The sequence below is a fragment of the Somniosus microcephalus genome, unplaced genomic scaffold (assembly GCF_052327205.1).
Source record: "Somniosus microcephalus isolate GS21.2 unplaced genomic scaffold, FLI_Smic_1.0 unresolved_chr2, whole genome shotgun sequence".
Classification (NCBI taxonomy): domain Eukaryota; kingdom Metazoa; phylum Chordata; class Chondrichthyes; order Squaliformes; family Somniosidae; genus Somniosus; species Somniosus microcephalus.
Genome location: NW_028225180.1, coordinates 5,179,651 through 5,756,366, shown reverse-complemented (window position 1 = coordinate 5,756,366; position 576,716 = coordinate 5,179,651). Strand labels below are relative to the sequence as shown.

Genomic DNA, 576,716 nt, shown 5'->3' with positions numbered 1-576,716 from the left:
CTTCCCTCAATCATCCCCATGGCCTCCAGAACTTCATCCCTGAGTTCCTCATACCCGCTCTGCCCCCTCTTAAACTCGTCAGAGAGGGACTGGAGGAGTCTACTCTCCAAAGAGAACAGCAGCATTTTGGCCTGCTCAGCGTCATCGCACTCGTTGATGCTGGCTGCCTGTTCCACTTCCCTGAAGTGGACCGAGGTGTCCCCTTTTGCAGTGAGCTTTGGGATATGGCTCACCATATCCCTAAGCTGTTGGGTGCCATAGGGTAATACGAACTGGTTTTGGAGTGGTCCCTCATCATCGCCATTAATGGGTGGGCCGAACCTTCGATGGCGGGCTGGGCACATCGGCCCCGGTTCCAGACTCTCTCTTGCCGGGGTTGTCCCACCTTCGCTTCTCCCCCTAAGTCCAGCCCCCACTAGCTGCCAGACCTCGCTAAAACCTGGCGCTGCAGGTGGTGGCCGTGGGACCTCCTGTTCCTCAACTGGGTCGTCCCTTGGCACTACCTGTGGTGTCTGAAACTTTCTCCCCAGGTACCCTGTAAAGTCGACCTGGGTTGCCTTCAGGCTTATGAGGGACACCATGCCCTTTGCCCTCCTTAGGGCAAGGCTCATATTCTCTATCTGTTCCTGGCAGGGGCCATGATCTGCATCTTCAAACCCCTGCTCGCTCGTTAACTTCTAAGCTGCCTTTATATCCTTCACTGTCTCCTCCTGCTCTCTTACTTGTTTCGCTAGGCGGGCATTCTTTTCCCGCAACCTCAACTCATTACCCTTGGCTTCGGTGACCTGGCACTGTAGTTATTCCAACCTGGCCTTATGTTCTCCCATTAACTGTACACTTTCCTGATTCAGGGCCTGCAATGCTACCAGTAACTTCTCCCCTGCGAGAGCCATGTCCTGCATCTCCAGGGTTGACTCCTTTATCTCGGCTGACTGTGCTGCAATGAGCCTGTCGAAAAGCTGGACCTGCTTCTTGAAGCACATCAGCCAGACTGCTTTCTCTAGGGATTTCTTGTGATCCTTCCCTTCGGTTCACTTGCCTATGGCATCTACCGGACGCCCAGCCTTTAACAGGTTGGTGATGCACTTCTTTGTGATAATCACCTTACTGAACGCATAATCAGAAATCCTCTCTTCCATTATGGTTTGCTCTTCTGAACCATTGGCTACTGTATCGCACCCCTGTTGCCGGTGCCCTGCCGCAGTCGCCATTTCTGTAGGTGGTGGCGTGTGCCCAGTCAGCTCTGCCTCTGACTGTCTCTGAGCGGTTCGCATCGCTCCCACAGCCCTGGGTTCTAGACACCAAACTTAGGTACAGGCAGTGATACAGAATTAGAATAGACAACTGGTTTGGTGCAAGAAAACTGTAATTATATTTAAGGCACAACAATATAATCACAACACTGAAGATTACTAGAATAACTACAGGCATATAAAAGAACACTTATTTGTGAATGAGGAACACACGGCACATCGAGGGAAAAAATCACATTAATAATCCAACTACCCTTGTCCCACCCCCAACACCTAACTAGATTGAGTTACGAGGGGCCAGGGATTTATGCTCACCAATGGGGTTCCTTTTTGATGGTTCAAAACCTGTCGATTAAGCCAATTGTGGTTTTGGGGTTTGCTCTTGTTGTCCTTTGGGGCCTGCCGTCGTCACGTGGTCCCAGCCTTGGGAACTGAGAAGGTCCCTCAGTTGGGTTGAGTCCGCTGATGCGGTAAGAGCGTGGTCATGGATTTGTCCGGTAAGTCACCTTTTCTTTTGCTAGAAATAGGGATAATAAAGTCTTTTGTTGGATACCTTAGTTGGTAGAGTGGCAACTTCGGGTTTTGTTCTTCTTGTGGTGGTTTGGTCGTCGAGTTTCATTGCAACTGGGGCTCGGTTGGTGGCCTTCGGTGTCGGTTTGGTCCTGTAAGACTGCGGTTGCGGCCTAGTTGTCCTCAGTTGAGTCTGCCCCGCCATGCTGTTACGTCAGTCTTGTTGTTTGGCTCCGTTCTTTATCGTGCCCCAATGGCTAGCCCTCTTCTGCCGTGCTGAGCATACTGATCGACCGGTGGGCCTACAATTATACAGGTTTTGTGTCCATTATCTGCGAGCCAAATCAGGTCCAGTTCTTTGTTTGATTTTCGGCGGGGTCGTCTAAAGTGATTACAGTCATCCACTTTAACTGTTTTCGGGGCGGTTGTTTCCTTGTTTAATGGCTTCAATATCTTGGCTGTTTTGTTATTTATGATATTTAATCGTCATTTCCGGGCTTGGTAGCTTCCTGAGTTGATCTGTTTCCAAGATGAAGAATGCATATTCTGTGTTTCCCGAGCTGTCTGGCTTTAGAAAATGGCAATGTCTTTCACAGATCCATGCATGTTAGATTTCGTTTCAGGATTTGAATGGGCCAGCCTTTTGAAGGGCCTTGTCTTTTAAAAATCCTGCAGGTTCCAGTCACGAGGTTTCAGAAGCCAGTTTCTTTTGGGTACCCTTTTTTCATAACTTGTCCATGCAGGGTCCCTTTATCCATAACTTTTGGGGAATGTGGGAATTTTGAGAACCCTACATCATCCTCCCTGCATCTACCCTGTCAAACCCTGTACGAATGCTGTATGATTCAACGTGATCATCTCTCATTCTTCTAAACTCCAGAGAATAAAGGCCTAGTGTGATCAATCTGTCCTCATAGGACAATCCCTGCATCCCAGGAACGAGCCTTGTAAACCTACGTTGCACTCCCTCTATAGGAAGTATATCCTTCCTTAGGTAAGGTGATCAAAACTGTACATAATACTCCAGGTGTGGGCTCACCAGGGCCCTATATAATTGCCATAAGACGCCTTTGCTATTATACACAAATCCTTTTGTAATCAATGCCAACATACCATTTGCTATCCTAATTGCTTGCTGTACCTGCATGTCAACTTTCACTGATTCGGATACAAAGACAAATACATCTATGTTATTTGCCTCAACCACTCCCTGTGGTAGCGAGTTCAACATTCACAGCACTTTCCGGGTAAAGATGTTTCTCCTGAATTCTCTGTTGGATTTATGAATGACTATCTTCTTTTGGTGACCTTTAGTTTTCGTCTACCACAAGTGGAAACATTTTCTCCAGGAGCACCCTTTATAACATTTTCATAATCTTAAAGACTTCTATCAGGACATCCATCAGCCTTCTGTTTTAATCAAAGGGAAAAGAGCCCCAGACTGTTCAGCTCTTCCTGATAAGTATTTCCTCTCAGTTTATTTTAAGGATCATCCTTGCAAATCTTTCTACCACCTTCTCCTGTGCCTCTGTATTAGAGGGAAAAGAGGAGGCTGAGGTGAGGCCTAAACTAGGTGTATAAAATTATGAGTGTCCAAGAAAAAATGTATATGAAGGAATTACATTCATTAATAGAAGGCTCAACAACCAGCGGACATATATTTGAAGTAAATGGTAGGATGTTTAGAGTGCATTTGAGGAGAATTGTTTTCACCCAGAGGGTGGTGGTGGTCTGGAACTCACTGCCTGAAAGGACGGAAGATGCAGAGACCCTCGTCGCATTAAGAACTTTCTTGGATATTCACTTGAAGGGCCATAACCTACAAGGCTACGGTCCAAGTGCTGAACATTGGGATGAGGTGGCTAATTTTTTCTCGGCCAGCACGGACAAGATGGACTGAATGGCCTCCTTCTGTGCTGTAAATGTCCATGATTCTTTTAATAATATTGAGAGCAGAACTGTACACAATCCTGCAAGTGTGGTGCAACCAGGGGTTTACACAAATTGAACATAACCTCTCTGCTTTTCAAATCTATCCCTGTAGAAATTAATCCCAGAACATTGTTTGTTTTTTATGACCTGATTAAACTGCGTTGCTACGTTTAGTGATTTGTGTATCCGTACCCCTAGATCGCTTTGCTTCTCCACCCCATTTAGTCTCTTATTATCCAATCAGTGTGTGGTCTCCTTATTCTTCCGACCAAAATGAATCTACTCACACTTATCGATGTTGAAATTCATTTGTCAATTACACTCCTACTCTGCCAGTTTATTAATGTCTCCTTGTATTTTGTCATGGTCTTCCACAGTATTAACTATACCTCCCAACTTGGTTTCATCCACAAATCTTGAAATTGTATTTACGATTCCCGAGTCCAAATCCTTTATGTAAATTGTGAACAGCAGTGGTCCCAGCATCAGCCCTTGTGGAACAGCACTTCCCACATTTTGTCAGGCCTGAGAACCTACTCTCTGTTTTATGATTTCTAACCAACTTGCTATCGATAACATTATGCCCAATCTAAAAGATGACCAAGTTCAGGCTGTGAGGAGTGAAGGGCAAGGCAGCAGAATGGATGGAAATATGGCTGAAAACCCGAAATCAGCTGGTTTGGAGTTAAGGAAAATTTGTTGCCATCACCCATCTAATCAGCGACCTGGCCTTTGACTCCTCATGGCCTGACTTTGTCATCTTGCAAGAAGTTACATACTGCAGACACTGTGCACCAGTGGTGATGGGGAGGATATTGAGACCTGTAGTGGGCCTGGGACTGTTGATGAGACAGTGTAGAGGGAGCCTTACTCTGTATCTAACCCGTGCTACACCTGTCCGGGGCGTGTTTGGTGGGACAGTGTAGTCGCAGCAGTGATATATAGAGACACCAGCAGAGGGAGGAAGGGAGAAGTGTGCAACTGTTTGTGGCGACAGAGATGCACTTCCTCACAGCCTGTGGAAAATATCAGGGCATCAGGGAGAATTTCTACCAAAAATTCTCACAAATATGCCCTGAATTCAGAAATCTGAATGACAACCAAAAACTCCCATTCCTACTGGGGGAGGAGAGAAGCTGTGTAACACTGGCGGCGCACTATGTTACAGCTTGCCATGAACAGAGGGACAACCAGTAAACTAAGAAAAGAGTATATATAAACAAGGCGAATGTATATTTATACACTCAGGGATATACCTGTTTATACACTGTATGAATAGAACTGCGTTTATGTGTTCAACCATAAATGTATTTTGATGCTTTGGCAACATAAGATGTACCTTATCATGCCAATAAAGCGATTTGAATTTGAATTTGAATTTGATATCGAGAGAGACCAGCAGAGGGAGGCAGGGAGCGGTGTGTAACTGAATGAGCAGTGATACAGAGAGAGCACAGCAGAGGGAGAGAGAGATAAAGGTGAGACTGACAAACCTGATACAGAGAGAGACCTAGCAGAGGGAGATAGATAAAAGTGAGACTGAGCACTGTGATACAGAGAGAGACCAGCAAAGGAAGATAGATAAAGGTGAGACTGAACACTGTGATACAGAGAGACCCCAGCAGAGGGAGTTTGATAAAGGTGAGACTGAGCACTGTAATACAGAGAGGCACCAGCAGAGGGAGCTTGATAAAGGTGAGACTGAGTTCTGTAATACAGAGAGGCAACAGCAGAGGGAGATAGATAAAAGAGAGACTGTGCAGAGTGAAGCAGAAAGATACATGCAGAGCTATAAAAGACATTGATATAATTGTGTTAACAGAAACATGGTGCCAAAAGGACGTGCCCACCCACTGTCCTCCAATGTACCATGAAATCATTGTGCCCTCAGTAAAGAACACTAAGACACGCAAGGGCAGAACCTCCGGGGGAATCTTGGTGTGGTATAAAGGAGTACTGGACAAACACATCTCACCGATAAAACAGGGAAAATCACATGTATGGCTAAAATTAGATAAAAATATAGGAATAGCAAAAAAAGATGTTTACTTATGTGCGATCTCCATACCTCCAATAGAATCGCCATATTTTGAAGAGGAGTTATTTGATACTCTCCACATGGAAATCAGCCATTTCCAGGCCCAAGGAGAAGTGCTACTATGTGGGGACCTAAATGCAAGGACCGGATGTGAACCTGACTTCATAGACCCACAGGGCAACAACCATGTGTCTGGCCAGACCCCTTTATATGTCACACCAGCCATCGCAAATCGGAACAACCTTGATTGTGAAATAAATAAAAGCGGTAGGGAGGTAGTGCAACTCTGCCGAGCCTTAGGCCTGTACATAGTTAACGGTAGGTTCAGAGGGGACTCCTTAGGGAGACTCACATATTCCTCAACTCTTGGGTCTAGTGTGGTGGATTATACAATCACTGACCTGGACCCCTGCGATATCAACGTATTCACTGTCAGGCAGCAATCACCCCTCTCAGACCATAACCAAGTAAATGTGTACCTTCAACTTTCTGCCCAAACTACAGACACAAAAAAGGAACCCAGTAAGCTCCATAAAATAAACCAGACATACAGATGGGCCCCAGACAGTGGAGATAAATTCATCACAGCACTAAATTCACCTGATCTCTCAAGTAAAATATCAGAATTTAAAGAAAATCTATATGAGATCACCAGAGATGGTGTAAACATGGCCATAGATGATATAAATATGATCTTCCATGAGGCAGCTGTAAAAGCCGACCTTGTGAAACAGAAGAGGAAACGTTACAAAAGACAAAATAAAAATGAGAAATGGTTTGACCACGAATGCAAAAATGCCAGAAAAGACCTGAGAAAAATATCAAACCAAAAGCATCGCCAAACAAACAATCCAGACCTACGTATTAGATACAATGAGACCCTCAAAAGATATAAACACACCATTAGGAACAAAACACAAAATTATACCCACAAAATACTCGAAGAAATTGAAAACTCCATTAATCCAAATCAATTCTGGGATATGTGGAATAACCTGAGTACAACACAATTGCAAGCATTACCAATCCAAGATGGCGACATCTGGAGAACACATTTTGAAAACCTCTACAAAGACATCCCAATAAACGAAACAAACCCAAGTCAACATCATGTCACAGAAAAACTCCACACACTAGAAGCAACAATTAAAGACAACCAAAACCCTCTAGACTCCCCAATCACATGGAATGAACTGGCAACAAAAACAAAATCCCTCCACCTAAAGAAAGCCTGTGGTCCAGACAACATCAAAAATGAAATGCTCAAGTTCAGCAATATGGAGATGCAGGGTGCGGTACTCAAGTTATTCAACATCATATTACGTTCAGGCTGTTTTCCCGATATCTGGTGCCAAGGAGTCATCTCTCCCATATATAAAAGTGGAAACAAATCAGACCCAAATAACTACCGTGGCATCTGTGTCAACAGTTGTCTAGGGAAGTTATTCTGCAGTGTTCTAAATAGTAGATTACTGGATTTCTTAACAAACATAATATCCTTAGAAAAAATCAAATAGGCTTTCTTCCAAAACACCGCACCACCGACAATATCTATACCCTTCACACTCTCATTGAAAAACATATACACCAAACAAAAAATGGGAAAATATTAGCTTGTTTCATTGACTTCAAGAAAGCCTTTGACTCTATCTGGCACGAAGGGCTCTATTATAAACTTCTTCAGTGTGGAATAGGGGGCAAAGTCTATGACCTTATTAAATCGATGTATCTGAAAAATAAATGCGGTGTCAAAATTGAAGACAAACGCACCGGTTTCTTCACCCAGAGAAGAGGCGTCCGGCAGGGCTGCAATTTGAGCCCGACCCTGTTCAACATATACATAAATGAATTTGCATACATGCTGGAGCAAAGTGAGTCACCGGGTCTCTGTCTCCTGGATGGAGAAGTGAAATCCCTGTTCTATGCGGATGACCTGGTTCTGCTGTCTCCCACAGAACAGGGATTACAGCAACAACTAGACCTACTCGACAAATACTGCCAAAATTGGGCCCTAACAGTAAATCTAAAGAAAACCAACACCATGATTTTTCAAAAAAGGCCCAGGTGTCAGGAAAACAAATACCAGTTTACTCTCAGCGATACCACCATAGGACACACTATGAGCTACACTTACCTTGGTCTAATCATTACAGCATCAGGGAGCTTCAGCATAGCAGTGAATGCACTAAAAGAAAAAACCCGAAGAGCCCTACATGCAATAAAAAGAAAATTCTACAACATCCAAATCCCAATCAAAATCTGGCTCAAAATATTTGACAGCATAATCCTGCCGATTGCGCTGTACGGTAGTGAAGTATGGGGCCCGCTCAATCACCATAGCTACACTAAATGGGAAAAACACACAATAGAAGCCCTACATGCAGAATTTTGCCGAAGCATCCTTCGCACCCAAAGGAAAACACCAACAAATGCATGCAGAGCAGAACTAGGCAGATACCCACTGATAATAAACATCCAAAAACGAGCACTAAACTTCCTAAATCACCTCAAATCTAGCTCCCCAGACACCCTTCATTTTAAAGCCTTCCAGACCCAAGAGCTAAACCCAGAAAAGAGTCCCCTGAGTCAGCTGCTACAGAAACTAAGTACTCCTACTCAGCCGGACCCTGACCAGCCCCAGACCAACACTGCCGTCCAAACACCAATCCGAGTGAACCAAATCATTAAACAATGCAAAGAAACCTACCTGGATCATTGGAACAAAATAACCAAAAGCCAAAGCAGATTAGAATGTTACTGGGCCCTAAAAAGAGAATATAAACTGGCAGACTATCTCTCGACCATCAGAGACACAAAACAGAGACAGACCCTCACCAGGTACAGACTAAGCGACCACCAACTGGCAATTGAAAAAGGAAGATACAAGAAATCCTGGCAGCCTAGAGAGAATAGAATATGTGATCAACGTCTGGCCGGTGAGGTTGAGACAGAGATGCATTTCCTCCTAAAATGCGAAAAATTCAACACATCAAGAAACATATTATTTGACAAGCTCAGCCAAACAACTCCAGATTTCAATGAATTGGATGACCTGTCAAAATTAAGATTAGTCCTGGGAGAAGGAGACAGACTATACCTTGGTGCCAAATATGTAACAACATGTCACAACCTGAGGACTGTTTAAAATTAATACTGAATGTACCCAATGATGTACAAAGACTGTTTAAATTAATATTGTTTAAAGTAATATTGTATGTACCCAACGAACGTCAAAATTGTTTGACACCTACAGAATGTTGGAAAACTGTACTTTATGTTATGTAAGCTTTGGCAATATGGTTCCCTGTAAACTTTCATGCCAATAAAGCATTTGAATTGAATTGAATTAAAGGCGAGACTGACTAGAGTGATACAGAGAGACCCCAGCAGAGGGAGCTTGATAAAGGTGAGACTGAGCACTGTAATACAGAGAGGCAACAGCAGAGGGAGATAGATAAAAGAGAGACTGAGTAGAGTGAAGCAGAAATATACATGCAGAGGGAGATAGATAAAGGCGAGACTGACTACAGTGATACAGAGAGACCCCAGCAGAGGGAGATAGATAAATGTGAGACTGAGTACTGTAATACAGAGTAACACCAGCAGATGGAGATTGATAAAGGTGAGACAGAGTACTGTAATACAGAGAAATACCAGCAGATGGAGATAGATAAAGTGACAGTGTGTACTTTGATACAGAGACACCGGCAGAGGGAGATTGATGCAGGCATGTATTTATTAAGACACAGATTGGCAACAGTATAATAAGGGTTGTGCTGACAATTCTCCATTAGCTTCACCCCTGAAGCTGTGCTGTGGGGCAAAGGGATTGGAACCGTTTTTGTGTATCAGAAATTGATAATGAGAGGGATGATTAGGTACAGCCTGACAGAGCATTATGGGGCAGGCGGGGCTTGTCATTGGTACCTGTTCCACTGTAATTGGAAAATTTAATGGCTAACAAACGATTGACGTGAGTTATCCACCGGACCACCGAAATAAACTATATAAACGGGTAGCCAAAAGGGAAAAACAGGCAGAGAGGGGAGAGCTTCCCCGGGGAGAAAGAGAGGGGAGAGCTTCCCAGTGGAGACAGAGAGGGGAGAGCATCCCCGGGGAGAAAGAGAGGGGAGAGCTTCCCAGTGGAGACAGAGAGGGGAGAGCATCCCCGGGGAGAAAGAGAGGGGAGAGCTTCTACGGGGAGAAAGAGAGGGGAGAGTTTCCCCGGGGAGATAGAGAGGGGAGAGCTTCCCTGGGGAGACAGAGAGGGGAGAGCTTCCCCGGGGAGACAGGGAGGGGAGAGCTTCCCCGGGGAGACAGAGAGGGGAGCGCATCCCCAGGGAGACAGAGAGGGGAGAGCTTCCCCGTGGAGACAGAGATGGGAGAGCTTCCCCGTGGAGACAGAGAGGGGAGAGCATCCCCGGGGAGACAGAGATGGGAGAGCTTCCCCGGGGAGACAGAGAGGGGAGAGCTTCCCTGGGGAGACAGAGAGGGGAGAGCTTCCCCGGGGAGACAGAGAGGGGAGAGCTTCCCCGGGGAGATAGAGAGGGGAGAGCTTCCCCGGGGCGAAAGAGAGGGGAGAGCTTCCCCGGGGAGACAGAGAGGGGAGAGCTTCCCCGGGGAGACAGAGAGGGGAGAGCTTCCCCGGGGAGACAGAGAGGGGAGAGCTTCCCCGGGGAGACAGAGAGGGGAGAGCTTCCCCAGGGAGATAGAGAGGGGAGAGCTTCCCCGGGGAGACAGAGAGCAGAGAGCTTCCCCGGGGAGACAGAGAGGGGAGAGCTTCCCCGGGGAGACAGAGAGGGCAGAGCTTCCCCGGGGAGACAGAGAGGGGAGAGGTTCCCCGGGGAGACAGAGAGGGGAGAGGTTCCCCGGGGAGACAGAGAGGGGAGAGCTTCCCCGGGGAGACAGAGAGGGGAGAGCTTCCCCGGGGAGACAGAAAGGGGAGAGCTTCCCCGGGGAGACAGAGAGGGAAGAGCTTCCCCGGGGATACAGAGAGGGGAGAGCTTCCCCGGGGAGACAGAGAGGGTAGAGCTTCACCGGGGAGACAGAGAGGGGAGAGCTTGCCGGGGAGACAGAGAGGGGAGAGCTACCCCGGGGAGACAGAGAGGGGAGAGCTTCCCCGGGGAGACAGAGAGGGGAGAGCTTCCCCGGGGAGACAGAGAGGGGAGAGCTTCCCGGGGAGACAGAGTGGGGAGAGCTTCCCCGGGGAGACAGAGAGGGGAGAGCTTCCCCGGGGAGACAGAGAGGGGAGATCTTCCCCGGGGAGACAGAGAGGGGAGAGCTTCCCCGGGGAGACAGAAAGGGGAGAGCTTCCCCGGGGAGACAGAGAGGGGAGAGCTTCCCCAGCGAGACAGAGAGGGGAGAGCTTCCCCGGGGAGAGAGAGAGGGGAGAGCTTCCCCGGGGAGACAGAGAGGGGAGAGCTTCCCCGGGGCGACAGAGAGGGGAGAGCTTCCCCGGGGAGACAGAGAGGGGAGAGCTTCCCCGGGGAGACAGAGAGGGGAGAGCTTCCCCGGGGAGACAGAGAGGGGAGAGCTTCCCCGGGGAGACAGAGAGGGGAGAGCTTCCCCGGGGAGACAGAGAGGGGAGTGCTTCCCCGGGGAGACAGAGAGGGGAGAGCTTCCCCGGGGAGACAGAGAGGGGAGAGCTTCCCCGGGGAGACAGAGAGCGGAGAGCTTCCCCGGGGAGACAGAGAGCGGAGAGCTTCCCCGGGGAGAAAGAGATGGGAGAGCTTCCCCGGGGAGACAGAGAGGGGAGAGCTTCCCCAGGGAGACAGAGAGGGGAGAGCTTCCCCGGGGAGACAGAGAGGGGAGAGCTTCCCCGGGGAGATAGAGAGGGGAGAGCTTCCCCGGGGAGACAGAGAGGGGAGAGCTTCCCCGGGGCGACAGAGAGGGGAGAGCTTCCCCGGGGAGACAGAGAGGGGAGAGCTTCCCCGGGGAGACAGAGAGGGGAGAGCTTCCCCGGGGAGACAGAGAGGGGAGAGCTTCCCGGGGAAACAGAGAGGGGAGAGCTTCACCGGGGAAACAGAGAGGGGAGAGCAACCCCGGGGAGACAGAGAGTGGAGAGCTTCCCCGGGGAGACAGAGAGGGGAGAGCTTCCCCGGGGAGACAGAGAGGGGAGAGCTTCCCCGGGGAGACAGAGAGGGGAGAGCTTCCCCGGGGAGACAGAGATGGGACAGCTTCCCCGGGGAGACAGAGAGGGGAGAGCTTCCCCGGGGAGACAGAGAGGGGAGAGCTTCCCCGGGGAGACAGAGAGGGGAGAGCTTCCCCGGGGAGACAGAGAGGGGAGATCTTCCCCGGGGAGACAGAGAGGGGAGAGCTTCCCCGGGGAGACAGAGAGGGGAGAGCTTCCCCGGGGAGACAGAGAGGGGAGAGCTGCCCCGGGGAGACAGAGATGGGACAGCTTTCCCGGGGAGACAGAGAGGTGAGAGCTTGCCGGGGGAGACAGAGAGGGGAGAGCTTCCCCGGGGAGACAGAGAGGGGAGAGCTTCCCCGGGGAGACAGAGAGGGGAGAGCTTCCCCGGGGAGACAGAGATGGGACAGCTTTCCCGGGGAGACAGAGAGGGGAGAGCTTCCCTAGGGAGACAGAGAAGGGAGAGCTTCCCCGGGGAGACAGAGAGGAGAGAGCTTCCCCAGGGAGATAGAAAGGGGAGGCCTTCATCTGAAGGGCATCTCATGCTAGACATGGTCTAACCCCACCGCAAGAATCGAGCGTCGTCTAAAGAGGAAGCGAGCGCTGCCACAGGCTGCAGGGATCCGAGACCGCTGTCCTGCCTCAATCCCCGTCCGTCCGCCCATCCTTCCGTTCCGGAGCCAGAAAAGCATTCTCTCCTGTGACGGGATGTATGCCAACTATATCTATTCTGATTTAACTAGATTTGGACTGCCGCTCCTTAATAAAACGATATTTGACCTCGATGACCCTTTGGGTATTCTGTGTGAGACCTGTGATCCTCATCTTAAAGTGACGAGCATGGAGCGGTGTATTCCGAGAGACACGGTTGGCGACCCAGACGTGATGACATAAGAACATAAGAAGTAGGAGCAGGAGTAGCCCATACGGCCCCTTGGGCCTGCTCCGCCATTCAATCGGATCATGTCTGATCCGAATCTAGACTCACGTCCACTTCACTGCCCTCTCCCCGTAACCCCTAATTCCCTTATCTGCTAGGAAACTGTCTCCCTCCGATTTAAATGTATTTAATGTTGCAGCTTCCACAGCTCTCTGGGGTAGCAAATTCCATTGGTTTACTACCCTCTCAGTGAAGAAGTGTCTCCTCATCTCAGTTTTGAAAGATGTGCCCCTTATTCTAAGATTATGCCCCCTAGTTCCAGGCTCACCCATCAGTGGAAACATCCTGACCGCATCCACCCGATCAAGCCCCCTCACAATCTTATATGTTTCGATAAATCACCTCTCATTCTTCTGAACTCCAATGAGTAAAGGCCCAACCTACTCAACTTTTCCTCATACGTAAATGCCCTCAATTCCGGAATCAACCGAGTGAACCTTTAGTGAACCACCTCGAGAGCAAGTATATCTTTACTTAAATATGGAAACCAAAACTGCACGGAGTATTCCAGGTGTGGCCTCACCAATACCTTGTAGAACTGCAGCAAGACTTCCCTGTTTTTATACTCCAACCCCCTTGCAATAAAAGCCAAGATTCCATTGGCCTTCCTGATCACCTGCTGCACCTGCATACTAATGTTTTGCGTTTCATGCACCAGGACCCCCAGATGACTTTGTACTGTAGCACTTTGCAGTTTCTCTCCATTTAGATAAAACTTACTCTTTGATTTTTTCTGCCAAAATGCTTAACCTCACACTTTCCAAAAATATATTTCATCTGCCAAATCTTTGCCCACTCACTTAGCCTGTCTATGTCCTTTTGCAGGTTTTTTATGTCCTCCTCACTCACTGCTTTCCCTCCCATCTTTGTATCGTCGGCAAACTTGAATATGTTGCACTCTGTCCCTTCCTCCAAATCGTTAATATAGATTGTAAAGAGTTGGGGTCCCAGCACTGACCCCTGTGGAACACCACTGTTTACTGATTGCCAGCCCGAGAATGAACCATTTATCCCAACTCTTTGTTTTCTGTTGGATAGCCAATCTTCCACCCATGCCAGTATATTAACCCAATCCCGTGATTTTTCATGTTGATCAGTAATCTTTGTGTGGAACCTTGTCAAATGCCTTTTGGATGTCCAAATAAACTACATCCACTGGTTCCTCTTTATCCACACTGTATGTTACGTCCTCAAAGATTTCGATCAAATTTGTCAAACATGACTTCCCCTTCATAAAACCATGCTGACTCTGCCCTATTAAATTATGTTTATCCAAATGCTCTGTTATTGTTTCCTTAATAATGGAATCCAACATTTTGCCAACCACAGATGTGAGGCTAACTGGTCTATAGTTTCCAGCTTTTCGCCTACTTCCCCTCTTAAATAAGGGTGTTACATTAGCAGTTTTCCAATCTGCCGGGACCTTTCCTGAGTCCAGGGAATTTTGGAAAATTATCACCAATGCATCCACAATCCCTACCGCCACTTCTCTCAAGACTCTAGGATGTAGGCCATCAGGTCTGTGGGATTTATTCGCCTTGAGTCCCATTATTTTACCGAGAACCATCTCCTTAATGATTTTAATCTTGTTTAGCTCCTCCCCCCTGTTGCTCCCTGTTTGTCCAGTGTTGGGATCTTTTTAGTGTCCTCTACTGTAAAGACTGATACAAAATATTTGTTCAGCGTCTTTGCCATCTCCATGTTCCCCACCACCAGTTTCCCGGTCTCATCCTCTAAGGGACCAACGTTCACTTTAGCCACCCTTTTACTTTTTATATAGTTTTAGAAACTCTTTCTATCTGTTTTTATACTTTTTGCTAGTTTACTTTCATAATCTATCTTCCCTTTCTTAATTAATCGTTTAGTTATTGTTTGCTGGCTTTTAAATGCTTCCCAAACTTCTATCCTCCCACTAGAATTGGCTACTTTATATGCCCTTGTTTTCAGTCGTATACTATCCTTTATTACTTTACTAAGCCATGGATGGCTGTCTTTTCTTTTACTCCCCTTTTTCCTCAGTGGAATATATTTATCTTGAAAGATGTGAAATATCTCCTTGAATGTAGACCACTGCTCTTGTACCATCTTACACTTTAATCTTTTTCCCAGTCCACTTCAGTCAATTCTACTCTCATACCTTCATAGTCTCCTTTATTTACGCTCAGTACGCTGGTTTGAGATGCAACTCTCTCACCCTCAAACTGAATTTGGAATTCAACCATATTATGGTCACTCATTCCAAGGGGATCCTTTACTAGGACATTTTTTATTAATCCTGTCTCATTGCACAGGACCAGATCTAAGATTGCCTGCCCACTGGTTGGTGCAGTTACATACTGCTCAAGGAACGCGTCTCTAATACACGCTATGAACTCTTCCTCAAGGCTGCCATGCCCAATTTGATTAGTCCAGTCAATATGAAAGTTACAATCCCCCATGATTATAGCTGTACCGTTATTACAAGCCCCAACTATTTCCTGATTTATACTCCGACCAACAGATTTGCAACTGTTAGGAGGCCTATAGGCTATGCCCGCCAGTGACTTTTTCCCCTTATTATTCCTTATCTCCACCCAAACTGTTTCACTATCCTGATCCTTTGACCCAATATCATTTCTGACTATTGCAGTGATTCCATCCTTGATTAACATAGCAACCCCACCTCCCTTTCCTTCCTGACTGTCCTTCCTAATTGTGAAATACCCATGTATGTTTAGTTCCCAGTCATGATCATCTTGCAGCCATGTTTCCTTAATGGCCAACAGATCATACCCATGTGTAGTTATTTGTACCGTCAACTCATTTATTTTGTTGCGAATGCTGTGTGCATTCATATAAAGAACTTTAAAATATGTTTTTTGACAATATATTCCTGCTTTTACCCCTTTTACTACTTTACCTTTATCATGATACATTCTGTCCCTTCCTGACACGCTCTGGCTTTTAATTTCCCCACTGCTACCTTGCTCTATTGCCCTCTCCGCTGTCATTTTTAATTTTCGCTCTGTTAAAACCTCCCCACAACTAATTAGTTAAAGCCCTCTCTACAGCCCAATTATTCGATTCGCAAGGATTCAAGTCCCAGCACTGGCCAAGTGAAGTCCGTCCCAATGGAACAGCTCTCTCCTGTCCCAGTACTGGTGCCAGTGTCCCAAGAAGCAACACCCATTTCTCCCACACCAGTCTTTGAGCCACGCATTTAACTCTCTAATTTTATTAACCCTAGACAAATTTGCACGTATCTCAGGAAGTAATCCAGAGATTATTACCCTTGTGGTTCTGCTTATTAATTTGGTCCCTAGCTGCTCCAGCTCCCGCAGCAGAACCTCTTTTCTTGTCTTGTCCAATCGTTGGTACCAACATGGACCATGACAACTGGATCCTTCCCCTCCCACTCCAAGTTTCTCTCCAGCCCAGAGGAGTTGTCCTTAACCCTGGCACCGGGCAGGCAACACAGCCTTCGGGATTCTCGCTCTCGGCTGCAGAGAACCCTATCTATCCCCCTAACGATACTGTCCCCTACCACTACAACATTTCTTTTAACTCCCCCCACTTGAATGGCCCCCCGCTCCCGCAGTTCCCGCTCCCATCCTCACAGGGAGTAAGAGCCTCAAACCTGTTGAACAAGAGCAAGAGCTGCGGCTCCTCCAACACTACCTCCTGGATCCCCGTACCTGCCCCACTTCTAGTCACACCATTTTGTCCGTGGCCACAGACTACATCTGAATTAATTAATCTAATTGGTGTGACTACCTCCTGAAACAGGGAGTCCAGGTAACTCTCCCCCTCCCTGAAGTGTCACAGTGTTTGAAGCTCAGACTCCAGTTCATCAACATGGAGCCGGAGTTCCTCGAGCAACCAACACTTACTGCAAATAAAATCACCGTTTACATCAATTGTGTCCACCAGCTCCCAAATATTGCAGCAGTAACACATCACCTGCTCTCCCATTCTATGTAATTAATTAAATTTATTATTATTATTTTTAAATGATATATTTAAGGTCACTGGTTTACAAACTGTCCCGCTACACCACAGAGACCTTAAAAACTATAAACCACACAGTTAAACATTTTAAAAAGAGAGAAATACTCCCAGCCAATCACTTACCTGCTTTGTGGTGACGTCACAACTCAATTACTTTTTACTTCTCTCCCGCTGAGATTGGAGATTGGTGAGGCCTACCTGCGACTCAGGCTTACCTTTTGTAGATCGCTGCCGCTCAGACTGCTCACGCCACCGCTCTGAGGTCTACCTGCACCTCGGGCTTACCTTTTTGTAGATCGCTGCCGCTCAGACTGCTCACGCCATCGCTCTGAGGCCTCCCCGCGACTCGCGCTTACCTTTTGTAGATCGCTGCCGCTCCGACTGCTCACGCCATCGCTCTGAGGCCTCCCCGCGCCTCGGGCTTACCTTTTGTAGATCGCTGCCGCTCAGACTGCTCACGCCATTGCTCTGAGGCCTCCCCGCGCCTCGGGCTTACCTTTTGTAGATCGCTGCAGCTCAGATTGCTCACGCCATCGCTCTGAGGCCTCCCCGCGCCTCGGGCTTACCTTTTGTAGATCGCTGCAGCTCAGATTGCTCACGCCATTGCTCTGAGGCCTACCCGCGCCTTGGGCTTACCTTTTGTATGTCGCTGCAGCTCGGACTGCTCCAGCCGCTGCTCTGAGGCCTACCCGCACCTCGGGCTTACCTTTTGTAGGTCGCTGCCGCTCGGAATGCTCCCACCGCCGCTCTGAGGCCTACCCGCACCTCGGGCTTACCTTTTGTAGGTCGCTGCCGCTCGGAATGCTCCCGCCGCCGCTCTGAGGCCTACCCGCACCTCGGGCTTACCTTTTGTAGGTCGCTGCCGTTTGGACTGCTCCTGCCACCGCTCTGAGGCCTACCCGTTCCAACAGATTTCTAGGGATGCTGAGGTGCTGCCACTGGTGGTGTGGCAGTGGGTCAGTGGAGCAGGAACCTGCTGTCCTCTCTCAGGTCGCCACTGCCCATCAGCCAACCAGCCCAGTCAGCCGCAGGCCATGCTGAGGTGCTGCAGTCTACAGCCGGGCTTTATATGTGCACAGCTGGTGCGGGTCATCCTGCAATACTATCTGAAGTCTCCCGCATGAAACGGACCAGCCTTCCACCAGCCATGCAGCAGCCACTGGGGAAGCACTGCGTAGGAGCACCAGGATAGGAAAAGGCACACGAACGCCAGGCATTAAGAGATTATGCAAGCATGATTAGTTAATAGTATTTATGTAAATATGTGTGATAAACTTATAGATACATTTATTAATTGTGTTTGAAATCTTTCCTGGTTTCTCTCATTTCACCCTTGCGCCCAGAAGGATGCTGTGATCCGCTATGAGAATGGGATTGTATGATGGGGATGTGGTGAACTACGAGGATCCCTGGTTTCCTTCATGCGACTCGGACTCTGATGAGCTGGTCACGGACAGCGCATCCACAAGGCCGATTGTCTCACTGCCTCCACCGTCACTCCTGTTCCTGTTACTTCTCCTCCGCCGCCTCCACCTCCTCACCCTTGTCCTCATGCTGAGGTGGTCCCGCAAGCCCTTCTGGCAAGGGCTGCGCTCTCATGAATACCAAATTGTGGAGCATGCAGCAGACCACCTCATAATGGGACCCCCACTCTGCGTAGTAAACAAGGGCCACTCCCGAGCGGCCAAGGCAGCAGAACCGTTGCTTCAATAAGCCGATGGTCTGCTCGATGATGTTACTGGTGGCAGCATGGCTCCCATTATATGAGTGCTGAGCATGAATGTTGTGGTTGTGGAGGGGAGTCATAAGCAATGTGGAGAGCGGCTAGCCCTTGTCTCCGAGCAGCCACCCTCGAGCTTGACATGGTGGCTGAAAGAATGCTGGAACACCGGTCTGCCATTGGATGAAGGCAAAATGGCTGCTGCCAGGATAGCGGCCATTGACCAACTGCACATTAAGTAATTGCTAGCCTTTGATGTTACGGAAGCTCTCAGGATTGTTATGCAGTACATGCAAAGCCTCGTGGGTTCAGTAGATGATGCCCTACTCCATGGGGAAGCCCGCTATCCGGGCAAAGCCACAGGCAAGCTGGTCCAGCCTCTCTCTTTTGATCAGGAAGCCAAATAAACCATTCTCCTGGTGTAGAGAGCCTCAGTGACCTCCCGGATGCAGCGATGGATGGCGATCTCTGCGATGTTAGCTACGTCTCCAGCTGCCGACTGGAAGGATCCTCTGGTGAAAACATTGAGTGCCACGGTGAACTTGACTGACATTGGGAGAGCCGCAATTACCCTAGTCTGAGGCTGGAGGTCTGGTTGCAGGAGTTGGGCAGAGTTCTGTGACCACCTCCTTGGTGAAGCGAAGCCTCCGAATACACTGCTCCTCGCCTAATTGAAGGAAGGAGCACTGATGTCGGAAGACCCTGGGGGAGTAAGGCCTCCTGTTGAGATCCATGATGGCCCCTCCTCCTCCTCCCTTTGTGCACATGTTCCCGTCTTTCTCGCTGCCTCCGCTCCCTTCGCCCTAGATGTTGGAGGGCGGGGTCGACTGCCAGTACTGTCCCCATGACTTATAGCAAGTGCTGTAGTTTCAAGCACCTCAAAAATGATGAGGAAGATTTTACCTGCCAGAATACTCCCTGATCCTGAATAAACTTGACATAACAAAACAAAACTCTTGCAGTTGCAGGAAGCAGCACAAAGCCACTCAAATTGCAAAACAGGTCAGGGGCGAGTTAAAGGTGAGGATGCATTTAAATAGAGTCGTTCGAGCCGGAATCCTGGACTATGGGGAGGAGCCCAACTCGTTGGGCATCCTGGGTGATGGAGCTCCTTTCTCGTCACAACAACACCTGGAGATGCGCATTTAATTAAATAAATATGGAATAAAAAACTTGTATCAGTTACGGTGATCATGAAACTACCGGATTGTTATAAAATCCCATCTGATCACTGTCCAGTGATTCATGCTTTAGACACAGATGCAACAAGGCATGTTTCCTGCTGCTGAGCACTGCCCAGTGACACCTGGTTAATAGAGAGGGGAAATCAGCCAGGTTTCCTGAAACTGATCACTGTCCAGTGAGACTTTGTTTATAGTGCGTGGAAATCAGCCAGGGTTCCTGCTCCTGTTTACTGTCCAGTGACAGCTGATTCATAGGGCGTGGAAATCAGCCAGGGTTCCTGCTCCTGAGCACTGTCCATTGACACCTGGTTTATCATGCGTGGAAATGAGACAGGGTTCCTGCTCCTGATCACTGTCCAGTGACACCTGGTTAATAGAGAGGGGAAATCAGCCAGGTTTCCTGAAACTGATCACTGTCCAGTGAGACTTTGTTTATAGTGCGTGGAAATCAGCCAGGGTTCCTGCTCCTGTTTACTGTCCAGTGACAGCTGATTTATAGGGCGTGGAAATCAGCCAGGGTTCCTGCTCCTGCGCACTGTCCATTGACACCTGGTTTATAGTGCGTGGAAATGAGACAGGGTTCCTGCTCCTTTTCACTGTCCAGTGACACGTTGTTAATAGAGAGGGGAAATCAGCCAGGTTTCCTGAAACTGATCACTGTCCAGTGGGCCCTGGTTTATAGAGAGTGGAATCAGCTAGGGCTCTTGCTCCTGATGACTTTCCAGTGACGCCTGGTTTTGGGAGGGAGGGATTGAGCCAGGGTTCCTGCTCCTGAGCACTGTCCATTCGTCTGTTGGTTAGAGAGATGGGGAATTCAGCCAGTGTTCCTGCTCCTGAGCATTGTCAATTGACCCCTGGTTTAGAGATTGGGGAAATCAGCCAGGGTACCTGCTCCTGGTAACTTTCCAGTAACCCCTGTTTTAGAGAGTGGGGAACTCACCAGGGTTCCTGCTCCTGATCACGGTCCTTTGACCCCTGGGTACGAAAGAGAGAGGACATTGTAACCCCACTGTTTAAGAAAGGATGGAGAGCGAAAACAGGGAACTGCAGATCAGTTAGCCTGACATCAGTAGTAGGGGGAATGCTGGAATCTATTATTAAGATGTGGTAACAGGGCATTAAAAATAATAATACAGTTGAGCAGAATCAATACGGATTTATGAAATGGAAATCGTGGTAGAAAAACCGGTTAGAATTTTTGGAGGTTGTAACTAACATAATAGATAAGGGGGAATCAGCGGTTGTGGTGTATTTGGATTTACAGAAGGCATTCGATTAGTTGCCAAAAAATAATTTATTAAACAAAATTAGGGTTCATGGGATTGGGGGTAATATATTAGCATGGATTGAGGATCATTTAACGGACAGAAAACAGAGAGTGAGAATATACGGGTAATTTTAGGGTGGGCAGCTGTAACTAGTGGGGTACCACAAGAATCAGTCCTTGGTCCCCAGCTATCCCCAATCTACATCAATGATTTGGATGAGGGGACCAAATGTAATATATCCAAGTTTACTGATGACACAAAGCTGTGTGGTAATTTAAGTTGTGAGGATGATGCAAGGAGGATTCAAAGGGATTTAGACAAAAAATGAGTGGGGAAATACATCGCAAATGGAAAATAATATGGAGCAATGTGACGTTATCCATTTTGGTTGGAAAAACAGTAAAGTAGAATACTTTTTCAATGCTGAGAGATTGGGAAATGTTTGTGTACAGAGGGACCTGAGTGTTCTCCTACATGAATCACTGAAAGATAACATGCAGGTGCTTCAAGTAATTAGGAAAGCAAATGCTATATCGGCCTTTATTAAAAGATTTGAGTATAGGAGTGAAGACGTCTTAGCAATAATATAGGGTCCTGGTGCAAAAACCTGGAGAAGTGTGTACATTCTTTCTCCTTACATAAGGAAAGATATACTTGCCTTAGAGGGAGTCCAATGAAGGTTCAGCAGGCAGGTTCCTGGGATGGTGGGATTGTTCTATGAGGAGAGATTGAGCAGACTATGCCTATATTCTCTATTAAGAAGTCACACAACACCAGGTTATAGTCCAACAGCTTTATTTGAAATCACAAGCTTTCGGAGCGCTGCTCCTTCTTCAGGTGAAGTGGAGAAATGCATAAAGACACAGCTTATATAGTCAGAGAATCATGTCAGATGTTTACAGGTAACCTTTCCAACTGCCATTTATCGCACCTCGGCAGAGAGATAATCACAGCAGTCAAAGGTGTGAATGGTGTCCAAACGGGTCAGTCAGGGAAACATTACATCAAAGAACAATGAGGTGGGGTCACAAGGGGTCAAATATTGCAGATGCTGGTGTCTGTATGAAAAACAAAAAAACAGACAAAAAACATTTTTTTTGGCTGGAAATCACAGCAGGTCCGGCAGCATCTGTATAGAGAGAACAAGCCAATGTCGACTCGAGTCTGAATGACCCTGCATCAGGTGGGGTTACATGTAGCGTGACATGAACCCAAGATCTCGGTTGAGGCCGTCCTCATGAGTGCGGAACTTGGCTATCAGTTTCTGCTCGACGATTTTGCGTTGTCGTGTGTCTCGAAGGCCACCTTGGAGAATGCTTACCCGAAGATCGGAGGCTGAATGTCCTTGACTGCTGAAGTGTTCCCCGACTGGGAGGGAACACTCCTGCCTGGTGATTGTTGCATGGTGTCCGTTCATCCGTTGTCGCAGTGTCTGCATGGTCTCGCCGATGTACCATGCGCCGGGGCATCCTTTCCTGCAACGTATGAGGTAGACAACTTTGGCCGAGTCACATGAGTATGTACCATCTACCTGGTGGGTGGTGTCCTCACGTGTGATGATGGTATCTGTGTTGATGATCTGACATGTCTTGCAGAGGTTGCTGTGGCAGGGTTGTGTGGTGTCGTGGTCGCTGTTCTCCTTAAAGCTGGGTAATTTGCTGCGAACGATGGTCTGTTTGAGGTTAGGCGGCTGTTTGAAAGCGAGTAGTGGAGGCGTGGGGATGGTCTTAGCGAGGTGTTCGTCGTCATCGCTGCGACAGACTCAGTACTCAACACCAACAACAGCCAATCTCCAGACGCCATCCTACAACTCATCCGCTTCATCCTTGACCACAATGTCTTCACCTTCGACAACCAGTTCTTTACCCAAACACACGGAACAGCCATCGGGACCAAATTCTCACCCCAATACGCAAACATCTTCATGCACAAGTTCGAGCAAGACTTCTTCGCTGCACAGGATCTCCAACCAACGCTATACACCAGATACATCGACGACATTTTCTTCCTATGGACCCACGGCGAAGAATCACTGAAAAGACTACACGATAACATCAACAAGTTCCATCCCACCATCAAACTCACCATGGACTACTCCTCAGAATCAGTCTCATTCCTGGACACACGAATCTCCATCAAAGACGGACACCTCAGCACTTCACTCTACCACAAGCCCACGGACAACCTCACGATGCTTCACTTCTCCAGCTTCCACCCTAACCACCTTAAAGAAGCGATCCCCTATGGACAAGCCCTGCGAATACACAGGAGCTGCTCAGGCGAGGAGGAACGCGATGGACACCTACAGACACTGAAAGACGCCCTTGTAAGAACGGGATATGACGCTCGACTCATCGATCGACAGTTCCGACGGGCCACAGCGAAAAATCACATAGACCTCCTCAGAAGACAAACACGGGACACAACCAACAGAGTACCCTTCGTCGTCCAGTACTTCCCCGGAGCGGAGAAACTACGCCATGTTCTTCGCAGCCTTCAACATGTCATCGATGACGACGAACACCTCGCTAAGGCCATCCCCACGCCTCCACTACTCGCTTTCAAACAGCCACCTAACCTCAAACAGACCATCATTCGCAGCAAATTACCCAGCTTTCAGGAGAACAGCGACCACGACACCACACAACCATGCCACAGCAACCTCTGCAAGACATGCCAGATCATAAACACAGATACCATCATCACACGTGAGGACACCACCCACCAGGTACATGGTACATACTCATGTGACTCGGCCAATGTTGTCTACCTCATACATTGCAGGAAAGGATGCCCCGGAGCATGGTACATCGGCGAGACCATGCAGACACTGCGACAACGGATGAACGGACACCGTGCAACAATCACCAGGCAGGAGTGTTCCCTCGCAGTCGGGGAACACTTCAGCAGTCAAGGACATTCAGCCTCCGATCTTCGGGTAAGCATTCTCCAAGGTGGCCTTCGAGACACACGACAACGCAAAATCGTCGAGCAGAAACTGATAGCCAAGTTCCGCACTCATGAGGACGGCCTCAACCGAGATCTTGGGTTCATGTCACGCTACATGTAACCCCACCTGATGCAGGGTCATCCAGACTCGAGTCGACATTGGCTTGTTCTCTCTACACAGATGCGGCCGGACCTGCTGTGATTTCCAGCCAAAAAAAATGTTTTTTGTCTGTTTTTTTGTTTTTCATACAGACCCCAGCATCTGCAATATTTGACCCCTTGTGACCCCACGTCATTGTTCTTTGATGTAATGTTTCCCTGACTGACCCGTTTGGACACCATTCACACCTTTGACTGCTGTGATTATCTCTCTGCCGAGGTGCGATAAATGGCAGTTGGAAAGGTTACCTGTAAACATCTGACATGATTCTCTGACTATATAAGCTGTGTCTTTATGCATTTCTCCACTTCACCTGAAGAAGGAGCAGCACTCCGAAAGCTTGTGATTTCAAATAAAGCTGTTGGACTATAACCTGGTGTTGTGTGACTTCTTACATTTGTCCACCCCAGTCCAACTCCGGCATCTCCACACCACATATATTCTCTAGAGTTTAGAAGAATGAGAGGTGATCTAAATATTCAAAACATTTACAGAGCTTGACAACGTTGATGCAGGGAGGTTGTTTCCCGGCTGGGGAGTCTAGAACAAGGGGTCACGGTCTTGGAATAAGGGGTCGGCCATTTTGGGCTGAGATGAGGTGTAATTTCTTCGCTCAGAGGGTGGTGAATCTTTGGAATTCTCCAGAGGGCTGTGGAGGCTCAGTCGTTGAGTATATTCAAGACAGAGATCGATAGATTTTTCAAAATTAAGGGGATCAATGTATATGGGGCTAGTGCAGAAAAGTGCAGATGAGGTAGTAGACTATCCATGATCTTATTTAGAACATCACATGATCAGAAACAAGAGCAGGAGCAGTCCAAAGGGGCCCTCGAGCCTGCTCCGCCATTCAATAAGATCATGGCTGATCATTGACCTCAACTCCACTTCGCCGCCCGATCTCCATATACCTAGGTTCCCCTAGATTCCAAAAAATCTACCTATCTCAGCCTTTGATATACTCAAAACATAGAAACTAGGAGCAGGTCTAGGCCATTCGGCCCCTCGAGACTGCTCCGCCATTCAATGCGACCATGGCTAATCATCCAAATTCAGTACCCTGTCCCTGCTTTCTCCCCATATCCCTTGCTCCCTTTAGCCTTAAGAAATATATCCAACTCCTTCTTGAATATATTTAATGAATTGGCCTCTACTTCCTTCTGTGGTAGAGAATTCCAAAGGTTCCGACTCTCTGGGCGAAGAAATTCCTCCTAATTTCTGTCCTAAATGGCTTAACCCCTATACCTTAGACTGTGACCCCTGTTTCTGGAGTACCCCGCCATCGTGAACATCCTTCCTGCATCTAGTCTCTCCAGTCGTGTCAGAATTTTATACATTTCAACGTGATCCCCTCGCACTCTTCTAAACTCCAGTGAGTATAAGCCCAATTCACCCAATCTCTCCTCATATGTCATTCCTGCCATCCCAGATAACAGCCTGGTGAATTTTTGCTGAACTCCTTCCATGGCAAGAACATCCTTCTTCAGATAAGGTGACGAAAATTGCACACAATACTCAAGATGTGGTCTCACCAAGGCCCTGTACAACTGCAGCAAGACATCTTTGTTCTTGTTCTCAAACCCTCTCGCTACGAAGGCCAACATACCATTTGCCTGCTTAACCGGCTGCTGCACCTGCATGCTTACCTTCAGCGACTGGTGCACAAGGACAGCCAGGTCTCGTTGCACTTCCCCTTCTCCTAATCTATTGCCATTCAGATAATAATCTGCTTCCCTGTTTTTGCCACCTAAGTAGATAACCTCACATTTATCCACGTAATATTGCATCTGCCATGCTTCTGCCCAATCATGCAACCTGTCCAAACATCCTGGAATTTCTCGGCATCCTCCTCACAGTACACACGCCCACCCAGCTTTGTGTCGTCTGCAAACTTGGAGATGTTACATCTAGTTCCCTTGTCTAGATCATTAACATATATTGTGAATAGCTGGGGTCAAGGACCGATCCTTGCGGTACCCCACTAGTCACTGCCTGCCACTCGGAAAAAGACCCGTTTATTCCAGTTCTTTGCTAACTATCTGCCAACCAGTTCTCTATCCAATCAATAACTTGCCCCCAATATCATGTGCCTTAACTTTACACGCCAATCTCTTATGTAGGACCTTATAGAAAGCCTTCAGAAAATCCAAATACACCACATCCACTGGTTCTCCCTTATCTATTTTACCAGTTACATCCTCAAAAAATTCCAGCAGATTAGTCAAGCACGATTTACCTTTTGTAAATGCATGTTGACTTTGTCCGATCCTGTCATGTTTTCCAATTGCTCTACTATTACAATGCATCAGCAGTCACAGCCCTCTGGTGCGGAGAATTCCCATGATTCATGGCCCTCTGAGTGAAGGAATTCCTTCTCATCTCATTCTTAAATGGCCGACCCCTTACCCTGAGAATATGCCCCCTAGTTCTGGACACTCCAGCCAGGGGAAACAACCTCTCAGCATTTACCCTGTCGTTCCCTTCTGAATCGTGTGTTTCAACGAGATCACCTATCATTCTTCTAAACTCCAGAGAGAATAGGCTCATTCTGCACAATCTCTCATCATAGGACAGCCCTCTCATCCCAGGAATCAATCTGATGAACCTAACTTGCAGTGCCTCCAAGGCAAGTATATCCTTCCATTAGATAAGGAGACCAAAACTGTGCACAGTACTCCAGGTGTGGTCTCCCCAAGGCCCTGTACAATTGTAACAAGACTTCCTTAATCTTATACTCCAACCCCCTTGCAATAAAGGCAACCATGCGATTTGCCTTCCTTAGTGCTTACTGTACCTGGATGCTAGCTTTCAGTGTTTCTTGCACGAGGGCACACAAATCCCTCTGAGCACCAACATTTGAAAGTTTCTAACCATTTAAAAAATGTTCTGTTTTCCTATTCTTCCTACGAAAGTGAATAACTTCACATATCCCTACATTATACTCCATCTGCCGCCTTACTGCCCACTCACTTTTTCTATCTATATCCCTTTGCAAACTCTTTGTGTTATCCTTACAGTTACTGTCCCACCTAGATTTTATCATCAGCAAACTTTGAATGCATTAAACTCGGTCGATTTATCTAGGTCATTAATATAGATCGTAATTAGCTGAGACCCCAAAACCGATCCTTGTGGCAACCCACTAGTTACAGCCTGCCAATATGAAAAAATCCGTTTATCCCTGCTCTCTGTTTTCTGTCCGTTAACCAATCCTCTATCCATGCTACTATATTACCCCCAACCCCATGAGCCCTAATCTTGTGTAGTAATATTTTATGTGGCACTTTATCTAATGCCATTTGGAAATCGAGATGTAATACATCCACTGGTTCCCCTTTATTTGCCCTGCTAGTCAAATCCTCTAAAAACTCTAGTAAATTTGTCAAACACGATTTCCCTTTCATAAAACCATGTTGACGCTGCATAAACATGTTATGGTTGTCTAAGTGCCCTGATACCACTTCCCTAACAATAGATTCCAACATTTTCCCGATGACTGATGTCAGTCTAACTGGTCTGTCGTTCCCTGCTTTTTCTCCACCTCCTTTCTTGAATAGCGGTGTTATATTTGCCACCCTCCTATCCGCTGGGATCATTCCAGAATCTAGTGAATTTAGCAATATCAAAACCAATGTGTCCACTATCTCTTCAGGCCCCTATTTTAAATCCCTAGGATGTCGGCCGTCAGGTCCAGGGGATTTGTTGGCTTTTAGTCCCATTAGTTACTCTAGTACTTTTTCTCAAATTTATTAATTATGTTAAGTTCCTCACTGTAGGGGGTGGCATGTGGTGTTGAATGGCGCGTACATTCACCCAGTCGGTTATGCCTCTGACTGTTTTGTGACTGGTTCGAATCACTCCCATGCCCCTGGGTTCGAGAAGACTTGAGTAGACAGGTGGTTGGATGTAAAGCAAAACCAAGATTTTATTGAAGAGGAAAACATGATACAATCTTATGGAAAGAATTACAAGTGTACACTTCTAGATGCAAAAATACAACAGAAGAATAATCAACTATATTATACAGGGAATGGGGAACACATGGCACATCAAGGGAAAACAACTATCTTAACAATCCCCTTATCCTTATCCCACCCCCTACACCAGCCTAGATTAAGCTATGAGGTTTCAGAACGTCACGCTCTCCAATCAAAAGGGGTTTGTTAGAAACAAAACAGCGGTTGGGTTCGGGGATCGCTCTTGGTGCTCTCTGGTGCCTGCCGTCATCACGCGGTTTCTGGGCCCTGTAAGGGCGTTGTCCTGCTTCGAGTACCCCAAAGTTAAAGTCTCTTTACCATGCAGGGATGATCCTTCGTCGACAGCTGCCAGTTTGAGTTAGTTTGCAGATATTCGAAGGTCGGACGAGGCTGTAGGCCCGATGATTCGAAGCCTCCCCTCAGTTCGTCTCCTCAGTTGGTCTTCTTCAGCCGGCAGTGTTCCCTCCGGTGGTCTTCCCTCCTCCCCTCATTGTGTCCTGCCTCACCTGGGCTGAATTGTCCGTGTCCACCCGACGCAGTGCCGTGGCGATTCCAGATGTAGTGGGAAAAGGGGCACGGGCAAAGGCCAGGGCGTGAGCGCGGGACGTGGAAAGAGCAGCAGCCACGAGGACGATGGGCCAAAGAGCAGCACAAGCACACCAACCAACGAACACACCTGACGATCTAACTCGACTTTGACTGCTACTTGGGGCATTCAATTGGACCGTCATCGAAAACCCTTACATGCACGCCAAATCAGGTTAGTTCTTTGTATTAATTTTGGCAGGCTAGATTAAATAATGGCAGCAATCCATACTAACTGGTTTTAGATGGCTGGTAATCACATCTACCAGCCCGATAATTGACTTGCATTGTCATGAAAGTTCCTTGATGTGCCTGTCCAGCTTCGATGGCTCTGTTAATCTGTTTCTGATAATATATGTAGACAGTTTGATGGCCTTAACTATAGGCCTAAATGAATTTAGATCTTGACTCCAATTCGGTCTAATGCATAATTCAGAGTCCTCTCTGGTTTCAAAATACAACGTTTCTCTTCACAGACACTGCAGCTTTGGTTTCAATTTCTCCAAGCAGTATGCTTGCAGAATCCATTTAAAAATCCCACAGGATTTCTGCCACGAGGCACGGACGCCATCTTGGGTACCTTTTTTGAGTTAAAATGTCCACACAGGGTCCCGTATATTAATAACAGCCTTCGGGGAGATGTAGAAATTTTGCGAATCTTACTGTCCCCCCTGAGATACTAAAACTTGCTTGAAGTATCATACATTTAAAATGAGCCAAATTTACTGAGCCTGCATAGTCAAACTTCCCCTGTAATTATCTATCTAATATAGCCACGACACATGCACTTCCCATTCCGCGAAAATGTAGTGTACATCAGCATACATAGTGTAAAATTACAGACTCTGCACACACATCCAAGCATGGAGGGTGTCCAAAACCCCTGCAAAACTTGGTACATGTATCTTTATTAAACCGTGTCGCAAAAAACAACAAAAGAAAAACCTTTAATTAAAAATAACAAACACAAATACACAAGAATCCTTCAATAAAAATACAGGGAACAAGACTTAAACTGGCGTATCGCCCTCCACCTTTGCATAATGTTCCTTCCAAATCCTCTGGTTTCGGAATTCTGACCACTGACATTTTCCCTTACACTGGATACAAACTAAATACAACACTATGCCTAACTGGCAAACCACGAGAATGTGGGAAGCCAGTCTGATGCACGAAGAGACCTCTATATTACTGAAAATGTTCCACCAGGGTGGAGTCACAATACACAATATCTTAGTCCCTATCTCTACAGTTTGCTGTTCAAGTGTATAAAAATGCTTCTGCGAAACTATAACGGCTTTGAGAATTTTGGTCAGATGTTCAGGAAGAGGGGGAATTTCGTAGCCAAAGTGCGCTACGTACTTATGGAAGTTCGTAAAATTCTCCTTCACAGTGAGGTGAACAGTGGAGGGTTCAGGAATGGGGACAATTTGCTCCTGGACCACTTGAAATTCTGCCTTGGGTTTGAAACAGAAACAGCTGTCACTAATCGAACACCAGCTATGCTGTCCGTGCTAGTAGTGGGAGGTGCCAGTGACAATATGTCCCACCTCGCATATATGCTACCTGCGGGGGAACATGGCCTTCTGCCATTGGCTCCAGGGTACAATTTATAGGCGTCGCGTCAACAGCACTGAACCCACACTGCGGTTTTGAAAAGGCATTCAAGTGCTGGGAACACAGGATTATGTGTGCTCCCCGGCTCCGGCACCCTGAGAGGTCAATACCTGTCATAGCGTGCTCCCACTTAATGACGTGAGGCGGGACCACTGTGAAACGAATATCTGCACCCCCTTGAATGACTCCAATGTTCTCAACCCTGTATACTGCTGCGGGTCGGGTTGTCCTACCCATGACTGCCATTCTAACTACTACTCCAATGATTGTGTGGTTGGACCACCCACAATCCATAGGGACTGGATAGGTTTCGGAGGCTAGCCGGATTCGGCACAGGCTCAATGCATTCTCAAAAGGATGGAGGGCTGCGAGGTGCTAGTTGCTAATCCAGGAGGGGACCAATCTCTGTTTTGAATCCTCCAGATTATTGTGACCCTCGCCCAGTAACCACGCCCAGTATAAAACGCACACTTTATTCTGCGCAGCCTGGTCAGAAGCATTTCTGTCCTCCCTTATGAGAGCATTTACGGTCTTTGTGTGCATTACCAACTCGGCTATGATCTCCTTTAAATGGACCGTCATGGCCTGGTCCTAATGCAACTCCGAGCCCACTACCTTGTTCCCATCCAGCAATATCCTCTTCAACTGTGTTTTTAAACCGTTTATCTGGGGCTGCAGCTCTATGTCATCCCAGCTGTTGAAGACAGAGGACCCAGTATTAAAGGCAGTAAAAACATCATTCCAAACACCCCTTCTTTGTCTCCCTGAATTACTCTAAACTCTCGGTGTGTGGTGTAGCGTTCGGTCTTGTCCACGTGGGCAATATCGAACTCGTAAATCTTCTTGAACATATCCGTTAACAGGGCCTGTTATAACTACTCTGTTTCTTTGGGTTACCACTCCGGTATATGTATCTCCATGAGATTTAAAATCACGGAGGCTACCGCCCCTGGTACAGCATCTGATTGGTGTGGACTATTACCAACCCATTCCCTGTTCCCTTGGTGGCAGTGGGGCAAATATCCTGGATAACCACGCCGCCTGGGCCATGGGCGGGGCACAAGCTCAGTGGCATTGACTGGGATCTGGGTGTATGGGACCGCACACACCTTCAGGCTGCTATCCCACCTTATCCCATCTCTGGCGTCTTGCCACTGTCATTTGAAAACAATGGACATGCCTGCGCGGCAGACCGTCTCTGACCCCCACATACAGATGTAAATCCCTTGATCCAGTTCCCACCATTTGTCCCAACACAGACATAGTCCTCCATGAATCCCAGTAATCGTCCGATGGGTGTAGCTTCCCAACCGTTCCCATTCCACTTCAGGGTTCCTCATGTCCTTGCTCAACTTCCTGAGCCACCACCACCAATCCAGTGGAAATTTTCCTTTACATGTCAAACATATTAGCTTTCCAATGAGGATGCTGACCCTCGTGATAATGACTCGCACCCTGGCACACAGGAGGGAGGCTTCCCCTTACGTGAATCCGGATTGGCTGGAGTACTGGGATGAATTGGGCTCCAACCATCCTGACCAACTTTCCTCATGGAAGTAGATGGCGTGCTCCTCCGCATCCCTTTGACTGTTCCCATCGATCACCAAGGGTGCCTTGTCTCCCGAACACCCATAGATGTGGGAGTCTTGGAAGTCGCCCCTCCTCTCCTCACTCATCCCGATTAGGGCGAATAGGATCATGATCCATTCCATCTCGAAAATCTTTCAGCAAAAAGATGTAAAATAGCATGCAGCCAGGTCCCCAAGAGATTCTCTGGCTTGGTGAAGCATGGTCGGGTCCCGTGACCTCGACCCAAAGGCACACACTTAACAGACCTTTCTACACCTGGATTAGGGGCGGGGTTTTCACCGTCAGGTCACTCCCCCTCTGGATCCCAGAAGAGTGGGGGACTGTCCCAATCGATGGGCTATGGCCCCTCCCTTCAAGCAAGCCACAGCGTCTGTACAGTCTGTGAACTCGCTCCTGCTGCACGCTGAGGATCTTTATCCTCAGACCTTTCCCTAACTGGCTGCTTTCCCTCGTGGTTGTTGCTCTTTCAACGTCCCGCGCTTACCCCCTGACCTTTGCCCGTGCACCTTTTCCCACTCCATCAGGAATGAACCTGCACCGGGTCGGGTGGACACGGACAATTCAAGCCAGGCGAGGCAGGACGTGCTGAGTGGAGGAGGGAAGACCACCGGAGGGATGACTGCCAGCTGAAGAAGACCAACTGAGGAGACAAACTGAGGGGAGGCTTCGAATCATCGGGCCGTCAGCCTCGGCCGACCTTCGAATATCTGCACACGAACTCAAACTGGCGGCTGTCAATGAATTATCATCCCTGCAAGGTAAAGTACCCAAACAGAGACTTTAACTTTGGGGTACTTGAAGCTGGATAACACCCTTGCAGCGCCCAGAAACCACTTGACGATGGCAGGCTCCAGAGAGCAGCAAGAGCGAACCCCAAACCCAACCGCTGTTTTGAGTCTACCAAACGCCTTTTGATTGGTAAGCATGAAGTTCTGACCCCTCATAGCTTAATCTAGTCAGGAAAAGGGGCTGGGATAAACATAAGGGGATTGTTAAGATAGTTTTTTTCCCTCGATGTGCCATGTGATCCCCATTCACTGTATAAGTATAGTTAATTATTCTTCTGTTGTATTTTTGCCTGTAGAAGTGTACACTGGTAACTTTTTCCATAAGATTGTATCAATTTTCCTCCTCAATAAAATCTTGGTTTTGCTTTACATCCAACCACCTGTCTACTCGAGTCTTCCCTGGACCGCCGCCTTGTACCTAAGTGCGGTGCCTAGAACCCAGGGGCGTGGGAGTGATTCGAACCGCTCAGAAAACAGTCAGAGGCATAACTGACTGGGCGTACGTACTCGCCAAACACCACCACATGCCACCCCCTACAGAAATGGCGATCACGGCAGGACACCGGCAACAAGGTTGTGATGCAGTGGACAGTGGTTCGGATGAGCGAACCATGATGCAGGAATCAATTTCTGATTATGTGTTTAGCAAGTTGAATATCACTAAGAAGTGGATCACCATTCTGTTAAGGGCTGGGCGTTCGATAGATGCAGCAGCTAAGTGGACAGCGGGAAAGGAGCACAAGAAATCGTTAGAAAAGGCAGTTTGGCTGATGTACTTTAAAAAGAAGGTCCAGCTCTTGGACGGGCTCGTTGCAGCACAGGCAGTCGAGATAAGGGAGTCAGCCCTGGAAATCCGGGATAAGGCTCTCGCAGGGGAGATGTTATTAGTAGCTTTGCAGGCTTTTAACCAAGAGAGAGTACATATAGTAGGCGAACACAAGGCGCAGTTGGAATGCCTACGGTGCCAAGTCACCGAGGCCAAAGAAATTAGTTAAGGTTGCGAGAGAAGAACGCCCGCTAGGCAACGCAGGCCATGGGGTCCACCGCATGCACGCCGCTTCTCCGGAAACCATCAAACTAGGCCTTAGATCGGCTCAGATCACAGCGACTGCTGATCAGCAGCCATCACAGTCAGCACCATTCGAGCCCTGTAATCCGGCTGAACTCTTTCTCATGAGCCAGAACTTAATTTACAAGGTTCAGCATTAAAACCAAACTGCTGACAATAATTTTATACATTTCTCACTGTTTAGATCCAATAATAAAATGTTATTATATGACTGCGTGATATATGATTTATTACCATTCACTCCCAACGCTCATTCCCCACCACCCCCCCCCCCGACCCCAGTGCTTCTGGAGAGTGCGAGCTGGCCGTTTTGTTCGAACTATTGGGAGTTTGTTTCGATACAGAAAGTTGCAGAGAGTCCCCCGGGCATCAGAGGAGGGGGAAACACCCGGGCATTCCGCGGGGGTGGCGGTGTTCCACGTATTGCAGGCAGGGGGTGGCTCCGGGTACTGCAGGCAATGCAAGGGTGTTCTGGGCCTTGCAGGAAGTTCGGGGGGGGCCGGGCCCCGCAGGAAGTGGGGGGCTGTGTCCGGGCCCCGCAGGCAGTGCGTGGGGGTTGGGGGTCCGGGCACTCCAGGCAGAGTGGGGGGGGGTCCGGGCACTCCAGGCAGAGCGGAGGGGCCCTGGGCACCGCAGGCAGGGCCGGGGTGGCCCTGGGCACTGCAGGCAGGTTGGGGGGGGGCCCGGGCACCGCAGGCAGTGTGCGGTGGGCGGCTCCGGGCCCCTCAGGCAGGGCGGGGGGGCCTCCGGGCCCCGCAGGCAGGCGGGGGGGGGGGGGCGGTGGTAATCCAGGCCCTGCATAAAGCACTAATAAATTACTGAAACAGGATGAACATTAACTATGACGTGTTTGTGCTTGTCGAAGATAGCTCCATTATTGACAGGTTTCACGTTAAGTAACTAAAACAAAAATAATAATAAATATATATGTTTAATTGTAATAACTAATTTTGATATGGAATCAATACATGTGTTGTGTTATAGGGGGCCTGTGGAATTTGTATAACACAGGAGGGAGCCTCAGGAGTAAAATGTTTGAGAAGCCCTGCTCTAAGCCACATCCCTCCATTCTCCCGGTTTAATGTGCTACTCGTACCATGACCTGTCGCACGTGTGACTGGTTCTTCACTGTATCGAGCCCGAGCTTTAGACTGCATGCAAGCTGGGTCTCGGATTGGAATGGGACAATCTGGATTTGCCTTGTTCAGCGCGACCTAATACTGGCCGATGAAATCCCTGTTTGAGGCTAAACACCGGCAATAACTCCACAGTTTCATACAATCATAGAATGATGGAGCTCAGGAGGCCATTCGGCCCATCGCGCCTGTGCTGGCTCTTTGAATGAGCTGTCCAATCTGCCCACTCCCCCCTGCTCTTTCCCAATAAACCTGCACATTTCCCCCTTCAATTATTTATCCAATTCCCTTTTGAAAGTTTTTACTGAATCTGCTTCCACTATCCATTAAGGTAATGCATTCCAACAACAACTTGTATTGTAAAAGAGCCTTCAACCTAGTAAAAAGTCCCAAGGCGCTTCACAGGAGTATTAGTAGACAATAAAAAATTCCAGATCATAAAACCTCGCCGCATAATGTTTATTCCCTCCTGTCGCCCCTGGTTCATTTGTCAATAATGTTAAATCTGTTTCCTCTGGTTACCAACATTCTGCCACAGGAACCAGTTTTTGCTTATTTTCTCTGTCAGAATCCTTATGTTGCAAATTCAGTCACTGTTCATGGATGGACAGAACTGCAGGGTAACATCAGCACTAACAGTTTCGTTCAGAATTGCACCTCCGAATGTCTGCAATTTACCTCACATATTTTATATTAATTCTCAGGGTGTGGGCCTCACAGGCAAGGCTGGGATTGACTGCACATTCCTAGTTGCCTCGAGATGGTATTGGTGGGCTTTCTTATTGAAAGCTTTCTAGGCCACTTCAGAGAACAGTGAAGAATCAAACATGGTGGTGGGGGACTGGAGTCACATATACGTCGAGACCAGGTCAGGTTTCCTGTCCTGGCCCCCTTCTTTATTAAATATTCTGTCCACCGGTATAGCTAATGTTAGGGGGCCGAGGCAGAGGGTGATAGTCGAAGGTTGTTTTTGTGACTGGAAGTCTGTGTCCAGTGGGGTACCACAGGGATCGGTGCTGGGACCATTGCTGTTTGTGGTCTACATTAATGATTTGGATGTGAATGTAAAAGGTATGATCAGTAAGTTCGCAGATGATACAAAAATTGGTGGGGTTTTAATAATGAGGTGGGAAGCCTCAGGCTACAGGACGATATAGATGGGTTGGTCAAATGGGCGGTACAGTGGCAAATGGATTTAACCCTGAAAAGTGTGAGTTGATGCATTTCGGAAGGACTAACAAGGCAAGGGAATACACAATGAATGGTAAGACCCTAGGAAAGACAGAGGATCAGAGGGACCTTGGTGTGCATGTACATAGATCCCTGAAGGCAGCAGAACAGGTGGATAATGTGGTTGAAAAGGCATATGGGATACTTGCCTTCATTAGCCGAGGCATAGAATATAAGAGCAGGGAGGTTATGATGGAGCTGTACAAAAAGCTGGTAAGGCCACAGCTGGAGTACTGTGTGCAATTCTGGTCGCCACACTATAGGAATGATGTGATTGTTTTGGAGAGGGTGCAGAGGAGATTTACCAGTATGTTACCTGGTCTGGAGCGCTTCAGCTATGTAGAATGACTGGACAGGCTGGGGTTGTTTTCCATTGAGCAGAGAAGGCTGAGGGGGGACCTGTTTGCGGTAAACAAAATTATGAGGGGCATAGATAGGGCAGATAGAAAGGAACTTTTCCCCTTAGTAGAGGGGTCAATAACAAGGGGACATAGATTCAAGGTAAGGGGCAGGAGGTTTAGAGGGGATTTGAGGAAAAACTTTTTCACCCAGAGGGTGGTTGGAATCTGGAACTCACTGCCTGAATGGATGGTCGAGGCAGGAACCCTCACAACATTCAAGAAGCATTTGGATGGGCACCTGAAATGCCATAGCGTACAAGGCTACGGACCAAATGCTGGAAAATGGGATTAGATTAGACAGGGCTTAATGGCCGGCGCGAACGCAATGGGCCGAAGGGCATCTTTCTGTGCTGAATAACTCTATGACTATGACTCTATCTATATATTACTCCTACCAGTGCTTTCTGCCCCTTGTTATTCCTTATCTCCACCCATACCGATTCTACTTCCTGATCCTCCGAGCCATGATCTTTTCTCGCTACTGTCCTCATGTTATCTTTTATTATCAGGGCTACTCCCCCTTCTTTTCCATTCTGCCTGTATTTTTGAAACGACAAGCACCCTGGAACATTTATTTCCCAACCTTGGCCACCTTTGAATCATGTCTCTGTAATGGCTATTTATCAAAACCATTTATCTCACTTTGTGCCATTAGTCCGTCTATCTTTTTACGAATTCACAATATATATATAAATGATCTAGACGAGGGAACTAGATGTAATATCTCCCAGTTTGCAGACGACAAAAACTGGGTGGGAGTGTGAGCTGTGAGGAGAATGCAGAGAAAATCCAGTATGATTTGGACAGGTTGGGTGATTGGGCAGATGCATGGCAAATGCATTTTAACGTGGATAAATGCGAGGTTATCCACTTCGGTGGCAGAAACAGGAAGACAGATTATTATCTGAACGGCAACAGATTGGGAAAAGGGGAAGTGCGACAATAGCTGGGTGTCCTTGTGCACCAGCCACTGAAGGTAAGCATGCAGGTGCAGCAGGCGTTTAAGAAGGCAAATGGTATGCTGGCCTTCATAGCGAGAGGATTCGAGTACCGGAGCAAGGATGTCTTGCTGCAGTTGTACATGGCCTTGGTGAGACCACACCTGGAGCATTGTGTGCAGTTTTGTTCGCCTTATCTGAGGAAGGATGTTCTTGCCATGGAGAGAGTGCAGCGAAGATCACCAGACTGATACCTGGGATGGCAGGAATGACGTATGAGGAGAGATTGGGTCGATTAGGCTTATATTCACAAGAGTTAAGATGAATGAGAGGGGGTCTCATTAAAACTTATAAAATCTAACAGAACTAGACAGACTAGACGCAGGAAGGATGTTCCCGATGGCGGGGGAGTGCAGATCCAGGGGTCATAGTCTATGGATTAGGGGTAAGACATTTAGAACTGAATTGAGGAGGAATTTCTTTACCCAGAGAGTGGTGAACCTGTGGAATTCTCTGCCACACAGCGCAGTTGAGGCCAATTCATTAAATATATTCAAGAAGGAGTTGGATATATTTCTTAAGGCTAAAGGGATCAAGGGATATGGGGAGAAAGCAGGGACAGGGTTCTGAATTTGGATGATCAGCCATGATCTCATTAACTGGTGGAGCGGGATCGAGGGGCCGAATGTTTCTATGTATGTATCATGTATTCAGATAAAGAGCCTTTAATTTAATGTGTTTACCATTATTCCCTGCTTTGACATTATTCTTTGCTCCACTGCTACCATTAAACTCTCTGCCCCTTCCTGTAACACTCTGCTTATTTTTACCCAAATTGCTCCTCTGCTCTATTGCTTTGACCTTTAGATTTCTAAATTTTCCCTCACATAACCACTCCCCGCTTTTTTAGGTTAAAGCCCTATTTACCTCCCTAGTTATTTGATTCGCCAGGGTGATTGTCCCAGCCTGGTTTATGCGGAGTCCGTCCCGACGGAACAGCTCCCTCTTTCCCCAGTACTGGTGCCAGTGCCCCATGAATTGAAACCCCTTCGACCAACACCACTCTTTGAGCCACGCATTTAACACTCTGATCTGCTTGACCCTATGCGCTTGGGCGCGTGGCTCATATAGTAATCCAGAAATTATTACACTTGTGGTTCTGCTTCTTAAGTTAGACCCTTACAGATGGGCAATAAATGCTGCCGTTGGCAGCGATGCCCACATCCCATAAACGAATAAAATGAAACAAAAAACACCCCTAGCTCCTCAAACTCCCTCAGCAGAACCTCATTCTCAGTTCTACCTATATCGGTGGTACATGGCGGAGCGGGCTCGAAGGGCCAAATAGCCTGGTTTTGCTCCTATTGCTTATGCTCTTAATTTCTTAATGCGGGTTCAGTTCAAATGGCTCTGTGTGCTAATGTAAGAAATGCAGAGTGACGGAAGCGAGGGAAAAGCCAGCGGTTTCTACTGAGAGCTGCCAGTAAGAACACTGCTGCCCAGGGAGGAGCCAATCGGGCAAACCATGCTGGCAGTGAGTCTCAGGCTGTTCCTCCACCGCAAACCCAGCTCCCAATAGCCGATTTTAAAACTCCAACAAATGTCGCCTGATTGAAACGTTGCAGGGTTTCAAGCGAATACTGAGTTTTGCAGTGAGGAGAAAGGATTGTTTATAAAATGCCACATTCCCAAACAAAGTTTAATGAAATAAACACATGATATTTTTAACCAGTCCGGCAGGGGGTGGTGAGAAACTCCATTGAAATGCAGCAGCGGTGGTGATTACTGGTCAATATCACAATCTGGCTCCCTTCAGGCAGATTCCAAATGCCAAGTGCTGCTCTGGGAAAAGTTTCGAGCGGATTTCAAAGGAGAACTTGATGCCGCAGGTGATTGACAGCCGACCCAGCCAATCGGTGCTGACCGGTCTTGCAGGATAGCCAATAGGATTTGCGATGGGTGGCGCACAATCCGGTGATTGACAAGCCGGATCGGGAACGAGTGTTTGGGAAGATTCTGGTTCAGGAAAAAAACCGCAAAGGGAAATGTTGCTGATATTGTGGCGATATTTCGTTAAAGCGTGTTGTGCATATTTAATAAAATATATTTTTGCAGAGATGTCTTGATCGATTCGTCCTTAGCGTGTCAATTTAGAAATAGAAAGTGGTGAGACTGGGGAGAGAGAGACTGGGGACAGAGAGAGACTGGAGGAGAGAGAGAGAGAGTGGGGAGGGAGAGACGGGGGAGAGAGAGAGACTGGGGAGAGAGAGAGACTGGGGAGAGAGTGAGCGAGGGGGGACGTTTTGTTTTACTTTCATAGAAACATAGAAGATAGGAGCAGGAGCAGGTAATTCGGCCCATCGAGCCTGCTCCGCCATTCAACGATATCCTGACTGATCATCCAAAGACAGGGTACTGATATTGGATGATCAGCCATGATCTCATTGAAAGGTGGAGCAGGCTCAAAGGGCGGAATGGCCTACTCTTGCTCCTATCTTCTATGTTTCTATCTTTCTATGAATGTGAAACGAAACGTCCCCCCTTGCTCACTCTATCCCCAGTCTCCCTCACTCCCCAGACTCTCTCTCCCCATCTCTCTCTCTCTCCCCCAGTCTCTCTCTCTGTCCCCAGTCCCTGCCTCCCTAGTCTCTCTGTCTCCCCCAGTCTCTCTCTCTCCCCAGTCTCTCTCTCCCCAGTCTCTCTCTCTCTCGCTCCCCAATCTCTCTCTCTCACCCCCAGTCTCATTCGCTCTCCCCAGTCTCTCTCTCCCCCAGTCTCTCACTCTCTCCAGTCTCTCTCCCGAGTCTCTCTATCCCCCAGTCTGGCTCTGTCTCTCCAGTCTCTATCTTCACCCAGTCTCTCTCTCTCCCAGTCTCTCTCTCCCCAATCTCTCTCTCTCTCCCCCAGTCCCTCTCTCTCTCTCCCCAGTCTCTATCATCCCCCAAACTCTCTCTCCCCCAGACTCTCGCTCTCCCCCGTCTCTCTCTTCACCCAGTCTCTCTCTCTCTCCCAGTCTCTCTCTCCCCGTCTCTCTCACCCCAGTCATGCTCTCTCCCCTGTCTCTCTCTCCCCAGACTCTCTCTCCCCAGTCTCACTCTCTGTCCCCAGTCTCTCTCTTCACCCAGTCTCTCTCTCTCCCAGTCTCTCTCTCCCTCCCCAGTCTCCCTCTTCACCCAGTCTCTCTCTCTCCCAATCTCTCTCTCCCCGTCTCTCTCTCTCCCCGTCTCTCTCACCCCAGTCATGCTCTCTCCCCAGTCACTCTCTCCCCAGACTCTCTCTCCCCAGTCTCACTCTCTGTCCCCAGTCTCTCTCTCCCCCAGTCTCTCTCTCTCCCCCCAGTCTATCAGTCTGTCCAAAGTCTCGCTCACCATCAGTCTCTCTCTCCCCCAGTCTCTCTCTCTCACCCAGTCTCTCTCTCCCCAGTCTCTGTCTCTGTGTCCAAATCTCTCTCTCTCCCCAGTCTCTCTCTCTCCCCTTGTCTCTCTATCACGGAATCTCTCTCTCACTCCCCAGTCCCTCTCTCCCAGCCTCTCTATCTCTCCCCCAGTCTCTTTCTCTCCCCAGACTCTCTCTCCCCAGTCTCTCTCTCACCCAGTCTGTCTCTCTCTCTCCCCAATGTCTCTCTCTCTCTCCCCGTCACTCTCTCACCCCAGTCTCTCTCTCTCCCCAGTCACGCTCTCTTCCCAGTCTCTCTAACCGCATTCTCTCTCTCCCGAATCTCTCTCTCCCCCAGTCTCTCTCTCTCTGCCCATTCTCTCTCTCCCCAGTCACTTTCTCTCCGCAGTCTCTCTCCCCAGTCTCTCTCTCCCCAGTCTCTATCTCTCTCCCCAGTGTCTCTCTTCACCCAGTCTTTCTCTCTCCCAGTCTCGCTCTCTCTCCCCAATCTCACTCTCTCCCCAGTCTCTCTATCCCCACTCTCTCTCTCCCCCGTCTCTCTCTCTCCCAGTCTCGCTCTCTCTCCCCAGTCTCTCTCTCTCCCGAGGCTCTCTCTCCCCAGTCTCTCTCTCTCCCCTGTCTCTCTCTCTCCCCAGGCTCTCTCTCTGTCCCCAGTCTCTCTCAATTCAATTCAATTCAATTCGCTTTATTGGCATGATAAGGTACATCTTATGTTGCCAAAGCATCAAAATACATTTATGGTTGAACACATACACGCAGTTCTATACATACAATGTATAAACAGGTATATCCCTGAGTGTATAAATCTACATTCGCATTATTTATATATACTCTTTTCTTAGTTTACTGGTTGTCCCTCGGTTCATGGCAAGCTGTAACATAGTGTGCCGCCAGTGCTACACAGCTTCTCTCCTCCCCCAGTAGGTATGGGAGTTTTTGGTTGTCATTCAGATTTCTGAATTCAGGGCATATTTGTGAGAATTTTTGGTAGAAATTCTCCCTGATGCCCTGATATTTTCCACAGGCTGTGAGGAAGTGCATATCTGTCTCCACTACTCCCTGACCGCAGTTAGAGCATATCCTGCCCTCTCTTGGCAGCCTGGACTGCTTGTGTCTGCCTTTTTCGATCGCCAGGTTATGTTCGCTAAGTCTGTACCTTGTCAAGGTTTTTCTCAGTTTGTTATCCTTTACCATGGTCAGGTAATCAACTATGTTTATCTCCCCCCCCAGTCTCTTTCTCTCTCCCCCAGTCACTCTCTCTACCCCCAGAAACTCTTTCTCCCCCATTCTTTCTATCTCTCCCCAGTCTCCCTCTCTCTCTCTCCCCAGTCTCTCTCTTCCCAGTCTCCCTCTCTGTCCCCAGTCTCTCTCTCTCCCCCAGTCTCTCTCGCCGCGTCTCTCTCTCCCCCAGTCTCTCTCTCTCCCACAGTCTCTCTCTCTCTCTCTCTATCCCCAGTCTCTCTCTCTCCACTGGTCTCCTTCTCCCCAAATCTCTCTCTCACCCAGTATCTCTCTGTCTCTCTCTCTCCAGTCTCTCTCCCTCTCCCAGTCTCTTTCTCTCCCCAGTTTCCCTCTCTCTCCCCATTCTCCCTCTTCCCAGCCTGTCTCTCTGTCCCCAGCCTCACTTCCCAGTCACTCCCTCTCCCCCAGTCTCTCTCTCCCACAGAATTTCTCTCGCCCCAGTCTCTCTCACCCAGTCTCTATCCTCCAGTCTCTCTCCCCCAGTCTCTCTCTCTCCCCATCTCTCTCTCGCCCCAGTCTCATTCCATCCCTCAGTCTCTCTCTGTCACTCCCCCATCTCTCACTGTCTCTCTCTCCCAGATTCTCTCACCCCAGTCTCTCTCTCTCTCGCTCCCCAATCTCTCTCTCTCACCCCCAGTCTCATTCTCTCTCCATAGTCTCTCTTTCCCCCTGTCTCACTCTCTCTCTCCAGTCTCTCTCCCGAGTCTCTCTATCCCCCAGTCTCGCTCTGTCTCTCCAGTCTTTATCTTCACCCAGTCTCTCTCTCTCTCCCAGTCTCTCTCTCCCCAATCTCTCTCTCTCTCCCCAGTCTCTCTCTCTCTCCCCAGTCTCTATCACCCCCCAATCTCTCTCTCCCCAGTCTCTCTCTCTCCCCCAGACTCTCGCTCTCCCCCATCTCTCTCTTCACCCAGTCTCTCTCTCTCTCCCAGTCTCTCTCTCCCTCCCCATTCTCCCTCTTCGCCCAGTCTCTCTCTCTCCCAATCTCTCTCTCCACGTCTCTCTCTCGCTCTCCCCAGTCTCTCTCACCCCAGTCACGCTCTCTCCCCAGTCTCTCTCTCCCCAGACTCTCTCTTCCCAGTCTCTCTCTCACTCCCCAGTCTCTCTCTCATGCCCCAGTCGCTCTCTCACTCCCCCCAGTCTCTCTCTCCCCAGTCTCACTCTCTGTCCCCAGTGTCTCACTTCACCCAGTCTCTCTCTCTCCCAGTCTCGCTCTCTCTCCCCAAACTCACTCTCTTCCCAGTCTCTCTCTCCCCACACTCTCTCTCCCCGTCTCTCTCTCTTCCAGTCTCGCTCTCTCTCCCCAGTCTCTCTCTCTCTCCCCAGTCTCTCTCTCCACACTCTCTCTCTGTCCCCAATCTCTCTCTCTCACCCGTCTCTCTCTCACTCCACAGCCTCTCTCTTCCCAGTCACTCCTTCTCTCCCCAGGCTCTCTCTCTGTCCCCATTCTCTCTCTCTAACCTCAGAATCTCTCTCTCCCCCATTCTTTCTCTCTCTCCCCAGTCTGACTCTCTCTTTTTCCCCAGTCTCTCTCTTCCCAGTCTCCCTCTCTGTCCCCAGTCTCTCTCTCTCCCCCAGTCTCTCTCTCTGTCCCCAGTCTCTCTCTCCCCGTCTCTCTCTCCCACAGTCTCTCTCTCTCCCACAGTCTCTCTCTCTCTCTCTCCCCAGTCTCTCTCTCTCCCCTGGTCTCCTTCTCCCACAATCTATCTCTCACTAGTCTCTCTCTCTTTCTCTCTCCAGTCTCTCTCTCTCCCCCATTCTCTCTCTCTCCCCCTGTCTCTCCCTTTAACCTAGTCTCTCTCTCTCTCTCCCCAGTCTCTCACTCACTCCCCAGTCTCTTTCTCTCCCCAGTTTCCCTCTCTCTCTCCCCAGTCTCTCTCTCCCCAGTCTCTCTCTCCCCCAGGCTCTCTCACTCTCCCCAGCTTCCCTCTCTCTCCCCAGTCTCCCTCTTCCCAGTTTCTCTCTCTGTCCCCAGACTCTCTCTCCCCACTCTCTCTCACCCAGTCTCTATCCCCCAGTCTCTCTCCCCCAATCTCTCTCTCTCCCCGTATCTCTCTCGCCCCAGTCTCATTCCATCCCTCAGTCTCTCTCTGTCACTCCCCCGTCTCTCACTGTCTCTCTCTCCCAGAGTCTCACTCTCCCCCAAAATCACACTCGAATCAGTCTCTCTTTCTCCCCGTCTCCTCTTTCCCCCAGAATCTCTCTCCCCCACTCTCTCTCCCCCAGTCTCTCTCTCTCCCCCAGTCTCTCTCTCCACCAGTCTCTCGCACTCCCAGTCTCTCTCTCTCCTCTAGTCTCTCTCTCCCCCAGTCTCACTCCATTCCCCGATCACTCTCTCTCATTCCCCAGTCTCTCACTCTCTGTCCCATGTTCTCACTCTCCCCCAGTCGTTCTCTCTCTCTCCCCCAATCTCTCACACTCCACCCAGTCGTTCTCTTTCCCCCAGTCTCTCCCTCTCCCCCAGTCTCGCTCACTCCCCAGTTTTTTCTCTCTCCCTGACACTCTGTCTCACTCGCCCCCACTCTCCCACTTTCTCTCTCCAGTGTCTCTCTCCCCAGTTTCACTCTCGCCCCGTCTCTCTCTCTGAAAATGTCTCTCGCTCTCTCTCCCCAGTCTTTCTCTCTCCCCTGTCGCTTTCTCTCTCCCCCAGTCTCTCTCCCCCAATCTCTACCTTTCTCTCTACCCGTCTCTCTCTCCCCAGTCTCTTTGCCTCTCTGCTAGTCTCTCTCTCTCCCCAGTCTATCTCTCTTTCACACGAGTCTCTCTCTCTATCCCCCAGAATCTCTCTCCCATTTCTCTCTCACCCCAATCTCTCTCTTCCCAGTTTCTCTCTCTCTCCCCCTGTTTCTCTCTCTCACTCCCCAGTCTCTCTCTTCCCAGATTCTCTCGCTCCTCCAGTCTCTTTCCGTTTCTCCTAGACTCTCTCTCTCCAGTCTCTCTCTCATTCACACGAGTCACTCTCTCTCCCCAGTATCTCTCTCTCAATTCTCTCCCCCAAGACTCTCTTTCTCTCGCTCCCCAGTCTCTCTCCCTCTCCCCAGCCTTTCCCCCAGACTCTCTCTCCCCCAGTATTTATCTCTCGCCCAGCCTCACTCTCTCTCTCCCCAGTCTCTCTCTCCCTCCCCCCAGTCAATCTCTCCCCAGTCTCACTATCTGCCCCCAGTCTCACACTCTCCCCTGTCTATCCCTCTGTCCCCAGTCTCTCTCTCCCCAGTCTCTCTCCCCCCAGTCTCTCTCTCTCCCCAGTTTCCCTCTCTCTCCCCAGTCTCCCTCTTCCCAGCCTTTCTCTCTCTCCCCAGTCTCTCTCTCCCCAGTCACTCCATCTCCCCCAGTCTCTTTCTCCCACAGAATTCCTCTCTCCCCAGTCTCTCTCACCCAGTCTCTATCCCCCAGTCTCTCTCCCCCAGTCTCTCTCTCTCCCCATCTCTCTCTTACCCCAGTCTCATTCCCTCCCTCAGTCTCTCTCTGTCATTCCCCCGTCTCTCGCTGTCTCTCCCTCCCAGATTCTCTCACCCCAGTCTCTCTCTCTCTCGCTCCCCAATCTCACTCTCTCTCCCCCAGTCTCTCTCTCTAACCTCAGAATCTCTCTCTCCCCCATTCTTTCTCTCTCTCCCGAGTCTCACTCTCTCTCTCTCCCCAGTCTCTCTCTTCCCAGTCTCCCTCTCTGTCCCCAGTCTCTCTCTCCCCATCTCTCTCTCCCACAGTCTCTCTCATTCCCACAGTCTCTCTCTCTCTCTCTCCCCAGTCTCTCTCTCTCCCCTGGTCTCCTTCTCCCACAATCTGTCTCTCACTCGTCTCTCTCTCTCTCTCTCCAGTCTCTCTCTCTCCTCCATTCTCTCTCTCTCCCCCTGTCTCTCCCTTTAACCTAGTCTCTCTCTCTCTCCCCAGTCTCTCACTCACTCCCCAGTCTCATTCTCTCCCCAGTTTCCCTCTCTCTCTCCCCAGTCTCTCTCTCCCCCAGTCTCTCTCCCCAAGCTCTCTCTCTCCCCGTATCTCTCTCGGCCCAGTCTCATTCCATCCCTCAGTCTCTCTCTGTCACTCCCCCGTCTCTCGCTGTCTCTCTCTCCCAGAGTCGCTCTCTCCCCCAAAATCACACTCGAACCAGTCTCTCTTTCTCCCCGACTCTCTCTTTCCCCCAGACTCTCTCTCCCCCACTCTCTCTCCCCCAGTCTCTCTCTCTCCCCCAGTCTCTCTCTCCACCAGTCTCTCGCACTCCCAGTCTCTCTCTCTCCTCTAGTCTCTCTCTCCCCCAGTCTCACTCCATTCACCGATCACTCTCTCTCATTCCCCAGTCTCTCACTCTCTGTCCCATGTTCTCACTCTCCCCCAGTCATTCTCTCTCTCTCCCCCAATCTCTCACACTCCACCCAGTCATTCTCTTTCCCCCAGTCTCTCCCTCTCCCCCAGTCTCGCTCACTCCCCAGTTTTTTCTCTCTCCCTGACACTCTGTCTCACTCGCCCCCACTCTCCCACATTGTCTCTCCAGTGTCTCTCTCCCCAGTTTCACTCTCACCCCGTCTCTCTCTCTGAAAATGTCTCTCGCTCTCTCTCCCCAGTCTTTCTCTCTCCCCTGTCGCTTTCTCTCTCCCCCAGTCTCTCTCCCCCAATCTCTACCTTTCTCTCTACCCGTCTCTCTCTCCCCAGTCTCTTTGCCTCTCTGCTAGTCTCTCTCTCTCCCCAGTCTATCTCTCTTTCACACGAGTCTCTCTCTCTATCCCCCAGAATCTCTCTCCCATTTCTATCTCACCCCAATCTCTCTCTTCCCAGTTTCTCTCTCTCTCCCCCAATTTCTCTCTCTCACTCCCCAGTCTCTCTCTTCCCAGATTCTCTCGCTCCTCCAGTCTCTTTCCGTTTCTCCTAGACTCTCTCTCTCCAGTCTCTCTCTCATTCACACGAGTCACTCTCTCTCCCCAGTATCTCTCTCTCAATTCTCTCCCCCAAGACTCTCTTTCTCTCGCTCCCCAGTCTCTCTCCCTCTCCCCAGCCTCTCCCCCAGACTCTCTCTCCCCCAGTATTTATCTCTCGCCCAGCCTCACTCTCTCTCTCCCCAGTCTCTCTCTCCCTCACCCCAGTCAATCTCTCCCCAGTCTCACTATCTGCCCCCAGTCTCACACTCTCCCCTGTCTATCCCTCTGTCCCCAGTCTCTCTCTCCCCAGTCTCTCTCCCCCCAGTCTCTCTCTCTCACCAGTTTCCCTCTCTCTCCCCAGTCTCCCTCTTCCCAGCCTTTCTCTCTCTCCCCAGTCTCTCTCTCCCCAGTCACTCCATCTCCCCCAGTCTCTCTCTCCCACAGAATTCCTCTCTCCCCAGTCTCTCTCACCCAGTCTCTATCCCCCAGTCTCTCTCCCCCAGTCTCTCTCTCTCCCCATCTCTCTCTCGCCCCAGTCTCATTCCCTCCCTCAGTCTCTCTCCGTCACTCCCCCGTCTCTCGCTGTCTCTCCCTCCCAGATTCTCTCACCCCAGTCTCTCTCTCTCTCGCTCCCCAATCTCACTCTCTCTCCCCCAGTCTCTCTCTCTAACCTCAGAATCTCTCTCTCCCCCATTCTTTCTCTCTCTCCCGAGTCTCACTCTCTCTCTCTCCCCAGTCTCTCTCTTCCCAGTCTCCCTCTCTGTCCCCAGTCTCTCTCTCCCCATCTCTCTCTCCCACAGTCTCTCTCATTCCCACAGTCTCTCTCTCTCTCTCTCCCCAGTCTCTCTCTCTCCCCTGGTCTCCTTCTCCCACAATCTGTCTCTCACTCGTCTCTCTCTCTCTCTCTCCAGTCTCTCTCTCTCCTCCATTCTCTCTCTCTCCCCCTGTCTCTCCCTTTAACCTAGTCTCTCTCTCTCTCTCTCAGTCTCTCACTCACTCCCCAGTCTCATTCTCTCCCCAGTTTCCCTCTCTCTCTCCCCAGTCTCTCTCTCCCCCAGTCTCTCTCTCTCTCCAGCTTCCCTCTCTCTCCCCAGTCTCCCTCTTCCCAGTCTCTCTCTCTGTCCCCAGACTCTCTCTCCCCAGTCTCTCTCACCCAGTCTCTATCCCCCAGTCTCTCTCCCCAATCTCTCTCTCTCCCCGTATCTCTCTCGGCCCAGTCTCATTCCATCCCTCAGTCTCTCTCTGTCACTCCCCCGTCTCTCGCTGTCTCTCTCTCCCAGAGTCGCTCTCTCCCCCAAAATCACACTCGAACCAGTCTCTCTTTCTCCCCGACTCTCTCTTTCCCCCAGACTCTCTCTCCCCCACTCTCTCTCCCCCAGTCTCTCTCTCTCCCCCAGTATCTCTCTCCACCAGTCTCTCGCACTCCCAGTCTCTCTCTCTCCTCTAGTCTCTCTCTCCCCCAGTCTCACTCCATTCCCCGATCAATCTCTCTCATTCCCCAGTCTCTCACTCTCTGTCCCATGTTCTCACTCTCCCCCAGTCATTCTCTCTCTCTCCCCCAATCTCTCACACTCCACCCAGTCTTTCTCTTTCCCCCAGTCTCTCCCTCTCCCCCAGTCTCGCTCACTCCGCAGTTTTTTCTTTCTCCCTGACACTCTGTCTCACTCGCCCCCACTCTCCCACATTGTCTCTCCAGTGTCTCTCTCCCCAGTTTCACTCTCACCCCGTCTCTCTCTCTGAAAATATCTCTCGCTCTCTCTCCCCAGTCTTTCTCTCTCCCATGTCGCTTTCTCTCTCCCCCAGTCTCTCTCCCCCAATCTCTCTCTCTCTCTCTCCCCGTCTCTCTCTCCCCAGTCTCTTTGCCTCTCTGCTAGTCTCTCTCTCTCCCCAGTCTATCTCTCTTTCACACGAGTCTCTCTCTCTATCCCCCAGAACCTCTCTCCCATTTCTCTCTCCCCCCAGTCTCTCTCTTCCCAGTTTCTCTCTCTCTCCCCCTGTTTCTCTCTCTCACTCCCCAGTCTCTCTCTTCCCAGATTCTCTCGCTCCTCCAGTCTCTTTCCGTTTCTCCTAGTCTCTCTCTCTCCAGCCTCTCTTACATTCACACGAGTCACTTTCTCTCCCCAGTATCTCTCTCTCAATTCTCTCCCCCAAGACTCTCTTTCTCTCGCGCCCCAGTCTCTCTCCCTCTCCCCAGTCTCTCCCCCAGCCTCTCTCTCCCCCAGTATTTATCTCTCGCCCAGCCTCACTCTCTCTCTCCGCAGTCTCTCTCTCTCTCCACAGTCTCTCTCTCTCTCCCCAGTCTCTCTCTCCCTCCCCCCAGTCAATCTCTCCCCAGTCTCACTCTCTGTCCCCAGTCTCACACTCTCCCCTGTCTATCCCTCTGTCCCCAGTCTCTCTCTCCCCAGTCTCTCTCCCCCCAGTCACTCTCTGTCCCCAGTTTCCCCCTCTCTCCCCAGTCTCCCTCTTCCCAGCCTCTCTCTCTGTCCCCAGTCTCTCTCTCCCCAGTCACTCCCTCTCCCCCAGTCTCTCTCTCCCACAGAATTCCTCTCTGCCCAGTCTCTCTCACCCAGTCTCTATCCCCCAGTCTCTCTCCCCCAGTCTCTCTCTCTCCCCATCACTCTCTCGCCCCAGTCTCATTCCCTCCCTCAGTCTCTCTCTGTCACTCCCCCGTCTCTCGCTGTCTCTCTCTCCCAGATTCTCTCACCCCAGTCTCTCTCTCTCTCGCTCCCCAATCTCACTCTCTCACCCCCAGCCTCATTCTCTCTCCCCAGTCTCTCTCTCCCCCAGTCTCACTCTCTCTCTCTAGTCTCTCTCCCGAGTCTCTCTATCCCCCAGTCTCGCTCTGTCTCTCCAGTCTCTATCTTCACCCAGTCTCTCTCTCTCCCAGTCTCTCTCACCCAAATCTCTCTCTCTCTCCCCAGTCTCTCTCTCTCTCCCCAATCTCTATCACCCCCCAAACTATCTCTCCCCAGTCTCTCTCTCTCCCTCAGACTCTCGCTCTTCCCCATCTCTCTCTTCACCCAGTCTCTCTCTCTGTCCCCAGTCTCTCTCTCCCCCCCAGTCTCTCTCTCTCTCCCCCAGTCTCTCTCTCTCCCCTCAGAATCTCTCTCTCCCCCATTCTTTCTCTCTCTCCCCAGTCTCCCTCTCTGTCCCCAGTCTCTCTCTCTCCCCCAGTCTCTCTCTCTGTCCCCAGTCCCTCTCTCCCCATCTCTGTCTCCCACAGTCTCTCACTCTCCCACAGTCTCTCTCTCTCTCTCCCCAGTCTCTCCCTCTCCCCTGGTCTCCTTCTCCCCCAATCTCTCTCTCACTAGTCTCTTTCACTCTCTCTCTCCAGCCTCTCTCTCTCCCCCAGTCTCTCTCTCCCCCCTGTCTCTCCCTTTAACCAAGTCTCTCTCTCTCTCTCCCCAGTCTCTCTCTCTCTCTCCCCAGTCTCTTTCTCTCCCCAGTTTCTCTCTCTCTCTCCCCACTCTCTGTCTCCCCAGTCTCTCTCTCCCCTAGTCCAATTCCAATTCCAATTCCAATTAAAATGCTTTATTGGCATGAAAGTTTACAGAGAACCATATTGCCAAAGCTTACATAGCAAAAAGATAGAGTTTTCCAACATTCTGTAGGTGTCAATCGATTTGACATTTGTTGGGTACATACAATATTACTTTTAAACAATATTAATTTTAAACAGTCTTTGTACTTCATTTGGTACGTTCAATATTAATTTTAAACAGTCTTAATTTTAAACAGTCCTCAGGTTGTGACATGTTGTTACATATTTGGCCCCAAGGTATGGTCTGTCTCCTTCTCCTAGGACTAATCTCAATTTTGACAGATCATCCAATTCCTTGAAATCTGGGGTTGTTTGGCTTAGCTTGTTGAATAATATGTTTCTTGATGTGTTGAATTTTTCGCATTTTAGGAGGAAATGCATTTCTGTTTCAACCTCGCCAGCCAGACATTGATCGCATATTCTATTCTCTCTAGGCTGCCAGGATTTCTTGTATCTGCCTTTTTCAATTTCCAGTTGGTGGTCGCTTAGTCTGTACCTGGTGAGGGTCTGTCTCTGTTTTGTGTCTCTGATGGTCGTGAGGTAGTCTGCCAGTTTATATTCTCTTTTTAGGGCCCGGTAACATTCTAATCTGCTTTGGCTTTCGGTTATTTTGTTCCAATGTTCCAGGTAGGTTTCTTTGCATTTTTTAATGATTTGGTTCACTCGGATTGGTGTTTGGACGGCTGTGTTGGTCTGGGGCTGGTCAGGGTCCGGCTGAGTACTTAGTTTCCGTAGCAGCTGACTCTCTCTCTCCCTCTCCCTCTCTCTCTCCCCAGCTTCCCTCTCTCTCCCAGTCTCCCTCTTCCCAGTCTCTCTCTCTGTCCCCAGTCTCTCTCTCCCCAGTCACTCCCTCTCCCCCAGTCTCTCTCTCCCACAGAATCTCTCTCTCCCCAGTCTCTCTTACCCAGTCTCTATCCCCCAGTCTCTCTCTCCCAGTCTCTCTCTCTCCTCGTATCTCTCTCGCCCCAGTCTCATTCCATCCCTCAGTCTCTCTCTGTCACTCCCCCGTCTCTCGCTGTCTCTCTCTCCCAGATTCTCTCTCTCCCCCAATCTCACACTCGACCCAGTCTCTCTTTCTTCCCATCTCTCTCTTTCCCCCAGACCCTCTCTCCCCCAGTCTCTCTCCCCCAGTCTCTGTCTCTCCCCCAGTCTCTCTCTCCACCAGTCTCTCGCACTCCCAGTGTCTCTCTCTCCTCTAGTCTCTCTCTCCCCCAGTCTCAATTCAATTCAATACAATTCAATTCAAATCGCTTTATTGCATGACAAGTTACATCTTATGTTGCCAAAGCATCGAAAAACATTCAGGTTTGTACACAAAAATACAGTTCTATCCATACAGTGTACAAAAAGATATATCCCTGAGTGTATAAATATACTTTCATATAATTTATATATACTCTTTTCTTATATTTAGTGGTTGTCCCTCTGTTTATGGCAAGCTGTAACATAGTGTGCCGCTAGTGTTACACAATTTCTCTCTTCCCCTAGTAGGTATGGGAGTTTTTGGTCTTCATTCAAATTTCTGAATTCCGGTCATATTTTTGTGAATTTTGGGTAGAAATTCTACCTTATGTCCTGATATTTTCTACAAGCTGTGAGGAAGTGCATCTCTGTCTCCACCACTCCCTGACTGCAGTGAGAGCATATCCTGTCCTCTCTTGGTAGCCGGGTCTGCCTGTGTCTACCTTTTTCGATCGCCAGGCTATGTTCACTAAGTCTGTACATTGTCAAGGTTTTTCTCAGTTTGCTATCCTTTACCATGGTCAGGCAATCAGCCATGTTGTATTGTCTGTTTAGGGCCAAGTAGCAATTGAGTTTGCTTTGGGTTTTTGTTGTTTCTGCCCAATATGACAGATATTTTCCCTTTTGCTTAGCGACGATTGTGTTGGGTCGAATTCTTTGTGTTACGCTGTCACTGTCCTGGGGCTGGTTATTGTTAGTAGTGTTAGTAATTACTTCACTGAGTCCCAGGACTAGTTGACTGAGGGTATTCTTCTTTATGGTCCTCTCTTGGCATTTCAGGGCTTCGTAATGATAGCATTGGGGGTTGCTCATTTCTTGGTGTTCCCAAAATTTGGTGGCTCTTTTTTGGATAGTGAATATTAATGGATATTGGCCTAGTTCTGCCCTGCATGCATTGTTTATGGTTTTCCTTTGCGTCCGGAGGATACTTTTACAGAATTCTGCATGCAGGATCTCAATTGGGTGTTTTTCCCATTTTGCAAATTCTTGTTGTGTTAGCGGTCCCCACACCTCACTGCCATAGAGTGCAATTGGTTCAATTACTGATATTGAAAATTTTAAGCCAAATGCTAATTGGGATTTCTATTTGGATTGATTTATTAATGGCATTGAAAGCCCTTCTTGCTTTCTCTTTCAGTTCATTCACAGCCAGTTTGAAATTTCCCGTAGAACTGATTTTTAAGTCCAAGTATGTGTAGTTAGTGGTTTGTTCAATTTTGGTTGTTCCTAGGTTGAAATTTATTTTGGGTCCCTGGTGTCTGGATCTTTACTGGAACACAAGGACTTTGGTTTTTTCGGGATTTATTGTCAGGGCCCAAGCCTGGCAGTACGACTCCAGCAGGTCCAGGTTCTGCTGTAGACCCTCCTTAGTTGGTGACAGCAGAAGCAGGTCGTCTGCATAGAGGAGGAATTTAACCTTGGATTCATATAGGGTGAGGCCGGGTGCTGGAGATTGTTCAAGTAGATTTGCCACTTCATTTATGTAAATATTAAAGAGTGTCAGTGAGATTGGCGAGCCATGCGTCACCCTCCGCCCCTGTGGGAAGTATTTTGTTTGTTTGTCTCCAATTTTAACTGCACATTTGTTGTTTGTATACATTGATTAAATTACATCATATGTTTTTCCCCCTACCCCGCTTTCGATAAGTTTCAGGAATAAACCGTCGTGCCAGATGGAGTCGAAAGCCTTCTGGAAATCTATAAAGCATGCGTAGATTTTGCTTTTGTTTTGATGAATGTGTTTGTCAATTAGGGTCTGTAGGGTGAAGATATGATCTGATGTTCTATAGTTTGGCAGGAATCCAATTTGGCTTTTACTCAAAACATTGTGGTCCTCAAGGAAGTTTATAAGTCTTTTGCTTATGATACTACAGAATACCTTCCCCAGGTTACTGTTTACACAGATGCCTCGAGAGTTATTTGGGTCGACTTTGTCCCCACTTTTGTATATGGGCGTTATGAGTCCTTTGTTCCAGATATCAGGGAAGTAACCGACATTCAGATCCAAGTTGAAGAGTTTTAGGATAGCCAGTTTCATTTTATCGTCTGTGTGTTTAATCATCATGCTTAGCATGCCGTCTGCCCGCAAGCTTTTCCTGGTCGCAGGTCCTTGAGTTTTTCAAAAAGTTCTTTTTCTGTTATTATGGAGTCTAGCGGGTTTTGGTTATCTTTTATGGCCATTTCGAGCTTTTCCAGTTTTTTGCATATTTGGTGTTGCTCTGGCCTTAGTGTGTTTTTCTGGTATAATTTTTCAAAGTGGTTTTCCCATGTGTCTCCATTTTGAATGGCCAATTCGTCGTGTTCTTTTTTGTGTAATGTATTCCAGTTGTCCCAGAAACAGTTGGAATCAATGGATTCCTCAATGGAGCTGAGTGTATTCTTAATATATTGCTCTTTTTTGGTTCTGATTGTGTTTCTGTATTTTGTTAGTGTCTGACAATAAGTAAGGCGTAATTCCTCATTTTCTGGATGTCTGTGTTTTTGGTTTGATATTTTTCTAAGTTTTTACCTCATGTTATGGCAATCTGGGTCAAACCATTTTTCATAGTTTTTTGTTTTGTGTTTGTTCTTTCGAGCTTTCAAGTTTGACCTTGTTGCCAAATTATCAAAAATATTGTTTAGGTTATTCACTGCCCGGTTTCCTTCTTCTTTATTGTGAGTGTATATGTTATCCAGAATGGTGTCCAAGAGAGCTTGAGTTGATTCATTGCTAATTGCTTTCTGGTATTTTTCCGTGTCGTTTTTGGCCCATCTGTACGATTTTTTGGTGTTGTACAGTTTACTGGGTTGTGTTTCTGTGTTGTTTGTTTCTCCATTCCATTCCATTCCCTGGTCACTCTCTCTCACTCCCCAGCCTCTCACTCTCTCTCCCATATTCTCACTCTCCCCCAGTCGTTCTCTCTCTCTCTCCCCCATCTCTCACACTCCACCCAGTCTTTCTCTTTCCCACAGTCTCTCCCTCTCCCCCAGTCTCGCTCACTCCCCAGTTTTATCTCTCTCCCTGACTCTCTGTCTCACTCGCCCCCACTCTCCCACTTTCTCTCTCCAGTGTCTCTCTCCCCAGTTTCACTGTCGCCCCGTCTCTCTCTCCGAAAGTGTCTCTCGCTCTCTCTCCCCAGTATTTCTCTCTCCCCTGTCGCTTTCTCTCACCCCCAGTCTCTCTCCCCCAACCTCTCTCTCACTCTCTCCCCTTCTCTCTCTCCCCAGTCTCTTTGCCTCTCTGCTAGTCTCTCTATCTCCCCAGTCTATCTCTCTTTCACACGAGTCTCTCTCTGTATCCCGCAGAATCTCTCTCCCATTTCTCTCTCACACCAGTCTCTCTCTTCCCAGTTTCTCTCTCTCTCCCCCTGTTTCTCTCTCTCACTCCCCAGTCTCTCGCTTCCCAGATTCTCTCGCTCCTCCAGTCCCTTTCCGTTTCTCCTAGTCTCTCTCTCTCCAGTCTCTCTCTCACTCACACGAGTCACTCTCTCTCCCCAATATCTCTCTCTCAATTCTCTCCCCAAGACTCTCTTTCTCTCGCTCCCCAGCATCTCTCCCTCTCCCCAGTCTCTCTCCCTCTCCTCCGTCCCCCCAGTCTCTCTCTCCCCAGTCTCACTCTCTGACCCCAGTCTCACACTCTCCCCTTTCTAACCCTCTGTCCCCAGTCTCTCTCTCCCCAGTCTCTCTCTCTCTCCCCGTCTCTCTCTCTCCCCCAGAATCTCTCTCTCCCCAGTCACTCTCACTCCCCAGTCTCCCTCTCTCTCCCTCCAGTCTCTCTCTCTCCCCCCAGTCTCTCAATCTGTCAAATGTCTCTCTCTCCCCCGTCTCTCTCTGCCCCAGTCTCTCTCTCTCCCCAGTCTCTCTCTCTCTCTCCCCAGTCTCTCAATCTCTCCCCAGTCTCTCCCTCTCTCTCCGCACTCTCTCTCTCCATAGTCTCTCTCTCTGTCCCCAGTCTCTCCCTCTCCCCCGTCTCTCTCTCTCTCTCCAGTCTCCCTCTCCCCAGTCTCACTCTCTCTCCGCAGGCTCTCTCTCTGTCCCCAATCTCCCTCTCCCAGTCTCTCTCTCTCTCCCCCAGTCTCTTTCTCTCCCCAGTCCCCCTCTCCCCAGTCTCTCTCTCTCTCTCCCAGTCTCTCTCTCATTCTCCCCAGTCTCTCTCTCCCAGAATCACGCTCTCTCTCCCAGTCTCTCTCTCTCTCCCAGTCACTCTCTCTCTCCCCAGTCTCTCACCCTCCCCAGTCTCCCTCTCTCCCAGTCTCTCTCTCTCTGCCCAGTTTCTCTCTCCCTAGTCACTCTCACTCCGCAGTCTCTCTCCCCAGTCTATCTCTCCCCAGTCTCTCTCTCTCTCCCCAGTCTCTCTCTTCACCCAGTCTCTCTCTCTCCCAGTCTCTCTCTCTCTCCCCAGTTTCTCACTCTCCCCAGACTCTCTCTGCCCAGTCTCTCTCTCCCCCAGTCTCTCTCTCTCTCTCCCCAGTCTCTCACTCCCTAGTCTCTCTCTGTCCCCAGTCTCTCTCTCTCCCCTCTCTCTCTCCCCAGTCTCTCTATCTCTCCCCAGGCTCTCTCTCTGTCCCCAGTCTCTCTCTCCCCCCAGTCTCTCTCTCTCTCCACCAGTCTCTCTCTCTCCCCCAGAATCTCTCTCACCCCAGTCTCTCTCTCACTCCCTAGTCTCCATCTCTCTCTCCCTAGTCTCTCTCTGCCCAGTCTCTCTCTCTGCCCCAGCCTCTCTCTCTCTCCCCAGTCTCTCTCTTCACCCAGTCTCTCTCTCCCCCAGTCTCTCTCTCTAAGCCAGTCTCACTCCATCCCAAGTCTCTCTCTCTCACTCCCCAGTCTCTCGCTGTCTCTCTCTCCCAGATTCTCTCTCTCCCCCAATCTCACACTCGACCCAGTCTCTCTCCCTGTCTCTCTCATTCCCCCACACTCTCTGCCCGACGCTCTCTCTCCCCCAGTCCCTCTCTCTCCCTCAGTCATTCTCCACCAGTCTCTCTCTCTCCCATTCTCTCCCTCTCCTCTACTCTACTCTCTCTCCCCCAGTCTCAATCCATTCCCCAGTCACTGTCTCTCAATGCCCAGTCTCTCACTCTCTCTCCCAGATTCTCCCTCTCCCCCAGTCGCTCTCTCTCTCTCCCCCAGTCTCTCACACTCCACCCAGCCTCTCTCTCACCCCCAGTCTCTCCCTCTCCCCTAGTCTCTCTCACTCCCCAGTATTTTCTCTCTCCCCGAATCTCTCTCTCACTCGCCCCCACTCTCCCACTTTCTCTCTCCAGTGTCTCTCTCCCCAGTCTCACTCTCACCCCGTCTCTCTGAAAGTATCTCTCGCTCTCTCTCTCCCCATTCTTTCTCTCTCTCCTGTCGATTTCTCTGCCCCAAGTCTCTCTCCCCCAATCTCACTCTCTCTCCCCTTCTCTCTCTCCCCAATCTCTTTCCCTCTCTCCTAGTCTCTCTCTCTCCCCAGTCTCTCTCTCTCTCCTCCAGACTCTCTCTCCCATTTCGCTTCTTCCCCAGTCTCTCTCTTCCCAGTTTCTCTCTCTCCCCCTGTTTCTCTCTCTCACTGCCAGTCTCTCACTGTCTTTCTCTCTCCCTGAGTCTCTCTGGCGCTCTCCCCAAGTGTCTGACTTTCACTCCCCAGTCACTCTCTCCCCAGTCTCTCTCGCCCCATTCTCTCTCCCTCTATCTCCCCTCTCTCCTTCTCTATCCCCAGTCTCTCTCTTTCCCAGTCTCTCTTTCCCCTGTCTCTTTCCATTTCTCCTAGTCTCTCTCTCCCCAGTCTCTGTCTCTCCCAGATTCTCACCCTCCTCCAGTCGCTCTCTCTCTCCCCAGTCTCCCTCCCCCAGTCTCTCTCATACCAAATCTTTCTCCCTCCCCGAATATCAGTTCAGTTCAAATGCTTTATTGGCATGAAAGTTTACAGAGAACCATATTGCCAAAGCTTACATAGCAAAAAGGTACAGTTTTCCAACATTCTGTAGGTGTCAATCGATTTGACATTTGTTGGGTATATACAATATTACTTTTAAACAATATTAATTTTAAACAGTCTTTCTACTTCATTTGGTACGTTCAATATTAATTTTAAACAGTCTTACTTTTAAACAGTCCTCAGGTTGTGACATGTTGTTACATATTTAGCCCCAAGGTATGGTCTGTCTCCTTCTCCTAGGACTAATCTCAATTTTGACAGATCATCCAATTCCTTGAAATCTCTCTCTCTACCCTGTCACGCTCTTACCCTCCCCATTCTCTCTCTCCCCATTCTCTCCCTCGCATGTCTCTCTCTCTCCCAGTCTCTCTCTCTCTCCCCCAGTCTCACTCCATCCCCCAGTCTCTCTCTCTCACTCCCCAGTCTCTCGCTGTCTTTCTCTCCCCGATTCTCTCTCTCCCCCAATCTCACACTCGACCCAGTCTCTCTCTCCCCCCGTCTCCCTCTTTCCCCCAGACTCCCTCTGCCCCACAATATCTCTCCCCCAGTCTCTCTCTCTCTCCCCCAGTCACTCTCTCCACCAGTCTCTCGCTCTCCCAGTCTCTCTCTCTCCTCTACTCTCTCTCTCCCCCAGTCTCACTCCATTCCCCGGTCACTCTCTCTCACCCCCCAGTTTCTCACTCACTCTCCCAGATTCTCACTCTCCCCCAGTCGCTGTCTCTCTCTCCCCCATTATTTCACACTCCACCCAGTCTCCCTCTCTCCCCCAGTCTCTCCCTCTCCCCTAGTCTCTCTCACTCCCCAGTTTTTTCTCTTTCCCCGACGCTCTCTCTCTCTCGCCCCCACTCTCCCACTTTCTCTCTCCAGTGTCTCTCTCCCCAGTCTCACTCTCGCCCCGTCTTTCTCTCTGAAAGTGTTTCTCGCTCTCTCTCTCCCCAGTCTTTCTCACTCCTCTGTCGCTTTCTCTGTCCCCCAGTCTCTCTCCCCAAATCTCTCTCTCTCTCTCCCCTTCTCTCTCTCCCCAGTCTCTTTGCCTCTCTCCTAGTCTCTCTCTTTCCCCGTCTCTCTCTCTCTCACCCGAGTCTCTCTCTCCCATGGGGTCAAATTAAAAAACAGAACCTCAAGGGTAATAATCTCTGGGTTATTACATTAGCCACGAGCGAATTTGGCTAGGATAAATAAAATTAAAGAGTTAAATGCGTGGCTCAAAGACTGGTGTGGGAGAAATGGGTTTTGCTTCTTGGGACACTGGCACCAGTACTGGGACAGGAGGGAGCTGTTCTGTTGGGACGGACTCCACTTGGCCAGTGCTGGGACTAGTGTCCTGGCGAATCATATAACTAGGGCTGTAGAGAGGGCTTTAAACTAATTAGTGGGGGGGAGGTTTCTCGAGAGCAAATAATAGAAATGACAACAGAGAAGGTCATAGACTTAGGTAGCAGTGGGGGAATTAAAAAACAGAATGTGTCAGGAAGGGACAGAAGGTATGGAGTAAAAAGTAAAGTACTAAAAAGGGAAAAAACAGGAACTAAGTGTTACAAAACATATTTGCGAGTTCTTTATCTGAATGCACGTAGCATTCGTTCCAAAATGAATGAGTTAACGGCACAAATAATGACATATGGGTATGATCTTGTGGCCATTACAGAAACATGGCTGCAGGGTGACCATGACTGGGAATTAAACATACCAGGTTATTTAACAATCAGGAAGGACAGGCAGGAAGGGAGAGGAGGCGGGGTGGCTATGTTAATAAAGGAAGGAATCACTATAATACAGAGAAATGATATTGGGTCAAAGGAGCAGGATAGTGAAACAGTTTGGGTGGAGGTAAGGAATAATAAGGGGAAAAAAACACTAGTGGGTGTAGTCTATAGGCCTCCGAACAGTTGCAACTCTGTTGGACGGAGTATTAATCAGGAAGTAGTTGAGGCTTGTAATAAGGGAACAGCTATAATTATGGGGGATTTTAATTATCATATTAACTGGACAAATCAAATTGGGCAGAGCAGCCTTGAGGAAGAGTTCATTGAGTGTATTAGGGGTGGGTTTCTTGAGCAGTATGTAACTGAACCGACCAGGGGGCAAGCAACCTTAGATTTGGTCCTGTGTAATGAGACAGGATTAATTAAAAATGTCCTAGTAAAGGATCCCCTTGGAATGAGTGACCATAACATGGTTGAGTTCCATATTCAATTAGAGGGTGAGAAGGTTGGATCTCAAACAAGTGTGCTGAGCTTGAATAAAGGAGACTATGAAGGTATGAGAGCGGAATTAATTAGAGTGGACTGGGAAAATAGATTAAAGGGTACGACGGTACATGACCAGTGGTGTACATTTAAGGAGTTATTTTACAACTTCCAAAAAAAATATATTCCACTGAGGAAAAAAGGGTGTAAAAGAAAAGATAGCCATCCGTGGCTAAGTAAAGTAATTAAGGATAGTATCCGACTAAAAACAAGGGCATATAAGGTAGCCAAATCTAGTGGGAGGATGGAAGATTGGGAAGTCTTTAAAAGACAGCAAAAAATAACAAAAAGATTGATTAAGAAAGGGAAGATAGATTATGAAAGTAAATTAGCAAAAAATATAAAAACAGACAGTAAAAGTTACTACAGTTATATAAAAAGAAAAAGGGTGGCTAAAGCAAATGTTGGTCCCTTAGAGGATGAGACTGGGAAATTAATGGTGGGAAACATGGAGATGGCAAAAACACTGAACAATTATTTTGTATCAGTCTTTAGAGTAGAGGACACTAAGAATATCCCAACACTGGACAAACAGGGGGCTCTAGGGGGGGAGGAACTAAATACAATTAAAATCACTAAGGAAGTGGTACTTGGTAAAATAATGGGACTCAAGGCGGATAAATCCCCTGGACCTGATGGCTTGCATCCCAGGGTCTTGAGGGAAGTAGCGGTAGGGATTGTGGATGCATTGGTAATAATTTTCCAAAACTCACTGGACTCAGCAAAGGTCCCGGCAGATTGGAAAACTGCTAATGTAACACCCTTATTTAAAAAGGGTAGTAGGCAGAAGGCTGGAAACTATAGACCTGTTAGCCTAACATCTGTGGTTGGTAAAATGTTAGAGTCCATTATTAAGGAGACAGTAACGGGACATTTGGATAAACATAATTTAATAGGGCAAACTCAGCATGGTTTCATGAAGGGGAAGTCATGTTTAACAAGTTTGCTTGAGTTTTTTGAGGAAGTAACATACAGGGTGGATAAAGGGGAACCAGTGGACGTAGTGTATTTAGACTTCCAAAAGGCATTTGACAAGGTGCCACACAAAAGATTATTGCTCAAGATAAAAATCACGGGATTGGGGGTAATATTCTGGCGTGGGTGGAGGATTGGCTCTCTAACAGAAAGCAGAGAGTTGGGATAAATGGTTCGTTCTCAGATTGGCAACCAGTAACTAGTGGTGTTCCGCAGGGGTCAGTGCTGGGTCCCCAACTCTTTACAATCTATATTAACGATTTGGAGGAGGGGACCGAGTGTAACATATCAAAGTTTGCAGATGATACAAAGATGGGACGGAAAGTAGTGAGTGAGGAGGACATAAAAAACCTGCAAAGGGACATAGACAGGCTAAGTAAGTGGGCAGAGATTTGGCAGATGGAATACAATACTGGAAAGTGTGAGGTTATGCACTTTGGCAGGAAAAATCATAGAGCAAGTTATTATCTTAATGGCAAGAAACTGGAAAGTACTGTAGTACAAAGGGATCTGGGGGTCCTGGTGCACGAAACTCAAAAAGTTAGTATGCAGGTGCAGCAAGTGATTAAGAAGGCCAATGGCATGTTGGCTTTTATTGCTAGGGGGTTGGAATATAAAAACAGGGAGGTATTGCTGCAGTTGTACAAGGTATTGGTGAGGCCGCACCTGGAATACTGCATACAGTTTTGGTGTCCATACTTAAGAAAAGACATACTTGCTCTCGAGTCAGTACAAAGAAGGCTCACTCGGTTAATCCCGGGGATGAGGGGGTGGTCATATGAGGAGAGGTTGAGTAGATTGGGTCTCTACTCATTGGAGTTCAGAAGAATGAGAGGCGAACTTATTGAAACATATAAGATTGTGAAGGGGCTTGATCGGGTGGATGCGGTGAGGATGTTCCCAATGATGGGTGAAACTAGAACTAGGGGGCATAATCGTAAAATAAGGGGCTGCTCATTCAAAACTGAGATGAGGAGAAACTTCTTCACTCAGAGGGTGGTAGGTTTGTGGAATTTGCTGCCCCAGAAAGCTGTGGAATCTACATCATTAAATAAATTTAAAACAGAAATAGATAGTTTCCTAGAAGTAAAGGGAATTAAGGGTTACGGGGAGCGGGCAGGAAATTGGACATGAGTCTGGGTTCGGAATGGTCATGGCCCTGTGGGTAGTGGAGTGGGCCCAGGGGCCGTGTAGCCTTGTTCTGCTCCTACTGTGTTCTAATTCTGTTAGATTTCAGGAGATGGTTTTATTCCTGTTCCCGGCTGGGGTGGAGATCGCCTTTACAGAAGGTAAGTACTGTAGAAAATATAGGGACAGAGTGATCTCCTGGAAGAATTTCGATCGCCTAGATGGGTCGGAGAGGAATTTCCCAGATTTTTTTCTCCCAAATTGGCCATTGGGTCTTTATCTGGTTTTTCGCCTCTCCCAGGAGATCACATGGGTTCGGGTGGATGCAGAGTGATAGAAGATTTGATGTTAGGATCAGATCAGCCATGATCTTATTGAATGGTGGAGCAGGCTCGAGGGGCCGATTGGCCTACTCCTGCTCCTATTTCTTATGTTCTTATATTCTTATGTTCTCTATCCCCCAGACTCTCTCTCCCATTTCTCTCTCTCCCCAATCTCTCTATTCCCAGTATCTCTCTCTCTCCCCCTGTTACTCTCTCTCACTCCCCAGTCTCTCACTGTCATCTCTCTCTCAGATTCTCTCTCTCCCCCAGTTTCTGTCATTGCCCCGTCTATCTCTCTCCCTGACTCTCTCTCGTGCTCTCCGCCAGTCTCCCACTTTCACTCCCCAGTCACTCTCTCCCCAGTCTCTCTCTCTCCCAGATTCTCTCTCTCCCCCAGTCGCTCTCTATCTCCCCCAGTCTCTCTCTCTCTCCCCAGTCTCTCTCACACCAAATCTTTAGTTTAATCTAATTTCCCCAATTAACTGCCTTCAGCTGCTGTGAATTGTGCTGATTGTATATCCTTTCATAACCCTGCTTATGCTGGGAAATTTAGATTTTAAACAGTAAATAGTAACAGTAAATGTGAAACAAACAAATGTTTGACTTGAGCAAACAGTTAAGACTCCCTGTCTCACCCAAATCGCAGCACTCTGTTCAAACCACACTTAGAATATACTTTAAAAGGAGAAATTTTCAGGACTATGGGGAAATGGCTTAATTATTCTCTACCATTCATGAAAGTATATGACAACTTTCAAATAATCTGATATGTTGGTTGTGGCATCGCTTAAATCTGTTTAAATTCATCCCACTGAGCACGATGGTAGTGGCACATGATACGATGGATGGTGTCCTCAGTGTGAAGGCGAGACGTATTTTCCACAAATATTGTGTAGTGGTCAGTCCTACCTATAGTGTCATGGACACATGCATATGCGATAGGTGGATTGGTGAGGACGAGGTCACACAGGATATTTTCCCGTGTCGATTCTCTCACCTCCTGCCGCATTCCCAGTCTGGTAGTCCTGTTTTTCAGGGCTCAGTTAATAATGGTGCTTCCGAGCCACTCTTGGTGATGGACATTGAAGTCTCCCTCTCCCCACCCAGAGAGAACGTTTTGTGCCCTTTCTGCTCTAGTTGCTCCCATCAACTGGCGTCCAACATGTAGATGTGCTGATTCATCAGCTGACTGAGTGCGGTAGGTGGTGATCAGCAGGAAGTTACCTTGCCCATATCTGACAGGAAGCCATGAGACTTCATTATGTCCTTAGGCAATGTGGAGGTCTTGCAGGATCTCTCCCATCCGACTGCATAACCCGTGCCCCCGCCTCTGGTGAGTCTGTCCTGCTGCTGGAACAGGACATACAATGGGATGGTGATGGAGGAGCCGGAAAATTAGGCTGAGAGTATTGGTTCTGTGACTATGATTGTGCGAGATTTCAATGTTTCCAGAGCGTTTCTAGGAGTATTGAGACGGTTACAGGTTATTTATCCCAATGGTTGTAGGGTTTTCCTTTGATTACATGGTGTCAAACCTTTGCTCGTTTTATTATTTGCTCCCCATCTGTAAATCACCATTTGAAGTTGGACTGATTGAGGTCAATCATTAGAAACACCTTGTTGTTCTTGTTATAGATTCAGTCAAACAGAATGCCCTGGGAATTAAATTCCTGGACTGATGCAGGAGCAGTGTAATGTCTGCGGCCCTGGGAATGAAATTCCTTGACTGAGGCGGGTGCTTTGTAATCTAGGCATCCCTGGGATTAAAAATTTCTGGACTGAGGCGGGAGCATTTTAATCTCGCTGGCCCAGGTAATGAAATTCCTGGAATGAGGCGGGAGTGGGGTAATTCAACCCGCCCGTGAATATATAATTTCCCAGGTTATTTCCCCTCCCAGCCTGATGTATAATTTCCCTGTTTAATTTCCCCTCCCAGCCTGATGTATAATGTTCTTGTTTATTGCCCTTGCTCACAGTGAAATTTGTGACGATTGTGATCCTGCTCCGGGGAAATTGCAGTCTCTCCAAATGTGTCACTCGCTAGCTGGTGGCCATGGCAGCGGCGGATCTTCAGGTCGTTATCCTCGACCTGATACTGAGGAACATTCCGATTGGTTATTTGGAATATTTTCAATTGTGCGATCTATACCCGTGTGTAATATCCAAGCAGTCCTGGTTTATGCAGCCAAAGACTGTTTTGGCTTTTTCACCGTCACTTTCACCTTTGATCGATTTGTGGCCATTTGTCACCAGAAGCTGAAAACTAAATATTGCACTGAGAAATCGGCAGCTGTGTTTCCGGGAACAGTGACTGTGTTGAGCTGTTTAAAGAACATTTTATGGTATTTTAAGTTGACAGCTTGGTATGGGCTTTCGAACAGGCCGTGGTTAGTGTTGTAACAAAGGATGTTTATAATTCTCGTTTCTGGGCAGCAATCGAGCTCCTTCATTACAGTCTCACCCCGGAGGTCCCATTTGTTGTGATTCTGCTGCTCAATCCTGTCACCGTCAGACACATTTTGGTGTCCAGCAAAGCCCGCAGGAGACTCCGGGGTCCCAGCAGTGGGGAGAGTCGTGTTGATCTGGCCTTTGTCTTTAAATCCTACTTTTAATTTAAAGGAATTGGGTTTCATGCTGCAGATGCTGAGTTGCTGCACAAACACAGGGATTTATGCCGTGACCCAGACTAAGTTCAGAGAGCAGTTGAAGAATGTGGGGAAGTATCCCTTTACCCCGATTGTAAAATTCATTATAGGATGATGTGAAGCGGAGAATTGCAGCCTGACAGCTCCCTTGGTGTGATTTTAAGAACAATATTCGTGTATGTTATCTGGGCATCGCTGGCAATGCCAGAATTTATTGCCCATCCCTAGTTGCCCTTGAGAATGTGGTGGTGAGCCATCTTCTTGAGCTGCTGCAGTCCGTGTGGTGAAGTTGCTCCCACAGTGCTGTTAGAAAGGGAGTTCCAGGATTTTGATCCAGCGATGAAGAAGGATCGACGCTATACATCTAAGTCAGAATGGTGTGTGACTTGGAGGGGAACTTGGAGGTGGCGGTATACCCTTACACCTGCTGCCCTTGTCTTTCTAGGTGGAAGAGGTCGCGGGTTTGGGAGGTGCTGCTGAAGAAGCCTTGGCGAGTTGCTGCAGTGCATTCTGTAGATGGAACACACTGCAGCCACGGTACGCTGGTAGTGGAGGGAGTGAATGTTTAAGGTGATGGATGGGGTGCCAATCAAGCGGGCTGCTTATTCCTGCATGGTGTCGGCTTCTTGAATGTTCTTGGAGCTGCACTCATCCAGGCAAGTGGAGAATATTCCAGAACACTCCTTACTTGCGAGTTGTAGATGGTGGACAGGCTTTGGGAAGTCAGGAGGAGGGACACTCGCCGTAGAATACCCAGCCTCTGTCCGGCTCTTGCTCCACGGTATCTATGTGGCTGGTCCAGTTAAGTTGCTGATTAATGGTGACGCCCAGGATTTTGATAGTGGGGGATTCGGCGATGGTAATGTCATTAAATGTCAAGTGGAAGTGGTTAGATTCTGGCATGTTGGACGTAGACATTGACTGGCAATTCTGTGACGAGAATATTACCTGCCACTTATCAGCCCAAGCCTGAACGTCGTCCAGGTCTTGTTGCATGCGGGCATGGATTGCTTCCTTATCTGTGAAGTTGCGATTGGTGCTGAACACTGTGCAGTCGCCAGTGGACTTCACCATTTCAGACCTTATGTTGGAGGAAAGGACATTGATGGAGTAGCTGAAGATGGTTGGGCCTAGGACACTGTCCTGATGAACTCCTGCAGTAATGTAGTGGGGCTGTGATGATTGACCTTCAACCACCACAACATTTACCTGTGTGCAGGATATGACTCCAGCCAGTGCAGACTTTTCCCCCGATTCCCATTGACTTCAGTTTTACTAGGGCTCCTTGATGTCAGACTCAGTGAAATGCTGCTTTGATTTCAAGTGCAGTCACTCTCCCCTCACCTCTGGAATTCAGGTCCTTTGTCCATGTTTGGTCCAAGTCTGTAATGAGCTCGGGAGCTGAGTGGTCTTGGCGGAACCCAAACTGGGCATCATTGAGCAGGTTATTGGTGAGTAAGTGCCGCTTTATAGCACTGTCGATGACACCTGTAAAGTCTGTGTGTTATATGGTGAATTAATACACAGACTACAAGAATAACTTTAACAGGACTTTACTATTCGAAGGTCAGGGCGAACCTGCCCAATAAATCCTTACACAGCACTTATATACCAGTGTGGTCACCACCGATATTACAGTATACAGTAGCCAAGATAAAGTAGTGCAACCCTTAAAATAGTTCTCTTAAAGGTGGAACGTTACATACACTACAATCCTCCCTTTTTAGGTTAACAGTATATATATATTCCCATTAATATAACATCATAACATATATACAACTTTATGTAAAACAGTTCACAGATTCAGTCTCTCTGGAGGCTTCCTGACTCTGTCCGGATAGCGCCTTGGTGGTGTAGTAGTATTCGGTGGTGTAGTAGGTTCTTCTGGCAAGGTCGATTCTGCTTGAAGGACAGTGTCAGGTTCATCTGATTCCAGTATTACGGGATCGGAGGTAGATGCTCTGGGTATCTCTGCTTCAACATTAGGCGTATAGAGTTGTGGAGTAGGTTGGCCCTTTGTGGATGACTCTATGATCTGGTCAACATGGCGCCTTATTATGCTTTCGCCAATGTCCACGGTATACATCAGTGGTCCTAGCCTTTTTCCAATAGTTCTAGGCTACCATTTCTCGGTACGGTAGTCTCTGGCCAAAACTTGTTGACCTATCTGGAAGGTTCTAGTTGGCCTTTCATTCATGCCTTGAAATTGCCGGTTCTCTACGTCCCTTCTGACGTTTGGCTTAATCAAATCCAGCCGGCATCTTAGTCTTCTATTGGAAAACATCATGGCGGGAGTTTGGTTTGTGACCGCAAGTGTTGCATTCCTGTACGCCAACAAGAAGTTATCTACCTTATGTTGTAGATTTATGTCTTCATTACCCATGGCCTTTACGGCCTTCTTGAAGGTCTGGACAAACCTTTCAGCTAATCCATTGGTGGCAGGATGGTATGGGGCGGACGTGTAGTGCTTAACCCCATTGCTTTTTAAGAACTTTCTGAATTCTTCGGACACATATTGCGGTCCATTATCAGAACAGATCTGTTCCGGCAGCCCATTCCTGGCAAATATGGTCCTTAATACTGTGATTGTTTTTTTCCGTGGTGGTGGAGGACATCTTTATTACCTCTGGCCACTTGGAGTGTGCATCCACCGCGATTAAAAACATTGAGACCATAAATGGACCAGCAAAGTCGATATGTACACTTTGCCATGGAGATGAGGGCCACTCCCATGGATGCAGAGGAGCTTGTGGTGGGGCGTTTTGGACCTTCTGGCATCCTAGACAGCTCTTGGTTATTTCTTAGATGTCTACATCAATACCTGGCCACCACACAAACGCTCTGGCTAGGTTCTTCATTTTCACTCCACCCAGATGCCCCTCATGAAGCTCCTTTAGCACTTTATGCCGGAGTTTGGGTGGAATCACCACTCTAGATCCACACATCAAGGTTCCTCGGCACACTGACAGCTGTTCTCTTCTTTGCGAAAATGCTGGCAACATTGGTTCGCCATGTGCTGGCCATCCCTCCACCGTTAAATCGTAGACTCGTGAGAGAGTCGGGTCATTTCTTGTTTCCTTTTCGATCATAGAATTTGTTACTGGTAGACATTCCACTATGGTTGAGTGGAACATCTCCACTGGGTCCACTGTAGTCGCCTCTTCTACCACTGGCAACGGTAGGCGCGATAACCCATCAGCATTTCCATGCTGGACCTTTTGTATTCGATGTCATATTGGTGTGCCCCTAGTAAAACGGACCACCTCTGTAGCCTTTGCGCTGTCATAGTGGAAACGGCCTTGTTAGGGTTGAATATGGATACCAACGGCTGGTGGTCTGTCAGCAATGTAAACTTCTTGCCCTGCAGGTAATGATTGAATTTCTTTACTCCCCACACAAGGCTGAGAGCCTCCCTATCTATCTGAGCATAATTGCGCTCAGCGGAGGTCAATGATCGGGATGCAAATGCGACTGGCCTTTCCGAGCCATTTGGCAACTTGTGTGAGAGTACTGCTCCAATACCATAAGGGGAAGCATCACAAGCTAGACGAAGAGGTAGTGTTGGATTGAAGTGAGCCAACACCACCTCAGAGGTGATCAATGCCTTGCTTTTGCGAAAGGCCTTCTTACAGTCCTCGCTCCACTTCCATGGTACTTCTTTCCGCAACAGAGAATTCAGCGGGTGCAACACCGTGGATAGATTTGGCAGAAACTTATGGTAATAGTTAATCAACCCCAGAAACGACCTCAACTGTGATACATTTTCCGGAGCGGGGGCCTTCACGACAGCTTCGATCTTTTCAGGTGACTTGTGCAGGCCCTCTAGGTCAATGACATGACCACAGTACGAGATCCGTTTCTGGAAGAACTCACATTTCTGGTGGTTAGCTCGAAGGCCATATTCCTTCAACCTGGTGAGCACCAGTTTCAAATTTGTGAGGTGTTCCTCCTCGTCCTCTCCCGTAATCAGGATATCGTCCAAGTAACACTGAGTGCTTGGAATACCCTGTAAGACCTGCTCCATGGCTCTCTGCCAAATTGCTGGAGCCGAAGCCACTCCAAAAACCAGTCTATTATATCGATACAAGCCTCTGTGCGTGTTGATTGTGAGATACTGGCGCGACTCTTCCTCGACTTCCATCTGTAAGTATGCTTGCGCCAGGTCAATCTTGGTGAAGTGTTTCCCGCCAGACAATGAAGCAAAGATATCCTCAATCCGCGGAAGCGGGTATTGTACCGTGTGAAGCATCGGATTAACTGTGATCTTGAAGTCTCCGCAGATGCGGACCTTTCACAGTCCCCCTGGCTTGTTACTCGACGAAGGCTTCATGACGGGAACAATGGGCGTGGCCCACTCACTCCAGTCCACCTTAGACAGTACCCCTGAACGTTCAAGCTCTTCCAGTTCGGCCTCCACAGCAGGTCGTATTGCGTAAGGTACCGATCTGGCTTTGAAAAATTTTGGGCTTGCATGTTCTGCAATCTTGATTTTTGCCTTAATTCCTCTCAGTATTCCCAGTCCCTGCTGGAATACCTCTTTAGCCTCGTCCAATATTCTGGACAATCGTTCAGGTTTGACATCTTTCTTTCCGGAATCTACCGTCATTGTGTTTAGGGAGTGCCAGTCTATCTTTATTTTCCTGATCCACTCCCGCCCCAGAAGTGGTGGACCTCCCTCGGGTAGTACATATATTTCCATTCCTTGGTGTTCTTTGCCCTTGTGTCTCACCTTGACTTTTATCTTTCCGATGGGGTATACTTTATGCCCCGTGTATGCCTGCAATACTATCTCCGTATCCCGTAGGGGAATATGTTTGAATAACTTTTTGTAATCTTGCTTATTCATGACTGTCAACACCAATCCGGTCCACTTCCATCTTCATTTGGACTTTTGCAATCTGTAGTGTGACCCAGATAGTTTGTCGGTCAGTTTCCTTACTCACATTGTGAATCCTCAGACTACCCAGTTCCTTGCTGTTGGAGTCTGAATCCGAATTCTGTTCATCTGAACTCTTCACAGTCACCTTATGTACATTTCTGTACTTCTTCTGCGGTGACTTATTGTTGCTGGTCTTCTTTACTGACCGGCATACTTTAGCTATGTGACCAAGCTTGCCACATTTTCTATATTCCTGGTTTTTAAACCAGCATTGGTTCTGGTCATGTGTTGTCTTCCCACAACGATAACATTTCGTTGTACCCGAAGTCATTTGATCCACGCTGAGTACCGCTGTCTTCAGCTGCATTTCCGCCGTGCCTCTTGCTGCGGCTTCGTGCGATGCTGCAATAAGGACAGCCTTATCAAGTGTAAGATCGTTCTCTTCGAGCAGTCGCTTTTGTGTTTCTTCCTTCGACATCCCACACACGAACTTGTCTCTCAGTGCCTCTGTCAGATTTTCCCCAAACTGACAGTATTTTGCTAGCCTACGCAGTTCAACCAAGTACTCCGCATTGCTTTCCTCTTTTAGTTGCGTTCTCACGTAAAATTTAGATCGTTCCGCTAACATCAGCGGTGTGGGGTTCAAATGATCCTTCAGGACAGCAACAATATTAGCGAAAGACTGATCCGCCGGTTTAGCTGGTGATAGAAGATGCTTCAATAGCCCGTATGTCTTCGCACCCATTGAGTTTAGTAAGGTTAGAGCTTTATCATAATTTGCTATCTAATTGACCTTACAATATATCTCGATGCGTTCTACATACGTGGTCCAATCTTCAACATCGGAATCGAAATCATTGATGTTACCACGCTTAGGCATCTTCACAATCTTTCTGAGAACAACAACGAAATTTTTCTTTACTTTTTAACTTTTATTTTCAAAAATGGCGGTTTCCCGCGCTTATCTTCTTCCCCGCCTCCGAGGATGGCGGTTTCCCGCGCTTGTCTTCCTCTGGCGGGGGGTAAGCTTTGCCCACGGGCGACGACCGCTGGCTTTCGGGTTTTGCAGCCTGCGCGCCGGCTTCAGTTTATTCTGAAGCTCTCCCGCTCGCTCGGGCTCTGTCCCTCCCTCAGCGGCTTTCAATCGCACCTCCCCAGCCCTCTCGCAGTCCGGTCCTTTCCTCCCCCGGCTGCGGCTGAGTTCTCCGTGGTTTTATTTATTTATTTCTTCTCGCGCCTTACGATCCCGGTCGCAGTGCCTCGCGGCCTCGGTAGCTGCCCGGCCTTTTTCGCCGGTCGCGGTCGAGCTGTCTCCCGATGCTGTTGCGTCTCCCAGCCCGCTTGTAGCCCGATCTCTCACACCGGCTGCATTCCTGCTTGTAGCCCGGTCTCTCACACCGGCTGCGTTCCCGCTTGTACCGCGGCTTCCGTGCCCTACGCTGCCCCAGTCTCAGCGTCTCTGGCACCGACTTCTGTCCGGCTCCTTTCCCCCGACCGTGGTCGAGTTCACCGCCCTTATCCTCCGTTTCTTTTTATTTCCCCCCTACTCACAGTCAACGTGGCCGACTTGCTTCTCGTGGCTGATCGGCTCACTCACCACCGTGACAGAAGGGACGATCACTGCCTGTTGCTGATGGAAGGCTTCGTGTCTGAATTCTTCCTTCTTCCTTGCTCTGCAGACTCGAGTCTTCTCTCAGCAGAACGACGAGGGCGGATGCCTCCTCTCAACGCTCGTTAACTGCTTCGGATGTATCGCTGCCACAGGGTAAGATCGAACTCGTCGCCACTGTAAAGTCTGTGTGCTTTATGGCGAATTAATACACAGACTACAAGAGTAACTTTAACAGGACTTTACTATTCGAAGGTCAGGGCGAATCTGCCCAATAAATCCTTACACAGCACTTATATACCGGTGTGGTCACCACCGGTATTACAGTATACAGTAGCCAAGATAAAGTAGTGCAACCCTTAAAATAGTTCTCTTAAAGGTGGAACGTTACATACACTACAACACCTTCCATCACTTTGCTGAGGATTGAGTGTAGACTGATGAGGCTTTAATTGGTCAGATTGGATTTGTCCTGCTTTTTGTGGACAGGACATACCTGTGCAGTTTTCCACATTGTTGGACAGATGACAGTGTTGTAGCTGTACTAGAACAGCTTGGCTAGAGGCGCAGCTAGTTCTGGAGCGCAAGACTTCAGCGCGATAGCTTCTTGATATCACGTGGAGAAAATCGAATTGGCTGAAGACTGGCTTCAATGATGGTGTGGACCTCGTGAGTAGGACGATATGGTCCATCCACTTGGCAGTTATGGCTGAAGTTGATTGCAAACGCTTCAGCCTTGTCCTTTGCACTCCTGTGCTGGTCTCCACCATCATTGAGGATGGGGATATTCTTGGAGCCTCCTTCTCCCCTTATTTGTTTAAGTGACCACCAGCATTCACGACTGGATGTGGCAGGACTGCTGAATTTTGATCAGATCTGTTGATTGTGGGATCACCCAGCCCTGTCTATAGAATGCTGCTTCCACTTTTTAGCATGCATATAGTCCTCTGTTGCAGCTTCCCCAGGTTGTCAACTCATTTTTAGGTACGCCTGGTGCTACTCCTGGCATGCTCTTCTACACTTGTTGTTGAAGCAGGGCTGGTCCCCTGGCTTGGTGGTAATCGCAGAGTGAAGGATATGCCGGGCCATTAGGAATATTGTGATGAGCCGCACTCCCCCGGGCTGCACGAACTCCTGCCAGAGTGGAAATTCACATCATAAAGATGGCGGCCCCGACTCCCCTCAAAAAGATGCTGCACCTGCCGCATGGCTCAAAGATGGCGGAAACGGCACCCATCACAATATGGCGATGCCGTTGCCTCACAAAAATTTAATGGCACCAATGCACTGCACAAATATGGTGGTTCCATTGCCCCACACCAAATGGTGGAACTCACATTCCGATAAAGTTGGCGGCTCCGGTGCCCGGTACAAATATGGCAACTCTGGTACGCCTAACAAAGATGGCGGCAATGGCGCTACGCACATAGATGGTGGCTCTGGTGCCTCACAAAATAATGGTGGCTCCCGCACCCGTAACAAAGATGGCGGCACTTTTTTCAGCATTATAGCCCTTTATAAAACATTGTGATAATTAATAATCTTCTTTATTAATTCCTGTAATGTGGGCATCGCTGGCAACACCAGCTTTCATTGCCCATCCATAATTGCCCGGCAGAAGTTAGTGGTGTGAAGCCTTATACAACTGAGTGGCTTGCTGGGACATGTCAGAGGAGCAGTCAACAGTCACCCACATTACTGTGGATTTAGAGTCACATTGCGTCCAGGATGGGTAACGATGACAGATTTCCTTCCCTGAAGATATCAGTGAAGCAGCTGAGTTTTTATGGCAATCCGGTAATTTGAAGTTCATCGTTACTGACACTAACCCTTGTTCCAGATTTGTTTAATTAAACGAATTTAAATTCCCCAGCTGTTGGGAGTTGAACTCAGGATCATTCATCCACACATCTTGGCTACATAACCACTATCCCTTCAAATATATCGCCATTCATTCATCGGCACTGTGTCAAAAGCAAAAATTCCTTCCATAATATAAATAATAAAGTGGGAGTAAATCACTGCTTATGAAATTCACTGATCAAAACCAGGCGAAGCCTGTGATAAGAGCGGGTTGCCATGTTCCGCCAAACAAATTGTCAACACAACAGAAAATGCTGGAAAACTCAGCAGGCCAGGCAACATCCGTGGAGAGAAATTAGAGTCGACGTTTCGGGACTAACCCTTTTTCAAAACTGGAAAAGAAATGAAATAGATCAAAAGGCAGGGCTGCGAGAGAACAAAATAAGTGAAGAGACATTAAGAGGTATTCAAAACGAGACAAGATGGTGATAGGACTAGTGGAGACAAAAGACGGCTCAGATTAGCTGTGAAATGTCCTGGAAGAATGAGAGAGAGCTGCCATGTGGGAGAGAGAAAAAAAAGGAAAGGGGGGGAGGGAAAAACCAAAACAAAGGGGTGGATAAAAAGTATAAGTAAAAATGTAATAGCGGCCGAGGTTATGATCTGAAATTGTTGAACTCGATATTGCGTCCGGAAGGCTGTAAACTGCCTAATCGGAAGATGAGGTGCTTTTCCTTGAGTTTACGTTGAGCTTCTGTGGAACAGTGGAAGAGGTCAAGGACGGTGAGGTCCGAGTGGGAAGTATTTTGCTTTCGTAAATTGTCAGCACAACCTGGCTCACCAATTCTATGGTTTTATGATTGATACAAATCACACTTTCCCAATTCCCCATATATTTTCAAAAGGTGCTTGATAAAGTACCACATAGTACCAAAACTGAAGCCGATGTGACTAAAGTGGCAGTGGCAACAGTGAGTGGTTCGAGGTCTATCAGTATTACAGTGACTGGTGTGGGGTGTAACAGTGCAGAGTGTGGCATTTTTCAGAGTGTAACAGTGAGTGGTGTCGGGTACATCAGAGTGTTACAGTGAGTGGTGTGGGGTATATCAGATAGTTACAGTGAGGAGTGTGAGGTATATTAGAGTGTTACAGTGTGGGGTGTGAGTTACATCAGAGTGTGTTACATGAGGGGTGTGGCGTATATAAGATTATTACAGTGAGGGGTGTGTGGTATATAAGAGAGATAGAGAGGTGTGGGGTATATCAGATGTTTAAAGTGAGGGGTGTGGGGTTTATCAGTGTTAGACTAATGGGTGTGGCGTATATAAGTGGGTTATAGCGAAGTTAACGCAGAGTATTACAGTGAGGGGTGTGGGCTATATCACAATGATATAGTGAAGGTGTGGGTTATATCAGAGTATAACATTGCGGGGTGTGAAGTATATCATAGTATGTTCCATTTAGTAGTATTGGGTGTTATAGACTGATCCAGTGAAGGGCGCGGGCTATATCAGATTGTTACAGTGTTTGGTGTGGAGCATAGCAGAGTGTGTTACAATGATGGAGGTTGAGTATATCAGAATGTTACATGAGGAGACCGCAGTATATCGGATGGTGCGAGGTATATCAGTATTACAGTGAGGTGCGTGTGGTATATGAAAGGGTTACAGTGAGGGGTGTGTGGTATATCAGAGTGTTACAGTGAGGGGTGCGTGGTATATCAGAGTGTTACAGTGAGCGGTGTGGGGTAAAGCAGAGTTACAGTGAGGGGTTTGGTCTATATCTGTGTGATACAGTGAGGGGTGTGGGTATATCAGAGTGTTACAGTGAGAGGTGTGGTCTACATCAAAGTGTTACAGTGAGGGTGTGGGGTATAACATAGTGTTACAGTGCGTGGTGTGGGTTATATCAAAGTTTCACAGTGAGCTGTGCGGGCTATATCATAGTGTTGCAGTGAGTGGTGTGGGGTTTATCAGAGTGTTACAGTGAGCGATGTGGGTATATCAGTGTGTTTCAGTGAGGATTGTGGTGTATATCATTATGTTACATTGAATGGTGTATGGTAAAGCAAAGTGTTACAGTGAGGGGTGTTGTGTATTTTTGAATGTTACAGCGAGGTGTGTGGTGTACATCAGAGTTTTACAGTGAGGGGTGTGGGGTATATCAGAGTGTTACAGTGAGGATTGTGGTGAATATCAGAATGTTACAGTGAGGTCTGTGGTGTACATCTGAATGTTACAGTAAGGTGTGTGATCTATATCAGAGAGTTACAGGGATGTGTGTGGTCTATATCACAGTATTACATTGAGGTGCCTGGTGTATATCAGATAGTTACAGTGAGGGGTGTTATGTATATCAGAGAGTTACAGTGAGAAAAGTGGTGTATATCAGAGTGTTACAGCGAGGGGTGTGGTGCATATCAGACCGTTACAGTGTGGGGTGTTGTATATCAGAGTGTTACAGTGAGGGTTGTGGTGTAGATCAGAGTGATACAGTGAGGAGTGTGGTGTATACCAGACTGTTACAATAAGGGGTGTCGTGTATATCAGAGTGTTACAGTGAGGAATGTGGTGTATATCGGAGTGTTACAGTGAGGGGTGTGGGGAATATCAGACTGATACAGTGAGGGGTGTGGAGTATATCAGAGTATTTCAATGAGTGATGTGGGGTAAATCAGAGTGTTACAGTGAGGGGCGTATTGTATATCAGCGTGGCCTCCATGGTGACCTCCATGAGGAAGCAGACGACCTCAAAACTGTTAGTTTTGTAATCAGTGATAAACCGATGTATGGCCTCTCAAAAGCCTGATTTCGGTGGTAATAGAGAAAGATCCCTAACGCGGGCTCCTTGGGAAGATTGGGAGTCCCGTATGCTGGACACCAGTACAATGCTGAAACTGGTGGAATGAGAGACACCCATGGCCCTCTATAATTGCAGTAAGACCCTTTTCTACCACATTCATCACTAATGTCACATAAGGGCTGCACACGATCCCTCCAGTAAGCTCCTGATTCTGGTTAACCTCATCGTTTGCAAGTTATCTTTCTAATTGCCTCTTCATTATCTCATCGTGCCCCTCCATACTTTCTATTTCTATTCTGTTTACTCCTGCTAACCTTGCCATGCCTCTATTCATCGCCATTTTGCCAGCCCTGGCTTCCTTCACGATTTAAACGGATTCACCTAATGCTCCCCATCTTCCTCAGCCCTTGGTTCCTGTTTTCTGTTCTTTATTAGCACATTCATTAATAATTCTCCTTCCGTTTTGCCTATTCATTGTGAATAACTCCTTTCACATAATCAGGTTGACGGATTCAAGTTCATGTGTAACACAAGCAATACATTTTCAACACACATCATTATATAATACATTTCCTGATTCAATTATTTCCAATCTATCAAATTTTGGGTTATTTTGCTGGATCGGACAGGTAGAGATCTGTTTGTGAGCTGGGTTTTCTCTTTTGGGCTCACAAAGGTTTTAGTGTTACATTGATCACCTTCAGTGTTTGTATTTGGCAAAGCAATAATTCATATTACTTATCAACATAAGACATTTGTTACGTTAAAATAACCTGCTGAAGTTATCTTCTAAGTTTGTATTGAAGTATTTTACAATGTTCTCGAATTACTTTTTGTCCTATTGTGATATTAACTCTTTAATTTTACCCTATGAGTTCAGTGACCAAAATACTATTTGGGGTCAGGGTGTGTCCCATCTCACCTGGTTCAGCGGAGTCCTCCTGGTCTCTCACATACAGGACTTTTAATCTTCCCAAGGAGCCTGCTTTAGGGATCTTTCTCTGTTACCACCGAAATCATGCTTTTGAGATGCTCTACATCGGTTTCTCAATGAGACGCGGGGTGGGCGAGAGATTCATCTGATTGGCTGTCAGTTTTATCATAAGCGTGTCCGGATTGGAGGTTAAGGACACACTCTGGGCCAAAGGTCAGGTAGGAGAACTGTGTGCTCTAAATGGTAAAATAGTGAAGACGTCTTACGGCAGTTATATAGGGCCCTGGTGAGACAACACCTGGAGTATTGTGGACAGTGTTGGTCTCCTTACCTAAGGAAGGATATACTTGTCATAGAGGACGTGCAACAAACGTTCACCAGACTTGTTCCTGGGATGGGGCAATTGTCCTATGAGGAGAGATTGAGTAGACAGGCCTTTATTTGCATGGGTTCAGAAGAATGAGAGGTGATCGCATTGAAACATACAACACTAGTACAGGGCTTGATGCCGCGAGTGATTGTCAGCTGCATCAGCCAATGGAGTGCAGATCTGAACGCCACTCTCCATACCCTTGATTCCCCTAGAGTCCAAAAATCTATCTATCTCAGTCTGAAATACACTCAAAGACTAAGCATCCAAAATCCTCTGGGGCTGAGAATTGAAAAGATTCACAACCCTCTGAGTGAAGAAATTCCTCCTCATCTCAGTCTTAAATGGCCTACACCTTATCCTGAGACTATGCCCCCTAGTTCTAGGCGCAGCAGCCAGGGGAAACAATCTTTCAGCACATATCCTGTCAGTCCCCTTCGGAGAGAGGAAGATGGACAAAGTTACAAAAATAGAGAGGAGTGGTTGATGGACATAGAGAGAGGAGAGATTAATAGATATAGACAGGGAGAGAGAGGGTGACAGAGATAATGGAGAGATAGATGGAGATAGAGAGAGGTGAGATTATTATGTATAGTTAGAGAGAGAGGGTGACAGAGATAGAGGCGAGATAGATGGAACTAGAGAGAGAGAGGAGAGATTATTAGTTATAGTTAGACATAGGGAAAGTGTGACAGAGATAAAGGATAGATCGCTGACAGCAGACAAACGCGGACTGAGAAGCAGATTATAGACAGAGCGAGATTTTTTTCCCTCTTGTTTCTGTAAAATTCTGTGTGCTGTGGGCCTTTTGAGCTGTTCATGGTCCTTTAACAGAATGTGCTTTATTATTGGGTATAATCTCAGATACGTTATCTCCAATAATGTTCCAGAGCTGAGCTGTTGCCAACAAACCAGAAGTCACTTTTTGGAAGGACAGTAGAGAGGTTCCGGGAAGAAAGTGGATTAATTTAAATTCACTGGGATGACAGAAGCAGGAATTGATATCTCGACACTGATCCGACAGAAAGACTGGAGCAGAGCATCCCAGGGAAGGGCATCACTGAGATTGTGGGGAGGCAGTTATCGTTGAGAGAAGCACAGGGTCCATCGCCGGCCTTTGCTGGGTTAGCCTGATCTCTCACCCGGTGTGATACTGAGCCCCACATACACACAGGGCAGGAAAGGCCCAGGCTCTATTCACGGCTGGTGCTGAGTTAGCCATATCTCTCCTGGTGTGGCACTGAGCCCCACACACGCAAATCAGGAAAGGCCCAGGCCCCATCCCCGGCCTGCGCTGAGTTAAACTGAACTCACACCCGATGTGGCACTGAGCACTTCATATACAGTGAATGGTACAGTGTAGAGGGAGATTTACTCTATATCTAACCCAAGTTGTACATGCACAGGGAGTGTTGGATGGGACAGTGTAGATGAAGCTTTACTCTGTATCTAACCCATGCAGTACCTGCACTGGGAGTGTTTGATGGGACAATGTAGATGGAGCTTTACTCTGTATCTAACGCCGTGCTGTACCTGCCGGGGGACAGTTTAAATTATGATGTCTGTCATTCCTAACGTAAAAAACAACACTCAAGAAGCACGACACCATTCACGATAAAGCAGCCCGCTTGATTGGCACTCCATCCACCCCCTTCAACATTTACTTCCTCCACCACCGGCGCAGTGTGGCTGCAGTGTGTACCATCAACAAGATGCACTGCAGCAACTCGCTAAAGCTCCTTCAACAGCACCTTCCAAACCCGCAACCTCTACCACTTAGAAGGACAAGGGCAGCAGATGCATGGGAGCATCACCACCTACAAGTTCCCCTCCATGCCACACACCATCCTGACTTGGACCTGTATCGCCGTTCCTTCACTGTCGCTGGGCCAAAACCCTGGAACACCCTTCCTAACAGCATTGTGGGTGTACCTACACCATATGGACTGCAGCAGTTCAAAAATGCGGCTCACCACCTTCTTCTCAATGGCAATTAGGGATGGGCACTAAATGCAGGCCTAGCCAGCGACGCCCACATCCCATCAATGAATAAAAATTAAAAAAAATACCTGACCATTAATCTGAGACAGTGCTTGTGTTGGTCAGTCCTGTTATTTCAAAACTCCTTCTGTTCAACCTGTAACATTTTGTCTCTCACTGGGTCCGGAATCCTCCGGCAGTTCCTTAGGGGTCAGTGCTGAGTGTTGCTATTGAACCGTGTGAGGCGTCACGGACAGTCTCCATCCTGTTTTCCGCTTCCATAACAACGGTCATCTCCGCCCCTGCCTGAGCTGATCTTCTGCTGAAAACCGCATCCATGTCTTGGCTACCTCAAGAAACGATATCCTGAGAACAACAGATATAAATAATGTAATAGGAATATAATGAATGGTTTTTACTTCACTGATTGAAACCAGGCAAGACCTGTGATCAGAGTGGGGCGTCATGCTCCGCTGAACAAATTACATAAAATGTACAGCTCAGAAACAGGCCAATCAGAACAACTGCTCCATGCCGGTGTTTATGCTCCACACGAACCTCCTCCCACCCCTCTTCATCTTACACTATCAGCATAACCTTCTATTCCTTCTCCTTCATGTGTTTATCACGCTTCCCATTAAATGAATCAATGCCATTCACCTCAACCACTCTCTGTGGGAGCAAGTTTCACATTCTCACCTCTCTCTGGGTAAATAAGTTGCCCCTGAATGCCTGATGGCATTTATTAGTGACTATCTTATATAAATGGCCGCTAATTTAGCCTCAGACTTATTTCATGATTTCAGTTTTTATGAACTCTGTTAAAAAATTTGTCAACACACCTTGTCTCACCAGCATATTGTTTACTTTTCCACTGTCGCCTTCATCAGATTACAAGTAAAGATTAGAATCCGCCTCAAAAACTGCAGAAGGACGAATCTACCCATGAGACCGGGACGCCGTGGCTTCTGTTATTACAGAATCACAGAATTATGCAACACTGAAGGAGGCCATTCAGTTCATTGAGCCTGTGCTGGCTCTTTGAAATCGCGGTTCAGTTAATGCCACTCACCTGTTACTTCCCCACAGTCCTGCAAATCCCTCACTTCTAGTATTGATCCCGTTCCCTTTCGAAAGTTATTATTGAATGTCCTTCTAATACCATTTCAAGCAGTGCATTCCAGTTCCTAACAATTCGCAGCATAGAACAAATTATCCTCATCATCCCTTTGGTTCTTTTCCCAATTATTTTAAATCTTTGGCCTAGAAATTCAGTATAGCCACGTTTGAGGCGCTACAGCCGGGTGTTCACTAAATTTACCACCTGGCGCAACTTAGCACTACTTTCGCCGATATTCAGTTGCATCACCGCCAAAGGTTTCTGCTGCACTAAAGCAGGTGGACCACGACTATCATAAGGTGCTAAGCTGGCGTGCCGAGGCGCTAACACCGAGGGCGGGCGCAGCGCAGGTGCGGCGTGTTTCTGAATGAACACAGACACGCTGGCGCCGGTCAGCTCTTAAAGGGGGAGGGTCGACTTGTTTGGCTGCCATGCCCTGCACACTGCAGCCCTGATGCAAGGCCTGACCATTGCTGGTTCATCAGTTCTATGCCCTGGACCATGGGGAAACCCGCTATTCTTCGAAATCCCATTGCATACACTTGCTGCGTGTCCAGGGTCATGGGGAAGGAGATGTACTGACGTCTCCTTCTGAAAAGGGCATTGTTCACCTGGCGGATGCAGCATTGTACCGCAAACTGGGAGATGTTGGCAATGTCCCCAGTAGCGGATTGGAAGAAGCCATTGGCATAGGATATGAGAGCCACCATCACCTTCACTGCCACTGACAGGAACGTCCTGCTCCTCAGCTGTGGCTGCAGATTTGTGTGAAGCAGGTGGCGGATCTCAGTGACCACCTCCCTTCTGAATCGCAGCCTCCGAACACACTGCTCCTCAGACATGTTCAGATATGTGAACTGCTGGCTGTATACTCTGGGTGGATAATGCCTCCTGTGCCAACACCTGTTGGCCCTTCTCCATCTGGCCATGACTGGCACTCTCTCACGCTGTCTCTGATCCCTTTGAATGCAATGCAGAAAACCAAAGTTTCCACCCATTGCAGCCTCCATTATATGTGGCTACTCAAGCCTATGGCACTGAACGTGAAATCCAAGTGCAAAGCTCTGGCCTGAAGCCAGAACTACCTGTGCAAGCGCTGAGTCAAAGCTGAAAGCTCTCTGCCTTTGTCTCTCTCAAAATATCCGTCTCACACACAGAAGGATTGGCACAAAATGGGTGCCACTTATAATGCAGAAGGAGTCCCCTTTAAATAGTGCCCCCCGCGCCCCGCAGCGATTGGGAACCATTCCCCTCTACGAATCACGGGGGGCGCCAGGCGCAAAGAAGGGTGGCGCCACTGTGTTCCAGTTCGCGGCACAGCAAGGGCATTGCACCATGAAATGATGTCACGATCTGCGCGCGCAGCTGAGCGGGCACTGTGGTTTAGCACCGCCGCTAAATCTTGAGTGAAGTTCGCGAGATTTGCAGGTCGTGCCACGCCCGGTCGCTAGCCGCTTAGCGCCCCACTTCTGCTCCTCCAAAGGCGCTAGCGGCTGGCGCTAACATACTGAATTTCTAGGTGTCTTCTGATTACTGACACTTCTGCCAGTAGAAATATTTTCTCCTTATTTACTCGGCAAACCCGTGATCAATTTGAACATCTCCACTATATCTCCCGTTTATATTGCATGCTCTCTGGAGAACAATTCCAGCTTCTCTTGTCTCTCCACAGAAATTAACTCCCTCATCCTTTGTACTATTCTAGCAAATCTCCTCTGTGTCCACTCCAAGACCTTAACATCCTTCATGAATGTGCTGCCAAAAATGGGACACAATACTCCAGCCGGGACCCTAACCAGTGATTTAAAAAGTTTCAGCATAACTTCCTGCTTTAGTTCTCTGCATTAATCTATAAAGCTAAGGATCCCATGCGTTTTTTTTAACAATATTTACAACTTGTCCAGCCATCTTCAAAGAGTTGTGCAAGTAAACTCCCTGGTGTCTCTTTTCCTGCACTCCCTTTAATATTGTACAGTTTAGTTTATATTGCCTCAACTCATTTTCCTCCCAGATTTGTCATGTAAACCTCTCTGCATTACATTTCTGCTTTCTTTTTTACATTTTTATTAATTCATGGGATGTGGTCATGGCTGGCCTGGACAGCAATTATTGCCCATCCCTAATTGACCTTAAGAAGGTGGCGTTGAGCGGCCTTCTTGAACAGCTGCAGCCCGTGAGGCGACATTTCTCCCACAGAGCTGTTGCCGTGGGAGTTGTAGGATTTTGACCCAGCGATGATGAAGGAACTGCGATATACTTCCAAACCAGGAAGGTATATGTGTGGAAGGGAACTTGGAGGTGGTGAAGTTTCCATGCACCTGCTGCCATTGTCCTTCTTTGTGGTAGAGGTCGCGGGTTTGGGAGCTGCTGTTGAAGAAGCCCTGGCGAGTTGCTGCAGTGCAGCTTGTAGATGGTACACACTGCAGCCACGGTGCATAGGCGTTGGAGGGAGTGAACATTTAAGGTGGTGGATGTTGGTGCCAATCAAGCGGGCTGCTTTGTACTGGATGATGTCGAATATCTTTGGTGTTGTTGGAGCTATACTTATCCAGACAAGTGAAGAATATTCCATCACACTCCTGACTTATACCTTGTAGGTGGTGGCAAGGCATTGGAGTGTCAGGAGTTGAGACAATCGCCGCAGAATAACCAGGCTCTGACCTGCTCTTGTAGCCACAGTTTTATGTGGCTGGCCCCGGCCCAATTACGTTTCTGTTAAATGCTGGATGCAGAAGGAATGTTTCCCTTGGCGGGTGAGAACAGAACTAGAGGACATAATTTAAGGATAAGGGCTAAACCATTTAGGACAGAGATGAGGGGGAATTTCTTCACTCAGAGAGTGGTGAACCTGTGGAACTCATTGCCACAGAGGGCAGTGTACGCCAGCTCATTAAATATATTTAAGAGGGAATTAGATATATTTCTACGGGCAAAAGGGGTTAAGGGTTACGGAGAGAAGGCGGGGACGGGATACTGAATTAAAGGATCAGCCATGATCTCATTAAATGGCGGAGCAGGCACGAAGGGCCGAATGGCCTACTCCTGCTCCTATCTCCTATCTTCTAGGATATTGATGGTGGGGGATTTGGTGATGATAATGCCATTGGGTATCATAGAGATGTGGCTCTTGTTGGAGTTCCTCATTGCCTGGCACTTGTGTGGTGCGACTGTTACTTGCCACTTAGTAGCCCAAGCCTGAAAGTCGTCCAGGTCTTGTTGCATGCGGGCATGGACTGCTTCATAATCTGAGGAGTTGGTAGTGGAAGTGAACTCTGCAATCGTAAGTGGACATCCCCAGTTCTGACCTTATGATGAAGGGCAGGTCATTGATGAAACAACAGGAGATGGTTGAGATTGGACACATGCGCTGAGCAACTCCTTCAGCGATGTCCTGGGGCTGAGATTATTGACTTCCAACAACCACAGCCATCTTCCTTTGTGCAAGGTATCACTCCAGACAATGGAGAGTTTTCCACCTCTTTCCCAAATACTTCAATTTTTCTTCTGCTCCTTGATGCCGCACTTGGTCAAATGTTGCCTTGATATCGAAGGCAGTCACTCTCATCTCAGCTCTGGAATTCAGCTCTTTCTCCATGTTTCGACCATGGCTGTATTGAAGTCTGGAGCCAAGTGGTCCTGGCTGAACCCAAAGTGAGCGTCAGTGAGTAGGTTATTGGCGAGTAAGTACCACTTAATAGCACTGTCAAAGAGCTCTTTCATCACTTTGGTCATTTCACCAGTCTGTCAATGTCCTCCTGACCCCACTGCTATGCAAATTAGTGTTTACTACATTTCTGAATTTCCTTTCATCTGCAAACGTTCAAATTATGCCCTTTATATATAAGTCTGTCTCATTAATATTCATCTAAATGACCAGTGGTCCGAAAAGCGATCCATGGGGGACACAGCTGCATACTTCCCTCCACTCTGAACAACAACCATGCACCACTACTCTCTGTTTTCTGTCCCTTAGTCAATGTCAGATCCCCACTGCCACTGTCCCTTTGGTCCTAACAAGTTTATTCAATGACACTTTATCAAATGCATTTTTAAAGTCCATATAAACAACGTCAACCACATTACGCACATCATGTCTCTCCGTTACTTCATCAGTGAACTCAATCAAGATTGTCAGACGCACTTTGCCATTAACATATCTGTGCTAGTTGTCATTTATTAACCAATGTTTCTTTCCAAGTGACAGATAATTTTCTCTGGGAATATGGCCTCCAGAAGTTTTCCCATCTCATACTTTAGCCTAATTGGCCTGTAGTTACAAGGGTTATCCCTCTCTTCTTTTTTAAACAGTTTGTTACAATTGCAACACAACAATCCTCTGCCCCCACTCTCATATCCAAGGAAAATTGAAAGATTCTGGGCAGATTCACATCCACCATTACTTCCCTCAGCAAACCTCATACATCACAATCGGACTGCAGAAATGTTCTACTTTACTGTGGTACAAAACATGCTAGAGTGAAAAGGGTTAAGTGAAGCTGTTTGTTCAGTGACTGTAATTAATGTCTGTCTCCCCGGGTTAACTGAAGCTGTTTGTTCAGTGCCTGTAATTAATGTCAGTCTCCATGGACCCTAATTGCATCAGTGCAGGGTTTCCCGATTTTATTAATAAGGGACTCCTTTCAATGTGTTATCCCATAGTGTCAGTGAGAGCATCACCTCTGGCACTAAAAGGGATCAGCACGCAGCTCAACAGGGAGGGAGTCGGAATCTGAGAACAGTAGATTGGAATGTTATAACAATGGGTCAGAATATGAGAACAATAGATTGGAATGTTACAACAATGGACAAGAGTTTCTCCTGGGCGTTAGACATTCTTTCTGTCTATTATGATTATCTAACATTATCAAATAAGATCTATTACGCACTTATAACTATTGAATGCATTTACTATCCCCTCCTAGCTGCTTTTGGTGTGCCTGGTAAGTCTCTCTGTCCAGCTATTAATTGTATAAACTGTGATTAACTGCATTATTGTTCTTCCCTTTTACTTTCCCCTCTTTGCTGCGAATGTTGTTCCTGGCATATCTCTGTAACCAGCTATTAACTCTGCAACCCTTTGCATACTGTTTTAATATTCTCTTAAGTTACTCTATCATCTTTCCTGCTGTTGGTGTTCCTGTTAAGTCTTTACATCCAGCAATTAGATATGTACACCACATCTCTCTGTATTGCTGTTTGTCATTTGAATCTTGGGAATACCAAAGTCATTGTCTTCAGTCCTCGTCACAAACTCCATTTTTTATCTACCAATTCAATCCCCCTCTCAGACAAATGTCTGAGGCTGAACCAGATTGTTCGCATCTCCGGCATTCTCTTTGAAGCTGAGCTGAGTTCTGACCTCATATCCTCTGAATCATCAGTCCTGCCTACTACCACCTCCATAATATCTAACATCTCCGCCCCTCCTTAGCCCATCCGCTGCATAAACCCTCACCCGTGCCTGTGTTAAATCCTGACTCGGCTATTCCAATACTCTCCTTGCTGGCCTCCCAGTTACAAGCTTCCATAAACTAAAGCTCGTCCATAACTCTGCTGCCCATATCCTAACATGCATCATGTCCCGTTCACATATCAACATTTTGCTCGCTGAGCAGGATTTGCTCCAGATCGGGAAATGCCTCGATCTGAATATTCTCATCCTTAAGATCAAATCCCACCATGGCCTCACCTCTGCAAATAGTCCCATCTCCCAGTTCTTTTTCCATAGTCCTACAAATTGTTCCCCCTCAAGTATTTATACAATTCCACTTTCAAATTAATTTCTTCCCTGCTGTACCTCTCCCAATCTTTCAGTCTCTATTTTTCTTGCTCTCTGTCACACAATATCCTTCTTCTCTCTCTTTGTCTCCTGCTCTTAAAATCGTAGAATTCTACAGCACAGAAGGAGGTCATTCGGCCCACCTTTTCGGTGCCATCTCTTTGAAAGATCTGTCTCATTATTCCTACTCTTTGCCAGAGCCCAGTAAAGAAATTCCCCTTTAACTAATTATCCAATTCGCTTTTGAAAGTTATTATTGAATCTAATTCAACCACTTTTTCAGACAGTGCATTTCAGATCACAACAATTCACCGTGTAAAGTAAATTCTCCTCATCTCTCCTCTAGTTCTTTTGCCTATTACATTAAATCTGTGCCCTCTTCTTACCCTCCAATCTACCACTGGAAAAAATTGACTTATGTATTTTATCAAATCCAATCAGAATTTTGATTATCTGTATTATATTTCCCCTTATGAAAAAGGATATAGATAGATAAGATGTAAATGTTTTCAATTGAGGAAAGGCCAATTTTACTGAGCTGAGAAGTGATTTAGCAAAAGTGAACTGGAAACAGATACTTGATGTTAAATCAGTGTCAGTGCAATGGGAGGCATTTTAAAGGAGATAGTGAGGGTTCAAAGTAAATATGTTACCACAAAGAAAAAACGAAAGGAAAGACTTGTATTTATATAGCGCCTTTCACGACCACTGGACGTCTCAAAATGCTTTACAGCCAATGAATACTTTTGAAGTGGAGTCCCTGTTGTAAAGTGGGAAACGAGGAAGCCAATTTGTGCACAGAAAGGACTCACAAACAGCAATGTGATAATGAACAGATAATTTGTTTTGTTATGTTGATTGAGGATAAATATTGTCCAAGACAGCGGGGATAACTCCACTGCTCTTGTTGGAAATATTGCCATGGGGTCTTTTACGCCGAACTGAGAAAGCTGACGGGGCCTCGATTTACCGTCTGATCCAAAAAAACGGCAGCTCTGATAGTGCAGCACTCCCTCAGCACTGCACTGGATTCTCAGCCTAGCTTTATGTGCTCAGGTCCCTTGAGTGGGATTTGAACCCACAACCTTCTGACTCAGTGGTGAGTGTTTTCAGGATTAAGTTTCCCAGACTATTCCCAGACTATTCATACTTCCATGTTAGGTGTAACTTCGCATTTCTGGTATCATCTTTGTAAATAGTCTCTGCACCCTCTCCAGTCCCTCTATATCCTTTTTTGTATTATATCGACCACAATTGCTCAAAGTGCTCCAAGTTTGGTCAGCCAAGTGCTTACCAAGTTTCGATAAGTTTAGCATAACTTAAGTATTTTTCAAATCTAACCCTCTTGTATGGCCTTGTTAACCGGTTTTGATACTTTTCAGTGACGAGTGTATTTGTACTGCTAGATTCATTTGCTCCTCCACCCCATTTTCGATTCTTGTTTTACAAGTAATATGTGACCTCCCTATTTGTCTTACCAAAATGTAATACTACACATTTATCTGTGTTGAATTTTAATTGCTAATTAGATGCCTATTCTGCAAGTTTTTTAATGCCTTCTTTTAATTTGTTGCAGTCCTCCTCAGTAGTGGCCAATACCTCCAATTTGGTATCGTGCACACATTTAGTAATTGTGTTTTTGATTCAAAAGTCTAAATCGTTCATTCAAATTGTGAACAACAGTGATCCCAGCACTGATCATTGTAGAATAACACTACCCACCTTCTGCCACTCTGAATATCTACCCTTTACCCCTACTCTCTGCTTTCTGTCTTGAAGCCAGCTAGTTATCCATTCTGCTACTTGTCCCCTGACTCTGCGTTCCCTGACCATATCAAAGTCATTTGAAAATCTAGATAGGTTATATCTGCTGCATTAGCATTGTCTACTCTCTCTGTTACCTCTTCAAAACATTAAATTAAATTAAAGCGAGATTTTTCCTTTTGAAATCCATGCTGAGTATTCTCTATTCTATTTGTCATTTCTAGATGTTTTTCTATTTTCTCCTTTAGTAGGGATTACATTATTGTTCCTACGACCGATGTTAATCTGACTTTCCTATCGTTCTCTGGACATGATTTATCTACCTTCTTAGATATAATTATTACGTTAGCTATCCGCCTGTCCTCTGGCACTACACCTTTTTCTAATGAATTGTTGAGTTTGATTGTTTTGTTTTGCATATCTCTTCATTTTACATTAAATTCAGTTAACTTATTACTAACTTCATCATCCGATGTCATCGCTACCTGTTCTATCACCCTGGTAAATAATAAAGCAAAGGAATTATTTAATATCTCTGCCAACTCTCTATTGCTGCATGTGGTATTATCCTCTCCATTGCTTAGTAGCCCTGTTCCCATCCTGACCTTCCTTTTTTATTGATATGCCTGTAAAATATGTAAATATATTGTTATACGTTCCTTGATAATTTAATACCATAGTTCCTGTTTGCCTTCGTAATTGTCTTTGGCTTCTCTTCTATCCTTTCATATTATACCTTGTCATACTCTCCCCTGCTGTCCATTTATTTAATGTATGCCACTTTCTTTATGCTCAATTCTTCCTTATGGTTTTATTCATTCATGGTGTCTCATTAGTTTTGAGCTTGTTCTTGTTTAGAGCGGAATATATTTTTCCTAGCTTCTGTTGGACAATCTTTTTAACGTTTCCCATTGCTGTTCTACGTCATTGTTTGCCAATGTTGTTCGTTTTATTTCCCAAGTGCTGTTTTCAGCCCCTCAAATTCAGCTGTTCTCCTGTTTTTTACCCTGGTCTTTGTCATTCATATGTCTTTCTCAATTATTATCTAAAAGCGTGTTATATTATGGTCAGTATTGCCCAGATGGACCCCAAAATTGACTTCCTTTATCTGCTCTGGCTCATTCCCCATTACTAGATCCAATAGTGAATCCTCCCTTGTTGGGCTTTTTACATATTGGATTAGAAAGGAATCATATACACTTTGTGGGAAATCCATTCACTTATCCACTTTACCTGCTGCATTAGTCCGATTAATTTCTGGTATTTGAAATCGCCCATGATTATTATTCTATGTTTTTTAATAGTTTCCCTAATTTGTCTGCATATCTTTTCCTCCACCTCTCTTCCACTCTTAGGTGGTCTGTTTACTACCACTTTTAGTGTGATTGATCCTTTATAATGGGGAACAAAGAAATGGCACACCAATTAAATACATACTTTGGTTCTGTCTTCACAAAGGAGGACACAAATAACCTCCCAAAGATGTCGGGGAACATAGGGTCTAATGAAAGGGAGGAACTGATAGAAGTCGTTATTTGTAGGGAAATGGTGTTAGGGAATTTGATGGGATTGAGGGCAGATAAATCTCCACGGCCTGATAATATACATCCTAGGGTAGTTAAGGAAGTGGCCCTAGAATTGGTACATGCTTTGCTGGTTATCTTCCAAAATTCTACAGACTCTGGAACCCATGGATTGGCGGGTAGCTAATCTTAACCCACTGTTCAAAAAGTGTGGTAGAGAGAAAACGGGGAATTACAGACCAGTAAGCCTGACATCGGTAGTGGGGAAAATGCTAGAGTCCATTACAAAGGATGTAATAGCAGAGCACTTGGAAAAAAGTGATCGGATCGGACAAAGGCAGCATGGCTTTACAAAAGGTGAATCGTGCTTGACTAATCTACTGGAATTTTTTGAAGATGTAAGTCGTGAAATAGATAATGGAGAAACAGTGGATGTGGTGTATTTGGATTATCAAAAGGCTTTCGATAAGTTTCCGCAAAAGAGATTAGCGTGTAAAATTAAGGCACATGGGATTGGGGACAAGGTATTGACTTGGATAGAGAACTGGTTGGCAGACAGACAGAAAAGAGTTGGAATAAAAGGCTCTTTTTCCGAGTGGCATGCAGTAACTAGTGGGGTATCAGAAGGATCGGTCCTTGGACCCCAGCTATTCACAATATATATCAATGATCTGGACGAGGGAACTAGATGTAATATCTACATGTTTGCAGACAACACAAAGCTGGGTGGGCGTGTGTGCTGTGAGGAGGATGCCGAGAAACTCCAGTATGATTTAGACAGGTTGGGTGATTGGGCAGAAGCATGGCAGATGCAATATAACGTGGATAAATGCGAGGTTATCCAGTTTGGTGTCAAAAACAGGAAGGCAGATTATTATCTAAATGGCAATAGATTTGGAGAAGGGGAAGTGCAACGAGACCTGGGTATCCTTGTGCACCAGTCGCTGAAAGTAAGCATGCAGGTGCAGCAGGCGGTTAAGAAGGCAGATGGTATTTTGGCCTTCATAGAGAGAGGATTTGAATATAGGAACAAGAATGTCTTGCTGCAATTGTATAGGGCCTTGGTGAGGCCACATCTTGAGTATTGTGTACAGTTTTGGTCGCCTTATCTGAGGAAGGATTTTATTGCCATGGAAGGAGTGCAGCGAAGATTCACCAGGCTGATACCTGGGACGGCAGGAATGACGTGTGAGGAGAGATTGCGTCGATTGGGCTTGTACTCGTTGGAGTTTAGAAGAATGAGAGGGTGTCTCATGGAAACTTATAAAATTCTAACCGGACTAGATAGACTAGATGCTGGAAGGATGTTCCTGGTGGTCGGGGAGTCCAGAACCAGGGGTCAGATTCTAAGGATAAGGGGTAAGCCATTTAAGACAGAGATGAGGAGGAATTTCTTCACCCAGAGAGTGGTGAACCTGTGGAATTCTCTGCTAAAGAAGGCAGTAGAGGCCAATTCATTAATATATTCAAGAAGTAGTTGGATATATTTCTTAAAGCTAAAGGGCTCAAGGGATATGAAGAGATGGCAGGAACAGGGTACTGACTTTGGATGATCTGCCATGATCTCTTTGAATGGCGGAGCAGGCTCGAGGGCCCAATGGCCTGCTCCTGCACCTATCTTCTATAATTCTATGTTTCTATTATCTTTCATCTCTATTCACATGAATTCTATTTCTGTCTTGCTGATAGCTGCGTCACTTTTCTCTACTACCATTATAAATCCCTATTAATTACAGCTACGCCAACTGCCCATTTTCCCTCTCTCTACCATTTCTGAATATGTTTTACACTGCATTGTTTAATTACCCGTCCTGATTTTTCGGTAGTCATGTCTCAGTGAAAGCAAAGAGAGGGAAAGAAAAAATATTTACAAGTTAAAACAAAGGAAACCAAAAGCTGTTTTCTTATTTCATAAAGAGCAAGAGGATATCAAACGAAAGAGTAGGGCATTTTAGAGACAAAAATGTGTCCTGTTTGTGGGTATTGTTCTTAAGGAATACTTTGCGTCTGTCTTCACAGAAATGAGGGACATTGTAGTTAAAGAGGAAGAGTGTGAAATATTTGATGCGATTAGCATAGAGAGAGAGGAAGTATTATGATGTTTTGAATCTTTGAAAGTAGGTAAATCGCCAGGCCCAGAAGAAATGTGTGCCAGGCTGTTAATAGAGACAAGAGAAAGTTGTTTCTGAGTAACTTGATTTCATTTTATGTGGAGGTAATGAGGAGGGTCGATGCGGGTGGTGCATTTGATGTTGTCCACGTAGGTATCAGCAAATCTTTGACAAGGTGCCAAATGACAGATTGGTCCGAAAAGTAAATGCGCATGGGATCCAAGGGAAGTGGTAATTTGGATCCAAAATTGGCTCAGTTGCATGATGCAAAGGGAAATGTTCGACAGTTTTTTGTGTGACAGGAAGGCTGTTTCCAGTGGGGTTAAACAGGGCTCACTGACAAGTGCCTTGATTTTTGTGGTAAGCATAAATGATATAGACCTCAATATAGGTGGCATAATTAAAAATGTTGCTGATGATCCAAAAATTGGCCATGTGGTTGATAGTGAGGGAGAAAGCTGAAAACTGCAGGAAGATATCAATGGACCGGCCAGGTGGGCAGGAACGAGTTAGATGTAATTCAATCCGGAGAAGTAGTGAGGGCTAACAAGGCAAGGCAATAAGCAATACATTGCAGGATACTGAGAAATGTAGAGGAACGGAGGGACCTTGAAGTGCATATCCGCAGATCCCTGAAGGTAGCAGGACAGGTAACTAAGGTGTGTTCTGCTCTTGCAGCGCGTTCCTATGCAGAGCTAGACAGGTAGCTAACAACTTGATATCTTCCCATCAAAATCACAAGGCTTGACATTTCTTGTAAACTTTATTGAAAGATTCTTATTGTGAAACTGAAATACAATACAGAAATGGAAGCACACATTAGTACACAAGCACATAACTGATATGCATACACAAATTTAGGTAAGCCTGAGCAACACAGTACATTTGGCATGTAACTTACCAAAACACGTGGAAACATAGCTTACTGTGAATATACATTTAGCAAACTGAAAGGCATTCTCTTACATTCACTTTAAATTAGCCCTGTACATAGTGCATCAAAATACAGCTACAATTAACCAGCTACCCACAGAGAGCGAGCACTTAATGGCTAGCTGTGCAGGTTTGCTTACAGAGAAAGGTTAGAAACTAAACATGTTCTGCAAAATATAGTGCACACTAATCATCTATAACACTCTCACGTACTTACAGACAAATAGTGTCCAAGGCTGGAGTGTAGCAAGAAAATAACTGCAAGATCATGTGTCGAGCTGCAGGTCTTGTGCTATACAGTAGTTTACTTTACTGCACTTTACTGCGCTTTACTGCACTTTACTGTGCTTTACTGCACTTGCTATGTACCAAATATCCACTAGGTGGCGGCACACAATGGAAATCGACCCAAATTACTCAAACCCATGAATTAACTTGAAAACTAACATAAATTCCTAAAGGAAGGCAGCAGACTCCCCGCTTGGTACAATTCCATTGTACCTCTACAGATACAAAAGAAAACCTAAAGGAAACGTCCTTTTGCTCCAAACATACTCAGAATCCTTTCTCTAGGTTTCTTCAGAAAGGAGGACTATGATCTCTGAGACTGGCCTCAGAAACACTTTGACAGTCCCCTCCTTGACAATCTTCACCTCTGCCTTGCGGACCCTCTTGTCCCTGCGCAGCAGAGTTTTGACAACCAGTCCCATTGGCCATTCATTTCTGTGTGCTTGGCCTTCTTTCAGCAAGACAACATCTCCCACTTTGAAATTTTGGCTTGACTTCTGTCCATTTCCTACGGCTCTGTAGGGTGGACAAATACTCTCCTCTCCATCTCTTCCAAAAAGTGTCTGCAAGACACTGGACTTGCTTCCACTGCTTCCCGTGCAGCTCAGCCATGAGGGGGCTGAAATGGCACTCATCTTTTGAGACATGAGTATCGCTGGGGTGAGGACTGCAGGCATGTCTGGGTCGGTGGAAACTGGCACCAGGGGACTTGCATTCATGATCGGCATGACTTCAGTCATGAGAGTGCTCAAGACGTCGTGTGTGAGACGAATGGGTCCCGTCCGAAGCAGCATAGCATCCAGAATACGCCTGGCAACACCGATGAGCCTCTCCCATGAACCACCCATGTGGGATGAATGTGGCGGGTTAAACACCCACGTGCATCCTTTCTTTTGGAGGTAGCTTCTTACTGCTGCATCATCCATGTGAATGTCCAACTCCTTACAGACACCCACGAAGTTAGTCCGTCTGTCGGAGCGGAGAAGTTTGGCTGGACCACGGATTGAGAAAAACCTCCTCAGGGCATTGATGGTTAGGAAAGCTTTGTCTTCCATGGATAGTGCTGGCTTGTCATCATCCTTGGGCCTTTCAAACACTGTGCATCCTAGGTTGTCTCTGCTCACAGTGAGGCCTGCCTCTTCCTCACAGGCAAAGGAGGTTGACATATGATGCTGCGTCATGCCACCGTAGTCTTCCTTTACCTGAATCCTGTTTGGGCATGGGCTGAGACAGGATGTGCGAACGTTGTGCAACACGTTTGCTTTATAGACATTGACATCTGCTGGTTTGTGGACTGTTCCCAGTCAAACTCCACCCATGAGGACCCATCTCAGGTCAAGCCGCTGCGCATAAGGAGCATTGTGGGGCCCGTTGATTTGCTCACGCAGCTTGTGCCCCCTTAAGATGTCTCTTCCCAAGAGCAGGAGGATTGGAGCGTCCGGGTCCAGAGCTGGAATCTTGTTGGCAACTGGCTTTAGGTGGGGCTGATAGCGTGCGACCTCTGGGGAGGGAATTTCTGTCCTATCATCTGGCATCATGTCACACTCAATTAAGGTGGGGAGGGGAAGCTATAGTTTCCCATCCATGGATTCGATCATGAAGTAGCCAACTCTCCTACCCGTAGTCTCTGTTGTACCTGAACAGGTTTTTAGCGTGTACGGAGCTGCACTGGCCTTGACTTCAAAGAGATTGAAGAATTCTGTCTTCGCTAGAGACTTGTTACTTTGCTCATCAAGCACTGCATACATCTTGATTGCCTTCTCCTTTCCCCCTGCTGGATATTCTTTAACCAAGCAGATTTTGGTGCATGAGCGTGGGCTGCTTGCGTTTCCACAAACCTCTGTACACTTGGAGGTGACTGATGAAGATACGCTTTCGCTTTGCTCCCCGCTATCCTCTTTGTCAACCGTAGCACTCTCTGTGGTCGTAGCAGGAGGACCTGGATGCAGGGCTGCGCTGTGTTTTCACTGTTGCACTCGAAGCACTTGATTGTCGCTTGCAGTCTTTTGCCATATGCATAGTCGACCCACAACACCTGAAGCAGATGCGATTCTCTTTCAGGTATGATTTGCGCTCATCAATAGGCTTGCCTCCAAAACTTCGACACTTTTTGAGTGGGTGGGGCTTCTTGTGTATTGGACAATGACGGTCTGGGACGTCCACTTTATTCCCAGCAGAACTGGATTGGTTGACTGAGGGTTCGGATGGAACATCTGTTTTCTGCACGCTCACAGAGGCTTTGTTGCTGTACTTTGTGGGTTTCTCTGTTCTCGAAGGAGCGTAACTGCTGGAGGTGGAGGAAGTGAAACTTGGATCATTCCTCACCTTTGCCTGTTGTTGGACGAACTTGGACAAGAGAGAGAAGGGGGGAAATGCCACTCCGTAGTCCTCCTTGTACTTGGATCCCTTAGCTATCCATTTCTCTTGAAGGTTGTATGGGAGCTTTTCCACTATTGGGTTTACCCCACGACCTGTATCCAAATACGAGAGGCCTGTCAGGTAACCTCCTCCCTTTGCACACTCCAGTTCGAGGAGAATGTCACCCAGTTCTCGAAGCTAGACGTTAACTTTGTTGGTTAGCTTCGGAAAGTCCTCAATCTTCTTAAGCAGTGCGTGTTCAATGACTTCTGGTGTCCCATAACAGTCTTCGAGACGTTGCCAACCCAGGTTGAGGCCTGCTGTGGGATTGCGGACGTGCACTGAGCGAATTCTCCTCCCCTGTTCTGACGACTCAGCTCCGAGCCACTTTGTCATCAAATCTAGTTCTTCTCTGACTGACAGATTCAAGTCCTTGGTGGTACTCAGGAAGGATGCTTTCCATGACCAATAATTTTCAGGACGGTCATCAAATTCTAGAAGACCTGCACTTAACAATTCACGGCAGATGAGGTACCTAGCGAGGCCTTGTGCACCTTGTGGCTTGGGTGAGGACTGCTTGGCTGGATTGACCGAGTGCTGTGGAGGTCTCTGCAGGTAAGTCTTACTTGTTTCTTCTCTTTTAAGCTCAGTGTCTCCGAAAACCGGCTGTTTGTTACTGTAGTGAGTAGCTGGTTGTGCATCGAGATACCTGGATGTTTCCTTGAAGAACAATTTGGAGTGTTGTTGGACATACTCACTTGTATGTTGCACTGGACTGAGGGGCTGTTCTGGAACATATGGTTCATGGCGGTGCTCCCCGCCTTTGTTCTCCTCACCTTCTTCATAAGCTGCAGCTTCAGCTTCAGTGGCAGCGGCTTTGGAGAATGTGGTGACTGGTGTCGAGGTCGGCTCTCTGCTTCATCACACTAGCTTCGTTTTCAGCGAAGGACAATTGAGCCTGGGCAGTTTTTGCCTTGACATGTGCTTTGCCGGCTGCAGAAGCTGTCGATGACGATGGTCTGCTGGACCGCAGAGATGATCTAGAGGATGCTTTAGCGGACAGTGACTAGGCATCATTTGCTCGAAGAGGCTCATGCTTCTCGGTTGTCTGGTCGACGTCCTCTATGGTATATTGTCTTCCTGAGCATAGACTCATGGTAGCTGAGTGGTATCTTCTTGTGCTTGAGCCCGCTGTGCTTTTGTCTTTTCACTGTTCTGCCCTTGCAGCGCGTTGCTATGCAAAGCTGGACAGGTAGCTAACAACTTGATATCGTCCCATAAAAACCACAAGACTTGACGTTTCTTGTAAACTTTACGGAAAGATTCTTATTGTGAAACTGAAATACAATACAGAAATGGAAGCACACATTAGTATACAAGCACATAACTGATATGCATACACAAATTTAGGTAAGCCTGAGCAACACAGTACATTTGGCATGTAACTTACCAAAACACGTGGAAAAACAGCTTACTGTGAATATACATTGAGCAAACTGAAAGGCATTCTCTTACATTCAATTTAAATTAGCCCTGTACATAGTGCATCAAAATACAGCTACAGGTTAACCAGCTAGCCACAGAGAGCGAGCACTTCACGGCTAGCTGTGCAGGTTTGCTTACAGAGAAAGGTTAGTAACTAAACATGTTCTGCAAAATATAGTGTACATTAATCATCTATAACACTCTCACGTACTTACAGACAAATCGTGTCCAAGGCCAGAGCGTAACAAGAAAATAACTGCAAGACCATGTGTCGAGCTGCAGGTCTTGTGCTATACAGTAGTTTACTTTACTGCACTTTACTGCGCTTTACTGCACTTTACTGCGCTTTACTGCACTTTCTAGGTACCAAATATCCACTAGGTGGTGGCACACAATGGAAATCGACCCAAATTACTCAAAACCCTGAATTAACTTGAAAAGTAACATAAGTTCCTAAAGGAAGGCTGCACAAGCTGGTTAAGAACGTATACAGGATACACTCCGTTAATAGACAAGGCATAGAATATAACAGCAGAGAGGTTATGGTCGAACAGTATAAAACACTAGTTAGGCCACAGCTAGAATACTACGTACAGTTCTGATTACATTACAGGAAGATGCGATTGCACTAGAGAAGGCGAAGAGGAGACTTACGATGATTTTGCCAGGACTGGAGATCTTTAGCTATGAGGAGATATTGGACAGGGTGGGTTTGTTTTCTTTGGAACAGAGGATGCTGAGGGAAGAGTTAATTAAGCTGCGTAAAATTATGAGCGGCCTAGATAGATAGAGAGGAAGCAACAATTTCTCTTAGCAGAGTGGTCAATAACAAGGGGCATAGATTTAACGTAATTGGTAGAATAATTCGAGGGGAGCTGTGAATTTCTTTTAACCATTGGCTGATGGGAGTCTCAAAATCACGGCCTGAAAGGGTGGTAGAGGCAGAGACCCTCACCACATTAAAAAGTACTTGGATGTGCACTTGAAGTGCCACAACTTGCAAGGCTATGGACCAAGACCTGGAATGTGGATTTAGGCTGGATAGCTCTTTTGCCACCAGGACAAACACGGTGGGCCAAATGGCCTCCTTCTGTGCCATGTCTTTCTATGATTGTACAATTCTATATTTCTTTACATTCGCTGCTCTAAAAAGAACAATCCCAGCTTCTCCAATCTCTCCATGTAACTGAAGCCCCAGATATCTGGTATCATTCGGGTAAATCCCTACACCACTAATCCTTGACATGCTTGCCAAACTGTGGTGCCCAGAATTGGACATAATGCTCCAGCTGGGGACTAACCAGTGATTTAGAAGAGGTTTGCATTTCTTCCTGGATTTTGTTACTCTGTGTCTCTGTTTATGAAGCCCAGGGCTATTTATGCTTTATTAGCTGCTGTCGTAACTGGTCCTGCCACCTTCACAGATTCGGGTAGTAAACCCAACGTCTGTCTGATCCTGCACACATTTTAAAATTATACCGTTTAGTTTACATTGCCTCTGTTCATACTCCTTACAAAATGTATCATTTCACACTTCTCTGTGTTAAATTGTTTCTGCCTTGTAACTGGCCATTTCACCAGTCTGTCTATGTGCTCCTGAAGTCTGTTACTTGCCTTCTCACTGTTCATTAACATTTGCGAGTTTCCTGTCATCTGCAATCTTTGAAATTATGTACTCTATACTCAAGTCCATGGCATTGATATACATGAAAACAGCAATGGTCCCAATAATGACCCCTGGGGAGGACCACTGTATACTTCCCTCCAGTTTGAAAAACAGCCGTTTACCACTTATCTGTCTCTTCATCAATTTCCAAGTCATGTTGCCAATGCTCCTTTAATCCCATGGGCTTCAATTTTGGTATTATCTGGTACTTTACAAATGCCTTTTGAAAGGATAGGGAAATTGGGAAAGTGTGAGTAGTATCTATCATAAAACCACAGAATTGGTCAGCCAAGTTGCTTTGACAATTTGTTTAGCGGTGCATGACGCCGCATGGATCATACGTCTCGCCTGGTTTCAATCAATGAATTATAAATAATTGAGCTTATTCCCATTTATAATTTATATTTATTTGTTCTCAGTATATGGGTGGCGCTGTCACGGGTGGTATTATTTGCCCATCCCTAGATACCCTAGAATGGTGGGCATTCAGCTGGAGCCGCTGCAGTCCGTGTGATGAAGGTGCTCCCACAATACACTTATGGAAGAAACTTCAAGCTTTTGACCCAGTGACGATGAAGGAACGGCGATATGTTTGAAGGGTACGGCAGCCTATTGGTGATATGGCTGGATTAGTAAACCAGATGCCTGGATGAATGATCCTGAGTTCCAATCCCAACAGCTGGGGAAATTAAACTTAATTAATTAAACAAAGCAGGAGCCAATGTAGTTCAACGAGAACAGGTGTGATGGGGAAGGGGACTTGGTGCGATTTAAGATATAGGCAGCCTAATTTTGGATGATCTCGAAGTTCCCGTATTTTAGAATATGGGAGGCCAGCCAGGAGTGCGCTGTAGTAGTGAAGTCCAGAGGTTTCAAAGGCATGGATGAGGGTTTCAGCAGCGGATGTGCTCAGGCAGGTGTGGAGATGGATGAAGTTATGGAGGTGGAAATAGGCCGTTTTAGTTACGCTGCTGATATGTGTTCGGAAGCTCATTTCAGGGTCAAATATGGCAATAAGGTTGCGAACAATGTGGTTCAGCCTCAGACAGGTGTTAGGGAGAGGGATGGAGTCAGTGGCTTTGAAACGGAGTTTGTGTCAGGGACCAAAAAAATGGCATCGGTCCAACCAATATTTTTAATTCGAGAAAATTTCTGCTCATCCAGAATTGTATGTGTGACAAGCAATCTGACAAATTAGAGACCTTGCAGGGGTCGAGAGAAGAGTTCGTGGAGTAGAGCTGGGTGTCGTCAGCCTACTTGTGGAAATTAACGCTTTTTTCGGAAGATGTTACCATGGGGTAAAATGTATTAGAAATAGGAGGGGTTAACGGATATATCCTTGGGGGACACCAGAGGTAACGAAGATGGAGTGGGAAGAGACAACTGTTGCATGTAATTCTCTGGCTAGGATTAGATTTATACGAATGAAACCAGGCGAGTGTAATCCCACGTAGCTGGACGATGGTGCAGAGCCGTTGGAGAAGGATGAACTGGTCAACCTTGTCAAAAACTGCAGAGATGTCAAGAAGGACGAGGAGATATAGATTACTATTGTCACAGTCACAAAGGGTGTCACTTGTGATTTGATGAGAGCAGTTTCGGCACTGAGGCAAGGGCAGAAGCCTGATTGCAGGGATTCAAACAAGGAATTGTGGGAAAGATGGGCACTGATATGGGAGGCGACAACAAATTCAGTGACATTGGAGATGAAGGGTGTTGGAGATGGGGCGGTAGTTTGCAAGGTCGGAGGTGTCACGAGTTGTTTCTTTGAGGAAAGGGGTGATGATGGCATTTTTAAGGGAGACGGGGACAGTACCTGAGGAGAGAGAACCGTTAACAATGTCAGCTGACGTGGGAGACAGACAAGGAAGTTGGATGGTCAACAGTTTGGTGGGCATAAGAGAGTGGGAGGAGGAAGTGGGTCTCATGGACAAGATGAGCACGGAGAGGTCATGAGTGGAGATTGGAGAGAAACTGAAGAAAGACGTGAGTTGCAATTGTGGGTAATATAATAGCATGGATTCAGAATTGGTTAACAGACAGAAAACAAAGAGTAGGGATAACGGGTCTTTGTCAGGATGCCAGGCTGTGACTAGGGGTACCGCAAGGATTGGTGCTTGGGCCCTAGCTATTCACAATCTACATCAATGATTTGAATGAGGGGACTGAATGTAACATTTCCAAATTTGCTGATGATACAAAGCTTGGTGGCAGTGTGAGTTGTGAAGAGGATGTGAAGAGGCTTCTAGGGGATCTCGACGGGCTCAGTGAGTGGGCGAGGACATGGCAGATGGAATATAATGTGGATAAGTGAAAAGTTATCCACATTGGTAGAAAAAACAGAAAGGCAGAGTATTTCCTAAATGGTGAAAGTTTGGGGAATGAAGGTGCACTGAAATTGAATGTGCAGCGAATGTTCACGAGATTAATTCCATAGATGGCCGGACTGTCGTATGAGAAGTGATTGAGTAAACTATGTCTGCATTCACTTGAATTCAGAAGAATGAGAGGGGATCACATTGAAGCATGCAACATTATTACAAGGTTTGATTGAGTGGATGCTGGGAGATTGTTTCTCATGGATCGGGAGTCTAGAAGCAGGAGCCACAGTCTCAGTATAAAGGTTCGTTCATTCAGGACTGAGATGAGAAGTAATATCGTCACACAGAGGGTGGTGAATCTTTGGAATTGTCTACCCCAGGGGGCTGTGGAGGCTCAGTCATTGGGTATATTCAAAGCAGAAGTCGATAGCTTTGTGACTAGTAGGGGCATCAAGGTATATGGCGTTAGGGCTGGTGAATGGAGTTGAGGCAGAAGATCAGCCATGATCTCATTGAATGGCTGAGCAGGCTCGAGGGGACAAATGGCCGACTGCTGATCCTATTGCTTATGTTCTTATGTTCTTATTTCAGGGCTAGGGCAGGGGGTAACCTTAGAGTAAGTTTGGCCCGGTGGTGGAAAGGAAGGAAGGGAAGTGGCAGAGGCAGCTGAAAGGATGGTCTCAATCTTAGAGACAAAGAATTACATGAGCTCCTTACACTTGTTATCGGAGGTGAGGGTGGAGGAGACAGGGGAGAGGGGTTTAAGAAGGGGGTTAGCAGCAGAGAAGAGGAGCCGGTGTTTAGCTTTGCATAACAGAATCATTCTGGAATACTGAACAATTTTTGCAGATGAGAGCAGGACCTGATAATGCTTTATGAGGTCTAGCCTGATCTGTCACACCAGGAAGAGGCACACCAGTCAGATATTTTTTTAAAGAGACAGAACCAGCCACACCGTCTTTTTAAAGAGAATGAACAAGTCATAATGTTTATTAAAGAGACAGGACCAGTTAAACAGGCTTATGTAAGAGACAGGACAATTCACAGCCATTTTAACGAGTTAGGACCAGACACACAGGTGTTTTAAAGATACAGGACCAGTCACACAGGCCTTTTTCAAGAGACAGTACCTGTCACACGTACTTTTTAAAGAGTCTGAACCAGTCACACAAGCTTTTTAAGGAGACAGGACCATACTCGAAGGATTTTTAAAGAGACAGGGCTAGTCCCACAGGCATTTCAGTTTTACAGTAACGGTCACAAAGCCTTTACAAAGGGACAAGTCCAGTCAGACAGATTTTGCAAAGAGACAGCACCAATCACACAGGATTTTTAAAGAGCCAGCATCAGAGAAGAAGTCATGCTTAAAGAGAGAGGTGCAGTCCCACAGGCTTTGTAAAGACACGGGACCAGTCACAATAGCGTTTTAATGAGTCAAAAAAACACAGAAATGAGTTTTCAAGAAACAGGACCAGTCACATAGATTTCGTAAGAGACAGAACCAGTTACACAGGCGCATTGAAGAAAAACAACTGTGAAAGCTCAAGGGCCTAGACATTCCTCTCGAGCGAAGACACTAAACAGATGGGTTCGGATCGGAAATTCTAGGCCCTCATATCTGTCCTTACAGATTATTATACATTTATTGTTCGTTCACAGATTGTAAAGTTGCCATGAATATGACCCCTTAGAACCTTTTTATTTTGCAGACTCTATGTTAAATTGTCCGTAATGTTGAGAAAGTTTCAGTCTTTTTTATTTATTGATTCATTCACGGAATGTGGGTGTCACTGGCAAGGTAACCCCATCTCTAATTGTTGTTGAGAAGGTTGTGGTGAGCCACCTTCATGAACCGCCGCAGTCCTTGAGTTTAAGATACTCCCACAGTGCTGATTTTGGTGCAACTGTGTGGCTTGCTGGGCCATTTCGGTGGGCAGTTAAGTATCAACCACATATGGGCAGCCCAGATAATTATGGCAGGTTTCCAGACTTAAAGGGCATTACTGAACCAGTTGGTATTTCCAACAATCTGGTAGTTTCATGGTCTCCATTACTGATACTAGCTTTTTAATTCCAAATTTATTTTATTAACTGATTTTAACTTCCCCACCTGCCGTGGTGGGATTTGAACTCGCGTGTCACGGATTATTAGCACAGGCCTCTTAAATACTAGTCCAGTAAAATAACCACTATGCTAATGTACTCGGCTTCTACAGATAGTAATCGATAACACTCTTGACTTGTGCCTTGTAGGTTTTGGAAATGCTTTTAGGAGTCAGGAGGTGAGTTACACACCACAGAATACCCAGCCTCTGACCTGCTGTTATAGCCATATATGTGACTAGTCCAGTTGATTTTTCTGATCAATGGCGGCCCCTAGGATTTTTATGCTGGAGGATTCGGTGATGCAAATGCAATTGATTGTCAAATGGAGGAAGTTAGACTATCTCTTGTTGGAGGTGTTCATCGTCTGTTGCTTGTGTGGAGATAAATAATCATAATGACAAAAGGGGTTGGGGATTACAATTATGTTTGGAGACTGGAGAGGCAGGCATTCTTCGACTTAGAGCAGAGAATGTTAGGGGGATGTTGAATAGAAGTATTTAAAATGTTGAGGGTTTTGATACAGTAAGTAAGGAGAAACTTTTTCAACTGGATGACTTGCCATTACCAAGTGGCCAAACTTTGATCATGCAGTGAGATATTATGGAATTAACTCTCTGAAAGGCTGGTGGAAGCAGAGTCAATAGGATCAGCTGGTAGCACACTTGTCTCTGAGTCAGAGGGTTGTGAGTTCAACTCCTACTCCAGCGACGTGAGTACAAAAGACTAGGCTGACTCTCCAGTGCAATATGTAGGGAGCGCTGCACTATTGGAGTGGCAGTACTGAGGGAGCGATGCACTGTCGAAGGGGCAGTGCCTTAGGAGCGTCGCACTGTCGGATGGCCACACTGCTGGGTCTCTGTATTCACGAATGGGCAATACTGAGGGAGCGCTGCACTGTTGCAGGTGCTTTACTGAGAGAATACTCTCTTGTCGGAGGGGCTGTCTTTCGCATGCCACGTTTAACCGAGGCCCTGTCTGCTCTCTCTCAGGTTGATGTATAACGTCCCATGGCTATATTAGAAGAAGAGCAGCAGATTTATCCCCAGTGTTCTGGCCAATATTTATCTCAATCAACATCACTAAAACAGATGACATTGCCGTAATTGCGATGCTGTTTGTGGGAACTTACGGTGCACACACTGGATGCCCTGTTTCCTACAGTACAACACTGACTTCACTTCAAAAGTACTTCTTTCACGTTAAAGTGTGTTTGGGTCATCCCAAGGTCGTTAATAGCGCTCTATAAATGCAAATCTTTCTTTCATAATAGAAAGTTTCAAAAGGTAATTCGATATATACTTAAAAAAGTGACATTTTCTGGACTATGGGGAAACGGCTTAATTGTACACTACCATTCAAGGAATGATGTGACAGCTTTGAAAAAATCTCATCTGTTGGTTGTGGGTTCGCTTGATTCTGTCTAATGTCATCCCACTGTGCACGATGGTAATGGCACATGATACGATGGATGGTTTACTCAGTGTGCTGGCAAAAATTATTCTCCAAAATGTTGTGCAGCTGTCAGTCCGACGAATAGAGTCATGGACAGATGCATATGCGATAGCTAGATTGGTGAGGTCGAGGTTGACATGAATCTTGTCATTCATGTGGAAATGTCTTATGAAATAATATGGGCAGCCTGCTGGTGGCGCTGTGCAGGGAGGGTATAAATACTCCGGTATGGCCCCAGCTTGCTCAGGACATTCCTTAATAGGAATTAGTGAAGGACACAACTAATCTCCATGTTGAGAAAGAGTTGATTAAAGCCTTGTTTAATACTCAGACCAAGTGCCTAGTAGTTTTCTTACGTCAATTTAATCAACTGCAACCTGCTCCACGCTCTGGGTGATTTGGGAGCAGACAGCTAAGATTCAAACTGTAGATGAGAACTCGGATGAAGTAATGAATCCATCATGGAGATATTACGCAGACCCGCCCGTCTCGACCTGGACCCGAATTCACATAGGCTGCTAAGGTATGGAAACACTGGTATCCTACCTGCAGCAACTTCCTCGAGGACTGTGCTAAGAATGTTCCCAATAAGTTAAGAATGTTTGCCAATTATGTATCCCCTCATGTGTTTGAATATATCGACGACTGTGTAGACTATGTCTCTGTAATCCAAACATTACAGCACATATATGTTAAAGCCCGAACCGAAATTTTTGCTCGGCACCTACGGGCCACAACTCGACAACAACCCGTTGTATCACTTGACAAATTCTTCAAGAGCTTCGCAGGATCAGTAAAGTTTGTAACATTAAAGCTATCTCAGTTGAGCAGTACTGGGAGGAATTAATTCGTGACTCTTTTATAACGGAATTGCTTCTCCCCTCATACGCCAGCATCTATTGGAGAATTAAATCATTGGGTTACAAGCTGCCTATAACTAGGCATATTCTATGGACTTAGCTCAAAAAAATTCAGATGCCTACTTTTTACCATATGCACGGACTGCTGCTATCACGCTTAGTGACTCCCCCGGTAAGCTTCTGGTGGAAGCACTCACCGATGACGACTCTACCTCAGAAACACCTTGGCAATTTAAAAAGACGTGTTTCTTCTGTGGAGGTGCATTCCGTTATCGGAAACTTTGTCCTTCTCATAATGCAACCTGCAATCATTGCAATAAGAAAGGTCACTTTTCTAAAGTATGCCAGTCGAGATCCACTACTAGTGTTACAGCTGCTATCTATAAAACTGCTCCTCCCTCAAGAGCCACTACTGATGTTACAGCTGCTTTTCCCCAAAGCCTGTCCCATGCAGCCACGAGGGTTTCGCTAAATGGACACATTTTGAGTGCATTCATCGTCTCACGTAGCTCTGACAGCTTCATCAGTGAGTGGGCTGTCAGTCGGCTTTTGTCTTGTCGACCTTATTCTCAATGGCCGAACTTACTTTTCCAATCGGCACGGGGTGCTCAAAAACGTATGCAGTGATGTGCTCCTGGGACAGGATTTCCAGAAACAACACAAAAGAGTCACTTTCGAGTTTGGAGGGTCAAAGGCGGAGCTAACTATTTCCAAATTACTGTTTTGTGCGCTTTTGGTGTCATCGCTCAACGAGCTCTCCTTGTTTGGCAATTTTTCTCCCCAATGTAAGCCCATAGTCATTAAATCAAGACATTTCAGCCAAGATCATCTATCCTTTATCGAGGCAGAAATCTCTCGCCTTCTAGCTGAAAGTATCGCTGAGCCATGTTCATCTTCCTGGTGGGCTCAAGTCGTCGTTGTTAAAAATCCTCTGAAGCAACTCAAGAAATGTCTTTGCATTGATTACTCGGAAACTATTAACCAGTATACTGACCTGGATGCTTACCCACTACCACACATCGATGACATGGCCAATAACCTACCAATTACAGGGTATTTTCAAATTTTGACTTGAAGAGCACTCTGACAAAAAGATATACGTTCTTGTGGTCAATGGTCAGCTTTACAAGTTCTGTCGCCTTATATTTGGGGTCACCAATGTGGTGGCCGTCTTTCAACAGGTATTGGACAGCCTAGCGAAGCCTAGAGATGCAGGAAAAATAACAGATACTTTTCCATGTCTGAATAATATCACTATTGCTGGTCATGAAAAGAAGGAGCATGATGCCAACCTGCAGAAATATCTTGACGTTCTCCGTAGTCGCAACTTAACCTTAAATGAGTCCAAATCTGTGAAATGAGTCCAAATCTGTGAAATGTGCACTATCAGGCAACATCCTTGGTTACTGGGTGTGAAATGGTATCAACAAATTGGATCTGGAGTGACTCCATCTGCTTCAGGAACTCCCTTCTCCTACGAATCTCGGCTCTCTTCATCGGGCCCTCGGCCTGTTTGCATATTATGTGAAGTGGATACCCCACTTTTCCAACAAGATCCAGCCACTGCTTCACGTGAAGTCATTTCCGTTGGAGGCGATGGCTATTGCAGCTTCCGACCTCCTCAAGCAACAACGCTTCATACCATCAATGAAAATCTCCCTTTAGTGGTTGAGTGCGATACATCGGTGGTGGCGATCTCGGCTACCTTGAATCAAGGTGGTCGACCCGTTGCATTTCTGTCCAGAACATTGCAGGGTAGCAAGCTCCATTATATTCCTGTCGAGAAGAAGGCGATGGCTATCATCGAAGTTGTACGTAAATGGAGTCATTTTCTCGCACGTCACCATTTCACACTTATAACCGACCAGCACTCCATGGCCTTTATGCTGGATAACTGGAAACGCACTAACATCAAGAATAACAAAATAAAGCTCTGGAGGATGGAATTGGCCACCTTTGGCAACACCACACATTATCGACCCGGCAAAGATAATGTGGCCCCAGATACACTCACGCATGCATTCTGCTCTTCCATGTCAACCTCGACTCGTACATATCTTCAGACTTACTTGTGCCATTCTGGCGATACCCATATGTTGCACATTGTGTGATCGAAAAACATCCCATTCTTTATGGAAGACGTGAAAAGTACATGCTCCACTTGTTCATTTTGCACAGAATTAAAACTGCAATTCTTCCATCCGTCGGATGGCTCATTCATACACGCTATGCAGCCTATTCAGCGAATCAGCATTGACTTTAAAGGGCCATTGCCTTCCTCAACGGCGAAACACCTACTTGCTTACTATGGGGAACGAATATTCACGCTTTCCCTTTGCTTTCCCGTCCCAATATGCTTACTTCCACAGTGATCAAATGCCTCGACCAGGTTTTTTCCCTTTGCGGTATGAGCAATTTCATCCACTCTGATCGGGGTACCTCCTTCATGGCAAGTGAACTCAAAAGTTATCTTTCCCAACGGCGAATCAGCACAAGTAATCCGACACCGTTACTTCCCATCGGTAATGGACAGGTTGAGAGATAAAACACTATCATTTGGAAGGTTGTTCGTCTTGCGCTGAGGTCACACAACCTATCAGGCCAGCAGTGGGAAACTGTGCCACATGACACGTTGCATTCCCTGAGGTCTCTTCTTTCTAAGTACAACAATGTCACTCATCACGAACGATTCTTCGGGTTCCAGCATCGTCCCACTCATGGGATGTCCCTACCACCATGGTTGTTGCACCTGGCCCCGTGCTGCTCTGAAGATTGGTCTGCTACTCTAAGAGTGATCCCCTCATGATGAAGTGGAACTGACGGATGTCAATCCCACGTACGCGTACGTACAGTTCCCTGATGGTCGGGAATCCACAGTGTCACTTTGGGATCTGGCTCCCTGCCCAACCTGTCCCAAAGACCCAATCGATAGTGGGATGTGTATTAATGACGCCGATACCCTGTGCTCCTCTGAGGTTCACATCCTACCCGGGACATTAAGGGATCTGCCAGCTATTCCGCCGGATCAACATGGGGAACAGAGTACTCCCTGCGGGATGGCCACCCGAAGCCAGGACGCTGGGCAGTCACTGACTACTGAGCACGGTGAAGCCAGCTCTGCGCCACCAGCAACACGATCTCCCCAGTCTCCCTCAGGTCGATCAAGGCGGCATGGACTCTGCCAGCCTGACGGTATGAATCAAGCGACCCAGGGGCCAAAACACGGTGTGAGGAGACATGCCTTCCGGCCGACAATGGAGATCCAAATGACTGCATCTATTCCCTGTCCGATTAATTCGATAGAAGGAAAACGCCAGACTTCCAACTTTTCAGGCGGAAGAATGACATGACTCCTTTAAATTCATGTGGATATAATTAAGAAATAATACTGCACCGCCTACTGGTGGCGCTGTCCACGGAGAATATATATACTCGGGCTTGGGCCCAGCTTGATCAGGACATTCTTTAACAGGAACTAGTGAAGGACAAAACTAGATCTCCATGTTGAAAAACAGTTGATTAAAGCTTTGTTAATACTCAGACCAAGTGTCTAGTAGTTTTCTTATGTCAGAGGTCATGCAGTATATTTTCCCGGGTTGGTTTGATCACCTGCTGCAATCCCATTCTGGCAGCTCTGTTATTCAGGGCTCCGTTAATGATGATGCATTCGAGTCACTCTTGATGATGGAAATTTAATTTACCCCTCCCCACCCAGAGAATATACGTTGTGCCCTTCTCCTCTCGGTGCTCCCATCAACTGGTGCTCGGCATGAAGATGTGCTGATTCATCAGCAGAATGAGGGTGGTAGGTGGTGATCAGTAGGAAGTTACCTTGCTCATGACAGACTGGAAGCCATGAAAATTCATTATGTCCTTAGGTAATGTTGAGAAATCGCAGGATCTCTCCCAGCCGACTGCATGCACCTGAGCCCCCACATCTGCTGAACTTGGCCTGCTGGTGGAATAGGGTATACACTGGAAAGGTGATGGAGGTGCTGGGAATGTAGACTGATAGCTATTTTTCTGTGACTATGATTGGGCAAGAATTCAATGATTCCAGATAGTTTCATGGAGTAATGAGGTTATTGAGGGCAGCTCTGCAGCATGCAGTGCTCCTCCAGTGCTATGTGGGAAGTCAGGGGCACTTTAGGTATCCAGGCTAAACACATGTGCAGGCAGTGTGTACAGCTGCAGCTACTCGAAATCCGCGTTTTGGAGTTGGAGCTCTGGCTGGAGTCACTATGGAGCATCCACGAAGCTGAGATCTAAGTGGATAGCTCGTTTAACGAGGTGGTCACACCACAGTTAAAGAGTGCACCGGCAGACAGGCATTGGGTGATCGCCAGACAGAGTAAAAGAACTAGGAAGGTATTGCAGGAGTCCCCTGGGTACATCTCCCTCTCCCACAGATTTAACATTTTGGATACTGTTGGGGAGATGGTTTCTCAGGAGAATGCAGCAAGAGCCATGGCCGTGGAACTACGAGTTGCTCAGCTGCACAGGACGGGAGGGGAAAGCGTGGGAGAGCAATAGTGATAGGGGATTCTATCGTAAGGGGAACTGATAGACATTTCTGTGGCCGCAGACATGACTCCAGGTTCTTATGATGCCTCCCTGGTGCCAGGGTCAAGGATGTCACTGAACGGCTGCAGGGCATTCTGAAGGGGGGGCAAACAGTCAGTTCCTGTGGTTCACATTTAGCAACGACTTAGGTAGAAAGAGGGATGAGGTCCTGCAACAAGAATTTAGGGAGTGTGGTGTATGTGCCTTTAAGAGCTGGAGCTCCAGCGGCGGGCTCTACAGCTGAGACAGGCAGCGAAATCGGAGGCAAGCAATAACGGACTGGGAGGGTGCACTCGAGAGACGGCCGACGCGGCAAGCAGGTCAGCATTTAGATCTCCGTCGGGAACGAGTCTCCAACAGTGAATAAACGGAAACCACAGTAAAACAGCGTTGTTATCGGTAGCAGTGGCGGGAAAGCGCGGGAAGCGCCATATCGTTGCTACAGAGAGAAAAAAAAAGCGCGGGAAGCGCCATATCTTTTCTGAAATGCCTAAATCTGGTAATATTGAGGCTTTTGATGGCGAAATAGAAGATTGGACCACATACGTGGAAAGAGTAGAGGTTTATTGCACTGCAAATTGAATAACAGATGAAAAAAAAGCTTCAGTACTTCTGAACTTAATGGGCGCGAAGACATATGGGCTGTTACGAAATTTAATCACTCCAGCCAAACCAAATGACAAGACTTTTAAAGAAATTGTTGATACCCTGCAGGAGCATTTAAACCCAACACCGCTGCTGATAGCGGAACGAATCAAGTTCCTCAAGAGAAATCAACACAAGAATGAAAGTAACGCTGATTACCTAACCGAATTAAGAAAGCGATCAAAGTACTGCCAATTCGGAGCAGGACTATCGGATTATCTTCGAGACAAATTTGTTTGCGGTCTCTTAAGTGAAGGAACACAAAAAAGACTGCTTTCTGAAAAAGATTTAACATTGGACAAAGCTTTCAGTATGGCTGTATCATACAAAGCAGCAGCAAAAGGAGCTGCAGAGATACAACAAGAGACACAGGACTTCGGCACCCATAAAATGACACAAGAGTTCAGAAGATGTTATCGCTGCGGCAGATCCACCCATAACCAGAGGGACTGCTGGCTCAAGGGCAAAGCATGCAGGCAATGTGGTAAGATTGGACACATTGCACGCGTATGCCAATCTGGACAAAATAAATCCACTGACAGAAAACAAAAAATCAATAAAGAAAAGTACAGGAAGGTACAAATGATGATGGACAATATCTCCGAAGACCAGAATAGTGTTAGCGACTCCGGAAACAAGAGACTAAGCTGTCTCAAATTAGATAATGTACTTGCCAAAGAGGATTACCAAACCATTTGGGTTACCCTCACAATAGCAGGGTCCCCAGTTAAAATGGAGCTAGATACAGGATCAGCTCTAACCGTAATAAATCGACGAGATTACGAGAGGCTATTTTCGCATATACCTCTAAAAGACACATCCATTATCTTAAAAACATATACGGGGCAGAAAGTCTACCCCAAAGGAAAAATAAGGGTGCCTGTGGTATACAACGGCAAAGAAATACAAAAGTTGTATTTATACATTCTACAAGATGGTGGTCCACTGTTTTTGGGACGTGAATGGATAAGGAAGATACGTTTCGACTGGCACTACATTCAGGCACTGACGGTGACCAGTAAGGAAAAAAACAATGATGACATCATACCTGAACGATTAAAAGACATCTTGGCCAACGCCAAAGAAGTGTTTCAAGAGAAACTAGGAACCTTGAAAGGCATCACCACCTCAATAAAAGTAGAAGATACAGCAATTCCAAAAAATTTTAAGGCAAGACCGGTGCCATACGCAATACATCCGGCAGTCGAGGCAGAGCTGAAGAATTTGGAAAAGGCAGGCGTATTATCCAAAATAGATTGGAGCGAATGGGCAACGCCCATCGTTCCAGTCATGAAAAAAACATTGAAAAATAACTCTGAGGAACAGAAAAAAATTTGCATCTGTGGGGACTTTAAGGTGACTGTAAACCCGGTCCTTCACACGGTACAGTATCCTCTTCCGAGGATAGAAGATATTTTCGCCTCACTATCCGGAGGGAAGCGTTTCACAAAAATTGACTTGGCACAGGCATATCTACAGATGGAGGTTGAGGAGACCTCTAAAAAGTATCTCACAATAAACACACACAAAGGCCTGTACCAGTACAATCGACTGGCTTTTGGAATAGCATCAGCTCCAGCTATCTGGCAAAGAGCTATGGACCAAGTCCTGCAAGGGATTCCGGGGACTCAATGCTACCTAGACGACATCCTTATAACAGGAGAAAACGACAACGAGCACCTTGCCAAAAAGGAGCAGGTGCTCACTAGGCTGAAAGAACGGTGCCTACGAGCATATCGCCCCAAGTGCGAATTTTTCCAAAATCAGATATCATATTGTGGCCACATAATTAATAAGGAAGGGTTGCATAAGTCACCTGAAAAAAGTGAAGCAGTTATAAAAGCCGCAGCACCTGAAAATGTTTCACAATTAAAGTCATTCCTGGGATTAATAAATTACTATCATAAATTTTTACCGAACTTATCAACTATTCTACACCCTCTTAATGATCTTCTACAGACAGGAGTGATTTGGAAATGGAACGAGGACTGTAAACGTGCCTTCCATAAATGTAAAGACTTAATCACATCCGAGAAAATTTTGGCTCATTACAACCCATCACTACCAATCAGACTGGCGTGCGATGCATCCCCTTATGGCATAGGGGCGGTATTGTCCCATAGATTCCCTGATGGCTCGGAACGGCCGATAGCTTTTGCGTCACGCTCATTGAACTCAGCTGAGCATAACTATGCCCAGATAGACAGGGAAGCACTCAGCCTGGTATGGGGAGTGAAGAAATTCAAACTTACCTACACGGACAAAAATTTACCTTGTTGACTGATCATCAACCCTCATCTCCATATTCAACCCTAAAAAAGGTGTCCCCATTATGACGGCACAAAGACTACAGAGGTGGTCCCTTTTCCTAGGGGCACACCAATACAACATTGAATACAAAGGGTCAAAACAGCATGGGAATGCTGACGGTTTATCACGCCTACCGTTGCCAACGATAGAAGAGGCACCGACAGTAGACCCAGTAGAGATATTCCACTCTACCATAGTGGAATGTCTACCGGTGACAAATTCTGCCATTGAAAGGGAGACAAGAAATGACCCTACTCTCTCACGGGTCTACGATTTAACAGTGAAGGGATGGCCAGCACATGGCGAACCACTGTTGCCAGCATTCTCGCAAAGAAGAGAACAGCTGTCAGTGTGCCGAGGAACCTTGATGTGTGGATCCAGAGTGGTGATTCCACCCAAACTCCAGGATAAAGCGCTAAAGGAGCTTCACGAGGGGCATCTGGGAGGAGTGAAAATGAAGAACCTAGCTAGGGCGTTTGTATGGTGGCCAGGTATCGATGGAGACATCGAAGAAATGACCAAGAGCTGGCTAAGGTGCCAGAAGGTCCAAAATGCTCCGCCACAGGCCCCTCTACATCCATGGGAGTGGCCCTCACTTGGGCTATATAAGCCTGTATATTGTGTATATCCTTTAGAAACCCCCCCGCAGACTTGCTTAGTAAATACCTATGAACCAACTCCTGTCTTCAGTGTCTTTATCTACACACTGACACTACAGGGAGCTAGGCAGCAGATTAAAAAGCAGGACTTCAAAGATTGTATTCACTGGATTACTCCCGGTGCCACGTGCTAGTGAGTATAGGAATAGGAGGATAAAGCAGATGAATGCAAAGTGAAAGATTTGGTGAAGGAGGGAGTGCTTTAGTTTCCTGGATCATTGGGTCTGCTTTTGGGGAAGATGGGACCTGTACAAGTCGGACGGGTTGCACCTGAACGGGAACGGGACCAGCATCCTTGCGGGGAGGTTTGCCAGCAGTTTTGGGGTGGAGGGTTTTAAACTAACTTGGCAGGGGGATGGGATACGGAGTGGAGCTATTGTAGGTGGTTATGCACTGCCCAATATAGAGGAAAAAACAAGTTAGCCTAGAAGGCAGTGCAAATATGTAACGGCACAAGGGAGTATGGCTCGACTGGATTGCATTTATTTTAAAACAAGTAGTCTTGCGAGTAAAGCAGATGAATTGAAGGTGTTGAGGAACACATGGGAGTATGATATTGTTGCTATCACAGAGACATGTTTGAGGGAGGGGCAGGACTGACAGCTCAATATTCCAGCGTAAAGAATGTTCAGGTGAGACAGAGGGGGGTGTCAATGAGAGGGGTGTCGCAATATTAATCACGGAGTCAATTACAGTTGGAAGGAGGGATGATATCTTAGCAGGTTCCTCTAATGAGGCCATATTGGTAGAACTTAAAAACAGAAAGGTGGCAAGCATTTTGCTGGGAGTGTACTATAGGCCCCGAAAGAGTCAGGGGGAGTTCGAGGAAGAGAGATGTAGGCAGATCACAGAGAAGTGTAGAAATCATAGGGTAATAATAGTAGGGGTTTTCAACTTCCCCAATATTGGCCCAGAAATTCGAGTCGGGGGCTTGCCGCGCGTGTAAGCCCCCGATCTGCACTTACCCGATGCGCCGGCCATTGAGCTTCAGGGACACCTGGAATTGCTGTTTTAAAATGTTGACTCCCGGGCAGCGTCTGACGTCACGCCGCCCAGGAGTGCAGCCAGCACGAAGCCTGTAGCGTGCTGTGCAACTGAGACACGCCCCTTGAGGTCTCAGTTTAACAGGACACGCCCCCAATGTTTCTGCCAAGCTGCGAAGCATTTTTACATGCAAAGCAGCAGTTTAAATAGGTTTTTGGAAGTTTTTTGAAGCTTTTGGTAACTTTTAAAAACGTTTACATTATTTTGAAGAATCTGAAGTAGTTTTAAACAGAATTAAAGCAATTTAAAGACTTTTAAAAGCCCTAAAAGAATTTTTTTAATTCCATTTATTTATTTAGCAATGTCGTCATCATACGTGTCTTCACACTTTTCCCTTTGGGGAACTGTATGAAGTGGTGGAAGGATTTATGGCCATGATTAACGCTCATTCCTTGACCGTAACCATCTTTGAACCAGCCATTAGGGCGGTTAGTCCTATGGCGGGAGGGTTTTACGGGCTCCCACAAGCTATACAAGGAGGGGGGGCCACCCACACCCACGGACGCAAATATCCCACTGGATGCCAACCCAGAATTTAGAGCCGGAGCTCCGACTCCACTTACCGGGACTATCTGGAGCGGGGTTTGAAACCCTACCCTGATCTAGGCCCAGCGGCGGGGATCCTACCGCTATGCCAAAGGCCCAATCCGATTAACAACGTGAAATGGCTGGAATGAGCACAATTCACGGCATTAAAAGAACTCACAATTGAACTGATGATGACCTCAGCAATCTCCTCAAGGAGGTGGAGGCGCAGCGCCTGCTCATCATTGGTAATGAGAAGTCAAAGGCGCCGCAAAAAGGGCAGATGATAGCTTGGTCTTTCAAGTGGCAGCATCAGGCTCCAGTCACGGGGAGGGAAAAGGCGCAGGAAACGTATGGGTGTCACCTTTTGTGCGGAGTGGGCCTTTTGCATAGCAGTAAGCATCCCCGCCACTGGGCCAGAAGGAGTAGGGTTTCGAACCCCACTCCAGACAGTCCCGGCAAGTGGAGTCGGAGCTCCAACTATAAATTCTGCATGGACATCCAGCGGGATACTTGCGTCCGTGGGTGTGGGTGCCTCCCCCCTCAGATGGGTTGTGGGAGCCCGTAAAACCCTCACGCCATAGGGCTAACCACCCTAATGGCTGGTTCAAAGATGGTTACGGTCACAGAATGAGCGTTAATCATGGCCATAAATCCTTCCACCACTTCAAACAGTTCCCGAAAGGGAACAGTGTGAGGATATGTACACCGATGACCTCTTGCACAATGCAGCTCCTTGGACCCTCAGTCGCAGATGCGAGGGGGCAAATCGTGCAATTGTTAAATTTTTCATTTTATTGACATGTAAAATGTTGGCCCAGTAATTCCCTTCCAAATGCGCGAGTACGGTCGGGGTACTTACGTGTCTGGCCGGAGGAAATGTCGGTTTTCAGCATGCACAGCGCATGCGGGGAAAACCGGCATTTCCTGTCCTCTGAACGAAGGGGTTCAGAGGCAGAACGCATGCGCAGTAAAATTCGCCGCTTTCATTCATGCTTTCAGTGAGGTCAAGTCCTTACAACTTACACATGAAAAAAGCATGGGTACAGTTGCTCCAGAGGCTGCGGAGGAAGATATTTCTTATCGTGGAGCTTCTGAAAGTATGTATGTCTGTATATATTCCTTTGCGTGTTATGTATATATTCCTTTACTTATGTGTATGAATGTATTATTTAATTATGACTTTCAGAGAAAGTAACTTATTGGAAAATCATAATTAAAAACATACATTCATACACATAAGTAAAGGAATATAAAACATACATACATATACGTAAAGGAATATATGCAGACATACATACATAATTAGTTATTACTGATGAAAAGTTTCTTTCTTAAAAGTGCTGGAAATGTTACATTACTCATTTTAGAACACTCATTTTCACATTCAATTCACACAGCCACAATTGCTCCTTTTACCTACCGTTCTGAAAACCCGTTTAAAAAAAAAAATTTAAACTTTAAAACTTACTTACAATTTCTTAAAATTACTTCCCTCCCTTTCCCAAACAAAAATATTGCCTTTCAGGAGCTCCACGATAAAATATATCTTCCTCCGCAGCCTTGGACAACTTTACACATGCTTTTTTCAAGTGTAACTTGTAAGGACTTGCCCTCACTGAATCCATGAATGAAATCGACGAAGTTCACTGCGCAAGCGCTGCGTGTGCAGTCGCACGTGCTGTGCCTATGAACCCCTTCGTTCCGAGGACTGGAAATGCCGGCGTTCCCCGCATGCGCTGTGCATGCTGAGTGCCGGCATTTCCAACGGCCAGATGCGTGAGTACCCAGACCGTACTCACGCATTTGGTCACGAATTTCTGGCCCATTAGCTGGGATAGTCAGAGTGTGAAAGGCTAAGAGGGTGTGGAATTCTTTAAACACATCCAGGAGAGATTTTTGAGCCAGTATGTAGAAAGTTCTGCAAGAGAGGGGGCGGTACTGGACCTAATTGTTGGGAATGTAGCCGGGCAAGTGGTAGATGTGTCAATAGGAGAGCAATGTGGTGAGAGTGACCATAATTCGGTGAGATTTAAGGTAGTCATGGAGAAGGACAATGATGGACCTGAAATATAGGTATTAAATTGGGGGAAGACCGATTTTAAAATGACAAGGCAGGATCTGGCCAAAGTGGACTGGGATCAGCTACTTGTAGGAAAATCCACATCAGAGCAGTGGGAGTCTTTCAGCTAGGAAATAGAGAGAGTAGAACGAAAACATGTGCCGTTAAGGTCAAGGGTTCGACCAACAAACCCAGGGAACCCTGGATGTCAAGGGATATACAAGAATGGAAAAGGAATATCGGCAGGCTTTTGGCAGATACAAAGGCCTAAAAACAGTGGAAGCCCGAGAGAAATTACACGGGGGTACCTAAAATAGAAATTAGCAGAGCGAAGAGGGGGCATGAAAAAACACTGGCGGGCAAAAAAAGGAAAATTCCAGGGAGTTTTATAAATATATTAAGGTCAAGAGGATAAGCATTGAAAGAGTAGGGCCTATTAAGGACCAAAGTGGCAATCTGTGTGTAGAGCCGGTAGATGTAGGTGATGTCTTAAATGAATAATTTCCAACTCTGTTCACGATGGAGAAGGAGGATTTAGGCATAGAAATCAGGCAGGGGGATTGTAATGTACTTGAACAAATTAACATTGAGAGGGAGGAGGTACTAACAGTTTTAACGGGCTTAAAAGTGGATAAATCCTCAGGCACTGACGGGATGTATCTCAGGCTGCAGTATGAGGCAAGGGATGAGATTGCAGGGTCTCTGACACAAATTTCCAGAATCTGTCTAGCCACAGGGGAGGTGTGAGAAGACTGGAGAACAGCTAATGTAGTACCATTGCTCAAGAAGGGTAATAGGGATAAACCAGCAAACGACACGCCAGTGAGCCTAACATCAGTGGTAGGGAAATTATTGGAAAAAAAATCTGAGGGACAGAAACAGTCACAACTTGTAGAGGCAGGGATTAGTCAGGGATAGTCAGCATGGCTCTGTTAGTGGGAGATCATGTCTGACCAATTTGATGGAATTTTTCGAGGGGGTGACTAGGTGTATAGATGCGGGTAGTGCATTTGATGTAGTCTACATGAACTTCAGTAAGGCTTTTGACAAAGTCCCACATGGGAGAATGGTCAAGAAAGTAAGAGCTCATGGGATCCAGGTCAATTTTGCACATTGGACCCAAAATGGGCTTAGTGGCAGGTGGCAGAGGGTGATGGTGGAAGGCTGTTTTTGTTACTGGAAGACTGTGTGCAGTGGTGTACCGCAGGGATCGGTGCTGGGCACTTTGCTGTTTGTAGTGTACATTAATGATTTAGATATTAATGTAGGAGGTATGATCAGTAAGTTCGCAGATGACTGAAAATTGGTGGAGTGGTAAATAGCGAGGAGGGAAGCCTGAGGCTACAGGTCGATGTAGACGGGATGGCAAGATGGGCAGAACAGTGGCAAATGGAATTTAACCCCGAAAAGTTTGAGATCATGCATTTTGGGAGGACTAACAAGGCAAGGGAATACACAATGAATGGTAGGACACTAGGAAGGACAGAGAATCAGAGGGACCTTGGTATTCATGTACATCGATCCCTGAAGGCAGCAGGACAGGTAGATAAGGTGGTTAAAAAGTCATATGGGATACTTGCCTTCATTCGCCGAGGCATAGAATATAAGAACAGGGAGTTTATGATGTAGCTGTACAAAACGCTAGTTAGGCCACAGCTGGAATACTGCGTGAAGTTTTGGTCGCCACACTGTAGGAGGGATGTGATTGCATTGGAGAGGATGCAGAGTAGATTCACCAGGATGTTACCTGGGCTGGAGCATGTCAGCTATGAAGAAATATTGGACAGGCTGGGGCTTATTTCCTTAAAGCAGAGAAGGCTGAGGGGGGACCTGTTTGCGGTTTACAAAATTTTGAGGGCATAATTAGTGTAGATAGAAAGGAACGTTTCCCCTTAGTAGAAGTCTTAATAATCAGGGGGCACAGATTGTTGGGAAGGGGCAGGAGGTTTAGAAGGGATTTCAGGAAAAACGTTTTCACCCAGAGGGAGGTTGGAATCTGGAAATTACTGCCTGAAACGGTGGTAGAGGTAGGAACCCTCACAACATTCAAGAAGCATTTAGATGAGCAGTTGCAATGCCATAGCATACAAGGCTACGGACCAAGTGCTGGAAAATGGGATTAGAATAGACAGGGCTTGATGGCCTGCGCGGACATGATGGGCCGAGGGGCCTCTTTCTGTACTGTATAACTCTATGAATCTATGACAGGAAACTTATTTTAAATATTTTACTTTGTTCCTGGGTGTTAAACCTTTGCAAGTTTAATTATTTTCTCCCCCTCTGTAAGGCACCAGTACAAGTTGGGCTCGTTGAGGTAAATCATTAGAAACACCCTGTTTCTCTTGTGCAAGATTCAGGCAAACATATTGCCCTGGGAATCAACCTGCTGGACTGAGGTGGGAGCAATGTAATCTTGGCGGCCCAGGGAATTAAATTGCTGGACTGAGGCGGGAGAACTGCTATCAAGAGGGACCTGGCAATCAACTTTCTGGACTGAGACGGGATCATTCTAAAGTGGACGGGTGTGGGAATTAAATTCCTGGACTGTGGCATAGACAGTGTAATGTAGGCGACGCTGGGAATTAATGTTCTGACTGAAGTGGGAGTAGTTTTATCTTGGCGTCCAAGGGAATGAGATTTCTGGAGTGAGGTGGGAGCAGTGTAATCTAAGCGGAGAAGGAATTAAATTATTGGAATGAGACTGAAGCATTATATTCTAGGCAGCCCTCTGAATTAAATTCCTGGACTGAGGCAGGAGCAGCCTAATCCAGGCGACCCTGGGAATGACATTCCTGAACTGAAGTGGGAGCATTCTCATTTGGATTTTATCTTATGAAGAATGATTGAGCAGGTTGACCTATATTCACTGCAGTTTACAAGATTGAGAGGGGATCTTATTGAACCATATAAGATTCTGAAGGAGCTTGAAGGTGAAAAGCAGAGAGGATGTTTCCCTTCGTGGGGCAATCTAAAATTAGGGGGCATAATTGCAGAATAAGAGAGTACCCATTTAATTCGGAAATGTGGAGAAATTTCTTCTCTCAGAGGGTCGGAATCTTTGGAATTCTCTTCCCCCGAGAACTGTAGCGACTGGGTCACTCAACATATTTAAGCTGGAGATAGACAGATTTTTGAACGGTAAGGGAGTCAATGGTTATGCGGAGCGGGCAGGTAAGTGGAGTTGAGGCCAAGATCAGATCAGCCATGATCTTATTGAATGGCGGAGCAGGCTCGAGGGGTCAAATGATCTACTCCTGCTCTTCCGTCTTATGTTATAATGTTATAAATAGTGTAATGTAGGCGCTCTGGGAATAAAATTCCTGGAATGAGGTGGGAGAATTCTCATCCAGTCGGCCCTGGTATTGAAATTCCTGGACTGAAGTAGGAACAGGTTAATCTAGGCTGTCCTGGGAATAACATTCTTTGACTGAGGCAGGAACATTGTAATCTTGGCTGCCATGGGAATTGCATTGCTGGACTGACTCGGCAGTAGTGAAATATAGGCGTCCCTCGGAATGCATTTGAGGCTGAAACAGTGATATCTAAGAATCCCTGGGAATGCAATTCCTGGATTGGGGCAGCAATAGGGTAATCTAGGCGCCCTGGGAATGACATTTCTGGATGGAGGGGGACGCAGGGTAAGCTAGGCGCCCTGGAAATGAAATTTCTGGACTAAGGGGTAAGCAGGGTAATCTAGGCGTCCCTGGGAATGCAATTCCTGGACTGAGGCACAGCAGTGTAATATATGCAGCCCTGGGAATAAAATTCCTGGTATGATGGGGGAGCAGTGTCATCTCGCTGGCCCTGGAAATGAAATTCATGGACTGAGCCAAGAGCAGTGTAATCTAGGCAGTCCTGGGAATGAATTTTCTGGACTGAGGCAGGTGCAGTGTAATCTAAGCGCCCCTGGGAATGACATTCCTGGACTGAAGTAAGAACAGTGTAAACTAGGCGATGCTGGGAATTAAATTTCTGGACTGAGGGAAGGTAAAATATGCATATGCTAATTTTTAATTTCAAGCTGTGTAATATAATGTGAGCTAGAGTGTGTTGCAATGAAGTGTTAGGTGACAATGGATCAATGAATCTGTTTGTTCAATGAATGTAATTAATGCCAGTTACAGTGATGACTAATGATATCACTCGGGGATTTCCATCTGCTATAAATAAGGAGATCCCTTCGCTGTTTACAAATGTAAGAAGTCACACAACACCAGGTTATAGTTCAACAGCTTTATTTGAAATCACAAGCTTTCGGAGCGCTGCTCCTTCGTCAGGTGAAGTGGAGAAATGCATAAAGACACGGCTTATATAGTCAGAGAATAATGTCAGACGTTTACAGGTAATCTTTCCAACTGCCATTTATCACACCTTGGCAGAGAGATAATCACAGCAATCAAAGGTGTGAATGGTGTCCAAACAGGTCAGTCAGGAAAACATTACATCAAAGAACAATGAGGTGGGGTCACAAGGGGTCAAATGTTGCAAAAACAGACAGAAAACATTTTTTGTTGTTGCTGGAAATCACAGCAGGTCCGGCCGCAAGTGTGTCGAGAGACCAAGCCAATGACGACTCGAGTCTGGATGACCCTATGTCAGGTGGGATTACATGTAGCATGACATGAACCCGACATCCCGGTTGAGGCCATCCTCATGGGTGCGGAACTTGGCTATTAGTTTCTGCTCGATGATTTTGCGTTGTCGTGTGTCTCGAAGGCCGCCTTGGAGAATGCTTACCTGAAGATTGGAGGCTGAATGTCCTCGACTGCTGAAATGTTCCCCGACTGGGAGGGAACACTCCTGCCTGGCAATTGTTGCGAGGTGTCCGTTCATCTGTTGTAGCAGTGTATGTATGGTCTCGCCGATGTACCATGCTCCGGGGCATCCTTTCCCGCAACGTATGAGGTACACAACTTTGGCCGAGTCACATGAGTATTTACCATGTACCTGGTGGGTGGTGTCCTCACTTGTGATGATCGTATCTGTGTTGATGATCTGGCATGTCTTGCAGAGGTTGCTGTGGCAGGGTTGTGTGGTGTTGTGGTCGCTGTTCTCCTGAAAGCTGGGTAATTTGTTGCGAACGATGGCCTGTTTGAGGTTAGGCGGCTGTTTGAAGGCAAGTAGTGGATGCGTGGGGATGGCCTTAGTGAGGTGTTCGTCGTCATCGATGACATGTTGAAGGCTGCGAAGGACATGGGGTAGTTCCTCCGCTCTGGGGAAGTACTGGCGACGAAGGGCACTCTGTTGGTTGTGTCCCGTGTTTGTCTTCTGAGGAGGTCTATGCGATTTTTCACTGTGGCCCGTCGGAACTGTCGATCGACGAGTCGAGCATCATATCAAGTTCTTATGGGGGCGTCTTTCAGCATCTGTAGGTGTCCATCACGTTCCTCCTCGTCTGAGCAGATCCTGTGTATTCGCAGGGCTTGTCCATAGGGGATGACTTCTTACATTTTTCCACCCCTGTCCAACACCGGCATCTCCACAACTTCGCTGTGTGACCTCACACAATCAGCGCGTTGCCTCCAGCACAAAGACCACCAGCCTCTCACAGAATGGATGTCGTGGATTAGAGGATTTCTATGGAAGCTATTCTTGAACAGTGGCAGTTAACAAGAATATTTCGGAATAACGACAGAAAATGTTGAAAACACTTAGCAGGTCTGGCAGCATCCAGGGAGAGAGAAACAGTGTAATAGTTACAGGTCTGTGAACTTCGTCAGCAGTGAAAAGGTTTAGAGCTGCAACAGATTTTAAACAGCTGCAGGGGGATGGAAAGGGAGTAGAGGTGGTAAGAACAAAACGGTCGGTCTGTGATAGGGTGGAAGGCAGGAGTGCTTAAATGTTGCAAAAGTAGATGGCAGAAACATCAACAGCTGCTGCCTGAATAAAATAGGGGCTGAGGTTATGGTCTGTAATTGCAGGACTCAATGTTGAGTCCAGAAGGCTCTACAGTGACTAATAGAAAGGTGAAGTGCTCTCCCTCGAGCTTAGTTTGAGCTTCATTGAAGCACCTTAAGAAGCCGAGGACATAGATTTCAGAGTGAGTGGGGAGCAGAGAATTAACGTGACAGGCGACTGGAAGCTCGGGAGCACGCTTACGGACTGAAAAGAAGTAATCCACAAACCGATGATGCAATCGGCATTTGGTTTCCCCAGTGTAGCGGAGACCGCATCTTGAGTAGCGAATACAGTATACTAAATTGCAATAATTAAAAGTAAATCGCTGTCTCACCTGGGAGGAGTGTTTGGGGCCCTGGACAGTGGGAAAGGGGGAGGTGAAATGGCAGGTGTTGTATCTCATGCGTTTGCACGGGAAGTTGCCATGGGGAGGGGAGTGGCTGTTGTGGGCGATTGAGGAGTGGACCAGGGTGTTGTGGAGGGAGCGTTTCCTTCGGAATGCTGAAAGGGGAAGGGGGGGATATACATAATATTTACTATTCGCTTCTCGCTGCTTTTAGTGTTTGTTGGAAGGAACTTTGTTCAGTTACTAATTCTACAAACCATGTTACACTGTAATATTATTCTTGCTATTTACCGTGGCAAACTCAATTATTAATGCTATACTCTGTTTCAAGTTGTTGCATCTTTGTTAATGCAAGAATTGTTATTTAGAAAGACTGGCACAGCCTCGCTGCTGTTGGTGTTCCTGGTAAGTCTCTGTGTTCAGCTATTAATTCTATCAATCATGATTAATTGTATTTCTCTCCTTGTCATTCACCATCCCATCCGCACTGCTGTCGACTATTGATTCTGAAGGTGATACAGTGTTACCAAGGCTCAATTGTTCTATTATCAACTGAAGAAAAGATATTTGACGAGACTATTTGCTTAACGAATTTCATTCTGCTATCTAAATTGAACATCAGACGAATGTTGTCTTGGTTGAGGAGACTATTCACCTGATGGCGAAAGATCGTCGATCAGAAACGTTCACTCTCGTTCTCTCCCTCTTCACAGACGCTGTCTGACCTGCTGAGTATTTTTTAGATCTTCTGTTCGTAATTCAGATTTCCAGCATCTGCAGTAATTTGCTTTTAATTTCACCGATTGCTCGATATGGTTATGGCACAGAGTCACAAGAAGAAATCCTGGAAGATCACAAGCACATCTTTAAATGTCTGAAATATCCGCGAATAATTCAGTTGCAGTAAGTGTCTCATTTCCCACCATCTCCAGTGCTTCATTAGTGGCACTGCTTCTGATGGTTAGAAAAGGATTTCAAGGATAATTTACATTTTCAAAAAACTTTCTGTCATACATATTTCAATGCGTTCATTTCCAATCTTTGTTTTGAATTTACAATTGGAGCCCATGCCCACCTGTGACAGTTCAGTGGATCTCTCAGTGAGACCCAAAGGGATTCCCTATTGCCTCCTGCTGTACTGCAGGATTAACAATCCCAGCTGATTGTAACTGAAGTACTGAGGATAAGAAAATCCTTTCATATTTTTTCGACTAATATTCTCTGCACGAGTTGGGAACCAACAGGTGAAAAAGTAAAATGATAAATCGCTTCCATTTGTGTTCAGATATTTCAGAAAAATACTCTGCAGCACTTTGCCTGTTGGATAGGTCGCATGATTATGATGCAAATAAATGCATTTAATGGTATATTACCTGATCAAATATAACTATTTATTTTAACTTGGAGTCCATTCTTTCCAATGTTATTTGGAAAACCTTCTTTTCACTGAGCTACAATTTGGGTATCACAACAAAACTGCAGAAAGCTCAATCTTCAAAACACTCCTTACAGCCCAGTTATCTTTGTAACTGCAGTGCACTTGTATTAATTATCTTAGCATTTGCATTTTACAGCCGTACATTTTATATACAATTGCCTGTTATTATTGGACACCAAGATTGCAGATTCTGTATTTTGCCGTTGCATTCATTTTCAGTTCTAACTAAAAATGGATAATCTAAACAGGACTAAGAATCCAAGCAGAATTTCCCCCTCCCTAACACAGGGGCACAGAAGCTAATAGCACCGCTCCAATGCTGAATGATCCCAGGACATGAAGGCTTCCAGAGAGGTTCTGGTCCTTTGTGTCCCTGGTACCTCGGGCAGCGCATCTGTCTGCTGGGCTAAAGGTAGATTTGTCATTTAATCTCTCATTGATCAAATATCTGTTACTTTCCTGTTGTATGTATCCTCGTTTTGCTTCTTAATTCCTAATGTGTTCACGATTATTTTTACAATACACCCTGTTTACAGTTCCACAGGTAATAAGATTAGATTGTATCATGAATGTCGCTATTGAGTTGCAGATTTCTCACCGAATTCCCTCAAACTGCTGTTCTTGCTCTCAGCATGTTATATAATGTCCCTCTTTATTTCCCTTCCTCACAGTGAACTTAGTGACGATTGTGATCCTGTCCCGGGGAAAGTGCGGTCTCTCCAAATGTGTCACTCGCTACCTGGTGGCCATGGCAGCGGCAGATCTACTGGTCATTATCTTCGACCTGATACTGAGGCAGATTCCGATTGTTTATAGGGAACAGTTTGATTTCGTGTGGTCAATCCGCGTGTGTAATATCCACGCCATCCTGCTTTATGCAGCCACAGACTGTTCTGTCTGGTTCACCCTCACTTTCACCTTTGATCGATTTGTGGCGATTTGTCGCCAGAAGCTGAAAACGAAATATTGCACTGAGAAAACGGCGGCTGTGGTTCTGGGAACAGTGACTGTGCTGAGCGGTTCAAAGAACATTTTCTGGTATTTTATGTTCACAGGTCAATATTCGCTTCAGAACAGCCCCTGGTTTTGTGAAGTGACAATGGATGTTGAGAATTCACGAGTCTGGGGAGCAATCGAGCTCCTTCATTATGTTCTCAACCCGGGGATCCCATTTGTAGTGATTCTGCTGCTCAATGCTGCCACTGTCAGACACATTTTAGTGTCCAGCAGAGCCCGCAGGAGACTCCGGGGTCCCAGCAGTGGGGAGAATCCCAGAGACCCAGAGATGGAGAGCCGCAGGAAATCCATCATGTTACTGCTTGTTATCTCCGGCAATTTCATCCTGTTATGGGCAACGTTTATGGTGTATTATATATGGTTCCGGATGCTGGTTTTGAATGCTGTGTCTTTATATTCACCTGAATATTTACTAGAACTGGGATTGATGCTGCAGTTGCTGAGTTGCTGCACAAACACTGGGATTTATGCTGTCACCCAGACTAAGTTCAGAGAGCAGTTGAAGAATGTGGGAAAGTATTCCTTTAGTATGATTTTGACATTCATTAAAGGATGATCTGAAGAGGGGAATTTGTAGCCTGAGAGCTCCCTGGGCCTGATATTGTGGCGAGCCGCTCCACCCGCGGTGGGGAAATTTAAATAACAAAGATGGCATACACGGCACACTGCACAAACATGGCGGCCCCGATGCCCTGAACAAAGTTGGACGCTCCATTGCCCCGCACCGAGATAGCGAAACCTATGACCCTCAGATATATGGGGCTCCCGCCGCCCCAGAGAAAGAAAGCAACCCTGGTGCACCGCACAAAGATTGCGGCTCTGGCATCCCTAACCAAGATGGCGGCGCTGGAGTCCAGCACAATGATGGTGGCTCTAGCACCCCAACACAAATGGCAGCGCTGGAATCCAGCAAAATAATGGCGGCTCCGGTGCCACTAAAAAAAATGCCGGCTCTCGTGCACCGGTTAAAGATGGCGGCTCTGGTGGCACTTACAAAGATGGCGGCTCTAGCGGGACCCACAAATGTGGTGTCGCTGGAGCCCCAAACAAAGCTGGCGGTTCAGGTGCCCTGCACGAAGATTGCATCCACTGCACCCCACACATGGATGGCGGCTCTCTCTCTTGGTCGGGGACTTACCCCGCGGACCGCTTGCCACCACTGAGCTTGCCCCTTTCCCAGAAGCGAGGCCGGTGACTGGCGGCGGTAGGCGTGTGTCCGGACGCCAGCAAAAGCGTGAGGCCTGGTTATACTGGGAGAAGGCGTGCGGGAGGTGAGGGGGAGCAGCCAGGCCCGGGGAGGAGGAGGCATGGCACCAGGAGAGTATATAACAGTATAAAATTTTACAAATGTTTATAACCCTTTATAAATCACTAGCTGGGGAGCCCCGCGTTGGGAGGGCAATTTTGGGGCGCTTGGTCTCGCTGCCCCTGTGTGTCCCCCCTCTCCCTGTCTTGTCCTCTCCCTCTCCCTGTCATATCCTCTCCCTGTCCTATCCCTCCCTCCCCTCCCCTCCTCTCCCTCCCTCCCCTCCCCTCCTCTCCCTCCCTCCCCTCCCCCCCTCTCCCTCCCTCCCCTCCACCTCTCCCCTCCCCTGTCTCCCTCCCTCCCCCACCCCCACACCTACCATCCCCCACCACCTCCCCTCCCCCACCTCCCCCACCCCTCCCCCACCTCCCCCCACTCCCTCCCCTCCCCCACTCCCCTCTGGCCCTCTCTCCGGCCCCTCCCCCTGCCTAGCGCCTGAGGTCCGGAGCTGAGGTCCCCCGCGTATCGCGCGGCTGATGGACGGCAGCTGTGGGCGGGCGGGCATGCGGCGCATGCGCGGTCAGTGGGGGCGGCCCATGCGCGGTCAGTGCGGGTGGCGCATGCGCGGTCAGTGCGGGCGGCGCATGCGCGGTCAGTGTGGGCGGCGCGAGCGCCCCGCGATTTCCCGAGGCTCGCCCCCCCCCGCGATTGCGCGAGGCTCTTCCCCGCCCGCGATTTCCCGAGGCTCTCCCCCCCCTGCGATTTCCCGAGGCTCTCCCCCCCCGCGATTTCCCGAGGCTCTCCCCCCCCCGCGATTTCCCGAGGCTCTCCCCCCCCCGCGATTTCCCGAGGCTCTCCCCCCCCCGCGATTTCCCGAGGCCCTCCCCCCACTATTAAATTGTTATTTAATTCCCTGACACATCATTAAAATACTTACCTTAGTTCCCGAACACACAGAAAGTGTGGGGGAAACAATTGTGAAAAATCAAGATGGCGGCCACTCACCTCGGTTCAGAAGGATAAGGCCCGCCCACACACGCACCGATTGGTCGACCGGTCAGGTCACCGAAGCGTAGGATTGGTCAATCGTCGAGTCACTCGACACTCAACTGTAGGAAGGAACCCGACGTCACACAGTCGCTAATGAGATGCTAATGAGCGGAACGCTGAACGTTTTTGGGATACCGCGGGCGGGATTTTTGGCCAGCCAAAACGTAAATACGCCTATGACCGGCCCGGAATCGCAAGCTTTCTTTTGAGGCGACGCGCGCGTCGGTACGCTCTGTTACTTCCAAACGTATAGAGACCGGACAGATATCGGGGCAGACAGAAGAGCCGCTTTATATATATAGATTATGACAATTATTTAAACATTATAAGCCTTTGCAAATCATTATCAACCTTAATATAACATTATAATCCTTTATAAATCATTATGAACATTAATATAACATTGTAACCCATTATACATCATTATGACATTTGCTAAAACATTGTAACCCTTTATAAATCAAGATGAACATTAATAAATTATAACCCTTTATATATCATTGTGAACATTAATAAAACATTATGATACTTTTTAAATAAATATGATCATTAATAAAACATTATAACCCTTTATAAATTATTGTGACCATTAATAAAACATTATAACTCTTGTGGAGGAGCCACAAGAGACTCAGTGTATCTTAGTATAATCCCCTTAATTGTATTGTCGTGCAGCCGGGGACTGCACCTTTAAACTCATTGTTCCCTTTACAGTGTGTGTTTGCCTTTATCCTGCGTGGTGACGTCATGGCGCCGATCACGTGACCGCCAGTGGCTCGAAGAACGTGGGGACGTCATGACGTCACCTTACAGAGCTTTCCAGCAGTCTTCGACTATCTGGCAACTTGAACGAACGTGTTTTGATTTCTTCCATGTAACATCCAGCAAACTTCGTTGTTAAATTCCACTTTTTTAATCCATCTAGTTGAGCTGAATTATTTAGTTATGAACCTCCGTTCCTACATTGGTTACCCCGATCTCGTCGAACAAACTTCAAAGAGAATTCAACATGAGCACAAATGCCTTCGCCCTCAAATTGCCTCAGTTCTGGGAGCAGCAACCAGAAGCTTGGTTCCTACAGCTGGAAGCACAGTTTCACCTGCGGGAAATCGTAGCAGATTCGACCCGTTATTTTTACATGGTCTCCACTCTCGATAGCACCAAGGCCCCGAGGGTCGTCAGCCTACTGACCAGTTCACCAGACGAGGGCGAGTATGAAGCCAGCAAAGCTCTTTTACTGCAAATATTTGGCCTTAACAAATCAGAGCGCGCACGCAGGCTCATTGCCATTCCAGGCATCGGGGACTCAAAGCCTTAGGAATTAATTAGCCAAATGCTCACCCTACTTGGTTCGGAAGACCGATGTTTTTTATTCCGAGAACTTTTCCTCTGCCAGCTACCTGACGCAGTGCAGACAGTCTTGGCCAGCTCTGAGATCATCGACTGTGTTAAGCTCGTGGCAGAGGCAGCCACATTTTTACAGACTCACAGCAGTGCTGTGCAGCCATGAGGCGACCTGCTCCTGCGCGTGCGAAGCCCAGCCCTCCTCCAGCAGGCTGGTGCACGTACCACGCCCGTTTTGGCGCCAAAGCTCGATGCTGCAAGCCTCCCTGCAGTTTCTCCCCCCCAAAAAATCCTTTAGCAAGCCATCGCCCTTCAAAAAGGACGACAAGCCCTCAAAAGCGCGTTCGATTTACCATGCGGTCGTTTCAACGGGCAAATTACTTTATGTTACGGATTCCACAATGGGGAGGCGATTCCTCTGCGACACTGGGTCCCGGTGCAGCATTTTGCCAGCTTCCAGGCTGGAACTACAATCCGGCGGCCGCAGCCCTGCATTCGAGGCAGCCAATGGTGCAGCGATTCACACTTCTGGGAAACGGATGTTTAACGTTACTTTCGGTGGTCAGCAGTTCCTCTGGCAATTTATCACTGCCAAAGTGTCACAGGCCATAATAGGAGCCGACGTCTTTTGTGCAAATGGTTTTCTATTCGAAGTCAAAAACTGCCGACTTATTCACATGTCCACTTACCATGTGGTGCCCTGCCACCGCAGCACCGCCGTGTCCTGGTCGGTCGCCTGTGCAGTTCCAGTTCAAGACGGGTTTACACGCCTACTCAGCGAGTTTCCAGAGCAGAGCTCACCCGACCTACCTTCTCGGCAGCAGTCACGAAACATGGTGTGGCACACCATATCACCATGAATGGATCACCGGTTTACGCCCGGGCGCGCAGGTTAGAACCCAGTAAACTCGCGGCGGCTAAAACTGAATTACAAACAATGGAGCGCCTCGGGATCGGCCGATGCTCCGACAGTCCTTGGTCCTCTCCACTGCATATCGTCCCCAAACCAGGTGGAGGGTGGTGGCCTTGCCGTGATTACAGACGACTAAACGATGCCACGACTCCTGACAGGTATCCCATACCTCATATCCAGGATTTCTCAGCGCATCTCGCTGGAAACTCAATATTTTCAAAGGTGGATCTCGTCCGCGGGTATCACCAGGTCACGGTGCACCCCCAAGATGTTCCCCAGATGGTGGTCACCACACCTTTTGGGCTTTTCGAATTTCTCTGAATGCCTTTCGGGTTAAAAATGCAGCGCAGGCTTTCCAGCGGCTCATGGACTCTGTTTTACGGGATTTGCCTTTCCTTTTCGTATATCTGAACGATATAATTTTCGCTAGCAAGAACCCCAAGGAACACTTGTTACATCTACGCCAGCTCTTCACTCGGTTAAGCCAGCATGGCCTCATTGTAAACCCGGCCAAATGCCAATTCAGTCTCAACAGCATCAATTTCCTGGGGCACAGGATAACATCGGACGGCGCCTTTCCACAAGCCACCAAGGTCGAGGTTGTTACAGCTTTTCCATGTCCCCGCGCAGTTAAGACCATGCAGGAATTTCTGGGGATGGTTAATTTTTACCATCATTTTGTCTCCAAGGCATCGCAATTGATCCAACCGCTGCACGAAGCACTGAAAGGGAAATCTGGCAAAGAACTCATCAACTGGACTCCCCAGATGGACCAGGCCTTCCTGGATACCAAAGCAGCAGTGGCAGATTCAACCATGCTGGCACAGCTGATGCCAGGTGCAACCATCGCTCTCACAACAGATGCTTCGGACTATGCCATTGGAGTGGTGCAGGAGCAGTGGGTAGACAGGACTTGGCAGCCGCTGGCCTTTTTCAGCCGCTGGCCTTTTTCAGCCGCCAACTAGGCAAGAACGAACGCACGTACGTTCGATAGGGAGTTGCTCACACTGTTTTTGGCTATTCAGCATTTTCGCTTTCTGCTAGAAGGACGCCCATTCACCGCGTTTGTGGACCACAAACCACTCACGTTTGCCATGGCCAAAACGTCTGAACCTTGGGCAGCACAGCAACAGCGCCACCTCACCTTCATTTCGGAATTCATCACCGATCTACGACAAGTCTCGGGCAAGTACAATCTCGTGGCCGATTGCCTCTCCCGCAGTCCTGTCCTGGCAGTTAACCTGGGCATCGATTTCGCTGGCTTAGCGGAAGAGCAGTTGGCTGACCCCAAAGTTCAAATGTACCGGACCATGCATTCAAGTTGGCAAGTCGCTGATGCTCAGTTCCACTCAGCATGAACCAACCTTTTGTGCGACAGGTCCATGCGAGTGCCTCGTCCCATAGTGCCGGTCGAGTGGTGCAAGAAAGTATTTTGGGCGATACACGGGTTGTTGCACCCAGGGATGTGAGCTTCGCAACGTCTCATGTCCCGCAAGTTCATGTGGAAGGGCATACACTTAGATGTCCGAGATTGGACAAACAATTTTATTGATTGTCAAAAAGCGAAAGTCAACCAGCATGTTAGAGCCCCTTTGGCTGAGTTTCCTTTACCAGAGCGACGATTTGTCCCCGTGCATGTGGATCCAGTGGGTCCTCTCCTCGGTTCACGGGGTTTCATGTATAGCCTCACAATAGTGGACCGCACCACCAGGTGGCCAGAGGCGATTCCGTTGGTTGCTATCACTACAGCTGCTATTGCCAGGGCATTCCTGTCGTCGTGGGTCGCTCGCTTCGGCGTCCCATTCGACATAACATCGGACTGAGGTCCACAATTCACTTCCGAATTATGGAACGCCGTTGCACGCGGCTTAGGTACCAAGCTACACCATAGCACCTCCTACCATCCGCAGGCAAATGGCCTGTGCGAAATGTTCCATCGGTCGCTTAAGGCATCCCTTCATGCCAGCCTGCGTGGATCCAACTGGGTAGACAGATTGCCTTGGGTGATGCTAGAGCTAAGGACGGCTCCCAAGGCAGACCTTCAGTCTTCATCAGCTGAGTTAGTTTATGGGCAAACCTTGATTGTCCCTGGTGACTTCCTGCCTCCGCACAGAACCGTGGTCTGCAACTCAGCAGCTTATCCAGCATCGTGAGGTGGCCAAGAACTTCCTGCCCATTCTGACCTCGCATCATGGCTTACAGAGGCCTCGCGTTCCTGCGGAACTCATGTCCGATGATTATGTCTTCATCAGGCACGACGCACACAAGACCCAATTAAACCACCATACGCCGGCTCATTTCGTGTCATTTCTGCCGGTGAGAAATATTTCACCGTCGACGAAGGAGGCAGACCAGACACCATCTCCATCGACCGTCTGAAAGCCGCTCACCTCGATCGCACTGACACAATAGTGCCTGCCCAGCCACCTCGCTGAGGACGACCGCCGTTGCACGCCGATTGATCATTACAACAGCCAGCCGTTGAACCGCCTACAGATGCCTCATCATCGTTTTCGCAGTCAGACATTGTGTTCGCCGCACCTGACATGCCGCAGCAACCACAGCCAGGCTCCATGCTGTCTCCCGACGTTCCAATTCCACTGCCCGAGGGTCGTCGACGTTAGGTGAGAACCATCAAGCCCCCTGTTCGTTTGACACTGGCCATTAACGGGGATTCTGGGGGGGGCGCCTGTGGAGGAACCACAAGAGACTCAGTGTACTTTAGTTTTATCCCCTTAATTGTATTATAGTGCTGCCAGGGACTGCACCTTTAAACTGATTGTTACCTTTACAGTGTGTGTTTGCCTTTATCCTGCGTGGTGATGTCATGACGCCGATCACATGACCGCCAGTGGAGCGAAGAACGTGGGGACGTCATGACGTCAGCTTAGAGAACTTTCCAGCAGTCTTCGACTACCTGGCATCTTGAACGAACGTGTTGTGATTTCCTCCTTGTAACATCCAGCAAACTTCGCTGTTATTTAATTCCAGTCTGTTAAAACATCGAGTTGAGCTGAATTATTTGGTTAGGATTATAACACTTTATAAGGCATTATGGCCATTACTAAAACATTATAACGCTCAATACAACATTATAAACCTTTATACTTCGTTATGACCATTAATAAAACATTTTTTTGAAGGCGAGCATCATTGGCGAGGCCAGCATTTATTGTCCTTTTAGAGTTAATAGGCAACTACATTGCTGTGCAACAGGAATGGGGAAGGATGGCATATTTAGTTCCCTGAAGTACATTTGTGAACCAGATGTGGTTTTTTGAAAATCCGGTAGTTTCATGGTCAACATTACTGACACTAACTTTTAATTCAACATTTGTTTAAATAAATGAATATAAATTCCCATGCTGGTGGGATCAAAACTGCAGGCATCTGCTTTACAATCTAGCAAAATAACCATTATCCTACCGTACACTTCAAATATATTGCTATACCTTCATCGTCACTGTGTCAAAAGCATGAAATTCCTTCTGTAACGGTATTGAGGGAGCATCTTCATCACACGGACTGCAGTGGCTCAAGATGAAGGCCCACCATTTTCTCACGGATAACTAGGGATGGACTAGTAATACCGGCCTTGAGAGTGACCCGCATATACAGAGAACAAATAAATATAAATAATGAAGTGGGAACAAAATCACTGATTTGGAAATTCACTGATTGACCCAGGTGAGACCTGTGATCAGAGCGGGGCATCATATTCCGCCAAACAGATTGTCAACACAATTCTCTGGTTTTATTATTGATACTACTCACACCTTCCCAAATTCCCTATAGCACAGTGTTACCATGAGGAGTATGGGGAATATCAGACTGCCACAGTGAGGGACATGGGGTATATAAGATTGCTACTTTGAGGGGTGTGGGGTGTAACAGAATTACAGTGATTGGTGTGGGGTGTAAAAGTCCAGAATGTGGCATCGATCAGAGTGTTACAGTGAGGAGTGTGAGGTATATCAAACTTACAGTGAGGGATATGTGGTATATCAGTTGTTACCGTGAGGGTTATGGACATATCAGAGTGTTACATAGAAACATACAAAAATAGAAGATAGGAACAGGAGAAGGCCATTTGGCCCCGCGAGCCTGACCCCCCATTCAATGCGATCATGTCTGATCATCCAAATTCAGTCCCCGGCCCCTGCATTCTCCCCATACCCTTTGATCCCTTTAGCCTTGAGAAATATATCCAACTCATTCATGAATATATTTAATTAAATGGCCTCTACTGCCTTCTGTGGTAGAGAATTCCATAGGTTCACCACTCTCTGGGTGAAGAAATTCCTCCTCATTACTGTCCTAAACGGACTACCTCTTATCTTTGTACTGTGACCCCTGGTTCTGGACTCGCCGACAATCGGGAACATTCTTCCTGCATCTAGTCCGTCCAGTCCTGGCAGAATTTTACAAGTTTCAATAAGATCCCCTCTCATTCTTCTAAACTCCAGCGAGTACAAGCCCAATCGACCCAATCTCTCCTCATACGTCATTCCTGCCAGCCCAGGTATCAACCTGGTGAATCTTCGCTGAACTCCTTCCATGGCAAGAACATCCTTCCTCGATAAGGCGACCAAAACTGCACACAATATTCAAGATATGGTCTCACCAAGGCCCTGTACAACTGCAGCAAGACATCCTTATTCCTGTACTCAAACCCTCTCGCTGTGAAGGCCAACATACCATTTGCCTTCTTAACCGCCTGCTGCACCTGCATGCCCACCTTCAGCGACTGGTTCACAAGGACACCCAGGTCTCGTTGTACTTCCCCTTCTCCCAAACTATCGCCATACAGATAATAATCTGCCTTCATGTTTTTGCTACCAAAGTGGATAACCTCACATTTATCCACGTTATATTGCATCTGCATTGTTTCTGCCCAATCACCCAAACTGTCCAAATCATCCTGGAGTTTCTCGCCATCCTCCTCACAGCACACACGCCCACCCAGCTTTGTGTCATCTGCAAATCTGGAGATATTACATCTAGTTCCCTTGTCTAGATTATTAATATATATTGTGAATATATGGGGTGCAAGGACCGATCCCTGCGGTAGCCGACTAGTCACTGCCTGCCAGTTGGAAAAAGACCCGTTTATTCCAACACTTTGCTTTCTGTCTGCCAACCAGTTCTCTATCCAAGTCAGTACCTTGCCCACAATCCCATGTGGGTTAAATTTACACGCTAATCTCTTATGCGGGATCTAATCAAAAGCCTTCTGAAAGTCCAAATACAGCACATCCACTGGTTCTCCCTCATCTATAATACCAGTAACATCCTCAAAAAATTCCAGTAGGTTATTCAAACACGATTTACCCTTTGTAAATTCATGTTGACTTTGTCCGATCCTGTCACTGTTTTCCAAGTGCTCTGCTATTACATCTTTTAGGATGGGCTCTGGCATTTTCCCCACTAGCGATGTCAGGCTTACCAGTCTGTAATTCCCCGTTTTCTCTCTACCACCTTTTTTGAATCGTGGGGTAACATTAGCTGCCCTCCAATCCATGGGTACTGTTCCAGATTCCATCGAACGTTGGAAGATGATCTGCAATGCATCTACTATTTTTAGGGCCACTTCCTTAAGTACACTAGGATGTAGATTATCAGGCACTGGGGATTTATCGGCCGTCAATCCCATCAATTTCCTTAACACCATTTCCCTACAAATAGTGATATCTTTCAGTTCCTCCCTTTCATCAGACCCTATGTTCCCCGACATTTCGGGGTGGTTATTTGTGTCCTCCTTTGTGAAGACAGAAGCAAAATATGTATTTAATTGTTATAACATTTCTTTGTTCCCCATTATAAATTCCCCTGATTTTGACTGCAAGGGACCTACGCTTGACTTTCCAATCTTTTTCTCTTCACATATTTATAAAAGCTTTTACAGCCAGTTTTTATGTTCCCAGCTAGCTTACTCTTGTTGCGGCTGCCGCGGAACATGAATGGAGGCCGAACCGATCTGAGGAACACATGGCTTTTATTACATTCTCTTGAGAGATGGCTGCCCCAGCTCCTCTCTCTGCTAAACCCAAAAAACGACTGAGGGCGACACCCACGCTTTTGAGTACACACTGAGGGCGATGCCCGCTCCTTTGTCATGCTTTAAAGGCAGCATGCTTCTTAAAGGCAAGGTGCCCGATTTATTGTCCATGGACAGAAAAGTGGAATTCGCCCATTTAGGTGGCGATCCGCCACACAGCTCCCCCCAGAATCCGCTTAGGAATTGTTGACGAGATGGTGCGGTGGTCTGATGGGCCGGCCGGAGCGGCTCTTGTAGGAGGCCGGTGGATGTGGAACGGCCGGGCGTGCAGCAGCCAGGTGTACTGGCTTGAGGGCAGGTCGGCCATGTGGCGGTGGACGAGCTACTGGGACCTGCTCACCGGGCTCCGAGTGTGCTGGCTTGAGTCGGTCAACCGACACTTTTTCAGTCCTGTCGCCCACTTGTAGGTCGAAAGATTTGTCCCCAGCCTGTAGCACTTTGTAGGGCCTGTCGTACGGGGGTTGAAGGGGTCCGCGGTGGGCATCGTGCCGGATGAAAACGAACCGTGCCTGGTGCAGGCTTAGCGGGACGTGTGAGGTGGATTCGCCATGCCGGGCAATGGGCACCGGGGCGAACTGTAGCGCCGGTGAGGCGAAGTCTTGGCATTGCTGTTCAGCTGACCAGGGTGTCGTGGCGGTGGGCAGGAACTCACCGGGTACGCGCAGCGGCTGGCCGTACACGAGCTCTGCTGCCGATGCATGGAGGTCTTCTTTAACCGCGGAGCACAGGCCGAGGAGGACCCACGGGAGTCGGTCGGTCCAGGCACCGTCCTGGAGGCTGGCTCGAAGAGATGCCTTCAAGGATCTGTGGAACCGCTCACACAGTCCGTTGGCTTGGGTTGGTACGCTGTGGTGAGGTGAATGGTCACCCCGAGATTGCGTGTGATGGCGGTCCAGAGTTCAGAGGTAAATTGCGGACCTCTATCCGACGTCATGTCGGAGGGGACGCCGAACCGTGCAACCCAGGTGCTGACGAAGGCTCTGGCGATGTCGGCGGTGGTGGTAGAGGTCAGTGGAATTGCATCGGGCCAGCACGTGGTGCGGTCGACGATCATCAGCAAGTGCATGTGGCCTTGCGACGGCGGCAGGGGCCCGATGATGTCCACGTGGATGTGGTCGAATCTACGTGAAGGGACGGTGAACTCCTCGAGGGGTGCTTTCGTGTGTTGCTGCACCTTAGCCTGTTGGCAGGCTAGGCAGGAGTTGGCCCAAGTACGCACATCCTTGCGAAGGCCACGCCAGACAAAGCGGTTGGCTACCAATTTGATGGATGCGCGGGCGCCGTGGTGGGAGAGCTTGTGGAGAATCTCGAATACCCGGCGGCGCCAGGACGCTGGGACGATGGGCCGAGGTTGAGATAGGGATATGTCGCACTTGACCGTGACTGCGGTTGGGCCGCAGGTGACGTCGGCCAGGCGTAGCCCTGGTAGATTGGTAGGTGCGGAGAGCAGTTCAGGGTCCGTGAGCTGGTCTGCTGCGAGCTGAGCATAGTCGACTGCCAGGTGTGTGGCGTGGATGGCGGGGCGGGAGAGGCAGTCGGCTACCACGTTGCCTCGGCTGGAGACGTGTTGGATGTCCGTGGTGAGCTCAGACACTGCCGCGAGCTGGCGCTGCTGCCTGGTGGACCAGGGGTCGGTTGTCTTTGCCATTGCGAATGTCAGGGGTTTGTGGTCGACAAACGCAGTGAAGGAGTGGCCCTCCAGCAAAAACCGAAAATGGCGGACCGCCAGGCACAGCGCGAGGAGCTCGCAGTCGAAGGTGCTGTACTTGACCTCCGGGGGGCGTAGTTGGTGGCTGAAGAAGGCAAGTGGTTGCCAGGCGCCATCGACCCACTGCTCGTACACTGCGCCGACCGCATGGTCGGAGGCGTCCGTGGTGAGTGCTACTCTGGCATTGGGTAGTGGGTGCGCGAGCAGGGTGGCGTCAGCGAGCGCGGTCTTGGTGGAGTTGAAGGCGGCTGATACGTCTGCCGTCCATTCAACCGCCATCTTGCCGCTCCTGCCCCGGAGGGCTTCATACAGAGTCCTCATGAGGGATGCCGCTTTGGGGATGAAGCGGTTGTAGAAATTCACCATCCCGAGGAACTCCTGCAGTCCTTTGATGGTGGTGGGGTGGGGAAATTGCTGGACGGCCTGCACCTTGGTGGGCAGGGGAATGGCCCCAGCATGGGTGATGTGGTGGCCGAGGAAGTCGATCTTGTCCAGGCCGAACTGGCACTTGGCTGGGCTGAGGATGAGCCCGTGGTCGCTGAGGCACGCGAACAGGATGCGAAGGTATTCGAGGTGTTGCTGCTTGGAGGAACTGGCTACCAGGATGTCGTCCAGGTAGACGAACAGGAACTTCAGGTCCCGAAGGACCAAGTCCATGAGCCGTTGGAATGCCTGGGCCGCATTTTTGAGGCAGAAGGGCATCCGCAGGAACTCGAAAAGCCCGAAGGGGATGATTACGGCCGTCTTGGGGACGTCCGCGGGGTGGACGGGGACTTGGTGGTAGCCGCGCACCAGGTCGACTTTGGAAAAGACTGAGCGGCCGGCCAGTCTAGCCGAGAAGTCCTGAATGTGCGGCACGGGGTACCGATCAAGGGTGGTGGCATCATTGAGGCGGCGGTAATCCCCACAGGGGCGCCAACCCCCACCTGGTTTGGGGGCGATGTGGAGTGGGGAGGCCCAGGGAATGTTGGAGCGGCGGATGATGCCGAGCTGTTCCATAGTGGCAAACCCGGTCCGCGCGATCTCCAGTTTGGCCGGGTCCAACCTGCGGGCGTGGGCGTACACTGGGGGGCCTGTGGTGGGGATGAAGTGTTCCACCCCGTGTTTGGCGACCTCCACGGAGAAGGTCGGGTTGGTGAGGGCCGGGAATTCGGCCAGGAGTGCCGAGTAGTCAACTGTGGCCCGGGCGTGGCACTGTGATGCCATGTCGGTGGGTTGACGGGGGGCCATGGCAACCAGGATCACACACAGAATCACAGAATCCACAGTGCAGATGGAGGCCATTTCGGCCCATCGAGCCTGCACCGACACATATCCCACCCGATCCCTGGAACCCCACGTATTTTAATCCCCTAACACTAAGGGTCAATTTATCATAGCCAAATCAAACTAACCTGCACATCTTCGGACTGTGGGAGGAAACCGGAGCACCCGGAGGAAACCCACGCAGACACAGGGAGAATGTGCAAACTCCACACAGACAGTCGCCCGAGGCCAGATTTGAACCCGGGTCCCTGGCGCTGTGAGGCAACAGTGCTAACCACTATGCCACTGTGCCCCCCTTGGGGGACATGGTGTTCATGTCCACGAGGCGGTGTCGAGGGATGTCTACCAGTAGGCCGTGGGCGCACAGGAAGTCTGCGCCGATGAGAGGGGAGAGTACCTTGGCAGTGATGAACTCCCATCGGTAGCGGCGACCAGCGAGGTCGAGGGTGACTTTGCGGGTGCTGTACGTCCGGATGTCCGAACCGTTAATGGCAGCCAGCACCTGTCCTCGTTCGCCCTTTTGGATGTCGAGGGCGGAGGCTGGGATGATGCTGTGCTGATCTCCAGTGTCGCACAGGAACCGGCGGCCGGTTTTGTCATCCGTGATGTACAGCAGGGAGCCCACGTGGCCCGCGGCCATTGCGGGGGCTGGTACAGGGGCGGACTTGAAGGAGCAGGGAGGTGTGTGGTATATCACAGAGTTACAGCGAGGGATGTGGGGTAAGGCGGAGAAATAGATTGCGTGGTTTGGGGTATATCGGTATGATTCTCAAAATTCCCACATCTCCCAAGTTATTATTAAGGGACCCTGAAGGACACGTTATTAAAAGGGGTACCCTAAAGGGAATGGCTTTTGGACCTCATGGGTAAACCTGCAAGGTTAAAGCAGGACCCTGCAAACAGCATGTCAAATTGAAAACTCAAAATTGACATGCCCGGGCCTGTGGGAGACAGCTTGATTTGTAATTTCATACCAGACAGCTAAAGGAGACAGAACACGCATTCTTCCCTTTAGAACAAATCAACCCCGGGAAACGACTTCATCTTGCACAAACTTAAAGCCATCAAGACTATACATATATAATCGCTTACAATTAGAACTAGCAACCAAGCCAGGAAGATACCGATTTACATTATGCATAACAAACACCAAGACATTAAAAACCATTCAGCAACGGGACAACCGCCCAAAAACCAGTTAAGGTGAACGAATATAATCACCTTAACGAGCCCGCCAAAAATCAGTCAAAGAACTAACCCTGATTTGGCGTGCAGATAACAAATTCAGAAAGAGTATAATTGTAGGCCCACTGGTAACCAAAGTGTGTGCGGCATTCGGGATCGAAACGACACCAGATGGGGCCAAGTGAAGCCAACAGGAAGGCTCACCCAACATCACGGTGAGAGGGCATGGTGGAGCAGGCTCGAGCAAATAAAACTAGGCCGCAACTGCAGCCTTACCGACCACGAGGACTGCGGTAACAATAGGCCGGGTAAACCATAGCTTCAGCTCATTACCACTCCACAGGTAATGATCTAGGCCACCGCGACCGAGTTGACACCGAAGACCGCCAACTGAACCCCAGCTGCAAAAAAAACTCGACGATCAGACCACCACCGGAATAACATACCCGGAAGTTTTCCACTCTACAAGCTAAAGTACCCAACAAAGACTTACTTCCCTATTGCCAACGAAGGAAAAAAGCTACTTACCCAGACAAATCCACAACCGCGCCATTACGCATCTGCGGACTGGACCCAACTGAAGTATCTTCGCAGATTCTAAGACTGGGACCACGTGGCAATGGCAAGCATCAAAGGACGCAAAGATTGAACCCCAAAACCGCAACCGCTTAACTGACAGGATTCGAACTGTCAAGAAACCCCTAATGGTTAGCATAATCCTTGACCCCTTTTAGCACAGTTTAGTTAGTGGGACAAGGGTAGGGGAATTATTAATTAGATTTTCCCTCATTGTGCCGTGTGTTCCCCATTCTTAAATAAGTGTACTCTTGAATGTCTGTAACCATTCCAGTTTCTAAGTGTATAATTTTATTGTGACTCTAATAAAATACAGTTCTCCTTTACCAAACCAGTTGTCTACACAAATTTGGTATCGCAATCTTTACCTCAGTCCAGAGTCTAGAGCCACAGAGTCGAACCTCTCAAAAATGGACAGGGTCAAAGCTGACGAAACACACACCACCCCCTACAGAAATGGCGACCGCGGCAGGACTCCAGCAACACTGGTGCGATACAGTAGACACTGATTCAGATGAACAAACTGTAATGGAAGAGAGGATATCAAATTATGTCTTCGGTAAGGTGAATATAGCTCAGAAGTGGATCACTAATCTGTTAAAGGCTGGGCATCTGGTAGATGTTGCAGCTAAATGGATAGAAGGGAAGGATCAGAAGAAATTCATAGAAAAGGCAGTCTGGATGCTGTGCTTCAAGAAGCAGATCCAGCTTTTGTACAGGCTCGTTGAAGTACAGGCAGCCGAGATATGGGAGTCAGCGCTGGAAGTCCAAACAAGGACTTCAGCAGGGGAGAAGTTACTGGTAGCATTGCAGGCCCTGAGCCAGGAAAGGGTGCAGTTATTGGGGGAGCATAAGGCCAGGCAGGAGTATTTAGAGTGTCAGGTCACTGAGGCCAAGAACAATGAGCTGAAGTTGCAGGAAAAGAATGCCTGCCTATCAGGACAAGTAAGAGAGCAGGAGGAGAAAGTAAAAGACATATAGGCAGCCTATAAGTTAACGAGCGCACAGGGGTTTGAAGATGCAGATCATGGCCCCTGCAAGGAACAGATTGAGAATATGAGCCTTGCCCTAAGGAAGGCAAAGGGCATGGTGTGCCTCATAAGCCAGAAGGCAGCCCGTCCGATTTTACAGGGAACGAGGGAAGAGCGGTTCACACACCACGAATAGTGCCCAGGGACGATTCGGTTGAGGAGCAGGAGGACCCATGACCACCACCCGTAGCGCCAGGTATTAGCGAGAACTGGCAACAAGTGGGGATGGAGTTAGGGTAGAAGCAGCGGTGGAAAAACCCTTGCAAGAGAGGCAGGAACTGGGGCCGAGTTGCCCGGCCCGGTAGTAAGTGTTTGGCCCACCCGCTAATGGCTGGGAAGAGGGACCCCTCCAAAACCAGTTCGTAGTTCCCTACGGCACCCAAAACCTTAGGGCTATGGTAAGCCACATACCAAAGATCACAGAAAAAGTTGACCCCTCGGTATAGTTCAGGGAAGTGGAGCAGGCAGCCAGCATCACTGAGTGCGATGATGCTGAGCAGAGCATAATGCTGCTGTTCTCCCTGGAGGATAAGCTCCTCCAGTCCATCTCCGACCAGTGTAAGAGTATGGGGAACTCATGAGGAAGTTCTTGAGGCCATGCGAATGAATGAGGGAAGTCCTGTCTCCCGAGTGGAGAAGACAGTGCAGATCGCAGGGGAAACACCGCAGGCTTTCGCAGGCAGGTTGTGGCCGGTGTATAGGATTCCCTGTACTGGTGCACCTAACCGGGCATTCCTGGACCGGGATCAACTGGCCCACTGCCTCCGTTGCCTGGTGGCAAACAGCTTGCCACAGATCAGGGCCAAGGTGGAAGTTTGGCTTGACCCTAAGAATCCTCTGACTGCCGAACTGATGGTGATCAGACAATTGACCCTAGCTTACAGGAATGGTAGGGGAACGATGCACAGCCACCTCAGGAGAACGTGCATGAAGCAAAACTGAACAGGGTATGAAGCAATGGCATTAGGAAGGGAATAACCCCTCCAACACAAAACTTAAATATTACGGGTGTGGGAAGAATGGACACTGGAGGAAGGAGTGCAAAAACACTTGGAAGGATAACAAGGGAAATAATTCCCCAGCCCCAGCCCAAAAGACGGAGTTAGGAATCCCTCCCGCCATTGTTGAGACATTTTTGGACGTGATGAGGACCATATTGATTGGCCCAGGGAGGGTAGCAGCCACTACTGGTGCTCTGACCCCATCAGCCCCATCCAACCCACAGCCCTGACTAGAACCAGCGCAACCTGTCGACCTGTGTCCCCTTGAAAACGACTGCGAATGACCGAAATTACAGGACAGGGCAGCCACAGCGAATGGAGTGTGTGCTGCAGCCCGAACAGGGATTAGCCTGGCCGTCCAGAGAGAGGCGGCGGTTGTACATAGTTTCTGTAAGAGAATTTGGTTATTGTTAAATTTGGGTGTTTAGTTTAATTTAAATAAGATAATTGGTAGTTTCATTTTGTACTCCTGAATAAAGGTTTTTTTTCGTGTGTTTGTCATTTTTAATAAAGACTTTGACGTGTTATTTTTTATAAAGATAAGTGTACCAAGTGGTGCAGGTGTGTAGGACCCATCCATGCTTGGAAGTATGTAAATAATTATATTTTTGCCTAGGTATGCTTATGTACACTACATTCTTAAAGAATGGGGAATGTATGTGTCATGGGATTTTCGATACGTAATTGCAGGGAAGGTTGGCTATGGAGGGTGGGGAATTTTGCTCACCTTCGTAAGTTTTATATTTGAAGTGAGTTGAAGTATTACAGGGGGGTGGGTAGGATTCACAAAATTCCCACATCTCCCATGTTATTAACAAGGGAAACTGAAGGACAAGTTATTAAAAAGGTACCCTAGAGGGAAATGACTTTTGGACTTCATGACAAAACATGCAAAGTTAAAGGCAGGACCCTGCAAAAAGCGCAAAGCTCCAAACTTCACATGCCCGGGCCTGTAGGAGACAGCTTGAATTTGTGATTTCAAACCAGACAGCTAAAGGAGACAGGACACGCCTTCTTCCCTTTAAAACTTAATCTTGCGCAAACTTAAAGCCATCAAGTCTATGCATATATATAATCGCTTACAGTTTAAACTGGCTACCAATCCAGGACGATACCGATTTATATTATGCATAACATCACCGAGACACTAAAGATCATTTAGCAACGGGGCAACCACCCAAAAAGCAGTTAAGGTGAACGACTATAATCACCTTAGACGAGCCCGCCAAAATTAGACAAAGAACTAGCCCTGATTTGGCGCACAGATAACGAACTCCCAAGCAGTATAATTGTAGGCCCATCGGTAACCAAGGAGCGGTGTGGTGAAGCATTGGAGACAAGCAGGCACACGCTCAGGTCCAGGGTCGCTCGAAACTCAAAGGAGCAGATGGAACATAGAAACAAAGAAACATAGAAGATCGGTGCAGGAGTAGGACATTTGGCCCCTCGAGCCTGCTCCGCCATTCAATGAGATCATGGCTGATCGAGCAAATTCAGTACACTGTTCCTGCCTTCTCTCCATATTCCTTGATCCCTTTAGCATAAAGAAATATATCGAAAACCTTTTTGAATATATTTAATGAATTGGCCTCCACTGCCTCCTGTGGTAGAATATGCCACAGGTTCAACACTCGCTGGGTGAAGAAATTCCTCCTCATCTCTGTCCTAAATGGCTTACCCTTTATCCTTAAACTGTGACCCCTGCTTCTGGACTGCCCGACCATTGGGAACATCCTACCAGCATCTAGCTGTCTAGTCCTGTTAGAATTTTATAAGTTTCGATGAGATCCCCTCTCATTCTTCTAAACTCCAGCAAGTACAAGCCCAATCGACCCAATCTCTCCTCATACGTCAGTCCTGCCATCCCAGGGATCAGCCTGCTGAATCTTCACTGCAGTCCTTCCATGGCAAGGACATCCTTCCTCAGATAATGCGAACAAAACTGCACACAAAACTCCAGATGTGGTCGTTCCAAGGCCCTGTACAACTGCAGCAAGACATCCTTGTTCCTGTGCTCAAACCCTCTCGCTACGAAGGCCAACATACCATTTGCCTTCTTAACCGCCTGTCGCACCTGCATGCTTACTTTCAGCGACTGGTGCACAAGGACACCCAGGTCTCGTTGCACTTCCCCTTCTCCCAATTTATTGATAATAAACAGCCTTCTTGTTTTTGACACCAAAGTTGATAACCTCGCATTTATCCACGTTATATTGCATCTGCCATGCATCTGCCCAATCACCCAACCTGTCCAGATCATATTGGAGTTTATCGGTATCCTCCTCACAACACACACACACACCCAGCTTTGTGTCATCTGCAAACTTGGAAATATTACATATTGTTACCTCATCCAGATCATTAATATAGATTGTGAATAGCTGGGGTACAAGGTCCAATCCCTGCGGTACCAACTAGTCACTGCCTGCCACTCGGAAAAATAGCCGTTTATTCCAAATCTTTGCTTTCTCTCTGCCAACCATTTCTCTATCCAAGTCAATACCTTGCCCCCAATCCCATGTGCCACGATAATCTCTTATGCGGAACCTTATCGAAAGCCTTTTGAAAATCGAAATACACCACATCCACTGGTTCTCCCTTATCTATTTTACCACTTCCATCCTCAAAAAACTCCTGTAGATTATTGAAGCACGATTTACCTTTTGTAAATCCATGTTGACTTTGTCCGATCCGGTCACTTTTTTCCAAGTGCTTTGCTATTACATCCTCTGTACTTCCCCGTTTTCTCTCTACCACCCTTTTTGAACAGTGGGGTAACATTAGCTACCCGCCAATCCATGGGTTCTGTTCCAGAGTCTATCGAATTTTGGAAGATGACCCGCAATGCATCTACTATTTCTAGGGCCACTTCCTTATGTACCCGAGGATGTAGATTATCAGGCCCTGGGGATTTGTTGGCCCTCAATCCCATCAATTTCCATAACACCAGTTCCCTACAAATACTGATTTCCATCAGTCCCTCCCTGTCATTAGACCCTATGTTCCCCGAGATCTTTGGGAGTTTATTTGTGTCCTCCTTTTTGAAGACAGAACCAAAGTGTGTATTTAATTGGTTTGCCATTTCTTTGTTCCCCATTATAAATTCCCCTGATTCTGACTGCAAGGGACCTATGTTAGACTTCACCAATCTTTTTCTCTTCACATATCTATAAAAGTTTTTACAGTAAGTTTTTGTTTTCGCTGAAAGCTTACTCTCATATTCTATTTCCCCCCTCTTAATTAATCCCTTTGTCCTCCTTTGTTGAATCCAAAACAGCTCCCAATATTTAGGTGTACTGCTTGTTCTGGCCAATTTATATGTCCTCTCCTTTGATCTAATTTCCCTTGTTAGCCACGGTTGACACACATTTATTGTTTTACTTTTTGCCAATTCTTATGGAACGTCACAGCAAGGAGGCACGGTGGAGCAGGCTCGACCAAAGATGACTAGGCTGCAAACGCAGTATTACGTGAAGCCAGACCACGTGCAGCACGGTAACAAAAGAGCCAGGTAAACAATACCTTCAGATCATTACCACTACACAGGTAATGATCTAAGCCACCACGACCGAGCTAACACCGAAGACAGCCAACCGAACAGCAACCGCAACAAAACATGATGACCAGACCACCACCAGAGGAGCATACCCCGAAGTTTTCCACTCTACAAGCTAAATTACCAACAGAGACTTTACTCCCTATCGATAATGGAGAAAAGAAGGTACTTACTCAGACAAATCCATAACCGCGCCCTTACCGCATCTGCGGAATCCACCCAACTGAAGAATCTTCGCAGATTCTAAAACTGGGACCATGTGGTGACGGCAGGCCTCAAAGGACACAAACAGCAAACCCCAAAACCGCAACTAGCTTAACTGATAGGATTCGAACTGTCAAGAAACCCCTATTGCTGAGCATAATCCGTGGCTCTTGTAGTGCAATTTAGTTAGGTATTGCGGTGGGACAAGGGTAGGGGGATTATTAATGAGATTTTCCCTCGTTGTGACGTGTGTTCCCCATTCTTAATTAAGTGTACACTTGTATGCTAGTAATCACTCCAGTAATTTAAGTGTGTAATTTTTAAGTGTGACTCTAAATAAAATACAGTTTTCTTGCACCAAACCAGTTGTCCACACCAATTCTGTATCGCCGCCTTTACCTAAGTCCGGTGTCTCGAACCCAGGGGTGTGGGAGCGATTCAAATCGCTCGAAAACAGTCAGAGGCAAAGCTGACAGCACACACACCACCCCCTACATCTCTCTCTCTGCCCAGTCTCTCTCTCTATCAAGAGTTTCTCTCTCTCCCAGCCTCACTCTCTCAACTAACCTCTCTCTCTCTGACAGACAATCTCTCTCCGCCAGTCTCTCTCTCGACCAGTTGTTCCCCTGGAGTTTGTTGAACTAGGTGGCCTTGTCTCAGGATTAGGGGTAGGAAATTGAAGATTGAGATGAGGAGGAATTTCTTCACTCAGAGTGTGTTGAATCTTTGGAATTCTCTGCCCCAGAGGGCTGGGATTGCTGAGTCTTTGAGTAGATTCATGGCTGAGATAGATAGATTTTTGGACTCCAGAGGAAGCAATGGATCTGTAGATGGGGTGGGAAAGTGGAATTGAGGTCGATGACCAGCCATGAACTTTTTGAATGGTGGAGCAGCCTCGGGGCCATATGGCCTAATCCTGCTCTTATTTCTTATTTACTTATATTCATATGTTCTTATGCTCTCTCTCACTCTCTCTCCAGTCTCTCTCTCTCTCTCTCCCCAGTCTCTCTCTCTCTACCAGTCTCTCTCTCTCTCCCCTGCCTCTCTCTCTCTCTCTCCCCAGTCTCTCTCTTTCTCCCCCAATCTCTCTCTCTCCCCCGGTCTTTCTCTCTCTGCCAGTCTCTCTCTCTCTCCCCGTCTCTCTATTTCTTCCACAATCTCTCTCTCTCCTCCAGTCTTTCGCTCTCCCAGTCTCTCTCTCTCCCCACTGAGGTAAAGTGAGAAAGAAACTGAGAGAAAGTGAGACAGAGAATGAGAGAGAGAGTGAGACAGAGAATGAGAGAGTGAGACAGAGAGAGTGAGACAGATACTGAGAGAGAATGAGACAAGAGTGAGTGAGTGAGACTGAGACTGAGAGTGAGACCGATAATCAGAGAGAGAGTGAAACCGAGACTGAGAGAGAGTGAGACCGAGACTGAGAGAGAGGAAGATGGACAGAGTGACAGAAATAGAGAGGAGAGATAGTTGGAGGTAGGGAGAGGAGAGATTATTAGATATAGATATCGAGAGAGAGTGGATGAAAGATATGGTAGCGATAGATGGAGCTATAGATAGGTGAGATTATATTAGATATAGAGTGGGAGTGTAACGGAAATAGAGGTGAGAAAGATAGACATAGAGCGATGTGACATTATTAGATATAGACAGGGAGAGAGAGGGAGGCTAACAGAGATGGAGGTGAGCGTGCTGGCAGACAAACCTGGAGTGGGAAGCAGATTACAGACAGAGGGAGATGTATTTCCCTCTTGGTGCTGTGTAATTCTGTGTGTTGTGGGCCCTTTGAGCTGCTAATGATCCTTTGACAAATGTGCTGCATTACTGGGTGTGATGCCAGACTTTTTATCACCAATAATGGCACAGAGTTTCACACTGTATCTAATACGTGCTGTGCATGCCATGGGAGTTTTTGATGGGAAAATGTAAATTGAGCTTTATTCTGTATCTAACCTGCCTGAGACAGTCTGATGCAATAGTTTAGAGAGAGTTTTACACAGTATCTAATCCGTGCTTTACTTGCCCTGGGAGTGTTTGATGGGACAGTGTAGCGGGAGCTCTACTCTCTATCTAATAAGTGCTGTACCTGCCCTGGGAGTGTTTGATGGGCGTGTAGAGGAACATTTACTCTGTATCTAACCAGTTCTTTATCAGCCCTTGGAGAGTTTCATGGGACAGTGTAGAGAGTGCTTTACTCTTTTTCGAACCCTTGCTATACCTGCCCTGGGAGTGTTTGATGCGAAAGTGTAGATGGAGTTTTACTTTGGATCTCCCCATGCTGTTCATGCCCTGGGAGTGTTTGAAGCGACAGTGTAGCGAGAGATCTACTTTGTAACTAACCCCGTGCTGTACCTGCCCTGGAGGTGCCTGATTTTACAATGTACAAGGAGCTTTACTCTGTATCTAACCCGTGCTGTACCTGCCCTGGGAGTGTTTGATTGGACAGTGTAGAGGGTGCTTTACGCTATATCTAACACTTATTATAGCTACCCTGGGAGTTTTAGATGGGACAGTGTAGAGGGAGTTTTACTCTATCTCCAACCCCTTGCAGTACCTGACAGGGTAGCAGTTCAAACTATGATGGTTGTCATTACCACGCCTTACACTCCGGAGCATTTATCTGTGTTTGTGTTGGTCAGTTCTGTTATTAAAAAACTCCTTCTATAAGGTTTTGTCTATCGCTGGGATCCGGGATATTCATGCAGTTCCTTCAAGGGTCAGTGCTGAGTGTTGCTATTGAACGATGGGAGGTCTCACAGCCACGGGCAATCTCCAGTGCGATTTCGGCTTCCATAACATCGGCTGTCTCCGCCCCTGCTTGAGCTAATCTTCAGCACAGCCCTCATCCATATGTTGGTTAACTCTAGTTTTGATATCCTGAGAACAAATGGATAAAAATAACGTAATAAGAATATAATCAATTATTTTTAATTCACTGATTCAAACCAGACAAGGCCTGCGATCAGAGCGGGGCGGCATGCTACGCAAATCAAACTGCATAGAATGTACAGCGAAGTAACAGGCCAATCAGCCGCAAAGCTCCATGCCAGTGCTTATGCTCCGCACGAACCTCCTCCCACCCCTCTTCATCTTACACTATCAGCATAACCTTCTATTCATATGATCGAATTCTTCATTAAGATGGAGAATGAAGTAGTTGCCTCAGAGACAAGGGTCCTCAATTTAAATAAAGGAAGCTACGACTGTCTGAGGAGCGATTTGGGTAGGATTGATTGGGGAATGGCACTGAAAGGGTTGACGGTGGATAGGCAATGGCAAACATTCAAAGACCGAATGGATGAGCTACAGAATTTGTTCATCCCAGTTTGGCATAAAAATAAACCAAAAAAGTGACTCAACCGTGGCTAACAAGGGAAATTAGTAACAGCATAAGATCCAAGGAGAGGACATACAAATTGGCTAGAAAAAGCAATAATCCTGAGGATTGGGAGTAGTTTAGGAGTCAACAAAGGAGGACAAAGGGATTAATTAAGAAAGGGAAAAGAGAATATTAGAGTAAGCTAGCAGGGAACATAAAAACTGATTGTAAAAGCTTTTATAGATTTGTGAAGAGAAAAAGATTGGTGAAATCAAGCGTAGGTCCCTTACAGTCAGAATCAGAGGAATTTATAATAGGAAACAAGGAAATGGCAGGCCAACTAAATACATACTTTGGTTCTGTCTTCAAAAAGGAGGACACAAATAACCTCCCAGGGATGCCGGGAAACATAGGGTCTGATGAAAGGGATGAACTGAAAGAAATCAGTATTTGTGTGGAAATGCTGTTAGGAAGTTGATGCGACTGAAGGCAGTTAAATCCCCAGGGCCTGATGGTCTACATCCCAGGGTACTTAAGGAAGTGGCCCTAGAGATAGTAGATGCATTGCTGGTCATCTTCCAGAACTCGATAGACTCTGGAACGGTACCCATGGATTGGAGGGTAGCTAATGTTACCCCACTATTCAAAAAAGGTGGTAGAGAAAGAGCGGGGAATTATAGACCGGTTAGCCTGACATCGGTAGTGGGGAAAATGCTAGAGTCTATTATAAAAGATGTAATAGCAGAGCACTTGGAAAGCAGTGACAGGATCTGACAAAGTCAACATGGATTTACAAAAGATAAACCATGCTTGACTAATATACTGGAATTTTTTGAGGATGTAACTGGTAAAATAGATACGGGAGAACCAGTGGATGTGGTGCATTTGGACTTTCAGAAGGCTTTCGATAAGGTCCCACATAAGAGATTAGCGTGCAAAATTAAGGCACATGGGATTGGGGGCAAGGTATTGACTTGGATAGGGAACTGGTTGGCGGACAGAAAGCAAAGAGTTGGAATAAACGGGTCATTTTCCGAGTGGCAGGCAGTGATTAGTGGGTACCGCAAGGATCGGTCCTAGGTCCCCAGCTGTTCACAATATATATTAATGATCTGGATGAGGGAATTGGATGCAACATGTCCCAATTTGCAGATGACGCAAAGCTGGGTGGGAGGGTAAGCTGTCAGGAGGATGTCGTGAAACTCCAGTACGATTTGGACAGGTTGGGTGATTGGCAGAAACATGGCAAATGCACTATAATGTGGATAAATGTGAGGTTATCCACTTTGGTGGCAAAAACAGGAAGGCAGATTATTATTTGAATGGCAATAGATTGGGAGAAGGGGAAGTGCAAAGAGACCTGGGTGTCCTTGTGCACCAGTCGCTGAAGGTAAGCATGCAAGTGCAGCAGGCGGTTAAAAAGACAAATGGTATGTTGGCCTTCGTTGCAATAGGGTTTGAGAACAGGAACAAGGATGTCTTGCTACAGTTGTATAGGGCCTTGGTGAGACCACACCTTGAGTACTGTGTGCAGTTTTTGTCACCTTACCTGAGGAAGGACTTTATTGCCATGGAGGGAGTGCAGCGAAGATTCACCAGGCTGATACCTGGGATGGCAGGAATGACGTATGAGGAGAGGTTGAGTTGATTGGGCTTATACTCACTGAAGTTTAGAAGATTGAGAGATGATCTAATCGAAACCTATAAAATTCTGTGAGTTCTGGACAAACTAGATGCATGAAGGATGATTCTGATGACTGGGGAGTCCAGAACCATGGATCATAATCTAAGGAAAAGGGGTAAGCCATTTAGGACTGAAAAGAGGAGGAATTTCTTCACCCAGAGAGTGGTGAACCTGTGGAATTATCTGCCACAGAGGGTGGTGGAGGCCAGTTCATTAAATATATTCAAGAAAGTGTTGGATATATTTCTTGAGGCTAAAGGGATCAAGGGATATGGGGAGAAGGCAGGTACAGCGACTGCTTTTGGATGATCAGCCATGATCTCATTGAATGGCGGAGCAGTTTCGAAGGGCCGAATGGCCTACTCATGCTCCTATCTTCTATGTTTCTATGTTTCCTTTCTCTTCCATGCATTTATCACGCTTCCCCTTAAAAGGATGAATTTCATTCACCTCAACCACTCTCTGTGGTATCGAGTTCCACATATACACCTCTCTCTGGGTAAAGAGATTTCTCCTGAATTCCTTATTGGATTTATTGGTGACTATCTTATATTCATGGCACCTAATTTTGGTGTCACAATTACTTCATGATATCAATTTCTTTCAACTCCATAATAAATTTGTCAACACACCTTGTCTCACCAGCACATTGTTTTTTGTCTTTCTGCTGTCGACTTTATCAGAGTACAAGTAACGATTAGAATCCGGCTCCAAAACTGCAGGACTCCGATTCTACACATGTGACAAGGACTCAATGCTTTCTGTTATCACAGAATCACATAGATAGATACATAGAAGATAGGAGCAGGAGTAGGCCATTCGGCCCTTCGTGCCTGCTCCGCCATTTAATGAGATCATGGCTGATCCTTTAATTCAGTATCCCGTCCCCGCCTTCTCTCCGTAACCCTTAACCCCTTTTGCCCGTAGAAATATATCTAATTCCCTCTTAAATATATTTAATGAGCTGGCGTACACTGCCCTCTGTGGCAATGAGTTCCACAGGTTCACCACTCTCTGAGTGAAGAAATTCCCCCTCATCTCTGTCCTAAATGGTTTAGCCCTTATCCTTAAATTATGTCCTCTAGTTCTGTTCTCACCCGCCAAGGGAAACATTCCTTCTGCATCCAGTCTGTCTAGACCTGTCAGAATTTTATACACTTCTATGAGGTCCCCTCTCAATCTTCTAAACTCCAGTGTGTACATCCCTAAACTACATAGTCTCTCCTCATAGGTCATTCCCGCCATTCCTGGTATCAGCCTGGTGAATCGCCGCTGCACCCCCTCCATGGCAAGAACATCCTTCCTCAGATGAGGCGACCAAAACTGTACACAGTACTCGAGGTGTGGTCTCACCAGTGCCCTGTACAGCTGCAGCAAGGTATCCCTGTTCCTGTATTCTAACCCTTTTGCTATGAAGGCCAGCATACCGTTTGCCTTCTTGACCGCCTGTTGCACCTGCATGCTCGCCTTCAGTGACTGGTGTACAAGAACACCCAGGTCTCTCTGTACTTCCCCCTCTCCCAATCTATTGCCATTTAAATAATAATTTGCCCTCCCGTTCCTGCACCCAAGGTGGATAACTTCGCACTTGTCCACATTATAGTGCATCTGCCATTTATCCGCCCAATCGCCCAGTCTGTCCAAATCGCTCTGGAGCTTCCTGGTCTCTTCCTCTGAGCCCACCCCACCTCCTAGTTTAGTGTCGTCTGCAAATTTGGAAATGCTGCATCCGACTCCCTGATCCAGGTCATTAATGTAAATTGTGAACAGCTGGGGGCCCAGGACAGATCCCTGTGGTACCCCACTTGTTACTGCCTGCCATTCAGAAAATGAGCCGTTTATTCCAACTCTCTGTTTTCTATCTGACAGCCAGTTCCCTATCCACGCCAAAACTTTCCCCTTTATCCCATGAGCCTCAATTTTCCATGCTAATCTTTTATGTGGGACCTTATCGAAGGCCTTTTGGAAGTCCAGGTACACCACATCTACTGGCTCTCCCCCATCTATTCTACCAGTTACTCCCTCAAAAAATTCCAATAGATTAGTCAAGCACGATTTACCCTTTGTAAATCCATGTTGACTCTGTCCTATCCTGTCCCCATTTGCTAAGTGCTCCGCTATTTCATCCTTAATGATGGACTCCAGCATTTTGCCCACAACTGATGTAAGGCTTACAGGTCTGTAATTACCTGCTTTTTCCCTACCCCCCTTTTTGAATAGTGGGGTAACGTTAGCTACCCTCCAATCCATCGGCACTGTTCCCGAGTCTAATGAATTCTGAAAAATCATCCTTAGTGCATCCGCTATCTCTAGGGCCACCTCCTTCAGTACCCTAGGATGCATGTTATCAGGCCCTGGGGATTTGTCCACCTTCAATCCCTTTAGCTTCCTTAACACCATATCCTTAGAGATATTGATTTGCGTCAGTTCCTCCTTTGCCAATGTCCCTATTTTTCCCGATATCCCAGGGAAAATGTCACAGAATCATACATCGCAGAACGAGGCCATTCAGTTTATCGAGCCTGTGTCGACTCTTTGAAAGATCTAATCAATTAGTGCCACGCTCCAGTTCTTTACCCACAGTCCTTCAAGTCCCTCACTTCCAGTATTGATCCTATTCACTTTTGAAAATTATTATTGCATGTGCTTTTATCACCTTTTAAGGCAGTGCATTCCAGATCAGAGCAACTCGCTTCTGAGAACAGATCTCCTCATCATCCCTCTGGTTATTTCCCCAGTTGTCTTATAGCTTTGTCTTCTGATTACTGACCCCTCTGCCAGTTGAAATATTTTCTCCTTTTTTACTCTATCAAACCCGTCATAATTTTGAGCAACTCCAGCATATCTCCGTTTTATATTGCGTGCTCTCTGGAGAAAAATTCCAGATTCTCTTGTCTCTCCGTATAAATTAATCCCTCATCCTTGGCACCAATTTACTAAATCTCCTCTGTGTTCACTCAAGCTCTTGACATCTTTCCTAAAGTTTGCTGCCAAGAATTGGACACAATACGCGAGCCGAGGCCTAAGCAGTGATTTATAAAGTTTTGGCGTAACTTCCTTGCACTTGTACTCTGCATTTATTTTTAAATCTAAGGATCCCATGGCTTTTTTTAACAATCTTTCAACTTGTCCTGCCCTCTTCAAAGGCTTGTGTAAATAAACTCCCCGACGTCTATTTTCCTGCATTCCCTTTAAAAATGTGCTGTTTACTTTATATTTCCTCAACTCATTTTCCTCCCAGATTTACCTTTCACAGCTCTCTGCATTAAATTTCATTTGTTTCTATTTCATTTTTAGTAATTCATGAAATGTTCCCATGTCTGACACAGCCAGCATTTATTGCCCATCACTAATTGTCCTTCAGAATGTGGAGTTAGCCACCTTCTTGAGCCGCTGCAGTCCGTGAGCTGAAGGTACTCCCACAGCGCTGTTGCGAAGGGAGTTGCGGGATTTTGATCCAGCGACGATGAAGGAACGGCGAAATAATTCCAAGTCAGGAAGTTGAGTGAATTGGAATGGCAATTACAGGTGGTGATGTTTCCGTGCACCTGCTGCCCTTGTCCTTCTAGGTGGAGAGTTCGCGGTTTTGGGAGTTGCTGGCGAAGTAGCCTTGTAGATGCTACACACTGCGGCCCCATGGTGCACCAGCGGTGGAGGGAGTGAATGTTTAAAGTGGCGGATGGGGTGACAATCAAGCATGCAGCTTTGTCATGGATAATGGCGAACTTCTTGAGTGTTGATGGAGCTGCACTCTACCAGTAAAGTGGAGATTATTCCATCACACTTCTGACTTGTGTCTTGTAGATAATGGAAAGGTTTTGCGGTGTCAGGAGGTGAGATACTCGACTCATAATACCCAGCTTCTGAGCTGCCCTTCTAGCCACAGTTTTTATGTGGCTGGACCAGTTAAGTTTCTTTTCAATGGTAACCCTCAGGTTATTGATGGTGGTTGATTTCGCAATGGTAATGCATTGAATGTCAAGGGAGGTGGCTCTTGTTGGAGATCGGCATTGCCTGGCACTTATGTGGTGCGTGTTTTACATGCCACTTATCAGCCTAGCCTCAAAGTCATCCAGGTCTTGCTGCATGCGGGCACGGACGTCTTTAGAATATGAGGAGATGCGAATGGAAGTGACCAATGCAATCTTAAGTGAACATCCCCAGTTTTGACCTTATGTTGGAGGGAAGGTGATTCATGAAGCAGCTGAAGATGTTTGGGCATCGGACAATGCCCTGAGAATCACCTGCAGCGATGCCCTGAGGCTGTGATGTTTGACCTCCAACGAACACATCCATCTTCTTTTGTGCTAGGTATTAATCATGCCAATGGACAGATTGCCCCCTGATTCCCATTGACTTCAATTTTACTAGTCGTCTTTGATGTCACTCTCAATTAAATGCTGCCTTGACTTCAAGGGCAGTCCCTCTCAACTCACCACTGGAATTTCGCTGCATTGCCCATGTTTGGAACAAGGCTCTTATGAGCTCTGGACCTGAGTGGTCCTGTCGCATCACAAATTGAGCGTCGTTGAGCCAGTTATTGTTGAGTAAATGCCACTTAATAGCACTGGCGACGACACCTTGCATCACTTTGCTCTTTTCACCAGTGTATGTCCTCTTGAAGCTTACTAATACCCTCTCAATGTTTACTACGTTTTCCGAGTATTCGGTCATCTGCAAACTTTCAAATTATGCCCTTCAAATATATAAGTCTATGTCATTAATATCTTTCAAAAGGAGCAGTGGTCTGAATAGCGACCCCTGGTTGACACAGCAGTATATTTCCCTCCAGTCTGAACAACAACCAATCATCACTGCTCTGGTTTTCTATTCCTTTGACATTGCCTGATCCCCACTGCCACTGCCCCTTTGGTCCAAACATGTTTATTGAAAGGCAATTTAGCAAAAGCATCGTTTAAATTCCATATACACAACATGACCCGCAATACGCTCATCAACACACACTGTTAATTCATTAAAGAACTCAATCAAGTACGTCAGACACATTTTGCCGTTAAAATCTCCATGCTGGTTGTCATTTATTAATCTATGTCTTTTCCAAATGACAAATAATTTTTCCCGGAATTATGACCTCTAAAAGTTTCCCCTCAAGCTTCGTTGGACTGACTGGCCTGTAGTTATGGGGTTTATCCCTCTCTCCTTTTTTAAACAGGGTATAACATTTGCAACACCCCGGACCTCTGGCACCATTCCCACATCCAAGGAGAATTGAAAGATTCTAGCCAGATCCTGCGCTACTTCTGTCATTTCTTCCCTCAGCAATCTTCATACATCCCATCCAGACAGCGGAAATGTTCTACTTTACTGTGGTAGAAAACGTGCTGGGCTGAAAGGAGTTAACTGAAGCTGTTTGTTCAGTGACTGTAATTAATACCAGTCTCCATGGATTAACTGAAGCTGTTTATTCAGTCATTGTAATTAATGTCAGTCTCCATGCGTTAACTGAAGCTGTTTGTTCAGCGATTGTAATTAATACCAGTCTCCATGGGTTAACTGAAGCTGTTTGTTCAGTGACTGTAATTAATGTCAGTCTCCATGGGTTAACTGAAGTTGTTTTTTCAGTGAATGTAATTAATGTCAGTCTCCATGGACCCTAATTGTATCAGTGCAGTGTTACCCTCTTCTATTAAGAGGGGATTCCTTTCAATGTGTTATCCCATCGTGTCAGTGAGATCATCACGTCCGGCACTGACAGGGATCAGCGCTCTGTTGCACAGGGAGGGAGTCGAAATCTGAGAACATTTGACTGGAATGTTACAACAATGGATCAGAATACCAGAATAATAGATTGGAGTGTTACAACAATGGCCAGGCATTTCATCCCGGAGTTCGTATATCTTTCTGCATCTTATGATAGAATACCATTGCAATCGCGGACCTATTACACACTTATGCTTGTTCAACACTTTCACTATCCGCTCCTTGCTGCTGTTGGTGTTCCTGGTAAGATCTCTATCGAGCTATTCTATTAAGCATGTTTAACTGCATTACTGTTCGACCCGAAACGTCAACTCAAATTTCTGTCCACGGATGTTGCCTGACCTGCTGAGTTTTTCCAGCATTTTCTGTTGTTATTTCGGATTTCCAACATCCGCAGTATTTTGTTATCGTTACTGTGCTTGTCACTTATTCTTCCCTCCTTGTTGCTGCTTTTATTCCCGGTAAGCCTCTGTATCCAAATTTTAACTCTGCAAACATTTGCTAACTGCATTACTATTCTTTTAATTTGCTTCACATCTTTGCCATGTAAAGTCTCTATATCCACCAATTAGATCTGCAATCCTCTGAAGCACCACCTCCACAGTATGACCCATCTCTGCCCCGTCTCAGACATTCCGCTGCAATAACCCCATTTGCTAAATCTAGACTTGACTATCCCAAATCTCTCCTGGCCGGCCTCCCAGTTACAAGCCTCCATAAACTAGAGCTCATCCAAAACTTTGCTGTCTATATCCTAACACGCATCATGATCCGATCACACATCACCTATGTGTTCGCTGACCTAAATTTGCACCCGATCCGGCAACACCTCGAGCTTACTATTCTCCTCCTTGTGTACAAATCCCACCATGGCCTCACCCCTCCAATTAGTCCCATTCCCCTGCTCTTCTCCCATAGTCCTGCAAATTGTACCCCTTCAAATATTTATCCAATTCCTCTTCTAAAGGTAATTTATTTTCCACTGTACCTCTCCCATAGTATATCAGTCTCTATTTTACTTTATCTTTTTCGCTTTATCTTTCCCTCTTCTCTCTCTCTCTCTGTCTCTTGCTTATAGAATCATAGAAAGGTACAGCACAGTAGGAGACCATTCGGCCCATTGTGTCCATGTCATCTTTTAGAAAGTGCTATCGAGGCAGTCCAAATCTTAAGCCAGAGCCCCGTAAAAATTTCCCCTTTATCTAATAATCCGATTCCCTGTCGAAACTTACTGTTGAAGCTGCTTCCACCACGTTCTCAGACATTGCATTTCAGATCACAACAACTCACTGCCGAAAGAAAATTCTCTTCATCTCTCCTCTGGTTGATTTCCCCATTACCTTCAATCTGTGACTTCTTGTTACCCTCCAATCTGCCACTGGAAAAAGATTATGCAATCTATCAAAACCCATTATTAATTTAAACATCTATATTAAATCTCCCCTTTTGAAAAAGGACCGGGATAGACCAGGTGTAAAAGTTCTCAATTGTGGAAAGGCTAATTTTACTAAGTAGAAATGTGATTCCCAAAAGTCAACTAGAAACATCTACTTGAAGGGAAATCAGTGCCAGAGCAGTGTGAAGCATTCAAGGAGGAGATATTGAGGGATTGTAGAAAATCTGTTGCCACAAAGAACGAGGATGTGACCCCCAGTTCTAGAGTCCCCTGGATGTCAAGAAACATACAGGCTAGCATAAGGGAAAAAAGGAAGATTTTGACAGATACCGAGAGCTCAATATTACAGAAAGCCTAGAGGAGTATAGAAAGTGCAAGGCTGAAATTAAAAATGAAATTAGGAAGGCAAAGAAAAAACAGGAAAATATATTGGCAAGCAAAATCAAGGAAAAACCAAAGATATTTTATAAATATATAAAGTGCAAGAGCATAACTAAGGAAAGAATAGGGCCTATTAGAGACCAAGAAGGTAATGCAGTTATGGAGGTGGAAAACGAGGGTATGGTTCTTCTAAGTAACTTGCGTTTGTCTTCACAGCAGAGAGGGACGATGCTGACATTGTAGTTAAGGAGCTGTGTCAAATAATAGATGAGATAAACAAAATGAGAGAGGAAATATTAAGCGGTTTAGCATCTTTGAAAATAGATAAATCACGAGGCCGGGATGAAATGTATCTCAGGCTGTAAAGAATGGTAAGAGAGTCAAAAGCAAAGTCTCAGACCATCATTTTCCAATCCTCACTGACTACTGGCGTGGTGCCAGTTGACTGGAGGATTGCTCACGTGGTAACGTTGTTTAAAGAGGGGGAAAGGGATAGGAAAATTACAGGCCAATCAGCCTAAACCTCGGTGGTGGTAAAACATTGGAAAATGTATCTAATGGCAGGAAGCAAATGGAAATGGTCGAAAGGTGTTATTTTGACTGGAAGGCAGTTTCCAATGGGCTTCCACAGGGCTATGTACAGGGTCCCCTGATTTTTTGGTATATATGAATGATCGTTACAATTACAGCAAAGGTGAGACCAAACGCAGATTGGGTGACCACTTTGTGGAACACCTCCGTTCAGTCCGTAAGGATGACCCCGAACTTCCAGTCGCCTGTCATTTTAAATCACCGCCCCATTACTACTCAGACCTCACTGTACTCGGGCTCTTGCCTTGTTCCGCGGAAGCTCAGCGTAAGCTCGAGGAACAGCACCTCATCTTCCAATTAGGCACTTTACAGCCTTCCGGACTCAATATCGAGTTCAACAATTTCAGATCATAACCTCGGCCCCTATTACATTTTTATTTATTTTTTACCCACACGTTTGTTTTGTCCTTTCCCCCTCCTTTTTTCTCTCTCTCACATGGCAGCTGTCTCCCATTCTGCCAACACATTTCACACATAATCTTGAGCCGTCTTTTGTCTCCACTAGTCCTATCACCATCTCGTCTCATTTTGAATACCTCTTAATGTCTCTTCACTTATCTTTTGTTCTCTACCAGCGTGGCCTCTTAATCTATTTAATTTCCGGTGCTTTACCAGTCTGGACAAAGGGTTTGATCCGAAACGTTGACTCTATTTTACCTCCATGGATGTTACCTGGCCTACTGAGATTTTCCAGCATTTTCTGTTGTTATTTTGAGTAAACTAGCCCTGTATTCTATTGAATTCAGAAGAATGAGAGGGTATCTAATTGAAGCATGCAAGATTTTTAGAGGGCATGATGGGATGGATGCTTGAAGAATGTTTCCCTTGGCTGGGTAGGCAAAAACCTGGGCCAGACCCTCAGGCTAAAGAGTATGCCATTCAGGACTGAGATGAGAAGACATTTCTTCACAGAGGTTGGTGAATCTTTGGAGTTCTCTATCTCAGATGGTTGTGGAGGCTCAGTCATTGGGTATATTCAATACAGAAGTTGATAGATATCTGACTAGTAAGGGCATCAAGTGATATGGCGATTGGTCCGTTTAAAGGAGTTGAGGCAGAAGATCAGCCATGACATCATTGAATGGTGGAGCAGGATCGAAGGGTCGAATGTCCTACTCATGCTCCTATTTCGTATATTCTTATGTTCTTAATCGAAGGTTGAAATGGAACTGTGAGCCAGGACAGGTTTGAGATAGAGTGCCTCGCTGCTGCTGAAGGGAGAGGTCGAGAGTGTTCATGTGGCGTTGAATGCGAATCTCAGGATGTGGCGAGAAACAGTGGTTCGAGGAACGCTGCAAATATCGGAGCTGACTTTAATCCTGGGTGGATCTGAAACACGAATGGTGGAATTTCAGTGGCAATCCACGTGGATTAAGTCGGAATTGGAGACAGTTGCTGAGGAAAGAGATATAGCTGTGAAAACGAATTTTGGCAGATAAGTGATCAAACACGAGCAGGAAACAGAAAGCAATGAAGATGAACTAGGTAGAAGAGACAAACGGAAATCCCGTCAGAGAAGAACAGAACTTCTTCAAGGTTGGCATTCATAGAAGAGAAGAGGCAATGAACCAAACACGAATACAACAGCAAATACTGCGGATGCTGGAAATCTGAAATAAATATAGAAAATGGTGGGAACACTCAGCAGTTCAGGCAACATCCATGGAGAGAGAATGACTGTTACCATATCAGGTCTCTGACCCTCCGTCGGAACTGGTAAAAGTTAGAGATGTAACAGATGTTAAGGAAGAGAAGGTGCAGGGAAAGCGGGTAGGGGAAAAAAAAACAAAAGGGATGGTCTGTGGTAGGGTGGAAGCCAGGAGTGGTTAAATGTTGCAAATTTTGATGGGAGAAACATCAAAAGCTGCCGTCTGAATTAAAAAGGGGACAAGTTTATTGTCTGAAATTGCTGAACTCATTGTTGAGTCCAGAAGGCTGTTAAGTGCCTAATAGAATTGAGGTGCAGTTCCTCGAGCTTAAATTGAGCTTCATTGCAACAGTGAAAGAGGCCAAGGGCAGAGTGGTCAGCGTGGGATTGGTGCGGAGCATTAAAGTGACAGACGACCGGAAGCTGTGGGTCATGCTTACAGACTGAACGGAAGAGTTCCAGAAAGCGTTCACCCAATCTGCATTTGAATTCCCCAGTGTAGAGGAGACTGCATCGTGAGCAGCAAATACAGTTGACTAAATTGCCAGGAGTACAACTAAATCGCTGTTTCACCTGGATGGACTGTGTGGGGCCCTGGGCAGGTAGGAGGTTAAAGGGCAGATGTTGAATCTCCTGGGCTTGCATGGGAAGATACCGTGGGTAGGGAAGGGGCTGTTGGGGGTGATTGAGGAGTGGACCAATGTGTTGCAGAGCGAGCGGTTCCTTCGGAATGCTGAAAGGGCAGGGGGAGGATTCACAAAATATTTACTATCGCCTTCTCGCTGTCTCGCTGCTGTTAGTGTTCCTACTAAGTATCTATGGCCAGTTAGTAATTCTTTAAACAAATAACACTGTAATATTATTCTCGCTATTAACTGCGACATACTCATTCATTAATTTTGTGTTTCAAGTTGTTGCATCTATGTTAATGCAAGGTTTTTTGTTTAAAATTACTTGCACATCCTTGCTACTGCTGGTGTCCCTGGTAAGTCTCTGTAACCAGCTATTAATTCTATAAATCATGTTTAACTGCAATACTTTTTTGTTATTTATTCACTCCCAGCCCCTCTCTGCTGTTGGTTGCCCTGGAAAATCTCTCTATTGAGCTATTAATTTTCAAAATCATGTTCCCTGTATTACTGTTCTTGTAATTTACACCGGCCCCACACTCCCTCGCTACTGATGGTGTTCCTGGTAAGTCTCTGCATCTAGCTATTACTTCTATGATTCAATTTTAACTGTATTTCTCTCCTTGTCATTCTCCAATCCATCCACACTGCTGCCAGCTATTGATTCTGAAGGTGATACGTTGTTACCATGAATCAATTGTTCTATATTCAACTCAAGAAAAGATATTGGATGAGACACTTTACTTAACATCCTCATGCTTGTTGACTTATCTGCAGCCTTTGACACGGTTGACCACTCCATCCTTCTCCAACGCCTCTCCACCGCGGTCGTGCTGGGTGGGACTGCACTCATCTGGTTCCATTCTTATCTATCCAATCGTAACCAGAGAATCACCTGCAAAGGATTAACCTCCCGCTCCCACACCGTACCTCTATCTATACCTGCCCCCCTAATTATTCATATCTACATGTTGCCCCTTGGCGACATCTTCCAAAAACGCAGCGTCAGTTTCCATATGTACGCTGACGACACCCAGCTCTAACTCACTACCTCCTCTCTCGGCCCATCCACGGTGTCTGAATTGTCAAACTGCTAATCCGACATACAGTTCTGGATGAGCAAAATTTTTGCAAATTAAATACTGGGAAGACTGAAGCAATTGTTTTCGATCCCTGCTACAATCTCCGTTCCCTAGCCACTTACTCCATCCCACACCCTAACATCTGTCTGAGGCTGAACAACACTGTTCGCAAACTTGGTGTTATATTTGATCCTGAAGTTAGATTGCGACCACATATCCGCAGCATAATATACCCGCCTTCATCCACCTCCGTAACATTGCCAGTCTCGGTCCTTGCCTCAGCTCATCAGCTGCTGAGACCCTCATCCTTGTTACATCTACAATTGACTATTTCAACGCACTCCTGGCTGGCCTCCCACATTCCACCCTAAGTAAACTTGATGTCATCCAAAACTCGGCTGTCCGTGTCCTAGCTCGCACCATGTCCCGTTCGTCCATCACCCCTGTGTTGGCTGACCTTCATTGGATCCTGGTTAAGCAGCACCTCACTTTCAAAATTCTCATCATTTTTTTCAAATGACTCTAATGCCTCACCCCTTCCTATCTCTGTAATCTCCTTCAGCCCCACAAATCCCTGAGATATCTGCGCTCCTCTAATTCTGCCTTATTGAGCATCCCTGATTGTAATCGCTCAACCTTTGCTGGCCTTGCCTTCTCTTGCCTGGGCCCTAAGCTCTGGAATTCCCTGAATAAATCTGTCCACCTCGTTACCTCTGTTTCCTCCTTTAAGACGAACCTTTAAACTTACCTCGTTGACCAGTCCTTTGGTCATCTCCTTAATTTATTCTTATATGGATTGGTGTCAATTTTGTTGTCATAAAATACTCCTGTGCAGCAGCTTGCGACGATTTACTACGTCAAAGGCGCTATATAAATACAAGTCGTTGTTGATGTTGTAACCAATTCCGTTCTGCTCTCTACACTGAACATTTGTAACAGATCAGAAGACTGTTTTCTTGGTTAAGGAGACTTACCACCTAATGACGAACGGTCATCAATCTGAATCGGTAACTGTGTTTCTCTCTCAAAAGATGCTGCCTGACTTGCTGAACATTTAAAACATTTTCTGTTCTTATATCAGATTTCCAGCATCCTCAGCAGTTCGCTTTTGTGTTCACCTAATGCCCGATATGTTTACTGACACAGAGTCAAAGGAACAAATCCTGGCAGATCACAATCACATCTTTAAATGTCTGAAATATCCGCAACTCATTCAATTCCAGTCAGTGTACCTTTCCCATCACCTCCAGTTCTGCATTAGTGGCACTGCTTCTGATGATTAGAATAGGATTACAATGATAATTTACATTCACAAAAATCGTTCAGTCAGCCATATTACATAGTGTTTATTTCCAATCTTTGTTTTGAATTTACAATTGGAGCCCATGCCCGCCTGTCACAGTTCCGGGGATCTCTCAGTGAGACCCAGAGTGATTCTCTATTGCCTCCTGCTGTACTGCAGGATAAACAATCCCAGCTGTTTGTAACTGAAGTACTGAGGATAACAAAATCCTTTAATATTTTCTCGACTTATATTCTCTGCACAAGTTGGAAACCAATAGGAGAAAAAGTACAAGGATAAATCTCTTCCATTTGTGTTCAGATACTTTACAAAAGTGTTTGGCGGCTCATTGCCTGTGGGTTAAGTCGCGTAATTATGATGCTAATAAATGCATTTCGTGGGATATTACCTGGTCAATGATAACTATTTATTTTAATTCAGTCCCTTCTTTGCAATGTTAATTTTGAAATCTTCCATTCAATGAGCGACAATTTGAGTATTTCAACAAAACTGTATAAAACTCAATCTTCAAAACAGTTCTTACAGCAGTTATGTATATTACTGCAGTGCCCTTGTATTTATTATCTTAGCACTTCCATATTACAGCTGTACATTTTAAATAGAATTGCCCATAAATATTGCACGCCAAGATTGCAGTTTCTATCTTTTGCCGTTGCATTTATTTTCAGTTCTAAATAAAATGGTTACCTATCCAGGAGCAGGAATCCAAGCGCGGTTTCCCCCTCTCTAAGACAGGGGCACAGAACTGATTTGCACCGCTCCAAATGCTGACTGATCCCGGGACACGAAGGCATCTTTAGATGTTCTGGTCCTTTGTGTCCCTGTTACCTCGGGTGGAGCTTTTGTCTGCTGGGCTAAAGGTAGATCTATCATTTAATCTCTCATTGATCAAACATCTGCAAATTTCATGTTGTTTTTATCCCCGTTTCATTTATTAATTCCACAATGTATTCCCGATTACTCTTACAATAACCTCTGTATTTTGCTCCAGGGTAATAGAATGAGATTGCATCATTGAGTGTCGCTATTGAGTTGCAGATTTCTCCCCGAATTCCTTCAAACTGCTGCTCTTTCTCCCAGCCTGATGTATAATTTCCCTTTTTATTTCCCTTCCTCACAGTGAACTTAGTGACGATTGTGATCCTGTCTCGGGGAAAGTGCGGTCTCTCCAAATGTGTCACTCGCTACCTGGTGCCCATGGCAGCGGCGGATCGTTATCCTCGACCTGAAATTGAGGCAGATTTCAATTGTTTATTGGAGTCCGTTTGTTTAAGCGCCGTCCATCCCCATGTGTAATATCCATGCCGTCCTGCTTTATGCCGTCGCAGACTGTTCTGTCTGGTTCACCGTCACTTTCACCTTTGATCGATTGTGGCCATTTGTCTCCAGTAGATGAAAACTAAATATTGCACTGAGAAAACGGCGGCTGTGGTTCTGGGAACAGTACTGTGCTCAGCAGTTTAACGGACATCACCTGGTATTTTATGTTCACAGATCAGTATAAGTATATGAACCTCCCCTGGTTTTGTGTTGTAACAGCCGAGTTTGAGTATTCATGGATCTGGGCAGCAATCGAGCCGCTTCATTATATTCTCACCCCGGGGGTCCCATTTGTTGTGATTCTGCTGCTCAATGCTGTCACCGTCAAAAACATTTTAGTGTCCAGCAGAGCCCGCAGGAGACTCCGGGGTCCCAGCAGTGGGGAGAGTCCCAGAGACCCAGAGATGGAGAGCCGCAAGAAATCCATCATTTTACTGCTTGTTATCTCCGGCAATTTCGTTCTGTTATGGGCAGTGTTTGTCGGGTTTTATATATGGCTCCGCATGTTGATTATGGGATCTGTGCCTGTAGATCCACCTCCTTTTCGAATGGAATTGGGATTGATGCTGCAGCTGCTGAGTTGCTGCACCGAAACTGGGATTTATGCCTTCATCCAGACTAAGTTCAGAGAGCAGTTGAAAAATGTGGGAAAAAATCCCTTTACTCTGATTGTAAACTTCATTAAAGGATGATGTGAAGTGGAGAGTTTGCAGCCTGAGAGCTCCCTGCATCTGATATTGTGGCGAGCCGCTCTCCCCTGGGCAGGGCCACCCGCCGGCGTTAACATTCACCTAACAATGTTGGCGGCCCAGTGCCCAGCACAAAGATGGTGGCCCCGCATCACTTACAAAGATGTTGGCTCTGCTGTTCTGCACAACGATGGCGTCCCTGGCACCATGCACATAATTGGCGGCTTTGGCACCATTAACATAGATGGCGCCGCTGGTGTCCCGCAGCATGTTGGCGGCGCCGGCCCCCCTAACAAAGATCGCGGCTCTGGAGCCCCGAACAAAGATGGCAGCTCTGGTGCCCCTAACTGATGGCGGCCGTGGTGCCCCTAACAAAGTTGGCGGCGCTGGTGCCCCGCACAAACATTGCAACTCTGGCACCCCGAACAAAGATGGTGGCTCTGGTGCCCCTAAAAACGATGGTGGCTTTGGCGCCCCTAACAAAAATGGCGGTGCTGGTGCCCCGCACAATGATGGCGGCTCTGGCGCCCCTAACAAAGATGGTGGCATTGTGGCCCCTAACAAAAATGGCATCACTGGCACCCCGCACTAAGCTGGTGTCTCGGGTTGCAACATTATAACCCTTTATAATTCATTGGCCCAGAAATTCCAAAACGGGGCTTGCAGCGCGTGCAAGCCCCGTATTTGCACTTACCCCGCGCTCATGCCGATCAGCTTCTGGGATGCCTGAACTTGCAGAAATAGAAAGCACATTCCCGGGCAGCGTATGACGTCACGCCGCCCAGGAGTGCAGCCAGCGCGAAGCCAGGAGCGTGCAGTGTAAGTGAGGCACGCCCCTTGAGGTCTCAGTTTCACTGGACACGCCCCCAATGTTTCTGTCAAGCTGCTAAGGATTTTTACATGCAAAGCAGCAGTTTAAATAGGTTTTTGGAAGTTTTTTGAAGATTTTGGTAACTTTTATAAACTTTTTAAAATGTTTACATTATTGTGAGTAATCTGAAGTAGTTTTAAAGAGAATTAAACCAATTTAAAGACTTTTAAAAGCCTTAAAGAATTTTTTAATTCCATTTATTTATTTAGCAATGTCGTCGTCATACGTGTCTTCACACTGTTCCCTTTGGGGAACTGTATGAAGTGGTGGAAGGCTTTATGGCTATGATTAACGCTCATTCCGTGGCCACCCCCCCTCAGATGGGTTGTGGGAGCCCGTAAAACCCTCCCGCCATAGGACTAACCACCCTAATGTCTGGTTCAAAGGTGGTTACGGTCACGGAATGAGCGTTAATCACGGCCATAAATCCTTCCACCACTTCATACAGTTCCCCAAAGGGAACAGTGTGAGGATACGTACGATGATGACCTCTTGCGCAGATGCGAGGGGGCAAGTCGTGCAATTGTTAAATTTTTTATTTTATTGACATGTAAAATGTTGGCCCAGTAATTCCCTTCCAAATGCGCTAGTACGGTCGGGGTACTTACGCATCTGGCCGGATGAAATGCCGTTTTTCAGCATGCACAGTGTCCTCTGAACGAAGGGGTTCAGAGGCAGAACGCGTGCGACTGCACAGGCAGCGCGTGTGCAGTATAATTCGCCGCTTTCATTAATGCTTTCAGTGAGGTCCAGTCATTACAACTTACACATGAAAAAAGCATGGGTACAGTTGCTCCAGAGGCTGCGGAGGAAGATATTTCTTATCGTGGAGCTTCTGAAAGTATGTATGTCTGTATATATTCCTTTGCGTGTTATGTATATATTCCTTTACTTATGTGTATGAATGTATTGTTTAATTATGACTTTCAGAGAAAGTAACTTATTGGAAAATCATAATTAAAAATATACATTCATACACATTAGTAAAGGAATATAAAACATACATACATATACGTAAAGGAATATATGTGGACATACATACATAACTCATTCTCACATTCCATTCACACAGCCACAATTGCTCCTTCTACCTACCGTTCTGAAAACACGTTTAAAAAAAATAAATTTAAGTTTAAAACTTACTTAAAATTTCTTAAAATAACTTCCCTCCCTTTCCCAAACCTAAATATTGCATTTCATAAGCTCCTCCATAAAATATATCTCCTTCCCCAGCCAATGAACAACTTTACACTTGCTTTTTTCAAGTGTAAGTTCTAGGGACTTACCCTCACTGAATCCATCAGTGAAATCTACAAAGTTCACTGCGCAAGCGCTGCCTGTGCAGTCGCACGCGCTGTGAATAGACCTCGGGTCTGGAAATGCCGGCGTTCCCCGCATGCGCTGTTACTGCTGAACGCCGGCATTTCCAATGGCCAGATGCGTGAGTAACCCGACCGTACTCACGCTTCTGGCCTGGAATTTCTGGCCCATTATGTTCATTAACAATCAATTTTTATTCATTCTTGGGAGGTGGTCGTCGCTAGCAAAGCCAACATTTTTTGCCCATCTGTAAGGGGTCTTCCTCGAGAGGTTTCCCTGAGGTTTCTCTCTCTAGAGGCCTCTCTCTCTTGCACAGTAAAACTTTGAGTGGTTCGACCCACTCACCCCTTAGATTCTATAATCTGGACTTAGGTGCAGGAACTGCAATGCAGAGAAGACTCTTGTAGACCAAGTTTGATGAATAAAAATGAACTTTTATTGCAAATGGAAAAATATCAAATCAAATGCAACAAAGACAAGAGTACGGTACATGGGAGGGAAAAACAAATACAAACAAATCATAACGACATTATACTAACGAAGGCAAATATAGGCATCTTATACTCTACAAAGATCATCATGAAATAAAGAAAAACATGGAACATCGAGGGACAACAACTCATGTTAATTGTACCCTTAAATCCACCTCCTTATTAAACCTAACTAGATCTGATTGTGAAGGGCCAGAAACATGCTCACCAATCCCACTAGGAAGTGCAAGGTTTTGAAAACGAGGCTGCTGGGGCTGCAACGACTGTCCGATTTTAAACTGTCCTTTTTCTCCGCTCTCTTTGTGACTGTCCGAGCTTGTTGATTCAAACTTCCTCCAACGTCTTCTCCCAAGCTGTGTCTTCCTCCTCAAGCTGCGTTCCGGGGTGCTGCGTCCTGGTCCTGTGTCTCAACTCGTCCAAGCTGTCCCTGGGGAAGTTGCCCCTGTCGAGTCGTGTCCCACTGCCGTGTCCTCCAAGCTGCTTGTTCAGCTTGCCTCGAGTGTCGCTTCCAACCCGGTACTTCTACTTGTCTCAACTGCTGAAAAGTCTCTTCAGTTATACCTTTCTTCCTGAGGCTTCACTTCCCGCCCAAAATCAGGTGAGTCTTGGTTTTAACTTTTGGTGGGCTTTGAGCGCAGCGGGCAGTTATTATATTTAAAATGATTTTAAGCGGCTGGTAACAGGCCCATCTCTGGTTTGAAATGGCTTTCATTGTTGTTAATTTCGTGCTGATCCTGTTACCGAGCCCTTGGTGTTGTCCTCATGAATATGTTATTGTCTCTTTCATCTGTGTCAACATTTAGATGGCCTCTGTCTCCAAGCATCTAATCCACATGCATGCCTGTGGGTCTGGCTTTTTTTTTCCTCTCAGAAAACAGCTTCCAGAACTTGCTATGGGTTCAATCCACATAGTTGCCTAAGGTTGTGCAGGAACCATTTTAAAGTGTCCCAACAAGCTGGTCACATGATACGGCGGCCATTTTGTATGCCCCCTTTTCTGGGCTTCTTTTAAAACAGTCTTTAAAATCATGGCCTCTTCTGCCCATTGATCCTTATTAATATGAAATCCAATTTTGCAAATCCTACACATCCCTAATTGCCCTGGATAAGGTGGTGGTGATCTGCATCATACAACTGAGTTGTTTGATGGGCCATTTCAGCGGACAGTTAATAGGCAATGGCATTGCTGTGCATCTGCAGTCACATTCGTCCAGAATGGGTAAGGAGGGCAGATTTCCTTCCCTGAAAGACATGAGTGAACCAGATGTGTTTTTACGACAATATAGTAGTTTCATGGACACCACTACTGACACTAACTTTTTATTCCAGATTTGTTTAATTAATTGAATTTACATTCCCCTGCTGGTGGGATTTGAACTCAGGATCATTCGTCCAGGCATCTGGTTTACTAGTGCAGCACATAAGCACTAACCTATCGTAGTCTTCAAATATATTGCCATTCCTTCATCGTCACTGGGTCAAAAGCCTGAAATTCCTTCCATAATATTATTGTGGGAGCACCTTCACCACATGGACTGCAGCAGCTCAAGATGCAGTCCCACCATTTTACAATGGGTAATGTTGTGGAAATGGACCACTCGGTGTCATGGGTAGTCCGCAATATGAGAGAAACTTTATTACAAGCATGCCGAGTAGAGCCTTCAGCATACCGAAGTCTCTCAGATTTGCAATGGCCGTGGCAGTTTATTTATATATAATCAACCGTTAATTAATGGTTACGTAGGCTTTGTCAGATATTCCTGCTATCCCAACTGTCACAGACCCAAGATCCTTATTTCTGCTTTGCTGCAGTTTTGTTTATCTTATCTGGCCTCCAGTTACCATTATCTTTGTCTATTGTTCCTGATTCAAGTTTTCGTGAAGAAACTTTATTACAACTACTGCCACTGTTAAATGCTGACACCGCGCTTTGATCTGGTTTAGGTCAAGCTTCCCATCATGCCTTGAAGTTAGAGTAACATTTTAATTGCATGGCCTCTAACGCAACTATAATATACATGTAAAGGTTATCCAAACCTACAGGTTACCCTATCAGTCCCTCCTGTTGGCCCCGGTCAGTCTTCGTCTGTTCCAGGTAGGATATACCTATGCACGGATGTGCTCCTGGGACAGGATTTCCAGAAACAACGCAAAAGACTCACTTTCGAGTTTGGAGGCTCAAAGCCGTAGCTTACTATTTCCAAAGTACCGTTTTGTGCGCTTTCCGCGGCTTCGCTCGACAAGCCCTCCTTGTTTGCCAATCTTTCCCCCTGATGTAAGTCCATCGTCACTAAATCACTACGTTTCAGCCAAGATGATCTGCCCTTTATCGAGGTAGGGATCTCTCACCTTCTAGCTGATGGTATCTTTGAGCCATGTTTATCTTCCTGGCGGGCTCAAGTCATCGTTGGTAAAAATCCTCTGAAGCAACACAAGAAACGTCTTCGCATCGATTACTCGCAAACTATTAACCAGTATACCAACCTGGATGCCTACCGATTACCACGCATCGATGACATGGTCAAAAACCTTGCCAACTACAAGGTATTTTCAACTTTTGACTTAAAGAGCGCGTGCCATCAAGTACCGTTAAAGACTCTGACAAAAAGTATACGGCATTTGAGGCCATTGGTCAGCTTTACCAGTTTTCTCACCTTCCATTTGGGGTCACCAAAGGGATGGCCGTCTTTCAACGGGCACTGGATAGCCTAGTCAAACAGGAGAACTTAACTTTTTCCAGCATTTTCTGTTGTTATTTAGGAGAACTTAACGGACACTTTTCCATATCTGGGTAATATCACCATTGCTGGTCATGACCAGAAGGAGCACGATGCCAACCTCCAGAAAGTTTTTGACGTTTTCCGACGTCGCAAATTAACCTTAAATGAGTCAAAAGCTGTGAAATCTGTACCATCAGTCAACATCCTTGGCTACTGGGTGGGCAATGGTGTCATCAAACCGGATCTGGAGCGACTTTGTCCGCCTCAGGAGCTCCCTCCCCCTACGAATCTCGGCTCTCTTCGTCGGGCACTCGGCATGTTCGCCTATTATGCAAAGTGGATACCCCACTTCTCCGACAAGATCCAGCCCCTGCTTCACGAGACGTAGTTTCCGTTGGAGGCTACGGCTATTTCAGCATTCAACCTCCTCAAGTGACAACTGGAAAAAGCCACGCGTTGTTCCATCGATGAAAATCTCCCTTTCGTGGTCGAGTGCGATGCATCGGCGGTGGCGATCTTGGCTATCTTGAATCAAGGTGGTCAACCCGTTGCATTTCTTTCCAGAAATTTGCAGGGTAGCGAGCTCCATTATCCAACTGTCGAGAAGGAGGCTAAGGCTATCATCGAAGCAGTACGTAAATGTAGTCATTTTCTCGCTTGTCGCCATTTCAAACTCAGAACTGATCAGTGCTCTGTGGCCGTTATGCTGGATAACCGGAAATGCACCAAGGTCAACAATAACAAAATACAGCTCTGGAGGATGGAATTGGCCACCTTTGGCTACACCATACATTATCGACCTAGCAAAGAGAATGTGGCTCTGGATACCATCATGCGGGCATTCTGCTCTTCTATTTCAACTTGGACTCCTGCGGACCTTCATACTGACTTATGCCATCCCGGCATTACCCATATGTTGCACTTTGTGCAATCTAAAAATCTCCCATTTTCTACAGAAGACGTGAAAAGAACATGCTCCACTTGTAGAATTTGGGCGGAATTAAAACAGCAATTATTCTGTCCGTCGGATGGCTCACTCATACACTCTATACAGCCTATGCAGCGACTCAGCATTGACTGTAAAGGGCCATTGCCTTCCTCAACGTGAAACACCAACTTATTCACGAATATTCACGCTTCCCCTTTGCTTTACCCTGGCCCAATATGCTTACATCCACAGTGATCAAATGCCTCGATAAGGCCTTTTCCCTTTGTGGTACAGCCAGTTTCATCCACCCTAACCGGGTCCCTCCTTTATGTCAAGCGAGCTCAAAAGTTATCTTTCTCAATGGAGAATTGCCACAAGTAAAACGACACCGTGCCATCCCATCGGAAACGGACAGGTTGAGAGATACAACGCTATCATTTGGACCGCTGTTCGTCTTGCACTGAGGTCACACAACCTACCAGACCAGCAGTGGGAAACTGCTCCCTGACATGTTGCATTCCATCAGGTCTCTTCTTTCTGTGTCCACCAACGTTAATACTCATGTGCGATTCTCCGGTTTCCAGCATTGCTCCACTCATGGGACGTCCCTACCATCATGGTTGGCAGCTCCCGGCCCCGTGCTGCTCCGAGAATTCATTCCATCTTCCAAGAATGATCCCCTCATTGACGTGGTGGAACTAACAGATGTTAATCCCACATATTCGTAGGTGCGGTACCCTGATGGCCGGGAGTCCACCGTTTCACTCCGAGAACTGGCTCCCTGTCCAACCACTCCCACGGACCCACCGATAGGGGGACCCATAGTAATGATGCCAATACTGTGCGCTCCTTTGATGATGACGCCCTACCCGAGACATCAAGGGATTTGCCGGCTACTCCGTCGAATCAACTCGGGCATCAGAGCGCTCCCCAGGGGATGGCCACCCGAAGCCAGGCCATCGTTCAATCCCTGGCTACCAAACAAGATGAAGCCAGCTCTGCAACTGTGGGGACCCGCTCCCGGAGTATTGATCACTCCAGTCCCCCTCAGATCGATCAAGGTGACACGGGCCCTGTCAATCTACCAGCATGGACCAAGCGACCCAGGGACCAAGACACAGTCTGAGGAGCCTTGCCTTCCGGCCACAAACAGATATCGAAATGACTGCGGCTCTTCGTGCTCCGTCTAATCGCTAGATGCTAGTCGTCGGACTTCCAAATCTTTCAGTTTGGAAGAATGTCATGAATGTTTCATGTAGAAATGACTCATGAGATAAAACTGGGCGGCCAGCTGGTGGCGCCGTCCAAGGAATGTATAAATACTCGGGCGTTGACCAGCTTGCTCAGCATGTTTTTGTAACCAGGAACTAGAGATGTAACTAGAGCTCATGGTTGTGAAACAGTTGAATAAAGCCATGTTTTATACTCAAACCAAGTGCTCAATAGTTTTCTTATGTCACTCTATCTCCCTGTATCTCTATCTATCTGTATCTATCTCTCGCTGTATGACTCTCACTCTCTGTACCACTCTCACTCACTGTACCTCTCTCTCTCTGTGTACCTCTCTATCTCTCTGTATCTCTCTCTCTCTGTATCTCTCTCACTCTCTGCACCTCTCTCTCTCTGTATCTCACTCACTCTCGCTCGCTCTCTGTCGGCCATCCTCTCTGTATCTCTCTCTTTCTGCCTCTCTCTCATTACATCTCTCTGTCTGTCTGTGTCTTTCTTTCTCTCTCAGCTGTATCAGTCTCTCTCTCTCTCTCTCTCCCTCTCTGTATCACCCCCTGTATCTCTCTGTATCCCTCTCTGTCTGTCTTTCTCGTTAACTCTCTCTCTCTGTATTTCTCTCTCTGTTTCGCTCTCGTATCTCTCCCTTTCTCCCTCTGTAACTCTCGCTCTCACTGCATCTGTCTCTCTCTATATATATCTATCTCTATCTCTCTTTATTTCTCTCTCTGTCTGTATGTGTGTCTCTCCCTCTGTCAGTTTCTGGTTCTCTGTGTGTGCATCTCTCTCTCTCTCTGTATCCGATTCTCTCTCTCTGTCTCTATCACTCTCTCTGACTCGCTCTCTCTATACCTGCCTCTCTCTCTCTGTTTCCATCTCACTCTGTATCCATCTCTCTCTGTCTCTCTCTCTCTCTCTCTGTATCCCTCTCTGTCTCTCTGTGTCTCTATTTCTACATGTGTCTCTCTCTCTTGCCCTCTCGCTGTCTCTCTCTCTGTATCTCCCTCACTGTATCTGTCTCTCTCTCTCTGTATCTCTCTATATTGCTCTGGATCTCTCTCTCTCTCTGTATATATCTCTCTCCCTCTCTATTTCTCTCTGTATCTCCCTCTGTATCTCTCTGTATCCCTCTCTCTGTATCTCTCTCTCCATCTCTCTCACTCTCTGTACGTCTCTCTCTCTGTATCTTGCTCTCTTTATCTATCTGTCTGTATCTCTGTCTCTCTCTGTATATTTCTCTTTCTGTATTTGCCTTTCATTCTCTCTCTGCTGTATCTGCCCCTCTCTCTCTCTGTATCCCTCTCTCTATCTCTCTAGTTATCTCACTCTCTCTCTCTATCTCTTTCTTTGAATCCGTTTCTCTCTCTCTATGTCTGTCTGTAACTCTCTCTCTCTCACTGTGTATCTCTCTCTGTATATCTCGCTCGGTATCTCTCTCTGTATCGCTCTCTCTCACTCTGTCTAACTCTCTCTCGTTATCACTCTCTCTGTATATCTCTCTCCCTCTCTCTGTATGTCTCTCTCTCTCTCTGTATATTCCTCTGTATCTTTCTGTATCCCTCTCTCTCTCTCTCTCTCTCTGTCTCTCTCTCTCTTTATCGCTCTGTCTCTCTCTCTATATATGTCTCTCTCTCTATATATATATATATATCTCTCTCATTTTCTAAATCTCTGTGTATCTCAATGTAACACTCTTATATACCCAAAACCACATGCTATAACACTCTTATATCACCCAAATCACCAACTGTAACACTCTGATATACTCCACACCACCCGCTGTAACACTCTTATATACACCACACCCATCGAAGCACTCTGGTATATTCCACACTCCTCACTGCAAATCTCTGATACGCTACACAGCCAACACTCTAACACCCTGAAATAACACATACACACCACACTGTAACACTCTGATAGAACCTACACCACTCACTGTAACACTCTGATATACCCAGACCACTCATTGTAATAATCTGATATAGACCACATCACTCACTGTAAAACCCTGATAGACCGCAAACCCCTCTCTCTAACACTCTAATATACACCTCACCCTTCATTTCAACACTCTGATATATACCACGACTCTCACTGTAACAATCTGATACGCTTAACAACCCTCACTGTAACACACTGCTAGTCCCCACACTCCTCATTGTAAAACTCTGATATCCCACATCCAACTAAAGGGAACACTCTGATATACGCCACACCAATCACTGCAACGCTCTGATATACTCCACATCCCTCAAATTAAAATTATGAAATACCCCACACCCCTCAATTTAACACTATGATATAGCCAACACCCCTCACTGTAACACTCTGATATTCACCATATCCCTCGCTCTAATACTCTGATATACCACACACCCCTCTCTTTAACACTGATATTCCTCAAACCACTCACTGTAATCCTCTGATATACCCCAAACCTCTCACTGTAATACTGATATACCTCATAGCAGTCCTATAAACTCCGGTCCCTCAATGTAACACTCTGATATACTCCAGCTCCATCGCTGTAACACATTCAAATATGTATCACACAGCACAATGTAACTGTGATATACCTCACACCCCTCACTGTAACACCGTGATAAACTCCTCAATGTAACACTTTTATATACCCCACACCCAACACTGTAAAACTGTGATATATTCCACAACACTTACTGTGACTCAGATACACCCATACCCCTCAATGTAACACTTTTATATACTCCACACTGCTCACTGTGACACTCTGATACACCCCATACCCCTCAATGTAACATTCTTATATACCCCACATCCCACAATAAAAAAATCTGATGTACCCCACACTATTCATTGTTACACGCTGATAAATCCCGCATCCTGCACTGTAAGACTGATATAACTCACACCAGGCTGATATTATCCGGTCCACTCACTGTAACACTGATATACTCCACCTCCATCAATGTAACACACTCTGCTGTACTCCACAACAATCACTGTAACACTCTGATATAGATCGCACCCTTACTGTAACACTCTATTACATGCCACACCACTCAATCTAACACTCTTATATAACCTATACACCAGACTGTAACATACTCTGATATACTTCAAACCCCTCAATGTAATACAATGATATAACCCACACCCTCACTGTATCAGTACGATATAGTACACATCCCTCACTGTTATACTCTGCCTTATCCCACATCCCTTGCTGCAATACTCTTATATACGCCACACTCAGTACTCTAACAATGATATACTCCACACTCCTCACTTTAAGCATCTGATATACCCACACCTCTCACTCTCTATTATATAACACACATCCCTCACTGTAATAATCTGATATGCCCCAGAACCTTCACTGTAACACAATCTGATATATCCCACACCCCTCACTGAAACACTGTGATACATGACACTCTCGGGACGGTTACACCCCACACCAGTCATGGTAATACTGATATACCTCGCACCACTCACTGCCACTTTAGTCCCATGTTCTTCAGTTTTGGTAATAGGTGGTAAATTATCAAGCACATTTTGAAAATATAGGGAAATTGGAAAAGTGTGAGTAGTATCAACTATAAAACCATAGAATTGGAGAGACAAGATGTGTTGACAATTTGATTAGCGGAACATGGCGCTCCGCTCTGATCAGTAGCCTTGCCTGGTTTCAATAAGTGAATCTCATAATCAGTGATTTTATTCCCATTTTAATATTTATTTTTATTTATTCTCAGGATATGGGTGGCGCTGTCAAGGCCGGTATTATTTGCTGATCCCTAATTACCCGTGAGAAAATGGTGAGCCTTCATCTTGAGCCACTGCAGTCCATGAAGTGAAGGTGCTCTCAAAAAAGTGTTATGGAAGGAATTTCATGCTTTTGACTCAATGAAAATAAAGGAATGGTGATATACTGAAGGGTTCCTGGACAAGTACACCAGATGAGTGGACGAATGATCCTCAGTTCAACTCCCAACAGCTGTGGAATTTAAATTCAATGAATTAAACAAATCTGGAACAAAAGTTAGTGTCAGTAGTGATGAACAGGAAACTACCGGATTGTCATAAAAACACAGCTGGTTCTCTAATGTCCTTCAGGGAAGGTAATCGGCTGTCATTACCCATCCTGCACGCAATGTGACTCTAAATGCCCAGAAATGTGTTTGAATATTATCTGCTCCTCTGAAATTGCTGAGCAAGCCATTCCATTGTAAAAGGCCTCACAACAGAACCGTCTCCAGGGCAATTACGGATGGGCTATAAATGCAGGCCTGGCCCGCTATGCCCACATTACAAGATTCAATTAAAAAAGATTTATTAATTATCGTAATGTTTTATAAAGAGTTATCATGTCGTAACCCATGCCGTGATCTTTGTTACAGGTGCCAGAGCCACCATTATTTCACAGGGGGCCAGAGCCGCCATCTTTGTGCATAGCGCTAGCACCACCCTTTTTGATAGGAGCACCAGAGGCACTATGTTTGTGTCGGGCACCGGATCCGCCATCTTTGTGCGGAAAGTGCATTCTGCCATTTGATGTGGGGCAACGGAACCACCATCTTTGTGCGGCGTGTTGGTGCCATTACGTTTGTGCGAGGCAATGTCGTTGCGATATTTGCGATTGGTGCCAGTTAAACCATCTTTGAGCCATGGGCTGGGTGTGCCATCTTTATGTGGGGCGCTGGGGCCGCCATCTTTGTTACGTGAATTTCCATGCCGGCAGAAGCTCATGCAGCCCGGGGGACTGCAGGTCGTCACAGTATTCGAAATGGCCCGGCATATCCTTCACTCTGCCATTACCACCATGCCAGGGGACCAACCCTGGTTCAGCAACGAGTGTAAAAGAGCATGCCAGGAGCTGCACCAGGCGTACCTAAAAATGAGGTGCCAATCAGGGGAAGCTGCAACACAACATGCATGCTAAAAAGTGGAAGCAGCATGGTATAGACAAGGCGAAGGGATTCCACAATTGATCAGAGCAAAGCTCTGCAGTCCTGCCATACCCAGTCATGAATGGTGGTGGACACTTAAACAACAAACAGGAGAAGGAGCCTCCAAGAATATCCCTATCTTCAATGATGGTCGAGCCCAGCACGTGAGTGCAAAATACAAGGCTGATGCGTTTGCAACCAACTTAAACCAGAACTGCCGAGTGGATGGAAAATATCGGCCTACACATGAGGCCCCCACCATCACAGAAGCCAGCATTCAGCTAATTGGATTCACTCCACGTGATATCAGGAAATGATTGAGTGCACTGGATACAGCAAAGGCTATGGGCCACGACAACATCCCGACTATTGTGCTCAAGACTTCTGCTCCAGAACAAGCCGTGCCTCTAGCTATGCTGTTCCAGTACAGCTACAACACTGGCCTCTATCCGACAATGTGGAAAGCTGCCAATATACATTACCTTTCCACAAAAAGCAGGACAAATCCAACCCGGCCAACTAACGCCCCATCTGCCTGCTCTCAATCCTCAGCAAAGTGATGGAAGGTGTCATCGACAGTGCTATCAAGTGGCACTTACTCACCAATAACCTGCACACTGAAGCCCATTTTCGGTTCCACCAAGACCACTCGGCTCCCGACCTCATTACAGACTTGGTCCAAACATGGACAAAGGAGCTGAATTCCAGAGGTGAGGGATGAGTGACTGCACTTGACATCAAGGCAGCACTTGACCGAGTCTGGCATCAAGGCACCCTAGTAAAACTGAAGTCAATCGGAATCATGGGGAAAACGCTCCACTGGCTGGAGTCATATCCAGCACAAAGGAAGATGTTTGTGGTGGTTGAAGGTCAAACATCACAGCCCCAGGACATAATTGCAGGTGTTCATCTGGGCAGTGTCCTAGGCCCAACCATCTTCAGCTACTCCATCAACGACCTTCTCTCCAACATAAGTTCAGAAATGGGGATGTTCGCTGGTGACTGCACAGTGTTCAGCGCCATTCACAACTCCACAGATAATGAAGTAGTCCATGCCCGCATGCAACAAGACCTGGACGACGTTCAAGCTTGTGCTGATAAGTGGCAGGTAACATTTTCACCACCGAAGTACCAGGCAATAACTATCTCCAACAAGCTAGGTTCTAAACTCCTCCCCTTGACATTCAATGGTAGAACCATCACCGAATCCCCCACTATCAATAGCCTGGGGGTCACCATTAACCAGAAACATTACAGGACCAGCCAAATAAATATTGTGGAGCAAGAGCAGGTCAGAGTCTAGGTATACTGCGGCGAGAGTTTCACATTTGACTCCCCAAAGCATTTCCACCATCACCAAGCCACAAATAAGGAGTGACGGAATACTCTCCACTTGCCTGGATGAGTGCATTCCCAACAACATTTAAGAATCTCGACACCATCCAGGACAAAGCAGCCCGCTTGATTGGCACCCCATCTACCACCTTAAATATTCACTCCCTCCAGCACCGGCTTACTGCGGCTGCAGTGTGTACCATCTGCAAGATGCACTGCAGCAACTCATCAAGACTTCTTCGGCAGCACCTCACAAACCAGCGAAATCTTCCACCTGGAAGGACAAGGGCAGCAGGCGTATGGGAACACCAACACGTCCATTCCCCCTCCAGGTCTATCACCATCCTGACTTAGAAGTACATCGCCGATCCTTCATCGTCGCTCTGTCAAAATCATGGAACTCCCTACCTAACAGCACTCTGGGAGTACCTTCACCACATGGACTGCAGCAGTTCAAGAAGGCGGCTCACTATCACATTTTCAACGGCAACTAGTAATGGGCAATTAATGCTGGCATTGCCAGGGACCGCCAGGTCCCATACACAAATTATATTTTTAAAATCACATCAAGGCAGCAGTCAGGCTGCAAAGTCTCTGCTTCACATCATCCTTTAATGAATTTTACAATAAGAGTAAAGGGATATTTGACCATATTCTTCAACTGCTCTCTGAATTTAGTCTGGGTCACGGCATAAATCCCAGTGTTGTTGCAGCAACTCAGCAGCTGCAGCATCAATCCCAATTCCTGTAAAAAAGGAGGAGAATTTGCAGACATATGCCGGATCGAACCTACCCGGCTCCATATATTAAACCACCATAAACGCTGCCCATAACAGGATGAAATTGCCGGAGATAACAAGCAGCAAAATGATGGATTTCCAGCGGCTCTCCATCTCTAGGTCTCTGTGACTCTCCGCACTGCTGGGACACCGGAGTCTCCTGCGGGCTCTGCTGGACACTAAAATGTGTCTGACGGTGACAGCATTGAGCAGCAGAATCACCACAAATGGGACCCCCGGGGTGAGAATATAATGAAGGAGCTCGATTGTCGCCCAGACCCGTGATTTCATAACACTGATTGTTACCTCACAAAACCAGGGCATGTTCCAAAGCCCATACCAAGCTGTGAACATAAAATACCAGAAAATGTTCTTTGAGCCGCTCAACACAGTCACTGTTCCCAGAACCACAGCTGCCGTTTTCTCGGTGCAATATTTAGTTTTCAGCTTCTGGCGACAAACGGCCACAAATCGATCAAAGGTGAATGTGACGGTGAACCAGACAGAACAGTCTGTGGCTGCATAAATTAAGACGGCATGTATATTACACACGGGGATGGACCGCACAAAATAAAAATGTTCGTAATAAAGAATCAGAATCTGCCTCAGTATCACGTCGAGGATAATGACCAGTAGGTCCGCCATTGCCATTGCCAGCAGATAGCGAGTGACACATGTGGAGAGACCGCACTTTCCCCGAGACAGGATCGCAATCGTCATTACGTTCACTGTAAGCAAGGGAAAAAAACAAGAACTTTATACATCAGGCTGGGAGGGGAGATAAACTGCGAAATTATACATCAGGCAGGGAGGGGAAATTAACAGGGAAATTATACATCAGGCAGGGAGGGGAAATAAACAGGGAAATTATACTTCAGGCTGGGAGCAAGAGTAGCAGTTTGAAGGAATTCGGGGCGAAATCTGCAACTCATTGGTGAAATTTACTGATATAATCTCATTCGATTACCAGTGGAGATGATTACAGTGTTTATTTTAAGAATAATCGGGAATACATTGAAGAATCAATCAAGGAAACGTCGCTAAATATAACAGGAAAGTAAAAGATGTTTGATCGATGAGAGATTAAATGATAGTGCTGCCTTTAGCCCAGCAGACAAAAGCACCGCCTTAGTTACCAGGGACACAAAGGACCAGAACCTCTGAGGAAGCCTTCGTGTCACGCGATCAGTTAGCATTTGGAGCGGTGCAATTTGCTTCTGTGCCCTTTATGTTAGGGAGGGGGAAATCCCGCTTGGATTCCAGCTCCTGGTTAGATATCCATTATATTTAGGACTGAAAATGAATGGAACCGCAAAATACAGAAGCTGCATTCTTGGCGTGCATTAATTACAGCCAACTGTATTTAAAATGTGCGGCTGCAATATGAAAATACTGAGCAAATAAATACAAGTGCACTGCAGTTGTAAAGATAACTGGGCTGTAAGAAGTGAGTTAAAGATTCAGCTTTCTGCAGTTCTGTTTAAGGACACAAATTGCAACTCACTGAAAGGAAGATTTTCCATATAACATTGAAAAAAAAACTCTGAATTAAAATAAATAGTTATAATTGACCAGGTAATAGCCCACTAAATGCATTTATTAGCATCATAATCACGTGACTTATCCCACAGGCAATGAGCCGCCGAACACTTTTGCAAAGTATCTGAACACAAATGGAAGTGATTTATCCTTATACTTTGTCACCTATTGGATTCCTAATTGAGCAGAAAATACTGGTCAAGAAAATATGAAAGGATTTTATTATCCTCAGTACTTCAGTTGCAATCCGCAGTGATTGTTTAACCTGCAGTGCAGCAGGAGGCAATAGAGAATCACTCTGGGTCTCACAGAGATTCACGGAACTGTGACAGGCGGGCATGGACTCCAATTGTAAATTCAAAACAAAGATTGGAAATAAACGCATTTAAATATGGCTGACTGAACGTGTTTTGAGCATGTAAATTATCCTTGTCATCCTTATCTAACCGTTAGAAGCAGGGCCACTAATGCAGAACTGGAGATGGTGGGAAAGGAGAAACTGACTGCAGCTGAATGATTCGCGGATATTTCAGACATTTAAAGATGAGTTTGTGATCTGCCAGGATTTGCTCCTGTAACTCTGTGTCAGTAAACATACCGAGCATTAGGTGAAAACTATTGCAAATTACTGCGGATGCTGGAAATCTGAAATAAGAACAAAAAATGTTTTCAATACTCAGCAGGTCAGGCAGAATCTGTCGAGAGAGAGTTAACGTTTCAGGTCGATGACCTTTCGCCATTAGGTGAAAATCTCCTCAACTAAGACAATATTTTCCTGATCTGTTACACATGTTCAGTATAGATAGCAGAACGGAATTCGTTAAGCAAATAATCTCGTCCAATATATTTTCTTGATTTGAATACAGAACAATTAAATCTTGTTAACGCTGTATCACCTTCAGAATCAATAGCCGACAGCAGTGTGAATGGGATGGGGAATGGCTTGGAGAGAAATACAGTTAAACATGATTAATAGAATTAATAGCTGGATACAGAGACTTACCAGGGAGACCAATAGTAGCGAGGGGGTGTGGAGAGAGTAATAGAAACGAAAACTAATGCAGTTAAATGTGATTCATAGAATAAATAGCTGGATACAGATAATTAGCAGGAACACCAACAGCAGCGAGGATGTGCCAGTCTTTTTAAACAACAACTCTTGTATTTACAAAGATGCAACAACTTGAAACACAGGTTACCATTAATAACAGAGTATTCCACGGTGACTAGCGAGAATAATATTACAGTGTATCGTGGTTTCTCTTCTTAGGCAGTCCCTCGGAACCGAGGATGACTTGCTTGCACGTTAAAAATGAGTTCGCAGGAGACTGATGAGTCCGATGCGGGGCCCAAAGTTTCTGTCACAGGTGGGGCAGACGGTGGTAGAAGGGGCACGTGGATGGGGTGCTTGGGTTGACGTGCACTCCTTGCACTGCTTGTGCTTGCCTTCCGTTTGCTCCTGGCGGAGAGACTCGAGGTGTTCGGCGCCTTCCCGGACGCCTCTCCTGCACTTTGTCGGTCATGGGCAAGGGCTTCCCAGATGCCGGTGGGGATGTTGCACTTTTTCAAGGAGGCTTTGAGGGTGTCCTTGAAGCGTTTCCTCTGCCCACCTGGGGCTCTCCTGCCATGACCGATCTCCGAGCAGAGTGCTTGTTTTGGGAGTCTCGGCTCGGGCAAGAGAACGATGTGACCCCTCCGTCGGAGCTCATCGAGCGTGGTCAAAGCTTCGATGCTGGGGATGTTGGCCTGAGCGAGTACACTGTCATTGGTGCGCCTATCCTGCCAATGGATTTGCAGGATCTTGTGGAGGCAGCATTGGTGGCTGCTCTCCAGTGCTTTCAGGTGACTGTTGTACATGATCCATGTCTCTGAGGCATACAGGAGGGCGGGTATCCCTGCAGCTCTGTAGACTGTGGTTTATAGAATTAATAACTTGACATAGATACTTATTGGAAACATTAACAGCAGCGAGAAGGAGATAGTAAATATGTTGTATATCCTCCCCTTCCCTTTCAGCATTCCAAAGGAACCGCTCCCGCCACAATACCCTGGTTCACTCCTTAATCACCCCAAACAGCCGCTTCCATCCCCACGGAATCTTCCTGTGCAAGCGCAGGAGCTGCAACACCTTCCTTTTTACCTTCACCCTTCCCAATCTCCAGGGCCCCAAATATTCCTTCCAGGTGAAACAGCCATTTACTTTTACTTCTTGCAATTTAGCATACTGTATTCGCTGCTCACGATGCGGTCTCGTCTACGATGGGGAGACCAAATGCAGATTGGGTGATTGATTTGCGGAATACTTCCGTTCAGTCCGTAAGCGTAATGCCAAGCTTCCGGTCTCCTGTATCTTTAATTGTCTGCCCCCCTCCCACTCTGACCTCTCCGTCCTAGGCTTCTTATAGTTTTCCAATGAAGCTCAATTTAAGCTCAAGGAACAGCACTTCCTCTTTCTATTAGTCACTATACAGCCTTCTGGACTCAACATTGAGTTCCACGATTTCAGACCAGATCATCGGCCCCTATTTTTTCGGACGGCAGCTGTTGATGATTCTCCCATCCCCATTTGCAACATTTAACCAGTCCTGCCTTCCAAACTATCACAGACAATCCCTTTTGTTCTTCCCTCTCCTACCCACTTTCCCTGCCCCTACGCCTGCTTAAAATCAGTTGCAGCTCGAAACCTTTTCAGTTCTGACGAAGTGTCACAGACCTGAAGCGGAAACCCATTCTCTCTCCACGGATGCTTCCTGACCTGCTGAGTGTTTTTCACATTTTCTGTTGTAATTCCAAAGTATTCAATTTAACTGCCACTGTTCAAGAAAACATTCCATAGAGACCCTCGAACCCATGACATCCAATCTATGAGAGGCTGGTGGTCTTTGTGCTGGAGGCAACACGCTGATTGTGTGAGGTCACTCAGTGAAGGGAGCTCCTTATTTAGAGCAGAGCGTAATCCCCGAGTGACATCATTAGGCCTCACAGTAACTGGCATTAATTACAGTCATTGAACAAACAGACACATTGAGCCATTATCACCCAACACTTCACTTCAATACAATCTAGCTCACACTATTGTACACAGCCTTAAATTAAAAGTGAGCGTATGCATCACATTTCACCCTCCCTCAGTCCAGGAATTTAACTCGCAGCACTGCCTAGATTAAACTGTTCCTGCCTCAGTCCAGGAATTTCATTCCCAAGGCCGCCTGTATTACACTGCTCCCGCCTCATAAAAGGAAGTTAATTTCTTGTGCTGCCTGGATTACACTGCTCCCACCTCACTCCAGAAATGTCATTCCCTGGGTCACCTGGATGACACTGCTCCTGCCTCAGTCCAGGAATTTCATTCCCAGGGCCGCCTGGATTACACAGCTCCCGCATCACTCTGGAAATGTTATTCCCACGGCTGCCGAGATTACACTGCTCACGCCTCAATCCAAGTATGTAATTCCCACGGCCACCCAGATTACACTGCTCCTGCCTCAGTCCAGGAATTTCATTACCAGGGCAGACTAGATTACACTGCTCGCACCTCTGTCCATGAATTTCATTCCCAGGGCTGCCTAGATTACACTGCTCCTGCCTTAGTCCAGGAATTTCATTCCCCTGGCTGCCAATGATATATGTTCCCGCCTTAGTCCAACAAGTTGATTACCAGGGCATTTTATTTGCCTGCATCTAGAAAAAGAACAACAAGGTGTTTCTAATGATTAACCTCAACCAGCCAATCTTGTCATGGTGATTTACAGAGGGGGAGAAAATAATAAAACGAGCAAAGCTTTTACACAAAGGAATAAAAGGAAAACGCTTTAAAGATGAAGTAATGAGATAAATACTCTGTAACAGTCTCAATACTCCATGAAACGCTCTGGAAATTTTAAATTCCTGCACAATCATAGTCAGAGAACCAATACTCTCAGTCAAACTTCAGGGACCTCCATCCCAGTGTATGCCCTGTTCCATCAACAGGACAGACTGACCAGAGGCGGCGGCTGGGAGAGATCATGCGTGTACTCAACATTGCCTGAGGACAGAATGAATTCTCATGGCTTCCAGTCAGAGATAATATTGGGGCCAAGGTCTTGGGAAGAGATGAGTTAGAGAAAGAGATTTATTTTCAATACACTGTGAATGCAAGGTGGAGAAGCATGTGGGATGGAATTTCTAATGCTTAGGAGGAAAATTCAGAGGGGCATTGAACATACCAATATTATCTTTGATGCACGTGTCGTGTGGGGCGTCAATCCAAAGCAGGAATTTGGAGGAGTTGAGAGGTTTGGAACAGAGATATCAATCATAAAAAATGGACTCAGGATGCACAAAGGCTGTATCCCGCTTTAAAAACGTCGCCCCAGTTGCGCTGTTGGGGGCAGTGAGGTGTAGGGAAGAGATACTCTTCCGCAGGAACAGGAATAAGAAAGCCGCTGCTACCACAAAGGCAATGTGGTCGAGGTGGTCAGCAGCAGAATCACTGCGTTAAGCTCCTGGATTCAGTACAGGAAGCACTTGAATGACCCAAACGGGTCAGGAATGGAGACTACAGTTGTACATTCATCTACATCCTGTTCTGCACACCACCCCACTCCCCAATCTGCAATGCCAAGCCTACTCCATCACATCACTCCTCACACCCACTTACCTTGCAAGTGCACCGATTGTTCTCTTGATATGCACTTCCTTACTCCATCTATGCATCCACCACTGCAACTCACCCTCATCCTTATGCAATTTTATGCCTCCCCCAATAGTCACCCTCACCAAATACACTCCATCAATCAGGTGAACAGATGCCATTACACTCACTCATTGGTCTGTTCTTTCCCCCTTTGAAGGAGAACAGAGCACTGAACACTAAGGCGAAGGAGGGAACTAGAAATGGTCATCCACAGACCTCACATCTGACAATTGCAGAGGAGTAAGTGCTGGAGATCAATGGCATTTCGGCATCCCTGGCCATCAGAGATGGAACCCTCCCAGCTACTTGATGACAGAATTAAATATCATTCACCCACATATCATACGACACTCAGTCATGCTGACTTGAATTCAGCAGCGAGTGAAATATGATCATCTTTGTAATAATAAGTTGCAACATTGTTACCTGACCAGTACTTGTTCATATCTTCAGTTCAGATCATTTCAAAGCTGTCATATCCTTTCCTGAATGGTAGTGAACAATATAGCCGTTGCCCCTTAGTCCTGAAAATGTCTCCTTTTCAATGATATGCCGAATTACCTTTTGAATGTTTCTATTAAGAAAGAAAGGCTTGCATTTATAGAACGCTTTAAACGACCTTGGGATGACCCAAAACACTTTGCAGTCAAATAAGTTATTTTGAAGAGAAGTCAGTGTTGTACTGTTGGAAACACGGCAGCCAGTTTGTAGACAGCAAGTTCCCATAACCAGCATTGCAATTACGACAATGTCATCTGTTTTAGTGATGTTGATTGAGATCAATATTGACCAGAATATTGGCGATATCTCCACTGCTCTTCTTAGAATACCGCCATGGGATCTTTTACATCCAGCTGAGAGGGAGCAGACAGAGCCTTGGTTTAACGTCGTATCCTAAAAATGGTCCCCCTGACAGGACAGTACTCCCTCATTAATGCAAATACAGCTGTTCTGCGCTCCCTCTGTAATGCCCCTCCGCGAATACAGAGCTCCCGCAGTAATGACCATCTGACAGCGCATAGCTCCCTCAGTACAGCCCTGCGACAGTGTAGCTCTCCCTCAGAACTGCCCCTCCGACAGTATATCGCTCCCTCAGTACTGCCTATCTGACAGTGCAGCACTGCATCAATACTGCCCCTCTCACAATAGTATGCGCCCTGCCCATCCAACAGTGCAGCAGGCACTCAGTACCGCCACTCAGACAGTGCAGCGCTCACTTAGTACTGACCCTCCATCACTGCAATGTTCCCTCAGTACAGTCCCTCCGACAATGCAGCGCTCCCTCAGTACTGCCCCTCTGATAGTGCAGTGCACCCTCTGTACTAACCCTCAGACAATGCAGCGCCCCCTCAGAACTGACCCTCCTACTGAACAGTTGACCCTCAGTACTTTCCTCCGACTGTACAGCGATCCCGCAGTACTGCCCTTCCGACTGTTCAGCTCTCCCTCAGTACTGCCCCTCAGATAGTGCAGCGCTCCCTCTTCACTAACCCTCAAACAATGCAGCGCTCCCTCAGAACTGACCCTCCTACAGAACAGTTTACCCTCAGTACTTTCGTCTGACAGTACAGCGATCCTTTAGTACTGACCCTCTGACAGTGCAGCGCTCCCCATGTACTGCACTGGAGTGTCATCCTTGATTTTTGTACTCACGTCGCTGGAGTAGGAATTGAAGGCACAACCTTCTGACTCAGAGGCGGGTTTGTTGCCAACTGAGCCTATTGAATCTGCTTCCACCAGCCTTTCGGTGAGTTCATTCCAGATCATCTCACTGCGTGATCAAAGTTCGGCCATTTGCTAATGAAAATTTAGCCAGTGGAAAAAGTTTCCCGTACTTACTGTATCATAAGAACATAAGAAATAGGAGCAGGAATAGGCCACTTGGCCATTCGAGCCTACCCCGCCAGTCAATATGATCAAGGTTGATCTTGGGCTGAAAGCCCTTTCCCCGCCCGCTCCCCATAACCCTTCACTCCCTTATCTTGCAAAAATGTGTGTATCTCCACTTTAAATGGAGTTAATGACCCAGCCACCACAGCTCTCTGGGGCAGAGAATTCCACAAATTTACGACCCTCTGAGAGAAGAAGTTTCCCGTCATCTCAGTTCTAAAATGGCGACACATTATTCTGAGACTGTCCCCGAGTACTAAATTTCCCCAGGAGGGGAAACATTCTCTCTGCATCTACCCTGTCGAGCCCCCTCAGTATCTTATATGTTTCGATAAGTTCACCTCTCATTCATCTAAATTCCAATGATTATAGGCCCAGCCTGCTCAATCTTTCCTCATACATCAACCCCCTCGTCTCTGGGATTAACCTAGTGAATGATTTCTGAACTGCCTCCAATGTAAGTATGTCCTTCCTTAAATAAGGAGAACAAAATTGTACGCAGTACTTCAGGTGTAGTCTCACCAATGCCTTGTACAGTTTTAGCGGGAAATCACTGCTTTTATAATGGAACCCCATTGAAATAAAGGCCAACATTCCATTTGATTTTTTGATTATTTGCTGTACCTGCATGCTAACTTTTTGCGTTTCATGGACAAGGACCCCAGGTCCCTCTGAACTGTAGCATTTTGCAATCTCTCCATTTAAAAAACAGTTTGCTTTTTTAAGTTTCCTGCCAAAGTTCATAACCTCGCACTTTCCCACATTCTACTCCATTTGGCAAATTTTTGCCCATTAACCTAACCTGTCTTATCCCTTTGCAGATTCTTTGAGTCCTGTGCACAATAGCTTTCCCACCCATCTTTGTATCATCCGCAAAAATGGCTACATTACAATCGATCCCTTCATCAAAGTCGTTAACGTAGATTATATATAGTTGGGGCACCAGCACCGGTCCTTGTGACACCCCACTAGTTACCGGTTGACAGCCAGAAAATGAACCATTTATTCCGAATCTCTGTTTTCTGTTAGTTAGCCAATTCTCTCTCAATGCTAAAATATTACCCCCAACTCTGTGAGCTCATATCATATGCAGTAAACTTTTATCTGGCAACTTATCGAATGCCTTCTGGAAATCCAAGTACACCACGCTCTCTGGCTCACCCTTGTCCACCCTGCATGTTACATCCTCAAATAAATCCAGCAAATTTGTTAAACATGATTTCCCTTTCCTAAAACCATGCTGACTCTGCTTGACTACTGTATGTTTTTCTAATGCCCTGCAACAGCTTCATTAATGAAGGACACCAGCATTTTCCCAACAGCAGATTTTAGGTTAACTGGCCTATAATTTCCTGCTTTCTGTCTCCCTCCTTTCTTAAATAGGCGTGTTACAGTAGCCGTTTTCCAATCTGCTGGGACCGCTCCAGAGTCCTGGGAATTTGGGTATATTGCAACCAATGCATCCATTATCACCGCAGCCACTTAGAAACATAAAAACATAGAAGATAGGAGCTGGAGTAGGCCATTCGGCCCCTCGAGACTCTGCCACCATTTAATGAGAGCATGGCTGGTCATCCAAATTCACGACACTGTCCCTGCTTTCTCCACATCTCTGCATCCCAGTGTCATAAGAACATAAGAAGTAGGAGCAGGAGTAGGCCATACGGACCCTCGGGCCTGCTCCATCATTCAATAGGATCATGGCTGATCCGAACCTAGACTCATGTTCACTTCCCTGCCCGCTCCCCATAACCCTTAATTCCCTTATCAGCGAGGAAACTGTCTATCTCCGTTATAAATTTAGTTGATTTCGCAGCTTCCACAGCTCTCTGAGGTAGTAAATTCCATAGATTTACTACCCTCTGAGTGAAGAAGTTTCTCCTCATCTCAGTTTTGAAACGGCAGCCCCTTATTCTAAGTTTGTGCCCCCTAGTCCTAGTCTCACCCATCAGTGGAAACATCCTCCCGATCAAGCCCCCTCACAATCTTATATGTTTCGATAAGATCGCCTCTCATTCTTCTGAATTCTAGTGAGTAGAGGCCCAACCTATTCAACCTTTCCTCATAAGTCAACGCCCTCATCTCCAGAATCAACCGAGTGAACCTTCTCTGAACTGCCTCGAGAGCAATTATATATTTTCTTAAGTATGGAAAATAAAACTGTACGCAGTATTCCAGGTATGGCCTCACCAGTACCCTATATAACTGAAGCAAGACTTCCCTGCTTTTATACTCCACCCCGCTTGCAGTAAAAGCCAAGATTCCATTGGCCGTCCTGATCGTCTGCTGTACCTGCTTACTAACCTTCTGTGTTTCATGCACCAGATTCCGCAGATCCCTTTGTACTGTAGCACTTTGCAGTTTATTTCCATTTAGATAATAACTTGCTCTTTGATTTTTTCTGCCAAAGTGCGTAACCTCACACTTTCCAACATTATATTCCATCTGCCATATTTCTGCCCACTCACTTAGCCGGTCTATGTCCTTTTGCAGGTTATTTATTTCCTCCTCACTCACTGCTTTCCCTCTTATCTTTGTGCCGTTGGCAAACTTGGATACGTTGCACTTGGTCCCCTCCTCCAAATTGTTAACATAGATTGTAAAGAGTTGGTGTCCCAGCACTGACCCCTGCGGAACAGCACTAGTTACTGATTGCCAACCCGAGAATGAACCATTTATCCCAACTCTCTGTTTTCTGTTAGATAGCCAATCATCCACCCATGCCATTATATTACCACCAGTTCCATGATTTTTTATCTTCTGCAGTAATCTTTTGTGTGGCACCTTGTCAAATGCCTTTTGGAAGTCCAAATACCCACATCCACTGGTTCCCCTTTATCCACCCTGTTTGTTACGTCCTCAAAGAATTCGAGCAAATTTGTCAATCATGACTTCCCCTTCATAAAACCATGCTGACTCTGTCCGATTAAATGATACTTATCCAAATGTCCTGTTACTGCTTCCTTAATGATGGACTCCAACATTTTACCAACCGCAGATGTTAGGCTAACTGGTCTATACTTTCCAGCCTTTTGTCTACCTCCCTTTTTAAATAAGGGCCTTACATTAGCAGTTTTCCAATCTGCTGGGACCTTTCCTGAATCCAGGGAGTTTTGGAAAATTACCACCAATGCATCCACAATCCCTACCGCTACTTCGCTCAAGACCCTAGGATGTAAGCCATCAGGTCCAGGGGATTTATCCGCCTTAAATCCCATTATCTTTCCGAGCACCATCTGCTCAGTGATTTTTATCGTGTTTAGCTCCTCCCCCCTATAGCCCCCTGTTTGTCCAGTGTTGGGATATTTTTAGTTTCCTCTACTGTTAAGACTGATACAAAATATTTGTTCAGCGTTTTTGCCATCTCCATGTTCCCCCACTACTAATTTCCCGGTCTCATCCTCTAAGTGACCAACCTTCACTTTAGCTATCCTCCTCCTTTTTATATACCTGAAGAAGTTCTTACTACCTGGTTTAATGCTTCTTGCCAGCTTACTCTCATAATTCATCTTCTCTCTCTTTATTGTTTTTTTGGACATCCTTTGCTGGTTTTTAAAGTTTCCCACTCCTCTGGTCTCCCAACAATCTTGGCAAAATTGTATGCCTTCGGTTTCAATTTGATACCATCCTTTACTTCCTTAGTTAACACGGATTGTGCACATTTCTCTTACAATCTTTCTTTCTCATTGGAATATATTTTAGTTGAGAGTAATGAAATATCTCCTTAAATGTCTGCCACTGCATTTCAACTTCCTTACCCTTTCATTTGTTTTTCCAGAACACTTTTGCCTTGTCTGCCCTCATGCCATTATATTTGCCATTGTTTAATTTCAGGACACTCGTTTGGGATTCAAATTTCTCACCCTCCAACTGTATTTCAATTTCAACCATGCTATGAACACTCTTTCCTGGAGGATCCTTTATTATGAGCTCATTTATTAATTCTGCCTCATTACATAGTACCAGATCAAAGATTGCCTGCTCCTGGTTGGTTCCATTGCATACTATTCAGAACAACATCACGTGGGCACTCTATGAACTCCTCCTCCAGGCTACCATGGCCAATTTGATTTGTCCAATCAATACGGAGATTAAAATCACCAATGATTATTACCGTACATTTATACAGGCTTCCATTATTTGTTTATTTATACTCTGTCCAACAGCATTGCTAATGTTCTGGGGCCTGTAGACTACGCCCACCAGAGACTTTTTCCCCTTATTGTTTTTTATCTCCACACAAACCGATTCTACTGATATACCTATCAATTCAGTCCATGAAAAGCGACGAGTTAAGGTAGTAACTATAGGTTTTTATTGGCTAAATAACAGAGCCCACCCTCGTGGGTGATCGGTTCCAACAAGGAAGAATACTAGCCAAGCGGTCACCTTTATACCTGGGCAAGCAGGCGGAGCCATGGGCGGAGTCAGCTGAGGTATGCCTAGGTATAACAGTGTGCGTGGCAAGAGGTAACCTTGTGTAGCGATAACAATAGTGTAAACAGTGATAACAACAGTGTAACAATAGTGAACGGTTTTGAACGGTAACAGTGGTTTGCCACATTCACCCCTTGTTTAAAATTGAGTGCGGCGGGTTGAAGTGTACTACCAGTTCGTGTATGTCAGTCTCTCAGGAGGCCTCGTAAGCCTTTCTGATCGGCGCAGCAGCGGCGGCGGTGGTGCAGTATCCGATGTTAATGCTGGTGTCTGCGTGGTCGACGAAGGCTCCTGGTGTTCCGGCATGCCGTCTACAGGAGCTGGATTTGGGGGAGTGGTGGGGGGTAACGGTGGTATCTCAGGGGTGCCCGAGGGTGCGAGGTCTCGCAAGGAGACAGTGTCCTCCCGCCTGTCTGGGTATGCCACATAGGCGTACTGGGGGTTGGCGTGCAGGAGGTCCACCCTCTCGACCAGGGGGTCCATTTTATGGGTCCTCACGTGCTTCCGCAGCAGGACGGGCCCCGGAGAAGTCAGCCATGTTGGTAGTGAGGTTCCCGTAGTCGACTTCCTGGGGAAAACAAACATTCGTTCGTGGGGGGTGACGTTAATGGCAGTGCAAAGCAGTGGCCGGATGCAATGGAGCGCTGCCAGGAGGACTTCCTGCCAGCGAGAGGTTGGGAGGCCCTTAGGCTTTAGGGCTAAGAGGACGGCCTTCCAAACTGTCGCATTTTCTCTTTCCACCTGGCCGTTCCCCCGGGGGTTGTAGCTGGTGGCCTTGCTCGCAGCAATACCTCTCGCGAGCAGGAACTGGCGAAGTTCCTCGCTCATGAAGGATGCGCCCCGGTCGCTAAGTACATAGTTTGGGAACCCGAACAAGGCAAAGAGGTCGTTCAGGCATTTGATGATCGTGGTACTGGTCATGTCTGGGCAGGGGATGGCAAAGGGGAAACGGGAGTACTCGTCAATAATGTTGAGGAAGTACACATTACGGTCCGAGGATGGGAGGGGCCCCTTAAAATCGATGCTCAAGCGCTCGAAGGGGCGGGTGGCCTTGATCAGGCTTGCTCTGTCCGGCCTATAGAAATGCGGTTTGCATTCGGTACAGGTTTGGCAGTTCCTGGTCATGGTCCTGACCTCCTCGATGGAGTAGGGCAGGTTGTGGGCCTTAATGAAGTGGTAAAGTCTGGTGACCCCGGGGTGGCAGAGGTCGTTGTGGAGGGTCCGCAGTCTATCAACTTGCACGTTGGCGCATGTACTTCGTGAAAGAGCATCTGGGGGGTCGTTGAGTTTACCAGGCTGGTACAAGATATCGCAATCGTAGGTGGAGAGCTCAATTCTCCACCTCAAGATCTTGTCGTTCTTGATTTTGCCCTTCAGCTTGTTATTAAACATAAAAGCAACCGAACGCTGGTCGGTGAGGAGGGTAAATCGTTTGCCTGCCAGGTAGTGCCTCCAGTGTCGTACTGCCTCCACAATCGCCTGGGCCTCCTTCTCGACAGAAAAGTGTCGGATCTCAGGGCCCTGGAGGGTCCTTGAGAAGAAGGCCACAGGTCTCCCCGCCTGGTTAAGGGTTGCAGCTAGGGCGAAGTCGGATGCATCGCTTTCCACTTGGAAAGGGATGGACTCATCCACTGCATGCATTGTGGCCTTCGCAATGTCTCCTTTTATGAGGGAGAAGGCTGCGCCTGCTTCTGCTGTCAGGGGGAAGGAGGTGGACTTCATGAGGGGTCTGGCTTTGTCCGCATAATTGGGCACCCATTGGGCATAGTAAGCGAAGAGCCCCAGGGTTCTCTTCAGCGCCTTTGGACAGTGGGAGAGGGGAAAATCCATGAGGGGGCACATTCTTTCGGGGTCGGGGCCGATGACTCCGTTCTCTACTACGCAGCCAAGGATGGCAAGGCGCGAGGAGTTAAACACACATTTCTCCTTATTGTAAGTGAGGTTCTGCCATTGGGCCGTACGGAGGAATTTCTCCAGATTAACATCATGGTCCTGCTGGCCGTGGCCGCAGATGGTGACGTTATCTAGATAAGGGAACGTGGCCTGCAGCGCGTTCTGGTCGACCATCCGGTCCATCTCCCTTTGGAAGACCGAAACCCCGTTGGTGACGCCGAAGGGAACCCTAAGGAAGTGGTAGAGGCGGCCATTCACCTCGAAGGCGGTATACTGGCAGTCCTCAGGGTGGATAGGGGGTTGGTGATAGGCCGACTTGAGGTCGATGGTGGAGAATACCCGGTACTGTGCAATCTGGTTGACCATATCAGATATGCGGGGAAGGGGGTATGCGTCCAGCTGGGTGTACCCGTTTAAGGTTTGGCTGTAGTCGATGGCCAGGCGGTGTTTATCGCAGGTCTTAACGACTACGACCTGGGCACGCCAGGGGCTGGTGCTCCCCTCGATGATGCCCTCCTTCAGGAGTCGCTGCACCTCAGAGCTAATAAAAGCTCTGTCCCTGGCGCTGTACCACCTGCTCTTGGTAGCGATGGATTTACAGTCACGGGTGAGGTTAGAGAACAAGGAGGGGGGCGGGACTTTGAGGGTGGAGAGGCCGCAGGTGGTACGCGGTGGGCGGTTAAAATTTTGCTGTTTGCAGACTGTGAGTGGGGGGAGGGGTCCACCGTAAGCCAAAGTGACACTTTCAAGGTGGCATTGGAAATTCAGCCCTAGTAGGACGGCAGCGCAGAGCTGGGGAAGGACGAGAAGTTTAAAGTTTTTATATTCCGTGCCCCTAACCGACAGGGTCACCACACATTAGCCGCTGATGTCTGTTGAATGGGACTTCGCCGCCATCGAGAACCGATGGCGCATTGGCCGGATAGTGAGGGAGTAGCAGCTCACCGTGTCTGGGTGAATAAAAATCTCCGTGCTTCCGCTGTCGAAAAGGCAGGTCGCGGCGTGGCCGTTTACTTCGATGTCCATCATGGACTTGGACAGATGATGCGGGAGAGCTTGGTCAAGCGTGACGGAGGCCAGTGTATGGCTGAGTGAGCTGCTGTAGTCTGCAGGTGAGGCGGTGGTCGGGTCTGGAGACAAAACGGCGGCCGAGTGCGGCGAACAAAATGGCGGCGCTCATGATGCGGATCCCCACGAAGTTGGACAAAATGGCGGAGAAGATGGCCGCCCCCACAAATCACATGAGGCACTGCTGGCGTCTGTGGCCTTGATCAAAGATGGCCACCCCCACGACTCACATGTGGCCTTGATCAAAGATGGCCGCCCCCACAACTCACATGAGGCACTGCTGGCGTCTGTGGCTTTCCCCCTGCAGGCGTTTATGAAGTGGCCTTTCTTTTTGCAGCCGGAGCAGGTCGCGTTCCTTGCAGGGCAGCGCGCCCTTTGATGTCTCGCCTGGCCACAGAAGAAGCAGCAGGCGGCCCGATCGCTGAGGTCCGCTGCCGCAACAGGTCCCGGGGTGGCGGTCCCAATCGATTCCGGGACACCGACGCCATAGTAGGTCCCAGGGGAAGCGGTGCGAGGGGTATTGTGGCCGGAGTCGGGCCCAAGTCCCAGGGTCACGCAGCGCTGTACCTGGAGTACGCCTCGATGTCCCAATGGGCCACTTCCAGGGAGCGAGCGAGGGCTGCAGCTGTTTTCAAGTCGAGGTCCTTTGATTCGAGCAGTCTTTGCCATGAGTAGTCGGACCGAAGGCCTTTCACAAAGGCATCGTGCATATTTCCTTCAGTATGTTCTGCAGCCGTTACAGCTTTAAAGTCACAGCCCCTGCCGAGTGTTTGTAGCGCCCGTAAAAATTAAACTACAGACTCTCCTGGCTGTTGCGAGCGGGATCTTAGGAGATGTCTGGCATACATTGAATTTACTGGGCTCCGGTACTGCTCCTTTAGCAGGTTGAGGGCGTCCTCGTATGTAGCAAGGTCCCGGATGAGTGCAAATACTTTAGGGCTCACCTGGGCGGTCAGAACTCTTAGTTTGGATTCCGGAGGCACGCCGGAGGCTCCCAGGTAGGATTCGAAACAACTCAGCCAGTGTTCGAAGTCGAGGGCTGAATTCGCTGCCTGTGGGTTTAGATCCAGTTAGGGCGGTCGGAGGGCTCGCAGCCAGGTCAGCTGCTGGGGCTGTTGTAGCTGGCCGTTTGGCTGGGGCTGTTGTAGCTGACCGTTTGGCTGGTCGTTTGGCTGCTCCGGTCCATACATTTCAAAATTTAGCCAATAAAATTGATATACCTATCAATTCAGTCCATGAAAAGCGACGAGCTAAGGTAGCAACTATAGGTTTTTATTGGCTAAATAACAGAGCCCACCCTCGTGGGTGATCGGTTCCAACAAGGAAGAATACTAGCCAAGCGGTCACCTTTATACCTGGGCAAGCAGGCGGAGCCATGGGCGGAGTCAGCTGAGGTATGCCTCGGTATAACAGCGTGCGTGGCAAGAGGTAACCTTGTGTAGTGATAACAACAGTGTAAACAGTGATAACAACAGTGTAACAATAGTGAACGGTTGTGAACGGTAACAGTGGTTTACCACATCTACATCTTGATCTTCTGAGGCAATATTACTTCTCACCACTGCACTGATCCAAACTTTTACCAACAAAGCCACCCCATCACCCTTTCCTTTCTTTCTATCGTTCTAAATGATCATATACACTGGAATATTCAGTTCCGAGCCCTGGTCGCCCCGCAACCTCGTCTCTGTAATGGCGATCAGATCATACCCATTTATATCTATTTGAGCCGTCAACGCATTTATCTTGTTAGGAATGCTGTGTGCATTCAGATATAGAGCATTTAACTTTGACTTTGTAACATTTTTCCTTGTTTTGGCCTTTTATTCTATTACACTCTTATTTTTATACATTCAGCCCCTTCCTGTCACACTCTGGTTATTATTTCCCCCATCTCTAACCTGCTGTATTGCTTTCTCATTTCTCATTGACATTTTATTTTCCAGCTCACCTTGATCCCCCCCCGCACCATCTATTTATTTTGAAGCCCTCTCTACAGCCCTACTTATTCGATTTGCCAGGGCTCTAGCATGGTGCAAGTGAAGCCAGTCCAAACGGAACAGCTCCCCCTTATGCCAGTACTGGTGCCAGTGTCCCACAAATAGAAACCCATTTCTCCCACACCAGTCCTTGAACCACTTGTTCATTTCTCTGATGTTATTTACCCTATGCAATCTCGCTCGTGGCTCAGGTAGTTATTCAGAGATTATTACCTTTGTGGTCCTGCTTTTTAGTTTAGCCCCTAGCTGCTCATACTCTGTCGCTGAACCCAATTTTTTGTCCTACATATGTCATTGGTACCTATGTGGAACATCACAACTGGATCTTCCACCTCTAACTCCAAGTTTCTCTCCAGCCCAGAGGAGATGTCCTTAAACCTGGCACCAGGCAGGCAACAGAGCCTTCGGGATTCAATCAATCACTGCAACATTTCTTTTTGCTCCCTCCACTTGAATGGCTCCCTGTACCACGGTGATGTGATCGGTTTGTTCGTCCTCCCTGCAGTCCCTGGCCTCGTCCAGGCAGGGTGCAATAACCTCGTATATGCTGGACAAGGTCAAGGGCTGTTGCTCCTCCACCACTACTTCTTGGATCCCAAAACCTGCCTCGCTTTTAGTCACACACTCCTGTCCCAGACCATGTGCCAAATTGGAAGCAATTATTAAGTGGGTGTGGCTGCCTCCAGGAGCATAGTGTCCAGGTAACGCTCCCCCTCCCTAATGTGTCGCAGTGTCTGAAGCTCGGACTGCAGCTAATCAACTTCGAGCCGAAGTTCCTCGAGCAACCAACATTTGCTGCAGATGTGTTCGTCTTGGACCTCAATGTTGTCCGCCGGCTCGCACATGCAACAACAACAAAACATTGTCTTGTCTCCCATCTCAATTCATTAATTAGTTTAAAAATCTGGCACACTTTTATCTTTTAATCTACAGCAAGGCACTTAAATTTAGACGCTCAAGTTTGGAAAAAAGGTGAGAAATAGAGAAATACTCACCAACCAATCACTTACCAGCTTTCTGGTGACTGGACACTTCGATTAGTTTTTACTTCGTTGCACTCACTTTGTAACTCAGCATCTCCCAATGCTTTTGAACTCTCCCGGGTTTTGGCGCTCTCGCTCTGCTCCCGCTGCTTTTGAAGCCTCCGGGATTTGGCGCTCTCGCTCTGCTCCCACTGCTTTTGAAGTCTCCGGGATTTGGCACTCTCGCTCTGCTCCCACTGCTTTTGAAGTCTCCGGGATTTGGCGCTCTCGCTCTGCTTCCACTGCTTTTGAACTCTCCCGGGTTTTCCCGCTCTCACTCTGCTCCCGCTGCTTTTGAAGTCTCCTGGGTTTTGGCGCTCTGGCTCTGCTCCCGCTGCTTTTGAAGTCTCCGGGATTTGGCGCTCTCGCTCTGCTCCCACTGCTTTTGAAGTCTCCTGGGGTTTGGCGCTCTCGCTCTGCTCCCGCTGCTTTTGAACTCTCCCGGGTTTTGGCGCTCTCGCTCTGCTCCCGCTGCTTTTGAACTCTCCCGGGTTTTGGCGCTCTCGCTCTGCTCCCGCTGCTTTTGAAGTCTCCGGGGTTTTGGCGCTCTCGCTCTGCTCCCGCTGCTTTTGAAGTCTCCTGGGTTTTGGCGCTCTCGCTCTGCTCCCGCTGCTTTTGAAGTCTCCGGGGTTTTGGCTCTCTCGCTCTGCTCCCGCTGCTTTTGAACTCCCCCAGTTTATCAGAATCCTCAACAATTTGAACACTTCTATTCAATCTCCCCCTAACCTTCTCTGCTCTAAAGCGAAGAATCCCTGCTTCGCCTGTCTCGCCACATATTTCAAGTCCCTCACCCCTAGTGTCATTATTGTAAATTCTCTCAAGCAACAGGCGATGACCACCTCCAGCAAGAGACATTCTAATTTCTGCCATTTGACAGTCAATTGCCTTTCCATCACCGAATCCTCCTGCATCAGTGTCCTAGGGGTTGCCATTAATCAAAAAATCAACTGGACAAGCCACATAAATGATTGTAAAAGCCCGTCAGAGGCTAGGGATTCTGCGGTGTGTAACTCACCTACTGACTCCTCAAAGCCTTTCCAAAACCTAAAATGCATAAGTCAAAAGTGTTATGAATTACTAGCCGTAGACACCGAATACATTAGCATAGTGGTTGTTTTACTGGACCAGCATTCCAGTGGCCTAGACTGATAGTCCATGAGACGTGACTTAAAAAACCCACCAAGGCAGCTGGGGAATTTAAATTCAGTTAATTAAATACATTTGGAATTATAAAGCTGGTATCAGTAATGGAGTCCCTGAATCTAACGGATTGTTGCAAACACGCAGCTGGATCAATGACGTCCTTTAAGGAAGAAGATCTGCCATCCTCACCTGGGCTGCCTATATGTGGTTGACACTTAACTGCTGTCCGAAATGGCCCAGCAAGCCACACAGTTGTACCAAAGTCAAACACTGTGAGGGAATCTTAAACTCAAGGACTGAAGTGGTTCAAGAATGTGGATCACCAGCACCTTCTCGCGGACCATTACGGATTGGCTTGACTTCCCAGCAATGCCTACAGTCCGTGAATGAATTAATGAATAAAAAACAACGAAACTTCCTAAAAATTAAGTAAAATTATACATATTAAAACTAAGAGTCTGCAAAATAATCAGGTTCAAAGGGGTCATATTCAGGACAAGATTATAATCTGTGAACGAACATTTATTGTCTAATAATCTGTAAGGGCAAATATGGGTGCCTAGAATTTGTGGTCTGAAAACTTCTGTTTAGGACCTTCGCTCGAGAGAAATTTCTAGACCCCTGAGCTATCACCGTTGTTCCTCTTTAAAACGCCTGTGTGACTGGTTCTTTCTCTTCAAAAATCTATGTGACTGGCCCTGTTTCTTGAAGAAGCCGTTCTCATGTTTCTGGTTCATTAAAATGCCATTAAGACTTGTCCTGTCTCTTTAAAAATGCCTCCATGTCTGGTGCTGGCTCTTTAAAAAGCCTGTGTGACTGGTCCTCTCTCTTTAAAATGTCTATTTGACTGGAACTGTCTCTTTAAAAAACCTATGTGACTGGACTTGCTGTGATGAAATATTCCATTCATCACTGCCTGTGACTGTGGTCGGTTTCAGTGTCATTTCCCTTCCCCCAGTCCTCATTGTATTGTTTATTGGAATGTGCTGGAATGTGCTGTGTGTGTAGGGCTCCGCCCATACCTGGCCCCTTTTGTAAGCTAGCTCAGTCTGGCCTCAGTCTCCAGAAGGAAGATACCTCTCTCTTACGTGTTACTTTCTAAGTTAATAAAAGCCTTGTTTTGTTTCGCTAACATCGAGTCTCGGAATTATTGAGGCACATCAATTTTATTAACTTATTTTTCAACACTATGGATCAACTCCTGAAACCAGAACGTTCGGATTTGGATCAACATGCTCCGGACGCATCAGCACGCTTCGGACACTGGTTTGAGTGTATGGAATTCTTCCTGGACAATTCCGCAGCCGTCAAAGATGCTACGGACGCTGCGAGGCTGAGACTCGGAATTCTGCGGAATTGGGTAAGCCACCGGGTTTACCCCCTCATCCAAGATGCCGATACGTACCTGGCCGCCTGCGACATCTTAAAGGCGCATTACCAGCAGCATACGAATGAGGTGTATGCTAGGCATCTGCTCGCTACTCGCGCACAGCGACCTGGGGACTCGCTGGAGGAGTTCCTAAGCACCCTGAAAATGCTTGGCAAAGACTGCAAGTGCCGAGATGTAAAAGCCGCAGTGTACACTGACGAGCTTGTTCGCGATGCCTTTATCACAGGCCTCAGCTCCATTACATCCGGCAAAGACTGCTGGAAAAAACGGGGTTGGACCTGAAACAGGCTGCGGACACCGCGCGATCCCTGGATGTGGCCCAGAGAAACTCGGACGCCTACTCTTCAGCCCGCGCCGTCCACGCCGCCACGTGTGCACCGAGGGCGCCGCCATCTTGGAAGGCATCTTCCCCGCCCGGCAGCCCGACACCGGCGGGGCCCCGCTCTCCCCCCAGAAGCCCTACGACAGCCTCGACGCGTCAGGGACCCAACTGCTACTTCTGCGGGCAGCCAAAACACACCAGAAACCTGTGCCCGGCGAAAGGCACCACCTGATTTAAGTGCGGTAAGAAGGGGCACTTCGGGAAGGTGTGCAGAGGGAACCCCGCCGGAAAACCAACCAACGGAAAACCCGCCACCGCCACGTGTGTGCCGTGGGAGCGGCCATCTTGGACGCCATCTTGCCCGACCTCGTGGGGTCCGCCATCTTATGAGCAGACAGCATAGACGCCATCTTGTATCGATCAGGGCCCTACAGTGGCATCGGTCACAGTGGTCCAGACCAGGCCGCACCCGCTATCCAAATCAATGGTGGACATCGAGGTAAACGGGTGCCGGGTTAAATGTTTAATTGACAGTGGAAGCAGGGAGAGCTTTATCCACCCTGAACTGGCACAGCAACTCTCCCTAATGGTGGTCCCTGCTCAGGGTACCATCTCTATGGCTGATAAAACCCAGACATCGACCATTCTGGGTTACTGCACGGCACAATTGGGAGTTAACGGAACTTTATACGATAATTTTAAAGTATTAATCATGAAGAACCTATGTGCGAGCGTGATCTTGGGCCTGGATTTCCAGTGCAACCACCAAAGCGTCACGCTCAAGTACGGTGGGTCCCAGCCGCCCCTCACAGTGTGCGGTCTGGCTACCCTGAAGGTAAAGCTGCCTTCGCTATTCGCGAACCTTACCCCTAACTGCCGGCCATTAGCGACCAAAAGCAGGAGGTACAGCTGGGAGGACAGGCGGTTTATCGCGACCGAGGTAGACAGGCTCCTGAAAGAGCGCATTATTGAACGCAGCAACAGCCCGTGGCACGCCCAAGTGGTAGTGGTAAGGGGTAGCGAGAAGAAACGGATGGCGATCGACTATAGTCAAACGATCAACAGGTACAGCCAACTAGATGCCTACCCGCTACCCCGCATATCAGAAATGGTGAACCAAATCGCCCAATACCGGGTGCTCTCCACCATCGAAATCAAGTCAGCGTACCACCAGCTCCCTATCAGACCAGAGGACCGCCCATACACCACCTTCGAGGCGAACGGACGCCTCTACCAATTCCTCAGAGTCCCCTTTGGGGTGACGAATGGGGTCTCGGTTTTTCAGAGGGAGATGGACCGCATGGTCGATGACCACCACTTGCAGGCAACCTTCCCCTACCTCGACAACGTCACCATCTGCGGCCACAATCAGCAGGATCATGACTCGAACCTCGAGAGGTTCCTGGAAACCGCACAAAAACTCAACCTCACCTACAACGAGGACAAGTGCGTTTTCAACACCACGCGCCTCTGCATACTAGGCAGCGTGGTGGAGAATTGGGAAATCGGACCAGACCCCGACGGATTGCGCCCCCTACGGGAGCTGCCCCTGCCCAACACTCCCAAAGCCCTGAAAAGGTGCCTGGGGTTATTTTCTTATTATTCCCAATGGGTCCCCAACTAATCCGACAAAGCCCGCCCCCTCTTGAAAGCATCCTCTTTTCCGCCCTCTGCTGAGGCCCACGCCGCCTTCAAAAGCATTAAGCGGGAAATTGAGCGGGCCACGCTACAGGCAGTGGACGAGAACACTCCATTTCAAGTGGAAAGTGATGCGTCTGAATTCGCCTTGGCGGCCACCCTCAACCAGGCGGGGCGGCCCGTTGCTTTCTTCTCGAGGACCCTCCAAGGGCCCGAGATCAGACACTCCTCCGTGGAAAAGGAGGCCCAAGCCATCGTGGAGGCAGTGCACCACTGGCGCCACTACCTAGCCGGCAAACGCTTCACCCTACTTACCAACCAGCGGTCGGTAGCGTTTATGTTCAATAATAAACAGAGGGGGTAGATTAAAAATGATAAGATTCTTCGGTGGCGGATCGAGCTCTCCACCTTCAAGTACGACATCATTTACCGGCCAGGGGCCCTTAACGAATCCCCTGATGCCCTCTCACGAGGGATGTGTGCCAGCGCCACCGGGGATCGGCTGCAGACCCTCCACAACGACCTCTGCCACCCAGTGGTCACGCGGCTGTTCGACTTCATAACGTCCCGTAACTTACCCTACTCGATTGAGGAAGTTCAGTCTCTGACCAGGAACTGCCGCACTTGCGCTGAGTGCAAGCCTCGGTTCTACCACCCAGATAGAGCCCACTTAATCAAAGCTACACGGCCCTTTGAGCGGCTCAGCTTAGATTTCAAGGGCCCCCACCCGTCCGTCGACCGCAATGTTTACTTCCTGAACATTGTGGACGAATACTCCTGGTTCCCATTCGCCTTCCCCTGCCCAGACATGACCAGCGCCACGGTCATTAAATGCCTCAACAGCCTGTTCTGCCTGTTCGGTATGCCGAGCTACATCCATACGGATAGGGGGGCGTCCTTCATGAGTGAAGAGCTACGCCAGTACATGCTGTCCAAGGGGATCGCCACGAGCCGTATCACCAGCTACAACCCCCGGGGTAACGGCCAAGTGGAGCGAGAGAACGGGACAGTATGGAAAGCAATCACTCTAGCTCTAAGGACCAAGTGCCTCCCTATCTCCCGCTGGAAGGAAGTCCACTCGGATGAGCTCCATTCGATACGGTCGCTATTGTGTACGGCCACTAATGCCATGCCTCATGAACGAATGTTTGTCTTTCCCCGGAAATCCACCTCAGGCGTATCCATGCCATCATGGCTCTCCACCCCAGGTCCGGTACTCGTGCGAAGGCATGTGAGGGGCCACAAGACGGACCCTCTCATGGAGCCAGTACACCTACTCCACGCCAACCCCCAATACGCATATGTCCGGCACGCCGACGGAAGGGAGGACACCGTGTCCATAAAAGACGTCGCCCCAGCCGGCATCGACAACAACCATGGCAATAGCAGCAACAACGATCACAGCAACTCTTACCCACCCACTACTCTTTCATTACCCCCGGAAGAACATCGACCAACGGCACCCCCACCAATTACCCCATCAACAACCCTGTCGGCACCCCCGGCAGAGACCCAGGAGACTACCGGGGACACCCAGCCAACACCCGCGGCACCACAACAGCCACGTCGGTCGCAGAGGACCATCAAACCCCCGAACAGACTAAATCTATAGAAGCGGTGAATGTGATGAAATATTCCATTAATCACTGCCTGTGACTGTGGTCGGTTTCAGTGTCATTTCCCTTCCCCCAGTCCTCATTTCATTGTTTATTGGAATGTGCTGGAATGTGCTGTGTGTGTAGGGCTCCGCCCATACCTGGCCCCTTTTGTAAGCTAGCTCAGTCTGGCCTCAGTCTCCAGAAGGAAGATACCTCTCTCTCTTACGTGTTACTTTCTAAGTTAATAAAAGCCTTGTTTTGTTTCGCTAACATCGAGTCTCGGAATTATTGAGGCACATCACTTGCCTCTTTATAAAGACTGTGTGACCAGTCCGTTATCTGTTAAAACACACTGTGACCAGTCCTGTCTTTTTAAAAATCCTTCATGAATGGTCCTGTCTCCTTAAAAAGGTTGTGTGACTCGTTTATGCCCGTTAAATCGCCATGCGATTGTCCCTGCTCCATTATGAAGGGTCTGCGACTGGTCCTGTCCTTTTAAAAGGACTCTGTGATTGGTCCTGTCTCTTTAAAAAGGCACTGTCAGTTGTCCTGTCTCTTAAAGAAGTCTGTGTGACTGGCCCTGTCTTTTTAATAAACTTTGTGACTGGTTCAGTCTCTTTAAAAAGCCTGTGTGGCTGGTGCTGTCACTTTAAAAAGCCTGTATGACTGATCCGCTCTCTTTAAAAAGCCTGAGTAATTGGTCATGTCTCTTAAAGGACCTATGTGATTGGTGTGTCTTTACCTGGTGTGACATAATTCATTTTCGGATCCTGCTCTCATCTGCAGTAGAGAATTTCAAAGTTTTGTCATGCTCTGTGTGAAGAAACGTCTTCTGATCTCAGTCCTGAATGTCCTACCCTTTATCCTGTGGCTGTGGCTGCTGGTTCTATTAGCCCCAGCAAAGGAAAACATTGTCCAAGCACCCAGCCTATCAAGCCCTGTAATTATTTTGTATGCTTCAATGAGATCCCCTCTCATTCTTCTGATTTCAAGTGAATACAGACATAGTGAACTCCATCTCTTCTCATGCAACAGTCCTGCCACCCCAAAAATCAATATCGTGATCCTTCGTGGCACACCCTCTCTGACAAGTATATCGTTCCTTCGGTAAGGAGACCAAATTGTACACAGTGCTCCACGTGCGGTCTCATCAATGCCCTATATAATTGGAGTAATACTTCTTTACTCCGGCACTCAAATGCCCTTGAAATGAAGTCCAGCATACCATTTGCCTTCCTAATGGCTGCACCTGCACGTTCACTTTTTGTGACTCATGTACAAGGACACCCAGGTCCCTTTGAGCAAATGCATTCCCCAATCTTTCACCATTTAGGAAATACACTGCATTTATGTTTTTTCTAACAATGTGGATAACTTCACGCTTTTCTACGTTATATTCCTTCTGCAATGCCCTCGCCAAATCACTGAGCCTGTCGAGATCTCCCTGAAGCCTTTTCATACGCTCTTCACAACTGACAATGTCACCTAGCATTTATATCATCAGCAAATTTGGAAATATTACATTTAGTCCCCTCATGCAAATCATTCATATAGATTGTGATTAACTGGGGCCCAAGAACCGATCCTTGTGGTACCCAACTAGTCACAGCCTGCCAACCTGAAAAGGACCCGTTTATCCCTATTCTTTGTTTTCTGTCTGTTAATCAATTCTCAATCCATGCTAGCATATTACCCACCCCCCCAATTCCGACTCAACTCACATCTTTCTCCATTTTGTCTCTGTTCTCCGCTCATGATCACTCCGCTCTCATCTTGTCCATGTTAGCCACTTCCTCCTCCCTGTACCCTATTCCTAGCAAACTGCTGACCACCCAACCTCCTTTTCAGGCTCCCATGTTAGCTGACGTTGTTAACCGTTCTCTCTCCTCAGGTACTATCCCCCTCTCATTCAAAACTGCCATCAACACCCCTCTCTTCAATAAACAACTCTTGACCCTTGCAAGCTACCACCCAATCTCAGCCCTTCCTTTCCTCTCCAAAGTAATTGAATGTGTGCAAATCCGTGCCCATGTTTCCCGCAATTCCTTGTTTGAATCACTGCAATCAGGCTTCAGCCCTTGCCTCAGTGCCGACAATCACTCATCAAAGTCACAAATGACATCCTTTGTGACTGAGCCTAAGGGATACTATCCCTCCTCACCCTTCATGACTTGTCTGCAGCCTTTGACAAGGTTGACCACTTCATCCATCTCCAACGCCTCTCCACAATCGTCCAGCTGTGTGGGAATGCACTCACCTGGTTCCATTCTTATCTATCTAATCGTAGCCTGAGAATCACATGACACGGTTTTCTCTTCCTGCTCCTGCACCATTACCTCTGGTGTCCCCCAAGGAACTATCGTTGGCCCTCTCCTAATGCTGATAAATGTTACCCCTTGGCGCCACCATCGGAAAACAGCATTAGTTTTCACATGTCGGCTGACGACACCCAGCTCTACCCCACAAGCTTTTCTCTCAACTGTTTGTCATACATAAAGTTCGGATGAGCAGAAATTTTCTCGATATCATTATTGGTTGGAACGATGCCATTGCTTTTGGCCCCTGCCACTAACTCCATTCCCTAGCAATTACCTCCATCCCTCTCTCTAACATCTTTCTGAGGCTGAACCACACTGTTCGCAACCTTGGTGTCATATTTGCCCCTGAAATGAGCTTCTGAACACATATCTGCAGCATAACTAATACCGCCGGTTTCCACCTCCCTAACTTCGACCATCTCCACACCTGCCTGAGCACATCCGCTGGTGAAACCCTCATCCATGTCTTTGTTACCTCTAGACTTGAATATTACTGAGCAATCCTGGCTGGCCTCCCATTTTCTACCCTACAGAACTTGAGGTCGTCCAAAACTCGGCTGCACATATCCTAAATCAACCAAGTTCCTTTCGCCCATCACACATGCTCTCGCTGAACTACATTGGCTCCCGGTTAAGCAGTGCCTCGATATAAAATTTCTGATCCTTTTTTTAAAATCCCTCCATGGCCTCGCCCCTACCTATCTCTGTAATCTCCTTCATCCCGAACCCTCCTCGAGTTATCTGCGCTTCCCGATTTCAGCCCTCTTGAGCATTCCTGATGATAATCACTCAATCATTTGTGGCTGTGTCTTCTTTTGCCTCGGCCCTAACCTGTGGAATTCCCTGCCTAAAACTCTCTAGCTCGTTACCTCTCTTTCCCCCTTAAAGATGCACTTTGAAATCTATCTCTTTGACCAAGCTTTTGGTCACCTGCCCTAATTTCTCCTTACGTGGCTTGGTGTCAAATTTTGTCTCGTAATATTCCTGTGCAGCGCCTTGGGACGTTTTAATACGTTAAAGGTGCTATATATATACAGGTTGCTCCTGTTGTTGTTGTTGTTAAAGAAGGCCAGATGGGTTTTTACTACAATGTGCTAGTTTCATGGTCTCCGTTACTTACACTAGCTTTTTATTCCAGATGTGTTTAATTAATTGAGCTTAATTTCCCCAGCTGTTGGGATTAGAACATAGGGTCATTCGTCCAGGCATGTAGTTTATTAGTCCAGCAACATAACCACGATGCTACCACACCCATCAAATATATGGCCATTCCTTCATCGTCACTGGGTCAAAAGCCTGAAATTCCTTCCATAAGTGCATTGTGGGAGCACCTTCACCTCACGGACTGCAGTGGCTCAAGATGAAGACCTGCCATTTTAACATGGGTAAATAGGGATGGGCAAATAATACCGGCCTTGACAGCGGCACCCATATCCTGAAAACAAGTACATATAAATAATGAAATGGGAATAAAATCAATGATTTTGTAATTTATTGATTGAAACCAGGCGTGACTTATGATCAATTCTATGGTTTTATGTTTGATACTTCAAACACTGTCCCAATTTCCCTATCCATTCCAAAGATTTTTGAAAAATTACCACATGATACAAAAATTGAAGCTCATGGGATTAAAAGGGGCAGTGGCAACAGGGCTCGGAAATTGGCTAAGAGACAAAGGCCTAGAAATTCAGTACAGCCACTTTTGGGGCGGAAAAGTCGGGCGGCCAGTAAAGTTTGCGCCCGGCGCGAAGTCGAGGCCACTTCGCCGATATTCAGTAGCTTCGCCCTAAGAGTTTGCTCGAGCACTAAAACTGGCGTTACACAACTATCTTTAGGCGCAAAGCCGGCGGTGCTGAGCTAAACCGCCGAGGCCGAGTGCAGCGCAGGTGCGGTCATTTCTTGATTGACAGCAAACACCCTGGCGCCGGCCAGCTCTTAAAGGGGGAAGGGTCGAGTTCGTCTGCTGCCACGCCCTGGACACTGCAGCCCTCCAGCTAGGCCTAAACACTGCTGCTGAACAGAAATAGTGCCGGGAAAGGTGCAGAAGGCCCGTGAACGAGCGCAGCGCTTCACTGGCCATGATTTGAGGGTGCTGGTTAGGGCTTTGGAGAGGAGACGCAAACTCTTGTTCCCGGACAGCGTCTACAGGAAAGCCTGGAGGGAGGTCACCCACAGGGTCACATCCAACAGCGAGGTCCCCAGGACTGGTGTCCAATGCCGGAAAAAGTTCAATGACCTCACAAGGATTGTCAGGGTGAGTCCCCTTTCCAGTGTCCTCCTCATCCTTGCATGTGCACCTCACATTATGGGCAAAGGGACCTAAAAGCCCTAATGGCCAGCCCTCATCCAGCAGCTATGGGACTGGCATGAACATCAATTGCACATTCTGCACTTTACACACTGGCCAAGCTATTCGACCATGGGAGGCAGTGCACACAAGATCACGGCACCACACTGGCCAAGCTATTCGACCATGGGAGGCAGTGCACACAAGATGTGGGCACCACACTGTACTTAGAGACCATCCTTTCTCTTGCAGGCCAAGCTGGCACACAATCAGAAGAGCCGGACTGTGACCGGGGGAGGCAGTCCCCAGATCCAGCAGCTCAGTGACCTTGAAGAACGCGTGGGTAGCCTCATGGGTGCCCGGGTGATTGGCCCCGTTGCATCTGGAGATGCCGACCCTGTTCTGGGCACCAATGGTAAGGACATCACCTTTTGGACCTCTCTCGTCCCACTTGCGCTTCAGATCTACATCCTTTGCCACTGTCCGACCAATGCGCTGAATGACACCACTCATGCCTCCCTCGTTGACGCCCTCTCCTCACTCTAAAGCTACTCTTGTGCCTTCCTGCTTTCAGATGGCGAGGAGGAGGTCCCTGAAGCTGCCAGTGACAGCCCCTCGGAAGAGGAGGAGGAGGAGGAGGAAGAGGAAGAGCAAGGCGGCCCATCAGGGGAACCCTCAGCCGCGCCAGGGGATGCCAATGGAGGGGACACGTCTTCCCTGGAGAACAGCCAGGCAGAAGAGTCACAGGGGAGTGTAGCTCCTGTGCCCAGTGGCGTGCAGCAATGCGGGAAGGGTCGGCCAGATCGGCGGCCTTCTTCCCAGAGGGGGGAAGGGTCGCAGGGGAGTGTAGTTTCTGGGCCCAGTGGCATCCAGCAACGCGGGAAGGGTCGGCCAGCTCGGCCGCCTTCTCCCCAGAGGGGGAGTCCGGCCTCCAGTCCGGAGATGGTCCCCACCAAGGAGGTGCGCCTCCTCGATCAAATGTCCATGGACTCGGATCGCCGGCACACCGAGTTCATGGGGGTTGTGGCACGGTTGCCTGAGGCCATCGAGTCCCTGGCTCAGTGTGGCCGATTTCGGCGCCTCACAGGCCAGGAGTTTCGAGCAATTCGAAGCAGCACAGGCCGCGAGTCGGGCCGAATTCGGGGCAGAACAGTCCGCGAGTCGGGCAGAATTTGGGGCAGAACAGTCCGCGAGTCGGTCCGATTTCGGGGCAGAGCAGTCCGCGAGTCGCCAGGTGATCAGTGGTGCCATGCAATCACTGGCTGGTCTGATGCGGGCACAGACCAGGGCAGTACGGGCACTCACTGCTGCCACACTCGCTGTGTCAGCCAGGCATTGCCAGGGCACCCGCCGCGCTGCAGCAGCACAGCGGTCTGTCCTTCAGCAGATTGCTGCGCATGCTGCAGTGCTGGCCCGGGCGAGTGCCAGTGTCTCAGGCGAGCAGCGAGCACCTGCCATCAGCCAGTTTGCCCCCATTCCTGCAGCCGCCACTGCCACTCCCCCAGTGGAGCTGCGACGAGCTGCTGGAGAGACTGCTGCTGCCCAGCCACAGCTGCAGCAGTCACCAGCCGGCCCCTCGAGGGCCAGAGCTCATCTAGGCCGACCCCCAAGGGCATCTCCCGTCACGCCATGTGCCCCTCAGGAGCCTTCCCCCAGCCTTGCAGCAGCCACTGGGCACACTTTGAGGAGGAGCAGCAGGGCGGCCAGGGGCCGCAAAAGGCTGGTCAAGGAATCGTCCTCGCGGGCCACAAAGTAGAGGGTGTGGGCAAATGTGTTTTTATATGGGGATGGTTGTTTTGTTTATGGGGATGGTTGTTTTTGTAAGGCCGAGGATGAAGGCCATTTTTGTGGAAATGTTTTGTTATTCCTCCCCAGGTTGTGGGAGTGAGTCATGTGTCTGACAGTTTTTTGGGTGTGTTGTCTGTTTTTGGGTTTCATGTGGGAAGGGCCCTGTGTTTGTTCAATAAAGCATTTTATTTATTCAGCTTGTCCATGTTTGATGTTTGAAGTGGTTGTTGCCTTAACCGGCTGAGGGCTTGCGGAGCGGCTGCATTCATGTCCCTTCATTGCCACAAGCCATTCCCTGACAGGGGGCCTAGAAGTGACGTTCAATAAGCCGCCGACGGGCGGCCCTTGGACCTTGTGCCTCCCTCCTGGGCTGGTACTCCTCCTCCTCCTCCTCCTCCTCCTCATGCTCCTCCTGCTCCTCCTCCTGAGGTGGTGCTCCAGCATGAGGTGGCAGTGCCTGAGTCCTGCGGATAGCCAGGTTGTGCAGCATGCAGCAGACGACCACGACCTGGGAGACTCTCTCCGGCGAATACTGCAGAGATCCTCCGGAACGATCCAGGCAGCGGAACCGTTACTTGAGGGCGCCAATCGTTTGTTCTATGATGTTCCTAGTGGCTTGATGGCTTTCGTTGTATGCCTCCTCAGCAGGGGTCCTGGGCGCACGGAGCGGCGTCATGAGCCAGGTACACAAAGGATAGCCTTTGTCCCCGATAAACCATCCTCTTGGGGGAGGCTGTGCCTAGAACATGTCAGCCACAGTAGTCTGTCGCAGGATAAATGCATCGTGGCAGCTGCCTGGAAAGCGGGCATTGACAGCTAGGATGCGCTGCCTGTGGTCACACACCAGCTGTACATTGAGGGAATGGTAGCTCTTCCGGTTGCAGTAATCCTCGGCATTGTGGATAGGTGCCCGCAAAGCCACATGCGTGCAGTCAATGGCGCCCTGCACCATGGGGAATCCCGCTGTTCTCGCAAATCCCACTGCACACTGCTGCTGCTTCTCCAGAGTCATGGGGAAGGACATGAATTGGTGTCTCCTTCTGAAAAGGGCATTGGTCACCTGGCGGATGCAGCAATGCACGGCGAACTGGGATATGTTAGCAATGTCCCCAACAGCGGCTTGGAAGGAACGGCTTGCATAGAAGTTCAGAGCCACCGTGACCTTCACTTCCACCGACAGCGACGTCCTGCACCTCAGCTGTGGACGCAGATCTCTGTGAAGCAGCTGGCAGATCTCTGCAACCACCTCCCTTCTGAAGCGCAGCCTCCTAACACACTGCGCAGCAGGCATGGTGAGATAGGACACCTGCTGGCGGTATTTCCTGAGTGGGTAAGGCCTACGTTGCCGACGCCTGTTGCCCCCTCTGCGTCTAGCCAGGGCTGCCCCTCTCACACAGCGTCTGCGAGCCCTTCGCACATAATGCTGAAACTGAGGGTTGGCACCCCATGCAGCCCCCATAATATACTGGCAAGCAATGACCTCACAATGAAGGCGAATTGCCAAGCTCTGGCCTGAAGCCAAAAATATCTCTCCTATGTTGGGCCAAAGCAGTAAGCTCTCTTCCTTGGTCTCTGTCCAGAAATCCGTTGCACAAGAGTGATTGCTGCAAAATGGCTGGCCTTTATAGTTCAGGGTAAGTGCCCTTTAATTAGCGCTCCCCGAGGCCCGCATGGCCTCTGCTGCGTTCCAGTTCACAGTTCTTAGGAGCGCCACGCCCACATTGGGTGGGCGCGACTGAAGTTCCGGATTGGGGCGCACAAAGGGCGTTGCACGAGGAAATGACGTCATAATCTGCGCGCGCAGCTGAGCGCGTGCAAACACTTTGCGCCGGCGCTAAATGTCTACTGAAGTTGGGCGTAGGCGCAGATCGCCCTGTGCCCGGCCGCTAAGTGCCTAGCGCTCGAGATCTACTCCTCCTAAGGCGCTAATGGCTGGCGCACGCAACTGAATTTCTAGGCCAGAGAGTGGTGGTAAACGGTTTTTTTTCAGACTGGAGGGAAGTATACAGTGGTCCTCCCCAGGGGTCGGTGTTGGCACCTTTGCTGTTTTCATGTATATCGTATATCAATGCCATGGAATTGGGTATAGAGCACATAATTTCAAAGCTTGCAGATAATAGAAAACTCGGAAATGTTAATTAACAGTGCAAAGTGTAGTTACAGACTTCAGGAGCATATAGACGGACTGGTGAAATGGGCAGATAAATGGCAGAAATGATTTAACACCGAGAAGTGTGAAGTGATACATTTTTGCAGGAACTACGAGCAGAGGCAATATAAACTAAACGGTACCATTTTAAAGTCGGTGCACGATCAGACAGAGCTGGGGAGTATGATACAAGTTTTTGAAGGCGGCAGGACAAGTTGCGACAGATGCTAATAAATCATACGGAGTCCTTGGCTTTATAAACAGAGACACAGAGTAACAAAATCCAGGGAGAAATGCTAACGTTTTCTAAATCAGTGGTTAGGTCCCAGCTGGAGAATTGTGTCCAATTCTGGGCACCACAATTTGCCAAGCATGTCAAGGATTAGAGAAGGTCTAGGGATTTATAAGGATGGCACCAGGGATCTGTGACTTCAGTTACGTGGAGAGGCTGGAAAAGCTGGGATTGTTCTTTTTAGAGCAGCGAATGTAAAGGACCCTAGAATTATAGAATCATAGAAATGTGCGGCAGAGAAGGAGGCTATTCAACCCAATATCTTTGTGCTGGTCACAAAAGAGCTATCCAGACTGATCCGACTTTCCAGCACTTGGTCCGCTTCCTTGCAGGTTTTGGCAATTCATGTGAACATCCAAGTACTTTTTAATGTGATGATGGTTTCTGCCTCCACCACCCTTTCAGGCAGTGAGTTTTAGACACCCACCACACACTGGGTGAAAGGATTTCACAACTCCCCTCGATTCCTTCTACCAATTATGATAAATCTATGCCCCTCGTTATTGACCTCTCTGCTGATGGAAATAGGTGCTTCCCATTAACTCCATCCAAGCCCCTCATAATTTTATGGACTTTAATTAAATCTTGCCTCAGCCTTCTCTGCTCCAAAGGAAGCAACCTCAGCCTGTCCAATATTTACTCATAGGTAAAGTTCGCCAGTCCTGGCAACATCCTCGTAAAGCCGTCCCCACTTCCTCGGATTGAATTCCTTCTGCCACTTTTCTGCCCACCTGACTAGTTCATTGATATCTTCCTGCAGTCTACAGATGTCTTCCTCACTGCCAACCACACGGCCAATTTTAGTATCATCTGCAAACTTTTTAATCATGCCCCCTATATTGAGGTGTAAATCATTGCTTTATACAACAAATAACAAGGCACCTGGTACTAAACCCTGCAGAATTCCACCGGAAACAGCCTTCCAGTCACAAAAACACCCATCAATCATTGCCCTTTGCTTCCTGCCACTGAGCCAATTTTGGATCCAACTTGCCACTTTCCTTGGATCCCTTTGACCAACCAGTTATTTGGAATTTTTTCAAACGACTTGCGAATGTCTATGTGGACTACATCAAATGCACTACACTCATCGACCCTCCTCGTTACATCCTCATAACATTCAATGAAGTCACTCAGAAACAACCTTCTCTTGCCTCTCTTAATAGCCTCGGATACATTTCATTCAGGCCGGGCAATTTATGTGCTTTGAAAGAAGCAAAACATCTTAATACTTCTTCTCTCTCTATGATAATCTCATGTAATATCTCACACACTTCCTCTTTAACTACAATATCTGCATTATACCTCTTCTCAGTGATAACATGTCTTCTGCCTCGACACACATGTTACCTTTTGGGTCTCTGATAGTCCCTAGACTTTCCTTAGTTATCTTCTTCCTCTTTATTTATTTATTACATATATTTGGGTTTTCCTTGATTTAATTTGTTAATACTGTTTTCATTCACTCCATTTGCTTTCACTGAGACATGGCTACCGAAAAATAAGGCCTGGGAATTAAACATTGCTGGTTGTAACGTATTTAGAAACGATAGAAGATGGTAAAAGGGGAGGGTGAGTAGCTCTACTCATTATGGATAACATAATGGCAGTAGATAAAAGTGACAGGTATCATCAAGACAGAAATATATATAACGTGGATGTAGATGAAAAATTATAAAGTATCAATCACACTAATAGGGGTCGTCAACATACCAACTAATATTGGAAGAGAGGTGGAGGAAGAAATATGAAGAAAAATTAGGTAACTTTGTAAAAAAACATAGAATAATAATCATGGGGGCTTTCAAATACCCAGATATTAATTGGACAAATGAGGCAGGTTAAGGCAATAAGGGAATGGAGTTACAACAATGTGTACAAGACTCCTTTCTAACCAATATGTAAAAAGCCCAACAAGGGAGGATTCACTATTGGATCTGGTAATGGGGAATTAAACAGAGAAGGTAAGAGAAGTAAAAGTAGGGGAACCTCTAGGCAATAGCGACTATAAAATAATATGCTTTAAGATAATAATTGAGAAGGAAATATGTATGACAAAGACAAGGTTAATAGATTGGAGAACAGCTGATTTTGAGGGGCTGAGAATAGCACTTGGGAAAATAAAATGGACAACATTGGAAAGCAACGATGTAGAACAGCAGTGGGAAACATTAAAAACAGTGTTCAACAGAATCCAGGAAAAATATAATCTGCCAATAAAGAAGAATAAGCTAAACATTAATGAAAGACCATGGATGAAGAAAGGCATAAGGGAAAAATTGAGACTAAGGAAAGCGGCATACAATAAGACCATGGTCAGCAGGGGAGAGTGATAAGGGAGAGTATGAAGGGATTAGAAGAGGAGTCAAAGAAACAAGTTGGAAGGCAAACAGGAGCAAATAAATTAAATTATCAAGGAACATAAAACAAAATATTGAACTAATTTACAGGCATATCATTAAAAAAGCAAGGTCGCAGTGGGAATAGAGCAACTAAGCGATGGGGAGGGTAATGCCACAAGAAGCAATAGAGAATTGGCAGAGACATTAAATAATTCCTTTGCTTCAGTATTTACCAGGGAGTTAGAAGAGATGGAGAAGACGTCGGATGATAAGATTAGTAATGAGTTAACTGCATTTAATATAAAATGAAGAGATATACTAAGTAAACTAATCAAAATAAAAGAGGATAAAACCGCTGCTGTGGGCAGATTATATCCACGCATTTAAGAGAATCTAGTGAAGAGATAGCAGAGGCATCACTACACATATTTAATAACTCGTCAGAAAAAGGTGTAGTGCCAGAGGACGAGTGGATAGCTAACGTAATACTTACATCTAAGATGGGAGCTAGAACATGTCCACGGAACTATAGGCCAATCAGATTATTATCGGTGGCTGGAAATATATTGGAATCCCTTCTAAAGGATAGCATTTAAAAAAATCTAGCAATGAAAAACATAAGAATGAATAGTCAGCATGGATTTCAAAAGGGAAAATCTTGCTTGACCAGACTAATGGTATTTATTGAAGCAGTAACAGAGAGAGTAGACAATCAAAATGCAGTAGATGAAATCTACCTAGATTTTCATAAGGGTTTCGATAATGGATACCCCATAATAGACTAATCAATAAGGTCAGGGAATGCAGATTCGGGGACAAGTAGCAGAATGGATAGCTAGCTGGCATCAAGACAGAAAGCAAAGAGTAGGTTTAAAGGGTAGTTATTCAGAGTGGCAGAAGGTGGGTGGTCGTGTTCTACAAGGATCAGTGCTACTACCACTGTTTTTCACAATTTATAGCATTGAATTAGACTTTGGAATCTAAAACACAATTTGTACATTTGTGGACGACACTAAATTGGAGGGGATGGCCAATACTGAGGATGACTGCAACAAATTACAAGAACACGTTAAAAAACTTGCAGAATGGGCATATAATTAGCAAATGAAATTACACACACATAAATGTGAGGTATCATATTTTGGTTAGACAAATAGGGAAGTCACATATTACTTGGAAAATAAGAACCAACAATGAGGTAGAGGAATAAAGGGATCTAGGAGTACAAATACACAAATCATTGAAAAGTATTGGCACAGGTTAACAAGGACTTACAAAAAGCAAACCAAACAATAGGGTTTATTTCTGGAAAGATAGAATTGTAAAGTAGTGAAGTTAAGCTAAACTTGTATCGAACCTTGGTGTGGACTTGGTTAGACCACACTTGGATTATTGTGTGCAGTTCTGGTCACAATATTAGAAAAATGGATATAAAGGCACTGGAGAGAGGGCAGAGAAGATTTACAAAGAATATAGCTGAAATGCGAGGGAACACCAATCAGGAAAAGATGAAGATTCTGGTTCTTTTCTCTTGAATAGAGAAGGCTGAGTGGTGAACGGAGAGAGGTCTTTAAAATCATGAAAGGTAAAGATAGATTAGATACAGAGAGAATGAGTTCACTTCTGGGGGAGAGCAAACTAGAGGTCAGCAATGTGAGATAGTCTCCAAAAAATCAAATCATGAATTCAGAATAAACGCCTTTACCCAGAGAGTGGTGAGAATGTGAAACTCGCTACCACAGGGAGAGTTTGAAGCAAATAGTTTAGATGCATTTAATGGGCGGTTAGATAAGCATATGAGGGAGCTTTGAATATAGGGTTATGCTGAGAGAGTTAGATGAGGAAAGACTGGAGGAATCCCGATTTGCTATGTAATCCTATGTAATAATTTTTACCCCCTGTAATTTCTATACTGCTCTAGACATTCTGTAGTTTTGAGCTCTCAGTATCTGAGAAAAGCTTCCCTTATTTCCCGTATACTTCCTTGGAAGCTCCTTGGCATTCAGTGGGCTCTAGTTTGTTGAGACCCATTATTTTTGTCAGATGTGGCTCAGTTGGTCGCACACCCACATCTGAGTCAGAAGGTTCTGGGTTTAAGACCGAACCCAGGGACCTGAGTATATAAAGCTAGGTTGACACTCCAGTGCAGTGCTGAGGGAATGCTGCAAATTCGTAGGTGCCGTCCTTTGAATGAGACGTTAAACCGAGGACCCATCTGCTCTCTCAGGTGGACGTAAAGGCCCCGTGGCAACATTTCAAAGAGGAGCAGGGGAATTATCCCCGGTGTCCTGGCTATTATTTGTCCCTCAATCAACATAACAAAACACATTATCTGGCGATTATCACATTGCTGTTTGTGGGACATTGCTGTGCGCAAATTGGCTGCCGCATTTCTCACATTACAACAGTGACTATTCTTCAAAAGTACTTCATTGGCTGTAAAGCGCTTTGAGATGTCCGCTGGACTTGAGAGGCGCTATATTAATGAAAGGCTTTCCTTTCCTTTTTTCTTTGTGGGAACATATTTGCTCTGAAACGTCACTGTCTCACCCTGGAAAGACCCCATTGCTCTAACACTGATTTACCTCCAGGTAGCTGTTTCCAGTACACTTTTGCTGAATCACATCTCAGCTTAGTAAAATTGGCCTTTCCCAAATTGAAAGATTTTACACGTTGTTTATCTGTGTCCTTTTTCATAAAGAGAGATTTAACATAGATTTCAATACTTTGATGGGATTTGATAGAGTGCATTTGTCATTTTTTCCAGTGACAGAAAGGTGGGTAACCAGAGGACACAGTTTTAAGGTAATAGGCAAAAGAACCAGAGGAGCGATGAGGAGAATTTTCTTTTTGCATTGAGTTGTGGTGATCTGGAATGAACTGTTTGAGAACGTAGTGGAAGTCGAGTCAATAGTAACTTTTGAAAGGGAATGGGATAATTAGTTGAAGGGGATTTTTTTATAGGGCTCTGGCTAAAGAGTAGGAATAATGAGACAGCTCTTTCAAAGAGCCGGCATGGACACGATGGGCCGAATGGCCTCCTTCTGAGCTATACCATTTCATGATTCTATGAGCAAGAAACAGAGAGAGAGAGGAGGGAGAGTGAGAGACAGAGAGAAAGAAAAATAGATACACAAAGACTGGGAGAGGAACAGCAGGGAAGAAATTAAATTAGAAAGGGGAACTGGATAAATACTTGAAGGGTAACAATCAGCAAGACTATGGGAAATGAACTGGGAAATGGGACTGATTCGAGGGGTGAGGCCATGGTGGGATTTGATCTTAATGATGAGAATATAAAGATCGAGCCTTTTCTCACTCGGAAGCAAATGTTGGTCAGCGAGCAAAGGGGTGATGGGTGAACAGGACATGATGCATGTTTGGTAATGGTAGCAGAGTTTTGGATGAGCTCTAGTTTATGGCGGTCAGCCAGGAGATTATTGGAATAGTCGAGTCAGGTTTAACAAAGGCACGGCTGAGGTTTTATGCAGTGGAAGGGCTGAGGAGAGGCGGACACGGTAGATATTATGGAGGTGATTTTAGGCAGCACTGGGGAATCCGTGGATATGAGGTAGGTACTCAGCTCAGGATCAAAGAGAACGACCTGGTTGCAAACAGTCTGGGGCATCCTGACACGTTGGGCAGGGAGGGGGATTGAATTGGTAGATTAAAAAAATGGAGTTCGTGACGAGGACCGAAGACACTCGTTTTGGTGTCCCCAAGATTTAACGAACAAACACAGTCGTACAGAGAGACGTGGTGTACAGATCTAAATGCTGGATGTAGAGACTTAACAGGAACAGCAACAGCAGCAAATATGAGAGAGTAACATACGAGAATAGTGATACAGTATGCAAAGGTTTGCCGAATTAATAGCTGGATACAGAGACTTACCCATTTTACGACAGTGGCTCGACTTCAAAAAGTACTTCATTGGCTGTAAAGCACTTTGAGATGTACGGCGGCCTTGGAAGGTGCTACATAAATGCGTTTTACCAGGAATAACAACCGCAGCAATGGAGGTGAGAATAAAAAATAAGAAAAGTAATGCTGTTAAACACAGTTTATAGAATTAATAATAATATAGAGAGCCTTACCAGGAACACCAACAACAGCAAGGAGGGGATACTAAATGGATTGAATCGTCTGATTTGCGTAAAGGATCCGACTTTTTAATGATAGCAAATCATAATATTCAGAAAGAGCGTCAAACGCCCAGGAAAAACTCCTGCCCATTGCTGTAACATTCCAATCTACTGTTTTCCGATTCTGATCCATTGTTGTAACATTCCAATCTACTCTTCTCAGATTCTGACTCCCTCTCAGTGGAGCAGCGCATTGATCCCTGCCAGTGCCAGAGGTAATGCTGTCACTGATACTTTGGGATAACACATTGAAAGGAGTCCCTTATTAATAGAAGATGGAAACCCTGCACTGATGCAATTAGGATCAATGGGGACTGACATTAATTACAATCACTGAACAAACAGTGACAGTTAACCCGTGGAGACTGACATTAATTACAATCACTGAACAAACAGCTTCAGTTAACCCCTTTCAATCCAGCACTTTTTCTACCATCGTAAATTAGAACTTGTTCGTGGTCCAGATGGGATGTATGAGGGTTGCTGAGGGAAGGAATGGTGGAAATAGCTCAGGATCCAGCCAGAATCATTCATTCATCCTTGGATATGGGAGTGTTGCCAGAGGATTGTAGGTTTGCAAATGTTACACAAAGATTTAAAAAAGGAGAGAGGGATAAACAATGTAACTACAGGCCAGTCAGGTTAACGTCGGTGGTGGGGAAATTTCTAGAGTCCATTTTCCTGGAGAAGATTATCTGTCACTTGGAAAGAAACATGATTAATAAATGACAACCAGCACAGACATGTTAATGGAAAAGTGTGTTTGACAATCTTGATTAAGTTTTTTGATGAAGTAATGGAGCAGATTGTTGAGTTTGGTGTGGTTGACGTTGTTTATATGGACTTGGTAAGAACAAAGGCGCAGTGGCAGTGGGGATCGTACTTTGGCTAAGGGACAGAAAACAAAAGGTTGTGGTGAGTGGTTGTTGTTCAGACTGGAGGGAAGTAACGTGTGTTATCCCGAAGGGGTCCGTATTCGAACGATCGATCTTTTTGACAAAAATTAATGATATAGGCTTATATATATATATATATACTACATGGGGAGGCCCCGCGTTGCCAGGGCTGTTTTGGGCCAGGCGGTTTAAATCGAGTCCCAGGCTTTGGGCCCTGTCTCTCTGTCCCTCTGTGAATCTGCTGCTGGGCAGCATTTGTACCTTTTAATACCTTCACAGATGAAAGTGAATGTACTTATAAAACGTTTCTGGTAAATCTTATGTTATTTTTAAAAGAGATACTAACTTTTTCGAAGCTGGATTAGCAGATTTTGAGCTAGAAGTAGTTGAAGTAATGGCTTCCCGATGCCTGAGTTCAAAATCATTAGTCCTGCCCACACACACACCAATTGGTCAACTATCAGGTGACTGAACTGTAGGATTGGCCAATCATGACGGCACAGGATTGGTGGACCTTGACGTCAGTCAATCAAAGCCAGGGCTCTTTTGGGCCGGGCGGTTTAAATCGATTCGTTGGCTTTCGGCCCTGTCTCTGTGTCTCTCTGTGAATCTGCTGCCGGGCAACATTTCTACCTTTTAATACCTTCAAAGATGAAAGTGAAAGTACTTATAAAACGTTTTTCGTAAATCTTATGTTATTTTTAAAAGAGATACTAACTTTTTCGAAGCTGGATTAGCAGATTTTGAGCTGGAAGTAGTTGAAGCAATGGCTGCCCGATGCCCGAGTTCAAAATGATTAGTCCGGCCCACAGACGCAGTGATTGGCCAACTATCAGGTGACTGAACTGTAGGATTGGTCACTCATGACGGCACAGGATTGGTCGACATTGATGTCAGTCAATCAATGCTAATGAACGGATAATGAGTGTAATTTTGAAGCTTTTTTGTATAACGCGCGAACAATTTTTGTCCAAGCGAAAAGTAAATACGCTTACGACCGTTCTGGAATGGTAAGCTTTCTTTGGGCGTAATGCACATCTAGGTATGCTCTATAACTTTCGAGTGTATAGCCGGACAGTCAAAACGGAAGGAACCACTTTATATAGATATACTAGCTGGGGTGCCCGGTGGTGCCGAGGCTTTTTTGAGGGCATGTTGTTGTTGGAAGAGAGAGAGAGAGCGACTGGGGGGAAGAGAGAGAGCAACTGGGGGGAAGAGAGAGAGCGACTGGGGGGAAGAGAGAGAGCGACTGGGGGGAAGAGAGAGAGCGACTGGGGGGAAGAGAGAGAGCGACTGGGGGGAAGAGAGAGAGCGACTGGGAGTAAGAGAGAGAGCGACTGGGGGGAAGAGAGAGAGCGACTGGGGGGAAGAGAGAGAGCGACTGGGGGGAAGAGAGCGAGTGACTGGGGGAAGAGAGAGAGCGACTGGGGGGAAGAGAGAGAGCGACTGGGGGGAAGAGAGTGAGCGACTGGGGGGAAGAGAGAGAGCGACTGGGGGAAGAGAGAGAGCGACTGGGGGGAAGAGAGAGAGCGACTGGGGGGAAGAGAGAGAGCGACTGGGGGGAAGAGAGAGAGCGACTGGGGGGAAGAGAGAGCGCGACTGGGGGGGAAGAGAGACCGCGACTGGGGGGATGAGAGAGAGCAACTGGGGGGAAGAGAGATAGCGACAGGGGGGAAGAGAGAGAGCGACTGGGGGGAAGAGAGAGAGCGACTGGGGGGAAGAGAGAGAGCGACTGGGGGGAAGAGAGAGAGCGACTGGGGGAAAGACAGAGAGCGACTGGGGGGAAGAGAGAGCGAGACTGGGGGGAAGAGAGAGAGCGACTGGGGGGAAGAGAGAGCCACTGGGGGGAAGAGAGAGAGGGAGCGACTGGGGAAGAGAGAGAGGGAGTGTCAGGTGGGAAGAGAGAGAGGGAGCGACAGCGGGAAGAGAGAGAGGGAGCGACAGGGGGAAGAGAGAGAGGGAGCGACTGGGGTGAAGAGAGAGAGGGAGCGACTGGGGGGAAGAGAGAGAGGGAGCAACTGGGGGGAAGAGAGAGAGGGAGCGACTGGGGGGAAGAGAGAGAGGGAGCAACTGGGGGGAAGAGAGAGAGGGAGCAACTGGGGGAAGAGAGAGAGGGAGCGACTGGGGGGAAGAGAGAGAGGGAAAGACTGGGGGAAAGAGAGAGAGCGACTGGGGGGAAGGGAGAGAGCGACTGGGGGGAAGAGAGAGAGCGACTGGGGGGAAGAGAGAGCGCGACTGGGGGGAAGAGAGAGAGCGACTGGGGGGAAGAGAGAGAGCGACTGGGGGGAAGAGAGAGAGCGACTGGGGGGAAGAGAGAGAGAGAGCGACTGGGGGTGAAGAGAGAGAGAGCGCGACTGGGGGGAAGAGAGAGAGAGAGAGCGACTGGGGGAAAGAGAGAGAGCGACTGGGGGGGAAGAGAGAGAGCGACTGGGGGGAAGAGAGAGTGACTGGGGGGAAGAGAGTGAGCGACTGATGGGAAGAGAGAGGGCGACTGGGGGAAGAGAGAGCGCGACTGGGGAAGAGAGAGAGCGACTGGGGGAAGAGAGAGAGCGACTGGGGGAAGAGAGAGAGCGACTGGGGGAAGAGAGAGAGCGACTGGGGGAAGAGAGAGCAACTGGGGGGCAGAGAGAGCAACTGGGGGGAAGAGAGAGCAACTGGGGAGAAGAGCGAGCGACTGGGGGGAAGAGAGAGAGCGACGGGGGGAAGGGGGGGAAGGAGGATGTGGGGAGGAAAGGGGGAGGGGGTAAGAAGGGGGAGGGGGCAGGAAGGCGGGGAGGGGGGAGGAAGGGGGAGGGGGGAAGAAGGGGGAGGGGGAAGAAGGTGGTGGAAGAAGGGGTGGGGGAAGTGGGAAGAAGGGGGAGAGGGTAGAAGGAGGAGGGGGGAAGGGGGTAGAAGTGGGCAGGGGTAGAAGGGGGAGGGGTTGAGGGGGTAGAAGCGGGAGGGGCTGAGGGGGGAAGAAGGGGGAGGGGGGAAGAAGGGGGGAGGGGGGAGAAGTGGGAGAGGGGGAAGGGGGGAGGGGGAGAAGGGGAGCGGGGAAGAAGGGGAGGAGGGAAGAAGGGGGAGGGGGAAGAGGAGGGGGGAAGAAGGGGAAGGGTGGAGGGGGAGGGGGAAAGGAGTGGGGAGGGGATTGCCCTGTCAGCCCGAGCCCCGCCTCCCGTGCCCCACGTCCCCGAGCACCGCCACCGATATCCCGAGCCCCGCCCCTCGATCTCCTGAGCCCCGCCCCCCAAGCCCTGCCCCCCAATCTCCCGAGCCCCGCCCTACCCGATCTCCCGAGGCTTGCCCCCCCGCCCGATTTCCAAGGATCCCCGATCTCCCGAGGCTGCCCCCCCCAAACTCCCGAGGCTGGCCCCCCCCCGATCTCCCGAGGCCCGCCCCCCCAATCTCCCGAGGCCCGCCCCCCTCCTGATCTCCCGTGGCCCGCCACCCCGCCAATCTCCCGAGGCCCGCCCCCCCCGATCTCACGAGGCCCGCCCCCCCGCCCTCGATCTCCCGAGGCCCGCCCCCACCGATCTCCCGATGCCCGCCCCCCCACAATGTCCCGATTCCCATCCCCCCATCTCCCGAGGCCCGCCCCCCCCGATCTCCCGAGGCCCGCCACCCCCCCCGTTCTCCTGAGGCCCGCCCCCCCGATCTCCCGAGGCCCGCCCCTCCACGATCTCCCGAGCCCCACCCCCCCCGATCTCCCGAGCCCCGCCCCGCGCCCGAGCCGGCTTCAAGAGCAGAGAGAGAGATGCCGCCACGCAACCTACCACGTGAGACTGGGCTGGACTCAAGTCGCGCGCGCTGACTCCTGCCCCACCCGCCTTTACTAAGATGGCGGCGGTAGCGATGCTCGGCTGAGGCCAGCCCCTCCAGCCTTTACAAAGATGGCGGCGATCGGTGGCCACTTGTTGACTGGGGCCGAGGTGCCTAGCTCGGGCGTGGGTGCGGAAGAGAGGCCGAGGCTTCGAGGCCTGCAAAAACGGTGAAAGGTAGGAAAATTATAGAGGTTAGAGAAAAGATGTACAAATTAATTAACTTTTTTTAAAAACAATTTGTGTTTTAAAAGCAACTTTTTTTTTTGCTGGAAATGTATATTTCAAAAGAAAGACGCAGAAAGCGGGAAAAAGAATGGAAGCAAGATGATGGCTACTCACCTCGGTTCAGAACGATAAGGCCTGCCCACACATGCACCGATTGGTCGACTGTCAGGTCACCCAAGCGTAGGATTGGTCAATCGTCCCGTCACTCGACTGTAGGAGGGCCCACCCGCACGCGCCAGGAATCCGGCGTAGGATTGGTCGACCTCGAGGTCACTCTGTTGCTAATGAGCGGATAATGAGATGCTAATGAGGGGAAATTTGAACGTTTTTTGGATACCGCGGGCGCAATTTTTGTCCGGCCAAAACGTAAATACGCTTACGACCGTTTTGGAATCTTAAGCTTTCTTTTAATGTAACGCACGTGTAGGTACGCACTATAACTTTAACGTGTATAGCTGGACAGACGCACACCAAAGGACAGACAGGCAGACAGATAGACAGACAGACAGACAGACAGATGTATCCGTTTATATATATAGATATAGATAAAGGGCATAATTTGAACGTATGCAGATGAAACGAAACTAGGAAATGTTGTAAACACTGAGTGGGATAGTAGCAGGCTTCTGGAGACAGAGACAGACTGGTGAAAAGAGAAAAGTGATAAAAAGTGTCATCGACACTGCTTTGAAGAGGTCCTTTCAAACCAATAACCTACTCACCGACGCTCAGTTTGGGTTCAGCCAGGACCGCTCGGCTCCAGACTACATTACAGCCTTTATTGAAACATGGACAAAGAGCTGAATTCCAGTGGTGAGGTGAGAGTGACTGCCCTGGACATCAGGGCAGCATTTAACCAAGTGTGGCATCAAGGAGCCACCGTAAAATTGAAGTCATTGGGAATGAGGGGGAAAACGCTCCATTGGCTGGAGTCACACCTAGCACAAAGGAAGATGGCTGTGGTTGCTGGAAGTCAATAATCTCAGCCCAAGGATATCGTTGCAGGAGTTGCTCAATCCTAGACTTAGGTCCAACCATCTTCAGATGTTTCATCAATGACCATCCCTTTATCATAAGCTCAGAAATGGGGAATTTCGCTTAAGTTCCATTCGAAACTCGTCAGATAATGAAGCAGTCGGTGTCCGCATGCAGCAAAGCCTGGACGACTTTCAGGCTAGGGCTGATAAGTGGGAACTAACACTCGCACCATATAAGTGCCAGGCAATGATGATCTCTAACAAGAGCCACCTGCCCGTGACATTCTGTGGCATTGCCATCGCCAAATCACCCACCATCAATATCCTGAGCATTACCATTCAACAGAAACGTAACTGGATTGGGACCAGCCACATAGCAATTGTGGCTACTTAAACAGGTCAGAGCCTGGGTATTCTGTGGCGATTGTCTCACATCCTTACACCCCAAATTTTTTCCACAATCGACAAGGCACGAGTCAGGAGTGTTATGGAATACATTCCAAATGTCTGGATGAGTACAGCCCCAACTACACTCAAGATTCTCGACATCACCCAGTATAAAGCAGCCCATTTGATTGGCACCAAGACCACCACCTTAAACATTCACTCCCTCCATCGCTGGCGCACCGTGGCTGAAATGAGTACCCTCTACAGGATGCATTGCAGTAACTGGCCAACGCTTCTTCGACAATACCTGGCAAACCCGCCAACTCTACCACCTAGAAGGACAACGGCTTCAGGCGTATGGAAACGCATCCACCTTTAAGTTCCCTTCCAAGTCACACACCTTCTTGGTTTGGATGTATATCGCCGTTACTTCTTCGTCGCTGGGTCAAATTCCACAACTCCCTCCCAGCACTGTGGGAGAACCTGCACCTCACGGACTGCAGCTGTTCAAGAAGGTGGTTCAACTCCAACTTCTCAAGGGCAATTAGTGATGGGCAATAATTACTGATCGTGTCAGCCATGGCCACAGCCCATGAATTAATAAAAATGTATTAAAGACTAATGAAATTTAATGCAGAGAAATGTATAGGATAAATCTGGGAGGACAATGTGGAGAGAAAATATGAACTAAACTGAACAATGTTAAGCCCCGGCTGGAGTATTGCGACCAACCCTTGGCAACACACTTCAGGAAAGATGCCAAGGTCTTGGAGTAGGCACAGAGGAGATTTACTGGAATGGTACCAAGGATGAGGGACAAGCGAAGCTGGAGTTGTTCTCCAGAGGACACGCAATATAAAAGGGAGATATACTGGATATGTTCAAAATGACGACAGGTTTGATAGAATAAATAAGGAGAAAATATCTGGTCAGTTACCAGAAGACAAGTATACAAGATAATTCGGAAAATAACCAGAGGGCTGATGAGGAGAATCTGTTCTAAGAAGCGAGTTGTTAGGATCTGTAATGCACTGCCATAAAAGATGACAGAAGAAGGTACAATAATGATTTTCAAAAGGGAAAGGGATCACTTATGGAAGTGAGGGATTTGCACGACTATGGGAAAAGGACAGGGGAGGGGAACTAATTTACTAGCTCTTTCAAAGAGCTGGCATTGACTCGATGGACTGAATGGCCTCCTTCTGTGCTGTATGATTCTATGTAATTTATTTAGATGAGCATGATGCCACACTCTGATCACAGGTATTGCCAGGTTTCAATCAGTGAAATGAAAATCATTGATTATATTTCTATTACATTATTTCTATCTATTTGTTCTCAGGACATCATGTCTAGAGGTAACCAAGGCATGGGTGATGGTTGCAGCAGAAGATTAGCTCAAGCAGGGGTGGAGACGGTCGATGATATCGGAGCATAAATCACGATGGAGGCAGACCGTGATGCCACCCAGGGTTCAATAGCAACACTCAGCACTGACCAAGAATGAACTGCCAGAGGAACTGGGACGACAGCGATAGACTGAACGTAACAGGCTGAAAAGAAGGAGTTTTGTAATAACAGGATTGACCAACAAAAGCACAGTCTCAGATTAATGGTCAGGGATGTGAGGCTTGATTAATGACAGCCAGCTTAATTTAATCTGCTCCCCCGGCTGGTACAGCATGGTGTTAGATACAGAGTAATGCTCCCTCTGCAATGTCCCATCAATCATTCCCAGGGTAGATATAACTAGGGTTAGATACAGAGTAAAGCTCCATCTACACTGTCCAATCAAACTCTTCGACGCAGGTATAACAAGGATGAGATACAGAGTAAAGCTCCCTTAACACTGTCCCATCAAACATTCCCAGGGCAGGTATAGCAAATGTTCGATTGAGAATAAAGCTTCCTCTACACTCTCCCATCAAACACTCCCAGGGCATGTACAGCACGTGACAGATACAAAGTAAAACTCCATCTACACTCTCCTATAAAACACTCCCACGGCAGGTATAACAAGTGTTATATACAGTGTAAAGCTCCCTTTACACTGCTCCAGCAAACACTCCTAGGAAAGGTAAAGCAAGGGTTGATACAGAGTAAAGCTACCTGTACACTGTCCTATCTAACACTCCCAAGGCAGGTATAACAAGGGTACAATTGAGAGTAAAGCTCCCTGTACACTGTCCCATCAAACACTCCAAGGGCGTGAACAGCACGTGATTGATACAAAGTAAAGCTCTCCCTACACTGTCCCAAGAAGCATTCCAAGGGCAGATAAAGAACGAATTTGATACAAAGTAAATCTGCCTCTACATTGCCCATCAACACTCACCGGACAAATACAGCTCGTATCAGCTAGAGAGTAAAGCTCGCTGTAAACTTTCACATCAACACTACCAGTGCAGGTACAGCACAGATTAGATACAGAGTAAAGCTCTCGCTACACTATTCCATCAGACTCTCACAGGGCAGGCACAGCTCGTGTTAGATACAGCGTGAAGCTCTCTCTACACGGCCCCATCAAACACATCTAGGGCAGATATAGCATGGGTTAAGATACAGCGTAAAGCGCCCTCTACACTGTCCCATTATCTGTGCATGTGAGGCCCAGTACCACAGGGGTGTGAGTTCAGGCTAACTCACTCCAGGCCGGGGATAGAGCCTGGGCATTTCCTGATCTGTGTGTGTGGGGCTCAGTACCACAGCGGGTGAGGTAAAGCACAGACCGGGGATTGAGCCTGGGCCTCTCCTGCTCTGTGTGTGGGGGGTACTCAGTACCACAGCGGATGAGATAAGGCTAACTCAGCATAGGCCGGGGATGGAGCCTGAGCCTGAGTCCCACACCGGGTGTGAGATCAGGCCAACCCAGAACAGGCCGGGGATGGAGCCTGGCCCTCTCCCAATAATCACTGCCTCCTCACACTCTCAGTGATGCCCCTCACTGGGATGCCATGCTCCAGTCTCTGTTGGATCAGTTTCGAGACATCAATCCCTGCTTGTCACCCCAGTCTGTTTAAATGCTTCCACTTTCTTCCTGGAACAACTCTACTGCCCTTCCAATAAGTGGCTTCTGTTGAACTGGCAAAACTTAGCTCATTGCCATTTTTGGATATAAAAATCTATGATCACACCCAGTAATAAATCACGTTATGTCAAAGGATAATTAACAGCTCAAAGGGCCCACAGCACACATGATTTGACACTACCAAGAGGTAACCACATCTTCATCTGTCTATAATCTGCTTCTCAATCCGCATTTGTCTGCTATAATCTATCTCTCCTCTATCTCTCTTACCCTCTAACTCACCGTCTCCCTATCGCTATGTAATATTTCACATTGCTCTACCTATCCATTATCCATTATCTCCGTTAGCCTCTCTCTTCCTATCTATACCTAATAATCTCTCCTCTCTATCTCCATCTATGTGTAAGTTTCGCAAAATTCTGCAGATTTCCCCAAACAAAGGAGATTAACCCAAAGCAGAGATTTTTGGACTGTTTAAAGAATATTGTGCCAAAAATGGGCTAAAAGTTAAAACTGCAGGATTTTGGTTATTTTAAAGGGGCATGTCCAGGCCTGTGGAAGGCTGTGACAAAGTGGTTGTGATGGGCCCCTGTAAAACGAGCAGTTTGGGTATTGGCATAAGCAAAACTGTCTCGGAATGTCCTGGGTATTCTCAGTTATTTTACATAATGACAATAGGCCTACGGAAGATAAGTTCCCGCCAAAATTACAGAGCCATCAAGAGTATGCATAATGCAGTACATGCCACTGACCAACAAAAGGGGCCCTGGCCCCAGCAGGAAAAGACAAAACTTAATAATCGGACCAAAGATTATACAGTCATTTAAAGCCAATTTAGGATTCGATGGACCATCCCAAAACTAGTTCACACCAGCTTAAATCAATTAAGATAGATGGGACCAGCTCAAAGCCCATTAAGGAATTCGAGAAATATTCATGTTAATGAGGCCGCCAAAAATGACAATGGGCCAGAGAAGTTTTGGCGGGCAGATAAACAAGGCCTCATACGGTATATTTGGGGCTTGCTTTTTCAGTTGAAGCAATCGGAGAAACGGGAAAAAAACAGAAGGAAAATGGAAGGAAAAGAGAGAAGAATCAGTTCTTTTGATCAAGGAGTTCGGTTCGGAGAAGAAATACAAAAGTATCTGGAGCCGAGTCAGGAGAAGACATCATCAAACACCTCGTGGCAAACAAAGGCCCCGAAACACAAACAAACGAAATATTACCAGCAACTAGGTAATATTGGACCACCACGACCAACAAGAAGCTAACCTGGAAGAAACCGAAGATTCACAAGTTTATATCCACTCTACAAACTATTCTGACTTACCCCTGGGTAAGATTTGATTAAAAGACTCTAGGCACCCGACCGCAGCAGCGGACACACAGTGACTGTAGCAGCAACGCAGGTGAAATCATCTACCCCATCCGGTGTGTGGCAGGCCCCAATCGCCACATCTAGAGAACCCCGAAATCGTGACCCTCTACAACTGTCAAAAGAGGTCGTTTGCTGAGCACTATTCCTGGTCCTCTGGAGTCCAACTTAGTTAGTGTAGTGGGATTGGGAGGGTTGAAATATTCTGCCTACTGTTATTCTCCCTCGTATATACCGAAGTGTTCCCCCTTTTAGAGTGATAAGATTGTTGTGTTGTGTATATTCTCCTGTCTCAAATAAAATCCAAGTTATTTTTCACCAACTCAGCTGTCTGCTGCAATTTCATTACAACCCCCAAATAAGTCCAACGCCTAGAACCAAGGGAGTGGAAGCGATTCGATCCGCTCAGGAGTCAGTGGCAAATCTGACCACACACATCACCCCTTACAGATAATGGCGACCGTGGCAGGATCTTGGCAAAAGGATGTAATGAAATGGACCCTGTGTTTGACGAAAGAACGAAGATGGAAGAGAGGATTTCCTCTTATGTGTTTGAGAAGGTGATTATCACCAAGAATTGGGTGACCATTCTGTTGTGCGCTGAGCGTCCCATGGACACTGCAGCCAAATGGACTGAGAGCAAGGATCATAAAAAGTCGGAGGAAAAGGCCATCTGGTTATTCTGCGCCCTGCGACAGATCCAGCTTTTAGATCAGCACATCAAGATCTGAACAAAAGAGCTCCGGGAGGCAGCCAAACTGTCCCAAGCAAGAGTTATAGCAGGGGACGGATTACTGCAGGAATTACAGGCCCAAAGTCAGGAGAAGTTACAGATAGCAGAGAAACACAGGAACAGACATGAGTATTTTCGATGTCAAGTCACCGAGGCTAAAAGCAATGAGTTAGTGTTAAGAGAGGGAAACGCTCGCCTAACTAAACAGTTACAAAGAACAGGATGAGCGGTTAAGAGATGTGCAGGCAGCTTATAAGGTAGAAAGCACTAGGGATTTTGAAGCGAGAGATCACGGCCCTTGCGAAAAGCTGATCGACAGTTTAAAACTTACTCTGTCCAGGGCAAAAGGCATGGAATGCCTCTTGAGTCCGGGTGTGGCCCAGGTGGACCTGGAAGTAGAAGGAGAAACTGTTCAGACGTCACCTGTGTTGCTGAGCAACAACCCGTTTGGGCAGCAGGAGGGACAAGCAATCTGTAGTGAGGGCAGGGAGGTGTGCAAACCATCACCACCTGTGACGCCGGGTTTTAACTCGGTTTTGCAGCAGGCAGCAGGGGGCAAGCCAATGCAGGAAAGGTCGGAGCCAGGGCCGATGTGCCCGGCTCGGCAGCAAAAGTTTGGCCCGCCCGGCGGTGGTGGGGGTCAGGGACACCTTGAAAGCCAATTCGTGATTCCCCACAGTACCCAACAGCTTAGGGCTATGGTAAGCCAACTGAACAAACTTACCCACAGGAGAGACCCCTCAGTCCACTTCATGGAAGTTGAACAAGCAGCAGGCATCAAAGAGCGCGACGACTTTGAGATGGCCAAAATGCTTCTGTTCTCCCTTGATGGCAAACTGTACCAGTCCTTCTCTGCTGAGAGCAAGAACGGACAGGGCGGGTACGCTGCCATCCAGGAGCAAGTTCTGGAGGCGATGAGGATGAATGATGGTAGTCCATTCTCCCGGGTGGAGAAGACTACAAAATTAGCGGGGAAGACCCCACAGGCTTTCGCAGACAGGCTGTGGCCTGTGTAGAAACTGCCTGTAATGGGAATCTCGACAGGACTAACTTGAACCAGGACGAGCTGGCCCACTGACTCCGGAGTCTGGTGCCAAACAGTTTGCCATGGATCAGGGCCAAGGCCGAGCTGTGGTTTGACCCAAAAGGCCCACAAGTCACCGAGGAGGCAGTGGTCAGTCAACTGACCCTGACTTAGCGCAACGGTAGAGGGGTAGAAGAACCACAAATCAAAGGAAAGATTCACGAATTTAAGCCAATCCAAAGTGAGAAAGAATGGCACCAGGAAGGGGGTAACCCTTCCGATACAATGTGTAACTGCTTCACGGGCAAGGAAGTGGGCATTGGATAAGGACTGTAGGAATCCATAGAAGGAGAATGTAGGGAAATACTCCCCAGCTCCTGCCGCAAAGACAGGAACACCGACCTCTTCCCCACAGTTGTTTCATTAGTAGCTGCATTTCCAGTTTTGTTGGCTGGCCCAGGGAAGGTAGCCACAGCCACTGCTGCTTTAACTCCATCTGCCCCAATTAACACAGACTTATGACTAGAGCCAGTGCAGCCTGTCTACCTGTGTCCCCTTGAGTACGATGTATGGAAGAGACCGCTTGTTAAGGTGGAGGTGGAAAACGTGAAAGGGGCCTATCTGTTGGGCATGGGAGCATCGATCACCCCGCCATCTCACCTCTGTCTAACGGGTTCCCGTACAGCTTAGAGAGGTTTACAGGTAACGAGCAGGCTGGATCGTTCTCCATCACGCTGTCAATTCATTTAGGAGCACTCCACACCAATTGGACTTGTGTATTAATAAAATGGTAGCAGGAAGAGAAAGGTATCCTGGCGGCTGATTTTATTATCGGCCACAGGATTCTAGTGGATCTGAGGTACCACTGTCTGTGGGGAGCATGCACCAGCAAAGAAAACAAAGTAGCAGTTATCCCAGAGAAACAAGGCAACGGGACCTTGTGTACCCTAAAACCAAAGGAGGGTTACGACCTCGAGGAAATGGTCAGTAACACGCCAGTGGAGTAGCAGGCATTTGTGCGAGCACACCTTAGTGCATTTGCCACTCATAAGCGTGATTGTGGGAGGGTGAACGGGGTCGAAATAATGTAGACGGGGACTCCATGACCAGACCACAAGAGCTTCATTATTTCCCTAAGGAGGCAAAGGCAGACATGAAAACTGCCATGACCTCTCTGGTCAAACAGCGGGTATTGAGACCGACAGCCACCCATGTAAACTCTCCAATGTGGCTGGTTAGGAAATCGGACAACTCCTGTAGAGCTACAGTGGACTATCGGGTACTCTTTCGAAATATCCCCGCCTGTGCACCCACGGTCGCAGCTGTCGTCAAACTCACTGGAAGTATCCCAGACTCCGCAACCACCTTCACGGTGCTGGATATAACCAACGGGTTTTGGTCCATCCCTCTACGGAGAGAGGACCAGTACAAGTTCGCCTTCACTTTTAAAGGCCAACAATACACCTGGAACTTCCTACCTCAGGGTTTCCACAATAGGCCCAGCATTTTTCACCCATGTATAGCAGATTGTTTAAAGGGCTTCAGCCGGCCCCGACTGTTAGTTAATTATCTGGATGAGCTGCTCCTATTCACCGATGAAGGAGAGGAACACGGTCCACTACTGGCTGAACTGCTGGAGTTGCTCAGGCAGGAAGGCTTTAAAGTAAACCCTAAGAAAGTACAGATCGGCCGATTGGAAGTAACGTTCCTAGGGCTGGCTGTGCAGGCAGGGGAAAGGGCCAACGATAAATCCAGAACGGAAACAGTGCAGGAGTTCCCAGCACCCAATACAGTAATAGGAGTGAGATCCTTTCTAGGGCTAACCGGGTACTGCAGAGATTTTATTGAGGATTACACAGCCACAGCAGCCCCTCTGCTCCAACTCCTATATAAGGGAGTGGAGTGGGTTTGGGGTAAGGGTTGCGAAGCAGCATTTGTTAAACTCAATTAAGATCTGCATACCGCGCCGTCTCTAGGGGCCATTGATGGGGGAAAATAGTTTTTCTTGGAAGTAGCAGCCAGCGGGGTCAGTCTGAGTGCAGTGCTGCTCCAGGAGCGGCACGGTCAGCTGGGACCAGTGGTTTACTCCTCCAGGATTCTTACAGATGTGGAAAAGCGCTACTCCAACTGTGAGAGGCACCTCCTCGCCACTCACTGGGCTGTGAAAAGATCATTGATCTTCAAAGGCAGATCTCCCATCACCCTCCTCACCCATCACACGCCCACACAAATGCTCCTAGATCGGAGAATTACAGATGGGACAGTGAGCAGTGCCTGCATTACTCGCTGGACTCTGCTTCTCTCCCAGATGGACCTAAGGATAAATGGTCTCTGCGAGCCTAAGCTCACAGCCAACATGATCTATCCAGGGATAGCCAACAGGTGTTCTGTTGAAGGGGTATGGGAAGTCCACATGTTTTCGGGCCGGGATACACCCCACGGGCAGCGAGATCTATGTGGATGGTTCCAGCACAGTATCTGCTGGGGAACGACTAACAGCATGTGGAGTTTATGACCCAGGGGCAGGCATTGCCCTGGCAATAATACTCCCCAGCACCATGAGCGCCCAGCAGGCTGAACTGTCCGTGGTAGTGTATGTGGTTACACACACCGAGAAATCCCCTACCCCGTAAACGATTTGCTCGGACAGCATTTTCACATGCAATTCGTGTACAGAATACCTGGCCATCTGGCCCCATCGCTGACGGGAGACCCCAGGCAATGAAGCCGCTGCTGGAGAAAATCACGACAGCCATAGGGGAGGAAGGTAAGGTCTAGATCAATAAGGTTAAAACACATTCAAAAACATAAGCCATGTGGGAGGGCCACCAAATGGCAGATGAATTGGCTAATCAGGGTGCCAATGAAGGAGCGTTTAGGGACCCCTACCAGAAAGGTTCCATAGCCACAATCCAGGACAAGGGTGGTACACAAGGGGTAGATTTGGTCCCGGACCTAAAGCAGGCCCAGATACGCGATCCCGTCCTCAGAGTCGTCCTGAACATGCTCTCGAAAGGGGAGGAAGTAGAGGTCCCGTACGGTAGAGCTGCTATCACCGTCAAGGAAGGCATGCTGTTCAGGGGGGAGCAATGGGTGGTGCTGCACCAGCAGCAAAGGGAATTTCTCCAACTGGCCCATGAGGGTCCACGAGCAGGGCATCCCGGGCCAGAGGCCATCTGGCAACTGTTGGAACAGGCAGGATGGTGGCCAGAACTGAGGGAACAGGTCCGCGAATTCTGTGCCGGCTGCCTGCTGTGTGCTGCGAATAACCCTGAGCCCTAGAAAAGGAAGGTATCTTTGGGAAACATCAGGAGGGTAGTGGGACCATGGCAGTCGATCCAGATAGATAACATCGGGCACGTACCCACTGCCCAGGGAGGCTACAAGTATTGCCTAGTCCTCCTGGTGGATGTGTTCTCAAATTGGGTGGAAGCATTTCCATGCAGAACTGCTACCGCATTGGGTACAGCTAAGATCCTGGTCAGGGAAGTGTTCTCACGATGGGAACTACCGCAGTATGTGGAGTCCGACCAAGGGTGTCACTTTACAGGACAGTTGATGCAAGAGACCCTCATGGTACTCAGCATCAAAGGGAAATGGCACGTCGCCTACAACCCGCAGCCATCGGGTCCTGTTGAACAATTAAACTGCACTATAAAAGAAAGGCTGCACAAGGAGACGGGAGAATCACCCAAGAAGTGGGTAGAAGTCTTACCGTTGGTCCTAATGTGGATCCGAGCCAGCCAGTCAAAAAGCACGGGGTATTCCCCACACGAGCTTATGACTGGCAGGGTTATGCGGAACACCACCCATGTGCAAGCCCCATTGCTCACGGAAGGTCAGCTCAGGGAGGTGAACTGGGACAGCTTCGTCAGGAATCTTTTTGAAAAACTTAAACAGAATCACTGGCAGGCTGCTAGCAACATGGTAAAACAGCACCGGAGTAACCAACTGCTGCTAGAACCCAACAGGCACCACGAGTGGGAGATAAGGGATCAGGTCATGGTAAGGAACATTGCTCGGTTGGGGAGTTTCGAACCATTGCATATGGGGCCGTACAGCATTGACGATAAGGCAAGCCCCATTGTCTATGCCATAAAGATGCCCCACCACACAAAGTGGTTCCACATTTACCAGTGCAAGCTGTTGAAAACAGAGTGGGGAACGGCCAGCAAGGGCGAACCACGTTAAAGCTAGAGATCATCATCCTGCAGCTGTGACAGACTCACAGACCGCAAAGGTGGGGGCAGTGACGTTTCTGACTGGAGAGGCCCTCGCACCGATTATGTGCGACTCAGGTACATCCCCAGTAGCCGGACACTTTAGAAGGTCTCCTCGCACACCACAACCAAATCTTCCGTTACACCTGAGTTTCAGTTTAAACGGTCCAGCCCCAGGAGAGCCCTTAACAGAAAGGGGAAAACCAAGGTCAGCGACCAGTCTGAGTACACAGATCCCCAGCCTGCTGCCTTCAAATGCGAGGGACTCACAGGAGAAATAGCATTGGAAAGAGAGAGAGGGAAGGGTCCCCAGCCTGTGGCATCAGGCTGCGTGGATTCCACAGGACAGGATAGGGGCTCGGCAGCCACACAGAAGGGGGTAGTGTGCTGCAGCACAGGAGGGCACACTCCCCCGGTCAGTTGGGAAACTGAAAACCCCCCAGTTCTTTTAAGAATTACTCTCCGGATCTGGTGGCACAGGCCACCTTACGCCCAATCGTACAAGCTGCACAGATTCTACAAAAGACAGAGGCCTAACAGGGATTAGCCTGATCGTTCGGAGATGGGCGGCGGATGTATATCGCTTTTAGTTTTAAGTGTGTTTCTACAGTTTCTTAGGATTTGGTATTATTAATGATCTAATTTTTAGTTTAGGATAAGTTTAACTTTTTGAAAATTTCTTTAGCTCGGTCAGGCCAGAGAACCTACTCAGGACATGGCTACCTCTTTTATGTGTCCTTACAGAAAGGAAATCGGCATGAGAAAGTTTCTGCTCCTGCTCCAACTGGTAGGGGTGAGCATCGGTGGCCGAGGAGACATGGAGAACTCCCACATCTATGGGTGCTCGGGAGAGAGAGCTCCGATCGTTACCGCTGGGGGTGGCGAACGGGGTGTGGAGGAGCTCACTAATAATTCTATGAGGGAAGGTGGCCAGGGTGGCTGGAGTCTAACTCGACCCAATACTACAGCCAGACCGAGTTCACGTACGGAGAGGACTCCATCCCGTGCCCCACCGTACAGGTCGTTGCTACAAGGGTCAGCGTCACTGAGGGGAAACTTCTGTGTTTGACATGTAAGGGATAGATTCCTTTGGAAAGGTGGCGGTGGCTCAGAAAGCTGAGCAGGGAGAAAGGGAACTCTGCGGTCGATTGGGAACGAGCCAGGGACAATACCCATTGGACGATTACAGGGACCCGAGGGGCAGTGAGTATGTGCTGGCACAAGTGGTGGGAGCCAGATCAGGGAGTTTATGTTTGTATGTGGGGGTCAGAGAAAGTCTACCCCGCAGGCATATACATCATTTTCCACAGGCAATGGCAAGATGCCGGGGAGGGGATGGACTGGGATTCAACCTGCATGCGTGCACGATCCCACACTCTCCATTTCCAGTCAACCCCACCAAACTCGTTATCCGCCCCTGAAATTCCCTGCCCACGACAAAGACATCACGGACTATAGTACATAGAAACATAGAAACATTGAAGATAGGATGAGGAGTAGACCATTCGGCCCCTCAAGCCTGCTCCACCATTCAATGCGATCATGGCTGATCATTCAATTTTAGTACCCGGTCCCTGCTTTCTCCCCATACCCTGGATCCCTTTAGCCTTAAGAAATATATCCAACTCCATCTTGAATATATTTAATGAATTGGCTTCTACTGACTTATGTGGTAGAGAATTCCACAGGTTCTCCACTCTAATGGTGAAGAAACTCCTCCTCATTTCTGTCCTAAATGGCCTGCCCCTTATCCTTAGACTATGATCCCTGGTTCTGGACTCCCCGACCATCGGGTACATCCTTCCTGCATCTAGTCTGTCCAGTCCTGTCAGAATTTTATACGTTTCAATTATACCCCCACTCATTCTTCTAAACTCCAGCGAGTACAAGCCCAATCTTCCCAACCTCTCCTCATACATCATTCCTGCCATCCCAGGTATCAGCCTGTTGAATCTTCGTTGAACTCCTTCCATGGCAAGAACATCCTTCCTCAGATAAGGCGACCAAAACTGCGCACAATACTCAAGATGTGGTCTCACCAAGGCCCTGTACACCTGCAGCAAGACATCCTTGTTCCTGTGCTCAAGCCCTCTCGCTGCGAAGGCCAACATATCATTTGCCTTCTTAACCGCCTGCTGCACCTGCATGCTTACTTTCAGCGACTGGTGCACAAGGACACCCAGGTCTCGTTGCACTTCTCCTTCTCCCAAGCTATTGTGATTCAGATAATAATCTGCCTTCCTGTTTTTGCCACCAATGTGGATAACCTCACATTTATCCACGTTATATTGCATCTGCCATGTTTTTGCCCAATCACCCAACCTGTCCAAATCATCCTGGAGTTTCTTGGCATTCTCCTCACAGCACACACGCCCACCCAGCTTTGTGTCATCTGCAAATTTGGAGATATTACATCTAGTTCCTTGTCAAGATCATAAATATATATTGTGAATAGCTGGGGTCCAAGGGCCGATCCCTGCGGTACCCCACTAGTCACTGCCTGCAACTTGGAGAAAAACCCGTTTATTCCAACTCTGCTTTCTGTCTGCCAAACAGTTCTCTATCCAAGTCAAAACCTTGCCCCAATCCCATCTGCCTTAACTTTACATGCTCATCTCTTATGCGGGACCATATCAAAAGCCTTCTGAAAATCCAAATACACCACATCCACTGGTTCACCCTTATCTATTTTAGCAGTTACATCCTCAAAAAATTCCAGAAGATTAGTCAAGCACGATTTCCCTTTTGTAAATCCATGTTGAATTTGTCCGATCCTGTCATTGTTTTCCAAGTGCTCTGCTATTACATCTTTTATGATGGACTCTAGCATTTTCCCCACTACCGATGTCAGGCTTATCAGTCTGTAATTCCCCGTTTTCTCTCTACCACATTTTATGAATAGTGGGGTAACATTAGTTACCCTCCAAACAATGGGTACTGTTCCAGATTCCATCGAATGTTGGAAGATGATCAGCAATGCATCTATTATTTCTATGCCCATTTCCTTAAGTACCCTAGGATGTAGATTATCAGGCCCTGGGGATTTATCGGCCTTTAATCCCCTCAATTTCCCTAACACCTTTTCCCTACAAATACTGATTTGTTTCAGTTCCTCCCTTTCATCAGATCCTATGTTCCCCGGCATCTCTGGGAGGTTATTTGTGACCTCCTTTGTGAAGACAGAACCAAAATATGAATGTTATTAGCCTGCCATTTCTTTGTTCCCCATTATAAATTCCCCTGATTCTGACTGCAAGGGACCTACGCATGTGTTCACCAATCTTTTTCTCGTCACTTATCTATAAAAGATTTTACAGTCAGTTTTTATGTTCCTTGCATGCTTACTCTCACATTCAATTTTCCCGTTCTTAATTAATCCTAAACTGCTCCCAATCCTCAGGTTTACTGCTTTTTCTGGCCAATTTATATGTCCTCTCCTTGGATCTTATGCTATCCCTAATTTCCCTTGTTAGTCACGGTTGAGTCACCTTTTTTGTTCTATTTTTATGCCAAACTCGGATGAACAAATTCTGTAGTTCATCCATGCAGTCTTTGAATGTTTGCCATTGCCTATCCACCGTCAACACTTTGAGTGACATTCCCCAATCAATCCTACCCAACTCGCACTTCAGACCAACGTAGTTTCCTTAATTTAAATTCAGGACCCTAGCATCTGAGTCAACTACTTCATTCTCCATCTTAATGAACAATTCAATGATATTATGATTGCTCCGAACCAAAGGGCCTCTACAACAAGATTGTTAATTAATCCTTTCTCATTACATAATACCCAGTCTAAGATGGCCTGATCTCTGGTTGGTTCCCTGACATATTGGTCCAGGAAACCATCCCGTAAACACTCCAGGAATTCTTCCTCCACAGTATTGTTACTAATTTGGTTAGCCCAATCTATATGTACATTAAAGTCACCAATGATGACTGCTGTGCATTTATTGCACGCTTCTCTCATTTCCCTTTTAATGCCATCCCCAACATGCACATTACTGTTTGGAGGTCTATATACCACTCCCACTAACGTTTTCTTTCCCTTGGTTTTTCTCAGTTCTACCCATACAGATTCCACATCATCAGAGCTAATATCCTTCCTTACAATTGTGTTAATCCCTTCTTTAACCAGCAACGCTACCCAACCTCCCTTTCCATTTTGCCTATCTTTCCGGAATATTGAATACTCCTGGATGTTGAGTACCCAACCTTGGCCACCCTGGAGTCATGTTTCCGTAATCCCAATCAAATCATATTCGTTTACCTCTATTTGCGCAGCTAAGTCATCCACATTATTACGAATGCTCCTCACATTAAGACACATGGCCTTCAGATTTGCTTTTTGAATGCTCTTAGGCCTATTTCAATTATTATTTACTGTGGCCATGTTTGATTTAAATCGTTGATTTGTCTGACTGTACTTTTGTTTTTCTGCTTCCTATCTTTTGCTTGTATCCTTGTTTCACTTTCCTCTATCCCCCTGCTTAGGTTCCCAACCCCCTGCCATTTTAGTTTAAACCCACCCCCAGAGAACTAGCAAACACTCCACCTAGGACATCGGTCCCGGCCTTGCCCAGGTGCAAACCATCCGCTTTGAATTGGTCCCAGCTCCCCCAGAACCGGTTGCAATGTCCAAGGAATTTGAATCCCTCCCTCTGGCACCATTCCTCTAGCCATGTATTCATCTCAAATATCCTTCTATTTCTACTCTGTCTAGCACGTGGCACTGGTAGCAATCCTGAGATTACTACCTCTGAGTTCCTATTTTTTAATTTACCTCCTACCTCCCTATATTCAGCTTTTAGGACGTCATCCCGTTTTTTACCTATATCTTTGGTACCAAAATGCACCACAACAACATGCTGTTCACCCTCCCCTTCCAAGATGTTCTGCACCCTTGGCCCTGGCACCAGGGTGGCAACACATCATCCTGGAGTCTCGTTTGCAGCCGCAGAAACGCCTATCTATTCCCCTTACAATAGAATCCCCTATTACTAAAGTTCTACACCTCCTTTTCCTCCCGTCCTGTGCAGCAGAGCCACCCCTGGTGCCAGGAAGTTGGCTGCTGCTGCCTTCCTCTGATAAGCCATCCCTACCAACAGCACTCAAAGCGGTATATCTGTTTGAGAGGGGGTTGTCCACAGGGGACCCATTGCACTTCCTGCCTGCACCTAGTACTCTGTCTGTTTGTCACCCATTCCCTTTCTGCCTGTCCAACCTGTCGTGTAAGTACCTTTAAGAGGAACTATGTTTTTTTGAGGCCCCTGTGTACTGTAGTACCGGTAGTGACCACTCGGGTATATAAGCCTGTGTAGCGTCTTGTATAGTTAGTTCACCTCCAGACTTTGTTCAGTAAACACTTGTTAAATCAACTCCTGCATTCCGTGTCTCCATTAACACACGGATTCAACAGTGGTGACGAGTTAGAAACGAACTTACCTGCAATTCGGCAGCACCTCAAGGAGATCGATTCCTCAGATGAAGGTAGAAGAAAGAAAAAAAAAACTGTGGTTTCACCAGCTAAACGGGCTGGTGGCAGGTAGTGCACTGATCCTTCCTCAGCGGCAGGCTGGGGCTCGATCGGGTGGCTCTGCAGCGGGGCCGGGCAGCGAGTCGGAAAGCAGAAGCAAACAGAGTCAGAGGCTGGAGCACTCAGGAGATGGCCGGCACTGCAAACCAGGTCGGCGTTCGGACCGAGCAGAGGGAGGGGAAAGTCCCAGAGGGTCCGGCGGGAACGATTCTCCAAGTGACGGAGAAACTGTTTAAAAAATATGTGCAAATTAAAAAAATAAAAAAATTGAAATACCGCGGAAAGCTGCAGGTCGCAATGGGAACCGCGGAGAACAACGTTGGCAGCAGCGGCAGCGGCGGGAAAGCACGGGAGGCGCCCTCTTGACTCGGCAGGGAAGAAGAAAAAGTGCGGGAGGGACCATTTTTGATTTTCAGGATGCCTAAGACTGGCAATACTACTGCTTTCGATAGTGATATAGAGGATTGGACCACATATGTGGAAAGTGTGGAGGTATATTGCAAGGTGAATGAAGTAGCGGATGATAAAAAGGCATCGGTACTTCTCAATCTGATGGGTGCAAGGACATACGGGCTGTTACGAAACTTGATCGCTCCAGCCAAACCGATGGACAAGAATTTTAAAGAGATTGTTGATACCCTACAGGAGCACTTAAACCCAACACCGCTGCTGATAGCAGAACGATTCAAATTCTTCAGGAGGAATCAGCACAAGAATGAAAGTAATGCTGATTACCTCACAGAATTACGAAAGCTGACAAAGCACTGCCAATTCGGGGCAGGACTGGCAGATTCTCTACGAGACAAATTCGTCTGCGATCTCCTAAGCAAAGGAACACAGAAAAGACTACTTTCTGAGAAAGATTTGACACTGGACAAGGCTTTCAGTGTGGCTGTATCATACAAAGCAGCAGCAAGAGGAGCTGCAGAGATACAGCAAAAGCCACAGGACTTCGGCACCCATGAAATGACACGGGGTTTCGAGAGATGTTATCGCTGCAGCGGATCAACCCATGACCAGAGGGACTGCTGGTTCAAGGACAAAGCATGCAGGCAATGCGGAAAGATGGGAGACATTGCACGTGTATGCAGATCTGGAAAAAAATCCGCTGACAGTAAAAAGGTCAATAAGGAAAAGTACAGAAAGGTACAAATGATGACAGACAGTAGCTCCGAAGACCAGATGAGCAATACCCACTCCGGAAACAAGAGACTAAGCTGTCTCAAATGACATAATGTAATTGCCAAAGGAGATTACCAGACCATTTGGGTTAACCTCACGATAGCGGGGTCCCCAGTTAAAATGGAGCTAGATACAGGATCAGCTCTGACCATCATAAGTCGACGGGATTACGAGCGGCTATTTCCACATATACCTTTGAAAGACACATCCATTATCTTGAAGACATATACAGGGCAGAAAGTATACCCCAGAGGGAACATAAGGGGGCCTGTTGTATACAACGGCAAGGAAATACAGAAGTTGTATTTATACGTTCTGCAAGATGGTGGTCCACCGTTGTTGGGACGTGAATGGATCAGAAAGATACGTTTAGACTGGCACTCCTTTCAGGCACTGACGGTGACCAGTAAGAAAATAAATGATGATGACGTCATACCTGGACGATTAAAAGAAATCTTGGCTAACGCCAAAGAAGTGTTTCAACAGGAACTAGGAACCCTGAAAGGCGCCACCGCCTCAATAAAAGTGGAAGATGCGGCAATTCCCAAGTTTTTTAAGGCAAGACCGATGCCTTACGCAATTCGTCCAGCAGTCGAGGCAGAGCTGGAGAAGATGGAAAAAGCATGCGTGTTATCCACCCATCGTCCCGGTCATGAAGAAAACGTTGAATAATGATAAATCTGAAGAACAGAGAAAAATTCGCATCTGTGGGGGCTTCAAGGTGACTGTAAACCCGGTTCTTCACACGGTACATTATCCTCTTCCGAGGATAGAAGATATTTTCGCCTCACTATCCGGAGGGAAACGTTTCACCAAAATTGACTTGGCACAGGCATATCTACAGAGGGAGGTTGAGGAGGCCTCTAAAAAGTATCTCACGATAAACACACACAAAGGCCTGTACCAGTACAATCGACTGGTTTTCGGTGTGGCATCAGCTTCAGCTATCTGGCAAAGAGCTATGGAGCAAGTCCTGCAAGGGATTCCGGGGACTCAATGCTACCTAGACGACATCCTTGTAACAGGAGAAAACGACAACGAGCACCTTGCCAATTTGGAGCAGGTGCTCACGAGGCTGAGCAAACGGGGCTGATGAGCAAATCGCCCCAAGTGCGAATTTTTTAGAAACAATTATCATATTGTGGCCATGTCATTAACGAAGAAGGGTTGCATAAGTCACCTGAAAAAATTGAAGCGGTCGTAAAAGCCTACGCGCCTGAAAATGTCTCACAATTAAGGTCGTTCCTGGGATTAATAAATTACTATCATAAATTTTTACCGAACTTGTCAACGGTTCTGCACCCTCTTAACGCACTGCTACAAATGGGAGTAATTTGGAAATGGAGCGAAGACTGTAAACGTGCCTTCCATAAATGCAAAAGCTTGATCACGTTCAAGGAAGTTTTGGCTCATTACAACCCATCACTGCCAATCAGACTGGCGTGCGATGCATCCCCTTACGGCGTGGGAGTGGTATTATCGCATAGATTCCCTGATGGCTCGGAGCGGCCGATAGCTTTTGCGTCACGCTCATTGAATTCAGCTGGGCGTAACTATGCCCAGATTGACAGGGAAGCACTCAGCCTGGTGTGGGGCGTGAAGAAATTCAACCATTACCTACACGGACAAAAATTTACCTTGTTGACTGACCATCAACCCCTTGTCTCCATATTCAACCCTAAAAAGGACGTTCCCATTATGACAGCGCAAAGGCTACAGAGGTGGTCCCTTTTCCTAGGGGCACAGCAGTATGACATAGAATACAAAGGAACAAAACAGCATGGGAATGCTGACGGGTTATTGCGCCTACCGTTGCCAATGTTAGAAGAGGCGCCTACAGTGGACCCGGTAGAGATGTTCCACTCGACCACAGTGGAATGTCTACCAGTGACAAATGCTACCATTGAAAAGGAAACGAGAAATGGCCCGACTCTCTCACGAGTCTACGATTTAATGGTGAAGGGATGGCCAGCACATGGCGAACCACTGTTACCAGCATTCTCGCAAAGAAGAGAACAGCTGTCAGTCTGCCGAGGAACCTTGATGTATGGATCCAGAGTGGTGATTCCACCCAAACTCCAAGATAAAGTGCTAAAGGAGCTTCACGAAGGGCATCTGGGTGGAGTGAAAATGAAGAACTTAGCCAGAGCGTTTGTGTGGTGGCCAGGTATCGATGGAAACATCGAAGAAATAACCAAGAGCTGTCTAGGATGCCAGAAGGTCCAAAACGCCCCACCACAAGCCCCTCTACATCCATGGGAGTGGCCCTCATCTCCATGGCAAATGGTACATATCGACTTTGCTGGTCCATTTATGGACTCAATGTTCTTAATCGCGGTGGATGCACACTCCAAGTGGCTGGAGGTAATAAAGATGTCCTCCACCACCTCAGAAAAAACCATCACAGTATAAAGGACCATATTCGCCAGGAATGGGCTGCCTGAACAGATCTGTTCTGATGATGGACCGCAATTTGTATCCGAAGAATTCAGGAAGTTCTTAAAAAACAATGGGGTTAAGCACTACACGTCTGCCCCATACCATCCCGCCACCAATGGATTAGCTGAAAGGTTTGTCCAGACCTTCAAGAAGGCCATAAAGGCCATGGGTAATGAAGATATTAATCTACAACATAAGGTAGATAAATTCTTGTTTGCGTACAGGAATGCAACAAGTGGTTGCAAACCAAACCCCCGCCATGATGTTTTTCAATAGAAGACTGAGACGCCGGCTGGATTTGATCAAGCCAAACATCAGAAGGGACGTAGAGAACCGGCAATTTCAAAGCATGAATGAAAGGCCAACTAGAACCTTCCAGATAGGTCAACACGTTTTGGCCCGGGACTACAGTACCGAGAAAAGACAGCCTGGAACTACTTGCACACGAATAGGACCACTGATGTATACCGTGGGCATTGGAGACAGCATAATAAGGCGCCATGCTGACCAGATCATAGATTCATCCAAAAAGGGACAACCTACACCACAACTCTATACGCCTAGTGATGAAGCAGAGATACCCATAGTATCTACCTCCGATCCGGTGATACTGGAACCAGATGAACCCGACACTGGCATTCAAGCTGAATCGACCTTGCCAAAAGAACCTACTACACCAGCGAAACCTACTACACCACCGAGGCGTTATCCGGACCGAGTTAGGAAGCCTCCAGAGAGACTGAATTTGTAATTGATTAACTTCAGCAAATGTGTAGACTACTGTTCTTGTAAAAATGTTATTTAATGATTACTTAAAATGTTATGTACAATTTATCTAAAAGGGGAGGAATTGTAGTGTATGTACCTTTAAGAGGAACTATGTTTTTTTGAGGCCCCTGTGTACTGTAGTACCGGTAGTGACCACTCGGGTATTTAAGCCTGTATAGCGCCTGGTATATTTAGTTCTCCTACAGACTTTGTTCAGTAAACACTTGTTAAATCAACTCCTGCATTCCGTGTCTCCATTAACACACGGATTCAACACAACCTTTGCCTGTGGTGTGACCAACTGATTAAACGTGCTATTCACGACGTCCTAACAACACCAAGGAACCAGGCAATGGGTTATTATTAGTGCCAACCGATAAGTTACTTTATCAGGGGGTACAATATGCAGTGACCTCAGTGATCCTGAACCTGACCGAGGTACACTTACGTGATTGGTGCCCTAAGAAGACAGAATACTTGTACCAGGCCCTGCTTTAGGAAATGATTAGAAAATTACATGAATTTAACTTTGCCAATATAGACAAAGCAAAACTGTACAGTTTACACCCTGAGAATATGGGCACGGGGAGACAAAGAAGGGGAACCTGGAATTATATTTTAAAATCTATAATACAGGATCCCCAGTAATAAATACCCTGGATGATATAGAGTTACAAACAGAGATAAATGGGTTAAAGACCCAATTCAGTGAAATCCTTACAGAGGAGAACACAGTGTTAGGCTCAGAGTTACACGAGGACCACGCTATGATGGTCCTTTTAAAAGAAATAATTGCAGAGCTGGAGAGACACGCTAGTACAATAAATGCACACATACGGGAAGATAGAAATGCTTCAGATCAGGCTGCACAGAATAAAGTGTGGGTGCTATATGGGGCATGGTTGCTGGGCGAGGGCCACAGAAAACTGGAGGATTTAAAACAGGGTTCAGTCCTGTAAGGATAACCGTAGCTGTTATAATGACAGCGAGGGTTTGATTGACAGCTGGTTGACGGTCGATGTCATATCCGGGGGCGGGATCCGACGCCATCTTGGTCTTGCTTTCAGACTGCAATGGGAGACACAGAAGCAGGACTGAATAAAATGGTTCTCCTCAACAACTGCTTGTGAGACTCGTAATTACGTTACTAAGATAACATTACATTGTACCAGGATTTATAGAACTCACGATAAGGACATACTACAACAATGGAAGGAATTAAACCTCCAGCTAATCTGCAACTAGAAGGAAATGTGGATGAAAATTGGCTAGTCTTCAAGCAACGCTTTCCTCTCTACCTCACAGCGATTGACGCTTCGACTAGCACTGGAACACATAAAAGAGCTTTGTTGCTAACAGTGGCTGGCTCGCAGGCAATCGAGCTGTTTAACACATTTACGTTTGCAGCCAAAGATGATAAAAATGAGCTGGACAAGGTGATAGAATGGTTCGATGAATACTGCACTCCAAAAAAGAATGAAACGTTGAGAGATTCGTGTTTCGCTCCCGTGTGCAAAAGCAAGTAGAATGCTTTGATGTTTTTTTGATGGACTTGAAAATAAAAGCACAAACATGCAACTTTAAGGACCTGAAGGAATCGATGATACGCGATCAAGTCGTTTTTGGAATGCTAGACAAGAAGATGAGGGAGAGAATGCTTGCAGATAATGACCTAAATTTGGATGCAGCAGTGAAAATTTGTCATGCTAGTGAACCCTCAGCCATGCACACGAAAACGTTAGAAGGGCGCAGCATAGCAGAAGAGAGCGCCCTGGGGATAAAAAACCTGCCAGTGGATGTTATACACAAAAGGGACAAAAGAGGGCCCATGGATTTCAAGACGAATACACCTTATGAATGCAGATGGTGCGATTATAAACATGTGGCCAGACGGTGTCCTGCTTATGGGAAGAACTGTGCAAAATGTAAAGGCAGGAATCACTTTGCCAAGATGTGTTTTTTAGAAGAGAAAACTGAAGCTAAAAAGACAGTGCATGCTATTGCGACTAAAGAGGCAGCAATGGAGACTTTGTTTGTTGGAATGGTGCAAAATGAGTCAAATCAGGGCAACAATGCTGATGAAGTGCAGTCTGTAGGACCACAGACTGAAGTTTGGATAGCTCCCTTGCTGGTAAATGGCACCATTGTTCCCTTTAAGCTAGATACAGGTGCTAAGGCAAACCTCCTAAGTTTGGGTGATGCATGGAATCTGTAAGTGCGACCTAAAATACTGAACATGACTGTGTCTTGGAAGGCATACAATGGACAAAGCATTGAAACAAAAGGAACGTGTAGGCTGTATGTTAAGGTAAAAAATCACATTCACCCTCTGACCTTTGTTATAGTGCCTGAAGGACATGAGTCACTGTTGGGGGACAAAGCCTGTGTGTATTTGGGCTTGGTAAAACGAATCTATACTAGCAATGAACAGAACTGTGTGCAGAGTGCCCCCCCAAGATACTACAAATCTGACTCATGAGACTATAGCACACAAATATGTAAATGTCTTTCAGGGTTATGGAGCACTGCCCTTTACATACTCCATCAATCTGAGAGAGGATGCACAACCTGCGATTCACGCACCCAGGAGAGTTCCAGTGGCTCTCCGTGAAAAACTGAGGAAAGAGTTGGACCGCATGGAGGGACCAGCTGTCATAAAGAAGATTGAGGAACCGACTGACTGGGTAAATTCCATGGTCTGCATCAATTCAAAGAAAACTGATAAATTGTGTGTCCACATGGATCCCAAGGACCTTAACGCCAATATCAAAAGAGAGCACTACCAAATTCCAAAGAGAGAGGAAATAGTAAGCCAAATGACAGAAGCGAAAGTCTTCTCCAAAATGGACGCCTCACATGGTTTCTGGCAGTTGAAACTTGATGAAGAAAGTGCTAAGCTGTACACTTTTAACACCCCGTTTGGTCAATACTCCTACTAACGCCTGCCCTTTGGTATTTGCTCCGCCCCAGAAACATTTCACAGAGCAATGGAGCAAATCATCGAGGGCCTGGAGGGAGTGCGGGTGTACGTTGATGATCTGATAGTATTGGGCTCCACTCAAGGGGAGCACAACACCAGACTGGAGAAAACACTTCAGAGAATACAGCATTATGGACGCAAAATAAATAAAGACAAATGTCAGTTCGTTATCAATGAAACCACATTTTTCGGAGACAAGATCTCTGCAGAGGGGGTTCAGCCAGACAATTCAAAGGTAAAAGCTGTACATGACATGGAGAAACCAAAGGACAAGAAAGGAGTTCAGCGGGCCCTTGGCATGGTTAACTACCTATGAAAATTAATTCCGAATCTAGCTGAGAAAACTGTTCATCTGAGAAAACTGCTGCACCAAGAGACGAAATTCCAAAGGGGACATGAACATGAGAGAGAATGGAAGGGGCTGCTACAAATTCTAGCAAGTGAACCCCTACTGAAGTTCTTCTGCCCTAAAAAGAGGACAAAAGTGTCCACAGATGCCTCTAAGAACAGATTAGGGGCTGTCTTTCTACAGGAAGATGAATGAGAATGGCGACCAGTGGCGTATGCGTCATGCTCCATGATGGTTACAGAGTGCCGGTACACGCAGATTGAGAAGGAGTGCCTTGGCTTGGCATTTGGGTGTGAAAAATGTCATACCTACATCTATGGTCTTCCCAAGGTTATCCAAAAGTGGACCATAAGCCACTGCTAGGGATCGCAATGAAGAATCTGTGTGACATGTCACCACAGATACAACGCCTGATGATGAGACTACAACGTTACAATTTCGAGCAAACTTACGTGCCAGGGACACAAATGTTCATTGCAGACACACTATTCAGGGCTGTGCCATATGCCACACAAAACAGTGAAACAGAAGAGGATGTGGCTCTTCATGTGGATATGGTCTATGCAGCATTGCCCGCCACACAGGAGAAACTAGCAGTGATAACCACAGAGATCTTTCAGCCTCAGGAGGATGGAGCGGATGACGAGATGAGGGAAATGCCACAAAGAGACGAGATGAGGGAAATGCCACAAAGAGACGAAGGACACAATAGTGATAATGTGGATACAACTGGGGTGGTTCACCAAACACCCGTCCAGTCACGCAGGTCACAGCGCACCAGAAAGCCTGTACTTAAACTTGACCGTTAGACAGGGATTGTTAAGACTGTAAACAGTTAATGGACTCATGGGTGTGGGTAAGGTTTATACCTACCTGCAATTAGTTACACTGATTGGTTCTATATGATGTTAACAAGTTCTATGTGTTATGTTATGTTGTGTTGTTACTGTGTTATGTCTTCATTGAAGGGGGAAGATGTAAGAATAACCGTAGCTGTTGTAAGGAGAGCGGGGGTTTGATTGACAGCTGGTTGACGGCTGATGTCATATCCGGGGCCGTGATCCGACGCCATCTTGGCCATGCTTTCAGACTGCACTGGGAGACACAGAAGCAGGACTGAAAAAAATGGTTCTCCTCAACAACTGCTTGTAAGACTCGTAATTACGTTACTAAGATAAAATTACAAGTCCCCTCCTGGATTAGCAACAAGCACCTCGCAGCACTCCACCCGTTTAGTAATTCACTGAGCCCGTGTCAGCTCCACCCAGCCTCTGAAGCCTAACCTGTCCCAGTGGATTGTGGATGATCCAACCATAGTATCATGGGGATAGTAGTGAGGGTGCAGGTCATGGGTGGGACAGCCCGACCCGCACCGGTATACAGGGTGGAGAACATTGGAATCTTTCAAGGGGGTGCACACGTCCGTTTTGCAGAGGTCCCACATTATGTCATAATGTGGGAGCACGCTATGACAGGTACAGACCTCTCCGGGTGTCGGAGCCGGGGAGCACAGATAATACTGTGTCCTCAGCTCTTGAATGTCTACTCGAGATACAGTGCGGGTTTAAAGCTGCTGGAGCACAACCTGTGAACTGTAGCATGGAGGTAATGGCACAAGACCATGTTCCCCTGCAGGTAGCATTCGTAGTGGGTGGGACAAATTGTGTCACCACAAGTGCGCCCCACTACCAGCATGGACAGCACATCTGGTGTCCAGTGAGTGACAGCAGTTTCTGCTTTAAACCCGAGGCAGATTTTCAAGTAGCCCAGGAACGGATTGTCCCAATTGCTAAACCCTCCACTGTTCACCCAACTGAAAACATCAACAACCTGCAAGATTTCGTCACACATTTCGGCTATGAAATTCCCCCTCTACCCGAACATCTTTTCGCCCTATTTAAAGCAGTGGCAATCTCACAGAAACATTTCTATACTTTAGAAGAAGATAGTCGTGATAGAGGCCAAGATCTTGGATATAGTAGATCCACCCTTGTGGGAAATTTCTGAAAATATAGATGTCCCTTCTTGGATCAGACTGGCTTCACACATTTTAGTGGTCTGGCAGTTCGGTATATTTTTCTACTTACTCTGCAGGAAGTGCAAGTGAAGGGTCACGATGCTCTGATCTCAACATGAGGGAGCATGGGACAAACATAAAAATGAAGTCTATGACCAGGTACAAAACCAGCCATAACCGTTATTAAAACTAAAGGTGATGAGTTTGTGTGTCCTTATTTTTCCTATGTGTGTGTAATTTTTTTTTAAAGTGGTGCAGGGGTGTTGGACCCCTTTCATTCTTGGATGTGAATGTAACATTGCCTTGCATGTATATCTGTTAAACACTACACCTAAAGGGGAACGGGAGAGTGTTTTGTTATTTGGTTTTAGTTTGATAATACAGGGGAAGGTTGGCTCCCAGGGATCAGGAATTTTCGCTCACCCAGGATGATACTATAGTATCACAGGACTGGGTGTTATGTTCGCAAAATTCTGCAGATTCCCCTAAACCAAGAAGATTGCCCAAAAGATGAGATTTTTGGACTGTTTAAATAATATTGGTCCAAAAAGGGGCTTAAAATCAAAACCCCACGATTTTGGTTATTTTAAAGGGCATGTGCAGGCCTGTGGAAGGCTGCGGCATACTGGTTGGGATGGGCCTCTGTAAAACAAGCAGTTTGGGTATTGGCATAAGCTAAACTGTCTGGGAATGTTCTGGGCTGTCTCAGTCATTTTACATAATGACAATAGGGTTACAGAAGAGCAGTTCCTGCCAAAATTACGGAGCCATCAAGAGTATGCATAATGCAGTACATGTTACTGACCAAGAAAAGGGGCCCCGACCCCAGCAGAAAAATACAAAAGTTACTAATCGGACGAGAGATTAAACAGTCATTTAAACCAAAGTTAGGTTTCGATGGACCATCCCGAAACTAGTAAACACCAACTTAAATCAATTAAGATAGATGGGCCAATACGAAATCCGTTAAAAAATTCAAAAAATATTCATGTTAACGAGCCCGCCAAAAAACCTCAATGGGCCAGAGAAGATTTGGCAGGCAGATAAGCAAGGCCTCAAACAGTATAATTGAGGCCTGCTTTTTCAGTTGAAACAATCGGAGAAACGGGAAGATAACAGAAGGAAAATGGAAGGAGAACGGAAGGAAAAGATAGAGGAATTGACTCTTTCGGTCAAGGAGTTTGGTTCGGAGAAGAAGCACAAAAGCATCTGGAGTCCGAGCCAGGTGAAGGCATTATCGAATGCCTCATGGCAACCAAAGGCCCCAAGAAACAAACAACCAAAATATTACCAGCAACTAGGTAGTATTGGGCCACCGCGAACAAGAAGAAACCAACCTGGAAGAAACCGAAGATTCGCAAGTTTGTTTCCAATCTACACACTATTCTGGCTGACCCCTGGGTAAGACTTGATTAAAAGCCTCTAGGCCCTATTTCTAACCAAAAGAAATTGGGTACTTAAGCATAGATCCAATACGCACATGAACGCATCAGCGGACATGCGGAGACTGAAACAGCAACGCAGCTGAAGTGTTCTACCATGTCCGTCGTACAGCAGGCCCCAACAGCCACACATGGAGAACCACGAAATCATGAACCACTACAACTGTCAAAAGAGGTCGTTTGGTGAGCATTATCACTGGTCAACTGGAGTCCAACTTAGTTAGTGTCGTGGGATTGGGAAGGGTGAACTATTTTGTCTAATGTTATTTTCCCTCGTATATTCCGAAGTGTTCCCCGATTTAGTGATAAGATTGTTGTGTTGTGTATATTTTCTTGACTCAAATAAAATCCAAGTTCATTTTTGCCAACTCAGTTGTCTGTTGCTCTTTCATTACAGCCCCCAAATAATTCAATGGTCTAGAAACAACGGAGTGGGAGCGATTCGAACCGTTCAGATGTCAGAGGCAAAGCTGACCACACACACCATCCCTTACATATGCCTCCTCTCTATTTCTGTCACTCTGTCCATCGTCCTCTCTCTCTGTCACGCTCCCTCTCTCAGTCTCGGTCTCAATCTCTGTCTCAGTCTCACTCCCTCTCATTCTGGCCTCACTCTCTCTCAGTCTCGGTCTCACTCCCTCTCAGTCTTGGACTCACTCTGTCTCAGTCTCGGTCTCACTCTCTCTTAGTCGCGGTCTCTCTCTCAGTCTCGGTCTCACTCTCTCTCAGTCTCGGTCTCACTCTCTCTCGGTCTCACTCTCTCTCAGTCTCGGTCTCACTCTCTCTCAGTCTCAGTCTCACTCTCTCTCTGTCTCACTCTCTCTCTGTCTCACTCTCTCTCTGTCTCACTCTCTCTCTGTCTCACTCTCTCTCTGTCTCGGTCTCACTCTCCCTCAGTCTCGGTCTCATCCTCTTTCAGTCTCGGTCTTACTTTCTTTGAGTCTCAGTCTCACACTCTTTCAGTCTCGGTCTCACTCTCGGCCTCTCTCTCTCTCTCAGTCTCGGTCTCACTCTCTCTCAATCTCAGTCTCACTCTCATTCTCGGTCTCACTCTCTCTCAGTCTCAGTCTCACTCTCCCTCAGTCTCGATCTCACACTCTCTCAGTCTCGGTCTCACTCTCTCTCAGTCTCGGTCTCACTCTCTCTCAGTCTCGGTCTTACTCTCTCTCAGTATCGGTCTTAATCTCTCTCAGTCTCGGTCTCCCTATCTCTCAGTCTCGGTCTCCCTATCTCTCAGTCTCGGTCTCACTCTCTCAGTCTCGGTCTCCCTCTCTCAGTCTCGGTCTCACTCTCTCAGTCTCACTCTCACTCTCTCTCAGTCTCTGTCTCACTCTCAGCCTCGGTCTCACTCTCTCTCAGTCTCGGTCTCACTCTCTCAGTCTCGGTCTCACTCTCTCTCAGTCTCTATCAATCTCTCATTCTCTGTCACACTCTCTCAGTCTCTATCTCACGCTCTCTAAGTCTCGGTCTCACTCTCTGTCAGTCGCGGTCCCACTGCCTCTCATTCTCACTCTCACTCAGTCTCTGTCACACTCTCTCTCAGTCTCTGTCTCACCATCTCAGTTTCTTTCACACTCTCTCCATAAGTCTCTGTGTCATTATCTCTCATTCTCTGACAATCTCTCTCACTTTCTGCTACACTTTCTCTTAGTCTCTATTTCACTTTCCCGTAGGGGAAAGATAGGGAGGTAGGTAGAGAGAGAGAGATACTGGGGAAGAAACTGTTAGATAGAGAGGGAAATACTGGGGAGAGAGAGAGAGAGACTAGGGAGAGAGAGAGAAAGAGTGAGAGAATTTGGAGCGAGAATGTAACTAATTAAGAAATTAGAACAGTGGTAGGCCATACGGAGCCGCGAGCCTGCTCTGCCTTTCAATAAGTTCATGGTTGATCAAAAGCCTCATCTTTCCCGCCCAATTGCCTTATGCCTTGATTCCCCAAGAGACCAAAAAGCTATCGATCTCAGCCTTGAATATACTCAAAGAATCAGCATTTACAGCCGTCTTGGGCAGAGAATTACAAAGATACTATCTGGAGAGCCCCGCGTTGCCAGGGCTTTTTTGGGCCTGGTCGATGTGTGGGCCGGGAGCCTGGGACTGGATTTGAGCTGTCGGCAGTTGGAGAAGCCTAGGCCCCAAAGCGTCGGTTATTTTCAACTGTTTTTTAAGCTAAACTTTTCTAGCTTTTTATACCTTCAAAGATGAAAGATAAAGTACTTATAAAACATGTTTGATAAATCTTATTGAAAAAAAAGAAGATACTGACCTCGATGACTATCTTTTTAGCATTGATGCCTGGTTGGTGTATAATGGCTCCCACATCCCTGAGATGAGAATTATTAGTTCCGCCCACACACACACCGATTGGACAACCATCAGGTGACTGACCTGTAGGATTGGTCAAGCAACACGTGTCACTCAAGGCTAATGAGATGTAGGATTGGTCAATCACTAATGAGTTGATTTTTGAGTATTTTTGAAGGTTTTTTGCACACTGTCCAAACAATTTTTGTGTGACTAAAAAGTAAATACGCCTACAAGAGTCCCATAATGATAAGCTTTCTTTTGATATAACATCTGTGTAGGTACGCTCTATAACTTTTGATTGTATAGCCGGAAAGGCAGACAGGCAGAGTGGCATACTGTTTTTTATATATAGATACTAAACACTCACTTAAGAAATTCCTCAACATCAATGTTTTAAATTTCTACCCCTAATTCTGAGACTATGCCCACTCTTTCTAAACACACCTGCTAGGGGAAACAATTGGTGGAGAGAGAGAGAGATACTGGCGGAGAGAGAGAGCTTGGAAAAGAGAGAGAGGTTAGCGGAGAGAGAGACTGGGGAGAGAGAGAGAGAATGGGGGAGAGAGAGAGGCTGGAGAGAGAGAGAAACGGGTAGGGTGAGAGACTGGGGAGAGAGAGAGACTAGGGAGAGCGAGATTGGGAGTGACTGAGCGAGATTCAGTGAGAGAGAGACTGGAGCGAGAGACTGACTGGGGAGGGAGAAAGACTGGGGGGAGAGAGAGAGACAGTGTAGCGAGGGAGAGACTGCTGATAGAGAAAGACTGGGGGAGCGAGAGATTGGGGAGGGAGATAGATGGACTGGAGAGAGAGAGACCAGGGATAGTGAGACTGGGGGAGGGAGAGAGAGACTGGAGAGTGATAGATACCGGGGGAGAGAGAGAGCCTTGTGGAGAGAGAGGGACTAGGGGTGAGATTAAAAGCAAAGATAAAGACTGGTGAGAGAGATGGAATGGGGAAGAGAGACAATGGATAGAGATTGGGAGACTTTTGGAGAGAGAGACTGGATAGAGAGAGAGAAGACAGATAGACTGGATGGAGAGAGAGAGACTGGAGATAGTGAGACTGGGAGAGAGAGACTGGGGAGAAAGAGAGATTGATAGAGAGACTGGAGAGAAAGAGAGTCTGCAGAGAGAGCAACTGGAGCATAGAGAGAGAGAGGGTGAGAGAGAGAGAGAGACTGGAGGTAAGCGACTGAGAGACTTGGGAGAGAGAGAGGGTCTGGGGAGAGAGAGAAAGAATAGATGAGAGAGACTGGTGAGAGAGAGAGACTGTTGGAGAGAGACAGAGACTGGGGAGACAGAGAAACTGGAGAGATAAGGAGAGACTTAGCGAGAGAGAGAGAATGGGTAGAGAGAGAGAGATTGGGGAGGGAGAAAGACAGGAGAGAGAGAGTCTTGAGCAGAGAGAGAGAGACAATGGGTGACAGGGAGAGACTGGGACAGAGAGAGAGAGTGACTGGGGAGAGAAAGAGGGACGGAGAACAGAGAGAAAAGGGGCAGAGAGAAACTGGAGAGAGAGAGAGAGACTGGAGAGAGAGAGAAAGAGGAGAGAGATAAACTGGAGTGAGTGTGAAACTGGAGAAAGAGAGGGACTGGAGCAGAGAGAGAGAGAGACTGGGGGATAGGGAGATACTGGGGCAGAGATATAGACAGTGACTGGGGCGAGAAAGAGGGACAGAAGGAATGAGAGTGAGACGGGAGAGAGAGACACTGGAGAGAGTGAAAGACTGAAGTGAGAGAGAATTGGGAAAGAGAGACTGGAGAGAGAGAGAGAGACGGGGAGAGAGAGAATGGGGAGAGAGAGAATGGAGAGAGTTGGAGAGACTGGGGAGTGAGAGAATGGGGAGAGAGAGAATGGAGAGAGAGAGAGACTGGGGAGAGAGAAAATGGGGGAGAGAGAGAATGGAGAGAGAGAGGCTGGGGAGAGTGAGAATGGGGGAGAGAGAAAATGGAGAGAGAGAGACTGGGGAGAGAGAGAGAGAATGGGGAGAGAGAGAGACTGGAGAGAGAGAAAATGGAGAGAGAAAGAGCCTGTGGTTCGAGAGAGACTTGGCAGAGAGAGACTGGGGAGCGTGAGGGCCTGGAGGAGAGAGAGACTGGTGGAGAGAGAGAGAGACTAGGGAGAGAGAGAGCGAATGGAGGAGAGAGAGTGACTGGCGGAGAGAGAAACTAGAGAAAGAGTGTGACTGGAGAGAGAGACTGGTACAGAGAGGAGAATGGGGAAATGGAGACAGTGGGAGAGAGACATCCGGGGGAGAGTTGGACTGGGGAGCACGAGACTGTGGGAGACGGGTACTGGGGAGAGAGACTGGAGGCAGAGAGAGACTGGGGAGAGAGACAGACTGGGGAGCGAACGAGACTGGAGTGATTGAGAGTCTGGGGGAGAGGGAGGGTCTGGCATAGAGAGAGAGGCTAGGGGAGAGAGGCAGAGAGAGGCTATGGGTGAGAGAGACTGGAGAAAGAGCGAGAGACTGGTGATGAGAGAGACTAGAGAGAGAGAGATTGGCAGAGAGAGAGAGACTGGGGAGAAGAGAGACTGGAGAGAAAGAGAGCTTGGGGAGATGAGACTAGGGGACAGAGGGAGACTGGGGAGATTGGGTCTAGTGATAGCGAGAGACCAGGGGACAGAGAGAAACTGTGGAGATAGAGAGACTGGAGAGAGTCGTGGGAGAGAGAGAGAGGCTGGAGAGAGAGAATATAGGGGCGAGAGAGAGAGACTGGGGAGAAAGAGAATGACTGGAGGTGAGAAAGTCTGTGGGAGAGAGAGAGACGGGAAAGAGAGAGGGACTGGAAAGAGAGGAGAGGGGTCTAGAAACAGACTGGAGTGAGAGAAAGACTGCAGAGAGAGAGAGTGACGGGTGGAGAAAGAGAGATGGTGAGAGAGGGATTTGGTGAGGGAGAGAGACTGGAGAGAGAGGGACGGGGGAGAGATAGAGGATAGAGACTGGAGGAAAGAGATTGAGACTGGGGGCAAGAGAGAGACAGGGGAGTTAGGGAGAGAGACTGGGGAGAGAGAGAGCGACTGGGGGAGAGAGATAGAATGGGGAGATGGAAAATGGAGAGAGTGAGTGACTGGAGAGAGAGGAGAGAGGTCTAGAAACAAACTGGAGAGAGAGAAAGACTGGAGAGAGAGAGAGTGACTGGTGGAGAAAGATAAATGGTGAGAGAGAGATTTGGGGAGGGAGAGAGACTGGAGAGAGAGGGACGGGGGAGAGATAGAGGATAGAGACTGGAGGAAAGAGATTGAGACTGGGGGCAAGAGAGAGACAGGGGAGATAGAGAGAGAGAGACTGGGGAGAGAGAGAGCAACTGGGGGAGAGAGATAGAATGGGGAGATGGAAAATGGAGAGAGTGAGTGACTGGAGAGAGAGAAAGAGACTGGGAGGTAGAGAGATAGAGAATCGGAACAGCGAGATTGTGGGAGGGAGAGAGAAAGGGTGAGAGAGAGGGACTGGGAAGGGAGAGACTGGGGGAGACCGGGAGACTGGGGAGCGAGAGATTCTGGCGAGGGAGTGAGACTGGGGGAGAGGGAGGGCCTGGCACAGAGAGAGAAAGAGAAAGAGCGATAGGTTGCGAGAGAGAGAGAGAGGGAGAGGGATAGAGAGAGACCAGAGAGTGAGAGAGACTGTAGAGAGAGAGATACTGGGAGTGAGAGAGACTGGAGGGAGAGAGAGAATGGGGAGAGAATGATTGGGTAAGCGAGAGACGAGAGAGAGGAGGCGGGGGTTAGAGAGGGACTGGGGAGAGAGTAATTGGGGAGGGAGAGAGACGGGGAGAGAGAGATTGGGGAGCGAGCGAGACTGGGGGAGAGATTGAGATACTGGGGAGAAAGAAAATAGAGAGGGACTGGGGTAGAGAGAGATTGGGTAGACTGCGGGATAGAGAGACTTGGGAGAGAGCAAAAATTGGAGGAGAGAGAGACTGGAGGATATAAAGTGACTGGGGGAGAGACTGGTAGCGAGAGAGAGAGAGAGAATGGGGAGCGAGAGAGACAGGACTGAGAGAGAGTGTGTGGGAGCGGGAGGATCTGGCATAGAGAGAGAGGCTAGGGTAAAGAGAAATACAGCGATTGGTGGCAAGAGAGAGAGAGTGAGTGGGGATGGAGAGAGGCTGGAGACAGAGGGAGCCTGGAGACAGTGAGACAGAGACTGGGGATGAGAGAGACAGAAGAGAGTGAAAGACTGGGGGAGAGAGAGACTAGGGGACACAGCGAGACTGGGGAGAATAAGATGGGAGATAGCGAGAGACTTGGAGACAGAAAGAAACTGTGGAGATAGAGAGACTGGAGAGAGAGAGACCGGGGGTGAGAGACTGCGGGAGAGAGAGAGAGACTCGCGAGAGAGAGATCTGGGGGTGAGAGAGAGAGAGACTGAGGAGAGAGAGAGAGAGACTGGGGGTGATAAAGCCTGTGGGAGAGAGAGAGACTAGAGAGAGAGAGAGACTGTGGGGGAGAGAGCGACTGGAGAAAGTGTAGACGGGGGCTAGAAAGAGACTGGAGCGAGAGAGACTGGAGAAAGTGAGAGGGACTGGGGGAGAGAGATAGACTGGGGAGAGAGAGAGTTTGGGTGAGGGAGAGAGACTGGAGATAGAGGGATGGGGGAGGGAGAGGGACTGGGGGAGAGAGAGTGACTGGGGAGAGAATGTGAGGCTGGGGGTGAGAGAGACGAGGAAGAGTGAGAGAGAATGGGACAGAGTGAGTGAGATTAGGTAGAGAGAGACTGGGGAGAGAGAGAGTGACTGGGGAGAGAGATAGAATGCGGGAAATATAAACAGATGAGTGTCAGTGACTGGAGAGAGAAAGAAACTTGGAGAGAGAGCGAGAGAATGAGAAGGGAGAGATTGTTGGAGGGAGAGAGACTGGGTGAGAGAGAGGAACTGGGGAGTGAGAGACTTGGGGCGAGAGGGAGACTGGAAAGGGAGGGATATTGGAGAGAAAGAGAGAGACTGGGGGAGAGGGAGTGTCTGGCACAGAGAGAGGGTCTAGGGGAGAGAAAGAGAGCAAATGTGTGCGAGAGAGAGAGACAGAGTGGGGGATAGAGAGAACCATGAGAGTGAGAGAGCCAAATCTAATATGCAAAGAATTAGAAAAGATCGAACTGGCCATAAATGACTACCAAAACCCATTAGACCACCCAATAACTGAATAAGAGCTATTTCAAAAATACAAGGACCTGCGACCAAGAAAAGCTTGCGGTGCAGATGGCATCCTAAACGAGATGATTAAACACACTGACGATAAAATGAAATTGGCTATCCTAAAACATTTTAACTTGGCTCTGAGGGTCGGTTACTTCCCTGATATCTGGAACAAAGGTCTCATAACGCCCATATACAAAATTGGAGACAAAGTTGAGCCAAATAACTATCGAGGCATCTGTGTGAACAGTAACCTGGGGAAGGTATTCTGTAGTATCATAAACCAAAGACTTATAAACTTCCTTGAGGAGCACAATGTCTTGAGTAAAAGCCAATTTGGATTCTTACAAATTATCGAACATCGGACCATATTTTCACCCTACACACCCTAATTGACAAACATGTTCAGCAAAACAAAAGCAAAATTTTTGCCTTCTGTATAGATTTCCAGAAGGCTTTCGATTCTATTTGGCACGACGGTCTATTCTTAAAACTTATTGAAAGTGGTGTAGGGGGAAAAACAGATGATGTAATTAAATCAATGTATACAAACAATAAATGTGCAGTTAAAATTGGAGAAAAACAAACAAAATATTTCTCACTGGGGCGTGGCGTGGTGCAGGGCTCGCCTATCTCACCGACACTCTTTAATAATTACATAAATGAATTGGCAAAACTATTTGAACGATCTACAGCACCTGGCCACGCCCTATATGACTCCAAGGTTAAATTCCTCCTCTATGCAGATAACCTGGTTCTGCTCTCACCAATTGAGGAGAGTCTACAGCAGAACCTGGATCTGCTAGAGACGTTCTGTCAGACCTGGGCCCTGACAATAAACCCCAAAAAAACCAACGTTCTTGTGTTCCAGCAAAGATCCAGACATCAGGGACCCAGAATAAACTTCACACTAGGAGCTACTAAAATTGAACAAACTACAAATTACACATACTTAAGCTTAAAAATCAGTTCTACGGGAAACTTTCATTTGGCTGTGAATGAACTGAAAGAGAAAGCAAGAAGGACTTTCTATGCCATTAAAAAGTCAATCCAAATAGAAATTGCAATTGGCATTTGGCTCAAAACTTTTAAATCAGTAATTGAACCAATTGCACTCTATGGCAGTGAGGTGTGAGGTCCACTAGCACAACAAGAATTCGCAAAATGAGATCCTGCATGCAGAGTACTGTAAAAGTAGCCTCCAGACTCAGAGGAAAACCACAAACAATGCATGCAGGGCAGAATTAGGCCAATATCCACTATTAATTAATATCAAAAAATGAGCTATCAAATTTTGGAAACACCTAAAAATGAGCAAACCCCACTGCTATCATTACGAAGACTTGAAATGCCAAGAGATGATCATAGAGAAGAGTCCCCTTCGTCAACTAGACCTGGGACTCAGTGAAGTAACTAGCAACACTACTAATAATAACCAGCACCAGGACAGTGACATCCTAGCACAGAGAATTCGACCCAACACAATTATCACTAAACAAAAGGAAAAATATTTGAACTATTGGACAGAAACGACAAAAACGCAAAACAAACTCGATTGCTATTTGGCCCTAAACAGACAATACACCATGGCTGAATACCTGACCATGGTAAAGGATAGCAAACTGAGAAAAGCCTTGACAATGTACAGACTTAGTGAACATAGCCTGGCCATCGTAAAAGGCCGACACAGGGAAATCGCGGGGGGGACGCAACCGCACCGGACCTCAGGCGCTAGGCAGGGGGAGGGGCCAGAGAGAGGGACAGAGAGGAGTGGGGGAGGGGGTGGGTGAGGGGAGGGGGTGGGGGAGGGTAGGTGTGGGGGTGGGGGAGGGGAGGGAGGGAGGGAAGGAGAGGCGAGGAGGGGAGGGAGAGAGGGGAGGGGAGGGAGAGGAGGGGAGGGAGAGAGGGGAGGGGAGGGAGGGATAGGACAGGGAGAGGACATGACAGGGAGAGGGGGAACACACAGGGGCAGGGAGACCAAGCACCCCAAAATTGCCCTCGCAACGCGGGGCTCCCCAGCTAGTCTATCTAAATATATAAAGCGGCTCTTCTGTCTGTCTGTCCCGATGTCTGTCTGTCTGTCCGTTCTCTATACGTTTGAAAGGTACAGAGCGTACCGACGCGCGCGTCGCCTCAAAAGAAAGCTTGCGATTCCGGACCGGTCATAGGCGTATTTACGTTTCGGCCGGACAAAAATCCCGCCCGCGGTATCCCAAAAACGTTCAGCGTTCCGCTCATTAGCATCTCATTAGCGACCGTGTGACGTCGAGGTCCACCAATCGGACGGCGGGTTCCTTCCTACAGTTGAGTGTCGAGTGGCTCGACGATTGACCAATCCTACGCTTCGGAGACCTGACCGGTCGACCAATCGGTGCGTGTGTGGGTGGGCCTTATCCTTCTGAACCGAGGTGAGTGGCCGCCATCTTGATTTTTCACAATTTTTTCCCCCATACTTTCTGTGTGTTAGGGAACTAAGGTAAATATTTTAATGATGTGTTATGGAATTAAATATCAATTTAATAGGGGGGGGAGAGCCTCGGGAAATCGCGGGGGGGGAGAGCCTTGGGAAATCGCGGGGGGGAGAGCCTCGGGAAATCGCGGGGGGGGGAGAGCCTCGGGAAATCGCGGGGGGGGGAGAGCCTCGGGAAATCGCGGGGGGGGGAGAGCCTCGGGAAATCGCGGGGGGGGGGAGAGCCTCGGGAAATCACGGGGAGGGCGAGCCTCGGGAAATCGCGGGGGGGGTGAGCCTGGGGAAATCGCGGGGGGCTCGCGCCGCCCGCACTGACCGCGCATGCGCCGCCCGCACTGACCGCGCATGCGCCGCCCGCACTGACCGCGCATGCGCCGCCCGCCCGCCCACAGCGGCCGTCCATCAGCCGCGCGATACGCGGGGGACCTCAGCTCCGGACCTCAGGCGCTAGGCAGGGGGAGGCCCGGAGAGAGGGACAGAGGGGAGCGGGGGAGTGGGGGAGGGGAGGGGAGGGGTGGGGGTGGGTGAGGGGAGGGAGGGAGGGAGACAGGGGAGGGAGGGAGAGGAGGGGAGGGAAGGGAGAGGAGGGGAGGGGAGGGAGAGGAGGGGAGGGGAGGGAGGGATAGGACAGGGAGAGGACATGACAGGGAGAGGGGGGACACACAGGGGCAGGGAGACCAAGCGCCCCAAAATGCCCTCGCAATGCGGGGCTCCCCAGCTAGTCTATATATACATGGGTATACTTGTCTATTCATTATATGTCCAGATCAGTGTTTATGTGGTCAATCATACATGTATTTCTGTGCTTTGGCAACATAATATGTACCTTGTCATGCCAATAAAGCAATTTGAATTGAATTGAATTGAATTGAGTGAGACTGGGAGTGAGAGAGATTGGAGGGAGAGAGACTGTGGGTGAGAGAGAGAAGGGGAGAGAGAGAAGGGGGAGAGACTTGAGGGATAGAGAGACTGGAGGAGAGAGAGACTGGAGAGTGCGGCAGACTGGGGAGATTAAGACTAGGAGAGAGAGGAGCTGTGGAGAGAGAGAGACTGGAGAAAGACTGGGGGACAGGGGGAGATTGGGCGAGAGAGAGACAAGTGAGGGTGAGATTCGGGAGAGAGAGTCTCGGGGAGTGGGAGAGCCTGGAGAGAGAGTGACTGGGGAGAATGGGAGACCAGGATTGAAAGAGACTGGATAAGAGAGAGAGACTGGGGAGAGAGGGAGAGACTATGGGAGAGAGAGAGACTGGGGTGAGGGTGTACTGGGGATAGTGACAGGGAGTAGTGAGAGAGCGATTCGGCGAGAGAGAGACTGGGGAGAGAGAGAGACTGGAGAGAGAGTGAGTCTGGGGTGCAGAGAGAGTTTGGGGGAGAGGGAGAGAGACTGCGGATGAGAGAGAGTCTGGGAAAGGACAGTTAGACTGGAGGTGAGAAAGATTGCGGGAGATTGAGAGTCTGGAGAGAGAGAGAGACTGGGGAAAGAGAGGGATTGGAGAGAGAGCAGACGGGGATGGTAAGAGACTGGAGAGAGCGACTGGAGAGAGAGACTGATTGGGAGAGAGGTAGACTAGAGAGAGAGAGAGAGATTGACGGAGGGAGAGAGACTGAAGGAGAGAGAAACTGGGGAGAGAATAGAAGAATCGGGGAGAGAGAGACTGGGCAGAGTGAGAGAGAGTGGGGAGAGTGAGAGAGATTGGGGGAGAGGAAGACTGGGGAGAGAGGAAGACTGGAGGAGAGAGTAAGACTGGATGAGAGAGAGACTTGGGAGAGAGTGGGAGAATCGGGGAGAGGGAGAGACTGGGGCAGAGTGAGGGACATTAGGGGAGAGAGAGACTGGGGAGAGAGGAAGACTGGAGGAGAGAGAGAGACTGGAGGAGAGAGCGTGAGACAGAGAGTGAGAGAGTGAGAGAGAAAGACTTCGACAGGGAGGGAGACGGATAGAGAGGGAGAGAGAGATGGAGAGAGAGTGAGAGACAGAGAGAGAGTTAAGAAATTCCTCCTCATCTGAGTGTTAAATGGCCTACCCCTTATGCTGATACTATGCCCTACTTCTAAATATTCCAGCAAGGGGAAACAACTGGTAGAGTGAGAGGCTGGGGAAGAGAGAGAGCCTATCACAGAGAGAGAGGCTACGTGACAGTCAGAGGTGCTGGGAAAGAGAGACTGGAGAGAGAGAATTTGGAGAGAGAGAGTGAGACTGGGGGACAGAGAGCCTTACACAGAGTGGGAGACTAGGGGAGAGAGAGAGACTCTGGGAGAGAGAAAGGCTCGGGGAGAGAGAGAGACGGGGGGAGTGAGACTGGAGACAGAGCGACTGGGGGAGAGAGAAAGACTCGGGGAGAGAGAGAGAGAGACAGGGGAGAGAGAGACTAGAGAGAGAGAGAAAGACTCGGGGAGAGAAAGAGTAAGACGGAGGAGAGAGAGACTGGAGAGTGAGAGACTGGGGCAGAGATAGGTTGGAGAGAGAGAGAGTGAGATTGGGGGAGAGAGACAGAGCCTGACACAGAGTGAGAGGCAACGGGAGAGTGAGTTTCTTGGAGAAAGACTCGGGGAGAGAGAGATTGGAGAGAGAGTGAGAGACTGGGCGAGCGAGAGAGACTGGGTACATAGATAGAGAGACTGAGGGAGAGAGAGAGAGAGATTGGGGAAAGAGAGACAGACTGCGGGAGAGAGAGAGAGAGAGATACTGGGGAGAGAGAGAGAGACTGGGGGAGAGAGAGAGACTGGGAGAGAGAGAGAGAGACTGGGGAAAGAGAGACAGACTGCGGGAGAGAGAGAGAGAGATACTGGGGAGAGAGAGAGAGATTGGGGGAGAGAGAGAGAGACTGGGGGAGAGAGAGAGACTGGGGGATTGAGAGAGATGGGGAGAGAGAGAAAGACTGGGGGGGAGAGATAGAGAGACTGGGGGAGAGAGAGAGGGACTGGGGGAGAAAGAGAGGCTGGGCGAGAGAAAGAGACTGGGGGAGCGAGAGAGTGACTGGGGGGGAGAGAAAATTCAATCCAAATAGAAATCCCAATTAGCATTTGGCTCAAAATTTTCAAATCAGTAATTGAACCAATTGCACTCTATGGCAGTGAGGTATGGGGACCGCTAACACAACAAGAATTTGCAAAATGGGACAAACACACAATTGAGATCCTACATGCAGAATTCTGTAAAAGTATCCTCCGGACTCAAAGGAAAACAGTAAACAATGCATGCAGGGCGGAACTAGGCCAATATCCATTAATAATCACTATCCAAAAAAGAGCCACCAAATTTTGGAATCACCTACAAATGAGCAACCCCCAATGCTATCACTCCGACGCCCTGAAATGCCAAGAGCTGACCATAAAGAAGAATATCCTCAGTCAACTAGTCCTGGGACTCAGTGAAGTAACTACTAACAATACTAACAATAACCAGCCCCAGGACAGTGACAGGGTAACACAAAGAATTCGACCCAACACAATCGTCGCTAAGCAAAAGGAAAAATATCTGACATATTGGGCAGAAACAACAAAAACCCAAAGCAAACTCAATTGCTACTTGGCCCTAAACAGACAATATAACATAGCTGATTACCTGACCATGGTAAAGGATAACAAACTGCGAAGAACCTTGACAAGGTACAGACTTAGCGAACATAGCCTAGCGATCGAAAAAGGCAGACACAGGAAGACCAGGCTGCCAAGAGAAGACAGGATATGCGCTCACTGCAGTCAGGGAGTAGTAGAGACAGAGATGCACTTCCTCACAGCCTGTGGAAAATATCAGGGCATCAGGGAGAATTTCTACCAAAAATTCTCACAAATATGCCCTGAATTCAGAAATCTGAATGGCAACCAAAAACTCCCATTCCTACTGGGGGAGGAGAGAAGCTGTGTAACACTGGCGGCACACTATGTTACAGCTTGCCATGAACAGAGGGACAACCAGTAAACTAAGAAAAGAGTATATATAAACAAGGCGAATGTATATTTATACACTCAGGGATATATCTGTTTAAATACTGTATGAATAGAACTGCGTTTATGTGTTCAACCATAAATGTATTTTGATGCTTTGGCAACATAAGATGTACCTTATCATGCCAATAAAGCGATTTGAATTTGAATTTGATTTGAGAGACTGAGGGAAGAGAGAGAGAGACTGGGGGAGCGAGAGAGAGACTGGGGGAGCGAGAGAGAGACTGAGGGAAGAGAGAGAGACAACGAGGGGCGTGCCTTTAAAATTCAAACCACTTTCTATTTCTAAATTGAAAAATCGATCATGACATTTCTGCAAATATATAATTTTTTTAATTTCCACTACGCGCTTCAGCAAAATATCCCCCAAAATCAGCAACATTCCTATTTGAAGTTTGTTTCCTGAACCAGAAGTTTCCCAAACACTCGCTCCAGATCCGACCTGTCAATCACCGGACTGTGCACTGCCCATCGCAAATCCCTTCGTCTGTCCTGCAGGACTGGTCTGCACCGATTGGCTGGGTCGGTTGTCAATCACTCGCGGCATCAATCACCCGGTGAAATCCGCTGGAAACTTTTCCCAGAGCAGCTGTTGGAGTTTAGAATCTGCCTGAAGAGAGCCAGCTTGTGAGATTGACCAGAAATCACCACCGCTGCTGCATTTCAATGGAGCTTCTCACCAACATACGGCCCGACTGGTTAAATAGAACCATGTATTTATTTCTTTCAACTTTGTTTGGGAATGTGGCATTTTAAGCAATCCTTTCTCCTCACTGCAAAAATCAGAATTCACTTGAAACCCTGCAACGTTTAAATCAGGCGACATTTGTTGGAGTTTTAAAATCGGCTATTACGAGCTGGGTTTGCGGTGGAGGAACAGCCTGAGACTCACTGCCAGCATGGTTTGCCCAAGTGGCTCCTCCCTGGGCAGCAGTGTTCTCACTGGCAGCTCTCAGTAGAAACCGCTGGCTTTTCCCTCGCTTCCTTCACTCTGCATTTCTTCCACTTGCACAAAGAGCCATTTGCTCTGAACCCACCCTTAAGATCATAAGAACATAAGAAATAGAAGAAATAGAAGCAGGAGTAGGCCATTTGGCCCCTTGGAGCCTGCTTCGCCATGTATCAACGACATAGGTAGAAATATGAATGAGGTTCTGCTGAGGAAATTTGAAGAGTTAGGGTGTAAAGTAATAAGCTGAACCACAAGGGCAATAATCTCTGGATTACCGCCTGAGCCACGCGCCCAAGGGCATCGGGTCAAGCAGATCAGAGAGTTGAATGCGTGCCTCAAAGAGTGGCGTGGGAAAAAGCGTTCTCAATTCATGGGGCACTGGCACCAGTACTGGGGAAAGAGGGAGCTGTTCGCTCGGGACGGACTCCACTTAATCCAGGCTGGGATCAGCGTCCTGGCGAATCGAATAACTAAGGCTGCAGATAGGGCTTTAAACTAATTAAGGGGGGAGGGGTCAGGCGAGGGGAATTTTAAAAATCTAAACAGAAAGGTCAAAGCAATAGAGCAGTGTAGCGATTTGGGTAAAAATAAGCAGAGTGTAACAGGAAGGGACAGTCAGTTTAATGGTAGCAATGCAGCAGAGTATACGGTCAAAGCAGGGAATAATGTTAAAAATATTAAATTAAAGGCGCTTTATCTGAATGCACGAAGCATTCGTAACAAGGCTGACGAACTCTTGCCACAAGGAGAGATAAATGGTTTTGATCAAATAGCCATTACAGAGACATGGTTACAAGGTGGCCAAGGTTGGCAACTAAATGTTCCAGGGTGCTTGACGTTTCAAAAAGGCAGCAGAATGGAAAAGGAGGGGGAGTAGCCCTGATAATAAAGGATGACAAGAACAGTAGCGAGAAAGGATCTCGGCTCGGAGGAACAGGAAGTAGAATCAGTATGGGTGGAGTTAAGGAATAACAAGCGGCAGAATACACGGGTAGGAGTAATATATAGGTCCCCTAACAGTAGCTATACCGTTGGACAGAACATTTATTCAAGAAGGGGGCCAGGAAAGAAAGCCTGACCCGGCCTGGGCATATATATGACTCCAGTCCCCCATCAACGTGTTTGATTCTTCACTGTTCTCTGAACTGACCTAGAAATCTTTCAATAAAAAGGCCCACCAGCACCACCATCTCGAGGCAACTAGGAATAGGCAGTAAACCCCAGCCTTGCCAGTGAGGCCCACACCCTGAGAATTTAACTAAAATATGTGAGGTAAATTGCAGGCATTCGGCGGCTCAATTCTGAAAGGAGCTGATAGTGCTGATGTTACCCTGCAGTTCTGTCCATCCAGGAACACTGATTAAATTTGCAACATAATGGCTTTGACAGTGAAATTAAGGAAAAACTGTTTCCAGTGTCAGAATGTTGGTAACCAGAGGAAACAGATTTAACGTTATTGACAAAAGAACCAGGGCAACAGCAGGGGGGAAATTATGCAGCGAGTGACCATAATCTGGTTGAATTCCAAATTCAGTTTGAGGGTGAGAGAGTTGGATCTCAAACCAGCGTACTGAGCTTAAATAACGGAGACTATGAAGGTATGAGAGTAGAATTGACTAAAGTGGACTGGGAAAAGAGATTCAAGTGTAAGACGGTACAAGAGCAGTGGTCTACATTCAAGGAGATATTTCACATCTTTCAAGATAAATATATTCCACTGAGGAACAAGGGGAGTAAAAGAAAAGACAGCCACCATGGCTTAGTAAAGTAATAAAGGATAGCATCCGACTGATAACAAGGGCATATAAAGTAGCCTAACCTAGTGGGAGGATAAAAGATTGGGAAGCATGTGAAAGCCAGCAAAGAACAACTAAAAGATTAATTAAGAAAGGGAAGATAGATTATGAAAGTAAATTAGTAACAAATATAAAAAAAGATAGCAGAGTTTCTACAGTTATATAAAAAGCAAAAGGGTGGCTAAAGTGAATGTTGGTTCCTTGAAGGACAAGACTGGGAAATTAGTAGTGGGCAAAATGGAGATGGCAAAAACGCTGAACAGATATTTTGTATCAGTCTTTACAGCAGAGGGCACTAAAAATATCCCAACACTGGACAAACAGGGGGCTATAGTGGGGAGGAGCTAAACACGATTAAAATCACTAAGGAGATGGTACTCGGTAAGATAATGGGACCTAAGGCGGATAAATCCCCTGAACCTGATGGCTTACGTCCAAGGGTCTTGAGAGAAGTAGCGGTAGGGATTGCGGATGCATTGGTGGTAATTTTCCAAAACTCCCTGGATTCAGGAAAGGTCCCAGCAGATTGGAAAACTGCTAATGTAAAGCCCTTATTTCAAAAGGGAGGTAGACAAAAGGCTAGAAACTATAGACCAGTTAGCCTAACATCTGTGGCTGGTAAAATGTTGGAGACCATTATTAAGGAAGCAGTAACAGGACATTTCGATCAGCATAATTCAATCGGACAGAGTCAGCATGGTTTTATGAAGGGGAAGTCATGTTTGACAAATTTGCTTGAATTCTTTGAGGACGTAACAAACATGGTGGATAAAGGGGAACCAGTGGATGTGGTTTATTTGGACTTCCAAAAGACATTTGACAAGGTGCCACACAAAAGATTACTGCACAAGATAGAAAATCACGGGATAGGGGCTAATATACCGGCATGGGTGGACAATTGGCTATCTAACAGAAAACAGAGAGTTGGGATAAATGGTTCATTCTCGGTTTGGCAATCAGTAACTGGTGGTGTTCCGCAGGGGTCTGTGCTGGGACCCCAACTCTTTAGAATCTATATTAACGATTTGGAGGAAGGGACCAAGTGCAACATATCCAAGTTTGCCGACGATACAAAGATGGGGGGGGGAAAGCAGTGAGTGAGGAGAACATACAAAACCTGCAAAAGGTCATAGACAGGCTAAGTGAGTGGGCAGAAATTTGACAGATGGAATATAATGTTGGATTGTGAGGTAATGCATTTTGGCAGAAAAAATCAAAGAGCTATTTATTATCTAAATGGAGAGAAACTTCAAAGTGCTACAGCACAAAGGGACCAGGGAGACCTGGTGCATGAAACACAGAAGGTTAGAATGCAGGTACAGCAGGTGATGAGGAAGGCCAATGGAATCTTGGCTTTATTGCAAGGGGGATTGAGTATAAAAGCCGGGAAGACTTGCTTCAGTTATACAGGGTACTGGTGAGGCCACACCTGGAATACTGCGTACAGTTTTGGTTTCCATATTTAAGAAAATATATACTTGCTCTCGAGGCAGCTCAGAGAAGGTTCACTTGGTTGATTCCGGAGATGAGGGAGTTGACATATGAGGAAAGGTTGAGTAGGTTGGGCGTCTACTCATTGGAATTCAGAAGAATGAGAGGCGATCTTATCGAAACACATAAGATTGTGATGGGGCTTGATCAGGTGGATGCGGGGAGGATGTTTCCACTGATGGGTGAGACTATAATTGGGGGGCATAATCTTAGAATAAGGGGCTGCTCTTTCAAAACTGAGATTAGGAGAAATTTCTTCACTCAGAGGGTAGTACATCTATGGAATTTGCTACCTCAGAGAGCTGTGGAAGCTGCGACATTAAATAAATTTAAAACGGAGATAGACAGTTCCCTAGCTGATAAGGGAATTAGGGGTTACGGGAAGCGAGCAGGGAAGTGGACCTGAGTCAAGGTTCGGATCAGCAATGATCCTATTGAATGGCAGAGCAGGCCCGAGGAGCCGTATGGCCTACTCCTGCTCCTACTTCTTATGTAGTTGTTATGATCGGGAATTTTTTATTGTCTTTTAACACTCCTGTGAAGCGCCTTGGGATGTTCTACTACATTAAAGGCGCTATTACAATACAAGTTGTTGTTGGAATGTACTGCCTTAATGAGTAGTGGAAGCAGATTCAGTAATAACTTTCAAAAGGGAATTGGATAAATACTTGATGTGGGGAAATGTGCAGAGTTATGGGGAAAGAGCGGGGGAGTGGGACTGATTGGATAGCTCTTTCAAAGAGCCAGCACTGGCGCGATGGTCCGAATGACCACCTGTGCTCTATCATTTTACGAGTGTATGAAACTGTGGAGTTACTGCCGGTGATTTGGTTGAACCAGGGATTTCATCGAGAAGCACTAGTCTGCGCTGAAGAAGACAAATAAATATTTTCCCATTCTAATCCGAGAACCTGCTTGAATACCATGTAAAGCGTGGGCTCGATATGGTAAGGAACCAACCACACGTGCTACAGGTCACAGTAAGAATAGCACATTAAATCGGGAGAATGGAGAGATGTGGCTTAGAGCCTGGCTTCTCAAACATTTTACTCCTGAGGCTCCGTCCTGTGTTATAAAAATTCCACCGACCCCCGGTAACACAACACGAGTATTTACTCACGTATAAAAATGAGTTAACAATGAAACATATATCTTTAATATTATTCTTGTTTTATTCACTTAACGTGAAACCTGGTGCTGGGCAACAATTCTGGCAAGACATGGAGCTATCTTCGACAAGCACAAACACACGTCATAGTCAATGTTCAACCTGATTCAGTCATTTTTTTTGTGCTGCCTGCGGGGCCCGGAGGGCCACCCACCCGCCCTGCCTGCGGTGCCCGGTGCACCCCGCTGACACTGCCTGCAGTGCCAGGAGCTCCTCCCATCGCTCTGCCTGCGGTGCCCGGGCCCCCCCTCCCACAGCCTGCGGTGCCCGGAGACCCACTCGCACTGCCTGCAGTGCCCAGAGCCACCCCCCGCCCCACTGAGGTGCCCAGCACGCCCCCCTCCCCCGGTATGCCTGGGGGGTCCCACCACCTCTGATCCCCAGGGACTCCGCTCTATACCTTATTTTTATCGAAAACTAGCCCCGATATTTTGAACAGAATGGTCGTCTCGCTCTATCCGGAAGCACGGGGGTGGAGCGTTGGGAGTGAATGGTAATAAAACTTACATCACGCATTCATAAAAAACATTTAGTTACTGGATCTAAATGGTGAAAAATTTATTAAAATTATTGTCGGCAGTTTGGTTTTAATGTTGAACCTTCTAAATTAAGTTCTGGCTCATGAGAGAGAGGTCAGCTGGATTACAGCGCTGGAATGGTGCTGACTGTGATGGCTGCTGATCAGCAGTCGCTGAGATCTGAACTGACCTAAGGGCTAGATTGATGGTTTTGGGACAAGCGGTGTGCAGGCGGCGGACCCCTTGACATCTTCTCCCCCGGTGGAGAACCCCTGGCTTCTTCAACTTTCTGGACCAGAGTTTGAATCCAATCCAGTCAGCTGGAGAGTGGGATTAATCGGATAGCTCTTTCAAAAGCAGGCACAGCCACGGTGGGCTGAATGGCCTCCTCCTCTGCTGTTAGCATCTATGCAGTAGTAGGATCTTGCAATAAAGGTAATGCATTAATATTGGGGGCCTTTTATATTCCTATAGACAGGACATATCAAATTAGCAAATGTAACCTGGCGAGTTGGCTAAGGTCAATTGGAAAAAGGATTAAAACGTATGGCGGTAGATAAGCAGTGGCCAGCATTTAATGAAATATTTCATAATTCTCAAAAAGTTACATTCAATTGAGAAACAAAAACTCTATGTTAAAAGTGATCTAAGTGAGGCTAACTGAAGATGTTAAGGATAGAATTAGATTGAAAGAAGAAGCTTATAATGTTGCAAAGAATAATAGTAAGCCCGAGGATTGGGAGAGTTCAGCAAGCAGCAAGGGTTGGCTAAAATTTGATAAAATGGGAAAAAATAGAATATGAGAGAAAACTAGAAAGATATATAAAAGCAGATTGTAAGAGTTTCGACAAGTATGTAAGAAGGAAAAGAGTAGCAAAATAAAATGTTTGTCCCTTAGAGGCTGAGACAGGAGAAATTATAATGTAGAATAAGGAAATGGCAGAAATGTTAAACCAATATTTTGTAACTCTCTTCACAGTAGAAGACACAAAAATCATACCGAAAATGGTGGGGAACCGAAGGTCTAAAGCGGGTGAGGAACTTAATATAATTAATAAAAGTTGAGAAAAAGTACTAGAGTAAATAATGGGACTAAAAGCCGACAAATCCCCTGGACCTGACGGCCTACAACCTCGGGTTTTAAAATAGGGGGCTGAAGAGATAGCGGATTCATTGGTTTTGATGTTACTCAGTTCCCTATATTCTGGAATGGACCCAGGGGATAGGAGGGTCGTAAATATAACACCGCTATTCAAGATAGGAGGGGAGAAAAAATAGGGAACTGCAGGCCAGCTAGATTGACATCAGTCGTCGGGTAAATGCTGGAATCCATTGTTAGGGAAGTGGTATCAAGTCACTTAGAAAATCAAAACATGATTATGCAGAGCCAACATGGTTTTATGAACGGGAAATCGTGTTTGACAAATTTATTACAGATTTTTGGGGATTTGACTAGCAGGGCAAATAAAGGGAATGAGTGGATGTATTATATGTCAATTTCCAAAAGGCATTCGATAATGTGCCACATAAAAGATTATTACACAAGATTAGGGCTCATAGGTTTGGGGTTATTATATTAGCATGGATAGACGATTGGTTAATTGACAGAAAACAGAGAGTAGGGAGAAACGAATCGTTTACATGCTGGAAGGCTCTAACTAGTGTGGTGCCGCAAGGATCAGTTTTGGGGTCTCAGCTATTTGAAAGTATATTAATGACCTTGATGAAGGGACCAAATTTAATGTATCCAAAGTTTGCTGATGATAGAAATCAAGCTGGGACAGTAAGCTGTAAGGAGAACTCAAAGAGTTTGCAAAGGGATATAGATAGAATAAGTGAGTGGGCAGTAAGGCGGCAGATGGATTATAATGTAGAGAAATGTGAAGTTATCAATTTGGTAGGAAGAATAGGAAAACAGAACATTTTTTAAATGGATAGAATCTTTCAAATGTTGTTGTTGAGAGAGATTTGTGTGTCCTCGTGCAAGAAACACAGAAAGCTTGCATCCAGGTACAGCAGCCAATAAGAAAGGCCAGTGGCATGGTGGCCTGTATTGCAAGGGGGTTGGAGTATAGGAGTAAGGAAGTCTTGCTACAATTGTACAGAGTCTAGGTGTGACCACACCTGGAGCACTGTGCACAGTTTTGGTCTCCTTATCTAATAAAGGATAAACATGCCTTGGAGGCACTGCAAGTTAGGTTCATCAGATTGATTCCTGGGATGAGAGGGCTGTCCTATGATGAGAGATTGTGCAGAATGGGCCTATTCTCTCAGGATTTTAGAAGAATGAGAGGTGATCTCGTTGAAACATACACGATTCAGCAGGGAACGACAGGGTAAATGCGAGAGCTTGTTTCCCCTGGTTGGAGTGTCCAGAACTAGGGGGCATAGTCTCCGGATAAGGGGTAGACCATGAATCATGCGAATGCTCCACGCCAGAGGGCTGTGACTGCTGATTCATTCTAATAGCAGAGCACTTGGAAAACAATGAGAGGATCGGACAAAGTCAACATGGATTTACAAAAGGTAAGTCGTGCTTGACTAATCTACTGGAATTTTTTGAGGATGTAACTGGTAAAATAGATAAGGGAGAGCCTGTGGATGTGGTGTATTTGGATTTTCAGAAGGCTTTCGATAAGATCCCGCATAAGAGCAGCAAGGTGGCATAGTGGTTTGCACTGTTGCCTCACAGCGCCAGGGACCCGGGTTCGAATCCGGCCTCGGGCAACTGTCTGTGTGGAGTTTGCACATTCTCCCCGTGTTTGCGTGGGTTTCCTCCGGGTGCTACGATTTCCTCCCACAGTCCCAAGATGTGCGAGTTAGGGTGATTGGCTTTGATAAATTGACCCTTAGTGTTAGGGGGATTAAATACGTGGGGTTACAGGGGATAGGGTGGGATATGTGTTGGTGTAGGGGTTATGGGGATCAGGTGGGATATGTGTCGGTGCAGGCTCGATGCCCGAAATGGCCTCTATCTGCACTGTGGGGTTTCTGTGATTTCTGTGAAGAGATTAGCATGTAAATTAAGGCACATGGGATTGGCATAAGGTATTGACTTGGATAGAGAACTGGTTGGCAGACAGAAAGCAAAGAGTTGGAATAAATGGGTCTTTTTCCGAGTGGCAGGCAGTGACTGGTGGGGTACCGCAGGCATCGGTCCTTGGACCCCAGCTATTCACAATATTTATTAATGATCTAGACAAGGGAACTAGATGTAATATCTCCAAGTTTGCAGACGACACAAAGCTGGGTGTGCGTGTGTGCTATGAGGAGAATGCTGAGAAACTCCAGGGTGATTTGGACAGGTTGGGTGATTGGGCAGAAGCATGGCAGATGCAATATAACCTGGATAAATGTGAGGTTATCCACTTTGGTGGCACAAACAGGAAGGCAGATTTTTATCTGAATGGCAATAGATTGGGAGAATGGGAAGTGCAAAGAGACCTGGGTGTCCTTATGCACCAGTCGCTGAAGGAAGGCATGCAGGTGCAGCAGGCGGTTAAGAAGGCAAATGGTATGTTGGCCTTCGTAGCGAGAGGGATTTGAGTACAGGATCAAAAATGTCTTGCTGCAGTTGTACAGGGCCTTGGTGAGACCACATCTTGAGTATTGTGTGCAGTTTTGGGAGCCTTATCTGAGGAAGGATGTTCTTGCCATGGAAAGAGTTCAGCGAAGGTTCACCAGGATTATACCTGGGATGGCAGGAATGACGTATGAGGAGAGATTGGGTCGATCGTGCTTATACTCGCTGGAGTTTAGAAGAATGAGAGGGGATCTCATTGAAGCTCATAAAATTCTGGCAGGACTGGACCGACTAGATGCAGGAAGAATGTTCCCGATGGCGGGGGAGTCCAGAACCAGGTATCACAGTCTAAGGATAGGGGTAAGCCATTTAGGACAGACATGAGGAGGAATTTATTCACCCAGAGAGTGGTGAACCTGTGGAATTCTCTACCACAGAAGGCAGTAGAGGCCAATTCATTAAATATATTCAAGAAGGAGTTGAATATATTTCTTAAGGCTGAAGGGATATGTGGAGAAAGCAGGGACAGGGTAGTGAATTTGGATGATCAGCCATGATCGCATTGAATGGCGGAGCAGGCTCGAGGGGCCGAATGGCCTACTCCTGCTCCTATCATCTATGTGATGCGCTATCAATTACTCATAAAAGACTGAGAGTTAAGAAAGTAACTAAAGGCTTTTATTAACAAAAGAATGAAAGTCTGCCTCGAGTGGTCGACCGGTCCAGAAATACAAAGGTCTGGGGAGCAGTCACCTTTATACTAGGACTTGTGGGAGGAGTCAGCCGAGGCATGTCCAGGCATGTACACAGTGGAATACAAAAAAGTGGTTTACCACATTCACCCCTTGTTTAAAATTGAGTCCGGCGGGGTGAAGTGTATTAAAAGTTAGTGTATTGGAGTCTCTCCAGAGGTCTTGTCTGCCACTGTGATCGGCGTGGCGACGGCAGGGGTAGTGGAGCTTCCGGCGTCGAGTCCTGCATAGGCTGTGGCACAGGCGTGTCGTCCTCGTAGATGTCGAGCGGGTCGCGGGGCACAGGCCTGCCGTCTGCTGGGGCTGGATATCGGATCGTGTCTGGTCTCCGGGCCTTGGAGGGTTCATGAAAAGAAGGCCACGGGTCTCCCCGCCTGATTGAGGGTAGTGGCCAGGGCAAAGTCGGACGCGTCGCTTTCCACCTGGAAGGGGATGGATTCGTCCACTGCATGCATGGTGGCTTTGGCAATGTCCTCCTTGATACGGTGGAAGGCTAAGCGGGCCTCTGCCGTCAAGGGAAATGAGGTGGACTTGATCAGCGGACGGGCCTTGTCCGCATAGTAGGGGACCCACTGGGCGTAATAGGAGAAAAACCCTAGGCACCTCTTCAGGGCCTTGAGGCAGTGGGGCAGTGGGAGTTCCATAAGGGGACGCATCCGGTCGGGGTCGGGGCCGATGACTCCGTGTTCCACAACACAGCCAAGGATGGCGAGGCGGTTTGTGCGGAATATGCACTTCTCCTTGTTATATGTCAGGTTCAGGAGTTGGGCGGTGCGGAGGAATTTTTCGAGGTTTGCGTCATGGTCCTGCAAGTCACGGCCGCAGATGGTCACATTGTCCAGATATGGGAAAGTGGCCTGCAACGCATTTTGATCTACCATCCGGTCCATCTCCCTTTGGAAGATGGAGACCCCGTTGGTGACGCCAAAGGGAACCCTAAGGAAGTGATAGAGGCGGACGTTTGCCTCAAAGGCGGTATAGTAGCGGTCCTCAGGGCGGATAGGGAGCTGGTGGTACGCTGATTTCAGGTCAATGGTCGAGAAGACGCGGTACTGCGCGATCTGGTTGACCATATCAGCTATGCGGGGGAGTGGGTAGGCGTCCAGCAGGGTGTAGCGATTTATTGTCTGGCTGTAGTCGATGACCAGGCGCTGCTTCTCGCCGGTCTTAACGACCACAACCTGGGCTCGCCAGGGGCTGGTGCTGCCCTCAATAATCCCTTCCTTCAGGAGCCACTCCACTTCGGTTTTAATGAAAACCCTGTCCCCGGCACTGTATTGCCTGCTCTTTGTGGCGATGGGCTTACAGTCTGGGGTGAGGTTAGCAAACAGTGGGGGGGGGTGACTCTGAGTGTGGAGAGGTTGCACCTGGTGCGTGGCGGGCAATTTGGAAGCTGCTGGCTGTGGACTGTGAGTGGTGGGAAGGGGTCCACCGTACGCCATCGTAACACTTTTAAGGTGGCACTGAAAATCTAACCCCAGCAGGACGGCAGCGCAGAGGTCGGGCAGGACCAGAAGTTTAAAATGATCGTACACAGTCCCGTCTACTACGAGTGTCACCACGCAGTAGCCGCCGATGTCCGCCGACTGGGACTCGGAGGCCATAGAAATCCGCTGGTGTGCAGGCAGGACTGGGAGAGAGCAACGCCGCACCGTGTCGGGGTGGATGAAGCTCTCCATGCTCCCAGAGTCAAAAAGGCAGATTGTATCGTGACCATTTACCTTAATATCCATTGTGGAACTGGCCAGCTGGTGCGGTCTCGCTTGGTCCAGTGTAACGGATGCCAGCGTAGGGGTTGGTGTGTCGCTGCGGGTATCAGATGAGGCGGTGTTGGGGGCCTGCTGCGTTCCGGCTGTCATCCAAGATGGCGGTGTCCATGATCCCCATGTGGCTGGAGGCGTCCAAAATGGCTGCTGTACCGGTGGTTCGCACATGGCCGGGGAGGCCCAAGATGGCGGCCCGCATGGCCCACACGCGGCGCTGCTGGGTTTCGGGGTGGCTTTGGCCCTGAAGACACTAGCGTAGTGTCCCTTCTTCCCGCAGCCCGAGCAGATCACGTTTTTCGCCGGGCAGCGCGCTCTGGTATGTTTTGCCTGGCCACAGAAGTAGCATTTCTGGCCTTGGGGCACTGCTGTCTGGCCTTGGGACACTGCTGCGGTAGTTGGGCCATTGCTGGGGTGTGGCTGGGGTGGCACGGTGCTATGAGGCGGTCCTACCGTGTCCCAGGCTGTCATTCCCCGCGGCGTCCACGGTGCAGAGGAGTAGGCATCCATGCCTCGGTAGGCTGCATCCAATGATAGTACGAGTTCAGAGGCTTTGTTGAGGTCGAGGTCACTCTGCTCCAACAGTCGCTGTCGAGTGTAATTGGATCTGTGGCCCGCTACAAAAGCGTCCCTGATAAGTTCCTCTGTGTACATGGCGGCCTTTACATCCTTACAACCACAGGCCCGGCCAAGCACAGACAGTGCCTGAAGGTATTCCACGGTCGATTCCCCAGGTTGTTGTTTACGACTCCCCAGAAGGTGCCTGGCATACACTTCGTTCACTGGGTGCGTGTACTGGTCCTTGAGGAGCTTGATAGCGTCCGCGTACGAGGTCGCGTCTTGGATGACCGAGTACACTCGGTGGTTCACTTTGGAGGTCAGGACATCCAGTTTGTGCTCGTCCGATTTGATTGCTGCGGAGGCGGTCAGGAATTTTTCGAAACACTTAAGCCAGTGAGTAAACTTGGTGTATGAGTCCGCCTCCCGATGATTTAAGTCCAGGCATGCTGGTGTGAGGATTTTCTCCATTATAAAAATTTTGTTAATAAAATTGATGCGCTATCAATTACTCATAAAAGACTGAGAGTTAAGAGAGTAAATAAAGGCTATTATTAACAAAAGAATGAAGGTCTGCCTCGAGTGGTCGACCGGTCCAGAAATACAAAGGGCTGGGGAGCAGTCACCTTTATACTAGGACTTGTGGGAGGAGTCAGCCGAGGCATGTCCAGGCATGTACACAGTGGAATACAAACAGTGGTTTACCACACTATGTTTCTATGTTTTGTGTATATCCAAGGCTGAGATAGATAGATTTTTTGGAATCATGGGGAACCTAGGGATATGGAGATCGGGCGGGGAAGTGGGGTTGAGGTCAATGATCAGCCATGATCTTATTGAATGGCGGAGCAGACTCAAGGGTCCATGTGGACTGCTCCTGCTCTTGTTTCTTATCTTCTGATGTTCTAAATAAGATCTTAGATGGTCATCTTCCTCATCTCCACTTTCCTGCACTATCCCCATATACATTGACCCCATTAATATTGGAATTCTATCGATCTCTGTCTTGAATGTACTCAACGACTGAGCCTCCACAGCCCTCTGGGGTAGAAAATTCCAAAGATTCACCACCCTCTGAGTGAAGACATTTCATCTCATCTCAGTCCTAAATGGCCGACCCCTTATTCTGAGAATGTGACCCCTTGTCCTAGACTCACCAGCCAGGGGAAACATCCTCCCTGCATCAACGCTGTCAAGCTCTGTAAGAATTTTGAATATTTAGATCACCTCTCATTCTTCTAAACTCTGGAGAATATAGGCATAGTCTACTCAATCTCTCCTCATAGAACAATCCAAGCATCCCAGGAACCAGTCTGCTGAACCTTCATTGGCCTCCCTCTAAGGCAAATATATCATTCCTTATGTAAGGAGACAAAACTGTACACACTTCGCCAGGTTTTTATCTCACCAGGACCCTAAGACGTCTTCACTCCTATACTCAAATCTAATAATAAAGGTCAATATTGCATTTGCTTTCCTATTTGCTTGAAGCACCTTCAAGCTATCTCTCAGTGATTCATGTACGAGAACTCCCAGGTCCCTCTGTACACAAACATTTCCCAATCTCTCAGCATTGAAAAAATATTCTACTTTTCTGTTTTTTCCTACCAAAATGGATAACGTCACATTGCTCCACATTATGTTCCATTTGCAATGTGCTTTCCCACTCATTTTACTGTCTAAATCACTTTGAATCCTCCTGGCATTGTCCTCACAACTTACAGTCCCACTCAGGTTTGTATCATCAGCAAACTTGGATATATTACATTTGGTCCCCTCATCCAAATCATTGATGTAGATTGGGCTAGCTGGGGCCCAAGCACTGATCCTTGCTGTACCCCACTAGTTACAGCTGCCAACCCTAAAATTACCCGTATATTCTTACTCTCTGTTTTCTGTCCGTTAACTGATCTTCAGTCCATTCTAATATATTACCCCCAATCCCATGAGCCCTAATTTTGTTTAATAAATTGTTTTTGGCTAGTTATCGAATGCCTTCTGTAAATCCAAATACACCGCTACCACTGGTTCACCTTTTCTATTCTGCTAGTTACAACCTCCAAAAATTATAACCGATTTGTCAACCACGATTTCCACTTCATAAAGCCGTATTGACTCTGCCCAATTGTATTATTGGCCCAGAAATTCGGGTCGGCATCTTCCCGTGGGTACAAGCCCTCGACCTGCACTGACATTGCGTGCCAGCCGTTGAGCTGTAGGGCCCAGTGGCAATCCGATCCGGGGCCTGGCCCAGCTATCGGCGCGCAGTGCTTGTGTATCCCAGGGGTGCAGTTAGTTCGATGCATCCCCTGTGATCACATGGGCCATGGAGAGCCAATCGGAGCAAGGAATGCTCCATTCATAAGTCTGACAGGAAATGCTGTCAAGACTTATAAATACTACGGCCCCAAAATAGCAATAAATCTTCAAATTTTTAAAATAAACTATAAATTACATGAAATAACTATTATAAACAATAATTTAAATTTTTGAAAAAAATAATTTTATATTCTAACGGGGCTAAAAATAAACTTAGCTTGCTTTAAAGTATTTAAAATAATAGACCTGTGGAAAAAATGTTTTAATTTTCATTAATTCACCACTTACCTTGTAAAAAGCAGGTTTTTTTCATTTCTGAATTCTGCAGGCTGACCCTCACGGGAAGACCTGGAAAAAAAACCTAAGTTTGATGCGCACGCGCAGCCAAACCCACGCACACGTTCGACCTCTGGACCACTTCTTTCAGGGGAACAGATGTGCCGGTTTCCCGCGCATGCACAGTGCATGCAGGAAACTGGCACTTCCATTGGGCCCACGTGTGAGTACCCCATGCGTACTCACCCGTGGAGATCCGAATTTGTGGGCCATTATTTTTAAGTGCCCTGTTACCACGTCTTTAATAATAGATTCTAGCATTCCCCCTACTGCTGGTGCCAGGCTAACTGATCTCCATTTACCCGGTTTCTCTCTCCCTGATTTCATAACTAGTGGGATTACCTTTTCTCACTTTCGGACCTAGGGGTCAAAGGAGCGTGATCAGGAGTCGGAACCCTGGCGAATTTCCCCACTCTTTAAACCAGGGGTCACTGGACAGTGCTCAGGATCAGGAACCCTCGCTCAATCCAACCTTCCCAAACACAGGCGACAATGCAAAATGATCAGGAGCAAGAACCCTGACTGACTCCACTCTCTATAAACCAGGGCCCAGTGGACAGTGATCAGTTTCAGGAAACCTGGCTAATTTCCCCTCTCTATTCATAAGGTGTCACTGGACAGTGAACAGGAGCAGGAACCCTGGCTGATTTCCATGCACTATAAACCAGGGCTCACTGGACAGTGATCAGGAGCAGAAGCCATCTTAATTAAACAAGTGGTCACTGGACAGTAATCAGATGTGTTTTTATAAGAACCTGGTAGTTTCATGGTCACCGATACTGATACTAGTTTTTATTACAGATTTATTTAATTAACTGCGTGTCTCTGGGCGGTGTTGTGACAAGAACGGAGCTCCATCTCCCAGGATGCCCAGCGAGTTGGACTCCTCCCCATAGTCCAGGTAGCTTGCTCGAGGGGCACTATTTAAATGGATCCTCACCAATAACTCGCCCCTGAAAGGGTTTTGCAGTTTGAGTGGCTGTGTGCTACTTCCTGCAACTGCAAGAGGTTGCTTCAGTTATGTCAATTTAATTGAGGATCAGTGAGTATTCTGGCAGGTAAAAAACGTCCTCATCATTTTTGAGGGGCATCAAACTACAACACTTGCTATTAGTCATGGCGACTGTACTGGTAGTCTAGCTCGCCATCCAGCTTCTACGGCGAAGGGAGCAGAGGCAGAGAGATAGACGGGACCATGATCACAGCGATAGGAGGAGGAGGGCCATCAGGGATCTCAACAGGATGCCTTACCATCCATGGTCTTCCGACATCAGTGCTCCTACCTTCAATTAAGCAAGGATCATTGTATTCGGAGGGTTCGCTTCACCAAGGAGGTGGTTACAAATCTCAGCCCATCGCCTGCAACCAGACCTCCAGTCTCAGACCAGGGAAACTGCAGCTCTCCCAGTGTCAGCCAAGGTCACCGTGGCCCTCAATTTCTTCGCCAGAGGATCCTTCCAGTCTGCAGCAGGAGACGTAGCTAAGATTGCACAGCTCGCCATCCATCGCTGCATCCGGGAGGTAACTGAGGCTCTCTACACCAGGACAAGGGATTACTTTGGCTTCCTGATCACCAGAGAGAATCAGGACCAGCTTGGCTGTGGCTTTGCCAGGATGGCGCTTTTCCCCATGGTGCAGTGCACCATCGACTGCACCCACGATGCTTTGCCGGTCCGGCATAACAATCCTGAGACCTCCCGTAACATCAAAGGCTAGCAATGACTTAATGTGCGGTTGGTGTGCGGCCACACACCACAAATCCATTATGTCAATCGCCGCTATGCTGGCAGCAGCCATTTTGCCTTCATCCAACGCCAGACCGGCGTGCTAACACTCTTCTAGTCATCACATCAAGCTTGCGGGTGGCTGCTCGGAGACAAGGGCTAGCCGCTCTCCACCTGATTTATGACTCATCGCCACAACCCCAACATTCATGCCCAGCACTCATATAATGGGAGCCGTGCTGCCACCAGTAACATCATCGAGCAGACCATCGGCTTATTGAAGCAGCGGTTCCGCTGCCTTGGCCGCTCGGGAGTAGCCATCCTGTACTACGCTGAGCGGGTGTCCCATTTCGAGGTGGCCTGCTGCATTCTCCACAATTTAGTTATCATGAGAAGGCAGCTCTTGCCAGCAGGGATTGCGGGACCACCTCACCATGAGGATGAGGGAGAGGAGGAGTAGGTGGAGGAGGAGGAGGAGGCGGAGGAGGAGAAGGAACAGGAACGGGAGTGACGGTGGAGGCAGTGAGACAATCGGCCTCGTGGATGCACTGTACGTGACCAGCTCATCAGACTCCGATTCACATGAAGGAAACCAGAGATCCCCGTAGTTCACCACATCCCCATCATACAATCCCTTACTCATGGTGGATCACAGCATCCTCCTGTGTGCAAGGGTGAAATGAGAGAAACCAGGAAAGATTACAAACACAAGTAATAAATGTATCTATAAGTATATCACACATATTTACATACATACTATTAATCAATCACACGTGCACAATCCCTTAATGCCTGGCGTTCATGTGCCTTTTCCTACTCTGGTGCTCCTATGCAGTGCTTCCCTAGTGGCTGTTGCACGGCTAGTGGAATGCTGCTCAGTTACCATGCCATGGTATGGAGATGCCGGTGTTGGACTGGGGTGGACAAATGTAAGAAATTACGCAACACCACGTTATAGTCCAACAGCTTTATTTGAAATCACAAGCTTTCGGAGCGCTGCTCCTTCGTCAGGTGAAGTGGAGAGATGCATAAAAACACAGCTTATATAGTCAGAGAATAATGTCAGATGTTTACAGGTAATCTTTCTAACTGCCATTTATCACACCTCGGCAGAGAGTTAATCACAGCAATCAAAGGTGTAAATGGTGTCCAAACAGGTCTGTCAGGAAAACATTACATCAAAGAGCAATGAGGTGGGGTCACAAGGGGTCAAATGTTGCAGATGCTGGGGTCTGTATGAAAAAAAAAGAAAAAAATATTTTTTTTTGCTGGAAATCACAGCAGGTCCAGCCGCATCTGTGTGGAGAGAACAAGCCAACGATGACTCGAATCTGGATGACCCTACGTCAGTTGGGGTTACATGTAGCATGACATGAACCCAAGATCCCGGTTCAGGCCATCCTCAAGGGTGCGGAAATTGGCTATCAATTTCTGCTCGATGATTTTGCGTTGTCGTGTGTATTGAAGGCCGCCGTTGAGAATGCTTACACGAAGATCGGAGGCAGAATGTCCTTGACTGCTGAAGTGTTCCACGACTGGGAGGGAACACTCCTGCCTGGCGATTGTTGTTTGGTGTCCGTTCATCCGTTGTCGCAGTGTCTGCATGGTCTCGCCGATGTACCATGCTCCGGGGCAACCTTCCCTGCAACGAATGAGGTAGACAACATTGGCCGAGTCACATGAGTATATCCCATGTACCTGGTGGGTGGTGTCCTCACGTGTGATGATGGTATCTCTGTTGATGATCTGGCATGTCTTGCAGAGGTTGCTGTGGCAGGGTTGTGTGGTGTCATGGTCACTGTTCTCCTGAAAGCTGGGTAATTTGCTGCGAACGATGGTCTGTTTGAGGTTAGGTGGCTGGTTGAAGGCGAGTAGTGGAGGCTTGTAGATGGCCTTAGCGAAGTGTTCGTCATCATCGATGACATGGTGAAGGCTGTGAAGAACATGACGTAGTTTCTCCGCTCCGGGGAAGTACTGGACGACGAAGAGTACTCTGTTGGTTGTGTCCCGTGTTTGTCTTCTGAGGAGGTCTATGCGATTTCTACACGATAACATCAACAAGTTCCATCCCACCATCAAACTCACCATGGACTATTCCTCAGAATCAGTTTCATTCATGGACACACGAATCTGCATCAAAGACGGACACCTCAGCACTTCACTCTACCGCAAGCCCACGGACAACCTCACAATGCTCCACTTCTCCAGCTTCCACCCTAACCACGTTAAAGAAGCCATCCCCTATGGAAAAGCCCTGCGAATACACAGGATCTGCTCAGACGAGGTGGAACGCGATGGACACCTATAGAAGCTGAAAGACGCCCTCGTAAGAACGGGATATGATGCTCGACTCATCGATCGCCAGTTCCGAAGGGCCACAGTGAAAAATATAAAAACAGATAGCAAGAGTTTCTACAGCTATATAAAAAGAAAAAGGGTGGCTAAAGTGAACATTGGTCCATAAGAGGATGAGACCAGGCAACTAGTGATGGGGAACATGGAGATGGCAAAGACGCTGAACAAATATTTTGTAGCCGTCTTTACAGTAGAGGACATTAAAAATTTCCCAACACTGGACAAACAGGTGGCAATGGGGGTGGGGAGGAGCTAAACACGATTAAAATCACTAAGGAGATGGTACTCGGTAAAATTATGGGACTTAATGCGGATAAATCCCCTGGACCTAAATGGCCTACATCCTAGCGTCTTGAGAGAAGTGGCGGTAGGGATTGTGGATGCATTGGTGATTGTTTTCCAAAACTCGCTGGACTCAGGAAAGGTCCTGGCAGATTGGATAACTGCTAATGTAACACACTTATTTAAGAAGGGTAGTAGACAAAAAGCTGGAAACTATAGACCAGTTAGCCTAACATCTGTGGTTGGCAAAATGTTGGAGTCCATTATTAAGGAAACAGTAACAGAGCATTTGGATAAACATAATTTAATAGGACAGAGTCAGTATGGTTTTATGAAGGGGAAGTCATGTTTGACAAATTTGCTCGAATTCTTTGAGAACGTAACACACAGGGTGCATAAAGGGGAACCAGTGGATGTAGTGTATTTGGACTTCCAAAAGGCATTTGACAAGGTTCCACACAAAAGATTACTGATCAAGATAAAAAGTCACGGGATTGGGGGTAATATACTGGCATGGGTGGAAGATTGGCTATCTAACAGAAAACAGAGAGTTGAGATAAATGGTTCGTTCTCCGGCTGGCAATCAGCAACTAGTGGTGTTCTGCAGGGATCAGTGCTGGGACCCCATCTCTTTACAATCTATTTTAACGCTTTGGAGGAAGGGACCGAGTGCAACATATCCAAGTTTGCCGATGATACAAAGATGGAGGGAAAGCAGTGAGTGAGGAGGACATAAAAAACCTGCAAAATGACATAGAGAGGCTAAGTGAGTGGGCAGAGATTTGGCAGATGGAATATAATATTGGAAAGTGTGAGGTTATGCAGTTTAGCAGAAAAAATCAAAGAGCAAGTTATTATCTAAACGGAGAGAAACTGCAAAGTGCTACAGTACAAAGGGATCAGGCGGTCCTGGTGCATGAAACACTAAAAGTTAGTATGCAGGTGCAGCAGATGATCAGGAAGGCCAATGGAATCTTGGCTTTTATTGCAAGGGGGATGGAGTATAAAAACAGGGAAGTCTTGCTGCAGTTATACAGGATATTGGTGAGGCCACACCTGGAATACTGCGTGCAGTTTTGGTTTCCATCTTTAAGAAAAGATATACTTGCTCTCGAGGCGGTTCAGTGAAGGTTCACTCGGTTGATTCTGGAGATGAGTTGGTTGACGTATGAGAAAGGTTGAGTAGGTTGGGCCTCTGCTCATTGGAGTTCAGAAGAAGGTGAGGCGATGTTATCGAAACATATAAGATTGTGAGGGGGCTTGATCGGGTGGATGCGGTGAGGATGTTTCCACTGATGGGTGAGACTAGAACTAGGGGGCATAATCTTAGAATAAGGGGCTGCCCTTTCAAAACTGAGATGAGAAGAAACTTCTTCACTCAGAGGGTAGTGAATCTATGGAATTTGCTACCACAGAGAGGTGTGGAAGCTTCAACGTTAAATAAATTTAAAACGGAGATAGACAGTTTCCTAGCAGATAAGGGAATTAGGGGTTATGGGGAGAGGGCAGGGAAGTGGATGTGAGTCTAGATTCGGATCAGCCATGATCCTACTGAATGGTGGAGCAGGTCCGAGGGGCCGTATGGCCTACTCCTGCTCCTACCTCTTATGTTCATATGTTCTTATGTTCTGAGCTGTTTCTTACACAAATGGTTGTTTAGCGTGTTGGTGCTGGGAATGCCGTGCTTTTACATTTTATTATTTATTCAATGCGATTGCTTTATTCAGGCTGGAATATTCTTTGAATCTCTGGCATCAGTACTGTAATCGGGTTAATGTTTTCATCCAACAATTAATGATCCCTGAATTAGGCCGACCACTGGCATCACTTTCGGGCAATGGCTAGCTTTAGTGTTTCTCGTTGAGGTAATTGATACTGGAGTAGTTTCTGGGGGGTGGGTCAATTTTAGCCGAGGCATAGAATATAAGAGCAGGGAGGTCATGATGGAGCTGTCCAAAACGCTGGTAAGGCCACAGCTGGAGTATTGTGTGCAGTTCTGGTCGCCACACTATAGGAATGATGTGATTGCTTTGGAGAGGGTGCAGAGAAGGTTTACCAGGATGTTACCTGGGTTGGAACACTTCAGCTGTGAAGAAAGACTGGACGGGCTGGGGTTGTTTTCCTTGGAGCAGAGAAGGCTGAGGGGGTACCTGATTGAGGTATACAAAATTATGAGGGTCATAGATAGGGTGGATAGAATGGAACTTTTCCCCATAGTAGAGGGGTCAATAACAAGGGGGCACAGATTCAAGGTAAGGGGCAGGAGGTTAAGAGGGGATTTGAGGAAAATCCTTTTCACCCAGAGGGTGGTTGGAATCTGGAACTCACTGCCTGAAAGGGTGGCAGAGGCAGGAACCCTCACAACATTCAAGAAGCTTTTGGATGATCACTTGAAATGCCATAGCATACAAGCCTATGGACCAAAGCTGGAAAATGGGATTATATTAGACAGGGCTTGATGGCCGGCACAGACGCGATGGGCCAAAGGGTCTCATTCTGTGCTGTATAACTCTATGACTTTATGGCCTAGAAATTCAGTCTGGACACTTTTGGGGCGCTAAAGTCGGGCGCTCGCTAAAGTTAGCGCCCGCCGGAAAGTGTAGGCCACATCGCCGAAATTCAGTAGAGTTGGCCCTAAGTTTGGCCGAGCGCTGAAACTGGCGTTGAAATGCTGTGTTCCGGCGCTAAGCCGGCGATGCGGCCTAATAACGCCGAAGCCGGGCGCAGCGCAGGTACGGTCATGTTTTGATTGACAGCAGACACCCTGACGCCGGCCAGCTCTTAAAGGGGGAAGGGTCAACTTTGACTGCTGCCACGCCCTGCATACTGGAGCCCTGCAGCTAGGCCTCAGCACTACTGGTGTGCCAAAATAGCGCCTGGATCAATGGAGAGGGCCCGTGAGCGAGCGCAGCGCTTCTCAGAGCATGCTCTGAGTGTGCTCATTCATGGTGTGGAGAAGAGAAGAGAGATCCTGTGCCCGGACAGTGGCAGGACGGCTCCCAGGAGCCAGTACAGGAGAGCCTGGGGCAAAATCGCCCGCAGGGTGTCATCCACCTATGATGTCCCCAGGAGTGCGGACCAATGCCGCAAGAAGTTCAACGACCTCACTCGGATGGTGAAGGTGAGTACCCTTTCCAGTGTCCCCCTCATCCTTGCATGTGCACCTCACATTATGGGCAAAGGGACCTCAAAGGCCTAATGGGCAGCCCTCCCCCCGCAGCAATGGCACTTGCATGTTCATCAATAGCACTTTCTGCACTTAACACACTGGCCAAGCTATTCCACCATGGGAGGCAGTGCACACAGCGACAGGGCACCACACTGTACTTAGAGGCCGTCCTTTCTCTTGCAGGCCAAGCTGGCGAGCAATGTAAGGAGCCAGGCTGTCACTGGTGGAGGCCGTCCCGAATACCAGGCGCTCACTGATCTGGAGGAGAGCGTGGCACGACTCATGCGTGGCTGTGTGACAGGCCCTGTCACGATCGGCGAGGCGGACCCTGTACTGGTAACCACTGGTAAGGACATGACCAGTTGCACCTCTCTCGTTGCCCTCGCGCTTCAGATCTACATCCTTTCCCACTGACTGACAAATGCACATACTGCACCACTCAGGCCTCCCTCGCTGACGGCCTGTCCTCACTCTAAAGCTACTCTTGCGCCTTCCTGCTTTCAGCTGGTGAGGAGGAGGTGGTCCCTGAAGCGCAGAGAGCCAGGCCCTTGGAGGAGGAGGACGTCGAGGACCAGGAGGAAGGCGGCACATCGGGGGAACCCTCCTCCGCGCCAGGGGATGGCAATGGAGGGGAGACGTCTGGCCTGCAGGAGAGCCAGGCAGAGGTGTTGGAGGGGAGGGCCTAAGTTGGTCCCAGTAGGGTGTACGCACGCGGGAAGGGTCCGGCAGCACACCAGCCTTCTGCCCAGAAGGGGGAGGTGTTGGAGGGGAGGGCCGAAGCTGGTCCCAGTAGGGTGGACGCACGTGGGAAGGGTCCGGCAGCATGCCAGCCTTCTCCCCAGAGGGGGGAGGTGTTGGAGGGGCGGGCCGAAGCTGGTTCCAATAGGGTGGACGCACGCGGGAATGGTCCGGCAGCACGCCAGCCTTCTCCCCAGAGGGGTGAGGTGTTGGAGGGGAGGACCGAAGCTGGTCCCAGTAGGGTGGACGCACGCGGGAAGGCTCCGGCAGCATGCCAGCCTTCTCCCCAGAGGGGGGAGGTGTTGGAGGGGAGGGTCGAAGCTGGTCCCAGTAGGGTGGATGCATGCGGGAAGGCTCCAGCAGCATGCTGGCCTTCTGCCCAGAGGGGGAGGTGTTGGAGGGGAGGGCAGAACCTGGCCCAAGTGGGGTCGATGCATGCGGGAAGGGTCGGCCAGCTCAGCGGCCTTCTCCCCAGAGGGAGAGTCTGCCCTCCAGTCCGGACACGGTCCTCGCCCAGGAGGTGTGCGTCCTCGATGAGATGTCGGCGGCGTCTGAGCGGCGCCACCAAGAGTTCATGGGGGTGGTCGAACAGATGCCTCACGCCATTGAGTCCCTGGCTCAGAGTGTTGTGGCTTTCGGGGAATCACAGGCCAGGGGGTTCGAACAACTCACGGCAGCGCACGACAGTGGTGTCCAGCAACTGGCCGCAGCGCACGACAGGGGTGTGCAGCAACTCGCGGCAGCGCAGGACGCGGGTGTGCAGCAACTGGCGGCAGCGCAGGACACGACTCGCGAGATGAGTGGTGCCGTCCACACACTGGCAGAGCTGATGTGGGCACATACCAGGGCAGTTCGGGCACTCACTTCTGCCACACTCGCTGTGGCACGGAGGCATCGCCATGGCACCCGCCGCCCTGCTGCAGCACAGCGGTCTGGCCTCCCCCAGATTGCTGCGCTTGCTACACTGCCAGCCCGGCCGAGTGCCAGTGCCTCTGGCGAGCAGCGCGCACCTGCCATCAGCCAGCTTGCCCCCAATGGAGCTGCCGACACTGCCACTCCCCCAGCCAAGTTGCGACGAGCTGCTGCTAAGACTGATGGTGCCCAGCCACAGCTGCAGCAGTCAGCAGCCGGCCCCTCCCGGGCCAGGCCTCATCTAGGCCGACCCCCAAGGGCATCTGCCGACACGCTTTGTGGCCCTCATGAGCCTTCCCCCAGCCTCGCCACACCCGCAGGGCCCAGGTTGAGGCGGAGCAGCAGGTTGGCCAGGGGCCGGAGAAGCCTGTCTAAGGACTCGCCCTCTCGGCACACCCATTAGAGTGTGGTGAGAGCTGTTTCTTTTATATTGGGGGGCTTGTGTTGTGGGGGGTATTATTTTGTTAAGGCCGAGGATCAAGGCATTTTTTGTTTTCATGGGGGTGTCTCTGTTGTGGGGGGGTGGGCTTATTTTTGTAAGGCCGCTGTTGAAGGCCTTTTGGATGGGCCAGTTTTGTTAATCCTCCCCAGGTTTTGGGAGTGACAGATGTTTGTGACTGTTTTTTGGGGGTCTTGTCTGTTTTTCTGTTTCATGTGGGAAGGGCCCTGAGTTTGTGAAATAAAGCTTTTGATTTATTCAGCATGTCCAGGTGTCATGTTTGAAGTGGTTGTTGCGTTAACCGGCTGAGGGCTTGCGGAGCGGCTGCCTCAGGTGCGTTCATTGCCACAGGCCATTCCCTGACAGGGGGCCTAGAAGTGTCAATCAATAAGCCCCCGGCGGACGGCCCTTGGCCCTTGTCGCTCCCTCCTGGGCTGGTCCTCCTCCTCCTCCTCCTCCTCCTCCTCCTGCTCGTCCTTCTGAGGTGGTGGTGCAATGCCAGGTGGCAGTGCCTGAGTCCTGCGGATAGCCAGGTTGTGCAGCATGCAGCACACGACGACGAACTGGGAGTCTCTATCCGGCGAATACTGAAGAGATCCTCCGGAACGATCCAGGCAGTGGAACCGTTGCTTGAGGACACCTATCGTTTGCTCGATGATGTTCCTTGTGGCTTGATGGCTTTCGTTGTATGCCTCCTCCGCTGGGGTCCTGGGCGCGCGGAGCGGGGTCATGAGCCATGTACACAAAGGGTAGCCCTTGTCCCCGATAAACCATCCCCTTGGTGGAGGCTGTGCCTCGAACATGTCAGCCACAGTAGTCTGGCGCAGGATAAATGCATCGTGGCTGCTTCCTGGGAAGCGGGCATTGACAGCTAGGATGCGCTGCCTGTGGTCACACACCAGCTGTACATTTAGGGAATGGTAGCCCTTCCGGTTGCGGTAATCCTCAGCATTGTGGATAGGTGCCCGCATAGCCACATGCATGCAGTCAATGGCGCCCTGCACCATGGGGAAGCCCGCGATCCTGCCAAATCCGACTGCACGCTGCTCCTGCCTCTGTCGGGTCATTGGGAAGGAGATGAATTGGTGTCTCCTCGCGTAAAGTGCACCGGTGACCTGCCGGATGCAGTGATGCGCGGCGAACTGGGAGATGTTCGCTATGTCCGCAGCAGCGGCTTGGAAGGAGCCGCTTGCATAAAAGTTCAGAGCCACCATGACCTTCACTTCCACCGAGAGAGACGTCCTGCACATCAGCTGTGGACGCAGATCTGTGTGAAGCAGCTGGCAGATCTCTGCAACCACCTCCCTTCTGAAGCGCAGCCTCTTCACACAATGCGCCGCAGTCATGGTGAGATAGGACACCTGCTGCCGGTATTGCCTGAGTGGGTAAGGCCTACGTTGCCGAAGCCTGATGGCCCCTCTGCATCTAGGCATGGCTGGCCCTCTCTCACAGCGTCTGCGAGCCCTTCGCACATAATGCTGCAACTGAGGGTTGGCCCCCTATACAGCCCCCATAATAAAGTTGAGAACAGATAAATCACAATGAATCAAATGTCAAAGCACTGGCCAGAAGCCAAAAATACCTCTCCTATGTTGTCCCAAATCTGTAACCTCCATCCCTTGGTCTCTGTCCAGAAATCCAAAGCAGTAAAGTCATTGCAGCAAAATGGCTGGGCTTTATAGGTCAGTGTAAGTGCCCTTTAATTTGCGCTCCCCGAGGCCCACAGGGCCTCTTTTGCGTTCCACCTCACAGTTCTTAGCAGCACCACGCCCACATTGGGCAGGCGCCACTGAATTTCCGGTTTGGGGCGCACAAACAGCGTTGCGCGACGATATGACGTCATAAGCTGCGCGCGCACCTGAGCGGGCGCAAACACTTTGCGCCGGCGCTAAATGTCAACTGAATTTGGGCGTCGGCGCAGATCGGACTGCGTTCAGGCGCTAAGTGTCTAGCGCCGGAAATATAGCCCTTTTATGGCGTTAGCAGCTGGCGCAACCCACTGAATTTCTAGGCCTATGACTCTATGACATGTGTTGTGTTCGGTCCAGACAGCAGATGAGATGCAATAGTTCAGCACAGACCAGAGAGGATGCCTGGAACTGTACTGTTCGTTGAGCTCTAACTCAACAGGCCATAGAATGTTCCTGGGCCCATCCTGCTCTGTGTGGGTCTCAGCAACATATCAGGTGAGATCAGCTAACAGACCAGAGGCCATGGGATGATCGTGGGCACATCCTGCACTGTGTCGGGCTCAGCAACATATCAGGTGAGATCAGCTAACACACCACAGGCCATGGGATGATCGTGGGCTCATCCTGCACTGTGTGGTGCTCAGTAACACACTGGTTGATAACTGCTAACACACTACAGGCCTGGGAATGATCCTGGACCCATCCTGCTATATGTGGGGCTGAGTAGCACACCAGCTGTGATCAGCTAACACACTACAGGCGTGGTATATATACTGGGCCCCTCCTGCTCTGTTTGGGACACAGTACCACTCCAGTTCATAACTGCGAACACACCACAGGCCTGGGAATGATCCTAGGCCCACACTGCTCTGTGTGAGGCTCAGTACCAAACTGGGTGAGATCAGCTAACACAACACAGGCCGTGGAATGATCCGAGGCACATCCAGCACTGTGTGGGGCCCAGTGCCACACTGGATGAGATCAGCTAACACATCACCTGCCGTGGGATAATCCTGGGCCTATCCTGCGCTGTGTGTGGGTTCAGTACCACACTGAGTGAGAACAACAGATATACCACAGGCCATGAATGTAGAATGTTTCCTTCCTGCTTGGTGTGGGGCTCAGTTATGCACCAAATGAGAACAGCTAAGATACCACAGGAGAGGACTTGATGCTGGGCACAGCCCATCTCCAAATGAGAATAACAGGCACACCACAGTACAGGGAATGATCCTGGGCACTTCCTTGTCACTGGGTGGTGCTCAGCACCTCACCGAATGAGAACAACTGCAGTACAAAAGGCTGGGAATGGAGTCACTACTACAGAGAATTGAATCTTCATTACTGAGACTGCCTCCCGCAATTTAGCAGGTCAGTTTACCTGTCATAGTCTGAACTACATTTCTTAGGGTTGTCCGGTCAGTGAGATTGAAGATTCAAGTGCCATTGATTGAATTTTTGGATTGCCTTGATTGTTCATTCTCAATATCTCTATTTAAATATAATAACCGTGAGTGGGAATAGTGCCTCACGCTGCTGTGCCCACCTGACTTGCACTAATAGGATCATGTAATTTGTGCGTCTCAGTGCAGTTTTCCTTTGTATGCAAGTCAGGCATCCAGTCAAGCAAACAGCAGCTGCTCCAAGAGCAGCAGAAATCACAACTTCTCACAAAAAGTGCGGCCATATATAATCGTTATTGGGACTGAATATGATTGTTACCTTACGCCATCAACCTTTTGTAGTCAGTGACTGTTTATGGACGGTCTCTAACTGTAAATATCTAGTCCACTGCATGTCTGCTTTTCTCCCGCCTGTTTCAGGTATCAACCATATTGTTCTGAGCTGTTTCTTACACAGGTGGCTGTTTAGTGATGTAAGTGCCGAGAATGCCGGGCTTTTAGCTTTATTTTTATTAAATGTGATTGGCATCAGATACACACCAAAGGCTGGGAAATGAACCTAGGCCCATACAGATCTCTGTGGGACTCAGTAACACACAGGTTGATATCTTCTAACAAACCACAGGCGTCGGAATGGTCCTGGGCCCACCCTGCTCTTTTGGGGCTCAGTGCCACAGTGGGTGGGACCAGCTAACGAACCACAGGCTGGTGAATGTTTCTAGGCCCATCCGGCTCTGTTTAGGGCTCATTACCACACAGGGTGAAATCTGATAACACATAAATCCGGTGGATTGATCCTGAGCCTGTCCTGCTCTGTGTGGGTCGCAGCAGCAGTACCCTTCCTTTGCTGTGTGTGGGTTTGAGGGTTTGAGTGCAGCAGCAAATGCGAATAACAGACATACCACAGGCCGGGATTGCAGCCTGGGTTCATCCTGCTCTTTGTGCGGCTCAGAATCAAACTGGGTGATACCGGCTAACACAACTCAGGCTGTGGAATTATCCTGGGTCCATCCTCCTCTGTGTGGGATTCAGCGCCACATCGGTTGAGATCAGCTAACACAATTCAAGCCTGGGATGACGCTGAGCCCATCCTTCTCTGTGTGTGGTGCTCAGTACCACACCAGGTGAGAGCAGCCAACACATCACAGGCCGGGGAATAACTATAGGCCCATCCTGCTCTGTGTGGGGCGGTGTACCACACACGGTGAGAGCAGCTCAATCATCATAGGCCGGAGATGGAGCTTGGGAACTTCCTGCTCGGTGTGTGACTCGGCACCACACGGGGGAAATCAGCTAACAGAGAACAGGCCGGGACAGATCCTGCATCTTTCCTTTTCTGTGGGGTTGAGCACTACACCGGTTCAGATCTGTGAACAGCATCTGGTTCATTCCTGCTCTGTGTGTGGGGCTCAGTTCCTCACCGAATGAGAATAACTGATAACCACACGGCGGTATGGAGCCTGGACCCTTCCTGCTCTGTGTGTGTGGTTTTGTACCTCACGGAATGTGAATAACTAACATAGTACAGGGCGGGTATGGAGCCTGTGCCCATTCCTACACTGTGTGTGGTGAACAGAATCACACCGGCTGAGATCAGGAAAAACACAACAGGACAGGGAATGATCATGGGGCCCTTCCTGCACTTTGTAGAGCTCAGTATAACACCTACTGAGAATAACAGACATATGGAGCCTGGGCCCTTCCTGCTCTGCACGTGGAGCTCAGTCCCTACCCGAATGTGAACAACTGACATACCACAGGCTGGGAATTGCGCCTGGTCCCAAACTGCTCTGCGTGGGGTTGAATACCACACTGACTGATATCAGCTAACTCACTACCAGCACTCGAATGAAGCTGTGCCCATCCTGCTCTGTGTGCGGCTCTGTACCTCACCAGGAGAGATCAGCTAACACACCAAAATCTTTGGATGATTCTAGGCTCATCTTGCTCTGTGTGAGACTCAGTCCCACGCTGGGCGTGATCAAATAACACACCACAGGCAGTGCAAGGTTTCTGTGCCCATCCTGCTCTGTGTGGGGCTCAGTACCACGCCGGGTGAGATCAGCTAACACAGCACAGGCCGTGGAATGATCCTGTGCCCATCCTGCTCTGTGTGTGGGGCTCAGTAACAAACTGAATGAGAACAGGAATACCACAGGCCAGGAATGGAGACTGGGTCATTCAAGCTCTATATATGGGGCTGAGTTCCTCACCAAATGCGAAAAACTTACATGCCTCAGGACAGGGAATGATACTGGGCCCTTCCTGCACTGTGTGGAGCTGAGTACCTCAGGGACTGAATATAACAGACGTACCACAGGCCGGGAATGTAAACTGGGACCTTCCTTCTCACTGAGAGGGGCTCAGTACCCCACCGAATGAGAACTACTGACATACAACAGGCCGGGAATGTTGCCTTGGGCCTTTCTTCTCTGTGAGTGGGGCTCAGTACCTCACTGAATGAAAACAACAGAAATACAACAGGCCGTGAATGGAGTCAGTACTGCAGAGCATCGAATCTTCATTACTGAGCTGCCTCCCGCAGTTAAACAGATCAGTTTACCTGTCATAGTCTGATCTACATTTCTTAGGCTTGTCCAGTCAGGGAGTTTCATGATTGAAGTGACATTGATTGAATTTTTGGATTGCTTTGAGTGTTCATTCTCAATATCTCAATTTAACTATATTAAACATGAGTGGGATTAGTGTCTCACGCTGCTGTGCCCACCTGACTGGCACTTATAGGATCATGTAATTTGAGCGTCTCAGTGCAGGTTTCCTTTCTGTGCAAATCTGGCATCCAGTCAAGCGAACAGCAGCTGCTCCAAGAACAACAGAAATCACCACTTCTCACAGAAAGTGCGGGCATATTTAACTGTTATTAAGATCGAAGATGATGTCTGCCTTACGCCGTCAACCTGTGTGGTAAGTTAGTGTTTCTGGACTGTCTCTTACTGTATAAATATATATTCCAAGGTATGTCTGCTTTTCTCTCGTCTGTCTGATGATTCAGCCCCATTGTTCTGAGCTGTTTCTTACACAGATAGCTGTTTAATGATGTCAGTGCTGAGAAATTCCTGTTTTACTTTTAGTTTATATTCCATAACATTGCTTCATTCAGGCTGGAATATACTTTGAATCTCTGGCATCAGTAATGCAATCAGGTTAATGTTTTCATCCAACAATTAATGATCACTGAGTCAGGCCGAGCACTGGCATTACTTTCGGGCAATGGCAACCTTTAGGATGTCTATTTGAGTTAATTTATACTAGAGCAGTTTCTGGCTGGTGGGTCAGTTTACATGTGTTGTGTTCGGTCCAGACAGCAAGTTGAGACGCGATAGCTCAGGTTAGACCAGTGAAGATGCCTGGAACTGTCCTGTTCATTGTGGCTCTGTAACTCACCAAGCCATGGAATGATCCTGGGCCAATCCTGCTCTTTGTGGGCTTCAGTATCACACCGGGTGAGATCAGCTAAAACACCACAGGCCGTGGAATAATCCTGGGCGAATTCTGCTCTGTGTTGGGTTAAGTACCACACCAGGTTAGAACAGTTAACACACCACAGGCCTAGGATTGATACTGGGCCCATCCTGCTGTGCAGGGTACTCATTACCACACTGGGTGAGATGAGCTAACACACAACAGGCCTGGGATTGATACTGGGCACATCCTTCTCTGTATGGTACTCAGTACCACAATGCTTGATATCTGCGAACACATCACAGGCCGTGGAATGATCCTGGCCCCACCCTGCTCTGTGTGGGGCTCAGTAACACACCGGGTGAGATCAGCTAACACATCGCAGGCTGTGGAATGAAACTGGGCTGAATCTGCTCTGTGTGGGGCTCAGTAACACACCGGGTGAGATCAGCTAACACACCACAGGCTGTGGAATGATCATAGGCCCATCCTGCTTTGTGTGAGGCTAAATTGCCCATCAGCTGACATCAGCTAACACATCGCAGGCCTGGATATCATACTGGGCCAATCCTGCTTTGTGTGGGACTCAGTACCCCACCGATTGATAAATGCAAACATACCACATGCCTGGGAATGATCCTAGGCCCATACATTTCTGAGTGAGTCTCTCTAACACGCCAGGTGTGGTCAGCTACCACAGCATAGACCGGGGAATGATCCTTGGCCCATCCTGCTCTCTGTTTTGCTCAGTACAACGCTGGGTGGGATCACCATCCCACCACAGGTCAGGGAATGTTACTGGGCCCAGTCTGCTCTGTGTGGATCTCAGTACAACACTGTGTGGGATCACCATCCCCCCACAGGTCGGGGAAAGTTTCTGGGCCCATCCTGCTCTGTGTGGGGCTCAGTACCACACTGGTTGCGATCATCTAAAACAGCAGAGGCTGGGGAATTCTGCATGGCCTATACTGCACTGTTTGTGGAGCTCACTGAGTGACAGCAGCTCACTCAGTACAGGCCGGGATAGAAGCGGCCTCCTTTCTGCTGTGTGGGGCTCAGCACTACACCGGTTCAGATCTGTTAACAGAGCCTGGGCACTTCATAATCTGTGCATGGGGATCACTAACTCACTGAATGAAAGCAACTGATATACCACAGTCCGGGAATGGACCCAGGGCCCATCCTGCACTGTGGGTGGTGCTCAGCATCACTGCTGGTGAGATCAGGGGAGACACCACAGGACTGGGAATGATCCTGGGCCCTTCTTGCTCTGTGTGTGTTGGGCGCCGTGTATCACCAAATGTGAACAACTGATATACCACAGGAGAGGGAATGCTCCTGGGTAATTCCTGCACTGTGTGGGGCTCAGTACCTCACCATAGGAGGATAACAGACATACCACAGGTCGGGAATGGAGCCTAGGGCCTCCCTTCTCTCTGTGTGGGGTTCAGTTCCTCACCAAATGAAAATAATAGACATACCACATGCCGGGAATGGAAGCAGGGTGCTTCGTCCTCTGTGTGTGGTGCTCAGTATCACACCGAGTCAGATGTGCTAACATACCGCAGGACAGGGAATGATTCTGTGCCCTTCCTGCACTGTGTGGAGCTCATTACTTCACCAAATGAGAATAACAGGCACACCGCAGGCGTTAAATGGAGCCTGGGCGCTTCTTGCTCTTTTTGGGGGCTCAGTACCTCTCTGAATGAGAACAACTCAAACATCACAGGCCGTGAATGGAGCCTGGGACCATCCTGCTCAGTGTGCGGTGCTCAGTATGACAAGGGGTGAGATGCGGAAAGCACCACAGGACAGAGAATGAACCTGGAATACAACAGGCCAGGAATGGAGTCAATACTGCAGGGAACCGAATCTTCATTACTGAGCCTGCCTCGCGCAGTTAAACAGGTCAGTTTTCCTGTCATAGTCGGATCTACATTTCTTAGGGTTGTCCAGTCAGGGAATTTGATGATTGAAGTGACATTGATTGTATTGCTTTGAGTGTTCATTCTCAACATCTCTATTTAAATATATTAACCATGAGTGGGAATAGTTCCTCACGCTGCTGTGTCCACCTAACTGGCACTAATAGGATCATGTAATCTGAGCATCTCAGTGCAGGTTTCCTTTGTGTGCAAATCAGGCATCCAGTCAAGCGAACAGCAGCAACTACAAGAACAACAGAAATGTCCACTTCTCACAGAAAGTGCAGGCATATTTAATTGTTATTAAGATCGAAGATGATTTCTCCCTTACGCCATCAAACTGTGAGGCCAGTGAGTGTTTCTGGACAGTCCCTAACAATGTAAATATACATTCCACCCTATGACTGCTTTTCTCCCGTTTGTCTGATGATTCAGCTCCATTGTTCTGAGCTGCTTCTTACACAGGTGGCTGGTTAGTGATGTCAGTGCTGAGAATTCCCTGCTTTTACCTTTTACTTTATGTTCCATTTGATTGCTTTTTTCGGGCTGGAATATACTTTGAATCTCTGGCATCAGTAATGTTAGCGGGTTAATGTTTTCATCCAAGAATTAATGATCCCTGAATCAGGCCGAGCACTGGTAACAATTTCGGGCAATGTCTATCTTTAAGATTTATATTTGAGTTAATTAATACTGGAGCAGTTTCTGGGTGTTTCGTCAGTTGATAACTGCAAACATACCACAGGCCTGGGAATGATCCTAGGCCCATACTGCTCTGAGTGAGTCTGTAACACACCAGGTGAGATCAGCTACCACACCACAGGCCGGAGAATGCTCCTGGGCCCATCCTGCTTTCTGTGGTGCTCAGTAACACACTGGGTGGGATCAGCATCCCTGCACACACCGGGGATTGTTTCTGCACCCATCCTGCTCTGTGTGGGGCTCAGTACCACATTGGGTGGAATCAGCTAAAACTGCGCAAGCTGGGGAATTTTCCTCAGCCTATCCTGCACTGAACATACTTTGGTTCTGTCTTCACAAAGGAGGACACAAATAACCTCCCAAAGATATCGTGGAACATAGGGTCTAATGAAAGGGAGGAACTGATAGAAATCAGTATTTGTAGGTTAATAGTGTTAGGGAAATTGATGGGATTGAGGGCCGATAAATCCCCAGGGCATGATAATCTACATCCTAGTGTACTTAAGGAAGTGGCCCTAGAAATCGTAGATGCTTTGCTGGTCACCTTCTAAAATTCGATAGACTCTGGAACAGTACCCATGGATTGGCGGGTAGCTAATGTTACCCCGCTGTTCAAAAAGTGTGGTAGAGAGAAAACGGGGAATTACAGACCGATAAGCTTGACATCGGCAGTGGGGAAAATGCTAGAGTCCATTAGAAAGGATGTAATAGCAGAGCACTTGGAAAAAAGTGACCGGATTGGACAAAGTCAACATGGATTTACAAAAGGTAAATCGTGCTTGACTAATCTATTGGAATTTTTTGAGGATTTAACTGGTAAAATAGATAAGGGAGAACCAGTGGATGTGGTGTATTAGGACTTTCAAAAGGCTTTCGATAAGGACCGGCATAAGCTATTCACAATATATATTAATGATCTGGACGAGGGAAATGATGTAATATCTCCATGTTTGCAGACGACACAAAGATGGGTGGGCGTGTGTGCTGTGAGGAGGATGCTGAAAAACTCCAGTATGATTTGGACAGGTTGGGTGATTGGGCAGAAGCATGGCAGATGCAATATTACGTGGATAAATGCGAGGTTATCCAGTTTGGTGTCAAAAACAGGAAGGCAGATTATTATCTAAATGGCAATAGATTTGGAGAAGGGGAAGTGCAACGAGACCTGGACGTCCTTGTGCACCAGTCGCTGCAAGTAAGCATGCAGGTGCAGCAGGCGGTTAAGAAGGCAAATGGTATGTTGGCCTTCGTAGCGAGAGGGTTTGAATAAAGGAACAAGGATGTCTTGCTGCAGTTGTACAGGGCCTTGGTGAGACCACATCTTGAGTATTGTGTGCAGTTTTGGTCGCCTTATCTGATGAAGGATGTTCTTGCCATGGAAGGAGCTCAGCGAAGATTAACCAGGCTGATACCTGGGATGGCATTAATGACGTATGAGGGGAGATTGGGGCGATTGAGCTCATACTCGCTGGAGTTTATAAAAATGAGAGGGGATCTCATCGAAACTTATAAAATTCTAACAGGACGAGACAGTCTAGATGCTGGAAGGATGTTCCCGATGGTCGGGGAGTCCAGGACCGGGGTCACAGTCTAAGGAAAAGGGGTAAGCAATTTAGGACAGAGATGAGGAGGAATTTCTTCACCCAGAGAGTGGTGAACCTGTGAAATAATCTAACAAATAAGGCAGTGGAGGCCAATTCATTAAATATATTCAAAAAGGAGTTCGATATATTTCTTAAGGCTAAAGGGATCAAGGGTTATGGAGAGAAGGCAGGAACAGGGTACTGAATTTGGATGATCAGCCATGATCTCACTGAATGGCGGAGCAGGCTCGAGGGGCCGAATGACCTACTCCTGCTCCTATCTTCTATGTTTCTATGTGTGTGGGACTCACTGTGTGAGAGCAGCTCACTCAGCAGAGGCTGGGATTAATCCTGCCTCCTCCCTGCTGTGTGGGGCTGAGCAAGGCATCGGTTCATATCTGTTAACAGAGCCTTGTCCCTTCCTAATCTGTGTGTGGGTAACAGTACCTCAGAATGAAAACAAGTGATCTACCACGGGCCGGGAATGAAGCCTGGGCCCATCCTGCAGTGTGTGTGGAGCTCAGTGTCACACCGGTGAGATCAGGGGAAAAAACCAGTGGACTGGGAATGATCCTGGGCCCTTCCTGTTTTGTTTGTGTTGGGCGCACTGTATCACCAAATGAGAAAAACTGACATACCACAGAAGAGGGAATTCTCCTGGGCACTTCCTGCACTCTGTGGAGCTCAGCACCTCACCAAAAGAGAATAACAGACATACCAAGGTTCGGGAATGGAGCCTGGGGCCTCCCTTCTCTCTATCTGGGGCTTTGATCCTCACCGAATGAGAATAATAGATATACCACATGCTGGGAGTGGTAACTGGGCACTTCCCCCTCTGTCTGTGGTGCTCAGTATCACACCGGGTCATATCTGCTAACATACCGCAGTACAGCTAATAATTCGGGGCCCTTCCTGCACGGTGTGGAGCTCAGTACCTTACTGAAAGTGAATAACCGACGCACCACAGACTGGGAATGGATCTGGGGCCTTTCTTCTCACTAGGTGGGGCTGAGTACCTCACCGAATGAGAACAGCTGACACACCACAGGCCGTGAATGGAGGATTAGTCCTTCGTGCTCTGTGTGTGGAGCTCAGTACGTCATTGAATGAGAACAACTGACATACCACAGGCCGTGAATGTATGCTTGGTCCTTCGTGCTCTGTGTGTGGGGCTCAGTACCTCATTGAATTTTAAGAACAGACATATCACAGGCCGGGAATTGAGCCTTGGTCCTTCCTGCTCGATGTGTGCTGCTCAGTATCGCACTGGGTGAGACCAGGAAAAACACCACAGGACAGGGAATAATCCTGGGCCCTCCCTGCACGGTGTGGAGCTCAGTACTCACCGAATGAGCATAACAGACATAACTCAGGCCGGGAATGAAGCATGGATCTCCCTTCTCTCTGGGTGAAGTTCTGTACCTCACTGAATGAGAATAACTGACATAACATAGAGCCGGAATGCAGCCTTGGCATTTCCTGCTCTGTATGGAGCTCAGTTCCTCACTGAATGAGAACAACTAACATACCACAGGCCGGGAATGGAGCCTGGCGCCTTCCTTCACAGTGCCGGGGCTCATTACTTCATCAACTGAGAATAACTGACGTACCACAGGCCGGGAATGGAGCATGGATTCATCCTGCTATGTGTTTGTTGCTCAGTACGATACCACATAATATCAGCGAACACATCTGCTCTCTGTGGGGCTGAGTACCGCACCGGGATTGATGAGCTAACACACCACAGGCCGTGAAATGAACCTGGGCCTATCCTGCAATGTGCTCTTTACCAATCTGAATAAGAACAGCAGGTGCACCAGAGGCCGGGAATGGAGACTGATTCCTTCCTGCTTTGTGAGTGGTGCTCAGTACCGCACCAAATGAGATCAACTTACATACAACAGGACTGGGATTGAGCGTTGACACATCCTGCTCTATGTGTGTGGTGATCAATATCACACCGGGTGAGATCTGGTAACACACCATAGGAGAGGGAATGATCCTGGGCACTTTCTGCTCTGTGTGCGGGGCGCAGTCCATCTCCAAATGAGAACAGACATATCACATGACAGGGAAGGATCCTGGGTCCTTTCTGCACTGTGTGGAGCTGAGTACTTCAACGAAGGAGAAAACAGCCATACCACAGTCCGGGAATTGAACCTGGACCATTCCTTCTTACTGGGTGGGGCTCAGTACCTCACCGAACAAGAACATCTGACATGTCACAGGCTGGGATTGGTGCATTGGAACTTTCTTCAAATTGAGTGGAGATCATTATCTCACCGAATGAGAACAACTGAAGAACCAGAGGCTGGGAATGGAGCCACTACTGCAGGGAATCGAATCTTCATTACTGAGCCTGCCTCCTGCAATTAAACAGGTCAGTTTACCTGTCATAGTCAGATTTATATTTCTTGGGTTTTCAAGTATGGGAGTTTGATGATTCAACTGACACTGATTGAATTGTTGGATTGCATTGAGTGTTCATCCTCGGAATATCTATTTAAATATATTAACCATGATTGGGAATAGTGCCTCACGCTGCTGTGCCCACCTGACTGGCACTAATAGGATCATGTAATTTGAGCATCTCTGTGCAGGTTTCCTTTGTGTACAAATCAGGCATCCAGTCAAGCGAACAGCAGCTGCTCCAAGAACAACAGAAATCTCCACTTCTCACAGAAAGTGCGGGCATATTTAATCATTTTAAGGACACAAGATGATTTCTACCTTACACCGTCAAACTCTTTGTTCAGTGAATGTTTCTGGACAGTCCCTAACTGTGTAAATATATATTCCACGGTATGTCTGCTTTTCTCCCGTCTGTTGCAGGATTCAACCCCATTGTTCTGAGCTGTTTCTTACACAGGTGGCTGGTTATTGATTTCAGTGCCGAGATTGCCGTGCTTTTACCTTTACCTATTTATTCCGTGTGATTGCTTTATTCAGGCTGGAATGTTCTTTGAATCTCTGGCATCAGTAATGTAATCTGGTTAATATTTTCACCCAACAATTAATGATCGCTGAATCAGGCCGAGCACTGACATCACTTTCGGGCAAAGGCTACCTTTAAGGTTTCTGGTTCAGTTTATTGATACTGGAGCAGTTTCTGGGTGATGGGTCGGCTAGCATATGTTGTGTTATGTCCAGACAGCAGGTGAGATGCAATAGTTCAGCACAGAGAAGAGAGGATGCCTGGAACTGTCCTGTTCCTTGTGGCTCGGTAACTCACCAGGCCATGGAATGATCCTGGGCCCATCCTGCTCTGTGTAGGGCTCAGCAACACATCGGGTGAGATCAGCTAACCCATCACAGGCCATTGAATGATTCTGGGTGCATCCTGCTCTGTATGGGGCTGAGTACCACACCGGGTGAGATCAGATAGCACATCACAGGCCGTGGAATGATCCTGTGCCCATCCTGCTCTGTGTGGGACTCAGTAACACACTGGATGATATCTATTAACAAACCACAGGCCATGGAATTATCCTGTGCCCATCCTGCTCTGTGTGGGACTCAGTAACACACTGGGTGATAACTGTTTACAAACTACAGGCCTGAGAATGATCATCTGCCCATCCTGCTATGTGTGGGACTCAGTAACACACTGGGTGATATCTGTTAACAAACCAGAGGACTGGGAATGTTCCTGTGCCCATCCTGCGCTGAGTGGAACTCAGTAACACACTGGGTGATATTTGTTAACACACTACAGGCCTGGGAATGATCGTGTGTCCATCCTGCACTGTGTGGAACTCAGTAACACACTGGTTGATATCTGTTAAGAGACTACAGGCCGTAGAATGATAGTGGGCCCATCCTGCTCTGTGTGGGGCTCAGTAACACACTGGGTGATATCTGTTACCACACTACAGGCCTGGGAATTATCCGGGGCCCATCCTGCTCTGTGTGGGACTCAGTAACACACTGGGCGATATCTGTTAACACACTACAGCCCTGGGAATGATCCATGGCCCACCTGCTATGTGTGGGACTCACTAACACACTGGGTGATATCTGTTAACACACTACAGGCCTGGGAATGATCCTATGCCCATCCTGCTCTGTGTGTGGATGAGTAGCACACCAGGTGAGATCAACTTACTCACCACAGTCCCGGGAATAATACCGTCCCCAGCCTGCTTTGTGTGGGATGGATGCTGCGTCGTTCCTGTTCTGTGGGGCTGTGCACTGCAACGGTTCAGTTCTGTTTTCAGAGCCTGGGCCTTTCCTGGTCTGTTTTTGGTGATCTGTCACTCACCAAATGAGAACAACTAACATACCACAGGCCGGGAAGGGAGCCTAGTCCTTCTTGCTCTGTGTGTGGGGCTCAGTACCTCACCGAATGAGAACAACTGACATACCACAGGCCGTGAATGGAGCCTGGCTTTCACATGCTCTGCGTGTGGGTCTCAGTAACTCATTGAATGTAAAAACAGACATACCACAGGCCGGGAATGGAGCCTCGGTCCTTCCTGCTCGTTGTGTGCTGCTCAGTATCGCACTGGGTGCGACCAGGAAAAACATCACAGGACAGGGAATAATCCTGGGCCCTCCGTGCACGGTGTGGAGGTCAGAACATCACCGAATTAGCAGTACAGAGATAACACAGGCCGGGAATGAAGCATGGATCTTCCTTCTCTCTGGGTGGAGTTCAGTACTTCACCGAATGAGAACAACTAACATAACATAGACCGGGAATGCAGCCTTGGCATTTCCTGCTCTGTATTGGGCTCAATTCCTCACTGAATGAGAACAATTAACATACCACAGGCCGGGAATGGAGCCTGGCCCCTTCATTCGCTGTGTGTGGGGCTCAGTACCTCATCAACTGAGAATAACTGATGTACCACAGGCCGGGAATGGAGCCTGGATTCATCCTGTTCAGTGTGTGTTGCTCAGTACGATACCACGTAATATCAGCTAACACATCTGCTCTGTGTGGGGCTCAGTACCACGCCGGGTGTGATGAGCTAGCACACCACAGGCCGAGAAATGACCCTGGGCCTATCCTGCAATGTGTGTGGGGCTCAGTACCAAACTGAATAAGAACAGCATGTGCACCGCAGGCCGGGAATGGAGACTGATTCCTTCCTGCTTTGTGTGCAGAGCTCAGTACCTCACCAAATGAGAACAACTTACATACAACAAGCCTGGAATTGAGCTTTGACCCATCCTGCTCTGCGTGTGGTTCTGAATATCACACCGGATGAGATCTGGTAACACACCATAGGAGAGGGAATGATCCTGGGCACTTTCTGCTCTGTGTGCGGGGCACAGTCCATCTTCAAATGAGAACAGACATACCACAGGACAGGGAAGGATCCTGGGCCCTTTCTACTCTGAGTGGAGCTGAGTACATCAACGAAAGAGAATAACAGCCATACCACACGCCGGGAATTGAACCTGGGCCATTCCTTCTTGCTGGGTGGGGCTCAGTACCTCACCGAATGAGAACATCGGACATGCCACAGGCCGCGAATGGTGCCTTGGGCCTTTCTTCTCGTTGAGTGTGGCACACAACCTCACCGAATGAGAACAACTGAAAAACCACAGGCTGTGAATGGATCCACTACTGCAGGGAATCGAATAATCGTTACTGAGCCTGTCTCCCGCAAATAAACTGGTCAGTTTACCTGTCATAGTCTGATCTATATTTCTTCGTTTTCTACAGTAAGGTAATTTGATGATTCAACTGACAATGATTGAATTGTTGGATTGTTTTGAGTGTTCCTCCTCAACAACTCTAGTGAATATATTAACCATGAGTGGGAACAGTGTCTCACGCTGATTTTCCCACCTGAGTGGCACTAATAGGACCATGTAATTTGAGCGTCCCAGTACAGGTTTCCTTTGTGTCCAAATCAGGCATCCAGTCAAGCGAACAGCTGCTGCTCCAGGAGGAACAGAAATCACCATTTCTCACAAAAAGTTTGTGCATTTTTAATCATTATCACGACACAAGATGATTTCAACCTTACACCTTCAAACTCGTTGTTCAGTGAATGTTTCTGGAAAATGTCTAACTTTGTAAAAATGTATTCTGCTGCATGTCTGCTATTCTCCCGTCTGTTGCAGGATTCAGCCCCATTGTTCTGAGCTGCTTCTTACACAGGTGGATGGTTAGTGATGCCAGTGCCGAGAATGCCGTGCTTTTACCTGTTACTATTTATTCCATGTGATTGCTTTATTCGGGCTGGAATGTAATTTGAATCTCTGGCATCAGTAATGGAATCGGGTTAAGGTTTTCATCCAACAATTGATGATCCCTGAATTAGGCCGAGCACTGGCATCACTTTCGGGCAATTGCTACCTTTAAGGATTCTGCTTGAACTAATTGATACTGGAGCAGTTCCTGGGTGGTGGGTCAGTTTACATGTGCTGTGTTAGGCCAAGAGAGCAGGTGAGATGCAATAGTTCATCATAGACCAGAAGGATGCCTGGAACTGACTTATTCCTTGTGGCTCAGTAACTCACCAGGCCATGTAATGATCCTGGGCCCATCAGCTCATAGTGGGGTTCAGCATCAAATCGGGTGAGGTCAGCTAACCCATCACAGGCCTTGTAATGATCATGTGCCCATCCTGCTCTATGTAGGGCTAAGTACCACACCAGGCGAGATCAGCTAACACACCACAGCATCCTGGGAATAATATGTCTCCAGCCTGCTTTGTATGGGATAGATCCTGCGTCTTTCCCGCGCTGAGCACTGCGCTGTTTCAGATCTGCTAACAGAGCCTGGGCCTTTCCTGCTCTGTTTTTAGGGATCAGTTACTCAGCGAATGAGAACAACTGACATACCACAGGCAGGGAATGGAGCCTGGGTCCTTCCTACACTCTGTGGTGCACAGTACCTCACCGAATGAGAATAACAGGCACACCATAGGCAGTGAATGGTGCCCGGACCTTCCTTCACAGAAGGTGGGCCTGAGTAAATCACCAAATGAGAACAACTGACATACCACAGTCCGGGAATGGAGCCTGGGTCCTTCCTGCTTATTGTGTGCTGCTCAGTATCGCACTGGGTGAGACAAGGAAAAACACCACAGGAGAGGTAATGAACCTGGGCCCTCCCTGCACTTTGTGGAGCTCAGTACGTCACCGAATGAGCATAACAGACATAACACAGGCCAAGAATGAAGCCTGGATCTTCCTTCTTTCTGGGAGGAGATGAGTACCTCACCGACTGAGAACAACTGACATACCACAGGCCGTGAATGGAGCCTGGCTATAACGTGCTCTGCGTGTGGGTCTCAGTAACTCATTGAATGTTAAGAACAGACATACCACAGGCCGGGAATGGAGCCTCCGTCCTTCCTGCTCGTTGTGTGCTGCTTAGTATCGCACTGGGTGAGACAAGGAAAAACACCACAGGACAGGGAATAATCCTGGGCCCTCCGTGCACGGTGTGGAGCTCAGAACATCAGCGAATGAGCAGAACAGAGATAACACAGGCCGGGAATGAAGCATGGATCTTCCTTCTCTCTGGGTGAAGTTCAGTACTTCACCGAATGAGAACAACTGACATAACATAGACTGGGAATGCAGCCTTGGCATTTCCTGCTCTGTATGGGGCTCAGTTCCTCAGTGAATGAGAACAACTAACATACCACAGGCCTGGAATGGATCCTGGCCCCTTCATTCGCTGTGTGTTGGGCTAAGTACCTCATCATCTGAGAATAACTGATGTACCACAGGCCGGCAATGGAGCCTGCATTCATCCTGCTCCGTGTGTGTTGCTCAGTACGATACCACGTAACATCAGCTAACACATCTGCTCCGTGTGGGGCTCAGTACCACGCCGGGTGTGATGAGCTAACACACCACAGGCCGTGAAAAGACACTGGACCTAACCTGCAATCTATGTGGGGCTCAGTGCCAAACTGAATAAGAACAGCAGAAAAACCACAGGCCGGCAATTGAGACTGTGTCCTTCCTGCTTTGTGTGTGGAGCACAGTACCTCACAAAATGAAACAACTTACATACAACAGGACTGTAATTGAGCGTTGACCCATCCTGCTCTGTGTGTGGTGCTCAATATCACACCGGGTGAGATCTCGTAAAATACCATAGGATCCTGGGCACTTTCTGCTCTGTGTGCGGTGCACAGTCCATCTGCAAATGAGAAGAACAGGCATACCACAGGAGAGGGAAGTATCCTGGTCCCTTTCTGCACTTTGTGGAGCTGAGTACATCAACGAAGGAGAATAACAGCCATACCACAGGCCAGGAATTGTAACTTGACCATTCCTTCTTACTGGGTGGTGCTCAGTACCTCATCGAATGAGAACATCTGACATGCCAGTGGCTCGGAATGGTGCCTTGGGTCTATCTTCTCGCTGAGTGGGGTACACTACTTCACCGAATGAGAACAACTGAAGAACCTCAGGCGGGGAATGGAGCCACCACTGCAGGGAATCGAATCGTCATTACTGAGCCTGTCTCCCGCAATTAAACAGTTCAGTTTACCTGTCATATTCTGATCTACATTTCTTAGGGTTGTCCAGTAAGGGATTTGATGATTCAACTGAAACTGATTGAATTGTTGGATTGCTTTGAGTGTTCATCCTCAATATCTCTATACAAATATATTAACCATGAGTGGGAACAGTGTCTCACGCTACTTTGCCCACCTGACTGGCCATAATAGGATCATGTAATTTGAGCGTCTCAGTGCAGGTTTCCTTTGTGTACAAATCAGGAATCCAGTCAAGCGAAAAGCAGCTGCTCAAAGAGGAAAATAAATCAACACTTCTCACAGAAAATGCGGGCATATTTAATCATAATAAGAAATCAAGATGATATCTACCTTACACCGTCAAACTCTTTGTTCAGTGAATGTTTCTGGACAGTCCCTGACATTGTAAATATGTATTCCGCTGCATGCCTGCTTTTCTCCGGTCTGTTGCAGGATTCAGCCCCATTGTTCAGAGCTGTTTCTTACACAGGTGGCTGGTTAGTGATGTCAGTGTCGAGAATACCGTGCTATTACCTTTAACTATTTATTCCATGTGATTGCTTTATTCAGACTGGAATATTCTTTGAATCTCTGGCATCAGTAATGTAATCGGGTTAATGTTTTCACCCAACAATTAATGATCACTGAATCAGGCCGAGCACTGACATCACTTTCGGCAATTGCTACCTTTAAGTTTTCTGGTTCAGTTAATTGATACTGCAGCAGTTTCTGGTTGGTGGGTCGGCTACCATGTGCTGTGTTAGGTCCAGACAGCAGGTGAGATGCAATAGTTCAGCACAGACCAGAGAGGATGCCTGGAACTGTCTTGTTCCTTGTGGCTCGGTAACTCAACAGGCCACGGAATGGTCCTGGGCCCATCCTCCACTGTGTGGTGGTCAGTACCACACTGGTTGATATCTGATAACACACCACAGGTGTGGGGATGATCCTGGGCCCATCGTGCACTGTGTGGGACTCAGTAGGACAGCGGGTGAGATCACCTAATACATCAGAGGCAGTGGCATGATCCTGGTCCAATCCTGCTCTGTGTGTGACTCAGTAACGCACTGGGTGAGATCAGCTAATAACACACCACAGCCCGGGGAATGTTCCTAGGCCCAAACTGTTCTGTGTGGGACTCAGTACCACACTGGTTGATATCTGCAAACACATCACAGGCCTGGGAATGATACTGGGCCCATCCTTCTCTGTGTGTGATGCTCAGTATCACACTTGGTGAGTTCAGGGAAATCACCACAGTACAGGGAATGATCCTGGGCCCTTCTGCTTTGTGTGCAGGGTACAGCCCATTTCCAAATGGGCACAACTGACATAGCACATGAGATAAAATGCTTCTGGGCCCTTCCTGCACTTTATGGAGCTCAGTGCCTCTCCGAATGAGAATAAGAGACATACCACAAGTCGGAAATGGAGCCTAGACCCTTCCTAATCTTTGAGTGGCTCTCAGCACCTCACCGAATGAGAACAACTGGCATACCACAGGCCGGGAATGGAGACTTGGCCCTTGCTGCTCTGTGTGGAATGGTGAATAACTCATCGAATGAGAATAATTGACACATCACAGGACGGGAATGGAGCCTTGGCACTTACTGCTCTGTGTGGGGCTCAGTACATCACCGAATGAGAATAAATTACATTCCACATGCCGGAAATGGAGCCTGGACCGCTCCTGCATTTTGTTGGGTTCAGTATCTCACCGACAGTGAACAGCATATATAGCATAGGCCGGGTATCGAGCTCGGGTACTTCCTGCTCTGTGTGGGGCTCAGTACCCCACCGAGTCAGATCAGCTAACACACCACAGGCCGTGGAATGATCCTGGGCACACCACGCTCTTTGTGGTGCTCAGTACCAAACTGGGTTAGTTAATGATTTCTTAATCAGTTTAGTGTTACTGGGTCACTTTGCCTTTGCTGGTTTGGGCTATGCTCACTTGTACAATTTATGGGTGCCTGATCAGTTCATACATGTTCGGTTAGGAGATGGTCAATTGGTCAGTCTCTTGGTGTGGGTCAGTTTGCATGTGTCCGGTTAGCGGATAGTGAATTGTGAGGGTGCCGGTTAGTTCCCTCAGTAACCCCTAGATGGCACATTCAATTGTTTATTTTCCCTTGGCCAATTGTTGCTAGTTTCTCCTGTGTTTATTACTTAACGGACTTTCATCTGATTTCTTGGATTCACCAGTTTTTGCTTGTATTTAAGTTCTGTGGTTCCTTCCCTCTGTGCTCAGTCTTGACAAGCCGTTTGCCTAGTGGTAGCTTGTCTTGAGCACCTATGTTTGTAACTGTTTATCTGTGTGATTCAAGTTAAGTACTTTTATTTAAGACTGCATACCTGCTTCTCGCCTCGTTTGTCTGCACTTGAATCCAGATCCAGCCTCGCCCTGACAGCAAGACTATGCCAGTATGGACCCAGCAGTGATGGAGGAATTTCGTTCTATTCTCTCCCATCAAGGTGCTTTCCTCGGCCGCCTTGAGCAACTTCTCCAAAGCATTTTGGACAAGGTAGATACGTGGACTCAGAGCATTCAACACCCAGCCGCTGTGGCTTCTGCTCAGGATGTTTCTCCTCCATCAGTTACTTTGGGTGCTATCCCACCAGTCGCAGATTTCCAGACTCACCGAGAGCCATGCCTACCCACGCCAGAGAGCTATGACGGTCATCCGGGCAAGTGTCGCGGCTCCTTGACCCAGTGCTTCCTAGTTTTTGAACTCCAACCCTCCATGTTCCTATCACCCCGCTCTAAGGTAGCGTTCATCATATCACTACTCTCGGGAAAAGCTCTCGCCTGGGCTACCGCTATCTGGGAGCCGCAATCTTTCGTCTGCTCGGACATTTTCCTTTTCGCCGAAGAGATGAGCAAAGTCTTTGACCATCCAGTGAGTGAACGGGAGGCAGCTAAGAGACTTTTTTATCTCCGCCAGGGCAACTGCAGCGTAGCTGACTTTGCCATTGAGATCCGCACACTCGCTGCACAAAGCCGCTGCAACACCGAGGCCCTTATCTCCACGTTTCTTCATGGCCTCTCCGAATCTATCAAAGATGAACTGGCTTCCAGAGAGGTTCCGGAGGACCTTGACATGCTCATCTCCCTTGCCATCAGAGTGGATAACCGGCTGCGGGAGCATGGTAGAGAGAGGAGATTCACTACTTCCACAGAGGTGAGATCTTCCGGTGTTTCGAATCTGACCAAGAGTTTCCAAGTACCCCCGAGTCCACCTGTTAGCACCGAAGAGGAACCTGTGCAACTCGGCAGAACTCAGCTCTTCCAGTTTGAGAGACTGAGGAGATTGAGAGAGGGGCGTTGTCTTTACTGTGGCCTGTCTGGCCATCTCAGAGCCACATGCACTGAGCTTCAGGAAAAAGCCAGGAGGATTGGGAAAATACTGACAGATCAAATCCCTTCCCCTACCCCTTCTGTCTTCCAAACCCTGCTTCCCGCTCGTCTCTCTTGGGAGGGACAACAGTACAACCTCCAGACGTTTGATGACTCCGGGGCCGCTGGCAGTTTTATCGATGCCACCCTTGTGCGCAGCCTGAAAATTCCTTTCTCCCACCTTGACAAGCCTTTACAAGTCACCGCCCTCGACGGCAGGCCCCTTGGTTCTGGGCGTATTCATCATATCACCGGAGTATTACATGTCCAAGTAGGGGAGAGACATCAAGAGTTGTTGCAAATTCACCTTATCGATTCATCTGAGCTCCCTCTCGTTTTTGGACATCCGTGGCTCTCTCTTCACAACCCTCACATTGACTGGACTACCGGGACTGTGCTGGAGTGTGGTCCTTCATGTCTAGCCAACTGTCTTAAGGTCTTCCCTAGCCTGCCCTGTCCTTCCTCTCCCGAGCCAGCTGATCAGCTGGAACTTGCTCATGTGCCCCCTGAATATTCGGACCTCCATGCTGTGTTTAGTAAGAGGCGGTCCACTACACTCCCCCCAAGCCGGTCCTACGACTGTCCCATTGATCTCCTGCCTGGCACTAGCCCCCCTCGGGGTCGGCTCTACTCTCTCTCTGGCCCTGAGAATGTTTCCATGGACGAATACATCAAGGAAGGCCTCGCTACAGGTTTCATTCGCCCTTCCACCTCCCCAGCGGGGGCTGGCTTCTTTTTTGTAAAGTAGAAGGATGGTGGTCTCAGACCTTGCATAGACTATCGGGGGCTTAACAAAATTACCATTAAGAACCGCTATCCTCTCCCTTTGATGCCTTCAGCATTTGAGCAGCTGCAGGGAGCTACCATCTTCTCAAAACTTGACGTCCGCAATATATACAACCTGGTCCACATTAGGGAGGGGGATGAATGGAAGACTGCCTTTATCACCCCTAGCGGTCACTGGGAATACCTCATCATGCCCTTTGGTCTCACTAACGCCCCTGCTGTCTTCCAAGCTCTGGTCAATGACGTGCTCCGGGAATTGCTGAACCAGTTCGTGTTTGTTTATTTGGATGACATTCTCATCTTCTCAAAGTCCCCCCAGCAGCATGTCCAACACGTCAGACGGGTTCTGCAGAGGCTCTTGGAGAACCGTCTCTTCGTCAAGTCTGCGAAATGTGAATTCCACGTCTCTAAGGTCACCTTCCTGGGCTACGTCATCTCCTGTGGAAACGTCCAGATGGATCCTAGTAAGGTTCAAGCCATCTTGACCTGGCCGCATCCCACGTCAGTTAAGCAGGTTCAGCTGTTCCTGGGATTCGCCAACTTTTACAGACGCTTCATCCGCAACTTCAGCTCCCTTGCCGCCTCCCTCTCCGCATTGACCAAGGGCTCGTCTTTACGGTTCAGTTGGCCTTCCAGGAGCTGAAACAACGTTTCACCTCTGCTCCCATTCTGGTACACCCGGACCACACCCTGCCCTTTATCGTAGAGGTGGATGCCTCTGATATTGGAGTCGGGGCTGTCCTGTCCCAGCATTCCCCTCAGGACCAAAAGCTACATCCCTGTGCCTTCTTTTCCCATCGCCTGAAGCCAGCAGAGAGTAACTACGATGTCGGCAACAGGGAGCTCTTGGCAGTTAAGTTGACATTGGAGGAGTGGAGACACCGGTTGGAGGGAGCAGAGCACCTTTTGTTTGGAACGACCATAAAAATCTGACATATACCCAGGACGCCAAGCGCCTCAACCCTCAGCAGGCCAGGTGGGCTCTCTTCGTTAACCGGTTCAACTTTCTCCTGTCTTACCGCCCAGTGTCTAAGAACCTCAAACTGGATGCCCTTTCTCGCCAGTTTGATCCCTCAGAAAGGGGCCAGACCCCGGAACCTATCATCCCCAGTTCCTGCAATTTGCTCCCGTCGAATGGGAGATTGAGACTGTGGTGCAAGGGGCCCAACGTCAGGAGACTGACACTGGAGGAGGCCCTCCTAATAGCCTTCATGTCCCCAGTCAGGTGCGTGCCCAGGTCATTCAATGGGGGCACTCTTCTCGATTGAAAGGTCATCCTGGGATCCGTCGGACTCTCGAGTTCCTGAAGAGGAGGTTCTGGTAGCTCTCTATTGAAGCCGACACCCGGGCCTTTTTCTCTGCTTGTCCCATCTGTGCCCAGAACAAGACATCCCAACAACCTCCGCTTGGTCTCCTGCATCCCTTGCCCATCCCCAGCCGTCCCTGGTCTCATATCGCCCTGGATTTTATCACCGGGCTACCTCCATCTGAGGGATTCACTACCATCCTAGTTGTGGTCGATCGCTTTTCCAAGACTGCTCACTTCGTCCCTCTTGTCAAGCTTCCCTCTGCCAGAGAGACTGCCCAGCTGTTTGTCCAGCATGTCTTCCACCTCCATGGCTTGCCCGTCTCCGATCATGGCCCCCAGTTCTCATCCTGGTTCTGGAAGGCTTTTTGTTCCCTCCTGGGCGCTTCCGTCAGTCTCTCCTCTGGGTTCCACCCACAGGCTAACAGCCAGACTGAGAGAACCAACCAAGGTCTGGAGAGGGTGCTAAGAAGCTTTGTGTCCTCCCATCCTTCCACCTGGAGCAAGTATCTGGTCTGGGCAGAGTACGCGCACAATACCCTTCAGAGCTCCTCCACTGGCCTCTCACCTTTCGAATTTCAATAAGGCTTCCAACCGCCACTCTTCCCTAAACAGGAGAGGCAGGTAGGAGTCCCGGCTGCCCAGGGGTTTGTCCAAGCTGCCGTCGTACCTGGAGGGGGGTCCGATCCGCCTTGCAGCTCGCTTCTTCTCGGCAGAAAGTGCAGGCTGACCGACACAGTCACCCAGCTCCTCGGTAGAATAAGGAAATGGCAGAAACGTTAAGCAAATATTTTGTGATGGTCTTCACAGTAGAAGACACAAAAAGCTTACCAAAAATGGTGGGGAAACAAAGGTCTAAATCGGGTGAGGAACTTAATATAATTAATAAAAGTGGAGAATAAGTACTAGAGTAACTAATGGGACTAAAAGCCGACAAATCCGCTGGACCTGATGGCCTACAGCCTAGGGTTTTAAAATAGGGGGCTGATGAGATAGTGGACACATTGGTAATGATCTTCCTAAATTCACTAGGTTCTGGAATGATCTCAGCGGATTGGAGGGTCGCAAATGTAACACCAGTATTCAAGAAAGGAGGGGGAGAAAAAAACAGGGAACTGCAGGCCAGTTAGCCTGAAATCAGTCGTCGGGAAATTGTTGGAATCCATTGTTAGGGAAGTGGTATCAAGTCACTTAGAAAATCATAACATGATTATGCTGCGTCAACATGGTTTTATGAAAGGGAAATCGTGTTTGTCAAATTTATTAGTGTTTTTTAAGGATTTGACTAGCAGGGCAAATAAAGGGAAACCAGTGGATGTATTAGATCTCGATTTCTAAAAGGCATTCGATAAAGTGCCACATAAAAGATTATTACACAAGATTAGAGCTCATGGGGTTGGGGCTAAAATATTATCATGAATAGCAGATTGGTTAATGGACAGAAAACAGAGAGTAGGGATAAACGGATCTTTTTCATGTCCGCAAGGATCAGTTTTGGGGTCTCAGCTACTTACAATCTATATTAATGACCTAGAAAAAGGAACTGAGTGTAATGTATCCAAAGTTTGCTGATGATACAAATCTAGGTGGGGCAGTAACTGTAAGGAGAACACAAAGAGTTTGCAAAGGGATATAGATAGACTCAGTGAGTGGGCAGTAAGGCGGCAGATGGAGTATAATGTAGGGAAATGTGAAGTTATTCACTTTGGTAGGAAGAATAGCAAAACAGGACATTTTTTAAATGGTTAGAAACTTTCAAATGCTGGTGTTCAGTGAGATTTGTGTGTCCTCGTGAAAGAAACACAGCAAGCTAGCATCCAGGTACAGCTAGCAATAAGGAAGGCAAATGGCATGGTGCCTTTATTGCAAGGGGGCTGGAGTATAAGTGTAAGTAAGTATTGCTGCAATTGTACAGAGTCTAGGTGTGACCACACCTGGAGCACTGTGCACAGTTTTGGTCTCCTTATCTAATGAAGGATATACTTGCCTTGGAGGCGGTGCAAGTTAGGTTCACCAGATTGATTCCTGGGATGAGAGGGCTGTCCTATGATGAGAGATTGTGCAGAATGAGCCTATTCTTTCTGGAGTTTAGAAGAATGAGATGTGATCTCGTTGAAACACACGATTCAGAAGGGAACGACAGGGTAAATGCTAAGAGGTTGCTTCCCCTGGCTGGAGTGTCTAGAACTAGGGGGCATATTCTCAGGGTAAGGTGTCGGCCATTTATGAATGAGATGAGAAGGAAATTCTTCACTCAGAGGGCCATGAATCATGAAAATTTTCCACGCCAGAGGGCTGTGACTGCTGATTCGTTGTAATAGCAGAGTATGGGACAAAGTCAATATGGATTTACAAAAGGTAAATCGTGCTTGAATAATCTACTGGAATTTTTTGAGGATGTAACTGGTAAAATAGATAAGGGAGAACCAGTCGATGTGGTGTATTTGGATTTACAGAAGGCTTTCGATAAGGTCCCACATAAGAGATTAGCGTTTAAAGTTAAGGCACATGGGATTGGCGGCAAAGTATTGACTTGGATAGAGAACTGGTTGGCAGACAGAAAGCAAAGAGTTGGAATAAGCAAGTCTTTTTCCGAGTGGCAGGCAGTGACTAGTGGGATACCGAAGGGATCGGTCCTTGGACCCCAGCTATTCACAATATGTATTAATGTTCTAGAAAATGGAACTAGATGTAATATCTCCAGGTTTGCAGATGACACAACGCTGGGTGGGCGTGTGTGCTGGGAGGAGGATGCCGAGGAACTCCACGATGATTTAGACAGGTTGCGTGATTGGGCAGAAGCATGGCAGATGCAATATAACGTGGATAAATGTGAGGTTATCCACTTTGCTGGTAAAAAAACGATGGCATATTATTATCGGAATGGCAATAGATTGGGAGAAGGGAAACTGCAACGAGACCTGGGTCTCCTTGTGCCCCAGTCGCTGAAGGTAAGCATGTATGTGCAGCAGACAGTTAAGAAGGCAAATGGTATGTTGGCCTTCGTAGTGAGAGGGTTTGAGTACAGGAACAAAGATGTCTTGCTGCAGTTGTACAGGGACTTGGTGAGACCACATCTTGAGTATTGTGTGCAATTTTGTTCGCCTTATCTGAGGAAGGATGTCCTTGCCATGGAAGGAGTTCAGCGAAAATTCAGCAGGCTGATACCTGGGATGGCAGGAATGACGTATGTGGAGAGATTGGGTCGATTGGGCTTATACTCGCTGGTGTTTAGAAGAATGAGAGGGGATCTCATTGAAACTTATAAAATTCTGACAGGACTGGACAGACTAGAAGCAGGAAGGATGTTCCCGATGGCGGGGGTGTCCAGAAACATGGGTCACAATCTAAGGATCAGGGGTAAGCCATTTAGGACAGAAATTAGGAGGAATTTCTTCACCCAGAGAGTGGTGAACCTTTGGAATTCTCTACCACAATAGGCAGTAGAGGCCAATTCATTAAATATACTCAAGAAGGAGCTGGATATTTTTCTTAAGGCTAAAGGGATCAAGGGGTAAGGGGAGAAAGCAGGGACCGGGTACTGAATTTGGATGATCAGCCATGATCGCATTGAACGGCAGAGCAGGCTCGAGGGGCCGAATGACATACTCCTGCTCCTATCTTCTATATTTCTATGTTTTGAGCATATCCAAGGCTGAGATAGATAGATTTATTGGAATCTAGGGGAATCTAGGGATATGGAGATCGGGCGGGGATGTGGAGTTGCGGTCAATGATCAGCCATGATCTTATTGAATGGCAGAGCAGGCTCGAGGGTACGTGTGGACTGCTCCTGCTCTTGTTTCTTATCTTCTGATGTTCTAAGTAAGGTCATGGATGGTCCACTACCTCTTCTCCACTTATTCTGCACTATCCCCATATCCGTTGATCACATTAATTTTGAAAAATCTATCGATCTCTGTCTTGAATATACTCAACGACTGAGTCTCCACAGCCCTCTGGAGAATTCCAAAGAATCACCACCCTCTGAGTGAAGAAATGTCACCTCATCTCAGTCCTAAATGGCCGACCCCTTATTCTGAGAATTTGACCCCTTGTCCTAGACTCACCAGCCAGGGGAAACATCCTCCCTGCATCAACGCTGACAAGCTCTGTAAGAATTTTGAATATTTAGATCTCCTCTCATTCTTCTAAGCTCTGGAGAATATAGGCATAGTCTACTCAATCTCTCCTCATGGAACAATCCCCCCATCCCATGAACCATTCTGCAGAACCTTCACTGGACTCCCTCTAAGGCAAGTATATCCTGCCAAAGGTAAGGAGACAAAACTGTACACACTTCGCCAGGTTTATGCCTCACCAGGACCCTATGTTATTGATAAGGCGTCTTCACTCCTACACTCAAATCTTCTAATAAATGTCAATACAGCATTTGCTTTCCTAATTGCTTGAAGCACCTTCATGTTATCTTTTAGTGATTCATGTACGAGAACACCCAGGTCCCTCTGTACACAAACATTTCCCAATCTCTCAGCATTGAACAAATACTCTACTTTTCTGTTTTTCCTACCAAAATGGATAACGTCACATTGCTCCACATTATGTTCCATTTGCGATGTACTTTTCCACTCATTTTACTGTCTAAATCCCTTTGAATCCTCCTTGCATCGTCCTCACAACTTACAATTCCACTAAGCTTTGTATCATCAGCAAACTTGGATATATTACATTTGGTCCCTGATATACCTATCAATTCATCCAATGAAAAGCGACGAGTTAAGAAAGTAACTATAGGTTTTTATTGGCTAAATAACAGAGCCCATCCTCGTGGGTGATCGGATCCAACAAGGAAGAATACCAGCCAGTCGACCACCTTTATACCTGGGCAGGTAGGTGGAGCCATGGACGGAGTCAGCAGTGGTCAGCCCAGGTATAACAGTGTGACAAGAGGCGAACTCATATAGTGATACAACAGTGTGAACCGTGATAACCATAGAGTAACGATATAACAGTGATAACTATAGTGTAACGATAGTGAACGATAAAAGTGGTTTACCACATTCACCCCTTGTTTAGATTTGAGCCCGGCGGGGTGAAGTGTACTACCAGTTCTGGTATGTCAGTCTGTCCGGAGGCCTCGTAAGCCTTTCTGATCGTCGCAGCGGCGGTGTTGCATTATCCGGTGTTAATGCTGGTGTCTGCGTGGTCGGCGAAGGCTCGTGGGGTTCCAGCATGCCGTCTACCTGGGCTGGAATTGGGGGGGGTGGTGGGGGGGGCGAAGGTGGTGTCTCCGGAGTGCCCGAGTGTGCGAGGTCTCGTAAGGAGACTGTGTCCTCCCGCCCGTCTGGGTATGCCACATAGGCGTACTGGGGGTTGGCGTGCAGGAGGTCCACCCTCTCGACCAGGGGGTCCGTTTTATGGGCCCTCACGTGCTTTCGCAGCAAGACTGGCCCCGGAGAGGTCAGCCAGGTTGGTAGAGTGGTTCCCGTAGTTGACTTCCTGGGGAAAACAAACATTCGTTCATGGGGGGTGGCGTTAATGGCAGTGCAAAGTAGTGACCGGATGGAATGCAGCGCTGCCGGGAGGACTTCCTGTCAGCGGGAGGTTGGGAGGCCCTTACACTTTAAGGCTAAGAGGACGGCCTTCCATACCGTCGCGTTCTCTCTTTCCACCTGGCCGTTCCCTCGGGGGTTGTAGCTGGTGGTCCTGCTTGCGGCAATACCTCTCGCTAATAGGAACTGACGGAGTTCCTCGCTCATGAAGGAGGAGCCCCGGTCACTATGTATATAGTTTGGGAACCCGAACAAGGCGAAGAGGTCGTTCAGGCATTTAATGACCGTGGTACTGGTCATGTCTGGGCAGGGGAAGGCAAAAGGGAAACGGGAGTACTCATCAACAATGTTGAGGAAGTACACATTACGGTCAGAGGACGGGAGGGGCCCCTTAAAGTCGATGCTCAGGCGCTCGAAGGGGCGGGTGGCCTTGATCAGGCTTGCTCTGTCCGGCCTAAAGAAGTGCGGTTTGCACTCGGCACAGCTCTGGCAGTTCCTGGTCATGGTCCTGACCTCCTCGATGGAGTAGGGCAGGTTGCGGGCCTTAATGAAGTGGTAAAGTCTGGTGACCCCGGGGTGGCAGATGTCGTTGTGGAGGGTCTGAAGTCTATCACTTTGCGCGCTGGCGCATGTAATTCGTGACAGAGCATCAGGGGGTTCATTCAGCTTACCTGGCCAGTACAAGATATCATGATCATAGGTGGAGAGCTCGATTCTCCACCTCAAGATCTTGTCATTCTTGATTTTGCCCCTCAGCTTGTTATTAAACATAAAAGCGACCGAACGCTGGTCGGTGAGGAGGGTAAATCGTTTGCCTGCCAGGTAATGCCTCCAGCGTCGTACCGCCTCCACAATCGCCTGGGCCTCCTTCTCGACCGACGAGTGTCGGATCTCAGGGCCCTGTAGGGTCCTTGAGAAGAAGGCCACTGGTCTCCCCTCCTGGTTAAGGGTAGCGGCTAGGGCGAAGTCGGATGCATCGCTCTCCACTTGGAAGGGGATGGACGCATCCACTGCGTGCATTGTGGCCTTGGCAATGTCTCCCTTAATGAGGGAGAAGGCTGCGCACGCTTCCTCCGTAAGGGGGAAGGATGTGGACTTCATGAGGGGTCTGGCTTTGTCTGCATAATTGGGCACCCATTGGGCATAGTAGGCGAAGAGCCCCAGGGTTCTCTTCAGAGCCTTTGGACAGTGGGGGAGGGGTAGCTCCATGAGGGGACGCATTCTTTCGGGGTCGGGGCCGATGACTCCGATCTCTACTACACAGCCGAGGATGGCAAGGCGCGAGGTGTTAAACACACATTTCTCCTTATTGTAGGTGAGGTTCAGCCGTTGGGCCGTACGGAGGAATCTCTACAGATTAACGTCATGGTCCTGCCGGTCGCGGCCACAGATGGTGACGTTATCTAGGTAGGCGAACGTGGCGTGCAGCCCGTTCTGGTCAACCATCCGGTCCATCTCCCTTTGGAAGACCGAAACCCCGTTGGTGACGCCGAAGGGAACCCTAAGGAAGTGGTAGAGGCGGCCATTCACCTCGAAGGTGGTATACTGGCGGTCCTCAGGGCGGATAGGGAGTTGGTGGTAGGCCGACTTAAGGTCGATGGTAGAGAATACTCGGTATTGTGCGATCTGATTGACCATATCAGATATGCGGGGAAGGGGGTATGCGTCCAGCTGGGTGTACCTGTTTATGGTCTGGCTGTAGTCGATGACCAGGCGGTTTTTATTGCCGGTCTTAACGACCACGACCTGGGCACGCCAGGGGCTGTTGCTCCCTTCGATGATGCCCTCCTTCAGGAGACGCTGCACCTCAGAGCTAATGGAAGCTCTGTCCCCGGCGCTGTACCACCTGCTCTTGGTAGCGACGGGTTTGCAGTCGGGGGTGAGGTTAGCGAACAGGGAAGGTGGCGGGACCTTGAGGGTGGATAGGCCGCAGGTGTTACGCGGTGGGCGATTTAAAATCTGCTGGTTGTCGACTGTGAGTGGGGGGAGGGGTCCGCCGTATGCTAGCGTGACGCTTTGGAGGTGGGATTGGAAGTCTAGCCCTAGTAGGATGGCAGCGCATAGCTGGGGCAGGACGAGGAGTTTAAAATTTTTATACTCCGTACCCTTAACCGACACGGTCACAACACAGTAGCCGCTGATGTCTGTAGTGTGGGACCGCGATGCCATCGAGATCCGGTTGCACGTTGGCTGGACAGGGAGGGGGTAGTGGCTCACTGTGTCTGGGTGGATGAAACTCTCCGTGCTTCCGCTGTCGAACAGGCAGGTCATGGCGTGGCCGTTTACTTTGATGTCCATCATTGACTTGGACAGGTGATGCGGGCGGGCTTGGTCCAGTGTGACGGAGGCAAGTGTAAAACTGAGCGAGTTGCTGTAGTCTGCGGGTGAGGCGGTAGTCGGGTCTAGAGGCACGGTGGCGGTCGAGCGTGGTGGGTAAAATGGCGTCGCCCACGAGGTTGGACAAAATGGCGGAGAAAATGGCTGCCCCGTAACTCACATGAGGCACTGCTGGTGTCGGTTGCCTGGATCAAAGATGGCCACCCCCATGACTCACATGTGGGGATGCTGGCCTCTGTTGCCTTGATGGAAGATGGCCGCCCCCACAGCTCGCATGAGGCACTGCTGGCCTCTGTTGATCCCCCTCTGCAGGCCTTTGCGAAGTGGCCTTTCTTCAAGCAGGTCGAGCAGGTCGCTTTTTTGGCAGGGCAGCGCGACCTCGGGTGTTTCGCCTGGCCGCAGAAGAAGCAGCCGGCGGCCCGATCGCGGGGGTCCGATGTCGGAGCCGGTACCGGGGGTGGCGGTCTTGATCAGGTCCAGGACACCGACGCTGAGGTAGGTCCCAGGGGGGTTGCTGTGGGGGGTATTGCGGTCAGGGTCGGTCCCAAGTCCCAGGGTCGTGAGTTACAGTACCTTGAGTATGCCTCGAGGTCCCGATGGGCCACTTCTAGAGAGCGAGCGAGGGCTGCAGCTTTGTCCAGGTCGAGGTCCTTTGCTTCCAGTAGTCTTTGCCGTGAGTAGTCAGACCGCAGGCCTTTCACGAAGGCATCGCGGACATTGTCTTCAGTATTTTCTGCCGCCGTTACCGCTTATAAGTTACAGTCTCTGCCGAGTGCTTGTAGCACCCGTAAAAATTCATCCACGGGCTCTCCTGGCTGTTGCGGGCGGGATCTTAGGAGGTGTCTGGCATACATGGAATTTACCGGGCTCTGGTACTGTCTTTTCAGCCGGTTGATGGCGTCCTCGTATGTTTTAAGGTCCCGGATGAGTGCGAATACTTTAGGGCTCACTTGGGCGGTCAGAACTCTTAGCTTGGATCTCTGAGGCACGCCGGATTCTCCCAGGTAGGACTCGAAACAGCTCAGCCAGTGTTCGAAGTCGAGGGCTGAGTTTGCAGCCTGTGGGTTTAGATCCAGGTACGGTGGTCGGAGGGTTCGCAGCCAAGCTGGCTGCTGTGGCTGTTGTAGCTGGGCGTCTGGCTGGTCGTTTTGCTGCTTGCTTTGCTGCTCACTTTGCTGCTCAGGGAACGACATTTTAAAATTTAGCCAATAAAATTGATATACCTATCAATTCAGTTCATGAAAAGCGACGAGTTAAGAAATTAACTATAGGTTTTTATTGGCTAAATAACAGAGCCCACCCTCGTGGGTGATCGGATCCAACAAGGAGGAATACCAGCCAGTCGACTACCTTTATACCTGGGCAAGTAGGTGGAGTCATGGGCGGAGTCAGCAGTGGTCAGCCCAGGTATAACAGTGTGACAAGAGGCGACCTCATATAGTGATACAACAGTGTGAACAGTGATAACCATAGAGTAACGATATAACAGTGATAACTACAGTGTAACGATAGTGAACGATAAAAGTGGTTTACCACAGTCCCCTCATCGAAATCATTGATATAGATTGGGAATAGCTGGGGCCCAAGCAGTGAGTCTTGCTGTACCCCACTAGTTACAGCTGCCCACCCTAAAATTACCCGTATATTCTCACTCTCTGTTTTCTGTCCGTTAACTGATCCTCAATGCAGGCTAGTATATTACCCCAATCCCATGAGCCCTAATGTTGTTTAATAAGCTATTTTTTGGCAACTTATCGAATGCCTTCTGTAAATCCAATTACACCGCAACCACTGGTTCCCCCTTATCTATTCTGCTAGTTACAACCTCCAAAAATTCTAACCGATTTGACAACCATGATTTCCATTTCATAAATACGTATTGACTCTGCTCAATTGTATTATTATTTTTAAGTGCCCTGTTACCGCATCTTAATAATAGATTCTAGCATTCCCCCTACTACTGATGTCAGGCTAACTGATCTGCAGTTCCCCGTTTTCGCACCACCTCCTTTCTTAATAATGGGGTTACAATTTCCTCTCTCTTTCGGACCCAGGGGTCAAAGGACCGTGATCAGGAGCAGGAACCCTGGTGATTACCCCACTCTCTAAAACAGGGGTCACTGGACAGTGCTCAGGTGCAGGAACCCTGGTGATTTCCCCGCTCTCTAAAACAGGGGTCACTGGACAGTGCTCAGGAGCAGGAACCCTGGCTGAATTCTCCATCTCTCTAACCCACGGACGAATGGACAGTGCTCAGGAGCAGGAATCCTGGCTCAATCCCACCCTCCCAAAACCAGGCGTCACTGGAAAGTGATCAGGAGAAAGAACCCTGGCTGATTCCACTCTCTATAAAGCAGGGCCCAGTGGTCAGTGATCAGTTTCAGGAAATCTGGGTGATTTCCCCTCTCTATTAACCAGGTGTCACTGGACAGTGATCAGGAGCAGAAACCATGGCTTATCTGTTTAATTAAACAAGGGGTCACTGGACAGTGCTCAGGAGCAAGAACCCTGACTGATTTCCATGCATTATAAACCAAGGCTCACTGGACAGTGCTCAGTAGCAGGAAACAGGCCTTGTTTCATCTCTATCTAAAGCATGGGTCACTGGACAGTGATCAGGAGGGTTATTATAATAATCTGTTAGTTTCATGGTCACCGTTACTGATAATAGTTTTTATTCCAGATTTATTTAATTAACTGCGCATCTCTGGGCAGTGTTGTGATGAGAACGATGCTCCATCTCCCAGGATGCCCAACGAGTTGGGCTCCTCCCCATTGTCCAGGGAGCCGGCTCGAGCGGCACTATTTAAATGGATCCTCACCAATAACTCGTCCCTGACAGGGTTTTGCAGATTGAGTGGCTGTGTGCTGCTTCCTGCAACTGCAAGAGTTTTCTTTTTCTTATGCCAAGTTTATTTAGGATCAGGGAGTATTCTGGCAGGTAAACATCTTCCTCATCATTTTTGAGGGGCTTGAATCTACAACACTTGCTATAAGTCATGGGGACTGTACTGGCAGTCGACCTCGCCCTTCAACGTGTACGGAGAAGGGAGCGGAGGCAGCGAGAAAGACGGGACCATGTGTGCAGAGGGAGGAGAAGGAGGGCCATCAGGGATCTCAACGGGAGGCCTTAACCTCCTAGGGTCTTCCGACATCAGTGCATCTACCTTCAATTTAGCGAGGAGCAGTGTATTCGGAGGCTTTGCTTCACCAATGAGGTGGTTACAGAACTCTGCTCACCGCCTGTAACCATACCTCCAGTCTCAGACCAGGGAAACTGCGGCTCACCCAATGTCAGTCAAAGTCACCGTGGCCCTCAATTTATTCACCATAGGATGCTACCAGTCTGCAGCTGGAGTCGAAGCTAACATCGCACAGCTCGCCATCCATCGCTGCATCCGAGAGGTCACTGAGGCTTTCTACACCAGGAGAAGGGATGACCTTGCCTTCCTGATCACCAGAGAGAATCAGGACCAGCTTGCATGTGGCGTTGCCAGGATAGCGTGCTTCCCCTTGGTGCAGGGCGCCATCGACAGCACCCACGTGGCTTTGCATGTACAACATAACAATCCTGACATCTTCCGTTACATCAAAGGCTACCAATCACTTCATGTGCGGTTGGTGTGTGACCACACACTGCGAATCCTTTATGTCCATGTCCGCTATCCTGGCAGCAGCCATTTTGCATTCATCAAATGCCAGACCGAGGTGCCAGCACTCTTTCAGTCATCACGTCAAGCTCGTGAGTAGCTGCTCGGAGACAAGGTCTAGACGCTCTCCACCCAGCTTATGACTCCCCACAACACAACCCCAACATTACTGCTCAGCACTCATATAATGGGAGCCGTGCTGCCACCAGTAACATCATCGAGCAGACCATCGGCTTATTGAAGCAACGGTTCTGCTGCCTTGGCCGCTCGGGATTAGCCCTCCTGTGCTACGCTGAGCGTGAGTCCCATTTCGAGGTGGTCTGTTGCATGCTCCACAATTTGGTATTCATGAGAAGGCAACACTTGCCAGCAGTGATTGCGGGAACACCTCAGCATGAGGACGAGGGGGAGGAGGAGGAGGAGGAGGAGGAGGAGTAGGAACAGGAATGACGGAGGAGGCAGTGAGACAATCGGCCTGCTGGATGGGCTGTCCGTGACCAGCTCATCCGGCTCCGATTCGAATGAAGCGAACCAGAGATCCCCGTAGTTTACCACATCCCCATAATACAATCCCGTTGTCATGGTGGATCACAGCGTGCACCTGGGCGCAAGGGTGAAATAACAGAAACCACGAAAGATATCAAATTAAAATTAATAAATGTATCTATAAGTCTATCACACATATTTACATAAATACTATTAACTAATCAGCCTTGCACAGTCCCTTAATGCCTGGCATTCGTGTGCCTTTTCCTACTCTGGTGCTCCTACGAAGTGCTACCCCAGTGGCTGTTGCATAGCTGGTAGAAGGCTGCTCAGTTACCATACGGGAGACATCAGATGGTCTTGCAGGATGACCTCCACCAGCTGTGGACCGATAAAGCCCGGCTGTAGACTGCACCTCATCGGCATGGGCTGCGGCAGTCTGGGCTGTCTGGCTGACGGGCAGCAGCAAGGACAATAGCGGAGTGACAGTGATGAGAGCAGGAATGCTCTCAGCCTGCGAGCGGACGGCAGGTTCCTGAACAACTGACACACTGCCACTCCCTGAGGGGTGGCACGTCAGCATCCCTAGCATTCTGTTGAAGCAGAGATTGCTGGCCTGTTGCGACACCGTTAAAGCCTGGTCGACGCTGGTAGACTCAGCCACGATGCCAGAAGTCAGCCATGGGGCAGCATCATGTTGAGACTGCGTGAGAGCAGTCAGAGCTTTGAAGCCACCAAGCGGATACTGCACGGATCAATCTGTGCTTCCGCTGCAGCACTGAGACTTTGGGTCGCTTCCGTCTGCACTACAGTGGAAGCGGGGCATCGCTCCTCATGTGGGTCATCACATCTGGGTCGCCACGGTGTCTCTGGGAATGCACCGCTCCTGCTCTTCACTTTAAGATGTGGATCACATGTCTCACACAGATTACCCAAAGGGTCATAGGGGTCACAGGTCGTTTTATTAACGAGTGTCAGTTCACATCTAGTTAAATCAGGATAGATATATTTGGCATACAACCTTTCCCAGATGAGAATGCTTTACTGGCCCCAGAACTGACGGTCGGGCGGACGGATGGGGATCAAGGCAGAACATTGGTCGCGGATCCCTGCAGCCTGCTGCAGCACTCACTTCCTCTTTGGACTTCTCCGAGGCTGGCGGCGCTGTATAGCATGAGATGCACCTCAGAGGAAACTCTGCCCTCCTTGTCTCCCCGGGGAAGCTCCCCCTCTCTGTCTCCCTGGGGAAGCTCTCCCCTCTCTGCCTCCCTGGGGAAGCTCTCCCCCCTCTGTCTCCCTGGGGAAGCTCTCCCCTCTCTGACCCCCCGGGGAAGCTTTCCCCTCTCTGTCTCCCCGGGGAAGCTCTTCCCCCCTCTGTCTCCCTGGGGAAGCTCTCCCCTCTCTGTCTCCCCGGGGAAGCTCTCCCCTCTCTGTCTCCCCGGGGAAGCTCTTCCCCCCTCTTTCTCCCTGGGGAAGCTCTTCCCCTCTTTGACCCCCCCGGGGAAGCTCTCCCCTCTCTGTCTCCCCGGGAAAGCTCTTCCCCTCTCTGTCTCCCCGGGGAAGCTCTCACCTCTCTGTATCCCCGGGAGGCTCTCCCCTCTCTGTCTCCCCGGGGAAGCTCTCCCCTCTCTGTCTCCCTGGGGAAGCTCTTCCCTTCTCTGTCTCTCCGGGGAAGCTCTCCTCTCTCTGTCTTCCGGGGGAATATCTGCCCTCTCTGCCTGTTTTTCCCTTTCGGCTGCCCATTTATATACCTTATTTCGGTGGGCCGGTGGATAACTCACGTCAATCATTTGTCAGCCATTCAATTGTCCAATTACAGGGGAAGAGGTAACAATGACAAGCCCCGCCTGCCCCATAATGCGCTCTGTCAGGCTGTGTCTAATCATCCCTCTCTTTATCAATTTGTGATGCACAAAACAGTTCCGATCCCTTTAACCCACTGCACAGCTTCAGGGGTGAAGCTAATGGGGAATTGTCAGCAATACCCTTATTAAACTTTTGCCAATCTGTGACTTAATAAATACATGCCTGGATCAATCTCCCTCCTCTGGTGTCTCTGTATCAAAGTACTGAATCTCAATTTATCTATCTCCATCTGCTGGTGTTTCTCTATATCACTCACTATACACAGCCTCACCTTTATCTATCTCCCTCTGCTGCGGTCTCTCTATCGCAGCACACTCAGTCTCACCTTTATCTCTCTCCCTCTGCTGGTCGATCTCTGTATTACAGTGCTCAGTCTCACCTTTATCAATCTCCCTCTGCTGGTGCCTCTCTGTATTACAGTACTCAGTCTCACCTTTATCAATCTCCCTCTGCTGGTCGATCTCTGTATTACAGTACTCAGTCTCACCTTTATCAATCTCCCTCTGCTGGTGCCTCTTTGTATTACAGTACTCAGTCTCACCTTTATCAGGCTCCTTCTGCTGGTGCCTCTCTGTTTTACAGTACTCAGTCTAACCTTTATCAATCTGCCTCTGCTGGTGCCTCTCTGTATTACAGTACTCAATCTCAACTTTATCTATCTCCCTTTGCTGGTCTCTCTCTGTATTACAGTACTCAGTCTCACCTTTATCAATCTCCCTCTGCTGGGGCCTCTCTGTATTACAGTGCTCAGTCTCACCTTTATCTATCTCCCTTTACTGGTCTCTCTCTGTATTAGAGTACTCAGTGTCACCTCCAGTTTTGAAGAAGGGTCCAACCTGAAACATCAACTCAAATTTCTCTCCGCGGATGTTGCCTGACCTGCTGAGTTTTTCCAGCATTTTCTGTTGTTATTTCACCTTTATCTATCTCCTTCTGCTGGTCTCTCTCTGCATCACAGTACTCAGTCTCACCTTTATCTATCTTCCTCTGCTGCGGTCTCTCTCTATCGCAGCACACTCAGTCTCACCTTTATCTCTCTCCCTCTGCTGGTGCCTCTCTGTATCACTCTACACAGTCTCACAATTATCTATCTCCCTCTGCTGGTGCCTCTCTGTATCACTGTGCACCGACTCACATTTATCTTTCTCCCTCTGCTGGTGCCTCTCTGTATTACAGTACTCAGTCTCACCTTTATCAACCTCCCTCTGCTGGTGCCTCTCTGTATTACAGTACACAGACTCACCTTTATCTAGCTCCCTCTGCTGGTGTCTATGTGTATTGCAGTACTCAGTCTCACCTTTATCCATCTCCCTCTGCTGTTGTCTCTCTGTATCAGGGTTCTCAGTCTCACCTTTATCTATCTCCCTCTGCTGGTGTCTCTCTGTATCACTGTATTCAGTCACAGCTTTATCTCTCTCCCTCTGCTGGGGTATCTCTGTACCAGGGTTCCCAGTTTCACCTTTATCTCCCTCTGCTGGTGTCTCTCTGTATCACTGTACTCAGTCACACATTTCATCTCAGTATCACTGCTCGTGCATTTACAACCGCTCCCTTCCTCCCTCTGCTGGTCTCTCTCGATGTCACTGCACAATCTGTTGCACACTTCTCCCTGCCGTCCTCTGCTGGTGTCTCTATATATCTCTGCTGCGTCTACACAGTCGCACCAAACACGCCCCGGACAGGTACAGCACGGGTTAGATACAGAGTAAGGCTCCCTCTACACTGTCCCATCAAACAGTCCTCCCCATCACCGCTGGTGCACTGTGTCTGCAGTATGTAAGTTCTTACAAAGTGAACAACGTCAGGCCATGAGGAATCAAAGGCCAGGTCGCAGAATGGATGGAATGATGGCAACAAACTTCCCTTAACTCCAACCCTCTGATTTCGGTTTTGCAACACTATGTCCACTCATTCGGCTGCCTTGCCCTTCACTCCACACGGTCTGAACTTGGTCATCTTGTAGATTGGACATACTGTTATCGATAGCAAGCTGATTAGAAAGCATAAAACAGGGAGTAGCTTCTCAGGCCTGACAAAATGTGGGAAATGCTGGCCCACAAGGTCCGATGCTGGGACCACTGCTGTTCACAATTTACATAAAGGATTCGGACTCGGGAATCAGAGGTACAATTTCAAGATTTGTCGATGAAACCAAATTGGGAGGTATAGCTAATACTGCGGAAGACCATGACAAAATACAAGAAGACATTAATAAACTTGCAGTGTGGGTTTGTGATTGGCAAATGAATTTCAACATAGATAAGTGTGAGTAGATTCATTTTGGTAGGAAGAATAAGGAGGGCACACACTGATTGGATAATAAGGGACTAAATGGGGGAGGAGCAAAGCGATCTAGGGGTACAGATACACAAATCACTAATCGTAGCAACGCAGTTTAATCAGGTCATAAATCAACAAACAATGTGCTGGGGTTCATTTCTACAGGAATTGAATTAAAAGACAGAGAGGTTATGTTCAACTTGTATAAACCTCTGGTTAGACCACACTTGGTGCATTGTGTAAAGTTCTGGTCTCAATATTAATAAAAGAATCATGGAAATTAACAGCACAGAAGGAGGTCATTCAGCCCATCTTGTTCGTGCTGGCCGACAAATAAAGCTAGCCACCTTATCCCAATATTCAGCAGTTGGTCCGTAGCCTTATAGGTTATGGCCCTTTGTGAATATCCAAGTACTTTCTTAATACGACGAGGTCTCTTCATCTTCCACCCTTTCAGGCAGAGCGTTCCAGACCACCACCACCCCTGGGTGAAAACAAATCTCCTCAAATCCACTCTAAACGTCCTACCAATTACTTCAAATATATGCCCCCTGCTTGCTGACCCTTCTACAAATGAAATTAACCCCTTCCTATCCTCTTATCTTGGCCCCCTCATCATTTTATACACCCAATTTAGGTCTCCCCTCCGCCTCCTCTGTTCCCTCTGATATAGAAGCACTGGAGAAGGTGGTAGAAAGATTTGCAAGGATGGTCCGTGAATTGTACTGAGAGTAAATACTTACCAGGAAACGCTGATCAGGCATGGGTCTTATCGCTTGATTAAACAGAAGGCTGATGGGTGTCCTAATGGAGGTCTTTAAGATTATGAAAATGTTATAAAGGGTGGTCCTGGAGAAAATGTTCCAACTTGTGGTAGACGAAAACTAAAGGCCATCAATATAAGATAGTCATTCATAAATCCAACAGGGAATTCAGGAGAAACATCTTTACCCAGAAAGTGTTGTGAATGTTGAACTCGCTACCACAGGGAGAGGTTGAGGCGAATAACATGGATGTATTTGTCCTTGTATCCAAATCAGTGAAAGTTAACATGCAGGTACATCAAGCAATGAGGGAAGCAAATGGTATGTTGGCATTGATTACAAAAGGATTCCTGTACAATATCAAAGGCATCTTATGGCAAATATATTGGGCCCTGGTGAGACCACACCTGGAGTATTATGTACAGTTTTAATCACCTTACCTAAAGAAGGATATACTTCCTATAGACGGAGTGCAACATAGGTTCACAAGGCTCGTTCCTGGGATGAGGGGATTGTCCTATGAGGACAGATTGATCACACGAGGCCTCTATTCTCTGGAGTTAAGCAGAATGAAAGGTGATCTCATTGAAACATACAACATTCTTACAGGGCTTGACAGGGTAGATGCAGGGAGGATGACATCCTTGGCTGGGGAGTCTAGAACCAGGGATCACAGTCTTAGAATAAAGGGTCGGCCATTTTGGACTGAGATGAATAGAGATTTCTTCACTCAGAGGGTGGTGAATTTTTGGAAATATTTTCCCCAGAGCGTTGTGGTGGCTCATTTGTTGGGTATAATCAAGGCAGAGGTCGATAGCGTTTTGAATAATAAAGAAATCAAGGGATATAGGGAGAGTGCAGGAAAGTGAAGCTGAAGTAGAAAATCAGCCATGATCATACTGAATGGCGGAGCAGGCTTAAGGGACAAATGGCCTGCTTCTGCTCCAATTTCTTATTTTCTTATGTTATTATGCAGAAGCTCGATAAACACATGAGGGGGAAAATAAAATAAGGTTATGATAATCGGTTTAAATTAAAACGGTGTGAGGAGTATAAACAATGGCACAGAGCACTTGTTCCGAATGGCGTCTTCCTGTGCTTTGGAACCGATTTAATTCTATGTAACTCTCTGTAATTATGTATTCTGATGCCTGAGGCAGCTGGAAATGCTTTTGCTATTAATGCCACAATTGTGCACCATTTTATTTTCCAAAGATCTTTTAGCTTCACTAATGGCTGCATTGTCAGAGTGGCACGAATGAGGGAGCGCTGCACTGTCGGATGTGAAGTACTGAGGGAGCGCTGCACTGTCGGAGTGGCAGTACTGAGAGAGCACTGCATTGTCGGGTATGAATTACTGAGGGAGTGCTGCACTTTTGGAGGGGCAGCACTGAGGGTGCGCTGCATTATCGAAGGTGCAGTACTGAGGGAGCGCTGCACTGTCAGAGGTGCAGTACTGAGGGAGTGCGGCAATGTCAGATTGGCTGTACTGAGGGAGCGCTGCACAGTTGGATTGGCAGTACTGAGGAAGCGCTGCTTTGTCAGAGGGACAGTAATGACCGAGCATTCAACTGTCGGAGGGGCAGTGCTGAGGGAGCGCTGCACTGGCGTAGGGGCAGTACTGAGGGAGCACAGCACTGTCGGAGAGACAGTAAGTTAAAAAAAATCGTTGCTGGGTTGTGTGTGTCGCTGTGGGAAGGCCAGTTTTCATTGCACATCTCTACTTGCCCTTGAGAAGGTGGTGGTGAGCCGCTTTCTAAAACCGCTGCAGTCCATGTGGTGAAGGTTCTCCAGCAGTGCTGTTAGGGAGGCAGTTCCAGGTTTTTGACCCAGCGACGATGAAGAATCTGCGACATATTTCTAAGTCAAGATGGTGTGTGACCTGCAGGGGAACCTGGAGGTGTCCCCATGCACCTGCTGCCCTTGTCTTTCCAGGTGGAAGAATGGTGCATTTGGGAGGTGATACCGAAGTAGCCTCGGCGTTTTGCTGCAGTGCATCTTGTACATGGAAAACACTGCAGCCACAGTATGCTGTTTGATTGGGTGGCAGTGAAGCTGGCTGCTTTGTCCTTGATGGTGTTAAGCTTCTTGAGTGTTGTTGGAGCTGCACTCATCCAGGCAATTGGAGAGTATTCCATCACACTCTTTACTTGTGTCATGTAGATGGTAGAAAGGCTTTGGGGAGTCAGGAGGTGAGTCACTCGCCACAGAATACCTGGCCTCTGACCTGCTCTTGTTGCCACAGTATTTATGCTGCTGTTCCAGATCAGTATCTGGTCAATGGCGACCCCAGGCTGTTCCTGGTGGGAGGGTTCGGTGATGGTAACGCAGTTGAATCTCAAGGGGCAGTGGTTGGACAGTCACTTGTTTGAGATAGTCATTGCCTGGCACTTCTGTGCAGCTGATGTTACCTGCCACATCAGTCCATGCCTCAACGTCTCCAGGTCTTGTTGCATACGAGCATGGACTGATTCATTATCTGAGGAGTTGTGAATGGTACTGAACACTACGTAAATCGCATTTCTCACCTTATCTTGGATGGAAGGTCATTGCTGAAGCTGCTGAAGATGGTTGGGTCTAGGACATTGCCCTGAGGAACTTCTGCAGCGATATCCTGGGATTGTGATGATGTTTCAAAAATTCGATTATGGGATGTGGGCTTCGCTGTCAAGGTCAGCATTTATTGCCAATCCCTAATTTACCTTGCGAAGGTGGTGGGAGCCACCTTCTTGAAACGCTACGCTCCCTGTGGTGAAGTTACTCACAAAGTGTTGTTATGTAGGGAGTTCCAGGATTTTGACCCAGTGATGATGAAGGATCGCCGATATACTTCCAAGTCAGGATGGTGTGTGACTTGGAGGGGGACTTGGAGGTGCTGGTGTTCCCATGTGCCTGCTGCCCTTGTCCTTCTAGGTGGAAGAGGTCGCCGGTTTGAGAGGTGCTGCCGAAGAAGCGTTGGCGAGTTGCTGCAGTGCATCTTGTCGATGGTATACACTTCAGCCATGGTGTGCCGGTGGTGGAGGGAGGGAATGTTTAAGGTGGTGGATGCCAATCAAACGGCATTTGCACTGGATAGTGTCAGCTTCTTGAGTGTTGTTGGAGCTGCACTCATCCAGCTAAGTGGAGAGTATTCCATCACACTCCTCACTTGTGCCTTGTAGATGGCGGAATGGCTTTGGAGAGTCAGGAGTTGACACTCTCACCGCAGAATACCGAGCCACTGACCTGCTCTTGTTGCTGAAGACTGTATGTGGCTGGTCCAGTTAAGTTTCTGGTCAATGGTGACCCCCCAGAATGTTGATAGTGGGGGATTCGGCGATGGTAATGTCGTTGAATGTCATGAGGAGGTGGTTTGTCTCTCGCTTGTTCGAGATAATCATTGCCTGGATTTTTTGTGGCCCGAATGTAACTTGCTACTTATGTAGGATTCACAAAATTCCCACATCTCCCAAGTTATTAATAAGGGACCCTGAAGGACAAGTTATTAACAAGGGTACCCTAAAGGTAATGGCTTTTGGACTTCATCGCAAAACATGCAAGATTAAAGCAGGACCCTTCAAACAGCATGTCAAGTTCAAAATCTTAAAACTTGACATGCCTGGGCCTGTGGGAGACAGCTTTGATTTGTTATTTCAAACCACACAGCAAAAGGAGACAGAACAAGCATTCTTCCCTTTTAAACAAATCAACTCAGGAAACGACTTAATCTTGCACAAACCTAAAGCCCATTAAAACTATGCATATATAATCGCTTACAGTTCTAACTGGCTACCAAGGCAGGAATATACCGATTTATATTATGCGTAATAAACACCGAGATATTAAAAATCATTTAGCAACGGGATAACCGACCAAAAATCAGTTAAGGTGAATGGCTATAATCACCTTAATGAGCCCACCAGAAATCACACAAAGAACTAACCCTGATTGGGCGCTCAGATAACAAACTCAAAAACAGTATAATTGTAGGCCCTCCAGTAACCAAGAAAAACATTCAGAAGACACAGCTCCACACCACCAGGACAAGATGACATCACCCTGCCCACAGGAATGCTCATGAAAGACCACGGTGAGGGGACATGGTGGGGCAGGCTCGACCGACGACAACAAGGCAGCAACCGCAGCCTTACACGATGTCCGACCACGAGCACTGCGGTAACAAAGGGCCGGGTAAACCATACCTGCAGACCATTACCACTGCACAGGTAATGATCTATGCCACCGCGACTGAGCCGACACCAACGATGACCAACCAAAACCCAGCTGCAACAAAACTCGACTACCAGACCACCACCAGAAGAAAAAAAACCGAAGTTTTCCACTCTACAAGCTAATATACCCAACAAAAATTTTATTCCCTATTTCTAACTAAGGAAAGGAGGTTCTTACCCAGACAAATCCACAACCGTGCCCTTACCGCATCAGCCGACTTCACCCAACTGAAGAATCTTTGCACATTCTAAGACTGGGACCACATGGCTATGGCAGGCCCCAAAGGACACAAGGAGTGAACCCCAAAACGCAACCAGCTTAACTGACAGGATTCGAACTGTCAAGAAACCCCTATTGTTGATCATAATCCCTGGCCCCTTTTAGCACAATTTAGTTAGATATTGGGGGTGGGACAAGGGTAGGGGGATTATTAATTTGATATTTCCCTCATTGTGCTGTGTGTTCTCCATTCCTAATTAAGTGTACTCTTGAATGCCTGCAACCATTCTAGTACTCTAAGTGTAATTCTTCAGTGTTATAATTTTATTGTGACTCTAATAAAACACAGTTTTCTTGCACAAAACCAGTTGTCTACTCCAATTTTGTATCGCAGCCTGTACCTAAGTCCGGAGTCTAGAACCAAAGGGGTGTGGGAGCGATTCGAACCGATCAAAACAGTCAGGGGCAAAGCTGACACCACACACCACCCCCTACAAATAGTTCCCATAAATTGGAAGGCAGCTAATGTAACCTCATTATTTAAAAAAGGTGGTGGAGAGAAAACGGGATTATGGACCGGTAAGCCTGACATCGGTAGTGGGGAAATTCCAGAGTCCATTATATCTAATCCTTATTATAGCTGCCCTGGCAGTTTTAGATGGGACAGTGTAGAGGATGCTTTACTCTGTATCTAACCCTTATTATAGCTGCCCTGTGATATTTAAATGGGACAGTGTAGAGGGAGCTTTACTCTGTCTCCAACCCCTTGCTGTACCTGCCACGGTAGCAGTTTAAACTGTGATGGTTGTCATTACCACGCCTCACATTCCTGAGCATTAATCTGTGTTTGTGTTGGTCAGTCCTGTTTTTAAAATCTCCTTCTGTAAGGTTTTGTCTATCGCTGGGGTGCGGGATATTCATGCAGTTCCTTCACGGGTCAGTGCTGAGTGCTGCTAATGAACCGTGGGTGTTGTCACAGTCACGGTCAATCTCCAGCGTGATTTCGGCTTCTGTAACATCGGCCGTCTCCGCCCCTGCCTGAGCTCATCTTCTGCTCAACCCTCATCCATATCTTGGTTACCTGCAGTTTTGATATCCTGAGAACAAATGGATAAAAATAATGTAATAAGAATATAATCAATGATTTTTAATTCACTGATTGAAACCAGGCAAGTCCTGTGATCAGAGCGGGGCGTCATGCTCAGCTAAACAAACTACATAGAATGTACAGCACTGAAACAGACCATTCAGCCTAACTGCTCCATGCCGGTGTTTATGCTCCACACAAACATCCACCCACCCCTCTTCATCTTACACTATCAGCATAACCTTCTATTCCTTTCTCCTCCATGTGTTTATCACGCTGCCCCTTAAAAGGATAAATTCCATTCAGCTCAACCACTCTCTGTTGTAGCGAGTTCCACATTCTCACCTCTCTCTGGATAAAGATGTTTCTCCTGAATGCCTTATTGGATTTATTGGTGACTATCTTATATTCATGGCCCCTATTTTTGGTGTCACAATTATTTCATGATTTCAGTTTTTTTCAACTCCATAATAAATTTGTCAACACATCTTGTCTCACCAGCACATTGTGTTTGTTTTTCCGCTGTCGAATTTATCAGAGTACAAGCAACGATTAGAATCCGGCTCAAAAAATGCAGGACTCCGATTCTACACATGAGACAAGGAGTCAATGGTTTCTGTTGTCACAAAATCACAGAAACATACAACACAGAATGAGGCCATTCAGTTTATCGAGCCTGTGTCGGCTCTTTGAAAGAGCTATCCAATTAGTGCTACTCCTCTGTTCTTTACCCACAGTCCTGCAAGTCCCTCACTTCCAGTATTGATCCCGTTCAATTTGAAAAATATTATTGAAACTGCTTCTATCACCTTTTAATGCAGCATTCCAAATCATAACAACTCGCTTCTTAGAACAGATTCTCCTCATCATCCCTCTGATTCTTTCCCCAGTTGTCTTATAGCTTTGTCGTTTGGTTACTGACCCCTTTGCCAGTAGAAATATTTTCTCCTTTTTTACTCTATCAAACCCGTCATAATTTTGAACATCTCCAGCATATCTCCCTTTTATATTGCGTGCTCTCTGGAGAACAATTCCAGCTTCTCTTGTCTCTCCGTATAAATGAAGTCCCTCATCCTTGGTACCATTTTACTAATTCTCCTCTGTGTCCACTCCAAGACTTTGACATCTTTCCTAAAGTTTGCTGCCAAGGATTGGACACAATACTTGAGCCGAAGCCTAACCAGTGATTTATACATTTTCGGCATAACATCCTTGCTCTTGTACTCTACATTTATTTATAAAGCTAAGGATCCCATGGTTTTTTTAAGCAATCTTTCAACTTGTCCCACCATCTTCAAAGGCTTGTGTAAGTAAACTCCCCGGTGTCTCTTTTCCTGCATTCCCCTTAAATATGTACAGTGTTGAGATACCACGGCAAACGTGGGAGTCGAGACCAGAGCTAGTAAATCAGAACAGCTTTTTATTTCAGCCTCATGGCAAAACAGGAACTGGAAGAGCCCGCGCCTGACTTAAATACTCCCCAGACAGGAAGTGCTCCCGGCAGCCTGTCCCTGTGGGAAACAAGTTGCTGGAGGAAAGGGCCCCCGGTTGGGGGCGTCTGCTTAAACTGTCCGTACCGCCGTGAGCGGATTGTGTCCAGTGGTGGCGTGTCGCCACAGAGCTCCCCCCAGAATCCGCTTATGAGGAGTGGACAAGTCATGACGGTGGTCTGATGGTTCTGCCGCAGCGGCTCTGCGTGATCGCCGGTCTAGTTGTCGGGGCCTGGCGGTTTGCCGCCGGCTGTGCTGGCTTGCTGGCGGGACGGCCTCCATTTGGAGGCCGGGCCACGGGGACCTGTTCCCCTGGTTCTGTGTGTGCTGGTTTGAGCCGGTCGATGGAGACTGTCTCGACCCTGTCGCCGAGTCGCAGCTTGAAGACCTTGTCCCCGGTTTGCAGTACTTCGTACGGTCCATCGTACGGGGGTCGCAGGGGTCCTCGGTGCGCGTCGTGTCGCACGAAGACGAAACGCGCCTGCAGTAAATTTGGCGGAACCTGAGGTGCGAGTTCGCCGTGTCGGTTGACCGGAAGTGGGGCGAACTGCTGAGCGGAAGAGAAAAAGTTGAGCCGCTGCTGGTCGGCCGACCAAGGCGTGGTAGCCTCCGGAAGGAATTCGCCTGGGATGCGCAGCGGTTGTCCGTAGACTAACTCGGCTGCCGAGGACTGGAGGTCTTCTTTGACCGCGATGCATAGGCCTAGTAGTACCCATGGTAGGCGGTCAGTCCAGGTACTGTCCTGTAGGCTGGCGCGGAGTGAGGCCTTGAGTGACCAGTGGAAGCGTTCACAAAGCCCGTTGGCCTGCGGGTGGTACGCCGTGGTTCAGTGGAGCGTTACACCGAGGTTGCGTGCTGTGGCCGTCCAGAGCTCGGAGGTGAACTGGGCGCCTCTGTCGGAAGTTATGTCGGCCGGTATGCCGAACCTCGCTACCCAGGTGTTAACGAATGCCCTGGCGATGTCGGCTGTGGTGGTGGAGGTCAGCGGCACTGCCTCAGGCCAGCGTGTGTAGCGGTCTACCATCATGAGGAGATAAGTCTGGCCTTGCGATGGCGGCAGGGGCCCGACGATGTCGACGTGTACGTGGTCGAAGCGGCCGCTGGGTGCCTCGAAGTCTCCCAGGGGTGCTTTTGTATGCCGTTGTACCTTAGCCCGTTGGCAGGCGAGGCAGGAGGTGGCCCAAGTCTGAACATCTCTGCTGAGGAAACGCTGGGAGAGGTGTTTGACGGACGCGCGGGAACCCGGGTGGGAGAGCCCATGGAGCGCGTCGAAGACGCGGCGGCGCCAGGTTTCAGGGACGACCGGCCTGGGTTGGCTGAGTGTGATGTCGCAAGTAACTGCCGTGGCTTCGGGCCCGTGCGTGACCTTGGCTAGGCGTAGCCCTGGCAGGCTTGTAGCCGCCGAGAGGAGGTCTGGGTCCGTGAGCTGGGCCGCTGCTAGTTGCGCGTAGTCGACCGTGAGGTGATTCGCGCAGATGGCGGGACGGGAAAGGCAGTCGGCAACAATGTTGTCTCTACCGGAGACATGCTGGATGTCCGTGGTAAACTCGGACACGGCCACGAGCAGGCGTTGCTGCCGAGCGGACCAGGGTTCGGTGTGGTTGGCCATCGCGTATGTGAGTGGCTTGTGGTCCATGTAAGCGGTGAAGGGGCGGCCTTCCAGGAGGAATCTGAAATGGCAGACCGACAGGTGGAGCGCGAGAAGCTCGCGGTCGAAAGTGGAGTATTTGACCTCCGGGGGCACAGTTTGTGGCTGTAGAAGGCAAGTGGCTGCCACGCGCCATTAACCCACTGCTCGAACACGGCCCCGACCGCGTGGTCGGAGGCGTCGGTGGTGAGCGCGATCCGGGCGTCGGCCCTCGGGTGCGCGAGCAGAGTGGCGTCGGCGAGCGCGTTTTTGGTGGCATCGAAGGCGGCTGACGTGTCAGTGGTCCAGGCTACGGCCATCTTGCCGGATTTACCTCAGAGGGAGTCTTATAGGGGCTTCATGAGGGCTGCAGCTCTGGGGATGAACCTGTTGTAGAAGTTCACCATCCCGAGGAACTCCTGGAGGCCCTTGATGTTTGTGGGGCGGGGGAACTGCTGGACGGCCTGCACCTTGTTGGGCAGGGGGATGGCCCCAGCAGGGGTGATGTGGTGACCGAGAAAATTGATCTCGGTTAGGCCGAATTGGCACTTCGCCGGGCTGAGGATGAGCCCGTGTTGGGCTAGGCCCCTGAACAGGACACAAAGGTGTTCGAGGTGTTCCTGTTTGGAGGAGATGGCCACGAGAATGTCGTCTAGATAGACAAATAGGAAGTTCAGGTCCCGCAGGACCGAGTCCATAAGGCGCTGGAAAGCCTGGGCTGCGTTCTTGAGGCCGAAGGGCATCCTCAGGAACTCGAACAGGCCGAATGGGGTGATGACAGCCGTTTTGGGGATGTCCGCGGGGTGTACGGGGTCTTGGTGGTAACCACGCACCAGGTCGACTTTGGAAAAGATGGTTCATCTGGCCAGTCGGGCCGAGAAGTCCTGGATGTGAGGCACCGGGTATCGGTCGGGGGTGGTGGCGTCGTTAAGGCGGCGGTAGTCCCCACAAGGGCGCCAGTCTCCGCCGGGCTTAGGGGCGATGTGGAGGGGCGAGGCCCAGGGGCTGCTGGAGTGGCGGATGATGCCGAGTTGTTCCATGGTGGCGAACTCGGCCCGCGCGATTTCCAGCTTGGCCGGGTTGAGCCTGCGGGCGTGGGCAGAAACTGGAGGGCCGGTGGTGGGGATATAGTGCTCCACCCTGTGTTTGGTGGCTTTGGCCGAAAAGGTCGGGTTGGTGAGGGCGGGAAACTCGGCTAGGAGTGCCGAGTAGTCATCCACGGCCCTGGCGAGGCAGTAGGCCGTCAGGCCGGCCGAACGTTCCGAAAGGCGCCAGGGATGGTGGCCATAGTGTTGGCGTCAATGAGGTGGATTCTCGGAATGTCGACAAGGAGGCCGTGGGTGCGTAGGAAGTCGGCGCCGATGAGTGGGCAGAGGACCTCGGCGGTGAGGAACTCCCAATGGTAGCGGCGGCCCGCGAGGTCGAGCGTGACCATGCGGGTGCCATATGTGCGGATGTCCGAGCCATTGGCGGCGGCCAGCATGATACCTCGTGTGCCGCATTGGATTTCGAGGGTGGAGGTGGGGGTGATGCTGTGCTGGGCCCCTGTGTCGCACAGAAATCGGCGGTTGGTTCTGTCGTCAGTGACGTACAGTAGAGGCCCCTTTTGCCCCACGGCCATCGCGGAGGCCGGTGTGGGGGGGGATTGAATGTACATGGTGGCGTGCAGCGTTGGGCCTTAGTGCCAAAGCTGGTGTGGTAGTAACAGTGGCCCGGAGTGGTAGGGCGGGCGGGCCTGGTGGGCCGGGGGACCGCGTGGTTGTTGCCGCGAGGTCGGGCGTGACGTCGCGCGCGGACTGTGCAGAGAGCAGCCGGTCGGCCTTTTCTGCTATGTCATTCAGGTCCGTGGAGCCGGGCTCCACAATGAGCGGGCGGATGCTGGCTGGAAGTTGCCGAATGAAAAGCGTGCGAAAGAGGGCGCCGGGGGGCTTGTCGTCCGCGAGGGACAGCATGTGGGAAAGCAGATCTGATGGAGAAGCGTCACCGAGACCGGGGAGGTCAAGGAGTTGGCAGTGGCGCTGGTAAGAGGACGTTTGAAATTTTTTAAGGAGCGCAGCCTTCAGATGTTCGTACTTGCCAGTCTGTGGTGGGTCCTGCAGCGCTGCCCAAACTTTGGGGACGGTAGCGTACGTGAGCGAGGAGACGAGGTAGTCGTACTTCGTGGTGTCGCCTGTGATGCCTTTCAGCCGGAATCTGGACTCGGCTTGAACGAACCAGGCTTCGGCCAAGTTTTCCCAAAAGTCTGGTAATTTAACCGTGACTGCGTTTGTAGCCGCCATGCTAGCTTAGGATTCGTCCTGAGCATCGGGGTCACCAGTGTTGGGATACCGCGGCAAACGTGGGAGTCGAGACCAGAGCTAGTCAACAGAACAGCTTTTTATTTCAGCCTCATGGCAAAACAGGAACTGGAAGAGCCCGCGCCTGACTTAAATACTCCCCAGACAGGAAGTGCTCCCGGCAGCCTGTCCCTGTGGGAAACAAGTTGCTGGAGGAAAGGGCCCCCGGTTGGGGGCGTCTGCTTAAACTGTCTGTACCGCCGTGAGCGGATTCTGTCCAGTGGTGGCGTGTCGCCACAGCAGTTTATTTATATTGCCTCAACTCATTTTACTCCCAGATTTATCTTTCACAGCTCCTGCATTAAATTTCATTTGTCTTTATTTCATTTTTATTAATTCATGGGATGTTCCCATGGCTGGCACGGCCAGCATTTATTGCCCATCCCTAATTGTCCTTGAGAAGGTGGAGTTAGCCAATTTCTTGAACCGCTGCAGTCCGTGAGCTGAAGGTACCCCCACAGCGCTGTTATGGAGGGAGTTGCGGGATTTTGATCCAGCGACAATGAAGGAACTGTGAAATACTTCCAAGTCAGGAAGTTGTGTGACTTGTAATGGCAATTACAGGTGGTGATGTTTCCGTGCGCCTGCTGCCCTTGTCCTTCTAGGTGGAGAGTTCACGTGTTTGGAAGTTGCTTGCTAAGAAGCCTTGTAGATGGTACACACTGTGGCCACGTGCGCCAGTGGTGGAGTGAGTGAATGTTTAAAGTGGTGGATGGGGTGACAGTCAAGTATGCAGCTTTGTCGTGGATGATGGCGAACTTCTTGAGTGTTGATGGAGCTGCACTCATCCAGTAAAGTGGAGATTATTCCATCACACTCCTGACTGTGTCTTGTAGATAATGGAATGATTTTGGGGTGTCAGGAGGTGAGATACTCGCCGCAGAATACCTAGCTTCTGACCTGCCCTTCTAGCCACAGTTTTTATGTGGCTGGTTCAGTTAAGTTTCTTGTGAATGGTAACACTCAGGATATTGATGGTGGTGGATTTCGCGATGTTAATGCATTGAATGTCAAGGGAGGTGGCTCTTGTTGGAGATCGGCATTGCCTGGCACTTATGTGGTGCGTGTTTTGCATGCCACTTATCAGGCCAGCCTGAAAGTCGTCCAGGTCTTGCTGCATGCGGGCACGGACGTCTTTAGTATATGAGGAGTTGTGAATGGAAGTGACCAATGCAATCACAAGTGAACATCCCCAGTTCTGACCTTATGTTGGAGGGAAGGTGATTCATGAAACAGCTGAAGATGGTTGGGCCTCGGACACTGCCCTTAGGAACACATGCAGGGATGCCCTGAGGCTGTGAAGATTGACCTCCAACGACCACATCCATCTTCCTTTGTGGTAGGTATTACTCGAGCCAACGGAGAGCTTTGCCCCTGATTCCCATTGACTTCAATTTTACTAGGCGTCTTTGATGTCACTCTTAGTCAAATGCTGCCTTGACTTCAAGGGCAGTTCCTCTCAACTCACCGCTGGAATTTCGCTCCTTTGTCCATGTTTGAAACAAGGCTCTAATGAGGTCTGCAGCTGAGTGGTCCTGTCGGAACACAAACTGAGCGCCATTGAGCAAGTTATTCTTGAGTAAATGCCACTTAATAGCACTGCCGACGACACCTTTCATCACTTTGCTCATTTCACCAGTGTATGTCCACTTGAAGCTTACTAATATCCCCCTCAGTGTTTACTACTTTACCGAGTATTTGGTCATCTGCAAACTTTCAAATTATGCCCTTCATCATATACATAAGTCTATATCATTAATATATTTCAAAAGGAGCCGTGGTCTGAATAGCGATCCCCGGTTGACACAACTGTATATTTCCCGCCAGTCTGAAAAACAGCCAGTCAACACTGCTCTTGTTTTCTATCCTTTAGACATTGTCAGATCCCCACTGCCACTGCCCATTTGGTCCTAACATGTTTTTTGAATGGCAATTTACCAAATGCATCGTTTAAATTCCATATACACAACATGAAGCGCAGTACGCTCATCAGCACTCTCTGTAAATTCATCAAAGAACTCAAACAAGTTCGTCAGGCACATTTTGGCATTAAAATATCCGTGCTGGGTGTCATTTATTAATCTATGTTTTTTCCACAACCTTCGTTAGGCTGACTGGCCTGTAGTTATGGGGTTTATCCCTCTCTCCCTTTTTTAAACAGGTGTAACATTTGCAACTCCCCAGACCTCTGGCACCATTCCCATATCCAATGAGGATTGAAAGATTCTGGCCAGATCCTGCGCGATTTCTGTCATTCCTTCCCTCAGCAATCTTCATACATCCCATCCAGACAGCAGAAATGTTCTACTTTACTGTGGTACAAAACGTGCTGGATTGAAAGGAGTTAACTGAAGCTATTTGTTCAGTGACTATAATTTATACCAGTCTCCATGGGTTAACTGAAGCTGTTTGTTCAGTGACTGTAATTTATACCAGTCTCCATGGGTTAACTGAAGCTGTTTGTTCAGTGACTGTAATGAATACCAGTCTCCATGGGTTAACTGAAGCTGTTTGTTCAGTGACTGCAGTTAATGTCAGTCTCCATGGACCCTAATTGAATCAGTGCAGGGTTTCATTCTTCTATTAATAGGGGATCCCTTTCAATGTGTTATACCATAGTGTCAGAGAGATCATCATGTCCGGCACTAACAGGGATCAGCACACTGCTGCACAGGGAGGGACTCGGAAAATGACAACAGTTGTTTGGAATGTTACAACAATGGATCAGAATTCCAGAATAACAGTTTGGAATGTTACAACAATGGCCAGGCATTTCATCCCTGAGTTCGAATATCTTTCAGCATCTTATGATAGAATACCATTAAAATGCAAATCTATTACATACTTATGTTTATTCAACACTTTTACTATCCGCTCCTTGCTGCTGTTGGTGTTCCTGGTAAGATCTATTTTCAGCTATTCTATTAACCACGTTTAAATGCACTACTCTTCTTGTCACTTACTCTTCCCTGCTTGTTGCTGTTGTTGTTCATGGTAAGTCTGTATACAAATATTAACTCTGCAATCATTTGCTAACTGTATTACTATTCTTGTAATTTGCACTCTCGTCTTTGCTTTGCAAAGTCTCTATATCCACCAATTAGATCTGCAATCCTCTGAATCACCACCTCCACAATATCCCCCATCTCTGCCCCATCTCAGACATTCCACTGAATTAACCCCATTTGCTAAATCTAGACTCGACTATCCCAAATCCCTCCTGGCCTGCCTCCCAGTTACAAGCCTCCATATACTAGAGCTCATCCAAAACTCTGCTGTCCATATCCTAACACGCATCATGACCCGATCACACATCACCTATGTGTTCACTGACCTACATTTGCAACCAATCCGGCAACACCTCGAGCTTAATATTCTCCTCCTTGTGTCCAAATCCCACTATGGCCTCACTCCTCCAATTAGTCCCATTCCCCTGCTCTTCTCCCATAGTCCTGAAAATTGTACCCCTTCAAATATTTATCCAATTCCTCTTTTAAAGTTTCCTCTGTACCTCTCCCCTAGTATATCAGTCTCTATTTTATTTATCTTTTTCACTTTATCTTTCCCTCTTCTCTCTCTCTCTCTGTCTCTTGCTCATAGAATCATAGAATGGTACAGCACAGTAAGAGACCATATGGCCCATTGTGTCCGTGTTGTCTCTTAGAAAGTGCTATCGAGGCAGTCCAATTCTTAAGCCAGAGCCACGTAAAAATTTTCACTTCAACTAATAATCCGATTCCCTGTCGAAACTTACTGTTGAAGCTGCTTCCAACACGTTCTCAGACAATGCATTCCAGATCACAACAACTCACTGCCGAAAGAAAATACTCCTCATCTCTCCTATGGTTCTTTAGCCCGTTACCTTCAATCTGTGACCTCTTGTTACCCACCAATCTGCCACTGGAAACAGATTATGTAATCTATCAAAACCCGTTATGAAATTGAACATCTATATTAAATCTCCCCTGTTGAAAAAGGACAGGGATAGACCAGGTGTAAAAGTTCTCAATTGTGGAAAGGATAATTTTACTAAGCAGAGATGTGATTCAGCAGAAGTGGACTGGAAACAGCTACTTGGAGGGAAATCAGAGCCAGAGCATTGGGAAGCATTCAAGGATGAGATATTGAGGGTTCGTAGAAAATATGTTGCCACAAAGAAGGGAGATGTGACCCCCAATTCTAGAGTCCCCTGGATGTCAAGAAACATACAGGCTAGCATAAGGAAAATGTGGAAGCTTTTGACAGATACCGAGAGCTCAGTACTACAGAAAGCCTAGAGGAGTATAGAAAGTGCAAGGGTGAAATTAAAAATGAAATTAGGAAGGCAAAGCAAAAACATGAAACAATATTGGCAAGTAAAATCAAGGAAAAACCAAAGATAATTTATAAATATATAAAGAGCAAGAGCATAACTTGGGAAAGAATAGGTCCTATTAGAGACCAAGAAGGTAACGCGGTTATGGAGGTGGAAGACGAGGGTATGGTTCTTCTAAGTAATTTGCCTTTGTCTTCACAGCGGAGAGGGACGATGCTGACATTGTAGTTAAGGAGGAGGAGCGTCAAATAATAGTTGAGATTAACATAGTGAGAGAGGAAATATTAAGCGGTTTAGCATCTTTGAAAATAGATAAATCACGAGGCCTGGATGAAATGTATCTCAGGCAGCTAAGATTGGTAAGAGAGACAAAAGCAAAGTCTCAGACCATCATTTTCCAATCCTCTCTGACTACTGGCATGGTGTCAGATGACTGGATGACTGCTCACGTGTGTATGGGGTGGCGTATGGCGCGTGTGCCCAGTCAGTTATGCCCCTGACTGCCTGTGAGTGGTTGGAATCGCTCCCACACCCCTGGGTTCCAGGCACCGGACTTAGGTACAGGTGGTGATACAGAACATCGAGTAGACAAGTGGTTTGGTGTAAGAAAACCAAGATTTTATTAAAACAGAGTAAAACACAGTCTTATGAGAAGCTCACTGGTATAAAATACAGGCGAAATACAAAAATTATACTTATACAGGGAATGGGGAACACACGGCACATCGAGGGAAAAACAATTGCATTAACAATCCCCTTATCCTTATCCCACCCCATATACCTAACTAGATTAAGCTATGAGGGGCCAGAATTCATGCTCACCAATCCAAAGCCTGTTGCTTTAACAGTCGCGAGTTTTGAGGTTTGGTCTCCTGTCTTCTGGGGTGCTCCATCGCCACGTGGTCTCAGGGTGCTGTGCTGGAGCTGTTGCTTCAACACACCTTGCCTCTCCTCAGCTACCATCGTCGTCCCATCACGATGGGTTCCCTTCTTCTTCTCCCTCGGGCGGTCGTCGGCGGTAACATTGTGCTTATGGGGTGGTTGGCAGTTTTACTGCTGGTTTGATTCTACTACCCATTCTTCGAATGCCAGCATATTCGTAGTGGCGTGGACACCTGCATTTAACGCCAGCTTATTCGCAGGTTTCAATCGCCAACTGATTCTCACTGTCCATACATATAATTTCTTCCCCAAGCGCCAGCTTATATCGAGGCATTTGGTTTCTTTTACCAAGCGCCTTCTGCTGCCCTTCTCTGCTCTAATCGGGTTTTACATTCTTCGTCATCTCATCTTGTCTCGTCTCTTTATGTCTGCCCCCTCTTTGCCGCCTGTGTGTCCTGTATGACTTTGGACTCGGGTCTCGTTCCCCTACCCGCGATTGGTATGAATGTCCTTGGTTGTTAAAATTAATGCGGGGAGCGAGAAGAGAACCCGCCACGAGGCCAGGGCACGAGTACGAGTGGCAGCAGCCCAAGGGCCGAAGTCAAGAGAGCAGGGCAAGAGGAAGAGAGCGTATGTTACTGAGTGCCTACAATTATACACATTCCTTCATCTGCTATCTGCGTGCCAAATCAGGTCAGTCCATTGTTTTAACTTTTGCCGGGCTGTTTAACATGATAATATCAATCTAAGTTAACTGGCTTTAGATGGCCATTTATCGTACCTGATGGCCTCAATGACCGTATTATTTTGCCATTAATGCATTTTAATTGGCCTGTCCAGCCTTGGTGGCTCCCTTGACCTGTTTCTGATTATTTATGTGGACAAACTAATGGCCCTATGTTTAGGCCTAACTGAGTTCTATCTGTTACGATCTGACGCAATGCATATTCAGTGTTTGACTAGCTGTCTGCCTTTTCAAACACAAAGTCCTTTTCACAGAAATGCATTTTAAGTTTCGACTTCCCAAAGCTGCCTGTCCTGCTGCAGAGTCCAAGCATTTAAAATATTCAGGCGCTTGGTCACGAGGTTCAGACACCGTCTTTTGGGTACCCTTTATAAATTGTCCATACAGAGTCACTTTTATTAATAACCTTGGGGGAATGTGGGAATTTTGAGAACATTACACTTCCCCCTGTGATTACAAAACTTGCTTGAAGTATCATCCTTACAAAGTGAGCAAAATTTCTGACCCACCATAGTCAACCTTCCCCTGTAATTACCTATCCAATATACCCACGACACGTGCACTTCACATTCCGCGAAAATGCAGTGTACATAAGCATACATAGAATAATTACAGTCTGTTACACACATCCAAGCATGGAGGGGGTTCCAACACCCCTGCACCACTTGGTACACATACATCTTTATTAACAACGCATCGCAAAATCTTTATTAAAAACAACAAACAAAAAAACAGCAATCTTTAATCAAAAATACAAAAAGCTCAAACAGGTGTATCTCCCTCCACCTTCAGATAATGCTCCTTCCAGATCCTCTGGTTTCAGAATTCTAATATCTGAACTTTTCCCTTGCACTGATAGCAGATTAGATACAACACAATCCCTAACTGGCAAACCACGACAATGTGGGAAGCCAGTCTGATCCACGAAGGGACCTCTATATTATTGAAAAATCCCACCAGGGTGGGATCACAATATCCAATATCTTTACTGTTTTCTGCTCTAGAGTGTAAAAATGTTTTTGTGAACTTATAATGGCATTGAGTATTTTGGTAAGGTGTTCTGGGTGAGGGAGATTTTCATAGCCAAAATGCGCTACGTAATTCTGTAAATCCGTAAAATTCTCCTTCACAGTGAGGTGAACAGTGGACGGTTCAGGAATGGGGACAATTCATTCCTGGGCTACTTGAACTTCTGCCTCGGGTTTAAAGCAGAAACTTCTGTCACTTACCGGACACCAGCTATGCTGTCCATGCTGGTAGTGGGTCATGCCTGTGGTGACACAATATGTCCCACCTCCTATTTATGCTACCTGCGGGGAAACATGGCCTTGTGCCATTGCCTCCATGGTGCAATTGATAGGTTTCACGCCAACAGCTCTAAACCCGCACTGCAGTTTTGCATAGGCAGTCAATTGCTCGGGACACAGGATTATGTGTGCTCCCCGGCTCCGGAACCCTGTTAGGTCAGTACCTGTCATAGCGTGCTCCCAATTTATGATGTAAGGTGGGGCCGCTGTGAAATGAATGTGTGCACCCCCTTGAATGACTCCGATGTTCTGAACCCTGTATACCAGTGCGGGTCGGGCTGTCCTACCCATGGCCGGCATCCTAACTACTACTCCCATGATCATGTAGTTGGACCATCCACAATCCACTGGGACTGGGTAGGATTCAGAAGCTAGCCGGAATTTGCACGGGCTTAATGTATTCTCAACCGGATGGAGGGGTGCGAGTTGCTTGTTGCTGATCCAGGAGGGGACTAAACCCTGTTTTAAATCCTCCAGATTGCTGCGGCCCTCGCCCAGCACCCATGCCCCGTATATCATGCACACCTCGTTCTGCACAGCCTGGTCAGAAGCATTTCTGTCCTCCCTTATGAGGGCATTTACCGTCTTTGCATGTTTCTCAATCTCCGCTATAATCTCTTTCAAATGGACCATCATGGTCTGGTCCTCATGTAACTGCGAGCCCACTACTTTGCTCTCATCCATTAATATCTTCCTTAACTGTGTATTTAAACCGTTTATCTGGACCTGCAGCTCTCTGTCATCCAAGCTGTTGATGACAGAGGACCCTGTATTAAATGCAGTAAAAACATCATTCCATACTCCCCTTCTTTGTCTCCCTGCATTCCTCAAAAATCCGCGGTGTGTGGTGTACAGTTCAGTTTTGTCCACATTGGCGAAATCGAACTCATAAAACTTCCTGAACATGTCCTTTAATAGGGCCTGGTATAGCTGCTCTGTTTCTTTGGGACACCACTCCGGCAAATGTACCTCGGTGAGATTTAAAATCACAGAGGCTACCGCGTAGTGTACCCCCTGATACAGCATCTGGTCGGTAGGCACTAGTGCCAGCCCATTCCCTGGTCCCTTGCTGGTGGTGGGGCACAACTCTTGGTGTGTCCTCGCTGCCTGAGTTGTGGGTAAGGGCTTTCAGGTTTTCAGGCGTGTGCCACTAGCTCAGTGGCTTTAACTGGGGCTGGTTACCGTGGGACTATGCATGTGTGTAGGTGGGAATCCCATTCTACCTCCTTCCCCTTATCCTGCCGTGATGCAGAAAAGATGATAGATACGCCCGTAGGGCAGGCCCTTTTCGACCCACACATACAGACAGAGATCCCCTGATATGATTCCCACCACTTGTCCCAACATACACTAGTCCCATCTTGGGTCCTGGTGACCGTTCGGTGGGTGTCATTGCCCATCGCTGTACGATCCCCCGTGTCCGTGCTCAGCTTCCTGAGCCACCACCCAGGGGAATCTGTCCTGTGCAAGTCAGGGACACGCGTTTCCCCTCAGTGACTCAGATCCGTGAGGCCACAACCGGTACGCTGCGGCAGGGGAGGGAAGCCTCCCCATAGGTGAATCCAGTCTGGCTGGAGTACTGGGTGGAATTGGATCCCAACCAACCGGACCATCTTCCTTCGTGGGCGTAGATGGCAGGACCCTCCACGCCTTGTCCGCTGCAGCCAGCAGTCACCACTGAAGCCTTTGCTCGTGTGCACACGTAGATGTGGGAGTCGTACACATTGCCTCACTTTCCGACGCTGACCCCTATCAGGGTGAACAGGATAACGCTCCCCTTCATCCTGAAAGTCTTTTTGCAACAGATACAAAAACATGCAGACAGGTCCACAAGAGATTCTCTGGCTTAGGTGAAGCATAGTCGGGTCCCGCCACCTCGACTGAAATACACACACTCTTACCAGATTACTACTTAATTAAAACTACCCATCACCTTACTTAACTTAAGCTAAAACACCCAAACTTAAGTTAAGTGCATAAACCTAAAATTATAAACGTAAATTACCTAAACTATGCACATCCTCCACCCGTCTCCGGGCAGCCAGGCTAATTCCTGGTTGGGCTGTGGCACACTGCTTCCTCCGGTGTGGCCACTCTGTCCTGCACTGTTGGTCCCTCGCCGCCCGTGGCTGCAGGCTGGGGTCCTCTGTCCTTGGACTTCCCCCTAACTCGAGGGGCGGCCCTTCGTAACTGGGGGACTGGTGACCATGGTTTTCTCGGCTGTGGCGTCCGTGGAGACCTTCTGGGGAGCTTAGTGGGTGGGGTTTTCTTGGCCGGCGGGACGTTAACCTGAACCGCTGCTCCCTCAGTCTTGACCTCTCCCGAACCTGGTCTAAGGGCAGGTAAATCTTCGCAGCCAGTTGCTGCAGGCTGAGAATCTCTGCCCCCAGGTCCGATACCTGGGTCCGGGGCGGGGTTTCGACCTCGAGTCCCTCCTCCTCTACACCTGGGTTAGGGGTGGGGATTTCGCCCTCGGGTCCCTCCTCATCTGGATCCCAGAAGAGCGGGGGAGTGTCCCAATCGGTGGGCGGGACGGCCCCTCCCCTTAAGCAGGCCACAGCGCCAGCCTTTGCAATGTGTGAATTCGCTCCTGCTGCAGGCTGAGGATTTCTATCCTCAGACCCTACCCCAACGGGCTGTTTTCCCCTTTCATGTATAAACAGTTTGCACTGGTTAATATGAAACGATTTGGTACGCTGAGGCATGTTAATGGTGTATACCATGGGGCTCGACTTGTCTACAAAGCTGTAGTACCCCATGTACAATGGTTCCAACCTTCCTACTCGGGCATAGTTCCTCACCATGACCTGATCTCCTACCTCACACTCATGGTGCTTTCGGGGTTCCAACAGCAAATGGTTACTCCGATGCTGTCTTCCAATGTTCCCAGATGCCTGCCAATGGATCTGCTAAGGTGATCAAAAAGGTTTCGTGCGAACCTGTCCTGGATTACCTCCCTGAGCTGACCCTCCGTGAGCACCGGGGCAAGTACATGGGTGGGGGTCTGCATAACCCTGCCGGTCATTAGCTCTTATGGGGAGTTCCCCGTGCTTTTAGAGTGGCTGGCCCAGATCCCCATCAGAACCAATGGTAGGACCTCGGCCCATTTGCGGGGCATGTCCACCGTCTCCTTCCTCAACCTTCCTTTTAGGGTCCTATTCATTCTTTCCACAATCCCCGATGAATGCATGTTGTGGGCCACGTGCCATTTCCCCTAAATGCCTAGCAGCATAAGGGTATTCTGCACCATCTGTCCGGTGAAGTGACTCCCTTGGTCGGACTCCACATACGGTGGTAGTCCCCACTGTGAGATCACTTCCCAGACCAGGATCCTGCCAATAACCTGAGCTGTGGCTGTTCTGCAGGGGGAGGCCTCTACCCATTTGGTGAACACATCCTCCAGGACTAGGCAGTACCTATAGCCTCCATGGGCGGTGGGCAGGGGCCCGATGTAGTCGGCCTGTATCGACTGCCATGGTCCCTCTACCCTCCTGATGCGTCCCATAGGTACCTTCCTTCTGTGGGGGTCAGGGTTATTAGCAGTGCACACAAGACAGCCAGCACAGATCTCGCGGACATCTTCCCTGAGTCCTGGCCACCATCCCGCATGTTCCACCCACTGCCAGGTGGTCTCAGGCCCGGGGTGTCATGGTCCTGGACCCTCATGGGCCATTTGAAGTAATTCCCTCCGATGCTGCTGCGGCTCTACCCACTGTTACCCCCGGAACAGCATGCCCTCTTTTGTGGAGAGGGTTGCTGTGCCATATGGACAGTCTACCACTTTTCCTTCAGTTACGACACTGAGGACTGCTTTGAGGACGGGGTCTTGGGCTTGGACAATCTTAAGGGCCGGGGCTAAAGCTACCCCTGCACTGCCCTGTGTCCCGTCCCTACCTCTGACTGCCGCCATGGGTCTGGACCCATATGGGTCCCAGAAAGTGCCTGTGCAGGCACCCTCCTTGGCGAGCATGTCAGCCTGCTGGTTGCCTTGGCTACAGGGTTCTGTGGAGAAATGGGCTTTCACCTTGTGGATGAAAGCCTCCCCTTGCACCCCCACTGCTGCTAGGATCTTTTCCAGCAGGGGTTTTACTGTAAGGGGTCTCCCGTCGGTGGAGGTGTATCCACGGCGGGACCAGATGGCCAGGTACTCCATACATGAATTGCACTTAAACATGCTGTCCGAGCAAATCGTGTATGGTGTAGGGAAGATTTCGGGCTGTGTAACGACGTACACCACCGCGGACAGTTCAGCATGCTGGGCGCTCATGGTGCTGGGGAGCTTAATCGCCAGTGCAATATTTGCTGCTGGGTCATAAACTCCACACCCCGTGAGATGCTCGCCAGCAGATACCATGCTGGAACTGTCTACATAGACCTCGCGGCCCGTAAACCAATGTTCACTTCCCAAACTCCTTCAATGGAGCACCGGTGGGCTGTTCCAGGTGATGCCAGGTTGGCTGCGAGTTTTGGCTCGCAGAGACCCTTCACTCTATGATCCATCTGTGAGGGGAGCAAGGTCCAGCGGGCAATGCGGGCACTGCTCACAGTTCCATCCTTGATCCTCCCATCCAGAAGCATCTGGGTGGGTGTGTCATGGGTGAGGAGGGTGATGCGAGAGGTGCCTGTGAAGATCAGCGATCTTTACACTGCCCAATGTGTGGCCAAGAGGTGCCTCTCACAGTTGGAGTAGTTCCTCTCCACATCCATGAGTGTCTGGGAGGAGTAGACCACCGGCCGCTGCCGGCCGTGCCGCTCTTGAAGCAGCACAGCACTCAGGCTGTCCCCGCTGGCTGCTACCTCCAGAAAAAACTCTTTCCCCCCATCCATGGCCCCTGGAGCTGGTGCGGTCGGCAAGTCTTTCTTGAGCCTGACAAATGCTGCCTGGCAAGCCTCATCCCAAATCCACTCCACTCCCTTGTGTAGCAGTCGGAGCAGAGGGGCTGCTGTGCCTGCATAGTCCTCAATAAAATCCCTGCAGTACCCGGTTAGCCCTAGCAACGACCTCACACCCGTCACTGTGTTGGGGACCGGTAACTCTTGTACCACATCTCCCCTAGTCTTATCTATGGCCCTTTCTCCAGCGCATACGGTCAGGCCCAGGAATTTCACCTCCTGCTGGCCGATCTGTGCTTTCTTGCGGTTTACTTTGAAACCCTTCTGCCGAAGCAGCTCCAGCAGTTCGGTTAATAGTGGCCCATGCTCCTCTCTCGAATCGGTTAAGAGAAGCAGGTTATCCAGTTATTGTACCCACTGTCTGGGCTGACTGAAATCCTTTAAACTGTTTGCCATGCACTGATGCCAAATGCTGGGGCTGTTATGGAAGCTTTGAGGCAAGCAGTTCCACGTGTACTGTTGCCCTTTAAACGTAAAGGCAAACTTGGACTGATCCTCCCTCTTTAAATGGATGGACCAAAACGTGTTGGAAATATCCAGCACTGTGAAAGTGGTCGTGGATGCTGGAATATTTCATATCAGGTCGGCAACTGCTGCTACTGTGGGTGCACAGGCTGGGATGTTACTATTGAGCACCCTATAGTCCACTGTGGCCCTCCAGGAATTGTCCAGCTTTCTAACTGGCCACAATGGAGAGTTCACGTGGGTGACTATCGGTCTCAGAACTCCCTGCTGTACTAACGAGGACATGGCTGCTTCCATGTCTGGCTCTGATTCCCTGGGGAAGTTCTACTGGTTCTGCGATCGGGCCGTGGGGTCCCCATCTACGCTGACCTCAAACCCGTTCACCCTCCTGCAGTCGTGCTTTTGAGTGGCAAATGTGGCTAGGTGGTCCTGCACAAATGCCTGGAACTCCTGTGCGGTGTTACTGACCATAAGCTCGAGGTTATAACACTCTTTGGGCTTCATGGTGCATAGGGTCCACTTCCCTTCCTTTGCTGGGATTACTATGATCTCGCCGTTCTTTACTTTACCTGCCCCCCATAAGCAATGATTTCTCAAATCTACTAGGATCCCGTGGCCTACAATAAAGTCCGCCCGCCGGAAAGCTCTTCCACCTTCCACTTCCCATTTCATCAGGACACAGGTCCACTTGGAGTGGAGCGGTCCTTACCGAATGTCGAGCGGGATAGAAAAGGAGCCAGCCTATCCTTTGCCTGTGAACACCGACAGACTGTATGGGACCCCGTTAGAGAGAGGCGAGGTGGTGGGGTTAGCTGAGTAGACCACAGTTCATGGTGCCGCAGTGTCCAACAGTTAGATCCCCGTCACCTTTTCTACCTCCATCTCCAAGAGTGGTCTTTTCCATTCATCTTACCGGAAAGATAACAGGTAAACAGGCTGTGCTGGATCTCGTCAGGGCTGTGGGTTAGATGGGGCTGATGGGGTCAGAGCACCGGTAGCGGCTGCTACTCTTCCCTGGCCAGTCAATAAGTGCCTCATGGTGTCCAAAAGTGACTCGACCGCTGCAGGAGAAATTCCTGCCTCCGCCTTTTGGGCTGGGGCTGTGAAATTCTTTCCCTTGTTATCTTTCCAAGGGTTTTTGCACTCCTTCCACCAATGACCAACCTTCCCACACCCGTATCAATTCGTCTTTGTGTTGGGGGGGTTATTCCCTTCCTGGTGCCACTCTTTCCAACCCGGTCCGGGTTTTACCTCATGTACCTTCTCCTTAGGTGGGTGTGCATCGGTTCCCCTACCTTTTTTATAGGCTAGAGTCAACTGTCTGTTCACCGTAGGTTCGGTGGTCTGGTGGTTCTTGGGGTCGAACCAGACTTCTGCCTTGGCCCGGACCTGTAACAAGCTCTTCGCCACCCGGCAACAGAGCCAATGGGCCAGGGGATCACCGTTCAGGAACACCCGGTTCGTCGTTCCCGGGCAGGCCCTCCGGTACACCGGCCATAACCAGTCCATGAAAGCCTGCCGGGTTTCCCCTGCGAGCTGGACCATCTTCTCCACACTGGAGAAAGGACTTCCCTCATTCATCCCCATGGCCTCCACAACTGCATCTCTGAGCTCCTCATACCCACTCTGCCCCCTCTTACACATGTCAGAAAGGGACTGGGGGAGACTACTCTTGGCCTGCTCAGTGCCATTGCAGTTGTTGATGCTGGCTGCCTGCTCTATGTCCCTGAAGTGGATCGAGGTGTCTCCCTTTTTGGACAGCTTTGGGTTATGGTTCACCATAGCCCTAAGCTGTTGGGTGCTACTGGGTAATACGAACTGGTTTTGGAGGGGTCTCTCAACGTCGCCATCGATGGGTGGGCAGAGCCGCCGATGCCGTGCTGGGCACATCGGTCCCGGCTCCGACCTCTCTGGTGGGGATTGCTCCACCTCCGCTCCCACCTCTGGCTTCACACCACTTGCTGCCAGACCTCGCTGAAGCTTGGCGCTACGGGTGGTGGTCGTGACACCTCCTGTCCCTCAACCGGGTCGTCCCTGGGCACTACTGATGATGTTGGAACTGTCCTCCCCTCGCTCCCCATAAATTCTGCCTGACCTGCCTTTGGGCTTATCAGGCACACCATGCTTTTTTCCTTCCTGAGGGCCAGGCTCAAATTTTCTATCCGCTCCTTGCAGGGGCTGTGGTCTGCCTCCTCAAACCCCTGTTCGCTCGCTAGCGTGTAAGTGGCCTTTAACTCCTGCACTTTCTTTTCCTGTTCCCTAACTTGCCTTGCCAAGCGGGCGTTATTTTCCCGCAACCTTAACTCATTTCCCTTGGCTTTGGTGACTTGGCACTGTAAGTATTCCAACTGGGCCTTGTGTTCTCCCATTAAATACACTCTCTCCTGATTCAAGGCCTGCAATGCTACCATTAACTTCTCTCCTGCTAGAGCCTTATCCTGGATCTCCAGGGCTCACTCCCTTAACTCGGCTGCCTGTGCTGCAACGAGCCTGTCCAAAAGCAGGACCTGCCTTTTTGAAACACATCAGCCAGACAGCCTTCTCTCAGGATTTCTTGTGTTCCTTTCCCTCTGTCCATTTAGCTGCTGCATCTACCGGATGCCCAGCCGTTAACAGAGTGGTGATCCACTTCTTAGTGATATTCACCTTGCTAAACACATAATCAGAAATCCTTTCCTCCATCATGGTTTGCTCATCCGAACCATTGTCTACTGTATTGCAACGGTGTTGCCGGAGTCCTGCCGCAGTCACCATTTTCTGTAGTGGGTGGCGTGTGGCATGTGTGCCCAGTCAGTTATGCCCCTGGCTGCCTGTGACTGGTTCGAATCGCTCCCACACCACTGGGTTCTAGACACTGGACTTAGGTACAGGCGGCACTCCAGAAAATCGAGTAGACAAGTGGTTTGTTGTAAGAAAACCAAGATTTTATTAAAACAGAGTAAAACACACACTTATGAGAAGCTCACTGGTATAAAATACAGGCAAAATTCAAAAGTTATACTTATACAGGGAATGGGAACACACGGCACATCGAGGAAAAAACAATTGCATTAACAATCCCCTTATCCTTATCCCACCCCATATACCTAACTGGATTAAGCTATGAGGGGCCAGAATTCATGCTCACCAATCCAAAGCCTGTTGCTTTAACAGTCGCGAGTTTTGAGGTTTGTTCTCCTGTCCTCTGGGGTGCTGCATCGCCACATGGTCTCAGGGCGCTGTGCTGGAGCTGTTGCTGTGACAGACCTTCCCTCTCCTCAGCTACCGTTATCATCTCATCGTGATGGGTTCTCTTCTTCTTCTCCCTCGGGCGGTCATCGGCGGTAACGTTGCCATTATGGGGAATTGGCGGTTTTACTGCTGGTTTGATTTTACTACCCATCCTTCGAATGCCAGCATATTCATAGAGGTGTAGACACCTGCATTTAACGCCAGCTTATTCGCAGGGTTCAATAGCCAACTAATTCTCACTGCCCATACATATACTTTCTTCCCGAAGTGCCAAATTATAACTAGGCATTTGGTTTCTTTTACCAATGCGTCTTCTGCTGCCCTTCTCTTCTCTTATCGGGTTTTACCTTCTTCTTCATCTTGCCTTGTCTCGTCTCGTTTCGTCTGCCCCCTCTTTGCGGCCTGTGTGTCCTGCATGACTTTGGCCTCAGGTCTCGTTCCCCTACCCACGATTGGTATGGATGTCCTTGTTTGTTAAAATTAACGCGGGGAGCGAGAAGAGAACCCACCACGAGGCCAGGGCATGGGTATGAGTGACAGCAGCCCAAGGGCTGGAGTGAAGAGAGCAGGGCAAGAGTAAGAGAGCGATTGTTACTGAGGGCCTAAAATTATACCCATTGCTTCATCTATTATCTGCGCGCCAAATCAGGTCAGTCCATTGTTTTAACTCATGGCGGGCTGTTTAACATGATAATACCAATCTAAGTTAACTGGCTTTAGATGGCACCTGATGGCCCCAATGTCCGGATTGCATTGTCATTGATGTATTTTAATCGCCTGTCCAGCCTTGGTGGCTCCCTTGAGCTGTTTCCGATTATTTATGCAGACAAACTAGTGGCCCTATGTTTAGGCCTAACTGGGTTCGATCTGTTACGATCTGACACAATGCATATATAGTGTTTGCCTAGCTGTCTGGCTTTTCAAACACAAAGTCCTTTACACGGAAATGCATTTTAAGTTTCGATTTCCCAAAGCTGCCTGTCCTACTGCAGAGTCCAAGCTTTTAAAATCTTCAGGCTTCTGGTCACGAGGTGCGGACGCCATCTTTTGGCTACCCGTTTTAAATTGTCCATACAGGGTCCCTTTTATTAATAACCTTGGGGGAATGTGTGAATTTTGAGAACCTTACACGTGGTAACGTTGTTTAAAGAGGGAGAAAGGGATAGGACAATTACAGGCCGATCAGCCTAAACCTCGGTGGTGGTAAAATATTGGAAAATTTATCTAATGGCAGGAAGCATAAGGTAATGTTCAACAGGTGTTTATGTAACTGAAAGGCTGTTTCCAGTGAGTTTCCGCAAGGCCATGTACTAGGTCCCCTGCTTTTTGTGGTATATATGAGTGATCAATACAATTAAAGCAAAGGGGAGACCAAACGCAGATTGGGTGACCACTTTGTGGAACGTCTCCATTCAGTCCGTAAGGATGAGCCTGAGCTTCCAGTCGCCTGTCATTTTAAATCACCACCCCATTCCCACTCAAACCTCACTGTACTCGGGCTCTTGCCTTGCTCCACGGAAGCTCAGCGTAAGCTCGAGGAACAGCACCTCCTGTTCCAATTAAGCACTTTACGGCCTTCTGGACTCAATATCGAGTTCAACAATTTCAGATCATAACCCCGGCCACTATTACATTTTCACTTATTTTTTATCCACACCTTTGTTTTGGCCTTTCCCCCCTTTTTTTCCCCTCACACATGGCAGCTATCTCCCATTCTGCCAGCGCATTTCACACATAATCTAGAGCTGTCTTTTGTCTCCACTAGTCCTATCACCATCTCATCTCGTTTTGAATACCTCTTAATGTCTCTTCACTTATCTTTTGTTCTCTCCCAGCCTGGTCTCTTAATCTATTTCATTTCCTGTGCTTTACTTGTCTTGACAAAGGGTTTGACCTGAAACGTAAACTCTATTTTCTCTCCACGGATGTTGCCTGGCTTACTGAGTTTATCCAGCATTTTCTGTTGTTAATTGAGTAAACTAGCCATCTATTCTGTTGAATTCCGAAGAATGATGGGGGGATCTAATTGAAGCATGCAAAATTATTGCAGGGCTTGATAGGTTGGATGCTTGAAGGATGTTTCCCTTGACTGGGGAGGCTAGAACCAGGGGCCAGACACACAGGCTATAGGGTAGGGCATTCAGGACTGAGATGAGAAGGCATTTCTTCACAGAGGTTGGTGAATCTTTGGAATTCTCTATCTCAGACGGTTGTGAAGGCTCAGTCATTGGGTATATCCAAAACAGAAGTCGATAGATTTGTGACTAGTAAGAGCATCAAGTGATATGGCGATTGGTCCGGTGAAAGGAGTTGAGGCAGAAGATCAGCCATTATCTCATTGAATGTCGGAGCAGGATCGAAGGGCCGAATGGCCTACTCATGCTCCCATTTCGTATGCTCTTACGTCCTTAATCGAAGGATGAAATGGAACTGTAAGCCAGCACAGCTTTGAGATAGAGTGCCTCGCTGCTGCTGAAGGGAGAGGTCGAGAGTGTTCTTGTGGTGTTGAGTGCGAATCTCAGGATGCAGCGAGAGCAGCGGTTCGAGGAACGCTGCATATCTCGGAGCTATCAGTAATCCTGGGTGGATCTGAAACACGCAGGGTGGAATTTCAGTGGCAATCGACGTGGAATAAGCCGGAATTGGAGACAGTTGCTGAGGAATTAGATATGGGTGCGGAAAGGAATTTTGGCAGATAAGTGATCAAACCCGGGCAGGAAGCAGAAAGCAATGAAGATGAATTGGGTTGAAGAGACAAATGGAAATCCCGTCTGAGAAAAACAGAGCTTCTTCAAAGTTGGCATTCCTAGAAGAAAAGTGGCAATGAACCAAACACGAATATAATAGCAAATACTGCGGATGCTGGAAATCTGAAATAAATATAGGAAATGCTGGAAACACTCAGCAGGTCAGGTAGCATCCATGGAGAGAGAATGACTGTTACCCTGCCAGGTAGCTAACCCTCCATCGGAACTGGTAAAAGTTAGAGGTGTAACAGATGTTAAGGAAGAGCAGGGGCAGAGAAAGCGGGTAGGGAATGAAAGAACAAAAGGGATGGTCTGTGATAGGGTGGAAGGCAGTAGTGGTTAAGTGTTGCTAATTGGGATGGGAGAAACATTAAAAGATGCCGCCTGATATAAAAAGGGGTTGAGTTTATGGTCTGAAATTGCTGAACTCATTGTTGAGTCCAGAAGGCTGTTAATTGCCTAATAGAAAGATGAGGTGCAGTTCCTCGAGCTTAAATTGAGCTTCATTGTAACAGTGAATGAGTCCGAGGGCAGATAGGTCAGAGTGGGACTGTTGCGGAGCATTAAAGTGACAGGCGGCCGGAAGCTGTGGGTCATGCTTTCGGACTGAAAGAAAGTGTTCCTGAAAGCGATCCCCCAATCTGCGTTTGGTTTCCTCAAATTAGAGAAGACTGCATCGTGAGCAGCGAATACAGTAGACTAAATTGCCAGGAGTACAACTAAATCGCTGTTTCACCTGGAAGCAGTGTGTGGAGCCCTGGGCAGGTAGGAGGTAAAAGGACAGATGTTGCATCTCCTGTGCTTGAACGGAACCATACCGTGGGTAGGGGAGGGGCTGTTGGGGGTGATTGAGGAGTGGACCAGGGTATGGTGGAGGAAGCGGTACCTTCGGAATGCTGAAAGGGGAGGGGTAAGATATACAATATATTTACTATCCCCTTCTCGCTGTCTCACTGCTGTTAGTGCTCCTAGTAAGTATCTATGGTCAGTTAATAATTCATTAAACATATAACACTGTAATATTATTCTCGCTATTTGCGCGGCATTACTCATTATTAATTTTGTACTTCAAATTCTTCCATCTTTGTTAAAGCAAGGTTTTTTTGTTTAAAACGACTTGCACATCCTCGCTACTGCTGGTGTCCCTGGTAAGTCTCTGTATCCAGCTATTAAGTCTATAAATCATGTTAAACTGTAATCATTTTGTTGTTATTTCTTCACTCCCAGCCCCTCTCTACTGTTGGTCTTCCTGGAAAATCTCTCTATTGAGCTATTAATTCTCTAAATCATGTTTCCTGCATTACTGTTCTTGTCATTTACACCGTCCCCACACTCCCTCGCTACTGATGGTGTCCCTGGTAAGTCTCTGTTTCTAGCTATTACTTCTATGAATCATTTTTAACTGTATTTCTCTCCTTGTCATTCTCCAACCCATCCACACTGCTGCCGACTATTGATTCTGAAGGTGATACGCTGTTACCATGATTCAATTGTTCTATATTCAACTCAAGAAAAGATATTGGATGAGACTCTTTACTTAACTCCCTCTTCCTTGTTGACTTGTCTGCAACCTTTGACGTGGTTGACCACTCCATCCTTCTCCAATGCCTCTCCGCCGTCATCGTGCTGGGTGGGACTGCACTCATCTGGTTCCATTCTTATCTATCCAATCATTACCAGAGATACACCTGCAAAGGATTAACTTCCCGCTCCCACACCGTACCTCTATCTATCCCTGGCCCCCTCAAAATTCGCATCTACATGTTGCCACTTGGCGACATCATCCGAAAATACAGCGTCAGTTTCCATATGTACACTGACGACACCCAGCTCTACCTCACTACCTCCTCTCTCGACCCATCCACGGTGTCTGAACTGTCAGACAGCTAATCTGACATGCAGTTCTGGATGAGCAAAACTTTTTGCAAATTAAATACTGGGAAGACTGAAGCGAGTGTTTTTGGTCCCTCCTACAATCTCCGTTCCCTAGCCACTGACTCCATCCCACTCCCTAACATCTGACTGAGGCTGAACCACACTTTTCGCAAACTTGGTGTCATATATGACCCTGAAATTAGATTGCGACCACATATCCACAGCATAACATACACCGCCTTCTTCCACCTCCATAACATTGCCTCTCTCGGCCCTTTCCTCAGCTCATCAGCTGCTGAAACCCTCATCCTTGTTACATCTGGAATTGACTATTCCAACGCACTCCTGGCTGGCCTCCCACATTCCACCCTAAGTAAACTTGATGTCATCCAAATCTCGGCTGTCCGTGTCCTAGCTCGCACAACACCCCGTTCGTCCATCACCCCTGTGTTCGCTGACCTTCATTGGATCCCGGTTAAGCAGCACCTCGCTTTCAAAATTCTCATCATTGTTTTCAAATCGCTCTGATGCCTCACCCCTTCCTATCTCTGTAATCACCTTCAGCCCCACAAACCCCTGAGATATCTGTGCTCCTCTAATTCTGCCTTATTGAGCATCCCTGATTATAATCGCTCAACCTTTGGTGGCCGTGCCTTCTGTTGCCTGGGCCCTAAGCTCTGGAATTCCCTGAATAAATCTGTCTGCCCCGCTACCTCTGTTTCCTCCTTTAAGACGCACCTCAAAACCTATCTCTTTGACCAATGCTTTGGTCATCTGCCCTAATTTATTCTTTTGTAGATCGGTGTCAATGTTGTTGTCTTAAAATACTCCTGTGCAGCAGCTTTCGGCGTTTTCCTACGTTAGAGGCGCTATATAAATACAAGTCGTTGTTGATGTTGTAACCAATTCCGTTCGGCTATCTACACTGAACATTTGTAACAGATCAGAAGACTATTGTCTTGGTTAAGAAGACTTACCACCTAATGACGAACGGTCCTCAACCTGAATCGTTAACTGTGTTTCTCTCTCAACAGATGCTGCCTGACTTGCTGAATATTTAAAACATTTTCTGTTCTTATTTCAGATTTCCAGCACCCTAAGCAGTTTGCTATTGTGTTCACCTAATGCTCGATATGTTTCCTGACACAGAGTCAAAGGAACAAATCCTGGCAGATCACAAACACATCTTTAAATGTCTGAAATATCCGCAACTCATTCAGTTTCAGTCAGTGACTCCTTTCCCACCATCTCCAGTTCTGCATTAGTTGCACTGCTTCTGATGATTAGAATAGGATTACAATGATAATTTACATTCTCAAAAAATATTCATTCGGCCATATTTCAATGCGTTTGTTTCCAATCTTTGTTTTGAATTTACAATTGGAGCCCATGCCCATCTGTCACAGTTCAGTGGATCTCTCAGTGAGACCCAGAGTGATTCTATATTGCCTGCTGCTGTACTGCAGGATAAACAATCCCTGCGGATTGTAACTGAAGTACTGAGGATAAGAACATTCTTTCATATTTTCCCGACTTATATTCTCTGCACAAGTTGGAAACCAACAGATGAAAAGTACAACGATAAATCTCTTCCATTTGTGTTCAGATACTTTACGAAAGTGTTCGGCAGCTCGTTGCCTGTGGGATAAGTTGCGTAATTATGATGCTAGTAAATGCATTTCGTGGGATATTACCTGATCAATGATAACTATTTATTTTAATTCAGTCCCTTCTTTGCAATGTTAATTGGAAAATCTTCTTTCAATGAGCGACAATTTGAGTTTTTCAACAAAACTGTAGAAATCTCAATCTTCAAAACAGTTCTTGCAGCCCAGTTATCTTTATAACTGCAGTGCCCTTGTATTTATTATCTTCGCACTTGCATATTACAGCCGTATATTTTAAATACAATTGCCAATAAATATTGCATGCCAAGATTGCTGTTTCTATAGTTTGCTATTTGTGATAAATCCATGTAGTGAAACAAGGAAATCGAACAGGCGAGTTATTAGAATTGGTCCGTGTACTTTATTAAACAACTGTGTAACAAACATACAGGCCTGCATCCTCTCATTCCACCTCCACCAACCATAACCAGTAGCAGCACTAGCTACAGCCGCATCTGGTGGATAACCTTAATCATAACATCCCAGATTGCTGTATTCCTCTCCCCTAAAGATTTCAGTATGAATTTCTTAATAAACAAACATTCCTAAGGGTCACATAAGAAGTCTCCATTCACTATGTTCAATACTTGATGAATCTAACAGGTCAGTACCAATCTCTCTGGTGGCTTGCGAGGCCTTTGTGAATGTCTAACAGTAATGTCCCTGCTTGCTTGTGGTGAAGCAAGCAGCTGCTCGTCAGCAGTGCTCAGAGTATCTGACTCAGCAACGATGGTTCCCTCTTGACAAATGGGTTCCTGTGGAATTGTCTCTGTCCATGGTGGTGGCACCACAGATGCACTTGGATAACTGGGGGCAAACCTGTCCTCAGCCATTGCATCTGAAACCTCAATTTCAATTTCCCCTTGTCTGGTAAGTTTCTGATCTACATGTCTGCGTACTACACTACCATCTCCCAACATGACCTTGTATGGTACTGGACCTGTCATTGAGTCTATGAAGCCAGGAATCCACTTTGGTCCATAACTGAAATTCCTGGTAAGGACCGCATCTCCTTTCCCAAAACTTCGGCTCTTTGTTCTTTTGTCATGGTTCTCTTTTTGTTTGTTTTGTCTGTTTTCCATTTTCCATTTTAGGTCTGGGTGGACAAGGTCAAGAGCGAAGCGTAGTCTACGAACTAATAACATCTCAGCAGGAGAGAGTCCTGTGGTGGATTGAGGTGTTATTCTGCAGCTGAACAGAACCCGTGACACTTTGGCTGCTAAACTCCCTTCTTAACTTTTTTTTATCATCTCTTTAAATGTTTGTTTGGCTCTCTCCGCAAGTCCATTTGAGGACGTGTGATATGGAGCCGATGTCACCTGCACTATGCCATTGTTTCTCATGAACTCCTTTGTCTCTGTACTCATAAAACAAGTGGCATTGCCACTTACCATGATCTCCGGTAGCTCTTGATTACTGAAGCTCTGAAGCAGGCAGTCTATAGTGGTAGTGGAGGAAGCAGAGTTAACAGGTAAACATCCATCCATTTGGAATGTGCATCAATGATTATGAGGAAAATCTTCCCCATGAATGGACCAGCATAATCTAAGTGCAATCTTCTCCATCGTTTATCCGGCCACTCCTAGGGGTGGAGAGGAGCCGCTGCTGGTGCATTCCTGTGTACCTGACAAGTGCTGCATGTGTTGACTAGATTTTCTATCTCCTCATCTAGCTTTGGCCTCCACAAGTAACTCCTAGCCAAGGCTTTCATACGCGACACACCAGGATGACACTGATGTAGTTGCTCTAGGATAGACTGTCGTGCTGGCTGTGGAATAATCACTCGTGCTCCCCACAACACGCAACCATCCTGCACACTCAGCTCTGTTTACCTGACTCTGTAGGGTGTGAAGTCAGTCACTTCCAATGCTTTGGCCATCCCCTCACCACATATTCTCGAACTCTAGACAGTACTGGATCTTTATCTGTCCATGTTCTTACTTGCTCTGCAGCCACAAGTGCCGTGTCAGTGTCCTCCAACATCAAAACTCTGTCCTCTGGAACTGCGTGGATAGGTGTGCCTGGCAGTGGAAGACGGCTCAAGGCATCTGCGTTCCCATGGTACTTGCCCACCTTGTAGACGATGACATACTCATATGCCATCAAAGTCACTGCCCACCCATGGATCCGGGGTGACACCATCTGTGGAGGTGTTTTCATTTCATTGAAAAGAGAGAGAAGAGGTTTATGATTGGTGCATATGGTGAACTTCCTGCCATATATGTACTTGTGGAACTTCTGTAACCCAAAAATTACTACTAACCCCTCTTTGTCTAACTGGGAATAGTTTTTTTCCGCTGGTGTTAGAGTTCGTGACATAAACCCTATTGGTCTTTCAGTTCCATCTTTCATGTGGTTTGAAAGAACTGCCCCCACCCCGTAAGGTGAAGCATCACAAGAGAGAATGATGTCTTCCTCTTCATTGTAGTGAAACAGCACTTCCGATGACAGCATCAGTTTCTTGGACTGTTCAAATGAAATCCCCTACTCATCTCCCCAATGCCACTGTGTCTGCTTGCGCAGTAGTTTCTGAAGAGGTGCTAACACTGTTGACAAGTTTGGTAAAAACCTGTTGTAATAGTTCAGCAGTCCCAGGTAAGCTTTTAACTCAGCCACATTGATAGGAGCAGGGGCGCCTTCAGTGTTTGTACCTTCTCCTTGATTGGATGGAGCCTGGTGGCGTCCACTCTGTGTCCCAGGAGAACTGACTCATTCCCCAGGAAAGTGCACTTACTCCTCTTGAGCCGTAACCCTGCCCTCCCCAATCTCTGCAGTACGTCTCTCAGATTGCTCAGATGCTCCTGGTCGGTTCATCCTGTCACCAAAATGTCATCCAGATAGATGGAAACATGTGGAATCCCTTGCAGTACACCTTTGATTGTCCTCTGGAAGATAGCTGGACTACATGAGACACCAAACGGTAAGCGGTTATATGTAAACAAGCCCTTGTGTGTATTTATGTTAACATAATTCTTTGATTCGTCATCCAGTGTAATCTGCAAGTATGCATGACTCATATCCAACTTTGTGAATTTCTTTCCTCCAGCCAGGTTTGCAAAGAGATCCTCTGTTTTGGGAATAGGATACTGCTCCAGTTTGGACACCTAATTGACTGTCAATTTATAATCTCCACAGAGTCTTACCGAATTGTTCAGTTTTAAAACAGGTACTATGGGAGCTGCCTATTCTGAACATTTCACTGGCACCAGTATGTTCTCTCTCAATAGACGGTCAAGCTCACCCTCTACCTTTGGTTTCATGGCATAAGGCACAGGTCGTTGTTTAAAAAACCTTGGCGGTGCCAACTTGTCTACATAAATGTTAGCTGGGGGGCCATTAAATGTGCCAAGTTCCTACTTGAACACATTTTTATGTTCACTCAACATTTGTTGCAAAGTCAACTGTTTGCCCTCATCTATTTGATTTACTGCTCCCCTGTCTAATTTAAGTTCTTTTATCCAGCCCCGACCTAACCGGTTTGTTCAGGCACCTGATACTATAACTACAGGTAGCTGTTCCACTGTGTCCCTGTGTTGCACAGTTACATTAGCTGCACCGAATGTCGCTACTCGTTCACCTGTATATGTTTTAAGATGCAGAGACCAAGACTTTACCTCTGTATCTTTTGCACGATTACACAATTTTGAGTACACTGCCCTGTTCATTATGGTTACACCGCACCCTGTATCAACTTCAAAGTGCACCTTGGAGTCATTTACTGTCAGTTGCAAGGTGATAGGAGCCATTTTTGGAATGTTCTCTAACATGCTATACATTATGAACATGTCCTCTTCTACCTCAGCTTCCCCGCTGATGTGGTGTGCTCCATGTTTTTTCACTTCACTTCCTTGGTTTTGCTTTCCTCCCCATTTTGGATTGGATTCCTCCACAGGTGATTTTGCCCTGCATGCTCGTTTTATGTGTCCTTGTTTCCCACACTTGTGGCACTTTTCCTCCAGAAACCGGCATTCACTCGCCAGGTGATCGCCCTTGCATCTATAACATGCCTTCACATGCTCACGTTGTGATTTCTGACGCATGTTTAACTTGTGCACACTCACCTGACATGCAACTTGCTTAGCATTAGCCCTTTCTGAACCCTGTACTTCTTTTACATCTCGGTTCGCTGTCTCTATGACTTGAGCAAGTTCCAATGCTTTTTCATAAGTAAGACCAGTCTCGGATTATAATCTGCGCTGCATTCAGTCGTCCATTATTCCACAAACTAGCCTGTCTCTCAGCATTTCTTTCAGGTTGTTCCCATAATTGTAATCTTGTGCTAATTTACGCAACACCGCTTCATAGTCCATTACACTCTCTTCCTCTTTTATGTTCCTTGAATTAAACTTGAACTGCTGTACAATCTCACTAAGCTTAGGGTTGAAATGTTCTTTTAGCAAGGCCACTAATTCAACAATTGATTTTTCTCCAGGCTTTTCAGGACTGAGCAGATTGTTCATGAAACTGTAGGTTTGGCTTCCCACTGAACTAAGCAGAATGGCTTTCCTTTTTCCAGCATCATTTATTTAATTTGCTTCGAAGAAATAACCCAACACTTCACAGTATTTCTCCCAGGTTTGTGCTTGAATATCAAAAGCAGAGACCGTTGCTACCGTGGCAGCCATGCTCTCGTCCAATTGGTAGCTAACTTTAGCTCATGAGTTTGTTTTTTAAAAGTCGTGGCATACTTCTCTTCTTTATTCAGTGTCCTTTTACCTCGTCGCCAAATGTGATAAATCCATGTAGTGAAACAAGGAACTTGAAGAGGCGAGATATTAGAATTAGTCCGTGTAATTTATTAAACAACTGTGTAACAAACATACAGGCCTGCATCCTCTCATTCCACCTCCACCGACCTTAACCAGTAGGAGCACGAGCTACAGCACCACCTGGTGGATAAACTTAATCATAACATCCCAGATTACGATACCGTTGCATTTATTTTCAGTTCTAAATATAATGGTTAATTATCTAGGAGCAGGAATCCAAGCGCGGTGTCCCCCTCTCTAAGACAGGGGCACAGAAGTGAATTGCACCACGCCAAATGCTGACTGATCCCGGGACACGAAGGCTTCCTGAGAGGTTCTGGTCCTTTGTGTCCCAGGTACCTCGGGCGGTGTTTTTGTCTGCTGGACTAAAGGTAGATCTACCATTTAATCTCACATTGATCAAACATCTGTAACTTTCATGTTGTTTTTATCCCCGTTTCATTTATTAATTCCACAATGTATTCCCATTTACTCTTACAATAAACTCTATATTTTGCTCCAGGGTAATAGAATGAGATTGCATCATTGAGTGTCGCTATTGAGTTGCAGATTTCTCCCAGAATTCCGTCAAACTGCTGCTCTTGCTCCCAGCCTGAAGTATAATTTCCCTTTTTATTTCCCTTCCTCACAGTGAACTTATTGACAATTGTGATCCTGTCTCGGGGAAAGTGCGGTCTCTCCAAATGTGTCACTCGCTACCTGGTGGCCATGGCAACAGCGGATCGACTGGTCGTTATGCTTGACCTGATATTGAGGCAGATCCCGATTGTTTATTGGAGTCCGTTTTATGTCGCGCCATCCATCCCCGTGTGTAATATCCACGCCGTCCTGCTTTATGCAGCCACAGACTGTTCTGTCTGGTTCACCGTCACTTTCACCTTTGATCGATTTGTGGCCATTTGTCTCCAGAAGATGAAAGCTAAATATTGCACCAAGAAAATGGCGGCTGTGGTTCTGGGAACAGTGACTGTGCTGAGCGGTTCAATGAACATTTTCTGGTATTTTATGTTCACAGTTCAGTATCAGTATATGAACCTCCCCTGGTTTTGTGTTGTAACAGTGGATGTTCAGTATTCACGGGTCTGGGCAGCAATCGAGCTCCTTCATTATATTCTCACGCCGGGGGTCCCATTTGTTGTGATCCTGTTGCTCAATGCTCTCACCGTCAGACACATTTTAGTGTCCAGCAGAGCCCGCAGGAGACTTCGGGGTCTCAGCAGTGGGGAGAGTCCCAGAGACCCAGAGATGGAGAGCCGCAGGAAATCCATCATTTTACTGCTTGTTATCTCCGGCAACTTCATCCTGTTATGGGCAGTGTTTACGGTATTTTACATATGGTTCCGGATGTTTTTTTGGGGGTCTGTACCTGTAGATCCACCTCCTTTTCTAATGGAATTGGGGTTGATGCTGCAGCTGTTGAGTTGCTGCACAAACACTGGAATTTATGCCATCACCCAGAATAAGTTCAGAGAGCAGTTGAAGAATGTGGGAAGATATCCCTTTACTCTGATTGTACAATTCATTAAAGGATGATGTGAAGTGGAGACTTTGCAGCCTGAGAGCTCCCTGGGTGTGATATTTTGTCGAGCCACGCTCCCCCGGGCAGGGCCAGCCACCGGCGGGGACATTCACCTAACAAAGATGGCGGCTCCATTGCCCCGCACAAAGATGGCGGCCCCACCTCACTAACAGATATGGCGGCTCCGTTGTTCGGCACAAGGATGGCGGCCCTGGTGCCGCACACAAATATGGCGGCTCTGGCCCCACTAACAAAGATGGCAGCGCTGGCATCCTGCAGAATGCTGGCGGCGCCGGCACTCCTAACAATGATCGCGGCTCCGGTGCCCCGAACAAAGATGGCGGCTCTGGCGCCCCTTATAATGAGGGTGGCTTTGGGGCCCCTAACAAAAAGGGCGGCACTGGTGCCCTGCACAAAGATCGCGACTCTGGCGCCCCGAACAAAGATGGTGGCTCTGGCACCCCTAACAGTGATGGCAGTTTTGGCGCCCCTAACAAAAATGGCAGCGCTGGTGCTCTGCACCCAAATGGCGGCTCTTGCGCTCCTGACAAAGATGGTGGCTTCGGCGCCCCTAACAAAAATGGCATCGTTGGCGTCACGCACAAAAATGGCATCTCTGGTTGCAACATTATAACCCTTTATGATTCATTATGTTCATTAATAAATCAATTTTTTATTCATTCTTGGGATGTGTTCATCGCTGGCAAAGCCAACATTTATTGTCCATCCCTAATTGCCCTGGATAAGGTGGTGGTGAGCTACCTCATACAACTGAGTGGTTTGCTGGGCCATTTCAGCGGACAGTTCATAGTCAATGATATTGCTGTGCGTCTGAAGTCACATTTCGTCTAGAATGGGTAATGACAGCAGATGTTTTTCCGTGAAGGGCATGAGTGAACCAGATTTGTTTTTACGACAATCCGGTAGTTTCATGGACACCACTACTGACACTATCATTTTATTCCAGATTTGTTTAATTAATTGAATTTACATTCCCCTGCTGGTGGGATTTGAACTCAGGATCATTCGTCCAGGCATCTGGTTTACTAGTGCAGCACATAAGCACTATGCTACTGTACCCTTCAAATATATCACCGTTCGTTCATCGTCACGGGGTCAAATGCCTGAAATTCCTTCCGTAACCATATTGTGGGAGCACCATCACTTCATGGAATGCAGCAGCTCAAGATGAAGGCCCAACATTTTAACATGGGTCATGTTGTGGAAAGGAACCAATCGGAGTCACGGGTAGGCCGCGATATGAGAGAAACTTTATTACAAGCATGCAGAGTAGAGCCTTCAGCGTACTGAAGTCTCTCAGATTTGCAATGGCCGTGGCAGTTTATTTATACATAATCAACAGTTAATTAATGGTTACTTAGGATTTGGCAGATATTACCGCTATCTCAACTGTCCCGGACCCAAGATCCATATTTCTGCCATGCTGCAGTTTTGTTTATCTTATCCGGCATCCAGTAACAATTATCTTTGTTCATTGTTCCTGATTCAAGGTTTCGTGAAGAAACTTTATTACAACTACTGCTACTGTTAAATGCTGGCACTGCGCTTTGGTCTGGATTTGGTCAAGCTTCCCATCATGCCTTGCATTGACAGTAGCATTTTAATAGCATGGCCTCTAATGCAACTATAATATAGATGTAAAGGTTAGCCAAACCTACAGGTTACCATAATAATCCCTCCTGTTGGCCCCTTGTCTAACCTCGTCTGGTCCAGGTAGGATATGCCTAAATCATAGAATTCTCTACCTGCTGGATTGTCCAGGGATCCAACTGTGCTCCTGCAATTGTCAAATCCATAAATTGCATGGCCCTCTTACAGCCTCATCGATATCTGAGTGACACTGGCTGTGCCTGGGTCCCAGTCGGCCAGAATTATATAGCGTATGCATCCCACTTTTCCCAAGTCTCTGAGAGTGACAACTTGGCTACTGACCCAGGGGCGTATCCCTTAATTTGCATCATCACCATTTGCAGCACTTGGGATATCATCCGTTTTTGATAGCAACAGATGCATATAATGATGATAAGGATGAGCGTGGAGGCGTTGGCGGCTGCCATTCTACCTATGTCCCACCAGCAAGGCTGTCTTTGGCCCTCTCCTACTGGGCCTATGGCTGAAGCTCCCTGTGTTTTAGCTCCGAGCCTTCTAGCCGTTCTTTCGGTCAAGTCCACGACCACTCTTCCCCGTGAGGACCTGTTTACTCCGTGCAATGTATTCCATCGTGTCATTCAAGACCTGTTCCACCCACCTTAGCGGCCCTCCCTGGTGTATCATCCACACTCAACTTGTCATCCCACCATGGGCTGAAGACCAGGCCGGCGAGGGTGCTGCCTGGTAGATGGTAATCTCCCAGGGTGAGAGAGTCTGAAACTCGAAGGCAAAATGCATGGTTATTTGCACATACCAATCCTCCGCAGAGGTAGTCCTTCTCGTCGGTCAGAAGACATCACTCAGTGGGAGATGTCTGCATCGCCCTAAAGACACCTTGCAAAGGCTCTACAAGCACCACCACTGCTGAGACCCCATCTATCGGTTTCAGGGTGTTACAGGTACACACAATGTAGTGCTCCGATTCAGCACAGCACTCATCCATGGACATCAGGAGGGTGCCATTCTTGCCAGGAGCTATGTATCCGCGGGTACACATCCGGTCTGCCGATTCATCTCTGACCAATCCCACAGACTCTACTTTATGTCCCCCCTGATATGTCCCATTCTTGTGCCCCTGCAGCATGATCATTAGAAATCCAAATGCATCGGCAGCTCCCCCACTCCCACCCCGCACCTGCTGTTCGGGTTACCAAGAGCTTCTGTCTATCTTCCCCCCAGTGAATCAGATTGAGACTGCTGACTTCATCCTGCGCATGGCGGGGCACCATCCTAAAGCTGACGTCTTCAATGTCTGCTTCAACACTGTTAATCAAGTCCCGAGTCTGCATGGCACATGCTCGCCCCTTGGACTGTAAATCAGTCACCTTTATTACAGCTTTCCCTAGGACCTCTGTACCTCCCTGTAAGCCGGTTCCCTGCACTTCTACTGCTGTAAGCGCATTCCCCGATCCCTGAGCTGTGAACTGCAGGCGCTTGGCGCTTTCCTGCGCCACCCAGGTGGGATAGCTATTCCGGCCCGTGATTTGCCATGAATTTAGGACCGAGATGGCACTTGCAAACAAACCCCCCCACATCCCCTAATATTCTCGGTCTCGGCCGCCCCTTGGGGGCCCCTAATTTGGGGGCTATGCGGTCCTTATAATCACTAAGAATTCGCTGCAATTTATGATTCACCGAAGTAATTGATGCTTGGTGATCGCCACAATTGGCCTCTAACGCCGGCACAATACTGCTCAGGTTATAGGTTACTTGTAAAGTGAATATAGTTATGTCATTTAAGAGTGCCCTCGGGCCCCCGACCCAGATTAAGCCATCCGTTGCAGGTGGCACCATGGTGGGACATCGTGACGGCTTTTGATATCCACATGTTGTTAAATCAAAAAACATTACAGCAGTACATGCCAAACGCTGAAGTACGTCAATACATAATTCCTGCCAATATTGTCCTTCAAGTCCTATTTCCCAAATGAATGGGGTAATTTAGTCCACCCTGCTATACTTTTGACGGTACTGATGACCACACTCAGCGTTTTTCCGCGCTGCCCCTTTTGCGGGGGACAGGAGTGTAACCAACGTCCCAGTCCCGTGGCATCATCCTATATGCCGGTGACCGTTATATCTCCATCAATATCCACGGTGGTTTGTATTTGTGTATAATTTTCACCTCTGGGTCCGATAACAGGGATCAAGACCAAGTTGAAGGAGTCTGCTTGTGTGGTGCTGGGACGGACCTCAAGCTCATATGACCAACCGCCCGGGGCGCCATACCCTGATCCTTCCCTTTGTAATGGGCAGGGAGGCCGTTCCAATCGGACTGGATGTCCGGGGGTGGACAGTTCATGGTTGCTGCCACAGATAAGTTCCCAGTATCCTTGTCCCATATCATATTTGGGATGTATTTTCCATAACTTGGTCATATGGGTACGTGCGGTGACCCGGTCCATTATCCATATATTGGGTTTCTTTACCCATTCCCCTTTTCCCACCTGTGCCATTTGAATGTATTGTCCTGGAATAAGCAAATACTTTTATCAATGTGCTCGGTGGGCGCCTCCAACGCTACCGTAATTGTTAGGAGTGTGATCATCATTACAGCCATCCAGCAGGCCATCATTCTGAGATAGGTTTATTTGAAGCAAAGTAATTAAGCTGATAGCTTTCCTGCTGGTAGAAACAGAATTTGAGTCATCCAGCTTAACCTGGGACCAATGTTTCCACCTACCCCCCTTTTGTATGTTCGCAAACACACACGTATAACTGGTCATTAGGACCATGTAACGCCCAGGCCACCGAGGCGCCAGTCCCAGTTTGGACAGCACCCTTTTACCTGGAACCTGTCTCCCACTTTTGGGAGCTTCGACGACTCGCGTTCAGGCCTGCGCCCATGTCAATCTGCCACTTATTGCTGCTGGTTTACATCCACCTTCATCCCTTGAAGCTGCTTACATAGCTCCGACACATACCGTTTAATTCTATCCCTCAGCGGCCCTGTTTCACTACACCCTTCTATCATCCCTTCTGGAATCTCATAGCCCTCCCAGACATTAATTCATACAGAGTCTGTCCTATTGTCCGGTAGGGGTTGCCCGTAACCTCATTAATATTATCGGGAGGACAGCCACCCAGTTCTTACCCGTGCTCACAATAGCTTTTGCTATAGCCGTTTTCAAGGTTCTATTCATACGTTCCACCATTCTGGAACTCGCAGGATGGTAAGGTATGTTGAACCTCTGCTTTAACCCCAATAGCTGACATGCCCTCTTCATTACCCTACCCGTAAAGTGGGTCCCCTGATCAGAATCTATTTGTTGGAGGACCCCCACCGGGGTATCACCTCCTCTGCCAAGATTGTTGCGGCCATATTGGCGGTACAATTTCGGGTTGGGAAGGCCTCTAGCGCTAGTTCACACTGATGTTCCTCTCCTTCCGTTAATATGCCGCCTGCAGGGTTTACTCCACTGCCTTTAACAATCTGTACAGAATTACCCTTTGGGATAATTACCGCTTCCCACGCTGCTCCTCGGCTATCTGATATGATCGTAACCTTCCAGTATTAAGTAGGATACTGCTTATGTGGTTTGTGGGTTTCCCCCTTGACCCTGACGGGAGTGATATCGACCCTCTCGCAATCCTGTTTGTGTCTAGCCCATACCTCAGGAAATTGTGAACACATAAGCCGAAAGACGCCCTCAGCCGTTAATCCAAATTCCATGTAACACTTCCCTTAAACTTCAATTTCAATTCCTCTATCAGGTACCAGTGTGTTTAACTCTATTCTAATTGTTTCATCAGTTAGATAGTTTCTCGGTGGAGTATGTGTCAATGCAGGGACACAAATTTCTCCAAGCGAAAGCTATCAATTTACTATTTGTAACTACACATTTCTGACTTTCAGTAGATAGCTAGGAAAAATCTCTCATTTAGTCGTGTAATTTTCCGGTTTCTCTCTTACACCATCAATCACTTCCTCTCTCCATTTTACACATCCCATTAATCACCATTCATATCTCATTCATGAGCCCTGGAGGAACTTTACTGTCCTGTACAATATTTAAGTTCGAAAACATAGCTGAAACGTTCTCAGTTGGTCCACGCATTTAGCACTTCTAATATATCATTATTTTAGAGGATCTTTTATTTTCCCCAAAGTAACCCAATATATAGTGCCAGATTCCATTTAGTCATTTCAATATTATCTCAAATTCAAAACAGCAGTACTGTTGAACTAACAGGTTTTGTCAACATTAACTTTCACTTCTATCAATTTATCTTATCAATTCCAATTTCAGAAACAGGCGATTCCCATGCTGGCTGATTTAATCGGTGATTTAACATTATAGACAGAAGTGCTACAATTAGTTTACAAGGTAACTTTTGTGGTGTATGTGCCTTTAAGAGCCCCAGGTTTGCGTAATGCCGGTAATTGCCACTTGGGCTATATAAGCCTGTGTATTGTGTATATTCTTTAGAAACCCCCCCCCCAGACTTTGCTTAGCAAATACCTATGAACCAACTCCTGTCTTCAGTGTCTTTATCAACACACGGACACTACAGTGGCGATGAAGTGGAAACGGACTTACCTGCAATTCGGCAGCACCTCAAGGACATCGATTCCTCCGGCGTCCAGAAGACTCAAGGAAGTGAGAAAAGATGTGGTTTCACCAGCTGGCCAAGCTGGTGGCAGGTACTGCGCTAATCCTTCCTGGCTGTCAGGCTGGGGCTCCAGCGGCGGGCTCTACAGCTGAGACAGGCAGCGAAATCAGAGGCAAGCAATAACGGACTGGGAGGGAGCACTGGGGAGATGGCCGGCACGGCAAACAGGTCAGCGTTCAGACCTCCGGCGGGAATGAGTCTCCAACAGTAAATTTTAAAAAAAATAAAGAGAACGGAAACCGCAGTAAACAGCGTTGTTATCGGCAGCAGTGGCGGGAAAGCACGGGAAGTGCCATATCTTTGCTACAGAAAAGGAAAAAAAAGCGCGGGAAGCGCCATATATTTTCTGAAATGCCTAAGTCTGGCAATATTGATGCTTTTGATAGCGAAAGAGAGCCTAATTTTGGCAATATTGATGTTTTTGATAACGAGATAGAGAATTGGACCACATATGTAGAAAGAGTGGAGGTATATTGCACCGCAAATGGAATATAAGATTGAAAGAAAAACTTCAGTGCTTCTGGATCTAATGGGCGCAAAGACATACAAGCTGTTACGAAACTTAATCACTCCAGCCGAACCGATGGACAATAATTTTGATGAGATTGTTGATACCCTACACTGCCAATTCGAGGCAGGACTGGCAGATTCTCTGCGAGACAAATTCATCTGCGATCCCCTACGTGTAGAAATACAAAAAAAGGTATCGTCTGAGAAAGATTTAACACTAGACAAGGCTTTCAGTGCAATAGGAGCTGCAAAGATACAGCAAAGGCCACAGGACTTCGGCACCCATGAAATGACACGGTGTTTCGAGAGATGTTATCGCTGCAGCAGATCCACCCATGACCAGAGGCACTGCTGGTTCAAGGAAAAAGCATGCAGGCGATGCGAAAAGATGGGACACATTCCACGTGTGTGCCGATCTGAAGATAAAAAATCCACTAACGGGAAAAGAATCAATAAGGAAAAGCACAGAAAGGTACAAATGATGACGGACAGTAGCTCCGAAGACCAGAAGAGCGATAGCGACTCCGGGAACAAGAGACTAAGCTCCCTCAAATTACATAATGTAATTGCCAAAGAAGATTACCAGACCATTTGGGATACCCTCACAATAGCAGGGTCCCCAGTTAAAATGGAGCTAGATACAGGATCAGCTCTGACCGTCATAAATCGACGGGATTACGAGCGGCTATTTCTGCATGTACCTTTAAAAGACACATCCATTATCTTGAAAACATATATGGGCAGAAAGTATACCCCAAAGCAAAAATAAGGGTGCCCGTTGTATACAACGGCAAGGAGATACAGAAGTTGTATTTATACGTTCTACAAGATGGTGGTCCACCGCTGTTGGGACGTGAATGGATCAGAAAAATACGTTTAGACTGGCACTCCATTCAGGCACTGACGGTGACCAGTAAGGAAAAAAATGATGATGACGTCATACCTGAACGATTAAAAGACATATTGGCCAACGGCAAGGAAGTGTTTCAAGAGAAACTAGGAACCTTGAAAGCATCACCGCCTCAATAAAAGTGGAAGATGCAGCAATTCCCAAGTTTTTTAAGGCAAGACCAGTGCAATACGCAATTCGTCCAGCAGTCGAAGCAGAGCTGGAGGATTTGGAAAAGGCAGGCGTATTATCTAAAATAGATTGGAGCGAGTGGGCAACACGCATCGTCCCAGTCATGAAGAAAGCATTGAAGGGTGATGGATCTGAAGAACAGAGAAAAATTCGCATCTGTGGAGACTTCAAGGTGACTGTAAACCCGATCCTTCACAGGGTACAGTATCCTCTTCCGAGGATAGAAGATATTTTTGCCTCACTATCCGGAGGAAAACGTTTCACCAAAATTGACTTGGCACAGGCATATCTACAGATGGAGGTTGAAGAGGCCTCTAAAAATATCTCACGATAAATACACACAAAGGTGTGTACCAGTACAATCGACTGGTTTTAGGAGTAGCATCCGCTCCAGCTATCTTGCAAAGAGCTATGGAGCAAGTCCTCCAAGGGATTCCGGGGACTCAATGCTACCTGGACGACATCCTTGTAACAGGAGAAAACGACAATGAGCACCTTACCAATTTAGAGCAGGTGCTCACTAGGCTGAGAGAACGGGGCCTACGAGCAAATCGCCCCAAGTGCGAATTTTTCCGAAATCAAATATCATATTGTGGCCACATAATAAATAAGGAAGGGTTGCATAAGTCACCTGAAAAAATTGAGGCGGTGATAAAAGCCCCAGCACCTGAAAATATTTCACAATTAAGGTCGTTCCTGGGATTAATAAATTACTATCATAAATTTTTACCGAACTTTTCAACTCTTCTACACCCTCTTAATGAACTGCTACAAACAGGAGTAATTTGGAAATGGAACGAAGACTGCAAAAATGCCTTCCATAAATGCAAAGACTTAATCACATCCAAAGAAGTTTTGGCTCATTACAACCCATCACTGCCAATCAGACTGGCGTGCGATGCATCCCCTTGCGGCATAGGAGCAGTATTATCGCATAAATTCCCTGATGGCTCGGAACGGCCGATAGCTTTTGCGTCATGCTCATTGAACTCAGCTGAGCGTAACTATGCCCAAATCGACAGGGAAGCATTCAGACTGGTATGGGGAGTAAAGAAATTCAACCATTACCTACACGGACAAAAACTTACCTTGTTGACTGTAAATCAACCCCTCATCTCCATATTCAACCCTAAAAAGGGTGTTCCCATTATGACAGCACAAAGGCTACAGCGGTGGTCCCTTTTTCTAGGGGCACACCAATACAACATAGAATACAATGAATCAAAACAGCATGGGAATGCTGACGGTTTATCGTGCCTGCCGTTGCCAACGGTAGAAGAGGCACCTACAGTAGACCCAATGGAGATGTTCCACTCTACCATAGTGGAATGTCTACCAGTAACAAATTCCGCCATTGAAAGGAAAACGAGAAATGACCCGACTCTTTCATGGGTCTATGATTTAACAGTGAAGGGATGGCCAGCTCATGGTGAACCACTGTTGACAGCTGTTCTCTTCTTTGCGAGAATGCTGGCAGTGTGCTGAGGAACCTTGATGTGTGGATCCAGAGTGGTGATTCCACCCAAACTCCAGGATAAAGTGCTAAAGGAGCTTCACGAGGTGCATCTGGGTGGAGTGAAAATGAAGAACCTAGCCAGGGCATTTGTACGGTGGCCAGGTATCGATGGAGACATCGAAGAAATGACCAAGAGCTGCCTAGGATGCCAGAAGTTCCAAAACGCTCCACCACAAGCCCCTCTACACCCATGGGAGTGGCCCTCATCTCCCTGGCAAAGGGTACACATCGACTTTGCTGGTCCATTTATGGACTCAATGTTCTTAATCGCGGTTGATGCACACTCCAAGTGGCCGGAGGTAATAAAGATGTCCTCCACCACCACGGAAAAAACCATCACAGTATTAAGGACCATATTTGCCAGGAATGGGCTACCAGAACAGATCTGTTCTGATAATGGACCGCAATTTGTTTCCGAAGAATTCAGAAAGTTCTTAAAAAACAATGGGGTTGAGCACTACACGTCCGCCCCATACCATCCCGCCACCAATGGATTGGCTGAAAGGTTTGTCCAGACCTTCAAGAAGGCCATAAAGGCCACGGGTAATGTAGACATGAAACTTCAGCACAAGGTGGATAACTTCTTATTCGCATACAGGAATGCAACACATATGGTTACGAACCAAACTCCCGCCATGATGTTCTTCAATAGAAACCTAAGATGCCGGCTGGATTTGGTCAAGCCCAACATCAGAAGGGACGTGGAGAACCGGCAGTTTCAAGGCATGAATGAAAGGCCAACTAGAACCTTCCAGATAGGTCAACAAGTTTTGGCCCGGGACTACCGTACCGAGAAATGGCAGCCTGGAACTATCTGCACAAGACTAGGACCACTGATGAATACTGTGGACATTGGAGAAAGCATAATAAGGCGCCATGCTGACCAAATCATAAAGTCATCCGAAAAGGGACAACCTACACCACCACTCTATACATCTAATGATGAAGTAGAGATACCCATATCTACCTCCGATCCAGTGATACTGGAACCCGATGAACCCGACACTGGCATTCAAGCCGAATCAGCCTTGCCAGAAGAACCTACTACACCACCAGAAACTACTGCACCCCCGAGGCGTTATCCGGACCGAGTCAGGAAGCCTCCTGAGAGACTAACTTATAATTAATTAATTACAGCAATGTATATTATTTTGCATATAACATGTAATTAATAATTACTTAAAATATGATGTACTGGTTAGCTAAAAGGGGAAGAATTGTGGTGAATGTGCCTTTAAGAGCCCCAGGTGTGCGTAATGTCGGTAATTGCCACTTGGGCTATATAAGCCTGTGTATTGTGTATATCCTTCAGAACCCCCCCCCCCAGACTTTGCTTAGTAAATACCTATGAACCAACTCCTGTCTTCAGTGTCTTTATCAACACACGGACACTACAACTTTCATGTAACAAAAGAAAGCAGAGAATCCATTGTGATCTGTTTAAGAGCCCAAAGCGTTAATTTATCAAATCATACTTTTCCTTCCATCACTGTGGGGTAATTTAAATTAAGAAACGTAAATTTAATAACGTCCAATATCTTTAAATTTCATTCAGCAATACTAAAGGGTTTGTTTGGTGAAGTTAAACAGCTCTCAGTGGAAAGGGTTAACACCTTTGTAGCTTTTTTAGGAAGGCAGAGTGAAATATTGTCAGGCGTTGGCAATTGCGTCCATTCATGTCAATTTAAAAAAAAATTACCCGAACGAAAAATACTTTCACACTTTAACTAAACACGAACTGAAGAGATAAAACAGAATGAAATAGCACATGCTTGGAGAAAACAGTACATTACGTCATATTTCTTGCTGTCTTTCCTTCAGCTACCTTTCCAAATGACAGTAATAACTTTGAATACAACTGGAGAAAAATTAGTTTTTGACATTTAAATGAATTGCTTTGTAAGATTTCACCATTGCAACCGCGACTCCAAGGTTAAATCTTAGACTGAAACTCAATTTTTTGTTGAACAAACTTTTAGTTTTTCATCAGTTTTTCCACACCAGCTTAACTTAAATTGTAGTTCGAAGTTTTGTTTCAAATCTGGGTGCAAACTCTTATTTGCACATTATCAAAACTTCCAAAATCCAAGAGAAGACAAAAGTGTTTAAAATTTTTTTTAACACAATGACGTGGGTGGAGCTAAAACACACAACTTACATTTTTCTTTTCTTTAAGGTACAGATTTTCAGACAAAATGAATAGTGTAACTTCTTAAACATTCATAGTCAGGAAAACTTTCACACTTTAACACATACTTTCACACAAACTAAAATTTCAGCATTTTTTAAGGTTCCTTTCACTCAGCAATCTTGTGATTTATTTGTCTCAGCACAGACGTTAATAACTTCCATGTCAGTAAAACTTTAGTTTTCTCTTTCTATTGTTTCCATTTGTTTCTTTAAATTGGCGTCTCAGCGGCTTTCCCTGGCTTTCCAAATCTCTGTTTTTTTTGTTCCTTTGCTGAGTTTACAGATTGGTTAGCCTACAAATTAGATCTTTTGTTAGGGAGGCTATCTGATACCTGGCTTCATCAAGATTCTGCAGTGCGGAGCCTACCTGAACCACGTTTACACTCTGCTACATCATCGCAGCAGATGAGGCAATTTGACATTGCAGAAGCCCGATCTGATTTAGTTGTTCAAACATTTCATCACCCTGCGTGAGGATAATATCATCACCTCGCACCCATCCTGCTGCCGCTCTTTCTAAATCCTCCCAATCAATCTCCCCACTATCATTCCTTCCACTTTATACTGACCTTGCATTCATTACTGCGTCACACGTGGGGCCTATCTTTTTTAACTGTCCCACGAATTCCTCGTTTTCCTTCTCCCATGTGGCTCCTTTCTTACACATTTTCAGGTGGACCTGACAAAGTACCACTACAGTTTGCTCCTCCTTCTTCTTGCTCTCCTCACTCCACCATTCTTTCTGTCAGTCGGGAATCCATTCTGGATTCCAGCCTTCCATTCCAAATCTTTTTAGTACCTTGTCATGTTTATTTAACAAAGACTCCGTTCTGTGATCAAGGGATATGGGGAGAAGGCAGGGACAGGGTACTGAATTTGTGTGACCAGCCATGATCTCATTGAATGGTGGAGCAGGCTCGAGGGGCTGAATGGCCTACTCCTGCTCCGATCTTGTATGGATCCCTGAGGACCCGGCTTTCCCTTGGCCATCTTACGTACATAACTCTTTAGAAATTGCGGGGGTCTCCTGCCCAGAGATACACTCGTTAAGCTCTGTCCCGCGGCCTTCTCCTGGCCATCAGAGAAACCTGAATTCGCGGGTGTCTCCTACCCACAGAGAGACGCCCTTTAAGCTCTGCTCCCCCGGCCCTCTTCTGGCCATCGGCTAAAGCTAAACTCGCGGGGGTCTCCTACCCCCAGAGAGACACCCTTTAAGCTCTATCCCCCGGCCTCCACCTGGCCGTCGGCGACCACAACCACTTTGCAATGTTGCCCTCTCTCTCTCTCACATGACAGCCGTTCTGACTCTGTATTGTTCGACACACCGAGGGGCCGGTCCGTGCCCACAGATCTAACTATTGGGTGGTATAATTTAACGTGCTCACACCACATTGTCTGCTGGTCCCGGAATACTGCCCTTGTTTCGGTACTTGCAACGGATCCTGCCGACTACGCAAGAGTCAGAACGGCTGTCATCTGAGAGAAAGAGAGGGCAACGTTGCAAAGTGGTTGTGGTCGCAACTGGCCAGGTGAGGGGCAGGGGAGAGAACTTAAAGGATGTCTCTCTGAGGGTAGGAGGCCCCCCGAGTGTTTAGATTTCGCCGATTGCCAGGCGAGGGCCGAGGGAGAGAGCTTAAAGGGTGTCTCTGTAGAGCAACCTGTAGATTTGGATAATCTTTACATGTATATTATAGTTGCAATGGAAGCCATGCTATTAAAATGTTACTCTAACTGGAAGTCATGATGGGAAGCTTGACCAAATCCAGACCAAAACGCAGTGTCAGCATTTAACAGTAGCAGTAGTTGTAATAAAGTTTCTTCATGAATCCTTGAATCAGGAACAATGAACAAAGATAATGGTAACTGGAGGCCAGATAAGATAAACCAAACTGCAGCAAGGCAGATGTAAGGACCTAGGGTCTGGGACAGTTGAGATAGCGGGAAGCATTTGCCAAAGCCTCCATAACCGGTAATTAATGGTTGATTATGCATAAGTAAAATGCCAGTAATATTGTAAATGTGAGAGATATCAGGGATTTCATCTCAAGATCATTCGTCCAGGCATCTGGTTTGCTAGTCCAGCAACATAACCGCTGTGCTACCGTGCCCTTCAAATATATCGCTATTCCTTCACTGTCACTGGGTCAAATTCCTGAAATTCCTTCTGTAACAGTATTGTGGGAGCACCTTCACCACAGGGACTGCAGCGGCTCAAGATGGAGGCCCACCATTTTCTCACGGTTAACTAGGGATGGGAAAGAAATGCCGGCCTTGACAGCATCAGTCATATCCTGAGAACAAAGAAATATAAATAATAAAATGGGAATAAAATCCCTGATTTTGAAATTCACCGATTGAAACCTGTCATCAGAGCTGGGCGTCATGTCTGCCCAACAAATTGTCAACACAACTTGTCTCACCAATTCTATGGATTTACGATTGATGCTACACACACTGTCAGAATATCCCTGTCCATTCAAAAGGTGCTTGATAAAGAACCACATATTATCAAAATTGTAGCCCGGGGGATTAAAGTGGCAGTGGCAACAGTGAGTGGTGTAAGGGAAATCAGGATTCAAGTGAGCGGTGTGGGGTGTAACAGTCCAGAGTGTGGCATGTATCAGAGTGTTACAGTGAGGGGTGTGGGGTATATCAGAGTGTTACAGTGAGTGGTGTGAGGTGTATCAGAGTGTTACAGTGTGTCGTGTTGGGTATATCAGTGTGTTACAGTGAAGGGTGTGGGGTATATCAGGGTGTTACAGTGAGGGGTGTGGAGTATATCAGCGTGTTACAGTGATGGGTGTGGGGTATATCAGGGTGTTACAGTGAGCGCTGTGGAGTATATCAGTATTAAAGTGAGTGGTGCGGGGTTTAACAGTCCAGAGTGTGGCATGTATCAGTGTGCTACAGAGGGTTGTGGGGTATATCAGAATGTTCCAGTGAGTGGTGTGGGGTGTATCAGATTGTTACAGTGAGTGGTGTGGGGTGTATCAGATTGTTACAGTGAGGGTTGTGGGGTATATCAGAATGTTACAGTGAGGGGTGTGGGGTGTATCAGAGTGTTACACTGAGGGGTGTGTGGTGTATCAGAGTTTTACAGTGAGGGGTGTGGAGTATATCAGCGTGTTACAGTGAGGGGTGTGGGGTATAACAGAGTGTTACTGTAAGGGATGTGGAGTATAGCAGAGTGTTACAGGGAGGGGTGTGGGTTATATCTGAATGTTACAGTGAGGGGTGTGGAGTATATCAGTGTGTTACCATGAGGGGTGTGGGGTATATCAGAGTTTTACAATGAGGGGTGTGGGGTATATCCGAGTGTTACAGTGAGTGGTGTGGGGTATATCAGAATGTTATAGTGAATAGTGTGGCGGATATCAGAGTATTACAGCGAGGTTTGAGGTGTATATCAGAGATTTCCGGGGGTGGGGGTCATATCAGGTCATTGCACTGAGAGGATTGGGGTAGATCAGAGTGTTACATTTAGTGGGGTGTGGTATATCAGCTTGTTACAGTGAAGAATGTGGGGAATAGCAGTGTGTTACAGTGAGGTGTGTGGGGTATTTCAGAGTGTTACTGTGAGAGGTGTGGGATATATCAGAGTGTTACAGTGAGGGGTGTGAGGTATATCAGCGTGTTACAGCGAGGGATGGGAGGTATATCAGAGTGTTACAGTGAGGGGTGTGGGGTATATCAGAATGTTACAATGAGGGTCTGGGGTATATCAGAGTGTTACAGTAAGCAGTGTGGTGTATATCAGAGTATTACAGTGAGGGGTTTGGAGTATATCAGAATGTTACAGATTGGGGTGTTGGATATATCAGAGTGTTAAAGTGAGGGGTGTGGAATGTATCAGATTGTTAAAGTGAGGGATGTGGGGTATATCAGAGAGTTAGAGTGAGGGGTGTGGGGTGTATCTTTGTTTTACCATGAGGGGTGCAGTATATCAATTTGTATTATAGTGAGTGGTGGGAGGTATATCAGTATTACAGAGAGTGGTGTGGGGAGTAACAGCCCACAGTGTGACGTATATCAGAGTGTTTCAATGAGTGGTGTGGGGTATATCAGAGTATTATTGTGAGTGGTGTTACATTGAAGAGTGTGGGGAAAACGAATGTGTTAGAGTGAGGGGTGTAGGGTATGTCAATGTGTTACAGTGAGGGGTGTGGGCTATATCAGATTGTTACAGTGAGGGTTGTAGCATCAGAGTGTTACAGTGAGGGTTGTAGCGTATATCAGAGTGCTACAGTGAGGGTTGCAGCGTATATCAGATTGGTACAGTGAGGGGTGTGTTGTATAAAGAAGACCTAGAGTGAGAGGCGTCGGGTATATCACATCTTTAGAGTAAGGGTTGTGGGGAATATCAGTGTTGGAGTGATAGGTGTGGCATATATAAGAGTGTTACACTGAAGGATGTGGAATAAAGCAGACTGCTGCAGAGAGTGGTGTGGGCTATATCATAAAGTTACAATGAGGGTGTGGGTAATATCAGAATGTTACAGTGAGGGTTCTGAAGCATATCATACTATGTTACAGTGTGGGATGTGGGTTATATAAGATTGTTACATTGAGTGGTATGGGGTATGTCTGATTTTCACAGTGAGTGGTGTGGGGTATATCAGTGTGTTACCATGTGGGGTGTAAAGTATATCAGAGTGTTTTACAGTGGTGGAGTTGGAATATATCAGTGTTACAGTGAGGGGCCAGGAGTATATCAGAGTGGTGCGAGCTATATCAGTATTAGAGTGAGCGGTGTGGGCTAAAGCAGTGTTTCTGTGACTAGTGTGAGTTATATCATAGTTGTACATTGAGGGAGGTGGGGTATATCAGACTGTTACAAAGTGGTGTGTGGGGTAAATCAGAGTGTTAGAAAGTGGTGTGTGGGGTATTTCAGTGTGGTATACTGTTGGGTGAGTAGTGTATCAGTGTGTTGCAGTAAGGGGTGTGGTATATATAAGAGTGCTTTGGGATGTGTGGTGCATATCAGAGTATTACAGTGAGGAGTGTTGGGTTTAGCAGAGAGTGTTACAGTGATTGGTGTGGGATATATCTGAATATTACAGTGAGTGGTGTGGGACATAACACTGTTTTACAATGAGTAGTGTTTACAGAATTTACAGAGAGGGGTGTGCGGTATATGACAATGTTACAGTGTTGCGTGTGTAGTTTATCAGAGTGTTACTTTGAGGGGTGGGGGTGATATCAATGAGTTACGTTGAGGAGTGTGGGATATATCAGAGTTTTACAATGTAGTGTGTGGATAATATCAGTGTGTGTTACAGAGAGCAGTTTGGGGAATATCCGACTGTTACATTGAGGGGTGTGGTGTATATCAGAGTATTACAGTGCGTGGTGTGGTGTATATCAGAGTGTTACAGTGAGTGATGTGCAGTATAACAGAATGTTATAGTGCGTGGTGTGGGATATATCAGAGTGTAACTGGGTTGTGGGTTATGTCAATGTGTGACAGCGAAGGTTGAGGGCTATATCAGAGATTTTCAGGGGTATGGGCTATATCAGGTTGTTGCACTGAGAGGTTTGGCATATATCAGAATGTTACAGCGAAGGATGAGGTCCATATCTGAGATTTACCGGGTTACGGGCTTTATCAGGGCATTGCACATAGAAGTTTGGTACATAAGAGAGATAGATTTAGTGGGGTGTGGTATATCAGAGTGATCTAGTAAAGAGTGGGGAATAGCAGTGTTTTACAGTGAGGGCTACATGGCATATCAGATTGTTACAATGAGTGTTGTGGGTTATATCTGAGTTTTACAGTGAAGGGTGCGGGTTTCTCAGAGTGTTACAGTGAATGGTGTGGGGTAAATAAGAATGTTACAGTGTGGTTTGTCTGGTATTTAAGAGGGTTACTTTGTTGACTGAGTAGAGTATCAGAGTGTGGCATTGAGGGTTGTGGGATATTTGAGAGTGCTTCGGGGGTGTGGTGTATTGCAGTGGATTACAGTGAGGGGTGTGGGATATAGCAGAGTGTTACATTGAGGGGTGTGTAATATTTCAGTGTTTTACAGTGAATAGTGTGGGGTAATCAAAATTTACAGTGAGGGTTGTGGGGTATCTCATCGTGTTACACTTTTGCATGTGTAGTGTATCAGAGTGTTATAGTGAGGATTATGGGGTATATCAGTGTGTTACATTGAGGGCTGTGTGGTATGTCAGAGTGTTACAGACAGGGGTATGGGTATATCAGAGTTTTACTTTGTGGGGTGTTGGCATATCAGTGAATAACATTGCGGAGTGTGGGATGTATCAGAGCTTTACAGTGCGGAGTGTGGGGCATTTCAGAGTGTTAAAAAGTGGGGTTTGAAGAATATCTTTGTGTGTTTCAGAGAGCGGTGAGGAGTATATCAGAGTGTTAAAGTGAGTGGTGTGGGGTATATCATATTTCTACATTGAGGGATCTGGGGTATATCAGCGTGATAAATTGAGGTGTGGGGGTTATATCAGTGCTATAGTAACGTGTATCGTGGATATCATAGTGTTACAGTGAGCTTTGATGTCCATATTAGAGATTTACGGGGGCATATCAATGCTTTGCACTGAGATGATTGGGATATATCAGAGTGGTATATTTAGTGGGGTGTGGTATTTCAGCAGGTTACAGTGAAGAGTGTGGAGTGTGGGGAATAGCAATGGGTTACAGTGAGGGGTGTAGGCCATATCAGATTGTTACAGTGATAGGTGTGGTATACCATAGTGTTACAGTGAGTGGTGTGGTGTAAATCAGATTGTAACAGATAGTGCGCAGGGCATTTCAGAGTGTTACATTGAGGGATGTGGTGTATATCAGCATGCTACAGTGAGGGGTTTGGTGAATATCAGAGAGTTACAGAGTGGTACATGAGGGGTGTGGGCTATACCATAGTGTTACAGTGAGGAGTGTGGAGTAAATCAGAGTGATACAGTGAGCGAGGAGGGGTTTCTCAGAGTCTTAGAGTTTGGGGTATGATGTATATCAGTGTTGCAGTGAGGGATGTGATGTATATTAGAGTGTTAGAGTGAGATGCGTGGGACATATCAAAGCGTTACAGTGAGACGTACGGGGGATATAAGTGTGTTACAGTGAGCTGTGTGGGGGATATCAGAGGTTTACCCTGATGGATATTGGGTATATCAGAGACTTTAACAGTGAGTGGTGTCAGGTATATCAGAGTGTTAGATTGAGCGGTGTGGGGGATTTCAGAGTGTTACCGTGAGGGGTGAGGGGTTTATCACAGAGTTTTACAGTGAGGGGTGTGGTGTATATCAGAGTGTTACAGTAAAGGGTGTGGGATATATCAGAGTGTTACAGTGAGGGGTATGGGGCATATCAGAGTTTTACTCTGATGAGTGTGGGTTATATCAGAGTGTTTTACAGTGAGTGGTGTGGTGTATATCTCACTGTTACAGTGAGTTGTGTGGGGGATATCAGTGTTACACTGATGGGTATGGGGTATATCAGAGAGATTAACAGTGAGTGGTGTGGGGTATATCAGAGTGTTAGAATGAGCGGTGTGGGCGATATCGGAGTGTTACCGTGAGTGGTGATGGGAATATCAGAGAGTGTAACATTAAGTGGAGTGGGGTATGTCAGAGTTTATCAGTGAGTGGTGTGGCGTTTATCAGAGAGTTACCATGAGCGGTGAGGGGTATATCAAGTTTGTTACAGTGAGGGGTGTCATGAATCTTATCATTCATGAAGAAATGACTCATGGAATAACACTGGGCGGCCAGCTGGTGGCGCCCTCCAAGGAGAATGGGCCCAGCTTTCCCGGGACGTTTTTATAACCAGGAACTAGTGATGTAACTAGAATCTCATGGTTGTGAAACAGTTGATTAAAGCCTTGTTTTATAATCAAACCAAGTGCTTAGTAGTTTTCTTACATCAATTTAATTAACTGTGTATCGGCTCCACACTCTGAGTGATTTCAGAGCAGCCAGCTACGACTTCAACTGCAGAAGGGAACTGTGAAGTAGAAATCAATCCATCATGGACAAACTACTCAGACCCATCTGTCTTGACCTGGACCCAAATTCACCTACAACTGCTAAGGTAAGGAAACACTGCTATCGTACCTTCAGCAACTTCATCAGGGTGTGTGGTGAAAATGTTCCTGATAAATTAGAGATACTTGCCAATTATGTATCTCCTCATTTGTTTAACTATATCGAAGACTGCGGAGACAATGACTCCGCCATCCGAATGTTTCAGCGACTAAATGTTAAGGCCACAAACGTAAATTTTTCTCGGCATCTACTGGCCACAACACGGCAACAATCCGGGGAATCACTTGACGAATTCCTTCAAAAGCTTTGCAGGCTCAGCAAGGATTGTAATCTTAAAGCTGTCACAGCTGAGCAGTACCAGGAGGAGGTAATTTGTGATTCCTTTTTTAATGGGAATGCATCTCCCTTCATACACCAGCGTCTGTTGGAGAATAAAATCCTCGAGTTACAGGTTGCCTGTGACCAGGCATGTTCTCTGGACTTTACAAAGAGGAATGCAGATACCTATCTTTTACCACGTGCACGGGCTGCTGCTATCACTTTTAGTGACTCCTTCGATAAGCCTTGGTCGGAAACCCTCACTGATGATGACACTAACCTAGCTGATGATAACCCTACCCTTGAAGCCTTCACTGATGATAACCCTGCCCTAGCGGCATCTTGGCAATCTGGAAGGAAGTGTTTCTTCTGTGGAGGTGCATTCCACTATAGGAAATTTTGTCCTGCTCATAACGCAACCCGCATTCATCGTGGTAAGAAAGGTCACTTTTCTAAGTTATGCCAGTCAAGATCCTCTGTTACTAAGAAAGGACACTTTTCTAAGGTATACCGGTCGAGAGCCCCTGTTAGTTTTGCAGCTAATATCTATAAAACTGCTCCTCCACCAAGAGCCACTACTAAGGTCACAGCTGCTATTTATAAAACTGCTCCTCCCCCAAGAACCACTACTAAGGCTACAGCTGTCAAGGTTAAAAATGCTGCTCCTCCCATCACAGCTGTTTTGCCCCAAAGTCTGTCCCATGCATCCACGAAGGTTTCAGTAAATGGACACATTTTGAGTGCACTAATTGACTCATGCAGCTCTGACAGGTTAATTAGTGAGCGGGCTGTCAGTAACTTAAAACTGCGTATTTACCACTCAGACACGGAAATTGCAATGCCTCTGACGACACTGACCACCAACTCTTCCGGCTTTTGTCTTGTCGACCTTATTGTCAATGGCCGCACTTATTTCTCCACCCGGCTCGGGGTGCTCAAAAACCTATGCAGGAATGTGCTCCTAGGACAGGATTTCCAGAAACCTCGGGGCACTCAAAAACCTATGCAGGGATGTGCTCCTGGGACTGGATTTCCAGAAACAACACAAAAGACTCACATTCGCGTTTGGAGGGTCAAAGCCAGAGCTTACTATGTCCAAAATACCGTTTTGTGCACTGTTGGCAGCTTCGCTCGTCAAGCCCTCCTTTTTTGCCAATCATTCCCCCTGATATAAGCCCATAGTCACTAAATCACGACGTTTCAGCCAAGATGATCTGTCCGTTATCGAGGGAGAGATCTCTCACCTTCTAGCTGATGGTATCATTGTGCCATATTTATCTTCCTGGCGGGCTTCAGTCATCGTTGTTAAAAATCCTCTGAAGCAACACAAGAAATGTCTTTGCATCGATTACTCGCAAACTATTAACCAGTATACCAACCTGGATGCCTACCCATTACCACGCATCGATGACATGGTCAATTACCTTGCCAACTAAAAGGTATTTTCAACTTTTGACATAAAAAGCACCTACCATCAAGGACCGTTAAAAGACTCTGGCAAAAAGTATACGGCCTTTGAGGCCAATGGTCGGCTTTACCAGTTTTGTCGCCTTCCATTTGGGGTCACCAATAGGGTGGACGTCTTTCAACGGGCAATGGATAGCCTAGTCAAACAGGAGAACTTAACGGACACTTTTCCATATCTGGCTAATATCACCATTGCTGGTCATGACCAGAAGGAGCACGATGCCAGCCTCCAGAAATGTTTTGACGTTTTCCGTCGTCGCAGCTTAACCTTAAAATAGTCCAAATCTGTGAAATCAGTACCATCATTCAACATCCTTGGCTACTGGGTGGGCAATTGTGTCATCAAAACGGATCCGGAGCGACTTCGTCTGCTTCAGGAGCTCCCTCCCCCTACGAATCTCGGCTCTCTTCATCGGGCACTCGGCATGTTCTCCTATTATGCGAGGTGGATACTCCACTTCTCCAACAAGATCCAGCCCCTGCGTCACGTGAAGTCATTTCCGTTGGAGGCAAAAGCTACTTCAGCTTTCAACCTCCTCATGTGACAACTGGAAAAAGCCACACTTCATTCCATCGATGAAAATCTCCCTTTCGTGGTCGAGTGCGATGCATCGACGGTGGCGATCTTGGCTACCTTGAATCAAGGTGACTGATCCGTTGCATTTCTTTCCAGAACTTTGCAGGGTAGCGAGCTACATTATCCTCCTGTCGAGAAGGAGGCTATGGCTGTCATCGAAGCAGTACGTAAATGGAGTCATTTTCTCGCTTGTCACCATTTCACACTCTAAACTGATCAGTGCTCTGTGGCCTTTATGCTGGATAACCGGAAACGCAGCAAGGTCAAGAATAAGAAACTACAGCTCTGCTGGATGGAATTGGACGCCTTTGGCTACACCATACATTATCGACCTGGCAAAGAGAATGTGGCTCAGGATACCCTCACGCGGGCATTCTGCTCTTCTATGTCAACTTCGTCTCTTGCAGCTCTTCATACTGACTTATGGCATCCTGGCATTAACCATATTTTGCACTTTGTGCGATCTAAAAATCTCCCATTTTGTATGGAAGGCATGAAAAGAACATGCTCCACTTGTAGAATTTGCACGGAATTAAAACTGCAATTCTTCTGTCTGTCAGATGGCTCACTCATACACGCTATACGGCCTATGCAGCGACTCAGCATTGACTTTAAACGGTCATTGCCTTCCTCAACGTGAAACACCTACTTACTTACTATGGTGGACGTATATTCACGCTTTCCCTTTGCATTCCCCTGTCGCAATATGCTTACTTCCACAGTGATCAAATGCCTCGATCAGGTCATTTCCCTTTGCGGTACAGCCAATTTCATCCACCCTGATTGGGGTCCCTCCTTCATAGCAAGCAAACTCAAAACTTAACTTTCCCAATGGAGAATCGCCACAAGAAAAACGACACCGTAACACCCCATCAGTACCGGACAAGTTGAGAGATACAACACTATCATTTGGAAAGCTGTTCGTCTTGCACTGAGGTCACACAACCTACCAGACCAGTTGTGTAACTATGCTCCCTGACGTGTTGCATTCCATCAGGTCTCCTCTTCCTACTACCACCAACGGTGCTACTCATGACCAATTTTTCGGGTTCCAGCATCGCTCCACTCATGGGACATCCGTTCCTTCATGGTTGGCAGCTCCCGGCCCCGTGCTGCTCCGAAGATTCATTCCATCTTCCAAGAATGATCCACTCATCGACAAGGTGGAACTAACAGATGTTAATCCCATGTATTCGCCCGTGCGGTACCCTGATGGCCAGGAGTCCACCGTTTCACTTGGAGAACTGGCTCCCTGTCCAACCGGTCCCACGGACACCACCGATAGAGGGACCCATAGTAATGATGCCAATACTCTGCGCTCCTTTGAGGATGACGCTCTACCCGGGACAGCAAGGGATCTGCCAGCTACTCCAACAAATCAACTCAGGGAGCAATGCGCTCGCCACGGGATGCTCACCTGAAGCCAGGACGCCGTTCAATCCCCGGCTAACAGTCAAGATGAAGCCAGCTCTGCACCTATGGGGACCCGCACCCAGAGTCATGATCTCCCCAGCCCCCCTCAAATCGAATGAGGTGACACGGGCCCTGTCAATCTACCAGTACGGACCAAGCGACCCAGGGAACAAGACATGGTCTGAGGAGACGTGGCTTCCGGCCACAAACAGAAATCGAAATGACTGCGGCTCTTCGTGGTCCGCCTAATCCGCTAGAAGGAAGTCGTCGGACTTCCAAATCTTTCAGGTGGGAACAATGTCATGAATCTTTCATGTAGAAATGACTCTTGAGATAAAACTGGGCGGCCAGCTGGTGGCGCCGTCCAAGGAATGTATAAATACTCGGGCGTGGACCAGCTGGCTCAGGATGCTTTTGTAACCAATAACTAGTGATGTAACTAGAGCTCATGGTTGTGAAAAAGTTGAATAAAGCCTTGTTTTATACTCAAACCAAGTGCTCAGTAGTTTTCTCATGTCACTGTATCTCCCTGTGTCACTCTCTCTGTACCTATCTCTCTCTGTATATCTCTCACTCACTGTACCTCTCTCTCTCTCTATACCTCTCTCACTCTCTGTATCTCTATCGCACTGTATCTCTCTCTCTCTGTATCTCTCTCACTCTCTGTACTTCTCTCTCTCTTTATCTCACTTTCTCTCGCTCTCTCTCTGTCGGTCATCCTCTCTGTATCTCGCTCTCTGTATCTCTCTCTTTCTGTCTCTTTCTCATATATCTCTCTGTCCATCTGTGTCTTTCTTTCTCTCTCAGCTGTATCTGTCTCACTCTCTCTCTGTCTATCGCCCCCTGTATCTCTTTGCATCCCTCTCTGTCAAATTCAAATTCAAATTCAAATCGCTTTATTGGCATGATAAGGTACATCTTATGTTGCCAAAGCATCAAAATACATTTATGGTTGAACACATAAACTGATGCGCTATCAATTACTCATAAAAGACTGAGAGTTAGAAGAGTAACTAAAGGCTTTTATTAACAACAGAATGGAGGTCTGCCTCGAGTGGTCGACCGGTCAAGGATACAAGGGCTGGGGAGCAGTCACCTTTATACTAGGACCTGTGGGAGGAGTCAGCCGAGGCATGTCCAGGCATGTACACAGTGGAATACAAACAGGACAAACAGGAATACAAACAGTGGTTTACCACATTCACCCCTTGTTTAAAATTGAGTCCGGCGGGGTGAAGTGTATTAAAAGTTAGTGTATTGGAGTCTCTCCGGAGGTCTTGTCTTCCGCTGTGATCGGCGTGGCGACGGCAGGGGTAGTGAAGCTTCCGGCGTCGAGTCCAGCGTTGGCTGTGGCACAGGCGTGTCGTCCTCGTAGATGTCGAGCGGGTCGCGGGGCCCAGGCCTGCCGTCTGCTGGGGCTGGATATCGGATCGTGGGGGGGGGGTGGTAGTGGGTAGTGGGTTACTGTGGTCCCCGAGGGTGCAAGGTCTCTTATGGAGACTGTGTCCTCCCGCCCGTCCGGGTATGCGATGTAAGCATACTGGGGGTTGGCGTGGAGGAGGTCGACCCTCTCGACCAGGGGGTCCGTTTTATGGGTCCTCACGTGTCTTCTCAGTAGGACCGGACTTGGGGACGTCAGCCATGGCGGTAGCGACGTCCCTGATGTGGACTTCCTTGGGAAGACAAACATTTTCTCATGAGGGGTGGCGTTAGTGGCAGTGCAGAGCAGTGACTGAATAGAGTGGAGCGCATCGGGGAGCACATCCTGCCAGCGGGAGGTTGGAAGGCCCCTAAACTTTAAGGCTAGCAGGACGGCCTTCCAAACTGTCGCATTTTCTCTTTCCACCTGTCCGTTCCCCCGGGGGTTGTAACTGGTGGTCCTGCTTGTGGCAATACCCCTAGTTAGCAGGTACTGACGGAGTTCGTCGCTCATAAACGATGAGCCCCGGTCACTATGGATATAGCTGGGGAAGCCGAACCGGGTGAAGAGGTTGTTCAGACATTTAATGACCGTGGCACTGGTCATGTCCGGGCAGGGGAATGCGAACGGGAAACGGGAGTACTCATCAATAATATTGAGGAAGTACACATTGCGGTCGGAGGAGGGGAGAGGCCCTTTAAAATCAACGCTCAGGCGCTCGAAGGGGCGAGTGGCTTTTATCAGGTGGGCCCTGTCTGGTCTATAAAAGTGTGGTTTGCACTCAGCGCAGACTTGGCAGTTCCTGGTCATGGTCCTGACCTCCTCAATAGAGTAAGGCAGGTTGCGGGCCTTGATGAGGTGGAAGAACCTGGTGACCCCCGGGTGGCAGAGGTCATTGTGGAGGACCCGTAGTCTATCGATCTGCGCGCTGGCGCAGGTGCCACGCGATAGCGCATCCGGGGGTTCATTTAGCTTCCCGGGCCGGTACAAGATCTCGTAGTTGTAGGTGGAAAGTTCGATTCTCCACCTCAAGATCTTGTCATTTTTGATTTTGCCCCTCTGCTTGTTGTTAAACATAAAAGCAACTGAACGCTGGTCAGTGAGCAGGGTAAATCGTTTTCCGGCCAGGTAGTGCCTCCAATGACGCACAGCCTCCACAATCGCCTGGGCCTCCTTCTCAACAGCGGAGTGTCTGGTCTCCGGGCCTTGGAGGGTTCGTGAAAAGAAGGCCACGGGTCTCCCCGCCTGATTGAGGGTAGCGGCCAGGGCAAAGTCGGACGCGTCGCTTTCCACCTGGAAGGGGATGGATTCGTCCACTGCGTGCATGGTGGCTTTGGCAATGTCCTCCTTGATACGGTGGAAGGCTAAGCGGGCCTCTGCCGTCAAGGGAAAAGAGGTGGACTTGATCAGCGGACGGGCCTTGTCCGCATAGTAGGGGACCCACTGGGCGTAATAGGAGAAAAACCCTAGGCACCTCTTCAGGGCCTTGAGGCAGTGGGGCAGTGGAAGTTCCATAAGGGGACGCATCCGGTCGGGGTCGGGGCCGATGACTCCATGTTCCACAACACAGCCAAGGATGGCGAGGCGGTTTGTGCGGAATATGCACTTCTCCTTGTTATATGTCTGGTTTAGGAGTTGGGCGGTGCGGAGGAATTTTTCGAGGTTTGCGTCATGGTCCTGCAAGTCACGGCCGCAGATGGTCACATTGTCCAGATATGGGAAAGTGGCCTGCAACGCATTTTGATCTACCATCTGGTCCATCTCCCTTTGGAAGATGGAGACCCCGTTGGTGACACCAAAGGGAACCCTAAGGAAGTGATAGAGGCGGCCGTTTGCCTCAAAGGCAGTGTACTGGCGGTCCTCAGGGCGGATGGGGAGCTGGTGGTACGCTGATTTCAGGTCAATGGTCGAGAAGACGCGGTACTGCGCGATCTGGTTGACCATATCAGCTATACGGGGGAGTGGGTAGGCGTCCAGCAGGGTGTAGCGATTTATTGTCTGGCTGTAGTCGATGACCAGGCGCTGCTTCTCGCTGGTCTTAACGACCACAACCTGGGCTCGCCAGGGGCTGGTGCTGCCCTCAATAATCCCTTCTTTCAGGAGCCGCTCCACTTCGGTTTTAATGAAAACCCTGTCCCCGGCACTGTATCGCCTGCTCTTTGTGGCGATGGGCTTACAGTCGGGGGTGAGGTTAGCAAACAGTGGTGGGGGGGTGACTCTGAGTGTGGAGAGGTTGCACCTGGTATGCGGCGGGCAATTTGGAAGCTGCTGGCTGCGGACTGTGAGTGGGGGTAGGGGTCCACCGTACGCCATCGTAACACTTTTAAGGTGGCACTGAAAATCTAACCCCAGCAGGATGGCAGCGCAGAGGTCAGGCAGGACCAGAAGTTTAAAATGATCGTACACGGTCCCGTCTACTACGAGTGTCACCACGCAGTAGCCGCCGATGTCCGCCGACTGGGACTCGGAGGCCATAGAAATCCGCTGTTGCGCAGGCAGGACTGGGAGAGAGCAACGCCGCACCGTGTCGGGGTGGATGAAGCTCTCGGTGCTCCCAGAGTCAAAAAGGCAGATTGTATCGTGACCATTTACCTTAATGTCCATTGTGGAACTGGCCAGTTGGTGCGGTCTCGCTTGGTCCAGTGTAACGGATGCCAGCGTAGGGGTCGGTGTGTCGCTGCGGGTATCAGATGAGGCGGTGTCGGGGGACTGCTGCATCCCGGCTGTCGTCCAAGATGGCGGCGTCCATGATCCCCATGCGGCTGGAGGCGTCCAAAATGGCTGCTGTACCGGTGATTCGCACACGGCCGGGGAGGTCCAAAATGGTGGCCCGCATGGCCCACACGCGGCGCTGCTGGGGTTCGGGGTGGCTTTGGCTCTGCAGACGCTAGCGTAGTGTCCCTTCTTCCCGCAGCCCGAGCAGATCGCGTTTTTCGCCGGGCAGCGCGCTCTGGGGTGTTTTGCCTGGCCACAGAAGTAGCATTTCTGGCCTTGGGGCACTGCTGTCTGGCCTTGGGACACTGCTGCGGTAGTTGGGCCGTTGTTGGGGTGTGGCTGGGGTGGCACGGCGCTATGAGGCGGTCCTACCGTGTCCCAGGCTGTCATTCCCCGCGGCGTCCACGGTGCAGAGGAGTAGGCATCCATGCCCTGGTAGGCTGCATCCAACGATAGTGCGAGTTCAGAGGCCTTGTTGAGGTCGAGGTTGCTCTGCTCCAACAGTCGCTGTCGTGTGTAATTGGATCTGTGGCCCGCTACAAAAGCGTCCCGGATAAGTTCCTCTGTGTACACGGCGGCCTTTACATCCTTACAACCACAGGCCCGGCCAAGCACAGACAGTGCCTGAAGGTATTCCACGGTCGATTCCCCAGGTTGTTGTTTACGACTCCCCAGGAGCTGCCTGGCGTACAGTTCGTTCACTGGGCGCATGTACTGGTCCTTGAGGAGCTTAATAGCATCCGCGTACGAGGTCGCGTCTTGGATGACCGAGTACACTCGGTGGTTCACTTTGGAGGTCAGGACATCCAGTTTGTCCTCGTCCGATTTGATTGCTTCGGAGTCGGTCAGGAATTTTTCGAAACACTTAAGCCAGTGAGTAAACTTGCTGGATGAGTCCGCCTCCCGATGATCTAAGTCCAGGCATGCTGGTGTGAGGATCTCCTCCATTATAAAAAAGTTGTTAATAAAATTGATGCGCTATCAATTACTCATAAAAGACTGAGAGTTAGAAGAGTAACTAAAGGCTTTTATTAACAACAGAATGGAGGTCTGCCTCGAGTGGTCGACCGGTCCAGGATACAAGGGCTGGGGAGCAGTCACATTTATACTAGGACCTGTGGGAGGAGTCAGCCGAGGCATGTCCAGGCATGTACACAGTGGAATACAAACAGGACAAACAGGAATACAAACAGTGGTTTACCACATAAACGCAGTTCTATTCATACATTGTATAAACAGGTATATCCCTGAGTGTATAAATATACATTCGCATTTTTTATATATACTCTTTTCTTAGTTTACTGGCTATCTTTCTCGTTAACTCTCTCTCTCTGTATTTCTCTCTCTCTGTTTCGCTCTCTTTGTATCTCTCCCTCTCTCCATCTGTAAGTCTCTCTCTCACTGCATCTGTCTCTCTCTCTGTATCTATCTCTCGCTCTCTTTATTTCTCTCTCTCTGTTTGTGTGTGTGTCTCTCTCTCAGTTTCTGGTTCTCTGTGTGTGCATCTCTCTCTCTCTGTCTGTATCGGTTCTCTCTCTCTTTCGCTCTCTGCCTCTATCACTCTCTTTGACTCGCTCTCTCTGTACCTGTCTCTCTTTCTCTCTGTTTCCATCTCACTCTCTATCCATCTCTCTCTCTGTCTCTCTCTCTGTATCTGTCTCTCTTTATGTATCTGTCTCTCCCTTTCTCTCTTTATCAGGCGCAATCTCTCTCTCTCTCTGTAACTATCTCTCTGTCTGTCTCGCTCTCTCTGTATGTCGATCTCTGAATCTGTCTCTTTCTCTCTCTCTGTATCTCTCTATATCGCTCTGTATCTCGCTCTCTCTCACTCTGTATATCTCTCTCCCTCTCTCTTCATCTCTGTCTCTCTTGGCATCTTCCCTCTCTCTGTATCTCTCTCTGTATCTCTCTCTCTCTCTGTATCTCTCTCAGTATCTCTCGCTCTGTATCTCTCTCTCTCTCTCACTGTCTCTCTCTCTCTGTGTCTCTCTCTTGCTCTCTCTCTTTCTGTCTCTCTCTCTGTATCTCGTTCTCTGTATCTGTCTCCCTCTCTCTCTGTATCTCTCTATATTTCTCTGTATCGCTCTCTCTCTCTGTATATCTCTCTCTCCCTCTATCTCTCTCTGTATCTCCCTCTGTATCGCTCTGTATCCCTCTGTCTGCATCTCTCTCTGCATCTCTCTCACTCTCTGTACATCTCTCTCTCTGTATCTTGCTCTCTTAATCCATCTGTCTGTATCTCTCTCTGTCTCTCTCTGTATATTTCCCTTTCGGTCTTTGCCTTTCATTCTCTCTTATCTGTATCTGGCTCTCTCTCTCTCTGTATCCCTCTCTCTAACTCTCTCGTTATCTCACTCTCTCTCTCTGTACCTCTTTCTTTGAATCCGTTTCTCTCTCTCTATGTCTGTCTGTATCTCTCTCTCTCTCACTGTGTATCTCTCTCTGTATCTCTCGCTCGGTATCTCTCCCTGTATCGCTCTCTCTCTCACTCTGTCTTTCTCTCCCTCGTTATCACTCTCTCTATATATCTCTCTCCCTCTTTCAGTATCTCTCTCTCTCTCTCTGTATATCGCTCTGTATCTTTCTGTATCCTTCTCTCTCTCTATCTCTCTCGTTTCTCTCTCTCTCTCTCTGTATGTCTCTCTCTCTCTGTCTCTCTCTCTCTCTTTATCGCGCTCTCTCTCTCTCTCTGCCTATGTCTCTCTATTAATATATATCGCCCTTTCATTTCCTGACTCTTTGTGTACCTCAATGTAAAGCTCTTATATACCCCAATCCACATGCTATAACACTCTTATATCACCCAAAACACCCACTGTAACACTCTGATATACTCGACACCCCTCAATGTAACGCTCTTATATACCACAAACACCATGCTATAACACCTTGTATCACCCAAAACACCCACTGTAAAACTCTGATATACTCCACACCACTCACTGTAACACTCCTATGTACCCCAATCCACATGCTATAACACTCTTATATCACACAAAACACCCACTGTAACACTCTGATATACTCGACACCCCTCAATGTAACGCTCATATATACCACAAACACCATGCGATAACATCTTATATCACCCAAAACACCCACTGTAAAACTCTGATATACTCCACACCACTCACTGTAACACTCCTATGTACCCCAAACCCCATGCTATAAAACTCTTATATCACCCAAAACACTCACTGTAACACTCTGATATACCCCACACCACTCACTGCAACACGCTTATATACATCACACCCATCGAAGCACTCTGGTATATCCCACACTCCTCACTGCAAATCTGTGATACGCTACACAGCCAACACTCTAACACTCTGAAATAACACACACACACCACACTGTAACACTCTGATAGAACCTACACCACTCACTGTAACACTCTGATATACCGCAGACCATTCATTGTAACACTCTGATATAGACCACACCCCTCACTGTAAAACCCTGATATAACGCAAACCCCTCTCTCTAACACTTTAATATACACCTCACCCTTCATTTCAAAACTCTGATATACACCACGACACTCAATGTAACAATCTGATACGCTTAACAACCCTCACATTTACACACTGTTATTCCCCACACTCCTCACTGTAAAATTGTGATATCCCACATCCAACTAAAGGGAACACTCTGATATACACCACACCAATCACTGCAACGCTCTAATATACCCCACACCCCTCAAATTAAAATAACAAAATACCCCACACCCCTCAATTTAACACTATGATATAGCCAACACCCCTCGCTCTAATACTCTGATATATCACACACCACTCCCTCTAACACTGATATTCGTCAAACCACTCACTGCAACCCTCTGATATGCCCCAAACCTCTCACTATAATACTGATATACCACAAAGCACTCCTATAAACTCCGGTCCCTCAATGTAACACTCTGATATACTCCAACACCATCGCTGTAACACATTCTAATATATATCACACCCCACAATGTAACTGTGATATACCTCACACCCCTCACTGTAACTGAATCACACCTAGCACAAAGGAAGTTGGCTGTGGTTGTTGGAGGTCATTCATCTGAATCAGATGACATCACTGCAGGAGTTCCTCAGGGCAGTGTCCTAGGCCCAACCATCTTCAGCTGTTTCATCAATGGCCTTCCCTCCATCATAAGGTCAGAAGTGGGGATGTTCACTGATGATTGCACACTGTTGAGCACCATTCGAGACTCGTCCAACACTGACGCAGTCCGTGTCCATATGCAGAAAGACCTGGACAACACTTGGGCTGACAAGTGGCAAGTAACATTCGTACCACACAAGTGCCAGGCAATGACCATCTCCAACAAGCGAGAATCCAACCATCTCCCCTTGACATTCAATGGCATTACCATCGCAGAATCCCCCTCTATCAACATCCTGGGGGTTACCATTGATCAAAAACTGAACTTGAACAGCCATATAAATACTGTGGCTACAAGAGCAGGCCAGATGCTGGGGATTCTGCGGCGAGTGTCTCACATCCTGACTCCCCAAAGGCTTTCCACCATCTACAAGGCACAATTCAGGAGTGTGATGGAATACGTTCCACTTGCCTGGATGAGTGCAGCTCCAACAACAATCAGGAAGCTCGACACCATTCAGGATAAAGCAGCCCGCTTGATTGGCGCTCCATCCACCATCTTCAACATTCACTCCCTCCACCACTGGCACACTGTGGCTGCAGTGTGGACCATCTACAAGATGCACTGCAGCAACTCGCCAAAACTCGTTCAACAGCACCTTCCAAACCCGTGAGCTCCACCACTTAGAAGGTCAAGGGCAGCAGACGCATGGGAACATCACCACCTACAAGTTCTCCTCCAAGCCACACACCATCCTGACTTGGACCTGTATCGCCGCCCCTTCACTGTCGCTGTGGTAAAATCCTGGAACTCCCTTCTTAACAGCATTGTGGGTGTACCTACACCATATGGACAGCAGTGATTCAAGAAGGCGGCTCACCACCATCTTCTCAAGGGCAATTAGGGATGGACACTAAATGCAGGCCTAGCCAGCGACGCCCACATCCCATCAATGAACGAAAAAAAAAAAAAAAAAAAAAAAAAAACTCCTCAATGTAACACTTATATATACCCCACACCCAACACTGTAATACTCAGTTATATCACACAACACTTACTGTGACACTCTGAAGCACACATACCCCTCAATGTAACACATTTATATACTCCACACCGCTCACTGTGACTCTCTGATATACCCCACACCACTCACTGTAAAACTCTGATACACCACACGCCATTCATTGTGACACGCTGATACATCCCACACCCCTCACTGTAAAACTGATATACCTCGCACCACGCTGAATAATACGGTCCCCTCATTGTAACACTGATATACTCCACCTCCATCACTGTAACACACTGCTATACTCCACACCAATCAATGTAACACTCTGATATAGATCGCACCCTTACTGCAACACTCTATTACACGTCACACAACTCAATGTAGCACTCTTATATACCACACACCCCAGACTGTAACATACTCTGATATACTTCAAACCCCTCAATGTAATACACTGAAAAACCCACACACTCACTGTATCAGTACGATATAGTACACACCCTCACTGTTATACTCTGCGTTATCCCACATCCCTTGCTGTAACAGTCTTATATGCACCAGACTCAGTACTCTAACATTGATATACTCCACACCCCTCACTTTAAGCATATGATATATCCCACACCTCTCACTCTCTATTATATAACACACACCCCTCACTGTAACAATCTGATATACCCCACACCCCTCACTGAAACACACTCTGATATATCACACACCCCTCACTGAAACACTCTGATACATGTCACACTCCGAACTGTTACACCCCACACCTCTCACTGTAATACTGATATACCCCACGCCCCTCACTGTTAAAATCTGATATACCCCACACCCCTCACTGAAACACAGTGATACATGCCACACTCTGGACTGTTACACCCCACAGCAGTCACTGTACCACTGATATACCTGACACCACTCACTGTAGCCACTGCCACTTTAGTCCCATTGTCTTCAGTTTTGGTAATATGTGGTACTTTATCAAGCACATTTTAAAAATATAGGGAAATTGGAACAGGGTGGTTAGTATCAATCATAAAACAATAGAATTGGTGAGCCAAGTTGTGTTGACAATTTGCTTAGCGAAACATGACGCTCCACTCTGATCATGTCACCTGGTTTCAGTCAGTGAATTTCATAATCAGTGTTTTTAATCCCTTTTTATTATTTATATTTATTTGTTCTCAGGATATAGGTGGTGCTGTCAAGGCCGGTATTATTTGCCCATCACTTGTTACCCGTGAGAAAATGGTGAGCCTTCTTCTTGAGCCACCGCATTCCATGAGGTGAAGGTGTTCCCAAAAAACTGTTACGGAAGGGATTTCATGCTTTTGACCCAGTGACGATGAAGGAATGGTGATATATTGAAGGGTAAGGTAGCATAGTGTTTATGTTGCTGGACAAGTAAAGCAGATGCGTGGACGAATTAACCTCAGTTCAACTGCCAACAGCTGGGGAATTGAAATTCAATGAATTAAACAAATCTGGAACAAAAGGTTAGTGTCAGTAGTGATGAAGAGGAAACTACCGGTTTGTTATAAAAACACAGCTGGTTCTCTAATATCCTTCTGGGAAATAAGTCGGCTGTCGTTCGTCATCCTGGACGCAACGTGACTCTAAATGCCCAGCAATGTGTTTGAATATTATCTGCTCCTCTGAAATGGCCGAGCAAGCCATTCCATTGTATCAGGCGTCACAACAGAAACTTCTCCAGGGCAATTACGAATGGACAATAAATGCTGGTCTGGCCCGCGATGCCAACATTGCAAGATTGAATAAAAAAAGATTTATTAATTATCATAATGTTTTATAAAGGGTTATAATGTCGTAACCAGTGCCCCCATCTTTGTTATGGGTGCCGGAGCCACCATTATTGCATGGGGCCAGAGCCGCCATCTTTGTGCATAGCGCCAGCGCTGCCCTTTTTGATAGGGGCGCCAGAGGTGCTATTTTTGTGCCAGGCACCGGATCCACCACCTTTGTGTAGATTATGAGTTCTGCCATTTGGTGTGGGGTAATGGAACCACCATCTTTGTGCAGCGTGTCGACGCCATTATCTTTGTGCGAGGCAATACCATTGCCATCTTTGGGCCATGGGCTGGATGCGCCATCTTTGTGTGGGGCGCTGGGCCGCCATCTTTGTTATGTGAATTTCCACGCTGGTGGGAGTTCGTGTGGCCCGGGGGAGTGCGGTTCGCCACAGTATTCCAAATTAGCCGGAATATCCTTCAGTCTGCCATTCCCACCAAGCCAGGGGACCAACCCTGGTTCAACAACGAGTGAAAAAGTGCAGGTCAGGAGCAGCACCAGGCGTACCTAAAAATGAGGTGCCAATCTGGGGAAGCTGCAACACAGGACTACATGCATGCTAAAAAGTGGAAGCAGCATGCTATAGACAAGGCAAAGCGATTCCTCAATCAATGGATCAGATCAAAGCTCTGCAGTCCTGCCATACCCAGTCGTGAATGGTGGTGGACACTTAAACAACTAACGGGAGAAGGAGGCTCCAAGAATATCCCTATCTTCAGTGATGGTGGAGCCCAGCATGTGAGTACAAAATACAAAGCTGATTCGTTTGCAACCAACTTAAGCCAGAACTGCCGAGTGGATGGATCATATCGGTCTACTCACGAGGTCCCAACCATCACAGAAGCCAGCCTTCAGCGAATTGGATTCAATCCACGTGATATGAAGAAACGGCTGAGTGCACTGAATACAGCACAGGCTATGGGCCCCGACAACAGCCCGGCTATTGTGCTGAAGACATCTGCTCCAGAACAAGCCGGGCCTCTAACCAAGCTGTTCTAGTACAGCTACAACACTGGCATCTATCCGACAATGTGGAAAACTGCCCATATATGTCCTGTCCACAAAAAGCAGGACAAATCCAACCCAGCCAATTAACGCCCCATCTGCCTACTCTCAATCCTCAGCAAAGTGATGGAAGGTGTCATCGACAGTTCTATCAAGCGGCACTTACTCACCAATAACCTGCTCACTGATGCCCAGTTTGGGTGCCACCAAGACCACTTGGCTCCCGACCTCATTACCGACTTGCTCTAAGCATGGAAAAAGGAGCTAATTCCAGAGGTGAGGGGAGAGTGACTGCACTTGACATCAAGGCAGCCTTTGAACGAGTCTGGCATCAAGGAGCCCTAATAAAACAGAAGTCAATGGGAATCATGGGAAAACGCTTCCCATGGCTGGGGTCATATCTACTACAAAGGAAGATGGTTGTGGTGGTAGAAAGTCAACCATCGCAGCCCCAGGACATCATTGCAGGAGTTCCTCAGTGCAGTGTGCTAGGCACAGCCATCTTCAGCTGCTCCATCAATGATCTTCCCTCCAACAAAAGGTCAGAAATGGGGATGTTCGCTGGTGACTGCACTGTGTTCCGCACCATTCACAACTCCACAGATACTGATGCAGTCCATGCCTGCATGCAACAAGATCTGGACGACATTCAGGCTTGGGCTGACAAGTGGCAGGTAACATTTGCATCACCGAAGTGCCAGGCAATGACTATCTCCAACAAGCTAGGTGCTAAACTCCTCTAATTGATATTCAATGGCATTACCATCGCCGAATTTCCCACTATCAGCATCCTGGGGGTCACCATTAACCAGAAATATAACTGGACCAGCCGCATAAATACCGTGGAGCAATAGCAGGTCAGGGTCTAGGTATTCTGCTGCGAGAGTCTCACCTTTGAATCCCCAAAGCTTTGCCATCATCATCAAGCCACAAATAAGTAGTGTGACGGAATACTCTCCACTTGCCTGGATGAGTGCAGCTACAAAAATGCTCAAGAAGCTCGACACCATCCAGAACAAAGCAGCCCGCTTGATTGGCATCCCACCCACCACCTTAATCATTCACTCCCTCCACCACCAGCGTGCCGTGGCTGCAGTATGAACCATCTACAGAATGCACTGCAGCAACTCGCCAAGACTTCTTCTGCAGCACCTCACAAATCCGCGAACCCTTCCACCTAGATGGACAAGGGCAGCAGGCGTATGGGAACACCAACACTTCCATTCCCCCTCCAGGACTATCACCATCCTGACTTAGAAGTATATCGCCGATCCTTCATCGTCGCTGGGTAAAATCATCGAACTCCCTACCTAACAGCACTCTGGGTGTACCTTCATCACACGGACTGCAGCAGTTCAAGGAGGCTGCTCAGCACCACCTTTTCAAGGGCAACTGGGGATGGGCAATAAATGCAGGCATTGCCAGCGACGCCCAGATCATATACACGAATTCATTTAATTAACTCCCATCAAGGGAACTGTCAGGCTGCAAAGTCTCTGCTTCACATCATCCTTTAATGAATTTTACAATCAGAGTAATGGTATATTTCCCCATATTCTTCAACTGCTCTCTGAACTTAGTCTGGGTCACGGCATAAAGCCCAGTGTTTCTGCAGCAACTCAGCATCTGCAGCATCAATCCCAATTCCTGTAAAAAAGGAGGAGAATTTGCAGACATATGCCGGATCGAACCTACCCGTCTCCATATATAAACCACCATAAACGCTGCCCATAGAAACATAGAAACATAGAGATAGGAACAGGAGTAGGCCATTCGGCCCTTCGAGCCTGCTCCGCCATTCAATGAGATCATGGCTGATCTTCGTCTGAGATCATAGCTGATCTTACCAGTTCAGTACCCCGTCCCCGCCTTTTCTCCGTAACCCTTAATCCCCTTAGCCTTCAGAAATATATCCAATTCTCTCTTGAAAATATTTATTGAATTAGCCTTCACAGCCCTCTGTGGCAGGGAATTCCACAGGCTCACCACTCTTTGAGTGAAGTAATTCTTCCTCATCTCTGTTTTAAATGATTTGCCCGCTATTTTTAGACTGTGGCCCCTGGTTCTGTGCTCCCCGGCCATTGGAAACATTCTCTCTGAATTCAGCCTGTCCAGGCCTGCCATAATTTTATATGTTTCGATGAGATCCCCTCTCAATCTTCTAAACTCCAGTGAGTACAAGCCCAAACTATTTAATCTCTCTTCGTAGGTCATTCCCGCCATTCCAGGTATCAGCCTGGTGAATCGCCGTTGCACTCTTTCCATGGCAAGAATATCCTTCCGCAGATGGGGCGACCAAAACTGTACACAATACTCCAGATGCGGTCTCACCAGCACCTTGTACAGCTGTAGTAAGGTATCCCTATTCCTATACTCGAACCCCCTTGATATGAAGGCCAACATACCATTTGCCTTCTTAATCGCCTGTTGCCCCTGCATGCTCTCCTTCAGTGACTGGTGCACAAGAACACCCAGGTCCCTCTGCACTTCCCCATCTCCCAATCTATTGCCATTTAGATAATAATCTACCCTCCTGTTTTTACCCCCAAAGTGGATAACCTCGCATTTATCCACATTATAGTGCATCTGCCACGTATCCGCCCATTCCCCCAACCTGTCCAAATCGCACTGTAGCCTCCTGGCATCCTCATCAGAGCCCACCCCTCCTCCTAGTTTAGTGTCGTCAGCGAATTTGGAAATATTGCATCCAATTCCCTGATCCAGATAATTTATGTATATTGTGAACAGCTGGGGTCCCAGGACAGATCCTTGCGGCACCCCGCTGGTCACTGCCTGCCACTCCGAAAACGAGCCGTTTATTGCAACTCTCTGTTTTCTATCCGCCAGCCAGTTCTCTATCCACGTTAATACTTTGCCCCCAATCCCATGAGCCTTAATTTTGCATGATAATCTTTTGTGTGGAACCTTATCGAAGGCTTTCCGGAAGTCAAGGTACACCACATCCACTGGCTCTCCCCCATCTATTTTACCAGTTACTTCCTCAAAAAATTCCAGCAGATTAGTCAAACACGATTTACCCTTTGTAAATCCCTGTTGACTCTGTCCGATCCTTTCCCCATTTGTCAAGTGCTCCGCTATTTTATCCTTAATAATGGACTCTAGCATTTTGCCCACAACCGATGTAAGGCTTACTGGTCTATAATTCCCTGCTTTCTCTCTACCCCCCTTTTTAAATATTGGGGTAACATTAGCTACCCTCCAATCCACGGGTACTGTTCCCGAGTCAATGGAGTTCCGGAAGATGATCCTTAGAGCATCTGCTATCTCCAGGGCCACCTCCTTAAGTACCCTAGGATGTAGTTTATCAGGCCCTGGGGATTTGTCGGCCTTCAGTCCCCTCAACTTACCCAACACCATATCCCTAGAGATACTAATTTCTGTCAGCTCCTCCCTCTCATTAGTCCCTATGTTTGCCGATATTCCTGGGAGGTTATTTGTGTCCTCCTTTGTGAATACAGAACCAAAGTATGAGTTTAATTGGTCTGCCATTTCCTTATTCTCCATTATATATTCTCCCGAATCGGACTGCAAGGGACCGACTTGGGATTTTACCAGTCTTTTCCTCCTGATATACCGATAAAAGCTTTTGCAGTCTGTCTTTATGTTTGCTGCAAGTTTACTTTCGTATTCTATTTTCCCCTTCCTGATTAATCCCTTTGTCCTCTTTTGCTGTATCCTGTACTGCCCCCAATCTTCCGGTCTGGTGCTTTTTTCTGCCAGTTGATATGCCCTTTTTTTTGATTTTATGCTGTCCCTAATTTCCCTCGTTATCCACGGTTGAGTCACATTTTTAGGTTTATTTTTATGCCAAACCGGTATAAACATGTTCTGGAATTCTTCCATTCTATCTTTGAATGCTTGCCATTGTCTATCCACTGTCAATCCCCCCATAACAGGATGAAATTGCCAGAGATAACAAGCAGCAAAATGATGGATTTCCAGCGGCTCTCCATCTCTGGGTCTCTGGGTCTCTCCGCATTGCTGGGACCCCGGAGTCTCCTGCGGGCTCTGCTGGACACTAAAATATGTCTGACGGTGAGAGCATTGAGCAGCAGAATTAGAACAAATGGGACAGCTGGGGGGAGACTGTAATGAAGGAGCTCGATTGCTGCCCAGACCCGTGATTTCATAACACCGACTGTTACCTCACAAAACCAAGGCATGTTCCAAAGCCAATACCGATCTGTGAACATAAAATACCAGAAAATGTTCTTTGAACCGTTCAGCACAGTCACTGTCCCCAGAACCACAGCCGCCGTTTTCTCGGTGCAATATTTAGTTTTCAGCTTCTGGCGAGAAATGGCCACAAATCGATCAAAGGTGAAAGTGACGGTAAACCAGACAGAACAGTCTGTGGCTGCATAAAGCAGGACGGCATGTATATTACACACGGGGATGAACCGCACGAAGTAAAAATGTTCGTAATAAAGAATCGGAATTTGCCTCAGTATCACGTAAAGTATAACGACCAGTAGATCCGCCATTGCCATTGCCAGCAGGTAGCGAGTGACACATGTGGAGACACCGCACTTTCCCCGAGACAGGATCACAATCGTCATTAAGTTCACTGTGAGGAAGGGAAATAAGCAGGAAAATTAGACATCAGGCTGGGAGGGGAAATAAACAGGGAAATTATACATCAGGCAGGGAGGGGAAATAAACAGGGAAATTATACCTCAGGCTGGGAGGGAAAATAAACAGGGAAATTATACATCAGGCTGGGAGAGGAAACAAACAGGGAAATTATACATCAGGCTGGGAGAGGAAATAAACAGGGAAATAATACATCAGGCTGGGAGGGAAAATAAACAGGGAAATTATACATCAGGCTGGGAGGGGAAATAAACAGGGAAATTATACATCAGGCTGGGAGGGGAAATAAACAGGGAAATTAGACATCAGGCTGGGAGGGGAAATAAACAGGGAAATTATACATCAGGCTGGGAGGGGAAATAAACAGGGATAATTTACATCAGGCTGGGAAGGGGAATAAACATGGAAATTATACATCAGGCTGGGAGGGGAAATAAGCAGGAAAATTAGACATCAGGCTGGGAGGTGAAATAAACAGGGAAATTATACATCAGGCTGGGAGGGGAAATAAACAGGGAAATTATACATCAGGCTGGGTGGGGAAATAAACAGGGAAATTATACATCAGGCTGGGAGGGGAAATAAACAGGGAAATTATGCATCAGGCTGGGAAGGGGAATAAACAGGGAAATTATAAATCAGGCTGGGAGGGGAAATAAGCAGGAAAAATAGACATCAGGCTGGGAGGGGAAATAAACAGGGAAATTATACATCAGGCTGGGAGGGGAAATAAACAGCGAAATTATACATCAGGCTGGGAGGGGAAATAAACAGGGAAATTATACATCAGGCTGGGAGCAAGAGTAGCGATTTGAAGGCATTCGGGGAGAAATCTGCAACTCATTATCGACATTCACTGAGAAAATCGCATTCGATTACCCGTGGAGCTGAATACAGGATTTATTGTAAGAATACTCGGGAACACATTGAAGAATCAATCAATGAAACGTGGCTAAATACAACAGGAAAGTAACAGACGTTGGATCAATGAGAGATTAAACGGTAGATTTGCCTTTAGCCCAGCAGACAAAAGCACCGCCCGAGGTACCAGGGACACAAAGGACCAGAACCTCTCAGGAAGCCTTCATGTCCCGGGATCAGTCAGCATTTGGAGCGGAGCAACTTACTTCAGTGCCCTTTATGTTAGGGAGGGGGAAATCCTGCTTGGATTCCAGCTGCTGGTTAGATATCCATTATAGTTAGGACTGAAAATGAATGCAACGGCAAAATACAGAAACTGCAACCTTGGCGTGCATTAATTACAGCCAACTATATTTAAAATGTGCGACTGAAATATGAAAATACTGAGAAAATAAATACAAGTGCACTGTAGTTATAAAAATAATGGACTGTAAGAAGTGTGTTAAAGATTGAGCTTTCTACAGTTTTGTTTAAATATACAAATTGTAACTCACTGAAAGGAAGATTTTCCATATAACATTGCAAAAAATGGACTGTGAATTAAAATAAATAGTTAAAATTGACCTGGTAATAGCCCACTCAATGCATTTATTAGCATCATAATCACACAACTTATCCGACAGGCAATGAGCCGCCGAACGCTTTTGTAATGTATCTGAACACAAATGGAAGAGATTTATTCTTGTACTTTTTCACCTGTTGGTTTGCAAATTGTGCAGAAAATATTAGTCGAGAAAATATGAAAGGATTTTCTTATCCTCAGTCCTTCAGTTGCAATCAGCTGGGATTGTTTATCCTGCAGTACAGCAGGAGGCAATAGAGAATCACTCTGGGTCTCACTGAGAGACCCACTGAACTGTGACAGACGGCCATGGGCTCCAATTGTAAATTCAAAACAAGGATTGGAAATAAACGCATTGAAATATGGCTGACTGAAACGTTTATTGAGAATGTAAATTATCCTAATAATCCTTATCTAACCATCAGAAGCAGTGCCACTAATGCAGAGCTGGAGATGGTGGGAAAGAAGACACTGACTGCAACTGAATGATTCGTGGAAATTTCAGACATTTAAAGATGTGGATGTGATCTGCGAGGGTTTCTTCCTGTGACTCTGTCAGTAACCATACCGAGAATTAGGTGAAAACTAATGCAAATTACTGCGGATGCTGGAAATCTGAAATAAGAACAGAAAATGTTTTCAATACTCAGCGGGTCAGGCAGCATCTGTAGATCTTTCGCCATTAGGTGAAAATCTCCTCAAACAAGACAATATTTTTCTGAGCTGTTGCACATGTTCAGTGTAGATAGCAGAACGGAATTCGTTAAGCAAAGAGTCTCGTCCAATATATTTTCTTGAGTTGAATATAGAACAATTAAATCTTGTTAATGCTGTATCACCTTCAGAATCAATAGCCGATAGCAGTCCAGATGGGATGGGGAATGGCATGGAGATAAATACAGTTGAACATGATATATAGAATTAATAGCTGGATACAGAGACTTACCAGGGAGACAAATAGTAGCGAGGGGGTGTGGAGAGAGTAATAGAAATGAAAAGTAATACAGTTAAACGTGATTTATAGAAGTAATAGCTGGATACAGATACTTACCAGGAACACCAACAGCAGCGAGGATGTGGCAGTCTTTTTAAACAACCACTCTTTTATTAACAAAGATGCAACAACTTGAAACACAGGATACCATTAATAACAGAGTATTCCACTGTAAATAGCAAGAATAATATTACAGTGTATCATGGTTTGTCTTCTTAGGCAGTCACTCGGAACCGAGGATGACTTGATTCCACGTTAAAAATGAGTTCACTGGTGACTGATGAGTCCAATGCGGACCTACAGACTCTGTCACAGGTGGGGCAGACGGTGGTTGAACGGGCGGGTGGGATGGGGTGCTTGGGTTGTCGTGCGCTCCTTGCGCTGCCTGCACTTGTCTTCTGCTTGCTCCCAGCGAAGAGACTCGAGGTGTTCGGCCCCTTCCTGGAAGCTTCTCCTTCACTTTGAGTGGTCTTGGGCCAGGGATTCCCAGGTGTCGGTGGGGATGTTGCACTTTTTCAAGGAGGATTTGAGGGTGTCCTTGAAGCGTTTCCTCTGCCCAACTGGGGCTCTCTTGCTGTGTCGGAGCTCCGAGTAGTGCGCTTGTTTTGGGAGTCTCGACTCGAGCATGAAAACAATGTTACCCCTCCATCGGAGCTGGTCGAGCGTGGTCAAAGCTTTGATGCTGGGGATGTTGGCCTGAGCAAGAGCACTGACGTGGGTGCACCTATCCTGCCCATGGATTTGCAGGATCTTGCGGAGGCAGCGTTGGTGGTAGCTCTCCACTGCTTGCAGGTGCCTGCTGTACATGGTCCATGTCTCTGAAGCATGCAGGAGGGCGGGTATCACTACAGCTCTGTAGACTGTGGTTTATAGAATTAATAACTGGACATAAATACTTACTAGTAACATTAGCAGAAGCGAGGAGGGATAGTAAATCTTTTGGATATCCTCCCCTTCCCTTTCAGCATTCTGAAGGAACCGCTCCCTCCACAATACCCTGGTTCACTTCTTAATCACCCGCAACAGCCCCTCCCATCCCCACGGAACCGTCCCGTGCAAGCGCAGGAGATACAACACCTGATTTTTTACCTTCTCCCTTCCCACTGTCCAGGACCGCAAATGATGCTTCCAGGTGAAATAGCGATTCACTTTTAGTTCTTGCAATTTAGTGTACCGTATTCGCTGTTCACAATGTGGTCACCACTCCAATGGGGATACCAAACGCAGATTGGGTGATCGGTTTGCAGAACACTTCCGTTCAGTCCATAAGCTTAATGCCGAGCTTCTGGTCTCCTGTCACTTTAATTCTCTGCTCCCCTCCCACTCTGACCTCTCTGTCCTCGGCTTCTTATAGTGTTCCAATGAAGCTGAATTTAAGCTCAAGGAACAGCGCTTCATCTTTCTATTAGTCACTTTACAGCCTTCTGGATTCAACATTGATTTCCGCAATTTCGGACCGGAACATCGGACCCTATTTTTTTCGGACGGCAGCTGTTGATGTTTCCCCCATCCCCATTTGCAACATTTAACCAGTCCTGCCTTCCAAACTATCCCAATTTTACTTTCCGATCATACCCCCTTTCCCTGCTTTATCTCTTTCTCTCTCCATGGATGATGCGTGACCTGCTGAGTGTTTTTCACATTTTCTGTTTTTAGTCCAAAATATTCGAGTTAACTGCCACTGTTCATGAATACTTTCCATAGAGATCCTCGAAACCATGACATCCCTTCTGTGAGAGGCTGGTGGTCTTTGTGCAGCAGGCAATGCGCTGATTGTGTGAGGTCACACAGTGAAAGGAGCTCCTTATTTAGAGAGGAGGGAAATCTCCGAGTGACACCATTAGGCCTCACTGTAACTGGCATTAATTACAGTCATTGAACAAACAGACTCATTGAGCCATTATCACCACAAAACTTCACCACAACACAATTTAGCTCACGCTATTTTACACAGCTTTAAATTAAAAGTGAGCGTATGCATAACATTTCACCCTCCCTCAGTCCAGGAATTTAACTCGCAGCACCGCCTAGATTAAACTGTTCCTGCCTCAGTCCAGGAATTTCATTCCCAAGGCCGCCTATATTACACTGCTCCCACCTCATAACAGGAAATTAATTCCTTGTGCCGCCTGGATTACAGTGCTCCCACTTCACTCCAGAAATGACATTCCCTGGGTCGCCTACATTACACTGCTCCCACCTCAGTCAAGAGATTTCATTCCCAGGGCCGCCTTGATTACATTCCTCCGGACTCACTCAAGAAATGTCATTCCCTGGGTCGCCTACATGACACTGCTCTCGCCTCAGTCCAGGAATGCCATTCCCAGGTCCGCCTGGATTACACTGCTCCCGACTCACTCCAGCAATGTTATTCCCGGGGCCACCTAGATTACACTGCTCGCACCTCAATCCAAAAATTTATTTCCCACGGCCACCCAGATTACACTGCTCCTGCCACAGTCCAGGAATTTCATTCCCAGGGCTGCCCAGATAACACTGCTCCCGCCTCAGTCTAGGAATTTCATTCCCATGTCTGCCAATGTTCTATGTTCCCGCCTTAGTCCAACAAGTTGATTCCCAGGGCATTCTATTTGCCTGAATCTAGAACAAGAACAACAAGGTGTTTCTAATGATTGACCTCAACCAGCCAATCTTGTAATGGAGATTTACAGAGGGGGTGAAAATAATAATACGAGCAAAGGTTTGACACAAAGGAATAAAAGGAAAACGCTTAAAATATTAACCAACGAGATAAATACCCTGTAACAGTCTCAATACTCCAGGAAACGCTCCGGAAACTTTAAATTCTTGGACAATCATAGTCACAGAACCAATAATGTCAGTCAATATTCCCGGGACCTTCATCACCATCCCAGTGTATGTCCTGATCCACCAACAGGATAGACTCACCAGAGGCCGTGGCACAACGGTATACTGTCGGCTGCGGGAGATCATGCAAATCCTCAACATTGCCTGAGGACATAATGAATTCTCATGGCTTCCAGTCAGAGATAATATTGGGGCCAAGGTCTTGGGAAGAGATGAGTTAGAGTAAGAGAATTATTTTCAACACACTAGGAATGCAAGTTGGAGAAGCATGTAGGTTGGACTTTCTACAACTCAGGAGGAAAATTCAGAGGAGCATTGAACATATCAATATTAGCTTTGATGCGCGTGTCGTGTGGGGGTCAATCCAAAGATGGAATTTGGAGGAGTTGGGAGGATTTGAACAGAGACATCAGTCATAAAAAATGGACTCAGGATGCTCAAAGGCTGTGTCCCGCTTTAACAACGCCTGCTTGCTGCGCTGCTGGGGGCCGTGAGGTGTAGGAAAGAAATACTCTTCCGCAGCAACAGGAAGAAGAAAGCTGCTGCTACCACAAAGGCAGTGTGGCTGGATGTGGCCGAGGAGGTCAGCAGCAGACTCACTGCGTTAAGCTGCTGGATTCAGTGCTGGAAGCACTTTAATGACCTAAACGGGTCAGAAATGGAGAGTACAGTTGTACATTCACCTACATCCTGTTCTGCACACCACCCCACTCTCCAATCTGCAATGCCAAGCCTACTCCATCGACAAAAAAGAAAGGGAGGAGGGGTAGCATTGCTAGTAAAAGAGGGGATAAATGCAATTGAAAGGAAGGATATTAACTCAGTTAATACAGAATCTATATGGGTGGAGCTAAGAAATAGCGAGGGGCGAAAAACATTAATAGGAGTGGTATATAGGCCTCCAAATAGTAAAATAGAGGTTAGGGAGGGCATCACGAGGGAAATTAGAGAAGCGTGCAATAAGAGCACAGCTGTCATCATAGGTGACTTTAACTTACATATAGATTGGACTAGCCTAATCAGTAAAAATAATGAGGAGGAGGAATTCCTTGAGTGTTTGAGGGATGGTTATCTGGATCAATATGTCGAGGAACCAACTCGGGAACAGACTATATTGGACTGGGTACTGTGCAATGAGAAGGGACTAATCAGTAATCTTGTTGTACGGGGACCCTTGGGTCAGAGCGATCATAACATGATCGATTTCTCACTCGAAATGGAGAGCGAAGAAATTGACTCAGAGACTAAGGTCCTGAATTTAAACAAGGGGAATTATGATGCCATGAGACGGGAACTGAGTAGGTCTGATTGGACAACGTTCCTGGGAGGACTGGAGGTAGATAAACAATGGCAAACATTTAAAGATAGAATGACAAAATTGCAAAAATTGTTTATACCAATCTGGCATAAAAGGAAATCTAAAAAGGTGACTCAACCGTGGATAACAGGGGAAATTAGAGACAGCATAAAATCCAAAGATAGGGCGTATAAAATAGCCAAAAAAAGCGCCAGAGCGGAAGATTGGGAACAGTTTAAGATAGAGCAAAGGAGGGCAAAGGGCATAATCAAGAGGGGCAAAATAGCTTACGAAAACAAGCTGGCGGAAAATATAAAAACTAACTCCAAAAGCTTTTATAAGTATATCAAAAGGAAAAGACTGGTGAAAACCAAAGTTGGTCCATTGCAGTCAGATACGGGGGAATATATAATGGGAAATAAGGAAATGGCAGATCAACTAAATGCATACTTTGGGTCAGTCTTTACGAAGGAAGACACAAAAAACCTCCCTGGGATATCGGGAAAAATAGGGACATTGGCAAAGGAGGAACTGACGCAAATCAATATCTCTAAGGATATGGTGTTAAGGAAGCTAAAGGGATTGAAGGTGGACAAATCCCCAGGGCCTGATAACATGCATCCTAGGGTACTGAAGGAGGTGGCCCTAGAGATAGCGGATGCACTAAGGATGATTTTTCAGAATTCATTAGACTCGGGAACAGTGCCGATGGATTGGAGGGTAGCTAACGTTACCCCACTATTCAAAAAGGGGGGTAGGGAAAAAGCAGGTAATTACAGACCTGTAAGCCTTACATCAGTTGTGGGCAAAATGCTGGAGTCCATCATTAAGGATGAAATAGCGGAGCACTTAGCAAATGGGGACAGGATAGGACAGAGTCAACATGGATTTACAAAGGGTAAATCGTGCTTGACTAATCTATTGGAATTTTTTGAGGGAGTAACTGGTAGAATAGATGGGGGAGAGCCAGTAGATGTGGTGTACCTGGACTTCCAAAAGGCCTTCGATAAGGTCCCACATAAAAGATTAGCATGGAAAATTGAGGCTCATGGGATAAAGGGGAAAGTTTTGGCGTGGATAGGGAACTGGCTGTCAGATAGAAAACAGAGAGTTGGAATAAACGGCTCATTTTCTGAATGGCAGGCAGTAACAAGTGGGGTACCACAGGGATCTGTCCTGGGCCCCCAGCTGTTCACAATTTACATTAATGACCTGGATCAGGGAGTCGGATGCAGCATTTCCAAATTTGCAGACGACACTAAACTAGGAGGGGGGGTGGGCTCAGAGGAAGAGACCAGGAAGCTCCAGAGCGATTTGGACAGACTGGGCGATTGGGCGGATAAATGGCAGATGCACTATAATGTGGACAAGTGCGAAGTTATCCACCTTGGGTGCAGGAACGGGAGGGCAAATTATTATTTAAATGGCAATAGATTGGGAGAGGGGGAAGTACAGAGAGACCTGGGTGTTCTTGTACACCAGTCACTGAAGGCGAGCATGCAGGTGCAACAGGCGGTCAAGAAGGCAAACGGTATGCTGGCCTTCATAGCAAAAGGGTTAGAATACAGGAACAGGGATACCTTGCTGCAGCTGTACAGGGCACTGGTGAGACCACACCTCGAGTACTGTGTACAGTTTTGGTCGCCTCATCTGAGGAAGGATGTTCTTGCCATGGAGGGGGTGCAGCGGCGATTCACCAGGCTGATACCAGGAATGGCGGGAATGACCTATGAGGAGAGACTATGTAGTTTAGGGATGTACACACTGGAGTTTAGAAGATTGAGAGGGGACCTCATAGAAGTGTATAAAATTCTGACAGGTCTAGACAGACTGGATGCAGAAGGAATGTTTCCCTTGGCGGGTGAGAACAGAACTAGAGGACATAATTTAAGGATAAGGGCTAAACCATTTAGGACAGAGATGAGGGGGAATTTCTTCACTCAGAGAGTGGTGAACCTGTGGAACTCATTGCCACAGAGGGCAGTGTACGCCAGCTCATTAAATATATTTAAGAGGGAATTAGATATATTTCTACGGGCAAAAGGGGTTAAGGGTTACGGAGAGAAGGCGGGGACGGGATACTGAATTAAAGGATCAGCCATGATCTCATCGAATGGCGGAGCAGGCACGAAGGGCCGAATGGCCTACTCCTGCTCCTATCTTCTATGTATCTATGTATCTATGTATGACTCCTCACACCCACTTACCTTGCAAGTGCACCCATCGTTCTCTTGATATGCACTTCCTTACACCATCTATGCATCCACCAGTGCAACTCACCCTCATCCTTATGCAATTTGATGCCTCTCCCTGATAGTCACCCTTCACCAAATACACTCCATCAATCAGGTGAACATATGCCATTACACTCACTCATAGGTCTGTTCTTTCCCCCGTTGCAGGAGAACAGAACACTGAACACTAATGCGAGGGAGGGAACCAGAAGTGGTCCTCCACAGACCTCACAGCTGACAATTGAGAGGGGTAAGTGCTGGAGATCAATGGCGTTTCGGCAGCCCTGGCCATCAGAGATGGAACCCTCCCAGCTACTTGGTGACAAAATTAAACATCATTCACCCACATATCATACAACATTCAGTCATGCTGACTTGATTTCAGCAGCAAGTGAAATATCATCACCTTCGTAATAATAAGTTGCAACATTCTTACCTTACCAGTACTTGTTCATAGCTTCAGCTCAGATAATTTCAAAGCTGTCATATCCTTTCCTGAATGGTAGTGAACAATTAAGCCGTTGCCCCTTAGTCCTGAAAATTTCTCCTTTTCAAGGATATACCGAATTACCTTTTGAATGTTTCTATTAAGAAAGAAAGACTTACATTTATAGAACACTTTTAACGAACTTGGTTTGAGGCAAAGCACTTTACAGTCAAATAAGTTACTTTGAAGAGAAGTCAGTGTTGTACTGTAGGAAACACGGAAGGCAGTTTGCAGACAGCAAGTTCCCACAAACAACATTGCAATTACGAACATGTCATGTATTTTAGTGATGTTGATTGAGATCAATATTGACCAGAACACTGGGGATATATCCACTGCTCTTCTTCGAATATTGCCATGGGATCTTTTACATCCACCTGAGAGGGAGCAGACAGAGCCTCGTTTTAACGTCGCATCCTAAAGGCGGCCCCTCTGACAGGACAGTACTCCCTCAGTAATGCAAATAAAACTGTTCTGTGCACCCTCAGTAAAGCTCCTCTGCGAATACAGAGCTCCCTCAATAATGACCATCCAACAGCGCATCGCTCCCTCAGTACAGCCCTGCGACAGTGTAGCTCTCCCTCAGAACTGCCCCTCTGACAATACATCGCTCCCTCAGTCCTGCCTCTCTGACAGTGCAGCACTCTGTCAATACTGCCCCTCCGACAATAAAGTGCTCCCTACCCGTCCAACAGTGCAGCAGACACTCAGTACTGCCCCTCCGACAGTGCAGCGCTCCCTCAGTACTGATCTTCCAGCAGTGCAGTGCTCCCACAGTATTGCACATTTGACAGTGCAGCTCTTCCTCAGTACAGTATCTCAGACACTGCAGCGATCCCACGCTATTGACATCTGACAGTGTCTTGCTCCCTCAGTACTGACCCTCTGACAGTGCAGTGATCCCTCGGTACTGCTCCTCCGAAACTACAGCGCTCCTTCTGTACTGACCCTCTGGCTGTGCAGCGATCCCTCAGTACTGCCGCTCAGACAGAGCAGCGCTCACTTAGTACTGACCCTCCATCAGTGCAGTATTCCCTCAGTACAGTCCCTCCCACAATGCTGCGCTCCCTCAGTACTGCCCTTCCGACTGTGCAGCTCTCCCTCAGTACTGCCCCTCAGATAGTGCAGTGCTCCCTCTGTACTAACCCTCAGACAATGCAGTGCTCTCTCAGAAGTGACCCTCCTACAGAAGAGTTGACCCTCAGTACTGTCCCTCCGACAGTACAGCGATCCCTCAGTACTGCTCCTCCGACAGGGCAGTGCTCCCTAAGTACTGCACTGGAGTTTCATCCTTTATTTTTGTACTCACGTCGCTGGAGTAGGAATTGAACACACAACCTTTTGACTCAGAGGTGGGTTTGCTGCCAACTGAATCTATTGAAGCTGCTTCCACCAACCTTTCGGAGAGTTCATTCCAGATCATCTAACTGCGTGATCAAAGTTTAGCCATTTGGGAATGACAAGTCAGCCAGTGGAAAAAGGTCCCCTTACTTACTGTATCATAAGAACATTAGAAATAGGAGCAGGAATAGGCCACTTGGCCCCTCGAGCCTGCTCCGCCATTCAGTAAGTTCAAGGTTGATCTTGGGCTCAAAGCCCCTTCCCCGCCCGCTCCCCATAACCCTTCACTACCTTATCTTGCAAGAATGTGTCTACATCCACTTTAAATGTAGTTAATGACTCAGCCACCAGAGATCTCTGGGGCAGAGAATTCCACAAATTTACGACAAACTGAGGGAGGAACTTTCTCCTCCTCTCAGTTCTAAAAGGCTGACCCTTTTTTCTGAGACTGTTCCCCGAGTACTAGATTTCCACACGAGGGGAAACATTTTCTCTGCATCTACCCTGTCGAGCCCCCTCAGTATCTTATATTTTTCAATAAGTTCACCTCTCATTCATCTAAATTCCTATGATTATAGGCCCAGTTTGCTCAAAATTTCCTCATAATTCAACCCCTAATCTCCGGGATTAGACTAGTGAATCATCTCTGAACTGCCTCCAAAGCAAGTATGTCCTTCCTTAAATAAGGAGAAGAAAATTGTACGCTGTACTTCAGGTGTGGTCTCACCAACGCCCTGTAGATTTTTAGCGGGACTTCACTGCTTTTATAATGAAACCCCATTGAAATAAAGGCCAACATTCCATTCGCCTTTTTGATTATTTGCAGTACCTGCATGCTAACTTTTTGGGTTCCATGCACAAGGACCCCCAGGTCGCTCTGAACTGTAGCATTTTGTAATCTCTCTCCATTTAAAAAACAATTTGCTTTTTTATTTTTCCTGCCTCGCACTTTCCCACATTATACTCCATCTGGCAAAATTTTGCCCACTAACCTAACCTGTCTATATCCCTTTGCAGATTCTTTGAGTCCTGTGCACAAATTGCTTTCCCACCCATCTTTGTATCATCTGCAAACTTGGCTACATTACACTCGCTCCCTTCATCAAAGTCGTTAATGTAGCTTATAAATAGTTGGGGCCCCAGCACCGATCCTTCTGGCACCCCATTAGTTACCGATTGACAACCAGAAAATGAACCATTTATTATGACGCTCTGTTTTCTGTTAGTTAGCCAATTCAAAAAAGGTGGTAGAGAAAAAGTGGGGAATTATAGGCCGGTAAGCCTGACATCGGTAGTGGGGAAAATGCTAGAGTCTATTATAAAAGATGTAATAGCAGAGCACTTGGAAAGCAATGACAGGATCGGAAAATGTCATCATGGATTTACAAAAGGTAAATCATGCTTGACTAATCCACTGGAATTTTTTGAGGATGTTACTGGTAAAATAGATAAGGGAGAACAAGTGGATGTGGTGCATTTTGACCTTCAGAAGGCTTCTGATAAGGTCCCGCATAAGAGATTAGCGTGTAAAGTTAAGGCACATGGGACTGGGGGCAAGGTATTGAATTGGATAGAGAACTGGTTGGAAAACAGAAAGCAAAGACTTGGAATAAACGGGTCTTTTTGGAGTGGCAGGCAGTGACTCTATGACAGGGATCGGTCCTTGGACCCCAGCTATTCACAATATATATTAATGATCGAGACAAGGGAACGACATGTAATATCTCCAAATTAGCAGACGAAACAAAGCTGGGTGAGCGAGTGTGCTGTGAGAAGGATGCCGAGAAACTCTAGGATGATTTGTATAGGTTGGGTGATTGGGCAAAAACTTGGCAGATGCAATATAACATGGATAAATGTGAGATTATCCACTTTGGTGGCAAAAACAGGAAGGCAGATTATTATCTGAATGGCAATAGATTGGGAGAACGTGAAGTGCAATGAGACCTGGGTTTCCTTGTGCAACAGTCGGTGAAGGTAAGCATGCAGGTGCAGCAGGCGGTTAAGAAGGCAAATGGTATGTTGGCCTTCGTAGCCAAAGGGTTTGAGTACAGGAACAAGAATGTCTTGCTGCAGCTGTACAGGGCCTTGGTGAGACAACATCTTGAGCATTGTGTGCCGTTTTGGTCGCCTTATCTGAGGAAGGATGATCTTGCCATGGAAGGAGTTCAGCGAAGATTCACCAGGCTGATACCTGGGATGGCAGGAATGACGTATGAGGAGAGATTGAGAATTTTGTGCTTTTACTTGCTGGAGGTTAGAAGAATGAGAGGGGATCTCATTGAAACTTATAAAATTCTGACAGGACTGGGCAGACTAGATGCAGGAAGGATTTTCCCGATGGTCGGGGAGTCCAGAACCAGCGTTCACCATCTAAGGATAAGAGGTAGGCCATGTAGGACAGAAATGAAGAGGAACTTCTTCACCCAGAGAGTGGTGAACCTGTGGAATTCACTACCACAGAAGGCAGTAGAGGCCAAGTCATTAAATATATTCAAGAAGGTGTTGGATATATTTCTTAAGGCTAAAGGGATCAAGGGGTATGGGGAGAAATCAGGGACCGGGTACTGAAATTGGATGAAAAGCCATGATCGCATTGAATGGCGGAGCAGGCTCGAGTGACCGAATGGCCTACTCCTGCTCCTATTCTCTGTTTCTATGTTACTATGTTTCATACATGTTACCCCTCGGCGAAATCACCCGAAAACAGCGTTAGCTTCCACATGTAGGCTGACGACACCAAGCGGTACCTCGCTACCTCTTCTCTCGACTGTTTGTCATACATACACTTCTGGATGAGCAGAAATTTTCTCGAATTAATTATTGGTTGGAGCGATGCCATTGTTTTTGGCACCTGCCACTAACTCCATTCCCTAGTCACTAACTCCATCTCTCTCCCCAACTGTTCGCAAAATTGGTGTCATATTTGACCCTGAAATGAGTTTCCAAACACATATCTGCAGCATAACTAATACCGCCTGTTTCCACCTCCCTAACTTCGACCGTCTCCAAACCTGCCTGAGCACAGCCACTGATGAAACCCTCATCCATGTCTTTGTTGCCTCTAGACTTGAATATTACAATGGAATCCTGGCTGGCCTCCGATATTCTACCCTACGGAGACTTGAGGTCATCCAAAACATGGCTGCACATATCTTAAGTCAACCAAGTCGCGTTCGTCCATCACCCATGCTCTGGCTGAACTACATTGGCTCCTGTAGGAGGTGATGTGTGCAGTCGGCTCTGCCCCTGACTGTTTTGAACGGTTCGAATATCTCCCACACCCCTGGGTTCTAGACACCGGAATTAGGTACAGGCGGCGATATAGAATTGGAGTAGCCAGCTGGTTTGGTGCAAGAAAACTGTATTTTATTAAAGGGCACAATAAAATTACACCACTGAAAATTACTGGAATAGTTACAGGCACACAAGTGTACACTTAATTAGGAATGGGGAACACATGGCACATCGAGGGAAAAATCACATTAATAATCCCCCTACCCTTGTCCCACCCCCAATATCAAACTAAATAGTGCTATAAGGGGCCAGGGATTATGCTCACCAATAATGGTTTCTGGACAGGTCGAATCCTGTCGATTAAGCCGTTTGCGGTTTTGGAGTACGCTCTTTGTGTCCTTTGGGGCCTGCCATCGCCACGTTGTCCCAGGGCGTGGTGGTGGAATTGTCTGAGTAAAGTACACCCTTTTCTCCATTAGAGATAGGGAGTAAAGTCTTTGTTGGGTACTTTATCTTGTAGAGTGGAAAACTTCGGGGTTTGTTCTTCTGGTGGTGGTCTGGTCATCGAAGTTTTGTTGCAGTTGGGGTTCGGTTGGCGGTCTTTGGTGTCGGCTTGGTTGCGGTGGCCTAGATCATTACCTGTGCAGTGGTAATGATCTGAAGGTATGGTTTACCCGGTCCTTTGTTACCGCAGTCCTCGTGGCCGTTCCTCATGTAAGTCTGCGTTTGCTGCCTAGTCATCTTCGGTCGAGCCTGCCCCACCTTCCCTGTCTGCTTCTTTGAGTTTCGACTAACTCTGGTCCTGAGCATGTGCCTTTTCGTCCCCCAATGCTTCTTTGCGTTTCGTGTAACCTGGCCCTGAGCGTGTGCCTGCTCATCCCCAACGCTTCTCCACACTGCCCTTCTCTGCTTGCTCGTCGGCCTTGCCGTTCGTCTTGCCTCACTTGCCCGCTTGCTGCACACATATAGTTACCAGTGGGCCTACAATTATACTCTTTTGGAGGTTGTTACCTGTGTGCCAAATCAGGGTTAGTTCTTTGTCTAATTTTTGGCGGGCTTGTTAAAGTGATTATTGTCGTTCACCTTAACTGCTTTTGGGGTGGTTGCCCCGTTGCTAAATGGTCTTTAATGTCTCGGTGTTTGTTATGCATAATGTGAATCGGTATCTTCCTGGCTCGGTAGCCCGTTTAAACTGTAAGCAATTATTTAAGCTAAGCTTTGATGGGTTCAAGATTAAGTCGTTCCTGAGTTGATTTGTATCAAAAATGAAGAATGCATATTCTGCATCATCTAGTTGCCTGGCTTCAAAATAACAAGTCACCCACAGGCCCAGGCATGTCAGGTTTTCAAAGCCTTTTGAACTTGACCTGCTGTTTTGCAGGGTCCTGCTTTCAATCTTGCAGGTTTTTGCCACGAGGTCCAAAAGCGATTCCCTTTAGGGCACCCTTATTAATATCTTGTCCTTCAGGGTCCCTTTATTAATAAATTTGGGGAATATGGGAATTTTGAGAACCCTACACTCCCCCCTGTTGATAATAAAACTCGCTTTAAGTATTATACTTACGAAGGTGAGCAAAATTCCGACCGTCCATAGACAATCTTCGCTGTAATTACCTATCTAAAATCCCATGACACACACATTTCCCATTCTTTAAAAATGCAAGTGCACATAAGTATACATAGACAGAATACAGTTGTTCACACACATCCAAGCATGGAGGCGGTCCAACTACCCTGCTGCACTTGGTACACATACATTTTATTAAAAATAACAGTTCAAAGTCTTTATTAAAAATAACAAAAGCGCAAAAAAACAAGAATCTTGATTCAGAAATACAAAATAAAAGATTCAAACAGGTGTATCTCCCTCCACCTTAACATAATGCTCCTTCCAAGTCCTTTGGTTTCTGAATTCTAGTATTTGACCTTTTCCCTTTCACTGAGTGCACATTAGGTACAATACTTTCCCCATCTGGCAAACCACGAGGATGTGGGAAGCCATTCTAACCCATGAAGTGACCTTTATGTTTTCAAAAATGCCCCACCAGGGTGGAACTACAATGTCCATTATCTTGATCCCTATCTCTACTGTCTTCTGCTCTAACGTGTAGAAATGTTTTTGCGAGACGATTACTACTTTTAGTAACTAGGTAAGATGTTCTGATCGAGGGGGGATTTCGTAGCCGAAACGTGCTACATACTTTTGCAGGTTGGTGAAATTTTCTTGTACAGTGAGGTGAACAGTGGAGGCTTCAGGAATGGGAACAATTCGTTCCTGGGCCACTTGAACTTCTGTCTCAGGTTTAAATCAGAAACTGCTGTCACTTACCGGACACCAGCTCTGCTGTCCATGCTGGTAGAGGCCCGCACCTATGGTGACACAATATCTCCCACCTCCTATATATGCTACCTGTGGAGGAACATGGTCTCGTGGCATTCCCTCCATGGTACCGTTTATAGGTCTTGCACCAGCAGCTTTAAACCCGAACTGTGGTTTTGAATAGGCGTTCAAGTGCTGGGGACACAGTATTACGTGAGCTCCCTAGCTCTGGTACCCCGAGAGGTCAGTACCTGACATAATGTGGGACCGCTGTGAAACGGATGTATGCACCCCCGTGAATGACACCAATGTTCTCCAACCTGTATACCGGTGCGGGTCGGGCTGTCCCACCCATGACCGGCATCCTCACTACTGCCCCCATGATAGTTTGTTTAGAGCGCCCACAATCTGCTGGGACAGGATCGGCCTCAGAAGCTAGCCGGAGTTGAGACGGTGCTTAATGCGTTCTCGAATGGGTGGAAGGCTACGAGGTGCTTGTTACTGATCCAGGTGGGGACTAAACCCTGTTTTAAATCCTCCAGGTTACTGCGGCCCTCGCCCAGCAACCATGCCCACACAGTACGCACACCTCGTTCTGTGCAGCCTGATCGGAAGCATTCCTGTCCTCTCTTATGAGGGCATTTACAGTCTTTGCGTGCTTCTCCAGCTCAGCAATTATGTCTTTTAAATGGACCGTCATAGCCTGGTCCTCATGTAACTCTGAGCATACTACTGTATTCTCATCCATTAAGATTTTTCGCAATTGTGCTTTTAAACTGTTTATCTGTGTATGCAATTCTATGTCATCAAGGTTGTTTATAAAAGAGGATCCCGTATTAAACGCTGTGAAAACATCATTCCAGGTTCCCCTTCTTTGTCTCCCCACTTTATCAAAATACTCAGTGTGTGTAGTGTACAGTTCTGTCTTGTCTACATTGGCAAAATCGAAATCGTAGAATTTTCTAAACATTTCTTTTAACAGGGCCTGGTATAGCTGTTCCGTCTCTTTGTGGCAGCACTCAGGTAAGTATACCTCGGTGAGGCTTAGAATCACGGAAGCTACCGGGTAGTGTATCCCTGGTATAGCAAATGTTCTATCGGCACTAGTATCATCCCATTCCCTGGTCCCTTGGTGTTGGCAGGGCACCCCTCTCTGTGTGTCCTTGCTCTCTGAGTCGTGGGCAGGGAATTTCGGGCGCATGCCACGAGTTCAGTGGCTTTAACTGGGGCCGGGGAGCGTGCGGCTATGGAAGTGTTTAGTTGGGAATCCCATTCCTACCCCCTCCCCTTATCCTGCCATGATGCGGAGAAGATGATGGATATGCCTCTGGAGCAGGCCCGTTATGACCCCCACATACAGACATAAATTCTTTGTTCCGAATCCCACCACTTATCCCAGCATACTCTAGTCCGCCCTCGGGTCCCTGTGACCCTCCGGTGGATGTCGTTCCCTAGTCGTACCCAGTCAGCTGTTCGGTTCCCCATGTCTCTGCTCAGCTTTCTGAGCCACCGCCACCTTCCCAGCTGAATCTGTCCTCTGCAGGTCAGGCACACGCATTTCCCCTCAGTGACCCTGACCCGTGAGGCCACAACCTGTATGCTGGGCAGGGGAGGGAGGCCTCCCCGTAGGTGAACCCGGTCTGGCTGGAGTACCGGTTGGAGTTGGATCCCAGCCACCCTGGCCATCTTCCCTCATGGGAATAGAGAGCAAGCTCCTCCACGCCTCATTCGCTACCCCCGGCAGTAACAACCGGTGCTGTCTCTCCTGAGCACCCATAAGTGTGGGAGTTGTCCACATCACCTCGCTTCCCAGTGCTCAGTCCTATCAGAGCGAGTAGGAGTATGACCCCTTCATCTCGAAATCCCTTCTGTAAAGAGGCACAAGAGCATAAAGCCAGGTCCTGAGAAGATTCTCTGGCTTTGGTGAAGCATAGTCAAGTCTTGCGACCACGACTCAATACAAACATTCTTTAACAATAACACTTAAACTAACAATCACCTCGTATAAACTTAAACTAAAACCAATTTTACAATCACAAAATTAAATTACAAATGCAATGTACATCCGCCACCTGTCTCCGGGTGGCCAGACTAATCTCTGTTCGTGCTGCAGCACACTACTCCCTTCGGTGTGGCTGCTCTGTCCTGTTCCTTTGGTCCCTCGCAGCCTGCAGCTGCTGGTTGGGAACCTCTGTCCTCAGACTGATTGCTGATTCGAGAGGCAGCCTTTTTGAATGTGGGAACCGGTTACCATGGTTTCCTTTGCCGTGGCTTTCGTGGGGACCTTCTACGGACTTTGGCTGGTGGTGTTCTTCTGGCTGGTGGTCCTTTAACACGAGCCACTGCCCCCTCTGGTGCGGTCTGTTGGCTTTGCACTACCGCTGGCTGGGGAATTTCATCCTCAGGCTTTACCTCTCCTAAACCTGTGCTAGGGGCAGGTAACTCTTCGCAGCCTGGTGCTGCAGGCTGAGGGTCCTCGCCCCCAGGTCCCACCTCGTCTAAGTCCCAGAAGAGTGATGGATTGTCCCAAATGGTGGGTGGGATGGCCCCTCCCTTGAAACAGGCCACTGCACCTGTCTGTGCAGTATGTGAGTTTGCTCCTGCTGGAGAATGAGGATTTCTTCCCTCAGACCTTCCCCCAACTGGCTTAAACAATTTGCATTGGTTAATATGGAACCATTTGACGTGCCAGGCATCTTTATGGTGTATACTATGTGATGTAAGAAAAGGAGTCTTACACATCAAGTAACTTTAAGGTAAGCTTTAAGCAACTTACAAACACACTATATACAAGAGAGGCCTTTACCATGCATCTGGTAGAAGCCTCTTACAATACTGAACTGTCCATTATTTATACCAGTCCAACAGGAAGTGACATATGACAGGAAGTAAGGTATGTACACAGTTCATAGTTCATAGTTCATGTCGTGTCCGTGTGTAGATAAAGACACTGAAGACAGGAGTTGGTTCATAGGTATTTACTAAGCAAGTCTGGGGGGGGGGGTTCTAAAGGATATACACAATACACAGGCTTATATAGCCCAAGTGGCAATTACCGGCATTACGCACACCTGGGGCTCTTAAAGGCACATACACCACAATTGCTCCCCTTCTAGCTAACTAGTACATCATATTTTAAGTAATTATTAATTACATGTTATATGCAAAATAATATACATTGCTGTATTAATTAATTATAAGTTAGTCTCTCAGGAGGCTTCCTGACTCGGTCCGGATAACGCCTCGGGGGTGTAGTAGTTTCTGGTGGTATAGTTGGTTCTTCTGGCAAGGCTGATTCGGCTTGAAGGCCAGTGTCGGGTTCATTGGGCTCCAGTATCACCGGATCGGAGGTAGATATGGGTATCTCTACTTCATCGTTAGATGTATAGAGTGGTGGTGTAGGTTTTCCCTTTTCGGATGACTTGATGATTTGGTCAGCATGGCGCCTTATTATGCTGTCTCCGATGTCCACGGTATACATCAGTGGTCCTAATCGTGTGCAGATAGTTCCAGGCTGCCATTTCTCGGTATGGTAGTCCCGGGCCAAAACCGGTTGGCCTATCTGGAAGGCCCTAGTTGGCCTTTCATTCATGCCCTGAAACTGCCGGTTCTCCACGTCCCTTCGGATGTTGGGCTTGACCAAATCCAGCCGGCATCTTAGGTTTCTATTGTAGAACATCATGGCGGGAGTTTGGTTAGTAACCATATGCGTTGCACTCCTATATGCAAATAAGAAGTTATCCACCTTGTGCTGAAGTTTTATGTCTTCATTACCCATGGCCTTGATGGCCTTCTTGAAGGTCTGGACAAACCTTTCAGCCAATCCATTGGTGGCGGGCTTGTATGGGGCGGACGTGTAGTGCTTTACCCCATTGTTCTTTAAGAACTTTCTGAATTCTTCGGACACAAATTGCGGTCCATTATCAGAACATATCTGCTCTGGCAGCCCATTCCTGGCAAATATGGTCCTTAATACTGTAATAGTTTTTTCCGTGGTGGTGGAGGACATCTTTATTACCTCCGGCCACTTGGAGTGTGCATCAACTGCAATTAAGAACATTGAGTCCATAAATGGACCAGCAAAGTCGATGTGCACCCTTTGCCAGGGAGATGAGGGCCACTCCCATGGATGTAGAGGGGCCTGTGGCGGAGCATTTTGGACCTTCTGGCATCCTAGGCAGCTCTTGGTCATGTCTTCGATGTCTCCATCGATACCTGGCCACCATACAAACGCCCTAACTAGGTTCCTCATTTCCACTCCACCCAGATGCCCCTCGTGAAACTCCTTTAGCACTTTATCCTGGAGTTTGGGTGGAATCACCACTCTGGATCCACAAATCAAGGTTCCTCGGCACACTGACAGCTGTTCTCTTCTTTGCGAGAATGCTGGCAACAGTGGTTCGCCATGTGCTGGCCATCCCTTCACTGTTAAATCGTAGACCCGTGAGAGAGTAGGGTCATTTCTTGTCTCCCTTTCAATGGCAGAATTTGTCACCGGTAGACATTCCACTATGGTAGAGTGGAATATCTCTACTGGGTCTACTGTAGGTGCCTCTTCTGTCATTGGCAACGGTAGGCATGATAAACCGTCAGCATTCCCATGCTGTTTTGACCATTTGTATTCAATGTTGTATTGGTGTGCCCCTAGAAAAAGGGACCACCTCTGTAGTCTCTGTGCCGTCATAATGGGGAAACCTTTTTTAGGGTTGAATATGGAGATGAGGGGTTGATGGTCAGTTAGCAAGGTAAATTTTTGTCCGTGTAGGTAATGGTTGAATTTCTTCACTCCCCATACCAGGCTGAGTGCTTCCCTGTCTATCTGGGCACAGTTACGCTCAGCTGAGTTCAACGAGCGTGACGCAAAAGCTGTCGGCCGTTCCGAGCCATCAGGGAATCTATGGGACAATACCGCTCCTATGCCGTAAGGGGGTGCATCGCACGCCAGTCTGATTGGCAGTGATGGGTTGTAATGAGCCAAAATTTTCTCGGATGTAATTAAGTCTTTACATTTATGGAAGGCACGTTTACAGTCTTCGTTCCATTTCCAAATCATTCCTGTCTGTTAAAGATCATTGAGAGGGTGTAGAATAGTTGATAAGTTCGGTAAAAATTTATGATAGTAATTTATTAATCCCAGGAATGACCTTAATTGTGAAACATTTTCAGGTGCTGGGGCTTTTATAACTGCTTCAATTTTTTCAGGTGACTTATGCAACCCTTCCTTATTAATTATGTCGCCACAATATGATATCTGATTTTGGAAAAATTCGCACTTGGGGCGATTTGCTCGTAGGCCCCGTTCTTTCAGCCTAGTGAGCACCTGCTCCAAATTGGCAAGGTGCTCGTTGTCGTTTTCTCCTGTTATAAGGATGTCATCTAGGTAGCATTGAGTCCCCGGAATCCCTTGCAGGACTTGCTCCATAGCTCTTTGCCAGATAGCTGGAGCTGATGCTATTCCAAAAACCAGTCGATTGTACTGGTACAGGCCTTTGTGTGTGTTTATTGTGAGATACTTTTTAGAGGTCTCCTCAACTTCCATCTGTAGATATGCCTGTGCCAAGTCAATTTTTGTGAAACGTTTCCCTCCGGATAGTGAGGTGAAAATATCTTCTATCCTCGGAAGAGGATACTGTACCGTGTGAAGGACCGGGTTTACAGTCACCTTAAAGTCCCCACAGATGCGAATTTTTTTCTGTTCCTCAGAGTTATTTTTCAATGTCTTTTTTCATGACTGGAACGATGGGTGTTGCCCATTCGCTCCAATCTATTTTGGATAATACGCCTGCCTTTTCCAAATTCTTCAGCTCTGCCTCGACTGCCGGACGTATTGCGTATGGCACCGGTCTTGCCTTAAATTTTTTTGGAATTGCTGTATCTTCCACTTTTATTGAGGCGGTGATGCCTTTCAAGGTTCCTAGTTTCTCTTGAAACACTTCGTTGGCGTTGGCCAAGATGTCTTTTAATCGTTCAGGTATGATGTCATCATTGTTTTTTTCCTTACTGGTCACCGTCAGTGCCTGAATGGAGTGCCAGTCTAAACGTGTCTTCCTTATCCATTCACGTCCCAACAACGGTGGACCACCATCTTGTCGAATGTATAAATACAACTTTTGTATTTCTTTGCCGTTGTATACCACAGGCACCCTTATTTTTCCTTTGGGGTAGACTTTCTGCCCCGTATATGTTTTTAAGATAATGGATGTGTCTTTTAGAGGTATATGCGAAAATAGCCTCTCGTAATCTCGTCGATTTGTTACGGTTAGAGCTGATCCTGTATCTAGCTCCATTTTAACTGGGGACCCTGCTATTGTGAAGGTAACCCAAATGGTTTGGTAATCCTCTTTGGCAAGTACATTATGTAATTTGAGAAAGCTTAGTCTCTTGTTTCCGGAGTCGCTATCGCTATTCTGGTCTTCGGAGCTATTGTCCGTCATCATTTGTACCTTCCTGTACTTTTCTTTATTGATTTTTTGTTTTCTGTCAGTGGATTTATTTTGTCCAGATTGGCATACCCATGCAATGTGTCCAATCTTACCACATTGCCTGCATGCTTTGCCCTTGAACCAGCAGTCCCTCTGGTTATGGGTGGATCTGCCGCAGCGATAACATCTTCCGAACTCCTGTGTCATTTTATGGGTGCCGAAGTCCTGTGTCTCTTGTTGTATCTCTGCAGCTCCTTTCGCTGCTGCTTCGTATGATACAGCCATACAGAAAGCTTTGTCCAATGTTAAATCTTTTTCAGAAAGCAGTCTTTTTTGTGTTCCTTCACTTAAGAGACAGCAAACAAATATTTCTCGAAGATAATCCGATAGTCCTGCTCCGAATTGGCAGTACTTTGATGGCTTTCTTAATTCGGTTAGGTAATCAGCGTTACTTTCATTCTTGTTTTGATTTCTCTTGAAGAACTTGAATCGTTCCGCTATCAGCAGCGGTGTTGGGTTTAAATGCTCCTGCAGGGTATCAACAATTTCTTTAAAAGTCTTGTCCTTTGGTTTGGCTGGAGTGATTACATTTCGTAACAGCCCGTATGTCTTCGCGCCCATTAAGTTCAGAAGTACTGAAGCTTTTTTTTCATCTGTTATTCCATTTGCAGTGCAATAAACCTCTACTCTTTCCACGTATGTGGTCCAATCTTCTATTTCGCCATCAAAAGCCTCAATATTACCAGATTTAGGCATTTCAGAAAAGATATGGCGCTTCCCGCGCTTTTTTTTTTTTCTGTCTGTAGCAACGATATGGCGCTTCCCGCACTTTCCCGCCGCTGCTACCGATAACAATGCTGTTTTACTGTGGTTTCCGTTTATTCACTGTTGGAGACTCGGTCCCGACGGAGGTCTAAACGCTGACCTGCTTGCCGCGCCAGCCATCTCTCGAGTGCACCCTCCCAGTCCGTTATTGCTTGCCTCCGATTTCGCTGCCTGTCTTAGCTGTAGAGCCCGCCGCTGGAGCTCCAGCCTGATGCCCAGGAAGGATTAGCGCAGTACCTGTCACCAGCTTGGCCAGCTGGTGAAACCACAGTTTCTCTTACTTCCTTGAGTCTTCTGGACGCTGGAGGAATCGATGTCCTTGAGGTGCTGCCGAATTGCAGGTAAGTCCGTTTCCACTTCGTCGCCACTGTAGTGTCCGTGTGTAGATAAAGACACTGAAGACAGGAGTTGGTTCATAGGTATTTACTAAGCAAGTCTGGGGGTGGGGGTTTCTAAAGGATATACACAATACACAGGCTTATATAGCCCAAGTGGCAATTACCGGCATTACGCACACCTGGGGCTCTTAAAGGCACATACACCACAATTGCTCTTAAAGGCACATACACCACAGTTCACAGTTCACAGGAAGTGATGACATAACTTCCTGGAAGTTATTATTATTATCACACTATAGGGCTTGCCTTGTCTACAATGCTGGAAGGCCCCATGTATAAGGGTTCTAGACTTCCTACCCGGTCAAAATTCCTCACCATAACCTGATCCGCTTTTTCCCCACTCGTGGTGTGTTCGGGGGCCTAACAGCAATCGATTACTCCGATGCTGCTTTCCCATGTTCCCAGCCGCCTGCCCATGGACCTGTTTAAGCTGCTCAAATAGGTTCCTGGCGAACCTGTCCCGGTTTACCTCCCTGAGCTGACCCTCTGTGAGCAGCAGTTCTAGTACATGGGTGGAAGTCCACATAACTCTGCCAGTCATCCGTTCGTGCAGGGAATAGCCCATGTTTTTTGACTGGCTGGCTCGGATCCCCATGAGGACCAACGGTAGGACTTCTGCCCATTTTCTAGTTGAGTCCACTGTCTCTTGCCACAGCCTTTCTTTCAAGGTCCTGTTCATCCTCTCCACAATCCCTGAGGGCTGTGGGTGCAACGTGCCATTTCCCCTCAATGCTGAGTACCATAAGGGTATTCTGCATGACCTGCCCGTTAAAATGACTCCCTTGGTCGGAAACCGCATACTGTTGGAGCCCCCATCGCAAGAACACCTCCCTGACCAGGATCCTGGCTGTACCCAGAGCTGTGGCTGTTCTGCAGGGGAAGACTTCTACCCACTTTGTGAACACATCTACCAGGACTAGGCAGTAATTATAGCCTCCCTGGGCGGTGGGTACGGGCCCGATGTAGTCGACCTGGATCGTCTGACATGGTCACTCTACTCTCCTCATGTGTCCCATAGGAACCTTCCTTTTGTGGGGTCAGGGTTGTTAGCGGCACACACCAGACAGCCGGCGCAGAACTCACGGACATCTTCTCTGAGTCCTGGCCACCATCCCGCCTGTTCCACCCGCTGCCAGGTGGTCTCAAGCCCGGGATGCCCCGCTCCTGGACCCTCATGGGCCACTTGAAGGAATTCCCTGCTGTGCTGCTGTGGTACTACCCATTGTCCTCCCCTAAACAGCATGCCTTCCTTCAAAGAGCGGCTGCTGTGCCGTAAGGGCCCTCTACCCTTACTCCGTCAGTCACTGCACTGAGGACTGCCTTGAGGACGGGGTCTGGCTTTGGGCAATCTTAATGGCAGGGTTAAAGCTACCCCTGCACTCCCTTGTGTCCCATTCCTACCCCTGACTGCTGCTATAGGACTGGACCCATATATGTCCCAGAAAGTGTCTGTGTGGGCATCCTCCTTAGCTAGCATGTCGGCCTGCTGGTAGCCCTGACTACGGGGTTCTTTGGAGGAATGGGCTTTCAATTTATGGATGAAAAGCTCCCCTTCCTCCCCCACTGCTGCTGAGAATTTCTCCAGCACAGGTTTCACTGTGAGGGGTCTCCCATCAGGGGAGGTGTATCCGTGGCGGGACCAGATGGCCAGGTACTTAGTACACGAATTGCATGTGAACATGCTGTCCGAGCAAATCGTGTATGGGGTGGGGAGGATTTCTTGGTGTGTAACAAACGAACACTGCCACGGACAGTTCAGCCTGCTGGGTGCTCTTGGTGCCGGGGAGCTTAATTGCCAGGGCTCCGTTTGACGCTGGGTCATAAACTCCACACCCTGTGAGTCGCTCACCAGCAGACACTGTGCTACAGTCATCCACATAGATTTCACGGCCAGTGGGGTGTATCCCGGCCCGCAAACCTATGTCTACTGCCCAGACCCCTTCTGTTCCAGGATATACCAAGTTAGCTGCGAGCTTTGGCTCGCAGAGCCCTTTTACTTTCAGGTCCATCTGTGAGATCAGCAGGGTCCATCGAGCAATGTGGGCATTGCTCACTGTCCCATCCTTGATTCTCCCGTCCAGGAGCATCTGGGTGGGCGTGTGATGGGTGAGGAAGTTGATGGGAGAGGTGCCTGTAACGATTAGCGATCTTTTCACAGCCCAATGAGTGGCCAAAAGGTGCCTCTAATAATTGGAGTATCTCTTCTCCACATCCGTGAGTATCCTGGAGGGTTAGACCACCAGTCTGAGCCTGCCATGCCGCTCTTGGAGCAGCATGGCACTCAGGCTTTCCCCGCTGGTTGCTACCTCCAGGAAGAACTCTTTCCCCCCATTTATGGCCCCTAGAGCTGGTGCGGTCTGCAGATCTTTCTTGAGCCTGAAAAATGCTGCCTGCCAACACTCATCCCAAACGCACTCCACTCCCTTATGTCGGATTCGGAGCAGACGGGCCGCTGTGGCTGCATAATCCTCAATAAAATCTCTGCAGTACCCGGTTAGCCCTAGAAAAGATCGCACTCCCATGACTGTGTTGGGGACTGGTAACTCCTGTACCGCTTCCCTTCTAGCTTTGTCTATGGCCCTTTCCCCAGCGCATATGGTCAGGCCCAGGAATTTCACCTCCTGCTGGCCGATCTGCATTTCTTTTGGTTCACTTTAAAGCCCTCCTGCCTGAGCAGTTCCAGCAGTTCGGCCAGTAGTGGGCCATGCTCCTCACTCAAATCAGTGAATGGGAGCAGGTCATCCACATACTGTGCCAGCTGCCTGGGCTGGCTGAAGCCCTTTTAACTGTTTGCCATGCACTGGTGGAAAATGCTAGGGCTATTCTGGAAGCCCTGAGGCAAACATTTCCAGGTGTACTGTTGCCCTTTAAAAGTAAAGGCAAACTTATACTGGTGCTCTCTCCTTAAAGGGATGGACCAAAACCCATTGGAAATATCCAGCACCGTGAAAGTGGTCACGGATGCTGGGATACAGCCTATCAGGTCGGCAACTGCGGCTTCTGTTGGTTCACAGGCTGTGATGCTACTATTGAGCCCCCGATAATCCACTGTGGGCCTCCAGGAGTTGTCCGGTTTTCTAACCGGCCACAGTGGAGAGTTTATGTGGGTGGCCATCGGTCTCAGATCCCTTTTTGCACTAAGGAGGACATTGCTGCTTCCAAGTCTGGCTCCGCTTCCTTGGGGAAGTTGTACTGCTTTTGTGGACGGGCCAATGGGGACCCCGTCTACACTAACCTCGAACCCGTTCATCCTCCCACAATCGTGCTTGTGTGTGGCAAATGTGGCTAGGTGGATTCGCACAAATGCCTAGAACTCCATTGGGGTATTATGGACCATGAGCTCGAGGTTATAACCCTCTTTAGGCTTCATGGTGCACAGGTGTCCCTTCCCCTGTTTTCCTGGGATGAGTACTACTCCGCCTTCCTTTCCTGTGTTTGCCCCCCCATAGGCAATGAGTCCTTACATCCACTAGGATCCCGTGGCCTACAATAAAGTCGGCTCCCAGGATCCCTTTTCCACCCGCCACTTCCCACTTCATTAGGATACAGGTCCACTTAGAGCGGAGTGTTCCTAAGCGAATGGACAGCGGGATGAAAAATGAGACTGCCTGTTCCTTACCTGTGAATCCCAACAGACTCTATGGGACACCATTAGATAGAAGTGTGGTGGTGGGGTTAGCTGAGTGGAACACGGTGCATGAGGCCCCCGTGTCCAACAGATAGGTCCCTTTCACCTTCTCTACCTCTATCTCAACGAGGGGTCTCTTCCATAAGTCATAATTCGGGAACACAGGTGGACTGGCTGCGCTGGCTCTAGTCAGGGCTGTGGGTTCGATGCGGCTGATGGGGTCAGAGCACCAGTAGTGGCTGGTACCTTCTCTGGGCCCGTCAATAGGGAACTCATTCCGTCTAAAAATGACTCGACCGTGGCGGGAGGGATTCCTGTCTCTGTGTTTTGAACTGGGGCTGAGGAATTCTTTCCCTTGTTATCCTTCCAGGGATTTCTACACTCCTTCCTCCAGTATCCATCCTTCCCACACCCATAACAGTTAAGCTTTATGTTGGAAGGATTATCTCCTTCCTGATGGCACTCCTTCCTACCCTGTCGGGGTTTAATTTCATGCACCTTCCCCTTCGGTGGGTGTGCATCTGTCCCCTTACCATTCCGGTAAGACAGGGTCAATTGTCTGATCACTGTCAGTTCGGTAGTCAGGGGATACTTTGGGTCAAACCACAATTCTGCCTTGGCCCTGACCTGTGGCAAGCTGTTTGCCACCAGATAACGGAGCCAGTGGGCCAGCTGATCCTGGTCCAGGTTAGCCCGGTTTGGTGCCCCAGGACAGGCACTCCGATACACCGGCCACAACTTGTCTGCGAAAGCCTGCGGGGTTTCCCCTGCGAGCTGCACTGTTTTCTCCACCCGGGAGAAACGATTTCCCTGATTCATCCCCATGGCCTCAAGAACTTCCTCCTTGAGTTCCCCATACTCGCACTGACCCTTCTTACACTGGTCAGCGAGGGACTGGAGGAGCTTACTTTCCAGGGAAAATAGCAGCATTTTGGCCTCTTCAGCAACATCGCACTCGTTGATGCTGGCTGCCTGTTCCCCATCCCTGAAGTGGATCGAGGGGTCCCCATTCTCTGCGAGTTTTGGTGTATGGCTTACCATAGCCCTAAGCTGTTGATGCCGTAGGAAACTGCGAACTGGTTTTGGAGGGGTCCCGCTTCCCCATCCTCATCGGGCAGGCCAAACCTCCGCTGCTGGACCGGGCACATCGGCCCCGGTCCCAGCTTCTCCTGCGGGGGTTTTTCTACCTCAGCTTCTAACCCTTCCTCCACCCCCACTTGCTGCCAGACCTCGCTGAAACTGAGCGCTATGGGTGGTGGTCGTGAGTCCTCCTGCTGCTCAACCGGGTCATCCCTTGGCACTAGCCATGGTGCCTGAACCATTCTCCCCTCGTTCCTTTTAAAGTCGACCTGTGCTGCCTTCAGGCTTATGAGGCACACCATGCCCTTTGCCTTCCTTAGAGCAAGGCTCAGATCCTCGATCTGTTCCTGGCAGTGGCCATGATCTGCATTTTCAAACCCCTGTGCGCTCGCTATTTTAAAGGCTGCCTTTATGTCCTTTACTTTCTCCTCCTGCTCTCTTACTTGTCTTGCTAGGTGGGCATTCTTCTCCAGCAACTTCAGCTCGTTGTTCTTGGCCTCGGTGACCTGGCACTGTAAATATTCCTGCCTGGCATTTTTCTCCCCCATTAAATGCACCCTTTCCTGGATCAGGGCCGACAATGCGACCAGTAACTTCTCCCCTGCTAGTGTCCATTTTTGGACTTCCACGGCTGACCCCCGTATCTCGGCCGTCTGTGCTTCAACGAGCCTGTCCAAAAGCTGGATCCGTTTCTTGAAGCACATCAGCCAGACTGCCTTTTCTCTGGATTTCTTATGATCCTTCCCTTCTTTCCATTTAGCTGCAGCATCTACCGGATGCCCAGCTTTTAACAGATTAATGATCCACTTCTTAGTGATATTCACTTTATTGAAGATATAATTAGAAATCCTCTCTTCCATTACAGTTTGCTCTTACGATTCAGTGTCTACTGTATCGCAACCCTGTTGCCAGACTCCTGCCACGGTCGCCATTTCTGTAGTGGGTGGCGTGTGCAGTCAGCTCTGCTGCTGACTGTTTGGAGTGGTTCGAATCGCTCCCACACCCCTGGGTTCTAGACACCGGAGTTAGGTACAGGCGGCGATACAGAATTCGAGTAGACAATTGGTTTGGTGCAAGAAAACTTTATTTTACTTAGAGTCACGCTTAAAATTATACACTTAAATTACTGGAGTAATTACAGGCACTGAAGAGTACACTTAATTAAGAATGGGGAACACATGGCACAACGAGGGAAAATCACATTCATAATCCACCTACCCATGTCCTACCCCCAATACCTAACTAAATTGCACTACAAGTGCCAGTGATTATGCTCACCAAGAGGGGTTTCTTGACAGTTCGATTCCTGTCAATTAAGACGGTGACTTTTTTGCGGTTCGCTGTTTGTGTCATTTGGAGTCTCCCATTGCCACGTGGTCCCAGTCTTAGAATCTGTGAAGATTCCTCAGTTGGGTGGAGTCCGCAGATGCAGTAAGGGCGCGATTGTGCATTTGTCTGGGTAAGTACCTTCTTTTCTCCATTAAAGATAGGGAGTAAAGTCTTTGTCGGGTTCTTTAGCTTTTAGAGTGGAAAACTTCGGGTTTTGTTCTTCTGGTGGTGGGCTGCTCATCGAGTTTTGTTGCGGTTGGGGTTTGGTTGTTGGTCTTCGGTGTCGGCTCAGTCGCGGTGGCCTAGACCATTACCTATGCAGTGGTAATGATCTGAATGTATGGTTTACCCGGCCCGTTGTTACCGTGGGGCTCGTGGTCGGTCCTTGTGTAAGGTTACGGTTGCGGTGGAGTCATCATCGGTCGAGCCTGCCCCACCGTGCCTCCTCTCCGTGATGTTGTGTGAGCCTTCCAGTTGGATGCCCCTGTGGCCTGAAGGCTTCTGCCAGTGTCTCTCTGCCTCTTTTAATTTCGAGTAACCTTGGTCCCGAGCATGTGCCTGCTTGCCCTTGTTTACTGGTGGCCCTAAAATTATACACTTTCTGAGTTTGTTATCTGCGTGCCAAATCAGGGCTAGTTCTTTGTCTAATTTTGGCGGGCTTGTTTAAAGTAATTATAATCGTTCGCCTTAACTGATTTTTGGGTTGCTGTCCCGTTGCTAAATGGTCTTTAATGTCTCGGTGTTTGTTATGCACAATGTAAATCGGTATCTTCCTGGATTGGTAGCCAGTTGAAACTGTAAGTGATTATATATGCAAAGTCTTGATGGCTTTAAGTTTGTGCAAGATTAAGTTGTTTCCTGCGTAGATTTGTTCTTAAAGGGAAGAATGCGTGTTCTGTCTCCATTAGCTCTCTCATTTGAAATCACAAGTCAGAGCTGTCTGCCACAGGCCCGGGCATGTCAAGTTCTGAGTTTTGAACTTGACATGCTGTTTGCAGGGTCCTGCTTTAACCTTGCAGGTCTTGCCATGAAGTCCAAAAGCCATTACCTTTTAGGGTACCCTTGTTAATAACTTGTCCTTCAGGGTCCCTTGTTAATAAATTGTGAGATGTGGGAATTTTTTGAATCCTACAACTGCCACTTCAATCAATTTTTTTAATATGTGGTAATTTATCAAGCACCTATTTAAAATATAGGGTCATTGGCAAAGTGTGAGTAGTGTCAATCATAAAACCATAGAATTAGTGAGCCAAGTTGGGTTGACAATTTGTTTGGCGGACCATGACAACCCACTCTGATCACAGGCCTCGCCTGATTTTAGTCCGTGAATTTTAAAAGCAGAGATTTTATTCATACATACATAGATACATAGAAGATAGGAGCAGGAGTAGGCCATTCGGCCCTTCGTGCCTGCTCCGCCATTTAATGAGATCATGGCTGATCCTTTAATTCAGTATCCCGTCCCCGCCTTCTCTCCGTAACCCTTAACCCCTTTTGCCCGTAGAAATATATCTAATTCCCTCTTAAATATATTTAATGAGCTGGCATACACTGCCCTCTGTGGCAATGAGTTCCACAGGTTCACCACTCTCTGAGTGAAGAAATTCCCCCTCATCTCTGTCCTAAATGGTTTAGCCCTTATCCTTAAATTATGTCCTCTAGTTCTGTTCTCACCCGCCAAGGGAAACATTCCTTCTGCATCCAGTCTGTCAAATAAATATTATTTATATTTATTTGTTCTCAGGATATGGGTGATGCTGCCAAGGCCGGTATTACTTGCCCATTCCTAGTTAACTATGAGATAATGTTGGGCATTCATGTTTAACCGTCTGGTGAAGGACTCCCACATAAATGTTACAGAACGAATTTTAGACTTTTGAACCAGTGACAATGAAGGAACGGCTATATAATTGAAGGGTTGTGTGGCACAGTGATTATGATGCTGGATTGTAAACCAGATGCCTGGACGAATGCTCCTGAGTTCAAATTCCAACAGCTGGGGAATTTAATTTGAATTAATTAAACACATTTGAATAAAAAGTTAGTGTCAGTAATGATGACCATGAAACTACCGGATTGCCTTAAAAATGTCGTCCAGGGAAGGAAATCTACCGTTGCTACCCATTCTGGACGAAAGGTGATTCAAAACCCACAACAACGTGGTTGCCTATTAACGGCCCTCTGACAAGACCTAGCATGATGTATAATGCGGCTCACCACGACCTTCTCCAGTGCAATTATGGATGGCCAATCAATACTGGCCTTGACAGCGACGTCCACATTCCAAGAATGAATAGAAAAATGATCTTTACTGCTCATAATGATTTATGAATGATTATAATGTTGAAACCATGCCACCATTTTTCCGGACCGTCAGAGCCGCCATCTTTGTTAGGGGAGCCAGAACACATTTTTGTTAGGGGAGCCAGTGCCGCCATCCTTGTCAGGGGAGGCAGACCCGCCATTTTGTAAGGGTCGCCAGAGCCACCATCTTGGTAAGGTGCGACAGCACCGCCATCTTTGTAAGTGTAGTGTATGTAACTGTTCTACCTTTAAGAGAACTATCGTATGTAACCGTTCACCTTTAAGAGAACTATTTTAGGTGTGGCACTACTTTATCTTGGCTGCTGTATACTGTAATACCGACAGTGACCACACCAGTATATAAGTGCTGTGTCAGGATTTATTGGGCAGATTCGCCCTGACCTTCGAATAGTAAAGTCCTGTTTAAGTTACTCTTGTAGTCTGTGTATTGCTTCGCTATACAACCCACAGACTTTACAGTGGCGACGAGTTCGATCTTTCCCTGCGGCAACAATACTTCTGAAGAAGTAAACGAGCGTCGAGAAGAGGCACCCGCCCTCGTCGTTTTGCTGAGTGAAAACTCGAGTCAGCAGACCAAGAAAGGAGGAAGATTTCAAACATGAAGTCTTCCATCAGCAACAGGCACGGATTGTCCCTTCTGCCACGGTGGTGAGTGAGCCGATCAACACGAGAAGCAAGTCGGCCACGGTGACTGTGAGTAAAGGGAAAATAGAAACAAATAAACGGAGGATAAGGGCGGTGCACTCGACCACGGTCGAGGGGGAAAGGAGCCGGACAGAAGTCGGGCCCAGAGGCGCTGAGACTGGGGCAGCGTGGAGCAGGAGCCGCGGTACAAGCGGGCTGGGGAGCGTCGTGAGATGACTAGACCGCGACAGCAAAAAAGGCCGGACAAATACCGCGACCACGAGGCGCTGCGACCGGGATCGTAAGGCGCGGGAAGATATAAACATAAATAAATCGAGTAAAACTCAGCCGCAGCCGGGGAGGGAAGCACCGGACTGCGAGAGGGCTGGCAGGCGCGATTGAGAGCCACGCGAGCGGGAGAGACAGAGCCCGAGCAAGAGCCGCGCGAACGGGAGAGACAGGGCCCGAGAGAGAGTGAGCGAGAGCCGTGCGAGCGGGAGAGACAGAGCCCGAGAGAGAGCGAGTGAGAGCGGCGCGAGCGGGAGAGACAGAGCCCGAGAGAGAGACCGAGCGAGGTCCCGGCCAGCGGCTTGCAGCAGCTGCCGTGAAGGACCAGGAGCTGGATCTGTCCGACGCCAACTGGTTGTCCCCAGCGCCGGTTGCCCCTGCCGAAAAGAAGAAGGGGGGGGACAAGGAACGCGATCGGCTTTTCTAGCGCGCGCTTCAGAATAAACTGAAGCCGCCGCACAGGCTACAAACCCCGTAAACCAGTGGTCGTCGCCCGAGGGCAAAGCTTACCCTCCCACCAGAGGAAGAAGTCAGGAGCGGGAAACCGCCATTTTGCCAGTAGGGGGGAAGAAGACAAGCGCGGGAAACCACCATTTTGCCAGTAGGCGGGGAAGAAGACAAGCGCGGGAACCCGCCATTTTTGGAAAAAAAAAAGAAAAAGTTAAAAAGTTAAAGAGAAATCCTGTTGTTTCGCAGAAAGATAGTGAGAGATAGTGAAGATGCCTAAGCATGGTAACATCAACAACTTCGATGCCGAGGTGGAAGATTGGGCCACGTACGTAGAACGTATCGAGATATATTGTGAGGCCAATAAAATAGAAGATGATGATAAAGCTATAACCTTGCTAAACTCGATGGGCGCGAAGACATACGGGTTATTGAAGCATCTTTTATCACCAGCTAAACCGGTGGATCAGACCTTCGCTAATATTGTTGCTGTTCTGAAGGATCACTTGAACCCCGCACCGCTGATGTTAGCGGAACGATCTAAATTTTACGGGAGAACGCAACGAAAAGAGGAAAGCAACGCAGAGTACTTGGTCGAGCTGCGTAGACTAGCGAAATACTGCCAGTTTAGAGGAAATCTGACAGAGGCATTGCGAGACAAGTTCGTGTGTGGTTTGTCAAAGGAAGGAACGCAAAAATGACTACTCGAAGAGAACGATCTTACACGTGGTAAGGCTGTCCTTATTGCAGCATCGCACGAAGCCGCAGCGAGAGGCACGGCGGAAATGCAGCGGAAGACAGCAGTACTCAGTGTGGATCAAATGACTTCGGGTACAACGAAATGTTCTCGTTGTGGGAAGACAACACACGACCAGAACCAATGCTGGGTTAAAAACCAGGACTGTAGGAAATGTGGCAAGCTTGGCCACATAGCTAAGGTATGCCGGTCAGGAAAGAAGAACAACAATAATAAGTCACCGCAGAAGAAGTACAGAAAGGTACATGAGGTGACTGGGAAGAGTCCAGATGATCAGAATTCAGACTCAGACTCCAACAGCAAGGCACTGGGTAGTCTGAGGATTCATAATGTGAGTAAAGAAGCTGACCGACAAACTATCTGGATCACACTACAGATTGCAAAAGTCCAAGTGAAGATGGAAGTGGACACCGGATCGGCGGTGACGGTCATGAATAAGCATGATTACAAAAAGTTATTCAAACATATTCCCCTACGGGATGCGGAGATAGTATTGCAGACATACATGGGGCACAAAGTATACCCCATCGGAAAGATAGAAGTCAAGGTGAGATACAAAGACAAAGATCACCAAAGGATGGACTTGTATGTGCTGCCCGAGGGAGGTCCACCACTTCTGGGACGGGAGTGGATCAGGAAAATAAAGATAGACTGGCATTCACTAAACATAATGACGGTAGATTCCGGGAAGGAAGAGGTCAAACCTGAACGGTTGTCCAGAATATTGGACGAAGCTAAAGAGGTATTCCAGCAAGGACTGGGAACACTGAGAGGAATTAAAGCAAAAATCAAGATTGCAGAACATGCAAGCCCAAAATTTTTCAAAGCCAGATCGGTACCTTACGCGATACAACCTGCTGTGGAGGCAGAACTGGAAGAGCTTGAACGTTCAGGGTTACTGTCTAAGGTGGACTGGAGTGAGTGGGCCACACCCATTGTTCCCGTCATGAAGTCTTCATCAAGTAACAAGCCAGGGGGACTGGGGAAGGTCCGCATCTGCGGAGATTTCAAGATCACAGTTAATCCGGTGCTTCACACGGTACAATACCCGCTTCCGCGGATTGAGGACATCTTTGCTTCATTGTCTGGCGGGCAACACTTCACCAAGATAGACCTGGCACAGGCATATTTACAAATGGAAGTCGAGGAAGAGTCGTGCCAGTATCTCACAATCAACACGCACAGAGGCTTGTATCGTTATAATAGACTGGTTTTTGGAGTAGCTTCGGCTCCAGCAATTTGGCAGAGGGCAATGGAGCAGGTCTTACAAGGTGTTCCAAGCACGCAGGGTTACTTGGACGATATCCTGATTACGGGAGAAGACGAGGAGGAACACCTCACAAATTTGAAACTGGTGCTCACCAGGTTGAAGGAATATGGCCTTCGAGTTAATCGCCAGAAATGTGAGTTCTTCCAGAAATGGATCTCGTACTGCGGTCATGTCATTGACCAAGAGGGGCTGCACAAGTCGCTTGACAAGATAGAAGCTGTCGTGAAGGCCCCCGCTCCGGAAAAAGTTTCACAGTTGAGATCGTTTCTGGGGTTGATTAATTATTATCACAAGTTTCTGCCAAATTTATCCACGGTGCTACATCCGCTGAATGCTCTGTTATGGAAAGAAGTGCCATGGAAGTGGAGCGAGGACTGTAAAAAGGCCTTTCACAGAAGCAAGGCGTTGATTACCTCTGAGGAAGTGTTGGCTCATTTCAACCCAACGTTACCTCTTCGTCTAGCTTGTGATGCTTCGCCTTATGGAATTGGAGCAGTACTTTCACACAAGTTACCAAATGGCTCGGAAAGGCCAGTCGCATTTGCGTCCCGATCGTTGACCTCCGCGGAGCGAAATTACGCTCAGATAGACAGGGAGGCCCTCAGCCTTGTGTGGGGAGTAAAGCAATTCAATCATTACCTGCAGGGCAAGAAGTTCACATTACTGACAGACCACCAGCCGTTGGTGTCCATATTCAACCCTAACAAGGCCGTTTCCACTATGACAGCGCAAAGGTTACAGGGGTGGTCCGTGTTACTTGGGGCACACCAATATGACATTGAATACAAAAGCACCAAACAGCATGGAAATGCTGATGGGTTATCGCGCCTACCGTTGCCGATAGTAGAAGAGGCGGCTACAATGGACCCGGTAGAAATGTTCCACTCATCCATAGTAGAATGTCTACCAGTAACCAATTCGATGATCGAGAATGAAAGAAGAAATGACCCGACTCTCTCACGGGTCTACGATCTAACAGTGGAGGGATGGCCAGCACATGGCGAACCAACACTGCCAGCATTTTTGCAACGGAAAGAACAGCTGTCAGTGTGCCGAGGAACCTTGATGTGTGGATCGAGAGTGGTGATCCCACCCAAACTTCAGCATAAGGTGCTAAAGGAACTTCACGAGGGGCATCTGGGTGGAGTGAAAATGAAGAACCTAGCAAGAGCGTTTGTGTGGTGGCCAGGTATTGATGGAGACATCGAGGAAATAACCAAGAGTTGTCTAGGATGCCAGAAGGTCCAAAACGCGCCACCACAAGCTCCTCTGCATCCATGGGAGTGGCCTTCATCTCCTTGGCAAAGGGTACACATCGACTTTGCTGGTCCATTTATGGACTCAATGTTTCTAATAGCGGTGGATGCACGCTCCAAGTGGCCGGAGGTAATAAAGATGTCCTCCAACACCACGGAAAAAACCATCACAGTATTAAGGACCATGTTTGCCAGGAATGGGCTGCCGGAACAGGTCTGTTCTGATAATGGACCACAATTTGTGTCCGAAGAATTCAGGAAGTTTTTAAAAAGCAATTGGGTCAAGCACTACACGTCAGCCCCATACCATCCCGCCACCAATCGCTTAGCTGAAAGGTTTGTCCAGACCTTCAAGAAGGCCATAAAGGCCATGGGTAATGAGAACATCAACTTACAACATAAGGTAGATAGCTTCTTGTTGGCGTACAGGAATGCAACACATGCGGTCACAAATCAAACTCCCGCCATGAAGTTTTTCAATAGAAGACTAAGATGCCAGCTGGATTTGATTAAGCCAAACGTCAGAAGGGACGTAGAGAACTGGCAATTCCAGGGCTTGAATGAAAGGCCAACTAGATCTTTTCAGACAGGTCAACAAGTTTTGGCCCGGGACTACCGTACCGAGAAATGGCAGCCGGGAACTTTTGTAAAAAGGCTAGGGCCGCTGCTGTATACAGTGGACATTGGTGACAGCATAATAAGGCGCCATGTTGACCAGATCATAGGGTCATCCACAAAGAGCCAACCTACTCCACAACCTTACACGGCTAATGTAGAAACAGAGATACCCAGAACACCTACCTCCGATCTGTTAATACTGGAATCAGATGATCCTGACACTGTCCTTCAAGCTGAATCGGCCTTGCCGGAAGAACCTACTACCCCGCCAAAAACTACTACACCACCGAGGCGTTATCCGGACAGAGTCAGGAGACCTCCAGAGAGACTGAACCTGTGAACTGTTTTACATAATTTGTATATATGTTCTAATGATATGGTTAATGGGGAATAAGTATGTTGTAAGCTAAAAAGGGAGGATTGTAGTGTATGTAACTGTTCTACCTTTAAGAGAACTTTCGTATGTAACCGTTCACCTTTAAGAGAACTATTTTAGGTGTGGCACTACTTTATCTTGGCTGCTGTATACTGTAATACCGACGGTGACCACACCAGTATATAAGTGCTGTGTCAGGATTTATTGGGCAGATTCGCCCTGACCTTCGAATAGTAAAGGCCTATTAAAGTTACTCTTGTAGTCTGTGTATTACTTCGCTATACAACCCACAGACTTTACAGTAAGGGGCGCCAGAGCTGCCATCTTTTAAGGGGCGCCAGAGCCGCCATCCTTATCAGGGCAACCAGAACCGCCATATTTTTCAGGGGAGCCAGAACCGCCATCTTTGTCAGCCAAGCCAAAGCTGCCATATTTGCTAGGGTACATGGAGCCGACATGTTGGGCAGGATGGAAGGCCCAACATTTTAGTGCGGTACGTGGGTTCCGCTCTCTATGTGCGGGCTGCAGAGCTGCAATCTTTCACAGCGTGTGGGTACCGCCATTTTTGTATGGGGAACTAAGCCGCCATATTGTGCGGGGCAGCAGAGCCGCCATTTTTGTGACGGGTGCCGTGTCTGCCATCTTTGCGCGGTGTGGCGGGTCCACCATGTTTCTGTGGGGCGCTGCGTCCGCGACATTTGTGGGAGTCTCCGGGGCCATTATCTTTGTTCGGAGAAATGGAGCCGCCAGTATTGTGCGGGGCGGTGTGTCCGCCATCTTTGCGCGGAGCAACCAGGCAGCTATCTTGGTTGTGTGAATTTCCCCGCAGGTGGGCGGGCTGCCCCGGGGGAAAGCAGCTCGCCACAATATCATGCTGCAATGTCTCTGCTTCACATCACGATTTAATGAATTTTGCAATCCGAGTAAACGCATCATTACGCACATTCTTTAACTGCTCCCTGAACTTAGTCTGGGTCACGGCATAAATCCCAGTGTTGGTGCAGCAACTCAGCAGCTGCAGCATCAATCCTAATTCCTGTAAATATTCAGGTGGGTATACAGATACAGACACCAAAGCCAACAAACGGTACCATATATAAAACCCCATATATGCGGCCCATAACAGGATGAAATTGCCGGAGATAACAAGCAGTAAAATGATGGATTTCCTGCGGCTCTCCATCTCTGGGTCTCTGGGACTCTCCCCACTGCTGGGACCCCGGAGTCTCCTGCGGGCTTTGCTGGACACTATAATGTGTCTGACGGTGAGAGCATTGAGCAGCAGGATCACAACAAATGGGAGCCCCGGGGTGAGAATATAATGAAGGAGCTCGATTGATGCCCAGACCGGTGAAAACCAAACATCGAGTGTTACATTACAAAACCAGGGGAAGTTCATAAACACATACCGATCTGTGAACATAAAATACCAGAAAATGTTCTTTAAACAGCTCAGCACAGCCACTGTTCCCAGAACCACAGCCGCCGTTTTCTCGGTGCAATATTTAGTTTTCAGCTTGTGCCGACAAATGGCCACAAATCGATCAAAGGTGAAAGTGACGGTGAACCAGACAGAACAGTCTGTGGCTGCATAAAGCAGGATGGCGTGGAAATTACACACAGGGATGGGCGGAAAGAAACGAAACTGATCCCTATAAACAATCGGAATCTGCTTCAAAATCAGGTCGAGGATAATGACCAGTAGATCCGCCGCTGCCATGGCCACCAGGTAGCGAGTGACACACTTGGAGAGACCGCAGTTTCCCCGAGAGAGGATCACAATCGTCAATAAGTTCACTGTGAGGAAGAGAAATAAACAAGGAGTTTATACATCGGGCTGGGAGCACCAGCAGCAGTTTGAAGGAATTCGGGGAGAAATCTGCAACTCATTCGCGACATTCAATGCTATTTCCTAATTCTATTATCAATGGAGCTGAATACAGGCGGTATTTTAAGAGCAATCGGTAATACATTGTGGAATTAATCAATGAAACAGCGATAAATACAACATGAAAGTAACAGATGTTTTATCAATGAGAGATTAAATGGTAGATCTACCTTTAGCCCAGAAGACAAAAGCACCGCCCAAGGTATCAAGGACACCAAGGACCAGAAGCTCTCAGGAAGCCTTCAAGTCCCGGGATCAATCAGCATTCAGAGCGGTGCGATACCCTTATGTACCCTTCGTTAGGTAGGGGGAAATCCCGCTTGGATTCCTGGTACTCGTTAGAATATCCATTATATTTCAAAGTGAAAATGAATGCAACGGCAAAATACAGAAATTGCAATCTTGGCGTGCAATAATTACTGGCAAATTTATTTAAAATATATTGCTGTAATATGCAAGTGGTAAGCTAATAAATACAAGTGCAATGCAGTTATAACGATAACTGGGCTGTTAGAAGTATTTTGAAGATTGTGCTTTTTACAGTTTTGTTGGAATACTCAAATTGCAGCTCATTGAAAGGAAGATTTATCAAATAACATTTGAAAGAATGGACTCTGAATTATAATCAATTGTTATCATTGACCAGGTAAAACCCCAGTAAAAGCATTTATTAGCATCATAATCAGCAACATATCTAACAGGTAACGACCTGCCGAACGCTTTTGTAAAGTATCTGAATGCAAAAAGAAGAGATTTATACTTGTACTTTTTCACCTTTTGGTTTTCAACTTGTGCAGAGAATATTAGTTGAGAATATATGAAAGGATTTTCTTGTCCTCAGTACTTCAGTTACAATCCGTGGGGATTGTTTATCCTGCAGTGCAGCAGGAGGCAATAGAGAATCACTCTGCGTCACACTGAGAGATCCACTGAACTGTGACAGACGGGCTTGGGATCCAATTGTAAATTCAAAACAAAGATTGGAAATAAGCGCATTTAAATATGGCTGAGTGTACGCTTTTTGGGAATGTAAATTATTCTTGTAATCCGACTCTAACCATCAGAAGCAGTACCACTAATGCAGAACTGCAGATAGTGGGAAAGGAGACATTGACTGCAACTGAATGATTCGCGGATATTTAGAAATTTAAAGATGTGGATGTGATGTGCCAGGATTTGTTTCTGTGACTCTGTGTCAGTAACCATGCCGAGCATTATGCGAAAACAAAATCAAATTACTGCAGATGCTGGAAATCTGAAATAAGGACAGAAAATATTTTAAGTACTCAGCAGGTCAGGCAGCATCTGTACAGAGAGAGAGAGTTAACGTTACAGGTGGATGCTCTTTTGCCATTACATCATTCTTCTGATCTGTTACAAATGTTCAGTGTAGATAGCAGAACCAAATTCGTTAAGCAAAGAGTCTCATCCAATATCTTTTCTTGAGTTGAATCAGGAACAATTGATTCTTGGTAACACTGCAATACCTTCGGGATTTATAGAACTCATAACTGGATACAGAGAATTACCAGGGACACCAACAGTAGAGAGTGTTGTGGGGGGAGTAAATGACAGGACCAGTAATACAGCTAAACATGATTTATAGAATTAATAACAGGAAACAGAGACGTATATTAATACACAATATATATTAATGATCTAGACGAGCGAACTATATGTAATTTCTCCAAGTTTGCAAACGTCACAAAGCTGGGTGGGCGTGTGTGCTGTGAGGAGGATGCAGAGAAACTCCAGTATGATTTGGACAGGCTGGGTGATTGGGCAGATGCATGGCAGATGCAGTATAATGCGGATAAATGCGAGGTTATCCAATATGTTGTCAAAAATATGCAGGCAGATTATTATCTGAACGGCAATAGAATGGGAAAAGGGGACGTGCAACGAGACCGGGTTGTGCTTGTGAACCAGTCGCTGAAGGTAAGCATGCAGGTGCAACAGGCGGTTAAGAAGGCAACTGGTATGTTGGCCTTCATAGCGAGAGAATTCGAGTACAGGAGCAAGAATGTCTTGTTGCAGTTGTACCGGGACTTCGTGAGACCACATCTTGAGTATTGTGTGCAGTTTTGGTCGCCTTATCTGAGGAAGGATGTTCTTGCCATGGAGGGAGACAACGAAGATTCACCAGACAGATACTTGGGATGGCAGGTTTGACGTATGAGGAGAGATTGGGCCGATTAGGCTTATATTCGCTAGAGTTTAGAATAATGAGATGGGAAATCATTGAAACTTATAAAATTCTAACAGGATAAGACAGACTAGATGCAGGAAGGCTGTTCCCGATGGCGAGGGAGTCCAAAACCAAGTTCACAGTCTAAGGATAAGGGGTAAGCTATATGGACTGAGATGAGGAGGAATTTCTTCACCCAGGGAGTGGTGAACCCGTGGAATTCTCTACCACTGTAGGCAGTTGAGGCCAGTTCATTAAATATATTCAAGAAGCAGTTAGATATCTTTCTTAGGACTAAGGTGATCAAGGGATATGTGGAGATAGCAGGAACAAGGTACTGAGTTTGGATGATCAGCCATGATCACATTGAATGGCAAAGCAGGCTCGAGGGGCCAATTGGACTACTCCTGCTCCTATCTTCTATCTTTCTATGTTACCAGGTATACCAAGAGCAGCGAGGATATGCTAGTCTTATTAAAGAAAAAATCTTGCATTCCAAAATGCAACAACTTGAGACACCGAATACCATTACTAACTGTGTATGACACAGTAACTAGTAAGAAAAGTATTACAGTTTAACTTGGTTTATCGAATTAAGAACTTGAAATAGCTGCTTACAAGTAACACTAACAGCAGCAAGAAGGGGATTGTAAATCTTTATTATATCCTCCCCTCCCCATTCATCTTTCCGAAGGAACCGCTCACTCCACAACACCCTGGTCCACTCCTGAATCACCGTCAACAGCCGCTCCCCTCCCCACGGCACATTCCCATGCAAGCGCAGGAGATGCAACACCTGCCCGTTTACCTCCTCCCTTCCCACTGTCCAGGACCTCAAACAGACCTTCCAGGAGAAACAGCGATTTACTTGTACTTCTTGCAATTTATTATACTGTATTTGTTGCTCACGCTGCGGTCTCCATTACATTGAGGAGACCAAACGCAGATTGGGTGTATGTTTTGTAGATCACTTCCGTTCAGTCCTTAAGCATGACACCTAGCTTCCGGTCGTGTGCCACTTTAATTCACTCCAACCCTTCCACTCTGGCCTCTCTGTCCTTGGCTTCTTACAGTGTTCCAATGAAGGTCAATTAAAGCTCAAGGAACAGCACTTCATAGAAACATAGAAACATATAAAAATAGGTTCAGGAGTAGGCCCTTCGTCCCTTCGAGCCTACTCCACCATTCAATATGATCATGGCTGGTCCTCTATCTCAATATCATATTCGTCCTCTCTCCCCATACCCTATGATGGCTTTTGTGTCTAGAAATCTATCTATCCCCTTCTTAAATATATTCAGTGATTTGGCCTCCACAGCATTCAGAGGTAGGGAATTTCATAGGTTCACCAGCCTATGAGTGAATAAATTTCTCCTCAACTCAGTCATAAATATCCTACCCCGTATGCTGAGACTGTGACCCCAGGTGCTAGAACACCCAGCCAGGGGAAACATTCTCCCTGCATCCAGTCTGGCTAGACTTGTCAGAACGTTATACGTTTCAAAGAGATCCCTACTCATTCTTCTAAACTCTCGTGAATACAGGCCTAGTCGACGCAACCCATCCTCATACGACAGTCCTGCCACCCCAGGAATAGGTCTGGTGGATCTTTGCTGCACTCCCTCTATGGTTAGCATATCCTTTCTTAGGTAAGGAGAAAAAACTGCACACATTACTCGAGGTGTGGTCTCACCAAGGCCCTGTATTAGTATAGTAAGTTAATCTTGCTCCTGAACTCAAAACCTCTTGCAATGAAGGACAACAAACCATTTGCCTTCCAATTGCTTGCTGCACCTACATGTTTGCTTTCAGTGTCTGGTGTACAAGGACACCCAGGTCACTTTGTACTTCAGCATTTCCCAATATAGCACAATTTAAATAATACTCTACCTTTCAGTTTTTCCTACCTAAATGGATAACTTAACATTTATCCACGTTATGCTGCATCTATCAAGTATTTGCCCACTCACTCAACTTCTCTAAATCGCCTTGAAGCCTCATTGCATCCTCCTCACAACTCACAATCCCACCTAGTTTCGTGTCATCAGCAAACTTGGAAATATTACATTTTGTTCCATCATCCAAATCATTGATATATATTGTGAAAATCCGAGGCCCAAGTACTGATCCCTGCGGCACCCCACTAGTCACCACCAGCCACCCCGAGAAAGACACATTTATTCCTATTCTCTGTTTCTTGTCTGTTAACCAATTTTCACTCCATGCCAGTATATTATCCACAATCCCATGTGCTTTAATTTTCTCCACTAACCTCTTATGTGCGACATTATCAATGGCCTTCTGAATATCCAAATACACCACATCCACTGATTCTCCCTTATCTATTCTACCAGTTACATCCTTAAATATCTCCAGTAGGTTTATCAACAACTATTTCCCTTTCTTAAATTCACGTTGACTTTGTCCACTCCCGTTGATATTTTCTAAGTGTCCTGTTATCGCATCCTTTAAAAGAGACTCTAGCATTTTCCCTACTACTGATGTAAGGCTTACCGGTCTGTATTTTGCTGTGTTCTCTCTCCCTCCTTTTTTCAATAGTTGGTTTATATTTGCCGCTCTCCAAACTGCATGAACCGTTCCATAATCTAAAGAATTTTGGAAGTTGATAACCAATGTTTCCACTGTTTCCATGGCTACCTCTTTAATTGCTCTGTGATATAGATTTTCAGGCCCAGCGGATTTAACAGCGTTCAGTCCCATTAATTTATTTGTACTTTTAATCATTTCCTATAATTCCTCCTTCTCACTAGATCCTTGGTTCCCTTGCATTTCTGGGAAGTTATTTGTGTCCTCTTCCGTGAAGACTGAACCAATGTATGTGTTTAATTGTTCTGCCATTTCCTTGTTCCTCATTATAAATTCTCCCGTTTCTGAATTTATGGGACCTACGTTTGTTTTCACTAATCTTTCTCTGTTTACATACTTGTAGAAGCATTTACAATCCGCTTTTATGTTCCTTGCAAGTTTACTCTCATACTCAAATTTTCCGCTCTTAATCAACCTGTTGGGCCTTCTTTGCTGAACTCTAACTGCTCCCAATCCTCAGGCTTGCTAATTTTTCTGTCAACTTTATATAACTTTTCTTTGGATCTCATAATATCCATAATTTATTTTGTTAGCCATGGTTGGGCCGCTTTTCCTTTTTTGTTTTTGCGCCAGAAAACAATGTATAACCGTTGAAATTCATACATTCGTTCCTTAAATGTTAGACATTGCCTATCCACCGTCCCGCCTCTTAAAGAAGCTACCCAATCTATCATAGCCAACTCACTCCTCATTTCATCGTAGTTTCCTTTGTTTAGATTTAGTACCTTAGCTTCGGATTGGAATTCTTCACTTTCCATTCTATTATGTTATGGTCACTCTACCTGAAAGGACCACACACAGCACGATTATTAATGAATCCCTTCTCATTGCACAATACCCAATCTAGGAAGGCTTGTTCATTATTTGTCTCCTCAACATACTGATCTGAAAAAACATCTCATGCACACTCCAGGAATTTATCCTCCACAGTATTATTGCTAATATGGCTTGGGAATTCTGAATGTAGATTAAAGTCAACCATGATTACTGTAGTACACTTGTTACATGAATCTCTAATTTCCTGTTTGATGCCATCCCCTACATTTCCACTACTGTTTAGAGGCCTATAGGCAAGTCGCACCAATGTTTTCTGCCCGCTGGTGCTTCTTAGCTCCACTCAGAATGATTTTACATCCTGATTTTCTGAGCCAATATCCTTTCTCACACTTGCTCTGATTTCATCCTTTACTAACAAGGCCACCCCACCATCTTTTCCTTTTATCCTGTCCTTCCTAATTATCGAATATCTTTGGATATTCAGCTCCCAGCCTTGGACACCCTGCAGCCACGTCTCTATAATCAAAATTATATCATATCCATTTACGTGTATATGTGCTGCTAATTCATCTACCTTATAACGAATGCTTCATGCATTCAGATACGGTGCCTTTAGATTTGTCTTTTTAACATTTTTTGCCATCTTAACATTTTTTGCTACTATGGCCCTATTTGTCTTATTACCATTTTAGCTTACACGGACCCTATCTGTTACTGCACTCCTTTGTTTGTATGCTCTGTCCCTCCAGGACACAATCTGGTTATCCTTATCCCAATCACTTTCCTGCACTGCTTCCTTGTCTTTTCTATTTAGCATTCTACATTTCTCTCCACCAGGAACCCCCTGGCCCCACATATATTTCGTTTAAAGGCCATCGTTCCATTCGGCACTATACTGTCTTCTGGACTCAAAATTGATTTCTGCAATTTTGGACCAAAAGCTCGGCCCCTATTTTTTCAGACGGCAGCGGTTGATGTTTCTTCCATCCCCATTTGTAACATTTAACCACTCCTGCCTTCCAAACTATCCAAGAACATCACTTTTGTTCTTTCCACTACTACCGCCTTTCCCTGTCCCTGCATCTGCATAAAATCTATTACATCTCTAGCTTATTCCAGTTCTGATGAAGGGTCACAGACCTGAAATGGTAAAACTGTTTCTCTCTCCACACTGCTGCCTCACCTGCTGAGTGTTTAAAATACTTTCTGTTATTGTTCCAAAGTATCCTTGTTAACTGCCACTGTTGAAGTATACTTTCCATAGAGATCCTGGAACTCATGACATTCAATCTGTGAGAGGCTGGTGGACTTTGTGTTTGAGGCAACTTGCTGATTTTGTGAGGTAACACAGTGAAGGGAGCTCCTTATTGAGAGCAGAGGGAAAACCCCGAGTGACATCATTAGGCCTCACTGTAAATTGCATTAATTACAGCCATTCAAAAAACTGACTCATTGATCCATTGTCAACCCAAAACTTCACTACAATGCAATCTAGCTCACATAATTTTACACAGCTTTAAATTAAAATTGAGCACATGCACAGCATTTCACCCCTGACCCCTCTCATTCCAGGTATTTAATTCCCAGGGTCGCCTATATTAAACTGTCTCTGCCTCAGTCCAGCAATTTCATTCCCAGGTAATTCTCGGTTAGAATGTTCCCGGCTCAGTCCAGGAATTTAATTCCCAAGGCTGCCTGGATTATATTGTTCCTGCCTCAGTCCAGGAATTTAATTCCCAAGGCCTCCTAGATTACAATTCTCCGGCCGCAGTCCAGGAATTTAATTCCCAGGCCCGCCTATAGGACACTGATCCCGCCTAAATCCTGACATTTAATTCCCACGGCCAACAAGATTACATTGTTCCCACGCCCCAGTCCAGTAATTTAATTCCCAGGGCTGCCTAGATTACACTGTTGCCGCCTTAGTACAGAAATTTCATTCACTGGGCGGCCTAGATTACACTGCTCTGGCCTCAGTGCTCCCGCCTGAGTCCAGGAATTTAATTCCCAAGGAGGCCTAGATTACAATGAACCCGCCTCAGTCCATTAATGTCATTCCATGTGCCACTAAATTAAACGGCTCCCGCCTCAGTCCAGAAATGTAATTCACAGGGACGCCTAGATTTACCTGTTCCCACGTCAGTCCAGGGATGTCATTCCCAGGGCCGTCTAGATGAGAATGCTCCCGAATCCGTCGAGGAATTTCATTACCAGGGCCCCTAGTTTGGACGGTTTAGAACATAAGAACATATGACATACAGAAGGAGTAGATCAGTTGGCACCTCTAGCCTGCTCCGCCATTCAATATCTTCATGGCTGATCTGATCTTGGCCTCACCTCCATTTCCCTGACCGCTCCCCATTACCTTTGACACCCTTACCATTCAATAATCTGTCTATCTCCACCTTAAATATATTCAATTGTAAGAATTCGCAATAATTTTCAGTTCTGAAGATCAATTTTTTTGATTAAAGAATCCCTGGGCGTTGTGCTTTTAAATTTCCAGGGATAAAAATGGCTGTCACACCACATGGCCGAAGACAAAAGAGGCTTGGAATGCAGCTTTCTGTGTCTGGAAGTAAGGTTCAATGAAAACAAAGGACAATGCTTTGTTTACAAAGCAACTGAATGCTATTAGCATTTGTTTGTATATCGAGTGGGTACGTCTAAACTGCAGAACAGACTTTTGTACCTTGAATGGGAAACGTTTAACAATTGAATGGGTCTAAACCACTTAGCATTCTGGACAATAGGGCTGTTGCATTCTCTTTTGTTTCAGCCCAGGGAGCTCCGGAAGACACATTAACCCAGTCTAACCACTTTGGGTTAGCCAATCACAGCTTTCTCTTGTGTATTGGACTCTTTGGGCGGGTAATTTTGCACACAGCCCTTGCAGGGCAGAACAGCAGGGGCCTCACCAGGTATAAAGATTGCGGCTGAGAAGCTACCTCTCTCTCTTACTTCGCTGGACCAAAGGTGAGCAGGGTGTTCTGGCTCCTCAACAAGGCAACCTAGCAGGAGTTTGGGGTGGTGATTTGAGGGTAATTGCTAAGATTGTTTAAATAACATTGTAGTCATTTTATCCCTCGTTTTCGCCGTCTGCAACCCCCCTGTTATACAGTTTTAATGTATTTACTGTTTTCATGTGGTATAGTTTATTCTTTTGATTGTAGTTCATTTAGGTAATAAAACTTGATTTTTCTCTCAAACAAACCACTTGTTCCGTTTTAATATAATTAATTATAAGTTCCTCCACTCAGAACTAAAGGAGGGGTAGCGATTCGGAACCGCTGTTTTAAAATTGGTTTTATTGGAATTGGTCCGTGTGCAGGCAAAGGCTGCAAGGCCAGGAAAATTACTTTAAACCAGTTTAAAGAAGCCCCCAACCCTTACACAATGACCCAGCCTCCACAGCTCCCTGGGGAGGAGAATTTTAAAGATTCACGACCCTCTGAGAGAAGAAATTCCTCCTCATTTCCGATTGAACAGGTGCGACCCATTAACCTGAATTAATGTTCTATATTCCCCCACGAGGGGAAATATCCTCTCTGCACCTACCCTGTAAAGCCCTTTCAGAATCTTATATGTTTCAATAAGTTCCCCTTTCATTCCTCGAAACTCCAATGAGTATTGGCCCAACCTGCTCATCCTTTCTTCGTAATATAAAATCTAGATGAGAATGTTCCCGCCTCTGTCCTGGAATTTAATTCCAAGGGCTGCCAAGATTACATTGCTCCCTCCTCAGTCCAATAATTTAATTCCTTGGGCCACTTAGCTTACACTGCTCCCACCTCACTCCAGAAATGACGTTCTGTTACTCACCTAGATAACATTGCTCCCACTTCAGTCAATGAATTTAATATCCTGGGCCTCTAACCTTGCACTGCTCCCGCCTCATAGCAAGAAATTCATTCTCAGGGCTGCCTAGATTACACTGTTCCTGCCTCAGCCGAGGAATGTAATTGCCAGGCCCGTGTGCTTTAGAATGCTCTCATCTTAGTCCAGGGAAGTGATTGCCAGGGCCGTCAAGATTAGAATGCTCCCACCTCAGTCCATGAATTTCATTCTCAGGACCGCAAAGATAACACTGCTCCCGTCTAGATTAGCATGCTCCCGCCTCCATCCAGCAAGTTGATTGCCAGAACCGTCTAGATTAGAATGCTCCCGCCTCCGCCCAGGAATTTCATTCACAGGGCTGCCTAGATAACACTGCTCCCATCTCAGTCCAGGAATTTGATTTCCTGGGCCATCGACTTATTAATGCTCCCACGACAGTCCAGGAATTTAATCCCCAGGTTCGCCTGGATTACACTGCTCCTGCCTCAGTCCAGCAATTTCATTCCCAGTGTTTATAAGTTTACAATGCTCCGGCCTCTGTCCATGAAATTCATTCCTTGGGCCGCCAAGATTACAATAAGAACATAAGAAATAGGAGCAGGAGTAGGCCATACGGCCCCTCGAGCCTGCTCCGCCAATCAATAAGATCATGGCTGATCTTCTGCCTCAAATCCACTTTCCCACCCGATCCCCAGATCCCTTGATTTCATTAGAGTCCAAAAATCTATCGATCTCAGCCTTGAATATATGCAACAACTGAGCACCCACAGCCCTCTGGGCTAGAGAATTCCAAAGATTCACAACCCTCTGAGTGATAAGAACATAAGAAATTTTAGGCCCCAAAAAAACCCAAAATGAATTTCAACGCTAGTGCTTCCTTCAAAAGAGGTGTTGGTGGTGCTAGAGACATGCCAAGTAGTAATGTTCCAAAGAAAAACTCGTTATACTTCGGTCTTGTTTAAGATTTTTAAAAAAGAAAACCCAGCACAGATGTACACTATTTCTAGGTTACAATAATGACTGTAGGGGAATGCTCCCGGATTAGTCCAGCAAATTGATTCCGAGGGCATTATGCTTGTCTGAATCCAGAATAAGATCAACAAGGTCTTTCTAATGATTTACCTCAAACAGTCCAACTTGTAATGGTGCTTCACAGAGTGGCAGAAAATAATTAAAGGTGCAAAGTTTTGACACCCAGGAAACAAAGTAAAATGTTTAAAATATTAATCAATGGCATGAATGCCGAGTAACAGTCTCAATACTACATGAAAGATCTGGAAACATTGAATTCTCACACAATCATAGTCACAGAACAATAAGTAGCAGTCTACATTTCCAACTCCTCCATCACCATCCCAGTGTATGTCCTGTTCCACCACATGGACAGATACACCAGAGGCGGGGACACAGGGGTTTACAGTCGGCTGGGAGATATCCTGCGAGTCCTCAACATTGCCTAAGGACCTAATGAAGTCTCGTGGCTTCTAGTCCGTCATGAGCAAGGTAAATTCCTGCTGATTAGTACCTACCGCCATCATTCAGCTGCTGAATCAGCACAGCTTCATGCTAAACACCAGTCGATGGGAGTACCGAAAACAGAAAGGGCACAACATATATTCTCCGGGTGGGGAGGGAGAGACCTCAATGTCCATCACCAAGACTGGTTCAGAAGCATCATCATTAACCGAGCCGTGAAAACAGAGCTGTCTGTTTGGGATTCTGGCAGGTGGTGGGAGAACGGACACGGGAAATCATCCTGCATGAACTGGTCCTCACCAATCTACCTATCGCATGTGCATCTGTCCATGACGCTATTGGCAGGATGGACCACTGCACAATATTTGTGGAGAATAATCCTCGCCTTCACACTGAGGAAACCATCCTTTGTATCATGTGCCACTACCATCGTGCACAGTGGGATGAAATTAAACAGATTCAAGCGGACCCACAACCAACAAATCAGATTATTTCAAAGCTGTCATAGCCTTTCGAGAATGGTAGTGAACATTTAAGCCGTTTCCCCATGGTCCTGGCAGTTTTTGCTATTCTAGTATATGTTGAATTACTTTTTGAAATTTTCTCTTAAGAAAGAAAGACTTGCATTTATAGAGCGCCTTTCTCGACCATGGGTTGACATAAAGTACTTTACAGCCAAATAAGTACTTTGGAAGTGAAGTCATTGTTGTACTGTAGAAAGCACGGCAGCCAGTGCGTGCACAGCAAGTTCCCACAGACAGCATTGCAATAAAGAGCAGTTCACCTGTTTTAGTGATGTTGATTGAGATAAATATTGAACAGAACACTGGGGATAACTCCACTGCTCTTCTTCGAACATTGCCATGCGACCTTTTACATCCACCTGAGTGAGAGCAGACAGAGCCTTGGTTTAACATCGCATCCTAAAGGCCGCCCCTCCGACAATAAAGTACCCCTCAGCAATGCACGTCCAACAGTGCAGCGCTCCCTCAGCATTGTCTCTCCGCGAATACAGAGCTCCTCAGTACTGACCATTCGAGAGTGCAGCGCTCCCTTAGCACTACCCCTCTGACAGTGCATCGCTCTCTCAGTACTGCCCCTCGGACAGTGCAGCGCTCCCTCAGCACTGCCTCTGCAACAGTAGAGCGCTACCTCAGTACTGTGACTCTGAAAGTGCAGCACTACGTCCAAACTGCCCCTCCGACAGTGCAGCACACCCTCAGTACTGCTTCTGCAACAGTAGAGCGCTTCTTCAGTAATGTTACTCTGAAAGTGAAGCACTACTTCAATACTGTCCTTCTGTCAATAGAGTGCTCCATCAGGACTGACCATCCAACAGTGCAGCGCACCCTCAGTATTCCCCCTCTGACAGTGCAGCGCACCCTCAGTACAGGCCCTTCAACAGAGCAGCGCACCCTCAGTACTGACCCTCCGACAGCGCAGTGGTCCCTCAGTACTGTACCTCCGACAGTGGTGTGCTCCCTCAGTACTGCCCCTCGGACAGTGGAGCGCGCCCTCAGTTCTGCCTCTCTGACAGTGGAATGCGCCCTCTGTACTGTCCTGCAGACAGTGGAGCGCTCCCTCAGTAAATCCCCTCCAACAGTACAGCGCTCCCGAAGTAATGCACTGGAGTGTCAGCCTATAATTTTGAACTCATGTCGCTGGAGTAGGAATGAACACACAACCTTCATGACTCACAGGAGAGTGTGCTAGAAACTGAGCCTATTGACTCTGCTTCCATCAGCCTTTCAGAGAGTTCATTCCAGATCATCTCACTGCATGATCAAAGTTTGTCCTTTTGGTAATGACAAGTCAGCCATTGTAAACAGTTTCTCCTTACTTACTCTATCAAAACCCTCGACATTTTGAACACTTATATTCAATCTCCCCCTAACCTTCTCTTCTCTAAGACGAATAATCCCAGCTTCTCCAGTCTCGCCGCATAATTGAATTCCCTCACCCATGGTGTCTTTATTGTAAATTCTCTCCACAAAAACAACAGACGATGACCAACTCCATCAAGAGATAATCTAACTTCCTCCTTTGACAGTCAATTGCATTTACCTCACCGAATCCCCCAGCATCAACATTCTAGGCTTCGCCATTGATCAGAAAATCAACTGGACCAGCCACATAAAAGAACATAACGGCAGGTCAGAGGTTGGGTGTTCTGCGGTGAGTAACTCACGTCCTGTCTCCCCAAAGCATTTGCAACAGCTACAATGCTCAAGTCAAGAGTGTTATCGATTACTATCTGTAGACACCGAGTACATCCGCATAGTTGTTCTTTTGCTGGACTAGTATTCCAGAGGCCTGTAATTATAACCTGTGAGATATAAGGTCAAATCCCACCACTGCAGCTAGAGAATTAAAATTCAGTTAATTAAATAAATTTGGTATTGAAAAGCTAGCATCAGTAATGGAGAGCATCAATCTACCTGAATGTTGGAAAAAACGCACTTATTCACTAAGGTCCTTTAACGAAGGCGAACTGCCATCCTTAATGGGCTGCCCATATGTGGTTGACATTAAACTGCCCTCTGAAATATCCCAGCAAGCCAAACAATTGAACCAAAGTCAGGACTGTGGGAGTATCATAAAATCAAGCACTGCAGCGGTTCAAGAAGGCGTCTCTTCACCACCTTTTCAAGGGCAAGTAGGGATTGGCTTGCCTTGCCAGCGATGCCCACATTCTGTGAATGAAGCAGTAAATAAAAAATACTGAACCTTTCTCAACATTAAGAAAAATTAGGCACATTATAATTAAGAGTCTGCAAAATTAGCAGATTCTAAGGGGTCATATGCAGGACAAAATTACAACCTGTGAACGAACACTAATGGTCTAGTAATCTGTAAAGTCATAAATGGGAGCCTAGAATTTCCGATCCGAAACAGTCTGGTTAGTTTCTTCGCTCGAGAGGGATTTCTAGGCGTTTGAGCTTTCACCGTTGTTTCTCTTTAAAAACCCTGTCTCTTCAACAATCTATGTGACGGCCCTGTTCCTTGAAAATGCCTTTCTGAGTGTTTCTGGCTCATTATAAAGCTATTGTGACTTGTCCTGTCTCTTCAAACCGCCTGAATTACTGGGCTGGCTCTTTACAAATACCTCCTTGTCTGGTGCTGGGCCTTCAAAAAGACTTCGTGACTGGTCCTGTCTCTTTAAAATGCCTGTAAGACAGGTACTTTCTCTTTACAAAACCTGTGTCACTGGACTTGGCTCTTTATAAGGCCTTTGTGACCGGTCCTGTATCTTTAAAATGCCTGTGTGACTAGTCCTATCTCTTTAAAAATCCTACGTGAACTGTGCTATCTCCTTAAAAAGCTTGTGTGACTGTATCAGTCTCTTTAAAAAGCCCGTGTGACTGTTATCTGCTTCTTTACAAAGCCTCTGCGGCTGGTCCTGCCTCTTTAAAAGGCATTTGTGTCTGGTCCTGTCCCTTTAAAAAGGCAGTGTGATTTGTGTTGTCTCTTACAGAAGCATGTCTGACTGGTCCTATCGCTTTAATAAACATTGTGGCTGGTCCTGTCGCTTTAATAAACATTGTGACTGGTCCTGTCTCTTGAAAAGGACTGTGTGACTGGTCCTTTCGCTTTATTAAACATTGTGACTTGTTCTATCTCTTTAAAAAGCCTGTGAGAATGGTCCTTTCTCTTAAAGAAGCTTGTGTGACTGATGTAGCTTTAACTGGTGTGACAGATTAGGCTGGACCTGATAAAGCATTATCGGGTCCTGCTCTCCTCTGCCAAAATTGCTCAGTATACCAGAATCACTCTGCTATGCAAAGATAAACTCCGGCTCCTATTCTCTACTGCTAACCACCTTCATAAATCCCGCTTCCCTGTCTCCTCCACACTCACCTCCGATAACAAGTTTAATGAGCTCATGGACTTCTGTGAATCTATGATTGAGACCATCCTGTCACATGCCTCTGCCACTTCCCTTCCTTCATTTAGCCCACCGGGCCAAAATTCCTCTCAGGGTCCCCCCTGCCCTAGCCCTGAACTAAGAATATAAGAGCATAAGACATAGAGGTTGGAGTAGTCCATTGGAACCCTCGAGCCTGCAGCGCCATTCAATGAGATCATGGTTGATCTTCTGCCTCAACTCCATTCACCGGCCCTATCTCCATATCCCTGATGCCCATACGAGTCAGAAATCTATCGACATCTGTTTTGAATATACCCAATGACTAAGCCTCCACAGCCCACTGGGATAGAGATTTCCAAAGATTCGACACCCACTGTGTGAAGAAATTTCTTCTCATCTCAGTCTTAAATGTCCTACCATTAATCCTGAGGCTGTGTCCCCTGGTTCCAGACTCCCCAGCCAAGGGAAACATTCTCCCAGCATCCATCCTATCAAGCCCTGTAATCATATTGTATGCTTCAATGAGATCCCTTATCATTCTTCTGAATTCAAGTGAATACGGGCCTAGTCTACTCAATCTCCTCTCATACGACAGTACTGCCATCCCAGGAATCAAACTCGTGAATCTTTGTTGCACTCCCTCTATGGCAAGTATATCCTTCCTTAGATAAAGAGATCAAAAATGTATACAGTACTCCAGGTTTGGTCTCACCAAGGCCTGAAATAATTGGAGAAAGACTTCTATATTCCTGTACTCAAATCCTCTTGTAATGAAGGACAACATACCATTTGCCTTCCTAATGGCTTGCTGCGCCTGCACATTCACTTTCAGTGACTCATGTACAAGGATTCCCCAATTTTTCACCATTTAGGAAATACAATGCCTTTCTGTTTTTTTCTACCAAAGTGGTAACTACACATTTATCTACAGTATATCCCATCTTCCATGTCCTCGCCCACTCACTGAGCCTTTCGATATCCCCTTGAAGCCTCCTCACATCCTCTTCACAATTGACATTGCCACCTAACTTTGTATTATCAGCAAATTTGGAAATGTTGAATTTAGTCCACTCATCCAAATCATTGATATAGATAGTGAATGGCTGGGGCCCATGCACCAATGATTGCAGTTCCCCACTAGTCACAGCCTGCCAACCTGAAAAAGACCCGTTTATCAATCCTATTTGTTTTCTGTCTGTTAACTAATCCTCACTCCATGCCAGTATATTATCAACAACTCCAACTCACATCTTTCACCAGTTTCTCTCCGATCTTCCTTCATAACCTCTCCGTGCTCATCTTGTCCATGAGACCCACTTCCTCCTCCCTTGACCTATTCCCACCAAACTGCTGACCTCCCAACTTCCTTTTCTTGCTCCCATGTTAGCTGACATTATTACCAGTTCTCTTTCCTCAGGCACTGTCACCCTCTCCCTCAAAACTGTGATTATCACCCCTCTCCACAAATAAACAACTCTTGACCTTCCGGCCTTGCAAACAATCGCCCTATCTCCAACCTCCCTTTGCTCTTGAAATCTTTTGAATGCGTTGTCACCTCCCAAATCGATGCCCATTGTTCCCGCAATTCGGTGTTTGAATCCCTCCAATCAGGCTTCCGCCCTTTCCACAGTGCCAAAAGTGCTCTCATGAATGTCACAAATGACATCCTTTGTGACTGTGACAAAGGTAAACTATCCCTCCTCGTCCTTCTTGACTTGTCTGCAGCACTTGACACGGTTCTCCAACTCATCCTTCTCCAATGCCTCTCCACCATCGTCCAGCTGTGTGGGACTGCATTCGCCGGGTTCCTTTCTTATCTATCTAATCATAGCCAGAGAATAACATGCAACACTTTTCTCTTCCCGTTCCCGCAACGTTACCTCTGGTGTCCCGCAAGGATCTATCCTTTGCCACGCCCACAATTTCATACACGTTACCCGTTGGTAACACCATCCGAAAACAGCGTTAGTTTCCACATGTGCGCTGACGACACTCAGCTCAACCTCACCACCACTTCTGTTGACCCCTCTATGGTCTCTAATTTGTCAGACTGCTTGTCATACATACATTTCTGGATGAGCAGAAAAGTTCTCAAATTAAATATTGGTTCGTCCAATGTCATTGTTTTCGGTCTCTGCCACACAATCCGTTCCCTAGCCACTGACTCCATCCCTCTCCCTAACATCTGTCTGAGGCTGAACCACATTTTACTCAACCCTGGTGCCATACTAAACCCAGAAATGAGCTTCTGAACACATATCTGTAGCATAACTGACACCGCCTATTTCCACCTCCATAACTTCGACAATCTGCACACCTGCCTGAGCACATCCGCTGCTGAAATCTAGATCCCTGCCTTTGTTACCGCTAGACTTGACTATTACAACGAACTCCAGGCTGGCCTCCCATATTCTACCCTCTACGGAAACTGCAGGTCATCCAAAACTCGCCTGACCATATCCTAAATGGTACCAAGTAATGCTCGCCCATCACCCCTGTTCTCACTGAATACATTTTGCTCCCGGTTAAGCAGCGCCTCGATTTCAAATTTCTCATACTTGTTTAAAAATCCCTCCAGGGCCTCGCCCCTCCCTATCTCCGGAATTTCCTTCATCCACAACACACCCCCTCCCCTCGAGATATCTGCACTTCTCTAATTATGCCCTCTTGAGCATCCCTGATTATACACTCTCAATAATGTTGGGTGTGCCTTCTTTTGCCTAGACACTAATCTCTGGAATAGGCGCTGTATAAATACAAGTTATTTTGGTTGTTCATCTTGTTCACAGAATCACAGAATCACAGAAACCCCACAGTGCAGATAGAGGCCATTTCGGCCCATCGAGCCTGCACCAACACATATCCCACCCGATCCCCGTAACCCCTACACCAACACATATCCCACCCTATCCCCGTAACCCCACGTATTTAATCCCCCTAACACTAAGGGTCAATTTATCATAGCCAATCAACCTAACCTGCACATCTTTGGACTGTGGGAGGAAACCGGAGCACCCGGAGTAAACCCACGCAAACACGGGGAGAATGTGCAAACTCCACACAGACAGTCACCCGAGGCCTGATTCGAACCCGGGTCCCTGGCGCTGTGAGGCAACAGTGCAAACCACTATGCCACCGTGCTTCACGATGCCGTGTGACCAGATTGGTTTTCACTAAAATCCGGTAGCTTCATGGTCACAATTTCTTGCACTAGATTTTTAATTCCAGGTTTGTTTTGAATCATAGAATCATACAAACTTACAGCACAGATGTAGGCCATTGTGGCCCATCGTATCCGTGCCGGCCAACAAAGAGCTATCCAGCCTAATCCCATGTCCGAGCTCTTGGTCCGGAGCCCTGCCGGTTACAGCATCCGAAGTGCACATCCACGTACTTTTTAAATGTGGTTAGTGTTGTATCTGTGTGTTAATAGAGACACTGAAGGCAGGAGTTAGTTTCACAGGTGTTTACTGAACAAAGTCTGGAGGTGAACGAACTGTTACAACACAATATACAGGCTTACATAGCCCGAGTGGCCATTACTGGCATTACAGTACACAGGGGGCTCTTAAAGACACATACACTACAATTCCTCCCCTTTTAGCCAACCAGTACATAATTTTTTAAGTAATCATTAATTACATGCTACAAGAACAATAATCTATACATTGCTGCAGTTAATCAATTATAAGTCAGTCTCTCTGGAGGCTTCCTGACTCGGTCTGTATTATTCCTCGGTGGGTTAGTTGTTTCTGGTGGTGTAGTAGGTTCTTTTGGCAAGGCTGATTCAGCTTGAATGCTAGTGTCGGGTTCATCTGGTTCCAGTATCACCGGATTGGAGGTAGATACTATGGGTATCTCTACTTCATCATTAGGCGTATAGTGTTGTGGTGTAGGTTGTCACTTTTCGGATGACTCTATGATCTGGTCAGCATGGCGCCTTATTATGCTTTCTCCAATGTCCACGGTATACATCAGCAGTCCTAGTCGTGTGCAAAAAGTTCCAGGCTGCCATTTCTCGGTACGGTAGACCCGGGCCAAAACTTGTTGACCTATCTGGAAGGTTCTAGTTGGACTTTCATTCATGCCTTGAAATTGCCGGTTCTCCACGTCCCTTTTGATGTTTGGCTTGATCAAATCCAGCCGGCATCTTAGGCTTCTATTGAAGAACATCATGGCGGGAGTTTGGTTTGTAACCATATGTGTTGCATTCCTGTATGCAAACAAGAAGTTAACTACTTTATGCTGAAGTTTCATGTCTTCATTACCTATGGCCTTTATGGCCTTCTTGAAGGTCTGGACAAACCTTTCAGCCAATCCATTGGTGGCGGGATGGTATGGGGCGGACGTGTAGTGCTTAACCCCATTGTTTTTTAAGAACTTCCTGAATTCTTCGGACACAAATTGCGGTCCATTATCAGAACATATCTGTTCCGGCAGCCCATTCCTGGCAAATATGGTCCTTAATACTGTGATGTTTTTTTCCGTGGAGGTGGAGGACAGCTTTATTACATCCGGCCACTTGGAGTGTGCATCAACCGCGATTAAGAACATTGAGTCCTTAAATGGACCAGCAAGGTCGATGTGTACCCTTTGCCATGGAGATGAGGGCCACTCCCATGAATGTAGAGGGGCTTGTGGTGGAGCGTTTTGGAACTTCTGGCACCCTAGGCAGCTCTTCGTCATTTCTTCAATGTCTTCATCGATACCTGGCCAACATACAAACGCCCTGGCTAGGTTCTTCATTTTCACTCGACCCAGATGCCCCTCGTGAAGCTCCTTTAGCACTTTATCCTGGAGTTTGGGTGTAATCAGCACTCTGGATCCACACATCAAGGTTCCTCGGCAGACTGACAGCTGTTCTCTTCTTTGCGAGAATGCTGCCACCAGTGGTTCACCATGTGCTGGCCATCCCTTCACTGTTAAATCGTAGATCCGTGAGAGAGTCGGGTCATTTCTCGTTTCCCTTTCAATGGCAGAATTTGTTACTGGTAGACATTCCACTATGGTAGAGTGGAACATCTCCACTGGGTCTACTGTAGGTGCCTCTTCTACCATTGGCAATGGTAGGCGCGATAAACCGTCAGCATTCCCATGCTGTTTTGATACTTTGTATTCTATGTCATATTGGTGTGCCCCTCGAAAAAGGGACCACCTCTGTAGCCTTTGCGCTGTCATAATGGGAACACCCTTTTTAGGTTTGAATATGGAGATGAGGGGTTGATGGTCAGTCAACAAGGTAAATTTTTGTCCGTGTAGTTAATGGTTGAATTTCTTCACTCCCCATACCAGGCTGAGTGCTTCCCTGTCGATTTGGGCATAGTTACGCTCAGCTGAGTTCAATGAGCGTGACGCAAAAGCTATCGGCCGTTCTGAGCCATCAGGGAATCTATGTGATAATACCGCTCCTACGCCGTAAGGGGATGCATCGCATGCCAGTCTGATTGGCAGTGATGGGTTGTAATGAGCCAAAACATCCTTGGGCGTGATTAAGTCTTTGCAATTATGGAAGGCACGTTTACAGTCTTCGCTCCATTTCCAAATTACTCCTGTTTGTCGCAGTTCATTAAGAGGGTGCAGAAGATTTGATAAGTTCGGTAAAAATTTATGATAGTAATTTATCAATCCCAGGAACGACCTTAATTGTGAAACATTTTCAGGTGCTGGGGCTTTTATGACCGCTTAAATTTTTTCAGGTGACTTATGCAATCCTTCCTTATTAATTATATGGCCACAATATGATATTTGTTTCTGGAAAAATTCGCACTTGGGGCGATTTGCTCGTAGGCCCCGTTCTCTCAGCCTAGTGAGCACCTGCTCCAAATTGGCAAGGTGCTCGTTGTCGTTTTCTCCTGTTACAAGGATGTCGTCTAGGAGGCATTGAGTCCCCGGAATCCCTTGGAGGACTTGCTCCATAGCTCTTTGCCAGATAGCTGGAGCTGATGTTACTCCGAAAACCAGTCGATTGTACTGGTACAGGCCTTTGTGTGTATTTATCGTGAGATACTTTTTAGAGGCCTCTTCAACCTCCATCTGTAGATATGCCTGTGCCAAGTCAATTTTGGTGAAACGTTTCCCTCCGGATAGTGAGGCAAAAATATCTTCTATCCTCGGAAGAGGATACTGTACCATGTGAAGGACCGGGTTTACAGCCACCTTGAAGTCTCCACAGATGCGAATTTTTCTCTGTTCTTCAGATTTATCATTATTCAACATTTTCTTCATGACCGGGATGAGCGGCGTTGCCCACTGACTCCAATCTATCTTGGATAATACGCCAGCCTTTTCAAAATTCTCCAGCTCTGCCTCGACTGCTGGACGAATTGCATATGGCACCGGCCTTGCCTTAAAAAACTTGGGAATTGCTGCACCTTCCACTTTTATTGAGGCGGTGATGCCTTTCAAGGTTCCTAGTTTCTCTTGAAACACTTCCTTGGCGTTGGCCAAGGTGTCTTTTAATTGTTCAGGTATGATGTCATTGTCATTTTTTTTCTTACTGGTCACTGTCAGTGCCTGAATGGAGTGCCAGTCTAAACGTATCTTCCTGATCCATTCACGTCCCAACAGCGGTGGACCACCATCTTGTAGAACGTATAAATACAACATCTGTATTTCCTTGCCATTGTATACAACAGGCACCCTTATTTTGCCTTTGGGGTATACTTTCTGCCCCGTATATGTTTTCAAGAAAATGGATGTGTCTTTTAAAGGTATATGTGAAAATAGCCGCTCGTAATCCCATCGATTTATGATGGTCAGAGCTGATCCTGTATCTAGCTCCATTTTAACTGGGGACCCTGCTATCGTGAGGGTAACCCAACTAATCTGGTAATCTTCTTTGGCAATTACATTATGTAATTTGAGAAAGCTTAGTCTCTTGTTTCCGGAGTCGCTATCGCTCTTCTGGTCTTCGGAGCTACTGTCCGTCATCATTTGTACCTTTCTGTACTTTTCTTTATTGATTTTTTTTTTTCCTGTCCGTGGATTTTTTTTGTCCAGATCGGCATACTCGTGCAATGTGTCCAATCTTTCTGCATTGCCTGCATGCTTTGTCCTTGAACCAGCAGTCCCTCTGGTCATGGTTGGATCTGCCACAGCGTTAACATCTCTCGAAACCCTGTGTCATTTCATGGGTGCCGAAGTCCTGTGTCTTTTGTTGTATCTCTGCAGCTCCTCTTGCGGCTGCTTCATATGATACAGCCATACTGAAAGCCTTGTCCAGTGTCAAATCTTTCTCAGAAAGCAGCCTTTTTTGTGTTCCTTCACTTAGGAGACCGCAGACGAATTTGTCTCGAAGAGAATCTGCCTGTCCTGCCCCGAATTGGCAGTGCTTTCATAGCTTTCTTAATTCAGTGAGGTAATCAGCGTTACATTCATTCTTGTGCTGATTCCTCTTGAAGAATTTGAATCGTTCTGCTATCAGCAGCGGTGTTGGCTTTAAGTGCTCCTGTAGGGTATCAACAATTTCCTTAAAATTCTTGTCCTTTGGTTTGGCTGGAGTGATTAAGTTTCGTAACAGCCCGTATGTCTTTGCGCCCATTAGATTTAGAAGTACTGATGCCTTTTTATCATTTTCTATTCCATTTGCTGTGCAATACACCTCCACTCTTTCCACATATGTGGTCCAATCCTCTATATCATTATCAAAAGCATCAATATTGCCAGCCTTAGGCATCCTGGAAAAAAATGGCTCTTCCAGCGCTTTCCTTTCTTTCCTGCAGAAAAAAGAATGGCGCTCCTCGCGCTTTCCCGCCGCTGCTGCTGCTGACAACGCTGTTTTCCGCGTTTTAAAAAAAAAAAAATTATTTACAGGCACTCGTTCCCACCGGACTCTCTGGGACTTTCCCCCCCCTCTGCTAGGTCCGAACGCCGACGTGCTTTGCAGCGCCGGCCGTCTCCCGAGTGCTCCCCCCTGTCTGTTTCTGCTTGACTCCGCCTTCGCTGCTTGGCCTCGCTGCAGAGCCAGCCGATGGAGCCCCAGCCCGCCGCCCAGGAAGGATTATTGCAGTACCTGCCACCAGCTCGGCTAGCTGGTGAAACCACAGTTTTTTTTTAAAATTCCTTTTCTTCGACTTTGGACATCTGAGGAATCGATGTCCTTGAGGTACTGCCGAATTGCAGGTAAGTCCGTTTCCAATTCGTCGCCACTGTTGTATCCGTGTGTTAATAGAGACACTGAAGGCAGGAGGTAGTTTCACAGGTGTTTACTGAACAAAGTCTGGAGGTGAACTAACTGATACAACACCATATACAGGCTTACATAGCCCGAGTGGCCATTACTGGCATTACAGTACACAGGGGGCTCTTAAAGGCACATACACTACAGTTAGGGTTCCTGCCTCTACCATCCTTTCAGGCAGTCAGTTATGGACCCCCACAAACATCTGGGTGAAGACATTTCCCCCCAAATCCCCTCTAAACCTTCCCCCAATTATTGTAAATCTGTGAGCCCTGGATTTTGACCCCTCTGCTAAGGGAATTAGGTGCTTTCCATCCACTTTATCGAAGCAGCTCATAACTTTATACACCTCAATAAGGTCTCCCCTAATCCTTCTCTTGTCCAAGGAAAACAGACCCAGCCTATCCAGTCTTTCCTCATAGCCAAAATTCTCTACTCCCAACAATATCCTTGTAAATCTTCTCTGCACCCTCTCTAGTGAAATCTCATCTTTCCTGTAATGCGGTATCCAGTAATGCTAGCAATACTCTAGCGGAGGCCTAACTGGTGTTTTATACAGTTGAAGCATAAACCCCATGCTCTTGTAATGTGTATAACGGCAAGAAATGCAAGCATTCCGTATGCATTCTTAACCACCTTATCTACCTGGCCTGCTACCTTCAGGGATCTGTGGACATGTACTCCAAGGCCCCTTTGTTCCTCTACACTACTCAGTGTCCTACCATTTATTGTGTATTCACTTTCCTTATTAGCCCTCCCCAAATGCATGACCTCACAATTCTCTGGATTGAATTCCATTTGACACTGTTCTGTTCACCTGAGCAATTTGCTGATATCTCACTGCAGCCTACAGCTTCCTTCTTCATAGAAGATAGAAGCAGGAGTAGGCCATTCGGCCGCTCGAGCCTGTTCCGCCATTTAATGAGATCATGGCTGATCATCCAAATTCAGTACACTGTCCCTGCTTTCTCCCCATATCCCTTGATCCAATTAACATTAAGAAATATGTCTAAATCCTTCTTGAATATATTTAATGAATTTGCCTCAACTGCATCTGTGGTAGAGAATTCCCACAGGTTCACCATGCTGTTGGTGAAGAAGTTCCTCCTCATCTCAGTCCTAAATGGCGTAACCCTTATTCTTAGATACTGACCCAAGGGCCGGGACTCACCCGCCATTGGGAACATCCTACATGCATCTAGTCTGTCTAGTCCTGATAGAATTTTATAAGTTTCAATGCGATCCCCTCTCATTCTTCTAAACTCGAGCGAACATAAGCCTAATCAAACCAATCTCTCCTCATACGTCATTCCGGCCATCCCAGGTATCGGTCTGGTGAACCTTCGTTGCACTCTCTCCATGGCAAGACCATCCTTCCTCAGACAAGGTCAGTGTGGTGAACCTTCGTTGCACTCTCTCCATGGCAAGACCATCGTTCCTCAGACAAGGTGACCACAACTGCATACAATACTCAAGGTGTGGTCTCACCAAGGCACTATACAACTGAAGTAAGATATCCTTGCGCCTGTACATGAAACCTCACGCTATGAAGGCCAACATACCATTTGCCTTCTTAACCGCCTGCTGCACCTGCATGCTTAACTTCAGCGACTGGTGCACAAGGACACCCAGGTCTCGTTGCAATTACCCTTTGCACAATCTATTGCCATTCAGAAAATAATCTGTCTTCCTGTTTTTGCAACCGAGGTAGATAACCACGCATTTATCCACATTATACTGCATTTGCAATGCATCTGCCCAATAACCCAACCTGTCCAAATCAGACCGGAGTTTCTCTGCATCGTCCTCACAATACACAAGCACACCCAGCTTTGTGTCGTCTGCAAACTTGGAGATATTATATCTAGTGCCCTCCACTAGGTCAGTTCTATATATTGTAAATAGCTGGGGTCCTAGCACCTATCCCTGTGGTACCCCACTAGTCACTGCCCGCCACTCGGAAAAAGACCCGTTTATTCCAACTCTTTGCTTCCTGTCTGCCAACCAGTTCTCTATCCAAGACAGTACCTTGCCGCCAATCCCAGGTGCCTTAACTTTACACGCTAATCTCTTATGCGGGACCTTATCGAAAGCCTTCTGAAAGTCCAAATAAACCACACCCATCGGTTCTCCCTTAACTATTCTACCAGTTACATCCTCAAAAAATTCCAGTAGGTTAATCAAGCATGATTTACCTTTTGAATCCACGTTGACTTTGTCAGAAACTGTGACTGACTTTCAAATGCTCTGCTATTACATCTTTTATAATGGATGCAAGCATTTTCCCCAGTACCGATATCAGACTTACCAGTGTATAATTCCCCGTTTTCTGCCTACCACCTTTTTTGAACACTGGGTTTACATTAGCTATCCTCCAATCCATGGGAACTGTTCCAGAATCTTTAGAATTTTGGAAGGTGAACAGCAATGCATCGACTATTTCTAGGGCCACTTCCTTAAGTACCCTGGGATGCAGATTATCAGGCCCTGGGGATTTAACGGCATTCAATCCCGTCAATTTCCCTTACACCATTTCCCTACAAATGCTGATTACATTCAATTCCTCCCTCTCAATAGAAGCTATGCTCCCCGAAATCTGGAAGTTTATTTGTATCAACCACACAGCCGATTTTAGTAACATCTGCAAACTTCCTAATCATACCCCTATATTCAAGTCAGTATCGTTGATATATACCACAAAAAGCAAGGGACTTTATACTGAGCCTTGTGGAATCCCACTGGAAAAAGCCTTCCGGTCAATAAAACACCAAACAACCATTACGCTCTGCTTCCTGTCTCAAGCCAGTTTTGAATACAACTTTTCACTTTGCCCTGGATCGCATGGGCTTTAAACGCTGTGATGAGTCTGACATGTGGAACTTTATCAAAAGCATTGTTAAAGTCCATATGCACTACCTCAACTGCATGACGCTCATCTACCCTCCATGTTAACTCCTCAAAAAATATCAATCAATTTAATTCATTGAATTTAATTTCATCAGCTGGTTGGAATAGAACTCATGGTGATTCCTCTGGGCATCTCGTTTACCAGTCCAGCAACATAACCACTATGTTACCGTACGCCTCATATATATCGCAGTTCCTTCATCATCACTGGGTAAAAAGCCTGAAATTCCTTCCAAAAGAGTATTGTGGGAGCAACTTCACCTTACGGACTGCAGCATATCAAGATGAAGGCCCACCACTTTATCATGGGCTACCAGGGATGGGCAAGTATTACCGGCCTTGACAACGCCACCCATAACCTGAAAACAAATACATATAAATAATAAAATGGGAATAAAATCAATGAATTTGTAATTTATTGATTGAAACCAGGCACGACTTATGATGCATGCAGACGTCATGCTCCACTTAACAAATTTTCAAAGCAACTTGGCTCGCCAATTCTATGGTTTTATGATTGATACTGCACACACTTTCCCAATTTCCCTACCCTTTCAAAAGGTGTTTGAAAAAGTACCATATAATAGCAAAATTGAAGCCCATGGGATTAAAGGGGCAGTGGGAACATGGCTCGGAAATTGCCTACAGACAGAAAGCAGAGAGTAGTGGTTAACAATAGTTTTTCAGACTGGAGGGAAGTATAAAGAAGTGCACCCCAGAGGTCGGCATTGGGACCATTGCTCTTTTCTTGTATATCCATGCCATGGACTTGGGTATACAGCAAGTTTGCAGATGATAAGAACTGGGAAATATTAATTAACATTGAGTAGGGTAGTAACAGAGTTCAGGGACATATAGACAGAGCGGTGAAATGGGCAGTTACATGGCAGAAACAATTTAACACAGAGAAGTGTGAAGTGATACATTCTGGAAGGAGGTATGAGCAGAGGCAATATAAACTAAACAGTACAATTTTGAAGTGGGTGCACGATCAGCCAGACCTGGGGAGTACGTATACAAATTTTTGAAGGTGGCCGGACAAGTGGCAAAACATCCTAATAAAGCATACGGAGTCCTTGGCTTTACAAACAGTGTAACAAAATCCAAGAAGAAAGCTAACCTTTTCTAAATCACTGGTTAGGCCCCAGCTGGAGCATTGTGTCCAATTGTGGACACCGCACTTTGGCAAGCATGTCAACGATTAGGGAAGGTTTAGTGATTTACCAGAACTGTATGAGGGATCTGGGACTACCGTTATGTGCAGAGACTGGAGACGCTGGGATTGTTCGTTTTACACCAGCGAAGGTTCAGAAACATAGAACTATTGAATCATAGAAGTGTATGGCACAGAAGGAGGCCATTTGTTACATTGTGTCTGTCCCAGACATAAAAGAGCAATTCAGCCTAATCCCACTTTCCAGCTCTTGGCCTGTAACCTTGCATGTTGTGGCATTTCACGTGCACATCCAAGTACTTTATAATGTGATGAGTGCTTCTGCCTCTATCACACTTTCAGGCAGGGGGTTCCAGGCTCCCACCACCCACTGGGGAAAAGGAATTCACAACTCCCCCCGAATCCTTCTAGCGATTATGTTAAACCTATGCCCCTGGTTATTGACCTCCCTGCTAAGGGAAATAGCTGTTTCCTATATAATCTATCTAGTCCGCTGATAATTTTATGCACCTTACTTAAATCTGCCCTCAGCCGCCTCTGTTCCAAAGTAAGCAGTCCCAGCCTGTCCAATCTTTCCTCATAGCTAAACTTGTCCAGCCATGGCAACATCCTCGTAAACCTCGTCTAGTTCACTCACATCTTCTTGTAACGTGACCAGACATGTACGCAGTATTCTAACTGTGGTCTAAATAGTGTTTTATACACTTCTAGCATAACCTCTCTGCTCTTTTATTCTATGCCTCGGCTATTAAAGGGGAATATCTTGTATACCTTTTTAACCACTTTATCTACCTGTCCTCCTACCTTCAGGCATATGTGGACATGCACTTCATGGTCCCTCTGATCCTCCACAATTCTCATTATCCTACCATTTATTTTTTATTGCCTTGCCTTGTTAGCCCTCGCCTCTTCTTCGGATTGAATTAATCTGTCCCTTTTCTGCCCACCTCACCAGTCCATTGATATCTTCCTGCAGTTTACAGCTTTCTTCCTCACTATCCACCATATTGGCTGAGTGCAAGTCGCATTGAGTTTAAGCAGACTTTGGTAAGTGGCAGAGAAATACTTTTAAGTACATTTACTGAATTTTAGTGAGTAAAAAAGTGAATTATTTGAAGTAAGTTTAATTTTTTAGAGTAAATTAAGCTGTTGGGGGGTTTAAACTGGAAGTAGAATCCGGGTATAAAAAGGGGCCGGCTAAGTGCTGCAGGCTGAGTGCAAGTCGCATTGATTTTAAGCAGACTCTGGTAAGTGGCAGAAAAAGTCTTTTAAGTGCATTTACTGAATTTAATGAGTAAAAATGTGAATTATTTGAAGTAAGTTTAATTTTTTAGAGTAAATTGAGCTGTTGGCGAGTTTAAACCGGAAGTAGAATCCACGTATAAAAAGGGGCGGGCTTAGTGCGGTAGCGCTGAGTGCGGTCGCATTGAGTGTAAGTAGAGTTTGGTAAGTTTGAGAGTTCAGGTGAGGGGGTGCTTTTTGTTCTATTTTGCTTCCCTCTCTCAGGCTAATCCAACACTGAGGACGTGGAGCAGCGAAGCAATTCAACCGAACAGGTCCCCCAGACAGCATTCAAGAGGGAGGTTGGTGTTCAGCTGGCTGGTAGGTCCTCTTCCTTCTCTTCTATACCTTTACGTTGGTAAGTCCTATGAAATAGTGTCGTAATATTATAATCTATATCGGGCCAGAGGGTCTTCATAACTAATAATAAGAAATTTAATTAATTACACAGATGTGGGTGAACATGTGATGTGTCACTGTTGTGAAATGTGGGAGCTGGTGGACCCCATTGAGTCTCACGGTGATTACATTTGCGATAATCGTTTGCTGCTAGAGGAAATCAAGCACCATGTTAAAGTGCTTGAGACCGAGCTTCAGACACTGCGACACATCAGGGAGGGGGAGAAGTTCCTGGACTCTATGTTTCAGGAGGTGGTCACATCTATGAAATTAATTACTGCAGATGTAGTCCGTGGTCAGTGACAAGGCGGTGTGACTACAAGTGAGGAACGTACAGGGATCCAGGATGTAGTGTTGAAGGAGCCACAGCCCTTGCTCTTGTCAAGCAGGATCGAGGTTCTTACTCCCTGTGAGGGCGGGAGAGGGGACTGCAGGGAGGATGAGCAACCTGGTCACAGCACCGTGGTAGAGGGGGCCATTCAAGTGGAGGGAGTAAAAAGAAATGTTGTAGTGGTAGGGGATAGTATCATTAGGGGGATAGATAGGGTTATCTGCAGTCAAGAGCGGGAGTCCCGAAGGGTGTGTTGCCTGCCCGGTGCCAGGGTTAAGGACATCTCTTCTGGGCTGGAAAGAAACTAGGAGTGGGAGGGGGAGGATCCAGTTGTCGTGGTCCATGTTTGTACAAACGACGTAGACAGGACAAGGAAGAAGGTTCAGTTAAAGGAGTATGAGCAGCTAGGGGTCAAATTAAAAAACAGAACCTGAAGGGTAATAATCTCTGGATTATTACCTGAGCCACGAGCGAATTTGGCTAGGATAAATAAAATTAAAGAGTTAAATGCGTGCCTCAAAGGCTGGTGTGGGAGAAATGGGTTTTGATTCTTGGGACACTGGCACCAGCACTGGGACAGCAGGGAGCTGTTCCATTGGGACAGACTCCACTTGGCCAGCACTGGGACTAGAGTCCTGGCGAATCATATAACTAGGGCTGCAGAGAAGGCTTTAAACTAGTTAGTGGGGGGGAGGTTTCTAGAGAGCAAATAACAGAAATGACAACGGAGAAGGTCATATACTTAGGTAACAGTGGGGATATTAAAAAACAGAACGTGTCAGGAAGGGACAGAACGTATGGAGCAAAAGGTAAAGTAGTAAAGGGGAAAAAACAGGAACTAAGTGTCACAAAACATATTTGAAAGATCTTCATCTGAATGCACGTAGCATTCGTAACAAAATGAATATGTTAATGGCACAAAAACTACATACGGGTATGATCTTGTGGCCATTACAGAAACATGGCTGCAGGGTGACCATGACTGGGAATTAAACATACCAGGTTATTAAACAATCAGGAAGGACAGGCAGGAAGGGAGAGGAGGTGGGGTGGCTATGTTAATAAAGGAAGGAATCACTATAATACAGAGAAATGATATTGGGTCAAAGGAGCAGGGTAGTGAAACATTTTAGTTGGAGATAAGGAATAATAAGGGGAGAAAACATTAGTGGGCGTACTCTGTAGGCATCTGAACATTTGCAAATCTGTTGGACGGAGTATTAATCAGGAAAAAGTTGAGGCTTGTAATAAGGGAACAGCTAAAGTTGTGGGGGATTTTACCTCTCATATTAACTGGTCAAATCAAATTGGGCAGAGCAGCCTTGAGAATGAGTTCATTGAGTGTATTAGGGATGGGTCTCTTGAGCAGTATGTAACTGAACCAACCAGGGGGCAAGCAACCTTAGAATTGGTTCTGTGCAATGAGACAGGATTAATTAAAAATGTCGTAGTAAAGGTTCCCCTTGGAAAGAGTGACCATAACATGGCTGAATTCCATGTTCAAGTAGAGGGTGAGAAGGTTGGATCTCAAACAAGCGTGCTGAGCTTGAATAAAGGAGACTATGAATGTATGAGAGCGGAATTGATTAGAGTGGACTGGGAAAATAGATTAAAGGGTAAGACGGTACCTGATCAGTGGTGTACATTTAAGGAGTTATTTTACAACTTCCAAAATAAATATATTCCACTGAGGAAAAAAGGGTGCAAATGAAATGATAGCCATCCGTGGCTAAGCAAAGTATTTAAGGATAGTATCTGATTAAACAAGGGCATATAAGGTAGCCAAATCTAGCGGGAGGATAGAAGATTGGGAAGTCTTTAAAAGACAGCAAAAAATAACTAAAAGATTGATTAAGAAAGGGAAGATAGATTATGAAAGTAAATTAGCAAAAAATATTTTTTAAAAAAGCAAAAGTTTCTGTAGTTATATAAAAAGTAAAAGGGTGGCTAAAGTAAATGTTGGTCCCTTAGAGGATGAGACCGGGAAATTAAAGCTGGGAAACATAGAGATGGCAAAAACGCTGAACAAATATTTTGTATCAGTCTTTATGGTAGAGGATACTAAGAATATCCCAACACTGGACAAACAGGGGGCTCTAGGGCGGGAGGAGCTAAATACGATTAAACTCACTAAGGAAGTGGTATTGGTAAAATAATGGGACTCAAGCCAGATAAATCCCCTGGGCCTGATGGCTTACATCCTAGGGTCTTGAGGGGAGTGGCGGTAGGGATTGTGGATGCATTGGTAATAATTTTCCAAAACTCCCTGGACTCAGCAAAGATCCTGGCAGATTGGAAAACTGCTAATATAACACCGTTATTTAAAAGGGTAGTAGGCAGAAGGCTGGAAACTATAGACCTGTTAGCCTAACATCTGTTGTTGTTAAAATGTTAGATTCCATTATTAAGGAGACAGTAACGGGACATTTGGATAAACATAATTTAATAGGACAAACTCAGCATGGTTTCATGAAGGGGAAGTCATGTTTGACAAATTTGCTTGAGTACCTTGAGGAAGTAACATACAGGGTGGATTAAGGAGAACCAGTGGACGTAGTTTATTTAGACTTCCAAAAGGCATTTGACAAGGTGCTACACAAAAGATTATTGCGCAAGATAAAAAATCAAGGGATTGGGTGTAATAATCTGGCGTGGGTGGAGGATTGGCTCTCTAACAGAAAGCAGAGAGTTGGAATAATTGATTCATTCTCAGACTGGCAATCAGTAACTAGTGGTTTTCCGCAGGGTTCAGTGCTGGGTCCCCAACTCTTTACAATCTATATTAACGATTTGGAGGAGGGGACCGAGTGTAATATATCAAAGTTTGCAGATGATACAAAGATAGGAGGGAAAGTAGTGAGTGAGGAGGACATAAAAAACCTGCAAAGTGACATAGACAGGCTAAGTAAGTGGGCAGAGATTTGGCAGATGGAATACAATACTGGAAAGTGTGAAGTTATGCATTTTGGCAGGAAAAATCATAGAGCAAGTTATTATCTTAATGGCAAGAAACTGCAAAATACCGTAGTACAAAGGGATCTGGGGGTCCTGGTGCGCGAAACTCAATAAGTTAGTATGCAGGTGCAGCAAGAGATCAAGAAGGCCGATGGAATGTTGGCTTTTATTGCTAGGGGGATAGAATATAAAAACAGGGAGGTATTGCTGCAGTTGTACAATGTATTTGTGAGACCGCACCTGGAATATTGCATACAGTTTTGGTTTTCATACTTGTACTGCCTTCCTTTAGGAATTTATGTTAGTTTTCCAGTTAATTCAGGGGTTTGAGTAATTTGGGTCGGTTTCCATTGTGTGCTGCTACCTAGTGGATATTTAGTACCTAGCAAGTGCAGTAAAGCGCAGTAAAGTGCAGTAAAGAGCAGTAAAGTGCAGTAATGCACAATAAAGTGCAGTAAAGTAAACTACTGTATATCACAGACCTGCAGCCACACATGGTCTGGGAAGTTATATTGTTGTCACGCTCCAGCCTTGGACACTATTTGTCTTTTCGCAATAAGAATCTTTCAGTAAAGTTTACAAGAAAAGTCAAGCCTTATGATTTTTATGGGAAGATATCAAGTTGTTAGCTACCTGTCTAGCTCTGCATAGGAAAGTGCTGCAAGGGCAGAATAGTGAAAAGACAACAGCACAGCGGGCTCAAGCACAAGAAGATACCACTCAGCTACCATGAGTCTACGCTCAGGAAGACAATATACCATAGAGGACGTCGTCCAGCCAACCGAGTAGCATGAGCATCCTCGAGCAAATGATGCCAAGTCACAGTCCTCTAAAGCATCCTCCAGGTCATCTCGGCGGTCCAGCAGACCGTCGTCATCGACAGCTTCTGCAGTCGCCAAAGCATATGCCAAGGCAAAAGCTGCCCAGGCTCAATTGTCCTTCGCTGAAAAAGAAGCTAGAGTGATGAAGCAGAGAGCTGACCTCGACGCTAGTGTGACAAAGCAGAGAGCTGACCTCGATGCCAGTCTCCACATTCTCCAAAGCCAGAGAGCTGCTGCTGCCGCTGAAGTTGAAGCTGCAGCTTATGAAGAAGGTGAGGAGAATGAAGGCGGGGAGCACAGCCATGAACCATATGTTCCAGAAAAGCCCCTCAGTCCAGTGCAACGTACAAGTGAGTATGTCCAACAACACTCCAAATTGTCCTTCAAGGAAACATCCAGGTATCTCGACGCAGAACCAGCTACTCACCACAGTAACACACAGCCTGCTTTCGGAGGCACTGAGCTTAAAAAGAAGAAACAAGTAAGAATTACCTGTAGAGACCTCCACAGCACATGGCCTATCCAGCCAAGCAGTCCTCACCCGATCCATAAGGTGCACAAGACCTCGCTAGGCACCTCATCCGCCGAGAATTGTTAAGTTCAGGTCTTCTAGAATTTCATGACCATCCTGTAAATTATTGGTCATGGAAAGCGTCCTTCCTGAGTACCACCAAGGACTTGAATCTGTCACCCAGAGAAGAACTAGATTTGATGACAAAGTGGCTCGGAGCTGAGTCGTCAGAACAGGCAAAGAGAATTTGCTCAGCACACGTCCACAATCCCACAGCAGGCCTCAACCTGGTTTGGCAACATCTCGAAGACGGTTATGGGACACCAGCAGTCATTGAACACGCACTGCTTAAGAAGATTGAGGACTTTCCGAAGCTAACCAACAAAGATAATGTCGATCTTCGAGAACTGGGTGACATCCTCCTCGAACTGGAGTGTGCTAAGGGAGGCGGTTACCTGACACGCCTCTCGTATTTGGAAACAGCTCGTGGGGCAAACCCAATAGTCGAAAAGCTCCCCTACAACCTTCAAGAGAAATGGATAGCTAAGGGATCCAAATTCAAGGAAGAATACGGAGTGGCATTTCCCCCCTTCTCTCTCTTCTCCAGGTTCGTCCAACAACAGGCAAAGGTGAGGAAAGATCCAAGTTTCACTTTCTCCACCTCCAACAGTTACGCTCCTTCGAGAACAGAGAAACGCACAAAGTACAGCAACAAAGCCTCTGTGAGCGTGCACAAAACAAATGTTCCAGCCGAACCATCAGTCAACCAATCCAGTTCTGCTGGGAATAAAGTGCATGACCCAGATCGTTATTGTCCAATACACAAGAAGCCCCACCCACTCAAAAAGTGTCGAAGCTTTAGAGGCAAGCCTATTGATGAGCGCAAATCATACCTGAAAGAGAATCGCATCTGCTTCAGGTGTTGTGGGTCGACTATGCACATGGCAAAAGACTGCAAGGCGACAATCAAGTGCTTTGAGTGCAACAGTGAAAAACACAGCACAGCACTGCATCCAGCTCCTCCTCCTTCGACCACTGAGAGTGCTGCGGTTGATAAAGAGGAGAGCGGAGAGCAAAGCGAAAGCACATCTTCTTCAGTCACCTCCAAGTGTACAGAGGTTTGTGAAAATGCAAGCAGCCCACGCTCATGCTCCAAATTCTGCTTGGTTAAAGCATATCCTGCAGGGAGAAAGGAGAAGGCAATCAAGATGTATGCAGTGCTTGATGAGCAAAGTAACAAGTCTCTAGCGAAGACAGAATTTTTCAGTCTCTTTGAAGTCAAGGCCAGCGCAGCTCCATACATGCTAAAAACCTGTTCAGGGACAACAGAGACTACGGGTAGGAGAGTCGGCAACTTCATGATCGAGTCCATGGATGGGAAACTACAGCTTCCCCTCCCCACCTTAATTAAGTGTGACATGATGCCAGATGATAGGACAGAAATTCCCTCCCCAGAGGTCGCACGCCATCAGCCCCACCTACAGTCAGTTGCCAACAAGATTCCAGCTGTGGACCCGGACGCTCCAATCCTCCTGCTCTTGGGAAGAGACTTCTAAAGGGTGCACAAGCTGCGTGAGAAAATCAACGGGCCGCACAATGCTCCTCTTGCGCAGCGGCTTGACCTGGGATGGGTCCTCGTGGGTGGAGTTTGCCTGGGAACAGCCAACAAACCAGCGGATGTCAACGTCTATAAAGCAAACATGTTGCACAACGGTCGCACATCCTGTCTGAGCCATGCCCAAACAAGATCCAGGTAAAGGAAGGCTACGATGGCACGACGCAGCATCCTTGGTCAACCGCCTCTGCCTGTGAGGAAGAGGCAGGCCTCACTGTGAGCACAGACAGCCTAGGATGCTCAGTGTTTGAAAGGTCCAAGGATGATGACAAGCCAGCACTATCCATGGACGACAAAGCTTTCCTAACCATCAATGCCCTGAGGAGGTTTTTCTCAATACGTGGTCCAGCCAAACTTCTCCGCTCCAACAGAGGGACTAACTTCGTGGGTGCCTGTAAGGAGTTGGACATCCACACGGACAATGCAGCAGTAAGAAGCTAACTCCAAAAGAAAGGATGCACGTGGGTGTTTAACCCACCGCATTCATCCCACATGGGTGGTTCATGGGAGAGGCTCATCGGTGTTGCCAGGCGTATTCTGGGTGCTATGCTGCTTCGGACGGGATCTACTCGTCTCACACACGACGTCTTGAGCACTCTCATGGCTGAAGTCATGGCGATCATGAATGCAAGACCCCTGGTGCCGGTGTCCACTGACCCAGACATGCCTGCAGTCCTCACCCCAGCGATGCTCCTGACTCCAAAGGTGAGTGCTATTTCAGCCCCCTCTGGAAACTTCGACATGGCTGAGCTGCACGGGAAGCAGTGGAAGCAAGTCCAGTGTCTTACAGACACTTTTTGGAAGAGATGGAGAGGAGAGTATTTGTCCACCCTACAGAGCCGTAGGAAATGGACAGAAGACAAGCCAAATGTCAAAGTGGGAGATGTTGTCTTGCTGAAAGACAGCCAAGCACACAGAAATGAATGGCCAGTGGGACTGGTTGTCAAAACTCTGCCGAGCAGGGACAAGAAGGCCGGAAGGTGGAGGTGAAGATTGTCAACGAGGGGACTGTCAAAGTGTTTCTGAGGCCAGTCTCCGAGATCGTAGTCCTCCTTTCTGAAGAAACCTAGCGAAAGGATTCTGAGTATGTTTGAAGCCAAAGGACGTTTTCTTTAGGTTTTATTTTGTATCTGTAGTGGTACCAAGCGGGGAGTGTGCTGCCTTCCTTTAGGAATTAATGTTAGTTTTCCAGTTAATTCAGTGGTTTGAGTAATTTGGGTCGGTTTCCATTGTGTGCAGCCACCTAGTGGATATTTGGTACCTGGCATGTGCCGTAAAGTGCAGTAAAGTGCGGTAAAGCGCAGTAAACTGCAGTAAAGCACAGTAAAGTGCAGTAAAGTAAACTACTGTATATCACAGACCTGCAGCCACACAGGGTCTGGGAAGTTATATTGTTGTCACGGTCCAGCCTTGGACACCATTTGTCTGTAAGTACTTGAGAATGTTATAGATGATTAGTGTACACTATATTTTGCAGAAAATGTTTAGTTTGTAACTTTTCTTTGTAAGCAAACTTACACAGCTAGCCATGAAGTGCTCGCTCTCTGTCCAGCTGGTTAACTTGTAGCTGTATTTTGATGCACTATGTTCAGGGCTAATTTAAAGAGAATGCCTTCCAGCTTGCTAAATGTATATTCACAGTAAGCTGTGTTTCCACATGTTTGGTAAGTTGCATGCCAAATGTACTGTGTTGCTCAGGCGTACCTAAATTTGTGTATGCATATCAGTTATGTGCTTGTATACTAATGTGTGCTTCCATTTCTGTATTGTATTTCAGTTTCACAATAAGAATCTTTCGGTAAAGTTTACAAGAAAAGTCAAGCCTTGTGATTTTTATGGGAAGATATCAAGTTGTTAGCTACCTGTCTAGCTCTGCATAGGAACGCGCTGCAAGGGCAGAATAATACTTAAGAAAAGGCATACTTGCTCTCGAGTCAGTACAAAGAAGGTTCACTCGGTTAATCCAGGGGATGAGGGGGTGGTTATATGAGCAGAGGTTGAGTAGATTGCGACTCTACTCATTGGAGTTCAAAAGCATGAGAGGCAATCTGAGTGAAACATATAAGATTGTGAAGGTGCTTGATCGGGTGGATGCGGTGAGGATGTTCCCAATGATGGGTGAAACTAGAACTAGGGGGCATAATCTTAGAATAAGGGGCTGCTCTTTCAAAACTGAGATGAGGAGTAACTTCTTCACTCAGAGGGTGGTAGGTTTGTGGAATTTGCTGCTCCAGAAAGCTGTGGAAGCTACATCATTAAATATATTTAAAACAGAAATAGATAGTTTCCTCGAAGTAAAGGGAATTAAGGGTTACGGGGAGCAGGCAGGAAATTGGACATGAGTCTAGGTTCGGAGTGGTCATGGCCCTGTGGGTAGTGGAGCGGGCCCAGGGGCCGTGTAGCCTGGTTCTGCTCCTACTTCTTGTGTTCTAATTCTGTGTTAGATTTCAGGAGATGGTTTTATTCCTGTTCCTGGCTGGGGTGGAGATCGCCTTTGCAGAAGGTAAGTACTGTAGAAAATATAGGGACAGAGTGATCTCCTGGATGAGTTTCGATCGCCTAGATGGGTCGGAGAGGAATTTCCCAGATTTTTTCTCCCAAATTGGCCATTCGGTTTTTTATCTGGTTTTTCACCTCTCCCGGGAGATCACATGGGTTCGGTTGGGATGGAGAGTGATAGAAGATTTGAGGTTAGGATCAGATCAGCCATCATCTTATTGAATGGTGGAGCAGGCTCGAGGGGCCGATTGGCCAACTCCTGCTCCTATTTCTTATATTCTTATGACCAATTTTTGAATCATCTGCAAACTCTTTAATCATGCCCCCTACATGGAGGTCCATATCATTGACGTATACCACAAAAAGCAAGGGACCTGGTTCTGAGCCCTGTAGATCCCCACTGGAAACATCCTTCCAGTCATACAACTACCCGTCGACCATTACCCTTTGCATCCTGCCACAGAGCCAATATTGGATCCAACTTGCCACTTTCCTTGGATCCCATGGGCTTTTAATTTTTTACCCATGTCTTCTGCCTCCACACACAGGTTACGTTTTTGGTCTCCAAAAGGCCATACTCTTTCCTTAGTTATCATCTTGCTTGTTATGTATTTATAAAAGATCTTTGGATTTTCCTTGTTTCAACTTGTTAATATATTTTAATTCCCTCTCTTTGCTTTCATTGAGACATGGCTACTGAAAAATCATGACTGGAAAGTAAGCATTGCAGTGTATAAGGCATTCAGAAATTATAGAGAGAGGGAGTAAGTGGAGGTGGTGTAGCTCTACTTATTAGAAATATCATAATGGCAGTAGAAAAAAGTGATGCAGCTCTCAGCAAGACATAAATAGAATTCATGTGGATAGAGATGGAAGACAGGAAAGGATCAGTCACATTAATAGTGTAGTCAACAGTCCACCTAATAGTGGAAGAGAGTTGGAGGAATACATATGCAGACAGATTAGGGAAATTAGTAAAAAACCTAGAATAATAATCATGGGGTATTTCAAATACCAAGATATTATTTGGACAATTGAGGCAGGTAAAGGGGATAAGGGCATGGAGTTCCTACAATGTGTACAAGATTCCTTTCGAAAACAACATTTAAAAAGCCCAACAAGTGATGTGTCACTATTGGATGTAGTAATGGAGAATGTGCCAGAACAGATAAGCGGAACATCGAGGCAATATTGACCATAATATAATATGCTTTAAGATAATAATTGAGAAGGACATAATGATGACAAAGTGCAAGGTAATAGGTTAGACAACTGCTGATTTTGAGGGGCTGAGAGTAGCACTTGGAAATTAAAAGGACAACATTGGCAAACAGTGACTTACAACAGCAATGGGAAACATTTAAATGAGTATTCAATAGAATCCAGAAAAATATATTCTGCTTATGAACAAGAACAAGATAAACACTCAAGAGTCACCGTGAATGAATAAAGATATAAGGGAAAAATTGAACACATGGAATGTGGCATACATTAAGTACATGGACAACAGGGGAGAGTATGATAAGGTAGAACATGAAGGGATTAGAGGAGAATTCAAAAAACAATTAGGAAGGCAACCACGAACTATGGAATTAAATTATCAAGGAACATAAAAGAAAGTATTAAAATATTTTACAGGTATATCAATAAAAAAGGAAGGTCAGGTTTGGAATAGGGCCAGTAAGCGATGGAGAGGATAATATCACAGGCAGCAATATAGAATTGGCAGTGATTTTAAATAATTCATTTGCTTCAGTATTTACCAGGTAGGTAGAACAGGTGGAGACGACATTGGAATATGAGGTTAGTAATGAGTTAACTGTAATTAAATTAAAATGAATAGATATACTAAATAAACTGATCAAAATCAAAGGGCATAAAACTCCTGGTGTTGATGGATTACATCCACGCATTTTAAGAGAATCTAGGGAAAAGATAGTAGAGGCATCACAACACACATTTAATAATTCGTTAGAAAAAGGTGTAGTGCCAGAGGACGGGCGGATAGCTAACGTAACACTTTTATCAATGAAGGGAGATAGACCATGTCCGTGGAACTATAGACCAGTCAGATTAAATCGGTGGTAGGAACAATAATGGAAACGCTACTAAAGGAGAAAATAGAAGAACATCTAGAAATACTCAGCATGGATTTCAAAAGGAAAAGTCTTGCTTAACCAATCTAGTTGAATTTCTTGAAGAGGTAACAGAGAGAGTAGACAACGGTAACGCAGTAGATGTAATCTATCTAGATTTTCACAAGGCTTTTGATACACTATCCCATAAGGGTCTAATAAATTAGGTCAGGGAATGCGGAATCAGGGGACAAGTAGCAGAATGGATAGCTAGCTGGATTCAAGACTGAAACACAGAGTGCGGTAAAGCGTAGCAATTCAGAGAGGCAGAAGGTGGGTAGTGGTGATCTACAAGGATAAGTGCTGGGGCCACTGTTGTTCAAAATTTATATTAACGATTTAGACATTGGAATCAAAAACACAATTATTAAATTTGTGGAGGACACCCAATTGGAGGGGATGGCCAATACTGAGGAGCACTGCAACAAATTACAAGAACACATTAAAAACTTGCAGAATCGTTATAGAATGAGCAAATTAAATTTACCACAGATAAATGTGATGTATTATATTTTGATAAGACTAATAGCGAGGTTACATATTACTTGGAAAATATAAATCTATAAAGGGGTAGAGGAGCAAAGGGATCTAACATAGAAACATAGAAGATAGGAGCAGGAGTAGGCCATTCGGCCCTTCGAGCCTGTCTGCCATTCAACGAGATCATGGCTGATCATCCAAACCCTAGCACCCGGTCCCTACACCGACAGACATCCCACCCAAGCCCTATCCCCATAACCCCGTAACCCCACGTATGTAATCCCCCCTAACACTAAGGGCCAATTTTAATCATGGCCAATCAACCTAACCCGCACATCTTTGGACTGTGGGAGGAAACCGGAGCACCCGGAGGAAACCCACGCAAACACGGGGAGAATGTGCAAACTCCACACAGACAGTCACCCGAGGCTGGATTTGAACCCGGGTCCCTGGTGCTGTGAGGCAACAGTGCTAACCACTATGCCACCGTGCTGCCCTAGGAGCACAAATACACACATCACTGAAAATTATCGACAGAGCTCAACAAATCCATACAAAAAGCAAACCATGCACAAGGGTTTATTTGTAGATGGATAGCATTGAAAATTAGGGAAGTTCTGCTAAACTTCTATCGAACCTTGGTAAGGACTTGGTTAGACCACACTTGGACTACTCTGTGCAACTTTTGTCGCTATAATAATTAAAATAACATAGAGGCACGTGAGAGGGTGCAGAGCAGATTTACAAAGATGATAAAAGAAATGCGAGGGGACACCTATCATGAAAGGATGAACAGCCTGTGTATCCTTTCTCTTGAACAGAAAAGGCTGAGTGGTGACCTAAATGAAGTCTTTAAAATCATGAAAGGTTTTGATAGAGTAGAAACAGAGAGATTGTTTCCACTTTTGTGGAAGATCAAAACTGGAAGTCATCAATATATGACAGTCACCAAGAAATGAAATAGGGAATTCAGAATTAACTTATTTACCCAGAGAGGGAGGAGAATATGGAACTCGCTACCACAGGGAGAGGTTGAAGTGAATAGTACGGATCCTGCTAAGGGGCGGTTAGATAAACTTATGAGGGAGAAGGACATAGATTGTTGTATTGATAGAATTAGACGAGGAACACGGGAGGAGTCTCGAGTGCAGCTTGATCTCCAGCTGAGTTAATTTGGACAAATGGCCTGCCTCTGCACCGTGTATCCTATGTAATCGTATGCAACCCCTGCTCTTTCTATACACCTCAAGGCTTTCTGTATAAGTGAGCTCTCAGTCTCTGTCAAAGGATTCCCTTATTTCACGTATGTTTCCCTGTATGCTTCTTGACATCCAGTGGGCTCTAGATTTGAGTGTCCAGTCCCATCCTTTTTGTCACCTGTGGCTAAGTGGGTAGCACACTCGCCCCTGAGTCACAATGCTGTGGGTTCAAATGCCACTCCAGTGACCTGAGTACTTAAATCTAGGCTGACACTCCAGTACATTGCTGAGTGTGCGCTGTCTGAGGTGCCGGCCTTCAGATGAGATGGTATACAAAGGCAACTTCTGCATTCTCAGGTGGATGTAAAATACCCCATGGCACTATATCGAAGAAGAGCAGGGGAGTTAGCCCCGGTGTCCTGGCCAATACCTTACTCTCAATCACTGTAAAAAATCAGATAATCTGGTCATTATCTCATTGGTGTTTGTTGGACCTTGCTGTGTGCAAATTGGCTGCCGCATTTCCCACATTGCAACAGTGACTCCACGTCAAATGTACTTCATTGGCTGTAACGCGATTTGAGACGTCCGGTGGTCGTGAAAGGCATTATATAAATGCAAGTCTTTCCTTTCCTATTTTCTTTGTGGGAACATATTGGCAGTGAACCCTTACTATCTCCTCCTTGAATGCCTCCCATTGCTCTGACACTGATTTACCTTCAAGTATATTTTTCCAGTTCACTTTTGCTAAATGACATCTCAGCTTATTAAAATTGGTCTTTCCACAATTGAAAACTTTTACACCTGATCTATCTTTGTCCTTCTACATAAGGGGAGATTTAATATAGATAACCTAAATTTTGATTGGATTTGAAAGATTACATAAATCTATTTTATTCCAGTGGCAGAATGGTGGGTAACCAGAGGTTACAGATTTAAGGTAGTAGGCAAAAGACCCAGAGTAGAGATGAGGAGAACTTACTTTACACAGTGAATTGTTGCGATCTGAAATGCACTGTCTGAGAACGTGGTGGAAGTAGATTCAATAGTAACTTTCGAAAGCGAATTGAATAATTAGCGAAGAGGAACATTTTTTACAGGGCTCTGGCTAAAGAGTAGGACTGATAATACAGCTCATTGAAAGAGATGGCATGGAAATGTTTGGCCGAATGTCCTCCTTCTGTGCTGTACCATTCGATCTTTGTATGAGCACGAGACAGATAGATAGAATAGGGAGAGTGAGTGACAGAGAGAAAGAAAAAAAAGACAGAATGACTGGGAGAGGTACAGATGTGAAGAAATTAATTTAAAAGGGGAATAGGATAAATACTTGAGAGGTAACAATTTGGAGGACTATAGAAAAAGAACTGGGGAATGGGACTAATTGGAGGGGTGAGGCCATGGTGGGAATTGATCTGATGGTTGTGAATATTCAGAACGAGGCATTTCCCGATCGGGAGCAAATGCTGCTCAGCGAGCAAAAGGGTGATGGTGAACGGGACATGGTAGGATATGGGCTGCAGAGTTGTGGATGAGCTCTTGCTTATGGAGGCTTGTAACTGGGAGGCCAGCCAGGAGAGTATTGGAATAGCCATGTTGGAATTTAACCAAGGCACGGGTGAGGATTTATGCAGCAGATAGGCTGAGGAGGGACTGAGACTGTCGATATTATGGAGGTTGTAGTAGGCAGGACTGATGTTTCAGAGAATATGAGGTCGGAACTCAGCTCAGGTCAATGAGAATGCCAACGTTTCGAACAGTCTGGTTCATCTTCAGGCATTGTTCTGGAAGGGGAAATGAACTGGCAGATAAAAAAGGGAGTTTGTGACAAGGACCGAAGACAATGGCTTTAGTCTTCCCAAATTTAAATGACAAACACAGCAATACAGAGAGACGTGGTGTACCTATCTAATTGATGGATGTGGAGAAGTAACAGGAACAACAACAGCAGCAAGGACGAGAGAGTAACTTATGAGAATTGTAATAAAGTAGGCAAAGTTAATAGCTGGATACAGAGACTTACCAGGAACAATATTCGCAGCAAGGAGGGGAGAGTACAAGGCAAGAACAGTAATGCAGTTAATCAAGGTTTAGACAAATAAAACAGGATAGAGAGACTTACCAGGTACACCAACAACAGCAAGGAGTGGATAGTAAATGCATTCAATTGTCATAAGCCCGTAATAGATCTTATTTGCTAATGATAGATAATCATAATATGTAGAAAGAAAGTCAAACGCCCAGGAGAAACTCTTGCCCATTGTTGTAACATTCCAATCGACTGTTCTCAGATACCGACTCACTCTCTGTTGAGCAGCACACTGATCCCTGTTAGTGCCAGAGGTGATGCTCTCACTGACACTATGGGATAACAAAATGAAAGGAGCCCCTTATTAATAAAAGAGGGGAACCCTGCTCTGATGCAATTAAGGGTCATGGAGAATGACATTAAATACAGTCACTGAACAAACAGCTTCAGTTAACCCGTGGAGACTGATATGAATTACAGTCACTGAACAAACAACGTCAGTTAACCCCTTTCAATCCTGCACGTTTTGTAACACAGTAAAGTAGAACATTTCTTCTGTCTGGATAGGATATATGAGGGTTGCTGAGGGAAGGAATGGTGAAATTGAGCAAGATCTGGCCGGAACCTTTCAGTCCTCATTGGATATGGGAGTGCGGCCAGAGGCTTGTAGGGTTGCAAAAATTGCTACTGTTAAGAAAGGAGAGAGCGGTAAACCCTGCAACTACAGGCCAGTCAGGCAAAGGTCAGTGGTGGGGAATCTTCTAGAGGTCTTATTCCCGATAATTTTGATTGAGTTCTTTGATTAAGTAATGGAGAGAGCTGATGAGCATAATGTGGTTAACGTTGTTTATATGGAATTTTAAAACACATTTTACAAAGTGCCTTTGAATAAACTTGTTAGCACCAAAGGGACAGTAACAGTGCGGTTCTGACATTGGCTAAGAGACAGAAACCAAAGAGCAGTGGTAAATGCTTTTTGTTCAGCTTGGAGGGAATTATGCAGTGATGTCACCCAGGGGTCGCTATTCGGATCGCTGATCATTTTGATAAATATTAAACATTAACGTATCGATATATATAAAAGGATTTGTCTCTCTGTCTGTCTCTATGTCTGTCTCTCTGCCTGTCTCTCTGTCTGTCTCTCTGTCCGGCTATAAAATGAAAAGTTATAGAGCGTACATGTGTTATATCAAAAGAAAGCTCATCATTAGGTGACTCATGTAGGCGTATTTACTTTTTGCTCAGACAAAAATTGTGCTGACGGTCGGACAAAAATTTTGCCGATGGCATCGAAAAAACATTCAAAATTATGCTCATTATCCGCTCATTTGCATCGAGTGGGGGCGGGTTCATTGTGTGTGCGGGCGGGCCACCCTACAGTTGAGTGATGTGCTAATTGATCAATCCTACATTTCAGTGACCTGGCGGTTGAGCAATTGGTGCATGTGTGGGCGGGCCTTATCATTCTGAACCGAGGCGAGTGGCCGCCATCTTGATTCCAAACTCTTCATTTCTGTTTCCCACTTTCTGCGGGTTTCTTTTCAAATCTACATTTCCACCAAAAAAAAAGTTGCATTTAAAACACAAATTGTTTTTAAAAAAAGTTAATTTATTTGTAAATCTTTTCTCTAACATCTAGAATTTTCCTACCTTTCACCGTTTTTCCAGGCCTGTAAGCCTGGGCCTCTGTTGCCCAGCCACGCCCGAGCTAGGCACCTCCCATCACGCTCAACAAGCGGCTCGTGATGACTGCCATCTTTGTGAAGGCTGGAGGGGCGGTCCTGAGCCGAGCATCGCCACCGCTGCCATCTTAGTAAAGGCGGGTGGGTTAGGCGTCAGCACACGCGATTTGAGTCCGTCCGGGCCTCACGCGGTATGTTGCGCGGTGGCCTCTCTCCGCTCCTGAAGCCGGCTCGGGTGGGGGGCGGGGCTCGGGAGATCGGGGTTCGGCAGATCGGGGCTCGGGGGGGGCGGGGCTCGGGAGATCAGGCCTCGGGAGATCGGAGGGGGGCGAGCATCGGGAGATGGGGGGGCGGGGTCGGGAGATCGGGGGGCGGTGCTCGGGAGATCGGGCCTCGGGAGATCGGGGCTAGGGCGGGCGGGAGGCGGGGCTCAGGAGATCAGGCTTCGGGAGATCGGGGGGCGGGGCTCGGGAGATCGGGTCTCGGGAAATCGGGGGCGGGGCTTGGGAGATCGGGCCGCGGGAGATCGAGGGGCGGGAATCGGGAGATCGGGGGGCGGGGTTCGGGGAGGCGGGGGCCGTGGCTCAGGGGGGGCGGGTGGCGGGTCTCGGGCTGACAGGGCGCTCCCCTCGCCCCCCTCCCAACCTCTCCCCCTCTCCCCTCCTTACCACCTCCCCCTCCTTCCACCCTCTCCCTCCCGCTTCTTCCCTCCTCCCCCCTCCTCCCCCTTCTTCCCCCCTCCTCCCCTTTCTTCTCCCCTCCCCCGCTCCCCATTCATCCAACCTCCCCTCCTCCCGCTTCCTCCCCCCTCCCCCACTCCCCTTCTTCCCCCTCCCCCCCTCCGCCTTCTTCCCCCCTCCCCCTCTACCTTTTTACCGCCTCCCCCATCCCCCTTCGTCCCCCTCCCACCCTCCACATTCTTCCACCCTCACCCGCCCCCCTTCTTCCCCTCCCCCTTCTTCCCCACTCCCCCATCCCCCTTCCTCCCCCTCCCCCTCCCCCTTCCTCCCCCCTCCCCCTTCTTCCCCCTCCCCCTCCCCCTTCTTACCCCCTCCCCCCTCTACCTTTTTCCCGCCTCCCCCATCCCCCTTCGTCCCCCTCCCACCCTCCACATTCTTCCACCCTCACCCGTCCCCCTTCCTCCCCTCCCCCTTCTTCCCCACTCCCCCATCCCCCTTCCTCCCCCTCCCCCTCCCCCTTCCTCCCCCCTCCCCCTTCTTCAGCCCCTCCCCCTCCCCCTTCTTCCCGCCTCCCCGCTCCCCCTTCTTCCCCCCTCCCCCTCCCCTTCTTCCACCCTCCCCCTCCCCCTTCTTCCCCCCTCCCCGCTCCCCCTTATTCCCCCTCCCCTTCTTCCCATTCCCCCTTCTTCCCACCTCCCCCTGCTTCTCCCTCCCCCCTCTCCCCCTCCCAATACTTATACCCTCCCCCTTCTTCCCCCCTCGCCCTTCTTCCCCATCCCCCTTCCCCCACTCCCCCTTCTCCGCCCCTCCCCCTCCTTCCCCCTCCCCCTTCTTCCCCCCTCCCCCTTCTTCCCCTCCCCCTCCCCCTTCTTCCCCCCTTTTCCCCCCTCCCCCTTCTTCCCCCTCCCCCTTCTTCCTCCCCTCAACCCTCCCCCTTCCTACCCCTCCCCCCCTATTCTACCCCCTCTCCCCCTCCCCCTTCTTCCCCCCTCCCCCCTCCCCCTTCTTCCCCCTCCCCTTCTTCCGCCACTCCCCCTCCCCCTCTCCCCCCTCACCCTCTCCCCCTCCCCCTTCTTCCCCTCTCCACCTTCTCCCCCTCCTCCTTCTTCCACCCTGCCCCCTTCTTCCCCCCTCCCCTTCTTCCCCCACTTCTACCCCCTCCCCCTTCTTCCCCCTTCTCCCCCTCCCCCCCCGCTCTGCCTTCTTCCCCCTTCCCCCTTTCCTCCCCCTTTCCTCCCCCTCCCCTTTCCTCCCCCTTCCCCTTTCCTCCCTCCTCCGCCTCCCCCATTCCTCCCCGCTTCACCTCCCCCTTTCCTCCCCCTACCCCCTTTCCTCCCACCCTCCACCTCCCCCTCTCCCCCTCCCCCTTTCCTTCCCCCTCCCCCTTTCCTCCATCCCTCCCCTTTCCTACCCCCCTCCCTGTTTCCTCCACCCCTCCCCCTTTCCAAACCCCTCCCCCTTTCCTCACCCCTCCCCCTTTCCTCCCCACTCCCCTCACCGTGCCCCCTTTCCTCTCCTCCTCCCCTCCCACCCTCCCCTCTCCCTTTCCTCCCCCCCTCCCCTTTCCTCCACCCCTCCCCTCCCCCTTTCCTTCCCCCTCCCCCTTTCCACCCCCTCCTCCTTTCCTCCCCCGCCTCCCCGTTCCCCCCCTTCCCCCCAGTCGCTCTCTCTCTTACCCCCAGTCGTTCTCTCTCTTCCCCCCAGTCGCTCTCTCTCTTCCCCACCAGTCGCTCTCTCTCTTCACCGCAGTCGCTCTCTCTCTTCCCCCCAGTCGCTCTCTCTCTTCCCCCCAGTCTCTCGCTCTCTCTCTTCCCCCCAGTCGCTCTCTCTCTCCCCTCGAGTCGATCTCTCTCTTCCCCCCATTAGCTCGCTCTCTTCCCCCCAGTCGCTCTCTCTCTTCCCCCCAGTCGCTCTCTCTCTCTCTTCCAACAACAACATGCCCTCAAAAGACCCTCGGCACCACCGGGCACTTCAGCTAGTATATAAATATAAAGGGCATAACTTGAACATTTGCAAATCACACGAACCTTGGTAATGTAGTAAACACTGAGCGGGATTGTAGTAGACTTCAGGAGGACATAGACAATCTGGTGAAATGAGCAAAGCATTGAAAGGTGTCGTCGACGGTGCTATTATGTGTTACTTATGCAGCAATAATCTACTGACCGATGCTGATTTAGCATACAGCCAGGAGCACTCGGCTGGAGACTTCACTACAGCCTTGGTCGAAACATGGAAAAAAAGCAGAATTCGAGAGCTGAGGTGAGAGTGACTGCCCTCGACATCCAGGACAGCATTTGAACAAGTGCGGCATCAAGGATACCTCGTAAAATTGAAACAATTGGAATGAGGGGGACAACTCTCCATTGGCTGGAGTCATACCAACCACAAAGGAAGATGGCTTGTATTTGTTGCAAGTCAATATTGTCAGCCCCAAAGCATCGCTGCAGTAGTTGCTCAGGTTAGGGTCCGAGGCTCAACCAACTTCAATTGCTTCATCCATGACCTTCCCTCCAACGTATGGTCAGGCAAGGGCTAGTTCAATTACAATATCAGTGTTCACTTCCATTCAAAACTTCGCAGATAATGAAGCAGTCCATGCCCGCATGCAGCAAGGACGACTTTCAGGCGCGGGCTGAATGGTGGCAAGTAGCCATCGCACCACAGACGTGCCAGGCAAAGACGATCTCCAAAAAGAGCCACCTCCCTGTGTCAGTCAATGGAAATATCATCGCGAAATTCCTCACCATCAGTATTCTAAGGGTCACCTTTCACCAGAAGCTTAACTGGACCGGGACCAGCAACGTAAAAATTGTGTCTAAAAAAGCAGGTCAGAGCCTGGGTATTCTTCGGCGATTATCTCAGCCCCTGACACCCCAAAGCCTTTCCATCATCTACAAGGCAAAAGTCAGGAGTGTCATGGAATACTCTCCAGGTTTCTGGATGAGTGCAGCTCCAAAAACACTCAATATGCTCGACATCATCCAGTACAAAGCAGCTGGCTTGATTGGCAACACATCAACCACCTTAAACGTTCACTGCTTCCACCGCCGGTGCACATTGGCTGCAGTGTTTACCATCTACAAGATGCACTGCAGCAACTCGCCAAGACATCTTCGACAGCACCTCCCAAACCCGCGACCTCTATCACGTAGAAAGACAAGGGCAGCAGGCGCATGCAAACAAAGCACCTCCAAGTTACCCTCAAATACACACAACTTCCTTATTTGGAAGCATAGCGCCGTTCCTTCATCGTCGCTGGGTCAAAATCCTACAACTCCACTTGTAACAGCACTGTGGGAGAAACGTCGCCTCACGGACTGCAGCAGTTCAAGGAGGCGGCTCAATGGCACCTTCTCAAGGGCAATGAGGGATGGGCAGGAAATGCTGGTCAAGCCAGCCATGGCACATCCCATGAATTAATACAAATTTAAACAAAAACGCTGAAGTTTAATGCAGAGAGGAGTGAAGGGTAAATCTGTGAGGAAAATGAGGAGGCAATATAATTTAAACTGTACAATTGTATCAAGCTGGAAAAGAGACACCTGGGCGTTTACGTACACAAGCCTTTGAAGATGGCAGGACAAGTTGACAAGATTATTAAAAAAGCACATGGGATCCTTAACTTTGTCAGTAGGGGCAGAGAACAAGAGCAAAGAAGTAATGCTGAAACTTTATAAATCACTGGTTAGGCCTCGGCTGGTGTGTTGTGTCCAATTCTCTGCAGTACACATTAGGAAGGATGTCAAGTCCTTGGCGTGGGCACAGAGGAGATTTACTACAATGATACAAAGGTTGAAGGACTTAATTTATGTGGAGAGACAAGTGAAGCTGGAATATTCTCCAGATAGCACGCAATATAAAAGGGTATTAAACTGGAGATTATTGCCGAGGCATAGAATATAAGAGCAGGGAGGTTATGATGGAACTGTACAAAATGCTAGTTAGGCCACAGCTGGAATACTGTGTGCAGTGCTGGTCGCCACACTATAGGAAGGATGTGATTGCATTGGAGTGGGTGAAGAGGAGATTCACCAGGATCTTACCTGGACAGGAGCGGTTCAGCAAGGAAGAGAGATTGGAGAGGCTGGGGTTGTTTTCCTTAGAGCAGAGAAGGCTGAGGAGGGACCGGTTGAAGTGTACAAAATTTTGAGGGTCATAGATAGGATTGATAGAAAGGAACATTTCCCTTAGTAGAGGGGTCAATAACCAGGGGACATAGATTCAAGGCATGAGGCAGAAGGTTTGGAGGGGATTTGAGGAAAAACTTTTTCACCCAGAGGGTGTTTGGGATCTGGAACACTGCCTGAAAGGGTGGTAGATGCAGGTACCCTCGCAACATTCAAGAAGTATTTAGATCAGAACTTTAAACGCCAAAGCATACAAATCTTTGGGGTAAGTGCGGGAAAATGGGATTAGAATAGACAGGGCTTGATGGCCGGCGTGGAACGATGAGCTGAAGGACCTCTTTCTGTGCTGTATAACGCGGTGACTCTATGACTCAGCAGTGACCCATGAATGAACTGCCTGAGGAACATGGACCCAACCGAGAAACATAATCTTACAGGGTGAACAGAAGGAGCTTTGTAATATCAGGACTGACAAACACAAACACTGTTTCAGATTAATGCTCAGGAATGTGATGCATGGGGAATGACACTTATCTTAATTTAAACTGCTACTCTGGAAAGTACAGCACAGGTTTACGTACAGTGTAAAGCTCCCTCTAAACTTTCCCATCAAACACTCCCAGTTAGTAACAGCTCGGGTTAGATACAGAGTAAAGCTCCCTCTACACTTTCCCATCAAACACTCCCAGGGCAGGGACAGCACGGGTTAGATAGAGAGTAAAACTCCCTCTCCACTTTCCCATCAAACACTGCCAGGGCAGGTACAGCACGGGTTAAATAGAGAGTAAAACTCCCTCTACACTGGCCCATCAAACACCCCCTGGGCAGGTACAGCACGGGGTTAGATACAGAGTTAAGCTCCCTCTACATTGCCCCCTGATACTCGCCCAGGGCAGATACAGCTTTGGTGAGATGTAAAGCAAAACTCGCTCTAAAAGGTCCCATTCTGTGCGTGTGTGCGTGTGTGGGGCTCAGTGCCACACCGGTTGTGAAATCAGCTCACTAAGCAAAGGCCGGGGATGGAGCCTGGGCCTCTCCTGCTCTGAGTGTCTATTGGGGGCCTCAGTACCACAGCGGGTGTGAGATCAGACTATCTCAACACAGGCCCTGATGGAGCCTGGGCATTTCCCAATTATCATTGCCTCCCCAAAATCTCAGTGGTGTCCCTCCTTGGAATGGTTTGATTCAGTCTCTCTGTCAGATCAGTGTTGAGATATCATTCCTGCTTCGCTCATCGCAGTATATTAAATTAATCCACTTTCTTCTGGAAACAACTCTACTGTCGTTCCAACAAGTTGATATTGTTTAGCTGGCAACAGCTCAGTTCTGTGCCATTTTTGAAGATAAAAAATCAGGGCTCACACCCAGTAATAAAGCACATTATCTCAAAGGATCATTAATAGCTCAAAGGGCCCACAGCACACAGAAATTTACGGACCCAAGAGGGAAACACATCTACCTCTGTCTATAATCTGCTTCTCGCTCCGTGTTTGTCTGCGTTCGTCGATCTGCCTTCCATCTCTGTCTCACCCTCTATCTATCTAATAATATCACATCGGTGTATCTCCATCTGTCTCTCCTCTATGTCTGTTACCACCTCTCTCTCTCCCTGTCTACATCTATTATCTCTCTTCTCTCTATCTCCATCTATCTCTCCTCTATTTCTGTGACTCTGTCCATCTTCCTTCCGTTCTGTCGCGCCCACTCACTTAGTCTCGGCCTCTGTCTCTCTCACTCACTCTCTGTCCCTTTCACTCACTCTGTTTCTCTCACTCACTCACTCGCTGTCTCTCTCACTCACTCTGTGCCTCTCTCTCACTCATTCTGTCTCTCAAACTCACCCAATGTCTCTCTCACTCACTCTCTGTCCCTCTCACTCAATCTTTCGCTCTCACTCACTCTGTGTCTCTCTCTCACTCACTCGCTGTCTCTCTCACTTTCTCTGTAGTTTTTTTCAAAGCCGCTCTCTGTCCCACTCTGTATCTCTCTATCTCTCTGTCTCTATTACTCTGTGTGTCTCTCGCCACGTCTACCTCTCTCTCCCATTTCTGTTTTTCTCTCCCTATTGTCACAGTGAAAGAGGAGGCAATTGAGATATTGGATGGAATAAAAATTGATAAAATCAGCTGTTAGAAAGGCAGGCTGTACTTAAAGCAGATAAGTCACCAGGACCGGACGGAATCATCCTAGGATGCTGAAGGCAGTAAAGGTGGAAATTGTGGATGTACTGTGGCCATAAACTTCCAATCCTCCTCGAGTACGGGGCTGGTGCCAGACTGCTGGAGAATTGCAAATGTTACACACTTGTTCAAAAAAGGGCGTAAGGACAAGCCAGTTTAACCTCGATGGTAGTGAAGCTTTTCAAAACGATAATGGGGAAAAGATTAACAGTTACTTGGAAAAGTGTGGATTAATTAAGGGAACCTAGCACGAATTTCTTAATGGCTAATCATGTTTAACCAAATTGTTTGCATTTTCTGAGGAGGTAACAGGGAAGGTTGATAATGGTAATGTGGTAGATGTGGCCTACATGGACTTCCAATAGGCATTTGATAAAGTGCCGCATAACAGGCTTGTAGCAAAGCCGAAGCCCATGGAATAAAAGGGGTAGTGGCAGCATGGATACGGAATTGGCAAAGTGACAGGCAACAAAGTGTCGTGGTGAACGGTGCTTTTTTCGGTCTGGAGGAAGGTATACATTGGTATTCCCCATGGGCCGGTACTCAGACCACAGCTTTTCTTGATATATATTAATGTTATGTACTTCGGTGGACAGGGCACTCTTTCAAAATTTGTGGATGTCACAAAACTTGGAGGTATAGCGTTCAGAGAGGCGGGTAGGGATAGACCTGGCGAGGACATAGACAGGCTGGTGAAGTGAACAGACACCAGGCAGATAAATTTTAATGCAGACAAGTGCGAAGCGATACATTTTGGTAGGAAGAACGAGGAGGGGCAATATAAACTAAAGGGTACGATTCTAAAGGGATGCAGGAACAGAGAGACCTGGGGGCATATGTACACAAATCGCTAAAGGTGGCAGGGCAGGTTAAGAAAGCTAGATAGAGAGAAACTGGTCCCATTAGTGGAAGGGTAGAGAATCAGAGGGCAGAGATTTAAGGTGATTGGCAGAAGTTCCACAGGCGACATGAGGAAATCCTTGTTTATACAGTGATTGGTTTTGAACTGGAATGCACGGCCTGAAAGGGTGGTGGAGGCAGATTAAATAATGACTTTCAAAATGTAATTGGCTAAGTTACTGAAGGAAACAATTGCAGGGCTGAGGGTAAAGTACGGGAGAGTGGGACTCGCTGAAGTGCTCTTGCAAAGAGACGGCACGGGCTCGACCGGCCGAATGGCCTCCTTCTGTGTTGTAACCATTCTATGTTTCTATTCTCTGGTAACATCTTTATCTCCCATTTTCTTGCGATTTTTTTCTCTCTTCCTCCCTCTGCCTATCTCATTATTTGCTTCTCTTGCTCTCTCTGTCTATCACTCCCTTTCTTTCTTGCTCTTTGTCTCTCGCCCTCTCCAAACTATCACTGTCCATCTCTCTGTTTCTGCCCCTGTCTCTCGCTATGAATCACCCTTTGTCTCTCCCACTCTGTTTGTTTCACCTTGTCTCTCTTTTCACCCCCTTTCCCACTCTCTCTTTCTCTCTTTGTATGTTTCTCCTTTTCTCTTTTTTATAGCCCCGCTCTCTCTGTCGCTGCGTCTCTCTCTCTCTCTCTCCCCCTCTCTCTCCCTCTCTCTGTTCCTCTCTCTGTCTAGGTCCTTCTTTCTCTCCCTTCCCTATGTTTTCCCTCTCCCTATCTGCCTCTCACTCTCGGAATGTGTTTTAGGCACTCTGTCTGTCGCTGCCTCTCTCTGTGTTGCTCTCTCTATCTGTAGTCTCACTGTCTCTCTATCTTTCAATGTCGTTTGCTCCTCTCCTCTTAGTCGCTCCCCATTCTCTGGCTCTCTCTCTGCTCTTTTCCGTCTCTCTCTGTGTCTTCCTCACAATCTCCCTCTCTCAGGCTCTCATTCTCCCTCTTTCATTTGTTCACGCTGTGTGAGTGTGTCTCTCTCCCCTCTTTCTCATTTTCTCTCTCTTTCTCTGCCGCTGTCTCTCTCAGCATCTATTTCTCTCTGTCTCCCATTTCCCGTTCTCTCTTTGTCTCTATGCTTCATTCTGTCTCTGTCTCCCTGTTTGTCTCTATCAATCAACCCCAGTCTCCCCCGGACTCCCTCTCTGTCTCTCTTTCTGCCTCTGAATCTCAGCCTTTTCGCTGTTTATCTCTACCTCTCGCCTCTTCTCTCTCTCTTTCGTTCCTCCTCTATCTCTCTCTTTCTCTCCCTATATATATACTGTAGGGTGGTACCGTGTACCCAGTGAGATCTGCCCCTGACTGTCTCTGAGCGGTTCGAATCATTCCCACACCTTGGGTTCCAGACACCGGACTTAGGTATAGGCGGCGATACAGAATTAGTGTAGGCAACTGGTTTGGTACAAGAAAACTGTAATTTTATTAAAGGCACAGCAATATGCTCACAAGACTGAAGACTACTAGAATAATTACAGGCATATAAAAAGAACACTTATTTGGGAATGGGGAACACATGGCACATTGAGGGAAACAAACAGATTAATAATCCCCCTACCCTTGTCCCACCCCCAATACCTAACTAGATTTAGCTAGGAGGGGCCAGGGATTTATGCTCATCAATGCGGTTCCTTTTTGATGGTTCGAAACCTGTCAATCAAGCCGGTTGTGGTTTTGGGGTTTGCTCTTGTTGTCCTTGGGCCTGCCGTCGTCACGTGGTCCCAGGGCACGGCGATGGAGTTGTCTGTGTGAAGTACCCTTCCTTTTTCCTTCTTTAGAGTAAGTTCTTTTGTTGGGTACTTCACCTTGCAGGAATGGTTGTTCTTCTGGTGGTGGTTTGTTCGCTGACGGTTTTGTTGCAGTTGGGGCTCAGTTGTCGGTTTACTTTGATTTTACTACCCACGCTTCGAATGCCAGCTTATTATGCCCGCTTGACCCACACGCTTCATTACGCTGCACTTCTCTGCTTATCGGCCTTGCCGTACATCTCATCTCGCCTGCCCACTTGCTGCCCTCTGTGTCTTGTATGCATTGAGTCGGGTCCCGTTCTCCTTCCCGCGTTTGGCCCCCGGTGTTGTAATGGGCGTCCCCGGTGTTGAGAGAGGCAAGAGCGAGCCAGCACAAGAGCGAGAGACACTTAGCTACCGGTGGGCCTATAATTTTACCCGGTTCTTCACCCCTGCGCGCCAAATCAGGTTAGTTATTTCTTTAATTTTGGCGGGCTCGTCTAAAGTGATTACAGTCATCCACTTTAACTGTTTTTGGGGTGTTTTTTTCCTTGATTAATGGCTTCAATATCCTGGCTGTTCATCATTTATGAAATGTAATCGTCTTTCCCTGGTTTGGTAGCTAATTTGAAGCTGTTACCGATTATTTATGCAGAAAGTTAATTGCCTCAACATTAGGTCTATCCTGAGTTGATCTGTTTCCAAGATGAAGAATGCATATTCTGTGTTTACCTAGCTGTCTGGCTTTAGAAAATGACAAAGTCTTCCACTCAGTTCCATGCATGTTAGGTTTCGTTTCAGGATTTGATTGGGCCTGCCTTTTGCAGGGCCTTGTCCTTTAAAATTCCTGCAGGTGTCTGTCATGAGGTTTCAGAAGCCATTTTCTTTTGGGTACCCTTATTAATTACTTGTCCATGCAGGGTACCTTTATCAATAACTTTTGGTGAATGTGGTAATTTTGAGAACCCTACACTCCCCCGTGTTGATACTAAACTCGCTTTAAGTATCATCCTGTCAAGGTGAGCAAAATGTCCGTCCCTCCATAGTAAATCTTCCGCTGTAATTACCTATATATGATCCCATGAAACATGCATTTCCCATTCTATAAAAATGTAGTGTACATTAGCATACATAGGCAGAATACAGTCGCTTACACACATCCAAGCATGCAGGTGGTCCAACACCACTGCACCACTTGGTACACATACATCTTTATTAAAATAACACGTCGAAAGCCTTTATAGAAACAAAACAAAACACTAAAAAAAGAATATTTATTCTGAAATCCAAAATAGAAGATTCAAACAGGTTTATCTCCCTCCACCTTAACATAGTGCTCCTTCCAGGTCCTTTGGTTTCGGGATTCTAGTATCTGGCCTTACACCTTGCACTGAGTGCACACTTGGTACAATATTATTCCCAGCTGGAAAATCACGAGGATGTGGGAAGCCAGTCTAATCCATGAAGGGAACTCTATGTTGTCAAAAATGTCCCACCAGGGTGGAACCACAATATCCAATATTTTGGCCCCTATCTCTACCGTCTTCTGTGGCAGACTGTAGAAATATTTCTGTGAGACTATTACTGCTTTTAGTATTTTGGTAAGGTTTTCTGGGAGAGGGGGGATATCGTAGCCGAAATCTGCTACATATTTTTGCAGGTTGGTGAAATACTCTTTTAGAGTGAGGTGAGCAGTGGAGGGTTCAGGAATGGGGCCAATCAGTTCCTGCGCCACTCGAACTTCTGCCTCGGGTTTAAAGCAGAAACTGCTGTCACATACCAGACACCAGCTATGCTGTCCATACTGGTATTGGGGCGCACATGTGGTGACACAATATGTCCCACCTCCTATATATGCTACCTGTGGGGGAACGTGTTCTTGTGCCATTACCTCCATGGTACAGTTTATAGGTTTTGTGCCAGCAGCTTTAAACCCGCACTGTGGTTTTGAATAGGCCTTCAAGTGCTGGGGACACAGTATTATGTGTGCTCCCCGGTTCCGGCACCCCGAGAGGTCAGTACCTGTCATAGCGTGCTCCCACTTTATGACATAAGGTGGGACCGCTGTGAAACGGATGTGTGCACCCCCTTGAATGACTCCAATATTCTCTAGCCTATATACTGGCGCGGGTCGGTCCATCCCACCCATGACCGGCATCCTTACTACTATACTCATGATAGTATGATTTGAATGTCCACAATCTACTGGGACAATGTAGGCCTCAGACGCTAGCCGGAGTTGACACGGGCTTAATGCATTCTCAAACGGGTGGAGGGCTGCGAGGTGTTTTTTGCTGATCCAGGAGGTGACTAAACCCTGTTTTAAATCCTCCAGATTACTGCGGCCCTTGCCCAGCAACCATGCCCCGTACAGTGCAGCCTGATCTGAAACATTTCTGTCCTCTCTTATGAGGGCATTTACAGTCTTGGCGTGTCTTTCCAGCTCGGCTGTTATCTCTTTTAAATGGACCATTATGGCCTGGTCCTCATGTATCTCTGAGCCTACTACCTTATTTTAATCCATTGGGATCTTCCTCAATTGTGTTTTTAGACCGTTTATCTGTCTGCAATTCTATGTCATCCAGTCTGTTGATGACAGAGCGCCCGGTGTTAAACGCCATGAAACATCAGTCTAGGCTCCGCTTCTTTGTCTCCCCGCATTACCAAAATACTCATTGTGTGTGGTGTACAGTTCTGCTTTGTTTACATTGGCAAAATTGAACTCGTAGAATTTCCTAAACATTTCTTCTGACAGGGCCTGATATAGCTGTTCTGTATCTTTGGGGCACCACTCAGGTAATTGTACCTCGGTAAGATTCAGGATCATGGAAGCTACCATGTAGTGTACCCGCTGGTATAACACCTTTTCAGTCGGCACTAGTACCAGCTCATTCCCTGGTCCCTTGGTGATGGCAGGGCACCCCTCTCTGTGTGTCCTTGCTGCCTGGGTCTTGGACAGGGACCTTTCGGGCGCGTGCCACTAGTTCAGTGGCTTTAACTGGGACTGGGGAATGCGGGACTATGCAGGTATGTAGGTGGGAATCCCATTCCACCCCCTTCTCTTTATCCTGCCATGATGCGGAGAAGATGATGGATATGCCCGTCGGACAGGCCCTTTGTGAGCCCCACATGCAGACATAAATTCGTTGTTCCGACTCCCACCACTTATCCCAGCACACTCTAGTCCCCCCTCGGGTCCTTGTGACCGTCCGGTAGGTATCGTTCCCCAGTCGTACCCAGTCACCTGTATGGTCCCTCATCTCCTTGCTCAGCTTTCAGAGCTACCACCACCTTCCCAGGGGAATCTGTCCTCTGCAAGTCAGGCACATGCGTTTCCCCTCAGTGACCCCAACGCATGTGGCCACCACCTGTATGCTGGGGCATGGGAGGGAGGCCTCCCCATAGGCCTCCCCGTAGTTTAACCCGGTCTGGCTATGTACTGGGTGGAGTTAGATCCCAGCCACCCTGCCCATTATCCCTCATGGGAATAGATGGCGAGCTCCTCCACGCCTCGTTCGCCACCCCCGGCAGTCACAACTGGTGCTGTCCCTCCTGAGCACCCATAAATGTGGGAGTCCTCCATGTCACCTCGCCTCCCAGTGCTCATTCCTATCAGGGCGAGTGGGAGTGCGCCCCCCTTCATCCTGAAATCCTTTCCAGCAAAGAGATACAAGAACATATCGCCAGGTCCCGAGAGATTCTCTGGCTTGGGTGAAACATAGCCTACATTTCGTTGTACTGCACTTGTGCACTAACAATTAAAATAAAAGTTGATTTGATTTGATTTTAGATACAAGAACATATAGCCAGGTCCCGAGAGATTCTCTGGCTTGGTTGAAACATAGTAAAGTCTTGCGACCTCGACTCAATATAAACACTTTTACAACAATACTATTTAAACCAACAATCAACGCGTTTAAACTTAAACTAAACACCCAAACTTAACAATATCACACTTAAATTATGTAAACTATGTACATCCGACGCCGGTCTCCAGGCAGTCAGCCTAAACCCTGTCCGGGCTGCGGCACACCGCTCCCTTCGGTGTGGCTGCACTGTCCTTTATTTTCGATCCCTCACAGCCTCTGGCTGCTGGCTGGGAACCTCTTTCTTTAGATTGACCTCTGACTCGGGAGGCTGTCCCTTTAAACGGGGGAGTCGGTGACCACGGTTCCTTTGGTTGTGGCGTTCGCGGGGATCTTCCAAGGACTTTGGCTGATGGGGTTGTTCTGGCTGGTGGGCCTTTAACACAAGCCACTGCCCACTCCTGTGCGGTCTGTGCACTTACCACTACCGCTGGCTGGAGATTTTCATCCTCAGGCTTTACCTCTCATGAACATGCGCTAGGGGTAGGCAACACTACGCAGCCTGATGCTTTAGGCTGAAGGTCCTCACCCTCAGGTCCCACCTCATCTAAACTTGGGTCAGGGGCTGGGTCTTCGCCCTGGGGTCCCTCCTCATCTAATCCTGGGTCAGGGGCGGGGTGTTCGCCCTCAGGTCCCTCCTCCTCTAAACCTGGGTCAGGGGTGGAGTCTTTGGCATCGGGTCCTACCTCATCTGAATCCCAGACGAGTGGGGGAGTGTCCCAATGGTGGGCGGGATGGACTCTCCCCTTAAACACGCCACTGTGCCTGTCTGTGCAGTCTGTGAACTTTCTCCCACTGCAGGCTGAGGATTTCTATCCTCAGACCTTGCCCCAACTGGCTGTTCTCTTTTCACGGGCTTAAACAATTTGCACTGATTAATGTAACTAGCAGCTTGCTTTAAGGCCTCGTCCGCTGCCCTGAACGGGCCTTCAATGGACTCCCCATTCTTTCTCCTTACCGGGACAGGCATCTTAAGGGGCTTGGACCTGCTTTAGGTCTGGGGCCAAAGTTACCACTTGTGTGCCTCCCTTGTCACGGATTCCGGCTACCGGGCCTGCTCTACAAGGATCGCAGAACTCTCCTTCCCATGCCCCCTGCTTGGCCACCTCGTCGGTCTTTTGGTTACCCTTCCACGTGGTATGCAGGGATCCTAAATCTATGGCCAAAGGTTTGGACATTTCCTCAGCCTGCTCATTTCCTGTGAATACCACTGGCTAAATGGGACCTCATTAGAAAAGGGTGAATTGGTCGGTATTGATTTCTTTGTGGGTTCAATGACGACACATTTATGAAAGAAGATGTCTTTTAATCTAAGTCTGTTCAACACTTTTATACAGCCTTTACAGGAGACACGAAGCTTGTGATGCATCTAGAACGAAACTGTAACTAAACTCACTGCCTTGCTTCTCTCGGTCACATGCCCTCTGCTGGTCAGGCACAAGTAATCAATACCTGCAACTATGCTGGTAAGGCATGATAATCAAACAGGCAACTAACATCACTATTTGCTGATATCATTACATCTCCTTTTCTTAAAACAAAAGTATTTTACTTTTAACTAACAACATGTTTTCTTTGTATTAATCTGCATTTTAACTGTAACACTTAATGAACTTACATTATCATTATCATGATCAAGGTTTTTTAACCTTGCTTTGTGTGTTCACATGAAATATGTCAATACACTAGAACTTGAAGAAAGAATAAGATAACATTACTTCCTTCTTGATGCGCTATCAATTCCTCATAAAAGACAGAGAGTTAATTAATAGGCTTTTATTAGCAAAGAACAGAGCATGCCTCTCGTGGTTGTCTGGTATCCAAAAGGGCAGGGGGCTGCAGAGCAGTCACCTTTATACCCGGGCATGTGGGTGGAGCCAGGGGCGGAGTCAGCTGAGGCATGCATAGGCACAACAGTGTGCAACAACAACAACAACAACAAAAACAACAAACTGTGGTTTACCACACTTCTATAACAATAGTCCTTAAATTTGCTCAATGAGTCTCTCAGGAGGCTTCACGTGTCTTGAGGATTTTCTGATTGATTGTCCTTGAATCTGAGTTGTTGCCTCAGATGATTGGTTCTCAGCTGTGTGATCAGGTTGTTCAACAGTATCAGTCTCTTGACCTGCTGTGGCTGGTCCCATGAGAAGATCTCGAGATTTCTTCTCAGAACAGCACCCTCATCTGTCTGAATGGTGTATGATCTTGGTTGAACTTCACTCAGGACAGTTCCCTTCTGAGTCCATGTGTTTGTTTTGTCTTTCAACCTTACTTGGTCACCAGTGTGGAGTTCAGGTAGGTTTTATGTTCCTCTGTCATAGTAGTACTTTTGCTTTTCTTTCTGTTGCTCTTTGAACTTCCTCACTTTCTCCCCCTCTTTTGTTTTCAGGAGGTTCTTCGGGATGGGTAGGTTTGACCTTAGCCGATGTCCCATCAGGAGTTGGGCTGGTGACTTACCACACTCGAGCGGCATTGTGCGGCATACAAGCATGCTCTGGTAGAAGTCAGTTCCACTGTCTTTTGCCTTGTACTTCAGTCTTTTCACTGTGTTTGCGGGCTCTCCTGGGTCAACAGCTCTGGACAGCGTGTCTGCTGTATACATCAGCTTACCCAGTGTGTAAGCAACATTCAGTTCATCATAGACTGTCTCTCCTTCGCTTTCCACAATGAGGAATCTCTTTACCAGGTTCAATCTCTCACAGGCTTTTAAACCTAGTATGGCTTGCACATTCTTTGGCACCACGATTAATGCTAGCGTGTGCTCTCTGTCCTTGTGTGACACTTTGACAATGCACCTTCCTTTCACTGGTATTTCAGTACCTGTGTATCCTGTCACTTTCACTTTTATTCCATGTATCTTTGGTCTGGGTCTAATTTTCTTAAAATCAGTCTCTGATATCACATTAACTTGTGCTCCAGTATCCAATTTAAATGGAATATGTACATCATTCACTTTTAGTGTAAACATCCAGACTCTTTCTTCTTTTTTGTTTTCAGACACAACATCTACATAGAACTCCTCTATGTCGCTTTCATCTACTGCATGGACCTTGCTTTGTTGCACTTGGTTCTTGCAGCAACGGGCATAATGGTTGTTTTTGTTGCAACTATTGCATTTTTTACCATATGCTGGACATTCTTTTGGTGGATGCTGTGTACCGCATCGACTACATGTCTTTCGATTGTCCCTTTCATTTTTGTTCGCTGGCCACGCCACTTTTTTCACATTGGCGTTCTTTTTGTTAAACGGTTTGTATCCGTTCTATCTCACTGCATCCACGTTGCAGCTATTGTCACTGAACAGCTCCTTTGCCTGCAACTTCACAGTCTCTGTAGCCCTACACAGTGCTATGGCTATTCCCAGGTCTAGATCTTGCTCTCTTAGCAGTCTTTCCCTTAGACCATTATCTGGAATACCACACACCAGTCTGTCTTTTATCAGCGAGTCTGCCAGTCCCCCAAATTCACAAGATTTGCTTCTGTTTCTCAGTTCAGTCACATACTGATCAATAGTCTCACCCGTTTTCTGAACACGTGAAAAATCTGAGCATCTCAAACATCACATTACATTTAGGTGTGCAGTAGGCCTCAAACTGTTCCATTATTTTATCTAGCTTCATTTTGTCTCCATTAGCAGCGAATGTGAAGTTATTATACACCTCCAGCGCTTCATCACCCACGACATGTAAGAACAGTGACGATTTATTTTTATTACGTTGCTCGTCAGCTCCGATTGCTGATAAATACAACCCCACACATTGTTTGAATCTTCTCCAATTTTCAGCCACATTACCTGTCAACTGAAGTGTCGCCGGTGGGAGTAAACCTTCCATTTTTCACTTCGTTAGCTATTCTCTAATGGTAAGTAACGATGTTCTCTTTTGGCTTGCTAATCTGTGGAGAGCTGATTTAACTTCAGATTTTTTCTCTTCATCTCTTTCAATCACTTCTGACACCATGTATTGATTTCTTTGTGGGTTCAATGACGAGACATTTATGAAAGAAGATGTCTTTTAATCTAAGTCTGTTCAGCTCTTTTATACAGCTTTTACAGGAGACACGAAGCTTGTGATGCATCTAGAACGAAACTGAAACTAAACACACTGCCTTGCTTCTCTCGGTCACATGCCCTCTGCTGGTCAGGCATAAGTAATCAATACCTGCAATTATGCTGGTAAGGCATGATAATCAAACAAGCAAATAACATCACTATTTGCTGATATCATTACATCTTCCGAATGGACCACCATGCTGGAAGCTCCAGTGCCCACTGAATATCTCCCCTGCACCGTCTTCACCCATGCCTTAACACAGGGCCTGCTCCCCTCATCGTTTTCAAGGGGACACAGGTCGACAGGCTGCGTTGGTTCTAGTCAGGGCTGTGGGTTGTATGGGTCTGATGGGGTCAGAGCACCGGTAGTGGCTGCTACCCTCCGTGGGCCCGTCACAAGAGTCCTCATCGCGTCCAAAAATGACTCGACCGTGGCGGGAGGGATTCCTAACTCTGTCTTTTGTGCTGGGGCTGAGGAATTTTTTCCCTTGTTATCCTTCCAAGAATTTTTGCACTCCTCCCTCCAGTGTCCATCCTTCCCACACCCGTAACAGTTAAGCTTTGTGCTGGAAGGGTTATTCCCTTCCTGATGCCACTGCTTCATACCCTGTCCGGGTTTACCTCATGCACCTTCTCCTTGGGTGGGTGTGCATCGGTTCCCCTACCATTCTTATAGGCTAGGGTCAACTGTCTGATCACCGTAAGTTTGGTGGTTGATGTAATAAAAAGTCTCACACATCAAGGAACTTTAAAGAAAGCTTTAAACAACTCATAATTAAACTATATACAAGAGCGGTCTTCACCATGCCTCTAAGAGAAGCTCCTTTACTATACTGAGCAGTTCAGTATTTATACTAGTCCAAACACAGGAAGTGATGTATGCACAGGAAGTGATGTATGCACAGAGTTCGCAGTTCACAGTTCACAGGAAGTGATGTGCACATAACTTCCTCCGGAAGTTATTATTATTATACATTCTTCCCTCCTGCGAGATTAGAAGGCTGTGGTCTTCCTTTTATTCCGTAGCCGCCGAACGAGGAAGAGTCACACCCGTTTGGATTCCCATCGTAGAGGGTCACTGGTCCGTTTACATGCTGTTGGCCATTGGTCAGAGTCTGTGTGGCCTGAATTACCCTGTGAAGGGTCGGGGAGATCATGGCTTCGTGTACGAGCCCCAATAGCTGCAGAGTCGGTCTGTCTCTGTTCAGAGGGAGGTGCAGAGCTGGTCTGTGGCGGATCAGTACTCTGGTGCGCGGTACTGGGAGGGTCGCAACTTTGAGAACGGGGTTCTACCGGCACCAAGTTAGTTGGTGTCAGATCAGGATCCTGGAGAGGGGTACCCGGTTGGTTCCAAGAGGCTCCTGGGAAAATACCATCACTCGATGTCCCACTAGGTCCTGGTGGGCAGGGAGCCAGATCCCGTAATGATACGGTAGATTCTCGGCCGTCGGGATATCGTATGTAGGCATAGGTGGGGTTGGCATCGGTTAGTTCGACCTCGTCTACGAGAGGGTCATTTTTCGATGTCCGAACGTATCTTCGGAGTAGTACAGGTCCAGGAGTAGTTAGCCATGATGGGAGGGATGTCCCATAAGATGAGCAACGCTGGAATCCAAAGAACCGCTCATGAGGCATACTATTTGTGGCTGTAGAAAGAAGGGACCGTATATAGTGCAATGCATCCGGAAGCACTGCTTCCCATTGCTGGTTTGGTAGGCCCCGAGATCTTAAAGCAAGATGTACAGAATTCCAGATGATACCGTTATACCTCTCTACCTGCCCATTTCCGATGGGATGATATGGCGTTGTTTTGCTTGTAGCAATTCCCCATTCTGAGAGGTAGTCCTTGAGTTCCCTTGACATAAAGGATGGACCCCGATCCGAGTGAATGTAAGCCGGCATGCCACAGAGAGAAAATACCTGCTCAAGGCAGCAGATTACTGTGGACGCCAGCATATTGGAGCAGGGGAAGGCAAACGGAAAACGTGAATATTCATCAATCATGGTGAGCAAATATGTGTTCCGAGTTGAAGAGGGCACTGGGCCCTTAAAATCGATGCTAAGTCGTTGCATCGGTTGGGTTGCATGTATGAGCATACCATCTGAGGGGCGGAAGAACTGAGGTTTTAATTCTGCACAAAGCCGGCATTCTGAGCACATTTTCGTTACATCTCCAGTAGAAAAAGGGAGATTCCATGATCGTACGAAATGTAGCATGCGCGTAACGCCCGGATGATACAATCCATTATGGACATCCATGAGAGTAGAGGACGACATAGTGGAGCAGAATGCTCGTGTGAGGGTATCCGGGGCCACATTCTCCTTGCCAGGTCGATAGTGAATGGTGTAACCAAAAGAGGCCAGTTCCATCCTCCAAAGCTGTATTTTATTATTCTTAACTTTGGTTCATTTTCGATTATCGAGCATGAAGGCGACTGATCGCTGGTCCGTGATTAATGTAAAGTGCTGGCGAGCTAGGAAATGGTTCCACTTCCGTACCGCCTCTATGATGGCTGTGGCTTCCTTTTCAACCGGAGGATAATGTAGCTCGGCACCTTGTAAGGTCCTGGACATAAATGCTACAGGACGACCTTCCTGATTTAGAGTAGCCGAGATCGCCACCTCCGAGGCATCACATTTGACTATGAAAGGGAGATTCTCATCGATGGAGTGAAGAGCCGCTTTCTCCAATTGTTTTTTGAGAAGGTTAAAGGCTGCAACAGCCGCTGTTTCCAATGGAAATGTTCTAGCATGCAGCAAGGGTTGGATTTTGTCTGAAAAATTAGGAATCCATTTAGCGTAATATGTAAACAGACCGAGAGCCCGACGTAAAGAAGCCGGATTCTTAGGTGACGGGAGCTCTTGGAGCGGGCGAAGTCTTTCTGGGTCTGGCTTAATGATACCATTGCCTACGCAGTAGCCAAGGGTGTTGATGGTCGGTTGCGACTCAACAGATTTAGATTCATTCAAAGTTAAGTTACGGTGATGGAGAGCATCCCGAAATTTTTGGAGGTTGGCGTCGTGTTCCTATTGATCGTGACCTGCAATAGTAATGTTATCAAGATAGGGAAAAGTGTCCCTTAAGTTTTCCTGCTTAACCAGGCCATCCATTGTCCGTTGGAAGACAGCCACTCCATTAGTAACCCCGAATGGGAGGCGACGAAATTGGTACAGCCGTCCATTAGCCTCAAAGGCCGTGTACTGCTTATCTGAGACCTTCAAGGGTACCTGATGATAGGCACTTTTCAAATCTTAAGTTGAAAACACTTTGTATTCGGCCAGTTTATTAACCATATCATCAATGCGTGGCAATGGGTAGGTGTCCAAGTCACTATATTGATTGATGGTTTGCGAATAATCAATGCTTAGTCGTTGTTTGTGAGGTTTCAGAGGGTTCTTGACGATGACGATTTGAGCCCGCGAGGGCGACAAACATGGTTCGATGATATCCTCTGCTAAAAGTCGAGAGATTTCAGCCTCAATAAAAGATTGGTCTTCCTGACTAAAGCGCCGCGATTTCGTTATTATTGGTTGGCATCGAGGAGGAATACTGGCAAATAATGAGGGTTAATCAAGTGAAGCTGCTGATAATGCACAAAATGGTAATTTAGACAGTATATTAGAAATAGTAAGTCCAGGTTTGGACCCGCCGAACTCAATGGTGAGTTTCTTATGATGTTTTTGAAAATCCAGCCCTAAGATGAGACCACTACGTAAGTCCTTGAGCACCGAAAGTCGGGTGGAGGGATACATGCGACCATTAAGTGTCATATCAATAATACAAAAGCCGGAGATTCTGGTATTAAGTGATGACTGAGCCATCGCAATTGCTTGGTCCGATGGGAAGATATGTAGTTTCAATTTTGCAACAATCTGTTCTCTAATGAAACTATCAGTACTTCCTGAGTCAATTAAGGCATCTAAGATATGCCCATTAACTGAAACTTTTGTAGCTGCATGAAACAGGTTCTGTGGGCAAGCAGCTGTAATTGGTGTGGTTGCACAGAGAGTGGCTGAAACTCTAGGTGTGCTTCTTCGGGAGAGAGCTCGAGAGGAAACTTGATAGGTCCTAGCCGGAGCATCTTGATAGGCCCTAATTGGGGCAGTTCGGTAGGCCTTAGCTGGATAGGCCCTCGCAGAGGCTCTTGATTGGCAAACTTTTGCAAAGTGTCCCTTTTTATCGCAATAACTGCAGATCGCATTGCGAGCAGGGCAGAATTTCCTAGGGTGAAAAGAATCTCCACAAAAGAAGCATTCCTTCCTAGATTGCCAAGAGGCTGCTAAAGTGGGGTCATCCTCCTCTTCTTCATCAGAATTATCACCAGGATTAGATTCCTCCATGATAGGGTTCACCTGAGGCCACTTGAATCGTCTGGTCGCAGTTACAGCAGCAGATCGAGATCTGGGCAGCTGATAGAGGTCTGCATTTTTCTTTGCCAAATCCAGAGAACAAGCCAGGTCAAAAGCCTTTTGTAGCTCAAGTGTTTTACTTTCTAGCAGACACTGCCATATAAATGGAGAGGCAATCCCGCAGATGAAAGCATCACGAATCATTTCTTCGCGGTACAGCTCAGCCGAGGCTGCCTGAAAGTTACAATCTACGCTGAGCCTGCGAAGTTCTTGAAGGAATTCGTTAATCGATTCCCCTGGCCCTTGTCGGGCTGTGGCTAGTAGATGTCTAGCATAGACCTCATTTGCGGTCTTGGCATATAGTTTTTTAAGTGCCCGGATCACCTCATCGTAATTATCCCATTCATCAACATATTCAAACTCTGTTGGGGTCACATAGTTGATAAGTATCCTCAGTTTAGTAGAAGCATTCGCTTTACATTCATCAAGAAAATTCTCAAAAGTACGATACCAATGCTTCCAAACCCTGCCAGCTGCTGGTGCGTTTGTGTCCAAGTCCAGACGATTAGGTTTAAGGATGTTTTCCATGATGGGTGGTTCCCTGGATCCTTAACTCCGAGTTTGTCCGAAGGTCTAGTATTTGTGAGAGTAAATACTAAGTTGGTTAAATTGATGTAATAAAAAGTCTCACACATCAAGGAACTTTAAAGTGAGCTTTAAACAACTTATAATTAAACTATATACAAGAGCGGTCTTCACCATGCCTCTAGGAGAAGCTCCTTTACTATACTGAGCAGTTCAGTATTTATACTAGTCCAAACACAGGAAGTGACGTATGCACAGGAAGTGATGTATGCACAGAGTTCACAGTGCACAGTTCACAGGAAGTGATGTGCACATAACTTCCTCTGGAAGTTATTATTATTATTACAGTGGTCAAGGAATTTTTAGTGTTGAACCAGACTTCCGCCTTGGCCCGGACCTGTGGCAAGCTGTTTGCCACCAGGCAACGGTGCCAGTGGGCCAGATGATCCCGCTTCAAGAATGCCCGATTAGGTGCCCCAGGACAGGTGCTCCTATATACTGGCCATAACCTGTCCGCGAAAGCCTACGGGGATTCCCCTGCAAGCTGCACTGTCCTACCCACACGGGAGAAAGGACTTCCCTCAATCATCCCCATGGCCTCCAGAACTTCATCCCTGAGTTCCTCATACCCGCTCTGCCCCCTCTTAAACTCGTCAGAGAGGGACTGGAGGAGTCTACTCTCCAAAGAGAACAGCAGCATTTTGGCCTGCTCAGCGTCATCGCACTCGTTGATGCTGGCTGCCTGTTCCACTTCCCTGAAGTGGACCGAGGTGTCTCCTTTTGCAGTGAGCTTTGGGATATGGCTCACCATATCCCTAAGCTGTTGGGTGCCGTAGGGTAATACGAACTGGTTTTGGAGTGGTCCCTCATCATCGCCATTAATGGGTGGGCCGAACCTTCGATGGCGGGCTGGGCACATCGGCCCCGGTTCCAGACTCTCTCTTGCCGGGGTTGTCCCATCTTCGCTTCTCCCCCTAAGTCCAGCCCCCACTAGCTGCCAGACCTCGCTAAAACCTGGCGCTGCAGGTGGTGGCCGTGGGACCTCCTGTTCCTCAACTGGGTCGTCCCTTGGCACTACCTGTGGTGTCTGAAACTTTCTCCCCAGGTGCCCTGTAAAGTCGACCTGGGTTGCCTTCAGGCTTATGAGGGACACCATGCCCTTTGCCCTCCTTAGGGCAAGGCTCATATTCTCTATCTGTTCCTGGCAGGGGCCATGATCTGCATCTTCAAACCCCTGCTCGCTCGTTAACTTCTAAGCTGCCTTTATATCCTTCACTGTCTCCTCCTGCTCTCTTACTTGTTTCGCTAGGTAGGCATTCTTTTCCCGCAACCTCAACTCATTACCCTTGGCTTCGGTGACCTGGCACTGTAGGTATTCCAACCTGGCCTTATGTTCTCCCATTAACTGTACACTTTCCTGATTCAGGGCCTGCAATGCTACCAGTAACTTCTCCCCTGCGAGAGCCATGTCCTGCATCTCCAGGGTTGACTCCTTTATCTCGGCTGACTGTGCTGCAATGAGCCTGTCGAAAAGCTGGACCTGCTTCTTGAAGCACATCAGCCAGACTGCTTTCTCTAGGGATTTCTTGTGATCCTTCCCTTCGGTCCACTTGCCTATGGCATCTACCGGACCCCCAGCCTTTAACAGGTTGGTGATGCACTTCTTTGTGATAATCACCTTACTGAACGCATAATCAGAAATCCTCTCTTCCATTATGGTTTGCTCTTCTGAACCATTGGCTACTGTATCGCACCCCTGTTGCCGGTGCCCTGCCGCAGTCGCCATTTCTGTAGGTGGTGGCGTGTGCCCAGTCAGCTCTGCCTCTGACTGTCTCTGAGCGGTTCGCATCGCTCCCACAGCCCTGGGTTCTAGACACCAAACTTAGGTACAGGCAGTGATACAGAATTAGAATAGACAACTGGTTTGGTGCAAGAAAACTGTAATTATATTTAAGGCACAACAATATAATCACAACACTGAAGATTACTAGAATAACTACAGGCATATAAAAGAACACTTATTTGTGAATGAGGAACACACGGCACATCGAGGGAAAAAATCACATTAATAATCCAACTACCCTTGTCCCACCCTCAACACCTAACTAGATTGAGTTACGAGGGGCCAGGGATTTATGCTCACCAATGGGGTTCCTTTTTGATGGTTCAAAACCTGTCGATTAAGCCAATTGTGGTTTTGGGGTTTGCTCTTGTTGTCCTTTGGGGCCTGCCGTCGTCACGTGGTCCCAGCCTTGGGAACTGAGAAGGTCCCTCAGTTGGGTTGAGTCCGCTGATGAGGTAAGAGCGTGGTCATGGATTTGTCCGGTAAGTCACCTTTTCTTTTGCTAGAAATAGGGATAATAAAGTCTTTTGTTGGATACCTTAGTTGGTAGAGTGGCAACTTCGGGTTTTGTTCTTCTTGTGGTGGTTTGGTCGTCGAGTTTCATTGCAACTGGGGCTCAGTTGGTGGCCTTCGGTGTCGGTTTGGTCCTGTAAGACTGCGTTTGCGGCCTAGTTGTCCTCAGTTGAGTCTGCCCCGCCATGCTGTTACGTCAGTCTTGTTGTTTGGCTCCGTTCTTTATCGTGCCCCAATGGCTAGCCCTCTTCTGCCGTGCTGAGCATACTGATCGACCGGTGGGCCTACAATTATACAGGTTTTGTGTCCATTATCTGCGAGCCAAATCAGGTCCAGTTCTTTGTTTGATTTTCGGCGGGGTCGTCTAAAGTGATTACAGTCATCCACTTTAACTGTTTTCGGGGCGGTTGTTTCCTTGTTTAATGGCTTCAATATCTTGGCTGTTTTGTTATTTATGATATTTAATCATCATTTCCGGGCTTGGTAGCTTCCTGAGTTGATCTGTTTCCAAGATGAAGAATGCATATTCTGTGTTTCCCGAGCTGTCTGGCTTTAGAAAATGGCAATGTCTTTCACAGATCCATGCATGTTAGATTTCGTTTCAGGATTTGAATGGGCCAGCCTTTTGAAGGGCCTTGTCTTTTAAAAATCCTGCAGGTTCCAGTCACGAGGTTTCAGAAGCCAGTTTCTTTTGGGTACCCTTTTTTCATAACTTGTCCATGCAGGGTCCCTTTATCCATAACTTTTGGGGAATGTGGGAATTTTGAGAACCCTACATCATCCTCCCTGCATCTACCCTGTCAAACCCTGTACGAATGCTGTATGATTCAACGTGATCATCTCTCATTCTTCTAAACTCCAGAGAATAAAGGCCTAGTGTGATCAATCTGTCCTCATAGGACAATCCCTGCATCCCAGGAACGAGCCTTGTAAACCTACGTTGCACTCCCTCTATAGGAAGTATATCCTTCCTTAGGTAAGGTGATCAAAACTGTACATAATACTCCAGGTGTGGGCTCACCAGGGCCCTATATAATTGCCATAAGACGCCTTTGCTATTATACACAAATCCTTTTGTAATCAATGCCAACATACCATTTGCTATCCTAATTGCTTGCTGTACCTGCATGTCAACTTTCACTGATTCGGATACAAAGACAAATACATCTATGTTATTTGCCTCAACCACTCCCTGTGGTAGCGAGTTCAACATTCACAGCACTTTCCGGGTAAAGATGTTTCTCCTGAATTCTCTGTTGGATTTATGAATGACTATCTTCTTTTGGTGACCTTTAGTTTTCGTCTACCACAAGTGGAAACATTTTCTCCAGGAGCACCCTTTATAACATTTTCATAATCTTAAAGACTTCTATCAGGACATCCATCAGCCTTCTGTTTTAATCAAAGGGAAAAGAGCCCCAGACTGTTCAGCTCTTCCTGATAAGTATTTCCTCTCAGTTTATTTTAAGGATCATCCTTGCAAATCTTTCTACCACCTTCTCCTGTGCCTCTGTATTAGAGGGAAAAGAGGAGGCTGAGGTGAGGCCTAAACTAGGTGTATAAAATTATGAGTGTCCAAGAAAAAATGTATATGAAGGAATTACATTCATTAATAGAAGGCTCAACAACCAGCGGACATATATTTGAAGTAAATGGTAGGATGTTTAGAGTGCATTTGAGGAGAATTGTTTTCACCCAGAGGGTGGTGGTGGTCTGGAACTCACTGCCTGAAAGGACGGAAGATGCAGAGACCCTCGTCGCATTAAGAACTTTCTTGGATATTCACTTGAAGGGCCATAACCTACAAGGCTACGGTCCAAGTGCTGAACATTGGGATGAGGTGGCTAATTTTTTCTCGGCCAGCACGGACAAGATGGACTGAATGGCCTCCTTCTGTGCTGTAAATGTCCATGATTCTTTTAATAATATTGAGAGCAGAACTGTACACAATCCTGCAAGTGTGGTGCAACCAGGGGTTTACACAAATTGAACATAACCTCTCTGCTTTTCAAATCTATCCCTGTAGAAATTAATCCCAGAACATTGTTTGTTTTTTATGACCTGATTAAACTGCGTTGCTACGTTTAGTGATTTGTGTATCCGTACCCCTAGATCGCTTTGCTTCTCCACCCCATTTAGTCTCGTATTATCCAATCAGTGTGTGGTCTCCTTATTCTTCCGACCAAAATGAATCTACTCACACTTATCGATGTTGAAATTCATTTGTCAATTACACTCCTAATCTGCCAGTTTATTAATGTCTCCTTGTATTTTGTCATGGTCTTCCACAGTATTAACTATACCTCCCAACTTGGTTTCATCCACAAATCTTGAAATTGTATTTACGATTCCCGAGTCCAAATCCTTTATGTAAATTGTGAACAGCAGTGGTCCCAGCATCAGCCCTTGTGGAACAGCACTTCCCACATTTTGTCAGGCCTGAGAACCTACTCTCTGTTTTATGATTTCTAACCAACTTGCTATCGATAACATTATGCCCAATCTAAAAGATGACCAAGTTCAGGCTGTGAGGAGTGAAGGGCAAGGCAGCAGAATGGATGGAAATATGGCTGAAAACCCGAAATCAGCTGGTTTGGAGTTAAGGAAAATTTGTTGCCATCACCCATCTAATCAGCGACCTGGCCTTTGACTCCTCATGGCCTGACTTTGTCATCTTGCAAGAAGTTACATACTGCAGACACTGTGCACCAGTGGTGATGGGGAGGATATTGAGACCTGTAGTGGGCCTGGGACTGTTGATGAGACAGTGTCGAGGGAGCCTTACTCTGTATCTAACCCGTGCTACACCTGTCCGGGGCGTGTTTGGTGGGACAGTGTAGTCGCAGCAGTGATATATAGAGACACCAGCAGAGGGAGGAAGGGAGAAGTGTGCAACTGTTTGTGGCGACAGAGATGCACTTCCTCACAGCCTGTGGAAAATATCAGTGCATCAGGGAGAATTTCTACCAAAAATTCTCACAAATATGCCCTGAATTCAGAAATCTGAATGACAACCAAAAACTCCCATTCCTACTGGGGGAGGAGAGAAGCTGTGTAACACTGGTGGTGCACTATGTTACAGCTTGCCATGAACAGAGGGACAACCAGTAAACTAAGAAAAGAGTATATATAAACAAGGTGAATGTATATTTATACACTCAGGGATATACCTGTTTATACACTGTATGAATAGAACTGCGTTTATGTGTTCAACCATAAATGTATTTTGATGCTTTGGCAACATAAGATGTACCTTATCATGCCAATAAAGCGATTTGAATTTGAATTTGAATTTGATATCGAGAGAGACCAGCAGAGGGAGGCAGGGAGCGGTGTGTAACTGAATGAGCAGTGATACAGAGAGAGCACAGCAGAGGGAGAGAGAGATAAAGGTGAGACTGACAAACCTGATACAGAGAGAGACCTAGCAGAGGGAGATAGATAAAAGTGAGACTGAGCACTGTGATACAGAGAGAGACCAGCAAAGGAAGATAGATAAAGGTGAGACTGAACACTGTGATACAGAGAGACCCCAGCAGAGGGAGTTTGATAAAGGTGAGACTGAGCACTGTAATACAGAGAGGCACCAGCAGAGGGAGCTTGATAAAGGTGAGACTGAGTTCTGTAATACAGAGAGGCAACAGCAGAGGGAGATAGATAAAAGAGAGACTGTGCAGAGTGAAGCAGAAAGATAGATGCAGAGCTATAAAAGACATTGATATAATTGTGTTAACAGAAACATGGTGCCAAAAGGACGTGCCCACCCACTGTCCTCCAATGTACCATGAAATCATTGTGCCCTCAGTAAAGAACACTAAGACACGCAAGGGCAGAACCTCCGGGGGAATCTTGGTGTGGTATAAAGGAGAACTGGACAAACACATCTCACCGATAAAACAGGGAAAATCACACGTATGGCTAAAATTAGATAAAAATATAGGAATAGCAAAAAAAGATGTTTACTTATGTGCGATCTCCATACCTCCAATAGAATCGCCATATTTTGAAGAGGAGTTATTTGATACTCTCCACATGGAAATCAGCCATTTCCAGGCCCAAGGAGAAGTGCTACTATGTGGGGACCTAAATGCAAGGACCGGATGTGAACCTGACTTCATAGACCCACAGGGAAACAACCATGTGTCTGGCCAGACCCCTTTATATGTCACACCAGCCATCGCAAATCGGAACAACCTTGATTGTGAAATAAATAAAAGCGGTAGGGAGGTAGTGCAACTCTGCCGAGCCTTAGGCCTGTACATAGTTAACGGTAGGTTCAGAGGGGACTCCTTAGGGAGACTCACATATTCCTCAACTCTTGGGTCTAGTGTGGTGGATTATACAATCACTGACCTGGACCCCTGCGATATCAACGTATTCACTGTCAGGCAGCAATCACCCCTCTCAGACCATAACCAAGTAAATGTGTACCTTAAACTTTCTGCCCAAACTACAGACACAAAAAAGGAACCCAGTAAGCTCCATAAAATAAACCAGACATACAGATGGGCCCCAGACAGTGGAGATAAATTCATCACAGCACTAAATTCACCTGATCTCTCAAGTAAAATATCAAAATTTAAAGAAAATCTATATGAGATCACCAGAGATGGTGTAAACATGGCCATAGATGATATAAATATGATCTTCCATGAGGCAGCTGTAAAAGCCGACCTTGTGAAACAGAAGAGGAAACGTTACAAAAGACAAAATAAAAATGAGAAATGGTTTGACCACGAATGCAAAAATGCCAGAAAAGACCTGAGAAAAATATCAAACCAAAACATCGCCAAACAAACAATCCAGACCTACGTATTAGATACAATGAGACCCTCAAAAGATATAAACACACCATTAGGAACAAAACACAAAATTATACCCACAAAATACTCGAAGAAATTGAAAACTCCATTAATCCAAATCAATTCTGGGATATGTGGAATAACCTGAGTACAACACAATTGCAAGCATTACCAATCCAAGATGGCGACATCTGGAGAACACATTTTGAAAACCTCTACAAAGACATCCCAATAAACGAAACAAACCCAAGTCAACATCATGTCACAGAAAAACTCCACACACTAGAAACAACAATTAAAGACAACCAAAACCCTCTAGACTCCCCAATCACATGGAATGAACTGGCAACAAAAACAAAATCCCTCCACCTAAAGAAAGCCTGTGGTCCAGACAACATCAAAAATGAAATGCTCAAGTTCAGCAATATGGAGATGCAGGGTGCGGTACTCAAGTTATTCAACATCATATTACGTTCAGGCTGTTTTCCCGATATCTGGTGCCAAGGACTCATCTCTCCCATATATAAAAGTGGAAACAAATCAGACCCAAATAACTACCGTGGCATCTGTGTCAACAGTTGTCTAGGGAAGTTATTCTGCAGTGTTCTAAATAGTAGATTACTGGATTTCTTAACAAACATAATATCCTTAGAAAAAATCAAATAGGCTTTCTTCCAAAACACCGCACCACCGACCATATCTATACCCTTCACACTCTCATTGAAAAACATATACACCAAACAAAAAATGGGAAAATATTCGCTTGTTTCATTGACTTCAAGAAAGCCTTTGACTCTATCTGGCACGAAGGGCTCTATTATAAACTTCTTCAGTGTGGAATAGGGGGCAAAGTCTATGACCTTATTAAATCGATGTATCTGAAAAATAAATGCGGTGTCAAAATTGAAGACAAACGCACCGGTTTCTTCACCCAGAGAAGAGGCGTCCGGCAGGGCTGCAATTTGAGCCTGACCCTGTTCAACATATACATAAATGAATTTGCAGACATGCTGGAGCAAAGCGAGTCACCGGGTCTCTGTCTCCTAGATGGAGAAGTGAAATCCCTGTTCTATGCGGATGACCTGGTTCTGCTGTCTCCCACAGAACAGGGATTACAGCAACAACTAGACCTACTCGACAAATACTGCCAAAATTGGGCCCTAACAGTAAATCTAAAGAAAACCAACACCATGATTTTTCAAAAAAGGCCCTAGTGTCAGGAAAACAAATACCAGTTTACTCTCAGTGATACCACCATAGGACACACTATGAGCTACACTTACCTTGGTCTAACCATTACAGCATCAGGGAGCTTCAGCATAGCAGTGAATGCACTAAAAGAAAAAACCCGAAGAGCCCTATATGCAATAAAAAGAAAATTCTACAACATCCAAATCCCAATCAAAATCTGGCTCAAAATATTTGACAGCATAATCCTGCCGATTGCGCTGTACGGTAGTGAAGTATGGGGCCCGCTCAATCACCATAGCTACACTAAATGGGAGAAACACACAATAGAAGCCCTACATGCAGAATTTTGCCGAAGCATCCTTCGCACCCAAAGGAAAACACCAACAAATGCATGCAGAGCAGAACTAGGCAGATACCCACTGATAATAAACATCCAAAAACGAGCACTAAACTTCCTAAATCACCTCAAATCTAGCTCCCCAGACACCCTTCATTTTAAAGCCTTCCAGACCCAAGAGCTAAACCCAGAAAAGAGTCCCCTGAGTCAGCTGCTACAGAAACTAAGTACTCCTACTCAGCCGGACCCTGACCAGCCCCAGACCAACACTGTCGTCCAAACACCAATCCGAGTGAACCAAATCATTAAACAATGCAAAGAAACCTACCTGGATCATTGGAACAAAATAACCAAAAGCCAAAGCAGATTAGAATGTTACTGGGCCCTAAAAAGAGAATATAAACTGGCAGACTATCTCTCGACCATCAGAGACACAAAACAGAGACAGACCCTCACCAGGTACAGACTAAGCGACCACCAACTGGCAATTGAAAAAGGAAGATACAAGAAATCCTGGCAGCCTAGAGAGAATAGAATATGTGATCAACGTCTGGCCGGTGAGGTTGAGACAGAGATGCATTTCCTCCTAAAATGCGAAAAATTCAACACATCAAGAAACATATTATTTGACAAGCTCAGCCAAACAACTCCAGATTTCAATGAATTGGATGACCTGTCAAAATTAAGATTAGTCCTGGGAGAAGGAGACAGACTATACCTTGGTGCCAAATATGTAACAACATGTCACAACCTGAGGACTGTTTAAAATTAATACTGAATGTACCCAATGATGTACAAAGACTGTTTAAATTAATATTGTTTAAAGTAATATTGTATGTACCCAACGAACGTCAAAATTGTTTGACACCTACAGAATGTTGGAAAACTGTACTTTATGTTATGTAAGCTTTGGCAATATGGTTCCCTGTAAACTTTCATGCCAATAAAGCATTTGAATTGAATTGAATTAAAGGCGAGACTGACTGGAGTGATACAGAGAGACCCCAGCAGAGGGAGCTTGATAAAGGTGAGACTGAGCACTGTAATACAGAGAGGCAACAGCAGAGGGAGATAGATAAAAGAGAGACTGAGTAGAGTGAAGCAGAAAGATACATGCAGAGGGAGATAGATAAAGGCGAGACTGACTACAGTGATACAGAGAGACCCCAGCAGAGGGAGATAGATAAATGTGAGACTGAGTACTGTAATACAGAGTAACACCAGCAGATGGAGATTGATAAAGGTGAGACAGAGTACTGTAATACAGAGAAATACCAGCAGATGGAGATAGATAAAGTGACAGTGTGTACTTTGATACAGAGACACCGGCAGAGGGAGATTGATGCAGGCATGTATTTATTAAGTCACAGATTGGCAACAGTATAATAAGGGTTGTGCTGACAATTCTCCATTAGCTTCACCCCTGAAGCTGTGCTGTGGGGCAAAGGGATTGGAACCGTTTTTGTGTATCAGAAATTGATAATGAGAGGGATGATTAGGTACAGCCTGACAGAGCATTATGGGGCAGGCGGGGCTTGTCATTGGTACCTCTTCCACTGTAATTGGAAAATTGAATGGCTAACAAACGATTGACGTGAGTTATCCACCGGACCACCGAAATAAACTATATAAACGGGTAGACAAAAGGGAAAAACAGGCAGAGAGGGGAGAGCTTCCCCGGGGAGAAAGAGAGGGGAGAGCTTCCCAGTGGAGACAGAGAGGGGAGAGCATCCCCGGGGAGAAAGAGAGGGGAGAGCTTCCACGGGGAGAAAGAGAGGGGAGAGTTTCCCCGGGGAGATAGAGAGGGGAGAGCTTCCCTGGGGAGACAGAGAGGGGAGAGCTTCCCCGGGGAGACAGGGAGGGGAGAGCTTCCCCGGGGAGACAGAGAGGGGAGCGCATCCCCAGGGAGACAGAGAGGGGAGAGCTTCCCCGTGGAGACAGAGATGGGAGAACTTCCCCGTGGAGACAGAGAGGGGAGAGCATCCCCGGGGAGACAGAGATGGGAGAGCTTCCCCGGGGAGACAGAGAGGTGAGAGCTTCCCTGGGGAGACAGAGAGGGGAGAGCTTCCACGGGGAGACAGAGAGGGGAGAGCTTCCCCGGGGAGATAGAGAGGGGAGAGCTTCCCCGTGGCGAAAGAGAGGGGAGAGCTTCCCCGGGGAGACAGAGAGGGGAGAGCTTCCCCGGGGAGACAGAGAGGGGAGAGCTTCCCCGGGGAGACAGAGAGGGGAGAGCTTCCCCGGGGAGACAGAGAGGGGAGAGCTTCCCCGGGGAGACAGAGAGGGGAGAGCTTCCCCAGGGAGATAGAGAGGGGAGAGCTTCCCCGGGGAGACAGAGAGCGGAGAGCTTCCCCGGGGAGACAGAGAGGGGAGAGCTTCCCCGGGGAGACAGAGAGGGCAGAGCTTCCCCGGGGAGACAGAGAGGGGAGAGGTTCCCCGGGGACACAGAGAGGGGAGAGGTTCCCCGGGGAGACAGAGAGGGGAGAGCTTCCCCGGGGAGACAGAGAGGGGAGAGCTTCCCCGGGGAGACAGAGAGGGGAGAGCTTCCCCGGGGAGACAGAGAGGGAAGAGCTTCCCCGGGGATACAGAGAGGGGAGAGCTTCCCCGGGGAGACAGAGAGGGTAGAGCTTCCCCGGGGAGACAGAGAGGGGAGAGCTTGCCGGGGAGACAGAGAGGGGAGAGCTACCCCGGGGAGACAGAGAGGGGAGAGCTTCCCCGGGGAGACAGAGAGGGGAGAGCTTCCCCGGGGAGACAGAGAGGGGAGAGCTTCCCGGGGAGACAGAGTGGGGAGAGCTTCCCCGGGGAGACAGAGAGGGGAGAGCTTCCCCGGGGAGACAGAGAGGGGAGATCTTCCCCGGGGAGACAGAGAGGGGAGAGCTTCCCCGGGGAGACAGAGAGGGGAGAGCTTCCCCGGGGAGACAGAGAGGGGAGAGCTTCCCCAGCGAGACAGAGAGGGGAGAGCTTCCCCGGGGAGACAGAGAGGGGAGAGCTTCCCCGGGGAGACAGAGAGGGGAGAGCTTCCCCGGGGCGACAGAGAGGGGAGAGCTTCCCCGGGGAGAAAGAGAGGGGAGAGCTTCCCCGGGGAGACAGAGAGGGGAGAGCTTCCCCGGGGAGACAGAGAGGGGAGAGCTTCCCCGGGGAGACAGAGAGGGGAGAGCTTCCCCGGGGAGACAGAGAGGGGAGAGCTTCCCCGGGGAGACAGAGAGGGGAGAGCTTCCCCGGGGAGACAGAGAGGGGAGAGCTTCCCCGGGGAGACAGAGAGGGGAGAGCTTCCCCGGGGAGACAGAGAGGGGAGAGCTTCCCCGGGGAGTCAGAGAGGGGAGAGCTTCCCCGGGGAGACAGAGAGGGGAGAGCTTCCCTGGGGAGGCAGAGAGGGGAGAGCTTCCCCGGGGAGACAGAGAGGGGAGAGCTTCCCCGGGGAGACAGAGAGGGGAGAGCTTCCCCGGGGAGACAGAGAGCGGAGAGCTTCCCCGGGGAGACAGAGAGCGGAGAGCTTCCCCGGGGAGACAGAGATGGGAGAGCTTCCCCGGGGAGACAGAGAGGGGAGAGCTTCCCCGGGGAGACAGAGAGGGGAGAGCTTCCCCGGGGAGACAGAGAGGGGAGAGCTTCCCCGGGGAGATAGAGAAGGGAGAGCTTCCCCGGGGAGACAGAGAGGGGAGAGCTTCCCCGGGGCGACAGAGAGGGGAGAGCTTCCCCGGGGAGACAGAGAGGAGGGAGCTTCCCGGGGAAACAGAGAGGGGAGAGCTTCACCGGGGAAACAGAGAGGGGAGAGCAACCCCGGGGAGACAGAGAGGGGAGAGCTTCCCCGGGGAGACGGAGAGGGGAGAGCTTCCCCGGGGAGACAGAGAGGGGAGAGCTTCCCCGGGGAGACAGAGAGGGGAGAGCTTCCCCGGGGAGACAGAGATGGGACAGCTTCCCCGTGGAGACAGAGAGGGGAGAGCTTCCCCGGGGAGACAGAGAGGGGAGAGCTTCCCCGGGGAGACAGAGAGGGGAGAGCTTCCCCGGGGAGACAGAGAGGGGAGATCTTCCCCGGGGAGACAGAGAGGGGAGAGCTTCCCCGGGGAGACAGAGAGGGGAGAGCTTCCCCGGGGAGACAGAGAGGGGAGAGCTGCCCCGGGGAGACAGAGATGGGACAGCTTTCCCGGGGAGACAGAGAGGGGAGAGCTTGCCGGGGGAGACAGAGAGGGGAGAGCTTCCCCGGGGAGACAGAGAGGGTAGAGCTTCCCCGGGGAGACAGAGAGGGGAGAGCTTCCCCGGGGAGACAGAGATGGGACAGCTTTCCCGGGGAGACAGAGAGGGGAGAGCTTCCCTAGGGAGATAGAGAGGGGAGAGCTTCCCCGGGGAGACAGAGAGGAGAGAGCTTCCCCAGGGAGATAGAGAGGGGAGGCCTTCATCTGAAGGGCATCTCATGCTAGACATGGCCTAACCCCACCGCAAGAATCGAGCGTCGTCTAAAGAGGAAGCGAGCGCTGCCATAGGCTGCAGGGATCCGAGACCGCTGTCCTGCCTCAATCCCCGTCCGTCCGCCCATCCTTCCGTTCCGGAGCCAGAAAAGCATTCTCTCCTGTGACGGGATGTATGCCAACTATATCTATTCTGATTTAACTAGATTTGGACTGCCGCTCCTTAATAAAACGATATTTGCCCTCGATGACCCTTTGGGTATTCTGTGTGAGACCTGTGATCCTCATCTTAAAGTGACGAGCATGGAGCGGTGTATTCCGAGAGACATGGTTGGCGACCCAGACGTGATGACATAAGAACATAAGAAGTAGGAGCAGGAGTAGCCCATACGGCCCCTCGGGCCTGCTCCGCCATTCAATCGGATCATGTCCGATCCGAATCTAGACTCACGTTCACTTCCCTGCCCTCTCCCCGTAACCCCTAATTCCCTTATCTGCTAGGAAACTGTCTCCCTCCGATTTAAATGTATTTAATGTTGCAGCTTCCACAGCTCTCTGGGGTAGCAAATTCCATAGATTTACTACCCTCTGCGTGAAGAAGTTTCTCCTCATCTCAGTTTTGAAAGATGTGCACCTTATTCTAAGATTATGCCCCCTAGTTCCAGGCTCACCCATCAGTGGAAACATCCTGACCGCATCCACCCGATCAAGCCCCCTCACAATCTTATATGTTTCGATAAATCACCTCTCATTCTTCTGAACTCCAATGAGTAAGGCCCAACCTACTCAACTTTTCCTCATACGTAAATGCCCTCATTTCCGGAATCAACCGAGTGAACCTTTAGTGAACCAACTCGAGAGCAAGTATATCTTTACTTAAATATGGAAACCAAAACTGCACGGAGTATTCCAGGTGTGGCCTCACCAATACCTTGTAGAACTGCAGCAAGACGTCCCTGTTTTTATACTCCAACCCCCTTGCAATAAAAGCCAAGATTCCATTGGCCTTCCTGATCACCTGCTGCACCTGCATACTAATGTTTTGCGTTTCATGCACCAGGACCCCCAGATGACTTTGTACTGTAGCACTTTGCAGTTTCTCTCCATTTAGATAAAACTTACTCTTTGATTTTTTCTGCCAAAATGCTTAACCTCACACTTTCCAATATTATATTTCATCTGCCAAATCTTTGCCCACTCACTTAGCCTGTCTATGTCCTTTTGCAGGTTTTTTATGTCCTCCTCACTCACTGCTTTCCCTCCCATCTTTGTATCGTCGGCAAACTTGAATATGTTGCACTCGGTCCCTTCCTCCAAATCGTTAATATAGATTGTAAAGAGTTGGGGTCCCAGCACTGACCCCTGTGGAACACCACTGTTTACTGATTGCCAGCCCGAGAATGAACCATTTATGCCAACTCTTTGTTTTCTGTTAGATAGCCAATCTTCCACCCAATCCCGTGATTTTTCATCTTGATCAGTAATCTTTGTGTGGAACCTTGTCAAATGCCTTTTGGATGTCCAAATAAACTACATCCACTGGTTCCTCTTTATCCACACTGTATGTTACGTCCTCAAAGATTTCGATCAAATTTGTCAAACATGACTTCCCCTTCATAAAACCATGCTGACTCTGCCCTATTAAATTATGTTTATCCAAATGCTCTGTTACTGTTTCCTTAATAAAGGAATCCAACATTTTGCCAACCACAGATGTGAGGCTAACTGGTCTATAGTTTCCAGCTTTTTGCCTACTTCCCCTCTTAAATAAGGGTGTTACATTAGCAGTTTTCCAATCTGCCGGGAACTTTCCTGAGTCCAGGGAATTTTGGAAAATTATCACCAATGCATCCACAATCCCTACCGCCACTTCTCTCAAGACTCTAGGATGTAGGCCATCAGGTCTGTGGGATTTATTCGCCTTGAGTCCCATTATTTGACCGAGAACCATCTCCTTAATGATTTTAATCTTGTTTAGCTCCTCCCCCCTGTTGCTCCCTGTTTGTCCAGTGTTGGGATCTTTTTAGTGTCCTCTACTGTAAAGACTGATACAAAATATTTGTTCAGCGTCTTTGCCATCTCCATGTTCCCCACCACTAGTTTCCCGGTCTCATCCTCTAAGGGACCAACGTTCACTTTAGCCACTCTTTTACTTTTTATATAGATTTAGAAACTCTTTCTATCTGTTTTTATATTTTTTGCTAGTTTACTTTCATAATCTATCTTCCCTTTCTTAATTAATCGTTTAGTTATTGTTTGCTGGCTTTTAAATGCTTCCCAAACTTCTATCCTCCCACTAGAATTGGCTACTTTATATGCCCTTGTTTTCAGTCGTATACTATCCTTTATTACTTTACTAAGCCATGGATGGCTGTCTTTTCTTTTACTCCCCTTTTTCCTCAGTGGAATATATTTATCTTGAAAGATGTGAAATATCTCCTTGAATGTAGACCACTGCTCTTGTACCATCTTACACTTTAATCTTTTTCCCAGTCCACTTCAGTCAATTCTACTCTCATACCTTCATAGTCTCCTTTATTTAAGCTCAGTACGCTGGTTTGAGATGCAACTCTCTCACCCTCAAACTGAATTTGGAATTCAACCATATTATGGTCACTCATTCCAAGGGGATCCTTTACTAGGACATTTTTTATTAATCCTGTCTCATTGCACAGGACCAGATCTAAGATTGCCTGCCCACTGGTTGGTGCAGTTACATACTGCTCAAGGAACACGTCTCTAATACACGCTATGAACTCTTCCTCAAGGCTGCCATGCCCAATTTGATTAGTCCAGTCAATATGAAAGTTACAATCCCCCATGATTATAGCTGTACCGTTATTACAAGCCCCAACTATTTCCTGATTTATACTCCGACCAACAGATTTGCAACTGTTAGGAGACCTATAGGCTATGCCCGCCAGTGACTTTTTCCCCTTATTATTCCTTATCTCCACCCAAACTGTTTCACTATCCTGATCCTTTGACCCAATATCATTTCTGACTATTGCAGTGATTCCATCCTTGATTAACATAGCAACCCCACCTCCCTTTCCTTCCTGTCTGTCCTTCCTAATTGTGAAATACCCTTGTATGTTTAGTTCCCAGTCATGATCATCTTGCAGCCATGTTTCCTTAATGGCCAACAGATCATACCCATGTGTAGTTATTTGTACCGTCAACTCATTTATTTTGTTGCGAATGCTGTGTGCATTCATATAAAGAACTTTAAAATATGTTTTTTGTCAGTATATTCCTGCTTTTACCCCTTTTACTACTTTACCTTTATCATGATACATTCTGTCCCTTCCTGACACGCTCTGGCTTTTAATTTCCCCACTGCTACCTTGCTCTATTGCCCTCTCCGCTGTCATTTTTAATTTTCGCTCTGTTAAAACCTCCCCACAACTAATTAGTTTAAAGCCCTCTCTACAGCCCAATTATTCGATTCGCAAGGATTCAAGTCCCAGCACTGGCCAAGTGAAGTCCGTCCCAATGGAACAGCTCTCTCCTGTCCCAGTACTGGTGCCAGTGTCCCAAGAAGCAACACCCATTTCTCCCACACCAGTCTTTGAGCCACGCATTTAACTCTCTAATTTTATTAACCCTAGACAAATTTGCACGTATCTCAGGAAGTAATCCAGAGATTATTACCCTTGTGGTCCTGCTTATTAATTTGGTCCCTAGCTGCTCCAGCTCCCGCAGCAGAACCTCTTTTCTTGTCTTATCCAATCGTTGGTACCAACATGGACCATGACAACTGGATCCTCCCCCTCCCACTCCAAGTTTCTCTCCAGCCCAGAGGAGTTGTCCTTAACCCTGGCACCGGGCAGGCAACACAGCCTTCGGGATTCTCGCTCTCGGCTGCAGAGAACCCTATCTATCCCCCTAACGATACTATCCCCTACCACTACAACATTTCTTTTAACTCCCCCCACTTGAATGGCCCCCCGCTCCCGCAGTTCCCGCTCCCATCCTCACAGGGAGTAAGAGCCTCAAACCTGTTGAACAAGAGCAAGGGCTACGGCTCCTCCAACACTACCTCCTGGATCCCCGTACCTGCCCCACTTCTAGTCACACCATTTTGTCCGTGGCCACAGACTACATCTGAATTAATTAATCTAATTGGTGTGACTACCTCCTGAAACAATGAGTCCAGGTAAATCTCCCCCTCCCTGATGTGTCACAGTGTTTGAAGCTCAGACTCCAGTTCATCAACATGGAGCCGGAGTTCCTCGAGCAACCAACACTTACTGCAAATAAAATCACCGTTTACATCAATTGTGTCCACCAGCTCCCAAATATTGCAGCAGTAACACATCACCTGCTCTCCCATTCTATGTAATTAATTAAATGTATTATTATTATTTTTAAATGATATATTTAAGGTCACTGGTTTACAAACTGTCCCGCTACACCACAGAGACCTTAAAAACTATAAACCACACAGTTAAACATTTTAAAAAGAGAGAAATACTCCCAGCCAATCACTTACCTGCTTTGTGGTGACATCACAACTCAATTACTTTTTACTTCTCTCCCGCTGAGATTGGAGGTTGGTGAGGCCTACCTGCGGCTCGGGCTTACCTTTTGTAGATCGCTGCCGCTCAGACTGCTCCTGCCATCGCGCTGAGGCCTACCTGCGACTCAGGCTTAACTTTTGTAGATCGCTGCCGCTCAGACTGCTCCTGCCATCACGCTGAGGCCTCCCCGCGACTCGGGCTTACCTTTTTGTAGATCGCTGCCACTCAGACTGCTCACGCCATCGCTCTGAGGCCTACCCGCACCTTGGGCTTACCTTTTGTAGGTCGCTGCAGCTCGGACTGCTCCAGCCGCTGCTCTGAGGCCTACCCGCACCTCGGGCTTACCTTTTGTAGGTCGCTGCCGCTCGGAATGCTCCCACCGCCGCTCTGAGGCCTACCCGCACCTCGGGCTTACCTTTTGTAGGTCGCTGCAGTTTGGACTGCTCCTGCCACCGCTCTGAGGCCTACCCGTTCCAACAGATTTCTAGGGATGCTGAGGTGCTGCCACTGGTGGTGTGGCAGTGGGTCAGTGGAGCAGGAACCTGCTGTCCTCTCTCAGGTCGCCACTGCCCATCAGCCAACCAGCCCAGTCAGCCGCAGGCCATGCTGAGGTGGTGCAGTCTACAGCCGGGATTTATATGTGCACAGCTGGTGCGGGTCATCCTGCAATACTATCTGAAGTCTCCCGCATGAAACTGACCAGCCTTCCACCAGCCGTGCAGCAGCCACTGGGGAAGCACTGCGTAGGAGCACCAGGATAGGAAAAGGCACACGAACGCCAGGCATTAAGAGATTATGCAAGCATGATTAGTTAATAGTATTTATGTAAATATGTGTGATAAACTTATAGATACATTTATTAATTGTGTTTGAAATCTTTCCTGGTTTCTCTCATTTCACCCTTGCGCCCAGAAGGATGCTGTGATCCGCTATGAGAATGGGATTGTATGATGGGGATGTGGTGAACTACGAGGATCCCTGGTTTCCTTCATGCGAATCGGACTCTGATGTGCTGGTCACGGACAGCGCATCCACAAGGCCGATTGTCTCACTGCCTCCACCGTCACTCCTGTTCCTGTTACTTCTCCTCCGCCGCCTCCACCTCCTCACCCTTGTCCTCATGCTGAGGTGGTCCCGCAAGCCCTTCTGGCAAGGGCTGCGCTCTCATGAATACCAAATTGTGGAGCATGCAGCAGACCACCTCATAATGGGACCCCCTCTCAGCGTAGTAAACAAGGGCCACTTCCGAGCGGCCAAGGCAGCAGAACCGTTGCTTCAATAAGCCGATGGTCTGCTCGATGATGTTACTGGTGGCAGCATGGCTCCCATTATATGAGTGCTGAGCATGAATGTTGTGGTTGTGGAGGGGAGTCATAAGCAATGTGGAGAGCGGCTAGCCCTTGTCTCCGAGCAGCCACCCTCGAGCTTGACATGGTGGCTGAAAGAATGCTGGAACACCGGTCTGCCATTGGATGAAGGCAAAATGGCTGCTGCCAGGATAGCGGCCATTGACCAACTGCACATTAAGTAATTGCTAGCCTTTGATGTTACGGAAGCTCTCAGGATTGTTATACAGTACATGCAAAGCCTCGTGGGTTCAGTAGATGATGCCCTACTCCATGGGGAAGCCCGCTATCCGGGCAAAGCCACAGGCAAGCTGGTCCAGCCTCTCTCTTTTGATCAGGAAGCCAAATAAACCATTCTCCTGGTGTAGAGAGCCTCAGTGACCTCCCGGATGCAGCGATGGATGGCGATCTCTGCGATGTTAGCTACGTCTCCAGCTGCCGACTGGAAGGATCCTCTGGTGAAAACATTGAATGCCACGGTGAACTTGACTGACATTGGGAGAGCCGCGATTACCCTAGTCTGAGGCTGGAGGTCTGGTTGCAGGAGTTGGGCAGAGTTCTGTGACCACCTCCTTGGTGAAGCGAAGCCTCCGAATACACTGCTCCTCGCCTAATTGAAGGAAGGAGCACTGATGTCGGAAGACCCTGGGGGAGTAAGGCCTCCTGTTGAGATCCATGATGGCCCCTCCTCCTCCTCCCTTTGTGCACATGTTCCCGTCTTTCTCGCTGCCTCCGCTCCCTTCGCCCTAGATGTTGGAGGGCGGGGTCGACTGCCAGTACTGTCCCCATGACTTATAGCAAGTGCTGTAGTTTCAAGCACCTCTAAAATGATGAGGAAGATTTTACCTGCCAGAATACTCCCTGATCCTGAATAAACTTGACATAACAAAACAAAACTCTTGCAGTTGCAGGAAGCAGCACAAAGCCACTCAAATTGCAAAACCGGTCAGGGGCGAGTTAAAGGTGAGGATCCATTTAAATAGAGTCGTTCGAGCCGGAATCCTGGACTATGGGGAGGAGCCCAACTCGTTGGGCATCCTGGGTGATGGAGCTCCTTTCTTGTCACAACAACACCTGGAGATGCGCATTTAATTAAATAAATATGGAATAAAAAACTTGTATCAGTTACGGTGATCATGAAACTACCGGATTGTTATAAAAACCCATCTGATCACTGTCCAGTGATTCATGCTTTAGACACAGATGCAACAAGGCATGTTTCCTGCTGCTGAGCACTGTCCAGTGAGGCCTGGTTTATCGTGCGTGGAAATGAGACAGGGTTCCTGCTCCTGATCACTGTCCAGTGACACCTGGTTAATAGAGAGGGGAAATCAGCCAGGTTTCCTGAAACTGATCACTGTCCAGTGAGACTTTGTTTATAGTGCGTGGAAATCAGCCAGGGTTCCTGCTCCTGTTTACTGTCGAGTGACAGCTGGTTTATAGGGCGTGGAAATCAGCCAGGGTTCCTGCTCCTGAGCACTGTCCATTGACACCTGGTTTATAGTGCGTGGAAATGAGACAGGGTTCCTGCTCCTGTTCACTGTCCAGTGACACGTTGTTAATAGAGAGGGGAAATCAGCCAGGTTTCCTGAAACTGATCACTGTCCAGTGGGCCCTGGTTTATAGAGAGTGGAATCAGCTAGGGCTCTTGCTCCTGATGACTTTCCAGTGACGCCTTGTTTTGGGAGGGAGGGATTGAGCCAGGGTTCCTGCTCCTGAGCACTGTCCATTCGTCTGTTGGTTAGAGAGATGGGGAATTCAGCCAGTGTTCCTGCTCCTGAGCATTGTCAATTGACCCCTGGTTTAGAGATTGGGGAAATCAGCCAGGGTACCTGCTCCTGGTAACTGTCCAGTGACCCCTGTTTTAGAGAGTGGGGAAATCACCAGGGTTCCTGCTCCTGATCACGGTCCTTTGACCCCTGGGTACGAAAGAGAAAGGACATTGTAACCCCACTATTTAAGAAAGGATGGAGAGCGAAAACAGGGAACTGCAGATCAGTTAGCCTGACATCAGTAGTAGGGGGAATGCTGGAATCTATTATTAAGATGCGGTAACAGGGCATTAAAAATAATAATACAATTGAGCAGAATCAATACGGATTTATGAAATGGAAATCGTGGTAGAAAAACCGGTTAGAATTTTTGGAGGTTGTAACTAACAGAATAGATAAGGGGGAATCAGCGGTTGTGGTGTATTTGGATTTACAGAAGGCATTCGATAAGTTGCCAAAAAATAATTTATTAAACAAAATTAGGGTTCATGGGATTGGGGGTAATATATTAGCATGGATTGAGGATCATTTAACGGACAGAAAACAGAGAGTGAGAATATATGTGTAATTTTAGGGTGGGCAGCTGTAACTAGTGGGGTACCACAAGAATCAGTCCTTGGTCCCCAGCTATCCCCAATCTACATCAATGATTCGTATGAGGGGACCAAATGTAATATATCCAAGTTTGCTGATGACACAAAGCTGTGTGGTAATGTAAGTTGTGAGGACGATGCAAGGAGGATTCAAAGGGATTTAGACAAAAAATGAGTGGGGAAATACATCGCAAATGGAACATAATGTGGAGCAATGTGACGTTATCCATTTTGGTTGGAAAAACAGAAAAGTGGAATATTTTTTCAATGCTGAGAGATTGGGAAATGTTTGTGTACAGAGGGACGTGAGTGTTCTCGTACATGAATCACTGAAAGATAACATGCAGGTGCTTCAAGTAATTAGGAAAGCAAATGCTATATTGACCTTTATTACAAGATTTGAGTATTGGAGTGAAGACGTCTTAGCAATAATATAGGGTCCTGGTGCAAAAACCTGGAGAAGTGTGTACAGTTTTGTCTCCTTATATAAGGAAAGATATACTTGCCTTAGAGGGAGTCCAATGAAGGTTCAGCAGACAGGTTCCTGGGATGGTGTGATTGTTCTATGAGGAGAGATTGAGCAGACTATGCCTTTACCCTCTAGAGTTTAGAAGAATGAGAGGTGATCTAAATATTCAAAATTCATACAGAGCTTGACAACGTTGATGCAGGGAGGATGTTTCCCTGGCTGGGGAGTCTAGAACAAGGGGTCTCAGTCTCAGAATAAGGGGTCGGCCATTCAGGACTGAGATGAGGTGTAATTTCTTCACTCAGAGGGTGGTGAATCTTTGGAATTCTCCAGAGGGCTGTGGAGGCTCAGTCGTTGAGTATATTCAAGACAGAGATCGATAGATTTTTCAAAATTAAGGGGATCAATGTATATGGGGATTGTGCAGGAAAGTGCAGATGAGGTAGTAGACCATCCATGGCCTTAATCAGAACATCACATGATAAGAAACAAGAGCAGGAGCAGTCCACACGGCCCCTCGAGCCTGCTCCGCCATTCAATATGATCATGGCTGATCATTGACCTCAACTCCAATTCCCCGCCCGATCTCCATATCTCTAGGTTCCCCTAGATTCCCAAAAATCTGTCTATCTCAGCCTTTGATATATTCAAAACATAGAAACAGAGAAGATAGGAGCAGGTCTTGGCCATTCGGCCCCTCGAGCCTGCTCCGCCATTCAATGCGATCATGGCTGATCATCCAAATTCAGTACCCTGTCCCTGCTTTCTCCCCATACCCCTTGATCCCTTTAGCCTTAAGACATATATCCAACTCCTTCTTGAATATATTTAATGAATTGGCCTCTACTGCCTTCTGTGGTAGAGAATTCCACAGGTTCTGACTCTCTGGGCGAAGAAATTCCTCCTCATTTCTGTCCGAAATGGCTTACCCCTATACCTTAGACAGTGACCGCTGTTTCTGGAGTACCCCGCCATCGTGAACATCCTTCCTGCATCTAGTCTCTCCAGTCGTGTCAGACTTTTATAAATTTCAACGTGATCCCCTCTCACTCTTTTAAACTCCAGCGAGTATAAGACCAAATCACCCAATCTCTCCTCATACGTCATTCCTGCCATCCCAGGTATCAGCCTGGCGAATTTTTGCTGGACTCCTTCCATGGCAAGTACATCCTTCTTCAGATAAGGCGACCAAAATTGCACACAATACTCAAGATGGGGTCTCACCAAGGCCCTGTACAACTGCAGCAAGACATCTTTGTTCCTGTTCTCAAACCCTCTCGCTAGGAAGGCCAACATACCATTTGCCTTCTTAACCACCTGCTGCACCTGCATGCTTACCTTCAGCGACTGGTGCACAAGGACACTCAGGTCTCGTTGCACTTCCCTTTCTCCCAACCAATTGCCATTCAGATAATAATCTGCTTTCCTGTTTTTGCCACCTGATTGGATCACCTCACATTTATCCACGTTATATTGCAACTGCCATGCTTCTGCCCAATCACCCAACCTGTCCAAATCATGCTGGAGTTTCTCAGCAACCTCCTCACAGCACACACGCCCACCCAGCTTTGTGTCATCTGCAAACTTGGAGGAATTACATCTAGTTCCCTTGTCTAGATCATTAATATATATTGTGAATAGCTGGGGTCCAAGGACCGATCCCTGCGGTACCCCACTAGTCACTGCCTGCCACTCAGAAAAAGACCCGTTTATTCCAGCTCTTTGCTATCTGTCTGCCAACCAGTTATCTATCCAATCAATCCCTTGCCCCCAATCCCATGTGCCTTAACTTTACACGCCAATCTCTTATGTGGGACCTTATCGAAAGCCTTCAGAAAATCCAAATACACCACATCCACTGGTTCCCCCTTATCTATTTTATCGGTTCCATCCTCAAAAAATTACTGTAGATTAATCAAGCGTGATTTACCTTTTGTAAATACATGTTGACTTTGTCCGATCCTGTCATGTTTTCCAAGTGCACTGCTATTGCAAAGCATCAGCAGTCACAGCCCTCTGGTGCGGAGAATTCCCATGATTCATGGCCATCTGAGTGAAGAAATTTCTTCTCATCTCATTCTTAAATGGCCGACCCATTATCCTGAGAATATGCCCCCTAGTTCTGGACACTCCAGCCAGGGGAAACAACCTCTCAGCATTTACCCTGTCATTCCCTTCTGAATCGTGTGTTTCAACGAGATCACCTCTCATTCTTCTATACTCCAGAGAGAATAGGCCCATCCTACACAATCTCTCACATTGGACAGCCCTCTCTTCCCAGGAATCAATCTGATGAACCTAACTTGCAGTGCCTCCAAGGCAAGTATATCCTTCCATTAGATAAGGAGACCAAAACTGTGCACAGTGCTCCAGCTGTGGCCTCCCCAAGGCCCTGTACAATTGCAGCAAGACTTCCTTACTCCTATACTCCAACCCCCTTGCAATAAAGGCCACCATGTCACTGGCCTTCCTTAGTGCTAGCTGTACCTGGATGCTAGCTTTCTGTGTTTCTTGCACGAGGACACACACATCCCTCTGAACACCAACATTTGAAAGTTTCTAACCATTTAAAAAATGTTCTGTTTTCCCTATTCTTCCTACCAAGGTGAATAACTTCACATATCCCTACAATATACTGCATCTGCCGCCTTACTGCCCACTAACTTAGTCTATCTATATCCCTTTGCAAACTCTTTGTGTTATCCTTACAGTTACTGTCCCACCTAGATTTGTATCATCAGCAAACTTTGGATACATTACACTCGGTCGATTTATCTAGGTCATTAATATAGATCGTAATTAGCTGAGACCCCAAAACGGATCCTTGCAGCACCCCACAAGTTACAGCCTGCCAGCATGAAAAATATCCGTTTATCCCTACTCTCTCTTTTCTGTCCGTTACCCAATCCTCTATCCATGCTACTATATTACCCCCAACCCCATGAGCCCTTATCTTGTGTAATAATATTATATGTGGCACTTTAACTAATGCCATTTGGAAATCGAGATGTAACACATCCACCGGTTCCCCTTTATTGGCCCTGCTAGTCAAATTCTCAAAAAACACTAGTAAATTTGTCAAACACGATTTCCCTTTCATAAAACCATGTTGACGCTACATAATCATGTTATGATTTTCTAAGTGACTTGATACCACTTCCCTAACAATAGATTCCAACAATTTCCCGATGACTGATGTCAGTCTAACTGGCCTGTCATTCCCTGTTTTTTCTCCTCTTCCTTTCTTGAATACTGGTGTTATATTTGCCCGCTGGGATCATTCCAGAATCTAGGGAATTTAGGAATATCAACATCAATGTGTCCACTATCTCTTCAGGCCCCTATTTTAAATCCCTAGGATGTAGGCCGTCAGTTCCAGGGGATTTGTCGGCTTTTAGACCCATTAGTTACTCTAGTACTTTTTCACAAATTTTATTAATTATGTTAAGTTCCTCACTGTAGGGGGTGGCGTGTGGTGGTGATTGGCGCGTACGTACACCCAGTCAGTTATGCCTCTGGCTGTTTTGTGAGCGGTTTGAATCGCTCCCATGCCCCTGGAATCGAGAAGACTCAAGTAGACAGGTGGTTGGATGTAAAGCAAAGCCAAGATTTTATTGAAGAGGAAAACATGATACAATCTTATGGAAAAAATTACAAGTGTACACTATTACATGCAAAAATACAAAAGAAGAATAATAAGCTATACTTATACAGGGAATGGGGAGCACACGGCACATAGAGGGAAAACAAATATCTTAACAATCCCCTTATCATTATCCCACCCCCTACACCTGACTAGATGAAGCTATGAGGGGTCTGAACTTCATGCTCACCAATCAAAAGGGGTTTGTTAGAATCAAAACAGTGGTTTGTTTCGGGGATCGCTATTGGTGCTCTCTGGAGCCTGCCGTCGTCATGTGGTTTCTGGGCCATGTAAGGGCGTTGTCCAGCTTCGAGTACCCCAAAGTTAAAGTCTCTGTTTGGGTACTTTACCATGCAGGGATGATCCTTCGTCGACAGCTGCCAGTTTGAGTTCGTTTGCAGATATTCGAAGGTTGGCAGAGGCTGAAGGCCTGATGATTCGAAGCCTCCCCTCAGTTCAACTCCTCAGTTGATCTTCTACAGCCTGTGGTCTTCCCTCCGGTTGTCTTCCCTCCTCCCCTCATCGTGTCCCGCCTCACCTGGGCTGAATTGTCCATATCCGCCCGACGCGGTGCCAGGGCGATTCCAGATTAGTGGGAAAAGGGGCACGGGCAAAGGCCAGGGCGTGAGCGCGGAACGGGGATAGTGTGGCAGCCACGAGGGTGATGGGCCGAAGAGCAGCACAAGCACACCAACCAACGAACACACCTGACGATCTAACTCGACTTTGACTGCTACTTGGGGCCTTCAATTATATCTTCGTCGAAAACCCTTATCTGCACGCCAAATCGGGTTAGTTCTTTGTTTTAATTTTGGCAGGCTAGATTAAATAATGGCAGCAATCCATATTAACTGGTTTTAGATGGCTGGTAATCACATCTACCGGCCTGATAATTGACTTGCATTGTCATGAAAGTTCCTTGATGGGCCTGTCCTGCTTCGATGGCTCAGTTAATCTGTTTCTGATAATTTATGTAGACAGTTTGATGGCCTTAACTATAGGCCTAAATGAATTTAGATTTTGTCTCCAATTCGGTCTAATGCATAATTCAGAGTCCTTTCTGGTTTCAAAGTACAAAGTTTCTCTTCACAGACACTGCAGCTTTGGTTTCAATCTCTCCAAGCTGTCTGCTTTGCAGAATCCATTTTAAAATCCCACAGGCTTTCTGCCACGAGGCACGGACGCCATCTTGGGTACCCTTTTTGATTTAAAATGTCCACACAGGGTCCCGTATATTAATAACAGCCTTCGGGAGATGTAGAAATTTTGCAAATCTTACAGATACTAAAACTTGCTTGATGTATCATACATTTACAATGAGCAAAATTTTCTGAGCCTCCATAGTCAACCTTCCCCTGTAATTATCTATCTAATATACCCACGACACATGCACTTCCCATTCCGCGAAAATGTAGTGTACATCAGCATACAGAGAGTAAAATTACAGACTCTACACACACATCCAAGCATGGAGGGTGACCAACACCCCTGCAACAATTGGTACACATATCTTTATTAAACCATTACGCAAAAACCAACAAAAGAAAAACCTTTAATTAAAAATAACAAACACAAAGAAACAAGAATCCTTTAATCAAAATACAGGGAACAAGACTTAAACCAGCGTATCTCACTCCACCTTTACATAATGGTGGCTATAAATTGTACCATGGAGGCAATGGCAGAAGGCCATGTTCCCCCGCAGGTAGCTTCGCGTCAACAGCTCTGAACCCGCACTGCGGTTTTGAAAATGCATTCAAGTGCTGGGGACACAGGATTATGTGTGCTCCCCGGCTCCCGCACCCTTAGAGGTCAGTACCTATTATAGCGTGCTCCCACTTAATGACGTGGGGTGGGACCACTGTGAAACGAATGTGTGCACCCCCTTGAATGACTCCAATGTTCTCAACCCTGTATACCGCTGCAGGTCGGGCTGTCCTACCCATGACTGGCATTGTAACTACTACTCCCATGATTGTGTGGTTGGACCTCCCACAATCCACAGGGGCTGGATAGGTTTCGGAGGCTAACCGGAGTTCGCACAGGCTCAATGCATTCTCAAAAGTGTGGAGGGCTGCGAGGTGCTTGTTCCTAATCCAGGAGGGCACCAATCCCTGTTTTCAATCCTCCAGATTACTGTGGCCGTCGCCCAGTAACCACGCCCTGTATAATATGCACACCTTATTCTGCGCAGCCTGGTCAGAAGCATTTATGTCCTCCCTTATGAGAGAATTTACCGACTTTGTGTGCTTTTGCAACTCGGCTATGATCTCCTTTAAATGGACCGTCATGGCCTGGTCCTAATGCAACTCCGAGCCTACTACCTTGTTCTGAGCCAGCAATATCCTCTTCAACTGTGTTTTTAAACCGTTTATCTGGGTCTGCAGCTCTATGTCATCCCAGCTGTTGATGACAGAGGACCCAGTATTAAAGGCAGTAAAAACATCGTTCCAAACACCCCTTCTATGTCTCCCTGTGTTACTCAAAATTCTCGGTGTGTGGTGCAGAGTTCGGTCTTGTCCACGTGGGCAAAATCGAACTCGTAAATCTTCTTGAACATGCCCATTAATAGGGCCTGGTATAACTGATCTGTTTCATTGGGGCACCACTCTGGTAAATGTACCTCCATGAGATTTAAAATCACAGAGGCTATCACGTAGTGTACCCCCTGGTACAGCATCTGATCGGTGTGGACTAGTACAAACCCATTCCCTGGTCCCTTGGTGGCGATGGGGCAACTATCCCTGGATAACCTCGCCGCCTGCGCCGTGGGCGGGGCACAAGCTCAGTGGAATTGACTGGGATCTGGGTGTATGGGACCGCACACACCTTCAGCCTGGTATCCCACCTTATCCCATCTCCGGCGTCTTGCCACTGTCGTTGGAAAACAATGGAAATGCCTGCGGGGCAGACCGTCTCTGACCCTCACATACAGATGTAAATCCCTTGATCCAGTTCCCACCATTTGACCCAACACATGCTTAGTCCTCCAAGATTCCCGGTAATCGTCCGATGGGTGTTGTTTCCCATCTGTTCCCATTCGACTTCAGGGTTCCTCATGTCATTGCTCAACTTCCTGAGCCAACACCACCTATACAATGGAATTTTTCCTTTACACGTCAAAAATATTTGCTTTCCAACAGTGAGGCTGACCCTCGTGGTAATGACGCGCACCCTGGCGCACAGGAGTGAGGCTTCCCCGTGCATGAATCTGGTTTGGCTGGTGTACTGGGGTGAATTGGACCGCAACCATCCTGACCAGCTTCCCTCGTGGAAGTAGACGGCGGTCTCCTCCGCATCCCGTTCACCGTTCCCATCAATCACTAGTGCCGCCTTGTCTCCCGAACACCCATAAATGTGGGAGTCCTGGACATCACCCCTCCTTTCCATACTCATCCCGATCAGGGCGAATAGGATCATGATCCATTCCATCCCGAAAATCTTTCTGCAAAAGGTGTAAAATAACATGCAGCCAGGTCCCTAAGAGATTATCTGGCTTGGTGAAGCATGGTCGGGTCCCGCAACCTCGACCCAAAGATATACACTTAACAGGCTACTTTTAACTTAAAACTACCCATTACCTTATTTAAATTAAATTGCAACACCCAAACTTAAGCTAAATAATAACACTTAACTTAAAACTTAAACTTAAACCAAAACGATATACATGGGCCACCCGTCTCCAGGCAGCCAGGATAAGCCCTGGTCAGACTGCGGCTCACCGCAACCCCCTGCATGATCACACCGTCCTTCAATGTTGGTTCCTCGCAGCCCGTGGCTGCCAGCTGAGGACCTGTGTCCTTTTCCTCTCCCTGACTCGAGGGGCAGCCCTTGGTAACTGGAGGGCTGGTTACCATGGCTTTCTCAGCTGGGGCGTCCAATGGGACCTTCTAGGGGCTTTGACGGGTGGGGCTTGCTTTGCTGCTGGGCCTTGTACACTAACCGCTGCTCCCCCAGGCTTGTTCCCTCCCAAACCTGGGCTGGGGGCAGGTAACTTTTCGCAGCCTGCTGCTGCGAGCTGAGAATCTCCGTCCCCAGGTCCCATGTTTTGGTCCGGTGTGGAGTTTTCGACCTCAGGACCCTCTCTATCTACACCGGGGTTAGGGGCGGGATTTTTTCCCTCAGGTCCCTCCCTCTCGTCTGGATCCCAGAAGAGTGGGGGAATGTCCCAATCGATGGGCGGGATGGTGCCTCCCTTCAAACAAGCCATGGCGCCTGCATGTGCTGTCTCTGAACTCGCTACTGCTGCAGGCTGAGGATCTTTATACTCAGACATTTACCCAGCTGGCTGCTTTTCCCTTTCAGGTGTAAACATCTAACGCTGGTTGATATGGAACCAATATGTACGCTGCGGCATCTTCGTGGCATATTCCATGCGGATGGCTTTATCTAAAATGCTGTAGGGCCCCATGTACAATGGTTCCAACCTACCTACTCGGGCATAATTCCTCACCATAACCTGATCTCCTACCTCCCACTCGTGGTGCTTTCTCGGTTCGAGCAGCAATCGGTTAGTCCGATGCTGCCTTCCCATCTTCCCAGCCGCCTGCTCATGGACCTGCTTCAGGTGCTCAAAGAGGTTTCGGGCAAACCTGTCCCAGTTTACCTCCCTGAACTGACCCTCCATGAGCACCGGGGCTAGTACATGGATGGGGGTCCGCATAACCCTGTCAGTCATTAGCTCGTACGGGGAATAAACTGTGCTTTTAGACTGGCTGGCTCGGATCCCCATCAAAACCAACGTTAGGACTTCGGCCCATTTACTGGGCGAGTCCACTGTTTCCTTTCTTAACATTTCTTTCAGTGTCCGAGTCATGTGTTCTACGATCCCTGATGACTGGGGTTGTGGGCTACGTGCCATTTCCCCTCAATGCCTAACAGCATCAGGGTGTTCTGCATCACCTGTCCGGTGAAGTGGCTCCCTTGGTCGGACTGCACAAACTATGGTAGTCCCCACCTCGAGAACACTTGTCGGACTAGGATCCTGGCAGTACCCAGAGCTGTGGCAGTTCTACAGGGAAAAGCCTCTACCCACTTGGTAGAGTGGGTACCTCCCTGGGCGGTGGGCAGGGGACCGATGTAGTCGACTTGTATCGACTGCCATGGTCGCTCTACCTTCCTGACGTTTCCCATAGGGACCTTCCTTTTGTGGGGGTCAGGGTTGTTCGCAGTGCACACAAGACAGCCTGCACAGAACTCGTGGACATCGTCACTGAGTGCCGGCAACCATTCAGCCTGTTCCATCTGTTGCCAGGTGGTCTCAGGCCCGGGGTGTCCCGCTCCTGGACCCTCATGGGGCAGTTGAAGGAATTCCCTCTGGTGCTGCTGCGGCACAACCCACTATTCCCCCCGGAACAGCATACCCTCTTTAACGGAGAGAGTCGCTGTGTCGTACGGACCTTCTATTCCCTTTCCCTCAGCTATGGTGCTGAGGACTGCTTTTTGGACGGGGTCTTGGGCTTGGACAGTCTTTAGATCCGGGGCTAACGCTACCCCTACAGTCCCTTGTGTCCTGTCCCTACCTCTGACCGCCGCCATGGGTCTGCCCCAAATGGGTCACAGAAAGTGCCTGTGCGGGCACCCTCCTTGGTGAACATGTCAGCCTGCTGGTTGCCTTGGCCGCGGGATTCTGTGGAGGAATGTGACTTCACCTTGTGGTTGAAAATCTCCCCTTCCTCCCCCACTGCTGCCAGGATCTTTTACAGCAGGGGCTTCACTGTGAGGGGTGTACCATCAGCAGAGGCGTATTCGCAGCAGGACCAGAAGGCCAGGTACTCCGTACACGAATTGCACGTGATCATGCTGTCTGAGCAAATCGTGTAGGGAATGGGGAAGATTTCGGGGTACCGCGGACTGTTCAGCCTGATGGGCGCTCATGGTGCTGGGGAGCTTATTCGCCAGGGCTACGTTTGCCACTGGGTCGTAAACTCCACACCCCGTGAGGCGCTCGCCAGCAGATACCGTGCTGGAACTGTCTACTTAGATCTCGCGGCCTGTGGGATGTATCTCAGCCCGTAAACAATGTTTCCTTCCTAACCCCCTTCAATGGAACACCGATGGGCTGTTCCAGGATATACCATGTTGGCTGCGAGCTTTGGCTCACAGAGACCCTTCACCTTCAGATCCATCTGTGAGAGGAGCAAGGTCCAGCGGGCACTGCTCACTGTTCCATCCTTGATCCTCCCGTCCAGAAGCATCTGGGTGGGTGTGTGAAGGGTGAGGAGGGTGATGGGAAAGGTGCCTGTGTAGATCAATGTTCTTTTCACAGCCCAATGTGTGGCCAAAAGATGCCGCTCACAACTGGAATAGCTCCTTTCCACATCTGTGAGTATCCTGGAGGAGTAGACCACCAGTCTCAGCCGGCCGTGCTGCTCTTGGAGCTGTCCCAGCTGGCTGCTACCTCCAGGAAAAACTCTTTCGCCCCATCTATGGCCCCTAAAGCTGGTGCGGTCTGCAAGACTTTCTTGAGCCTGACAAATGCTGCCTGGCAATTCTCATCCCAAAGCCACACCACACCTTTTGTAGGAGTCGGAGCAGAGGGGCTGCGGTAGCGGCATAGTCCTCAATGAAGTCTCTACGGAACCCGTTAAGCCCTAGGAACGACCTCACACCCGTTACTCTGTTAGGGACCGTTAGTTCTTGTACTGCCTCCATCCTAGCCTTATCTATGGCCCTTTCTCCAGCGCGCACGGTCAGACCGAGGAATTTAACCTCCTGCTGGCCAATCTGTGCTTTCTTGGGATTTTCCTTGAAACCCTTCTGCCCTAACAGCTCCAGCAGTTCGGCCAATAGTGGGCCATGCTCCTCTTTCGAATCAGTGAACAGCAGCACGTCATCCACGTATTGAACCAACTGTCTGGGATGGCTGAAATCCTTCAAACTGTCGGCCATGCACTGATAGAAAATGCTGGGGCTGTTGTGGAAGCCCTGTGGCAAACAGTTCCACTTGTACTGTTGCCCTTTAAACGTAAAGGCAAACTTGTACTGATCCTCCCTCCTGACAGGGATGGACCAAAACCCATTGGAAATATCCAGCACCGTGAAAGTGGTCGCAGATGCTGGAATACTCCCGATGACGTCGGCAACTGCTGCTACTGTGGGTGCACTGGCTGGGATGTTACTACTGAGCACCCGATTGTCCATCATGGCCCTCCAGGAATTGTCCGGCTTCCTGACCGGCCATATCGGAGAATTCACATGGGTAGCTACCGGTCTCAGAACTCCTTGCTTCACTAACGAGGACATAGCTGCTTCCATGTCCTGCACTGCTTCTCTGGGGAAGTTATACTGTTTCTGTGGTCGGGCCATGGGGTCCCTGTCTACGCTGACCTCAAACACAGTGACCCTCCCGCAGTCATGATTGTGAGTGGCAAATGTGGCCAGGTGGGCCTGCACAAATGCCTGGAACTCTGGTGGGATTTTGCTGACCGTGAGCCCGAGTTTATAATCCTCTTTGGGCATCATGGTGCAGAGGGTCCCCTTCCCTTCCTTACACGGGATAACTACGATCTCACCTTTCTTTATTTGCCTGCCCCCAAAGGCAGTCATCCCTGAAATCCACTAGGATCCCGCGAGCCATGATAAAGCCGGCCCCATGACTCCTCTTCCATCCTCCATGTCCCATTTCATCAGGACACACGTCCACTTGGAGCGGAGCGGTCCTATCCGAATGGCGAGCGGGATGTAAACCGAGCCGGCCTGCTCCCTACCAATGAACCTCGATAGACTGTATGGGACCCCGCTGGAGAGAGGTGAGGTGATGGGGTTAGCTGAGTAGATCACGGTGCACGATGAGAGAGAGAGTGAGAACGAGACTGAGAGATAGTGAGACCGAAACTGAGAGATAGTGAGACATAGGCTGAGAGAGAGTGAGAGAAAAAGAGAGCAGGGCTGAGAGAGAGTGAGACCGAAATTGAGTAAGTGACCGAGACTGAGAGAGTGAGACCGAGATTGAGAGAGAGTGAGACTGAATCTGAGAGAGAGTGAGACCGATACTGAGAGACAGTGACACCGACACTGAGAGAATGTGAAAGAGAGAGAGGAAGACGGACAGAGTAACAGAGATTGAGCTGAGAGATAGTTGCAGATAGAGATGGCGATATTAAGGGATTATAGATAGGGAGAGAGGGGGTAACATGACAGAGAGAAGAGGATTATGGAGATAGAGAGATTATTAGACATAGATGGGGGAGTGAGAGGGGCGAGAGACATAGAGGAGAGATCGATAGAGATAGAAAAAGAGGAGAGATTATTAGATATAGATAGGGAGAGAGAACGTAGTGGAGATAGAGGAGACATAGATGGAGATAGAGAGAGGAGAGATTATTAGATATAGTTAGAGAGAAAAACGCAGAATGACAAGCAGATTATAGACAGAGGGAGATGTGTTTCCCTCTTGGTTCTTGATTCAGTGTAAAATTATGTGTCCTGTGGAACTTTGAGCTGTTAATGATCCTTTGAAAGAATGTGTTTTATTACTGGATGTGATCCCACGTTTTTTTATCTCCAATAATGGCACAAATCTGATCTGTTGCCAGCTAAATAGAAGCCACTTGTTGCACGGATAGTAGAGTTATTACAGGAAGTAAGTGGATTAGTTTAAACACGCTGGTATGACAGAAGCAGGGATTGATACTCGACACTTATCCGACAGAGAGACTGGAGCAGAGAATTCCAGGGAAGGGCATCTCTGAGAGTGCGGGGAGGCAGTGAACGTTGGGAAGACCCACGCTCCATTCCCGGCCTCTGCTGAGTTAGACTGATCTCACACCCGCTGTGGTAGTCAGCCCCACACAGACACACACAGAGCAGGAGAGGTGCAGGCTCCATCCACGGCTTGTGCTGAGTATACCGTATCTCACCCGCTGTGGTACTGCACCCAACACACACAGAGAGCAGGAAAGGCCCAGTCTCCATACCCGGCCTGTGCTGAGTTAGCCTTACCTCACCCGCTGTGGTACTGAGCCCCACACACCAAGCAGGAGAGGCCCAGGCTCAATCCCAATCCTGTGCTGAGTAAATATTACCTCACCCGCTGTGGTACTGAGCCCCACACACACACAGTGCAGGAAAGGCACAGGTTCCATCCCCGGCCTGTGCTGAGTTAGCCGGAACTCACACCAATGTGGTACTGAGCCCTACATACACAGAGAATGGGACAGTGTAGTGGGAGCTTCGCTCCATATATAACCTATGCCGGATCTGCCCTTGAAGTGTTTGATGGTACAGTGTAGAGAGAGCTCCGCACTGTATCTAACCCGGGCTGTGTCTGCCCTGGGAGGGTTTGATGGGACAGCGTAAAGTGAGTTTTACTCTGTTTCTAACTCTGGCTTTACCTTTGCTGGTAGGGTCTGATGTGACAGTATAGAGAGAGGTTTACTCTTTATCTAACCCGTGCTGTACCTTCCCTGGTAGTGTTTGATGGGACAGTGTAGAGGCAGTGTTACTCTTTGTCTTATCCATGCTCTACCTGGCCTGGGACTGTTGATGGGAAAGTATACAGAGAGCTTTACTCTCTATGTAATATGTGCTGTACATGCCGTGCGAGTTTTTGATGTGTAGAGGCAGATTTACGCTGTATCTTAACGGTTCTTTATCTGCCCTTGGAATGTTTCGTGGGACAATATTGAAAGAGCTTTACTATTTTTCTACACCATGCTATATCTGCCCTGAGAGTGTTAGATGGGATAGAGTAGATGGAGTTTTACTTCATTTCTAACCCGTGCTGTTCATGCCCTGTGAGTGTTTGATGCGACAGTGTAGAGTGAGCTTTACTCTGAATCTAACCCCGTGCTGTACCTGCCCTGGCAGTGTTTGATTTGACAGTGTAGATGGAGCATTACTCTGTATCTATTCCTTGCTATACCTGCCCAGGAATTGATGGTGGGACAGTGTAAAGGGAGCTTTATCTGTATCTAACCCTTGCTATACCTGCCCAGGGATTGATGGTGGGATAGTGTAAAGGGAGCTTTCCTCTGTATCTAACCCTTGCTATACCTGCCCAGGGATTGATGGTGGGATAGTGTAAAGGGCGCTTTACTCGGTATCTAACTCATGCTGCCCCTGCCATGGAAGCAGTTTAAATTAAATGGTTGTCATTACCCGCGCCTCACATTCCTGAGCATTAATCTAAGACTGTGTTTGCGTTGGTCAGTCCTGTTATTACAAAAGTCCTTCTGTTTACCTGTAAGGTTCAGTCTATCTCTGTCGTCCGGTTTCCTTGGGCACTTCCTTCACGGGTCAGTGCTGAGTGTTGCTATTGAACCGTGAGAGGCATCATGGTTAGTCTCCATCGTTATTTCTGCTTCAATAGCAAAGGCCGCCGCCGCCCCGGCCAGACATTATCTTCTGCTGAAAACCTCATCCACGTCTTGGGTAACTCTAGACATGATATCATAAGAATAAATATATATATATATATATAATGTAATAGGAATATTATCAATGAATTTAATTCACTTATTGATACCGGCAAGGTCTGTGATCAGAGCAGGGTGTCGTTCTCCTCTAAACAAATTACCTAGAATGTACAACACTGAAACAGGCCATTCAGCCCAACTGCCCCATGCTGGTGTTTATGCTCTGCAAGAACCTTCTCCCACAACATTTCATCTTAAACTATCAGCATAACCTTCTATTCCTGTCTCTTTTATGTTTCTATCACGCTTCCCCTTAAATGGATCAATGCCATTCACCTCAACCAATCACTGTGGTAGCGAGGTCCACATTCTCACCTCTCTCTGTAAGAAGCTTTCTCCTGAATTCCTTATTGGATTTATTGACGACTATCTTACATTCATGGCCCCTTTTTTCGGTCTCATAATTATTCATGATTTCTGTTTGTTTAAACTCTATGATGAATTTGTCAGCACTCCTTGTCTCACAGGCACATTTTATTTGCTGTTCCACTGTCGCTTTTATCGGAGTAGAAGCAATGATTAGAATCTGGATAAAAAACTGCAGGACGCCGATTCTACACATGAGACAAGGACACAATGGCTTCTGCTATCACAGAACCACAGAATCATACAGCACAGAAGCAGACCATTCATTCCATCGAGCCTGTGTCGGCTCTTTGAAAGAGCTAATCATTTAATCCGACTCCCCTATTCATTTCCCATGGTCCTGCAAAGCCCTCACTTACAGTATTGATCCCGTTCACTTTTCAAATGAATATTGAATCTGCTTCTAGCACCTTTTCAGCAGCACATTCCAGATCATAACAACACGCTCCGTAGAACATATTATACTAATCTTCCCTGTGGTACTTTTACCAATTATCTTATATCTTTGTCTACTGGATACAGACACTTGTGCCAGTAGAAATATTTGCTCCATATTTACGCTATCAAAGCCATCATAATTTTGAACATCTCCAATATATCTCCCTTTTATATTGCGTGATCCCTGGAGAACAATTCCACCTTCTCTTGTCTCTTCACATAAATAAGGTCCCTGTTTAAAAAAGGTGGTAGAGAGAAAACGGGGAATTAAAGACCAGTAAGCCTGACATCAGTATGGGGAAAATGCTAGAGTCCACTATAAAAGATGTAATAGCAGAGTACTTGGAAAACAGTGACAGGATCGGACAAAGCCAACATGGATTTACAAAAGGTAAATCATGCTTGACTAATCAACTGGAATTTTTTGAGGATGAGACTGATAGAATAGATAATGGAGAACCAATGCAGGTGGTGTATTTGGACTTTGAGCACGATTTCGATAAGGTCCCGCATGAGAGATTAGCGTGTAAATTTAAAGCACATGGGATTGGGGGTGAGGTAGTCACTTGGATAGAGAACTGTTTGCCAGACAGGAAGCAAAGATTTGGAATAAACGGGTCTTTTTCCGACTGGCAGGCAGTCACTGGTGGCGTACCTCAGGAATCAGTGATGGACCCCAGTTATGCACAATATATATTAATGGTCTAGATGAGGGAAGTAGATGTAATATATCTACCTTTGCAGACGACACAAAGCTGGGTGGGCGTGTGTGCTGTGAGGAGGATGCAGAGAAGATCCAGTATGATTTGGACAGGTTGGGTGATTGGGCAGATGTATGGCAGATGCAGGATAATGTGGATAATTGCGACGTTATCCACTTTGGTGGCAAAAAAAAGGCAGATTATTATCTGAACGGCAATTGATTTGTAAAAGGGGAAGTGCAACGAGACCTGGGTGTCCTTGTGCACCAGTCGCTGAAGGTAAGCATGTATGTGCAGCAGACGGTTAAGAAGGCAAATGGTATGTTGGCCTTCATAGTGAGAGGGCTTGAGTACAGGAACAAGGATGTCTTGCTGCAGTTGTACAGGGCCTGGGTGAGACCACACCTTGAGTATTGTGTGCAGTTTTAGTCGCCTTATTTGAGGAAGGATGTTCTTGCCATGGAGGGAGTGCAGCGAAGATTCACCAGACTGATACCAGGGATGGCAGGAGTGACGTATGAAGAGAGATTGAGTCAATTAGGCTTATATTCGCTTGAGTTTAGACGAATGAGAGGGGATTTCTTTGAAACTTATAAAATTCTAACATGACTAGACAGACTAGTTGCAGGAAGGATGTTCTCGATGGTGGGAGAGTCCAGAACCAGGGGTCACAGGGTAATGATAAGGGGTAAGCCATTTAGGACTTAGATGCGGAGGAATTTCTTCACCCAGAGAGTGTTGAACCTGTGGAATTGACTGGCAGTTGAGGCCAATTCATTAAATAAATTCAAGAAGGAGTTAGATATATTTCTCAAGGCTAAAGGGTCAAGAGATATGGGGAGTAAGCAGGGACAGAGTACTGAATTTGGATGATCAGCCATGATCGCATTAAACGGCGTAGCTGGCTCGAGGGGCCGAATGGCCTACTCCTGCTCCTATCTTCTATGTTTCTATGTTTCATCCTTGATACCGTTCTCGTAAATCTCGTCTGTGCCCATTCCAAGACCTAGAGATCCTTCCTAAAGCTGCCAAGAATATGAGACATTACTCCAGCCGGGACCTAACCAGTGATTTATAAAGGTTCAGCATAACTCTCTTGTTTTTGTACTCTATATCTGTTGATCAAGCTAACGGTCCCATGTGTTGCGTTAACAATCTTGTCAACTTGACCTGTCATCTTCAAAGGTTTGTGTACATGAACTCCCGGGTGTCTTTCTTTCAGTACCACCTTTGAAATTGTACAATTTTGTTTATATAGCCTCTCCTCATTTTCCTCCCACGTTTATCCTTCACACCTCTCTGCATTAAATTTCACCTTTCTTTTTATCATTTTTATTAATTCCAGGGATGTGGCCATGGCTCGCATGGCCAGCAATTATTGCCCATCCCTATTTGCCCTTGAGAACGTGGAGTTGAGCCGCCTTCTTGAAACGCTGCAGTCCGTGAGGCGAAAAGTTTCCCACAGTGCTATTACGGTAAGAGTTGCAGCATTTTGACCCAGCGACGATGAAGGAATGGCGATATATTTCCAAGTCAGGAAGGTGTGTAGCTTGGAAGGAAACTTGGAGGTTTTGATGTTTCCATGCATCTGCTGCCCTTGTCCTTCTAGGTGGTAGAGGTCGCGGGTTTGGGAGATGCTTTCGAAGGAGCCTTGCCGAGTTGCTGCAGTGCATTCTAGATGGTATACACTGCAGCCACAGTGTTACAGCGGTGGAGGGATTGAATGGTTAAGTTGGCGGACGGGGTGCCAGTCAAACATGTTGCTTTGTCCTGGATGAAGTCGAGCTTCTTGTCTGTTGTTGAAGCTGCACTCATCCAGACAAGAGGAGAGTATTCCATCACACTCCTGACTTGTGCCTTGTACATGGTGAAAAGGCTATGAGTTGTCAGGAGGCCCGACACTTGCGGAAGAATATGCAGTTCTGACCCACTCTTGTAGCAACAGTTCTTATGTGGCTGGTCCAATTATGCTTCTGGTGAATGGTGATCCACAGGATATAGATGGTGGGGAATTTGGCGATGGAAATGCCATTGAATGTCAAGGGGAACTGGCTCTTGTTGGAGATCATGATTGGCTGGCACTTGTGTGGAGCGAGTGTTACTTGCCACTTATCAGCCCAAGCCTGAATGTCGTCCAAGTCTTGCTACATGCGGGCATGGACTGCTTCATTATCGGAGGAGTTGCGAATTGCAGTAAACGCTGCAAACTTAAGTGGACATCCCGACTTCTGACCTTATGATGGAGGGAAGGTCATTGATGTAGCAGCTGAAGATGGTTGGGACTTGGACACTGCCCGGAGGAACTCCTGCAGCGATGTTCTGGGACTGTGCTGATTGACCTGCAACAACCACAACCATCTTCATTTGTGCTAGGTATGACGCGAGCCAGTGGAGAGCTTTCCCCCTGATTAACATTGACTTCAATTTTATTCGGGCCCTTTTATGTCACTCTCAGTCAAATTCTGCCTTGACTTCAAGGGCCGTCATTCTCACCTCACCTATGGAATTCAGCTCATTTGTCCATGTTTGGACCAAGGCGGTAATGAGGTCTGGAGCTGAGTGGTCCTGTCGGAACTTAAACTGAATTCCAGTGAGCAGGTTATTGGTGAGTAAATGCCATTTAATAGCATTGGCGACGACACATTTTATCACATTGCTCATTTTAACAGTATATGTCCTCCTGAAGCCTACTAGTATCCCCCTCAGTGTTTACTACATTGCCGATTTTTGGGTCATCTAGAAAATTCAAATTATGCCCTTCATATTCAAATAAGACTAGGTGATAAATATTTATCAATATAATCAGTGGTCCGAATAGCAACCCATGGGGAACACCACTGTTTACTTCCCTCCAGTCTGAACAACATCCATTCACCATTCCTCATTGTTTTCTGTCGCTTAGCCAATGTCTGCTTCTCACTGCCACTGCCCATTTGGTCCTAACAAGTTTATTCAATGGACTTTATTTAATTATGTTTTAAAGTCCATATACACTACGTCAACCACACTACACTCATCAACCCTATACCTTACTTCATCAAAAACTCAATCAAGATTGTCAGACACACTTTGCCGTTAACCTGTCCATGCTGGTTGTCAGTTATTAATCCATGATTTTTTTCCCAAGTGACAGATAATTATCTCCGAGAATTTGGCTTCTAGAAGTTTCCCCACAACCTTCGTTAACCTGACTGGCCTGTAGGTACAGGGTTTATCCCTCTGTCCTTTTTTAAACAGAGTTAATCATTTGCATCCCTATAATCCTCTGCCACCAGTCCAATATCCAAGGAGGAGTGAAAGATTCTGGCAAGCTCCTGTGCCATTTCCACCTTTCCTTCCCTCAGTAACCCTCATACATCCCATTCGGACTGCAGAAATGTTCTACTTTACTGTGGTACAAAACGTGCTGGATGGAAAGGAGTTAACTGATGTTGTTTGTTCACTGACTGTAATTAAGGCCAGTCTCTAAAGGTTAACTGAAGTTGTTTGTTAACTGACTGTAAATAATGCCAGTCTCCATGGGTTAAGTGAAGCTGTTTGTTCAGTGACTGTTATACACTGTATGAATAGATCTGCGTTTATGTGTTCAACCATAAATGTTTTTCGATGCTTTAGCAACATAAGATGTACCTTATCATGCCAATAAAGCGATTTGAATTGAATTGAATTGACTAATTAATGACAATCTCCATGGACCCTAATTGCAACAGTGCAGGGTTTCCCGCTTCTATTAATAAGGGATTCCTTTCAATGTGTTATCCCGCAGTGACAGTGAGAGGAGCATCTCCGGCACTAACAGGGATCAGCACGCTGCTGCACAGAGAGGTAGTCGGAATATGACAACAGTAGACTGGAATGTTACAAAACTGGATCAGAATCTGAGAACAATAGATTGGAATGTTACAACCATGGACAGGATTTACATCTGGGAGTTTCACCAACTTTCTGCATCTTATGATTGGCTACCATTAGAATTGCGGATATATTTCGCACTTAAGATTATTCAACACTTTTACTATCCGCTCATTGCTGCTGTTGGTGTTCCTGGTAAGTCTTTCTGTCCAGCTTTTATACTAACCATGTTTAACTGCATTACTGTTCTTGCCATTTACTCTCCCCTCCTTGTTGCTGTTGTTCCCGGTAAGTCTCTATATCCAACTATTAACTCTGCAAAGTGCTGCTAACTGCATTACTGTTCTTTTAATTTACTTGCTCATTTTTGCCTTGTTATGTCTCCATATCCAGCAATCAGATCTGTAATCCTCTGAATCACCACCTCCAGAATATCACCCGTCTTGGCCCCATCTCAGCCATTCCGCTGCATTAACCCCATTTGTTAAATCCAGACTCGACTATTCCAATACTCTCCTGGCCAGCCTCCCAATTACAAGCCTCCATATACTAGAACACATCCGAAACTCTGCTGTCCATATCTTAACACGCATCATGACCCGTTCACATATCACCCATGTATTCGCTGACCTACATTTGCTCCCAATCCGGCAACACCGTGAGCTTAATATTCTTCTCCATGTGTCAAATCCCACCATGGCCTCACACCTCCAATTAATCTCATTTACCTGCTCTTTTCCCATAGTCCTGCAAATTGTTCCCTTCAAGTCTTTATCCACTTCCCCTTTTAAAGGTAATTTACTTTTTCACTGTACCTCTCCCAGTCTTTCAGTCTCTTTTTTTCTTTCTCTCCTTCTCTTTCACACTCTCTATATCTCCTTGTCATATAATCATAAAATGGTTTACCACAGTAGGAGGCCATTCGGCCCTTGTGTCCGTGCCGTCTCATTGAAAGAGCTATCTAATTAATCCTAATCTTTAGCCAGTGCCCTGTAAAAATTTCCCCTTCAACAGATAATCCAATTCCCTTTCGAGACTTACTCTTGAATTTGCTACTATCACATTCTCAGACAGTGCAATGCAGATCACAACAACTCACTGCATAAAGACAATTTTCCTCATCTCTCCTCTGGTACTTTTGCCAATTACCTTCAATCTCTGTCCTCTGGTTACCCACCATTCTGCCACTGGAAACAGTTTTGACTTATATACACTATTAAATCCAACATGATTTTGACCATCATTATTGAAGCTCCCATTATGGAAAAGGACAAACATAGACCATGGGTATAATGTCTGAATTGGGGAAAGGCTGATTTTACTAAGCTGCGATGTGATTTAGCAAAAGTGGACTGGAAACAGTTACTTGAAGGGAAGTCAATGCCAGCAGTGGGAAGCGTTCGAGGAGGAGTTATTGAGGTTTCGGAGCATTTATGTTTCCAAAAATAAATAGGATGTGACCCCTAATTCTAGAGTCCCCTGGATGTCAAGTACCATACACGTTCGGATAAGGAAAAACATGGAATCATTTGACAGATACCGAGAGCTCAATACTAAAGAAACCCTAGAGGAGTCTAGAAAGTGCATGGTCAAATTTAAACTTGAAATTAGGAAGGCAAAGAATGGGCATGAAAAAATATTGCCAAGTAAATTTCAGGAAAACCGAAAGATGCTTTATAAATATATAACGAGCAAGGGCATAACTAAGGAAAAAGAAGGGCCTATTAGAGACCAAAAAAGTAACCTGCGTATGGAGGTGGAAGACGTGTCTCTGGTTCTTAATAAGAACGTTGCCTTTGTCTTCACAGCAGAGAGGAATGCTGCTGACATGGTAGTTAAGGAGGAGGAGTGTCAAATATTACATGAGATAAACATAGTGAGAGAGGAAATATTAAGGGGTTTAGCAGCTTTGAAAGTAGATAAATCATGAGGCATGTATTACATGGATCTCAGTCTGTTAGCAGAGGTAAGACAGGCATTAGCAAAGGCTCAGACTATCAATTTCCAATCCTCTCTCTCTACTGCCATGCTGCCAGTGGACAGGAGGGCTGCTCAAGTTGTAACATTGTTTAAAGAGTGAGAAAGTGATAGTACAAATACAGGCCAATCAGCCTAACCTCGGTGGTGGACAATACTGGAAAAATTCTGAAGGCCAGTATACATCGGCATTTAGAAAGGCACGGATTAATCAAGGACAGTCAGCATGGATTTGTTAAGCGAAGCGTGTGTCTCACTAATTTGATTGATTTTTTTGATGAGGTAATGAGTAAGTTCGATAAGGGTATTGTATTTGATTTATTCCACATAGATATCAGCAAGGCATTTGGGAAGGTCCCACATGACAGGTTAGTCACAAAAGCAAATGTCCATGGAACCCAAGGGAAAGTTGCAAGTTGGATCCAAAATTGTTTCAGTGGCAGGAAGCCAAAGGCAATGGTCGACAGGTGATTTTTTGACTGGAAGGCTGTTTCCAGTTGGGTTCCGCAGAGCTGTGTAGTAGGTCCGCTGCTGTTTGTGGTATATATCAATGAATAATTCTTCAAAGCTGATGCCATGTCTAAGAAGTTTCGAGATGAAAAAAAATTGTTCCAATGCTTGACGGTGAGGAAGATAGCTGTAAACTGCAGGAAGATATCAATGAACTGGTCCAGTGGGCAGAAAAGTGGCAAATGGAATTCACTCCAGAGAAGTGAGAGGTAATGCATTTGGGGAGGGCTAACAACGCAAGGGAATACACAATACATGCTAGGGTAATGAGAAGTGCAGAGGAACAGAGGGACCATGAAGTGCATGTCCATAGATCTCTATAAGTAGCCGGACATGTAGATGGGGAGGTTAAGAAGGCATATAGGATACTATGCAGTATTAGCCTAGGCACAGAACATAAGAGCAGGGAAGTTATGCTGGAACTGTATAAAATACTAGTTAGGCCACAGCTAAGAGTACGGCATATATTTGTGGTTACCTCTTTACGGGAAAGATGTGACTGCACTGGACAGTGTACAGCGGAGACACACGAGGATATTGCCAAGACTGGAGAATTTAAGCAATGAGGAAAGAATGGATAGGCTGCGGCTTTTACTTTGGAGCAGTGGTGGCTGAGGGGCGATTTAATTAAGGTGCATACATTTATGAGCGGACTCGATCGAGTGGATAGACAGCATCCATTTCCCTTAGCAGAGAGGTCAATCACAAGCGGGCATAGAGTTAAATGTAATTGGGAGAAGGATTAGAGTGGAGAATGAGGAGATTTTTTCACCCAGAGGGCAGAGCTGCAAAGTGGGATTAGGCTGGGTAACTTTTTCAACCGAATTACACAAGATGGACCGAATGGCCTCCTTCTGTGCCACAAATGCCTATGATTCCATTTTTCTATTTCCTAACCCTCTCTGCTCTAAATAAACATCCTTACTTCACCAGTCTCTCCACACAACTGAAGTCCCAGATCCCTGGTAACATTTCGGTAAATCCCTACAGCGTCTCTAATCCTTGACATGCTTGCAAAAGTGTAGCTCACAGAATTGGAAACAATGCTTCAGCTGGGGGTTAACCAGAGATTTATAAAAGGTTAGCTTTTCTAGCTGGATTTTGTTACACTGTATCTCTCTTTGTAAACCCAAGGACTCAATATGTTCTTTTAGCAGCCGTCGCAATTTGTCCTGCCAGCTTCACTGATCTCTGTAAGTACAGCCGACGTCTCTCTATTCGTACAGCCGCTTTAAAATTGTACCATTTAATTTATTTTGCCTCTACTCATACCTCATAACAAAATGTATCATTTCACCCTTCTATGTGTAAAATTGTATCTGCCTTGCATCTGCCCATCTGTATCCACCTCAAGTCTGTTGCAGCCCTTCTGATTGTTTATTAACATTGCCTGAATTTGCTGACATCTGCAAACTTTGAAATTATGCACTGCATACCCAAGTCCATGGCATTGATTTATATGGAAAGAGCAATGCCCACTACAGTGGCTCCTGGGGAACACCACTGTATACTTCACTCCAGTCTGAAAAACAACCGGGAACCACTATTCTCTGCTTTCTGTCTCTTAGCCAAAATCCGAAACATTTTGCCACTGCTACTTTAATCACATGGACATCAATTTTGGTATCATGTGGTACTTCTTAAAACACCTTTTGAAAGGACAGCGAAATTGGGAAAATATGGGCGATAGCAATCATAGAATCATTGAATTTGTGCACCAAGTTCTGTTGATGCCCCGCTCTGATCATCGACCGCGCCTGGTTTCAATCAATGAATTACTAAATAATTAATTTCAATCCCATTTTATTATTTATATTAATTTATTTTCAGGATATGGTAATGCTGTCAAGGCAGGTATTACTTGCCCATTCCTAGTACCCCTTGAGAAAGTGCTGGCCCTTCATCTTGAGCCACTGCCATCCGTGTGGTGAAGGTGCTCCCACAAAACTGTTGCAGATGGAATTTCAGGCTAATGATCCAGTGACGATAAAGGAATTGCGGTATGTTTGAAGGATATGGTAGCATAGTGGTTATGATGCTGGACAAGTAAACCAAGATGCCTGGCCAAATGATCCTGTAGTTCAAGTCCCACCACCCGGGGAATTTAAATTCAATTACATAAACAATTCAGGAAGAAAAACTAGTGTCATTAATGGTGACCATGACACTATCAGATATTTGTAAACCGCATCTGGTTCACTAATGTCCTTTAGCGATGAAATTCTGCTGCCCTTACCCATTCTGGACGTTATGTAACTCCAGACCCACGGCAATATGGTCGAGTATTAACTGCTCCTCTGAAATGGCCTAGCAAGCCTCTCAGTTGTATACGCTGGCTCACCATAACCTTCTCAATGGCAGGTGGGGAAGGGCAATAAATCCTGGCTTTGCCAGCGATTCCCACACCCCAAGAATGATGTTTTTTAATGTCCATATCTGGATGCTGTGTGAGTTGCAGGGAGAAAGTGGAGGTGGTGGTCTTTTGAGCTCCAGTCCGAGCCGAATTCTACCCCCTCACCTGTGCCTCGTCCCACTGATGCCAATTGTAGGAATCCAGCTGCACCCCTGGGGGTGAAAGGTACTTACGGTAAAATACTGAAAAGAAACAACCTAACCTTTGTCATTTTCTGGATACAAGTCCTTTACTGGAAACTTGGCAATGCTTTGGGGCTAAACACGAGGATGAGAATTTTAAAGACGAGGCATTGCCAAACCGGGAGACAATGTATGTTAGCGAGCATAGGGGGGATGAGTGAACTGGACTTGGTTTGAGTTAGGACACGGACAGCAGTGTTTTGGTTCAGAAAGAAATGCTAGTTATTAATTTTAGAGACAACCTTATATCTCTGCACCCCTGGAACATCTGTCACGGAAGATAACAAATGACTCAGAATGGTTTCAAGCCGACCATTTGAGATGCAAAGTCTAAGCCCAAATCGTCAGCACGCTGTGCCGTTTGATAGGTGCCGATGCCGGAAGACTTGGCCTTCGAAATTCGTCTCTGGTGGTGGCGCTAAATAAGCGGTGGCGCTAAACGGGCGGTATTGGACTATAACAACATAAGGAATAGGAGCAGCAATAAACCATGCGGCCATTCGAGCCTGCTCCGCCATTCAATTTTGATCATGGCTGATCTTGTAGCTCATCTCCACTTTCCAGCACTATCCTCATATCCCTTCATTATCTTAATATTCAAAAATCTATCGATCTCTGCCTTGAATATATTCAGCAACTGAGCCACCACAGCCCTCTGGGGTAGAGAATTCCAAGTACTCACCACCCTCTGAGTGAATAAATATCTCCTCATCTCATTCCTAATTGGCCAACACCTTATTCTGAGACTGTGACCCCTGGTTCTAGAGTCCCCAGCCAGGGGAAACATCCTCCCTGCATCTACCATGTCAAGCCCTGTAAGAATGGTGCATGTTTCTATGAGATCACCTCTCAATCTTCTGAACTCTAGAGGATAAAGGCCTAGTCTGCTCAATCGCTCCTCAAAGGTCGAATCCCATAGAAACATAGAAGATAGGAGCAGTAGTAGGCCATTCGGCCCCTCGAGCCTGCTCCGCCATTCAATGCGATCATGGCTGATCATCCAAATTCAGTACCCAGTCCCTGCTTTCTCCCCATACCCCTTGATCCCTTTAGCCTTAAGAAATATATCCAACTCCTTCTTGACCACATTTAATGAACTGGCCTCCACCGCCTACTGTGGTAGAGAGTTCCACAGGTTCACCACTCTCTGGGTGAAGAAATTCCTCCTCATTTCTGTCCTACATGGTGTACCTTTTATCCTTAGACTGTGTCCCCTGGTTCTGGACACCCGACCATCAGGAACATCCTTCCTGCATCTAGTCTGTCCAATCTTGTCAAAAGTTTATAAGTTTTATTGAGATCATCTCTCATTCTTCTAATCTCCAGCCAGTACAATTCCAATCGACCCAATCTTTCCTCATACTTCATTCCTGCCATCCCAGGTATCAGCCAGCTGAATCTTCGCTGAACTGCATCCATGGCTTGAACATCCTTCCTCAGATAAGGCGAAGAAAACTGCACACAATACTCAAGACCTGGTCTCACCAAGGCCCTGTACAACTGCAGCAAGATATCCTTGTTCCTGTACTCAAACCCTCTCGCTACGAAGGGCAACATACCATTTGCCTTCTTAACCGCCTGCTGCAGCTGCATGCTTACCTTCAGCGACTGGTGCACAAGGACATCCAGGTCTCGTTGCACTTCCCCTTCTACCAAACTGTTGCCATTTAGATAATAATCTGCCTTCCTGTTTTGCCACCAAAGTGAATAACCTCATATTTACCCACGTTATATTGCTTCTGCCATGTTTCTGCCCAATCACCCAACATGTCCAAATCATCCTAGAGTCTCTCGACATCCTCCTCACAGCACACACGCCCACAACCACAGCACACACGCCCATCGCAGGAGCCACTCTGGTGAAACTCGTTGAACTCCACCGATGAGGAGTACATCCTTCATTAGGTAAGAAGACCAAAACTGTACACGTTACAGGTGTGGTCTCACCAGGGCCCTATATAATTGCAGTAAGACGTCTTCACTCTTAAACTGGAATCCTCTTGTTATGAAGGCCAACATTCCATTTGCTTTCCTAAATTGTTGCTTTTCCTTCATGTTAACTTTCAGTGATTCATGTACTCGGACGCCCAGGTCCCTCTGAACACCAACATTTCCCAATCCCTCGCCATTTTAAAAATGCTCTGCTTTTCTATTTTTCATACCAAAGTGGACAACGTCTCATTTCTCATCGTTGCATTAAATTTGTCATGTTCTTCCCCACTCACATAGCCAATCTACATCCCCTTGAAGCCTCTTTGCATGCTCCACACAATTTACAGTTCCACCCAGCTTTGAATCATCTGCAAAATTGTATATATTACATTTGGTCCCCTCTTCCAAATCATTGCCGCAGATTGTGAATAGCTGAGGCCCAAGAACTAACCCTTGTGGTCCCCCACTACTTACAGCCTGCCAACCCGAAAATGACCCGTTTATTCCTACTCTTTGTTTTCTGTCCGTTAACCAAGCCTCAATCCATGCTAGTATATTATCCCCAATCCAATCCAGCCTAATTTTGTTTGTTTACCTCTTGTGTGGCATATTATCGAATGCCTTCTGAAAATTCAAGTACACCACACCCATGGTCCCCTTATCTATACTGTTAGTTACAATCTCAAGATTTCTCAGACACAATTCATCTTTTATAAATCCGTGTTGACGCTACGCAATTCTATTATAATGTTCTAAGTGCCCTGATTTGACTTCCTTAATAATAGATTCAAGCATTTCCCTGCTACTGATGTCAGGCTAACGGGTCAGTAATTTCCTGTTTTCTCTCTCCCTCCTTTCTTACATAGTGGGATTACATTTGCGACCTGCTTTACACGCAGCTCCTGATATTCATTTCCACCGCAGTCAATGACGGATTTCTAGGCCTAGGTCTTCAATTCTTAACACTAATTTTCCAGAAAAGATTTCTCCGAATCCCTTTGAAGCCACTTATGTGTGAAAGAACTAATCTCACTAATCTTGCAGCATCAACACCCCTGTGGTCCCATAACGCAAGGTTCGCTGTTTTAAAAAAAATCCATTCCAGCTCTCTGTAACTTTCAATGAACACCTGAACAAGAGGCAGGAGCCACAGCCAGTGCCTCAGAATCATTCATAATGTATTTTTAAAGACACTAGCAGTAAAACAAGTTTTCTAAAGTGACAAGACGAGTCAGACAGTCTTTTTAAAGAGAGAGGAACAGTCACATGGGCTTTTTACAGAGACAGGACCAGTGACACTGGGTTTTTAAAGTGACAGGACCAGTCACACAAGCGTTTTACGGAGACAGGACCAGAGTAATAGTTGATAACATATAGAGCATCTTAATTTTTATGGTTATAATTTCTAATGTCTCCGTTGTGTATCAGGGAGTGCTAGAAACCAAGGGCCATTCAGTATATCATTTAATTGTAGTGTAATTAGTTTTATTGATTTAATTTAAATTAATTTAAATTAACTAAAGGTAAATCATGGCTGGACCACTTGGCCCCATGGCATGCTCCTCCTGCACTATGTGGGAAATCAGGGACACTTCCTGTGTCCCTGACCGCCATGTGTGTGGTAAGTGTATCCAACTGTAGCTACTGACAGACTACAATGCAGCACTGGAACTGCGAATGGATACATACTGGAGCATTGGCGATGCTGAGGACATTGTGGATAGCACGTTTAGGGAGTTGGTCACACCGCTGGTAAAGGCTGCACAGGCAGGAAGGGAATGGGTGACCACCAGGCAGAATAGTATGCGCAGGCTGGTAGTGCAGGTGTCCCCTGTGGCCATCCCCCTCTCAAACAGATATACCACTTTGGATATTGTTGAGGGGGATGGTGTATCGGGGGAAGGCAGCAGCAGCGAACTTCCTGGCACCATGTGTGGTTCTGCTGCACAGGACGGGGGGGTAAAAAGCAGGAGAGCAAAAGCGATAGGGGATTCCATTGTAAGGGGAAGAGATAGGCATTTCTGCGGCCGCAGCGAGACTCCAGGATGGTATGTTGCCTCCCTGGTGCAAGGGTCAAGGATATCTCGGAGCAGCTGCAGGGCATTCTGCAGGGGAAGGGTGAACAGCCAGTTATCGTGGTGCATATAGCTACCAACGATATAGGTAAAAGCGGGATGTGGCCTAAAATGCTGAATATAGGGAGTTAGGAGGTGAATTAAAAATAAGGGCCTCAAAGATAGTAATCTCCGGATTGCTACCAGTGCCACGTGCTAGTCAGAGTAAAAATAGAAGGATATTTCAGATGAATACGTGGCTAGAGGAATGGCGCATGGGGGAGGGATTCAAATTCCTGGGACATTGGAACCAGTTCTGGGGCAGGTGGGACCAGTAGAAAGTTTGCACATGGGCGGGACCGGAACTGATGTCCTAGGGGGAGTGTTTGTTAGTGCTGTTGGGGAGGGGTTAAAGTAATATGGCAGGGAGTTGGGAACCTGTTCAAGGAGACAGAGGAAAGGAAAGCAAGGAGAGAAACAAAAGACATGATGGAGAAAAGCAAAAGTGGAAGGCAGAGAACGCAAGGGTGTAAATCAAACAGGGCCACAGTAAATAAGAATTCTACAAGGACTAAGAGTGTTAAAAAATCAAGCCTGAAGGCTTTGTGTCTTAATGCGTGAAGAATTCCTAATAAGGTATATGCATTAGCTGCGCAAATAGATGTAAACAGATATGATATAATTGTGATTATGGTGACACGGCTCTAGGGTGACGAAGACTGGGAGTTCAACATCCAGGGATATTCAATATTCAAGAAGGAAATGAAGAAAAGAAAACCAGGTGGAGTAGCATTGCTGGTTAAAGAGGAGATTAACACACTAGTAAGGAAGGATATTAGTTCTGATGATGTGGAATCTGTATGGGCAGAGCTGAGAAATACCATGGGGCAGTAAACGTTAGTGGGAGTTGTATACAGACCAACAAAGAGGAAAGCTGAGTTTTGGGATGGCATTAAACGGGAAATTAGAGATGCATACAATAAGGGCACAGCAGTATCATGGGTGACTTTAAACTACATATAGATTGGGCAGAACAAATTAGTAACAATACTGTGGTGTGGAGATGCCGGTGTTGGACTGGGGTGGACAAATGAAAGAAGTCACACAACACCAGGTTATAGTCCAACAGTTTTATTTGAAATCACAAGCTTTCGGAGCGCTGCTCCTTCATCAGGGGAAGTGGAGAGATGCATAAAGACACAGCTTATATAGTCAGAGAATAAGGCCAGATGATTAAAGGTAATCTTTCTAACTCCCATTTATCGCACCTCGGCAGAGAGATAGTCACAGCAATCAAAGGTGTGAATGGTATCCAAACAGGTTAGTCAGGAAAGCATTACATCAAAGAACAAAGAAGTCGGGTCAAAAGGGGTCAAATGTTGCAAATGCTGGGGTCTGTATGAAAAACAAAAAACAGACAAAAAAACATTTTTGGAGGAGGAATTGCTAGAGTGTATACGGGAGGGTTTCCTGGACGAATATGTCGAGGAACCAACTGGAGATCAGGCCATCTTAGACTGGGTATTATGTAATGAGAGAGGATTAATTAGCAATCTTGTTATGCGAGGGCCCTTGAAGGAGTAGCGATCATAATATGATAGAATTCTTCATTAAAATGGAGAGTGAAGTAGTTAATTCAGAGCCTAGGGTCCTGAATTTAAATAAAGTGAACTACGATGGTATGAGCCATGAGTTGGCTAGGATGGATTGGGGAATTTTATTTAAAGGGTTGATGGTGTATAGGCAATGGCAAACATTTAAAAATCGCATGGATGACCTACAGAATTTGTTCATCCCTTTCTGGCATAAAAATAAAACATGAAAGGTGACTCAACCATGGCTAACAAGGGAAATTAGGGATAGCATAAGAACCAAGGAGAGGACAAATAAATTGGCCAGAAAAAGCAGCAAACCTGAGAATTGGGAACAGTTTAGGATTCAGCAATGGAGGACAAAAGAATTAAGTAAGAGGAGGACAATAGATTATGAGAGTAAGCCTGCAGGGGACATAAAAACAGACTGTAAAAGCTTCCATAGATATGTGAAGAGAAAAAGATTGGTGAAGTCAAGCATAGGTCCCTTGCCATCAGAATCAGGGGAATTTATAATGGGGAACAAAGAAATGGCAGACCAATTAAATACATACTTTGGTTCTGTCTTCACAAAGGAGGACAACAATAACCTCCAAGAAATGTAGGGGAACATAGGGTCTATAAAAAGGGAGCAATTGTATGAAATCAGTATTTGTAGGGAAATGGTGTTAGGGAAATTGACGGGATTGAAGGCCGATAAATCCCCAGGGCCTGATAATATACATCCTAGGGTAATTAAGGAAGTGGTCCTAGAAATAGTGGATGCATTGCTGGCCATCTTCCAAAATTCTATAAACTCTGGAACAGTTCCCATGCATTTGAGCATAGCTAATGTTACCCCACAATTTAAGAAGGGTGGTAGAGACAAAACGGGGAATTATATACTTTTAAGCCTGATATCGGTACTGGGGGAAATGCTAGAGTCCATTATAAAAGATGTAATAGCAGCGCACTTCGAAAACAGTGACAGGATCGGACAACGTCAACATGGATTTACAAAAGGTAAATCCTGCTTGGCTAATATACTGGAATTTTGTGAGGATGTACATGGTAGAAAAGATAAGTGAAAACCAGTGGATGTGGTGTATTTGAACATTCAGAAGGCTTTCGATAAGGTCCCGCATAAGAGATTAACGTGTAAATTTAAAGCACATGGGATTTTGGGTGAGGTACTGTCTGGGACAGAGAACTGGTTGGCAGACAGGAAGCAAACAGTTGGAATAATTGTTTATTTTTCCGAGTTGCAGGCAGTGACTAGTGGGGTTCCGCAGGGATTGGTGCTAGCACCCCAGCTATTCACAATATATATACATTATCTAGAAGAGGGAAGTAGATGTAATATCTCCAAGTTTGCAGACGACACAAAACTGGGTGGGCGTGTGTGCTGTGAGGAGGATGCAGAGAAACTCCAGTACGATTTGGACAGGTTGGCTGATTGGGCAGATGCATGGCAAATGCGTTATAATGTGGATAAATGCGAGGTTATCAGTGGCAAAAACAGAAAGACAGATTATTATCAGAACGGCAATAGATTGAGAGAATGGGAAGTGCACGAGACCTGGGCGTCCTTGTGCACCAGTCGCTGAAGGTAAGCATGCAGGTGCAGCAGGCGGCTCAGAAGGCAAATGGTATGTTGGCCTTCATAGCGATAGGATCTGAGTGCAGGAGCAAGGACGTCTTGCTACAGTTGTACAGGGCCTTAGTAAGACCACATCTTGAGTACTGTGTGCAGTTTTGGTCGACTTATCTGAGGAAGGATGTTCTTGCCATGGAGGGAGTGCAGCGAAAATTCACCAGACTGACACCTGGGAGGGCAGGATTGACCTATGAGGAGAGATTGGGTCAATTAGGCTTACATTCTTGAGCGTTTAGAAGAATGAGAGGGGATATCATTGAAAATTATAAAACTCTAACAGGACTAGACAGACTAAATGCAGGAAGGATGTTCCCAATGGCAGGGGAGTCCAGAACCAGGGGTCACAGATAAGCGGTAAGCCATTTAGGACTGAGATGAGGAGGAATTTCTTCACTATGATAGTGGTGAACCTATGGAATTCTCTGCCACACCGGGCAGTTGATGTCAATTCATTAAACATATTCAAGAAGGAGTTGGATATATTTCTTGAGGCAAAAGGATCAAGGGATATGGGGAGAAAGCAGGGACATTGTACTGAATTTGAATAATCTGTCATGATCTCATTAAATGGCAGAACTCCTGCTCCTATCTTCTATGTTTCTATCCGCAGTAATTTGCTTTTGTTTTCACCGGATGCTCGGTATGGTTACTGACAGAGCCACAGGAACAAATCCTGGCAGTTCACAGGCACATCGGTAAATGTCTTAAATATCCATGAATCATTCAGTTCCAGTCACGGTCTCCTTCCCTAACATCTCTAGATCTGCATTAGTGCCACTTCTTCTGATGGTTAAATAAGGATTACAAGGATAATTTACATTCTCAAAAAACGTTCAGTCAGCCATATTTCAATGCGCTTATTTCCAATCTTTGTTTTGAATTTACAATTGAAGTCCATGCCGGTCTGTCACAGTTCAGTGGATCTCTCAGTGAGGCCCAGACTGATTCTCTATTGCCTCCTGCTGTACTGCAGGATAAACAATCCCAGCTGATTGTAACTGAAGGACTGAGGATAAGAAAATCCTTTCACATTTTCCTGACTAATATCCTCTGCTCAAATTGGATAGCAACAGGTGAAAAAGTACAAGGAATAGTCTCTTCCATTTCTGTTCAGATACTTTACAAAAACATTCGGCGGCTCGTTGCCTGTGGGATAATCACGTGATTATGAAACTAAAAATTGCAATTCGTGGGATATTATCTGGTCAATGATAACTATTTATTTTAATTCAGCATCCAATTTTGCAAAGTTATTTGGAAAAGCTTCCTTTCAATGAGCTACAAATTGAGTATTTCAACAAAAGTGTAGAAAGCTCAAACTTCAAAACACTTCTCACAGCCGAGTTGTCATTATAACTGCAGTGCACTTGTATGTATTATTTTACATTTGCCTATTACAGCCGTACATTTTAAATAAAATTGCCAGTAATTATTGCAACCAATATTGCAGTTTCTCTGTTTTGCCGTTGCATTGATTTTCAGTTCTAAATATAATGGATATTCTAACCAGTACCAGGAATTAAAGCGGGATTTGCTCCTCCCTAAAACAGGGGCACAGAAGCGAATTGCACCGTTCCAAATGCTGACTGATCCCGGGACACGAAGGCTTCCTGAGAGGTTCTGGTCCTTTGTTTCCCTGGTACCTCGGGCGGTGCATTTATCTTCTGGGCTATAGGCAGATCTTCCATTTAATCTCACATTGATCAAACATATGTTACTCTCATGTTATATATATCCCCGTTTCTTTTATTAATTCCAAAATGCATTCCCGATAATTCTTAAAATAAACCCTATATTCAGCTCCACGAGTAATAGAATTATATATAATTAAATGTCTGTATTGAGTTGCAGATTTCTCCCCGAATTCCATCAATTCCTGCTCCTGCTCCCAGCCTGATATATAATTTCCGTCTTTAATTCCCTTGCTCACAGTGAACCTCGTGACGATTGTGATCCTGTCTCGGGGAAAGTGCGGTCTCTCCAAGTGTGTCACTCGTTACCTGGTGGCCATGGCAGCGGCGGATCTA

At 47.3% G+C, this 576,716-nt stretch overlaps 1 protein-coding gene across 1 annotated transcript; it reads right to left on the bottom strand.

Annotated features, from left to right (window-relative positions):
* Positions 1-286,460: 286,460 nt before the first annotated feature.
* On the bottom strand, positions 286,461-287,164 carry LOC147092052 (uncharacterized). Its single transcript, XM_085975610.1, has one exon. The coding sequence runs from the start codon at positions 287,157-287,159 to the stop codon at positions 286,461-286,463; it is 699 nt and encodes a 232-aa protein (XP_085831736.1). The 5' UTR covers positions 287,160-287,164.
* Positions 287,165-576,716: the final 289,552 nt, after the last annotated feature.

Coding starts and splice junctions, on each gene's coding strand:
- LOC147092052 (XM_085975610.1), bottom strand. CDS start 287,159: ATGTTATCGTGTAGAAATCGCATAGACCTCCTCAGAAGACAAACACGG.